Source organism: Ictidomys tridecemlineatus, chromosome 9 (assembly GCF_052094955.1).
Source record: "Ictidomys tridecemlineatus isolate mIctTri1 chromosome 9, mIctTri1.hap1, whole genome shotgun sequence".
NCBI lineage: Eukaryota > Metazoa > Chordata > Mammalia > Rodentia > Sciuridae > Ictidomys > Ictidomys tridecemlineatus.
Genome location: NC_135485.1, coordinates 59210575 through 59787290, shown reverse-complemented (window position 1 = coordinate 59787290; position 576716 = coordinate 59210575). Strand labels below are relative to the sequence as shown.

The window sequence follows — 576716 nt, the reverse complement described above, 5'->3', positions numbered from 1 at the left end:
TTAAGATTGGGAAACCACCCAGGCCTCCCAGCTCTTGGCAAGCAACAGACTGATTTCATGTTGTTACTCAGCATTTTGCTTCTCATTGAAATGCCTGGCTCTGCACAACCGGTTTGTAGAGTCTGAAGATCCTCTGGGTGTGTCCAGGAACACAGCAGCCTCAGGAAGACAAAACAGGAGAAGGGCTTTAGAGCTCTGATCAGCTGGAATCCATCCATTGTCAACAACCCCGGCTCTTGGTGCTGGGCCTTTTAGAGCCTTTCTCTCTCTTCTGGTTGCAGTCCCATCTACTCTTCTAGAGCAACTCAAATGCCACCTTTACCAGCCTAATTTAACCTTTTTCTTGTCTGTGTTTTTTGTTAACAATAATTTTATTTACTTTATCTTACACACTTCCCTTGTATCAGATTTATATATGTATTTGTGTGTGTCTCCCTACCAGGTTGTAAGTGGCCTGGAAAGTTAGTGATCCAGTTTAGCTTGCATCCCTCCCCTTTAGCACAATACCTGTGTTCATCAAATCAAAGTGCTTTAATTAAATGGAATTGAATCTTTATTGAAGACAATAATTAGATTTATAATAGATCTGAGAATGCTGAGTAATGTACAACTCCCGCCTTCCTTGGGTGGACCTGAAACCTTGGGTAGACGTCAATCACTGCCAGGTTTGTAATAGATTCAGCAAGGTGACATTTCCCAGGGTTGCTATGGCCTATAGGATCTCAGCCTTCATCAGCCTGGAAGTCTGTCTTTAAATGTTATGGAATCACAATCACTTTAATGGTTCATATACTACCATTATAAAACATTTGTGGTTTTAATGGGAAAAAAAGCAAATTCTTGAAGGGCTAACTTCTTGAAGAAGAGAAAATAAATAGCCACGTATAGGGGGTTACATTTTTATCATAGATAAAGTGGAACTTGACATATTAAAATGGTAATGTAGACCTAAGCTTATTATTATGTAAGAGTTTCACAATTCATTGTTGGGTGAAAACAAAAATGTTCTTCAGTAGCATGTTTATTATGCTACCATTTTTTTTTTTTGTAAAAAGAAAACAAAGGATAACCTTTATGTAAAATATATGTCCACATACCTAGAAAAACATTTGGAAAATAACATAGGCATTTATTCTCATACAGTTTAAGTATCTGTAACAAGAATTAAACATAGCACAATTAGTTAATTAGTATATATAATTTATATGAACTACTCTTTGTAATAACTGGAACTGTTTGAGAGATTGAGGATTAGTAGAAAACAAGCTACTGTTTCCCAGGCTGTTATGGTCTGTGCTATAGCCAGACCTGCACAGGTGGTAGGGAATATGAGGGTACTACTGGGTACTTGGAGGAAAACATAAGAAACTCAAGGAAGGTGGAGTCCCACCCCCCGACACCATTTTATTTTTATTGAACCCAGGGCCTGGGCAAGCACTGTACCACTGAGTTATGAGAGCTTTATCCCCAGCCCTGTTTTTGTAGGTTCCCCTTAACCCTCTCAGGGAATAAATCCAGGGGCATGCTACCACCAAACTGCATGCCCAGCTCTCTTTATTTTTTATTTTGAGACAGGCTGGTCTCAAACTTGCAATTCTCCTGCCTCAGCCTCTGGAGTTGCTGTGATGACAGGTGTGAGCCACCATACCCTGTTATTTCTGTAAGTTTTAATCAGCTTTTTAAACATTTTTTACGTTGATGATAGCCAAATATGTTTACGGTTACAAAGACATATCTTTAAAAATAATATTACTGGAGGGGTGAAAGACATGTTCTACTGTGAGTCTAATGGGAATTTCTCTGTTCACATAAAAATATTTTTTAAAATCTTGGTTTTAAATTTAAATTTGATTTAATTTCAAAAGGAGATACATTAACAAAGGACCAAATCTAAAAGACAGTTTGGTTCATTACTAGATCCCAGCCATCCCTCTGTTTCAACCAGAGTTACACATCTTTTTATATTTCTTGATAATGTCAGATTTCTTAGGAATGCACTTATTTTTCTAAAATAGAATGGGCTATAGGCTAAAATATTAAATGTAGTTAATTTTCAATTGATAGGATAATAGGATATATTTATCTCTTTATAGCTTTTTAGATTAATTTTTCCCCAAAGGTAAAAGAATCAGAGATAATTTTCAAAACCATTCTGTTGGACTCTTGACAGCATGCCTAAATCTTACATTATTATCACTTTTTATTTCCTCTTTTTCTCTGCTTCTGGTCTTTAGTCTTGGTTAATAGTATAGCTAATGCAAAGAAATATCCTCTTAGTAAGCTTTTTCTTCCCTATCTTCCTCATTCCATAGCTTGCGCGCGCGCACGCGCACACACACACACACACACACACACACACACACACACACATACACACACACACATTGAAATGGTATTCTGAAAGATTTCTTCCTGGAATTTCCACTGGGGTTTCTGAGTTTCATTTGATCCATACTAATTACAAAAAAAAAATAATGACAAAATCTACTATATTTGGTTCACTTTAGGATATTTAAAGTAATAGCAAATTCACAGGAGACATTTCTCTTACTAGGAAGGGCAGAAAAAGGTTGTATTTATTTTATTTTTTATATGAGTGAAAAACAACCTTGAAAACCAGAGGTAGTATGTGTGGTAAGTGACCGCATTTAAATTTTAAAAATAGGCCTTTTGCACTACTTTCACTATGGAGAGAGTCAAGTATTTTTCCACACCTGTAGGAAAATAGCACCCTTTATTGGCAAGTCCAATGTGTCAATCAGCAGTGGAGGAGAATACCTCAGACCAGGAAAGCACTAGTACTTAACTTGCTGGTGTTAGTCAGGTTTTTGTTGTTGTTATCAATATACCTGACAAGAACAACTTAAAGGAGGAAAAAATTATTTGGGCTCCTAGTTTTCAGAGCCTCTGTTCATGACTGGCTGATTCCATTGCTCTGAGCTCAACATCAACACAGAACATCATGGCAGGAAGTCAGGAAGCAGAGAGAGTGGGGCAGGGGTTGCAAGGAAGATGAACCCTTCCTGGAAACACCTACAGTAACCTCCCTCTTTTAACCATGCCTTATCTGCCTATAGTTACCTTCTAATTGTCCATTCAAACTAGGATAGACTGATTAGGTTAAAGCTCTTCAAATATAATTATTTTACCTCTGACAATTCTTGCATTGATGCAGGAGGTTTTTAGAAACATTTCATATCCAAACCATAAGAAAACCTATATATATTAATATGGTTTGGATATGAAATGTTCCTTCTTGTGCCTTCTGTTAAAAACTTTCCTCCTTCCCTTATTATCAATCATTTTATTTTTCTCTTTTGCAATAAGCTAATGTAAAGCGAGAGTGAGAGAGTTGGATAAACACTGATAAAAGACTTAGGGACCAGGAGTCTTATCTAGTTCTCAACCAAATTAGGCATATCATTTTTTCCATCCCTTCCTCCTGCATTCTGTCTACAAATATTTGTTGAGCTCCTACCCTGTACTGGAGACTGTTCTAGGTTGCAAAGATGGATTAAGATATGACCTCTGCACTTTGGGTCTGTGCCTCTGGACCCTCGATTGTCATTGGAAAAACAAAACAAAATAAAACAAATATCAAAACAGGCTGAAACAGTAAATGGACACAAGTCTGTGGCACTCCCCATCTGCTATCTAGACAGTGAAGCAGTGTGTCACATACAGGCATCTACTGGTCTCCTCTGTGCAAGGGAGGGAAGCATGAAATGTAGAAGTGGTACAAGGTTCTGTTAGATGGTGACTGGGAGGAAAAGATGATAATAGTGCAGTAGCAATTTGGCTCCAGGTCCTTGAACAATGCAATCTGTTCTGATGCTGCTGTAGTCAGTGAAGCCAGTTCACTTACATCAAATGATTTTGTTATAAGCAATCACCTGTCTGAAAGAGTCACAAGAATGCAGGCTTGCTTTGCACTTTAGTTATAGAGGTAGTAAGTTTGGAAGTCAAGGATAAATTGATGAATTGGAAGCAAATCATTTCATAAAGGTAAATGCCTAGTCCTTTGGATAGGGGGCTCTTCTTTCTCTCCCCAGGACCCAGCAGTTTTAGTGCCATGATACTTATTGAACAAAAGCAAGAATGGCAAAGCTCTAATGAAGAGCAGCTTTTGGAAAATGAAAATATGGTGGGAGTATCTCCTTGGTGGAAAATTGGGAGAGATTGGTAACCAAGAGCTGAGCTTTTATTTCATGATATAAGGACATATAAAATGATGTAATGGCATGAATGGTCTTATGCATACTTTTGCTTACAGAGAGGCTCATGGGAAGCATGAGGGAGGAAAGCAGAAGAGAGGTGGAGACTGGTCCTGTTCCAGCCCCCTCTCTACTCTGAGAAAGTGACTTCTCTTACAAGCAGGAGACAGACCTAGGGGAGGGGAGCTTTACTGCCAGCCAAGTGGCTAAAGAAAAAAGACGGTGGGTGGGGCAGAATGAGGACTGGGTTTGGAGTCAGTGAAGCTTCACTTTCACAGTGTGTGGGGGGCTCACTTTTGACAAAGTCAAACACTTTCTGAGACTCAGCTTCCTCTTCTGTGTAATAGTACCTCCTACCTGCTGTTGTGAGCTGCTTTCAATTACAGAACTTACTTGCTTTAGAGATTTGCTTAGATTGAAACATTCTTTTTTCTTCTCTTATTCAAGAAAGTGATAATTTAATAGGAATTGCATAATTCACCTTTTATTTTCCCCTAAGTTTTTGTCATCATTTATGTTTATGGAGGGGTCTAGGGAGGTGAATAATAAAATGTCTTTCATAAACTATTTCTGAAATTTATGGTTTAAGTAGAGATTCTCTTCCTAAATACAGCGTGTGTGTGTGTGTGTGTGTGTGTGTGTGTGTGTGTGTGTATTTTTGTACTAGGGATTGAACTCAAGGGCACTCAACCACAGATCCACATAACCAGCTCTATTTTAAAATTTTATTTAGAGACAAGGTCTCACTGAGTTACTTAGCATCTCACTGTTGCTGAGGCCGGCTTTGAACTCGAGATTCTCCTGTCTCAGCCTCCCAAGCTGCTGAGATTATAGGCATGCACCACCATACTCGGCGATATTTCTATATTTTTTATTCCATTAAAATAAAGGAAAACATAAGTAGATATTTTAGTTTAAATCTTCCTTCTTATATATTTCTTTTTCCAGCATGAAAACACAAATACATCCTGGTAGTGTCATGTGTTTTTTGTTTATTTGTTAATTTGAGATGATGTCTTGCCATATTGCCCAGGCTGGTTTCTAACCTCTGGACTCAAGTGATCCTCCTGCCTCAGCCTACCCAGCACTTGGAACTATATACATGCCTGATTAGTGTCAAATCTTTAGATCAAGAGAAACACAAGGATCTTCCTACTTAAATTGGAAACAGGTCTGAGGCTGTGACAGGTAGAGGAGCTTTTTTATTGGGTTGCACTAGTTTGACAAGTGGTTAGAGCAAAGATTCAGAAAAGACCGGTGCACATATATGATCATACAGATATCTGTGAAGAGGAAACTCTTAAGGATTTGTTTGGGCTCTAAAGCTCTATCAGGAGAAATCCAAGGAAAAGGTGGACAGAGCAGGTCACTTGATGGTGGCAAGAATCTAGACCTCATGGAGGACAAAGTCAGGGATTCCTCCTCACAGGTTGGAAGAAAATTGGCTCTGCTCTGTTTATATGATTCCTGTTTTTTTTTTTTTTTAATCTGTGGAATAGTGATTGTATGGAAATAAAAGCATGGTGAAGAGAATTAAAATGAGAGGATATATGTTATTTCCCAGCATGAAATAAATACCCAATAAATTACAGATAATATTATTATTTTATATATTATACTCTATAATAAATCATATTTATTTATTAATCATATAAATAATACCAAATATAATTATATATTAATATAACATGGTATGTACTTCTGTTATAATATCATAATAAATATTGATTATATAATATTGACAATATTATATATTATTAAGACTCTTACATGAAGGGCTGGGAATGTAGCTTGGAGGGAGGTAGAATGCTTGCACTGATTCAATCGCTAGCAGTGACAGGTAAATTTTTGGTTGAAGGTGAAGTGGCCGCAGGAAGAATGAAAGAGAAGTTGGTCTGGGATTTGAGGTAAGAGTTGAAATTTCTATCCGGCATTATATTGCATTGACAGAGCCAATTTTTAATAAATTATCTCAGGAGCTGTGGCATCTGGACCCCCAAAATGAGATTGGTATGGCTCAAGTCCAGGTGGAAAAGGAAATACTGTGTATAAGTCATGAAAGTCTTAATTTGCAGAGATCTACTATGTCCTCTGAACAAAAAGGGGAGAAAGGGAAGCAAGATTTGTCAGGTCCTGATGACAAGGTCCAGACAGGATTAATTTACACCGAAATATTGTCAGAAAATTGGGAATTTAAAAAATTTTGAGTGAATGATCAATTGTTTCTTAGAAATGCAATTGTTTGGCCCTAAACTTTCAATACCTACCATTAGACTCCAGAGACTTTCAGTCCCTAATACTACCTCAGAGAATGTGTGATATATACACTATTTTGTTTGCCAATTAAAGAAATACATTTTTTTAAAGAGGATGAAACTAATATTATTCCTTGTAAAAGAAAGAAACACAAGGACAATATGGGAAGTATAAAGAAAGTTTAAAAATTTGCATTTTTGTTCAGTTGACTACCAGTGAAGCAAAACTTTTTCTGAGTTATTAGTTATTTTCACTAACGTGGATTATTTTTGTTACTCTTTTTTTTAAAGAGAGAGAGAGAATTTTTTAATATTTATTTTTTAGTTTTCAGTGGACACAACATCTTTATTTTATTTTTATGTGGAGCTGAGGATCGAACCCAGCGCCCCGTACATGCCAGGTGAGCACACTACCACTTGAGTCACATCCCCAGCCCCATTTTTGTTACTCTTATGTTACTTTTTCTTTTCATTTTTTTAATCCCAGGGATTGAATCCAGGGGCACTTAGCTACTAGGCCACATTCCCAGCCCGTTTTTCATCTTTATTTTGAAGCAGGGTCTTGCTGAGTTGCCTAGGGCCTCACTAAGTTGCTGAGGCTGGCTTTGAACTCCAGATCTTCCTGCCTTAGCCTCTGAGCCACTGGATTTACAAATGTGAGCTATTGCGGTCAGCTGTTAACTTTTTCTTTCTTTCTTTCTTTCTTTCTTTCTTTCTTTCTTTCTTTCTTTCTTTCTTTCTTTCTTTCTTTCTTTTAACTGATAGTTTCCTTGTTTTCTTTCTTTTGCATCTGTGGAAGAATTTTATATAGTAAGGATATTGAATATTTGTCAGATATTCAATTCTTCTGATTTGTTATTTGCTTTTCCACTTTGTGATGTTCTTTCTCACAGGGACATCTTAAATTTTTAATTTCCTTTTTCTTTTCAGTCATTATATTCACACTTTAATGCCCTACGAAAGTCAGACAGGAGACCCAAAAGATTCAAAATCATGGTGATGAAGATGGAAATAAAAGGATGATCAAAACCAAAAAACCCTAAATATAACTGGAAGATGAATGGAACAGACCATTGTTTGTAAATTCACCAAATTCATAAGAGTCCTGAGTGTGCACCCTGGGATTAAGACTTGCTATATCTCTTCCTTGCTCTGTCAGTCACTAACAGTTTGGACTTTGGAAATTGGCTTAACCTGTTCTACCTCAGTTTCCTTACCTATAAAATACAAGATTTTTGTGCAGGATGTTGGATTGTCGTGATGTTCTAGTGGTTTGTAAATGCTCAATAAATATTATCTAACCTTATTTTCTACCAGTTTTTAAGACCACGTGAAGAAATGAAAGCAGAACTAGTTCTAGGATGGACTAAAGAAGAGAGAAAATTAAAACCAGGGGCTAGGAGAATGCCCAGGAGGTGATGCATGGCTGAGAGCTCTGACCGGGAATGCAAAATTAACCTGAGGGAGTTACTCTGAGGGGTGGTTGTGCCATATATGGGAGAGTGACTGAAAGCAGTTGTTGAGGGTAGAAACAAAGAAGAGATAAACTGTGAAAGATAAGACAGAGCTCACTAGAATTTCTTGTAAGATGAACAATTTTAAGTAAAAAAAAGAAAGTGGAAGTACAGTGAAAGGAAATGAAAGTGAAAAGAAAGAAAAAAAAACTGTCAACAGTTGGCATTAAAATAAAAGATGTTTTGTGAAGATAAAACCTACCTCACCAGAATGGCTAAAAATATAAAAGACTCATAATAAGAATATTGACAAGGATGAAGAGCAAAAGGAGCTATTTTACAAGTTAGTACAAACCCTTCAGTTTGATAGTATCTACTCAAGTTGAACTTTGTGCTCTCCTAGGACCCAACAATGCTACTGCTAGATCTTTTAAATTGTGTTTATTTGTTTGTACTGGGGATGGAAGCCAGGAACACTTAACCACTGAGCCATACCCCAGCTCTTTTTATTTTATTTTTTTTAATTTTGAGATAGGGTCTCACTAAGTTGCTCAGGGCTTACTAAATTGCTGAGGCTGCTTTGAATTTACAATCCTCCTGCCTCAGTCTCCTGAATTGCTGGGATTACAGGCATATGCCACCATGCCCATCCTCTACTGCTAGATCTTTATGGAACAGAAACTATAACTTTTCTCACTAAAAGAAATTCATGTTAATAAGCAGCACTAATCATAAAAGCCCTACTAAAAACTATGCAGATGCCCATCCACTAGAGGATGGACAGATATGCTGTGCTATACTTTCTCAATGGAAAAAAGTCCACGTGGGGAATCACAACAAATGGATGAACCTCACAAAACTGGGCAAAAGCAATGGACACAAAAGAGTCTGGTGTACATGCAATCCATTTATATTATATATAGTTCAAAAACAGGCAAAACTAATTTTGGTGTTAGAAGTCAAGATTTGGTTACTATTGGGGGGTGGTCATTCACCAAAGAAGGCACAATTATGCAGATGGGGTGGGGAGAGGTAGGTTTGAAGGGGCTACGTTGTTTTTCTCCTTTTCTTTTCTTTCTTTTTTTTTATAGAGCTGAAGACTGAACCTGGGGCCTCATGCATCCTAGGCCACGGCTCTACCACTGAGCTACACTCTCTCTCAGCCTATGTTCTACTTCTTAATTTAGGTGGTAACTACATGTATATAATGCACATTATTACTTGTGCATTTTTCTTTATGTATTTAATTGCTCAGTGAAAATGAAAAAAAATATTGATCCACATTAGAAACTGACAAAAGCCACTAAAACTCTTGTATTGACTCACAGAAGGTAGAACTATTTATTTTCAGTTTTATGTTGATATAGACAACATTTTTTTGAAGTAAAGTTTTTTCAGTGTATTGCTTAAGAAACAATATATGAAAGAGTAACTTATTTTAGGTTATTCTCTGACTTTACAGATTGAGAATTTTATTCCTATAGGTTATTAATATAAAACATTTGTTTCATTAGCAACTTCTTTTATAAAGCTAACCACAAAAGGTGCCTGTACATTTTTTCTATAACTGGTTGCCTACAAGTCCTATGACCTGATGTAAGGGATAATTAACCAGGAATTTAGGTATTAGTGACATGAGAGCAGTCCCATACTCAGAAACTCATAGGTGACATACCAAAAGAGGTAAGCTGAAGAAGTCTAGATTCTGGTGGCAGGACCGCATTACTCACGACCATCAACAAATATGAACCTATAGACAACAATTTTGAAGCTGTTTCCATACAAAGTATAGATAACAGTACCTGTTTCATAGTAGTAGATCATGTAGGTAAAAGAGTTCTGAAAATCATGAAATTTCATAGAAGTGCTGGGAAAGGGGCTTTATCACAACTCCTAAAGCTTCCTTTCTATTGGCATAGCAGCCAAAACCTGTCCCTTCCCACTGGTCATACTGTCCCAAGAGGGCAAAAATGATGGGTAAATTTGGCAAATAGAATATCCTTTTTTGACTTTTCCCTTTTAGAAGTCAACTTGTCTAGAATGAAAGGTTATTGAACCTTACAGATGTTGAGTGCATGTCCCAAATTTAGATGGATAGATGACAGAGACAGAATTTGAACTCAGGTCTCTGCAATTACACAGACCATGTCTTTAACCATCCCATAATATTTCTGGTCTAATAAGTAATGGACTATATAAAAAATAAAAAGCTATGGCACAGATAAGAATACAATAGGGATACAGGGAAGGGGGTGATTCATACCAGGACTAGACAAGGATGACTACCAAGATTTCTATATTTCCACACTACAGGGATCAATTCCTGCTAAGCTCTCTGTGTAAACCCCAGGAGCCAGGGAGGCTAGAATGATTACTTATGGCTTTTGAGGCTTTACTATAAGAGGAAGAGGTACCTGCTGTTGGCAAAACAGTTACAATTAAACAGCGTTTAACCTCATGCCACTTGCTTGGGCCCCAGAACTTAGCCAGTTTCTCCATGGTTGCAGCTCCAGTTAGACATTTACTTCTGCTGCTGTTTCCTTTGAATTCTTCTGAAATTTTACCCCAAAAGACATTCTAAGGTATGAAAATGGATGGGAAGCAGATTTTCAAGCACTTGAAGTATGAGAATTTGCAAAGGGCATGTTAACAGGGTCTCATAAAGGAGAATTATTTATTTTTATTAAGGTCCTAATTTATATTCAAGAGAAAGCATTGATCTTAGGTGTTCATTAGATGGGTTTTAACAACTTTGTACACCCCTGCAACCACCAGCCAGAGCAAGATAAAGACCATTTTGACCACCACGGAATCATAGAACCTGATGTTTTGTATGTGCATCTGGCTTTTCTCACTCAATATGGTATTTTGGAGATTTATCCTTGTCATTGCTTTTACCAATAGCTTGTTTTATTACCAAGCAGTATTCTATTGTATAGATGACATGACAATTACTTTAACCATTCCCTGTCCACAGATGTTTAGAGTGCTTCTAGTTTTTTTTTTATTATGAATAAAGCTGTTATGAGCATTTTTATAAGAGTCTTTGTGTGGAGATATATTTTCATTGCTCTTGGGTAAATATTTAGGAGTGGAACTGTTGGGCTGCAGGATAGAAGTATGTTTATTGTTAACAGAAGCTGCCAAACAATTCTCCAAAGAGTTGAACCATTTTATATTGCTACCATCAATGTTGCTCTGCCTTCCTAAAGGAAAAATCTTAATAAAGAATAGTTATCATGGTGTCCAGGGAGGGGAAGATTGCTATGGGAATAATTTGAAGGGAGGGAAAAAAAAACAGCAAAAGAGGGAGTGGATTGGCACTCACCAAATAGAGTTCACCAGGAAGCCAGCCGGAGAGGACCACGTGGACAGTGGACTCCATAGCTACCAATCAAGGCTGTGTTCTTCACTGATGACATTCATTCCACATGCCAGGCCCTCTGTCTCTGATCCAAGAAATCTGGGCAACTTATTGTTTTTGCTCAAGTTGTACTTCATTGAAATTCTTTTTGGAGTGTCCCTTTCGGTCACAAGTTCCCTTTCCTGTCTGAGAGCCAAGACATAGCACAGCAAGCCTTTTTGAACTTGTACTGCTGACTCCACCTTCAGTGTGGTGGTATCAAAACTGACCTAGCACAGGGTCAGCTTTTCCAGGATGGCTACAAGTCAAGAGCAAGTGACTATTTATCTTTTGGCCTCTTCCCCCAGGTTACTTTTAGCAAGGTTTTCAGTTTGTTTTTTTATGCTATTATATTCAAGAGAGGGCAAGGCTTTTGGCACTGCTTGAAGATGATTTCATTTTAAGACAAAACCTTATTCTCTGAGCTTTTTTTTTTTTAAGGTTATCATCACAGAGGCCAGAATTAGTGGGTATTAGCCCCCAAGAATAAAACTTTCTTAGGCATGACTGATCCTGGCTGTGTCTTCCTTTGATTTAATCCTATACTAAAAGTTTTTGCTAAAGTGGGTAAGCAGCAGTCCTTATTCCTCTAACTATACAGATGGCCAACTCTCACATTATTGCACATTCTTAGCTTAATATCTTTAGCTAAACAACTCATTGTTTTCTGATACACGGAAAGAAAGTTTCCAAAAAATGCCTTGCCGGTTAGCTTGAAACAAGTGCTTGTCCCTGAACCAATCCCATATCCTGGAGAAGAGTGCTATGCTCAGGTCTTGGTCACTTATCTGCCTCATCCACAGAAGTATGGAGAAAGGGGATGCAGATACTAGGAGGAAAAAACAACAGGCATCTAGTGTGGAACATTTGATCAAGTGTTTCTGTTCAACACCCTCACCATTGCCACACTGTTCTAATGACTAATTCTGCTCATCACTTGGCTTTCAGGTTGCATGTCATTTCACCAGAAAGGCTTCTCTCAAAGTACAAGTCCCCATTCAAGCATCTTATAGCTCTTGTTCATTTGCTGGATGGTTTAGTATCTAAACATCACTTTGGCTCTAACTCTATGAATTCGGGATGGTATCTGTACTGTTCATCACATTGTAGGTATTCAAAAGTATCTGCAGGATGAATGAATAAGAATGAAAGAAAACCTGTCAGTGGATTCCCTTGGTCTCAGGTTGTAGGCTAACTCCTTTTTAGTAAAAGGTCAGTAAATGAATCTCTGGTTAAACTTCAGACTCAGTTATTAGAACCAGTGTAAGTTATTTGCTTCATTTCTTTTGTTTCTTCTCCTTCCCTTTCCTTTTCTTTTCTTTTTCTTTCCTTTTTTTTTTTTTTCAGTACTAGGAATTGAACCCATGGCCTCATCCATGTTAGGCAAATACTATACCATTGAGTTATGTTCTCAGTCCACTTGCCTCAGTTTTACAGTTAGAAATTTAAGAACTGCAAAAACCTTTGAAAGTAAAAAAAAAATCATAGAATTGACTGGATTAGCTCGTCATCCTTTATTGAAACAAAATATGTAATATCTGCGTGAAAATATCTCTCATGATAAAGTAGTAAAACCATGGGCCTCACATTACATAGAGCTTCTATGTGATTTCAGCTACAAAGGAACCCAGCAACACAAGTAACATGGGCAAGTCTACACAAGAGGATGAGAAAAAGGTGGGGGAAAGGCCTGAGAACCAGAAAGACAAGATAAATTTGAATTACACAGAATCCTCTGGAAAACTCAGTGGTCAAACTCGATTATTACTCAGCAACCCTTAGGTACTGTTCTGTACTCATTCTGCCAACCCCATGTGCCCTGACCTCTCCACTTCACTCTCAATTCACACTGCTGTCTCATTCAGTTCTGGGGTGTATGGAAAGGCCACAACATTTAATGTAGTAAATCTGAATATAAACAGACTTCAGTTTTTTTTTTCTTTTACATGGACATTCTGGTTATTTGAATTTTTATATCATATCCCTAATTTTTAGTTAGTGACTTCCTCCATCTTCATTTTCAATGCTGTCAGTGTTTCTAATTTTCCCTAGAGGTTTTCTGGCCAATGAGAGCCTAGCATTCTTCAGGATGTAGATTTAGGGATGACACATGGCCCATTCATAATAATGAGAATGATAATAACAATAATGCACATTAACTTGCAAAAAAAAATCTTTGCTAAGGCTTCTGGGACACAGGCAACATTCTCAATGGACTTCACCGTGAAATAATCTGAAGCTGGAACTTTTGCAGTTAACTTGCTCTCACGTGGAATCTGAGGCTGAAACCAATCAGTGAAAGGCAGAGCTCAGAAATGAAGAAAAACCATAACTGAGTTTGAACCCCGAGTCCACTTGTGCCTGAAGCCCACTCTATCCCTGGAGTTTCAGTTATGTAATTCAATCAATTCCCTCTCTTGGGTGAGTAGGATTTTCTGTCTTTAACATCCAGAAGGATCTTAACTAAAATATTCTATAATAATGTGCTCTTACTCAATTACATTCCCATACTCTTTCTTGAGAGGGGAAGAAACAAGCAAAGTTATAGCTACTTCCTGGAGAATTAACTCCTTATAACAATGAGATGGCCTACAACAAAACAAAACTGGGAGTCAGCTCACTAGGATTTAGTTCTATTCTTCTTGAAATGCTTTGTTTGGTTTCATTCTTTTTCAAGTTAGTGTTGAGAGGATACTTCCTCTCACCTCTAGAATAGACTGATTGTTTTATACCTAGCCAGCTGGCAGGCCTTCCAAAATTTTCCTTAATGAAATTTTGTATTAGCTTGTTTTTCATTATTATATCCAACACCTGAGCCAAGCTACTCTACAAAGAAAAGAGGTTCATTTAGTTCACAATTCTGGGAGTTCAAAAGCATGGTGCCAATATCAGCTTGGCTCTAGTTAGGATCTCTAGCATCATGGCAGGTATGTGGGTGGCACAAAGTGATTACATGACCACATAGGAAGACCAGAGGTTTGGGCTCCTTACAAATAGTTCTTTTGAGAACTCAGGCTTCTACAAGAACTATCTTAATCTCTTCCTAGGGTGGGGCTTCCCAGTAACCTAAGGTCCTCCCACTAGACCCCCCCACCTCTTAAAGGTCCACACTACCTTCCAGCATAAGTGCACTGAATACCATGCCTTCAATACAGGAACTCTCAAACCATAACCAAACAATAGGAAGTAAGATCCTCCACATGGCCTTAACACAGCGTCAATTCCCTCTAGTTTTCTAAGCTCATTGCTGTCTCTTCTCTGCCAAATGTCATTGTAAACCAATCCTAGGAACAACCTACTATAATTCTTTCAACTTTCAGAGTAGAATCTATATGTAGAAACTCCAGGTATCATCTATATGAAATAATACCTGTCCAAAAGTTAAGCCTAAATAATGACTCATTTTTCTGATTGCCAGTCTCACAGAAACAAGGTCAGGGAGAATATGTTATAGGAATTCTTATAGGCCAGAAGAATTTCTTACACAGGATCATTTAATTAGTAGTGGTTTCATCATAAGGTATTTTTAGACCTTCATTTAAAATTTTGAAGCATTTGATATCCCTCAGGAAAAAACGAATTTAGTCTGTATCCGAGGTAGTGAATCCAGCAATTACTTTTCATTTGCCAAAATGATGAACACCTCAGCTTTCCAGGAACTAACATTGCCTAATTAGATTCCACATCTCTGACAGATGATAAGAACATAATGTTAGTAAATTGGTAAAAAAAAAAAAATCTTGCAACTGGTTCTTACAAGAATTTAAATAAGTTGTTAGATTGTACTGGTTCTTCTCAACAGCTCTGATCTTTTAAAAGAGGAAGGTGTTTGGATATCAACTAATTCCTTTCATGTGTGAAGTTGCATGTGTCATAATCCCGTTTCTCAGACCAAACATGAATAAAGGTGAAGGACCATGTCATTTCTAATAAAAATAAAAGAGAGAATTGAGTTAGTCATTTTTTCTCAAATATTCTGGCAAAAGAAGAAGTTTCTATTTATGTAGCACAAAGTACTCTGGGCTCTGAATTAGGAAACCTAAACTTGATTTTTTAATTTGTTCTTTTTAGATACACATGACAGTAGAGTATATTTTGACATACATGGAGTATAATTTATTGTAATTAGAATTCCATTCTAGTGGTTGTATATGATACAGAGATTCACTGTGGTGTATTCATATATGAACTTAAGAAAGTTATGTCAGATTTATTCTACTGTCTTTCCTATTCCTATCCCCCTTCCTTTCCCTTCATTCCCTTTTGTCTAATCCACTGAACTTCTATTCTTACTTCCCTACATATTGTGTATTAGCATCTGCATATGAAAGAGAACATTCACCTTTGTTTTTTTGGGGATTGGTTTATTTCACTTAGCATGATAGTCTCTAGATCCATCCATTTGCCAGTAAAAGTTAAAAAGTCATCCTTTTTATGGCTTATTTATTCCATTGTGTATATGGTACCACATTTTCTTTATTCATTCATCTGCTGAAGGGCACTTAGGTTGGTTCCATAGCTTAGCTATTGTGAATTGTGCTACTATAAACACTGATGTGGCTGCATCACTACAGTATGCTGATTTTAAGTCCTTTGGATATAGACCAAGGAGTGAGATAGCTGGGTCAAATGTTGGTTCCATTCCAAGTTTCTGAGGAATCTTCATATTGCTTTCCAATTTGCAGTTCCACCAGTGACGAATGAGTATACCTTCTTCCTACATCCTCACCAACACTTATTTTTACTTGTTTTCTTGATATTTGCCACTCTGACTGGACTGAGATGGAATTTCAGAGTAGTTTTAATTTGCCTTTCTCTAGCTGCTAGAGATGTTCAACATTTTTTCATATATTTGTTGACCGTTTGCATTTCTTCTTCTCTGAAGTGCCTGTTCAGTTGCTTTGCCCATTTGTTGATTGGATTATTTGGGGGGTTTTTCGATGTTAAGGTTTTTGAGTTCTTTACATATCCAGGAGATAAATACTCTATCTGAGGTGCATGTGATAAAGATTTTCTCCCATTCTGTGGGCTCTCTCTTCATGTTCTTGATTGTTTCCTTTTCTATGAAGAAGCTTTTAAGTTTGATACCATCCCATTTATTGATTCTTGATTTTACTTCTTGTGTTTTAAGAGTCTTGTTGAGGAATTCAGATCCTAAACCAACATAATGGAGTGTTCAGTCTACCTTTTCTTCTGTTGGGCTCAGTGTATCTGGTCTAATGCTTAGGTCCTTGATCCACTTTAAGTTGTGTTTTGTGTAGGGTGAGAGATGGAGTGAAATTTCATCCTGCAACATATGGATTTCCAGTTAGGAAACCTAAACTTTATGTGGCCCTAAACAAGTCACTTCTCTTTCAGGCTCTCTTCATGTATAGAATGAGGTATGGAAGTGTCTAACTATAAATCTTGACTACTGAAACACGGCACTTGCTGATGTAATTCCTGTTTTCATCTCAGTGCTCATGGCCTAATTGACTTGATCTAAACACAAAACGTCTATCTCAAAGAACTATTAAGGTGAACACAGTAGACAAAATGAATTGAACTGGAGAAAGAGGTATTAATATTTATCATTCATTTGTTCATAGATACATTGGATCACTTAAAAATGAGCACCAGACACTACCACAGGTACTAAGGATGCAATAGTTAAAAAATTAGATTCTATCTTCATATCTTTGTGGGGTATGGCATTTTTAGTTGATTTTTTTTTCTTTCAATATTTAAGAATCTCATGCCACTCTCTCCTGGCCCATAAGGTTTATATCGATGAATCTGTTGTCAGGCAAATTGAGACACTCCTATGTGTTATTTGTTTTTAATTTTCTCTTACAATCTTGAGAACTTCCTCTTTCTCTTTCACCTTTGAATGCTTGATTTATAAGATACCTTGGGACAAACTTGGTTGAGTTAAATTTGGTGATATTCAACCTTCCCATATTTGGATATTTGTATCCTTCTCCAGGCTTAGGACATTTTTTTTTTAAAAAAAATAAGTTTTCTACCCCTTTGATATTCTTAATTCTTTAAACCCTGATAACCCGAATATTTTCTCTTTTAATACTGTCCCAAAGTTTCCATAACCTTTTTTCATTCCTCCCTATTCTTTTTTCTTCTCCAACTATTATTTTCAGATAGTTTGTCTTTGAACTAATTCTTTCTTCTGCTTGGTCTATCCTGCTATTGATGCCTTCTATCATGTATTTAATTTTGCTTAGTATATTTTTCAGCTCAATAGTTTGATTCATTTTTTTAATTGCTTCCATATCTTTGTCAAGTTTCTCTGTTAGGGTATTGAAAAGTTTCTCTACATTTCTTCAAGCTTCTTTGGTTTCCTTGAAACAGCTGTTTTAAATTCTCTTTCTGAGTGATCTTCCATGCTGATGACTACCTGATCAGTTGACTTTATTTTGAATATCAGCTGAGGTCATGGTTCTTGAAATCTTTTGATGCTTGTTGACAGGCAGCATCAGTTGCACAGTGAAGGATCATGTGTTTATTCCAATCTTCCTAATCTGGTTCTATTTGTGCCTGTCTTTCCAGAAATTCTAGGCAGGCTGCTTATTTTCTCTGTACTTATAGTCACTTCCACCATTTCAGCACTGGATGACACCCACCTCCAGAAATGCCAGGAATTGCTTTTGGTGTGTCACTATTCAGTCCCAGGTTTGTTCCAAATACACTTAGGTATTATCCATAAAAAGACAGGAGCGTACCAGAAAGAGTAAGTCTGTCCCCATGAGCCTTTCCCCGGGGCCAGGGCAAGCCCAGATGCTTCATCCTCAGTTACTGGTCTGTGGCTAGGCACTACAGGTTTCTGCCTGGCTCTGGGTAGAATCACTAAAGATGAATTAGCTCCAGGCTTCTATGTCACACCAATGGACACCAATGCCACCAAGCTATGTCACAAACTGAGCCCACAACTCAGCAAGATCAGCATAATACTGAAGTTGGACCAAGACCCACACTGCTATGGGCTGCCTATTGCTGGAATAGACTCGTGGCCCAAGACCACTGCAATCACCCACAGATGTTGTCAGCTGGACCAGGAATCCAACAGACTGGGGAGAGGAGGGGCTGTGCATCTACCACTGGCATTGGAGCTGCTCCAGTGGCTTTTCTTCAGATAGGTCTGGAGATCGGAACTGTTAGGATCTGCACAGTGTTGAGTAGGTTTCACTAGCTTCGCAATTAGTTCCAGGGAAAAATCTTATTCTTACTGCCCTGTCCTACCCACAGTGAATAAATGGGGTCTTGCACCATGCTATGCCTAAGGTTGGGGTAGTGTCAGTGAAGGTAGTTTGTAAGCCACCTATGCCAGTGATAAACTGGGTTGCACCTGAGTCTCAGCTACAAAGACCTGTAGTCTCAGGGGTGCACTGGGCCCACACCACAGATCATAGTGATGCAGGCCAAAATACAATTCTGTCCCTTTGGGGCACAGGCATATGCCTGGTGCCAGGGAAGTTCTAATGCCCCCACACACACACCTGTGAGCACTGGCCTGGTGATAGCCATGCTGCCTGAGGTTGAGGGATCATGTGAGGAGACAGTCCTGTGGCCACCAAGGCTGATGTTTAGCTGGATTACTCTTGAGTCATCAAGGGCTTGCACTCTTTGGAGAAGTGTTGGTATGCTCCAAGCCCACTCCAAGACTGGAACTCATACAGGATGAAAGTTGAAGTGACCTATTTGGCCCTTGGATCTCTCTGCCTGATGCCAGGGCCGGTATAGATATTCAACCTATGAGCTTTGACCTATGCACAAGACCTTCAGATGAATGGTTGCTGGGTCTCACCATGCAGGTCTGGTACTAGGCTCCAAGGCAAAACCCTGTGCTAGTTTTTTTATGCCTGACTCCCTGCTCTGTCACCTGAGGGAAGGAACTAGTTCCAACAGCTCAGTCAGTTAGAAGTGGCCTGGCAGTAGAGGTCGTCGGACTTTGCCCAGTGCTGGGTTTCACCATAGTGGGCCTGGTACTGTGTGTTAAGTCTAATGCCTGGACTTTATTCCTTCTCCCCCTCCACCCCACTGAGCAGGAGGCTTCTCTCTCCAACCTGCCTAGCTATTTGGCATTGGGGAAGAGGTAATAATACAGCAACTCCTTCCTTCCTACCTTCGAGTCCACTATTAATTTTTCTAGACTAAAAGTGAGCACGATGGTCCCTTGCCTTATTTTCTTACCTTTTGTGAAGATTGTTTTGTGTGTGTGTGTAGCTATTGGTACTAGGCTCCAAGGCAAAGCCCTGTGCTAGTTTTTGTGCCTGGTGTGTCTGTAGAGAGACCATCACTGGAGGTTCTTAGCTTCCATCTTGCTCTGCCCTCTGAGACTAGAAACTTAAACCTACTTGATCTATACTCCCTGTGTTAGGGCTTTGGCTAGGAATTCCATTTCCACAAATGAGATGCAGTCTCATGAGTTAGGAAAGCAAAGTGAGGCAGATGACACCTTTCTGTCTTTTTTGCTGACTGTGTTGCCCATTGTACTTTTTATGCAGTCTAGTCCACTGTCCCATTATGAGTTCCATGAGTGTCAAAGAACAGTTACTAAGGTGGCAGCAGTAGCGGCTTTGGGGGCAGCATTATGACATTCACTGGCCCCCAACACTCAGTTTTAATGAGCCCTTTTCTATAAATAAAAAATCAAATCTACACTGTGTTTGGAACCACACACATTATTATAATACAGCAAAACAATTCACTCAATCTAAAAGTTCATTTTTTTCTTCTGATTTTAGAGGAAATTAATATGTTTTTGTGGGCCACTAAAAGTACTGTATGTAGGCCCTAGATACTGTGCCTCCCAGATCTAATGGTTAAATCAGGCCTGGATTATAGCTCAAGCAATGTGTTTTTGAAGTCTGCGTGTCTGGTGGCAGCCTCCAAGTGCCTGTCTTCTTGGCTGCGACATGGGAACAGCCACATGGAAGTGCTACTCGAGGAATCATTTCTGGGAACCCAGGTTTTCCTAAGGTTTTGTAAGTGCATGATTCCCTAAGTCAAATCCAAAGCATTAAAATAATTAAAATGATTTCTGTTTCCTGCAATTAAATCTAATTGTTGGAACAAAAATTTATGCCATTATCCTCATGAATCTTTAAAATCTGTTCCTTATTCAGTCAGTCTTGCCTGGACACTGTTCTTTCTCCTTCTTTTACTTTATTTTATTTTATTTTTTTGCCTTTAATTTTAATCTCTGGAGTTCCCACTACACTGTGAATAAAGTCCCTATGTTGGTCTGGGTTTTCAGAGAAGCAGTCAGAGAGAGAGAGAGTTGGTGGGGGTTGGGGGAAGGAAGAGAGCTTATTTTAGAAATTGACTGGTGACCTAAAGAAGAGTCAAAGTTTCTGTTCAAATCCAAAATCCATCTGCAGGCATCATTCCTTCCTCTTCGTTGGTAGAGAGTCTAATTGTTAAGGCCTTCGGTTGATCAGATGAAGCCCACCCACATGATGGGAGATAATTTGCTTTACTCAGAGTCTCCTGATTTAAATGTTAATCTCATCTAAAAAATGCTTTCACAGAAATATCTAGAATAGTGTTTGAGCAACTATGTGGATACTGTGATCTAGCCAAGTTGATATGCAAAATTAACCATCCAGTCCCTATTCACCTAAACCCACTTTTCACTTGTGCCTCCTTGCTCGTTTCAGAGCTTTCCTGGGAAGGCGTAGTTCTCCCACTTGTCTTCAGCATGAGGCTGCTCCTTGCAGTGTCTCCAGTCAGAGGGTCAGGGTGGGCGGCCAGCTTCCTTCCTTCAGCAGCGTGCTTCCTCTTGCTACCCTCTCCTGCTCTCATCTTCGTCCTTCTGAAGTCTGTGGCAAGCTCAGCGCTGTGACTCCATTCCACTTTCTAATGCTCCTGCAGCAGCTGACAGTCATCCCTTCACCTCTTTCCTTCCCATTGTCATTAAATTTAGGGACTACAATCTCCACATTAACCTTTCAAGTTCCTGGGCCCTGTGGACTCTCAGGCTCATCTGTTTCTGAGACACCATCCCCTGTGCAGACACAGCCTGTCATCTCCTTCATCCCACCAGTGAACACATGTCCAGCTTCCCTGCCATCTCTCCTACTTCCCACTTTGTTCACTGATTCAGTTCACCTTCGCTGCCTCCTGTCTTGTTTGCTAGGATCACAGACTCTTTGTGCCTCCACATCCTAGACTTGACTTTCAAAGAACATATGGAAATAAATGTAATGTCACAGGGAGGGAGTAACATTTTAGATAATAATTGGATGGGATCCTCTCTTCCTCTTCTATTTTTATTTTTAAAATACTTATTTATTTGTGTGTTTCTGGGGATTATAGGCAGGGCCTTGCCCGTGGTAGGCAAGCATTGCACCTCTAGGCCACACCCCAGCCTCTCTCCTTTTCTTTTTATTGCTTCTATTCTGCATCTTCCTCTCTTATTCATTTCCTTTTCTCTTTTCCAAGTTACTTTGTGATTTTTGGAGGAAAAGGCAGAACTCTGAATATACAGATCATTTCCTACTCAGTGTTACAAACCTTTAGCTATATCATGGCTCCTACCTCTCCATTTATCTCCTACATCTATTAATGACTCCCCAGCACACCAACTCAGAGGGTTTACCTTTCTAAATTATTTCCGCCCTCATAAACCATCATTTTCTTCCCTCAACTCCTCCAGTTACGCCTTCTACTTTGAAATGACTGCTGAAACTCATCCTTCCTGTGTGTCTCCACAGAAGCAGATGCTGAGAAAAGGATCCAGGGATCCCAGGAAGCTCTGGGAAGCAGGTGCAGAAGTGAGACAGAGGGTAAGGAAGCCAATATGGGCTGCGCATGAGCACCAGACAGCTGGGACTCAGTCTTCCTGGGGGTCTCTGGGAGGCAGTGTAGATCCTGTCTCAAAGTTGTCCCACTTGAAAGACAGGAGCCTACAGGTACCGGTGGCCTCCCATCCTTCTTGATTGCAGGCTGCCTCAGGGGCATCAACTCCCTGGACATTTCCACTCTATCTTAGGAAGGATCTGTACCAATGCAGATCCTACAGCCAGATAAAAGCCACAGCAGAGTCAAAGGGACTAGCAGTAAGAAGCAGTCAGCATATACAGAATGCTGAGTGGCAAAGGAACATGGGTAGGGCACTAATAACATTCTATACTTCCTACACACCTAGCTATGCTATAGAATGTAACTATTCCAGTTTCCAGATTCTAATCCTCTTATTCAGTGTGCTGGGTACTCTTGAAAATATCATTTTTATTTAATTCTGTTTACCATGGATATTGGCATTGTCTCAATTTTCCATAAGAAGAAACTACGATATTCAATGAATATATCACAAAAATTACTCAGCTAGTAAGTTTTGTGACTATGATTTTATTTATTTATTTATTGACTGTTTATTATTTATTGACTGGAACTCGAAGGAAATTCTCCTTCAAAGATTAGCCTGACAGCCCCCTGGGAGACATTCTGTCCTGAAGGCATCCTGCAGCTACCTATCTCCCTGGAACATCCTGCGGTTATCAGGATCATCAGACATCTTGCAGCTGGCAGTTTTACGACCCACATCCAGCAATTGCAGAGACCTTCCCCATCCCTAGCATATGAATACCCACCCAGCAATTGCTGATTAGAGAGCTTCCCCATCCCCAGCATATAAATACCCCTGTGTGAACAATAAAAGTTTGCAGTTTGATCAGAACTTTTGTCTTGCTGTCACCCTTCGTGTCTCTTGTCCCTTCATTCCTCCCCATCTAGGTTCGCTGCCCACGTTGATGTGTCCTGCCGGACGGGACAGACTGTGATTTTTTAGACTTAAAAAATCAGAAAACAGCAGAAATCCAAGGGCAGAGACTTGGGATACCTGTTGTTAGCAATGTCTAATAACAGAGTAGAAGGGAGTTATCTTGGAAAGAGAGAAACTCCTCATCTAAGACTAGTTTATACCACTGTTCCCTGACTGCATTTCTTTTGACACTGCTTTCTAAAGTTTACTAGGCTGGAATTTTACTGTTCTCATCCAGAAACCCTTACGTAATTTCTAAGAGCAAAGATGTGCTAAAATGCAATTTTCAGAATAAGTAATGACTGAAATAAACAGTAATTTATACTCGATTTTATTCAACAACTATATACCAATCACCTAATGTGTAGTAAGTACTGGGACAGGTGCTAAGAATAAAATATACACTGATGTAAGATATGAATAAATTTTTGAATATGATTTTATATATATATATATATATACACACACACCATGTTATGGTTTGGATCTGGAATGTCCCCCAAATCTCTTATATTGCAGTCTTGGTCCCCAGTGCAGCAATTTTTAGAGATGGGTTTAGGGAAGTGATTGAATAATAAAGGATCTAACCTTATCAGTGGATTAATTCATTGATGGGTTCATAATTTGATGTCATTGTTGGGAAGTGGTGGGAATTGCAAGAGGTGGGGTCTAGTTGGAGAAGGTAGGCCATTGGCAGCATGTCCTTGAAGGATATATGGTATCTCTGGCACACCCCTCCAATCCTTCCCTCTGCTTCTGCACTACCATAAAGTGAGTGGCTTTACTCTACCCAACCCTTCTTCCATGATGCTTCTGCTTCACCACAAGCCCAGAAACAATGGAACCAGCCAACCATAGACTAAAACCTCTGAAACCATGAGCCAAAATAAAATCTTTCTTCCTTTAAGTTGTTTTTCCTCTGGTATTTTGTCACAGTGATGAAAGGTTGACTAATACCACAATCTCAAATTGGCTTTAATTATATGGAACCATCTACTAATTGTGGTCATTTAATTTTTGCAATTAAGATAAACCTAGTGCTCATTTTTTTTCTCAGTCTGGATCTGCCTAGACTTATTTTTGATGCTTAACAACAGTGGGTAATATTGTTATAAAAATAGCACACTCAATACAGGATCACTAGGAAGATTTAAGAAAATAATAACTGCCAAATCCCAAGCATTTTATATAATTTATCACATTTGTCTGTATACAGTCTGTCAGTTCCATGAAAACAGATTTGGATTTTTGCTCATGTAAATGCAGCTTTTAGAATAATGCTTAGCACACAGTGAGTCTTCAATTAATATGATGTGGTGAATGAATATAGATATCATTACTCAAATTTTTGAGTTGGAATAAACACTCAAAAGTGTTTCTCAATGTTTATAGATTTTGGAGATTTAGAAATCTTGGCTTCAATTAGTATGGAGATTCCTTTAAAAACTAGGAATAGAACTGCCATATGACCCATCTATACTACTCCATCAGTATTTATCCTGAATAATTAAAGTCAGCGTACTATACTGATACTTGCATTTCCCTGTTTATAGCAAAAGTCACAGTAACCAAGTTATGAACTAGCCTGGGTGTCCATCATCAACAGAATATTGGGTAAAGAAAATGTGATATACACACACACACACACACACACACACACACACAATGGAGATTTATCCAGCTATAAAGAAGAATGAAATTATGTCTTTTGCAGGAAAATGTACAGAACTGAAAAGCATAATGTTAAGCAAAATAAATTAAACTCAAAAAGTCAGGGGCTGTATATTCTCTCTCATATGCGGAAGCTAGAGAGAAAAATACACATTTAAAAAGGAACTTCATTAAAATAGAAGGATGGAGCTGGGGTCGTGGCTCAGCAGTAGACCGCTTGCCTAGCATGTACGAGGCCCTGGGTTCAATCCTCAGCACCATGTAAAATAAATAAATAAAATAAAGGTATTGTGTCCAACTACAATTAAAAAAATTGTTTTTTAAATAAAAAAATAAATAAAATAGAAGGATGATCAGTAGAGTTGAGGAAGGGGATCAGGAAAAGGGAGAAGGGAAGGTACTAGAAAATGAAATTGAGCAAATCATGCTAGGTACATGTGACAATGAATCCTACTATCATGTATGATCACAATGTACCAATCAGAAAAAGGCAAAAAAAAGAAAGAAAGGAAGAGGCCCGGTGCAATGGTTCATGCCTATAATCCCAGTGGCTCAGGAGGCTGAGGCAGGAGGATTACAAGTTCAAAGCCGGCCTCAGCAACTTAGCAAGTCCTTAAGCAATTTAGCTAGTCCCTGTCTCAAATTTTAAAATAAAAAAAATTCCTGAGGATGTGGCTCAGCAATTGAGAACCCCTGGGTTCAATCCCTGGTAGAGAGAGAGAGAAAGAGAGAGAGAGAGAGAGAGAGAGAGAGAGAGAGAGAGAGAGAGAGAGAGAGAGAGAACTTGAGAACTTTTGGGTTGTATTGTGGCTCCAGAACTAGTTAGTTGGATTCAGAGTGGTCTTAACTTTTCTGAACCTCAGTTTCTTAACTAGAAAATGGGATAACGTTATCTATCTAATGGAGTGGTAAGATTAAAATGAGATAACATATATAGACTACTCATAGTGAGTGTTAAGAAAATGGTGCCTTGATCCCGCAACTCAGGAGGCTGAGTCAGAAGGATCACAATTAGATTGAGGCAAGCCTTAGCAACTTAGTGAGCAACTTAGCATGACCCTGCCTGAAAATACAAAGTAGAAAAGGCTGTGGATATAGCTCATTGGTAGAGTGCCCCTGGGTTCAAGCCCTGGTACAAGAAAAGAAAAAAAAAAGCACCTTTGGTTCTTGAATCAAGAAGATACCCCAAAGGATACAAGTCAGTGCCTTCAGTTCTGTTTGCTGAGAAGACACTGAAAAATCATAAAGCCTAAGCCCAAGGGGAGACTGAATTTTTTTCTCTGCAAGGGAGTCAAGGATGTGGCATAGCTTGTTATGTTATAGAAGTTTCACATGGTGATTATACAGAATTTATAATCCTTTCTTTGCTTTCCATTAATTATTAATAATAAATCCTTTGGGAGCAACATCCTTATGCATGTACTTAATCTTATGCATTTACTTAATATAGAGAAAGAGAATGGGGACTTGAGGGAAGATTTCAATAATAACCAATGATTACTATATTTCAGATATTGAGTTAGGGGCTTACTTTTTTTTTTTCTTTCTTTTGCATGGTACTAGGAGCACTCTACCACTAAGGGCACATGGGGCACTCTACCATCCTTTTATTTTTACTTTTTATTTTTGAGATAGGGTCTCACCAAATTACCTAGGCTGGTTTTGAGTTTGGAATCTGCTGCCTCAGCCTCTCAAGCATCTAGAATTACAGGTATGTGCCACTGTGCCTGGCTAGGTGCTTTACTTTTGTTATCTTATTTACTTCTTTTTTTTTAAAAAAAAGAGAGAGTGAGAGAGGGAGAGAGAGAGAGAGAATTTTAATATTTATTTTCTAGTTCTCGGCAGACACAACATCTTTGTTTGTATGTGGTGCTGAGGATCGAACCTGGGCCACATGCATGCCGGGTGAGCACGCTACCGCTTGAGCCATATCCCCAGCCCTTACTTACTTCTTTATAGCTTCTAAAAATGCATCTAAGCACACTCTCCTTCCTGGCACCTGAATATTCCTGGCATTAAGAATTAGATAAATTTTTATACTCATTTCAGAAATAGGAGGAAGTGGTGAATCAAGAAGGCCAAGTATTTATCCCAAGTTACACAGACAGCCAGTGGTATTTGAACCCAGAACCCCAGAGCCTAGATTCTTTTCTTTATATCTAGGAAGGGGAAGTTCAAGGATATTGTTTTTCTTGAAGAATAACAGTACTGTTACATTGAAGAAGCCAAGAGCAGCCCAAGGAACAGGACAACTAGGGTGTCCCAAGAGACATAATCAGAAAGAGCTGTAGAGTTTCCCTACGGGAGTTTGCTCTACGTGGATTCTGAATTCTGGGAAATTCTGGACCTCCCAAGAACTTTAAGGCAGCACCTGGTCCCACCAAACTCAATACCCAACACCCAAAAGAAAGAATGAGGAGAAAATCAAGAAAGGCTGATCGTTGCCTGGTGGCCAGGGAAGGTCTCCACAATGAACTAATTAGAAGTAGACTAAACAGTGCAAAAACTTTTCTTTGTTTTGTCAATGTTGCTGAAATTCGCCAGGAATTAAAGCAGAGGGGCTGAGGAAGAGAGGAAGGAAGTGCTTTTCTCCCTGTCACCAAATCTTCTTTCCAGAAATACGTCTGGATAAATTGTGGACATACTCCAGTCATTGCTCTGTAATTTAGACTCCAGTGATGTCAGGCTAAAGTGTAGGCTGGTTACACAGAAGATCTGAAATAATTATTAGGGACTCTAGGCTTGTTGGTCTCACCTTTTGGTTACATAGAGAGAGAGCATATTCTGTTGCTTCCTTGGAGTCCTGAGGTTTGGGGTGAGGCACGTGAACCAGAAAAATAGACTGTTACCAGATGATGGTTGATCTGGACCACCCACTTCCTAGGAAGGAATCAGCTTTGAGTGTTCACAAGATGGACCTGAGCCTGGCTCTAATCCTTGAAAGGTTGGTCTGTATGGCTCCAGAGTCTGGACAACAGGCCATTGAATCGGCATCTATTCCTTAGCAGCAGAACAATGAAGACAAATTGGCTTCTAGCTGACTTCAACAGATAGGATTCCATTAAGAGGTATCTGAAGTCGAAGTTGGAGAGAAAAAGCAGAGAAGAGAGAGAGAGAGAGAGAGAGAGAGAGAGAGAGAGAGAGAGAGAGAGAGAGAGAGTCAGAACAAGTGACAATTAAGGACAGACTCTGTGTGATATTCAGTGCCCAAGTAAGTCCCTTTCACTGAAGATTAACAATGCACTTAACTCATGTACTATTTGAAGCATGATTTCCCAATATAACCAAATAATTACTGATGGAGACAGTTTGGGGGAGCTCATTCTCATCTCATTGAAGTATGATATATGATACACATTTCTTTATGTCTTCAAAGTTCCTGCCAATCAATTCCTTTAATACCCAGCTCAAAAGTTACAATTCCCACTAACTCATTCCCTGACATATCTAATTAATCATTCATTTGAGCTCCAGGTACCTTTTTTAAAAAAATATATTTAACTTTTAGTTGTAGTTAGACACAATATCTTTATTTTATTTTTATGTGGTACTGAGGATCGAACCCAGGGCCTTGCACCTGCTAGGTGAGCGCTCTAACGCTGAGCCACACTCCCAGCCCCTCCAGGTACCTTTTAATAACAAACCTTTCTTATAATTCAAGTAAAATATTTTTTAAATACTTTTTTGATTATAGGTGGACACAATAATTTAATTTATTTGTTTTTATGTGGTGCCGAGGATCGAACCCAGTGCCTCACAAGTGTCAGGTGAGCATTCTACCACTGAGCCACAACCCCAGCCCTCAAGTAAAATATTTTAAAATTATTAAGCCAATTTGGCCGGGTGTAATGGTGTCAGATGGTAATTCCAGCTACTCAGGAGGCTAAGGCAAGAGAATCACAAAAGTTAAAGCTACCTGGGCAACTTTGTGAGATCCTGTCTCAAAATTTGAAACAAAAAGAGCTGGGGAAGTAGCTCAGTGGTAGACCACCTCTGGGTTCCATCCCCAGTACTGCAAAAACAAAAACAAAAACAAATACAAGCACACCAAACCAAGTCCTTAAGCCAACAAGTTGTTGAAAATGTAGCTTAGAAAAGAGAAGAAAATGGGTCAGCTACATATTTATGACCCAGAAGTAAACAGGTAACCATCGTCATGTACATTTTTTTCAGTCGGTCTGGTCTTCTGTTTCCCACTATTTGGTCAACTCACTTTTTTCCATTTAACAAAATATCGTGTCTCTTTTATATGTGTGTGTCTATCTCTGTCTCTCTCAACGCTCACCTTTACTTGTCAACTTTAGGGTACACAGTAGTCCATAGCATTTTTAATAGCCTTGTAATGACATCACATTTTTCTGCAGTACTGGGCCATTCTGAGTACTTATATGCATTCATCCATTTAATCTTTGTATTCCCAGGTGGTTTGTTTCATTATTGTAATTCAAATTTCACGAATAAGGACAGTGATATATAAAGGATTCAAATAATTTGTGCACAATCACACAGCTAGTAACTTAAGAGCTGGAATTTGAACAAAGTAGGTTGACTCTAGACTTAACAACTGTGCTTGAATTGAGCACCTAGTAATCAGCAGTTCCTTCAAATATCTTATCCCTTATTTTGCAAGTTATAAGCAACAACGTGAAAATCTTGTCTGAGATCCATCAGCTGCTAGGTAGGGGCAACTCTGTCTGCAAGATCCTGACCCCATCCTCCTCCATCACCACCACACTGCCCTTGCAAACTAGCTAAGCATCTTTCTTTACTCCCCTTCTTCACTCCCTGGATGGTCAACTCCGTGAGGTTAGGAAATGGATAGCCTTACTCATCTCTGTAATCCCAGTGCATGGCACCGTTCCTGGACTATGGTGACCATGCAATAAATGTTGAAGGAATAAAGGACTGAAGGATGCATGAAATGATCAGATAACACCTATTTTAATAGAATTTGCAGTGTGTGACCCAAGTTTTTTTTATTAAGGACTTGGCTCTCCAACACAACACAGAGCAAAACAAGAAGTTAAAGATTTCCACACTGAAATCTCTGAGCTCCATCTGAGGTATGTGGCCAGGAGCATCAATGTAGGCCAGTTGTGCTCTGGATTGGGGCAGTTCCCTCCTGGGAGAGCAAATTCGCCCTTGTTCTTGCCAACTTCCTCTCCCTGAGACCTTGGTTCTCCTCCTCCCCCTCCTCCACATCGTGGCATGCTCTTTGCGTAGGAGCTGACTTTGTCTCAATATCCTTTCTCAAAATTCTCCTTTGCCTGGTGGTGAATGTTGTATCAATTGGCAAATAACATCTGTTGTTTCAGAGCAATGTCAGGGCTCTGCAAGTCACCTTGGGCCATTTTTTTTTAATTGCCACTCCAGTTTCATAGAACTTGTGCCAAAAGAGGACGCATGCATGCCTTGACAGCCAGTTTTCTCTAATGCATAGTTGTGTTTTAAAACCCACGATTGAATGGACTGTTTTGGGTGTCTTGGGTTTGGGGGTTGGGATTTCTTTTTACAGTTTGCTGCTGCAGCCATTCAATGTTACTCCTACTCAGTCACCCTCCTCTTCACCCTCTCTTTCACTTTGACTTTGTAAAATCTATAGAAAGGAAAAAAAAAAAACCTCTGGTTTGTTTTAACTAGAAGAAATACAGCACCTGCAAAATGGCTTAAGCACAAAGCAACTAATACTTACTCAGTTCTCACAGTCCCATGGGAGATGTACAGAGAGTGGGTGGGAAAGATCTGAGCTTGTCAGTTTGCTGGGGTGGGTTGAAAAGAAATCTGGGGTACTTTCCATGCTTCATAAAACAAGGTTTCATAGGCAGGAAATTACCAAGAGGTCCGCTTTGTCTTCTTTCCTACTTACAAACTAGAAGAGAACTTTACAACATCCCAAAATCCCCCAAGTGAATGAGTATAAGCTATTGTGAGTCTTCCAAAATGAGTCAAAGAACAATGGCTTACATTTATTGAGCACTTGAAAGGGTGCAGGCGTTGTGCTAAGTGTTTTACCTAAACTAACTGACGGAAATCTCACACCATCCTCAACAATAAATGCTTTTGCCATCCTGGCTTTTCCAATGAGGAAAAGGCACAGAAAGTTAGACGACTTGCTTACTCATATGTCACACAATTAACAACGGATGGCCAGAAAATAAGCCCAGAGAACTTGTCTTCCTTCCAATCCTGCAATCACCAAGGTAGACTCATTTAACTCCCTTTGTCAAAGGACACATTTGACAATGTAACACTGATGTCATTGAGAAATTCCCTGAGACCTTCCAAGGCCAGTCTTAGAGATATTATTGCTGCGCAGTCCTAAAATAAGTATCATTTATTCTTTTATTGAACATTTATTACATGCTATTCACTAGGTAAGTCTATGCAAGTGCAATTACTAGTAACCCATTTTTATTGAGTTAAATTATTTATATGCTTCATCTCATTTAATCTTCACAATTCTGTGAGGTAGATACTGTTATTATAAATAATCCAGTTGTAGGGAGGATAAGTATTTGTCAAGTACTTAATTGCTATACAGACTGGTATATAAGTAGGGAAGCCAGAATTTGAATGTACTTTGATCTGACCCAAAAAAGCAATGCACAAATTGGGGATTATTGATGTGATACACAATTTTTATGGAAATATAGAAAGGAGAGTACACATAGAATAAAAATATAAATTATATGAGTTAAACATTTACTTCAAATTGCCCTCACAAATAGGCTAGAGAATCTTCTATTTAGTGTCTTCATTTGTCATTTTTTGCAATTCCTGATTTATAGACCAAACATTCTATTACCCTACAATAAGAGGCACAAAACTCTTATCTTCTGCAGTTTGCCAATCACAGAGCCCAGGATTCTTCCCAGGTCATAATTTTTCTCCTTCATTGTCTTCAGGGATTAAACTTAGTATTTATCAAGCTGATCTGAGTGCACTCACTTATGCAGTTATCTGTGGCAGTTAACATATACCTCATGCAAATGCAGATGGTCCTGGGAATCCTGAGAAGCCAGAGGATTAAATGAAATGATCTTCAGGTTCCGTTAAGAAAGAGTTTACAGTGACAATTAGATGCCTGGATCGTGACAAATATCCTAAAGAAGATGATTCAAACAGTTCATATTTAGACCAGTTATTCTGAAGCAAGTAGACTTTGCCATTTGGACACAAAGCCATGGGGTGCACTTTGAAGTTGACCTGCCACCTTGTGGAAATTGGAGGCACTAAAAACATGGCCCTTGAATGATACACTATAATAATAATATCATATAGGCTAATATTTATTTTCTTTCTTTGTTTATGAGACAGGATCTCACTATATATCCCAGACTGGTCTCAAACTCCTGGGTTCAAGTGACCCTCCCCTCTCAGCCTCCTCAGTAATAGTAGTACCTACCTTGTAAGTTTGTCTTATAATTAAAATAAAAATTTTAGAATTAAAATTTTACAAATAAGTAGCTGGGACTCTAGGTGGCATACACCTAGAGTCCTATGTTTGGCTTAGGAGAACATTTACTGAGGTTATTAACTGAGCTGCAAACCTTTTAAATGTTTTCTCATTCATATATATATATATATATATATATATATATATATATATATATATTCATACCTTCAAATAGGTATATTACTATCCCCATTTTAAAGGTGAGGAATATGTGGCTTCAAAGAATAATTTTTCTGAAGTCAATAGATCTGGGCATCCTGACCCCAAGGCCCATGAACTTAACCTTGGAACTGCTCCTGTGCTATATACTGTCCCTCTTATTCAGTCAGGTGTTTAAGTATTTTAAAAAGTAGTTCTTCAAAAGGATCATTAAGAGCTGTCTTTAAATAGCTTCATCCTATCAGAATAATCAGAAATATGCTTTCCGCAGCTCCAGCTGGTCCAGGGTATCTCAGGAAAGATGAATAGAAGGGTTGGAGGAGGAGAGCTTCCTGGGTTTCCTCTGATTATCTCTGTTGTTTTTCTTTCTGTTGTTCTCTCACATGATCACGACTCCCTTTACATTCTCACTCATGCACAGATAAATGTAAAGTTCAACTGAACCGAATCCTAAACCTGGGCTTCCCTGCTTTGCAATGTTGGACTAGTTATCTAAGGTTTCCAACTCTCATTTTCCTTATTCATAAAATGGGGATATATTGACACATAACTATGCTTTGTTTCAGAACATGTTTACAATAAGTGATATATGAAATCTAAAATATCTAGCACAGTATTTGGAATATATAGAAAGTTCTCAATTCAATTTTTTTGTGGGGGAGTACCAGGGATTGAACCAAGGGGTGCTTAAAAACTCAGTCACATGTTCAGCCCTTTTTTGGGGGTTGGAGGGTACCTGAGATTGAACTCAGGGGCACTTGATCGCCAAGTCACATCCCAAAGCCCTATTTTGTATTTTATTTGGAGACAAGGTCTCACTGAGTTGCTTAGTGCCTCACTTTTGCTGAGGCTGACTTTGAACTCTTAATCCTCTTGCCTCAGTCTCTGGAGCCACTGGGATTACAGGCATGTACCAACATGCCCAGGCCTCAATTCAAATTTAAAATAAAAGCTAAAATATTCTAATACAATACTGTAATTGTGTATTACATTTTAATAGCATTTGATACTTTTCAAGGTTATTCCTATCAGTATTTTCTATGCTCCTTAAAACACTCTGGTCTGGCTGGCAGGAAAGTTCTTCTACCTTGCCTTATAAATCATTACCGTGAATATTTACTGGGCACCTACTATGATGGAATTTAGAGATATCAATGTATACATCGACATTCAGAACAGCTTAGTGGTTCATCCCTTTCTATGGAGATAAAGGCTACTTCGTGTGGCCATCATGGGGCACCCTATTGTCAAGAATGCATAAGGGGTAGACAGCCAGAGGGAAGAGAGAGGAGGCGAATGAGGGAGGGAGCCAGGATGGGTCAGGGGGGAAGGAAGGAAGAAATGTGGGGAAGCTCTACTGGTACAAAACATTTTTTCCCAGGAGAAAAGAGAACAATTAATGTTAAAATCTACAGGGATAAAGAGTCCTTCTCCACAACTCTGAACAATGTGGCCAAGGTTAAGTTAGTACTTTGCAATGCCCTTTTAGGAGTTTGACTTAATGTTACATAAAGGGAATCCCATATGCATTTAAACTTGTTGCTTCTCCAAAAAGTTCCAATATCCTGGCCACCTTACAATATTTCTCTTGTTAGTGATGGGTAGCTTGGAAAGAGTACTTTGTACATGGATAAAATTTTCACCAGGGCTCTCCACCTAGGAAGGTGAGGTATAATTACATGTTTAAATAGCCACTCAAATTCACTTGCATAGTTCAAATGCTTAGAATAAAAAGAATTTCATTCATTCGACAAAGATTTCTCATGTGGCTTTTACGTGCTGAGCACTATTTCAAGCACCAGGGACACAGCAGTGATGAAACAGACAAAAATCCCTGCTGTCAAGCAGCTCACATTCTGGGATTGAAAAGAACAGTGACCCTGGAATGGAAAAATCCTAAGGCCAAATAGTGGTTCAGAGCTGGGAAAAAGGAGTGAGGCTACTTGTGATTAGATCCTGACTCTTGTGAAGACAAAACCATTTCCTTTCTCTAAGCTCCATTTCTGTACTGTGAGTTAGTACTTATAGTGTAAGGTTGCTTGAGGTTTAGCAATTTAAAATAGACTACACTGGTCAGGTGTGGTGGTGCATGCCTATAGTACCAGCTACTCAGGAGACCAAGGCAGGAGGATCTTTGAGGCTAGAAGTTTGAGATCAGATGGGACAAAGGAGCAAGAATCCTAAATAAAATAAAATCAACTACACTGTTGAACATTGTACCTGACACAGAGTAAGCACTCAGTGAATATTTATTGATTTATTCCTTGCATTTACCACATTACTTAAGACAAAATTGTAGGAGCATTCTTGATACCTGATGACTTTGGATCAGTGTTTGCTCAATTTTGTCTCTGAAATATTGAGGATTTTTGTTGTTGTTGTTCTTCCTTACCATCATCTTACTTCAGTGACATTTCTAATACTGATTATAGAACTAACTTGCTAAGTTAGTTAAGTGGGTTGCTAAGTGGGTTCCTTGCCTCTAGCTTTCTTCTCCAATACCTTCTTCATTCCAACCTACCATGGTTAAATATGGTTAAGTACGTTCCCAAGGGTTCATGTGCTGAACTTTAGTGTGTGTTTGTGTGGTGCTGGGGATCGAACCCAGGGCTTTGTGCATTCTAAGCACATACTTCAACCACTGAGCTACAGCTCAACTCCATGTGTTGAAATGAAATTCCTGTTCTGAGGTATTAAGAAAAGCAGAAATTTAGTAAGTGTTTAGAGGTGGGACCTTTAGGAGGTGACAAGGACTAGATGAGGTCATCAGGGTGAAGCCCCTTATAATTAAATACTGTGGCTTTATGTGAGGAAGAAGAGAGAGCTCCCTGTCTCTTGCTATGAGATGCCCTGAGCTTCCTTGGGCAAAGAGGCCATCACCAGATGTGGACATATAAATCTTCAGAACTATGAGCTCAATAAACCTCTTCTCTTTATAAAATCATCTAGCCTTAGGTATTTTGTTACAATAATGTACAATGGATTAATGTGTCCTCTAATCAATTAAATTTTGACAACGTCTCGTCATTTCCCTAATTGCAATCCTCCTAGAATGTTCCTCCCATGACTCCTCCTTGCTTAATAATCTGACCCTTGCTTATTCACCTTACCTGTACTCTAAGCCTCAACCACACCAAGGTTTTGGTGAAGCTTTACACACACCATGAAAGTTCATAGCTCTATAACTGCAAGTGCTTTCATCTGTGTGGAGATCCTACCTCCTTTTCTATTGGTTGAGTTTGTAACCTTCAAAAGGCTGAATTTCTGCTTCCTGCCCACAATGTCATTTCCCTGGGAGTGTTCAGTACACACTGTGATTGCTACATTTATTGGCTTGCAGGTCTTCCTAAACAGACTTAAAGTTCCCTGGAAAAAGAAAATGTGTCTCAGTGTCTTTTTTGCATCTAACACTTACTTAACACAGGCTTGGTGTGTGGTAGGTGAGCTGAAGTCTACTCAGAAATGCCTGCAGTGCTGTCATGATCATTTTGGTGTGCTTGGACATATTAATGACAGCTAACAGCACTTGAATTCTGACAATGTCAGTGAGTATAAGCATTACTTTATTCCTTGGGGATACACACATTTACTAAATCACTTAAGCCAAAATTGTAGGGGCATACTTGATACCTGATGACTTCAATTACCATGTTTACTCCATTTTTTTTTCTCCTAAATATTTGAGTGGGTTTTTTTTTTAATTCTCCCTTACCATCATCTTAGTTCAAGTCACATTTTAGGTATTGATTATAGAACTAACTGGCTAAGTAGGTTCTCTGCGTCTAGCTTTCTTCTCCTGTATATTCTTCCTTCCCACCTGCTACAGTTTAGATATGGTTTGGCACAAGGATAAGCACTTCAAAGACATTAGCTTAAGTACTCTTTACCATCCTATGACTCAAAAGCCCTGGATTCAGACATAGCTGCTGCAGTATGCTCATTTTATTCTAGACTGATAATCCCAACTGTAAGTTTTTACTTCATGTATTTCATATCAGCCAAGGTATGTCTTATTACATCCCATTCAAAAAGAACATGAAGGTTATATTTTTTCTCAAGTACAGTTTTGCTGTCTTGGGGGGAAAAGACACCTAAGAGGCTTGATTGTAAATACCTATTTCTGAGAAAGTAGCATTTAGCATATGCAACCACAATTCATGCATGCCATTTGGACTGGAAGTGGTAGGATGAATTGTTCAGCAGATGTATTCTGTGGTCTGAAAGAACTTAGGCATTGAAACTCCTAGAGCTTGAAAAGTTAGGACAGAGTCACATACATCTTTATTTTTAGTTTTTTAAAGACTGTGATTAATAAAGTAATAGATAAACTAAAGCATCAACAGATTTTATAACAAATATGTTTTAAAATACCATTAGTCAATAGCCTAGGTACCATACATATTGGTAGACTTTAAAAAAGAAGTAGACAAATTACAGATATTTATCAAAGGCAGTGATTTTTTATTACCCAGATTTATATGCAGCGGTTTAAATCTGTATGAAGATTCTGACTTCCTAAGCAGACATATAGTTTGGATAGTATTAGCAGATCCTTAATACCACTTGATAGATTTCATTTATTTACTTTAAAAAATTTACATTATAAATGAGATGCTTTAAAATAATAAGTTGTTATTATTGCTATAAAAATTTCTGTGAGGCAAATAAGTTGCTATTTTATACTTGTTTATACTTTTAAATACTATGAGAAAGAAGCAAGCAGAGCTATTGGAGAAGTCCATCTTGGGAGCAGGTTTCTTTCAGAGATTATCTTCATCTCCTTCATCTCAGTCATCTCCTCCACAGATCTTTATGAGTGTGATTTCATAGTCCCCAGAAGTATCTGACTGCAAAGAACAGAACCAATAGAGAAAAACAAATACATGCAGAAATTATGAGAGTAGCCTAATTTATACCTTTCTAATTAGGTCATATTAATTGTTTTCCTTCCTTCCTTCCTTCCTTCCTTCCTTCCTTCCTTCCTTCCTTCCTTTCTTTCTTTCTTTCTTTCTCTTTATTTGTTTTGTTTTTGTTTTGTTTCGGGGATTGAACCCGGGGGCACTTTATCTCTGAGCTAACATCCCCAGCTCTTTGTATTTTTTATTTTGAGACAGGGTCTTGTTGAGTTGCCTAGGTTGACCTTGAACTTGTGATCTTCCTGCCTCAGCTTCTTGAGTCACTGGAATTATAGGCATGCTCCACCATGCCTGGTTTAGGCCATATTAATTTTTCTTAAGAAACTAACTAAATGCTTCTGTGGGCCTGTGTACCATGGTTCTCTCTTCTCCCAACTTTGAGCCCATCTTTCACTCTTCACACTTCATCAATCCTGCCAATTCTTTCATTGTGGTATTTTAGAGTTTATTCCTTTCCCAAAACTGACCACGGCAAATCTAATCTAGGTTTTCATCTCTTGTCACTAGTGTGACTACAGATTCATTAAGCTCTACCCAAGATGTTAATTACTATATTTGTAAATCAAGTGCAATGACCAACATACCCCTCAAGAGTAAAAACATTTTCCTAGCCCTCAGCTTACTTTTCTGTCAGCAGGACATAGCATCCTGTTCATTTTGTCTTGGAAACATTTTCTTCCCTTGAGTGCTGTTCTTTCTACACTCAGGCCTGGCCTAGCTTCCTCTCCTTCGCAGGCTCCTCCTATTCTAGTCAGCCATTAGATGTTAGTGATGTTGTTAAAGCTCAATTCTAAGCTTTCTTCTCTCATTCTATATTTTCTTCCTAAAGGGACATATTTCATTTTCAAAGTCTATCTCATCAAAGTCCACTTTCAGTCTTGTGGACATTTCGACTTACATGTTCCAAAGGCATCTCAGACTCATGAACTTCCTCCCACTCCCCAGAAAGAGGAAGCCATAAGACCTGACCTTCTTCTGGGAAATGGCACCACATTCTGCTTCCTGACTTAGAATCCTGGGTGTCATCCTTGATACCTGTTCCTCACTCCTCACACCAAGATATCAAACTGAGTCCCTCAAGTTGTATCTACTAAAAATCTTTTGAATCCTTGCCTTTCCTTTCTTTGCAACCAACCCACAGCTACTAGAATATGACTGTCCTAACTCACATTCTCCATCTCTTCTAGCTCATGTTCAATTCATTCTCCATAGTCACAGGGATCTTTTCAATGCTCATGACCCTGTCTTGCATAAAACTCTTCGCTAGCTAGCTTCTCATTACTCTTCAGCTGAAGACACACATCCTTAAACATTATCAAAAAGGTCCTGCATGATCTGGTTCTTTTATCCTCATTTTTCATTATGATCAAAATATCTCACCCATGAGATCTTTTCATTTGCAATTCCTTTTATTAGAATGCCCTACCTCCATAGCCTTCAGCCTTGTTATTATCATTTATCAGATCAGAATAAGAATTTCCTCAGAGAAGCCTTTCCTGTCAGTCAAGCTCTTGTGTTATGTGATCTTATAGCACAATATCTCTTTCCCTCATAGTACCATAATTGTGATTTTACATTTATTTATAATTATAATAGGAAATATAGTTCCTTCCCTAGAATTGTAACCATAAACCTGGCATATTACATGCATCTAATAGATATTTTAAACTGAATGAAGTGGTAATACAAATTCCCTGATTTCAAAGCTCTTTTTAACTGAACTCATCTTGGCACTTGGATTTTATTTCTTAATATTGCCTGACGTAGACTCTAATCAAGTAAATGCCTTATTGCTTCTTTTCCTCCTGCCTCTCATTGTAGTTGTGTTTCCAGAATGTTCATCTTGGAACCACGTTGACCAGCAGAGCAGCTGGCCCATAGGAGATACTCAGTGCATGCTGTCGAACAGAGAGGCAGCAGACACTGTCGGCTCCAAGAAATATTCCCTGTCTAGTCCCAAACTTCTCTCAGTTCCTATATTTCTCTCTTTACTGATACTTAGTTGCATGTTGTTTCAATTGTCATGTAATTTTTTATGCCTACTACAAGCCTCCACATAGGTTATGAGTTTACTGAGGGTAGCTACTGTATTTTCCATTAAGGAGCCTTATTTATTAGATGGGTACATAATTTACTGACCAAATGTAATTCAATCAAATTTTCCACTAACATCTTCTTGTTAAGTAAAAGAAGATACAAATTTGCTTTTTTTTTTTTTTTACATCTGTTCTTCCTTTCCTTTCCATCAACCATCACATGAGAAAGGTGTTAGTAAGTAGAAAAATTTTTAGGGTATTGAGGAAGGGAGAAAACTAAATTAAAGGCTTGGACAAGAAATGAAGTGGAACTCTGCCTCCTAGATTTCAGAAACTTAACCATCTTAAAAGATCCTGCTTGTCGGTAGGAAAAACATAATAAGATTAGCCAATAATGTACATTAGGTGGTAGAAATGAAAGGATTTATATTATTTCAAATCACAAACTGAACTTTTCAGTGATGGATTTTTCTTTTTATCAAACTACAAACAGTTTAAATGTTTTCTAATACAATAAGTCTCAATTACGCAGACCACTGGGGGACTGAGAGCCGTTGCTTAATTGAATTTTCTGGTTTGCTGATGGTGAACTGAAAGCCCTCTTTGTGTGTCAACCTTGTTACTGACAATTGTTATAAAATGTATGAGTCTACTTTTCTGCCTTAGTAAGTACAATATGGTTAACATTATTGAATCTTCCTCTGATGATTGAAACTATTGTAATGTGTCAGGATCGATTCAAATAGGATTGAGAGTGAATAGTTGCTGAAATCTGTGCTAAGCCGCAGGCAGAGTCAGTTGCTTTTTAAAGTTCCTGATTTCAGCTTTCAGGTCAACAGCATTTCTTAGAGCACTAGGACTCAAGTCTGCCTTTCTTGTCAACTAAACTTTTCGTTTAGTGTAAACACAAAGGCTAGGGCTTAAAAGAAAAAAAAAATGTTGAAAAAAAATCTTGTTGAAAAAAAACTGATTATGTTAATTCATTCTTCATTAAAAAGCCATTTGTGGACTCCGAAGCAGGAATGCTCTCAAGATGGCTGCGGAGAGGCCTGGTCAGGCCAATGTTTGCATCTGTTCAAGGGAGGCTATCTTGGGTAAGGTCACAGCTGCTCACAGTGACACTGGAACATGCTTTAAGCCAGGCATCACTGATGGCCATGTCTAGGCATCATCTCCTACAAGGAAGGGGACTCCACCCTCCTAGGGAATTGAGAAGAGATAGCTGCAGTGGGGCTAACCAGGGTCAGAATCCGTACATAGTTTACCAATGATCATCATCTGAGACTGGGTGTCTGGAGAGCGTGATTCCACTCCCAGCTTTGGACTTTCAATGCTCAAGAGTGAACGCTCTCCTCTGGGCTCTGGCTGCTGGGCTGCTGCTTCTTTCTTTGTCCTAGCTTCCCCTGTGGGCCCCAATCCCCAGCTTGGTCCTTGGGGAATCCACCTGGGTCCAGCTCTCCAATGAAGATTTTTAGAGGGAGGATGGGGAAACAGACGCAAGGAAGCCATGCAGCCTGCAGGAAGCCAGCCCTGGACTCCATCCTTTTACCCTAGTCAGTTAGGCCCTGATGATTGGGATGGTTGAACAGCCTGGCTCAATTTCAGCTTCACTTTCTTCCAGAAAATCAGCTTGTACTGAGACTCTGAAGTCTTTCATATGTCATGTGGGGGCCAAGGTAGAAAAATGAATCAAAATAAGACTGTCAGCGAGTCTGTGGCTAATCCCTTAGTTTGCCATTTATTTACCAGTTGCCATGTTCCTATGACTTTCAACCATGGCCTTAAGGTATAGAAGCTTCTTGCACATATTTTGCCAGTCTTACTTCTTTATTAATTATGATTAATTTGCAATTTATTTGATCTTCCTGTGTATATAATTATATAAACTGAGATCTGAGAACAATGAAAATCAGATTCATTCTTTAAAACAGGAAGCAGTATAACACAGTTTAGAAAGATTGTTCTCTGAAACAATAGAAATACAATGGACCAATCTGCTTAAAAACCAAGAAACTACAAAAGATTGATAAATTCAATGAAATAAAATTTAAGACTTCTGCTTGGGAAAAATACCTCCAGTCAAGTAAAAGATCAAATAAAAAATTGGGGAAAGTATTTATAAGATAAAAAGCTAATCTACCTTCCATAAAAAGAAGTCTCAGTGGCTTGTAATCCCAGTGGCTCGGAAGACTGAGGCAGAAGGATCACGAATTCAAAGCCAGCCTCAGCAATAGTGAGGTACTAAGCAACTCAGTGAGACCCTGTCTCTAAATAAAATACAGATAGGGCTGGGGATGTAGCTTAGTGGTCAAGTGCTCCTGAGTTTAATTTTTGGTACTAAAAAAAAAAAAAGTCTCAGAAATGGACTCAAAATAACAAAATCCAAAAGAAGAGGGACAAAGAATATAGAGAGATACAGCATAGAAAAAGAAGTACCAATGGCATTTTAAACATGAAAACATGTTCAGTCTCACACCCAGGGGAAAAAAAAGCACACTGAAACTACACTGAAGATATAAATTCCTAACCTCTCAGATTGTTACAACAAAAAAAGTTTGGTTGGGGGTCAAAAATAACCCTCTGTTCCAAGGCTGTAGTGAAACAATTTCTTCTTGGAAGCGGAAAATGGAGGTCAAGTGGTAACATTTACCAAAATTTAAAAATGCACTTACATTTGTCTAAGCAATCCTGCCTCTGAGAATTTACACCTCAGACACCCTTGAAATCATGTGTGCACACTGCAACACTGTTTATAACAGCATGGAATCAGAAACATCTGTTGATGTCATTGGTACAAAAACTCAAAGAATGGGATGATATACAACTGTTAAAAATGAGAAAGTGTCTTACCTCTGCAATGAAAAGAACTGATGCTGCAGAACCATGCTGTCTTTAGTATACAACAAAGAAGAAATGTATTGTTGTTGTCATTGTTGTTTGTGGTGCTAGGACCTTGCATGTGCTAGGCAAGCACTGTACCACTGAGATAAACCCGAGCCCACAAAGAGGAAATTTAAGATATGTAATTTTCCCTTACATTGTCCTAAACACTGAACTAACTAAAAACATTGCAGTGTAAGTAATAGGCAAACAACTTGCACATGTGTTTCACTAAGGAAGAAAAATTGATGACCAGTAAACCTAAAAATTTGATGAGAGGGGCTGGGGATGTAGCTCAGTGGTAGAGTGCTTGCCTAGCATGCATGAGGGAGGCCTTTTGTTCAAAATCCAGTAACACACACACACACACACACACACACACACACACACACACAAGTAAAGCAAAAGGAAAAAAGGAAGTGTTGTCTATCAGACATCTGGAATTTTAAAGCTGAAAAATCAGACACTATGTTTAAGGACATTTTGCTATAATTATTTTAAATTCAGAAAACACATTTACATGTTGACAAGAAGAAATAAATTTAAGTCATATATCTCTGTGTTTTAAGTGATATTAGAGAAAGAGGATGAATCAAGAAGGGCAAAAGACATTGGCTATTTTTAACAGAAACTTACTTTAATTGCTGAGTATAGGGAATAGCCATAATGCTTCTTGAACTCTGCTCGAATGTCCAAAAGGTCAGTTTCAGATCTAGAAACCATTATTCGGTTCAGGGTAAACTCATCAGTTCCAGCACCCTGTTAAGAAAGGCAGGTGTTGACAATGCATATCCCCTGGGTCACAAAATGTTATGTAGATCTATGTTTATATCTATAAACTATATGTGCATAAAGTGATTCTTCTTCATTTATTTACCACCAAACTCCACCATTCATTTATTCAACAAATATTTATTGAGCCCCTGCTCTGTGCCAGAACCATGCTAAATCCTGAAGAACAGAGGAGCCATCCCTGGTAAACTTCCAATTTTGTAAAGGATACAGGCAAGAAAGCAGGCCACTGTAAAATGATCTGATATGGGAAATATTGGGTGCCATGGAAGTATACATTAGTGATAAAAAAGATTAAAGATTAAGAAAAGTCTGTCCAAGGAAGTGTCATTTGTAATGAATCCTAGATAATCAGCCAGGGGAAATAGGAGTGGGTTCATATAGAGGAAACGATGTTCTAATAAAAGAATGAAAGCTGTATTGTGAGTGAACATTTAGGTCAAGAAGAATGCCACATTCCAGGGTATATCAACAACAAGGAAGGATAGCAAGAGATGTGTCTGGAAAGGCCAGTCCTTGTTAACCATGAAATGCAGCTCTAATTGGATCCCAAATGTGGAGAACTATTACATTATTCTAAGCATAAGAATGTTGAGATCAGATCACATTCGTGGATTCGAAGATTGCTTTGACTGCAATATGTGGAACAGATTGCAAGGCAGGAGTAAAATGAAGACAAGGGAAAATAAAATAAAATAGAGTCTCTGGGACCCGCCCCGCCCCCCCCCCCCCCCCCCGCCATGGGATAACTGCAGTAATACAGACAGTGATGAACTGAACTAGAATAGTGGCAGTAAGGATGGAGAAAATGGGAAGGTTTGAGAGATGCTTAATAAGGGATTTGACCAAATAATGATGCATTGCTTAAGAATAATGGAGAAGGAGAGGGTAAAATTATAAGCTGAGCAGTACAGTGGGTGTTGACTCCATTTATTTATGCACCTGGCAAATGCCTATGAGCATCTGTTGTATCCCAGGCTTTGTTCCACATACTCTGGATATGGCAGTCAATAACACAGATTATACCTGTCCTCATGCAGCTTATTTCTAATAGGTGGATACAGTAAAGCAAATCACCTAATTGAATAAGTAAATGTTAATAAGAATTGTGAAGAAAATAAAGCAGATAAATGGAATGGAGAGGGACTGACAGGGAACCGTCCAACATAGCATAATCAGGGAAGACCTCTTCCAGGAGAGGACATCTGAGCTGAGATCTAAAAAGATGAGAAGGAGCCACAGAGAGATCTGGAGGAAGGCCATTCCAGGCAGAGAGGTCAACAAATGCAAAGCCTTGGATGCAGGAGTAGCTTTGGCATAGTCGGGGAATGGAAAGACAGCTGAGGGGATTGGACAAGATTGGGGGTGAATGGTACCATTTTCAATGAGCTGGGCAAGGGCAGCTCCTATTGGGGTTATCCACTGAGATGACTGGACACAGAGGGGGGAGGTTTGGGAAGTGGGGAGAGTGTGGGGAGAGAAATCAGGTGCTTTGGACATTACTTTTTTTTATTGTTGGTTGTTCAAAACATTACATAGTTCTTGATATATCATATTTCACATTTTGATTCAAGTGGGTTATGAACTCCCATTTTACCCCGTATACAGCTTGCAGAATCACATCAGTTACACTTCCATTGATTTACATATTGACATACTCATGTCTGTTGTATTCTGCTGCTTTTCCTATCCTCTACTATCCCCCCTCCCCTCCCCTCCCCTCTTCTCTCTCTACCCCCTCTACTGTAATTCATTCCTCCCCCTTGTATTATTTTTCCCTTTCCCCTCACTTCCTCTTGTATGTGATTTTGTATAACCCTGAGGGTCTCCTTCCATTTCCATGCAATTTCCCCTCTCTCTCCCTTTCCCTCCCACCTCTCATCCTTATTTAATGTTGGTCTTCTTCTTGTGCTCTTCTTCCCTAGTCTGTTCTTAGTTACTCTCCTTATATCAAAGAAGACATTTGGCATTTGTTTTTTAGGGATTGGCTAGCTTCACTTAGCATAATTTGCTCTAATGCCATCCATTTCCCTCCAAATTCTATGATTTTGTCATTTTTAAATGCAGAGTAATACTCCATTGTGTATAAATGCCACATTTTTTATCCATTCATCTATTGAAGGGCATCTAGGTTGGTTCCACAGTCTTGCTATTGTTAATTGTGCTGCTATGAACATCGATGTAGCAGTGTCCCTGTAGTATTCTCTTTTTAGGTCTTTAGGGAATAGACCGAGAAGGGGAATAGCTAGGTCAAATGATGGTTCCATTCCCAGCTTTCCAAGAAATCTCCATACTGCTTTCCAAATTGGCTGCACCAATTTGCAGTCCCACCAACAATGTACAAGTGTACCCTTTTCCCCACATCCTCACCAGCACTTGTTGTTGTTTGACTTCATAATGGCTGCCAATCTTACTGGAGTGAGATGGTATCTTAGGGTGGTTTTGATTTGCATTTCTCTGACTGCTAGAGATGGTGAGCATTTTTCCATGTACTTGTTGATTGATTGTATGTCCTCCTCTGAGAAGTGTCTGTTCAGGTCCTTGGCCCATTTGTTGATTGGGTTATTTGTTATCTTATTGTCTAATTTTTTGAGTTCTTTATATTCTCTGGATATTAGGGCTCTATCTGAGGTGTGAGGAGTAAAGATTTGTTCCCATGATGTAGGCTCCCTATTTACCTCTCTTATTGTTTCTTTTGCTGAGAAAAAACTTTTTAGTTTGAGTAAGTCCCATTTGTTGATTCTAGATGTTAACTCTTGTGCTATGGGTGTCCTATTGAGGAATTTGGAGCCCGACCCCAGAGTATGTAGGTCGTAGCCAACTTTTTCTTCTATCAAATGCCGTGTCTCTGACTTGATATCAAGCCTTTGGACATTACTTTGAAGGTACATGTGAAAGTGCAGGAAACGTCAAGTAAAGAAATCAAGGTAAGCATCTTTTATGTGTCAGGCCCTGTCCTAGGGCCTGAAGATACATAAGAACATGACTCATGAAGTTCATCATCTAGCAGCAAACACAGACGTGAAAACACAGGGCTTCAATATCCTGTAAAGTCAGGTTGCTGACTCAGCCTGGTTTATTTTAAGTGAGGCTGCTTGAGAAGCCACCAGATCTCAGGGGTTAAGTTTGAGGTCTGGCATTCTAAAACGAGTCTCATTGTGTAATGAGGGAAATAAACATTTAGCCAACAACTTGCTGTAGCTGTCTCTATATTAACTGGAATCCTCTATATTGAACAATGAGACAAATTAGTAGACAGATTAGCTACAAAAGGGAACACAGTGAAGTGGAAAAGGGATATGACATTCCATCAATATTAAGCATTTTTTTTTTATATTCTCCACGAGAGACGCTAAGAATGTGTATGAAATTTCCAGACCTACCTTCAAAGCTCGATGCAGTCTTTCAGCTAAAAACGCAGGTGTGTTCCTCGCACAATGAACTGTTATAAAAAGCAAAGCGATGGTTGGCTTCATTTAATAGAAACTGGGTTAATCTACGGTAATATGTTTTTAAAAGAAGGTTCTTGGGATTGTTACACCACTCTACCCTCTCCCCACAACTGGCTTTTATTTAGAATGAAAGAAAGTCTGCTTAACCCGAATTTCAAAGCTTTATAATGTCATATTTGCACAGAACTTTAGCACGGTAATTATCTTCAACCATGGGGAAAATAAAATTACCTGCCAAAGAAACTCCCACGGTGTCTGACTCATCTCTATATCCCAGACACACTGAACACCTACGCTTACACTGATAATTCCCTAGGGTGTACATCATTCAGTTCCCAACATCTTTGGCCACTGATGAATAACTTGGGCCTAATCACTGCAGAGATGTGGCTCCAAATAACTCATTAGGTAAAAAGGGGCACTAGAGTTCAATTTAAAACCATTTTTTTCTCTCATGGAAGTATTTTCTTTTAAAATGATTTGAGTTACAATTTATAAGCTGGTTGAAGTAACTACATTAGAGGTAGTGCCTGTAATTTTAAATTCTGTCATCTAAAAAATACCATCATCTTTCAACATCTTTATTTCGAAATAACAAGTAAAGCAGCAACAAAACCGGAAATAGGAAACTGCCAAAAACATGAGTGAATTAATTATCCTTGAAATAAAGTGAAAATAGAAATAGAAGTCTACAGGGAACAAACCTATTTACTGCAGCACAATTATTTTTGTAATCTTGAATCTGATCTGTGGGCAGTAATCTCACAGAAAGTGAATGGCTTTTATAAAGGATTTTGGGTCTCAGGACAAGAATAAATCTTGACTGTCTCATAGGGGCTAAGAGAATCTCTTAAAGACAGTGGAAAGCCTTGGTGTCTTCTAATCATCTCGGGTAAGTGATTTAAGGGAAATAGAACCCTACAAACTATTAGTGTGTGAAGTTGTCTGACAAGAAACCAGCCATTTGAATTGGTGCTAAGTAAATTCTCTCAAACTCCTATTAAGTAAATCTTAATAATTTGATCAAAAATCATTGTAGCCTCTTTTATCTTATTGAGTCTTTCAACCCAGACCCTAATTAGATTTGTACAATCCTTTATTTTCAGAATTCTTTCTCTCCTTTTAGCTCTGGTTTATGTTCTGGTTTATAAAGCAGAGGGCACTCTGCTTTATGTTCTTGAGTACCAGATCTATTCTTCCTGTCTGAAAGTATGGGGAGGTGGCAGTATATTTTAGTGGTAAAGAAGTATTTTTTAGCACCCAACAGCATAGATAGGGAAACTTGGGGAGGATAATAGAGTTAATTAAAACCAAGAGTTCACAATTGCCCTTTCCCTACCCTGTTAATTGTCTTGACCAAACTTGAGTCAGGCCTCTCTTCCCATAGGCCCCTCAACTCTGACTTGCCCCCAATCCTGGGCATGCACTAATGTGAAGACCATGCCCCTTCATCAGCTTATCCCAAGAATCCAGCAAGCAGGACACACATCCATTCAAACGTTAATGATTATGACCCCCTGCTCATCCAACTCGCCCTAATAATTCCTGTTCAGGTCTGCTTATCCTCTTTATAAAAGGGAAGAATTTTCTGCTTGACTTTGAGATTCTTGCACATTTCTGAGATCAAAGGGTTCTCCCTATTGTAAGAGTCTTTTTGAATAAATCTCTATTTCAGCCTGGATTTGGTTTTATTTGACAACTAGTACGCTCCTATTTATTATACAATTCTAAGATGAAATGCTTAGATGGTTTCATGCCAAAAACCATATGCTGACATACTGTTTTAGATTTCTTGAATACGAAATATCCAGAATAGGTAAATTTATGAAGACAGAAAGCAGATTAATGATTTCCAGAATCTGGAAGGTAAGCAGAATGGGGAGTGACTGCCAATGGGTACTGCCAATAGTACAGGGCTTCTTTGAGGGATGACAAAAATGTCTTAAACTTAGGTTGTGGTGATGATTGCAAAACTCCATAAATATATTAAAAATTACTAAATTGCACACTTTGGGTGAATTTTATGGTATGTAAATTATATCTCAAAAAATTTATTTATTATTTCAATGAAAAAATTCTAAAAATGTTTTATTCCAATTATATTCTGATATAGTGAATTGAAATGTGACTATATTTTAAAATTTAAACTGGTTGAAGTTGAGCATGGTGCAGCATGCCTGTAATCCTAGTGCCCTAGTGACTCGGGAGACTGAGGCTGGAGGATGGCACGTTCAAGGTCAGCCTGGGCAACCTGCTCTCCAAAAAAAAAAAAGGAAAAGAAGACTTAGGATGTAGCTTAGTGGTAAAGTGCCCTGGGTTCAATCCATAGAACAACAACAACAAAAAAAAGTTGAATTCTAAGTCTTTTTTAAAATTCAATTGATAAAATAATGTACACTATGGCCTAAATTTAATGCTTCATTCAATATATACTTCCAAGAATGTCTCTCAGCTCATATCTGAAATGTCCCCTGAAACCCCACATGTTAGACCTGGTCTCTAGCTATGATAGTATTGGGAGGTGGTGGAATCTTAGTGGATGCTGAGGGCCATTACCAAGTAGGAATGACGCATCGAAATTTCCTTGCCAAGCGTACCCCATGCTGCTTAGAGGACATTTGATGGGACATTGCATGCATGCTTTAATGAGGTGACCTTGCTCAAGGACCTAGGCAGATCCGGGTTTAGAGCTGATCAGGTTTGAGGAAGTAACCGGCTCCTTGAGTTTAAGGCGTTGCCAGTTTAAGATAATGGGTTTTAGGGAAGTTGGAAGTTGAAGATTATTGCTGGGATTAGGGTGTTCCTGCTGCTTGTTCCCGTTGAGTTCTCGTGAGATTAAAATGGGATTTGGAGATAGCCTCGTTGAGTAGGTGGTTTGTGCGGGAGACGGCAGAACGGGTTTGCCCCTGGACCTGTGTGGAGGCGGTGTGAGAGCGGGAATAAAGAATTGCTGTTTGAACCTACAAAGGTGTGTGGTGGCTCGTGATTCTGGTGCCAAGCCGAGACCTTGGCAAGTGGAAGGAAGTTAAGTGTTCTTGAAGGATTATTGGACCCCAGCCCCTTCCTTCTCTTTTTTTGCTTTCTAGCTGCCATAAGATGATTAGGCCTCCTTTGCCACCATGACTCTCACCATGATATATAGTAATGCCACAGGCCCAAGTGACCATGGACTAAACTTCTAAAACTCAAAATAAAGCTCTTCTTTTTCTAAATTGATTATCTCAGATATTCTGTTGCAGTGGCAGAAGGCTATTAACACTCAGTGAGTGAGGGTTTGTTCATCTCAAGAAAGATTTTCAAATATTACAGTTTAGCAAGAGCAGGCAAAACAGCAAAATTAATGTAAAGATTCACAGTATGAAATGGGAGAAAAAAAAGTAACTGGCTACCTCACTGCCACTGTAACTTTTACTGAACTAATTATGAAAACTGATTTTAAGTTTTTTAATTCAAAGTTTTTATCTTTCTTGGCTTATCTTTTAACAGGTCTGAGTTAAAAGTTGTTGTTGTTTTGAGTTAGCATTTGGATAAAGAGCCCTATTCTTGGCACTGAAAAGGCAGAAGTGAAATATCATAAGTGGAAGAAGCCCTTAGAATGGGGCCTGGAACTTCAAGGATGCTTGTTCTCTAGTAAATTTTCGGTCATTTACTTTAAAATACTATAGCACAGACTGTGTTTCCGTCTGTGTCTCCACTGCAGCACCTCAGATGGTTGGTTCACATCACAGACTATGGGTCCTAAGGGCCTGAGATAGAATCCCAGCTCTCCCAGGTAACCTGGGGAAGTCATCTAATCTCTTTGTGCCTTAGATTTACCATCTCCACCAAGGGGATAATAATAGTACCTACTTCACAGGATTATTAGGAGGCTTAAATTTGTTAATATTTATAAAGAGTTTGACACAGTGCCCAGAACATGATAAGTTATTTAAAAATAAAATTTAAGTTAGTCTAATTAGGAGTTCACCCTCCAGGGGTAAACATTAACATCTAAATAATGAATCCTAGGCTCCACTTTGGAGAGAAATAACTTGTGGAATACCCTGGAATAACTTAGTAACATAGAAACATAGTCACCAGAGGTGCTGTGATGGACATTAGAAACTGCTTCTCACTGCTGAAATGACAAGATGTGTGTTCTAGGTGTTGGCACCAGTGGAGAAGGAGTATGGGGTAAGCCCAGTGGCCACCATAAACATAAGTGTCTTGTGTTGTGAGCTTTTTGGCACTGAGACCAAAATACCCAATAAGGAAAAGTTTCCTTTGAGTTCACAAATCTTAGAAGTTTCAGTCTGTGGTCAGCTGACTCCATTGCTCTGGGCCCAAGGTGACGAAGAATGTCATGGTAGAAGGACAGCGCAGAGGAAAGCTGCTCAGCTTATGGCACTGGGAAGCAGAGACATAGAAAAAGTGCCAGGGAACAAGTAAATGCTTCCAGGGCATCCCCCTATTGACCTCCTTCCTCCAAATAGATCTTATCTCCTAGCACCATTAGCTATCCATGGATTAATCCAGCAAATCCTGAAAGCCCCACATCTGAAGCTTGTTGAATTAGGAATCCTGCTTTCAACACATGCAAGAATCCTCTCTTTGAACAGTATCTCATCCCTTTGAATGTACCTTTCTTGCAAGGTTCTTTCCTGGTGCCTGAAAGGACATACTGCTGAGACTTCATGCTTATATAACTGTGTTTTTGACTGCCTGTTAATGCATGTGTCTAAATAGTAAAAGGTCCAGCCTGAAATTTACTTTCTTTTTGACATATCCCCTGCTAACTCAACCACAGAAGAAGAGACCTCAAGTTGACCTTGGTTCTACTCTGGGAGACTACTGACATCTTTCAAAAATAACCAAATACAGTGAAATACCAAATTGGCTTAAGTCTTAGTTTTCGACAAGCCTTAATAAAAATGTCAGTAGAAACGTAATATTTTAGCTCTTAAGGAGACTACAATCTAAACATAGCGACAAGCCAAATATAAATTTAAAAGGCAAAGTAAGAGGTAAAAAGATTACTTCTTCATGCATCATTTAACAATATTTGTTGAGTCAATTGTTTCTACCATGGACTATGCTGGAGGCTGTGGGGAGCATAAAGATGATCAGTCAGGATTCTTACATGAAAGGAGCTCACCTTGACTGAGTTAAAAGAAGTGCAAAGTAATTCTGTTTATTAGCACTCTGGGGCTTACCTATGGCCAGCAGTAAGTCTTCAAAATGCCCAGATAATTCTCCTTTAATGCTGTCCTCAATGTCCTTCTGGCTAATATTTCTGTATTCATCAAATGCTAAAAAGTAGTACCACAAAAATATTTAAAGTATCCCAACTGAACACACTTGAATATATTTCAGTTTTTAAATTTGTTATGCAGCAGACCAAGTAGCAAGCTCAAAAACTCCTTTGAATACAATAAAATATGAACTTCAATGATCTCTCTTCCCTCCTCCCAGGCTGAAGAATTTAAAATTACCTGAAAGTTTAAATGATAACTAATTTAATTATGGTCTTTTTAAAATGATAGCAGCCCCTGGGAAATAATTCTGTGGTCATTAGTCCAGTGTTTTATCTGATAAAAAAATCTTAATGATTAAGATTTCAATAATTTAAGTCTTATTCATAAAGACTTCTTTATGCTGAGCGAACCATTTCCTAAGGCAGCATGGCCTATTTTTACAGCCACCAGAAGGCATTTGAATTTCTTGATCAGTATTTGCCCCAAGCAAAACTTGTACATGTGTCACCAAGTATACAAGCATATTTTATAAACCAAGTAAATTTTTTTCCAAGTAAATTTTGAAAAAAAGAAAACTTTGAGGGAGATATCTGGATTCATTTGATTTTCATTTTTCAAACAAAGACATTAATAAAGCAACTATAATATATCACCATTATTTTATGAAATCAGCTAATGCCAAAATTAAGGAAGGACTTATTTTAGAATTGAAAAGTCATAGTAATATCCTTATGTTTCCTCGTTTTTCCATCAGCTCAACATAAGGTTAGTCATGCACCGTGGGTGCTCTCTAACCTGACACCTGGAAGCCACAGTCAGAAGATGTTCACAGTCAAGGCAGTTCAGGCTTCTGGCTGCTGCCATTTGGGGGAGATGCATGCGGAGAGGGTAGGTGCTCAGCAGCTCTACATAACTGTTGCTTTGACAAAAAGAGCTGGTCTTCCTCATTCCCCTATTTGCCTTTATATCAGAGAGAGCTGGACATGAATCAGCATTAATCAACCAACAAAAATTCATGTGCAATGCCTGGTTTTTCTGGAAAGTAGCAAACTACGGAGAGGTAGGGTGGCAGCAATGAGCCAGGCTCCTCCATCCCTTTCTGTTCAGGCCTTTCTATTCTCTTTTCTTCTCTGCCATCTCCTTCTACCAGCTATTTCCCATGATTCACTAAGTAATCGACTTGGTCTTTAGGGAAAAACAAAGAGGAGCGTCAGTGAGCACTGCCTTGAGTTAGAATACCGCTTGCCTGGTTTGTTTCCTGAAATGTTGATACATAAACTGGAACAGAGTTTATAATTTTTAACGGCATTTCCCAAAACCTGTATATTGAACCTAAAAACTTTGCAAGAACAATATAAAACAAAAAGGATTGTGAGTCCATACTTAGTTTCAGTTGAGGAAAGCTCCTTAAACACAGGATCTCAGTGAATTTATCTTCATCTGTGCCCCATTTGTTCTCGCCAGCATTATAGAGAATCTATTGACAAGGGGAAGAAGACTTACGTGTTGTAACAGACACAATTCATTCTCTCTCTTTTTAAGGGGGTGGGATGAGAAGAGTGGGGGCTTCAGTTTCTTTTAGAGGTCAGTGAGATCATCTATTATCTAAGACTCTCACTTTTAGCAGACTAGAAATCTGGAGGTTGGGGGTAACAGGAGCCAAGGGAATGATCATCTCTGTGGGAGAAGACAGAGGCTGGGGTGGGATGAGCCCCTGTCTCCAGGCTGCTGCCCTGACAGCAGAGGAGTGATCAGCTCTGGATGGAACCACTCTGTCTACAGGAAGGGGGAGAACAGTTAAAGGAGACATTTTCTTTGCTCTGTTACAGACCTGGGCATCTTTTTTGGCCAGATGTTCATCCACTTTCAGGCTTTCATCTCTTCTACCCTAAATAGGGATGATAAAAATAAAGTCAGTCCTTTGAGGACAGAAGATTCTAACACTCATTACCCCAACCAGCAGGACATCTTGGTGGTTTTCCTCTAACAGAGGCCAAGAAACAGAGAGGAATTGGGGATTCCAAGCTCCAGTTCTGGCTTTGCCATTGACTTGTCATAATATCTATAGCAAATCACATAAATTTGGGGGCTTCAACCTCCTCTGAATATTCAGAAGTGTTAAGAAGATAAAAAGATAAGCCACCAAGAAAATATTTACAAAACATATCTGATAAAGGATTTATGTCCCAAATATGTAAAGGATTCTTAAACCTCAGGAAGATAACAAACAACTTAATCAAAAAAATGAGAAAAAGATCCGAGCAGACACTTTGTCAAAAAGGTACAGACGGCAAGAAAGCACAGGAAGAAATGTTCATCATCACATTCCATCAGGAAATTGCAAATTAAAACAGTAATATGCCCCCATATATCTATTAGAATGGCTAAAATCCTAAGCATTGACAATACCACATACTGGTGAGGATGTGGAACAATGGGAACTTGGATTCTTATTGCCAGTGGGAATGTAAAATAATATAGCCACTTTAGAAGACAGTTTGGTAATTTCTTACATTACTAAATATGTTCTTACTGTATGATACCACAATTGCACACCTTGATATTTACTGAAATGAGTAGAAAACAAGTCCACACAAAAACTTTCACATAAATGTTTTTTTTTTTTTTTGTATTTGATTTGCCAGAATTTTATTGAGAATTTTTGCATCTATGTTCATTAGAGATAATGGTCTGAAGTTTTATTTTTTTGATGAGTCTTTGCCTGGTTTTGGAATCAGGGTGATATTGGCCTCATAGAATGAGTTTGGGAGTGCTGCCTCTTTTTGTATTTTCTGAAATAAATTGAAGAGTATTGGTATTAGTTCTTCTTTAAAGGTCTTGTAGAACTCAGCTGTGTATCCATCTGGTCCTGGGCTTTTCTTGGCTGGTACACTTTTGATGGTGTCTTACTTCCAAAAACACTATAGAGATTAATGCAATTCCCATCGAAATCCCAATGGCATTCCACATAGAAATATTAAAAGCAACCATGAAATTCATCTGGAAAAATAAGAGACCCAGAATAACTAAAGCAATCCTTAGCAGGAAGAGTGAAGCAGGTGGCATCACTATATCAGACCTCAAACTGTACTACCGAGTAATAGTAACAAAAACAGCATGGTATTAGCACCAAAACAGACTGGTAGACTAATGGTACAGAATAAAGGACACAGAGACTAACCTACAAAATTACAATTATATCATATTAGACAAAGGTACCAAAAACATGCATTGGAGAAAAGATAGCCTCTTCAACAAATGGTGCTGGGAAAACTGGAAATCTATATGCAACAAAATGAAACTAATCCCCATCTCTCACCATTCACAAAACTCAACTCAAAATGGATAAAGTACTTAGGAATAAAACCAGAGACACTGCATCTACTAGAAGAAAAAGTAGATTCTAATCTCCCTCATGTGGGATTAGGCACGAACTTTCTTAATAAGACTCCTGTGGCACAAGAATTAAAATCAAGAATCAATGAATGAGATGGACTCAAACTAAAAAGTTTCTTGGGAGCAAATCTTTATCCCTCACACATCAGAGAGAGCATTAATCTCTAGGGTATATAAAGAACTCAAAGAGCTAAATACCAAAAAAAAAAAAAAAACAACAACACAACAACAACATAATAACCCAAGCAATAAAGGGGGCCAAGGACCTAAACAGACACTTCTCAGAAGAGAATATACAATCAATCAACAAATATATGAAAAATGTTCATTGTCACTAGCAATTACAGAAATGCAAATCAAAACCACTCCAGTCATCTCAATCCAGTCATAATGGCAGCTATTATGAAGACAAACAAAAATAAGTGTTTGTGAGGATGTGGGTAAAAAGGTACACTCATATACTGCTGGTGGGACTGCAAATTGGTGCAGCCAATATAGAAAGCAGTATGGAGATTTCTTGCAAAATTGGGAATGGAACCAACATTTGACCCAGCTATTCTCTTTGGTCTACACCCAAAGGACTTAAAAACAGCATACTACAGGAACAGAGCCACATCAATGTTTATAGCAGCACAATTCACAATAACTAAACTGTGGAGCCAACCTAAATGCCCTTCAATAGATGAATGGATTAAAAAATGTGGCATATATACACAATGAAATATTACTCAGCAATAAAAGAGAATAAAATCATGGCATTTGCAGGTAAATAGAGAGAGTTAGAGAAGATAATGCTAAGTGAAGTTAGCCAATCCCCAAAAAACAAGTGCTGAATGCTTTCTCTGATATAAGGAGTCTGATTCATAGTGGGGTAGGGAGAGGGAACATGGGAGGAATAGACGAATTCTAGATAGAGCAGAGGGGTTGGAGGGGAAGGGAGGGGGTCTGGGGTTAGAAATGATAGTGGAATTTGGATCAGTTTAAAATAAATTCTCAGCTTGATTTTTTAAAAACATCATAGAGAGTACAAATTTGAGCTGAAAACCTAATGAGAAATAGTTTTATAGTAAGTATTGTATATCTTGAGCATTTTCTTTCTCTATCTTTTTTAATTAATTTTTTAAAATTTATATATGACAGCAGAATGCATTACAATTCTTATTACACATATAGAGCACAATTTTTTTATATCTCTGGTTGTATACACAGTATACTCACACTAATTTGTGTCTTTATACATGTACTTTGGATAATAATGATCACATAAATGTTTAATAGAAGTTTTATTTTTAATTCCTCAAATTTGGAATCAACCAATATGCCCTCCAATCAGTGAAACAAATATTCCATACAATAGAATATTATTCAGTGATAAAAAGACATGACCCATCTGGAAATGAACAGATATGGAGGGATCTTAAATTCATATAACTAAGTGAAGGAAGCCAGTCAGAAAAGACTATGCAGTATATGATTCCAAATATAGGGCATTTGAAAAAAAGGCAAAACTACAGAGATAGCAAAACATCAGTGATTTCCAGGGGTAAGGGGGAGGCAGGTATAAACAGGCAGAGCACAGAGGACTTTTAGAGCAGTGAAACTATTCTGTATGATACTGTAATAGCAGATGTATGACATTGCCCATTTGTCAAAACCCATAGAAATTGCTGGGCATCGTGCTGCACACCTGTGATACCAGTGGCTTGGGAGGCTGAGGCAGGAGGATCGAAGGTTCAAAGCCTGCCTCAGCAATTTAGCGAGGCTCTGAGCACCTTAGGAAGACTTTGTCTCAAAAATATAATAAAAAGGGCTGGGGAATGTGGTTAAGTGCCCCTGGGTTTAATCCTTGATACCCCCTCCCAAAAAATTTTAGAACTGTAAAAGAGCAAACCGTAGACTTAAGTTAATAATAACAACATATCAGTATCCATTCAGCAACTGTAACAGTTGGACCACATTAACATGAGATTGTTAGAAACTGAGTGGGGAAGAACCGTGTATGGGAATATTTACATTTTCCTTTCCCCCTCTCTCCCCTGGTCCCTTACTTCTACTCTCCTGGTCTCCCACTTATTTTTTGTTTTTCATCTCTAATTTCCACAAATGAGAGAAAATATGACTCTGGACTTCGAAGTTACCAACTCTAATACTAAATACTCGGTAGTGAGGTGTGCATGTCCGGTTATGAACAAGTACTTTAGCACATTATAGAAAGATGAAAAACAGAAAGGGAAAACAGATTGCCTGAATTATTTTGAAAATTATAGGTGAACAAAACTTTTGGCTCTAAGACTTTGTTTCCATTTTCAAACATTAGGTTCTTGTACACCTGTCTGATTTTTTGCCTGATCTCTTTGGTATGCGGCTGACCTCTGCAGCTGTAAGTTTGCCTTCTTCTTGTTCTCTTTCAATTGAGCACTCTGCTCCAATAATAAAAGTCTAATTTTTATTAGCCTTAATAATATGAACTATTGTCACCATGTATTAATCACTTTCTATGCTTTAAGTATTGCACATACTCTTTTTCCTTACAGCACCTCAGGGGTTGGTATTATCAGTATTTCAATTTCACAGAAGTGAAAACTAATGCTCAAAAGCTTTTGAAGTAACTTGTTCAGAGACAGAGAGTGAGTAAGGCATGAGGAGAGCTCAGCTCTGAGTTTAAAGCCCTGCCCTGGAGCCCTCCTCTACCACCCCCTGTGGGTACATCATGTCATATTCACATGCCTCTGAGAGCAGATGTTTGCAGCAATGCTTCATAAACTTGAGGTGCTGGGTTCAATATTCATAAGGTTTTCAGCATTTTAATTGAAGCCATAATTAGGATAAATATTTCCTAATGACAAAATACCTCACTTGAACAAGTGCTGTTCAGCCGTCAGGATGAGGCTATGATTGGGATTTTCTCACACATTAGGAGCGGTGAAAATCAGCTGAAAGAAGTTGGTGAGATATGGCTTGAACTACTTCCTTTCTAACATGCCTGTGATTATATCTCATCCTTGGCCTTACCAACTTTATCACTGAAGTTATGAGCTTTCTAAATAAAGAAAGCCAGGAGTGGCCCCGTTGGGTCACACAGTGATTAATGGTTTAGCAGCTTTTCTAAGGTGACAAGGATGAAGCTGCAGGTCATTTTTTTTTTTAAATTCTGAAACTGATACTCATTTCTGAATTTAATACCCATATCTGAAAATATCTCATGTATCATACTTCTCACTTAACTTCTAAGAAATAAATATCTTTGGAGTTTGAAAGGAAATAAACATATTCTAAAAATGGAGACACTTATAACAGAAATGAAAAACAATTACTTTATGTCAGGTGATTTATTAGGACATTTTCTAATGTATTCTGAAATCTAGTCAAAATGCTTCTAATCCATAAAGAACCAGACAAGATTCTATTTTGCTACACCACCATGGGTATTTTTATGTTCTTGGTTAAACATTTTGTTGACAATGCAAATGTAAACATGATCAAATCATTTCATAAGGAAAATTGCAATCTCATTGTCTCAGGGTTATTGTTTTTTTTTAACTCCCTAAGAATTATTATTGAGCATGCAGCTTATTAAACAGTTTAACAGCAAAAAATAAAACCTTACATCTGCCAAAGTCAACAGAGCTTTCCTGAAGTCACCAGATGTTTCAGAGCTAATGTCATCTCCCAGACTCTTCTTATATACTGAAATCAAATAGGAATGAAATTAAGATTTGACAAACTGAAAAATATTACTTTCAAGCAAATAAGAGTATAAATGCCCACATTAGCAAGAAATGAGTATCTGATCAAATAAACCTTGCATTTTTATTTAACTTCTGGGTGCCCTAATTGTGTGAGATGGAGACAACTCTGTGCTGCAGTAGATGCAAAAGAACAAGAATAAAAGCCACTTAGGAACAAATCTGGTCCTTTTCATTTGACCTGGAACCAAGGAATATAGAGGGTGGAAACCTGCTAGTTCCCCTTCCAATTTCCATTAGCTCCTTCCCTCATATTAACAGAAACCTAATTTTTAGCAAGATACAAATGTGCGTAACCCCAAAATTCCATTCTCAGCTTCCCTCGTATCTAGGGACAGCTCCATAACTAAGTTCTTCACAGTGAAATGTGTGCAGATATATGTGACTTCACTGGGACTTTTCTTTAAAGCAATAGGCCATGCTTGGCTTAGTCTCTCCTTGAGATATGACTTGAATCACTTCCTCTCTAACATGCCTGTGAATACATCTCATCCTTGGCATTACCAACTTTATCACTGGTTATGAGCCTTCTAAATAAAGAAAGCCAGGAGTGGCCCCGTTGGGTCACACAGTGATTAATAGTTTAGCAGCTTTTCCAAGGTGACAAGGATGAAGCTACAGGTCATTAAAAAAAAAAATTCTATGTGGATTAATACCTGGAGCTTGGACTATAAAGATAAGGACTGCATCTAAGCCATGGCAAAAAAAAAAAAAAAACTAATCAGGAAGGGCCTGTGATCCTGAAAGTTCTGGGAACTATCATACCAGTCTTAGAATTGCCCATCTCCAGACTTCTACATATAATAGAAATAAACTTCTATCTTATGTAAGCCCCTGTAATGTTTCTCTTTTATTAAACCCAACCTCAATCTTAACCAATATATGTAAGTTATATCAAATATTGCTTAAAAATAAGAAAGCTGTGCTAAAACATTATTTTCCCTTAACAAATGACAACTGTATGTTCATGTATTTTAGTATAAACTAGTTATAGCACCCTTTGTGTGGCCTATGATATGCAGTAACTATATCACTCCATCTCATTTTGCAGTGCTGAGGATCAAACAAACTCAGGGCCTCCTGCATGCTAGGCAAGTACCCTGCCACTGAGTTACACCCAGCCTCTGCCCATGAATCTTAACTCTCTGTTCTGATCCATCCAGGAAACAGTCACCTTCTTGTAGTCAATACACACATCTGGACATAGGTGACACCAGGTGGCAATCTGAACTGTCTGCATCATTCTCAAGAACTCTATATAAATTAGCCATATGCATGCTCATCATTTTAAAGCAATGAAAGACAATTATAGAAAGTGATATGACATTATCTAATAGAAAAACTGTGCTAAAATGGAAACTTCCTTAGTGTAATTTCAGTAAGTATCTTTTATATGAAATCTATAATTTTTCAAAGCAATTCATATAAGCAAAATCCATTATAAATGTAAATTATTTATCTGAATGATAATAACATTTAGCAGCCACCATTATATCTAAGCCATTATGTTGTTGGAGTTAAACATCAGTTTAGTTAGAATTTTTTTAAACTTAAAAACGTCAAGTTAAAGAATGAAGATTTTATTTTATAGAATTTGAGAAAATATTTTGTAATTTTAGAATGCTCTAGATGAGACTTTCTAGTTATTTCATGTAGCCTCCCCATGCCTACCTTTATCCCAGATATTTTACAGAAAATTAGACTATTAAAATGAAAATGATTTCAATCCAAGTTGACAACTACTTTATCCATTTTGAGGCATTATAGAAAAATGAACAAGAGATTTTAACACTGTAGGCACCTGAACACAAATGAGTTCTTGATCCCTGATTCAGTTTTTCTCAGATATGTTAACTTTAGAATTCTGGGGAAAGTCCAGTATTCTGCTATCTATTTATTAGACTATTATGTCACTGTACCAGATAAGCTATGCGAGATGCCTGGTCTCTTTATGGATAGTCTGCTTTGATGAATTCTTTACGCATGGATCACCACTTCACATTACATGATACTCACTCCAGCTGATTGCAACAGGATTGGCACCAGCATACAGATGGCCAACAGCTAAGAGGTGACCTGATGAGAGAGCTTTGCCCCAAAGAAAGCTCCCTATCACAGTCTTCCTGAACCCATTGAATCTAATCTTGTATGGAGTGAGCTACACAGAAAAAGAGGCAAAGACATTAGAATAACAATGAAGTGAAAGATCTCCATAAAAAAAAGGCAGAAAATAAGACAAGAACAACCCAACATCATGCACAAATATAAGCCTTGGGTAGCCAAACATTATTTGGTAAGGAAAAAGAAGCTTCTTGGTAGTGTCAAGACCCTCAGAAACAACAATGACAGGAACAGAGGCAGTGACAAAAGAGCTGGGTCCCTCAGGCTGTACCGTGTCCTGAATCTCTATAAATAAAGCTTGACTCTACATGATTGAGACTATTTCCTCCTTGGTTTTCAGTCATCTAAGCAACCTAGTTGCAGTTTTATTTCTTATAGCCTTTGCTTAATTCACAAAGAAAAAGAGATTGTGGTAACTTTGAGCTACTATCATTTGTTATTTATTTGCAAAAACATAGTCCTAAATGCTTCAACTTTCACTTGGCTCTTGAGATCTCCAATTCAACATCCATTGAAGACATCCATTGAATAAATATTTGAACTTAACTTTCCACTATTTTAATCACTGGGGATAGAGCAGAGAACAAAACAGACTTGAATCTCTACTTGTAGAACTTACATCCTGGGATATTTGGTACACAAATGCTAGGTTACAGGGAGCTATCAAAGACAGATCTGCTCATAGAACAGTGAGCTTCTAAGAGACACCAGGCAGTAACAAGCCACTTGGATAAAGCATCTGGCTCTGCTGATATTTTTTAAATATTTAAACTTGTTGAGCTGAAATATTTTAAATCAAATATTTTGAATACCTACCATGCCTATTAACAAGCAATTCTTCTATCTACTTCAAATTCACCCATTCTTGTTAGGGTCCACCAGTAGGGGAAGTAGAGGCATATTTGCCTGCTATTCATGTCAGTGTTGACCCAGCAAAAACCTTTCACCCTGGAAGAAGCAATTGTCTCCTAGAAATGACATTTGCAGGGTCAAGTTACAGCCAGATGGACTCCTGTTCCAAGAGGACTGGACTCCTCCTTATGCCTGTCCTCTGAGCCATAGAGGTACTAACACTAGGCAGGTGATATCCCTCTTAGTTTCAGATGACTTCAACCTCTTCCCTTTGTTGTCCCAGTCCTGAAGGTTGTATACTGTATTACCCACTGTGTTTCCATGTTAAGTTTTCATTTCTCCATATTAGAGAAGCAATTCTCAATATTAAACTCTCTCTATTACAATATCCAGAGTGTATAATTTTTTCTAACTAGTACATCAATAATAAAATAGTTATCTGTCATTAAGGTATTTACCTTATATGAGAATTTCCCAAAGTAACCTCTCTAATTCCCATCTGAGGTCCAGGATACCTGTTCTTTGAGCTTCTCACATAGCAAAAAACTCCTTTGATACACAACTGACCTTCCAGTGACACAAATTTAGAAAACATGGCTCCCTTAAAGTACCTGGAGAAGATTATAGGTGGCTCTAGTATAATAAAGAATGGAGCCAATCTTTGTCTCTTGTCCAGAGGGGATAACCTCTAAATCCTTAGAATTTTCCAAGTGATTAGAGTGTCTTTGTTATTCATGGTGGTCCCCTCAGTTTATGCTAACTAGATGACTCATAATAGAGGGCAGTCACATCAGAAAAATCAACCATGTGCTTAGAGGGTTGAGGCTTTGAGCCACATGACATCAGCCCCATCTGAGAAATGGAGGGGCTGCAGATTGAGTTAGATCACTTGAATAATGATTCAATCGACTATGCATGCCTATGAAATAAAACCCCTATAAAAACTATGGATACCAATGATCAACTGAGTTTTCTGGTTGGTAATTACATATCTATGGCCTGGGAGGGGGGAAGCTTCACATTGGATTCTTCCAAACCATTCCCTATGTGTCTTCATTGGAATGGCTCTGATTTGTATCCTTTATAATAAAACTATAATTGTAAGTAGAACACTTTCTTGAGTTCTGTTAGTCATTCTATCAAGATATTGAACATGAAGGGGCAATGAGAACCCTGGATTTGTAGAACCCTGAGCAGCCTGAGAATCCCTGAGTTTGTAGGATGGTGTCTAAAGCAAAGTCAGCCTTATAAGGACTGCCACTTAACATGTGAAGTCACACTATGTGTGTGGAGTCAGAATTGCACTGTAAAGACTTTAATAGAACTTTCGAACTTAACTATACTGAGTCCACATGTTAACATATCCTCTAAATGGCCCATCTCATTTCCCCCACTGAAAATCAGGAGTCTAATCTGAGTGGGTTTTAACATATAATAGTAATATACAATGATTTGAGTCTCTTACATTGATGAAAATGGTTCATTCAATTAAGTGATCGCTGAAAGCAAATTCCACTGCAGCTGGAATATTATAAATGTAAAATGTTAATGTCATTGTTATGCAGCAGTTTCTAGCTCATATCATATTCTAATTTTTTCTAACAATCCATAACCCATTTTAGGATGTACCCTCCTTTCTATAACTCCTGCCTTTTCAAAATGCCTTGTGAAGAAATTGGTGGAATTATGGTAAAAGCACCTTGGCTCCTGTATATGTGAACAGTGGTATAGGTAAGTAGAAAACAGGATTACCTGTATAATAGGCTTGAGAGATCTCTTTCATTTGTCTGCTTGTCCTGGTAGTTAGAATTTCAATCAAGGCATCTTCATTTGTTCCAGCACCCTAAAAAGCCAACGGAAATCTAATTTTTAGAACACTTAAAAAACTCAATTTTCATGCTTTTCAGTCTAAATATCTTATTTTATACAGACGAAATAATACTTTTGGGTAAATCAATATGAGATCTCATATTACTCTAAAGTAGTTTTCTAATTTTCCTTACATTTTGGTGTTAAAATAATATGAGGCATCTGGAGTAAACTGACCGAATTTTTCAAGAAAATTTCCTAGGCTAGTGCAAAAATCAATTGAATAATTCTAGGAAGAAAGCATATAAAGGAAAAAGCCTGTGTCATTAAAGATCAGAAGTGATAGTCTAATAGGATTAACCCCACTGAGTGTTCAATCATGCCACTGTGTTTTGAAAGGCCTCTCCAAGCCTTTTAAATGAGCTTATTCCTGCACCCCTGTGCTGGGTGGATTAGCATGTATCATTCTTTTCACACATGGAGGTTTTCATTTCCTCAATAATCTGTATCATGGGTCTGACCAGCTTAGAAACTAGTTACCCCCTCAGCCTTATTTATACCAAGGTCACTGAATCCCACTGTGATTCCAAGGGAAGCCATTTACAATCATACTTGAGCAAATAGGGCCAATGAGACATGTGAGCAGAGACTGAGCTCTGTCCTTCTGGGGCAGGGATTCCTAGTTGCCCCCAACTTCTTTTGTCTTTGTTGCTTGGAAATAGATGCTCCAATATTTAATTTGGCCCCTAACTATCCAAATAAAAGCTGTATTTCTCAGTTGCCTTTGCAGCAAAGTTGATCTATATAACTAAATGCTGGCCAATCAGATGTATATACAAGTATCATGTCCATGTACTGGGAATGTCCTCGGAGGGAATGAAATCTTCTTTTTCCTTTCTTATTTAGTTGATGGTGATGAAGATACAAGGGCTGGATCTTGAGTTGCAATCTTTAAGCAATAAGTAGAAATCATGAGCTAAAGATGGCAAGGCCTTGAGATGGCAGGGTCCTATTTGATAATGGTGGTGCCACAACACTCAGTTCTGAACTGCTTACTTTGGAATTTTTCACGTAAACTTTTTCTAATACTTCCTGGTATTTCTATTTCTTACTATTATGCCTGGTAACCTCTCTTCATGTGGTAGTCATAGAGACACATTGCTTTACTTCACTTAAGTATTTGCTGCAATGAACGTAGTAGGCTAATAGCCTCCAACTGCCACAGCTTTGGATCTGCCAATTCAAACAGGTAGGCACGGTGGTATATGCCTGTGATCCCAGGAGCTTGGGAGGCTGAGGCAAGAGGATTGCAAGTTCAAAGCCAGCCTCAGCAATGGTGAGGCACTAAGCAACTCAATGAGACCTTGTATCTAAATAAAAATACAAATGGGGCTGGGGATGTGGCTCAGTGTTGAGTGCCCCTGAGTTCAATCCCCAGTACTCCTTCATCCCCCCCTACAAAAATATGTTGTGCTCGTTCCATGCTGCAATTAGTCAAGGACTGAACAGAGCAGAGGTTCTGGAGCTGGGCCATTTCTCTCCAACCTTGGACTCTTGTAAAGGGCAGTCTTTGCTCAGGTGCTGCTCATCAGCCTGTCAAGCTTTCTCAGAGCTGCATTATTCACTGAAGTTCTTCTGATTTGAACCTATTTTCTCCCATCTCTTTTTTCACGGGTGGCAGACCTGCATTGCAGTCTGAAGGTTCATCCACCTCCCCTGCTCTGTCTCCTCTTTGTCCTCCAGAGATCTTCTCACAAAAATCTCTTTACATCTAATTCCAATTTGCCATCTGCTTCTCAGATGAGCACACCTATTCCACAGAAAAGAAAATAACTCCTATCCTTGATGGGAGGGCAGAATATGGCCTGTCTCACACCTGGACACCTTTTTTCTTTTTCTTTCCTTCCTATCAATAAAAATGTTAAGCACCTACTTCATTTTAGACTATTCTAGGATCAGAAGATACAGGCTAAGACTGATGAGGTTCCTTGTCATGAGGGAGGTTTGTCTTTTATAAAAAATGTTTTCCTTTATCTTAATTTTTTTGGTTGTATATGGGCACAATATTTTTAGTTATAAATATTATTTAAATATTTTTAATCATTTTTAAATATTGATATTTTAAATATTTTTAGTTGTAGATGGGCACAATAACTTTATTTTATTTATTTGTTTTTGTGTGGTGCTGAGGATGGAACCCAGTACCTCATACATGCTAAGCAAGGGCTCTACCACTGCGCTATACCACAGCCCCAGGTTTGCCTTTTGAATAACAAAAGGTTCAATTAAAGAAAGAACACTGGCCAGGCATGATGGTGCCTGCCTGTAATCCCAATGGATAGGGAGGCTGAGGCAGGAGGATCACAAATTCAAAGCCAACCTCAACAATTTAGCGAAACCCTGTCTCAAAATAAAAAATTAAAAAAGGGCTGGGGATGTGGCTCAGTGGTAAAGCACCTCTGGGTTCAATCTCTGATACCAAAATAAAACAAAACAAACAACAACAACAAACAAAACAAACAAACAAACCCTGGCTTTTCCTGTATATGACTTGAGGTGATCGATGAAATATTTGCTATTCACTTGACCCAGAAAACCTCACAGAAACCTGCAAATCAAGAGATTCAAGACTTCATGTCTACAAGACCATCTGTGAAACTGTCCAGGCCAAGGGTATGCATATAGTGGAAAAGCAACCAGGCCTGATGGCATGTGCCTATAATTCCAGTGACTCAGGAGTTTAAGATAGGACAATTGAAAGTTTGAGGTCATCCTGGCAACTTAGCAAGACTTTGTCTCACCAAAAATAAACAAATAAACAAATAAATAAATAAAAGGTTTTTTTAAAAGGCTGTGCACTCCTGGGTTCAATCCCTAGTACCATTAAAATAATAACAATTTGTTTTTTAAAGGAGCAGCAACAACAACTGCAATGTGTGCTACGCTGACATTGTAATGATGGAGTTTGTAGGGGTGCCAGGTCTAATAGTGGGGCTATTCAGTCAGGGACCCAAAAAGTGTGCTAAATTTTTTGCTGTGCATGCTTTAAAATTCAGAGTGCTGCTAAGGTTAGGCATTTTCGTGTAGTTTCTCTGGTCATTGAATACATCCAGGTGAACAAAGCACCCAGGATGGGCACCACACTTACCAAGTTCATGGTGGGATTATCCCATACATCTGCTCCCCTTGCCAAGCTGAGATGGTCCTTACTCAAAAGAAATAAATTATTCCTAAATCAGAAGGGGAGGGGGTCACAGAAGAAAAAGATATCCCAGAAGAAACTGAAGAAACCAAAACTTACAGACCAGAAATAAATTCAGCATAAAATAAATGCAAATAAAAAATTTAAATAATAATAAAAAGAAATCTGAATTCAGAGTAGAAAATGTCTGGAGAAGAAGCATTGCAGATGTAAGGAGCATGAGGTAAATGAATTGCAGAATAGAAATTAGCTTATAGTGTTCAAGAAGCAGAGAAAAGGGCTGAGGTTGTGGCTCAGTGGTAGAGTGCTTGCCTTACATGTGTGAGGAACCGAGTTAGCACCACATAAAGATAAATAAATAAAACAAATTTATTGTGTCCATATACAACTAAAAATATTTTTTAAAAAAAGAAGAAGCAGAGAAAAGGCCATTGGGGCTACATTATTGAATGAGGAGAGAAGAGGAAGTGTGATGGTCATTTTTAGGTGTCAAATTGGCCAAGCTATGGTCCCCATTATTCAATTGAACATTAATCAAAGTGTTGCTGTGAAGGCATTTTGGAAGTATAAAATCTGTTATCGATTGATGTTAACTAGAGGAGTTATTAGATAGATATTTGACTTTCTAGGTGGGTCTGATAGAATCTGTTGAGAGGCCTTAAGAGCCCAGCTGAGACTTCTCTGAAGAAGAGGTTTTGCTGTGTCAGCGTGCACTGACATTTCTATTCAGTCCCACAACTGTGTAGCCAATTCCTTACAATAAATCTCTTAATGTAGCTGTCCTGCCTAGTCATTCTGCTTCTCTGGGGAACCCTAGTTGATAAAGATTTTTTAAAGTCACAGAAACAGACAGGAGCAAAACAAGTTGGATGATGAAGGTCATTCAGAGATTGGATTTTAAGTATTTGCAACCACTAGAGATTTATGCACATGAGTAGCTTAATCTCATTTTAAAATAACTTTATAAAATAATTTTGGCTATTCTATGGAGAATGGACTCAAAGTGGGAGGATGTGGAGACAAAGAGAGGAGTTGGGATACTGATGGTATAGTCAAGAGATGCTGTGCTTACAACAGAATGGCAATAGTGGATTTTGAGAGAAATGCAGATATTTTCAGTGGACTTTGGAGTAGAGTTAATGGACTTGCTGATAGATTCAGGACCTCTTAAGTGTAAAGGAAAATAAGGGTCCAAACACAGTATAAGGATTTTGGCCTAAGCAATGGAGCTGATGATAGTGTTATTTACTTTCAAAGCCAACAAACCAGAGAATTTGGTCATGTCCAAAAACAAATAAAATAAGAATGTGACAATATTCTTTCAGCCCAGGAACACTTGGGTTCCAAAACTGCCCCCTGTTTTAGAGTCATCCCACCACGTAAGGAGCACAACCAGAACAGCAATCAAGTCCGCCCAAGACTCAATCGTGTAATGAAGACAGCTCACTATTTCTGGGGTGGGTGGCAGGTACCAGGGATTGAACTCAGGGGCACACCATCATTGAGTCACATCCCCAGCCCTATTTTGTATTTTATTTAGAGACAGGGTGTCACTGAGTTGCTTAGCACCTCACTTTTGTTGAAGATGGCTTTGAACTCACGATTTTCCTGCCTCAGACTCCCAAGCTGCTGGGAATACAGGTGTGTACCACTGCACCTGGCAGTATTTTTTATAACGTAGTCAAATCCTGCACAGATTCTGCTTGTGTGGAGCTCATACCTTCATGGATTTCTTTAGCTGCTTTGCATCAAACACTGCTGGTGGAGTCACAAGAGCCACCATGAGATGCTTGAAGTGGCCAGAGAGATCACCCTTCAAGTCATCTTTCAGCTCCTAAAAAAGAAAAAAGAAAAAAAAACCAAGGAAGGAATTGTGAAACACTTTTTCTCTCAAGTCATCTAGTAAAAGATGAACGTAAGTATCAAAATCAGATGAAAACTTAGGGAACAAACAGAAATGCTGGAAATGTTTCTATGGATATTGATCTGCATTTTATGATTGCTTCCAAAGTGTTTTGTTTCATAGAGGGTTTTTGTGTGAGCCACAGTTGGAAATCATATATTAAAATGCATTTCCTGTAACTACTTGGATTTGATCATTACGTGTTGTATATATGTATCGAATTATCATACTCTTCCCTAAAATATGCACAAGTGCACAATTAAAATACTTTAAAAATGTATTTCTGGGTCCTTGAGGCTCTCAATACTTGGGATGGGACAGGAGAAGAGGAGGAGGAAGAGCCTTAAAATTCACACCCAGTTTCACTGGTAGGTGCTCTATTCCTAGGTGCCTTTCTTCTCTGTGACTCCAACAAGCTCCAAAGGCAAAGGGGAAGGGAGGACAGTGGTTGGTCATTTGCCTCTGATGAAGGTGTGAACTGGGAGATAGCAGAAGCCCTTTCCTGGTAACGACAGCAAGGGAAGTCCTGTATGGCAATGCAGTGGACATTACTTATTGATATCATCTTTTGGCCCTGTTTTCACACATTACATAAGTACAGTACATCTCCCTTGCCTAAAGGAAAGTAATATGGTTTCTATTTCCATTATTCAAAGGAGTGATACAGAAAAAAATTTTTTTCTGCTCCTGATTATTTCTAGGTCTGACACAGAGGCTGGCAGCCTCCCAGACCATGCTCCTGCTGGAACAAATGGAGCCAAAGGTCATCTGCTCTACTTTAATTGCAACAGGGTTTTTCTTCATTAAATGCTAAGTTCTGTTACCATATGCCTCAACTCAGGACTTTGGAACTGAAACTTTTCTCACATGCTTGTATTCTATTCCACTGTGAGAAATAGCTGTTACCCTTGCCTCCAATCTCCTTCCATATTTGGAAATAATGAAAGATCAATGGATCATTCATGTTCCCTATATATGAAAGTACTGCCTTGCCCAGATGCTTACCATCTATTCAATTCAATGCATGTTCACAGGCACTTGCTCTGTGCTGTGCATTTAAAGGTGAGATAAAACCCTTATCCCTAAGATATTATGTTCTTAAAAGATAAAATTTCATTATAATGCCTTAAATGTCTGATAAAGGGACCTCTGAGAAGGAGTTTTAATGTCTGGGGGCCTGTAGACTATCTCAGGAGATGATGCCTGAGCTGGCTTTGGATGATCACTAGACTTTCTCCATACCCTGACTTTCTCTGTTTCCACACTTTCCTTTTCACAGTTCATTATTGCAGAAGACAAAATAACCTTTTAAAAATAAAAAATAGATTCTAAAAATTCATTTGCTTATAAACTTCCAATTGTTCCCTTTTGTCCTTAGAATAAAATGTAAACTCTGTACCAAGACCCAAGGCCCAAGCTTGGATAACATAGGAAAACAAAAAGGTTTAGTTGACAGGCACCTGCAGTCCTTAACAGGTCAAGGTAGCAGAATCACTTGAACCAGCCTGGGTAACACAGTAAGGCCCCTTCTCATAAACAAACAAACCAACAAACCAACAAAATAAGAAAACACAGCCACATCAATGTAGCTCCATGGGAGAAGGAAGCGTCTGCTGTCTGTGCCAGTGTATCCCCAATGTCTAAGGTATCTGCTGACACAGAACAATATTCAACAGGTGATGAAAAAATAAACCGTGTAGCAAAGACCACTTCTCCTTATGTGGTTTCTAGAATTGGGCAAGTTGTCATTTGCTGAAGGAATTAAGCCTACAGTTACATAGATATTTTAGAATAAGAAGAGAACTTAAAGAATCTAAGCCAGGATTTGACAGCTAGTTGGTCAGTTGTGGTGGGGAGCTGTCTTGTGTACTGGAGGATATTTAGCAGCACCCCTGACTTCTGTCCACTAAAAACTAAAACCACCCCTCCCATCCCATATGTGGTAATCAAAAGCTTCCATTCCCATTAAGTGTCCTATGGGAAACAAAATCACTCCTGGCTTAGAATGTCTGATCCAAGGTGACCCTCTTTATTCTATAGGTGAAGAAATTGAAGCCTAATCCAAAACTGGGGACTTGGACACTAGGTTCAACCAGTTAAAAGCACAACCAGGACACAGATCCCAGGTTATTGGCTGGATGCCCAGGGCACGCCCACTACAATCAGCCTGGAACAAAAGATCTGAGGTCACAGTCATGAGGGAGCAACCGTGGTGGAGCAGTGATCATCCCTCTCCACTGCCAGTGTGGGAATCTAATTGTACCTTTCCATATGCTGCTTGATATTCCTTAGCAATCAGCTGCCGCTGTGCCTTTGACCTCTCAGTCAGAATGCTGATGAGTGTCTTCTCATCCGTTCCTAAGGGAAACAAAAGCATTTTACTCACCATCAACCCAAAGATGCTCAATATCTGTCCTGAGCAAAAGAAAATGATCAATAGGCTGAAACAAATGCAGAGAGTAAGGTATTTTAGTTTCCAGCTGCCTATGAGGTGCAAATCTTTATTTCTCTGTTTGTTTGCCTGGCTTTTGGAAAAGAAGGTAAACTTTATTTGGATAGTTTTGGGGGAAGAAAGCAAATATTGTCAGTTATTGTCTTCTCCCTTCCTTAAATGAGACAGAGGGAAGAGCACAAAGAACCTTCAGCTTCACCCTTATGAGGTTCAATAATTGTCTTTCCACTCTCATCCCCATACTTGACATCAAGGTCTTTCTCCCCTAGACAACAGGAACTGACATTTACTGAGAACCTACCATGTACCAGGCACCTTTTTATTCCCTGTCTCAGATGACAGTCACACGGGTCCTGTGCAGTAGGTAGGACAAAGCTGTCCTAATGATAAAGACATTAACACTTCGAGAGCTTAATTCACTTGCCAAAGTACATAGTTCGTACGTGATGCAGCAAGACTCCAAACATATATCTCTATCTCTGGTTTACACCTCTCTCACTCATGGCATACCCATATACTTAACCAACTGTTTGTAAGTCAAGGATACCATGAGGCCAGGGCTAAAGCTGGCCTTCCTGATAGTGTAGAATTAAGATCATTATGTGAGCTACAGGTAGGCTGGGAAGCTGTGAGTTGGTAAATTGGTTTGAAGGCCTTGGGTATGCATGACTAGAATGCAATAAAGATCAACTGTAACTGCAGACTCAAATTCTCTGTGTTGAGGTAACTGATACACACCTTGTCTACACATGTCCCTGACAGTGGTACACACCTTCCTCAATGAGGGAGCAAAAGGATGTGTGCATTTGATTATCTGGTGGGTCTCCCAAAGGAAGATACTACCTTTCTGTACCTTTGATATTGTATTTTTCTATATTGTTAAGTACAGAGAATTGGATTAAAGCCTACTACACTCTTTGAATCTGATCGACAACTTGATCTTTTACAGCATCTGTGTCATTATACAACTAGATACTTCCCACTGCACATTATCTCAAACTCAGCATGCGCCAGGTGGAACTCTTTGTATTTCCTCTCTAACTCTCCTTTTATTCTATGTTCCTCATCAATAATACAACTGTGGATATCAGCATCCGACAAAAAATCCTGGCAATCATCCCAGGTTCCTTTCTTTTCCTTATTCCATATATTAGTAGCAAGTATTTGCATCTCTGTAATTTGTCCTTTCCTCCACATGCCTCTGCTATGAGTCTTTATCCTAATTTAACTAGATAACGTAAATAGCCTCCTCATTTGACCCCCATGTAATTTGTATGTCTGGGAGTTTCTTATCTCTTTATGCCTATGCATGCTCAAGACCAGTAACCATATCAAGCTCCATCCCAGTCCACAGACTGCATTTGACATATTTCTAACGCAAATGATATTGTGATGCTGGGTTATAGATACAGAACATATCAGAAATGATGCTTACAAACAAAACCTCCATCTGGGCCTTCAGGCCAAAATGCAAAAATTCATGAAGAAACAATGTTAAGAAAGGCAAGTAACAGATTTTTAAAGATCATGAATGCATTTAGTTTGACACTACATCACAGAGCAGTCTATGCAACACTGGGTATGATGAGTAGGGAAATCAAAGAGATATGTGAAGAAAGGCTCTCATTTAAAAATGGGATAAAACAAGAATCTAGTCAGAAATAAAATAAAATTATACTAACATAAAGTCCTAATCATATATTTCATGAAATTATACAGCCCAGGGGCTGGAGTTGTAGCTCAGCGGTAGGGCACTAGCCTCGCATGTATGAGGCACTGGATTCGATTCTCAGCACCGCATATAAACAAGTAAATAAAATAAAAGTCCATCAACAACTAAAAAAAATTATACAGATGACCCCAACATTCAAAGAGACAAGTAAATAAATAAATAAACCCCTTGCCCTGCTAAACACCAAGCATCATTATAAAATTATAATTGTGACAAGGTGGTATTGGATCCAGGAGAGGTAAATAGACAAATGGATTTACTGCTTAAGAACAAAAAAACAGAAAACATAAAATAGAGGTGGCAACACAAATCAGAGTGGAAAGGATAAGCTTTCCAGTAAATTGTGCTGAGACAAACATCCACATGAGATAAAATAACATTAGATTCTTTTAATCATTAACCGCAGATATTAGCTCCATATAGATTATAAGATCACAGTATAAAAACAATTTTGAAGCTTTGGGTAAAATTCAGGGGAATATATTTATGACCTAATTATACAAATGATAAAGCAAGCATAAATCTGAGAGGAAAAATATCGACAGACTTGATTTTACAAAAATGTAAAGCTTAATGCAATATAAGTTACTATAACCCACATTAACAGAAAGCTGTAGATGAGAAGATATTTCCATGTTTTTAAATTTGAAATAGGCTTTGTATCCAGAAATTATAATTTAAAAATCTCCTGTCATTCATGAAGAAGACATTCCCGCTGAAAAGAAAGGATAAAATATCTGAAGAAGATGAATAAGTATTGCATGATAGAGGATGCAAATAAATAAGAAAGGAAGCTTAAGTGCATCAGTAATCTTATATCTACATAGAGATGAGAGGAAACAAACACACGTAGAATAACATACAATTTTAGATCCAGTCAATCAGAGAAACTGCATAGTACTACAGTATTTGTGAGAATATAGAGTAAAAGGAAGTCTCATACAGTTCTGGAATTGATGCTAATTTCTGTATTCAGTTAGAAGAGCAGTTTGGCAAAATTTCTTGTTAATCTGAAAATAAGCATCCCTTCCACCTGGAAATTCCAATCCTTGTCATAGTCCAGAGAAATGCTAGCAAATGTTGTGATGAAACATAAGCAGGAATAGTCATTGCACAGTATTTTTATACTATAATAGAAAAGAATTATAGGCAATTTAAATGTTTCATCAATATTCCCATTTTATGATGCAACACAGAATAGACTACTATGCAGTTAAAATTAATGAACTAGAGCTAAACATATCAACAAGGATAAATCTCAAAAACATTGTTTTAAAGGGATAAAGACAAACTGCAAAAAAATATATATTATAATTTCATTTTTTATTGCTTAAGTCCATATAAAATAGTATGTACATACATACATACTATGGCATTGAAAATTTCGTGGAAATAAACTGTAATTTTGGATGGTAATTATCTTTACGCAATGGGGTGGGGATGAAATCTAGGAAAAATTGACAGAGATTTTATCTATAATGCTTTATGATGATGATGATGATTGTTATGGGCAGCAGCAGTGGTGGTTGTAGTTTTTAATATTAAATAAACATGGCAGATGTTATAGTTAATAAAACTAGGTTCTCTATGCTTTTCCTCTTTTTTTTTTTTTTTTTTTTTTTGGTGCAGGGGTTACCGATTAAACTCAGGGGCAATCGACCACTGAGCCACATCCCAGCCCTATTTTGTATTTTATTTAGAGATAGGGTCTCACTGAGTTGCTTAGCACCTTGCTGTTGCTGAGGCTGGCTTTGAACTTGTGATCCTCCTGCCTCAGCCTCCAGAGAGGTTGGGATTACAGGCATGCACCACCACACTTAGCATCCTCATTGTTTTTTACTTTTAAAAATCCTTGACAATGTCTCTAATTGAGTAAACCAACGTGGGCAAACTGAACTAGGGAACTTTGAGAATGTAACTTTCCTGGTTATCTTCAGCATTAAGAAAGGAATTGTAAAGCATCACTTACCAAGTCCTCTGATGGCCTTATGAATAGCTTCAGCATCCACCGATGCACTGAAGCCTGGATAATCTCTTATTGTTCCTCGGGATCCAACCTAGGAGGAAAATATTTGAAAGTCTCACTAGTTCAAAATAACATTTTATAGAGCCGCTGCCGGGGCCTGCAAGATAGGCAGACCTGCGACCGACCGGCGGGGCAGGCCCAGCGGCCCACCACATGGTAGACACATTGCCCCAATTGGAGGAGGGGCAGAGCAGAGCCGCCTCCCGCACCTGCAAGGTGGGCAGACCTGCGACCCACCGGCGGAGCAGGCCCAGCGGCAGGCAGCGTGGTAGACACATTGCCCCAATTGGAGAAGGGGGCAGAGCAGAGCCGTCTCCGACGCCTGCAAGACGGGCAGACCTGCGACCGACGGGGGGCAGGCCCAGTGGCCCGCCAGCGTGGTCGACACATTGCCCCAATTGGAGGAGGGGCGGAGCAGAGCCGCCCCCCGTGCCTGCAAGGTGGGCAGACCTGCAACCTGGAGAACAGACCCAGTGGCCTGCCAGCATGGTAGACAGATCATCCCTATTGGAGGAGGGGCCCAGCCGTTGCCCGCAAGGTAGGCAGACCGGGCGACCTGGACAAGGGGCCCAGCAGCCCGCCTGCGTGATAGACAGATCACCCCAATTGGAGGAGGAGCACAGCTGCCACCTGCCCCTGCAAGGGAGACTTTGCAACTATACAAGAGCAATATAAATATATAGGGGGAAAATTCAATAACACAACAGTTTTACCAAGCAGAAAGAAACGTGAGCAGTATGAAAAGACAAGGAAAGAAAGGACCACAAGCAATGCAGGTCAACTCAACCTTAGAAGAGGTAATAGCTGCAGCAGATGGAATGTCAGATAAAGAATTCAGGATTTACATGCTTCAGATGATATGGAGTCTCAAGGAAGCCATTAGACAGCAAAATCAGACAATGAAAGATCACTTCAACAATGAATTACATAAACAAATCCAAGTGGCAAAAGATCAACTATACAGGGAGATAGAGGTTATAAAAAACAAACAAAAATCTTAGAAATGCAGGAAGCAATAAACCAACTTAAAAACAAATGAGAATACTACCATCAGAGTAGAACACTTAGAAGATAGAACATCGGACAATGAAGACAAAGTATTTCACCTAGAAAAGAACATAGACAGCCCAGCAAGACTGTTAAGAAACCATGAGCAAAACATCCAAGAAATTTGGGATAACATAAAGAGACCAAACTTAAGAGTCATAGGGATACAGGAAGGTATAGAGGTCCAAACCAAAGGAATGAGCAATCTGTTCAACGATATACATGAGAAAACTTCCCAGATTTGAAGAATGAGACAGAATCCCAAATCCTAGAAGCCTACAGGATGCCGAATGTGCAAAATCATAAGAGATCCACACCTAGACACATTATAATGAAGATGCCCAACATACAGAATAAGGAGAGAATTTTAAAAGCTTCAAGAGAAAGGAAGGAGATTACATTTAGGGGTAAACCAATCAGGATAACAGCTGATCTCTCAACACAGACTCTGAAAGCTAGAAGATCCTGGAACAACATATTTTAAAAGCTGAAAGAAAATGGGTTCCAACCAAGAATTGTGTATCCAGCGAAATTAAGCTTCAGGATGGAAGATGAAATTAAAACCTTTCACGATAAACAAAAGTTAAAAGAATTTGCAGCTAGAAAACCATCTCTTCAAACATCCTCGGCAAAACATTACAGGAAGAGGAAATGGAAAATAACAATGAAAACCAACAGTGGGAGGTAATACAGTAAAGGGAAAAAATAATCAAAGAGGAAAACAAACCATGTTAAGTAACATAAATAAACAAATATGGCTGGAAGAACAATCCATATCTCAATAATAACCCTAAATGTTAATGGCTTAAACTCACCAATTAAGAGACACAGGCTATTAGAATGAATCAAAAAAAAATATGATCCAACAATATGCTGCCTACAGGAGATGCATTTGATTGGAAAAGACATGCATAGACTGAAGGTGAAAGGTTGGGAAAAATCATATCACTCATATGGACTTCGGAAACAAGTAGGAGTGTCCATACTCATATCAAATAAAATAGATTTCAAGCCAAAGTTAATCAAAAGGGATAAAGAGGGACACTACATACTGCTCAAGGGAACCATACACCAACAAGACATAACAATCATAAATATATATGCTCCAAACAATGGTGCAGCTATGTTCATTAAACAAACTCTTCTCAAGTTCAAGAGTCTAATAGACCACCATACAATAATTATGGGAGACTTCAACACATCTCTCTCACCACTGGATAGATCTTCCAAACAAAAGTTGAATAAAGAAACTATGGAACTCAATAATACAATCAATAACCTAGACTTAATTGACATATATAGAATATACCACCCAACATCAAGCAGTTACACTTTTTTCTCAGCAGCACATGGATCCTTCTCAAAAATAGATCATATATTATGTCACAGGGCAACTCTTAGACAATATAAAGGAGTAGAGATAATACCATGCATCTTATCTGATCATAATGGAATGAAACTGGAAATCAACGATAAAAGAAGGAAGGAAAAATCATGCATCACTTGGAGAATGAACAATAGGTTACTGAATGATCAATGGGTTATAGAAGACATCAAGGAGGAAATTAAAAATTTCTTAAGAGTTTAATGAAAACACAGACACAACATATCGGAATCTATGGGACACAATGAAAGCAGTTCTAAGAGGAAAATTCATTGCCTGGAGTTCATTCCTTAAAAAAAGAAAAAACCAACAAATAAATGATCTCACACTTCATCTCAAAATCCTAGAAAAAGAAGAGCAAAACAACAGCAAAAGAAGTAGAAAGAAAGAAACAATTAAAATCAGAGCTGAAATTAATGAAATCGAAACAAAAGAAACAATTGAAAAAATTGACAAAACTAAAAGTTGGCTCTTTGAAAAAATAAATAAGATTGATAGACCCTTAGCCATGCTAATGAAGAGAAGAAGAGACAGAACTCAAATTACTAGCATATGGGATGAAAAAGGCAATATCACAACAGACACTTCAGAAATACAGAAGATAATTAGAAATTATTTTGAATCCTTATACTCCAATAAAATAGAAGATAGTGAAGGCACCGATAAATTTCTTAAGTCATATGATCTACCCAGATTGAGTCAGGAGGATATAGACAACCTAAACAGACCAATATCAATCAAGGAAATAGAAGAAGCCATCAAAAGACTACCAACTAAGAAAAGCCCAGGACCGGATGGGTATACAGCAGAGTTTTACAAAACCTTTATAGAAGAACTAATACCAATACTTTTCAAGCTATTCCAGGAAATAGAGAAAGAGGGAGCTCTTCCAAATTCATTCTACGAGGCCAACATCACCCTGATTCCTAAACCAGACAAAGACACGTCTAAGAAAGAAAACTACAGACAGACCAATATCTCTAATGAATCTAGATGCAAAAATCCTCAATAAAATTCTGGCGAATCAGATACAAAAACATATCAAAACAATTGTGCACCATGATCAAGTAGGATTCATTCCTGGGATGCAAGGCTGGTTTAATATACGGAAATCAATAAATGTTATTCACCACATCAATAGACTTAAAGACAAAAACCGTATGATCATCTCGATAGATGCAGAAAAAGCATTCGACAGAGTACAGCATCCCTTCATGTTCAAAACTCTAGAAAAACTAGGGATAACAGGAACATACCTCAATATTGTAAAAGCTATCTATGCTAAGCCTCAGGCTAGCATCATTCTGAACGGAGAAAAATTGAAGGCATTCCCTCTAAAATCTGGAACAAGACAGGGATGCCCTCTCTCACCACTTCTGTTCAACATAGTTCTGGAAACACTGGCCAGAGCAATTAGACAGATGAAAGAAATTAAAGGCATAAAAATAGGAAAAGAAGAACTTAAATTATCACTATTTGCAATGACATGATTCTATACCTAGTAGACCCAAAAGGGTCTACAAAGAAACTATTAGAGCTAATAAATGAATTCAGCAAAGTGGCAGGATACAAAATCAACACGCATAAATCAAAGGCATTCCTGTATATCAGCGACAAATCCTCTGAAATGGAAATGAAGACAACCACTCCATTCACAATATCCTCAAAAAAATAAAATAAAATACTTGGGAATCAACCTAACAAAAGAGGTGAAATACTTATACAATGAAAACTACAGAACCCTAAAAAGAGAAATAGAAGAAGATCTTAGAAGATGGAAAAATATACCCTGTTCATGGATAGGCAGAACCAACATCATCAAAATGGCAATATTACTAAAAGTCCTCTATAGATTTAATGCAATGCCAATCAAAATCCCAACAGCATTTCTTGTAGAAATAGATAAAGCAATCATGAAATTCATATGGAAAAATAAAAGACCCAGAATAGCAAAAAGAACTCTAAGCAGGAAGTGTGAATCAGGCGGTATAGCGATACAAGACTTCAAACTATACTACAGAGCAATAGTAACAAAAACAGCATGGTACTGGTACCAAAACAGGCGGGTGGACCAATGGTATAGAACAAAGGACACAGAAACCAATCCACAAAACTACAACTATCTTATATTTGATAAAGGGGCTGAAAGCACGCAATGGAGGAAGGATAGCATCTTCAACAAATGGTGCTGGGAAAACTGGAAATCCATATGCAACAAAATGAAACTGAATCCCTTTCTCTCACCATGCACAAAAGTTAACTCAAAATGGATCAAGGAGCTTGATATCAAATCAGAGACATGGCGTCTGATAGAAGAAAAAGTTGGCTACGATCTACATACTGTGGGGTCGGGCTCCAAATTCCTCAATAGGACACCCATAGCACAAGAGTTAATAACTAGAATCAACCAATGGGACTTACTCAAACTAAAAAGTTTTTTTCTCAGCAAAAGAAACAATAAGAGAGGTAAATAGGGAGCCTACATCCTGGGAACAAATCTTTACTCCTCACACTTCAGATAGAGCCCTAATATCCAGAGTATATAAAGAACTCAAAAAATTAGACAATAAGTTAACAAATAACCCAATCAACAAATGGGCCAAGGACCTGAACAGACACTTCTCAGAGGAGGACATATAATCAATCAACAAGTACATGGAAAGATGCTCACCATCTCTAGCAGTCAGAGAAATGCAAATCAAAACCACCCTAACATACCATCTCACTCCAGTAAGATTGGCAGCCATTAGGAAGTCAAACAACAACAAGTGCTGGTGAGGATGTGGGGAAAAGGGTACACTTGCACATTGCTGGTGGGACTGCAAATTGGTGCAGCCAATTTGGAAAACAGTATGGAGATTTCTTGGAAAGCTGGGAATGGAACCACCATTTGACCCAGCTATTCCCCTTCTCGGTCTATTCCCTAAAGACCTAAAAAGAGCATGCTACAGGGACACTGCTACATCGATGTTCATAGCAGCACAATTCACAATAGCAAGACTGTGGAACCAATCTAGATGCCCTTCAATAGACGAATGGATAAAAAAAAATGTGGCATTTATACACAATGATGTATTACTCTGCATTAAAAAATGACAAAATCATAGAATTTGGAGGGAAATGGATGGCATTAGAGCAGATTATGCTAAGTGAAGCTAGCCAATCCCTAAAAAACAAATGTCAAATGTCTTCTTTGATATAAGGAGAGTAACTAAGAACAGAGTAGGGAGGAAGAGCATGAGAAGAAGATTAACATTAAACAGGGATGAGAGATGGGAGGGAAAGGGAGAGAGAAGGAAAATTGCATGGAAATGGAAGGAGACCCTCAGGGTTACACAGAATTACATACAAGAGGAAGTGATGGGAAAGGAAAAAAAAACAAGGGGGGGAAATGAATTACTATAGATGGGGTAGAGAGAGAAGACGGGAGGGGAGGGGAGGGAAGGGGGGATAGTAGAGGATAGAAAAGGCAGCAGAATACAACAGACACTAGTATGGCAATATGTAAATCAGTGGATGTTTAACCGATGTGATTCTGCAATCTGTATACAGGGTAAAAATGGGAGCTAATAACCCACTTGAATCAAAGTGTGAAATATGATATGTCAAGAACTATGTAATGTTTTGAACAACCAACAATAAAAAAATAACATTTTATTCTTATTACTCTCATATGCATACAGGACACATGTAACAGACCCAAAACTTGCACACCTTCCTACCATTTTCAAGAGTGGCATAAGAAAGTCTCCCCTCCCTAGACATATAGGCAATATGATTCCTAGCACATGCAACAGGAGGTCTCTCTTTTTCTCTTGTGTAACAAATTACAAATATAAAAATTGCTTCTCTAGAGCAATGTTGTGTCAGTCTTGGTGACTCTGAAGAATATTTGCTTTAAAGTGGCATTTGCATAAAAACAACAAGAAAGCTGAAATTTCTTACATCCTCTTTGTTTTCAAGGGATAATTCAAAGCTCTTCACTGCATCTCACCCAGAAGTAATTGTGGTTTACAGACTTCAAGACGTTTTAATTAATGTTGACCATTGTCCTTGGGGAATCCTACACTAAAGGATCCATAAATGAAAACCCTATTAGGATTGTCTGTACTTAAGCTTTGTTTAATGGATGTGCAATTGTGGCTGATAAATTCCCTTCTAAAAGCTCCATTGACATCATAGATCTTCAGGAATAGCATAGAAATAAAAAATACCACACGAACAATTTTAAGCACATAAATTAGAAACATGTCAGTAAGCCGGGAAAGACGTACTACTCAAAGAATAAAATATTCTAAAACTGCTTAAAAGACAAAAGAAGGACAGCCACAAAGATATTGAGAAAAAAAATCAAAGTGAACATGTACTTCTAACATGGTATATACTAACTCTTAGAATAAAAACCTATCTTTATAAACCTATCTTTATAGTAATTACATTTTCTTTTTAAAGAGCATTTTCCTATCCTGTTACTAATATTGGCTCTGATGTCTTGTATTAATATAGCTTCATTTACACTCTTCTGAAGTGTTTAATATTTTCATGAAAGGACATTATCTTGTCACATTAAAGTGAATGGAAAATTAATGTTCTGGCATGGTAAAAAAATGATAGTCTATTGATTCAAAAGAACAGACTGAATAATTTGCTTCATCACAGTCAAACACTGTTTAATCTTAAGGCACCCCAAAATAAGGAGTTTGAATCTAAGAAAATAATAATTATAACAAGTGAGAAGCCAGTTGTGTTTGTGCCAGATCTGAAGGCACTTGTAAGAAATCAGTCACTTTAATGGATTCTCTTCGGAGAATTCTTTCCCCAAGGTTTAATGAATAGCTTATAGATTTGCATCATCCACTGGCTTCATTCATTTCTATCCACCTATGAATGTCTGTGTTTCTCCTATCCGTTCCCCTTACACATCTGGCATTTTAGAAGAACCACCATTTGAGCATTGGCATGTGTCACGCCCAGCACGGTCCTAGGTCCTTTATATGTTAACTGCCTGGCATGTATTAAATTTAAAAACCCCATTCATTTCTTCTATGGTAAGATTTTTTTGCGAGTCATATAAACATTTCTGGATCATCTGGGCAACCAAATCTACCAAGTGAACACTGTAGTACTATTTATTGAGATAACTGAAACAGTTTTAAATAATCCACTAGAATTCTACTTCCCAGTTCCCACGGCCTGCACTGGGTGGGTGTAGCTCAGTGGTAGAGCATCTGCCTATCATACAGGAGGCGCTGGTACATAAGAGTGAGCCATTTCATATATATGGCACCAACATGTAAGAAGATTGGAGAATTTGCTCAAGTCCACACAGCCAGTTAAGAAATAGAATCTGAATCTGAATGCCTTCTAGACTATTCTATCTATTCCTGGTGTTTTTTTGAAATACAGTCTCTACACTGGTGTGATACTTTAAAATGCATGTGACCTAGTCCCTAGATATAGTGAATCATAGTTTGAGAGATAGGGTGACAAGGACTAAATGTTTAAGAAGCTCCCCTGATTCTGTGCCTCATGGATATTTACATGGTTGCTTACAAGAAGACAAAATTGTGTTTAGATCCTAATTGTTTATGAATTCTGAAAACTCAGGGTTTGCATTCTAGCCATGACCTTTTCACTTCCCTCTACCACCCACGCATCAAAATATGTTAAAATTACAATGTGCAAATTTAGAGGAGGATGAAATTCCTAATCTATTATGCAACTTTCTATATAGTGAGAATTAAATGGGGGAAAAAAAACTAGTCTGGTTAAAAGAAAAAAAAATCTACACACACATACCCCAACTTGAAAAGGAGAATTGGGATTTTATTACTTATTTACTTTTTGGTGTGAGGAATCAAACCAAGAGCCTCATCTATAATAGGCAAATGCTCGACCACTGAGTTGTACCCACCCAGTGAAGGCCAGGGGAACTGGGAAGTAGAATTCTAATGAATTATTTAAAACTGTTTCAGTTCTCTCAATCAACAGCACTACAGTGTTCATTTGGTAGACTTGGTTGCTCATATGATCCAGAAATGTTTATGACTTGCAAAAAAAGTTACCATAGAAGAAATGAATGGGAATTTTTATTCTAATACCTGCCAGACAATGAATGAAGTGCTTTACAACATCTGATTTAACTTTTACAGTGACCTTAATGAGGTAGATTTTATTAAAATAGAAGAAATCATCTTGAAGCGATGATGTGCTGAACAGAATTCTGCTAATAGGGATAGCCCCAGAATTTAAACCCACCTCCTTATAACTAAAATGCCCTGTGCTCTACACCACATCACCTTGCCTGGGAGGGGAGGAGGCAGTGGAGGGCCATCTTAGTGGTTCTCAAAGTAGGGTTCCTGGTCATTCCCATCAGAACCACCTGGAATTTATAAGAAGCACAAACTCTCAGGCACTACCTCATTGTTACTGAATCAGCCACGGAGTAGGACTGAGTCTGTTTTTACACTCCCTCCAGATGATTCTAATGCCCTTTAAGAACCACTGCTTGATTTCATTGTCAGCTGCCCAGAAAGCCAAAGCAAAACTAACTGAGCAAACAAGGGGGATTCTTTTATGGGTGTGGAAGAGGAGGAATTTGATGATGAGCTCATTGTTTCAGGAATGTTGGCATTTTTACAGCCAAACAGAGCTGTTTGCATTTCCTGCTTCTTTGTAAGTTAAGGCCTTGCCATTTAAATTCCTACTCAATAGGAAGCTGAGATTCTTTAAAGTAACCCTAGTACTCCAACAGTGTCAGTACTAGTGTAGGACATCATGGGAATACTTAGAAAAAGCAATTTTAAAAAATTAGGTTTGATCAGATTTCCATCCACATCTCTTAAACACATTTTATTGCTTTCCTTTTCTCAAACTTGGTCTTCAGATGTCCGTAAAAGGAAAATGACCTCAAGCCAGATGAAAAATAAATTAAAGGAAGGAGCGGCTTCGAAAAGTGGGAGAAAAATAGGAGGGGTTTTTGGTTTTGTTTTTTGCACTTGGGATTGAATCCAGGGGTGCTCTACCACTGAGAGATATCCCCAGCCCTTTTATTTTTTATTTTGAGACGGAGTCTCTCTCTTTAAAATGCTGAGGCTTGGCCTTAAACTTCTGATCCTCCTGCCTTAGCCTTTTCAGTAGCAGGGATTACAGGTCTTCACTACCACACCCAGCAGGATGTCTTTATAGTAAGAACAATTGCTGATACTCACTCTGTGCCAAAAACTGGGCTAAGCACATTTTTTGTATTAGCTCATACAATCCCCACAATAAACATAAAGTAGATACAATAAATCCTATTCACAGATGATGAAACTGATGCTTAAGAAACTTGTCCAAGTTCACAGTCAGTAAGTGGTCTGTCCCAATAGCCTTTGCTAGAGCAGACTGCATCTCATATGAACCACCTTCTTCTTACCAATATAACTTTCCCTGATCTTCTAAAACTATCTGTTGGAGGTCAGCCACAGGACATGATGGCATAAAGCCATCGATGTGTTCAAACTGGCCCTGGGGAAGTGCCTTTTGCTAAGAGGTCAATCTGTCCTTGACTTGCAAAACATTGTTGTATCATTTCTTCATGCCATGTGTACTAGGTTTGCAAAAAGTTAGACATTTATATTCAGAAGAATGAATAAAAGAGAAAAATGGAAGGTGCCAACTCTGTTGACATAAAATATATTTACAACCAAATGCTCCAGAGCAAGAATAGCAGCAACTGCAAGGTACATTTTGAAGGTGAGGCAAAAACCATATCACCCCCACTTTATAAAACTCTATAAAGGCCAGATTCAAAAATTACGGCTTCAAATCAAAGTCTCTGATAAAACTACAGGACTCCAGAGTTCTCAAAGAGCCAGGGAGAAATGACCACTCTCTGCTCAATGTCAGGGTACTGTTGGGTCGTGAAATTTTATGATACAAGGTGGAATAGATGACAAAAATAAAGCAATCAAAACTTGGAAAATATAAGAGTTCTTGTTCAATTCTTCAAGCAAGAAGTTGTCTTCAAAACCAAAGAAAATTTACTGTAAGACACCTCAAAATGAAATACAGTCAAGTGAGGAAGGTGGTATGAGCTGAACTGCTTCCTCCTAAGAGAGATATGGTGAAGTCCTAACCAACAGCACCACAGAATGGGACCTTATGTGGCTACAAGGTTATTGCCGATGTAATTTGTTGAGATGAGGTCTTTTTGCAGTAGGGTGGGCCCCTAATCCAATATGACTGATGACCTTATAAGAAGATAGTCCCATATGGACCAATATGCAGGGAGAATGTGATAAGACAATGAAGGTAGAGGCTAGCCTTCTGCAGCTCCAAGGAGCCCAAAGTTTGCCCATGTGAAAGACAGAATATGCTTCCCCAAAACATGAAGGGTTTTGAGCTGAGGACAATTCAGAAGAAAAGAGCACAGTACAGCCTTCTGCCCTCCCTCTGTTGCCTAAACCAGGACATGGATTGACACAGACAAAAGCTCTCACCACAGAGAACAAAAGTTAAAGAACAGCTTGAGACCCTGGTCAGCCTGGAACTTGGAGGTACCAGAGGATTTATATTAGCAAGTTTTCCAAACTATTACCAGCCAGTTATTTGCCTTCTCCTCAAATTGCTGCTTATAGAAACTCGCAGTCTTTCCTTTTCCTTCATCTTATCATTTCTCTAAAAATTTACTCTTTGTAAATGCTACATATGCTTTGAAGATGCGATAGAAGCTGAAAATCAAAGGCACATCTTTGGGAACTATTCACTCTCCAGGAGTCTCTCATGTATAGACAAAACATGCATGTTAATAAGCTCCTTTGCTTTTCTCTTGTTAATCTGGGTTTTGGAACAGGGGTCAGTTCCAGCTATGAATATATGGAGGTTATTTTTACTCCCCTGCACCAGCAAACCATTGGAAGCTAGCAAGAGGTGAGAAGGCCCTTCCTGCAAGTTTTGGAAGGAAGATGGCCCTGCTGACACCTTGATTTTGGACTTCCAGCTTCCAGAAGTATGAGACAATATTTTTCTATTGTTTGAAGCCACCAGTCTGTGGTACTTCATCACAGAAACCCTAGAATGCTAACAGAGCACATAAAATACCAGAGAAAAGGACTGGTAACAATTCTGTTCCACCAGGACACACACCAGGGGCATTTCCTTTTCCCACGTACCAGCACCACTCACTGGACCAAGGGAGTGTGAGGGGCAAACTGCTCCTACCACCCCTGCCACCCAGAGGGCAGTAAAGAGCAGCAGCAGGTGCTTCGGTCAGCAGGAGGGAGGGGCAGCCATCAGGGAGGCCTGATAGAAGTTGACCTCATGGCTTGTTTGCCCTGTGACTAGAGGTCTGAAGGAGATGTTTGCAATCAGTTCTGTGCTCACTCAAGCGAGAAATATTCATACACTCCAGCTTTTCTTTTACAAATACAGTGATTTCATCAGGAGCATCTCTGGAGCAAGAGCATTGGAATGTGATAACAGAGGAGGGTGTGGGCTGGAGCGGAATGTGGCTCAGAAAGCAGAAGACAGGGACAAACAAGCAGTTTGAGATGCATTTTCCATGAAGCAAGGATTATGAGAGGAAGAAGTTGTGACCCCTCAGAAGCCCGTGTCCCTCCATTCAGCTGCCTGGTCCCTGCCTTCTTTAGGCTCCTGGGTCTCACCTCCTGTGTTTCTTCCTACCACGCCAGTGTGCACTGTCAAGCAGGCTTTTCTAAAGTACAAAATTCCTTTTAAATTCTGCTGGTGGTTATTTCTTCCACTCTGTCCTCTGTATGCTGACAACTCCATTTGTAATAGCTCCAGCCCAGACTTCAAATCTTGACTCTGGTTTTACATATTCACTGTCAGCTCCATGTGTCAGTTGGTATCTTACTTATCATTACTTCCTCCCACAGGGGGCACTGACAGTACTCACTGTACTTTGCATCTACCCGTTCATTTAATCCTCAAAGTCACTTTGTGAGGTAGGTACCATTGATTTCCCTATTTTGCCAGGGAGAACACAGAGACACAGAGGGGTAAAGAAACTTGCCCAGAGACACAGAGCTAGTTTGTGGCACAGCAGGATTTGAATCCAGGCAATCTGACTCCAGTCTTATTGTTCATTTGCAATTTGCTCTGCTTCCTCAACCATCCTCATTCCTGTACACGGTACCATCAGAGACCTGGCTTCTCAGACCTGGCTTCTCCTTCGGTTCCTTCATCTCCCTTTCTCCCCAAGTCCAGCCCATCAGCAAGTCCTGTAGAGACAATCTCAAAAGGGAATCTCGCCTGCACTCCTCCCCGGCCTCTTTGTCCCTGGTGTCTCTGTACTCCTGGCCATCCGCAGTAGTCTCCTTCTCACTTCTCTCTATTGCTCACCTCCAACTGTCCCCACACAGCAGCTGAAGATCTGTTAAAGACAGAGTTCAGATTAGTCATTCCCTTACTTAACAACCTTCTCTGGGCCTGAATCAAGTCCAAACTCCTTGCTCCAGTCCATACAGCCATGAGCCGTTGGTCCAAACTCTTTGGTTGCCCTCATCTGGAGCCTCTCTCTCCTTCATCCTTCACACTTGAGTTCTCTGAAACTTCAGCTGGTACACAGTGAGCTCTTTCCTACCTCAGGGCCTTTGTTCATGCCTCCCACTCTACATGGAAGGCCTTTCTCTCCCAGTCCTCTCTGTAAAGGTCATCCTCTCTGACACACCTTCCTGGGCACTTGATCCGAATGGTCCTCTCCTTTCTTCTTCATCTTGGCAGCCATTTCCCCTTTAAGGCACACAGCATTCAGTCATTTCTCTGTGTTCATTTCTGTCTCTACCTCCTCTAAAACAAAGTTCCAGAGGGCATAGACATTTGGTTTCACCACCACCACATAAAACAGATTCTAGTCCAGTCCTTAGCCTCCAGATAGAGGCTTAAAAACAACTGTTGAGAGAATAGATTCAAGATAATGACATCCCTAAGTGTGGAATTTCTCCAAGGTCTACACTAGATAATTGGCTGCCTGATGAAGTGGTTTCTTTCAATAACATCAATGATACAGAAATCAAACCAAGTCTTGGGAGACTTGGGAGATGTTCTAAAGCTGGTGGTGCCTAGTGTACCAAGGTGTTCAGTGACTCTACTTCATTCCCCTCCCTGTCTCTCCAAGCACTCAGGGTGGGGTGGCAAATGCAGCAGTCCCAACTTTCTGGGTAGAGCTTAAAACATCAGGTGCCCCAGAAGGACTTCATCAATATAAAAATCTTTCTCAGAATAATTTTCACTATTTGTTTGAAGCAGCTTATGTTTTATAGTTATCTTCTTTTGAGTCATCCAGCACCAGCATCTAAGGATTAAACTTTTGTTTCAAAATTAAAATTTCATATTTAATTTTAATTAAGAATTCTTGACCAAATTCTCCTTGTAGCCAAAGGCCATAGAGAGTTGAGACTAACGTGGCTATTCTGGTCATATCCTCAGCTCTGTGTAGATCTAACTTCATCTTCTGGAGAAGACGCCTCCGTCCAGGAGACCTATAACCTAACTGTGGAAGACGCAGGGATTTTGGCTCACAGAAACGGCAACCTGGCATCATCCATATCCTAAATGGTCCTTGGCTGGAGGACAGAGGCTGGCTGTCTTAATCCAGGCTGCTAAAATAAAATACCATAGACGGAACGGCTTGTAAACAACAGATATGTATTCCTCATAGTTCTAGAGGCTAGAAAATTCAAATCAAGGCACCAGCAGATTTGGTGTCTGGTCAGGACCCAGTTTCTAATTCATGGATGGTGCCTGCTTGCTATGTCCTCACATGGTAGAAGGAACTAACCAGCTTTTCTGGGTGTCCTTTATAATCCCATTCACAAGGGCTCTGCTCTTGAAAAGCCAACCTCTACCACAGAGCAAAGCCTGTCCAAGGAGAGGGGCTGACCTTTGTCCTTCGAAAGACCCACAGAGCACTCCTAGGCCTGTACCCACCCTGCTGAGTTGTTTATCTACAAATAACTGGAGAGATCTGCTGGGCCTGGTGTTTCTGACTCAGTCAGGCTAGGTATGGACTCATAGCAACTTCCTAGCAGCCACCAATCAGCATGAGACCGGGAAATACCTGGGATGCCAGATGACCTTCCAGTAGTTTATGGTGGTATGGTGGTTGAAAACATGTTGGGAAACCCTGTAGTTCAGCACGTACTCCCCTCTTGGCTTAAACCAATCAGTTCAGATGAATCCCCCTCTTGTAGTAACCAATCACTCTTACCCAACTTGTTCCCGCCAGTGAATGTGCTAATCAAGTTTTAGAGTTGTTTTATGATTTTCCCTTGGTGTGTGATGATTTGCTAAGAGATGCTATGATGTATGTGAAGTCCCTGCCTTCCCCAAAGAGTGTATAAAACTGCTGCAAACCCTGGGCTTGGGGTCTCTCGGTCACCTCACCGTGCTGTGCGGTCACCATGCTGTATGTGTGTGTGTGTGTGTGTGTGTGTGTGTGTGTGTGTGTGTGTGCGCGCGCACGCAGGCACAGAGGACCGAGCTAGCTCGCAATAAACACCTCTTTGCTGCTTACATCAATCTTGGTCTCTGGTGGTCTTTTGGGGGTCTCGAATTCTAGCATAACACTCTCATGCCCTACTTACCTCCCATATCCCAATACCATCAGCCTGGAAGTCAGGATTTCAACATTCAGACCATAGCATTACATTACAGGATTTGGGGACTGCAGTGATGAAATCCACTCTCTAACCACCACCTCACTCCTACAGGGAAAGGAGTCTACCCCTGAGGGGACAAGATCAGGGACAGCTACTGTTTGTAATGTTCTGGAAAGAAATATTTTTTTTGCATAAACAGCTAGAGTCACTGCTGTTTACACAGCATGATGGCAAAAAAAAATGCATGATTTTATGGGTTATTTATAAATTTGTTTTGGAAATGAACATCCTAACATATTGGCCCAGATTTAAAAGTTCTTCCTAATATAAAGTAAATCCAGACAAGGAAATTCCTTGAACAGTTCACAAGAAGACTACTGGAGTTCTTTCTGGCCCTTGGAGGATCCTAAAGCATCATGAAAGAGAATGGCAACATCTCCCCAAATCTCACGCTAATCTTGCCCCCTTCTCTCACTTCTTGAGGATTTTCTGGCAACTCTCGAATACACCTCACCAGTCTGCCTCAGAGCTTGACACCTGCTGTTTACACCAGCACTTGCAGGGGTGCTCACTCCCTTGCTCCTGCTCATCTACCTGTCCATCTTTGTTTTCCCCCAGAACACTTAAAACTGATTTGCTATAACATACATTTCTTTGGTGATTTCTTCTTTCCCTAATAAAATGTAAGTTACATGGTTTTTAAATTTCTTTCTCCACTGTATCACCAGAGCCTAGTCTCTAGCACATAGGAGATGTTTAGTAAAAATTGGTTGAATGAATAAGTGAATAAAACATATTTTCTTTTCTAGATCTTGCTTCTTTTGACAATTCTCAAATGACACAACCAGATTTTCAGAGCTCCATGTCACATGTCAAAATCTTACAGATGCATTTTTATTTATTTTTATACATACCGGGAATTTAACCCAAAGGAGCTTTACCACTGACTATAACTATATATCCTTAGTCCTTTTTTTAAAAAAAAAATTAAGTTTTTGAGTCAAGGTCTCACTAAGCTGCTTAAGGCTTTACTGAGTTGTTGACACTGGCCTTGAACTTGCGATCCTCCTGCCTCAGCCTCCCGAGTTTCTGGGATTACAGATATGTGCCACTGTGCCTGGTTTCACCTTTTCTAATCCCTGTTCACATGGAGCTGTCACTACTCCTATTTAAACATGCCTCTAGAACCTGTGCAATAAATTTAATCAAACACAGAGTAAAACAAAAGGAGCCAAGATCTGATAAGGGAGGACCAGAAAGACTTGAGAATTTTCTGCCCTTTTGATTTATTCTCTTTCAATCATGTAAGGCCTGTGTATTAATTCTATGATGCAGTACTCTAAAATACTAACAGCTTTGTATCCACCAAACAATATACTTTCAAGAGAATCAAATCATACCTTCTCCTTTTCACATTCCTTCCTCTCCAATTTAAAACTTTTTCTTTTCCTCTTAGCCTGATTTACCGGATTTATTCCTGGGTACTCATTAGATTCAGAATTTATAGTTTCATCATGATTAAATATGGAAGAGGGACCCTCCCTCCTTCATAGCAGGACTCAGATCAGGGAGTGGCAAAGAACAGCTCCTTCCTGTTCATTCCATTCATTCCTAGGGAGCCTCACTCTCCTCCCTCAGATTTTAGAGTATTTCTTTCCAGGCTTCATCCTGAAACAAAGCTTTACTGTTCAGATGTGGAACCCAGGTCTAACCTGTTTTTCATTGACTTCCTCCAGAGGGCCATCAGTCTCTGTGCCAATATTTACCTAAAGAAGCCTCAGGGAATGTGGTTTAAAACGCAGAGAGGAAATTGCAATCATGTTGAAAAGTACCTAACCAGGAAAAAGACCTGTTCTGCCCGGGATAAGAAAAGTCCATTTCAAAGAAAATAGCATCAAAGCCAGCTCTTCCAGGTGGTGGATGGGAGCTGGGCCAGAGGAGGAATCCAGCTGGCTCCACGTGGGCACACAAGTGTTCTCCTCACATTTGTTTTAAATCTGCATGGTCATGAAGAGCAAGCCCACCAGGAAAGAAAGGTGTAGTGAGAGGTCCAGAAATATGCAGTTGAACAGGGCTCTCAAAACTCCTTGAACCCACGAGCAATAGCATGCAAATGTCCAAAGCTGGTGGCATCTAAGGGACAGAATTTGAAAGGTATAACCTTCCCAAATTCTTTCATCTTAGTATACTACACCCTTCCTGAGAGCCCCACCACTGAGTTAACCCTGGAAGTGAGACCACTGTGTCCTTATGTGTTCAACCACATCAATGTTTTTCCCAGAAAAGAAAGGAAGGGTCAGGTGGGGAGGGAGGCTGGACTCTCACCATGAACACATCCTTCTGGGTTCCATTTTCGTGTTTGCAACTTTCTACTGTCCATCAGCCTTCCTCAACTTTTATACCATGAAGATCCTTATTTGTTTTGTCTACATGAATGCCATGTTTTTGAATGATTCTGTCTTTATTTATTATAAAACATAAGTTCACTTCCCATTTATCCTCATCATTACAGATATAACTAACAAATAAAGCTTCTGATCAGTATTAAGATAACCAGTGTCTTCAGTCTTGATATAATTTTAATAAAAAAATAAAGAAATATGATGTTTTGGAAACTGTGCTTTAATGTGAGTCACATATGTACAGTATAATAAGAAATATTATGTTAATAGTAATTAATAAAATAGAATACTTAAAGCTAATTATGATAACTTATAATACATAATGATATAAAACAATAATAATTAACTTATATAATATTATATTTGCCTGGTTTGTGGCAAAGAGGTTCAAAACCCTTGTAATTTTCTAGTAATGTGAGTGGTTTTTCTATGCTACTGAGGTGACACCCATCGGGCCCTTAGATAGACCCAGGATGAGAGCTGGTCACCTGAGAGACCAAACATGTGATTATAGGGTTGGAGTTTGGGATCAGACCAATCTTGGAGAAGAAAGGAGGGCTGAGCTGGGTAAAGTGATAAATAGTTTAATCAAACATGCTTACATAGTGGAGCCCTGATTAAGATCCTGGACACTGAGCCCAGGGGAGCTTCCTGACTGGTGAAAACGCTGTTGTGCGGGGAAGGTGACATCCCCTGACTTCACGGGGAAGAGCATGGAAGCTCTATGGCCAGGATTGTTCCAGATCTTGCCCTGTGTGTATCCCTTATAAGAAATCTACAATCATGAGCACATGTTTTCAATGAGAACTCTGAGTCAGACTAGTGAATTATGAATTTCAGGGGATCATGGAAACACCCAAATTTATGGCTAGCCAGTCAGTCAGAAGTTTGAGTGTTACCCAAGGTGTGATTGACATCTAAAGTGAGAGCTACCTCATGGAGGTCAGAGCTCCTAAACCTAAGGAATCAGATGCTAACTTCAGGAAGTGTTAGAATTGGACTGGAAACAGAGCACTGTATGTCTTTAAAGACACATATATTTAAGATACCATAAAATACTAAAATTAGAAGTAGTCAGAAAGAATCTATTTGAGAACAAGCCATCTCTTTCAGAGAACCATTCCAATGAGGAAGAAATGATATTAATTTGAAATAAAATCAAATTGGAAAATAGGCAGAGGCTTTTTTATTAAGACAGTTTAGAGAATTATTAAGTAAATAATAAATAATAATAATTATTAATTAGCAGAGAATATGATTTTTAGAATAAAATTGATATATTAAAATGATAATGAAAACAACTAAAATTTGTTGAATGTCTACTCCATTGCAGGCACTGTTAATGTATTTTATAGGAAATGGTTTAATTCTTATAAGCACTGGATGATGTAGGCACGACTATTATGCCCATTTATAGATGAGAAAACTGAGGCAAAAAACTAGGTCATTTGCTTTTTAATCAAGTATGGCTCCATAAAAGGTAAAATTGAGATTGTGGGGAGCTATCTTTATTTTGCTCCCACTAGAGCCTATTGCGCTAGGTACTTGCTGCTTTAATTATTTATCTATGCTTTGGATGAACTTCAAGACACAGTTCATAAGCACTGTATTTATATAAAATTATATTTTTATCCCTTGGTTCCAGAGAGGCTCTATGTTCCCTTTCCTCCTTTTGTAAACTGGAGTTTAGAACAGGGATAAAAGGATGTATAACAAGTTAGAATGTTAATAACAATTCATGTTGTTGACATTGATTATGGGTTCATCTGGAAACATTCTAATAGCATATAAAAATTCTAAATTGAGAGTTTAAACAAAATAGGAATTACATTTTAAAAAGCAAGTTAGGAATTGACCAATGAGGAAAGAGCTCAGAGAAAGCATTATAGGGAGCACGCATAGGAAAAAATATATTGCTTTTGTATCTTAATAAAAAGTCACGCCCTGAGATATTCTAATTTGTGAGCTTTCTGAGTGCTTGCTAGGGACCTAATGACAAAGAACCCTGAGTTCAAGGAGTAGAGACCAATAAAATATCAGACCCTTTCATCAAGGGTAAAGGAGTAGAACACAGGACTGAACAGAGATATTTAAAACTTCAAAACAAAGGAAATACTGATGTAACAGAGATTGTTTGTGTATGTAAAACAACGGTAGCATTACAGTACTCCTAGATCTGCTGAAATCAACTGAGCCTGGACACACTTGAACATAAATTCTTTGAATAACAAAGTGCTTAAGTTGTCTTTCAGGAAAAGCCTGCAGAATCCACTTAAGGAAGTTTTGGATGGACATGTGCAGAAGAAGCCAGCTTCTCCAGTCAGTGACCTTTTGATGTCACAAGCCTAAAAGCTCCTGCACAGAACATAGTTCCCCCCAGGAAAAGAAACACCAGATCTACCAAGAAGAGGCGTGAGGACTGACTATGTGCGTGTGAGTGATCCTTACAACGCTCCTTTCTCGCCACCCAATCAACAAGCAGCTTCTCCCCTCTTCTTCCTGTAAACTCCCCTACGCTGCGGCAGATTTGAACCCCTGTTTAGCTCCTGACCTCCTTGCCAGTTGACTGCAACATAAACTTTTTTTGTTTTGCCAAATCCTGAGCCATAGCAGTGACTTCTGTGTGCATCAGGCAGTAAGCCCTTGCTCCAGAACAGAACTTTGTGGTAAGAGCAGTGACAGTTGTAAATCTGAATTTACCATTTTCAAGTGCGTAGTTGAACAATGATCAGAATATTCGCACTGTTTTCAAAAGATTACCAAAATGTTTTTATCTTGCAGAATTGAAACTCTATAGAGACTAACACAATTCCCCCTTTTCCTCTTTACCCCTGACAACCACCAGCCTGCTTTCTGATTCTAAGAATTTGTGTACTTTAGATGTCTTGTATAAATGGAATCACACAATATTTGTGTTTTTATTACTGGTTTATTTCACTTAACGTATCGTGCTTGAGGCTCATCCATCTTACCATGTGACAAGATTTCCCTCCTTATGAAGGTTACATGATACTCCATTCTGTGTGCATAGCACTGTTCATCTGTCAGTTGACATTGGCTATAGTGAAGCACTGTAATGAGCATGGTATACAAATATCTCAAGACTCTGCTCTCATTCTTTTGGATATATACCCAGAAGTGGGATTGTTCAATTATATTTGAACAGTTTTATATTTAATTTTTTGAGGAGTTTCCATGTTGTTTTCTGGAGCAGTTGGGTTCTTAATCTCTGTTCTCTGAGATCTCACTCAAATATTAATTCTTTAATTTGGAAAAAGAAGAAAAGTTAAAAAGAAAAAAGGAGGCAGTATAAGTCCCTCTTGCTAGGGCCTCTTTCTTCACTTCCCTCGTGTCTCCACATAGCTTCCCCTTACTGGCCTGCTCTCTGCTTGAAACCAAATGCTCCCATTTCCTAATGCAGCCAGACTCCCAACCCCTATGGTAATCACAACAATGTCCCTCTCTTAAAATATACACACAGGAATCACTGGACATGGTGAATGGGTTCAGTCACTTGACAAAAGGGGCTTTGCAGATGTGATTAAGGTTCCATATCTTTAAATAGGGAGATTATCCTGGATTATCTGCACCCTTAAAAGCAGATGCACCTTTAAAAGCAGAGAACTGTCTTGAGCTGAAGGAAGAAGAGGAAGACAGGAACAACGATGTCCCAGAAAATAAAGCCAAAGAGGTTCCAGGTGCCAGAAGGATTCAATGTACCAAAGCTGGTGCTGAGCTACAGAGGCCAAATGCAAAGAGTGAGCAGAGGCCTCTAGGAGCTACAGGCAGACTCTGCAGAGACCTTAGCAGAGACCTACAACTGTAAGGAACCAAACTCTGCAAGAACTTAAGTGAGCTGAGAGGAGGATTCTTCTCGAAATCTCCAGAGTGGAATGCACCTTGCCAATATCTTGATTTTAGTGCCATGAGACCCATTTCAAGCTTTTAACATATAAAACCATGAGATATTGCTTTAAACTGCTAAATTTGTGGTAACTTGTTATGGCTGCAACAGGAAACTAATACATTCATATTCACCTGAGTCTCTCCCAGCCCTTCAAAGGTGTCAGCTGGAGAGCCTGACCAACCAACTCTGTGTCTACTAACTAATGCACAAGGGCTAGCATTTTGGAGAGATGCTTTATTTTCATCTGATTCTGCTAGCAGTCGATAAAAACAACAGATATCAGATCTGGAAAGAGGCAGGATTAGCTTCCTGTTCAGTGGTATGAGAATAATGTGGGGCCAAGTGAAGCCTTGCATCAGCACATCCTCCTCTCCATGCCAGGCGAAGGGCTGGTCTTAGCTTTCATGCTTTACTTTAAACTTCTTCCACCCCTTACTGATAAAATATATGTTCACAGTTTAAAGAAACAAATTGAAGAGCACAGAAGGTGATACTATGAAAAGTAAAAGCATCCTTGCTCAAACTCCCACATTTCTAGAAAGTATTCATGTAATAGTCTATATCTAGATCTTTTTCTTTTCTTTCAAACAGAATTGCTCTATACACACCATTCTGTAATTTGATTTATTTTTAATTAATATATTCTTTTCCAATTTTGTAAAATAATACACATAGAACCGACTGCCTTTTCCTCCTTCTTTTTAATGATCATATATAAATGGCTATAAGCCATACTTTACAATTTACTAATTTATACAAACAAATGGCCATTTATGCTAATTTTTTAAAATATTTTTTTTAGTTGTAGTTGGACACAAAACCTTTATTCCATTCATTTATTTTTATGTGGTGCTGAAGATTGAACTCAGGGCACTGCATGTGCTAGGCGAGCATTCTACCGCTGAGCCACAACTCCAGGCCCTGAATATTTTCACTAACACAAGTGAATGTCTTCAGGCTCATACATTTTTCAAGCGTATGTAAGTTTATCTATATGATACGTCTCAGAATGTATCACTTTCTTCAGAAGTGTATCTGTAACTTAGAAGTGGAATTACTGAGTTAAAGAACATGTGCATTTAGAGGCCCAGGTTGTGGCTCAGTGGTAGAGCGCTTGTCTAGCCCGCTTGAGGCACTGGGTTCAATCCCCGGCATCAAATAAAAATAAAAACAAATAAAGATATTGTGTCCATCTACAACTAAAAAAAAAAAAACAAAAAAAACAAAAAACAAAAAAAAAACTTAAAAAAAGAACATGTGCATTTAAACATGGATAGCTATTGATTGACAAAATACCACCTAAACCTGTACCAAATTCATTCTCCCCTGAGCAGAGTGTGAGAAAAATCTGTCTTGCCCACAGTCTACAATATAGGTTGTAATGGCTTTTTTTCACCCTTACTAATTCCTTAAATAGAAAATGTTTTCTCCTTATGTTATCTACATTTCTTTCTCAGTGAGGTGCAACATCTTTTAATGTATTTGTTGGACATTTATAATACTTTCCATTTCCTAGTTGTGTCCCTTAGAAATTTTTCCATCAAGTTCCTTTTTTAAATTGATTTATTCAAGTTACTTGTGTGTCAAAGATATAAGTCTTATGTTTGATATGCTGAAAATATATTTTCCCCGTAGGATGTGTTCTGACTCTACTAACAAGGTTGTTTACTGTCACCACTATAAATTTATATGTAAATAGATCAATATTTTTCTTTTAGGCTTTTGGTTTGGGGTCATGGTTGTAAATGCCTTCCCCACTCCAAGATTATTTTTTAAATCTACCCATATTTTATTTTCTTCATTTATATATTTTATTCATCTGATATTTATTTTACTGTAAAAAGGGAGAAGGAATACAGACTTACTTTATCACCAAACAGAAATTTTGCTAACTTTATTTAATGAAAAAGCCATATTTTTCTCACTGACATGAATAAAAGTAACATTAAATAAATTTATATAATAAATATATAGTAAATTTATTCTATTTTTTTACCTCTCTGCTTTGGTGCCATCACAAATTATTTTAACCATGTAACTTTATAAAATATCATAATATTTTAGTTTTAGATATCCTTTAGCTTTTTTGCCTTTTTTTTCAAGTGGAATTTTTATCAATTTTTCTCAATATTTTGACTTCCTGTATTTTGATTTCACTTGGATAAGTTACTGTGTTGTGAAGGCTTGAATTTTACTTACCCAGATAGATGCCATGGTATCCTTTTCCTTGAGTTGAGATCACACTAATCTATTAAAAGAAAAAAATCACTAAATTGTATAAATCTGTGATTCAGAATGCAATCATCTCAGTCCAACTCTTAATCTTTAATCTAGAAAACAGAAGTCAACATTCAAAGAAAAAACCTTCTCAGGAAGAGTAATCCCATTTGCTAAACAAATAATTACTGGACACCTTCTATATCCGAGGCACTGTGCTAGATCTTTGAAGACTCTACAAAGGAGAAAGAAATCTCCACACTTGAGAGGTTACAGACACGCTTCCTAGAAAGCCTATTTTTTACTTATTTAAATTCTAGTAGCTGGGTGTGAGCTGGGTGTGCTGGAATGCACCTGCAGTCCCAACTACTCTGGAGACTGAGGCAGAAGAAAGGCTTGGACCCAGGTGCTTGAGACCAACCTGCATAACACAACAAATCCCTTCTCAAAGAAATCAACTAGAACTATGTCTACTGCTCTCTGTTAATCAGGACAGACTGGGAAGAAAAAGAAAAGAAAAAAAGGAGGGAGGAAAAAAGAAAACACAGGAAACTGCTCTTCCCCACTAAACCAACACAAATTCCAGATGGCTTCAGTTAGCTTCCTTGTGCTTCATTATGGAACCTCATGCATCCTTTGCAAGCCTCCAAGCCTAATGCCTGTTATAAACAGACACATCTGCTCTTTGAGGAACCCAGGCCAGTCCCTGGTAGGTGCAGAGGTGAAAGGGGCAGTTCTTTCATTGGGAACCAGAGCATACTTTCTATAAGTAGACTTTATTCATTGGCAAGTGTCCAGGATTGATTTAGAAACACAAGTTGCTCCCTCCCATCCTGGGAGTAAAATAATCTAAAAATTCAACTATAGCCCCAAAGCAAAGTTCAACAGGAAATCACAAAAAGAATCCCTGGAAATATTTAGGCCTGGGTTTCTCAGGCTCTCAGTAGCCTAGCAGTTGGGGCTCTAGTTAGAGTCTAACCCACATTTCTCCCTATGTAGTATATAATGGATACAAGATGTTATTAGTTGTAGTTTTGATACAATTTCTTTGAGCCTCAGTTTCCTCATCTGTAAGAAGAGGAGAGGGCTATTGCTAGCATTGAATGAGATGATATGTATGATAATGTTGAATGGGGTCTTGTGTTCTCACTATGTGGCAGGTCATGCAAAAAGTACTATGAGGTCAATTCCACAAGGCTAGGGATGTCTGTTCACTAAAGCATAGTAGGCACTGAAAAAATACTTACTGAATGAATGAATGACTTAATACAAGCCTCATAACAATGTAGTGCATTAGATATCAGTAATAACACCTTCATTTTGTATGTAAAGAAGCAGGAGGCACAGAGAGTTATGAAAGTGTTCCACAGTCACAGCTTGTGAGTAGACTCTACTAACTGGAGAGAGACTCAAAGGTATGAACGTGATGACCCACTTCTTACTAAGGTGCCTGACTGTACCTGGCCCAAATTGACACTCAGTATTTGTTGATCTAGTGTAATGTATAAATAATTAAGAAGTATTACTGATCTATCATTTACCTTTTAAGAAGAATTACTCCACTGTGGAGGCCAAATGACCTAAGCAATAGAATTTTAAAACATGTCCTTCCTGAAGAGCATTACAGTGGTTACATAATTTCCTTTTACTTCTTCCTTGATCCTTATTTCTAAATAGATTTCTCCACATAACCAAACAACTCTGAAAACAAGGATTTAGTTTTCTTTACAGTTTAAATTCTCTTTTCTGTCTGAAGATTCTGCCTTCATGAAACCAGTGGCAATATCTTCACGGAATAACGTTTTCATTAGTTACATTTAAGATGTCAATGAAAAAAGTAGTAACTGAGTTCTTTCAAAGGGCGAAACCTGTTATCTGTGTTGAACATAAATCCTTGGAAAGAAGTTAGCCTGATCTGTGTGACTTCTTATCAGCAGCCAGAGGGGCCTCCAGCTCCCCAGAACGCGCAACCCCAGTGGAAACTACAATTTCCTATATTTGGTCATCTGCAATCAAGTGCCCACATGCCAAAGGGAATGATTCATGTTTAATGAATCGGGATTCTGTTGCAATCAAAGAAAACGGTGAGTCTTTTCAGGAGAAAGCAAACTTCTCCAACTTCCAACGCCCAATGTCCTAATCGGCCTCAGAAAATAAAATTAAGTAAAATAAAATAAATTGCCTATGTGAAGAGAAGAACATGCTCACAGGATGGGTGGGTTCCTCTGAGTCAGCCCACCTGGACACTGAGGACCACTATAACTCCCAGCTTTTTTTTTTTTTTTTCCGGTTCCCAAGACCTTCAGGAACAGGGAGGCAGAGACGTCTAACTGGATCCCCTTGCGCTGCTAGATGCAATGAAAAGTGAATTTTCCAGGGGGCCAAGACAGCTAGGTATCAGCTGGAGCCCTGCCAGGACCCTAGCTGGGTGATCCTCCCAGGGAATCACACTTTTGTTCCCAGGGACTTCAGTTTCCTAGATTCTGAAATGCAGGAAATGAGCTTTGTGTCCACTAAGGCCCTTCCAGGCCCGCGCCAGTGAGGGGGTCGGTACCCCGCGCCCACGCCAGCACAGCGCTGCCCCGCTTGCGGGGGTTAGTGGGTCAGGCGCATCTACCGCCCCAAGTGGCGAGAGGGTCGGCGGGAGAGGCTCGCGGCTTAACTTACCCCAAAAGCGCAGCAGAAGGAGACGCCAGTGACCCCAGATCCTCGCCGGCGAAGGTGTGCGTCCAGCGCGCTGGTGCTCCGTGCGCTCCCGGCAGCGACCGCACCCCTTCCTCCGGCCACTCCTCGCCTGTGGACTCCACCTGATCGCGGCCCCAGGCCCGGGAAAAGGAAGCCGCACCCCTCTGCCGCTGGGGCTTCCGCATTGCACACAGAGCTCCAGCCCTTGGCCCAACCGGGTCTCTAAGCTTTCCCACTGGCCTCTCCCACCATTCTCATGTGGAAACCCATTTCCCCGGTTTTCGTACATTAGGGTCTTCAAGTTTATTGCAGTGCTTATTTTGATCTAGGCAGTGTGGATCCAGAGATGGGACAGTCCCCTGATCTCCTGATAAAAGGTGACAGATATCTAACACCCACAACAGTAACATTTGTCTAGTATCTACATTGTGTCAGGCATATTCTCAATGCTTTACACCTGAATTGATTTAAATCTGTATTCCAGCAACTCCATAAGATAGATCCTATTATTATTCTCTTTATGAGGAAATCGTGACACAGAGATTACCATAAATTAAGAAAAATCGAGCAGAAAGTAAATGGCAGAATCGAAATTTTAAATTAATTCTTATTGATGCATTATAGTTATACATGATAGTGAGATTCATTGTGACATATTTGTACATGCAAATAACAATTTGGTCAATTTCATTTCCCAGTACTTCCCTTTTCTATCCTCTCCTCTATGGCTCTGTACTCTACTGGTCTCTTTTAATTTCATTAGATCCACTCCACAAATATACCTTTTCCCTCTTTTTTCTTTCTAGCTTCCATATATGAGGAAAAAACATATGACCATGGACTTTCTGAGTCTGGTTTATTGCTCTCGACATGATGTTCCACCAATTTTTTTCTGCAAATGATATGATTTTGTTCTTTATAACTGAATAAAACTACATTGTGTATGTATGTCACATTCTCTTTATCCGTTCATCTGTTGATGGACACCTAGGCTGGTTTATAATTCGGTTATTGTAAATTGTGCTGTTATAAACATGAGTATGCGTGTATTGCTATATAATTCATTTGAATAAATATCCAGGAATGGTATAGCTGGGTCTTATGGTGGTTCCATTCCTAGTCTTTAGAGAAAACTCCATATTGATCTTCATAGTGATTGTACTAATTTACAATTCCACCAACAGTGCAAAAGTATTCCTTTTCTACTACATCCTCACCAGCACTTACTATTACTTGTATTTTTTTTTTTTATACCAAGGACTGAACCAGTGGCACTTAACCACTGAGCATTATCTCCAGCAACACCCCCGTCTCCCCTTTTTTAATTGAGACAGGATCTGGCTAAGTTGCTAAGGTTGGATTTGAGCTTGTAATCCTCCTGCCTCACAACTTCCAAGCTGTTATTATTTGTATTTCTGATGGTTGCTATTCTAACTGGAATGAGATGAAATCTAAATGTAGTTTTTATTTGCATTTCCCTAATGGCTAAAGATCTTGAACATTTTTCATATATTTGTATTTGTTCGTTTGAGAAGAACCTGTTACGTTCATTTACCCATTTATTAATTGGATTATTATTATTATTATTATTATTATTATTATGGTGTTAAGTTTGTTGGGTTCTTCGTATATTTCTGGACATAAATCATCTGTTTAGATTGTCTCCCATTCTGTAAGTTCTCTCTTCCCATTTTTAATTGTTTCCTTTGCTGTGCAGAAGCTTTTTTAATTTGACACCATCAGTTTACTAATTCTTAGTATTATTTCCTGGGTTTCAGGAGTCCTGTTGAGAAAATCATTGTGCAATGATTTATGTGATGAATTACATTAATTGATTTGTATAAGTTGAACCATCCTTGCATCCCTGGAGTGAAACCAACTTGATCATGATGTACAATCTCCTTAGTGTGTTGTTGAATACAATTAGCAAATATTTTATTATGGATTTTTGCATCTATGTTCATCAAGGATATTAATCTATAGTTTTCTTTGCTTGATGTGTCCTAATTAAGGTTGTACTGGTTTTAGAGCTAGATTTTTCAACCCAGATATTTTAGTAGTCCTTCTGGTAAGCTTATTCACTCTCTCATATAAGACTTAGAACCAAAGGCTTGGGGAGATAATATGGTGAATGACATTTTCGGCATTTGGAACAACAAAATGAATCAAAAGGCTAAAAATCAAAGTCCTATTTGTAACGAGGGAATTGTGAGCAGTTGTATGTTGAAGAATAGAGTGGAAAATAATAAAAATTACTATTTATTGGGTAGCAGGCATTGAAGTGCTTGATTACACCATCTTTTTTTTCTTTTTAATCTTCAAGGAAATTCTAACAGCTGTTAGTTTATTAACATTTGTAGAAAAGGAAACACAGCTTAGAAAAGTCAATGATTTACCCAGGGGCTATGTAAGTGAAAAATATTATAGCTGGGATTGGTCAGCATTGGACTCTGTCCTGAAGTTACTCCGCCTCCAGGCAGAGCTAAATCAAGAATGATATGTTTCCTGTATTTGGGAACAATTTAGCAGCTAAATGGAAATTATTGAAAGTTTTTGAGAGAGTAAGGTATGAAATACACCTTTTAAAAAGAGAATTCTGGGTCAAATAGTGGTTCCATTCCCAGCTTTCCAAGGAATCTCCATACTGCTTTCCAAATTGGCTGCACCAAGCAGTCCCACTAGCAATGTATGAGTGTACCTTTTTCCACCCATCCTCACCAGCACTTGTTGTTTGACTTCATAATGGCTGCCATTCTTACTGGAGTGAGATGGTATCTTAGAATAGTTTTAATTTGCATTTCTCTGATTGCTAGAGATGGTGAGCATTTTTTCATGTATTTGTTGATTGATTGTATATCCTTTTCTGAGAAGTGTCTGTTCAGGTCCTTGGCCCATTTGTTGATTGGGTTATTTATTTTTTATTTATTTTTTTTGTTTTAACTTTTTGAGTTCTTTCTATACTCTAGAGATTAGAGTTTATACACAATGCAATATTATTCAGCACTAAAAAATAACAAGATCATGACATTTGCAGGGAAATGGATGGCATTAGAGCAGATTATGCTAAGTGAAGTCAGCCAAACCCTAAAAAACAGAGGCCGAATATCTTCTCTGATATATGAGGGTGACTCAAAATGAATAGGGAGGAAGAGCATGAGAAGAAGATTACCACTAAATAGGAAACAGAGGTGGGATGGAAAGGGAGGGAGAAAGGGAATTGCATGAGGAGACCCTCATTGTTATACAGATTGATGATGTGGGGGAGGGAGAAGAAGTGTGTCACATTAGATTGGGTAAAGAGAAGTGATGGGAGGGGAGGGGAGAGGAAGGAGAGATAGAAAGGACAGCAGAATAAAGTAGACACTAGTATTGCTGTATGTATATATGTGACTATGTAGCCAATGTGATTCTGCAACCTGTACACTCAGAATAATGAGAAATTATACTCCATCTGATTCAAATGTATGATATGTCAAGATTATTGTATTGTCATGTGTAACTAATTAAAACAAATAAAAATAATAAAAAAATAAAAAGAGAATTCTTCAAGTTTTATTTAAAAAATGAATCCAAAGAGGGAAAATTAAAATCCCACTGGGAGATTGTAGAAAGCCGTTGGAAGCTGTAAAAAAGAGAAATAATTGGAAATGCCATTCCTGAGTACAAAAGCAGGTCAGGAGAGAATGCATGCGTTTTTCCTTCTTCGAAGGTGGAAGAAATTCTAGGATTTGTTTAATTGAAGCCAAATTACAGAATGACAACTAAGAAGAATGGGATGACAAAACTGGTCTAGAAAAACAATTTACAAAGTTCCCACAGTCTATGGTTGAAAACATTGATATTAAAATTTTAAGTTATAAAACATTTTAAAGATACTATGAGAATACATAATATTATAATAATATAGATCACCTATATACCAATGATCTAGTTATATTTAATCTTAAAAATTATGCTGTATTTAATTGGAATATTTCTCAAGATGTTTTTAAGACATAAAGATATAATTTATCTTCCTTGGGTATCCTTTTTCTGTTCCATTTCTCCTCTCTCTCCAGACATAGCCCAACAATAAACTCAGTGTTATTATTATTATTACATATGATATTATATAGTTTCAAACTACTGGTGTAGCCATAAATATTATGTAATACTGTTTAGCATGCTTTAAAACTTTTTAAATAAATGGCATTGTGATGTATATTCTGCTACTTACTCTTTCTGTCCAACTCTAGCTATTGTAGGAGCTACTGTCATTCATTAATTTTAACTGCTCTATGTATTCCATTTTATGGCCATATCACAGTTTACTTATCCTTCCCTGCTGATATATACTACATAGTTCAGTATTTTGCTACTATTAATAATGCTGCAGTGAACATTACTGTACATATCTTCCTGTTTGCAAATGTGTGAGTTGCTGGCTTAACCATTTGATATAAAATAGAAAAGGATACAAAATGAACACGGAATGCTTGGAATAAGAAATGATTTGTTAATACCAGGAGGTAGGAATAGACTTGATAATTATTTTACTCTCTTACAACTTGTTTTACTTTTGGCACAGGGACTTAAAACAAATCATTTATTCTGTCAGATAGGTAGGATGACAGGTGGCTGTTCTCTATGAGTTCATTCTGAGGCCCAGGTACCCAGCAGGTACCTGGAGGAAGGTCTTCTCTTGGTGATGTCAGAGGACAAGAGGGCACTCACAACTGCATGGCACCTTTTAAGCCTTGGCTTGCATTCTGGCTGTGAACATTTTGTTGACAAAAGAAGTCAAAGGATGGAGAAGTACACTTTGCTCTGTGGAGTGAGGGAGCAGAGAAATCTTTTGAGCAATAATTACTCTATCTCAGCAGCACCCAGGGAGTGGGCGCTAGCAACATGGCTAAACTTTGTCAAATATAAGAAGAACAACTAGAGAAGCCCCTTTATCCAATGTTTAGGCCTAGGGAAGATAGCAATATGTAAGCTCTCAAGATCTCAGGAAACTATTGAGCATGAAAAGAATAGCTTTCTAGCTCTTATCAACTGAAAAGCCATGAAATATTATTTTAGTGTTTAGAACTATAATTCATAATATTAACTAATATTTTAAAAGCATCTACTGAATGCTAGGCACTATTCTAAATGCTTTGCATATATCATCTTTAATTCTCACCACAATCAATTGAGGTAGGTCCTACTATGAATTATTTTTAAGATGAGTAAACTGTAGAATATGATTCTGACCCAAGGCCACATAATCAGTTAGTTGGGTGGTTGAGATTTGTCCACCTAAATAACAAAGATAAATTCTCCAAATAATAATGTTCATTATTTGAGAATAGAATACTATTGCAATGGGAAAAAAAATATATATATATATATAATATATACAGGAAATGATGAGAATATTTAAGGCAGCTAAGGCAAGGGGAAGTTTCTAAAGGCAAACATTAAAAAGATTATACAAAATATATTGAAACAATAATCCTTAAACACAGGATTAATAACAAGAGTGATACCAGGCTGAAACTGATCACACTGTTCTGTTGCTGGACATGTATCCAAGCAGATTTTTTTTATAAGGTTGTGATAGTCTTTATTTAAGTTCTTGCAGATTTTTTGGTGATAGTTACTATCAGTCAATCATGGGTAAGAACACTGCCTATAGCTTTTTGTATTTTTGTTGTTATTATAGTTAGAGTTGACACGAGTGATTCCAGTTTTAGTCAGATAACTTTCACAGTTTCAAATACAGGCAGCCAAGTCCCAAAGCTTACCTTAATCACTAGAATGAAGTACCAAAAATCTATACATAATGCCAAGGGGATGACCAGAGGATTCCCCTTGAGGATGAAGGAGAGGAGAAAGCACTAGCCAGTAATGTAGGTGAAACCATTCTTCTTTTGAGTTCAAAAGTGCCAGAGTTATAGTCCCATTCTCTAGCAACAGGTACTAGTCATTACCCCTGTCGGCTCAATTGACAGGAAATAAATATAGGCTAAGTGGAATCATGCATTAAGTTGGTCTGTTCCATTTATGAAAATACAATTATTCAACTACAACCTTCAAGTTTATGTGCAGCAGCAGGAGAAAGGGCAGGTGATTTGGTTTTCTGGATTCTGCCCTTCAGATCTCTGTGTGATACTATGATAGCACATGTGTGGGCAGAATAATGGTATCCAAAGCTGTCCAGAATGATCCCTGGAGCCTGTGAATATGTGTCACCTTTCCAGGGAGAATCATGGAATTAAGGTTGCTATTGGAATTAAGGTTGCTAATCGGCCTGCATTAACATCACGAGATCATCCTGGATTATCCAGATAGGCCCAATGTAATTACAAGGGTCTTTAAATGGGGAAGAAGGAGACAGAAGAGTGAGAATCATAGAAATGGAAAGGTGTGAAAGAATCAATGGATCATGACCAGCTTTGAAGATGGAAGTTGGAGAGGGACCCAAGAAAGGCAAATGGCATCTAGAAATTAGAGAAGAAAAAGAAGTGGATTCTCTTCTAGAACGTCTAGAAGAACACAAGTCTGATTACACCTTGATTCTAGCCCTGTAAGTCCTGTTTCCAACCTCTGCCTCCAAAACTATAAGAATATTCATTCTAAGTCTGAGTTTGTAGAAATTTGTTACAACAGCAATACAAAATGAATAGCAATACTTGTGCACATAGCCTATACTAGGTATTGTTTTCTTCTACCCTCAAAGCTGTTCAGTTAGAGCATCCCACAAGAACAAAACATTAAGCGAACAAATATTGTTATGGTTTGGACCTAGAATGCTCCCCAAAGCTCATGTATGGAAAGCATGGTCCCCAATATAGCAGATAACAACCATCACCAAAAATCCTGAAAGAAGACAGAAGACAAAAACACCTACAGAGGAGCAATGGTAAGAATTACCTGGCTTCCCCTCAAAAATCCATGCAAGCAAGAAGAGAGTAGAATGAAATGAAATGTTGAGAGAAAAACCCAATCCCAGCCATGCAGGAGGTTGTAATGGGAGGATCATGGGTTCAAAGCCAGCCTCAGCAACAGCGAGGCCCTAAGCAACTCAGTGAGACCCTGTCTCTAAATAAAATACAAAATAGGGCTGGGGATGTGGCTCAGTAGTTGAGTGTCCCTGAGTTCAATCCCCAGTAACCGCCACCTCCCTCCCTCCAAGAAAGACAGATAACCCCAGCAATCTAGAATTCTGTATACCACAAAACAGCCTTCAGAAACAAAAGGATAAATAAAGATTTTCTCAGACAAACGAAGAACAGAGAGCTTGTTGCAAGTGGACCTGCCTTGTAAGAAATACTAAAAAGAAAATATTCAGAAAGAATGCAAATGACAAAGATCAGAAGCTCCAGTCTCTAAGCATAAAAGGAGGAACAAATAAAGGCAAAATAATAAAAAAAAACTTTCATTTTTCTTATTCTTGATTGATCTAACAGATACCAGTTTAAAATAACAACAGAACAATGCATTCTAGTACACATATTCTTATGTATAAGTGAAATGAATGACAGCAATCCTGCAAACAACTAGAGGAAAGACTTCATAGATTTTTGGTACTTTAGTACATTAAAAAGATAATAAAGAACTCTATAAGCAATTCCATACCCATAAATTTGCCAATCTAGATGAAGTAGACTAATCTTGAGAGAAACAATGTGACATATGTCACATGAGAAGAAACAGAACAATCTGAATAGGCCATTACTTATTAAGGAAATTGAATTAATAATTAACAATCTTCCTAAAACAGGAAGCACCAGGCACAGATGGGTTTATTGGGCAATTCTACTGAACATTATGAAGTGATTTATGCCAGTTCTCTACATTCTCTTTCATAAGACAGAAGCAGAGGGAATACTTTCTAATTCATTCCAGGAGGCTAGTGTTACCCTCATACCCAAACCAGACATCACAAGAAAAGAAAATTATAGATCTCTATCTCTCATGAACATAGATGCAAAAATCCTCAACAAAGTATTTGCTAATCAAATACAATAATGTATAAAAAGAATACCCAACAAACAAGTAGAGTGTATCCTAGGTATGCAAAGCAGGTTCAGCATACAGAGATCAGCTAATGTAACCCATTGTATCAGCAGACTAAAGAAGAAGAAAAAAACATGTCATAGCAACAGATGCAGAAAGAGCATTTGACAAAATCCAACACTTGTTCATGATAGAAACTCAATAAACTAGGGGTTGAAGTTGTAGCTCAGTGGTAGAGTGCTTGCCTTGTACATGTGAGGCACTGGGTTTGATCCCTAGCACCACATATAAATAAGCAAATAAAATAAAGGTCCATTATGTACACACTAAATAAACTAGAAACAGAATAAACTTCCTCAACTTGACAAAGAGTGTCTACCAATCAATTTACAGCTAACATCAACTTTAATGGTGAGAAATTTGAAGCTTTCCCATTAAGATCAAGGAGAAGGCTTGGATGTCCCCTCTCACTTCTGCTTTCAACATTGTTCTGGGAATCTTAGTTAATATAATAAAATGAAAGAGGAAATAAAAAGGTATTTAGAGTGGGAAAGAAGAAATAAAACTATGTTCACAATGTGTTTTTGTAGAAAATCCAAAAGAATAATAAAAAAGAGGCAAACAAATAACAATGACAACCAAAAACTCTTAATAATAAACAATTATAGAAGAGTTGTAAGATATAAGATTAATATTCAAAAGTCTACTACTCTCCTTATATCAGCAATGAACAGGTAAAATCCAAAATTAAAAACATAATATCACCTACATTAGGGCCCTCCAAAATGAAACACTTAGGTGTAAATGTAAGGAAACATGTAGATCTCTATGAGGAAAGCTTCAAATCTCTGATGAAGAAAATTGAACAAGAACTAAACAAATGAGATATTTCATATTTATGGATGGAAGAGTCAATATTATTAAGATGTTGGTTCTTCCTAAGTTGTTCTATAGATTTGATGCAATCCCAATCAAAATCACAGCAAGTTATTTTGTGGATATTGACTGATTTTAAAATTTATATGGACAGGCACAGACTCAGAATAACCAAAATGATTTTGAAGGTAAAGAAGCAAGTGATATTACCTGTCATTAAAACATTCCATAAAGCTATAAGAAATCAAACAGTGTAGTATTGGTGAAAAAAATAGACAAATAAACCCAGAAAACAGAGAAGAGTTTGCAGAAATAGACCCACAGACAGAGGGTAAACTGACCCATGACAAAGGAACAAGGGCGATACAGCAGAGAAGAGAGTTTCTGGACATCTCCATGCACAAAGTGAACCCAGACATAGACCTTAAACTTTTCACAAATACTAAATCAAAGTGGATCACAGATTAAATGTAAAACACAAAGCAGCAAAACTATTAGAAGATAACATAGGAGAAAATCTAGGTCACTCTGTATTCTGAAAATCTGGAAATGACTTTTTAGATGAGACTCCAAAGGCACAAACTAGATAATAAGGATGATAATCTAGATGTCACTAAAATTTAAAAATTCTGCAAAAGACACTGTCAAGAGAATAAAATGACAACTATCAGATGGGAAAAAATATTTGAAAACACATCTAAGGTAAAGGACTCTTATCTAAAAATATACACATAATTCTTAAAATTCAACAGCAAGAAAATAGGCCAAACACCTTGACAGATACCTCATCAAAGAAGACTCATTGATGACAAATAAGCATTTAAAAAAGATCCTCCACATCATATGCCATTAGGAGAATGAAAATTGAAATTATAATGAGATATCACTATACACCTATTAGAATGGCCTAAATCTAGAACACTGATAATAGAGGATGTGGACCAATGGAAACTTTCTTTCATTGCTGGTAAGAATACAAAATGGTACAGCTACTTTGAAAGATAATTTGGCTGTTTCTTACTAATGTAAATATACTCTTACTATTCAATAAAACAATTGCACTTCTTGGTGTTTACCCAACTGATGTGAAACACATGTCCTAATACCAAAAACTGCACATGATGTTTATAGCAGATTTATTCATAATTGTCAAAACTTGGAAGCAACCCAGATGTCCTTCAGTAGGCAGATGGATAAACTGTGGTACATCCAAACACTGGAATATTATTCAATACTAAAATTAAATGAGCAATCAAGCCATGAAAAGACAAGGAGGAAATTTAAATGTATATTATGAGAGAAAGAAATCCAAAAAGGCCACAAAAGGTGTACTTCCAACTATAAGACCTTCTTGAAAAGGCAAAACTATAGAGACAGTAAAAGGATCAGTGGTTGCCAAGGGTTGAAGGGAGGGAAGTATAAGCAGGTGAGCACAGAGGATCTTTAAAGACTACCCTGTATAATATGCTAATAGGGGGTACATGTCATTATAAATTAGTTAAAGCTGATAGAATATTTGTCAAGAGTAATGTCATGTAAACTATGAATTCTGTGTGATAATGATGTTTAATATAGGCTCACTGGTTGTAAAAAATGTACCAGTCTGGTGGGGAGTGTCAGTAATGGGGGAGATGGTATATGTAGGGGAAAGAGATATCTCTGTACTTTCCATTCAAATTTACTGAGATTCTATAACTCTTCTAAAAATGAAAATGTTAAAAATACATTTTCCTTTTAGTTTTTCCATATATATATATATATATATATATATATATATATGAATTTTTATATATAATGCTTAGATCTGGGGAAAGGGCTTGAAATATTGTGGATTTTAGGAGAAGAGGAACATCAGGAAGGCCATAACAGTTGGGGAATGAGACCCAATTGAATAGGTAGTGAACATCCATAAACATGATTTGGATAGATTCCTACTTTCTTTTAAATTTTAAATTAGTGTGCTCTGTATTTCTCGATCAGTGAAATAGGCTGCCTTACTCCTATTACTGTTTTTCTAAGAAAAGTTTAGTAAATTTAAAGGAGTACGACTAATGAATGACCATGTAGTTTGTAACTTCTGGTTTGGTTTACTGACAATAACTTTGCCAGGATACATTTTTTCTCATCTTTCAGCAGGTAGTACTTCATTTTTTTTTTTCACCAGGGATTGAACCTAGGTACACTTAACCACTGAGACACATCCTCAGCCTTTTAATATATATTTTATCTAGAGACAGGGTCTCACCGAGTTGCTCAGTATCTTGCTAAGTTGCTGAGGCTGGCTTTGAATTTGTGATCCTCCTGTCTCAGTGGCATGAGCTGCGGGGATTACAGATGTGTGCTACCCTGCCCTGCTACTTCATGCAGATATATATATTTAGCTTTGACTCAATATAAGTACTTTGGCCTTCTTATATGTGAGCTGGAAAGACAGGAGCAGTCCTCAAAGCTGGCCCTGAGACCTGGAAACTTGTTAGAAATACACATTCTCTCAGACCCCATTCCAGGTCTATGTTTTATCAAGCCCATCAGGCTATTCTAATGTACTTTGAAGTTTGAGAACCTCTGGCTTAAGAGGAGCTTCAATGGTAAAAGTAGAGAGATGAACTTGCTTAACACCCAAGTGCATTGGGAACCTGCTAGATTTGCAAATCTGAAGTGATGAGCTTTCTGTGAAAAGAGAAGATATGACTGCATTTTGTACTCTATTCTGCATTGTAACTCCCATTCAGAGATAGACTGTTAAATCCCAGATCACCTAGGAATTCTAAGACTAGCATAAGAGGTAGGTCGCACATATTTATCGAGAACTTAATATTTATGCCAGACTTTGAGTAACTCGCTTTACTTACAGGATCTTGTATCCTGTTGAGCCAACTGTAAATTAGGTGTGGTTGCTTTTATGTTGCAAATACAGAGAGACTCATAATGATTCAGTAAATTTGCAGATTGCAATCCTCACAACTAGGAAGCAATAGGGCTGAATTCATATCTGGAAGGAAATGAGTAACAGGTGGTGTTTACACAGAGGATTTATTGTAATTGTTCAGGTTTAGGATTTAACCTCTTTGGTTTCAGGATATCAACTTTAAAATAAAATGCACTCTTAGTTTTGTGAGTTTTTCTAGCTGTAACGAGTGCCCGCTTACGACCATTTAGACTAGAATCATTTCATCATATACTATAAAACTAGTATTGTTTCCCCAAAGGATGACTTTTATCAAAATGTAATGTTAGATGATGATGTTAGGATTCTAGAAACCAGGTTAATAGTTATTTTTAATTTGTTTTTAAAAAATTAGAAAAAAATTGTTTTTGATGAAATTTTCATGATTCTGAATACTTGGAACTATTCCCTAGCTTTGTAAGAAATTAATTTTCCTATCACATTTTCTCTCTGCTTGACAGAACTATTTAAGAGTCAAATTTAAAATTTTACAGCAAAGTTATTAAGGCATATTTAAAATGTATAGCAAAATGTGAGGGTAAAATCAAATGACGAAGTGGTTATAGATATTGAATATTTGTTTGCTCTTACACGGTGAGCTGGAAGCTGGCTCATACCAACCCATGCAAGCCAAAGACTAAATGTTCAAGAATTTCACAAGTCAGTTGTTAAACAAAGCCATTACTTTAAATTATTAAATTGGAGTCTGGCATGGTGGCACATGCCTATAGTCTTAGCTGCTTGGGAGGCTGAGGCAGGAGGATTGCTTGAGTCCAGGAATCGAGATCCCGTCTGAAAAAAAAAATTAAATTACTATACACAATTGATTGAATTAAGTTTAAGACAAAGGTAATAGGTGCTCAAATTAATCACTTCCTAATTATTTTTGCTACATTTTATTATTGTTGATGTTCTTGAGGTTATTTTTGTCTATTGTACGGATGTGGTGGAAATACTATAAAAATTAATACTACTGTGCATTTCTTCTCAACTCTGTATTCAGTAAAATTATACTGGTAAGTTTAATTCAGCCATGGTAGGAGTAAATACAACACAAATGTGAGCAAATGCTACAAATCAGGCTTCCCTTGATTCCAAAAGTGGTTTGTTAATCATTTATCAGCACACCACTTTTTATAATAAAGGGCAAATTTAAAATAAAGACTTGATTTGAGTTCAAGTGTTGTGTTTTTATTAAAAAACCAAATCCAAATGATAATGAGTTTAAGAACAGTATAAATTAGGGTAGAAGAAAGAAAATATACTCAAAGTATTTGAGTGGACAGTTTAATAAAGGTTTAATAAAGGTCTTATTTACGCAAGTGTGGGCAGGGTTAAGTTAAGGCAGCCACAGCGATGCTGATGTCCCTGAGACTATGAACAACATGAAGTTATTGCTACCTCCATGCCTGCTTGGGTAAGGGAGGCAAAGGATTTATCCAGAAACTGCAAGAACTGAAACTGTGGAACCTGCAACAGTAGGACCTGTGGCCCAGATGGAATGCATCCTTGGCCAGAACCACAGCAAAGCTGGTGGAGCAGGGACAGCATCACCGACACTCCCCAGCTTTTCTCTTCTATCTGTGGCTGCACTTGGCCAATAATACTGGAAGTCAAGGCAAGAGAATCATTTCTGAAACATTCCTTAGTGGGGAAAATAGCGGGGGGCATCTTGAAACTGGGTTTTGATTATTTATGGAAGTTCTCTTAGAGACTGGGATCCTAATAGATTTTTATCACTTGTGGACTAATCTTAGAACCAAAATGAGCCTAAGGATAAAATTCTATTAGCTTTCAAAGAGAGGGATGCAGTGTGGGTCTATGATATTCTATCAACCAAGTAATGGAATTTTTCATGACAAGCATTAACTTTAGGTTATAGGGGCTTGCAGCCATTTTTAAGCAATGCCAAGTTGTGCTTGTGGAAGCCCTCAAGGATTTGAAATTCTGGTGTTCATATGGAACTTCCAAAGAAAATTATCTATTATAAGGACAATGAGGAACAGAATGTAAAGGAGTTATTGCACTTGATTTTAGCATTGCTAGAGGTCCCCGATATAGAATTTTACCAGGGCTCTTAAATATTCACAATGGAACAATCTAAAGGGATCTTGTTAGGAGTTATCTCTGGCTTGTTTGGGGACAAAATCTGTATTACAAGTTGTGGTATATAAATATTGGTATCTAAATATGGATATTGGACTACATATAACCTTCAAAATCTTCAATTTCATGTAGCATAACTTACTAACATAGTAATAGTTAATAAGTTATTAATATAGTTTCCCTTCCTCATCTCCCATTAAGTTTCTTCAAAACCCTAGTCTATGAGATATTTTAAATTTTAAATGAAGATGTATTTTCTGTCAGTTATCTTCCAAGATTCCTAAGTTTTAAGGCCATGAAATTCCCGGTCTCAGATGCATTTTTATAGACAATCCTAACATTACATAGATTGGCTCCTGGCATAGCTTCCCCATGCACCCTAGAGAAATGCACTCCAGGAGTAGAGTCTGCTCTTAGCAAGGGCCAGTGAGGATCTGAAGTTTATATTAAGCCCATGGTTCCCAGGAACTTCTGGGCTTGGTTTGGCATCCCTTGCCCAGATTTTATGAAAGCACACTTTCTCATCTTACTGAGTTGCAAATGTGCCAAAAGAGCCCTGCTGGTCACTGTCACTTTTTGTTTTTGTTTTATCAGAGGGTAAAGGGACACAAGTGCACAGGCTTGCAGAATGCCAAGACGGTCTGGGCGCAGTTCCATTCTGTCACTGCTATTTTTCTCTTCTCAAGCCAACAAACATTTTCAAACTTTTTTTTTTAGAGCCCTGATCATCTCCAGAGTGAGTTATGGACACTTAACAAATCTTTGCATGTGCATACAAGGACATAGTCATCCTCACACTATATCAAGGATCTTGAGAAGGCTTGATGGTTAATATAGTGTAAATAATTATCCTATCATATTACATATGGAAATCTAAATTTTTCCTCTTTCTCATAGTGTTTATGTCCTGATTGCAAAAGAAAAGCTATAATGATAGTAAGAACATGTAATTTATTCAGCATCTTGTTCTTAGCAGAGTTAACTGGTTTGATATTTAACAACATTTAGAGGGGTCTTTCTTAAAAAAAAAAAAACAACCCAAAATTTCAGAATGATTTTGCCATCTTGGTGGCAATGTCTATGTTAATGAGATGAATAATTTAAAAAGAATATAGCAAAACAAACAAAAACCAACCAGACTGTTATTTATTAATACAAATTTATATAGTGGCATATGGTATTGGAGAAATCAGAAATTCATAACACACAAATTCATATTAGAAATACAAAAAAATCATTTGAGGATCAAGAAATCAGGTTGACAGCACCACAAATGTTTTACTCAGTCTGAGCAGGTGTGTAGGATCCAAGAATAACAAATACCTATAGGGGTCTGAGACTGAAAATCATAAAACTGTGCAAACACATTCCACACTATTTCCCATCCAACAATAGGGATCTGCAGGAGTCCTGCAGGAGGCCTGGGGTACTATAAAAGGGCAGCAAGGCAGAAAAATGGTTCAGACCATTATTTCTTTTAACCTTCACAGCCGGCATATGATAGTGAGTAGCAACCCCTGAGGGTTTTTTTGTTCCTTCTCACCTGAAGGCATGATATAAAAGGTTAGTAACACACACACACACACACACAAGGCATTAGTGAGCAAGTCAGAGAAATGGAAAGCAAAGCTTTCCTTGAAATATAATCCACGTTAGTCATCAAATTATCTGATCCCTAAGATGAAGCATAAAATGTAAATGAATTGAACACTTCTACATCAAAGGGGTGAATCTCAACTCCCCATCTCTTAACAATTTTTATTTAACAAGTACGCATTCACTAGAGAAGTACTGACATTCCAAAATGTGTACATAACGGGGTGAAGGGCAGAAAGAAAGGGAGGCAGGAATATTGCAAGGCTTTCTCTTCACAAAATTCATCCCCCCCAGGTCCTCACCGATGTTGCCCTTGTCAATTTACACCCTGTGTGCGGAGGCTGCCAGGAGCACTCTCAGGCTTCCGTCTCCCTCCCCACACTAGTTTCATTCTGCCAACTGTCTGCAATCTCCCCAAACACATGTCCTATTCAGTAGTAATGGAAGGGGTGTGCGAGAAGAACATCTGAGCAAAGGAAATGTGCTGCTTTAATGTGTGAGCATCTTGGCACTCAGAGCAGTGACTAGTAACGGGCCAAATGGAATGCTGCTCTCCAGATGACTGGCTCCCTGTCCTTGCAGAATTAGCATTCACCCTCTAGGCTGTTCTGGAGAAGACTTCGTGCCAGGCTAATCAGCTCTCCAGCCGTGAGACACCAAGTCTGGATGTTCTGAAGCTGAGACAGAAGTTCTGCCTGAATGGCCCAAGCTGGTCTGAAGTAGCATCTCTCCAATCAGGAATTTCTAGGCTCACCCCAATTCATCTTGAGAACCTTACACTCACCTTAGAACATGAAGTCAGACTTTGCCTTTAATCTCCTGTTCTGGGTACATTATTCAAACTTTCTGTTCATGCCTCCTAAGGATCACTGCCAGTCATACCTAGGTAAAGCAGTGTTTCTTTGACCCAGTGAAGAGTGTCATTTCATAATCCAAGTAAATTCTCTACTCACCCTTGTCATTTTGCCAACCATACTCTCTCACCTTCTCCTTCTAAATTTATTCCTCTATCTCTCACCCATTGCACTGTTCACTCACTCACTTGACAAACACTTCTGGTGTGCCTGTCTGTGACAGGTACTGCGGAAGAATGAAAAGGTGTGGCTCATGCAGGTCCGGCTCTCAAGGAGCTTGGAGTCTGATAGAGCTGCCTAAAACTTTTCATGGTTCATTCTGTTTAGGTTTGAATACCACAGTGTTTCCAGTCTGGAATGTTCTCAAAGAGCTTGACTCAGAAATTCTAACACAAACATTACACAACGTGAACGGTCTGTCATTTGCTCAGTGACGAGGGTGTGCCATGCATCAGGAAGAGAGCATGTGTTTTACTCTTGAATAATGAAACTGTGCCTCCAGTTCAAAACAACATGACATGCATGCTTATGTTTTTGCCAAAAAGGCAGAAATAAAAGAGAAGCAAAGGCAAGCCATGAACACACCACACACAGAATAGGTAAGCTGATATGTGAACGCTAAATTATTTTAAAGCCACATGTTTATGGCCTTGTCACGTGCTGATATGGTAAAAATAAGTGCCTGAGCTACCAGAAAAGAACCCCCAAAGAGAAATCCCTGAAATCCTGCACCAGGGACAGTGCCTGCATCTCCTGGGTGACAGACAGCAAGAGGACCAATGTACATCTGTTTATTCTGATTTCACTCCAACCTGGGCTTCCTCTTGTTTTATTCAAATAAATCACTTGCTTCCCTAAAATGCTAATAAAATTAAATACCCACTGCTAGCAAAGCATGTGTGCTTGTCTATTACTGGACTGGGCAAAGCCTGGGGTAGCAGGAAAGTGTTGTTCATGATTTTTAGGCATCCATGGCATACAAAGGCCAGGGTGCACTGGATCTGTTGTGTAGCATCCTGCTTCAAGACCAGGTCCCTACATTCCCCAGGTCAGTCCTCTCCCCTTTGTAAATACTTGCAGAGAAGCCCTCTAGTATGAAGCACATGGATACTCCTAGTTGTGTAAAAGACTCTGGAAAAAGCAAAATGTACTCAGAGGTCATGGCAACTAGGCCATCAGGAGGAAACAATGTTCAAATAGAGCTGTTGTGCTGATCAGTAGATTTTTTAATGGAATCTGGGTGTCAGCAATTGGTACTCTATTGTCCAGAGTCCATGAAAAGCCCAAGAAGGAGAATACTGGAGGAGGGGGAGGAAGCCAAAGGTCCTATATCCCACTCACTCTCAGGGAGATCTGCCACATCCTCTGAATTCTATCAGTTACCCTAATTGTCCAACACCTGTCCTAATGCTAAAACACTTGCTTCTAAGCTCAGCCTTTCACAGGTACTCTTAGTAGCTGCTGAGACTGTGAAAGGGGTCCACAGACTACCTCTACTCCAGTACTCTGGGGGTCTCAGTGGTTCTTTGTTTCACGAGGTAGCTCAGTTGAGTCGATGTGTGTGATGTGTACCGTCCGCCACTCAAAGCTATAATTTTCCCTTTTTTTTTTAAGTCTACAAGATTATAAAAATACCAGTATTTCCCTGTTTTATAAAAATGATTTTAGATAAAAATACACATGGGTCTCCTCCATTAAACTTCCGTTCCATCTTGTAAATTGTTGTGGACTCTGACTTCCAGATTCAATTTTTTTACTTTAGCACCTTTGAAGGGATAGGCCCCCTCCGTGTCACTCAGTATGTTGACATTCCGCACAGTGCAGTACTGTCTGTTCACATTCTTCTCCACCCTGTCCTGGTTCCTCTTGGGCACATCCACCTTGGTGTTCAGAGGGTATTCTTCCAAAATGTCCTCCGTGGGCTGTTTCTTCCTCTGCTTCTGGCATTTTCTGGTGATGAAGCAAGCCACCAGAAACAGCAGAAGTAGAAGCATGATTGCAGCCAGGGCGCTGCCAATGGACGCCCCAGTTTGGGACAGAGAAGCAGCCACAATTGGCTCTTGCATCTCCAGATTTAGGGACTTCATATTGGTGCCATTCTTGATTTGGTCCCCTTCATTGTCATAGATGAGGGAATCATCAAGGGTCAGCCAGCCACTGGGGTCCACCAGGTCCCTTCGGTGGCGCCTCAGGGGGGCTGTGAGAGAACGCTGGACCCGGGGTCCAGAGATGGTGTCTGGGCCAATGATGTAGATCACCTGGAGATACCACTGGTGTCCTGCTTCCACCTGCAGGAGGAAGGACAAAGGGAGACAAACCACATATGTCTGAAGAAAGGAAATGGAAAGACAGTTGCCACCATATGATTAGATAGAAAAATGGTTTCAAGAAAAGCATTAGCAATGGTTAAGCATCTTCTAAAACACAGAGGATTAAACCAACCATTACGGGTTTTCTCTTCCAAATTAGGATGATTTTGGTTCAGCTAATCACTTTCTTCTCTGTTTCTCTACCAGTACATGGAATAGCCTAAAAACTTATTTTTCATGGTTTCTTTAGCTAAATGAATGCTTATGAGTTATTGGTCTTTATTGATGGTAGTGACATCATTGTATTAATAATCACAGTGACCTTCAATTGTTCACTATGCTAATTTAGTATTTATGATGAACTTTAGCTAAAATGGAGCATCCAACAAATACTTGACACCCATTTCTGAGAGATTCTTGACAAAATAGGCTACATCTGAATACTTCCTGGATTGTCCCCTGAGAAGTTATATCCTCAAGTATTTTATTCCCTTTCATCTGCCCCCACTGAAACCCTCCACGGTTTTGAAATAACTTCTGAAGAGTGATTATTAATAGTGCCAAAATCCAAGGTCATGCATTACTATTTGGAAACAGCAAAACAGTGAAACTTGATCTCGGAAATTCATGTTTATTGCTGGAACTTAGGGTAGTTCCATTTAACGGACACTAGTCACTCTAGCCATTCTAAGTAGTGGTATTGTGTTTATGATTTTGTTCAGTGTTTTCCATGTGGCTGTGAAAATAAGCCGGTTCAGCAGAGAGTCACAGAGGTAAGCAATTCAAAAGAATTTAGGAAGGACTAGAGCATCATATGTAGACCAGGCACATATATAACTTATGCAAATGAAATAACTTTATCATTGCTTTGGTCTACTGAGGATAGATGGTGAAATTCTGGGGTGAACAATAAGCTTAAAAACAATAAATAAAAAGATCTGCCAACCAGAATGTTGTAAAAAGAAACTGCCAATCCAGAGTGCCCTTCCCTCCAGCTTTAAGGTGGACTTGGTTCTAAGCTTATCTTCTAGCCTGCTCACCAAACTCACCTTGTAGAGGGCATCTACTTTCAGAGTGAATCCATCCACACCTGGCATACTGCTGACCACATGGAAATCGGGCAACTCAGAAGCAAAGTGGGCCTCGAAAGGTACATCGTGGAAGTACTTATCAGTGACCTCTGGCTGACTGCGGTCCTGGAATTTCAGACAGAAGGAATATAGGCTTTAGAATGATGGAATAGCTGTACAGGTAGGTACAATCACGGGGAGGAGAAAGGCAGTCTCTACCGCTGCTTTGGGTCAGAGAATATATTGCAGATGGCTTCTCCTTAAGTCAACAGCTGTCTCTGGGCACCCACTGTCTTCTTTAAAGGAGCAATTTGCTGGGTTCTGTGATCTCAAAGCAGAGTGAACAAGCCTAGACCCAAAGCTATTTGGTTTCAAGTTATTTGGTCTCAAAGCCCTTTATACACTTAAAAAGCAAGAAGCCCAAAGAATTTTTGTTTATATAATTTCTATCCATCCACATTTATTGTGTTAAAAATAAAACCTGAAAAAATTAAAAATACTTAAACATTAAATCATTCTAACAGGACAATGAAAAATTCATTATGTTAACTAAGATTTTTTCAAACATTTTTTTTTATTTGTAGATGGACTCAATGGCCTTTGCTGTATTTATTTATTTTTATGTGGTGCTTGCCTAGCTCACACATGTTAGGCAAGCGCTCAACCACTGAGCTACAACCCCAGCCCCTTAAGTGAGATATTTTTCAGTGAAAATACCTTTATTCCTCTTCTCCCCTCCCTCCCAAAAGATAGCTGGCATTGTTTTGCATTTTTGCAACTCTTGAGAACAGAACTGGATTCTCATAACTGCTTCTGGACTCAATCAGTTGTGATATACTGTTTTAGTTGAAGTCTACGAACAAAATCTGGCCTCACACAGCTGTGCGGTTGGAAAGGGGAGGAATATGTTCATAGCTTTTTCAGATGATTTCTGTGGCTATTTTACAATACGAAATCAAAACCTGGCAAGTGATTTTTTAAGAAGATTAGTTAAAATGTGGAGTCTCAAATCATATCAATAAACTTCTCAAGTTTATGAGGGAACAAGTGTGAAAAGTCGGCCTTATCACTATACTGTGACAGCAGTTTTGAGCTTGTGGGCTCCCTGAAAGAGTCTCAGGGACACTGGAGGTCTTGGCACCATCCTTTGAGAAACAGTTTCCTCTTCCTGGGCCATCAGTTCAGCACAGTGTTGTTACCCACTGTCATCATCACATTTGGTAATGTATGGGAGTATTTAGCTGATCAGAGAGAAACAACAACGTGTGTGTGTGTGTGTGTGTGTGTGTGTGTGTGTGTGTGTATCATTAAGAGTGGGGCTTTATCAGCTTTAGGCAGAATTCACAGCTGGGGAAGTCCCCTGGTTATCTGCCTCTCAGCACTGACAGCTTACCAATAGCAGAAATCTGTGTTTCAGGTGTTTGTTGGGCTGAATACATCCGTACTGTGGCCCTTCATTGTAGATTGTTCCTGTAGGATCAAAGAAAGGCACATAGCCGTCCTTGCCAGTACAAAGATAGACTTTCTCCAGCTGCAGTTTGTAAGCAGAATTAAGATTTTGTTCTGGATTCCAAAGTACTCGGCCATAAAGGATTTGACCTGAAAAGATTGAAAGATATTAATTAGGTCAGACTTTAAAGAACAAGAAATGTCAAGGGTAGAAAGGATTTAACATGCTCCCTTACCGAGTCAAAAGTACCTTTCTCTGCTCATTCATCATTTATCGTTGCTTTAAATCTATAAACACCTAAAACATTATTTAAGCATTTAAATTAAGCCAAACACTTGGATATGTGCAGGGGACACAAAAATGACTGAGAGGCAGGTGAGAGGACAGACATAAAAGCAAAGTGTTTGACAGAAATAGTTAACATTTATCAAACTCACTACCTGCTAGGTGCTGTATTAATGTCCTAATAACTCATGTAGTGCTCCCAGTTTCAGAGAGGAGGAAACCGAGGCACTGAATATCTAAGCAATTTGTTCAAGATCTAGCAATGGTGAAAGTGAGATTCAAAGTCAGGGCTCAACCTGAATCCACAGCCCACCTTATTAACCCCTACAATGCCATACTGTCACATGCCACAACAGAAAAAAGGTTAGTCACACTAAATAAGCAGAGTTAGGCATAGAAATCTAGCTGGGGAGAGGCAGGGAAGGATTTAAGAACAGGCTATTAGAACAGTGTACTAAAAAATAAGTAGGAATTTGTCAGTGCATTTGGGGTGGGAGGGGAAGGCAAGAGAGAGAATTCTAGGCAAAAGAAAGTCCATGAGCAAAATACCGAATGCTGGGCAGGTGAAAATCTTGGTATGGGCACTGTTTCCTTTGTGCCTGCTACAGCACCAAGTTCTTTACCTGCACTCTCTTATTTAATCTTCCTAAGAGTTCAAGAGAGGCTCGATCATTGTTGCCACTTTAACTCATCCAAGGCTCACATCAATGATGAGGTGGGAGAAGAATTTGAGCAAAAAATACATCAGACTCTAAATGCTTCTCCAAAGCATTAATTGTGTGTCAAAATTCAGTCATCCTGACCAAAGGGGGAGATGCAGGTGTAGGGGAGATGCAGGTGCAGAGGCTCTGGCAGTACAGACTCCTGGGCAGAGAACAATCGTGCTGAGGATGCTGGACATGAATACATGACTAATAAGAAACATGGAAGCCTTGATGCAGGGGAAGAATAGCAATACAACCTGGCTTTAGAAACACAGAGCAAGGAGCAAAGACAAAGAGACTTGAGTACAGAAGACAGGAGACTATTTTAAGGTTCTAGTGAGGGATAGGCATCTAGAATACAGCTTTGAGGCAATGAATTCAAGAAATGTCTAGGGGTCAGAGTCCGTTCATCTCAATAACAGATGGAATGTAGAATGTGAAGAGGAAGTTGAGTACAAATGAGATGTTCACCAGGGACACCTAGCACAGGGGATGCCATTCATGGAGCAACAGATGGGGGAGGAACACGTTTGGAAGGAGAGAAGTCCAGTCCTAGACACCTCAGGTGTCTGAGGGAGGGCTCACTTGGGCTCAGCAATTCCAGATCTGCATGTGGAAGTGCAGAAATAAATCAGGAGAGATCAGAGATAAGGTCAAGGTTATGGCTGTGGAGTAGAAGGGGTATGAATATTGAGAGTAAAGGAATGGTCTAAGCCCTGGGGATGACCAGAGGAAGCACTCAAGAAGAACAGAAGGAGCCAAGAATGGGACCTGGGAATAGCAACATGGAAGGGGCAAAGGCAGAGACCCAGGGCAGGAGAGGGAGAAGTGATGCAAGGGGCAGGAGAGAAACAGAACAGAATCCACTGTCTGTAGCAAACGGGAGAGGAGAGGCAATGAAAGGCCATGGAGACGAAGTGTGCTTACCACTTCTTTAGGAGGTTTGACAGAGAAAGGAAAAGTTTGAAGCTGAGACAAAAGTAGTATTGAGGGAAGGTTTATTTCTGTGATGTGTTGGACTTCAATTTTTTTTTCCTTTATACCTGGTGTGTGTGTGTGTGTGTGTGTGTGTGTGTGTGTGTGTGTGTGTGTGTGTGTGTGTGATGCTGGAAATAAAATCCAGGGCCTCATGCATGCCAGTGATGTGCTCTACCACCTAGTTACAGATCTTGCCCCTTGAGTATGATTTTAAGATGAAAAAAAGACTCAGATATGAGAAAATTTAAAGAAACAAAGACAGTCAAGAGACAACTGAGAGAGAAAATGCAGACAGCTGAATAATTCATTTATTCATCCACTGATTATTTGTTGAGCTCCTGGGGATGGTGCTGTGATGTACAAATTTGATATCTAGTCACAATCTCATGGAACTTACACATTAGTGGTAAAGAGAGACAATAAAATAAATAAATATACAATATGCATAATGTTAAAAAACGTGATAAGAACTACATACAATGAATAGCATTCTGCAAAAGTGAAATATGTGGAGCCCATGTTAGGTTGTCTGGGGTGTCAGGGAAAGCTTCTTTGTGGTGTGTGTGTGTGTGTGTGTGTGTGTGTGTGTGTGTGTGTGATTAAGTAGAGCCCTGAAGGACAAGGAGCAGCTAGCCTTTTGAAAGGCCTAGAGAACATGTTTAGGGGGCAGGTGAGGGACTGAGGGATCATTTGTAGCAGAGAAAGCATGACAGAGAGTATATGTGGCATTCCTTTGAGGCTGGGAGCAGTGGAGGCAATATTATAACCTAAGAAACTTGGCAGATAAAGCAACTTAACTCAGAGTTATTGTGTTATAATGCGATTGGAAATACCAGTCTTCTTACCACCCAGATCAGTGCTTTTCCATGGTAATACACTGTCAATCGTTTAGGAACTATGAGTATGATATTATTTCATAGCATGAAGAAAGAATGAGTCTGGTCCTTGATTTGACCTTGGCTGGCCTGAAATCATCCCTGGAGAATCTTCACTGGGGAGGTAACTGAGAGCTGAAGAGTAGGGATTCTACTCCAGGAACTTTCTCATGCTTAGACTGAGCCTCTTTCTGCAGGAAGAGGAAGCAACTCACCTTTTGAAAAGGCTCCTTTGTAATCCATTTCTGCCAGTGACATGTCGGATGTGTTGGGATCCATTAGGAACACCTTCTCATTATTGCAGAGCTGAAATTCAGTATTGAGTGAATACACCACGGGCACAGGACGGTTGGTCTGCTGGAACGCAATGGGTATCAGGAATCTAAATGTGGGAGAAATAAGAGCCTCTTGAGAGCAGGGTTAAATTTTGTATTTGAGCTGCCCTCTCTTCCCTGCCCATCTCAGGACTGGGCACAGAGCTTTGCTGTGGGCACTGAATATTTACGAATAAAGAGACATATGTGGGAGAATGACTTTATTTGATCTTTATGAGGTTGATCTGTTCTTTTGAACAGGAAAAATTTAATTAGTCTTTGAAACTCTTTGGTATCCTTTGCTTTTTTCCCCCTCTTTCATTCTGAGGGCCTCAAAGTTGCTCTTTGATTGCTAGATGGCTCCCTTCCATGGTGTGTGCGCCAGAATTCTTCCCAGTTGGCGTGCCTGAGATTCTATTACTCTTCCACCCAGGTCAATATTCACTCCATGTGCCACTTTTTAGGGCATTGCTAGGAGACACTCTCTTACTCACACCTCCCTGGCCTTCTTCTGTGGTCCCTTCTCTGCCCCTTCTGGTAGGTAAGAACTCCTCCAGGACCAGGGGCCTGGGAGCCCTGATGTTCTCTGTCAATAATCTCACCCCAGCCTTGACATTGAGTCCATTTTCCATCCCCAAAGTAGGGATGCCATGTTTAATTCCCTAATCCTGATTTCTCTTCTGAGCTCTAGAAACACCTATCTGCCTTCCACTGACTGCTTCTCTGATAGCTTTGGTGTCTCAAAGATACCTCAAACTCGACCCACTCATCTCTCACAAACTTGATCTCCCTTCTGGTGTTCCCATCACAGTGAAGTCCAAGTCCTCCTAAAACTGGTCTTCATGGAGTCACTTTTACTTCCTTCTATTTTATATAATGCAATCAACAAACTCTATAATTAAAAAAAACACTTATATTTGCTTATGACCTTTCCATTTCTAGGCTGAAGAACAACATTTTAACAAGACTCATAAAGCCCTGGCCTTTGCTTATTTCTCCAGCCTCATCTCCTTCTCCTCTCCTTCTTCCCCTCCTTTCCGGGATTTAGCCAGAATAGCCTTCTTTTGGGCTCGTGACTGGTTCTCTTCTCTATGATCTCTACTGCCTCAGGAGTCATGCATTCAGATAAATACCAGGCATTAGTTTCTATATGACAGACACTGATCTAATAGTGGAGATTTGTCTGTGGACAAACCAGAAAATATGGTGCCAGGGAAGTTATACTGTCCTGAGGATGTAGTCCGCAAATAAGCTTAAACATAATATAACATGCTAGAAGGTAACAGGTGATGAGGAGAAAAATTAGGAGAGACAAGGAATGCTAGGAGAAGGTTGAGATGAAAATCCTAAATAATATTGTCATGGATATAAATTAGCGCAGCCATTACGGAAAACAGTATGGTTTTCAAAAAATTAAAAGCAACTAGTTATCCCACTATTGAATATATATCCAAATGAGATGGAATCAGTACACTACAGAATAGTTGCACTCCTGTGTTTGTTACAGCATTATTCATAATAGCCAGGATACAAAAATAGCTAAAGTGTTCCTTAACACTTGGATAAAGAAAATGTGGTACAAAAGATATACACAATAAAATACTACTCAGTCCTGAAAAAGGAGAATCCACAATTTGTGACCACATGGATGAACCTGAAGAATATTATGTTATGTGAAATAAGATACAGAAGGAAAAATACTTCATGATCTCATTTATATGTGGAATCTCAAAAAGCCAAATACACAGGAAAAGAGAACAGTAATTACCAGGGACGAGGAGGAGTGGGACATGGTGAAATGTTGGCCAAAGGAGGCAAAGTTGCAGTTAGAGAGTGAGAGTATCTAGGGTAAAGCATGATGGCTATAGGTCATAATATAGTTGCACACTGGATATTTACTTAGATTACCAAAGAAAGGTGACTATGTGAGAACACAGATACATTTATTTAGTAACCATTTCACTACATACATGAATATCAAACCATTTTATTGTACATCTTAAATATGTGCAATAAAATAAAGAAAGGAAGGAAAGAATTTCTCAACTCTGTTGAGGCACGAAAACAATGCTGAACCATGGGGTGTGGCTTATTCCAAAGTAAAACTGCATTTACCAAAGCAGGCAGAGAGTTGGAATTGTACTCTGGCTGCAGTTTACTGATCTCTGACCTGGAAGGTTGGAGTTACCCTTCACCAAGATGGAAAACTCTAGAAAGGAATGTATCTGGTGGAGAAAGATAAAGACATGTTTTGGACATGTTAGGTTTCAGAGGCCTGTCAGAGCCAAGTGGAGGTGCTGAGTAATCAGTTTGCTGGACAAGTGTCAACTCCAGAGGTGAGCCCTGGAGATGTTTGCTTGTACTGAAAACCTTGAGAGTGGAGGATAAAGAAAATCCATAAAGAAGTGAAAAGCCATTAGAAGAGACTGTTCCAGCCTGATCCTGAGGGCGTTCCAAGTTCACAGACTATGAAAAGATGGAGAACCAGCAAAGCAACAGAGGAAGAGCCAGCAAGGTTGAGAGAAAGTTATAGTGTGATATCTCGGGTGAGAGAAGAAAGAGGTTCAAGGGGCAGACGTTGCTCAATGGCTAAGTGCTGCTGAGGGTAGTGAAAAGGAAGAGCGAGGCTCCATCCCAGGATCAGGAACAGTCATCACTGACCTTGATAAGAACAAGCTGCATTGAGGGCTATCAGGAGAAGCTTGGCTGCGTGGTTTTAAAGATGATGGGCAGAGATTAATTGGAAATCATGGATATAGACAACTCTCCAGAGGCATACTGCAGGAAAAGAAATGAGAAAAATGTACGTGGAGAGAGAAATGGAATGTCAAGACACTGTTGTTGTTGTTTTTGAAAGGTGGGAGAAGTTGCAACTTGCTTTTCAGCTGACCAGAGGGATTCATGGAGAAGAGAGAATTGCTTGAGATGTTCTTTATAAAGTGGAAAGAGACTTCAGGTTCTAGAGCAGAGGAGGGGAGGCTGCCTTTGGAGAGGAACTCAGAGCCTTTGTTTGTACCAACAGGTGTACAGGCAGAGATGCAGGCAGGTGGGTAGATATGATGATGGCAGCCTGTGTAAGTTCTCTTCTGGTTTCTTCTGTTTCCACCACATGGCAGGGCACAAGGTAATTGGCTGAGTTCAAGGACAGGCGAGAGAGCAAACAAGTTCAGAGAAGGAATAAAACAGTTTAAAAAGTGGAAGAGTGGATGGGTTAGGGAAATAATGTATTTTGGTCAGTGGCCCTAGAGATCAATTTGAGATTAGTGATAGTGAACTTAAAGTTTTCTGGCTTTGACCTTGCTAAATATTCTGCCAGAACACACTCTCCTCTTACTCTGACTTATCCTTTAGATGGCAACTTGAATTCTTCTCTGGGAGGTTTTCCTTCTTGCTCTTACCTTCAGGCTAGCTTAGATCCCTTGGCATCCATTCTCATATACTTTGCATGTTTCAATCACAGAACTTCTCATGGTTTAAAACTTTATTTCAGTGTGTGACTAGGATTGACATCTACATCAGCACTCCAGATTCCATGGTCTCTATTGGCTCAGCATGTATGCTCAATGCTAAGTTCCTGATGCATGTTTTTGTCAAAGAACAGTGAATGAGTGATCACTTCACTGTATTACTCTGTTTCGTATTTTGAGGGTGTCCCATTGGGTAGACTGGAGAGGATACAGGAAGAACTCGAAGTCCACACAAGCCAGAGCTAACTCTGCTTCAGCAATGATATCACCATTGGTCATATCAAGAGCTCATTTGCCTGACTTGGGGAAAATGATTTTTTCTCATTGATACTTGCACTACTGGAATCCACCACAATGCCTGATGTATACAACATTAATGTTGATTACATGGGATATATAACAGACCTGAGATTATTATAATAAATAATAATTTATTATGCATTATAGACCTCACAAAAAGAGTTACAATATGAAACACAATTCTTTTCAATTAAATCTGACTTCTCTGTGCCAGTCCTGATTTTATTGTGTGTTATAATTCTAGGATACACAAATGGAGTCATGTAAGGAATTGGAAGCAAGGTTAGGCCTGGAAGAAAGAATGGAGAATCTATAAGTAATGATCTCCCTGAGGTAAGGCAAGGACACAGTATCCTCACAACACTCTCCTCCCTGCCGTCTCCTCACCTACACCTCTGGGCTTGGAGATGGGGCTGGTACCTTTCTTGCTCCATTTTGTCATTTTCAAATCACTGCTTCTCTGTCCTTTTAAAAAACCCAAGCACCTACCATGGAGAAACTGTTTTTTATATGATTTATACCAGGAATTGTTCACATATATATAAATATTTTTTGTAATAGAATCTGCTACAATAAACTAGATAGAACGGTCAAATAAATTGTAGAATATTCCTACAATGAATACATTAATGCAGTGAGCCATAAACGGCAGCTACATGAATCAACACAAAGGAATCAACAATGATCCATGGAGAAAAGAAAAAAATAGCAGCAGAGAGAATTCACACAATATGAAACTTTTACATAGAGTTCAAAAACATGCAAAACCATGACAGGTGACCATGAAGTAAAGCCATAAAGCAAAACTAGGGATTGCAAATACAAATATCAGGTTAGCGGTCATCTTAGTGGGAGGAGGCAGGGAGTTTGACTGGATAGGACATTTATGAAGGACTGGTACACAGTGGCACATGCCCACATGCCTGTAATCACAGCCACTGGGGAGGCTAAGACAGAAGGATCTCAAGTTCAAGGTCAGGCTCAGCAACTCAGCAAGATCCTGTCTCAGAATGAAAAGTAAGAAAAGGACTAAGGATGTAGCTCACCGATAAAGCACTCCTGGGTCCAATCCCCAGTATACATAAATAATTAATTAAATAGGACTGGTAATGCTGTGTTTCTTGAGGTGGGTAGTAAACACATGTTTATTTTACATATCCATAATTTATGGTCCTCTGAATATCTGAAACATTTTATAATTTAAAAATGCAACATATGGTTAAAAATTCCTTAGCATATCCTGTTGAGTTATTTGCCTCTGTTCTTCCTTATTGCAGCCAATTACCAATTTCTGGTCACCTTGCCTCCCTTAATGTAGATGACTATGATGTTCTCTAGCCTTGTTCCTGCCATCCACCCATCATGCTCATTTTGATATCATTATGGAAAAAAAAGATCCATGGAGAAACCTCACCTCTCAGTTTCCAGCTAATACCTAGCTTTTCATTTCACCAAAACTGATGCCAGATGTCTATTTTGTCATCCTCATTCCTCCAAACCTCATCCAAACCTCACCTCTCAGGTTCCTGACTTCCTCACCTCCACAGAGCTTGTTCTGACTGCACCACCCACTCTTCATAGTCCTCCTGTGCACCAGCACCCCAATCTCATTTTCAGATACCTCACTCTCCACCACCTGTATATGCCCCGTTCCTGTCTTCCTTTACTCCCACTCATTAATTCTTCACCCACAGCAGGACCTCCCTGACCCACTTTACCAAGATGCAAAGGAACTGGAACACTCACACATTCACCGTGGGAAGGTACAAACATAATTCACTATTGACAAATGCTTGGGGAAACAGTCTGACAGCTTCTTGAAAAGTTAAAAACAACCTACCATTCATTCCAACCATTGTGTGTGGAGGTACTTACACAAGAAAACAGAAAACTCATGTCCATATAAGGCTTGCACTGAATGTTCATAGCAGCTTTATTTATCATAGTCGCAAACTGGAAACAACCCACATATCCATCCACTGATGAACTGATAAATTGTGCTAAATCCACACCATGGAATACAACACAACAATAATTTTTTAAAAACTACTGATATATAGAGTAACATGGATCAATCAAAATAATCAGGCTGAGTGAAATAAGCCAGAGAAAAAATTCATATTGTATGACATCACTTATATAACGTTCTAGAAAATGGAGACTCACCCATAGTGACAGAAAGCAGACCAGAAAAGTTACCCAGGAAAGGGGGTGGGGTGGGAAGGCACACAAAGCAGTGTAAAGAACACTTTTGGAGGAAATGGCTGTGTTTACTATTTTTTCAAATGAAGGTGTGCAGTCTACTCAGTGTTAACAGCAGGCAAGTTAAGATCAGTTCTGTTGGCCTCGGCCTACCTGCCTGCTGCCTCCACCATTGCCATTTGCAATACTCACTTCTCTCCCTTCTCGGGGATGGTTCACTTCTTTTTCTTTTTTGGAACCTTAGGGTTCTTCTCTTCCAGCTACTACCTGGCTTTTCATTTCACCAAAACTGATGCCAGATGTCTATTTCGTCATCCTCATTCCTCCATCACTAATCCCCTTGGCCTGAATCCACAGGCTCTGTCTTCTTCCTTCTGTGGAGAAATCCTCGGGGCTCCTAGCTAAAGAGGTCTTTCTAGTCTTGGCTCTCTCTTCCCCTTGCTCAGGGACTTTGCTCAGCAATGTGCTATCTCCCCCTGCACCATCCAACATTCCTTTCTACTGGATTACTCCTACCAGCAAACGAACATCCTGAAATACTTTCCCCCATAAAATGCAACCGAATAAAACCTCCTTCTTATTTGACTTCTCATCTCAACAGTTACTGCTCCATTTTTTCTAATGTCGTTTTAGCAGAATTTCTGCTTGTTTCTGCTTCCTTAGTTCTCTCTCTTAAATTTACTACAACCAGGCCAGTGTCTCCCTCAGTCCACCAAACTGTTCTTGGCTCAGCTCATCAATGAACTCAGTATTTCCAAATCCACTGGCTAATTGTCAGTCTTAACTTAAAGCCACAATCCAAATGGTCTTCTCTTCATGTTAATGTCTGTTTGCACATCTTCTCTCCAAAATGGTTCTTAGTCTATAGCCATAACACCCTGAGCATGCCTGATCTCACCCATCCTTGGAAGCTAAGCAGGGTCAGACCTGGTTAGTATTGGGTGGGAGAAATGTTTTCTATCCCTTGCTCTGAGAAAGGAGGTACTGAACTGTAAACAGTCTGAGAGCTTGGGTTGCTTTCAATCAACTGTTAGAATGTACTGCTATAATCTCAATGCCTAGGCTGGAGCAAAGCACAGGAGAAAGGCTGAATGGACACTGGTGGAATGAATGAATATATGTGCAACGCAGACAGTTCCTGGGCTGAGGAGGGCATGAGAGGATGGACAGTTGATTTTTGTAGTTAGGCTCTAGAAAGTCTCCCACAAACACTGAATTTGTGGACATTGAAACAGTGCTTGTAGGAGAACTGAAAGGTGAGGTTTCCCTATAAGCTTTCTGGTCATAAAACTTCATCACCTGATCAATACTTAAGCTTGTTTTATGTGTGTTCCTGTTTATAGACCCCTTACTCAATACATACTGTTGATTCATTAACATTGAACTCACAGTCAATGGCATTGTAACTCACACCTGAACAAAACTTATCTAGCACTCCATAGGGTACAGCATGGCCTTCAGCACCATGCTTGGGAGCCATTAATATGGAAATCATAACAAAAAGCACATAAATGTGAAAAACATGGCACTAACTAGACTGTGAAAGGATACTTGCTTGTCACAGGACAGCTAAAAGCAGAAGGCAGAGTGAGGTCTCGCCCAGCCTCAGCTGGGGATGTGTGTGCTAGGTGACTTGGACTCTTTCCAATCTTTGCATGTCAGCGAATGATTATAAAAGCCAGGTGGGTATGGATTTGGGGTACATATAAACATGAATGGTAGGAGAATTTGCAAATAAGGAAACCACTTTTGAGGACTGACCACATCCATGTTTTCCTACCTTTCCGGGGCATGTGCAGTGCAGGCCAAGGGCTTCTCTCCTGGGTCGGTCCATGGCTGGGTGGGCTGCACGGTGCAAGGGATCAAGTAGATGGTGTACTCCCCAGAGTAGTCCTTCCTGGAAACAGACAGAGCAGACTGTGGTCATGGGAAACAACCTAGAGACTATTAATTGTTCCAGAAAGAAAGACCCAGACTATATCCACCGATGTTCAGAAGGTGTTTGTGTGTAGTATCTAAGAACTTTACAAGTCTACAAACACCATTTTCAGGAACTCAACTCGGATTATTCTAACCTTTCAAGTATTATCCAGAGGTGTTAAATAGAGCTACTTTCACTTATTCAAGTTCTTTTTGTGAGGAAAGATGAGAAGTCACAATGCTTATAAAAACCTAACAGATTCAGGTGATGACAAAAAAGAATTGGCCTTTGGATTTCACTAAACTTGTTAGACAAAGTGTTCAGTGTTTCCTGTCCACAGATGCCTGTTCAATACATTCTCAAATGCAAAAGCTCTTAAGATGTGACTGTGTCAAGTGCTGCTCTTACAGAAGAGGTGGCAAATGCCTCAGGATTACAGGACACCACTCCAGGGCCTAACAGAAGCAGTGTCCTGTGGAACACCCCCACTCCATTTCATTAGATTCCCATCCCAGACTCTACAGCCTCATCCCTTTGTGAAACTGAGGAGCATGATCCCTCCTCACTGGAGATACTCATTGGGAATCTCCTCGTTTATAGAAAATACAGGAATTCTCTAGGTCCACGACCTCGAAGGCATGGGGCCTTTGTACCTTCACTTATTTAATTTCCCACAATCCTCCCTGGGTAGCAGCCTTATCCCTGGCGGGTCATCTAGAAAGCAGTCACACATCCAGAAACTTCCGGAAGATTCTTCAAGGGGCTTGGGAGGCTGTCATCCATTGAATGAAGAGCTGCTGCAAATTCTGATTTTAATTGTAATGAGTGATCTTTGAATAGTTCTAACATTTGCTGTGTTCATTTTGATGACATTTTAATATTTATCTATTTATTAGTTCTCTTTTCTCTGGTGCTAGTGATTGAACCCAGTGCCTCATGAACACAAGGCAAGTACTCTATCACTGAGCTACATTCTGTTATTATCTGTTTATTAGTAAAGTGATAGTAAAGATGTGGTATTTAAAAATAGTAAAAGTTTTGTGACACAGCTTGAGATGATTTTAGTGGAGTGGCACAGGCTGGGCACTGGGACAGAGCCTAAGCCTGGCTTGGCTTTGCTACTGCTATGCTTAAGTGACTTTGAGAAGCCATATGAACGTTTGCAGCCTTCATTTCTAAGCTTCTTCCCACTCTAATGTCTGTGTACCTGCAGTTTCCCTATAGGGTGCCTACCTTCCTCCAAAGCTTAGACTAGCAGAAAATGAGACCTAATATACTGTATTCGAATTACATGAAAATTGGCACCTATAATGTGATAGATGTCAAATACAACTTTCCTGCTGCTGGTGGTGCTGGCCTGACTTTTAAAAAAGCAAGGTCCAGGCATGGATTTTTCTTCCTAATTGAATGTTTCTGTTGATTATAGGTTACTATCACATGCAATGTGTACAGTGAATCAAAATGCAATAAATTAATTTTAAAAAAGAAAAGAAAATATAAGTATCTATGTGAAGGGGGAGGAAATGTGTGTAGTAGTGGATGCATATGTACATATGTCTGAATAGATAGATAGATAGATAGATGACATATAAGTTCCTCCCTGAAAATATTTTACTGCTTTTGTGTTAGAAAATTAATAAATATACAAATTCAAAGCAACTACAAAAAAAAAAAAAAAAAGTCAGGCCAGGTCATGCTGATCCTCTGCTCAAACCCTATGGCCGGGGGGGCTTTCATTATAGCTCAATCAACACACTGGCTTATGGGGCTAATTCTCACTCTTCGACCTTATAGATTCTTAGCCTTTCCTTGACCTCTTCCCTGCAGCCTCACTGGTCTCCCTACTATTCCCTGGGCTTCCTGTAAATGCTGTCATCTCAGGACCTATGAGAGCAACCCTGTTTCCAGATATCTGCCTACCCAACTCTCTCACCTTCTTCAAGTCTCTGTTCAAACTTATCTTCTTTGTGAGATCCATTGGGAATGTCCTAATTAAAATTATAATTTTTCCCATTCCAGGTTCCCCTTACCTGGCTCTGTGCTTTATTTTTCCATAATACTTATCAGCTTCTGACATACATTATACAGTCCAAGGTCACTTAGTGATAGGCACATGTTCTGAAAAACGTGTCGTTAGGCTATTCAGCATTGCATGAGCATCATAGAGTGCACTTACACAAACCAAATGGCTATGACGTCACCAGTGGGCATCATCTTATGGGACTACTGTTGTCCCTATGTTGTTATGTGACAAGTGACCATACTTTGATTATAGACTATGTCTATGGTTTTTGTGTCTTCTTACTTTTCTGTAAATCCTGTTTTAGGGATCTTTATTTTGTTTACTGTTATATTCAAAGTTCCCAAAACACTTTCTGTCACATAGTAAAAGTTCGATAAATGTTTGGTCAAACAAATGAATGCAAAACAAATTGCATAGTTTCCCAAGCCCTCAGTCTTCTTTTTCCCTATACTATTTAGGACAATTTCTTTTTTTAAAAATTTTTAATTAAAATTTTTTTTTCTAGTTATACATGACAGTAGAATGTATTTTGACATATCAGACATACATGAAGTATAACTTCCCATTCTGTAGTTGTACATGATGTTGAATCTAGGTCAATTTCTTCATTAACCCTGCAAATATGTCAAACACAGCCTAGAGGCAGGTCTTCAATCCTGTTGTTCCCACCTCCTTTCTAAAATGGAAACATTTCCCATACCACAAATTTGCCCCACCTCCCCCAGGAAGGCTTGTACAATTCCCAGCCCCCACTGGGCCCTCTGCTCTCTGAACAACAAGGGTTGTGATATTCTGTACCTCTCAGTGCATTCAGTACAGAATGCTTGGTGTACTCTTCATTTTGCCATTTATTTATCTATGTATTTTATCTCCTTACCTCAAAGGTAAGTTCCTAATGGCTGCTTATGTAGGGAACCACTATGTCTAAAACCTGCAGTGGGATTTAAGGTGAATGAGACAAGCCTTTCACCTGGGGAAGCTTGCAATCAGGTGAACAAATGGAACCAGCCAATGGGACCATCATATGATAATCAGCTGTGATACAGTGGAAACTGGAATAAACTGGGGCCAGGAGGATGAAGCTATTAGCACTGAACAGTCAGGGAACTGTCCCAGAGCGATTAATGTTTGAGTTGGATCTCAGAGGAGTTGGACTTTTGCAGGAGTAAAAGAGTAGGGAGGGTAGAGGAGATTGCCAAGGCACGGGGGTATGGATGCTCTGGTGAGTTCAGGGGCTGGTGAGATACTGAATGTGGTTCGAAGACTGAGTTTGAGACTAGGCTCAGGGAGGGCTGGGCCTTATGTGCTTCAGGGGTGTGGACTCCATCCAGAGGACAATCAGGAGTCTGCTGAGAACTTAAAGCAGGACAGTTTTCTGCCTCTAAATTGGGACAATGTACATGGATAATCTCATGAGGTCCCAGGGAGCACCATCTCTGAAGATTACTATGTGTTGATTCCAAAGGAATCATGATGTAATAAAAATACCTGATATAAAATAAAAAATCACAATTAAGGAAATCCTTAGGAAAATGATTAAGACAATCTACCATTTCAGGAAATCCTTAGGAAAATGATTAAGACAATCTACCATTTCTTAACTATAAAACTGGGACAAGATTTTCATGTTAGATATACCTCTTAATTTCATGGTCTATAAAAGAACAATGATAATATTTATGACAGACTCTTGTTTGTCCCCTTTTCCTTTCCACAGTAGTTTTAATTTTGCTATTCCCATTCTTCTTTTAAAAATGAGATATTCCACTACTTCCTATTCTTCTGTATGTTGTGTGGAGTCATGTGTAACTCTTGTTATTTATTTTCTAGTCATTGGGCCATAAAGGTGGATCTGGACCTAAAAACCAGAAATCCTAGATTTTGCACTAGTTCTGGTAATTGAAACAAAGTTTCTTTAGGATATAATGTTTTAGTTGGATACATTTTCTGGCTTCTCTTTGAAGTGCCAAGAGACTAAGTTCCAGGCAGTGGGATGTGAGTAGAAGTGACCTGGGCCTCTTCTGGTCTTTCCCTTGGAATAAGACTGATTACTTCCTGTCTTAAGCATCAGAAGTTGATTTTCTTTCTTTCTTTCTTTATTTGATAGGGGGTTGTTTCTATGCTCCTTTTAAAATAGAAATTCAACCATCAAAGGAAAACCTTATGTCCCAAGCTTCTGAAAGCAACTGAAAACTTTTCAGATCAATTCTGTAAGCGTCTGTCATCGACTTACCTGTTATAGGAGCTTGTGGCTCTCCAGAGTTGATAAGGAGAATCAAAAGTCTGAGCACTCCACAAGAGCTGCAGGTCAAATTCAATTCCTCCTAGGTGGTCTGGAGTTAATATAAAGGATTTCACATCTGGGAGAGTGTGGTGCTCCATCACAAACTGTCCTATTTCAAGGGGAAAAACACACATACTTACGATTTGTGAGTTTTATTGTACTCAAGGTAAAACCCTTCTAAAAGCCTAAGAACTGAATTCATGCTGTTCTATCAAACAACTGAGGTTTTATCCTTTTGCCCCTTCAAGTATATCCCACATTGGTTGAGACAGCACAGCATCTAACCCCAGCTGATCACCCCACTCATGGTGGCTGTCATGGAATACGGTACAGGTGTAAACAATATTAATATGTCTTGTGAAAATGAGGTGGAGTTTACATACAACAAGGTGGTCATTATGTGACTATGGATGTTGAATATACCTAGCTTTGAATTCAAGCCAACACGTTGATTGGACATAAAAAGGGTTAGAAGTTTATAAACAGAAATATCAATATTGGATAAAAATCACATTTAGGGTCACTAAAGTCCTTGATGGAAGGGGACTTCCATCAGCTGTAAAATTGTAAATGCTATTAGGTGAAGGTTACTTAGCAAGACACCTCTGTTCTCTAAAACACCAGTAACTGTTGTGAACGAACAGAAAGTAGGTGGATTATTCTAGATTAAAGAGAAAAAAACTAAGGAGAGAAAACAACCAAAATGTAACAAGTGAAGCATGATGGAATTCACCTACCTTTTATACAAACAGGTTTAAAATAAATGTAAAGAAACATATAAACAATTAGAAAAGACTTTTGAGGGATAATAGAGGAAATACATATAGGAACTGAATATTATTGAATCAATATTAAATATGTTGGAGGTGAAAATGGCTTTTGCATAAGAAAAACATCCTTGTTCTTTGGAGATAGCTATGAAAGTATTTACAGTAACTTGACATGAAGACAGCAGCTTGTTTTCAAATGAAGTAACAAAATAAGGTATGCTTATGTATGTTCATACATGTAGAGTAAAATGATCACAACTGTTGACTTTTGTTTTTTGTTGTTCTATTTTTTTCAACCTTTCTGCAGGTTCAAATTGCTCCTTAACAAAATGCTGGTTAAAAAACCCACACTGATATTACCTCTGAATTTGGCATGGGTCTTGAATTCAATGACGAGGCGGCCATCCTCTCGAATATAGATTCTTATTATCTGAAGCCTTGCAGAGAGCACACTGTCTGTCTGGATTCCTAGGCAGGCATACATAAAATGTCCAAATTATGGTCTGGAGAAGACCTTCAGAATGACAGCCTACTTTGAAGTTATCTCATGGTCATCTTTAAGTAAAGCTGTGTATTTATTTGACTGTGACACAAGAGAAAATTAATAGATTCTAGAGAAATATTTGCCATTAAATAGTATGACAGCTCATTCCACTTGACTTTTTTTTTTTTAACAGTTCCTCTGTCTTTGACATAGACTCTTCATACATATAGAGTTCATCCCATAGCTCTGAAAATAACAAATCTGAAATTTCTTAGCATCAAACTTTATAAACCAAGAAGTGATTACAGTGTATCTGCTTCATATTGTATTTTCCTTTCAGTATTAATAAAGTCATTAGTCCTGATGGCTACAGTTAGGACTCAAACCATTGGAGAAGTAGAGGGAAGCTTGCAGAAGGCCAGCTGTATAAGACACGGCATGAGCAAGCTGTGGCTTCAGAAGATAACTGCAGTCATGATGCCCAGCAGGTTCATAAGGACCCCCCAAAAGAATAACTGAAGGAGAAAAATAAAGTTCAATAAAACTAAAGCCAAAATTCAAGGGATAATCTGGACCAAGTTATTGGGAAAACCAAATTATCTTCCCATAAAGAATATAAAGTCAACAAATGATCTGAGCTTAAGCCACTTAAGCGAATTACTAGAGGCAAAGCCATCCCTAAAGAAAATTCTTGAAGCCCCATGTGTGCAGATAAAGTGCATCAGCTTTGTCTGGGGTGGGGGAGGGAGTAATGGGAGAAGTAGAAGTAAGGGGAAATGGGTTTGGGGTCCTGTTGAAGTATAGGACACTGGAAATGAGAAAAAGAATAGAACAACAAAACCAAGGACGCCCCATTGGAATGAGTGGAGGAGAGAACCTGGCAGTCTTAGGAGACATTTTTTAATAGCGGTGGGAGAAGGGGTATGTGTCCCCAGCAGGGATACTCAGTGGGGACACTCAGTGGGACTGAGGTGCGTGCTGCTGGCAGAGGGGCCATCTCAGATCCAGCCCAGGGGGGCTCCTTGGAAAGGGGCAAAAATAGGGACAAACCTGAGGGGAATATCATTTTAAAAATTCAGCATTGTTAAAATCTTTGTTTTTGAGAATCAACAAAGGAGCCAATGATGTCAAATGAATCAAGTAAGTTGTTTAACCTATCACATCAAGTGGTTCTGACATATTCCCATTTCCTTGCATCTACTTTGAAGATCCTTTGCTTCTTAAGATGAACTACACTGTTTTTAACCAGGTGAAGCCAAGCATGATCACACTCTATTAGAACAGGTACTCCCTGAATCCCTGATGGGAAGTCTAGGACCCACTGTCACTTGCCATCCTCTATTCTGGGCCCCTTCCGGGGTCAGTAGATATGGACATGGCTTTTTCTAAGGAACCATAGATATGCACTTTCCAGACTTCAGGCAGCAGTCCTGTGACTTTCTATAGGAAGTAAGGAATAGAGCTGCTATCAACAGTCACTGCATATTTAATCTTGATTACTGAGTGTGAGGTAGGAACAGTGAAGCTGTCCATAGGCATACCTGTTCTCCAGAGGACTGTGTCATAGAAGAAGGAGAACTCCATCTCTGTGTGGTGCTCCAAAGAGGCCCAGCCCCTGGGGGCGGTCACATAGATGTAAGACACGTAGAGAGGCACGTGCACCGTCAGGAAGGACTGAGCGGAGTCCCTCACCTGGCAAGGAAACAGTATGCATGCATAGAGGCTTATTGCTTCTCCAGGTGAAAGGGCATGTGGTCATCACCTCAGTTCAATTTCCACTCACTCAGTCATGCACTCATCCAATAATAATCAAGAGCCCACAGCTGAACTTAATTTTTAAAAAAATTAAGTAAGGGCTGGGGATATAGCTCAACTGGTAGAGTGCTTGCCTTGCATGCACTAAGGCCCTGGTTCAATCCCCAGCACTACAAAAAAGAAATAAAGAGGGTAGAAAATGGTCAGGATGCTTCTTTAGATTGAATGATCTGCAATGCTTTTTTGAACAAAAGTTTTTTTTTTTTTTTTTTTTAACAAAACACCTCTGAAGAGTGAGAATTAGCTTTACTTCTACTCTCTAGTTGCTAGAAGTCTTAGCTGAAAATTTAAAGTATCACAGTTATTCCCGAGAGATGGACCTGCTGGCTCTACCATTCACTGCATTCTCTCTCTGCTGATGGCTCGCAGGTGACCTGCAGGACAGCCGGAATCAACCATGACCGGGAAGAGGTCCAAGTCCGTCCCCTGGGAGGAACAGTGCCAGGCTCAGGAAGTTTTAGTGAGGATTCCTGCCTCCTGCTCCAGAAACAAAGACCTGGAGATCATATCTGAGAAGCTAACAACACACAGCTTGGAGCTGTATATGGCTTTGATAATTTCCTATCCTGTAAATTGTGTTGGAAAGAATTTTGAAAAGGCAGCGGGAACACTTCTTTCTAAAAGGGTTCCTGTTACTGCTATTAATTTGGCCCAATGATATTTATTTTACTATGAAATGAACAAAACTGGATGGAAAGATCACAAAAAAAAAAAATAGTAAAAGCTTTCGTGGTAAAGCTAAGTGGGTTTATGTGTGTAAGTGCTGGAGTTGTTTTATTCATTTTAAAAAATGTTTTATATATTTCTCCCCCAAAATATGAATTTATTTTTTTAACAAAAAGTTAAGTTAGTTGGTGCAAAATAATTTTATTTTGTCATTGGACAAATACTATAACATATTAAGGGACTTATATTTCCTTTGGTTGAGGCAGGAAAGATGGACATCATTACCCTAGGTACATGTATGACTGCACATATGGTGGGATGCTACATCATGTACAACCAGAGAAATGAAAAGTTGTGCTGCAATTGTGTACAATGAATCAAAATGCATAAAAAAATAGACTCTGATAGCTTTAAAAATACAATGTAAAGGGATTTTTATGGATAATTAAGGAAAAGAACCAAATGCTTTATCAATATTTAAGACATTAAAAACTTAATTTTTCTAAAAAGTGTTTTTCATATTCAAAGTTGCCAGGGATTGAAAATTTGATGTCAGCTTTTTCAAAAGACTTTATAATTTCATATTCAAATTAATGTCCCTTTTGGACATGACATATTCTGTTTTCTTTAGAAAATTTCCAGATTTTATCTGGATTTTATGCCACATCTATCCATTAAAACACAGCTTTTGCTAAATACACCTGCCCCAACCCCATAATTGTTCATATTAGAACCTTACCAATCCTTTAGGTGGTTGGAAAAATTTATTTTCCCCTCTTTGTTTCTCTCTCATTCTCTTTTAGACTTCAAATTTAAAAAGTAAAAATCCCCTGACAACTGTTTGCTACAGACGGATTTTATTCTAGATACTGTGCTAGGTACTTTCGCATGTTGAGTTAGAGTCAGAATTTCAGAGGGGGCTCCAAGAAGTTTTATTTCATCCAATTCTGCTAATATTTGATAGAGAAAGATATAAACTAGGAATGGTTCTGGATTCTATATTTTTCTATGACATTTCAGCAATTCCAATAATTTTTAAAGAAACCAACAACAACGAAATACTTCTGTGTACATATTTTTTCTGTGTCAATTTAAAAAGTGGGGCAAAATTAATACAAAATCCTTGTCTTTGGAGTTTTGAAGCATATTCTGAAAAAATCTAAATGAATAATCAAAGCAAAATAACGGAGAACAGAGAGTACTATTTTTTGATTGTTCCAGGAGAGGAACAATCATTTCTGCAATTTCCAGCAACCGTAGGTTATGCAACTGCAGAAATAGAAACAAAAACCCAAGACAGTCTTAAAATTGTATTCAGTAGAGGGCAGTAGTGTATACAAAACAAGAGGAATGGGGACAGAGATACTGCAAAGAACACAACAAAATTTAATCAAAGATACTTTCCCCAAATGATTACGTCCTCCCCAGGTTCCTTCCTTCAGTGAGGTTAAACCTGATTTGAAATAAAGAACAAACACCTAGCTAATTTTTGTCTCTTTGAGATAAGTGCTCAAAATGGGATGAAAACTGTTTTAGAATTTATTTTCCCATGAGGATGGATGAGCCTAGTTTCTCTGCCCTTTGATACAACTGCCCTGCTCTTCTATGACCCTGGCTTCTTGCTATAAAATCTCCAGTTGTCACTAATGTTTATTTGTGTTCTCTCTCCCTCTTCATCCCACAGGGGTTGTTAGTTTGAAATAGGTATGGAATGGGTGTTTCCAACCGTTCTCTCTCCTCAGTGCTTGGGCCAACAGTGTTGTTCTTGTCTTCTGAAAGTCGGGGTAGGTATACCTGCCTTTCTGACTCACTACCCCAAGTGGGGAGGAGAATACATCTATGTGGTGATAACCTTGCTATCAAATGTAGATCTTTTCAACTTTACAAAATATACAGAGGGAAAAACAAAAATACCCAGAGAAGTAAATATTAAATTTTTATGTAAATAACTATGCCAAACAATAACCCACCTGCCCATTAACTTAATTTACAGGACATTGGGGTTTAGCCACAATGTTGCCAAGATCTTGCTTGAGAGACTTATAAAGAAGCACCCTCAGTGGGTTGGCCCAGTTCTGGAAGCAAAGTGCCACTTGAAGTCCTCCAGGAATGAACAGGGTTGGTACCGGCACCTATGCGCATGTAGCCCTTGAAAGGGAGCTCCCAGAACACCCACCTGGAAGTCAGCAGTTACAGAGCCCCCGCAGACGTCAATGAGCTCCGTCATGTCATAATATGCATCAAAGGTCCACACACAGCTCTTCAGATTCAGGTGTTTGTATAGCTGGATGGTCTTTGGCTCCCGCACACTGGGGTCAAACTGGAAGGGGCGGTCATATCCAGGACCCAGGGCAGTGCTGTCATAGACCACATCATCCAGGAAGCCTGCCTCTGCCAGAGAGGGAAGGGACAAGGAATGGTAACTCAGCTTGAGGATGCCTAGAAGCTGGATAGGGAGAAGAGACTCATTTTTGACACGGAGAGAGCTTTTTTCTCATTTGACTATCAATAGAGCAACCCAGAGCTCCCAATTCAGAGTATGTGAGAAGAGCTTGTAAAGAGCATCACTGCCCTTTGCCAGGTGTTACACAGAGTCCAGGTACCAGGGAGGAAAAGGTGGACAAATGATACCATAAATGAAGAAGATAGATCTCAGAAAAGAAACACACTGTAGCTTCACCTGTACACCTGGCCAGTGTGGTTCTGTTTTACCTACTTCACAATCAGTCTTGAAGAATTGCATTTATTAGCTGGGTGCGGTGGTACACACCTAATCCCAGTGGCTTGGGAGGCTGAGCCAGGAGGATTGTGAGTTCAAAGCCAGCCTCAGTAACTTAGTGAGGCCCTAAGCAACTCAGTGAGATCTTGTCTCAAAATAAAATACAAAAAAGGGCTAGGGATGTGGCTCAGTGGTTAAGCACCCCTGGGTTCAATTCCCAGTACCAAAAAAGAAAAAAAGAAATGGATTTACTTCATGGATCATTCACTGACCAATTACTATTTCTGAAGACCAATTTAAAGAACAGCTTTTTTGGAAAGCCAGCAAACCAACATCAGACTCTCTCTTCTCGCTCCCTCTATGGTTTCTGAACTTTGGGGAAAAATGTCTTAATGAGTAAATAGCTGGCTAATGATGCTTGACTAAACCTCACCTGCTACAGGCAAAAATTATTGGATCAAAAGCTGCCAAGCAAGCGAACTATTCTGAATTAAAACAGACCTTTATGCAGCACAGAGCTGAATACAGATACAATTTTTAGCACATTAAATTTAAAATTTTTATAGTACTAAAAGTGATGATAGAATTTTAAAAGAGTTAATGTATCTCTTAGAATGCCTGACACCAGCAATCAGCCTTTGTCCCACAAAGAAAAGGGACTCAATTGGCCTGTGTTGAATCCAATGGTTTTCAGACAGGAAGAGGTGCAAAGTTTCAGTGTTTAAACACGGTTATGTTTCCCCCACTAGCAGCTTATGGGAACCAATTTAACTTTGATGTGTAGCTCAATGATTTAAGAATATTCTGCCCTCAACTAATTCTACTGAATAAAGACCATCACTACCCAGAATGATGTTTAATGAATATGAAAGAGCATATGAATGCATTTCTGTCTTCAAAAACACTGTTAAATGATTCACTAGTTGTGAGGGAGGAAATGTGCTTTTAACGTGCACTTGCTAAGGTAAATGGAAACAGACGGGACTCTTTGTAAAGTCAAATGTCTGCTGTGGTGAACACAGAGATGTGCCCACTGCCTTACTCTCAGCTCCTTCAGGATGGTGACAGCTGCAGAATAGCTCAGTCCAAGGTCATGACTTTCTGGGAAGCCCACATCCAGTGACCAAATGAGGTGGGCTATGAAGGTCTGGCCTTTCGGGCTGGAAGTAGGACAAATCTCTCCAGAGTTTCTTGCTCTGTGGGCCTGCAGGGGAGTTTGACTTCTCCCTCTACCCAGTCCTATTTCCTCTCCTTCCTTTAGATAGGTGCTGAGCCCTAAAAAAAACGCCTCACACCCCAAACTTCTCAGCTCCTGCTTCTCGAGAATTCATCCTTAAACATCTAACACCTGCACTTCAGCTTTCCAAAGAGGCTGCTATCCTGGAATTTTAGAGCAGAGACCCAAAAATGCTCTCTAGAGGGGAGGGAAGGGACTAAAATTTTCCACAGTAGGCACTTTAAACATGTCAACACATTTAATCCTCACCTAGATTAGTAGCAATATTTACCCTCATGCTATAAACAAGAAAACAGCAGCTCAGAGAGGTCAAGCTATCGATGTTCAGTTGCATAGGTAGTGGGATAAGTATTGGAATCTAAATCAATCTGACTTCAAAGTCCTTATTCTTTCATATTCACTTTATTGTTCCTATGTTGGATGCTTGCTAAGAAGGAAAAATTATCTGCATATTTTGAGGTCAGGAAAGCATATAAAGCAGAGATTTTCCCCATTTAGCCACACCCCCCAAAAGTCACTGCACAGGATGTATGGGAAAACCGGTACCCAGCTCATCCCTCACCTGAGATGCCTTTCAGGTCGTGGGTGGTGACTAAATTGGAGCAGACATGCTGGTGTCTATAGATGGACTCAGATAATAGAAAATGCAAGTTGTGCAATGGCATGGTGGAGATAAGAGGCAGCATTCCATCCTGGTGTGGGATCTGCACTGAAATGTGGATTCTAGGAGAGAAAGGGCAGAAACAAGTGTTTATCTGCATGCTCTGAACAGTCGGTAGGATGCATTTCTTTTTCATCACAAATCTGTTTTCACCAATGAATTTAGCAATCTTCCTTCCCCTGCAGTTTGCCATGTACAATTTCTATCTGAACATGAGGGTGTGGATATACATGTGGGGTTGCTTTCTCCCCCAAGAGATCCTCCAGACTCAAGACTGACAGCAATCAGGAATCAGAGATGTTTTTTTTCCTATATACAATAACATCACAACCACAAATTACTTTAAAGATTTCTTTTGCATTAAATGGAAGGTTTGTATCCTCAGGAGCCAAAGCTGAATGACTGATACAGGAGCTGCCCCTGTTCTGTTTCAATGAAAATCTGTGGAAGCTGGAAGGGTACCACACTCGTGTATTTTATAGTACTTAATTTGAGTCAAAAAATATCATTGGGGCTGCAAATAGGGTAGAGCACAGACCTAGCATGTATGATGGTGCTGCGTTCCATCTCCAGCAATGAAAGCAAACAAATCATTGAATTCTTAAATTCTAAGGTCAGTTTCCCCACCCAGCCAAATATCTTAGAAATATAATGTCTCACTACTCACATGATCTCTCCTCAAATAAACACTGCCCCCTCCCTTCTTTCTCTGTAAGTTTCACTAACACCTTACACCTGGCCCTTACTAGCCTCAAACCGCAGCATGTTCTCCCTTCACCTACATTCCTCTACTCTAGGTGACCTTTGGACAAGGAAATCAATGACTTATACATATGGGCTGCTTTTTTCTTGTGTGTTTGAAGGCTCTGCTTATCTTGTCTCCCCACTATGAGCATAAGAACCATTTCCTTCTTTCCTTTTGTTTTTTCACTGCATGCAGTATACAATTCTAAAGAAAATATGAGCTTAATAAATATTGGTTAAGACCGAGACACAACAGAACTGTACTTATAGGCTGCATTTGTTTTCATTGTATGAGTTTACATTTTCAGCATGTTTATTGAATGTGTGTTTTGAGTATACATAGGTTGCCTCTGCAAGCAAAGAACCACATTTTAAAGAGGAATTTGAGCCTCAGATGTAAAGAAGATGACCCTTTTCCTAAGAAGGGGCCAGTTGTACTTTGAGTACTTCTCTTATTGATCTTTTATAAAAACAAGTTTTGTTCTATTTGGGGGAAAAAAGAGAGAAATTTGTGTATTTGGGGGTTCACAGTCAAACCCCATTTCTCTGAACTCAGTTGTTCATTAAGTACACACTTAAACTATGCAAGGTTTAATGAATACCTATGGTGTATGTGAATTCCCTTTTGCTATAAAAAATTGAAATTATCCCTCTCCCACTAAAATCATGGTGGCACAGGAAAAACAGTCTAGTGGCATGGAGGTTAGACAGTGCTATCACTCATTTGTTCATCAGATATTCTGCAAATGCCTCATAGGCCAAATAGCACTGAACTAGGTATACAGGAGATGCAAAATTAATAATCATGGTCTCTGCCCTTAAGGTTTTACCATCTACCAGGTGGATAGAGAGGAAGAATGATGACAATGCTCTGAAAGAGGCATTGGCAGGTGCCGGAGGAGCCTCTAAATTAAATTGGAGGAAATGATGAAGATTTTCCTAGAAGAGAAGCTATGAGCTAGGTATCACAGGACAGCAGGATTTAACTGTAGCAAGTAGAAGGGGGTGGGAGAGAGTTGGAGCTGATGGTAAAGGCATGTAATCTAAAAGAGGTGGAAGCCCCTGTGATTCTTTGTGGGTGGACTGGCAAGTAAAAATGTTAAGGTGAGGACTAAGAGGCTAGGAAAATAGACAAGAGACAGACCTCGAGGGATCTTTGAATAAAAAAAAAAAAACTTTGAAGCAAAAATTACCACTACATTTATTTTGTAGAAGCATTACTCACTGATCTGTGCCACCTGGAAAGCATATAAAGGACACTGGAAAAGTCTGTGGTGGAAGGGACCACCCGCCTGACCTGTTTGGATGCTCCTTGTGTTTGACGTCCAGGTATTTCAAGGTTGCAATGAAGGACTGTGCCTGGAAGCCTCTAGCTGTCCCAGCCACCACTGGAGTGTGGCAGATAGCACTGTCTGTTCCAATGGTAACAATGTTGCTCCTTAAGGGGGTCCCCACGTGGCCCACCTTATCCACAGCCTTTGCCACACAGCGCACATGGAACCTTCGGCTGAAGTAAATGCTATCTAAGACCTAGAAGAAGAATAAAGCACCTCAGACATGTACATACAATCTGAGCAGGTCCTTACACTGTGTCTTCTGGGTTAGATGACACAATAAGCTATTGGCACAAAGTAACTTGGGAAGGCCATCCATCCACCCACCCACTAATCTGTCCATTCTCTGATTCATTCATTCATTTGTCACATAACCACTGACTTATCACCATGGACCAGGCACTAGGGACAGAGCAGTGAGTACTTACAGTTTAAGGAGATAAGATGGAAAAGACAGATTTGGGGGCAAGAGTCCAAACATGACTGGTTACCAATAAACAGTATTATTCTCCTTGTGTACTAGTTTAGCAAAAGGACTACCCAACTATATTTCAGACCTTTCAGCAAGACTGATTGGCCTCCAAGCCACTGTTGCTGGGAGCATAGAGAAACTGGCTAAGGCCTTTGCAGGACTTTACACCTAGACATAAATTCCTCAATTTATTCTAGGATACTTGGTCAATGATATCACAGGCTCAAAGGCCCTCACACAGAACATTAACTCCCCTGGCGGGGGGGAATACATCCAATCAACAAACAGCTCTCCCCTCTCCCATCCTCTTCCACTATCAACAAGTTGGGAGGCAGATCTGAGCTTTTAGCTTCTGATCCCCTTATCAGTTGTCCCTGTAATAATGCTCCTTTCTGCAAGAACCCAGTGCTGTGGTATTGGCTCCTATACATGTTGGGCCCTAGCCCTTGCTTGATGACAATGGTATTTGGATACTGAAGAGAGATGCTTCCTCCTCAGGAGTATTTCTTTCTTTCTTTTCTACTGCTCCACTCTTAGACCCACAAGGATCACAATAACGTGCAGGCTAGTCGCTGAGAACTTGACCTCTGACTCCTCCCAGCCTTGAGGGTCTTCATATAGATCCCTTCACATTTTCAGATATATAGGAACAGTAAGAGGGCTCAACAATCTGTGCAGAGGCAATGTAGGTCACCAGGACTATGTGTCCACACTCAAAAGGAAGTACATAATGAGAAAAATTAATTAGTAGTTCTGTATGCCTCAGAACTCCCACAAAGCAATCATACGAATGTATAAATTCTTCCCATGAAAACAATTTTTACTGAAGTCCATTAAAAATTAAAGAAGATTTTTCCATTAAACTTTTTTTTTAATTAGCTGCCAACTCTTTATTTATTTATATATGGACTTATTCCAGTAGGGATTTGAGGCATATAACAAAAATGCATACAGCATGATGGTCTTAAATCAAATGAAGAAATAAAGATAAAGCAAAGGAAATTGGAGTAAAGGGTATTATTTACCAATTCATTGTAAGACAAAAAACTCAAGAGTCATCAATTTTGTACTTGTAAAAAATGTATAGTTGGCTCAAATATACAAATATGGTTTTGTTGGACACAGAATTAGGTATTTATAAAACAATAAGTTAAGTCTTGCCATTTTAATTTTTTAATAATAAGGAAGATGACTTAAATTTGAACCGGGTTATACTGCAAAAGAATGGAACCCTGGGCTTTCTGAGTAAGCTGTGCTGAAGACAATGGATATGAGTAACCCTTCCAATAAAAAATCAAGGACTGTGTGCTGGATTCTGTGCTAAGCCTGAACCTCCACTGCTTTTGTCTCTTTTGGAAGAGAACCAGCTTCACTGGTGCAATGTGTGAAACCTGTAGTGGACTGGCTTCTAAGGGTGGAAAATAGCAGTATTCACTGCTCTGTGATGGTCTGGACTCAAAGGTCTTTGAGGGCGGCAACTGCCTTAGGAACTTCTTTTCATGTCCATCCACAGGGCTTTGCAAAATGCCGATCACTCCACAGCCAGTCTATTCTTTTGTAAAACTGATTGCTACTAAAGTGCTGGCTACTTTGGGATATACAAATATGACAGAAACCTTAATCCATGTCCTGAAAGAGTTTATATCTGAATACTTTGAATGATTAAAAATATATGAAAAGAATAGTAATCACTTAATGGTACTGACCTGGAAATTTGGACTTATTTTATCATTTATAGTAACACTGGCCAGTGACCTTGTTAAGTAGAAGAAATATTGTTTTGCAGATCAGGAGATTAAGACCAAGAGGGCAAGTAACTTCTTAACATCACATATTAAAATAGGCAGAATTAGGGCTTGTGAACAGGTTTTCTGACTAGTAGCTTAGTTTTCTTTCTATCATACTATAATGCCTTTCCTTATATATAAGAATGAATAAACTATGTATGCATCTGTTTATTTGTGTTATTCCAAATGCCATGCATGAATCTGAAGGAATTTGACAGAATCAGAGTAATAAAGGGATTCAGCAATTCTCTTCCTCCCCAACCCGGCCCGGCCACCAGACTTACCATGTGGTTGACGCTGGTGAAGGGGGTGTTGTCAGTGATGGTCTCAAAGGGAGACCGGGCCCCATTGCCATCAGTGGGGGCAGCCACTTCCCAGCTGAACTGCACGGATGTCTGGTTAATGCCTGCCTCGCTGCAGCGCTCCTTCATGACGGCATACCTGGGGAAGTGAGGGTCACAGGGTGTGACACAGACCAGAGGGTAGCCCGGAGAGGGGGCCTTCTTGACTCCTTCCTTGGTAACCTCTTCCACGTGGTCGTAGTCAGCAAGGGTGACAACCTGAGAAAGGCAGCAACGCTTCAGGTTAGGTTGGATCTTGGGAAGATTGGAGATCCCTTGCCCAGAGACACTCCTGATCATTTAATTTCTAGGGATTCTTTAAAATTTAACGGAAGGTTTTATAATCCTTTGCCGGGTACCCTTAAGGGCCTTGCATATCTTTAGTGGTGCAGGAAATCCTCCTACTGCCTGAGCTAAGAGCTTTATTGTCCTGTTAACTGCATTCCAAGTCGATTCTTATCATGCATGTAAAAAATACTTTCATTTTCCTGCACATGGAACCAAAGCTATATTGTGACTGGCAGTTGCTAGCTTAAAGTTGTATTAAAATGTTATCCATACATAGTAGCACACCCAGTATAATAAGAGTAAACAAAGGTAATGCATTTCTTCCATAGCCAAACAAGAAACACAATTTGAAATAATCTCCTGTTTTAAAATGTAGGAGAGTAGTTAAGGGAGGTTAGAAGGCTTGTTCTGACTGCACTATTAGGTGTTAAATAACCCCTGGTGATCTCAGGCATTTTCCTCTTAAATGCAAAGTCTGTACAATTCATTCTGTTCATCCTGAATTGGGAAGCACAGTACCACATTTCTGCATATACTTAACTCTCTTTGTGGGGTGAATAAGTTGGATAATAGATTGGGAGTTCTACTTTCTTATCTTCCAGGCCCTACCAGAGAAAAATGTCTTTATCAAGCTAAGCTACCTACATGATTTGGTCTTACTCTTACGTCAGAACAAGGCTTCTCACCCTTGGCCCTATTAACATTTGTGCCAAATAATTCTTTTTGTTGTTCTGTGCATTGTAGGTATTTAGCAGCATCCCTGGCTTCTACCCACTGGATGCTAGCTGTGACAGCCAAAAATGTCTCTGGACATTGCCAAATGTCCTCTGGAGGGAGAGAATGGTTGGCTAGATTCTTCTGGTTGAGAACCGTTGTTAAAAGAACAAAGAAGTAGTAGCTCACCAGAAGTCCCATTTCTCTCAAGTTCTCATCTGCTATTCACTAAGACATAAAAGCAGCAATCCTAGGTGTCAAGCAACTCACAATAGGTGGCGCTGGCAATATGAGACTTCCTGCTGCCTCCTGATCTAGAATTGTCACTGTGGCAGTAGTCACATCCCCAAGAACTGCTTCCACTGGGTCATCGGGGCCAAGGACTAGAGAGAAGGATTCATGCCATTCCCGGTCTTCATTGGACAGAATCTCCACTTTAAAAAAGATGTGATCCACACCTTCACCAAGGACAGAACAAAAAGAGAGCAAAAACCTTATTAGTAGACATACCTAAGAGAGCACAGGCTGGCACTGCTGAGATGTCAAGTTAAAATATAACCTTTCCTTACAGAAGTTTTCTAGATATGCAGTGACTTCTAATCACTTTAGCCCCATCCTAAGTGAGGAATCTGTTTGACAGACCAAATTCCACCTGTGGTAGAGGCTCTGTCCTAGAGATTACTATTCAGCACCATATGAGGATTAATGGCCCCTGCCTGACACACTGGCTGGCAGTAATAAAAATCTATGATCCAAAATATGCTTCATCTTGGTTACAAGTTTTTTTTTCCTTAATTTTCTTTTCCCATTTACACTTAAGCATGAGCTTCTGTGTGGCTGTGAGCACTTGCATACTCTTCTAAATTGCCTCCTAAGAAGCAGTAGGGGCCAGGTCCGTCTCCACAAAAAGATCACACTGTGGAGGTTTAGCACCTGGAAGAGGGCTATAAACCCTTCCTTTGCTGTAAAATGATTCTTTGAGTATACAAACATCCCTGATCATAAGTAAGGACCTTTCTTCCTCTCCTAGAGACATCAGGACCAGCTTGCTTCCAGATCTATCTTTCCTCCAGATCCCTATGGAGAAAAGAGGGGTCCTTCTGCAAAAGTGGAAGAAGAGCTCTTCTTTTCCTGCAAGCATCAACTAGACACACATGGGATGGAGCTGGAAGCCCATTAAGGCTCCAGTGAGCAGAAGAGATACACAGGGACCCATGACCACCAGCCTCCACCATTTCTGAGTCACCCTTTCCATCCACTTGCTAGGACATCTTTGAAAAGTCCTAATACTGCTAATCACCTCTGGCTACACTAAGAAATGATGCCAGGATCTATACCAGCTTTTCACTTTACACTGCTCCAGAAAGTTCTAAGAAAAAACCTAGCATACAATTCAACTCTTTACTTGGTCCATTCTCCTCATCAAAACTTCAGACAGACACCTGGTTGTGATCTATTTTGTCTTTCACTCTTTTCTGGCTTATCTCCATGTTTCTCTCTGGGGTACACTTGTTTTGGAAAGCCTATAAAAAGGCGTGCGTGTTTCCTAGTAGAAGTGAAATCAACTTGAGCATAGGGATTATGCCTTCCAGATTTTAGCAAGCTCTGAAGGACCCAGTGCATAGCTTTGCACCAATGATTGTTGAAGGATGGATATATATTTTAAAACCAAGTGTTCCTATCATTCAACCAAACCACAGGATACAAAAAATACCCTTTTAAATAAACCAAAATGCCTAGCATGTTCTAATGTTAGAGACTTTTAAATCCATGCCATGATTATGAATTAAGTTTTACTTGCAACCTCAAATATATGCTCAACAAATGCATTATGTTATTGCCACAACTTTTTTTCTCTGCTCATTCCTTTCTTCACATAAAAGGTAGTCATCTCTCCATTAAGAAAACCCAGAGATTGGAATTGGCATTCAATTACCAGGATTGAATTTCAAGACTCGGCTCTTTGGGTAATAATCCACACCAGACTGGGCAGATCCATCCCGAGTGCTACAGCGAATCTTGGAGGTCCTGTTCTGATCCCCTCTTCGGATCACCTTGATGTTCAGAATTGCAATGGCATCTGGTCCTGCGGGTTCCCGGACTTGGTATGCAGCTTCTTCAAACTCAATGGTGGGTGCTAAGGAAACACAGTTAGGAAAACAAGAGCAAGTCAGAATAGCATAAAAAATCCAGACTCCCAAGCAAATACCATATAATGGCAAGAAATACCTTATAATGACAAGAGGGAACAATTCACATTAGTTAACAATACCAAGGCAAAATGGCTTGTAGTCATAAAAATCAATCAGCATTTACCCTTAAGCAATGCTTTGGAAAAAGGAATTTATTTGTGATCCTGTAGGAGTTATTTCTCACATGTGTATTAAAAACAATATAATGGGGGAAATAGTTTTTAGAGACTTTGAAGTGCATGATGTCCAAGTTTCTGGTTTTTGCTCCTAGAATGTTTTTAAATTTGCACAACTTATCAAGAGACTGAGACATAGTGGACCCTTGATAAATAGCTATTGACTGATGCCATGAATCGACTTTTTATTTATAAGCTATGAATTTCTAAGGATTATAATTTATCTCATTTATATACTACTTGAGTTACCAAATCTATCCTTCATCTCTGGTTTTCTGGATACACCCTCCTAGTACTAGTACCTACCCACAATCAGCTATTCCTAACTCTTCACTGGTTATATAGGTAAGCATGGTTAGTTTTAGCAACTGGCTACAATGATAATTCAGGAACTCAAAACTTTCTAATACTATCTGATCTGAGGCATTCCTGTCATTATTAGGAAATGATTAACAATTTGGCTTTTTTTTCCAAAAACTATTTAAATCATGTCTTCTTTTCTAGTACATTCTCATGGGGGAAGGGCAGGGTGGTGGTCATAGTGATAACAGAGAGTGAGATTGAAGAGATGGGAAAATTGGGAGCAATTACAAGTTTTATACCATTTTAGGATATTATTAGTATATTGTAGATGTTTCTTGTCTGTTTCCCGCTCTTCCTTGCTCTTAGTCTTTCTAATTGTAGAAGACGAACCTTACTTGAGACTTTAGAGTTTTCAGTAAGAATGGTTGCTAAAATGAGGAAGGCTGCTGGAACAGTGGAACTGTTACCTCGCTGAGCCTCCATCATTGGGTTATCTGTGTGCTGGGAGAGGCTCACTTCAGGATTTGAACCTAAATCTATTTGGGTGAAGGGCTACTTCAACGTCAAGGCTGGCTGTTCTTATTTTACATGATTCCAAAGCAGTTCCTGATTTCTCATTAGGAACCCTACAAATCTCACTAACTCTCTCAGTAGTTAAGAGTGTAGATTTTAGCCAGGCATGAGGGCACATGCCTGTAATCCCAGTGGCTCAGGAGCTGAGGCAGGAAGATTGCAAGTTCAAAGTCAGCCTCAATAACGTAGCAAGGCCCTAAGCAACTTAGTGAGAACCTGTCTCAAAATAAAAAATAAAAATAGAAGGGCTAAATATGTGGCTCAGTAGTTAAGTGCCCCTGGGTTCAATCCCTTGTGCAAAAAAAAAATATATATATATATGTATATATATGTATATATATGTATATATATATATATAGATAGATAGATAGATATAGATATAGATATAGATGCATGTGCCCTCATGCCTGGCTAAAAAACTGGATGAGAACCAATTCTAATATATATATATATAATATTATATATATTGGTTCTCATCCAGTTTTGCTGCTAACAGTTTTGCAATTAACAGTTCAAATTACATAACTTTGCTGAAGTATAGTTTCTTCTCCTAGGTAAGAAAAACAATTTCAAAGGATTACTGCCAGGACTGAGTGAAATACTATAACATGGTTAGCATGTACCATAAATATTCAATAAAAATCAGATATTGCTGTTTGCAATATTTTATATAGTTACTCATTAAAATATCTACTTTAATAACAGTGAAGTCCTAATTCAAAACAGGATTTGTTTCTTCTTCTTCCTGGGCCACTCTTTGCAAACACCTGACTATAGAATATAAGTTGGGTTTTTGTTGTTGTTGCTGTTGTTTTAGGGCAAATCAGTTAGAAGAAGCTGAAAAATTGAACTTTTCCAGGAAGGTAGCAGTGTTTTAAATCAGTTCCTTGGAGTCAACTGATTCTGACTGTATTTCTGAATCCGCTCCTGATCTGCAATGACTTACATGGTTTCTATTCTCTGTGTCAGCATTTCTGTCCTAGCTTTTAATCATACTTATTCCTTATCTTTTGGCAATATGTAGGGAATAGTGAGATTAGAAATCCCCTGAACTTATCAGAATGCCGTAGAGGGTGATCACTTGCTGCAAACATTTGATATATACATTCAGAGACTGTTATTAGTAGGCACTTCCACAGCATTTTTGTTTTTCAAATATCATTTCATGTCCCATCAACCTAAGAATAACTAAAGGCAATTTCTTTTGTTACCATCTTCATCATTGGATATGGTGATGGTGGCCATGTTATTTTTTCCAACTTTGGCTCCACTCCAGTGGTTTCCAAGAGGATGGCCAAGGTAGACCCTGAACTGCTCCTCGGGCTCAAACATGGAGTCATCATGGATATAGACCGTGCAGTTCTTTACCTAGAGGCAATGGCACAAGATAAATTAAAATCTATAGCAAGGAATCAGTAACTGGCTTGGTTTTCCTAGGAAACTATTTTTCTTCTTTTCAACATCAAAGAGTCAACATGAATTCAAACGGATCCAGTTGCAGTCCTAAAATAGAATGTTTACATCTAACAACTCATGCCTGAGGGGAACCCACCTAACTAATGGGACTGGTATTAGAACATTTCAAACCCTTTTGACTTATTGGTGATGAGTTGTGAAAACCAAAATTAATAAAACAAATCACCCACTAAAAAGCACCTGTAGAACATTCGGATGCTTTCCCACATGTTGCCTCGGCTGCTCAGTATGTTTGCATGTGTTACAACAGACCTCCAACAATGGGTATTTGACATATCATTGGACTTCCTGGATATCTGCATAACACACTTTTTCCTTCTGAAAACTAAATGGTTTTTAAAGAAACTCAAAGCGTCTTCATGTTAGGCTAAAGATCTTTAAATTTTAAAGAACTCTCAAATCTGCTGCCAAATAGAATCTTATTTGAAAACTGTTGAGAATTGAAAATGAGAACACAACCCAATACCTGTTTGGTGGAGAAAAGTCAAGTGTTTCTCAAACTGAATATTCTCCAGTGAGGATTGCATTTTTGAAAAAATGTAAAACAAAATCACAAAATTTTAGATAACATACCAGCCTCGGTAGTAGATCTATGTGATATGAAGTGAGATATTTTTAGTTGGATCATTTTAAATTTACTATCTTATTACATTGCAAAGGATATGTGGGCAGAGAGTTCACTCTGATACGTCCTAAGTCATAATACATGGTAGGAAGGAATCCCAGTGAGCATTTATACGTTACTTGTTAACCTGTTTTAAGTCCTGAAGATTGTTTTCCTTTTTTTTACATCTTTCCTAGAATAAGAATTCCTTATAGAAAGTATGAAATTAATGGTGATTCATGGGATTCTTTTAAAAAGATATTACAGTATATGCCAAGACCCAAAGTTTGTTTTGCAAGTCAAAGAAATGGAGATTCTAAAGCATGCTTAGGAATGATGATAGATTGTCATGTGAGTAACATACAGACTATTAAGCTGTATTTTCTTTATACTTTCATTAAATTAAAATTCTCTCTTAAATAGACAGACCATCCGCGTTTGAACTTAAAGCAAATACAGACGTGTAGACTCAAAGCTGAAGATTATATCTGTAGTGTTTGCATGTGTTCACAAGCATGTTTCAACCTTCCATGAGTAAAATTCCAATAAAATATACAACTAGGACAGGCCTTTATGAGTCATGGGTGTGTAAAATTCTTAAAAGTCCCAGAGAACAAACCTATCTTTTTTTGGTAGTAGAGATGAATAGAGGACAAATTTGGAATGAGTTACAATGGGTAAGGTCTTGGGCTAAATTTCAAAAAGACAAAATTTTGATTCATTTGATTACATCAAGATTGAAGAACTTCATTGAACTATGAAGACCATAGGAAAGTGACAGAAAGAGAAAGATATATATATATATATATATATATAGACATATAGATAGATAGATATTACACTATGTAAAACTGGCAAAGAATTAACATTTAGGATATTTAAGAAAGTAGTAAAAGTTAGTAAGAAAAAGGTAATAAAATGATAAAATAAGTAACAAAGAAGAAAAATCTGCTCATAAGCTATTTGGAAGTCCAAGAAGCTAAAAAGAATATAAAATAGTAATAATTATAGAATACAAGTTAAAACATGATATACCTTTATGCTTATAATTATCTCTGCAAAAAAAAGATGAGTAACGTTAAGTGTTGAAGAGGATGTAGGCTTGTAGCAACCCTCCTGCATTTCTAGTGACATTCTGGAAAGTATTCTTACACTTTTCCCCACCAAATTAAGCACATGCATGTCTTTTGGTCTAGAAATTTTGCCCCTGAGTAAAGAAATTCTCTCTTGAGTCTGTAAGTGGACATGTATGAGGATGTGCACTGAAACATTTTGAGGTGACGGAGTGTTAGGAGCTTTCTTGATGCAACCCCTGAGACTCCTTATCATCTATGGCTGAGTGTGCATAAGTGAAATATAGCAAATTACACATCATGAAACATATGTAACAGCCAGAAGTAACAGATTAGAGGTCCACAGACAGATCTTAAAACATACCGGTGAGTAACAACAGTAAAAAATTGAAAAAGACATAACATAATACAATTTTTATCAATTAAAACTCATGTATGCTAAATAAGAAGCACTTTTAATAGAACAAAAAAACAGAGATACAGATTAAACATAAAAGTTTGATGGGTGGAGAAGAGAATGTGGCTGGAAATGGAAGTAAAATGAAATGAATAAACAAACTGAAAATAAAAAAGGTGCTGACTAACGTGGATGTTGTGCCTTGAACCAAGAGGTACATCTGACCCAGTCATCTGAAATTGAGATTCAAAAAGGGGGAAATGGATTCTCATTCAATATAAACCTTTGACATACACTGTAGTTGAATCCTTTTATTCTGATGCAGCTGTGTTTAGTATGAGATTTTTCCCGAGTTCCCATGACCACATGCATGGCTCTTTGGGTACGTTATCAAGAGAATACTACGCTGACTCAAATCTGCTCAACATTTCTTTATTCAGTCCTGTGTTAGGATGCATATTATTTCGGGAGAAAGACCCAGATATCAGAGAACTATTTCTTAGTCCTTAAGTAACACCAGTGGAAAGTGTTACATTTGATGGAACTAAATTTCCAAAACATTGCACATTATTGAAATTTCCCAACTCAAACGATGATATATGTATTTGTTTGCAAGTGGGAGACAAAGAAGATAGTCAAATGGAATAGATGACATTATTTAAAATATTATTAATTGGTAAGGAAATTCCAAAATATGCTCCAAGTTCATTTAATTTACCTACCTGTGGACAAACAAAGGTGATAAGAAGAGAATGCTGTCTTTAAGCCACCACGGTTCCACTTACCTTCTCCCCTTTCAGAAATGTAATCCGTGAAGAATCTGCATTTCTTCTCTCCCCAAAGTCCTCCATGACCTGAGCTGAATGGCCCTGAGTGTAGCATCTCACTGATGACTCATAGCTCAAGTCTCCGCTCCGAATGATAGGAACATGCAGGACACCATCTTTCTCCTTCACTAGGAGCAAATCCTTAGCAAACTGCATGCTTGGCACTGGGTGAGCAGGTGGAGAGATGGAGGCATTGTTAGTGGGAGGCACAGGGATGCAGTGGCCATGGCACAGCTTGCAAACGGCCAACACAGGCCAACAAGTCACAGGTGCTAAGTGGATTTCACGCATGGTTGTTGCTCTCAGGCAAGGAAACTACTTCAACTTTGAATATGATTCCAATGAAACAGACGAAATCAACTTTTCACCTGTCTTTGCTCAGCTTCAGGGTGTGGTCACCATCTCAAATGCAGGCAGGTGAAAAAATGAAACAGGTGCAAAAAACAAAACAAAACAAACCTGTGACAGTGACTTGGGTACTCAACACTTCACTTTAGAGCTACAATAAGGAAAACAGCAGGGCTAGTCTGATGGGCAAATGGCCACTCACATTCTCATACTGAGGCCAGGTGACAAAAGGGAAGAGTGGACACTAACAAAGAGAGAAAGGCAGGTTCTGTTTAAAGACCTCCAGTTGCCAGATCTTAGTTTCAAATGAAGCCAGAGATCTGGGTGTTTTTCTGGATTTTTTTTTTTTTTTTTTACCTAACGTAAAAATAACAACAAATAAAATAAAATGGTAAAAATTAATTTCATATAAGCCAAAATTATTGGGAGCAAACAAAACATATACACAGTCTGAATTTGGCTCCTAGTCTGTGACAGGTACTATAGTTTTATCTTTAATAAGTCATGTCTCATTGGTTTTTAGGAAGGCACCATAGCCAAACTGTAGTTAAAAACAAGGATTTGGGGGTAATTAGGCCTGATTATCCATTCCAGACTTACTACTTATTAACTGTATAGGGCATAGGACAAATTATTTAGACTTTCTGAGCCTTGGAGCTTTTTTTTTAATTGAAAAATATTGATATCTAACTTATAGAATTGAGAAGGTATTGAAAATACTCCCTCAATTAGAAAATATGTGCATGATAGTCAATACAGTATTGAGTATTGAAAAAACTCTCTCAATTAGAAAATATTTAGAAAATATGTGCATGATAGTCAATACATTATCTAGCTCATGGAAGCACTCAAATTTTGGTAGAAATTGATATATTATGATTTAGATTTGTCCCCTAACTTCAGGCTTCTCAACATGAAGAATCATTTTTTTCCTCTTTACTTCCTGCTGTGAGGCTCTGCATTAAGACATTTCCCCAAGCTCAATATTTTGTTGACTACTGGTTATTAATTTCTTTACTAACAATCCAGAGGGTCCTATGTCAAAGTCTCCTAAGGAAAATTAATCTTCAAGGCTGTAGGAAAGCCAACCTAAAGCTGTTACCACCTATTTCCTGGCTGTTTTTCTGGATGTGTCTTGCCAAACCAGAAAGGAAGAAGCAGGAAGGGTTTCTGTAGGCAGCTCCCGGCTCTGAGAGTCCATGGGCAGAATGCTGTTTGCCTCTGACCTACCCTTGCTCAGAACTATCGGCTTTGGCAAAAACAAAACCATCCCATCATCTGAACCAAGCCTACTAGCTATCAAATATTACTTAACAAAAGACAGATGAAAAGACACCTAAAGAGAATTAATAGCTTTGGCATTAAGCCCTATACATTAACCAGTGAGGACTGTGTCATCCAGACCAAGGCCTGTGCTGTTAAAAGTAGGTAGCAATGACATCACTAGCTTTGGAGGACCTAAAGGAGGCTTGTTGCCAGGGAAAAAGCAAAACAATCAGGGAAGCTTTTTTTGTTCCTGGCAGACATCTCCAGCTCTAGATTGGTTTTTCCTGCTGGCCTGGCATGCCTCAAGTCAGATGAGAAAGTCAAGTGCTAAAGTGGTAATGTGGTAATGTTTAGGGTTTGTCAGGTACTTATCAACCCCCAATTCATCCTGAGCTTTAGAAGACTCCTCTTTAATAAGATACTCACTCTCATTTCTCTCCCTGTGTGGAGAGAGAGAAAGTGAGAGAGAGAGAGAGAGAGAGAGAGAGAGAGAGAGAGAGAGAGAGAGAGAGAGAGAGACTGGGAATGGACACTTCTCAGCAGGAGACTGACAAAAGACAATATACGGAAACAAGGTGATTGTAGGAACAGATTTCTGCACGATGAATGTGTGTGTTAAGGGCTTTCACATATATATGAATGTCATCTCTCAACAACCCCATAAAGCAATATAGTCCCCAGGAAGGAGTAGCATTGGACCTGGGAGTTAGTTCCCCAGATTGCAGAGCCCCTCTCTTTCCACACAAATGGGGTACATAAATATAAAACAGAAATTTTCCCCCTGAAGTTTCATGGGCTTACATTGGGAAGAAGGCACATATTATCAGCACCTCTCTCCATATAGTAATTGTACCTGGCCATTGTAGTTAACTTTTTATTTGTATAAGTCTGGTATCCAGAAATAGATTGTGAGACTCTGCCCTCTATTACTCTGTAACCCATACAATGTTGAGCACCAGTCTTAGGCAGAAAGAATGTTCTATAAACATCTTACCCTGCTAATCTTCTTAGTAACTGACAAAGTGAATACAAACACCAATGCCTGGAATGTGATGGCCTCTTTACAGGCAATGGTTAAGCTGGAGATTTAGGGGAAATCTGGCCTCTGGTTCCTTGAAGTTAATGAGAAGGTATGACTCAGTTGCATAGGCAGGAGAATACTGCCGTAGTGGCTCTATGGCCTTTTTTGTCTGGCTCAGTCAGTGTTACTTATGCCTAATTCTAGGTAGCAGAGCAGAAGAGGTAGGTGAGAAACAGGAAAACATTCTGAGATGAGCTACTTCGATGATTTAAGGTTCTGAAAGCAGCCTAGTGGGAAATGATAAAAGGCACTAAGATTACATCAGAAGGCTGAAAGATGGCTTGTAAGACTCTTGAGTGATGGCAAGCATTGCTGTCTAGAGGGCAGTGGCCAGCTAAAGTTGCAATATAAAAAGCTAGCACAGGAGGGAGGATAGGAAACCAGAAGAGAGGCATGGATGGCATGGACCAGAGTTCTAACTCTGGCTCTCATCACTTCCTCTCCATATGATCATGCACAAATAATTCAGCCTCAGTGTAACCAGCTGAGGGGCAGAGATGTAAGATCTTTCCACCCCAGATTGGCCCAGAAAATGGACTCAATGAAAGGCAGTTATTACTAGGAAGAAAAGTAACCAATAGAAGTAAGCACTGAATATTACAATAGGTTACTAAAATAGGTTTGGGGATTTCTTTCCTCAGGGTAAGTCGTTGACTGGAAATAGATGGTTGTAGCCTTTCTGAAAGATGGGAAATATTTTGTTTCACATATGTATTCCCTAAGTCTACAACCTCAACACCTATCAATAAAATAATGAGAAAAAATAACTAGAATCTTCTGTGTTGATCAGAGTAAAGTGAGGATTGCATGTATTACTGGAATTTCACTGGTCAGTGGCATAAATTATAGATGTGCCAGGAATAAATATGTAAAATAACATCTATGACGTGCCATGGGCTATAGAAAAAATTTCTGCATATTTGGTCTAATTTAATCCTTACATCAATCTTATAAGGTAAGTATCTTTATTATTTATAGATGAACAAAATGTGGATTAGTAACCTTAAGCCTCTGGCCTAAGGCTAAGGATGTGCTAGGGCTGAGATTTATTTTAGGGCTTCTAACTTGGCATTCATTTTCCATTTCATCAGAAGAAAATTAACTAACCTTTTATCCAAAAAAACTAAGAAGTCATTTCAACAATAAGAAGAATAACTGATTTTCTTTCTTTCTTATTCTTTCTTTCCCTAAGGAAAGAAATATTCCATGGCTTGCTTCTACCACTACACCAACTAGAACCATGCTGCATAATGCAAAGAAAATGAACTTGGAGTCAAAGACCTCCTTCTAAGCAATGGGTGACTGTTTACTGCCCTTATTCTCAGTTTCCTTAACTACCAACTAGAAACAAAAGGAAAGCCAAGATTTTGAACAAATGGGATACATTTAACAACTCACTCTATAAACTCTGAATAACATTTGAATTGTAGAATTGTAGAGCTGGTATAATCTCGTCCATGGTGAAAAGTTACCATTTTGTGAGTCACAAACATAAATGTAAAGTTTAAAGTAATAAAACTTCTGAAAGAAAACACCAAAGAAATCTTTTTAACCTTGGGCTGGGCAAAAATTTCTCAGATACAAGACTAAAAGTATGATCTCTGAAAGAAAAATCAATCAAGGGCGGCCACTTCAAAATGATACACTTTTGTTCTCTGAAGGACATTGTTAAAAAGAAGAAAGAGATAAGAAGAAGACTGGGATAAAATATTTACAAGTCACAAATCTTTGTCCAGAATGTACCACAATACAATAATAGAGGGGAATGGCAAAAAAAATGGGCAAAATATTTGAATAATATTTCACAAAAAAGATATATGGATGGCAAAAGTACATGAAAAATCTGCATCATTAGTCATTAGGGAAAACACTTCAAGCCTCAGAATATCATTGCATACCTACTAGAATAATTTTTTAAAAACACAAAACTCTGACAATCCCAAACATGCACTTACTATATGATCCAGCAACCTCAGATGAATAACTATATTCATACAAAAATCTATATGAAAATGTTTATAGCCACTCTAGTTATAATTGCCAAAACCTTAAGACAATCCAAATGTTACTCAATAGATCAATGGGTAAACAAACTGTGGTATATCCATACAATGGAAAACTACTCAACGATAAATAGAATTATTTGTACATGCAACAATATGGATAACCCTCAAATGGGTTTCTCTAGTTGGAAGAAATCAGATAAAACAAATGGTACATATTACATGATTTCATTTACATGACATTCTAGAAGAGGCAAGACTTAGGAGCAGAAAACAAATACGTGGTTGTCAGATCTTGGGTTTGGGCAGAAACTGACCACAATGGGGCATGGGAGAATTTTCCAGGGTATTGGAACTGTTCAACATCTTTGTTATGGTGGTGAGCACATCACTGTATGCATTTTTCAAAATAGAACTGTATAATAAAAAGGGAAAAGTTCATTTATGTGAATAAACACTTCAATACTTCAATAAACCAGGATATAAAATAAGACAGCATCATTTTGGATGCATAGGGTGTGTATGCATACACACACATATGTGTGTTTGTGTGGATAGTACACACACATACACATATAGGCATATATACATAAATATATGTTTTTCCCCAAAGGATAAACATACAGAAAACTGAGTAAAGTGGTTGTTTCCAGTGAGGGAACCTCAGGGATTGGGAGATGGCAAAGTAGAAGAAAGATTTAATTTTCATAATATATCTTTTTGGAATTTGCATATTTTACTACTATATACACGATATAAATTATTTAAAAATGAATAAAAACATTAGAGATACCCTGCTGGGTTCCCTGTTCCTTTTGGGGAGATTTTTCAGTCACTAAGAGTTTAATCATGGACTTTACGGTCCACCATAGGGGCTGCTGATGAGAGTCCTCTTGCTTTAGGTGGAAAATCTGACTCAAATCTTCTCTATTTACGTCTGGAATCCACACAATGTATTCTAAATGTCTAACTATTCTAATCTCCATCATTTCTCCTGAGAAGCAACTTTCCTTTCCTCCTCATCCTCAGTTACTTGGGTTACATCTTCAGCAGTAACTGATGCTTCGTTCATATACCTGCCTCTCTTTATTCCTGCATATCATCTTCAATACTGCCAATATAAGTTTCCTAAAACAAAAAAATCACATCAATGACTGATGACAAGCATCTGCTAGTCTGTTTGGCTGGAAGAGAACACCTTTTAAGGTTTGACTCCAACCTGTCTCCCCATTTCATCTCTCTATTCATCTCCTGCCACTCTCAAAGCAAAAGAGAGTATTCCACTGTTTCCCAAACATGCATCTATGTTTTATATGTTGTATATACTATGTCTCTACATTTGTGATGGGATTTCCTTTATCATGATTCCTATCACACTTGAAGACTTGGCTTACTATCATCTCCTCTGTGAAATCTCCTACAATCACCCCAAGCATAATTACTGTTTGGTTCCCTCTGCTCCTGCAGTAATGGATTTACAGCAACACTGAGTCATTTATCATAATATATTCTAATTTTTCTGGTTTAGGGTCTGACATTAAACTTTTTGAGTATACAGCCCAATGCTTATACATATCTTTATGCCTGCCAGAGTATCAGCACACCATGTATTTCTTGAATGAAAATATGAATGAGATACAATGTCATATACATGGAAGTTAAGGAAAAAAATAGAAATATATTTTGAAACCACCAGCTGGCATCCCCAATCTCTTACCATCTTGGAATGTGTCATTAATTGCAATGACAGCCTGGAAGGGTTTGGTCAGTTCAGCTCCTTGTGCTGAGCTCAGAAAAACCACAAATGTCTCCAGTCCTTCAATTACCGGATACTGGGTATCATCCAAGATAGTCAAGGTGCAGAACTGGAGGAGAAATCAAAGTAGACTTTACAACAGGCTCAACACTCGACTCTCTGCCTTTGAGACACTAGGGCAGAGGTGGCAACTCATCTTTTTCTGGTGGTCTTAAAGCAAGGTTTGTTTCTTCTTTTAAACCCACAGAATGATAATCTCTTTATCACATTCTTTGGAATTTGTTTCTAGATACTTACATCAAACAGGTGCAATTTCTATCTTAAATCTACACTGTAGGATATTTGATGCTCAACAGGCCACTTTGAGAGGTTGTAGAAGATCCCCTCATAATTTGTTCTCTTGTTTGTATGCTTATGTTTTTATAGAAAGTGAGGGTCATAACATTGCAAGGGGAACTGAGGGTCCTCCAGAGGACTTGGAAAGTAGATTCCAGACCACAACAACAGCGTCATCCAGACTTATGAGTTTGGGGAGTCTTCAGTGATGCAGACTCACCTGCTCAGTGACACCTGGCCCAAATTCCACCTTCCTAGAGCTGGGGACATAGTCAACTCCCGGAGTAGCAGAAGCTGGGTCAGAGGGCCGTGTTGCACACCAGACAGATGTGAGAGTAGAAAGGTCAGTACCGTGGCGGATAACTGGAATCTTTACGGTGCCTGATTAACAGAGATTTTAATGGTCAACCTTGAGCCAAAAAAATCAGTGGAGTTTCTAGAACACTGTTCTCTTTCACTGCAACAGTGACAACTTTATCCAACTCAGCTTATCTAAATCAACTTTGGTGGTGGTCCTATGCCCCCTCAGAGGAGGGCCGAGAGGTGACATTGCCCTCTTTTCCCCTGACATCATGATCAAGGGGAGTTCTAGAGGAGGACCACATGGAGGTGGTGCTGGAGAGACAGCTCTCTGGGGAGTGTTCTTCACAATGTACTGGAGAGAAGTGCCCATTGTAAACCATCTCAAGGCTATTTAGGGAGAAGAAACTCAGAGACTGGGTCCTCAGCTAGAAAATAGTCAACAACCAGCGGCGGGGGGGGGGGACCTTATGGGGCCCGGAGCTGGATGTTCCTAATTGAATGTTTTAACTGGGTTTATTTTCCTATTTTATCCAAGTGGTGCACACATCATTACTCAAACCATAGGTGCTTATTGCTTATTTCAGGAATGAAGCTCATCTTCTGGCCCACTGTGACATCATATTTTGTAGTAACTTAAAGATGTTTGGTTACTTTCACAACCAAGGTCAGAGAAAGGCTGACATGAAAACCCTATCAATTGCCATGTTTTTATAGTCAATATTCTGTGAGGTGACATGTAGTCATGGCATGTAAGAAGCATCAGCCAAGGCGATCTCAAACTCCTCTTCCTCTTCATACTCACTTCATCAATAAGCATATACGGAAGGGAGATAGTGCAGTCAAAAGAACAAGGTTCTACTCCAGCTCTGCCACTGTATTAGCTGTTTAATCCTTGGTCATTTATGTAACCTCTCTGGGCCTCCATTTGCTCTTCTATCTTCCACAGAAGATCTAGTGAGAATGCATGAAATACCCATGGCATGCTGCCTGACATTCAGTCCATGCTCAAAAATAGTAGTTTCTAATACTCCTCAGAATCCCTTCAAAGAGGTGAATGGCCTTAATGTGGCTCATATCAACTGATACTCAGCATATCCACCATCCCCTCTGTCAGCAGCATGTAGGGGACTTAAAGACCATGGGGAACCCATAAGGAGGAAGGAGCCTGGGCTCTGAAACACCACGTGGGAGAAATTTGCCCACCCATTGCTTTGGGCAGGTACATAAGTGCAAAAGTTCCTTTGTGTGAAACTGAAACTTTGAAGTTAGTTTGGGTGAGGGAACCTCAGAGAGGCTCTCCATTACCTGCATCCTCGCTGACAGTGAAAGCTGTGTTGCCCAGGGAGACCGTGGAGGCATCATTGGGACCACTAATGAGCACCCTGGCTGTTGCCACCCTTCCGATGCGGGCATTGTGAGAAGCATCAGCCAGGGCAATCTCAAACTCCTCTTCCTCTTCATACTCGCTGTCATCAATAAGCATGACGTCACAGGTGGACATGGTGACACCAGGCCCGAATATCACCCGACTCTCAGCAGACATCCCTCTAGACTTAAAATCAGAGCCTGATTCTAGAGCATAGAGACTACTTCCCATAGCAGACTTAGGGACCGTGTAGCAAATTGCAGATACGATGCTGCTTGAATCACCTGCAAGTCAAATGGCAAGAAAACCAACACAATTGAAAAAGCACTTCCCAAATTTTAGACTCTCTGGTCCATTAATGAGCTTGGCTCCCTCTGACACATTCAGACTCTATCAGGAAACCTTCCAGAGTTACAGTTTCTCTTAAGCCTGTAGTATAAACTGCTTGAGGATTTAATATACCCCAGATACTTGCCCAAATAACTCAAAATGGATTTCCTATTCTGTGAATTTTGTGCTCTGTTAATTCACAATCTGATTGCCCACCATCTAAGACCACAGCGGGTGAAAAGATAAGAGATATATTTGGTACTTTAAGTAGCAAAGTAATTGTGTCCTGAAGGTAGTGCAGTGAGCACAGTTCACTGCCTTTCTGAATAAACTTCTGCACTTTAATTCCCTCAGAGAAAGAAGCTTGTTTTAAAAAAAGAAAGACAAAGCCAAATAAAACTTGCCTCTCAATGGCTTTACTTATTAGTGCTGCATTATCCCTTGGTGATAGCCTGTTCTGGGCCTGACTTGGTGGCCTAGAGCAATCAATGGGGCTTGCCGGTTTTCCAAGTGGTATTAGCAAGGTTTTGTGCCATCTACAGTATTTGTTACATTAATACCCAGTCAGCAGATTCAATAATGAAATCTGACATCATCATTTACAGTCATGGGGATTCCATTCCATTTGTGATTTAAAGTCTCAATCACAAAGCCATATATCTTTGTTTTTATTTTTTTGACCTCGAGAATTATCTTTTGCTTCTCACACATAGTTTATTTCTCATCTGAGCTCTACATATGATACTCATATAGGGAAATTTCTTAAGTACATTTTCTGTCTTGTAAGAACTAAGGTTCTTAACTTCCTTCCTTAACCAAGGTTACTAAATATTTTACAGATTGGGTGACTGATTAAGAATCCTGTGTTCATAAATAATTTGCAAGATTAAATATAACCAATCTTCTAGTCTGATTTAAGAATAAATGGAGCTCTAAGTACTTGAATTAAGAAGAGAGGCCTTCTGATAGAACTCAGTAAGGGTGGAATCGTTATTAGTGCTGTCTGGGGATGCAGTGGGTCAATACATGTAAAATACACACACATGAGTTAATATGACACACAAGCACTTGGCACATAAGAGGCACTCAGGGTTTGCTAGCCATTATTGTAGCTCCTCGTCACCTTTGGCACAACAGACCTTTTCTTTCAATAGGTGCAAATAAAAACCCAGCACTTTCGTTGACCCGGTAGGTCTTCTTATCAAACTCCAACGTGGGTTCGTCCTCAGTGTCACTGATGGTGACCTTTGCCTGGGTGAACTCCCCTAAGAGGGCATATGCTGGCAGGCTGAGCTCCACGGCGAAACTCTCAACACCCTCGAACACGTCATCATCATTGATGACGATGGTGCAGGACTTGGTATCTTCTCGCTCATCAAACTGTACCTGCCACAAAGGAAACAACAGGAGCCTAACCTCAGCATCCCTTGCTGTGGTCCCCAGGAGTATCCTGAGCAAAGAGCTCTCAAGTCCAGTGGGTCGAGAACTGACTTGAACAGCAGGATCTCTAACCCCTCTCCTTGCAGCATACCTGGGGCACTCAGCCACCTGGTCCCATTCTTCTCCTGGACCTTTGGGCTGATTAATTGTAGGAGGCCTGAAGGGCAGAGCTGCCTCCTACCTTTTGGTGACTGAAGAAACCCAGTTAATAATTACTCATATCCTGTTTTCTTAACTCTCTTGGGATAGCAATAGCCATCATTTGATTACTTAGTTCTCCTCTTTTTTTGAGGCAAATTTAACAATAAAGACCTCTGACCTTGGAGTATGAGGTTCTATGCTTGGCTTCTGATTCTGTTATTTCCAAGCTGGGTAAAGTTATAAGACTTTATGAACATCAGATTCTTCATCAGCTAAATAACAATAATGATTTTCCCATTTTACATATTTATTGGAGGATCAAGAATAATTTAAAGCACTGAACAAATATATTATCATTACTGTGACCATATTACTCAGATAATTAAATTTGACATTGAATCTCATTGCACTAATAATAGAGGATAATTCATAGAAAGTTATTTAAACGAGCCCAACTAATTTCAACTTTATATTTAACTAAATTCTTTGCCATTAAAATGGGCTAAAACTATAACATGAATAAATTTAGCCTGATATGAAATGGAGAAATTATTTTATATGCATACAATTGTGAACTTATGGGAATTTTTCTGGTTTTACCTTGTTGAAAAAGAAAAAGGGAGAGGAAGAAGGAAAGAAGAAAAGAAAGAAGGGAGGGAGGGAGGAAGGGGAAGGAAAGAGAAGGGAAAGAAAAGGAGGGAAGATAAATCCTTCAAATGAAACCTGACATATGAACTTGCCAAGAACTGAAAAGGCAGGAGCTATACTTTGTGCAAACTACAAGTTTAAAAAATAGTTAAATATTCATAAACATCTAGGGCCATGGATATCTGAAAAACAGAATTTTAGTCAAACAGAGAATTATTAGCATCTATCTACTTGATTAATCAAATTAAGTTTTTTCTAAGCTCCATATTTCAAATCACCCCCAAGAAAATGAAAATGAAACACTCAATAGATCTCTATTTAAGATCTAGAAACCATTCACAGTCCTTTGTCTTTTCTTGGGGGGAAAATAAAAACTATGAGAACATGCTGTCTTAGCCTTTTTCTAAAAGATCCTTTAGCTTATCTGTTCTTTTCTAATTCTTCATTTAATTTGAACATAAGAGGGCTCAGCTCAGTCCAGCTGATTTCCGAGCTCAATTAAAGGTTCCAGTCCACTTTCTCTTACAGAGATTTGTGTTACCATAGAATACTGAAATTACTTTCAAAATACATTGAGTAAGTATTAAATGCCAAGCATAAACGAGGACAAATACAGGGCCCTTTGCCCTAAAGGAATGGACTATTTTCATTTCTCCTCTTCCTCCTCTTCCTCATCATCTTCTTCTTCTTCCTTCTCTCTCTCTCTCTCTCTCTCTCTCTCTCTCTCTCTCGTTCCCAAGGCTTTGCTCATGCTAAGCACACACTGTATCCTGAGTTACATCCCCAGTCTCCTCACAGCTCCTTCTTCTCGCTCATTGTCACCTTGGTGCTAAGGACCACAGGCACATAGATGACTTGCAAATTTCTCTCTCTACCTCAGACTCCTTCCCTCAGTCCCTGCCCTTCTATTCATCCATCTACCTGTTGTTTCTAAGGCAACTCGTACTTAACATGTCCAAGGCAAAGTCACAGCACCACACCTGTGAAATTGGCTCCTCTTCTACGTAAGAGGCATCACTATCCATCTTTCCCTTCTGCCCCACTATCTAATCCACTGCTAAATCCTATCAATTCTTACTAATCTTTCCAATCCATTCACTTCTCTCCAACTATCTAACTGAAGCCCAAGCTCCCATTATCTTGGACCTTGATGGATCAGGTAAATTCAGGGATCAGGTCTGCAGCCCACCTACCTGGCCAGCATACTCCACGTAGTCCTGCTGTCCAGGCTGGGAGCTGACCCTGGAGCTGGAGCTGGCTGTGCCTTGTTCAGTGCGGCACAGGACGATGGCATACTGGTTCAGGTTCCCCGTCCTCTGCACAGTGACGCTGACAGACCCTGCCTTCTCACTGACATTGTAGCTAGCAACACACAAAAAGGCAGTCACTGAAAATCAGCCCCGTTGCTGTGAAGAAACCACTTGTTCAGTGCCTGGCTCATCTGGTTATTGGTGTTAGGCAAAGAGGCAGTTTTGTGCCTTCAAGTAGCCCCATGGGAACTAAGGAACCTTTGTTTACTTGGAACACACCCAGTGCCAAATGGACCAGGACACTAAGGATGTAGACCTTTGCCCATTTTGAAAAAGAGCTGAGTCAGATATTAACAAAATGGACAATACATAGGAGCCATGAACTTCAGACTTCAGGACATGGAAAAATTACACTCTTTCCCTCCTGGGGGAGAGTAATCAGAATAGGCCAGTGGGTTTTTAGGGAAGGTGTGCAGAAGGCTAGTAAAGACTTAGCCAAGGTAGAAACTGACTCAACTAGATCAGGGAAATGTATAAGGAAGCCAGGACAATACTAGAGGTGAGAGCATGAGACCCGAGCCTTAGGTGACAAAGGCATTGAGACAAATGAAGTTTTATGTCAATGAGGAGGAGATGGGATGAATTTAGTATACTGCTAGGGATCTGAATTGCTTTTCCAAGTTGGAGGCTAATGAAGGTCATTTTCCATTAACTCATAAGAGTCTAGGTTTGTAAAGGCCACAGAAGAGTAGGGAGTGAGCTGGCCATTGTTTTAAATCACCCAGGATAGCCACTGGATCTTGGTTTGAGTCTTGCTGCTGTGAGGGTTCTAGGCAAAATGCCTCTGCCATTGTCAACTCCAAGACCCTCTCTATTACTCAGTCCATCAAACCTTAGAGGGTTAGACAAAAAGGGATGAGTCCGACTGAATTTATGTAACTTTGAAGGAGACACAACCAAAAGGGAAATAATAGCAAAACATTATATTTTTAACGTTGATTCTGTTTCGTAATTCTCCAAGTGTGTCTAAGAGTAGAAGAGCCTTTGTCTGGGACCAGGAAAGCAAGTTTATACCTGAGTTCCAATTTGAACATGACTTGTCACGAAATTGACTTCTTAGGGTAGTGAGTTTCTGTATATAAGTTTAAAGAATTATTTGGCCCAGAGAAAATAATAACCCTAGTTATAATTTAACCTATGAAGACAGCTCCATGTGTGTCTTCCACCTTCACTTATCAGTGTCTCTCTGTTTGCCTCTCCAGAGGCAGATGAGGAAAACACCTTCAAGAGCGGACCACGTTACACTGTGACTTTGATAAACAGTTCTGTAGAAATAAAAGGAGCTAGGGGAGAATACAAGTATGAGAACAGAGAGAATACAGACAGAAGGTGAGGATCTTGTTGATGTTGGCCAGGATTATTCTGCAAACTTGATTGTCTTTTTAAAAATTTACTATCAGTTCTACTGGATTGTTTTTAAAAACTTGAAGACAGAAGTGAAAAATACTTGTAAAGGAGGCAGGAAAGCACAATGGTTTGAGCTTAAATCCTAGTTACTTTGTGAGCAAATTACTTAACCTTTTTCTGTTTTTATTGTTTTGCTGCTGTGGGGATAAGAAGAGGTTTAATCTCAAAATTGCAAGTAAATAAGGTGACGTGTGTCAAGTACCTATTACAGTGCCTGGTATGTACAGTATTCAATAAATATTATTATTATCACTGCCATCATCACCATTGTTACTACCACCACTACCATTCTTCACAGGTTACCAGAACTGTGCCCCCGCCCCAAGTCACCCTGATTTCTTCTAATTTCCTCATTTGTTTCTCAACAAGCATAGTAACTTGTACCTGGTGTATTTAAAGCTGATGAGGGACCACTGGATATGGAAGACATTATCATTGACCACATTGGGCTTACTGTCTTTCACCAAAAACTGAAAACTGTCCATCAGCGCGTGGATCTTCTCCTCATGCAACACATAACGAATCAACCCCAAGTTCACATCCTCTGTGAGAAAAAAGACTCAATATGAATGCACTGGGAATTAACATGGAGATACAGAGACAGCCTCATAGATCCCCAAACCAACACATCTAGGTTCTTCTTCTCATGGGTCATGGGCAGACCTTATTTTTCCAAGAACAAAAGATGAAATAGTCTTAATTTAACATAATTTTTCCCTCAGATTTTAAATAAAGTTTAAATAAAAACAAAAGCCTTGTCTTTATGTACAGAAAGTACTCTTATTGCTGTTGGAAAGCAAGAATCTTAGGGTCTTGACTGAAAATACTTCATAAATAACTGTAGAATGTTGAAGGGCAAATTTAAGAGTTGGTAGAGAAGTCTTTGGCTGTGTGTAGCCTCACACTCAGTCCTAATTCCCTCAAGAAGGTTCTTTGGAAGGTACATGATAATGAGAAAAACTGGAAGTGGATTAAAACAACCCACACACAATGCACAAGTAAAAATGTGCTAGGAGAGCTGGGCACAGTGGCTCACGCCTGTAATCCTAGAGGCTTGGGGGCTGAGGCAGGAGGATCTCAAGTTCAAAGTCAGCCTCAGCAAAATCAGAGCAACTCAGTGAGATCTTATCTCTAAATAAAATACAAAATAGGGGGCTGGGGTTGTGGCTCAGTGGTAGAGCACTCGCCTAGTACTGGGTTCGATCCTTAGCACTACATAAAAATAAATAAATAAAATAAAGTCCTTGTGCCCTTCTACAACTAAAGAAAAATATTTTTTAAAAATTCAAAATAAGGCTGGAGATATGGCTCAATGGTCGAGTGTCCCTGAATTCAATCCCTTGGTACCAAAAAATAAATAAATAAATAAATAAAAGAAAAAAAGAAAGTGCTAGGAGAGAATACATGATTGAGGACTAGGAGGTAAAAAGAAATATGGAGCATAATATTTAAGAGACAGTGTGGCAATGACTGTTCCCAATTAGTCTCATCCTCAAAAGAGGACTAGAAGAAAGAAAAATGTAAAACAACCTGCTTTATGAAATCCAAACAGGAAACTGTTTCTGTTGAGCAACCTATACATATGGACTTTAATTTCTCAACTAAAAATTTGATTAAAAAAAAATAACAACAGAAGCTAGTTGCGGTGGTGTGTGCCTCTAGTCCCAGTTATTCAGGAGGCCAAGGAGGGACAAATGCTTGAACACAGAGGTCTGAAACCAGCCTGGGCAACATAGTGAATCACCATCTCAAAACAAAAAATAAAAACAAAACAAACAAAAGCAACCACTATGGTTCTTAGAGCATAAAAAATAAGTCACACAGGACCACAGATCTCTCATAAACTCTGGTGATTGTTTGTTTTTAAAATAAACCAACAGTGACACCATATCCTTTCCAGAAAACCTGGCCAAAACCTAAAGGGAGGACTTGGTAAAGATGACTGACTGTTTGCCATAGTTTAAGAGGGGGAAAAAGGAGCAGTAAAGTTGACAAGGTGGATGCTAGACACTGAAAGATCTACTTGTTTGCAAAAAGGTTTCTTGGGCATTAGTAGCTGCAAGTGGCTATGAGAAAGAACAGGGGGGATACAGGGAGTGGCATTTGAAGATTTCCCATTTCTCAGTTCCCGGGGTCCCCACCCTGGGTGAAGGTGGAAGCAGCCCTGCCCGGCTGCAGCTTGTTCTCCACGTGGCCGTGCTTGGGGCCCGTTGTTATCTCATAGACAAGCTGGGAGTCCTCCGTGTCTGGGTCCATGGTCAGCAGTTCTTTCTTAGTGATCAGGTTGGTTGCCTGGAATAGAAACCCATTAAATTTAATTCCTGAAGTGGGAATTAAAGCAGGAACGAGACCCTCTGACTCAGATTTAATTCAGTTCAACAGTGATTTACTGAGAGCATTTACCACCTGGAAAATTCTGTCAGGACAGAGGATGCTATGAGGATAGAATCTCTCCCAGCCTCTGTCCTCGAGGTATTCACTTTATTGGGAAAGAGAGGCTCAGGAGCAAGGTCAATATGGCAAGAGCTATAATGGAGATTAAAAAAAAGAATGCTATAGACTTTTTGGGAGAGGGAGAGATTAATTCCACTGAAAGTGAGCAGAGAGGGATTTGAGGCAGTGAGATTTGAGTTTGGATTTGAAAAGAAGTTGGATCTTTAAAAGAACCAAGAGAAGATGGCTATTTTAAATCTTATAGGAACCAAATGCATTGTTTGAAATTGAATAGGATAAATGCACCAGACCCTCCCCACGGACCCCCGAAACATTACCCAATATACTGGCTAAACTTTACTCATTTATTCAACAAATATTTAGTGAGAGCAAATATCTGAGGAAAGAAAGAGGGTAACCAACAGTATTAAATATCAGTAAGTTCAGTAAGATAAGGGCAGATAATTGGCTTTTGAATTTAGCAAAATAGAGGTCACTGGTGTAGGGTACAAGTGGATGGTGGAAACCAAACTGGTGAATGAGAGGAACAGAATCATTGTGAATATTGAGGGGGAAGAGTCAGATAGTGCATAAGAGGAATCTGCACTAATGCTGCTCATTTTTAGAAACTGAACCAGTTTAGTAGGAAGCTCCTGAGCAACAGTTACACCCAGGACAACTAATCAGCTCCATGGAGAGGAAAAACCAGCCGCAGCCTCGAGGGAATACCACCCACCCAAGTAAGAAATCAGTTCTGAACTAAGATGAAGAAACGCATATGTGTTTGGGTGCAGATGTGGATTTAGTGTGTAACATGTTACCAGGGGCAGATTGTGGCATATACCTTAAAATGACCAAGTTGAGAGAAAGAAATTTATGAAATAGAATTCCTCTGTTACAAAAAAACACCAACTTCTTTCTCATTTTTGGCAGGTATTAAGTTTTCCAAAGTCCACTCTCCCTCCGCAGTTAAGAAAGTTAGAACTGAGCACCCGCCTGCTAGGCTATGAAACGCACTGGGCCTTGTGGCCAATTTCTTGACACTAGAAAATGAGCACAAGTGACATGTCCAATTTCTGTATCACTTGCAGAATGATACAGAAAAGGATACCTAAAGGATGACGCTTAAAATGAAGTGCCTCGTCCTCGACTTCTCCCTCTTTTTCTTTTCCTCATACTGGAATGTGGATGAATTTGAGAAAAAATGTGGCTATGGAGTCAACAGCGACCCCCCAGTAATGGCAGAATAATAAGATGGAAGGAGTCCACATCTCTGACTGGGCAGACAGAACTCCAGACTGAACTCATATTTCCACCCTATATGTGAAAACAAGCAAAAGCTTCCACCTTGTTGATCTAGTACATTTCAGGGATGTTTTTGTATTAAACTGTACATAACCATTTTTTTTCATATTCTGTCCACCATAATATATTATTTATTTGTATTTACATATTTTACTTATACAGAATAAAGGGGTTCATCATGACATAGTTACCCAGGCACATAACATACTTCAATCATACCCATCCCCCATTACCCTCCATCCCATCCCTTCCCACCTCCTCCTGATCCCCTCCTCCTCTCTAATAGTGTCCCTGTTACTTTCATGTCATCTTTTCTCCCTAGATTCTACATTTGAAGTAAAACCTGTGATACTTGTCTTTCTGAGCAAGACTTATTTTGCTTAACATCATATCCCCAGTTCCATCCATTTTTCTGCAAATAATATGATTTTATTCTTCTTTATAGCTGAATAATACTCCATTCTTAAACCACATTCAATCTCAACCAATCCTGCACCATCTTAGCTCATAAGGAATTCTAATCAAGTTCATGGAGCTTGCCAATCTTAGGAAAATCAGCTCGTTAAGGGAGTAAAAATCATGAGTTGAAATGGAGTAGATGGGACAGGCCTTACCTTGCCATCCATATACTCCAGCCACTGTAGTCCCAGGTTGGTGACTATCCTAGGGGTGCCATCATCCACTGGGAGGATGTCCACTCGGAACTGCTGAGGTGCTGCTGTCATGATCTGCAGGGGCAGAAAGGAAACTCAACATCCACAGATGTTCATGGTGCTAGGGGTGGACGAGGGCCTCCTACACACTAGGCATGCACTCCAGCTCTGGGCTACACCCCAGCCCCTGCGCCATCGCCATGTTTATTTGAAATCAACATTGTCCCAAGATAAAATAATACAGAGTATTTTCCTTCCAATGACCTTCTTAACACTTTCATCCGGCCTGACAAAAATGATCTTTAAAATGTTAATGTTGACATCTCCAGGTGGGATTAATTGTCAGACATGAAAAGAGGATTCCATGGGAAAACATTTTCTTTTTTTCCCTTTTCCTCTTCTAGGTTTTTGTTCTTGTTCTTGTTTACTTGTTTGTTTTGAAGGAAAGTAATTCTCGGGGTAAGGGACAGGGAAAAAAATCAAGAATAAAAGCACTTATGGAAAGAGTAAACAGAAGTTTAGTTTACAGGTGCGTGCGCCTGCGCACGCGTGCACACACACACACACACACACACACACACACACACACACACAGGGCACCTTGCTGTCCCTGAGTGGCCACCTCGAACCTGAACAGCAGGATGCTGGCTTTTCAATTTCCTATAACAATTATTTCCTAAATAATTTTCCTTTTTAAAATGACCCTTGCAAGACCTGCTGTAGTCTTTTCTGTTTATAAGAGGGGCAGCCCTCTTACTGAGACATCTAAAATCTTTATTCTCTTTTGAAAGTCAAACTAACTGGGGAGCAGGGACAGTGGGAGAGAAGAAACACAGTGACAGCTGCCAGGTGGAGCTGCAGTGCAGGGAAATCCCAAGAGCCACCCACTGCACCGGTCAGCTGAGAATGACCTTCTGTTTGTCTGTGAAGGACACAGCAAAATCTTTCAGAAAAACAATGATCATCAGCAAGGGAGAGAAACTCTGCAGGACTGAGTGTAGATCCTCCCACTATCCTAGAGGTCCAGTAGGGAACAAGCAAGTTGCTCATTAAAACCGCTGAGTCAGATATAAAGGATTGGGGAAGAGGGACACCCCCAGCCCAGAAGGGCATTTATGGTACTGCAGGAGACCTGTTAAGGAATGAAGGAATGAGGAAATGGCAGGGAAGGTAGAGAAGGGAATCTTGAAGTTCCTTTTGGAAACCTACGGGTCGGGAAGGATTCATTCTTTCAGGATGGAGAATTTGGCAATTGCATAATTGAAAGAGAAAAAAACCTCTTACTGATTACATAAGCTGGTCCTGAAATGATGGTGACAATGACGATTATGGCCACGGATTATCTAATGGTTCCCGTGTGCCAGGCATGGAACTAAGTGCTTTATGTGCACCAGGAGGGTAGGTATCACTCCCACTTTACAGAGAGGGAAGATGAGACTTAGAAAGGTTTAATGATTTACAGACTCATACAGCTTGTAAATGACAGAGCAGAACTGAAGTCAGTATCTTAAGAGCATGATTAAAAGTCATGCTCTTAACTGCTGTTATTTTTCAGACAGAGAATTTCTGGTTGGATTGAGGGTCTTAGTCCAAAAACAGAGAGAGAATCTAGAACCACAAGATATTATTGAAAAACCAGATGAAAGGAAAACTCAAGGAGTAAAGAGTGGGCAAAAAAGGAGAAATAACAGCATTAACAGCAATTATCATCTTTTATTAAATGTGCACTTTATGAGGATTACCTCCTTTGATCCTCAAACTATTTGAAGCTGGCAATTATTACTGTGCCTGTTTTACAGATGAAAAACCGAGGCTTGGAGAAAGAAGTTAAGTAATTTGCCCAAGGCCAGTATATTTCTGAGCTCACAGTCACAACTGCACGTTATGCCAGATAGAAAAATCCACATGCTGCCCCACCTCAGACTGTGTTTCCAGGTCTCTCCCTCTTTACCTTTACCCCTCACCTCTTTTCCTCCTTCCTCAATGATAAAGAAGGGGTTTTTCCCATCAGAAACAGTAAAGGAGAAGCGGTCTTTCAGGGAGTTGCTGCCATCATGGCTGTAGCTGATCCGGTTCTGGTAGATGTCTTCCATGGTGAACGTGGAGCTGAGGTGGAAATGCTGCCCCCTGGTGGTCCTCTCAATGGTGCCGTGGCGTGGTGGCTGCACAATGGTGAAGGTGACAGAGTCAGCCTGCCCAGGATGGAAGGGAAATTGACAAGAGAAAGCTGATGAGTGATTAGTGGCTAACAGGTGACCAAAGGTAATAGAACCTAAAGACGGTTATCAAATAGGGTTGCATTTTATAATAGATACCAAAAACAAAGTGAAAGAGAGAAACCATCTGTTTTACCCAATTGGTCTTATATTCTGGTGCCTTCAGTTATAAAGCTAAAATATTTAATTTCTTCTCTTCAGGTCATGGGGGGGAAGCCTAAATTTTTAACTGCTACCAGGATGACAGGAAACAGACCTTTTAAACCTTCCAGTTGCATCCCACCTATTTTCCTCGTTTTTCCCAAACTTTTATCTATAGAATCCCATATGCATCATAACAGAAGTGAATCTCTCATCTTTAATTGCTCATTCTAAAGGGACCTATAGAAGGAAAAAGAGATGCCTAAAACCTTGCTCAGGAGTTTTTAGCAACTTAGAGGCTTGACCTGAGCCAACAAGGCCCTCTGTGACCTGGTTCAAACTCCCTCCCTGGCCTTAGTCTTGCCTCCTGCCTGTTCCTGGGTTTCAGCCTCTTGGTCTCTTGTAACCTTTGCTGCAATTCTCAGGATATAAGGGCATTTGACTGCAGCACTTTTGCATTTTGGGCTCGTCTACCTGGAGAGTGAATTTCCCCAGGTAACTGCATAGCTTGCTCTTTCTCTTAATGATATCCCTGCTCAAATATGACCTCCTCGGAGAGGCCTTCCCTGACCACTCTAATAGCACAGCCATTAATCTCTATCTCCTTTACCTCACCTTTTATGTTTTTCTTCAAAACACTTATCATATCTGACAGGATCTATTCTTTTTTTACTATCTTTCCCCTCAACCAAAGGTTGCAAACTCCCGAAGCCTAGAACTTTATCTGTTTTGCTCACAGCTCTGCTGTTACCATCTAGAGCAGATCCTAGAGCCAAGACATAATAGATATTTGATCAAGAATGAATAAATGAATGAATGAGTGCACAGAGAAGGATACACATGATTCTGTATTATAGTCTTACTGTATTATAGTAAGTGTAATGTGTGCTTTCACACAAACTGAATTGTGTCCGAAGGTTATAATTATAAATATATTATAAATTATATTATAATTTATAATTATAAATAAAGGTTATAATTATTAAAATATTATGAATTATAAATATAAACTGGAAGCATCACGAGAACAAGGGCTTAGTCTCCATATGCCCTGTTGGGTGTATGAAGCCTAGTCTTTGAGGATGTTCAGATTGTGATACTCACTGCCATCAGAAAGGTTTGGATCAAGGGGCTGACATGGAGGCAAAGGTGCACAGGTGCAGAAAATCCCTGTTCATTTTAATAGGGAACAATAAAAATACCAGGTAAAATGCCATCCACCTGATTTTCTATGAATCATAATAAAAAGCCAGCATGTTAAGAGGATTGCTACATGTAATCAGGGGAGAGGATGAATGTACTTAGGATTTCAGGAAGGGTTTAAAAATGGTTTGATCCTAAATGTATGAGTTCCCCTTTTCCAGAAGGCATGGCGTCCTCAGGGCCACGTTCCTGAGGTGCTTTCACCTCACCACTGAGCACCACCCTCAGGATGCAACAGCTACAGACCAAAGGTGGCCACCAGATCAGCCTCACTCAGCAAGAGCCTCTTACCTCTGTGTCTGCATCCACCGCCTTGAGCTCAAACTCCGTGATGGTCTTCCTCACGCCCTCTTGCACCCGCATCCCCCTGTTCTGTACCACAGGCAGCGAATCATCCACAGGGTGAATAGTGATATGGAAAGTCTGAGACACCTGGGATGGCAGAAAAGTACAGGTGGGATACCTGTCTCCAGCACTACCCCATAAGAAGGCAGGTGCTCCCTGAGTTCCCTTTCACACCATTCCTGGCATGCCTGACCAGCCAGGATCCCACAAGTGAGTACTCTTGGAAAGAGGCCAGGGGGCTGTCCGAGGGTGCCTCTATTTGTTGGCTGAGAGCAGAGGAAATGGATGCCCTCATATTACTAGTCTCTGCCGACTCCATTCAAAGACAGCAAGGAATCAATACCCACTCAAGGATGGAATCCAGAGCCTGGCTTACCTCATTGGTTCCATCAGACAGCACAAAGCTGAAGGCATCAGAATGCTTCTCCGTCTCACTAGAATGGACATATTGAACGTTTCGTGAAGTCAGGTCAGCCTGAGTAAAGGAACTAATCTGGATACCTGGTGAAAGGAAAAGAGAGAAACAGAAAGAATGTCAAAATGCTTCTAAGGCTAAGGAAAGGTCAGGCTCTCACAGGGAGAGAATGAGAGAAGTCCTTTGTATTTTTCCCTTAGCATTTATGTTCTGCCCTTGAAGACCTTGCATGAAGTGGTTTGTGATTTTTTTTTTCCCCCTACGGCAGCATATGTTCTGTGGGAGACATGTTAACTTTATTATCGCAGCTTCTGTGTGCCAAGCCAACAGCAGGTGTGCCGTAAATGTTACTCTCCTTTCTCCTGGGGTTTAAGTACGCAGGTAAAGTCTGTGAAAGGCAGAGCCATTGCCTTATTTTCCAAACGCCTCTCTCTTCAGTTTTACAGTCCCCTATGACCTCACAGTCCTTTCTGGAAATCTGACCTAATTTTTAATATTGTGCGAGGGGTTAGCTTTTGAACACTGCAGCTATAAGGCTTGGCTACACTTTGCCTTGCTTCTGTGATTGGTGAGCCATTCCTGGTCTCCATAATTTCACTAGATATCTTTCAAGGTCCCTTTCAACTCCAAGGACTATGATCCTAGCTTCTCATCGACAATTTTAGTCAGTCAGGCAGTAACAAAACTTTCTGCATGACTCTGGGCCTTGAATAATCATTCTATATCAAAGTGAAAATAGTCTAGAAAAAATAGTATCCTTTACTAACATGATATAGAAAACATCATGCAATTTTTTTTGGTGGCATCATTTAAAAAAAAAAAAACTAAAACAATTTGAAATAATGAAAAGGTATTCCACTAACATATACCATCTGTTTTTGAACACCTAACAACATTTAGTAAATGAGCACAGAATCCTTGCTTCCATCTTGGGGGACACGACACACACTCTGTACCAGTTCTGATAGAAACAAAACATGTATTTTTTAGTCCCTTAGCATAATTTCTCTCTTTCTGATCCTGGGTATTGGAAAATTAATCCATTTAATCAAGTCTTTAGTTTAGCCCTGAAATTCATTTGCTGCTCCCTGAGATTTATTATTTTTCATTATTAAGCCTGGCAAAACTGGTCTGGCTTTTCTATGAAAAAACAGAGACTCTATTTGACTCTTATAAAGTTAAGTGTGACAAGCAGTATCTCTGCTTCACCTTAAAAAAAAAAAAAAACTCAAACCACACAGCTTACATTTGCATCTCTCTTTATCATCTGAAATTTGTCACCCAATACAATAGCCTTCTGAATATTGGGGCATTAATTTTCTGATGAGGCATTTTATATTTCTGTGCTTGCTATATCAGTTCTTGACAGGCAAGAAATGCAGCCCACTGTCTTATAGCTTTGTTTTGTGACTCTGGACAGAAATCCATACCATTTTTTAAAAATTTAATAACTTCAGAGTGACTGCACTGAGAAATTTAAATATCTTCCCTCTGCTGTGAAACCATCCTCACAGTTCATGAGAAAATATTTATCTGGATTCTCACAATCAACTGGTCACCTATTCACTGTTCCCTTTATGAGAGTCCAAGACCAATTACAACGCTAAGTTTTTGCTTTTCTCTTGAGAAGAAAGCTCTGCGATCAATTCTTTTATATTTATTTATTTTAAAGACATTTTTTTATTAAAGTAAAATTGACTGCAGTAAATTACACACATTTAGAGTGCACAATTTCATAAGCTTTGGCATTTCTGTGAAACCACTACCTCAATCAAAAGAGTGAATGTATCCATTGCTCCCCAAGTTTCCAAGTGACACTTTGTAATCCTTCCACCCTTCCATTCTCCATCCCCAGTCCCATCCAAAAGCACTCAATGAATTGTTTCTGTCATGATAGATTCATTTGCATTTTCTCAACATTTTAATAGATAGAATCATATAGTATGTACTATTTTGGATCTGCTTTCTCTCTCTTAGCATTATTATTTTGAGATCCAACAGGTATTAATAGTTTATACTCTTTGCTATTGTTGAGTAGTATTCCACTGTGAGGATGTATCATAATTTGTTTATTCATTCACCTGTTGATGGGTATTTGGTTTTTTTATTTTTTCTAGTTTGGGGATATTGTATATAAAGCTGCTATGGTTATTTGTGTACAGTCTATGTATGGACCCAAGGTTTTGCTCTTGGGTAAATCTCTAGAAATGGACTGGCTGGAATATATGCTTCATTTAATTTATTTAACTTAATTAAGTACATGCTTAATTTTTTAGGAAATTGGTAAGTTGTTCTTCCACAGTGGTAGAGCCATTTTACATTTTCGCTAGTAGTTTGTGAGAGCCCTAGGCTTGGTCTTAGTGAGAATTTCCCAGTTCAAAGGCATTTTAGTGGGATTTTCCCAATTTAGTCAAGCACCCACCACAGACGGAACACTATTTCACACTTGCTTATATCTGTTGAATTTTATCTGTTAACAACTCTGGGAGGCTGAGTTAGGCATATTACTCCCATTTTTATAGATTATAACAGTAAATATAATTAAAGAGTTATGTGCCCTACTCAAGGCCACATGGCTAATAAGAGGGTTGAAACACAGGCAGTCTAATGCCAAAGTCTATGTCTGCTGAGAGTGCTCTAAGAGCCATCCAGACAGGAGCTTCTTGGCTTTACCCTTTTTCTTTAGCTCTCTTTCAATATAGAAGTAATACATGCCTATTAAAGAAAACTTGAAAAACACAGAAAAGTAGGAAAGAAATACACCTATCACTGAAACATCACCATTATATATATGAATCATTCCTTCTAAAATACTTTATTGACTTCAGCCTCTTTCTTGTCTGAAATACTGATATGGACTGAGTTTAAAATTATTTAAATGATAACCATATTTACATGCCAGAGGGAAACAAGCTGATGTCGCACGCAGGCTTCAAGGGGGCAAGGATTCTTCTTGCTTCTCCACTGATGTTCTCCTATAGCGGTGCCTGCCACATGTCAGGTGCTCAAACCATCTCTGGTGAATATATTTAGTACCTCTGCTATACTCTGTCTCTAGGAGGTTCTACTGAGCACAGATTTTCAATCCCTATACACTTTTATTTTTTAAATTTTAGCCTTTGCTAATTGGGTATTGGAAGATGTCAGCTACTCACTTGCCAGCAAGCTGGTGTTTTGAATAACGTATTTCCCTCCTGGCTGTCACAGCAAGTAGTTGTTTGAAATACTTGAAGGCTTTTAATCCCATTGAAGGTGTTTTCGGTCACCAACCTGCTGGCTAAACTATATATCTGGCAGTATTACTGAGACCCACATTAACCCTGTCAGTTTTTCCAATTCCCCTGGAAGGCCTACATGTTAGAGAAGGCTCAGTCCAGGTCAGGGAAGTGGTGCGGGAATAAAGCATCTCCAGAGAAATTGCCTTCTTAACACGATGTCACGTGATGCCCCAGTCGCCTGCGTTCAGCACAGCCACGGGTGACTCTGCATTTGCTGCCTGTGTCGTGTCTTTGTTCATGTTGTGGGAGACCCTCTTCTTTCCTGCTTCAGATTTTCTCTGAAGCCTCTTGTTATGGGTTGAATTGCAATTGCACCTTCTTCTTATCCCAAATTCATATGCTGAAGTCCCAACCCCCAGTGCCTCAGAATGTGGGGTCATTGTAGATTTCATCAGATAAAATCAAGTCATGAGGGTGGTCCCTGATTCAATATGGATGTCACTATTAGAATGGGAAATATGGATACAGATCCTTATGGGGAGCGTACCACGTGAGCATGAAGATGTCCACCTACGTGACAAGGAGAGATACCTGGAACACACACTTCCTTCATAGCCCTCACCACCAACCAACCCCACCTATACCTTGATCTCCAACTTTTGGCCTCCAAAACTGTGAGAAAATAACTTTTGTGGTTTAAGCTGTGCAGTTTAGCACATTTTTAAAAAACAGCATCCCTAGCTACCCATGCACCTCTCCTCTCAGGGAAAGCCCAAACTAACAACAGGTGCATCCTATTTTGGTTGGTGTCACAACACCTAAAGAAGGTGGAAAAAGAGCACACCTTTGGTAAAGCATCACCTCTGAGAAGTCTTTCCTGACAACTCCCACCCTCTCCAAGGGGGGAGATTTCCATGGTCCTCTGTCATGTTGTTGTCACAGCTACTGAGACACATTTGCACATATTTGTTTACATGTCTCTTACTTCCAAAACATAGTTTGCTTTTTTTTTATTTTAGTAGCTACTCAATGAATGCTTGTTGAAGGGAGGAAGAGAGGGAATAAACTGTATTAATCAGCTTTTTGTCACTATGACTAAAATACTAGACATAAACAACATAAAGGAAGAAAGACTTGTTTTGGCTCAGGGTTTCAGAGTTTCAGCACATGGCCAGCACCAGCTATATTGCTTAGGTCCTAAAGTGAGGCAGTACATAATGGTGGAAGGGCATGGTGGAGGAAAGCTGCTCTGCTCATGGCAGCCAGGAAACAGAGAAACTGGGGACAGGGCAAGGGTGGAAGGAGAGGCTGAGGATAAGAAATGTCCTTTTAGGGCATGTTCCCGATGACCTACTTCCTCCAACCATGTCTCACCACCTAGTTTCCATCACTTCCCAGTAGTCCATTCAGCTATCGATGGGTTAATCCATTGACGAGGTCAGAGTCTTTACGATCCAAGCACTTTCCAAAAGCTCCACCTCTGACCATTGCTGCATTGGGGACTAAGCTTTTAACACATGAGGCTTTGGGGGGACTCTTCAGATCCAAACCATGAAAAAAGCCTCTTCTAATATGATAGAGTATCGTGCATATAATTACATCTCAGCCTGGAATCAGAATCTCCTGGGGATGTGCTGTGGTTTGCATATAGTGTGAGTGTGTCCTCCAAATGTTTTGTGTGATGGAAACTTGGTCCCAATGTGGTGGTATTAACAAGTGGTGGAAACTTTGAGAGGTGGGACCAACTGGGAGGTCACTAGGTCATTGGGGTTACTATCTGGGTGAATGAGAGGGTACTGTATGAGAGAGTTCCTGTAAAAATAGCAAGACAGGCCAAACCATTCTGGTTTCCTGTCTCACCATATAATCTCTCCTGCTCACACAAGCTGTTAACATTTTGCTGTCCACCATGTTGTCATAGCTATGAGAAACCTCACCAGAAGCTGAGCAGATGGGGATGTCTGATCTTGGGCTTTGAGTTTTCAAAACTGTGAGTTAAATAAACCCCTTTTCTTTATAAAATAAAAGATAATTCTCTCAAATATTTTGTCACATCAGCAGAACACGGATTAATCAAAGGTGTTTAAAAAAGACATTCATGTACAACCCTCAGGAACTTTTATTTATGGGTCTGGGTGGAGCCTGAGTATCATTATTTTTAAACACATCCTCTGTGACTCTAATGTTCAGAAAAGGCAGAGAGCCACTAATATAAGAGAAAAGTTGAAAGAACAATCTTTGGTTTGGTTTCTTTTGCTTTGGTTTCTCTCTCTCTTTCTTTTCTGCTCTACATGAGTCACACAGCTAAAGCAAGGCATATAACACAGAGCCTTATTTTATCATATTTTATTCTTTGACATCTCTAAAACTATAACAGTATAGCCACCTCGGAGATAGCAGATAAAATGGTAGATGATAACAAGACCATGTATTGGAGCTTATTTGATCTGTGCAGTGATATCTGAAGCCACGTAAATTCTACCGTATTTTTAATGAGGGAAACTGAGTGGACATACTAATGAAAGAACTATTTATATCTAGTGAATAAAAATAATGCTTCACACCCCTAGTTAGCAATTTCACCATATATGAGGATATCAAGCACAGACCAACCTCCTCAAAAACATAAAACTAGCAAGAGGTGAGGAAGTGGAATGATCTAACCCTGCATGCACAATAGAAGAAGCTAAATCAACTGCAGCTCATACATCCCAGGAGGCAACCTGAAAAGCAGGACGGTCTGAATCACTGGGGTGGACCAGCCAAGCCTATGACACTGCCTTGAGACCCCCACTTTGACCTCTCTCTAACTATGCATTCACCGATTAGAGCATTCTCTGTGGCCATGTGGCCTCTCGTGATGCTATCATTCCATTCTGACATCTAGTTTAGGTGATATTATGGTTTCTGGGCAAAATGCCCACTTCTCTGAGGACTTTCAGAAGGGAATTTAAAAAGCCAGGAGTCACATTAATGAATTGAGGTAGGGAAAGGGAAGAGATGCACGTTTGAAAGGTAATTCACTTTTTTTAGGAGCTTAATTCACCTCCTTCAAGAAGTAAAGATTTGGCAGCAAGTACAAGGCAGAAAGTGAAAACATTATGGGACGCTCCCTCACACGCTCACTGTTAGAGAAAAACTTCCCCTATGAGGTTTCACGACAGCCAGAGGATCCAAGGACTTCGGGCTTGAGGGCTCCTCCTTGGGTGCTCACTTTTATGGGAAAGTCTTCTGGTGATAGAAAACAAGTGACAAAAGGACTTTCCATTCATTGGGGGTAGAATCACTCATTTGAGTGATTTTAAGATTGAAGAGGAAGACTGTATCCTAAGGTGAACATATAACTCTCAGACTGGAGAAAAAATACACAGGTCTTCATTCAAAGTTCCCAGAAGGGCGGGAAATTTCATCTCTGAAACCTGATTCAGGTGTGAAACAGGCTGAGGAAGCTCAGCCTCATGAACAGCACTTTTCTTCTGTCAGCGTCTCAAGGAGAATCATGAAGACCTGTCTTTATGTGGTTTAGGAGTCAAACTGTCTTCCCTGCTAAGATGCCCTCATCTGAGGCTCAGATTTGGCTACCAGTGCCATGACAGAGGACAGGTTTCCGGGAGAGGAAACCATCTGGGACTACCTGACTTATTGATGCACTAAGGAGCCACCTGGCTACCCAGCAGCAGGCGATTTTTTTCCTTGATGCTTAAGTGCCTTTAGGACAGATCATATAGGACTTTTCTTGGTCTGGCCAAGAAACCATTATGTCACTTCAGCCTTGGAAAAGGGTTTGTTGAACGGGCAAGGGAATGCCAGCAGGAGGTAGTCCTCTTTGAAGTATTTCAGAGAGCAACTATTTCACTTTTCCTGAAGCACTTGGGGTGGGGCTGAAATCAGTGAGGTATTGAGAGCTGTGGGGTCAACGTTTAATGCAACTGTGCTAATATCAACATTCTCTAGTGGGGATGAAATTGAAATTAAGACAAGGATTCAGATTTTGGATTATATGTCTCAGTCTACTGTTTTTCACTAATATCCCTATTAGCCATCTAGACAGAACAGTTATTTGGTTCAGGATGTAACCTATTCATTGCAGGACATTTAGCATCCCGTCTCTGTCCTCTAAATGCTCCGTCAGCCACTGCTACCCCCACCGCCTCACCCATCTAAGTCACATCTATGATGCATGACAACTTGTATCACAGAGGTGATGACCACATGAACTATCCCTTGAGGACCAGGGCTGTGCTGGAGATTGCTATATTCCAATAGTTTTTCTCTTCTTCCTAAAACATATGGCTTCTGACTTCAAGGTAAGCAATTGGCTGCCCAGTTAGAGGCTACATTTGTCAGCTACCTCTCAGCTTTGCACAGCTGTAGTCACACAAAAGTGATGTGTGTTCTTCCAGCAATGCTCCTAAAAGAAGAATGGATATGAGCTCTCCGGGCCTTTTCTCCTTTCCTGTTGGCAGAGGGTGATAACTACAGTGGTCTCCTTGAGTCAGAGATGGAAGCCTGGCGTTGAGGATCACTAAGCCACCACGGTGGGCCTCTGGTTTATTCTCTGAGAAAAAAATACATTTCCTGGCTAAGCCACTGCATTTTGAGGTCTCTTGCTTCCATCAGTTTAGCTTCTATCTTAGTTAATTCTAATCCTTATTCTAATTTCCTAAGAAAAACAAAGTCTTTGGGTTGAGGGGAGAAGGGAAACCCTGTTGTGAGGGTGCCACTCCTCAACCTTGAAGGACAGCAAGAGTGGGGACTTGACTGCCAGGTTAGCCTCTCAGGGGTAGTAGGTCCAGACTGTCTTCACCACAGTTCAGATGCACACAGGGCTCCCTGCAGAAGCTCAGGGAAGAAAAGAGGAATTCTGTACCTTTTCTTGTTTAAGGTGGATGATCAATTACAATCGGCTTGACAGCATGAGGATAAGTCCATTTCAGAGTGAGGCATCAAGATGGAGTCTGCTTACACTGGTGCCTAATGTTGTTCCAGCAGGCATATGACTCCCAAATGGCTCAGCACCTGCTCTAAGGACATTGCCCTAGAGGCTGCTCTGATCATCTTAGAAAGAACAGGCCCCTCCCAACCTCAACTCCTGCTAGACCCATCCTTACCTAATAAGACACATGCTTTAAGCTCTAGCCTTCAGAGAGGCTGACAAGTAATCCACATGTACTTCCTCTAAAGGAAGATCTTTGACATTTAAAAGGATCATTTTCATGGAAACATTCTCACCTGGGGGAAAGAGGGAAGGATCAATGTGGGATTAGGATGAGGGAGGGGCAGGGATGCCCTGCCCTATTGGCAATGGGGAGGGGCCCCAGGAGTAAAGAGGAGGGGGCTGGATCCTTGTACCTGCTTAGAGTTACCAGAAAGAGGCAGATTAAGAAAACCTGGTCAGGACAGGAAAAGACATGGATTAGGAAGTTAAGCCTGTTGGGAAAGAGCAGGTGAAGGACTGTTCCAGGTAAATGGGACATCCTCCCATTCTTGGAGGGTACTGTCCTAGGAGGAGGGAGCAGCAGAACTGGCTTGATCTTGATAACCAGATTTTAAAGTCCAGTGAAGTCTGAGAGCTGTGAAAAAGAAAAGGGGAATTTGGAGTCCCACAGCTCCCAGTCCTCTTCACCAGCCTGGGGTCAGAGGAGAGTAAGGGCTGCAGCTTACCAGCAGGTGGGCAACGGGCAATGCCTTGCAAAGCCTTGAGGTTTTTAAAGTGCTGTGCAGTCTGCATGCAGTTGCTTAGCACAACAGCCAAGAGTCTGCCCTTTCATCTTTGGAGAGATACAATCAGCAACCTGACAGAATTCTGGCAGAAGCAATTAACTCATGAATTAGTTATCAAATATCTCATGCAGCCAAGGTCTTGAGGGTGCTGATCTGCATACTTTCCCAGGAACTTGGGGACAAAAAGGAAGGCCACCTGCTTTAATTTGCATTAGGAACTTTAGCCAATATGTCCATTCCCTTCCATGCCCTCCTACCCTATACATACGACACCTCCTCCTCCACCATCACCCTGGACCCACAGAAGTCTCTACCCTCACCTCCTCTGCCAGATCACCCTCTACCTTTGGCAGCTCATTCCTCACCAACCCCTGCTGCCACCATACTGATCTTCTTACTATCTCTGCCTGGATGATTTTTATTCCAGATATTTACACTTGCTGATTCCCCCAGACTGGTATGCTCTTTTATATTCCTCAGAGTGCCTGGCTCTCTCTCTTCAGATCTCCACTCAAGTGTCCTCTGATTATGAGGGAGGACTCACCTCATCCCCTTCTTCCTGTGCACACTGGGAACACCCTTGTCCCTAACACTCATCCACACCTGTTATACAATATATTTGTTTGCTTGTTTGTTTACTGTCTGAGTCTCCGCACTGAAATGAGTACTATAAGGGCAAGTACTTGGCCTATTTTGATATTTTCCTGGTTGAATGAAGAATCTGTTAACTCAAAAGCCAAAGAAAAATAATGAAAATCTCAATCTCTAGCAAGTTGTCATGGTTTCTATATTCTAACAAATAAAGACAATTCTATCTTCAGATTGTTTACTCAGCAAGTATCTCTTGTCCCTCACATTTATTCAGCTGCCAAGCCATACAGGGTCTCCCCTGAAACTCTTTCCTTCCTTCTTCCCTCCTTCAATCAGTGAATGCCTACTGACTGCTCGCTTCCTAGGTCCCAGGTTGTTTCTCTTTGCTCTTCTCACTACTGCCCCTCCAGGTGAAGCCTCACGACTTTCTCCCTGGTCCAGTATAGAAACTTCCTAACACTCTCACTGCCTCTTTGCCCTCTCCTCAGTTCATCCTGCTGGATGCTGCCTGATGAACTTCACTCCCTTCCCTGCTCAAAATTCTACAGTAGCTCACTATTTCCTATTGCCTCAAGGAGAGACTACTTCTCCCAATTCTGATGGCCTGCCATAAAATCTCAATCTAACCATGAGCCCCGTCTACTATTTCAGAATATATGCTTCAGCCAAACTGGCCCACTCTTTCTTTTTTGAATTCGCTCGCAACACTGAAAACAACACAAATCCTCTCTGCCCAAACTCTATCTTCTAGTGCATTCTTAAATGCCACCCCAGTGCACTTTCTTACCCAACGTAGACACTCTCATTTGTGAACTTCTATGACTCTATGTTTATACCTTTCTCTAAACATCTGTAGCCTTCCCTGAGTTGTACTTATCTGCCGAAGTTCCTTATCTTACTCAATAGAGAACTCTGGAGAGCAAGGATTGTAGCTCATTCATCTTACTTTCCCGAGTCACAGCTAAACTAGAATCTTGCTTAGTACACATGCTCCGTCACTATTTGTTGAACTGAATTTATTTTTTTAAATTTTTTTTTAATTTTTAATTTTATTTATTTTTTGGTGCTGGAGATTATCTAGGTCTTGAGCCCTCTAAACGTGCACTCTACCACTCCAGCCTCTGAACTGAATTTTTTTTAAAAAATTTAAATTTTTTTTAAAAATTTAAATTTATTTATTTTTTTTAGATGTAGATGGCACAACACAATATCTCTATTTTTATGTGGTGCTGAGGATCAAACCCGCGCCCGCCGGTGCTAGGCGAGCGCTCTATCACTGAGCCACAATCCCAGCCCCAATTTTTTTTCAATTTTTAATTTTTTTAGTTGTAGATGGGCACAATATCTTTGTTTCATTATTTATTTATTTTTATGTGGTGCTGAGGATCGAACCCAGTGCTTCATGCATGCGAGGCAGGCACTCAACCACTGAGGTACAACCCCAGGCCTCTGAATTGAAATTTGACGCACAGAGTGTTGCACCATGCCAGGTGCTCAGGGGAATGTAGATGAATAGCATTCGGTGTTTACTTCATAGGAATTGAATAATTATGGAGATAAGATTGCCAACATAAAATTGAATTTTTGTGTGTGTGGTGCCAAGGATCAAACCCAGTTCCTCATGTAATAAGCATGTGTTCATACCCCTGACCCCAAATTAAAATTTTTTATTCACTTTCACCAAGTATTTATCGAGTACCTACTGTATGTTACATATAATAAAATACAGTATGGAATGTCAAATTAGTGAGGCAGAAACCAAGAACAAACTGAGGAAGATTCTAGGTGTACACGTGCACCTGATTTAGCTATCTCCAACACTTCTTAAAAATCTAACTTTTGGTTGGATGAAGCAAGAGATGTTAGACATACCCGGGGATGCTGCATGTTCCAAGTGGCCCAGCTGCGGCTGCCTGGTGATTCTGTAGATCAATTCTGCAGGCTCACTGTCCTGGTCAGTGGCTGAGAGCTGGAGAGTGGTGATTTTCTTCACTGAGTTTTCATCCAAGACTAGCCCTTTATTGTTTGTGACCACTGGTGGGGATTTGTCCTCTGAAAGTAACAGAGATAAAGATTCAAAGTGAGATCTTTTCAGCCCCCTTTCTTCAGTTCTAGGCCTGCTAGCCAGGGTTAGGATCAAAGAGATCCTCAAGCCAGTCCCTCAGGGACCTCACCAGGGGGCCAAAGCTAAGCAACCATACAGGTGGTATGATTTTCAACTTTTATGCTGGCTAAGTGAAGGGAAGAATTCAAGATTCAAGGTGACCACAGTGTAAACTACGTAACTTCAGAACTGCTGAAGTATTTTTGCACTAGAAAACATTACACCTCCTTACCTAAAATACTGATGGAAAATGACTGGTCGGTCAATTTGTTGCCTTCTCCATCAACCACATCAAATTTAAAAGCAAAGCTCCCACCAGGTTCTCCTGTTCCATGACTGAATTCTATCTGCCCTATAAAGAGGAAAAAAAAAATCAAGATTTGTTATTAATGTTTTCTGCCCTTATTTCTGGAGCAAGAAGGGACCTCAATTGGTATTCACACCAATGAGTCACTTTGATATTACCTTTGACATTTGGTATTCACACCAATGAATCACTTTGATACCACCTTTGACATTTTAATCTCAAGTTTTCATTTCCTCCATTTGCCCCCCCACCATGGATTTGCTCACACCCAAAGACAACCTCATAACAAATTCACTTCAAGTGACATTTCTTATGGCTGAAGCTTGGCTTCTTAAAATGACATTTCTATGGTTAAGGCCTAGCCTCTAAGGAGGTCTCACGACAGAACTGCCCAGTGTGCAAAATGTGCACCAATCACACCCACATCACTTGGAGTGGCCCTGCTATTTATCCCAATCCCAAGGCAAAAGGATGCTGCAGCCCCTTTTTCAGTGTTCTTCACTCTTCACTGAACCATACATGCAGTGATGTGGACTCTAACCAGCAGAAAATAGAGAAGCACACAAATAAACTCCACACAGAGCTCAAAAGGATCCAAAGGGAGAACGATAAGACATTGCATTTTTGTTAACCCACAGCATCATTTATATGTACTCATTAATGTAACTAAACCTCTGGGAAGAGGTGTCCTATCTCATTTTTTACCAGGAGACACAGAAACATGGGATAATAAGTGAATTCCTATTCTTTGTCTCTTCCTCCCCCTTCACTGAAGCTCAGACAGATCTGATGAGAATTCAGGTACTATCAATTTCAGGTATTTTTGCCTGGGTGAGACCCTTGTTTCTGCTCTTCAGGGGCACATTTCTACCTCTAAAAGGAACTGCACATCATCACATGACTTTGGACAACTCCCCCCCCCCAAGACTAACTTTTTTCCCTTTTACATCCCCTGAAAGCACTGTACAGTAACTACGTAGCATTTAACATTTATGCCTTCACATTACATCAGCATTTCCTGAAGGAGGGATGAGCCGTGTAATTTCCTCCAGGCAGCTCCGATTTATGCCCTTCTATTTTGCTTAGTTCATTAACTTGTGCTCTTTGGGGAGCTGAAAAGAGATATAAATTGCTCACCTAAGGAAGGCATAATTTTCACCTTAATCCATCCCAACTCACTTCTTTTTTCTTTTCCTCTCTCACACACACTTTTTAGCATCATAACAAGTCAAAATGACTTTTTTCTCCTCCATAATTGCCTTCAGTTTAATTAATGTTATGTCAAAGCATGCACATTTTTTTGCCAAGAAAGATAACTCTTCTTCTTCCTCCCTCTCTCTCTCTCTCTCTCTCTCTCTCTCTCTTTTTTTCTTTTGACAACAACAACAAAAAATGGAGACCAAGAGAAAAAAAAGAAGCTGTAACTCAGCTTTTATTCAAAACAAAGCAGTCATGGTTTACTGCCTCAGGCTACCAGGCTTTAACTCCCACTTTCCTATTGTGGGTGGAGTCCAGGGAAGCCTGGGTAGGCAGAGAGAACTGGCTGACCTTGGTTAATGTCTGCCTGAGTGAAACTTCGGATGGGACCTTTCACAGAGACTTGCTCCAGGCTGTCATGCTTAACCTTCTGCAGGCGTCCTGCACCAGGATCTTCCTTCATGATGTACATAACCTGACGGTCATCTGAGTCAGTGTCTGTCACTTTCAGGTGCTGTTCTGTGATGCGGGCTACAGATCCTGAAAATGAATGGAAAAGAGGAGGTCCTTCTCCATTGGTTCCTTCAAATGGCAAGTCAAATGATTTCAGGAGACTAGAGGCTAAATTATCATACATTTTTTTGGAGGCCTCTGCACCAGGTACTTCCCCTTATCAGTTTCCAAATGAATAATTTAATTACCCTAAATGAAATAGTCTCTTGAACTTAGATCTGAGTTCCTTTGCTCTTCTTATCTATTTTTACTTTCCTGAGACTCATTCTACCCAGTGGCCTATCAGTTTAAGTACCTGGATCTATGTAATAACTCCTAGTTCGGTGATGCAAATAACCTTTAGATCTATGATGAAATCTGCTTGGATTTAATTGAGTTATTGTTTTGAGGAAAAAAACCAGCTTCACATAAACTTATAAACATATCTGAGATGTTGTTGTCTCAGATGGAATTGTCAAAATCAGTGCTTCTGAATAAGAGGATAAACTCAGTATCAGGAGCCAGGTGACCTGCTACACAGGTATCAGGGCTGGAGGCAAAGCACTCCCTACTGGAAAACACTTCTTCTCAAGTGTTTTCAACACTTCTTCCCTTTTGCTTCCCTGTTCTGCCATTTTCTTATGTTTAAAATAGTAAATTCTAGAAAAGTAGATACTCATCATTCATGTGTCATGATTCCTGGAGTTTGGAGCTGCAGTGCACCATAAGCCCTGAACATTGCTAATGATCTTACTGGATGACACCTTCAATGCCCAGCCCTGACCACTTTACTCAGACCATCTCTCAGCAAGGAACCTTTAGGGATGAGGTACTATCTTCCTCTGGGACAAAGGTCAAACTTTTTTGCTATGATGTGGAAAGTTCTCCAAGCTCAAAGTTCCTCTCCAGTAATATACCACACTGCAAGTAAAGGCATCCATGTGGGCCATCTGCATCACCCCCATGGGACTTGAAGGGTAGAGGAATGCAGGGCAAACCTGCTGACATCCATGCTGCCTGTGGTACTCTGAGGAACAAAGTACTTTGTTTCTGATGGAGGAATCTTGTGTCTTCTATCAGCATCCATGAAACAGTAATAGGCTAGCTTGTAATAAGGGTAAAGTTGAATCCTAGACTTGATATGCAGGGCTTCTGGGAATGCTCAAAGTTTTAAATACTATCATACCATATGTTTTTCAATATAAACTACATGTGAAACTAAGAATAGACAACACAATCCTAGCATGACGCAGAAAGGCTAGCAAAAGGCTCACTCCCTCGTTTCTTAATTTCCTACTGCGGAGTCTAAGACTAATAATAGTTGCAGGTCCTTCAGTGTTGCTAACACATGGCAAAACTGTGAAAGTTAGATACTGGAAATCATATTGAATAATTCTCTATTATTTGCATAGTCCATTTTAATATATGATCCCTCTTCCCCCAAACTATCCCTCCATGACTTTTTAAAAAAATAAGCATTCTGAAATTTGCTAGATATCTTTTGCTATTGCTTTCCATGGGGTTGGCTGAACAGAAGTAACACTACAGGAAACCTGGGCCTAGGAGTAGTTGGATAAATTAAGATTTTTTGAGGACACTGAAAATACTATAAATTCTTTGCAAATTTTCCTTAAATTTACAGAGACATCTGGTCCAAGGAATTTCAGAGGCTCACATCTATCATACATAATTCTCAGTATCCCTAAAACAACAGGTTCTCCAAAATCCTAGTCTCCCCAAGTATTGAATAGCTAGTTTCAGATCCACCCACAGCACCAACTTGAAAAGAGGTACTGGACACTGGCCAAAAAAGAAATGAGGATAGAAGAAGCAAGGCCATCTCTCCTCTTCTTCTGTGGTACCTGCTGAGAGCTGTAGGCCTCGGTTCACAGCCAATCGGGGAGTATCACTTGTGGGCAGTTCTATGTAGACCTCCATCCTCCCTGTGTCCACATGGAGGCCATCAGTGAGCGAGAAACGGAACTCATCCACTGCTATACCAGAGTTACTAGGCATGTACCCAATCAGCCCAGCCAGGACATCCTGGTAGGTGAAGGAGGAACCATGGGCTAAAACTGTCCCATTCTCTAGAGGCTCAGAAGCAGTAAGTCTCCGGAGTAGATGACCTGAGGAAGGAAATTTTAAAAAAAGACAAAGAAACAATGGTTGAATATATATGGTACCAAGCTGTGCATGGTGGTGCGTGCCTCTAATCCCAGCAGCTCAGGAGGCTGAGGCAGGAGGATTGCGAGTTCAAAGCCAGTAAAATCGAGGCACTAAGCAACTCAGTGAGATCCTGTCTCTAAATAAAATACAAAAAATAGGGCCCGGGATGTGACTCAGTGGTTCAGGGGCCCTAAGTTCAATTCCCAGTACGAAGGAAGGAAGGAAGGGAGAGAGGGAAGGAAGGAAGGAAGGAAGGAAGAAAGGAAGGAAGGAAGAATATATATGGCACCAAAACATTTTCCACTTATGCCAACCAGTATGAGCCTGGATAGAATACCAGGCCCCTCAGACACTCTTGGTGGCAACAACTTAGCATTTTACAAGTAAGCATGGGCTGACCTCTGGCCTCATCTATAAAGACAAAGTTGCTCTTTTCCTGGTTTAAAAAAATCTCTTAAAGAGACACAAATGGATGGTGCAATATAGCAGCTTAGGAATCACATCTCCCTCCTGAATTCAAACTCACTTCATTATCTAAACTTTATTTTTCCCTTTTGCAAAGTGAAAATAGCTGTCTTCACTCCCTGTCTTTCTATTAGGGCATGTGGAACGAGAGATGGGAATATGTTTTAAATTCCTCTTAAATTCAGAAAGACACTAAGCATCTTTATATTGAGGCTTATTTTTCTGTTTTCAAGGGTCATGTACTCTAATGGGACAGTTAAAGTGCTTTAATAGTGAAAGTGACAATGAATGAAAGCAAGCTAAAATGCAAAGGCCAACAGCCTCTTCTGTTAATTTCCCATCAACAGCAACAATTTCATCTTTGAAAGGCCAGTAGGTGTTACATAGATTGAAACACACCACTCCGGCTCCAGATCTTTTGCTAATACCTGGGTGATGGAGCTCAGAAATAGGTGAGTAGAAGATCCCCACAGTACTTTCTCTACCTAGTTTAAATCAGGAAAAGTGCTTTCTCTGGAAAGGGAAGAAGCTCATAGAGAAATCTAGCATGCTAAGAAGCTACCAGAGATGGCTTGAGATTATCTACCTGTGCCTGCTCTGAAAGAGGAGATGCAAATGTTGAAAGCTGTTCTGCTTGAAGTTACAAAGGAAAGCAAAAAAACAGCTGAAATTAAATGTCAGAGATACCAATTACCTAGGATTCAGGCTTTTTAAACAATCAACGTCTACCCTGACGCCAAAGAATATTAGTTAGCTGTGAATCTGATTATACTTTATGCAAATAATGGACTATATATAGTAAAGGCAAAGAAATAACCACCTGAAATCTATGTGCTTCTTTTAATAACCCATCAGGCACCTCAATTAAGAAGCTTTCTACAGCAGTTTGTGTCCTACCATGGTTGGGCTTTTTTGTCAATACAAAAATCAGCTCATTATCTGGGGTGTCCAGGTCTTGCAGGCTCAGAGAAGAATTGCTTATCACCACTCCAGAGCTCAGCCGTACTCCAAGGGGCCGCAAGGTCATCCTGGGAGGCTCATCGTTCTTCCTCTGATTAAAGCATAAAATATTCAGTCTCACACAGACATTGGTTTCAGAAGAAAGTAAAAGCACATTATTCAGAGAAAGTATCACTGTTGCAGAAACTTTCACTATTAAAATAGCATTTAAAGTGTTACCATCTTCACCTCCTAATCAAAATGATTAGTTTGAAGAAACAAAAGAGAAAGCCACATAAACAACATGTCCCTTCGAATAGAAGCATTCTACAAAAAAAAATTCCAAAATATTTCCCATAGTTACAATAAGCATTTCTTCTAGATCAAAACTATGGTCATGTTTTGAGAAGCGCAAATATATTTGGGGGATCGAGAGATTTACTATTCAAATCATTACTATTTGAACTCAGAATCATGTTTAAAAACTCTAAGCACATCACAGTAGCCATAGAAAGACACCATATTTGACTGTGACTTTCTCATGCTATTTCTCAACCCCCATCCACTACTGTCCCTTAAGATTCTAAAGGTGTCATTGGCTTTAAATGCCCAAGGCACAGGGTAATCCATTCAGATTTATCTTTTCTCTCTGTTCCTGGGGTGGTAGGACAAGACTGTAGTTGCTCAAATGAAAACATGAATACAGAATCCAGGATCATGTTTCTTTGATGTTGCAATGGAATGAATAAATGCATTAAAATATAAGAAAAGGCAAGTGTGCATGCAGAATCAAACACATATGAAGGCCTATATTTCACAGAAAATGAGGCATATGTTGGTTTTCATCTAAAGTGGGACTGACAAGGCTTTTCTGACTCTCACAAACTGTTTTCACACAGGACGAATAAATTTTATCCTGAAATAGAAATTCAGATTTTCAACTCAGACCTTCCCTAAATGCCAACCTTAATTCCATAAGCTTGCTGAAGGTCAGGGTTATGTTTTTAAATTCAAAGTCAAATCCAATCCTTTGCTTTTGAGTCCATCAAAAGAAATCTAGTGTAAGATACTGGGTGGACAAAGCCTCGACTTTTCCAAATTCCGAAGTTGTTACCTCAATGGTGATGTTGATGCTGTGAATTTCCGAGCGACTGGCTCCATCACTCACATAAAAACTAAAAATGTCATGTGTTGGCTCGATGCTTTCATGAACACTCTGAAAGTAGTAAATGTAGTTTTCTAGGATATCTTGAATAGGGAATGATGCCTCTAGGTCACTGGTAGCTCCGGGGCCAAAACGATCACCTGCATCAACATCAAGAGAAGACTTTCACCTTGATTCATTGATTGCTGATTACTAGACTCAACTAGAAAATGAGACGTTCTTTTCAACACAAGATGAAAACATGCTTGAGGACAAAGCTAGGAGTGTGGGCAAACACAAGACCAGGAATTAGGAGGCTTGGGATGATTCCAGTTTCTCTATTTCTCATCTATAAATGGATATACCTGCCCTGCTGACTCCACAGGTAACCAAATGAGATGATATATGTGAAAGCACTCAAGAGTGTTTTCATTTTATATAGCACAGAATCAGTGGTCATTTTGTTAGGAATCTTTCATGCGTCTTGTGCTATGTAACAATATAATAGCCAAGGTTCTACCTTAAACCCTAGCCCATTTCAAAACTACTCTATCTCTCTATCTGGTGTATCCTGCAAGAAGAACATTCTCTCCTCTCTCTCTCTCTCTCTCTTTTTCTGGATATATATATATATACACACACACACACACACACACACACACACACACACACACACATACATACATACAGTTAACTATATTTAACTTTTTTATTCAAGGCACCTCTGACCTCTTCGTTTCTTAATGAAACCTTTGCATGCTAGATCCCAACCTGTGGGAGAATATACCAGTACTACTGTGATGCTCAGGTTATGTATCATGATATTCAGGTACAATTCAGGCGCCGAGATGCTTGGTCCCATTCAGAGCTCAGATGCTGCTATGGTTTGGATAAACATTTATTAACATTTATTAAAGACTTGGTTCCCAGACTGTGCTACTGGAGGTGGTGGAGGCTTTAAGAGATGGAGCCTAGTGAGTGGTCTTCCCATCACTGGGGGAGTACTCTATAAGGGGAATTGGCATCCCAGCCCCATCCTCTCTGTCTTTTTCATCCCAGCCATTAGATGAGCAGCTTTGTCCCAACACATGCTCCCAGCCATGATGCAATGCTTCACAAAAGACCCCAGAACAAAGGGACTCAGTGACCATGAATCAAAATAAACCTTGTCTTTCTTGATTTATCTCAGATGTTCTTACAGCAATGGAAAGCTGACTGACATAGATGCTATTCAGGTGTTGAGATGCCTGGTTACCATTCAGAACTCCACAGAAAGTGCTAGCTCCAGTTTCCTCTTCTTCTCATCCCAGCCCAAACATGTTAAAAGGCCAAACGGAAGAATAAGAAATGTCTAAATGATGGATATCTTGTCTTTTACTTGACCATAACCCGAGCCCATCTAATTGATTGATTTTAAATTGTTACCACAATTTTCTTCTAGAGACAGGAGAAAAAAGAAACCCTTGTGACTTCAAACAATTTCCTAGATATATATCAACAAAGAAAAGTGTAGTTGGCAGATGTGAAAGCAGGAAAGCTTTTCCTTCCCTTCTCCATGATTCTTTGCAAATATCAGATCACAAATTAAAAGGCCATTAACTTCCTGAATTATAGGCAGTGCCATCTTCATTGGCATCTGGACAAAAAGACTAGAATGAAAAGTTTTTATTAAAATGATTTGAAAGAAGAACTTGAGACTTTTTTCCCTTCAATATGTGAATTTTATTTACCCTTCCAACTGATTTATCAGAAAAATAGAGAGATCTAAGTGACCAGTGACTAGGACATACAGTTCAGGATTTCCAGAGAGAACTGCTAAAATAGTTTCCAATTTTTACTTTCTCTTTCCATTGATCACTATAAATAGAGAAAATGTATCTTCTTAATTCAGGTCAAAAATAGCTAAGTAAAGCAAATGATGCTCCATAAATATACACACATCTAATAAAGCCATATTTTTAATAATTGGAGAACTAACTATGTAACAGGTGAATAGGTTGCTGAAGCTTTAGCACCAATCCTTACACTTTTAAAACGGCACTATTTATTTTTGACATAAATAATTCTTATCAATGTGCTTCCCTGCCTTCTCAAACAGAATCTACTATGTGCAAATTAAACAGTTATTGATGCATTCAGGCTATCATTACGGACACCTACTAATGCAGAGGTACTGAGGTGAGTCCTGTCCTGTTTGTGGCAGTACTAAGGGAACATGCTGTTAAATTTCATACTTAACGTGACAGTCATTCTGTCTCTCCCCTTCTTTTTAGTAAGAAGTCAAAGCTCCTTCTTCTAACATTTTTTTAAAATATATTCTTCTGATCAGCTGGGTTCTGAATTTAGATAGCTAGTTATATATGTGTGTGTGTGTGTGTGTGTGTGTGTGTGTGTGTGTGTGTGTGAGAGAGAGAGAGAGAGAGAGAGAGAGAGAGAGAGAGAGAGAGAGAGAGACTCAATTCCAAACAGAGGCAAAAGTCCCCCACCCCCATGAAACAAAGGGAAGGGTCCTTAGCTGATATAACCTGGGATGACGATTTTGCTCCCCTGAATGCCTTTTTTCTTAATTTCAGGTTCATACCCATGAAACTGCAGAGAAGTGCTTCTCCTCTAAGTATGTCCCCTGGGCCAGCAGCCATGACATCACCTCTTAGCTAGAGAAAAATGCAAATTCACAGGCTACACCAATACCCTACAATAGGACCTTTGAGGTTGTTGCCCTCCAGGTGAGGGAGGTACTTTCTAAAGAGGATGAGTCTTGTTAGAATTTTAACTTTTGGGCCAGTGAGCTACTTACCCCTCTACATAGCATGCTTATGCTCCATCATGTGTTCCAGATAAATGTAAAACAGTGTTACAAAGGCTTCATAAGAAAAAAAAAAAAAAACACATGATTGGGGCAGGGGCAACATCCCTTCATGATTTCCCACTATGTGCATGCTCTTTCCATTGCAAGAAATGCCATTGTCCTTCTGCCCATAGTGACTCCCATGAATCCTTTATGTTCCAGCTCAAATGCCACTTCCTCTGACTTTACTAGCTTCCAAGGCAAAAACAACTGCTTTGTTTTACATATTCTCTTAGAGCTTTGCTCCTTTCCCTAGCAGGCATTTGTCATTTATCATAAATGATCAATCTTCGTACCTGTCTCCCTTTCAAGGCAGGGTCTATGTTATTTAGCTGTACATCCATCGTATCTAACACAAACATTTGTTAAAACAAACCTAATTCAGCGATAAGCAAATCTGAGTGCACACACTGAAAGGCAAGACAGGGAAGAGTTCCAAGAGTTTGGATAGGAAAACATGACTAATTTAAATGAGTTTCCAGTCTCCAGGCTCAAATCCCAGGCACCATGCTGACCACAGACACCTGCAGTCAGTGGTCTCTCTGTGGGAGCTACTAGCTACATGTCAATTAGAGCTAAGCACCAGTGCTCAGGAATCTCATTGCTGAGGCAGCCATACAGCAACCTGCCATGAGCTGTCTCAACTGCCAGTCATGGTAGGTCTCAGGAGGCTTGTGGACAGTACATGTCTTTTTACTTCTCCTTCTCTGTGATTAACACCAGTGGGTCCAAGGGCAGATGGTGGAGCAGGAGGGATGTTGAAGAGGGTCAGAGATAGACAACATGCATTTCAATTCATGTCATAGCCATAGGAGAGATGCTACATACACTATGGTCAGCTAAACTGCAGCTGCCTCACAATAAAGAGAGAATTTTTTTTCTCTTTGACAACTTAGTTCTGAAAGTTATCCAAAAGACCCTCTGCCCTCATGGCTAGCATTCCAAATTCCTCTGCCTGACCTATATTATCCACAGCATTTTCACCTTCTAACATCTTACTCAATTTTCTCATAATTATTATTATTTTGTCTTCCTCCACTAGAATCTAAAGCACTTTGAAGGTAAGGGTTTTCTTTTGTTTTGCTTACTGGTATTTCCCAAATGCTTTAAAATGCACTGTACACAGAAAATGCTTGGTAAATTTTTGTTGAATGAATGAAACCTTCCGTCCTTTCATCTCATGGAAATGTTTCCATTTCTCGTTAGTTCTCCATCGCCAGGTTGAATGGGACTACAAGTTCTCCCTCCACTCGCCTTTCTTTCCAGATCTTGAACAAAGATCTACAGCAAAGCTACTACTATTACCTGTTCCTCTGTTCTCAATGCAGCCATATTTGGGCAATGCGCTTAGCTTAATGATGGCATCTCCCTGGAGGTTCTCATGATCATCAGTCGCAAAGAAATGGTGAAAGGAGAGTGGGGCTCTCCCTCCCTCATCGACCTAAGGAAGAGAGAATGCAGAGTCCTTGGACAGTTGCACATAACTGCAATAAAAAAAGAACTGAATTGAAAAGTGCTGCCTGGGGTGACCTTCCAGCACCAATTCCACTTCTGAGAGGAGGCAGATCCTCTACAGACGAGATGAGGAATGTGCATGCTGCTGAAGGCAGGCAATCTTTCAGCGCTTTTCAAAGATACACTCAGACACGATGACTTCCACGACTCCCTTCAAAGTTGCACTTCATTCAATGATGGATCTGGTTATAAAGCAGCTCTGGCCCATTCCAATCACCCTCCCCAGTGCAGCTGCACAACAGGATGGCTGCCTTCTTACAGCATCGACATTCAAAAGTCCACAGCCAGAGAATGATAGATCCAGTCCTCCCCGGGGCTCCATGAGGGTGACTGTCCTATAGGTGTTACCATCCAGAATAAAAGTGCCATTTATTTCCTTACATTGTATATTTATAGGTGTGTGGGAAGAAAGGGTTCATCATATCTGAAAGCTAATGCTTATCTTAATGTCAAGAAAGAAAATAAATCAGTGTAAGTATAAGCAGTTGCTCAAACTACTTTTTTCCTTTAGGGCTCTGTTTTATATGCTAACTCTGCAACATAAGCCTGGTGCTTTTTGCTGACCTACTGGAAACGGTCAAGCCATTCCACTTTGAACAACTCTTGGCTAACTGTAGGAAGATCTATAAATTGAAATGTGGGACTCAGGGAAGAGAGAGGGTCCAAGCGGTTTCCCCAAGGTATGGAAAATGGAAAAATGGGAAGACTATCGAAACCATCTAGAAACCTTTCAGAGTCTTGTGAATTTTCAGTTGCTTGACAAAACTAGAAAAACTCCCAAGCTTTTAACATTATGATAGGTACTTAAAGTGGAAAGAGGAAAACAAATTTACTTTCATAAAAGCCCTACCATGCACCAACCAGGTCTGTGCTAAGGGTGATCCATACTATCTTATTAATTATCAGAGAAATATTTTTGTGTATATGTGCATAATACTGGAGATTGAACCCAGGGGTGCTCTACTATTGAGCTACACCCCCAGCCTTTTTTATCTTTATTTTTGAGTCAGAGTCTCACTAAGTTGCCAGGCTAACCTCAAACTGTGATCTTTTTGCCTCAGTTTCCCAAGTTGCTGGAATTACAGGTGTGCCCCCATGGTGCCCAGCCAGAAGAGTAATATTTTAAAGATGAAGAAACTGAGGCTAAGAACGATTAAGTACTAGGTCCAACACCACTCCGCTAGTAAGTAACAGAGCTGGTACTTGAACTTATGTTTGGATAATTGGATAATGTCAGTGATGAAGGCTCATTATATTGCCCCTCTTCCTCCAAGGATCTGTTAATATTGTTTACAGTGATAAATATTCGCTAGATCTAAGGAGTGACTGGAGGTACTGTCTGTGTTTTAGTTACTACCAACGTTAGATTGCAAACTCCTCTAAGATGCATTCTACTTCAATTTTACGCCCAATTATAACAATTTTGAGCACATAAACATTTGTTGACTGACTTGTGAATAGAATGATTTGAACTTTTGGATATAATTATTTTTATACTTTTTGAAAAACTCATGATTGAAAACCATGCATTTCTTGACATCGCTGCCTAGATATCTGGGAGAAAAACATGGCAACCTACTCAGGCAGAAACCCTCTATTTACATCCCCCAGGACTCCAGCTCCCCACAGCATTCACTGCTCATTGATCTGAGAACTGTTTACCGTGATGAGGTCGGCGAAAGCGATGACTGGAGGTGGACTCTTGGCAGGAGTGATTGTGACGGTAAATATCTGATTGTCCAGACGGTTGTGGTCCATGTCAGAGACAGAGAAGTGGAAGCTGTCAGTAACCACATGACCATCTGTCTCAAATACAGCTGAATATCTACAAAGGCCAAAAGAAGACTCCAAAAATGAGCCATAATGACAAGCTGGGGAAGGTGAATTTTGTTATTAAAACGGGGCCAGAAACAATGTATTGTTTGAAGAAATTACAGACAGTAGCTTAAATATTTTAATACAATTAATAAATACTCTTTTTTTCCCTGCAGTTCTGTGGATCAAACCCGCTACCTCCAGATGCTAGGCAAGAACTCTACCACTGAGTGACAGCCCCAGCTAGTTTAATGCAATCTTTAAAAATACAAATAAACAAAGTGGTTACCTAATGTTCTTGTTGTTGATGTCCTCCATGGTGAAATTGGAAAACTCTGAGAGTTCCTCCACCTCAGATCCTGAGGTCCTTAAGAGAGCACCATACATGGGCAGAGAACTTAACTGAATCCAGATCTCTGAGTCGGGGGAAGAATCATCCTAATCAGGCAAATATGAGTCAGGACATGAAGGCACATTTGTAGGAACCAATACTTCAGCAGTTAAAGATCTGTAGGCACTTCCTTCTCTGCTAATGGTAAAAGTCTCTTTCCCTTTGTCATAAAGCAACACCATTTCTAACCTTAGCATTTACTGCTCCTAAACTGCCTCTCTGATAATGCCTTCTTCCAAGAGTGGAGTTCTTCCAAATAACAGTGGAGGAAGTGCACTTTAGGTATGGACCCACTTTACCATTACCACAAGGGTCATGCAAAGTTTTTGTTGTGATTACGAGTATCTAGTGAAGAACGAAACATGATCAGCTATAAGTCATTATCTGTAAACACAGGTATAGGTTGCTTCTCGAGTTTTTAAGGTCAGTTTGTATTTTGGAAACAGGTAAAATTCCAATAATATTTTTCTTTTTTAAACTTTTTTTTTTCCTCACTGGAGAGAGTAAAGAGAAGTGTGCTTTACCACTGAGCTATGTCCCTAAGCCCTTATAAATTTTTATTTTTATTGACATAGGTTCTCAGTAAGTTGCTCAGGTCTCGCCTCATTGTACAGGCAGACCTTAAACTTGGAATCCTCCTGCCTCAGCCTGCAAGTTGCTGGAATTATAGGTGTGCACCTCCATGCCTGGAGTAACATTCTATTGTAACATAGAATACAGTGTACAATGACAAAAGTCTGGTAGAGGAAGAACAGAAAGTCTTTAGCTTAGTTAATGACTCACTTTAATATTCAACATGGTAAGATGCTGGATTAAGGAAAGCATTTTAGTCTTGCAGATTTCATTCTATTAGAAGTGAATCTGTGGGTGCTCACCCCCCAAGGGGTGCATTGTTTATTGAGAAATAAAATTGTCTTTTTATTGAGAAATAAAACAATGTATACAATTGTATGTATACATTGGTGTATACATATAATGGAATATACATACATATTTCATTTATGTATACACCACATTTTCTGTATCTATTCATCGTTGAAGGGCACCTAGGTTGGTTTTATAGCTTTACCATTAAGAATTGAGCTGCTATAAACATTGATGTGTCTGTGTCACTGTAGTATGCTGATTTAAAATCCTTTGGGTATATACCGAGGAATGGGATAACTGGGTCAAAGGGTGGTTCTATTCCAAATTTAATAACTGAATATCTTAATGAACAGCTTCCACTTTCTTAAAGAATATTTTTGGAAATATCTAGGTCGTAGGCAACATCTTCTTGGAAAGTTTCCCTGAATCATTTGTCTTTTAGAGCAGCTAATTGTGAAAATGGGGGAAATTTACACTTTATCAGGACAGTAATAAAAACAAACATTGCATAGTCAGTTTTACTTTCAAATACAAATTCTCACATTTATATTGCCCATTAAGTGAGGGATGGGATCAGGATTGTAAGCACAGACACCTGGTGATCCAGAGACAGGGTATTTGAGTTCAGTCTCATTTCCATCCCTAGTGGCTCTGAGCCTCAATGCAACATCACAGATTTTCCTTATCCATTGACACTAGCAAGAAAGGAAACTAAAATTTATCAAAGCCGAAAAACTTCAGAAAATCTCCTCTAAATTTACACTTTTTCAAAGTATCTTTATTTCCCTACATGAGTTATCAAATAGAATATGTTGGTTTCCAAAGGACTACTTCCTAATATTACTGTGAATTCATTCTGAGAGACAATTTTTAAAAGCCACCTGAGAGTTTTAAGGTATTGTCTTCTGAGATGGTGATGAACTACTATAAAGGCAGAGCTCCTGGCTCTTGATTAAAATGAATACCTTCTAAATCCCACTTTGGCAAATTGGCAAAGAAATGCTTATTTCATATCAGGCTCTCTTATTATGTTTCAATTCTCAAATGATTGCTGGGTTTGAAAGAATTAGAAATCTGCTAAATTTTTTTCACTGTTGTAGGATATCCAAGATACCATGGATGCACCAAAATGCTTAAGAATATAAATCTTGTTCTCAAAGACCTTCCTCTCGTTCTCATTTTCTTTTTATTATTTCCACATCCATGAACCCACCATTCAACAAGAAGATTAGAACTTGATAACATTTGCTTATGTGCTCTTTATTTATCCTGTTCTGGGGCCTTCCATCACCCTGAAACTTGTTTCTCATTTTCTCAAATTTCTTAATGTAGTTTAATATATGACTATAAAATGTATTTTAAGTTTTTTTAACTTGTAAAAATAGAGTTGGCTTCAACTCTGATGCGGTTTATTTTTCTTTTTACTCACTAGTAGACTGCTAAGATCCATCCATACTTTATGTGTAATGTAACCTGTAATTCATCTGATTTGAGGCTCACTAGTATTCATCAAGTAAGTATATCATAAGTTATGCTATACTGTGGATGGGCATTTGACTTGTTTCAATAGTTTTGCTATTGAACATTGTTCATTGCTATGAACATTATTGCACAAGTCCTTTGGTGTATATATGAAAGTTTCTCTTGGGTAAGAATCCAGGAGTTAAATGGTTAGGCAAATAATTAGTCATCCACCAAGGCAATGCCAAATTCTGGTGTTCAGTTTATACACCCACTAATAAGGAACCTCTTCTAGATCCATTTCCCCTCCAATACTTGATATAAAGTGATCTGGACTTAACATGCTTTCCCTGGTCACTAATAGAAATGAATATTTCTTCACATGTGTGTTGACCAGATAGTTTCTGTGTCTGTGAAATTCCTATTCATGTCTCTTTCTCATGTTTTGTTGGGATCTCTCTTTCTTCTGGATCTGTAAGAGTTCTTTATAGTCTTTATTATTTTGGTTATATATGTTGCAGATATCTTTTTCCAATTTGTGACTTTGCTGTTTTCTGGTCTGTTTCAGTGAATATAAATTTAATTTTAATATAATCATATTTATCAAGCTTTCCTGAGTTAGCTCTTTTTTGTTTCTACTTTGAGAGATTCTTTCCCTTCCCAATATCATAAAAATATAGACCTATATTCCACAAAGAATTGTAAAAAGTTTACTTATGACATTTAAATTTTGATCTGTCTGAAGTCAATATCTGTTGAGGTGTAAGGTGTGGTGCAAATTCCTCTGTTGCCATCTGAGTCATGATTTTGTACAGCTCCGTGAGACAAGTGGTTCTTCTGCTTCTACCAATCTGGCTGACTATCTGTTTTATATTACATTTATTATTTATTTTATATTATATGTGGGTCTATTTCTTGACTTTCTAATATATTTCTGTGCTACACTGCTTTAAAGACTGTAGGTTTATAATAAATCTTGGTATATAGTAGGATAAGTCATTCTGCCCACCTAACATTCTTTTTCAGAATTTTAGCCCTTTGTTCTTTCTTATATATTTCAAAACTAGCTTATCCTTTGGGTTTCTGATTGTAAATAAAATGAATTGAGAGGTCCCTTTGTGAGATAATTGGTATCTTTTTTATATATTAAATATTCTTATTCATGAACATGGCATATATCTTCATTTATTTAATGCTTTGGAACTATCTTTCAATTAAGTGCTTTGAGTTTCCTTGTAAAGTACTACTTAGTTTTTGTTAAGATTTAATCCAAGGAACATGACTTTTTAAATGCTATTTTAAGTAGTTTCATCTTTTTAGTTACATTTAGTAGAACTTTTTTTTTTCTTATATATAGCAATGCTATTGCTGTTCATTGATCTCCTATGTGGCCTCTTGGTAAATTTTCCTTTTATTTTTCATTCTTTGTCAGAAGAGTCTTCTGGATTTTTCCATATAGCCAGTCATAGCACCAACCTTTTCCAGAAATTACACATCTTTTGTTAACATTTATTCCTAAATACTTGATATACTATTATAAATGATATAATGTTTTATTTTTGGTTGGTACATTGAAATGCTATTAGATTTTCAAGACTGATCTTACACATCACACTATAGATGAGAAAACTGAGTTTTTAAAGTTGCTTAAACACCTTGCCAAGGGTCACTGCATTAGTAAGTGGGAGCTTGAATTAAAACCCATCAACCATGACTCCAGAACCCATGCTATCCCTCCTCTATTTGTTCACTTGAGGTACACAGTAAATTGTGTCTATTAAGCAACGGTTAAATACATCACAGAGGACCCTATTTTTGCCTCTTATCTCCTCTAACATCACATCACTCTGTTGTAGTTGCTGATACTCTAATTAAGAAGTCTCACTTGCTCTGGGCTCTTTATACTCTGCCCAATTCATGACTAGACAAGCATTTCAGATGGCTTCTTAAATCTTCTGGATGTTCCCTGAAAGCTTACTAACTAACATTTCTGGAAATTTTTTTTTCCATAACACTAACTGAAAACTTCTTCTACAGCCCTCAGAGAAAAGTTCATATATAACCTAGCTAAGTCTTTAAGAATGTATGCTATGCCTTCAGCAGGCTAGAACAGATCTTTTAGAGTGTTTCTGCTCTGGTGGGTAAATTCAAATTCAATCAATTTTTGAAAATATGTGTTCAGTTGCCAATGGGCTTGCATTCTGATATGCAGCTAATAATATGCAGCTAATGGGCAGGAACTGTTCCTGAAGTCCTATTTTTTGTCTGTCAAACATTTTTCAAGCCTTCATGATCTATTGATTAAATCCAAATTCATACATTTTTATGAATTCATGAGTTTCACAGGATTCAAAAGACCATAACCAATGATAAAAATCACCTGTCAGTTAAAAAAAAAAAAGCTGTTCTGAAACTGTAGTAGACTCCCTATTTCTGGGATTATAGGCATGTGCCACAGCACCTGGACAGGCTGGATTTTTATGGTGTGATTCTTCAGCCCTGAAAAAGATTACTTAAAACTATAGAGTGTTTAAAAAGAGGGGGAAAAAAGTCCAGGCTATTCACTGGAATTTTAAGATTATTAAAGGAAAAATTCAGTGTTAACAATGATTACCAGATAATTATTCTTCCTTTCAAGGCACTATAAAGACGATTCATTATTATGTTTACACAGAGTACCTCTCTGTTTACAGAATACATAACTGTAATATAAAATTAATTATCCTTATAGTCCTTAGCCCCAGAAATAGAATCAAAGAAATAAGATGAATTTAATTAACTTACCAAGTTAGGGGCAGACAGGGGAAACCCCCCCAGAGTCCTTGATTCCCTGGGGTCCCCTAACTATACTACTGGGGCAGGAGATGGAGAGTGAATGAGTGATCTGGCCTAGGGAACCTGCAGAGGTACTGGCAAACTGATGCTTCTTGTTCTGTCTAGAATGGACTCAAAACAAAAGCAGATGGACTCGTGGCTTGGGAGGCTGAGGCAAGAAGATCGAGAGTTCAAAGCCAGCCTCAGCAACAGCAAGGCACTAAGCAACTCAGTGAGACCCTGTCTCTAAATAAAATACAAAAAAGGGCTGGGGATGTGGCTCAGTGGTCGAGTGCCTTTCAGTTTAATCCCTGATACCCACCTCCCTCAAAAAACTGGTAACAAGCAAGTTTTCTCTCAGGGATCCAGGAACACCATTCCATTCAGTCACTGACCAGATAAAGTCTTCTAAGGTGCTCTTTTCTCAAAATTCATATTAGAAATATTATTCATGGCACTTAAACAACAGCACTCAGGCTTTTCTGACTTTGGCTCCTTATCCCATCGTCGACAAGCACCCAGCCCTCCACATACTCACTGCTTTTTCATCAAAGTTTTACCCATTCACTGATCTGCTCCTGAGACATTAGCAGAAGCCAGGGTACATAATGTGATTCCTTCTAAGAGTAGAACTGTAGGGAAGTTGAAAAAAAAAGATTCTTCACATAGCCACACACCAGCTGCCTCAAATATTCAGCCTTTCTCGTCAACCTGGTCAGAAGGTGCAGCGCAGAACAAGGAGAGCAAAGGGAAGGACTTACCTCATAAGCAAGGTGCGACCTGGTGATCATGGCTGTGCTTTGGCTAGCAACAGTGATGCTCAGGGAGGAACCGGCAGCCAGCCGCGGCCCTTGGCCCTCTGATAGGGACACCTCCACTCTCACTTCTGACGTGGTCACTGTGAAGCCATCTGTCACTGAGATCTCCATGCTGTCTTCCCAGACAGAGGAACCATCATGGATATACTGCAGAGCGTTTCTCTTCATATCATCATATGTGAAAGTGTCACCTTTAAGAATAAAACAAATTGTAAAACCTATTACTTCTGGGAACAGTGCTTCTCATTGATATAGCACCTTTGTTCTCAGGATTTCAAAGTACATATAGAATCATAAACCCTGGGAGTTACAAGCTTATTATTCTAATCGCCCACCCAATGTAGGATTCCCTTTACACCACCCTTAGAAAAGGGTGGGTTAGTCTGTCCTTCCTCATGTCTCAAGGTGAGCAGCAAGTGATCAAGGTAGCTAATGCCTCTGGCAATAACCCTAATTTTTTTTTAAAAAAGGTTCTTAATTATATCGAACTAAAATCTACCTCTAGAAGATTCCCTGATGACTCCTAGTTACAGAAAAACAAATGACAGGCTGGGCACAGTGGTGCACACCTGTAATCCCAGCTACTTGGTAGGCCTAGGCAGGAGGATCACAAATTTGAGACCAGTCTGGGCAACTTAGTGACACCCTTTCTCAAAAGAAAAAGTAAAAATGAAAAAAGGACTGGGTTTGTAGCTCAATAGTACAGTATCTCTAGGTTTAACACCCAATGCTGATAAATAAATAAGAAAGGAAAGAAAAAGAACAAACCTGTATTTTTTATGACAGCCCCTTCTGGAATCTAATCCTGATACTGAAATTAAAAAAAAAAAAAACTAACAGATTAAGCTTGATGGCCCTATAAGAGATCTTTATTTAATTGAGGGTATAAAAATTTCTTAAATTAAAAATTGAAAAATATACTTGAAATTTGAAACTCAAACTGCATAGAGTGCGAATTCATAACAGATTAGACAGATGTGGGAAGAAAGCTTCAAGTTCACATATATAATGGTATTGAATAGAATTTAGAATTTATGTTTTAACCTGCTGGACTTTGAGTTTTTAAATAATGTTTTAAAACGTTAATATACAAATATTAAAGGTTCCCAAACCTGTTTGGTCATGGAACCCTTTTCATGACAAGTGCCTCTAAGTGCCATGGCTCTAATGAGCCCACAGAACACAGCCAAGGAATCAGTCTTCCTGGAAGTTATTTTCGGCTCTAATAATTAGTATTATATAATGAGATGGAAAAATCAACTCATTCTGTGTTCATATTCTAAGAAGCCTTTCTCTTCAACAGTTTGCTACTGTGTTTTACTGGTACTAGTGGTGTGATGCCTGAGAAAGGAAATAAAAGTTTTTACAAGTGTTTTTAGACCTTATAAATTAATTACACAGAATAGGTGACATGTGATGTTAAAGAAACAAGACAGTGACCAAAATACCCCTAAAGTACTCCCTTTGGGTGGTTCATATCTGTTCTAATGGCACTGCATTTGTTTAGTAAAATTTTAAAGTCTTCCTCTGTGATGCCCACATGCTGGTGGTAGTTCTTAAAATTCAATATACCTTCAAGGGCAAGAGATATTAATAATATCTCTTACCAGGGATATTCAGAAGCAAGCATTACTATATCTCTAAAAGGAGCCATATCAAGGTTTGAGAAAGTACAGATGGTTGGAATAAAATGACATTTCAAGGAGACCACTTTGGAAGAAATAACACTAGACTTGATATGAACTATTAAAAAGTAGATTTCAATTGTGTTCTTTGTACTTTCATGTGTTTCTTAAAAGCTGGTCTATTACATTGCTTAGGTAATACTTCAAAAATATGTTCCCCCTTTTTTATGAAGACACGTGTTGCTAATGCTATCAAAGTCACAGTGCTAAACACATAGTGAGATGCGCATACCACAGTATGACAAATTCATCTTCATGGAGAAGCTACAGGAACTATTGCCGCACAGCAAGCCGTGCCCGCTTGCAGCTGACATGCCTATGGTGGTGATGAAATGCATTTACAAGCTTTAGAAGTCTGCCCATTTCACCTACAACCTGAGGAAGCAGGTTCACAGTTTCCAGGGTGGGCTGGGGCAGACGAGGGATGAGGAGTGGGAGTGGAAGGCGAAGAAGTCTAATACCAGGCCAGTGAATGAAACATGAAAGGCAGTCTCTCCTCACAGTGTATCCCACAGAGCCACTTCACTTCTTTTCACATAAAACCAATTGTAGAGCAAAACACCTCCCAGGAGGGGCAAGTACTATGCAGCTACCTGTGGCCATGGGTTCTTGGAACCCAGACATAAGCTTAAGCAGAACACCATGCTTTGGAGGTTTCCGGAGGTCGAAGGAGAGTCCTTCAGGGTCTGTCTCAGCATCTCTCACTACCAGCTGGAGGCCTGCAGCAAGGAGAACAAAGCATGGTGAGGCAGAGTGGGTACAGTGACAACTGCATACTCTATACACGAATGCGACAGGCCAGGCTGCAGCTAAATCTGTAATCAAAAAGAAACAATCTGTGAGGTGAACAGAGAGCCTACATCTTGGGAGCAAATCTTTACCCCTCACATATCAGATAGAGCACTAATCTCTAGGGTATATAAAGAATTGAAGAAGCTAGACACTAAAAAAACAAATAACCCAGTCAATAGATCGGCCAAGGACCTGAAGTGACACTTTGCAGAAGATGATACACAATCAATCAACAAATACATGAAAAAATGCTCATCATCACTAGCAATTAGAGAAATGCAAATCAAACCACTCTTAAAGATTTCATCTCACTCCAGTCAGAATAGCAGCTATTATGCATACAAACAACAATAAGTGTAGGTGAGGATGTGGGGAAAAAGGTTCACTCATACACTTGCTGGTGGAACTGAAAATTGGTGCAGCCAATATGGAAAGCAGTAAGGAGATTTCTTGGAAAATTGAGAATGGAACCACCATTTGACCTAGCTATCCCTCTCCTTGGTCTATACCCAAAGGACTTAAAAACAGCATACTACAGGGACACAGTCAAAACAATGTTTATAGCAGCACAATTCACAATAGCTAAACTGTGGAAACAACCTAGATGCCCTTCAATAGATGAATGGATAAAAAAAAAAGTGGCAATATATACACAATGGAATATAACTCAGCAATAAAAGAGAATAAAATCATAGCATCTGCAGGTAAATGGATGGAATTAGAGAAGATAATGCTAAGTGAAGTTAGCCAGTCCCCCAAAACCAAATGCCCGAATGTTTTCTTTGATATAAGGAGGCTGATTCATAGTGGGATAGGGAGAGGGAGCATGGGAGGAATAGATGAACTCTAGATAGGGCAGAGGGGTGGGAGGGGAAGAGAGGAGGCATGGGGTATTAATGATGTGATGATCATTATTATCCAAAGTACAGGTATGAAGACACAAATTGGTGTGAATATACTATGTATACAACCAGAGATATGAAAAATTGTATTCTATATATTTAATAAGAATTATAATGTATTCTGCTGTCATATACAAATAAAAAAATGTGAAAAAAGTGCTGTTTAATTCCAATCCAGTACAAGAATGAAAACTAATAGCGCAGTCTACTCACAAACTGTATCATGTAGGTTCTTCCAAAATTCATTTACAAGTAGGCAGTTCTGAATTGAGAATACTTTTTTTTCTTCCATACAAATGAGGGCATGCACAGAGGAAGGCCATGAGAATGTTGATCCTGACCAGCTGAGGTAGGTTTTCTTTCAGGAAATACTCCATAAACTATTTTTGCTTATCATGGTTTCTTCTTTTGTTATTTTTCTGATTCTACCAGAAAAGCCAAGTTTAATGATAGCTGCTATGCCCATCATGAAAGTGAAGATAAGAGTAAAAGTGACATTTATCTTAGTTTAATGGCTTGTTTATGAATTCGATGACAACTTTTGGCTAAAAACCCACATGGAGAAAACAGGAAAATTAATTTTGGGACAGAAGCCATCCAGAGAAACTGCATAAGGATCTACAGAGCATACCTAACAAAAATTATTGTCTACTGTTTGTCCTTGGTAGAGGAATACATAAACCCCTAAAGAGTAAGTACACTAAAAACTAAATAAAAATATGTACGAAATAACTGGGCTGACTCTAATTTCTCACAACTTCTGAAGGTTATTGTGATCTGTCATTTCTCTTCTTCCTCCTCACTTTCTAAATAAAAAAAAAAAACCAAGAGTAGTTATTGAAACCCACTCCCCTCCATTCTCCTCTCTGCTCTGTTACTTTATTTTTTAGTGAAGGAAACAAATCAAACTCCTGGTGACTGGGGAATAAATTCAGGGTTGCATTCCATCACAAGTGCTGGCTTTCCAAGGGTGTACTTCATTCTATCTATGCTGCTTCTATTTGCATAAGAATGGGCAGGAGGAAGTGAGGCTGGCAGGGCAGGAAGGACAGTCAGTGCAGATAATAAATAATTGGGTCCCATCTGGAAGATGGGGGATGGTTGGAAAGAAAAAGAAACACATGCTCCCATCTCCAAAGCCCTTCCCCTTCCTCCTCCAACCTGTTGCAAAGGTAAACTGCCCCAGGAATTGTTTCCCCCTTCAGGGAGTTGTAGGAGTTGTTAATTAATGCTTCCAGGGCTGATCCCTTCTTGCCCATACCCCTGAGTGGCTTCCTTCAGCCCTTGGTTCACTCCACTATTTGCCTCACCATTTGGTCACAAATGCAGGATAGGAGAGGAGAGAGGCAAGATAAGGGGAGAAGGAGGGCATGAGAACAAAAGAATTCTAAAATGTATAAAGAAGTCTCTGTTCTATCCTTTAAATAAAACTTGCTTTCTACAATTGCTTCGGCATTTCCTGTGGGTTTAGTCTTCACATCTGCTATAATGGAACTCGGCCTGACTGATTCTCATCACTGGTGGTATCAGAGGATAGAGGTGTAAATGCTCAGAACTTCAGGAAGAGGAGGCCACTGCTTTTTGGCGACCATCAAGAAGCTTCAAGAGGAACTGCTGCTGAAACACAATCCTATGTCCAGAGACATGTTTCTCTCAGGCTCCCAGTTCTTACCTAGAGAAGTGCGGCCTCCTGGGCTGACCTGGAGCAGGGGAGCTGTGACCTGGAACGCTGGTGGTTGTCCATCCATGGGAAGGAGATGAATGGTGAGGGCCATCTCTGGACTAGTGTGCTCTCCATCTGAAACTGGCAGGTGTACACACACGCGTGCAAACAAGTGTTAATCAACTTGTAGTCTAGTCATCTTCAGGCTGTTTCCACAAATACAAAGCTAGAAACATTTTAAGATTACCTTAACAATGCAGAGATCCTTATAGATGGAAAAGTAAAATAAGCAAGATATTGTGAGCTATTCTAACAAAGCCTTTTCTATGGATAAGAAAAAGGATAAAGGACTTTAAGTACAAAGGCATTTTAAGAGAATATTTTCATAGCAAATTGATTTTGACAAATGTTAGTGGAAAGTAACACAAAATATGCACTCTTAGGTGATGCTGGTAAAGGCTTTTACTTGTGGAAATTTTTTTTATTAAATTCATTCCCCTAATATTCCAAAAAATATTTTCTTTTAAGAACTCTCTTTTAGAAAAAAACACATTTTTGTTTCATTAGAAAAGAATTTTTTGAAAGGACAGAAAAAAACGATTTTGGCATCTGTTTGAAGGTATGGCAATTGTTTGAAAGTAAGCAGATCCATTTTTACCTGGTCATTATGCACAATGCCATAAATAGAAGACACCTTTGTGAGCAAAACAGTGACCTTAAATTTTATTTCCCTGGGTTCCCTCCATCCAAGTGAACCTGATCTCCTAAGGGAAACAAGGCAAAACTGACTCTTATTTCTGCTTTCTTCTCTCTCAGTAATGCCCTCCCCTCTCTCAAAGCTTGGTCTGGAGGGAAGTCAGCATCATCAGCCCATCAGAGTGTTCATCTGTGGTGGCTGTTGAGAGAACTGCACTATTCATGCTTTAAAATGTGTGATATGCTTGCAGATGACCTGGTTATAAGAAACTGGTTTCCTTCCTCACTTTCTTTTGGACTTAGTAGCAAGTCAGTAGGAATCCAATTCCTTCTGAAGCAGAGTGATTCCTTTAAGCCTTCTTAAGCAATGCTCACTAACTCCTATTAATGATGCCATTCAAGTTTTAGATTTTTCTCATTCGTGAGGCAGATCTGAAAATACAGTTAGATTTTATAAGGTATACTCCATGTCCTAGAAAAGTCCAGAAATAGCCCTGTGGAAGGAGAGAGAACATCATCCGCACAGAAATGCAGTTTCTGGACATTCAGTTGAGGGTCAAAATTATTGCCACTGCTTCTGTTTTACATTAAATCTCCTCTCTGGATGATCAAAGATAGGGACAGATGATTCTTAACTTTTGACGATTTGGAGGGAAAACACAAACTTATTTTTATAAATTTCAGTGGTTGCAGGACTCTGAGATCTCTGGAATCTAAGTAAAAATAAATAATTGTGAAATATAATTATATTTTATTTGCTATGATTTAAATTGGTTTTGCTTCTAAGTGGGAAGAAGCACAGGGACATCAACATCTTTATTTTATAGAGAAGGATAGGAAAGGCCCTAAAACTTGGCCATATCACATCGTGTGACTGAGGCATATCCTTGCCTGTATAAGTGGAAGAAAGCTGTTTTCTGGTTCATGTTATATAACTAGAAAATATATCATGCTGGTGCAGTGTTTCACAAGCAAACATAAGGACTTACAATGAAAATATTAGCAATTCCATGTCTAGCCCTCTGTTTAAGAAATGTTTCTGATTTCCCTAAGAAGTAGTCAAACTGCCTGTTGGGGTTAAATGCCTCCCGTGTGTTCCTTGCAGAGAACACACACTGTTCCACAGTGTCTGCATGTGTCGTGAAGCCAGTCAGCTCAGGGACATCAGTGTTCCTTCTCATCATAGCTGATTAACTGAAATAGCTCCTCTCCCTCATTCCATGGGCTAATGTCAGGTTTGGACTGGCTACAGCCGTAGTTCATTATCTGTCCAATTTTCAATTTTCTCTCACAAAATTCTCCTGAAGGAGATGGTTTCCTTCCTACTAGAATCCAAGTTTTACTCAAAAAAAAAAAAAAAAGGATAAATAAAGAATCCTAGGAAGAAAACATGATAATTTAAGGTCAGCCCAAAGTCCATCCCATTAAATCTGTATTAAGGGTTCAAGGATCATTTAACTTAAAGTCCTAGAGAAATTAATTGTTAACCCTTCACCTACCATGACACTTAGTTTCCATTAGCAACACATACACATCAGGTGAAACTAATTACCCCATACTGTGAGTCAGAAACTTGTATTAAATCCCAGTTCTAATCCACCAGTGGTAGAAACCTGGGCAGATTATTTACTCCTAATGACCTTCAGTTTCCCCTCATTTAAAATGCTAAAGATAGTACTTATTCTTGTAAAAAGATTAAATAAGACTATATTTATTGTAAGTTGTTTCAAAAAAGGTAAAAAAAAAAGTATCATATATTATTTCTGATTGCATGGATTACATAGGGGCCTGCCATTAGAAATGAGCTGATTTTAGGGTCACATCAACAATGACACACACTGAAACTGTTGATGCAAGTGCGATTTTTAACCGTCAAAGAAGACAGAAAGGTCTGAGAGTTTGACATAAGTGATTTTCTGTCCTACCAAGACTTCTCCCTCCATGAAATACAACAGGACACATGGATGGGCGATTGTAATGGAATAGTCAATCCCATCTAAATGGTTATTTAAGACACTATTTATAGCCAACCACCCTCAGTCAAACTTAAACAAGAAAACTTGTTGCCCCAGCATAGAAGTCAGACTCTCTTGTATGGATGAAGCTCAGAATCGAATGCAGTATTAACTATAAGAGGATGCTAAGGTCTTCTGCACAGACTTCTCAGCTCATGCTCTGAGTCATAAGACTCTTCCCTCCAGTGTCAAAGCACTCAATGAGAGGCTTTATTCAAGACTACATACAACCCTGACTCATCAACTGAGTGTACAGGGATGATTGTGACCAATCATGTTTCTGGGGTCCTTATCTATGCTATTATTATTACTATTATTATTATTAATTTATGGATGAGGCATTCAGGCACAGAGAGGTTAAGAAACTTTCCCAGAGTAGGTTGAACTTCAGGCCATCTGGTTCAGAGTCTAAGATCTTAACCACTATCAGCTCTTTTTTTTTTAACAAATGTTAGGATAAGTTGAATTAGGGCCTAAATAACATTAATCTTTAGCATCCTTGGTTGACATTTTCTATGAATACAAAATTAAGCAATTACTAAGTAACTAACCATGTGATTATTTTAAAAGAAACTTGTTGTAGAAAGAAAGCCACACAACTTTTAAGTAGCTCTTAGAAAATAGGTAAAAGTATTGAGGAAAAGAGCAAAAAGAAAGGAATAATAAGAGAAGAAAAAGTCTTATTGTCTAATAAAATTGAGATTAAAATCTTTACCCGTGAAGTGGAATTTCACTGATTCTGGGAGACCTGAAAAGAGTGAGAGGAAAATCCTTATATAATATATTTTGGAATCATGGATACATGGAAAAGGCACAAAATATATGACAGAGATTAGGAAGGTAAAAATTGTTTTAACCTAGATGATTCTGACTTGAGGAACCATCTACGTAGGTCATTCGCTAATGTTATGTCAAATTTAATGATGCCAACATTAATGTTAAGTAGCAAAAAGAACCACATAGTGGAATAATTCTGTATCACAGCAGTTAGAGTGATTTATAATACATTCATTCAGATCCAATTTTATCAGTACATAAAATCCTACAAATTGGCAAATGTGGGTGATGTCGTATATCACTGACAGTGCTCTCAGGTGGGTCAATTCCATTGTAGAATTGAGTGATGCTTGGGACATTGATTTACACACTGTAACTGTGAGAGAGATTTATCTTGTGGCATTTATCCCATAGATTATACAAGACAGGACTCTGCTCTCCCAAAGAGACTCTAGCTACTAAGGCAAGTATAACAGATTTGGAAATTACTTCAACCATGGCTGGCATGTTTTCTTTTCCTCTAATCCCAGGATATCTTGAGTTTCTTATAAAGTAGTTCTTGTAAAGTGGGGGCTAGAGAACCATGAACATTTTCATGGGCTATTAGTTACCCAGTTACTAAACATCAGGGTTACTCCTCAGAGAAAGGGCCTCTCCATGCCCTTAGAGATTTTCAATCTAATTAAGGAGTTAACATTTTCTAGACAATTGAACTTGTATTAAATAGTGGCAAATATCACTTCATATGTTTACCATAATCAAAAAAGAAACTCCAGGATTATTTAATCCATGTTCAACTTACCATAGAAATCACCAGCTGTTCTATTTGAATAAATCTACTATATAAAAGTAATAGCCTATATTCAGCATTTTATGTGGTGCATAGATTTTAGAAATAAAGAAACAAGCTCCCAATGATTTTTCAAGTCATTCCAAGCCATAGCAATATTTAGGGGTAGGGACTTGCAACTTTGCAGTCGGCAGCTTTGATTACTGGGTCAAGGGAAGAGACACCGTGATAAGACTAAAGGCTGTTATGGTTTAGCAGAAAGGCATGTGCTAGCTTTAATGAAAAATTCAATTGTTTTTCCACTCAATGTTTAAAAATGTGTCTTCTATCAATTCCTGGTATTAATCGCAGAAGGTCACCTGCATTCTCCACCCCTGCTTCTGAAGCCTTCACTGAGGTACTGCAGGACCCTCCTACCTGGATTTCCCTTACTCACATACCTATTTATTTTGGCTTCCTTGTCAAGTGCATTTACATCACTATAGACAAAAAGTTCCTTATAAAAGCCATCCCCTGTATCATCAAACCTCCACTGCATCCTCTAAGTCTTGGAATTAAGATTCAAGTCCTTATAGGCTTCCAGGACCTATAAGGTCTGGCCCATTTCCTCCACCAAGCTCATCTCTGCACACTCACTCACCACATTACAGGATCATTGACTCTTAAATCCTATTATGTTCTCTCCTTCCCAGGGCTTCTACACACAGGGCACATGCCCTTCTTTTAGGAATGCTTCCCCCATCACCTCTATGCACACACAGCCTTAAAGTAACATCTATCCATCCTTCCACTGTCAATATCTTCCTTGAACAGCCTCCGTGGAGCCCACTAACTAGGTCAAGTCTTGCAATGTTTAATTCTACTATGGAACATTATTCCTCCTTTTCTGAGCTCTTGTCTCAGTTTGCAATTAATCATTCATTACTGGGATGTTGTTATCTAGTTGTCTCCATACCTAAATCTCCAAGCAGTCCAAGAACAGATCCATACCTCTCTTTGCTCACCACTGTATTTCCAAGGCCTCACTTAGTGATCAGCACATAAGAGCCACAAAATTAAAGCTTACTGAAAGTAAGCCAACATGTGTGAATTAATGGGAAAAAGAAAAGGTAGAATGGAGGAGACAAAGGCATATAGTGGCTGACAGGTCACAAACTATCTTCAATGGCCATAAAGTAGTGTCACACCAAACTGTCCAGAGGACTGTGGGAAGAGTTGGAGTGAGTCAGTCATAAAGATCCACAGAGAGCAGTGTAGTTGCCTCAAGGCAGAGGGGAGAGAGAGAGCATTACCAGCAAAGGAGAAGGCCATGATCTCCTGAAGGTGGGGAGCTGCAGAGGGAGGGCGGTACATGACTTTCCCCTGGTTAACATCTTCCTGTGTGAAATACCGGATGGGTGAGTGAGGCTGGTCCCTGTGCTCGATGATACCTGGAGAGGAAGAAATGGGCATAAGCACCCCCAGTAACTCTCAAGGCTGACAAGATGGTCAGAGCCACAAAGCCAGCTTTGCTCATTGGTAGGAGTCTTTTATCCTTCAGGTCCAGTTACTCTCTCTGGTTGTTCTTGGTGTACTGTTCTCTTGTAATTCAAGAAAAGGGCAAATCTAAAACCCAAAGTAGGACTCATGGAACATAAAACATAGTAAGAGGCAAACTACTGCCCCTCATGAGCTTGGACCACGTAATTTTCCTTAAGTCACAGAAAGGGTACTATAACTATGAGACCCTCCCAGCTGAGTTTCATTCAAAGGTCAAGGTTGCTGAGAGGCCAACCTAGAATGATTTTCTAATGAGGCTGTAAAGAGATTTTTCCTTCGTCTTCCCTCCTCTCTTTAGAAAATGCTTTAGTCTCTGCGATGATCTTTGGCAACAGTAACATGAATCTCGATTATTCTAAGAACTGGATTTGCAGCATTCACTTGGCCTATGCTCAATGCTTTAGGGGCTGCAGGTTTGACTGTTCATAAATTTTGCAGGTACAGAGCTAATGCTTTCATCATATTTCATATCTTATTCTTTAAAAGGAAGGCACATGTGAGGCTGGGGGTTGAACTTTCTGTGGGGCTGAGACCAACAGCCATTCTGAAGAAGATGGCCCAGCTTCTGGTCTGACACTATAGGGAGAATTTCTATGATAACTTAGCAGATTAAAAAAAAAAAAAGGGCAGGGTGACTTTTAGACTTTAAATGGCTTTGGACTTTATCAAAAGGTAATGGAGTTTAATTTTCAGACTTTTACTTTTCTTTGGGAACTTGGTAATGGGAGAGGCTTCCTTCAGGGACCATGGTTGGTGTCGGGAGAACAGTGTCAGAGAAGGAGCAGAACTGTCATAAAAGCTGGTCTCCTTCTTGGGAGGGACAGCACACCTCTGTTGGACACAAGCTCATTATGTGAGCTCAATGTGAAGAAATCTGAGTGCTGGAGACTGTTGGAAGGGGCTCACTTCTCCTCTGACTCCAGTTCTGCATTCCCGTGTTCCCTATGAAAGGAGGAGCCTTTGGGCCCTGGCAGACTTCTTTGCTCTTAGCACCTGCTCATTTTGGTCTGCTTGCCCCCTGGGGGCAGGCTTGGTCCCTACAGACAATGCCTATATGCGCCAGGTTCTATCAGGTCATGGCAGAGAGTACTCAATCCGGTGGCACCATGTATTCCAATCAGCTCTGTCCAAGCCAAAGCCAACACATTATTCTTTATCTTTCTCTCTTAGTTCTAAACTAGAGGACAGGTGCATGGGATATGAATAACTCTTATTCCTAAAACCCCCATCAGTATCTCCATGTACCCAAGCAGCAAAAGCTACAGAATTTTTAAGATTTGTCCACAAATGGTAGGCGATAGCATCTCCCAAAAGATCATTTACTGCACATCTTACCATGATTTGGATGCAGAGGTCGAGTGATATTGTATATAATCTTTCTACTGGGCCTCCCCGAGTTCACAAAGGACAGGGCATGAGGCTGAATGACAGTCAGGCCATCTTCTCGAGCCTGAAAAAACGTTCAGAAAGGGAGAAGGAAAAATGGTGTGATGAAAACTAAACCAAACCCCCAAAACCTTATTAAGAAAACAAAAGCAAATTCCCTCTGGGCTTTTAAATCAGTCACACTGAATAGAGTTTCCTCCAGAAGTCCAAAAGGATCTGGTGTCTTGCACTACAGATTTGTCCCAGCCTCAGTAAGCTCCAGGGTTACAGAGACCTTTGTAGATTATCTAGCCCCCTGGCTCTTCTCTCCTCTGCCCCTGACCTCAGGTTTATGTCAGTATATGCTGTGGGGGGTCCCAATATGGTTATTTTTCCCTAGGCGGAGCTTGCACGGGAACACATTGAGTCTAAAAGAGGCTCCACAGCTGGCTATTCTACTGTTTCCATCTGGCTTCCACATCTTTGCTCTTTTAACTTAATGGGCTAAGGTTGAATCTGGCAAGAAGTTCTGACGACCCAACTGGGAGGTTTAAGTTTTGGCCCCAGGAGTGTCTTCAGAGCATTACCCCAAACCTCAGTTTTGTGAATTTGTGATGCTTTCTGTTAATAGGGCCTCAAACACCAAAAGAGGCTCGCTATTTGCATTCAGAGCTATTTGTTTATTAAAGCTTATAATCATAGCCAACATTTCTCTTTGTGTTCATTCTAGTATGCAAAAGAACTAGATATTGCTCTTCTCCTCTAGCTTTCAGGACTCAATGAGCGGGTCAAGCAATATTAATCAGAGGGCCCCATGTATGTGTGTTACTCTCACTATCCTGTGCACATCCATGACCCACCAACAGGAGGCAACACTCAAAAAAAGAAGGAAAGATTCAGACTCCCACAAGTAGGCAATGACTGGGGACAGTGGCAGCAAAATCAGTATAGAGAGAATAAAAGGGAAAACCAGTCTGAGCATGGACCTTCAACCGAGTCATGCATGCTGTCTTAGAACATAATATCCTGCTGGTTGCAGGCTCTTCCTAACTGACCCTAGAGGTAGGCTGGGGTGTGACATGCTCTTCTGCTCTTTGAAGCTCTGCTTCTTCCAGAAGGAATTTCCCCTTTTAGAAAAAGATTAAGTGGGGCTCAGTAATGCTCCTAGGGGAGGGTGTGGTGCTCTTCTTTTAACCATAAAAAGATTGAAGGTTGCAGTTGCTTTGTAATTGTCCCCAAGGCATACTTGTCCCAGGGAGAGGCGGCATCTGCAGGTTAAGACAATCCCCCCATAAGTAAAGAGTCATATTTCAGGTCCTTGCTCAGGTCTGGAATGTAATGAGCAAAGAAAATTATAATTGCAAACAGCAGCTGGTCTCTCAACCTAAAATAAAACAAGTAAGGACAACAAATTTAAAAATATATGCCCTATATAAGGTGTTTACAGCCCATTCATGTGTGCAGACACATGTGGGCATGAATACAAGGAAAAAAGTAAAGGCTTGGCACACTGTTCAGTTCTGTTTGCAAAATTGCAATCTCAAAACCATTGTAATAACCTAAAATTCTCTGAGTATCATGGGATACTTTTGAAAATCTAGATGTCCCTAAAACAATAAAGTGGTAAGAAAAGAGAATTATCAGGGATATAGGTCTATGGAAAAGGGAAATAAGTTCCAGCCAAGACAACAGATATTCTATTTTAGAATTTATAGATTTTTCTCTACTAATAGAAATAGACATTGGGTAGAAAAAGTGAGGACTTGATTCTGTGAAGAAAGCAATATTGAGGTTGAGACATATAAAAATATGATCAATTTTAATACTGGCTATTTAAAATGTTCAATATTTATCAATTAAACATAGTAAGAAATGAGAGATTAAATTTCACAGAAATCGTTACGGAAGACATTTTTTATGACACATCTGTCAACCAAAGAAAATTGCAGAATAATGGTTTTCATAATACCCATATATCTCTGAATATATCCAGAATCCAAATCTTTCTCCCTACCTCCACTGCCACCACCCTGCTCAGAGCCAGCTTCTCCCCTGGATCATATGGCCTCCTGAATGTCCTTTCACCTCTCCCACAGTCTATTTCAGCACAGCAGCCAGTGTCATACCTTTTCAAAGGACACTGGATCTGTGTCCCACACCCTGCAGGGGCTTTGCAATCAGAACAAAAGTCAAGTTCTTACGGTGGTCTGTTGAGTCCCTGCAATCTGTGTCCCTCCATATTTGTGAATTCACATCAATCATTTTCACTTTCACTCACTATGCTTCAGAACACCCTCAATAAGGAGACCCCCAAATTGAAGTTCTCACGCCCACCCATATCCCCAATCTTAATAAATGGCACTTTGGTATTAATGTTTGATGGAGATGAGTTGGGGTTGATTCATGAAGATTCCATAAGAGTAGCAGACACAAGAGTCTTCCATATATAATTTGCTACAGTGCCTCTAAACCTTTCTTTATCTCTCCCTTAATTTTTCTACCATTGTAACAATTTTTTTTTTTTTTTGGTACTGGGGATTGAACCCAGAGGTGTTTAACCACTGAGCCATACCCCCATATTTTTTTCATATTTTATTTAGAAACAGGGTCTCATCAAGTTGCTAAGTGCCTTACTAAATTGCTGAGACTGGCTTTGAACTCACAATCCTCCAGCTTTAGCCTCCCAAGCCACTGGGATTACAGGCATGCACCACAGCGCCCAGATCCATTTTTAAGTGTTCAGTACAGCAGTGCCAACTATGTGCACATTATACAATAGATCACTAGAAATTGTTCATCTTGTAAAACTAAAAATATAGCCACTGAGAAACTTTCCTTTTCTCCCTAACCCACTTCCCTCTCACCCCTGGCAACCACCATTCTACTTTCTTTCTCTAAGAGATTGACTACTTATATAGACCTCATTCGAGTGTAACCAGATGTTATCTGTCTTTTTTGCGACTGGCTTATTGCACTGGCCTAATGTCAAGGTTCATTCATATTGTAGCATATAACAGGATTTCCTCCTTTTTAAGGCTGAATAATATTCCAGGTATGAGCATATGTGTATAATAAAGATATACACACATATGTATCACCTTTATATGTCATGTATAGACAACATTTATATATCACGTTTTCTTTGTCCATTTATCTGTCAGTGGACATTTAGATGGCTTCCACCTCTTGGATATTGTGAATAATGCTATACCATGAACATGGGTGTATAAGTAACTTTTCAAGATCTCCCTAACCTTTAACTCATATTGCCACTGCATGGGGTTCATACAACTAACCTCTCTTGTTCTAGGTGAATGCAATAGTCTACTTGTTGTCTGTATGTCCCCCATCCAGAATGTTCTCTACCCTCTAGCCAGAATGAGTTTCCACAGCCAATCATTAAAAATCTGGTCATGGCACTTTTCTGCTATAAATCCTTCAACACCAACAGTCTTTGGGGACAAAATGGAAATTTTATCATAAGGTTCTCCATGATCTTACTGTCATTTCCTGCTGCTTTTACACTTAGGGATTTATGTGCCAGCCCACTGAACCACCTATCATTCCCCAAATATGTCATGTTCTCCTGTGTCTCCAGTTTTTTTCATCTGCTGCACCTATTGCCTGGGTAAATTTCTCCTTTTTTACTCTCTATCTGAGGTTATTTACAGGTGGAGATTTCAGCAGCAAACAGCATACCCTGGGGACCTGTCAGAAATGCAGATTCTTCACTCTATGTCAGACCTGCTGAGTTAGAAATCCTAGGGTGGGTTCTTTTTTAGAGGAGGGGGATACTGGGGACTGAGTTCAGTGGTACTCTATCACTGAGCCACATCCCCATTCCTTGTTTTGTATTTTATTAAGAGACTGGGTCTCACCGAGTTGCTTAGGACATTGCTTTTGCTGAAGCTGGCTTTGAACTCGTGATCCACCTGCCTCAGCCTCCCACGCTGCTGGTATTACAGGCATAAGTTTGAGATCTCCAGAACCCTGATCTTGAGATCTCATTTCCACTTAGCCAGCTCAGTCCTCTCCTAGAGGAAGCTTCTGTGATGCTCTCCCGTGCTCTCATGCACTAGGTGCCCTCCCATTGGCTTCCATGTCATTGCATTTATCACTGTAGTATCACTGCTTATTTAGTTGTCTCCTCATTGACTCAAAGTTCCTAAAACAGAGGCTCCACTTTAAGGTCATTGAATCTCTATGTCTTCCACATCTCTTGGCATAAACCAGGAGATCAAATGTATTTATGAATGAATGCCTGGATGAATCCATGTGGAGGTAGACTCCTATTTTTATGTGTGTGTGTGTGTGTGTGTGCTCACACGCGCACATGCACGCTTATACTATGTATCTACCACATAAGTTCACAATGTAGTTAGCAAATATGTGCAGTACCTATGTGTTTAGATGAGTCTAAACTACTGAACTGAGAATGTGTTTTTTGTTACCGATTACAAGCATGTCCTACAGCAATAGCCCTAATTAATATCAAATAGATATACACTCTGTATATTGTAAGTAACAAAATAGCAAGCTAATCGAATTTTATGGTAAACTAACTTTTGACATATCCTGTGTTTCAGATGGACGGATCTAATTTGCAAACATGAAACCTGAGACCCTAAAGGTTAAATCAACTTGACAAGTCTCTTCAGAGGTGCTCAGCAGCAGAGCGGAACGGCACCATCTTCATGGCTCCTGGCCTGTTTTTCCTGTCTATGCTCAAAATAACACTGCATTAGCATTTGGCAAGAAATGTGTATGCACAGTTTTCTTTACAGTTTGAAGAAAATTCGGATCCAAGTTCCTCCAGTCAGAATGATGAATTATAGACTTGATAGTGCTGCTGAATTATGATTTCTTTAAATTACGGTTTATGGTGGAAATGCCGATACCAGCTACTCATTAAAAACTTTCTATTTTCCCCTTTATGTCTCTGTCATGCCCTAGACCCATAATTTCTGAAACTATCACTACTCTTTTTGTTGTGGCTCAAGGCTGATACACTACTTTGGAGTGTAATTATGTGGGCACTAACTAAAACATGGATTCATAGTCGCTGATTTACAAGGGTTTGCATGCTTGTGGCTGTCTGGAAGAGTGGTTCTGGCATCCCACTTACTCTAGACACAGAGTTATAGTGGAGTTGCTAATCGTCTGAACTGAGCTTCATGGGACAATGCAGCTGACACCTTCCTTCAGATCTTTCTATGCATCACGTTCCTCTCACACAGCACACAGGCCATTTTGTGATCTGGTGCAGTTACCTCCATATTTCCACTATTCTTCATATCTGCCTTTCTCATTTCTTCAGCCTCATGGGACTATTTGCAATTTTTCCACAGTCATATCCTTTCTCATTGTGTCTTTCATGTCCCTTTGACATCACCTCTCCATTCTGCAACCTGTCACCAAGTTTTCTCTTGGGTAATGAATTGCTACTTATCTCTCTGGATGCAGCACTGACACCACCTTCTCTAGGATGTTTTACAATGCAAGGATAACTTTTCATAGAGCTTTTGAAAAATAACAGTTTCTCCAGCTAGGTGGTGCTATAACTGGTTGAATAATTATACTCAAATGGTGTTAATGACATGGAGATAAGCCTGAAATTTCTTCTAAGCACTCCAGGAGAGATCCTGTAACTGTCTGGGATGCTAGAGAAAGGACATTGGCAATGGATGGGAGGTCAAGATGCACTCCACATAATCTTCCACTCACCCTGGGAATTTTAAGTTTCTTTTTCAAGTCAATGAGAAATGTGTTTTTGGGGCTGCTATTGTTGGCTCTGGGGTCTGCCTTCTGAGCCAAGAATCTACCACATTTAAAACCAGGACACAAATCCCAGCAGCATACCACATGCCTCTTCCAAGTGTACACCATGAGTTCTCCCACCCGACTCACAGTCATATGGAGAGATGTTCCCAGAGAGAGCTTAGGTGCCTCCGGCGTGTGCGGTAAGATTGCAATGTTGAACACGCGGCTCTCCAGGTGGGCCTGAGCATCTGTGGCCCTGGACACCTGAAAAGCAAAGTCATCCTGGTGAGCCTTTCATCTTCTGCTGGTCAGAGTATGCTTGCATGGGTTTCGCTTCTCCCCCTTTAAACCATCTGTCTTTGCATCCTATACATTCCTGCATTACACTTTTCATTCTGTTCTTCATATTTTATTGTTAATCATTTACTGATTATAAAAAAGACACACAATCATTTTAGGCAATTCTGAAAATTGCAGGAAAGTATGAAAAAGAAATAAAAACTCATCTAGAATTTCACTACCTAGTAAGAGTGATTATTAATACATCGAGGTATTTCAGTTTAATTTTTTTACTGTGCAGACAAATCTCAATTTGTATGCAATTTTATATTCTAATTTTTTACTTAATAAAATACTGTGATATTTTGCTATCTCCTTAAACATTCTTGAAAACATAATTCTGGATGGCTACATAATGCATTATTATGATTATGTAACATGTGATCTTTATTCCTTTCCTTTCATCTTTATTCATCATAGATTCCTATACCTAGACTAGCAATGTCAAATCTCAGCCTCATTTTTGCAGAACAAAATTATTAACATTTACAGTTAGGGTAGTAGTTACAGATTAAACTTTTTCTTGTTTCAAAACCACCGAAAAATGATGCTTTTCCTAGGCTGCTTCTTGCCCCCTTAAACTCTCCCTTGTCTCCACTGTTTATTCCACCTTCATTTATCATAAGAACTGCTAAGCCCTGTGTGGCCACGTGTAGTTATATTAATTCCATATGATAGGAGTCAGGGTTGTGCAAATTCCGAGACAGAAGGCAACACAGCAGCTACAGCTCACGGAAGAAAACTCTTAGTCTTTATCTGGATCACATCACATGCCTGGGATCAAGTTTCAGAATATCTATGTGTCTTCAAGGAGATTCCTCATATTGTTGTTATAAAATAATATTAATATCTATAATTCATTGATAATCTAGTGTGAGCTCAGCATTGTATTAGTTGCTTTTTAAAGGTTGTCTTCTGGGCTGGGGTTGTAGCTCAGTGGTAGTGTGCTTGCCTCACATGCACAAGGCTCTGGGTTCAATCCCCAGCACTGCACAAAAATAAAAAATAAATAAATGCAAATAACCAATATTGGTTAATTTGTTAGTTGGTTTTATATCAGTTCCACTGACCAAGATGACTTACTTTGGAAGCTTTTGGAAATGAAGAAAGGGGAAAGCTCTATCTCTTGAAGAAAAAGGAACAACAGCATGTGCAGGTAGTGAAATGTGGGCATATTACTGGCAAGTGAGTCAGTCTGGCTTCCCAGTAAAGTCACTGATAGTGAAATACATTGATTTTTTTTTTCAAATCTCAAATCCTCTGAGGAGGTGTCAATGTGATCCAATACACCAAAACTAGGGCTATTTCCCACACCAAAAAAATGACTAATTGTGCATGCTTTCCTCTCCCTTAGACTGTCTCTATTTTAAAATGCCACTTGTATTACATAAATCCCATCTTTCATGCAAAGTAACAGATGGGATGCATTGATGGCTCATGACAGCACATCAACATTAAAATGGAATTAAATCTATGCAACTCATTATATTGCATTTCCTGCCTTAAAGAAAGAAAAACAAGGGAAGAAAAAAACGAATCATCAGAACAGCATCTTTTTTAGTTTAAAATCCTTTAGGGATACTAAGATGATAAATGGGAAAAGTTGCTAACCATTTATTTTAGCACATGGCTATAGTGTCTGTGTATTTCAAATCAAAATATGAGGTAAGCCTATAAAACACTGAGACTTTAAAAACAAACAAACCAAAACTTTTATTTCTAAGAGAACACAATCTCAGAGTTGTTTCATACTTGTAATAAAGGTGCTCTCAGGGTTTAAAATGCACTTTTTGGACTGCCTTCAGAGGAAGTTCACAAATCATTAAGAAAGCTGAGAGCATTCCTTCATAATTACTATCCACTTTAATAAAAAAATAATTACCACTCTTTTTCTTGCCAGACCTGATTCTGAATGACTTTTGGCTATTTTTTTTCTGTATTTTCAAATCTACTTCCAAAAATGTATATTGTCATTATTGAGTATATTATCCAACACACTTTGAAAGTAATTTGAAATGGGAATTCTAAACAAATTCTGCACAAGAAGTGTGAAGGGAACATCTTTCTAAGTGATAATGTTCAGATGGATGTTTTAAATTCTCATTGAGTTTTTTAAAAAAATTGATTCATTTTTACTCTCATTTTAAAATTTTATTTCATTTTGCTTTATTTTTTATTTTTATTTCACATTTTGCTTTATTTTGTTTTTGTACTTAGCAACCAACTTGTGAGACCAATCAGATATCATTCTGAGCAGGTGCTTAGAGTCCCCTTCCAGGGAAACCTGCCACATTGATAATATTCTCTCTCCTGACCCTCAAGGAGGTAAAGGCAGGTCCCCAGATTCTAGTTTGCTGAGGTGACTTCTTTTGATTGAGGTCTTTGCCTCCATTCTGGCTCATTCTCTGATGACTGCAGTAGTCCCCAGGTACTAACAATGAAAAGTTAACTAGGACAAAGGACCCACAGCATTTGCTCGTTCAATGGACATTTAATGTGTTCAGTAGAATCTCATTTTAACGGTTTCCAGATTTATCTCAACCTACTCTTTGGAAAAGCACATCTTTTACACAATATAAATTAGGCGATGAAGATGTACACACCAGGTGTCAGAAGCAGAACGGAGGTAATTTTAACAAGGTGAGAGATTGTGGTTGGTTTATTCCCAACTGGATCCTAGACAAAAGAAAACCTCAGACTTGGAGGTGACACTGCTTTGGCTGATTATCATTAACATATGTATTTTCTCTGACACTGTCACCTTCTTATCTGTATCCTGCTTAAACATTCTTGTTTTTATTCTTTTTTCCTTTGTATTTGCTTAATTTTTTCATTTCCAAACTGTGCTAGCAGAGTTTTGTCTGATTTTCATTGCTTTTTTTTAAACATCTGGTTTTGTACTGTTATAATTTCTAGTATTTCATAATTAATCGACCCCTCTGCTGGTCTCTATCAATTCCTTCTTTTTACTTTCCTTAGGTTTCTATTGTGGTTCTCTAGCTTCTTGAGTTAAATATTTAGTCCATTTGTTTTTATGCTTTACTGCTCAATAATAAGAGCTGCCATCAATTTTCTTTTGAGTATAATTTTGCCTACATCATTTAAGTTTTGATAACTAATTTCTTCCTCATCAATATTTCTTAATAGTTTACTGCTTTGATTTCCTTTAAGACCTAGTAATTATTTAGGAGATTATTTAAAATATTCCAAGGGGTTTAAATTTTTTTATTATCTTTTCATTATTAATTTCTAATATATTCATAGTAGAATATAGCCAGTATAATTATCCATTCATTAACTTACTCCAGGTCTCCTTACAATCAAGTATTTTATCAATTTTTATAAAGGGCAGTAACAAATCCTTACATAGTGCTTACTGTTTGATAGGCAGTTTTCAAAAATGCTTTGTATGTATTAACTCAATTTTCTCAATAATTCTATTTCACAAATGAAGAACCTGAGGCACAAGGATGTTGCTCAAGTAATTGTAAAGTGGCAAGTAAAGTGGCAAAACTCACACTCAAACCTACTGAGTTTGGCTATAAGTCCAGGATATTAATAAGATGTTGAATGTTTCAAGAACATTTTTAAAAATAAGATTTTTTCCCCCATAAAGGATTTTTCTATTTTGAAGGATTTTTTTCTGAACACTTTGGCCATTATTTAACATAAACTTTTTTTTTTTTTTTGGAGTGGATGATTGCTTGTGAAGCCACCTATATATCTAAATAGACAGTTAAAAAAAATCTCTTAATGCTATTAGTTGCATTTTTTTCTTCTTCCCAACATGATTTTCAGGCCATTGTAGAAAATTGGTCAAGTTTATAAATGAGGGTGAAGACTTTCTGCAGAGTTCAGAAAAGCCAGGAAACAGAGGATACCTGGAAGTGGAAGGAGTCACTCTGGGTTGGGGCTCCCGAGTGCCTGTACCACACAATGCCTTCATTGATGTCCTGTTGGGTGAAGGTGCTGGTGGGGGTTGCTGTCCTCCCATCAGGCAGGTGCTGCCCTTGGTCTGCAGGACTGTCCGCAGGCATATTCACCAGAAGGACCACTTCCCCTAGAAAACCAGAGGACACACAATGAGGAGATCTGGGAAGAGTAAGTTAAGAGTTCTTATCCTCCTTCCCCATCCTTCTCTTTTATTTTTTTTTAACTAAAAATAAATGATTGATTTTATTTAAGATGAAGGAAAGGATGTTAATACAGAACTCAACAGATATTACTAAATTCATCTTTAGATATAAAATTCCCAGTCTTTCAGCTAAAAGAACCAAGGAAAATTTACATATAAAGTTGTATAAAGGAGGCCCAAATAGTAGTTAGTGTAGGCTGTAAACACTCAAACATCAGGCATGGGATGGATTCACTTTTATACACAACTTTCTGTGCAACAATTTTCTAATCAGGAAGTTGGTATAAAAACACAATAGAAAATTAGAAAACATTCAGTGAAAGATGCTCTTGGGAGAGTTCTGTTCAATGAAAATATTAATAGCTAATACTAGAAAAAATATGGCAGGCACAAGACTCTATTTGGTGGTTCAAACCCAGCTCCACCACTTCCAACTGCATGAGCTTACATATGCTCTGTAAGTCACTGTTCTTCATCGGTAAAATAAGGGTAACACAGGTTAAGCATTTGTAATGTGAAAAATCTGTAAAATAATAATCCAAATCTGATATGCTCCAAGATCCAAAACTTTTGGAGCATCACCATGATGGTACAGTGGAAAATTCCACATTGGATCTCATGTGATGGATCATAGTCAAAATGCAGCCACATTTTTAAAATACTGTATAAAATTACTTTTGAGATATGTGCATAAGGTGTATATGAAACATAGATGAATTTCCATGTTTAGACATGGATCCCATGCCAAAGACATGTCATTACAGATATGCAAATATTCCAAAATTTGAAAAAAAATATCTGAATTCGGAAATACTTGTGGCCTTGGCCTGTTGGATAAGGGATGCTCAACTTGCAGTAAACATTTCACAAATGCTCATCCTTACTGTAATTTCTATTTAATACTTCTAAAATGATGTTATTATCATCTCCATGAATCTCCATGAATTAATTCATCAGATGAAGTTCTTTAGGTTCAGAGAAATTCAGTGGACATCACACATTTGATAAGGTAATGAGTGAGGATTTAGATCTGAAGCTCATATTCTTGGTCATGAACCTCTGTTATCAATCAAAATCAGTATTTTGTTTATATGTATTAGTATCAATCTTGATAAATAACTGATCATGTTTTCTCCTCCTTCATTCTTTAAACTTTATTTGGATTGAAGCAAGAAACTATAACTCTAAACACCACCAAATCTGTTTTTACTGCTTATTATTCACCTGAAGCTACTGTTGTCTTAAAGTGAGATCACAAATACAGAGGTGTTATAGAAACAATTAAAATTTCACAAGAAGAATATACCTTCAAGTGAAGGTGAAACCGAAATAGAAGAACTGCTGAAAATAAGCGATATTCACACGAAAAGGCATCTAACAATAAATCTGAAAGAAGATATCCTTTCACCTTTGATAGTGAAAGGCATGGAAGAGTGTGAGGTGGAGGAGAAAAATAACATCTATGTGTTTGTCTATTTTTAAAATATTCAGTAGGAGAACACCGAGTTCTTAAAACAGACATACTGGGCCATTGACAGCACATTTTTTTTTCCCAAAAAATTTGTAGCACATTTTAATTACCCTAGAGAAATTTATTTTCTTAGTCAAAGAAAACACTCATTCTAATATTTAGATGCTCTAAATTCAAGTTTAAAATGAGCATAATGTCCTGGATGGTAATAAAATACTGAAATATAAGAAGAAGATCACTACTCTTCTTTACAGAATCAGGTGTGGAATCAACTCACTCTAGTTTTCTTTCTTATATTATTTTTCATTTGTACCTAGTCAAAAATTCCATTACCACTCTCCCAACTCAAATTTTGTTCATAAGGTGCTGTTAATAGACATGACTTCCCAGGATGTGGACTTTTTATGAGTGCAAATACAGCCAGAAAATATTCTGAAAGGAAATCACCACAATGCAAACGTGACGGGTAGAAGGGACAGAACACACTCAATTGCTGATTTCTTAGCTACTTGGCCTTCTAATAGAAAAGTAATGCAGAATTTTCCTAATGAGGCCTAATAAATTCTTTTTCATATAAAAGTTTCTTCCATGCTATACAGATAGACAGGAATCACAGGATATTGGCCAATTTCATTAGATTCAACACAATAAGTAGAACCCAATGGGTCTATTTACTAAAAGAGGCCCTTAGAAACTAGGGGGATTCAAAGATAAGCAAGATGCAGTTCCTATCCCTAAAGATCAGCCCCAACCAAGTGGAAGCCACTGGGAGATTCTCAGTAGGTGAATGGCATGAGCTGATTTAGAACACATAATGTGTGTGATCAGAACATAGAAAGTCTATAAAGCTTGGTAGTCCTGGTAGAGAGGCTGGAATTTATTCTATAAAAAAATCACTCAAGTAATAGTAATGTAATAATATTATGGAATAATAGGTGTGAAAATATAATAACAGGAGGATGGCAGGTTGGAGGGAGGACAAAGAGTTCAGTACTGGATGTGTTTAATACAGAAACCTTGGTGACAAGCTCAAGAGTGGACAAGGAGAAATACTGGTATTGTGTGAGAGTCACCACACAGTGGTAAGAGGCACCCTTTTCCCCCACCTCTTTCCACATTTTCTTATTAGTGCATTATAGTTGATCATATTATATAATGATATGATTTGTTATATATTCATACATGCATATAATATAATGATACAATTTGTCCAATATCACTCCCCAGAGAAACAACCTTTTCTGTAGTACCTTACCTCTGCTTCTATGATTATTTCATACAAGGATATGACACAGGTTTAAAATACTGAAAATCATCTCCATTTGGGATTCCCTGTATACCAAATTTTATATTTTAACTAAGAATTTTGAAGAGAAAATTTAATAGCTATTAAGGATTAGAATCTCATTTGGAACTCCATGAATTATGTTGGGATTGAGATAATTTCTATTAACAGTTTTCTTATACTGTGATGAATAATTTAGAGTTGGCAGTATGATTAAGTCAGATTGTCCCTCAAATGATGTTCAAGGTATTTTGTTAAAACCATCCCATTAAATTTATTTTCAAATCTATGAAGTAGCAAAGGGTACAAGTATTAATCAACTCATCTAAACCTTTATTTGAAGATAGTGGTGAATCAGGGAGCAGTTGAATTTAGGCCCTTTATGCACATACTATAGAAAAAAATTTATATTTATTTGCATTCCAAGGTCAACTCTTCACAAAATGCCTGGAGTCCAACCTGAACCTTCTGAAATTATAAGGGAGTTCATAGTAGCCAGGGGCCAAGGAAGTAACGCCTACACAGATGCATCTCACTGAACAGATGGAGGAAGGTAGACAGGTGTCTAGTTCCCACCACTCTTTTCACTCTTAAATAGTTCCCAAGGGTAATGTGATTTGATTACTGTTAGTAGTGAGATCTGGACACAAAGAAAGATTATGTTCACAGGAAGAAATTAATTAAGAGAGTTACAGTAAGAAAGGGATCACAATAAAGTCTACATGGCATTTATTAAGAAGAAATGGCAAACTTTTTCTGCTTAAAGCAATTTAATTCAGCATTGTTCTGTTTAATATTTGATGAAACATTGTGCTGTTTCTGTGAAATTTGGGGGCTTAGCTTTTGGCTTTTAATAATCAAGGTAGAGAATTTAATATAAGAGTCTTAGATTTTTAGAGATGAAAAGGACTTAAATGTTATCTAGCTTAAAATCAGTAGTTGGAAGTAAGATGAGAACAGGATGTTTATTAATTCCAAATGGGAAAACAGTAACTTAACAGTGAAGAAATTTGGCAGATATCACTTTAGCCAAGTTAACCAGCAATAAGACAGGGCCATCATGCACCCTTGATATCGTACACTGAAAAAGGGGAAAAAGCATAATCTTAATCTAATAAAGAAAAAACCACCTGACAGACCCAAACTGAGCAGCACTCTATAAATATCTAACAAGTACTCTGCAAAAGTATTAAGGTCATTAAAGAAAAGAAGCAGAGAACTGTCATACATTGGAGGAGGCCAAGGAGACATGACAGTTAAATGCAAGCTGGAATTCTGGATTGGTTCAGAAAAATAGTATTAGTGAGAAGACTGGCAACATTTGAATAAGATCTATAGATAATTAATGTAAATTTGTTGGTTTCAATAACTGCTCTATGGTCATGTGTGATATTAACATTAGGAGAAGATGGGTAAAGTATTCAAGAACTGTGAATTATTTTTGCAACTTTTCAATTAAGTCTAAAATTATTTAAATAAGAAGTAAAAAAATTATCTGACCTAATTTCTCAAAGAAACCTATGGCCCAAGGGAGTACAGTTGCCTTCTTCACAATCATGAAGTTCTATTATATCTCAACTAGACTATTTTATAATTATAATATCAATTCTTGATAAGATTATGCTTTTTAATGTCTGTGGACACTGGAATTATTTTCAAATTGTCTAGAGTTAATTTTTTTCCTCACTACAGAAAATGCATAATTTTTTAAATGTGATAACCCAGAGGGGAAAAAAATTATTCTTTCTCTGCTTTTTAATGTGCCAAGTGGATTTTTAGTTTTTATGAATATAATTTTCATTTTTAGATGATCAATTTAGATACTTTAAAAAAATCTGCCTAAGCTGGGTGCAGTGGCACATGCCTGTTGTCCCAGCACGTGGGAAGATGACTCATAAGGATACTTGGAGTCCTGGCGTTCAAGGCCAGCCTAAACAACACCAGACCCCACTTCAAACAAAACAAATCCACTACCTGTTCCTTTATTTATACTGCATTTTGAAATTTTCTTTCAGTTGTGACTCCTTCTTTTAGGTCTTTAAACCATTTTAAATATACCTATTACATAGTTTTTAATAATTGTTCCTTTCTTTGAAATTCTTGGGGTTTTAATCACCTTGTTTGTTTTAGTTTTGTGTTCTCCTGTGTCTTTTGGTTTGGGGTTCTGTACCAATTCTCAGTAAATTGATCTGAGAGTCCTAGTGGCCTGGTGGACAGTAGGCCTTGTTACAGTGGTTTATACTTCCTGAAAGGAACCCAAGAAGTGTCATTGGCCTTAGATTAATTTTCACATAAAGTCTCCATTTTTAGTTTTGTGCACAAGGCATATATTTTAATTTAATCCTGGATCTGGAGGAGAAATAGGCTCGAAGTTCTAAATTCTCAGCAGACATTTTGCTCTACTCTGAGAAAGGCAGGTCTCTGTGCTGATGAGCCTCTTCTTTCCTATTCTGTCTCTCTAAGTGAAGGACCATCCTTCCAGAGCCCTGGTTTTAGGCGGGGTCTTAATTTCAGCTCCCTGTTTGTGCATGAATTTTAACTCCTAAATTCCCAGGTTCCTGAGACAGACTGCCTCTCTCAGGGAAGCTGTATCCTGAGCTCTTGCACACTGACTCCAGTGCCTTCCTTGCTGCTGGCACCTGGAGTTTCTCTTTATTCTTGGGTGCTCAGCTATGAATGCTTTACAATCTTGGATGCTCAGCTATGAACACCTTACCCTTCTTGCTACATTTTATCCAGCGTTTTGAGGCAATGACAATGGGCAATTTCTCTGGTTAATGTATTCTACTATCTTGCTGGAAGAAGTAACAGTGGTGAATGCTGAAGAATGTTTCTGTGAAATATACTTTTTAAAATTCACATCAAGAAGTCTGGTCTGAGAACGATTTAAGGTAGAGTTTGAGAGCCTGACTTTTGAAATTTAACTGACATCCATTAATTAGTCATTGACTGTTAACAAGCTGGTTTATCCCAGGTTTCTAGTGTGCAAAATTAAGTTATTAGAAATTTAAATTAAGATTTAGCTGTTATATATAATGTATTTATAAAATATACTCACTACCTAGCAAATGTATGTAGTGTGGTAGGTGTGGAAATTGATCTGCTTTTAAGAGAGGTGTATAAAATTAGAGAGTTCACTGGAACTGCAACCTTGCTCATGGCATTGTATAAAAGCAAGTCCTAGACTGCTAAATGCAGAGATGAAACCATGCAAAGAAAAAAAATTTACCAAACTGGGGGTGGTCTTGTGTAATCTTGTAGACAATATCTTCAGCGTTGGCACCTGGAGCTTCAGCCTGTAAGATTCTGTTGGTAATCTGCAGCATCCCCCCTTCTGGAACCCATACCATCGAATTAGCTACAAGCCGAAGTGCTCCATCATTCTAGAATAAGGGAAAAGGGCAGAATTGGAGCCAAGCATAATAAGAACACATTAATACTGAAAAGCACTAGTTATCGGGTCCTTTTGTTGCAAAAGATCATCTGATAAGAAAGAGAGATTTATAGTTTAGAGTCATAGTATGAACCATGGGTATACATTATGTGTAGATATATGCATGTATACATTTATAAGTGTCTATATTCTGCTTTTCAATTGTTCATGAGCCAATAATTTACATCATTCTCTGTTTCTTTCTTTCTGTCTCTCCATTTCTTTCCTTCTTTTGTCCATCTACCTGCCCTTCTGTTCTCACCATCCACTATATTCAAAAGAGTTATTTATTGAGTACCTATTTATGCCAGCTCCAGAACTGAAATATGCAACAATGTTTGAAAGCAAGATCTCAACTTCAGAAGGAGCGACACACAATTATCAAATAATTAGGACACTTCACAGTGATGCTCTTTAAGAAGCTTCAGCAGGGAGCCATGAGGCCATAGAAGAAGGAACTCTCCAGAAGATTTTCCTAAAGAAGAATCATTCATTTCTGAATAACAGAAAAAAATGGGCTTTCTAAGTAGTGAAGTGGTGAAACAGATTTTAGGCAGAGGGCCCAGTTTAAGCAAAGGCAAAAATGCGAGACAACATACTGTGTTTGATAAATGTCCAACTGTTTGGCGCCAGTAGAGCTGAGGAAGCCAGGGGAAGGGTGGATAAAAAGTAGAAGCTATTCTAAAAGTCTCAATTCATCTTATCAGCACTGGAAAGAAAACAGGTGTCTTTAGGGAAGGAAATGGGATGATCCCACTGACGGAATGATCAGCCTGTCTTTAGAAAGATAGCCTCCAAGGGCAAGAGATGGAGGTGACTAGCATTGGGATGAATCTGGAGCTGGAGAAATCATTTAACAAGTTCTTGCAATGGCTCAGGGGAGAGGAGATCAAGGCCTGTAAGAGGGTAATTGCAATGGGAACGAATAGTTAGAAACAGATTCCAGAAACACACACAGAGTGAAATGGACAGGCCTGATGGCTGATTGAAAGTGAGCGATCAAAAGTGGAGAGTAGCTGGCTGGAAGAAATCACCTATTTAGCACTCCTGAGAAAGCCACCACTTTAATTGCTAAATTAAAAAGTGCTGCCATTCCTGATTTACAACGTGTACACCCTCTTCCCAAACCTCATAATTGACATTTTCCACAGAATGCGATTAGTAGCTGCCAAGGTCCAGTTTTCCGTTTGTTTTTGTACTTCAAAAATCAGTGAATCTGATATTTTAAAATAGGACATTTCGGAAAGAATGGTTTTCTAAATTATTGTTGTTATTTTTGGATATGCCAATAAACAACACAGCAAACAGCATACTCAGGAGAACACTCAGAAGAGAAAGCAACTGCTATTCTTTTGCAATTACTAGGCACTTGAGCATTTCACCTCTAAGAAGTCAGTCATGCCCATTTTCACCACATGTATCAAGAAACTGAGTCAAATGGTGCCCAAGAGAACAGTCATGAAGGCACTTTCTATGCTGATTTGTGCTCAGGGGCAAAATCCCAGAGAATTTTCTCTTTGCAATGGATCTAGCATGCTATTTACGGAAACATCAAAAGTATGTCAGTAATTTTGCATATAGTCTATCAGAATTCTGGGAGAAAAGGCTCTAACTCCCAGAGAATTTAAAATGCCCTGACACACTGGGACACAGGTTTCATAACTGCAAGGAATATTTCTAATAGAAGCAGCCTAGTCAACTTTAATTTTGGTAATAGAAATCAATTATATGTCAATAATATTACATTACTGGACTAAATAGGCAATGCAGTTTTTTTGTTTGTTTGTTTATTTTATTCTAAGCAACTAAGTACTGGAACCTGAGCACACATTTCCCAGATGGCTCTTTACTACATCTCTGTCTTGACTGTACTTTACCAATACAATTCTTTATTATTCCTGTGTAACTATTTAGGAAATAGTACAACTTGTAACTCAGAGCTTAGATAACAGTAGCACCTAGAAACTTAAGATACATAGAATCTTGGCCCTTACCCGAGATCTTCTGAATCAGACCTCCTGAACCGGAATCCACATTTGAAAAAGTATCCAAGAGATGTGCAGTCATGCTCAAGTACCAAGAACTATTTTCAGATTAGAGACTACAATCTTTAGAGTGGCTCACAGTAGATCTTTGAGAATATTTAAGCTTAAAATGAATAGTATATATGCCTCTGATTCTGAATTATTGCTTTTGGTACTTAAGAAGAAATGGAAATGACACTAAGGATAAGAAGTACAATTCTTGGATGTCAACAAGATGGTAGAATAGGAGGTTTTATCCCCCACGCCCAAGAAACCCTATAAAATGTTTTGTAGTGCCGAGGATCAAACCCATCGCCTTGTGCATGCTAACTAAGCATTTTACCACTAAGCTACACACCTAGCCCTAGAAACCTAATTTTAACTACCATCCACAGATAACTATCTTCATCAAAGCCCATGAGTCCAGCTAAAAGGTTTCAGCAACTTGGTGGAACACTGAAAAGGATAAGAAAGATCTTTCATTTAATCCATATCATCCTCTTCAAGATGGTACAGTTCAGTGCCAAGAGAAAAGGGCACAAAGCTTATTTAAAGAAATAATGAGCCAGGTGCAGTGGCACACACCTGTAATCCCAGTGGCTTGGGAGGCTGAGGCAGGAGGATTTAGAGTTCAAAGTCAGCCTCAGCAAAAGCGAGGTGCTAAGTAACTCAATGAGACCCTGTCTCTAAATAAAATACAAAATAGAGCTGGGGATGTGGCTCAGTGGTCGAGTGCCCCTGAGTTTAATCCCAAGTACCCTCCACCCCTCAGAAGAAGAGAGAGAAACCCCCAGAAATCTAGAATTCTGTATACCACAAACACACCCTTCAGAAACAAAGGATTAGACAGAGGGGAGTGAAGGGAGGGGAGAGGGCATGAAGGATAGTAGAATGAATCGGACATTGTTACCCTACGTATTACCCTATGACTACATGACCAGTATGATTCTACATCATGTACAACCAGAATAAAAAGTTGAATTCCATTTATAATTAATGTGTCAAAATGCATTCTACTGTCATGTGTAACTATTTAGAACAAATAAAAATATTTTAAAAAGTTGTTAAGTGATGTCAGGTACAAAAATTCACAAACTGTATGATTCCACTTAAATATAACATCCAGAGTGGGTAAAAACATAGCAACAAAAAGCAGATTGTTGTTTAGCAAGGGCTTGCGGGTGGAGGCGTGAGGGGGCAAGGGAACTAGGAATAACTACTCTAACAGGTGTAAGGTTTCATTTTGGAGGGAAGGGTGTGTTTGGAATTAGCTCTAGGTAGTGGTTGTACAACCTTATAAATGCATTAAGTGTTACTGAATTATTCACCATAAAATAGTTCATTGCATTTCATGTGAACTTCATCTCAATAAATTAATGAAACAAAACAGAAGAAATGACAGAAAAATTTCCAAATCTGGGGAGGGAAATGAACATACAGATTAATGAAGCCCAAAGAACTGCAAATAGATTGAACATAAACTCTTCATCAAAGCACATTCTCAAGAGAAAAATCGCCTATCACATGCAAGGAACCCTGGAAGGCTAGCAGTGGATCACTCAGCAGAAATCTTGTAGGCCAGGTAAGTGGAATGATAATCAAAATGTTTAAAGATGAAAACTGCCAACCAAGAATAATTTACTGGCAAAGCTGTCATTCAGAAATTAAGACGAGATAAAGACTTTCCCAAACAAAAGCCAACAGAATTTATCATGACTGGGCCTGTCTCACAAGAAATGCCAAAGTTCTTCAAGTTGAAATGAAAAAAAGTTAATTAGTAACATGAAAACACATGAACGTAGAAAACATGGCTAAAGCAAAGTACAGTTGGCCTTCTGTATCCATGGGTTCCAAAAATATGGATTCACCCAACTACAGGCAAAAAATCCCGGGGAAAAAAAATCATGTGTATAATGAACATGTAGAAACTTTTCTAGTCATTATTCCCTACATACAACATAACTACTATTTACATAGTCATGGTAATTAATGACTCTAGTATAAAAGTTAAAAGAAAAAATTATTAAAAATAATGATAGCTATAAAACTTACTAATGGATTTATGACTTACAGGGATATAAATTATAATACCAATAACAAAATGGTGAGAGACAGGGAGACATAAAAGTGGAGAGTTTTGTACATGATTGAAGAGACATTGTTATCACCTTATAAAGAACTATTATAGCTATAAGATGTTTTATAAGCCTTATGGCAGTCACAAAAGTCTGCAGTGGATATACAAAAGATGGAGAGAAAGGAATCAATGTATACCACTACAAAAAAAAAAAGTCATCAAATTACAAAGGAAAACAGAATATTATTCAGCTTCAAGGAAGAAGGAAATCCTGTATTTGTAACATGGATGGACTTGGGGGGACATTTAGCTAAGTGAAATAAGCCAGACACAGAAAGAAAACAACTGGAAGATCTTGCTTATATATGGAATCTAAAACAGTCAAACTTATAGAAGCAGAGAGTAGAACGGCAGTTGATGGAAGCTACAAGACAGGAAATAGGGAGATAACAGTAAAAAGGACATAAAGTTTCAGTTTTATAAGACATAAATTCTGAGATCTATATAGCATAATGCCTAAAGCTAACAATGCTGTATGGGAGACTTCAAAATTACTAAGAGGAGCTATCTTAGGTAAAATGTTCTTATCATAAAGAGAAGTAATAACATTAAAGGGTCAGGAGGGAACTTTGGTTGGTGATGGTGTCTATGACTCTGAAGTGATGATGGTTTTATGGGTGTGTACCTATCTCCAAACTCATTGAGTTGTGCATATTAAATACAGAGAGGTTTTTACTTACCAATCATTCTCAATAAAGTAGTTTAAAACAAAGAAATACAAATCTTCCCACTCATCATGATGATGTTTTTTTGTTGTTCTTTTGTTTTTTTCTGGGAGAGGGTGAGGAAATATTTGAGAACAGATGGCTATAAGTTCTATAGGTAAAGTGTCCAAAAAGCCAAATTTTAACCTAATTTTCCCAGTGGCTCTGACATTTTGGAATTTGTCTCCTTGTAGGTTTTTTTTTTTCCCTTGCACATTGGCTCATATATCCCTGTCAGCTCAAGAAATTAGCTATATTACTAGTTGAATAATCTCCTGCCCAATGAGGTTTGATAAATCCTCCAGAGTACATTAGCAGGCGATGAAAGTTCAACAAGTAAAATTGAGGGCGTGATTAAAACAGTACTTTATATTAAATAGTTCTTCTAATTCATTTCATAGAACAATAGGCAAGCAAATGTTGGTAATAAAGTTTAGCCATTACATATTTATTATATTTGAGTAAAAATATTAATGTTTCAAACCAGAAGTAAGAGCATAAGCCTCCATCCTTTGGGGGGAAAATCTCACAAACAAAATGAAAGCTCCCAATCCCATAAATTAAAAATTAAAATTACATCAATGATGTAACTTTAGCTCAAATGATAGTGTACTCCAAATCCTAGCTAAAATATGCAAGACAAAGTTTTAAAAACCTCACTCTTTGGAAAATGACTAAAGTTGGATATAACAGTGACCCTATCATTTTACTTACCCTGTAAAAATATGCTTTAATTCGTAAGATTTCATTTATACCATCACTTTTAAGATTTAATGTAGTAGGACTTTGGGAATTTTAGGTTAGGAGCATGTGGTGTGACAGATATAAGGTCAAATTTATCAGCAGGAAGAAAGAGGGGAAGCTAATTTGAAAGTTTCTGTGTTTGTTAAGGTGGGCATGAGCCTCAGAGGCTTGCTACTTCAGGTCAGAAATATAGGACCTTTGCTTCGGGTACATTTCTACTGATGTAAATATTCATATCAACAAAATGTTTCTGAGCATGTACTTTTTCAGACACTGAATTAAACAGGCTAAGGTAAGTCCTGCCAAAAGGTAAAACCCTGACATGTGGCAAGGATTTGTTTATTTGGGAAACAGGCTCTTATTCATACAAATAAACATTTTTTTACCATTGATAACTGTAATTCTTACAACCATCATTATTATCAAACTAACTGTATCCTTGTAAGACCACCAATGAAAGGCAGTCATTGATGAAACTGAGGGGAAACACAACAGTGCTTTGTAGCTGCCCATAGGCATTACCACAGCTAGAAATAGCCCATCAGGATAGAATTTTTAATCCAGTGCATAGTATGACAGTGGGGGCTTTTAACATTAAAGCATTACCCGGCTGCAGAAAACAACCATCCAAACAACAATAAACAAGGTCAGAAAGATCATCAGATTTATTATCAGAATAGACAAAAGGCATGATTTCCACAGGCACCTTCATTAATGAGAAAGCAGATAATTCCTTGAAAGTCCAGGAGTAGAAAGAAGCCCACCGGATTTCTTTCCCCAGGCCAGTTTAGCCCTTATTGGATATTGAATTACTTTGGAATCATCTCTCTAGCAGACTTGGGATTGGTAATCCACGCAATTAATGAAAGCCTGTTCAGCAGGGCTTTCTCTTTATTACTTTTTCTTTCTTTCTTTTTGCCTCCTTCCTCTAACTGGACATGTTTCAGCATCAATCCTGGTTCCATTTCCTCAGCAGCTCAGTACAAGCCTGGAGGTGGCAGTCAAGTTTATTCACTGCCAGGCCAAGTGTGGGGGAACTGGTGTATAACTTGAAAAACCAGGGTGAACAAACAGCTCCTCCACTCAGTGCCTGGTGAGCCTCCCCTCAGGCAGCAGAGGTGCTGGGGTGCTTCTCATCTAACACAGAAACCTATGGCAAGACAGGGACACAGGCACCTGCCCCCTCAGGCCCTTGCATCCGTCACTCATCTACCCAGCCCACAGAAATGCACCAAACCCCTATAATATGCTGGGCTCAAGACACTAAAACTGAAATAGTCCCTCTTCTTACAAAGATTTCTTTTTCAATTCCTTCCTCTCAGAAGGAATAGAGAAACAGGCTAAGCTTCTGTTGAACAATATTAGGGTTAATTAGTACATCCATTTACTAAACTGAAATCCTTTGGCCATTCCATTTAAGCTGCCAGCTAGACATCAGCCAATAACTGGTCCCTCTCCAAATTTAACATACAAGTAGCCTCAGGCTAAGATCTCTCATGCCATCTTCCAAAATGGCTATCAGAATGAAACCAATCATGTCTGACTGCATAACTACTGGATGCGGTAGCAACTGAGGCCATTTTTCTCTTCTTGTGCCCAGTAGATTTCTGATAATAAATAGCCTGGCTTGTAATAAGCTGTGGTTAAGTCCAAAGGGAAGAGTCCAGGAGGCTTGGGGCCCAGTCTGCTTGGATAGGACATTAAGAAAATGACTAAATAATTGTCTTCATTTTATCCATGTAGGAAATAAGAACATGTGTGACCCAAACATGGAAAAACAAAGGCCAGAAAGAAAAGAATCTGATAGTTAAACACAGGAGGCAGATGCACTTAAAATGAAATCACAGCTCCAGCCCTAAGCACCTTTATACAGATGAATGTTGTCAAACTTCTTTACACTTTAGTTTCCTCTTTTGGAAAATTAACGATAATTGTACAAATATCACAGAATAAATCTGCGATTCAAAAGGAACAATTCACATCACACTTTAGTGTCCAATAAATGTTAAAAAACAAAACAAACAAACGAAAAAAAAAAAAAACCCTTCCACTCATGGTAGAATTTCCTCTAGAAGAAATAAGGTCATAATAGTTGCTATCTTAACCTTCTTCAATAAGATAGCATAAGCATCAGTAGAAGTGGTAGAAGGAAAAAGATTCTGAGTTTCTAAAGGGAAAAATAGTCTATATTTGTATAATATTATCAAATTACATTCAAGATTATTAGCATATCCTGTTGCATGCAAAGGCTCTGGCCACTGGCTTCACTGTTCCTCTTCATGTTTAAGAGTGATGTCATAGATCCATAACCACAGCAGTATATGAGATGGTGAGATGGAAAGGGGGAAGGGAGAGGGCCAACCCACACTCCATTTAGGAATCACAAGCAGGCACATTAAAAACACATGACTTGCAAGTTACAAGGACTTCAAGGACTCCAAACCTCTGTGCCTTCTATCTCATTTAAGGATGAAAATTCTATTTTTATTAGTTAGTCAATGCAGCTAAAATCCTAGAAATGCCCTTCAGCTGTGAGCCTTTCCACACAAAATGATTGTGTAATAAAATGAACTGAACTCCCAACATGGAGACTGGAACCACATTAGGAAAGGTGGCCATGAGGGTTGCACTGAAATCTAGGACAGCCTCTGGAAAAAAACAAGGAAGGGAGAAACTTTCTGCATCTGTCTAGACTTCATCTCTTCATAACTAACCCTCATCTCCCAGGGTGACGGCAGGAGAGTGATAATTAGGATTAGCTACGAGGTGGCCATCTGCCAACTCCATCTCCTAATCAGCCTTCACGTCCTCCCATCTCTCTGGCTCGCCACCATCACTGTGTTCAGCAGCTGAAAATGATGAGACAAGAGACTGAGAAACTAGTTAGCAGACCATATTAGATTCAATTGCTTCCCTTCAGGAGGCTCCACTGCAAATTTAGAGTGATCATTGGTGAGAAAGTGACAAGTGATTTTAAACTGTCCTCAGCAAGTCAATCTCTCAAGCTAATCACTAGTGACAACTCTGTAGGTAGTGATATTTGGAATGAAAAGTTAAAAAAAAAATGTGTTTTCTAAACTACTGCCATGGAAAAGAGGCACTCAGGATGCTACTGAGAAACGGTCTTCCAGTCAAATATCACTAAATTTTGAAAAGAAGATTTTGGGGAGTACTGGGGATTGAACCACTGAGCTATATTCTACTACATTCTAAGCCCATTTTTAAAAAAATTTTGAAACAGGGTTCCATTAAGTTGCTGTGAGTCTCACTAAATTGCTGAGACTAACCTAAAACTTGTGATCCTCCTGCCTCAGCCGCCTCAGCTACTGGGATCATAGGTGTGCACCACCGTGCCCAGACTTGAAAATATTTTTCAGTAGGACTATGTGATCTAGCATAGGTTAGCTCAGTATTTCGTAAAGTGTGATAACCATCTCATTTGTAATATCCAAAAATGTAGTACATGGATAAAATTTTATAGAAATGTTATATTTTAATATTTCAGAAAAGTATAATATAGACATTAGGCCTATGATTATATCAATATAATTTGTTAGAATGAGGTCTCACACACACACAAACCAAATCGTTTGAAAGAAAAATAATAAGTAAATAATAACACCAGCACTCGTGGAAATAGGAAAAAAATAAGGTGACACATCAGTGACTCAGAATGATAAACACACTTTTAGCCCCTAGGCCAAAGACCCTTATGATTACCAAAAAAAGAGGGTTCCTTTATCCCATTTCAGTTGGGCTCACAGGCTAACAGGATGGCTGAACTCTCCCCTTTAATTCATTAAGATTACTGACCAAGGGTTTCTCATTCCATGAGCTGTTTTAGAAGGGCAGACAAATACCAAGATGCCTTGATTCTCAGGCAGGAGACAAAAGGATCAGCGAATAATAATACAGTTTTACAGGAGTAGGTCAACAAAAAGAGTTGCAAATCATCCCATTTATAGAGATCAAGTGTGTTCCTAACAAGATATATTACTGCCCAAATACATTACTTATATAATAGGCACTTAATGAGCACCCATGTAATAGGTTATGCTTGAATAAATGAATAACTACCCATATCCTAACTTTATAAGCATTGCAAAATATTACCAGTGAACTTCATATTTAGGTGCAAGGAATGAAACTAGAATGACACTCACCTTGGGCACAGTCTTCACATGAAATAGTATATTTTGGAAGGAGTGTCCATCATTGGCCTGCAAGACCACAACATCAGATGTGCTCTCTGAGCCATCGTGAGCATAGAGGAGCAGGCCCCTGGAGAGTTCATCCAGCCGGAAATGATAGATAGGGGTTGTGGGGGACTGAAGAGTTTGGAGTAATTGGCCATGAAGTGGAGGATCAAGTACTTCGATGACCACATCCTGGGGATTGTCATCATCTCGAATGTCAAGGAGCTGGGTGGTGATGGTTCCCCGCTCTCCTCTGCTAATGTGGAGAACCTCATTTCTCAGCACATATGGGGCCTGTGGAGTTGAAGGGAAGCAGGAAAGAATAGTCATTTACTAGGAAAGAGAGGGTAACTCAGAGGATCAGTGTGGCAATCTGATTGATATTTCTATGCTTTTAAAGAAACTGTAGGTGCTCTGGCAAAGTAATAGCCCTGTGCCATGGTGAAAGCATTTGTCAGAGGTGCAGCTGGTCATAGTAAGAATAGTGGTTGCAGATACTTTATATCTCTGGACTCTGGAGGTTTCTCAAATCAATTTAAGACCATAGTCTTGATAAGAGGCAATCAAAAAGGGCTACCAGCTTCTAAATTTCTATTTCATCTGCTCAGCTTCTAAATTTCTATTTCATCTGCTCTCTTGATTTGCACTATATCCTCTACATTGTTAGTGAAATCAGCTCAGTATCAGGAAGGCCAGTCAGTTATCTGCATTCAATAAAAGACTAACAGGAGTTATAGAATTTTTGAACTCGCCTTTGGGAGTTAAGTGCTTCACTTTAGGCCACTATGCAATATGCTGACTCAGAGTAAGGCACTTTTGCTTTCTGAAGTCATAGTATATCTGGTCCTTCCCAGCAAGTTTTTTCAAGTTCTCCCATTCAAATCTTGACAGAGTCCCATCCCAGTTCAGCTTAGAAAGCCCACGAGATTATGATCTGGATGAGTCAGGCAACCACCTGGTTAATTCGTACAACACTGCTAATATAGCAAACTTTAATATGTTTTCCTTGGGATTGTTTGGTTCCCCCCACCAACTTGAGTAAGCAGATAAAATGTTCTTTCATGAAGAAAAAAGTGAGTGAGTCACAACAGAAAAAAACCTCATACACATACACTCAACGAGGCCAGAAGCCAAAGAAAACATTTTCTTAGTTTTTTTAATACCATTTGAAGTTGAACCATCTAAGACTTTTCTCAACATATTGTCTTCTTTATTCCAAATGGCTTTTTAAAAAAACTACTCAAGCACCTTCCTGGCCTCCTGGAAATTAAAATTTCCATTAAAGTAATGTTTAACTAATGCATCATTATGATAATCACATAGTGGAAAATTAGATGGTAGCTACTCCTCAAAATTCCTGAGAATTCTAAAGCTGTGAGTTTATACATGGGAATGAATGGCCCCTCATATTCTGAAAGAGGAAAGGTCAGAGGTGATGTCAAAGCCCATAAATAGATTAATTTAGTTACATGAGAAAATTTTAGGGAAGCTCAACACTATACTGAAATAACACAAAATTTAAAGGAACAAAAATAAGTTAAAATTTCTTTTTAAAATTCCACTTTAAAAAGTTAAAATGATAAGAGTTTATCATATAATACATAAATAAAATGTGCTCTCATTATCTACTCACTTAGAGAAAGTGGAAAACAGACAAAACTCAAAAACTGTGGGAACTCATCATCTCAGATTAGAAAGTTACCTGCTAATACCTACCTAGGTCTTTTATTGGAGTAACTACATTAGCTCAAATGAAGAGGTCAAAGTAAAATGTTTAAGAATTAAGGAATACCTAAGCCAGTGTCCTAAGGTGAATTTGGCCCTTTAGCCTATATTTACAGAGATGACATGTATTAGCTTTAATTAAAACAAAATTTACACACTTAAGTAGGATTAATTTCTAATCACTCCTAAACTTCAAGTTATCCCTGACGTGATAATATCATTAAGAAGAACTGAGTTGGATTATTAACACCATGTGGCAGTCACTTCTTCAAGTCTATGTTGTCCTTCATGTTTTTTTTTCATTTTTGATCAAAAAGATAAAAATATGAGTTAAAAACAATAATCTAGTGTCCTTCCTGGAATCATGATTAATGCAATAATAAGGTCTGGATATTTAGATAGTCTTAGTTCTCAACATCATGTCCTTGCTATTAATGATATATGCGCGCGCGCACACACACACACACACACACACACACACACACACACACACACCATCTTCCTATTGTTTTAGCACATTTTAGCTGTTCAGTCCCTCAAGCCCAGTTCTCAGAGCTTCTACCGCTGTGTGTATTCTGGACACATAAGTACAACTTGACAGAGTGAGTGATAAGAGATGAGTGTGAAGGGCCATTACACTGTGTCTTATAGCTTCTACCATGATTTCCTCAGATCTGTGTTTGGCTGACGACCACACTGACACCTCATGTAGGAGCTGATGTAAGATCCTCCAATGACTAATGATTCTAAACCCTTGAGAGAGAAATACTGAAGTAAAATAAACTTATTTACCTAAGAATAAGGGAAGTCTTCACAACTGGAACAGCTTTATTCTGCAGGACTAGTGTCAGGTTCGGTATAGTAAAGTAAGTCACCACAAGATAATGGTTTGGACCACAGACTCTGAAGCCAGATCTGCTGGGCACAGATCTTGACTATTAGCTACAACACTACAGACACGAAATATAACCCCCTTGTGCCTTAGTTTCCTCATCTATAAACTGGGGATAACAGTATGTCATGAGATTGGTGTGTATATCAACTGATAACTTATGTGAAACACTAAGAACTATACATGCATTAATAATTGCTATTGTTGATGTTATTAACAAAAGTACTAAAAATTACTCAAGAGGCATTTCATGATAAAACTAAGATTAATATAGTTCAATCATTTTTGCTAAAACTGAAAGAAGGCTTAATTTGTTCTTGAGAATTAGTAAGCATGTAAAATTGTTAACGGCTCGGTATTTTTATTACCTGTGTTGAAAACGCTTGTATGTTGATCAGTTGTGGTTCAGAGAAGAACTGCTGGTCACTAATTTTCAAGGAAAAGTAACCTTTCCTAAAAAGTATCCCCAAAAGGAATGAGAAAATACAATCATTAAATTATTCTGTAGAAAGTTAAGGATCAAAAATATTTTCAGGTTATATGTATGTAAAAATTTGGATCAAACCACTACAGTAATATAATATCTGAACTGTAAACAGAAATTACCATTCGATGCAGGTAAAAATGCTTTGTGTTCTTAGACCTTGTTATAACATAATAATAATATGACTATTCTGTTCCCTGTTTTTCTAAACTGAATATACAAACAGCTGAAAAATGAGTTGTCAGGCCAAGATAGGTTAGTGACACATTATTATACATTATAGAATGGAAAGGAATCTTGTAGTCTCTGACAAGTTCCCAGTGATTCCTTCTTTCAACAAACCTTCCTTCCAGCTCTTTCCCAATTCATAGGAGTGGACATCCAATGACAATGTTTGCAGTATCTATCTCCCTACCACTCCAACATTCATTGTGGACAAGACTAGGGAAAAAATGGCTTGTTCTTCCTTGGAAATTTGGACTTGGCCTGAGTCAGTCTCACCATTTTACTACAGTATAACCAGAACCTACCATGTGAATGAGAGTATGGAACAAGCCTGCCTGTGGGAGACAGGTCCATGAAGCTTATGAGCAAGGAGACACAGGGATGAGAGAAGGTTTGAGTCCTGCTTCACATTTCCAGTTCTAGCTTCTGGACTTGCCCTGGAGCACCAGTGCTCTTCAAGTCTTTGAGATCTGAGCCACCTCTGCAATGTTATAATAAGCCTCACTCTTTTGTTTAATCTAGTTCAAGTTGATTTTCATTACTTGCAACCAAACAGTCCCAATTAACAATAAAAGAAGGATCACTCTTTGCCGTGGGTTGAATCTCTTTAAAGGAGTTTTGTTCCAGCAGCTTAAGAGACTGTTGGAAGGGCAGGGATGAGTTGCCCACCTTTAAAAGCTGATCCAAGCACAGAACTCACCGCTGGCTAGTGATATATGTGGTTAATGCACCATGGGAGCTTTGGAATTCTTGACTACTGCAGGGACCATTGTTTCAAAGGTTCTTTAAAAGGTATTCTTGGAACTAACTATTTATACTTGAAAGAATGTGGGTGGATCTCAAAAGCATTGTAGAAAATGCCAGAAGCAAAAGACCACATACTGTCTGATTGCATTCACGGGGTATTTTAGAAAGGGTAAAACTACAGGGCTAAAAAACCAGATCAGGTGCTTGCTGGAAGGAAAGGAATAACTATTAAAAGGGTATTTGGGGGATGGGAGGTGATGGAACTCTTTTATGTCTTGACTGTGGTAACAAGATCATATAGATTTGTTAACACTCATAGAACAGCATGCTTTAAAATAGGGAATTTTATTGAATGCAAATTATAGCCCAACAAACCTGACTTTTAAAAAAATGTATTCTTGCCTTCCCTCCTATTCCAACCACTCTTTCCTTTTCTGCTCCATCTAAATCCTGCCCCTCTTTGCTCCCACCTCCAAGCTTCAAGGGAATGCAACTGACAGAAACAATGGAAAGAACCAAGAAGGAGAAATGATTTTTGGTGGCACTCTGCATCTAAGCACTACTAGCTTTTAACATAGTCACTCTGACTACATTTACAAGTTGTCTTTTACTCCACAGCAGCATTCTAACCCCGGGGCAATCCAATCCTAAAGAATTTTCATCAATGAATCATGGTCAGTATTTTCATGGCAAAGAACAAAAACCACAAACTTATGCAGCAATCATAAATTTTTCTTTTTCTTCTCTGTCATTCAAAGACAATTTTAATTTTCACAAGTTTTTAACAACCTCATTTTATTATTCTTCTGTTATTTCTTTGGTTTTAATTTTTAGGTAAAGAAAATCCAGTATTAAAATAGGTACCTAGAAAAAGAGATGTGTAGGAATTCCCTAAACTGTCATTCTTTGTCCTATTTAGGGGTACAAAGCTTAAGATTCTGCAGGTTATGTGAGGTTAAAGATGTTAAATAGAGAAGAGGGTTAATGTTGGTTGTCTGTGAAGCTTTACGCTTTTCACAAGGGATTCTACTGTGAAGCTCTGTGTGTCTGTGTCTGTGTCTGTGTGCATGAGAGAGAGAGAGAGAGAGAGAGAGAGAGAGAGAGAGAGAGAGAGAGAGAGAGAGAACAATGTGGATATTTAAGAACTATACTTGTAGCAAAAATAAATGGAGAAATGGAGCAGGGATTTGATGAGTGACTCTGTGGCTTCAAATAATCCATCTCCATAGCACAATATTTTTCTCTGTGTAGTGATTTTAGCCCCTTGAGGATGAAAGCAGGCCTATTGTCCCTATAATATTGGGGAGGCAGATATCATTGTGGCTAGAGGCATGGGTTGTGGACTCAGAGAATGTCAGCTTGGAGTCTCAGCTCTAGACTCTCAGGTTATGAGGTCTTATGCAAAATTTCCCAGATCTCGGTTTTCTTATCTGTAGACTGAGAACACATATAATTCATACACATAATTCATGTAAAAAATTTAACATAATGCCTGGCTCAAAGCTAGCACTCAGCAAATGTTGCTCTTATTCCTAGAATATGACCTTCTGAGGTTACTGACATCATCAGCTCTGAATTATCACAGAGAAAGTGCCATCTATTTTTCTCCCCACTTATGGCTTTGCCTGAATCTCAAAATAAATAAGCAACAAAAATAATAAAAGAAAATCCTCAAATTTAGTATTGACAGTGATAATATTCACTGTGTTCTTATGGTTTCGTGGTCTTCAAATCATTATTTACACAAATAGTCTATGGTGAATTATCTGCACTAATGAAGCAGAGCACGGTGAAGGAGAATCCAAGAGGCTAATCTTTGGAATGCATTCTCTGATTTCTGTTTAGTAGATTTACTCTGCTAATTATGGGGCTATATTTGCTTGGGTTAGTTTTAACATTCAATTGAATTCCTGAAGCATATGTCAGCTGGGTGGGGAAGATAGCCAGATATGTATAAAGCATCAGGAGAGAACTGGATGGGGCTTAGAAAGTAGCCACAATTAATCTTATAATGTGGATAATAAAAAGTTAACTATGACTCTAAGTTTCCTCCCAACTCTGAAATTCCAGGGACCACATCACACCTTGAAAACCACGTGCTCCATTCTTTATCTGCCCGCTATTCCCTGTATGTTATGCTCATGGGGAAGAAGCAACTCTAGCATCTGGCTATATAACCAGTTTTGTTTCTACTGGGCCAAAAAAGTGGGTAATTATACTCAGAATTTTCCTGTCACATCAGAGAATTACCTATAATTATGTGATAAAATGAAAATGTCTCAAACAGAAGTACATTCTCTGAACAATTACAGGGACATGATGACAGGCAGCTGAACACATTTGAGGAGTATTGATCTTCCCCAGATGGGAAGGGTTAGCTATTAAAAAAGAGGAGGTGGGGGCCAGAGCAATGATGGAAAAGAGGTGGGGGGAAATCAGCAACATTGACTCACCTGAGCTTTTCTTTGCTGTGTATAAAGCGCACTTTCTTCTCATTCACATCTTTCCAGCTAAAATGGCCAGCCTTGTCCAGCTGAGACTCTTTTCCATTTCTTGAGAGCACCAGCTGACCATTGGTGGGAGTGCTCACAACATGGAATAGGAGGTCTTCCACCCTGCCATCCTGGTGTTGGATGTTCAGGAGGGAAAAGTCCAGTGGCCTCATTGAACCAATTGCAAGGATCAAGGAGCCATTCACATGAAGGCTGGGAGTGTGCATCTTGCCTGAAAAACATACAAATCCAAAGCTTAGGCTTGTCACATTCACTAAGTAGGTCTTATTTATTTGCTTTAAAGAAATAGACTTGTAATGTTAATTCAGAACTGTACAGAGGAGACTCTAGGCTATTACAGAACATAAGCATCTTTCTAACTCAGTGATTGTTCCCCTAGATGCACATGAGAATGACACAGGACTTCAATGGAAGAGTTAAACCATAAAATTGTTAGAAGACAAGCTGGCTGCAGGGGCATGCACCTGTAATCTCAGCTACAAGGGAAGCTGAAGCAAGCAGATCATGAGCTGGGGGCCAGCCTGGGCAACACAGTGATACCCTGACTTTGAGGGGAAAAAACTGTAAGACAAGACTGGAGTAGAATTTTTGTGGTTCTGAATTAAGCAATGCTTTCTTATGGCACAAAAAGCACAAGTGCCAAAAGAAAAAAAAATAAGTAAGTTGGACATCACCAAATTAAAAACTTTTGTGCTTCACCAAAGTGAAAAGACAACTCATAGAAGGGGAGAACATGTTTGCAAATCACACATCTGAAATATGACTTATATCCAGAATCTATAAAGGACTCCTTTAACTCAACAATAGAAGAAAAAGAAAACCAATTTTAAAAAAGGGTAAAAATTTTAGTAGGCATTTCCACAAAGAAGATATGATATGCACATGAACAGTGCACAACCTTCATCACCAAGGAAATGTAAATCTAAACCACAACTACATAGCACTTCACTTTCGATAGGAGAGATGATAAAAAGTGCAGGTGAGGATGTGGATAAATGGGAACCCTTGAACATTGTTACTGGAAGTATAAGATGGTACAGTCATTTGGTAATACAGTTGCACAGCTCCTCAATTAAACATAGTACCATATGACCCAGGAATTCCACTCCCAGGTTTACACCCAGGAGAATTAAAAATGTATGTCCACACAAAGACTTGTACATGAATGTTCAGAGCAGCATTTCATAATATCCAAAGAGAAAATATTGCAAAAAATATATATCCATTGATGAATAATAGATAATCAAGGGTTTGGGATATGGGGATGTGACTCAATGGTAGAGTGCTTCCCTAAATGCATGAAGCTCCAGGTTTGATTCCTAGGACTAGAGGGGGGAGGTAAGTAGTTCTGGAGGGGGGTGCTCAAAAAATGTGGTATATCCATGCAATTTCATATTATTTATCCATAAGAAGAAAATAAAATGATGTACTAATACACAATACAATGTGGATGAACCTTAAAAATATTATGCTAAGAATCCACATAAAAGAGGAAACATTGTGTGATCCCATTTATGTCTAGAACAGGCAAATGCATAGAGACAGAAACTAGATTAGTAGTTGTCAGGGTCTAGAATGACATAAAAACGCACAGAGATTACTATGGTTATGGGCTTCTCTTATGATGATAAAAATATTCTGGAATTAGATTTTGGTGATAGTTATACAGCTTTGTGACTACACTAAAAACCACTGGGGTATACACTTTAATTTTTGGATTTTATGTCTGAATTATATCTCAATAACAATAACAAAGAATCATATAGGGATCTTTTAAAACAATACTGACACTTTGGCTCTACTACTAGATATTCTGACTTAGATGTTCTGGGATGGACCTCATTAATTTCATAAGCCCCCCTGCTTACACTAATTGGCTGGCAGATTTGAGAACCACAGTCTTATCCTGATTACACCTGTCACATAGGATCCACTGAGGGCAAGAAAAGAGACAGGTGTATGATACCATTCTCTAGAGGGTACCAGTTAATCTACAATGAAGTAGGATTGTTGGTGGCTCACATTCAGAATTCATGTGAAATATATACACTTAAAAAAAAAATTTGCAATCTCTGTGCGTATGAAACATCTGACAGATAAATGAGGATTTCCTTCCATAATGTAGAATTCATCCTCTCTCCTGCAAGGTGTTTTGCCAAGGTCTTTAACGGGCAATGTTCCCTTCTACAATTAGGCCAGACAGTGTAGTTCAACATCTACCATAAGATTATTCTAATAAAAGTAGAATTAATTTCCACAGGTTTACTTGTATTATGTCCCAAGAGTAGTAAGTTGACTCTCAAGTAGATGGGGTTTCCAGAAAGATCCTAACAAAATGAGTCAAGGATTTTTTTTTTTTTTTTTTTGGAAAATCTTAATCTCCAGAAATATAGAGACAGAATGTGTGACTTTGGATACTACAAAATGCCTCATGCTTTTGGTAAACAATAAAGCTAAGGAACACTTCCAAGGTTTATCCACCTATAAAACTTTTGGAGTTCAAAATGAGGACTGAATTTAAATTTGCTTCTCTCTGTTATTTAAAGTGAGGTATGCAGGGAGAAATGAGAGCCTTTCCTTTAACCTGTTATTCATAACAGAAACAAATTCATCCAGTTTCAACAGATGAACCTCTTGGAGTCTCCTCATCCTTTTCATTGTTTATTTACAGCTTATCTCCACTGTTTGCGCAAAAGATGCACCACTGAACTCTTGGCATAGTTTACTCTACAAGTTTATATGAATTCACATAAGTGCATTGCATGTATAAACATGTATGTGATTTTCTACAATGTGGCTGCAGTTCAAGAACACAGCTAAGTTTATGCCAAATTTCTTATCTTATACTTGTGACTTTTGGAGCACAGATTGCTTCTTTTTTTTTTTTCTTCAAAGATCATAGAAGTTGAGATTTTCCTAATTTTTCCATGTTGTATAAACAGTTCCTTATTCCTTAGCAGCATCAAGTTTTGGTTTCCCCCCACAATGGTAATTCTGAATCAATTATTTCAGTAAACCCAGACTTTGCAAAGTAAAATTACTGGTGCATTCACCAGACCGCCAGAAGAGCTCTTACCAGAACATGTTTCATTAGAAGAGTGGGCAGAGAAGCCAGGAATGCAGTTGGAAACACAGAGGCCATTCTTCAGAAAGAACCCTTGGCCACAGAGGTGACATCGGTCTCTGTGGCTACACTGCAAGCAGCCTCGGGGGCAGGCTATCAAAGAGAAGACATAAAAAATGAGACACAACCAAGGCACAGACATCCAAGTAGGACCATTAGGGAAATAAAGGGATTGTAACCACAAGAGTTGGAGCACAAGCAACAAATGGCCCCCTACCCATAACAGACTGTGACAAAAGAGCCTCCTAACTGTCTCCTGTAGAGCCTCATGGGAGCTGATACACCCAGAAGGAAACTGAACAGAGAGACACACTCCCCACCTCACATAATGCCGTTTAGAAAGACTGCTCATGGATGGCTGTTAATCATGTAGACTGGTATGAGAGGACATTCATAGTGGTTAAGAGCATAGGCTGTCTTTAGGTACCATTCCTTCTCTGTCACTTACCAGCTGTGACCTTGGACAAGTTCCTTCAATAGTGCTGCAATTTTGTTTTGCTTTGTTTTTAAAAAGAGAATAATAATATCACCTAATGCAAGTAATAGTTGTAGGATGACATGTTATAATGTGAAATGACTAGAATCATGCACTCACAGAAAGGCCTGAGTGTTCTACTGCTGCCACTGCTCACTGTTGTTATTATTATTATTATTATTATTATTATTATTGAAGAAGAAGAAGAAGAAGAAGAAGAAGAAGAAGAAGAAGAAGAAGAAGAAGAAGATGATGATTAAGATTCTTTGGGTTGTTGATAATCTTCTATGGATTGAGTGATAACTGCCTAATTTTCTGGCTTCCTTTGCTGGGATTTTGTTATAGAGTGGTTACACAGTATAAAGGACCTTGACAGGAATCAGAAAACCTGGGTTTAATGTCTGGTTTACATTGCCTTGATTAACAACATTTTTTACTCTGTTTTCTGTTTCCCTGTAAAATAAGATTCATAGTATCTGTCATATTTTATCAAGTCGTTGTGAATGTTAAATAAGACGAGACAGATGAAGAAAATTTGGTGAAACATAAAATGTTGTGTCTGATTAATGGCATTATTGTTAAACCTCAGATATTCTTTCAAGTGGGGCACAAGGTACGAAGGTTTGGTAGAAATGATGAGAATAAACAGAAAATTTTCTTGGATGATCCAGTGGACAAGGAGATTAAGACTTTGAGTTTAACAATAAAAGCTCCAGTATATGTCACCAAATTATTCCTCAGAATCCTAGTCTTCAAGGATATAATACCAATATCAGGGTTATAGGTGATTTAGTCTAAACACTGAAAATTCTTTGTCCGTATCAATATGGCTGATCTACTCTTAATGGATACCTCACTGCAGTTCAATATAAACTTTACATTCCATTAAAAAAAATAGGCTTTGTTTCCATAAAGACCTTTAAGGACATATTGATTTGTGCAAGAGAATTATTGGGCTACACTCCTAAATCCTATTTAACCAGCATTCAGCAGATGTGCATAGGAAGCCATCAATTACTTAGGCCAAGTTCCCTGGGTTTTCTTTCTGCCTCTAATTCGGATGCTCCTGGTTGCCTGAGAACCAGCACACATGACTTGATGCTCTTACTTCTTGCCAGAGAACTTAGCTTAGACTCAAGTTACCTGAGCATATGTGCTTTGCATGGTCTGCAAAGTACCCCTTCCCACATTCCTGGACACACTGGGCTTCCAAGAGGAGAAATGGCCCTTCACAGCGGGTACACTCATGGGGCCCCTGGCACTGGAGACAGTGACTATCACAGCCTGAAAGACAAAAGTCAAGTCAATAGGAAAGTGTATAGCTTTGCAAAAGGATCTGGGCCCCTATTCAAGGCAGCACTAGGTATCAGGCAGCAACACCATCCAGTGTACTCAGTGTACTGGGCAAAGCACCCCATGAGAATTCACGGAGCCACAGTTCTTCTTGTGATCACCATACTTAGCAGTTAGAGGAAAAGTTACTTCACCTCTATGTGCCTCCGTGTTCTCCCCTTTAAAATGGGAGTAAAATATTGTCCCACATACCTTACCAGGTAAAGATCAAATTGATGGAAAATTATAGGTGAACTCTAAAGTGACTGATGGATATTATCAACTATTGTTAGTATTAACTAGTCCTTAGCTTTCAGTACTGTGTTACTTAAGTGTTGGTCTTTTCCTGATTCATCCAGTCAATCATTCAGGAATGCTCTCAGAAATGGTCCCTGTGTAGTTCTGGTAGGAATTTCAGGGTCTGAGGATTTTGTGGTGTTAAATTGAGGCTGAAGAAGGTGCTGGGGCAGAGAGAGTTGATGGTGAGGAATATGGCATACAGAGATTCGGGGGAGGCAGATAGATGGTAGAACAACATGGTCTTTCTGTGTGCTTGAATGCTCAGGTACACAAATCTTCCCATCTGGAGGACAGGATTTCAAATCTTTAAAGAAATCCAAATGTAATGGCCTACCATACAACCCTAAGATTACCATACCGGGCATCAAATTTTAGCATATGTCACCTAAGAGCATGGGAGAAGGAAAGGGAAATTTTCATAACAAAGACAATTGTTAGCAAAGAAACCCAGAATGGGGTAAAAAGCCAGAAGGGACTCTTGTCACAGGCTTCTCAGAAATCAGCAACCAAAATTTCAATGATCACAGAGTGGGGGGGTCTCCAGACACTCACTCTTGCAGAGGCCCATGTCCCGGTAGAAAGATGGCGAGCACTGCTCCACGCAGGCACCCTCCTGGAGAACGTAGCCATCCATGCACTGCAGGCAGTCAGTTCTCAGAGGACCACTGCATGCATTGCAACTCCAATCACACTCTGGAAAGAAATCCTATGTTAGATTAGCTTCCCCTCTGTCCACCCCCGAGTCCCACAGACTAATTTATGAGGAGGCTGTCTGTAGCTGCAAGAGGTAAAGTGGGGACAATATGAGATGTCAGATAAGGCAGTTGTAACAAGGCCTGTGCTTGCAGTAGCCCTGATGCTTCTCTGAGGTTTTGTGTTCCTCAATTATGTTAGACATAAGCATGTACAAAGAGCACGCCACACTTTGTGCAGAGCCTGCTTATCAGCTGGGCTGCCAGAGAGCCAGGTCTACCTGGATTTGTTTGCCAACTCTTCACACAAAGTCTGCCATGGGGAATGGGCCAAATCGCCCACAAGCCTAATCTAGACTTTCTCCCAATGCTCCGTGCTCCATAGGTAAAGAGATATCAGAGATCCCACTCAGAATGTATCTGATACTGCTACTGATACCAGTCACGTGACTCTCGCTCTCAAAAATCAGGCATTCACCAACACAACAGAAAGAAAAAGTGATGTTAGACTTTAATGGAGATAAAGAAAGTGTCCAGAAAGAAATGGCTTACTGGAAAAGACCTCATTGGGGGCAGCAGAATGGACTTGTTCACATGTTCCTTTGCTCAACAAGCACTTGATATGCAATAATGCATATCACTGCACGAGGAGAATGTAACAGTGGGATGTACAGACCCTGCCTTCAAGGAGCTTGCACCCTAGCGGGCCAACCTTGGATGATCCGGGGGACTGTTAGAAATACAGATGATCAGTCTCAACGTGAGTCATACTGATGTGGACTCAGGGGAGGGGTACAGGAAAATATATTTCTGCTACTATTATTTTTGTTATAACAATTATTATAGTTGTTGCTGTTGTTCTTTTTAATGACCTTTGAAATTCTGATACATTTAGAAAACTCATGTTTGACAGCCAGTGTTCTCTCTGGTAAGGAAGCCAGACCTTCATGTGTGGAAGACAGAATGAGGGTAGTGAGGTTAAATACCTGGATTTTGAAATAAGTTGTTATTCAAGTCATGGCTTTGCTACTTTTAATCTGTACAATCCTGTATATTTTTACCATTAAACTTGTTGAGCCTTAGTAAAACAAGAACAAATGTAGTGCCCGTTACATAAGGTTTTCGTGAAAATTAGCAAATTAATGAAGGTAAAGAATATAGATGGGGTGTAACTCAATGGTGAAGTGAGTGCTTAGTATGCACAGCTCTGGGTTCAATCCCAACAAAATCAATCAATCAATAATCAATAACATAACACAGTGTCTGGCATATAGCAACAGCTCAGTGAGTGTTTGCTGTTAAAATATTTTTCTTAGAGAACTTATCTCTACTCAAGACTGTCTTAATCCCACTTTCCCCACCCTGCTAAGATGCTAGGGAAACCTCTCATTAGTCACCTTTTCTCTATCTTGATGCACTATTTCAAAGTCTCCAAGAAACAGGTAAATGTGCAAGACGGTACACATGCTACCAAGAAGATTTATAAAGTTAATCTCACTCATTTATTTAGCTGAATGGATCCTGAGGGAAAAAGACTAAAACAAGAGACTCACAACTGCCAGTATAGTTATGAAATCATCTACAGCAGGGAGGCTTTATGATAATCTTATTTTTCACCACATACTGACAGCCCCTGGTTAGAAGAAAAAATAAATAAATAAAAGGAAAGCTTCTGTGGTCTTGAGCCCAGCAGACCACCTAAGTTGACAACCAAGTAGAATTTCTTGGACTGGAAAGTGTGCAATTTTGCAGAGCCTTAAAGCATCCCAGTTTACTTGACAGATGTTTGACCTCCATATCTGAGCTCTAGTTTCTCTGCCAGAGCCAAAGGGATAGAGGGAAACATGGAAAGAGGCTGGAATGAAGAGATGAAATGGAACAGAATCAAGTAAAATTTGCTCTTAACTCTATCTTTCCCCTTATGCACTGCTGTTCAAAAACCACAAGGCCCACGAAATTCCAACTACTGAAGAACAAGGAAAACAGGCACCTGGCATTTGACATTGTCATGTTAAACATTCCTCAAAGACAACAACTCTGTCTTCACTCATTTGACTGTGTTAAGTGAAGGTGGACAAATCAGATACAGCTCCTGATCTCATTAAGCTTAGAGTCTAGCAATCTGGAACTGTAAATAAAAATACCTACAAGGCCCTTTGAAATAGGCCTGGCATGATAGACTATGGGATGGTGGGGACTGTGGTAAATTGAGCAGTTGATGCTCCATCCAGTGGGGATGACAGCAACACAGTCAACCTCTTGTTGCACTGTGTAGTAAAGCAAATCAAGTATTGCCAGATCTTCCTATTTTTTCTCCAAAAGAAACTGAAAATCTCAAATTCTTTTTGTATGTGAAGACTTCTAGCTTGTTAAGAGGCAAATAACCAAAGATTTTTAAATTTCAGAACATTAGTGGCCACACAAAACATATCTATGGGTCAAATATAACCTGAGCATTTTTATTTTGCTACCTCTGGTCTAGTTACCAATATGTGGAACAATGTCTAGTTCATAGTGGGTGCTCAAAAAATTGGCTTAGAAAACAAATCAATGAGGGAGTAGATGAATTCACTCGTACATTAATTCTTGCTATCATCAGAGAAAGTCAAAATGATTGATGAAGGCATTTTCCCAATGTGGGGCACGTGGCGTTTATAGGAAAGAGGTATCATGGAGTAAAAGACTCCTTAACACAATTCAGGAAGAACTTTACCTCTGCATGTCTTGGTGGAGATGTCAAGATAGTACTGTGGGGCACAGCTCTCATACTGGCAGTCCCCATAGAGCAGGACCTTGCTTGGATCTCGGCAGGAGGTACAGCTGGCCTGTGAATCACAGCTCCAGCAATGTGTGTTGCATGCTGAGCAGACAGGAAAAGAAAATGACCAGAGGATGATTACAATTGCAAATAGGGACACATTGATCAACACTAGACACATGCTGCAGAGGGACAAAGCCCTGCCCCAACCTGTTCTTTAATTATGGCTCAGAACCCTCCACTGTGATCAATAGACACAGAAAATATTAGTTTTATTTTCCAAATTACAGAAGGTACTCTTGTTTTCCCCAAAGATAAATTATAAACTCAAAGATGGAAATCCCACATCCAAATTGTCCTGTGATTCAGCCACAAAATTTATACTTACCCTAAGATCTCTAGAATTATAGTCCAGAGTTTTATTTGAACTTGACTTCTTAAGGAATCAAGTCCCCTGTAGCTCATGATGTAGATTGTGTGTGTGTGTGTGTGTGTGTGTGTGTGTGTGTGTGTGGCGGGGGAGGGGGGGTGGGCCAAGATTAAAATTAGGCACCAACTTAATTGTGAAGCTTGTAAAATCCCATATTTTTAGGATTTAAAGGTTACTCGGCTTATCGGTTTGCCAAAAGGTAATTCTCAGCAGCCAGTCAGGCGATTCAGGCATTCAGGGATGATTCCCAATCTGGCCATGCTTTTGGATTCTCTCATTTCTCTATCTACTCAGTTTTTCTTGCTGGAAAACTTAAGAGTCTATCCTGATATCTTCCTTCCTTCACTCCTAATCCAGTCACTCACTGGATTCTATTTTTTCAAACTCTCCAATATAACTCTGAGGACTTTTTGCTTTCCTCCATATCCACAAATGCCAATATAGCCAAGCCATCATCATCACTTGCTTAATTGCTATCACAGCCTCCTAACTTATTTTACTCTTGCAATCTCATTTCCAAGCCTTTACCAGAGTGACGTTTTCATTCTTACTACTTAGGTTTCAAAGTACACTTTCCCCTAAAACCCAGTCTTTCCTCAATCCTGGAAAATTTCTAACTATCATCTATACGAATATTGTTCCTCCACCCTCCCTTCATTCTCTCCTCCTGGAAAGCTTAATACACATTTGAATCCTCTTACTATAATCTCCAAGTCTCGGTCTCTTTAACTCTTTACCCATCCTCTTTCTCTCTCCTCCCAGAAATCCTTTGTGGAGTCTCCATTCTAGAACAGGTCTCCTAGGTACATGCTCTGACAGCACCCAGATATTTCTTTCCTGCCTTGGGTAACAATTTTCACTGAGGTGATTATTTGTTTAACATGTGTACCCTTTAGGCTGTAGACTTGGAATGCAAAGACCAGGTGTGTTATGTTCCTTACAATATTCCCCAGTATCTAGCTGGTGATCTGTCATATTGTAGGTGTTCAATAAACACTTACTACAGAAATGAAAAAATCCAAATGTTGTAATATGTAAGCACACCCACCACACTTACACATGCACAAGCACCACCATGTCTGCCTCATTCTGAAATTGACTCTGAATACATGTCAGAGGAAAAGAGTACAGAGGGACTTGGTGAGTGAGATGTAGGTCTAAAGGAATCAAAGTGTTCTTCTGCTTGTACATGATGTAGAATGACACCAGTAATGTAGTTGTATATGCACATGGGGTAATAATGTCTGATTCATTCTATTATCTTTCCTACCCCCATACCCCCTCCCTTACCTTCATTCCTCTCTGCCTATTCCAAAGTACTTCTATTCTTCCCTACCCATCTCCCCTACTGTGAATTAGCATCTGCATATCAGAGAAAACATTCAGCCTTTGTTTTTTTGGGGGGGATTGGCTTATTTTGCTTAGCATGCATTTACCTGCAAACACCATAATTTCATTCCTCTTTAAGGCTGAATAATACACCATTGTGTATGTATACCACATTTTCTTTATCCATTCATCTGTTGAAGGGCACCCAGGTTGGTTCCATGGTTTAGCTATTGTAAGTTAAGCTGCTATAAACATTGATATGGCTGTGTCATATGCTGATTTTAAGTCCTTTGCGTATAAAGCAAAGAGTGGGATAGCTGAGTCAAATGGTGGTTCCATTTCAAGTTTTCTAAGGAATCACCATACTGCTTTCCATAATGGTTGCACCAATTTGCAGCCCCACCAACAAAGTCGGGGTATACCTTTTCCCCACATCCTCGCCAACATTTACTGTTGTTTGTATTCTTGATAATTGTCATTCTGACTGGAGTGAGATGAAAACTTAGAGTCTTTTTGATTTGCATTTCTCTAATTGCTAGAGATGTCGAACATTTTTTCATATATTTGTTGATTGATTGTATATATCACCTTCTGAGAAGTGTCTGTTCAGTTCCTTGGCCTTTTATTGATTTGGGTTATTTGGTTTTTTTTGGTTATTAAGTTTTTTGAGTTCTTTATACATCCTGGAGATTAATGCTCTATCTGAGGTGCCTTAGGTAAAGATTTTTTCCCATTCTGTAGGCTCTCTATTCACATTATTGATTGTTTCCTTTGCTGAGAAGAAGCTTTCTAGTTTTAATCAATCACATTTAGTGATTCTTGATTTTACTTCTTGAGCTTTAGGAGTCTTGTCAAAGAAATCAGATCCTAAGCTGACATGGTGAAGATCTGAGCCTACTTTTCTCCTATTAGGCACGGGGTCTCTGTTCTAGTGCTGAAGTCTTTGATCCACACTGAATTGAGTTTCATGCAAGGTGAGAGATAGGGGTTTAATTTCATTTTGTTACATATGGATTTCCAGTTTTCCCAGCACTGTTTGGTGAAGAGCCTATCTTTTCCCCAGTGAATGTTTCTGGTGCCTTTGTCTAGTACAAGCTAACTATATTTATGTGGGTTTGTCTCTGTGTCTTTTATTCTGTACCATCGGTCTACGTGTCTATTTTGGTGCCATAACATGCCATTTTTGTTACTATGGCTCTGTAGTACAGTGATGCCTCCTGCTTCATTCTTTCTTTCTTTCTTTATTTATTATTAAAAAAATTTTTTTGGTTGTTAATGGACCTTTATTTTGTTCACTTATTTATATGTGGTGCTGAGAATCAAACCCAGTGCCTCACACATGCCAGGCAAGTATGTTACCACTAAGCCACAGCCACAGTCCCCATTTATTTATTTTTGATTGGTGCTTTCTACATATACATAAAGGTGAAATTCCCTGTAGTACACCATGTGATTTGTTAAATTCAGTCCACATTTCCTTCCCTTTCTAGTTCCTCCTTCCTCCCTCTTGGTCTCCTTCTACTGCACTGATCTTCCCTATAACTTTATGATATCTGTTTCCTCCTCCTTCTTTCCGTTATTTTGTTCTAGCTTCCAAATATGAAAGCAAACATTTGACCCTTGATTTTCTGACTGGCTTATGTGATGTTTACTTGATATGATGTTCTCCATTTCCAACCATTTATCAGCCAATACCATAGTTTCATTCTTTTTATGGCTGCATAATACTTCGTAGTGTATATATACACCATATTTTCTTTGTAGGTTTTTCTATTGACAGTCATCCAGACTGATTCCATAACTTAGCAATATTGACTTGTGCTACTATCAATATTGAAGTAGCTGTATGGCTCTATTATGCTGATTTTATTTCTTTTGGATAAATATCAGGGAGTGATGGGATGGGTGGGCCAAATGGTGGTTCCATTCCTAGTATTTTGAGGAATCTTCATAGTTTTCCAGAGTGTTTGTACTAATTTGCAGTCCCATACAATGTATGAGTGTACCTTTCCTTCCACATCCTTACCAGCATTTGTTATTATTTGTATTCTTGATTATTGCCATTTATGACTGAATGAGAGAAAATCTCAGTGTAGTTTTGATTTGTATTTTCTTGATTGCTGAGGATATTGAACATTTTTCATATATCATTTGACCATCTGTGTCTTTTGAGAAGTGTCTGGTTCTTTTGCCCATTTATTGACTGAGTTTTTGTTTGTTTGTTTTTTGGTGCTAAGTTTTTTTGAGTTCCTTATATATTCTGGATATTAATCTCCTGTCAGAGAAGCAGATGACAAAGACTTACCCCCATTCTTAATCATTTCCTTTGCTGTGCAGAAGCTTTTTTAATTTGAAGTCATTCCACTATTGATTCCTGGTTTTATTTCTTGAGTTTTAAGGAACTTATTAAGGAAGCCAGTGCCTGTACCAATATGGTGGAGTGCTGACTCTGTTTTCTTCTAGCATTTGCAAAGTTTCTGGTCCTTGATTCAGTTTAATTTGACTTTTGTGCAGGGTGAGAGATAAGGATCTGGTTTCAATCTTCATATGAATATCCAGTTTTACCAACATCATTTGTTAAAAAGGCTGTTTTCTCTCCAACATGTTTTTGGCTCTCTTGTCAAGGATCAAATGGTTGTCAGTATGTTGGTTTATCACAGTGTCTTCTGCACTATTCCACTGTTCTTCATGTCTTCTTTGATTGGGCAAAGTATTTGATGAAGATCCCAAAGATAAACTTGTGAAAACAAAAATGAAGTGGTACCTAGTTAAGTTGTAGGTGCATTTGAAGATGGTTGAAATGCATACTTCAAAAGTAAATCTTTGTAATTGGTAAAAGAAATGTCCCTAAATTAGAGATGGCCACCCACTTCTGCTTGAACACTCTGCTAGCTCCAGTTCTGCCTGGAGAAATATCCAAGTGGGAAATGACAGTTAATTAAACCTCTGAAGGTTAACTGTATAAATGAGGGATTGTTCTCTGTTGCTCCATGGAGGGCTCTGAAAAGCCATCTTTATCTTTTCATGGGGTGCAATATTTGATGGGGTAATTCTAGAGTCCTTGAGCTTCAAAGCACTACAGTTTTAAGGACTGAGAACCACTTTTTTTATTATTGCTTTTAAAATATATATATTTAGTAGTTCATGGACCTTTATTTTATTAACTTATTTATATGTGGTGCTGAGAATCAAACCCAGTGCCTCACACATGTGAGGCAAGTGCTCTACCTCTGAGCCACAACCCCAGCCCCTTATTATTGCTTTTTTATAGTTTCTATCTCAACCTAGTCGCCCTTAAAACTTTAGAGCTCAGTTAACAATGCACACTTTCTAAAGATTTCTGCAGCTGAAATCTAGAAAGCTCTCCAGTCCTTACTTTCTTTAATAATATAGTTATCACTGCCTCACACAATTCTGATTACATTTCCTCAAAAGCCCTTTAATACACAATTTCTAAAATTGTCAGGGCCTTTAATTGTCTATAATGGGGAGCATTACAAAGGAGCATTGTTGACTTTTAATTTTTTTTTACATAATAGAAACTCAAATATCTCAATTTGGGGCTTACTTGATCCTATCTTAGAAAGGGTGAAACTTAAGGACTAAAGTTAGGAGGTTCTTAATTCAACTGAAATAGTCTATAAAATCCTATTTACATGGTAGCATAAGCAAATGTGTTTATGCAGCGGCTACCACCTTGCAGCAAGGAAAACACTTCCCCAAAGAGAAATATTTTAATGCAATACATTTTTGTCACTTATACTTCATACAAGGGATTCTATTTTTTCTCTTGAACTTCTGTTTCTGTGAGTCTGTTGCTGGGAAGATCCTCATAAATCTAAGTCACCATTTCTCCACCAACACACTCTTGCTCTTGGATAGAAAGCACAAGTATTTTATTCCTGTCTCCTGCATTATAGAATCTATAGATTCCAGCCGATGGTTGATATATAACAAGCAAAGTTTTTGTTTCAAAAGTAAAGAAATCTTCTCATTGTTTGAAAAAGAGTTCTATCTCTGATATCTCAACAGATGATGCAAAAGTGTGAGTTTCATACATAACTTCATTTCAAATGCAAATGCACGCAGGCATCTAAATAAATTAACATTGGTATTTATCGTTCTATCTCTATCCATATAAATAACTTTATTAAATTATTTGCCTCATTCCAGATGGTGTTGATAATGGTGATGACGACCATGACAAACAGTAACAACAATAGTTAGTCTGCATAGATCTGGTTCCCTGCTGGGGTCTATGTTAACTGCAACAACACTGTTCAAATCCCCTTTTCACAGAAAAAGAAACTAAGGAACTACAATTAACTGACTTTCACAGAGTGGGCGAGTGCCATTTAGGATTTGAACTTTCGTCTCCTGATTTGAGAGCCCGCTCTCCTAGCTACTAGTCTACACTGCCTTTAATATGGTACTTCCCAGAACATGAAATTGAAATATCACCACTGTATTTGTTCACTGTCATTTTCAAAAGTATAACAATTTTTTAAAATGACACTTTAGTGATTGAAATAAAGTAAGCTGCCCTGGCCTATCACAAATGTTCCTTCATCTGTGAAGGATTTCCTAATTTTTTTCCCCATCCAGATTTGCCCTTTCCCTAATTTATTCTAACTCTTAGTTTGTTCTTTGTCCTCTTTGAATCAAAGTAATTAATCATATTCTAACTTATTTAGGATATAAGACATGCATATGAGTAGCTCTTATGCAAGATAAAATAACTACTATTTGGGCAGAAATGGAATGTTTTGTATCACATCGTCAATATTCAATAAATACACGTAGAAGACAAATTAAATCTAGACTCGTGCTCAATCCACTGAGTGAGTGAGCTCCATTCTCTGCCCAGGATCAAACAGCTGGATTTATGGGAGAAACCATAAAGAGGAGATAGACTAGCATTTTTATTTTTCTAATGGGGTAACCGAAAAAGAGAAGTAACCTGCCTAAAATCACATAGCTGATACTCAGAGAGGACAGTGCTTTCAGTGAGACTGAAATCTGAGTTATAGTCTTCTAAGAATATCCATGTGGCCTTTTAGATGAGCTTTTTTCCTCTTAGAAAAATGAAGGCTGCCAGGAGAGAAGATGGCAGTAGGAACCTCACAATTTCTTCTCATGGGCCCAGAAGGGTAGGAGAGGGGAGAAGGTTCATTTAAAACACCTACGCTGGCAAGCATGGTTGTCATCGAGATGGTGCCCAGGGAAGCAAGTGGTGCTGCAGGTGCCAATGTGGGTCAGAACGAGGTTGGCGTCACACGAGGAGCAAGAGAAAGGTCCTCCGCCCTGGCAGGTTCTGCAGGAGGAGTGGCATTCTGCAGAGAAACAAACAGAAACCATGAAGCCAGGCTGACTTCCAAGGCAGCATTGCAAGTGCTGGTTATAACAAGGCCCCCACTTCGAGCACATTTGCTGGTCTGGCTCACGGTCCATGCACATATGCTCCTCTCTTCTTCAGGAAGCTCAAGCCCTCTCAGCAACTGCCCCCAGGAGAACCTCCTGAGTCAGCACTTACTCACTTTTACAAGCTCCCCTCTCTGCGTAGTATCCAGAAGGGCAGTCAGGAACACAGTGGTCCCCTAGCAGCAGGTAGCGGGCATTCTGGCACCTCAGGCAGACGCTCCCAGTGTCCTGGAGATCAGCTACACAGTGCTGGCACAGGGGATGGCAGTCTGGAGAGGGCAGGGAACAGAGAGAAGGCAGGGGTACTCATGAGTACAGCCTAATCACTACACTGGAGGGCAGAGGGATTTCAATTACCAGCACTGCAGCACAGAGAGCCGGAGAGTAGCCCAAAGGCAGCGTATGTCAGTAAAGCAGAAGCTCGGGACCTGTACAAATTGTGTGTTTGAGGTTTTTAGCAAATGGCTAGGCCCAGCACAGCAATTGAGTTTTCATCTCTTTCCAATTGAATGACCTTCAAGTACCAGGGCACATGTGATAGATACTTGCTGGGGGTGTAGACAGAACTGTCAGACCAACAGAAACAGCAGGCTTGGTACGCTCAACATCTCCCCTAAGGGCTGCATGCACTTGAGTATGTCCGCAGTCTGTTCCCAGTCTGTGCTCCTGGTCATAGTGGGCTCCAGCACTTGGTCTTCCAGAGAGAGCATACCAGTCTCAGCCTTTGGGATGGGGGCAAGGCAGGTAGTACATAATGGACTGAGTCACTGGAAATTTTTAGTCTTTAGCTAGAGATAAAGTTATAAAGAAGGGTTGGGAGTTGAAAAAAAATCACTTTTATGACCTGATACATGATTCATAGCCTCTCTGTCAGACCAGCTGTGATTAAAACTATAAAACAAATTATCTTGTGCAGCCAGCACTCTCTTGTTCTCGCTCATATAATAGTCATCCTCTAATAAAGAACTCGATTGTGCTCAGCTTTCATTGTGGGTGAAAATGTCCTCTGCTCTGCTTTCAAGTGGTGATTACCCTCTGAGTCTCGTTTACCATCCTTCATCCCAAAGGCAGAAGAAAACCCACAAATCCTGAATTATGCACCCAAATGAAAAAGGAATAAAGATTTAGGAAAAGAAAAGTCAGAGTTCAGGATACAGAGCCTTCCCACCTTCCCGTGCAGGATGCAAAGAGCTTGCACTTGCTAATACCCACCCAGGACCCAGAGTGTCACGAGCCAGCCGTGGGCTGTGTGTGTGTGTAAGCTGTGCGCATTTGAGCGAATGAGGGGACTGGCCTGACATTAGTGCCTGATGGAGCTGTGCGACATATGTATGCCTTTCCTCTCTGTCTGCCTATGATTCCACACAGCACCTGAGATGGGTGTGGCTTTCCAAGATGTCAGTCAATCTGCTGACCACAAGACATCACCAAGCAAGACTCCACCCTCCACCCTTCAAAACCCAATCCCTTGCCTTATTTGGGTGGAACTTTCTCGAATGTATTTTTCCCAATAAATAGAAGTTTTCAGGTGTGCCTGCTCTCTCTCTTGCTCCTTCCAGTGCTGGAACTGACCTTTAGGTCACCTAGCCATCCTACCTGAGAAACTTATGTTCCTGTGCTGTGTGGTTTCTTCACTGTTTTCTTAGTTATTGATACAGACAGCTCCTTTGAACCCAGTTCCTATCGATAGCATGGCCAGCTGGCAATACCAGAGGGTCCTGTTTCACCTCAAGGCTTTGGAGAGAGACACTGTGATTTTCAGCTAGATTTTCACTAAAAAAAAATCCATGTCAGTAAAACAGATCACCTGCCCTGAGCCCTGCTGAAAACCAGTCTTTCTACCTGTACTCTTGGTGACACTTTCTCAACTACTAACCATCTAGACACATTTTCTGTACAATTCCAGCTCTCGCCCCCATCCCAGTGCCCACTTGTCCACAGGAGAACCCTTTCCCCAGAAACCCTTAAAGCCAGCCCAGAAGTTGAGCCAAGTGTTCCCCTGAAAAACAAGGACTCTCAATAGCACACAAACCAACAGCCCCTGACCTTTCGCTGAACCTTGGGAGTTTCAAATTACAAGCAGCTTTTTTGCCCATATCAGAAACAATTCATGATATCGTAAGAACCAAATTAATCCTCATTATAGCTCTTCAGTAAATTATAAAGGAAATAATGACCGGATCGAGGGACATGTGAGAAGGGGGCTCTTCCCCCGCCTGGTGCGTGGTTTCTACACATGCCAAGCTGTCTGTTCTTCTGTGTCTTCCTCCCAGAGCAGCAGCACAATCCTAGGTGTGCAAGGGGAAGTTCAAAAGCTCTGGAAAGTTGCTGAGGGAAGTGAAGGTGAGAGTGTTTCATGATTACCTGGGCGAGTGGGGAAGTGCTAGGATGGAAATCTCTGAAACACTACCAGAGTCAAGGCTTTTTTATTTGAAAAGCTTTGGCCTCGTCCTCTTCAAACAAGCATGAACAGAGCTTTCTGGGCTCAGGCATGCAGCAACAAGATCTGCAGGTGTTTCGCTGCCTAACAACTAGCTGCATCTAACTGAAGCTCTCTCTAGTGTGCAATTAGAGAAATTAAAAAAAGAAAAAGAGAAAGTAAGCAAATCTCTGTAGTGTTTTGTGGGTATAATAAATAGGTATTTATGGGTCCGCCTGATCCTAGGGCTCTCTAGAAGCTGCTGAAATGAGGAGTGTGATGTGTATTAATTACTTCTAAAGGAAGCGAGAGTCGGGTGGGTCCTCCTCCCCACTCTCCCAGCTACTTCACTCAATTAGCACCTTCAATTCATTCCTTCCAACCTTAACAGCTATCTTTTCCCATTTTTTATTTCATTTTCTTCCATGTCTCAGGATTCCTCCATCTACATTTTTTTGTGTGAACCCAGGGGCACGTAACCATTGAGCCACAATGTCAGCCCTTTTTAACATTTTATTTTGAGACAGGATCTTGTTAAGTTGCTGAGGCTGGCTTTGAACTTGTGAACCTCCTGCCTCAGGCTCCCAAGCCATTGGGATTACAGCCATGCGCCACCACACCCAGCCCTGCATCTGCATTCTTGATCCAATTTTTCAACTTTATTCCACTTTTCCTCCCCCTTACTTGCTTTTTCCTCAACAAACATGCTCTGCATTTCTTCCTGCCCCAGAACTTTTTGCTCTGCATACCCTGTCTCCTGCCTTCCTAACTCCCACTTCATTGTTACCTGCCTTTGGCCTCCAGAATTCCAGCCCTCCTCAGCAAAATCCCTGTATCCTCTCCTAGCACATTTTACCCTGGTGATCATCTTGCGCTGAGTCCTCTTTCTCTGCCTCTGACTGCCTGATGAATGTAAGGATTTCTCACAACCCTCAACTTCTATGCTAACTGAGTCTCCAGATGTATTTAACCCAAAATGCCTGGATTTAGGTGTAGAGCTTCCAGAAGCTAGTAGAAACAGCTCAAGAACTGTGGAGACTGAAACGACTTGGGACCTCCACCTCCTTCTATGGCTCCCTGTTACAAGAGTCATAAGAAGACATCCATCAATCCCCTGACATATCACACTGCATGATAGAGTGAGTACCCAGAGGCAAAGGAGAAATCAATAAATGATGTCTGAAAATATAAAACCATGAACTGCAGCTGCCCAAAGCGTCACATTAATCCAAGTTAGTTTACAGTTCCAGCTTACATGGGAGATTATAACTACTTGAGTTTGGAAAGTTGAACCCTCTCTTTTTGTTCACTATCTGTAGGCATTCTGTGATTTAAAAAGTCATGCTGAACACCAGATCTTCTAAATAAATTCACTCCGAAGCAACAACCTGAGTAGGTACTGCATTCATCCACTCACGCAAACCTCCCTTCCTAATCCTGTCATACACAAGCCCTCCATGGAAGACCACTTAAATAAATATGCTTTGGAATCCTGTTCCAAAGGCTGGTTGACTGATTTTTATTAAACCAAGCCAAAAGGAACAATAAATTCCTAAAACCTAGAAAACACCTTTGTCTTCAGAGGCTCGAAGTCAAAATCTCTTTGTTGGAAAGAATTCCTTGGGAGATCTCAAAATGAGTAATGACTCACAGGGAAAGAAGCCAGAAATCAGAGCAACAAGAGCTCGAGGATTAATACCAGTGTTCTGACTTACAACCAGAAAAGTACCGTTCCCTGGGGCAACTCCAGAACTCAGGCATGACAGGCTACAAGTGGCCAGTCCCTTGGGTACCACCTGCAAGCAGGATTCTGGCTCCAGCCTGGGCCACTGTGATCTACAGAGGAAAACTGAGCAGAGTTCAAACAGGGATCTTGGGTTAGTATTTTTCTGACTGTAAAGTAGCCCATGGAAGAAAATAGAAAAAAATCTTTACACATTATAAATAAACATGAAAATCACCCTAGGAATGCCTTTCAGAGCCAGTAACTACTAACATTGGCATTTTTTCTTTTAGTTTTTTCTCTACATATTTTACATATACAGATTTTCACACTGGTGAGATTATATTAAATGTGAGCATGTAGCTCTTTTTTTATATACTCAATACCCATTTTTATATACTCAATATACTCACTAGCATTTCTACCTATCTTTAGAGACTCTTTGTAAACAGGACCTACTTGATATTCCAGCATCGAGGAAACAACCAAAAATGCTTTTTTTTTTCCTTATAGTTTGAACATTTACTTCCAATTTGTCTTCAATTTCTAATTAAGTCTATGGTAAAGTCTTTGTGCATAAATCTTTGTCTGCACTCCACATTATTTCCTAAAGGACAATGTTGAAATAGTGTAATTCACAGTATCATTATAGTTTATTTACATTTACTGAGTTCTGAATACATATTAAGCACTCTACTAATTACTATAAGTGCATAATCTCATCTGAAGAGATGAAGTAGACAATCTCATTATCCCTACTTTACAAATGAGAAACTGAGGCTCTGGGAGTTTAAAAGTCCCTTGCTCATATGTCACATCCAGACCAACTCTGGTGTATATACTTTTTTTTTTTTTAAGAGAGAGAGAGAGAGAGAGAGAGAGAGAGAGAGAGAGAGAATTTTTAATATTTATTTTTTAGTTCTTGGCGGACACAACATCTTTGTTGGTATGTGGTGCTGAGGATCGAACCCGGGCCACACGCATGCCAGGTGAGCGCACTACCGCTTGAGCCACATCCCCAGCCCCAAGTGTATATACTTTTAACCACCATGGGAATAAAAAACAAGACAAAATTCTTAATATGTGTCAAAAAATTCTTTCCAGAAAGTTTGTATCAATTTATATTTCCCAGAACCATTCATGAAACTGTTTCATCATACCTTCAACAGAACCAAAAAATTTAAAATAGTAAAATCAATCTTGACTAATTTGGTTGGTGATAATTGGTGTTATGTTGTTTTTATTTGTGTTTTTTTTTTTTTAAGTGAGGATGAGCATTTAAAAAGTCTTTTTCTTTCAAACTACGATATTGAGATTACTACTTTACTTACAGGGTATTCAGGATGGTGGGAGGGGGAGAAATGACCCTGTAGACATCATTGTAATTGAGTAGTTAATAGGTATGTCCAATAATAATCTGAAATATCAATATCAGTGATTTCTTCCTCACCCACTGTGACTTTCCTGCATTGAACCAGGAATGTGGTATCATCATGTGCTCCTAGAGAAAGTCATCAAAATCAGACCTACAGAGATACCAGATTTTGGGCAAGGGTCATCACTCAATGGTAAAACACTTGCCTGGCCTGTGCGAGGCCTGGGTTCAATCCCCAGCACCATCTAAAAACACACAAAAAGATAAAACAAAAAAATTTGTAGAGCCCAGGACACAGGTAAAGGAAGAAGGGGAGAAAGAAAGAAAGAAGAAAGGAAGGAAAAGGGGGAGGGAAGGGGTGGAAGGAAAGAAAGAAGGAAGGAAAGAAGAAAGGAAACCCAAATGTACACTGGAGAACTAATAGAGCCAGGTCCCCTATCATATCAGCCCTATATTATTCATCTCCCTATCCCAGCCTACAAAAGGTTTTCCAGATGGAGAGAAAAAAAGGAGCAGGGAGACCATTCATTTTTGCCCTGTCTCCTCTCCCACAGAATAGGTTTAGAGACAGCCCAGTGGAAAATTGATCCAGTGTTCAGATGGACTTGGGCTGCGCTTCTTTCCTTTAAGAGAGCTCTCTCCAACTTACGTTCATGGGCTTGAGTGTAGCTCAGTGGTAGAATAATTCCCTAACATGTGCAAAGCCCTGGGTTCAATCCCTGGCAATGCCAAAAAAAAAAAAAAGTCAAATTATGTCTGTGCCACCTGGGATGGAGATGTGGCACAGCAGGTTCAGCAATAAGAGAACACAGGGTAAACATGGAGGCATAGAAGTAGGTTGGCTATTACTATGGAATGCTACAGGGTGAAGACAGGATGACATGGGAGTATATAAGAGAGGAACCAACTCAGTCCAGGAAACAGGGAAGACCTCCCAGGGGAAGCCAGGAGTGTGGGTTCTTTGCAAGAGCAACCAGGTAAGGTTGAGAGGTTTTGGAAAGGGTTCCAAAAAGAGGGAAATCTTCAATGAAAATCCAGTGACATGGGATGCCTTCAAGACCTGGGAAAATCCCAAAGAATGGGAAGTCTTCCAGGAAGGGAGAAAAAATTCATATATGGCAGGATCTTAAAGAATATAAAAGGAACCGCTGAGGTCCTGGCTGGATCAGGTTTGGAAGACCACAATAAGTCAAGTAAAGAAGTTTGGAATATATCCTAAAGACAGTTAGGAATTTGTGTTTTGTATCCATCTGCTGAGGTTTCTGTGTTTTTCTTACAGATTTAAATGAGAAATCGTATAAATGAGAGAAGACATAAAACCACAGCAGAAAACCAACAATTCAAAAAAACCTCTGACATTCAGCTGCTGTCAACATGAAACGTTTGCGGGGAGATGGGATTAGGGTCTGTAGTGTTTACTCCCCCGTTTCCCTCTGTTCCATCTGCAGAAGCCCCTTCTTGGCAATTAACATCCCACAGCTGAACTGTTCTTAAGGGGTTTATGCTTGACTAGGCAGGTGAAGAATACTAATATAACACAAGCACATGAACACCACTGTGGAGGGGAGTGCGGGTCTCAAGGAGAACCTTGGGAAGGAAGAAAAGCACACCTCAGGTTATTTTCCTGTCAGTTCCCAAAACTCTTTTAAAAAGGAAATCAAAGTAGAATGTGGCCAAATCAGTAGTACCTAGTAGGTAGCACTTACATAATTGTCAAGTAAAAGGAAAACAATATCGGAATAAATACTAAGGAACTGGGGAGAATTTGGAGTCCCATGAAAAGGTCAATGTGGGTGATACTGACTGGTTTCTATCCACTTCCAGCCAGGAGGAAAAAGGTGCTACCTGACTGTGTGTGTGACAATTTTCAAGTGTGTTGTCAGTTACAATTTGAGATGATGAAGAGAGAAATATCCCAGTGGCCAGCCAAATGTATTAATTATACAGTCTAAATGCAATTAAGAGATGGTAGGAGTCCTGACTCAAGGCACTGTGGGAAGTGACGTGGTGCCAGTGATGTTTGACACCAGTCACTTTACACTGTGGACACACTTTCTTAGAACTAAGCTGATTTGGAGGCAACCCCTGAATTATTCTTGGTAGGTGGTAACCTAATTCAGATCCTTGTTGGACTATGCTGTAGTAACACAACCCATCAGAAATTGTGTCCTTAAAAGGGCAGTATCTTCAGAGAGGCCAACAAACCCCAGAATGAATCCCCTGTCTACTCCACTCCTGTTCCTGCCCAAAGGTGATGATTTGAAACAATTTCCCAGGACACACTACAGAAAGTTTATACCATTGCTGCTTAATCTTTACCAGGATTGCAGTTACTAAAATAGGGGAAGTGAGTTTCCAACCCACCAATCTAGCAGCCTCTGCAAGGATTAGTGTCCCATCCTAAAATCCCCATCTGTGCAGTGAGGCATTTACATCTGATCTTCCTGTCTGTAATAAAAAAAAAAATAAGAGGTTGGCCTCTAATATGTCTAAATGGTGAATGTGCATCCATTAATTGCTGAAGAAAGTGCCAATTCTGGAGGTCATCTCAGATTTCCTCCCAGTGCCACTCAGTAAGTAAATTCTTTCTTGTCACTACTGCAATTACAATGGTGAGTCTTTACATATGACTCATTAAGGGTGACAAGGAAAGAAGAGAGACACAGGGTACCTTTCTGTTTAGCCTGTTTCAAGTTACTGATGTCAACAAGCATTTGTGTTGTATGAGTGTGTGAGAGGGTGGAATTCCAATTGTTTGTGTATGTGCCTCTTTGTTAATAAATGCAGTGAATTCATACTCTAAACAAGCAAATTAATGAACACATTGCAAGGGAGCCTGGAAATGAATTTACTAGCTCCAGATAAAATAAATACAGTTCTTGTTTTAAGCATCAGAAGGTTCTATTTGTTTTGTAAATCTGCGCAGCATGCAGACATGCTAAAAATTTCAACAGATAAAAAATTAATATTTTGACTCAGCAGCTGCAACATCCCCTAATATGTCACCCTGCAGCTGTGAGGAAATTGCATGTGGTCATCGCTGTGTGATGCTTTCTTCAAATCACAAAGGCTCTGCTTCAAGGATCAGTGAGGATTACCCACAATCATGATGGATGGAAGCACACAGCAGTGAAATGACTTATTTCAGGTCTTTGGAGCAAAGTCAAAAAAGCTTGAAGATATTAAAGTAAATGTGTACTGTTGAAGCAATAGCTTTGGATTTGGGTTTTATGGGGCAGTGACTCCTTAGCTGATAAATAATGAGCTATAAAGATAAATTTAGACACACAGTGAGATTTTTAGTAATGTCCTGTCAGTCGATTAGGTTCCTGATGCAACTACATTCAGTGCATTTGGAAGTGGTTAAAATAATCAGCACTTGTAGCTGTTCTTCATGAGGTAAAAAGGAAACAATTTCATACTGAAACTCAGGCCCTTTATAAGATGTAGAATTTGGATTCTGATGCCTCCTTTAAAATCGATGGGATTCAACTTGTGAGATAAGTACAGAAAGGATCCAAAAATAACAAGTGGATGGCAGACGAGAAAGAGGAATCTCTTTCCTTTTCATCGTTACTCTAGGCTCAGCTCACCCGTAAGCTCTTAGAAAGCATGTGTTCTTTTTCTTAGAGACTCTGAATTAGTGCAAAAACCATAAAACAAACAAAACAAAACCAACCAGCCACATAAGCAAACAAAACTTCCTTCTTTCAGTGCCTACGGCCATTGCTTTACTCTTAGCAAACCAACCAAACAAAAAGCACCACAATAGACTGACCTTCATGTGAAAGGACATCGATTTCTATCCAGTATGCACAAACTCACCAATGTGTTGGGAAGGCTGCAGTAGGAGCCGAGAACACAGACCATTTGAAGAAGGTGGCAAGCAGCAGTGTCAAATATAAACGCAAAGCTCTCAGTTTTGGTGCCAGATCACACCAACAACAAGGGGACATGAGCACACACCTGCTTGTGGATCTTGACACCTTGTATCCCATCTCTGTTTTACTTGTCTTAGCTTCAAAATAGAAAATGGTTCACTTTATTAACACTTATGGCAAGTCAGCTGGAAGGAGGCACTACAGATGATACTATGGAAGACCATACATTGAGTCAGACTCAGAACCTTCCCTTGACAGGTTCATGGAGGAATGACAAGAAAGCCACACACAAAATGCTGTATCAAAGAAGGTCCAAAGAGCATTTATCCAAAAGGAGGAAGAGGGCCTTAAACTTTGATGCTTTTTTGATAAATGAAAATGATGCTAACTAAGGACATTCTTAGCACAGGGTACAGAGGAGCGGGGTAGTGTGGAGTGAGGAAGAGAATTAGCATGCCTGGAGCTCTGGACACTCACTTAGGGCCAAGGGAGACCAGAGGCCTTGGAAAGCAGGGTGAGGAATTTACAATTCATTTGGTAGGCAATGGGAAGCCATCAAAAAGTTTTGAGCATTAAAAAGTGTTTTATAAATCAAAGCCAATATTCAAGAAGAGTTACCCCTCATCTTTGGAAGAAGTCAGAGACTTTTAATAGGGAAGAGCCTTTTGGGGAAAAAAATTGAGGGTACTTTCTGGGAAAGATGAGTTTGGAGTTTTGCAGTAGAAACAGAGAAAAGGTAATATATCCAACAGCTATTGCATAGGTAGCATCTGCAAAATATGGCAGTGATTCGAATATGGAAAAGGGGTAGTTAGGAAGCAGCTGTAGCTAAACAGTTTTGAATTGTGCTGATTTAAGAAAAGTGGGTGGAGAAGAAAAGGTGAGGTTTGTTTGCTTTATCATCGGATGTTACTCCTTGAAGCAAAACAAAACGAGAAATCAGACTTGTAGACTGAACATAAAGGGAGTGTGAGGAGTGCATGGGAAGGTCATGGTGGGCAAGACCACAGAGTGTCAAAAAGAGTAAATAAATGACCAAGAAGCAGAGTCAGCCTGATGGAAACTGAGGCCAAGGACACAGCAGTCACGTGGGTACCTTTAAAGAAGCACTGTTTAGGTATAAAGCCCAGCTCTACTGCTTACTGGCTACAAGCTGGGGCAGATGGGTTAATATCATTAACCCCAGTCTCTGTGTTGTAAATGGAGATGCTATAAGACTGATCTCCTGGGATTGCAACAAGGAGTATATGAGATAATGTATGTATACAGATGGCACACAGTAAGTGTTCAATAAACATTTATTATTCTCTATCTGTACTGGGCCCCATCAGAACCAACATTAATACTGATAATCATTGTGTGGGTCAGCTTTTCAACAGTGTGGCCAAAATACCTGACAAAAATAATTTAGAGGAGGAAAAGTCTACTTTGAGCTCACAGTTTCAGAGAGATTTAGTCCAAGGTCTAAATCCACTTCATTGCTTTGGGCCACGGGGAGGCAGAACATCATGGTGGAAGGTCATGAAAGAGGGAATCTCATGACAACCAGGAAGCAGAGAGACAGGGGAAGCGGTTGCAGGGAAGATGAGCCCTTCCAGGGAATTGCCCCACGAGTGACCCACATACTCCAGCTACACTTTATCCGCCTACAGTTATTGCCCAGTGAGCCCATTCAAACTAGGATGGACTGATAAGGTTACAGTGCTCACAATCCAATCATTTCACCTCTGAATATTCCTGTATTAACCTAAGAGTTGGTGGGGGGGGGGCTCATATCCACACCATAACAATCATGCTTGCAACTAAGTCACTGTTTTTTGTCCACTACAAGTAAACCACAGAGATTTACATGAGTGTAAGGAAAGTAAGTTACCGTAGCCTTAGAGTTCTATTGCCTTTGGTACTGACAAGGATAAGCTATGTTTAAATCCATCTGTGTTCCATTAACACAGACCTGCAAAAACATTCCCTGAAATCTGGGTCTGGCACGCAGTTCCCACAAAGACATCAGCGACCCTGACTTCACTGGGAGCCTTGTGGATGCAGAGCTTGTAAGTAAGCTTTCTGTGATTACTACAGCTGGATAAGGTATGTTTAGCAAAAGTCACATGAAGGAGAAAATACCTGTTGCTGTTGTGATTCTTTTTTTTTTTCTTTTTTAAATATAGAAAGGCCTCAATTGAAGCATGGATCATGTTTTTGTTTTCGTTTTCTGAAAGGAAAAACTCAAAGAAAAGAAATGTCTTGAAATCTTCAATCATCCCTCAGTAGACAGTGTGATCTCTTAAATAAAACACAAATAGAGACAGGAAGAGAAAATCATTAAAAATTTTGGAGAGAGATTGGGTATGCAATTCATAGTTCAAGCAATAGGAGATACGGTGACATGATGAGAAATAAGAAAAGAAAGTGCATTACCAAAAAGAAGATAAGGAAAATAAAGAAGCAAGTGTATAAAAAAAATAGAAAGCACAAGAAAATTGTAAAAATATAGATAGAAGAATAGGAATGGAATGAAGAGGAAAAAGAAGAGATAAGAACCAAAATATGATTTGCACTGAGAAGAAAGAGGTCCTGGATCGAATTAGCATGCATTAGAAAGGGACTAGATGAGGGGCTGGGAATGTGGCTCAGTCGGTAGCGCGCTCGTCTGGCATGTGTGCGGCCCGGGTTCAATCCTCAGCACCACATACCAACAAAGATCCTCAGCACCACATACCAACAAAGATGTTGTGTCTGCCAAGAACTAAAAAAATAAATAAATATTAAAGATTCTCTCTCTCTCTCCTCTCTCACTCTCTCTTTAAAAAAAAAAAGTATTAAAAAAAAAAAAAAGAAAGGGACTAGATGAGACATTGGGAACCTGATTTGAGTCATTTGTTCTACCTGACATTTCTCAAACACCACCTATGTGCTAGTTAGGCACTGAACTGAGCTTTTAATTCTCCAGTCAACAAAAATGGGAATTATCTAGTATTCCCAATTCTGCAAGAAGCTTTCTTGGGATGATCAAATGAGTGAGAAGTTAAGCAAATTCTTTGAAAAGTATAAATCCACACACCATTCTTACTATATTAACACTAACATGGAAAACTAAGCTATAGTATTGGAAGTCATATTTAACCTATCCTGGACCAAGCAAAAAAATCATTTCTTACTCATTATCAACCAGATAAAATGGTCAATTAAATTAAGTTACATAAACATAACTGAACAGCATTTAGCCACAAAAAAATGAGAATTATGTGGATATTTCCAGTATTGTCAACACATATTATGTTGCACATATTAACATGCAAATTAATGTGATAGTTAAGAGAAAAAGAACAAAGAATTACATAGTTGTTGACTACAACTATAAAACTGCAGTTATACACTCCTTTAAAACATTAAAATAAATGTGGAATGATATAACTTATCAAACTTTAATATGTGTTAAAATTTTTCTTTAAAGTTGATCATTTAATAAGGATAATATACTACAAGAACACAGGAACATGATAGTGTATACCTCATTCAAGAGACTAGCAAGTTCTTGCAACTTTTCTTTTCTTTTTTAAAGAAAGAGTGAGAGAGAGGGAGAGAGAGAGAGAATTTTAATATTTATTTTTTAGTATTTGGTGGACACAACATCTTTGTTTGTATGTGGTGCTGAGGATCAAACCCGGGCCGCACGCATGCCAGGCCAGCGTGCTACTGCTTGAGCCACATCCCCAGCCCACAACTTTTCTTGATAGCACTTCTCCAAGTTCCCTTATTCGTCATACCAGACCCTGTCAATCCACTAACCAAAAAATCATTCCTGAGCTCCTATTGTGTGTTCTAAATTGTTCTATAACATCATGGAGTACCACAAGTGATTAAGTATGTGCATTCTGGATTCACTCTCTAGTTTCAACTCTTGGTTATATCAATTGCAACTTCAGTAATTTTGAGCCAATTATTTAACTCTCTGCATTTCAGTTTCTTTAATGTAAAGCAGTTAAAGGATTAGTAGCCACCTTAGAGGATCACTGTGACTGTTCATTGGCAAAATACATTTGGAGCAATCAGCACAACACTTTACATACTAAGTCCCCACAACCATCACCTATTATTAGATCCAATACTGAGTGCCAGGTAACTGGTAGAAACCAGTAGCATACCAGGAATTAGACATGGGAGATGCCAAGAAAAGGCTGGTTTAGAAGGGAAGAAATCTCTGAGGGATGGATTTTGATAATCAAAAGAAAGCAATTACCACTACATGTTTAAGGTTTGTGCCTCTTTCTTTCCTTTTCATTTGCAACTGCAAGGCCAACCCATCTCCCCACATGGTAGAAGCTGCTACAGAACAGATCTGGCTCTCATTGGCTCACCCAGGGCTCCTTCCCAGATTCTCAACTGTGTTCAACTTGAACTGCACCCTGCCCCCACCCTGCCACATTACTCAGTGTGGCAGTTGTTATCAGCTTATTCAAAACGAATATCTGTTGCTCTTTTAATCTGTGAAGTTCTACTTTTTCACCAAAAAATTTTAGGACCCTTCTTTTAAAAATTATGACAATAAATGGAGAAAATCATGGAAAGAACTCAAAAGTGTTTTTTTTTTTAATTGGTTTGGAAGAAAAATGTTGACAGTTATGTTCCTCAGGAAGCAAAAGGGTAGAAAATGTGCATCTCTTTGGGTGACCCCTCTGCCAGTCCACACAGAAAGGAAGGAGGGAGTGAGGGGAAAAAGAGGAGAGAGGGAAAGAGGGGAAAGGGGGCCTATGGCATACAGGATATTAATCTCATTTTATCTTTAGTACCAAATATAATTCAAAATACTAACACCGGTTAGTCCAGGGGTTTTTCCAAAGATCGTTCTGTAAGCCATTGTTTAGCCCCGTGAAAGGCTACAAAAAAAGGAGAGGGTTTTGTTTTTTTTTAAAGAGAGAGAGAGAGAGAGAGAGAGAGAGAGAGAGAGAGAATTTTAATATTATTATTTTTTTTTTTTAGTTTTTGGCGGACACAACATCTTTGTATGTTGTGCTGAGGATCGAACCCGGGCCGCACTCATGCCAGGCGAGTGCGCTACCGCTTGAGCCACATCCCCAGCCCAGGAGAGGGTTTTTAATGGAATATTGGGGAAATGATGTCCAGGCCATCATATTTTATCAATTCACAATGAACACATGCAACTATAAAGTTCTAAGAAATACTGGAATAATGAAAGTCTATTAACTTTAATTAACCAAAATGTCTGATCAAATAAATATGAGAACTTATTTTTTTCCCAAGAGTCTTTGTTGTATGGAACACCTATAACTGTTGCTTAGACCCTGAATTCCACGGAACACAAGATGAAATACCATCAAAGTCATATTTCTTTACTGAAACTTGTTTTCTTTTGCTTATAATTCCATATGGATGGTGAAACATGAAAAAATTCCCGCTGAAACAAAATCACTTTTAATCCCTCAGAATTCCCCCATTCTAACAAATCAGTGATTTTAATTTTTCCAGTCTTCCCCTCTGTAATATTGTTCTCTCAGAATTATTACCTTTTCCCACAAGAACTAAAATGTATAGCCATCCCATTAGGCATCCAGAGAGCCCAAGATATTATTATTTTTTTTAATGCATCTGCATTTGACATTTCCCCCTCAGGTTTTTATCTGTGTTTTCTTTTTAATTTCACCCACTTCTATGAACAGGAGAAAGCTTTTAGCTACAAATGATAAATGGATAAAGCACCCCAGGCTTTGGAAATTTTTGATAATATTGAGATGTGGGAGAAAAAAAAAATCTATGAAGAAAAACCCTGGCTCTCCATAGCACTTAACCATGTCTATCTCAATGTTATGCACTCCTGCCTCTCACCCCAGTTCATTTATCTTTGTTGAAAACCCTCAGCCCAGGCCTAAATCTCACTAACCATATATTTTCTTTGATAGACTTAGAGGAAAAAAATCCCAAACATATGACATCTCCATATGTGAGAACACATTGAGGTTATTGGACCTGTTCCCAGGATGTGTTTACTCTTGTCTGTGTGATAGATTAGATGTAATTTTCTTTTTTAAACAGCTAAGTGTGATTAAGAGGTCTCCAATGATGATCTGGGGTACAGCTCAGATAGTGAATAAGTCCCGCAGGTAAATCCCACCACCTTGTAAGGCTCACCATAGAGCACAGAGTCCTTCCAATGAGCTAGGACTTCTCAAGGACACTGAAGGACGCTCCACTAATGACACGGCCCAGGGTGGATGACCCCCCATTCTGTCATCACATAGCTCCTCCTGACACCTTCCTGAGTTTAGATAAAACTCATCTGAACATTCCACAAGGTTAACTACAACCCAAATAAGGCAACACTTCAGTTTAAAAAATAGAATTCCAGAAGAAAGGTTCAGGGTCAACTTAAGATAGGAGACAAGTTCCTGGTGGCTGCAAGAAGAAACCGATTCACTTGTCCCTTCAGTCTGCTCCTGAACAGCTGCCCCAGGAAGTCCAACTGTCACCCCAAGTTCAACTTGTCTAAATTCAAACACACAGTCTTCCTCACTCTGTGTTACACCTATTCCTACCTGTGGTACATCTATCTACTCCCATCCCTTGAATTTCTATGACCTGAAACCTGGGAACCATCTATAAAGCACCCTCTTCTGTTATCATCAGGTCTAAAAGAAATTGCCACTCTTGGTTATTTCTGCCCACAAAGCAGCAAACGTGTACAGATTACCCTAAAGTCACAGCCAACGAAGGCAGGACTCCCTCCCTTCATTTCCTCAGCAGCTCATTCAATGAAGAGCTTCATCTCTCATGTGGATTCCGCAACTACTTCCCAATGGTGATTCTGTCCTAGTCTCATCTCCCAAGACGTCTTCCACAGATCTTTCACTTGCACCATGATACTTCCTGCTTAAAGCCTTTGAGAGATAATCTCACCACTGCCTGGATAACAGAGCATGTTCTTAAACTGAGTAGAGCCTTTCTGCTCTGCCCTGCTTCCCTCCACTTCAAGTCCCATGCTTCCCACACCCAGGACTGACATTCTACTTAAGTCTTCATGGATGACTAAGTAGGTATCTTCTTTGGAATTGCTGGATTGCTCTATTCTTCAAAACTTCATGCTCCTCTAATTCTTACCTTTCAAACTCCAATCAGTTGTGACATGCTCCAGAAAGCCTTCACACCCCCTTATATAGACATTCTAGTCTGGGTTGGGGTCCTGTCTTGCAGGTTTATCAAGGATCCTGTACCGTGGACAGAGTACCACAGCAACATCATACTAATCAATACCCTCCTCTCTTATGGGCACTGTGTCCTCCACAAATCTGTGTGCTGAAGTCCTAAACCTCAGAACCTTTGAATGTCGTCACGGCTGGATATAGGACCACCAAAGAGATAATTAAGTTAAAATAAGCCTCAGAGTCTGATCCTAATTCAATCTTATAAGAAAAGAGGGCAGGAGGGAGACAACGTGAGGAGGCAACAAGGAAACAACCATTTGCAAACTAAGGAGAGAGGCCTCAGGAGAAGCCAACCCTGCTGGCTTTGATCTTGGACGTCTGGTCTAGAAAAGCCAGGATTTCTTTTTTCCATTCCCTCATCAATTTTCTCAATAAATGTCTTCATCTCTCATGTGGATTCCTGCAACTACCTCCTAAGGTCTTTCCGCCCTCATCCAAACCATCTTCCACAGATCTTTCTCTTAAGACACCCGGCCACTGGTGTTTTGTTATATCAACCCTAGAAGACTAATATTCCTTCTGTCACTAAACTAAGTTTCTTGAATTCAAGTTCCATCTTTGCACCCCCAGAGCCTAGCACAGAGCTCAGCCTGCCATGGCACTTATGTTTAATAAATGCTCAATGAATTGGTAAAAGGATGAATGTGTTACAATGCTACAGATGAGTGAGAAGTGTTTAGAAAAGGCATATATTTAGTAAAAGAACAAGCCTTGGGCTCAATGCATTTCTCTAAAAGTAACAATTGAAATTACTACTCAAACTTCTCTATAACAAATACTATTCCACCAGTCTTCACCGAATAAATGATTCCCAAGCACCAGACGATGGCTATCTTATTTTAAAACATTTTTTTAGTACACTTAATTCCCTTGTCAGCCAGTCTTTGCTTTTCCTGCTCACATTAATGGGACCTGATCTTCTAAGACTAGGGACTCACAGAATCATTTAACTCAGTCCCATGATTCTAAAGGTCCCATATTAGCCTTAAAAAATTAATGCATTTCCTAACCACCTAATTTACTATCAAAGAGTGTTCTGGACATTGGCAGGAACAGAGCTCATTAAAAATTAAACATTTCCAATATCCTTATATAAACATTTATTTATAAAATATGTCCCAGTATAAAATTTTTAGGGTCCACATGAAAATAGATTGGAAATAGAATAAGCCATCATTAAGGATGTAGCTTTGGTACTACCTTCTCATTCTTCTCCCTGATGCGGATCTTTCCTTGTCCATCTTTCACACAGCTTGCAGATTTCTTGCCCATAACACTCCTTTAGTCAAGGAACAGTTTTCTGCAAAACTCTCATAACCCTATCACCTATAAGATCAGTCCACACTATTTTGCCCAAAACTCTGGATTTTTTAATATTCTGCTTCCAATTTCAATTTTCCAACACTTTCATTTAATATGCTTTAATGCCAATCATGTTCTTCACTCTGGTTGGATGACTCACTGGCCATGAACATCCTTCTGGGCTTTAGCTTCTAGGCCTCTCTCCTGGAGGAATCAAAAAGCCCACCTGACCTCCCTCTAACTGAATCCTTGCTCTTCTTCTCCTGTGTGATGCCTTCCATGTCTTGTTGCATATCTTTCTATTGAACTCCTACAACCTTTACTGCCTATAAATGTTACTGAACATACATTTCTTTATACGATTCGTTTTCTGAGTCTTTAGTTCATCTCCTTAAGAAGGCTGAAGGGTCTCTGTGCTCCCTCACACAGCAACCAAGTAACTTGTGCTTGGTGGGTCCTCAATACTTAACTACTAATGTGTTTTAACCATGTGCTATGATTTTAATATGGTTTGGATCCCCCAAAGACCCTTTGTGATGGAAGCCTTGGTCCCCAGGGTGGTGCTACTGGGAAGTAGTAGAAGTTTGTTCCCTCTGACTTCCTATTTAGTAATATAAGCTCTAACGTACACACATGACTTCACCATGATGTGATGCAGCTGAGAGAAGGGCCTTCACCAGAATGGAAGTGAAGCTAATGCCATGACCTCCAACCTTCAAAACTTGAAAATAAATAAACCTTTTCTATTTATAAGTTGGCTGCCTCAGGTATTTCACTGTAGTAACACAAAGCTGACTGACACACCATATCAGGGTCTTCTTAGTTCTCACAATAGCTCCTCCTGTATATCCTAAAATAAGACTCAGTAGCTAAATTCAAGCTTACAAATTATAATAACAGTCAACCCCTGCTATCATCAGATTCTCCTTTGGGAGGCAGACACCAATGTCTTCCCTTTGTCAGCTTCCTTGTACAGAAGATCTTGTACAGAAAGGAATGGATCACCCAGGACCATGGTGCCACCAGCTACACTGCCACTGACTTGCTTCCCTCTGCCCACCACCAGACTGTGATATCCAGTGCCTGCTGGACACTATGACCTAGACAACTGGCCATGAGTCCGTCCTGCCCAAGGACAAGCCTTCCAGCACCCATTCTACCAGGTCCCAGCTTCCTCGCCTTTACCATCTGCCCAGTAGCACCGCAGCTGCTAAAAGCAGAACTCTTAAAATTTCACCTATAATTTAAAGAAGAGGGTAAAAACGTGTACACAGACCCATTAACATTATATTCATCTGTATAAAGTATTCGATGACAGGCTCATTGTCTTCTTCACTTTCTCTGCAGTATTCCAAACATCTGACCATTAGTAGAGACTCAAGATTTCCTGATGTTGTGTGAATGAATAGATGGATATAAATGGCAGATGTCTGCAATGTTACTGAAATTTCTCTTTGCTTTCCTAATTTGTTATTTGTTTGATATCTGAGTTCTAATGTGAGAATGAAAAAAAGAATCTCATCTCCTGAGGCAACTGGTCTACTTTTGGGTTAATCTCCTTAAAATTTCATGCCTGGTTATGGCAAAGATTCTACCCAGCAAGGGGAGACAGAATAGACAGAGAGACACCATCTTTGGAGTGAGTGTTTTGACAATACACTTTGCTGTCTTAAAATGATATTGCCAACTGCATACAAATGTACTAAAGTCATCCTTTCACTCTTCTTTGGTATGAGATTCTAAGGTTTTTCAGGTCCTGCAGGAGTATTATTAGATGTTCCATTTGAATCCACAAATATTTAGTAAATGCCTGCAGGCGAGCAGTGCAGAGAATTCCCAGACATGAGACAAGTATCTATAGAAGAGTTCAGCATCTGAGCCCAAAGGATAAGTACAAGAGCCTTTTATGCCTCCTGTGAAGAGCCCCAGCAGCAGCCTGGCAATTTCCAAGGACTTTGAAGGAAGTTCCACTCACCAGCACAGTACCCCACGAGATTGAGGAACTGCTCTTCCTTGCAACTGGTCTCACACTTCCCATTGGTAACAGTGACATGAGGGTGACAAGAGGTGCAGTCAAATTCCAAGGGCCCATGGCACCGCCTACAGGTCGGGTGGCATTCTAAAGGGAGAAATAGAATTAGCAGCTCAACATGCAAGTTCATGAAGTATTTAATGCACTCTACAAATCTCAAACTCTAATCATCTTTTGAAGATTCCAGAGCAAGGCAGGCACTCCCTTAGACCTGACCAAGAGACTGCATTTCTGGTATTAATAAGAATACTGTGGGGCTGGAGTTGTGGCTCAGCGGTAGAACACTCGCCTCATATGTGCGAGACCTTGGGTTCAATCCTCGACACCACAAAAAAATAAATGAATAAAATAAAGGTATTGTGTCCAACTACAACTAAAAAATAAATACTTAAAAAAAATAAGAATACTTTCCACAAACATAATATGGAATTTAGAACTATAAAATTTTGTGTAATGTATCATACCTTCCAGGGGAACGAGAATGACCATCCCCATCTGGATTAAATAGGAAGTTCAAATCAGTCACAAAGCACAAAGATAAATGGTAAAACGTCCCCCACTCCAAAATACTATGCTTCAAAGGGAGAATGAGATAGGGAAAAGAGGGAGATATTTTACTTCTCAGAAATTGCTGGCACCCGGAGGGATCCACACACAGCAAGTGATACTGAGACTTCTCATTAGCCTGTGTCATCAGCCAAGCTTTCCCTTCTTCACACAACTTGAAAGTCCATTTTATCAGCAATATTAGTGAAAATATGAAGAACAGGGGAAAAAAAAGTCCTCTCTGGAGGTTATCATGAGCTGCATCTCAAGTTCAACTCCTAAAGCAAAATTATGTCAAAGCTATGTCTTCCCCAGAAAAACCACCACGTTAACAAGAGGTACTACACTGCAAAAGACCAGGTGAGCCTCGGGAAGGGGTAGGCAATAAAGATAAGGGTGGCAAGGAATCAAAGGATGTTGCAGCAACAGCTGCGTTGACGCAGCCAAGGCAGGCAGCAGGCAGCAGCAGGAGCAGGAGCATGCGAGGAGATTTAAGGATTCTCCGCCAAGGACCAGGAGGCCTAAGCGGGTCTGATTCCAAGAGGTGGGGAGGCAAGGGACTGGAGCTGGGTAGAGCTTGCTGGAACTGATGAATTCCTTCCTGGCACACGACTGGTGGAAAGCAATGGTGCAGATTTCAAGTCAAGTCAACTGCCTCTTGCTTCTGGCAAGAGGCCAGAAGAAGATAAGGAGTTATATTAAAAAAAAAAAAAGAAGAAAGAAACGAAAAGCAAGCAAGAAAATGAACTGCTGATTAGAAGGAGAGCACTAACCCCCTTTTACATTCCTAGAGCTCTCGACTTTGAAAACGCCTATCTGAGAGCTGCTAACATTCTCAGGATGATTCCCCCACCCAGTTCTTCCTCCCTACCAGAATATTTCCAGTGACCTGCGTGCCCTGCTGCTGGTGGTACCATCCATCTGCTGACTTCAGGCAGACAGAGGAGAGTTAGAGCTGCACAGAGTTTCCTCCTCGAAACAATTTTACACACACAGAAACCAACTGAGTTAGGAAGAAAGCACCTAGGGATAGAAATGGCTTTCAAGGACAACTCTAATGACAAAGAAACCAGAAACATTCTCCCACTGGGCTTGATAGAGTGTTTAAAGTAAAGCATCTCACCAAGGAAGAAATTAAAAAGGTATCTGCGAAAAGGAAGAAAAATCCACAATAAAAATAATATTGATCTTCAATTGTCTAAATTTGTGTTCAATCTAAATTTTCTCTTCTGAGCTTTAAGGCTACCTGAATCTACCAAATGTTAATTTATTTTAAAAATATTTTATAAATTTATTACCTGTGTTCTGACTCCAGAAACACATGTAATACGATTTTATCACAATGAGCTTTTTCCTATTAGCTGGCTTCAGCCATCTAGTTTTGGAAATAAAATTTAAAAATCACAACAGAATGTGTTTTGTCTTCTTTCTGTCCTGTAGATACAAGAAAATACAGTCCTACAATAAGGTGCTTAAATTTTAGTATTTTGTCAATTCCAATAAAATCCTGCACTAATCTGAACTAGCAATTTCCAGAATCTCTGTCATTGAATTATAAAGGTACCTTAAAAACATGCTGGACTAACACATCAACAAAGGAAATAAATACCTCTCTCCCCTCTTGCTCTATTCTGTGGTAGCCACAAGAACGAAGATGAAAACCATAGTTACCTGTGCCAAATGCCTGATCCTATAAACATGCATTTGAACCTGTAGTAGTTTGTCTCCACGATGACCTTCATTAAACCCATCCCTCACTGTACGTATAAGCCTTTCACCTACTGAAGGATGGAGTCTATCCCTTCATACCCTCAAACCTGGGCTGTCCTGCTTTGACCAAGAGAAGATAGTAGAAGTGACAGCCAGACTTCTGAGGTTAGATTATAAGAAACATGGACGTTCTATTTAGTAGGTCTCTTAGAAAACTCACTTCAGGGGAAGAGAACTGGTGTCCAAGAAGGCTGACTAAAGAAGTCTACCAGGCTGTGAAGAAGTTCACTTAACCACAAGAGGCCTCATCAGGTAAGACACTAAGCAGGAGGATGATATGTCAATGAAGAACCCACCTACAGAATCCTAAGAGAAAGCTAACCAGCTGAGTCCATCAACTCCCAGAACTGGAAAAAGATGAAATAATCTATTGTTTTAAGCCACTAATTTGGGGTGGCAATAGATAACCAGAGCAAAACCACATTGTGAGAGATAAAGTAAAAAAAAGTTAGCCTCCTTGAGTACTGAACCTTTAAATTTCAAATCCTTTCTCCATTTCTTTTGTGACAAGGAATGGGAGAGAAAAAATGGAATAGCAGGCATCCATGAAAAGTATATATATATATATAGTTTTTCCTAATATGGGGAATTGTTTATGACTTAGTGTTTGGGGAAAAGTAAATATCAAAAAGGTATAGTTCTTATGTTGTTTCAGCTAAACAACAGCATGCATAAAAGGAAGACTGAAAAGAAATATATTACCAGGTTAAGTGTTGTTGCTTTTGGTATGTGGGATTATAAGTGATCCCCACCTTCCAAATCCTTTTATTTTTCCTATTCTGAATTTTCAGAACTTTTACCATGAACACATACTCCTTTAATAATCAGAAAAAAATCTTTAAAATTTTTAATGAGCTATAGGAACAAAGAGTTATGCTGAACTGAGTTCTGGTTCTTATAGGTCATTAGCATCATTATTTAATTTATGAGGGAGTTATTTATTCAGATCATGGTCTCCCAGGCAAGAAAACACCTAGTTCCAAGTATATTCAAATAATTGTAGTCTCTAGGGTAAAGTTGACTCTGATTTTTCACTTCATCCATGCTTCCTTATTGGCAGCACAGAATCTCACATTTTCCCTCCCTCTGTACCTCTACACCTGTAAACTGAAGACAAGGCTTTACAGCCCAACCCTAGTCCCTGGTATGACAAGGTTTCTAATTACACTGTCTGGCTGCGGTATGAAGAGAAAGCCTGGGTATAGGGACTCTGCCCCAGCACGTTACATACTCACCTGTACAACTACCTTCCTGGTTAAAGTAGCCCTCAGGGCACTGGGAGAGGCACCGCCCATCCAGCAGCACGTGGGAAAGCCTGCAGGCTGTGCAGTTATGAGGGCTTTTCCCCAAACACTTGAAACAGGACTGGTGGCAAGCTGGGAGAAAGACAAAGCAGAGGAGATGATTAGGGAAGCTCCATAGGACACGAACAGGAGGTCTAGCTCACCCTCACATGAACCTGTCTGGGTTGGAATACGTTTTGCACATTCACTTGGTTTTCCCAACATGGCACACATCTCGTACTTCTTTCTTCAAGGAGATCTCTTGCATAGCAAGCACTTGTGGAACCAGATTAGGTAAAGTACAAATGCCACAAAACACACATAAGCATTTGCAGAATCATACCTGTCTTTCTCCCCAGTTGCCATTCTCAGAAAATGCAATATAAAACAGTTCCCTCTCCCTTGGGCCAGCTCTCTCTGTCACTAGATACCTGGCTGCTCAACAGGCTGTCCAAGTTAAAGAGAAAGATGATAGAGCTATGCTCATTGATTCCGCAAATGTTTCTACAGTGCCTTCTCTGTGATGGAGAGCAGACATACACAGGCAAGGAGAACCATTCAACATTTGAGCTGCTCAAGCTAGCTACATCAACAGACAAGAAAGTAACCCAAATATAATGAAATGGAGAAGGAATATAGCACAGAGAATGAGTGTTACATCATAGTTCTACTTGACCTTGACTTGGTTGTGTCATTTTTCAAGGCTCCTGCTCCCTCTTCTACAAATCAAGGACACAAACACTACAAACTACACAGGGTGTTGTGGACACTAATGGGGCCGATGCATGTAAAATTTTTAGGATAGTGCCAGACACATAGTAAGGGCCTAATAAATCTCAGTATAATTAGTGAGTGCTGTGTTCGAAGTATCCACAACTATAAAAAGAGTAAAGAAAAAGAAAACATTTCTGCCTGCCTTCATAGGACCTCTAAGGATAAGGCGGACATTTGTATCATTTCCCAAGAGTGGCCTTTGTATTAATCGTGCCTCCAGTTTCTCTGCATTTCTGATTCTATGTCTTCTGGGACAATGCTGATTCTGGAGAGACCACCCCTCCCAAGGCTAGATTCCTAGAGACAGAAAAAAAATTTCTTAGGAGGAGGCCTTCCTATGCAACTAACCACCACAGAGTCCCACCCCAGAGCCCCACCAAAGCCCTCCTTCTCCTGCTCTCACTCTGTGTCACTATTCTAATTAAGATCCTATTACTGGATCCTATTCCAGCAGGTGACCCCATGCATTTTAAACCATCTTCTGTACAATGGACAAGAACTCCAGACTACAGGAATATCCCGCTGAATCTCTTCTTGCCTCCTCTATCAAAGACCCCTACTTACACTACAGCAGTCTTGGAGGCAAAAAAAAAAAAAACCAGATGTAGTTTGACACCACAGAGATCTCCATTTCTACCAACCCCTAATAAAATGTAACATAATATTTGACATACACAGAGCTGATATTCAATTAGGATATCCTTGTCCATCAGCACTGGCTGTTCAAGTATTAGACTACATTCTTTGGCTGGTATACAAGCCTTCTAGTGCCACACTTTGTATCTTGCCCCACCCATCAAACAGCACCTAAAGGTCCCAAACCTGTACCAGCAATGGCCCCCATCCTTACCCGTGCTATTGACCCTGCTCCTAAGCTAAAGCCAATGCCTATGCCCAATGGGCTTTTCTCTGCCTTAAGAATTTATTTTATTTATTTACAAGAATTTATTCTTGTAAATAGCTCTATTAGCACAGGTTGCAGGAATTTTTTTTCCTAAGTATTTCTTTAAGAAACAAAATGCAATTGGTAAACCAAAATTTAAGCAAATAAGAGAAGGGTACACATTAGCTCCCTATTTAAGACATATTTAACATAAAATGAAATAGCATGTAATGGAATGTCAGATGGCAATATTTCAAAAAACAGCTAAATTATACTGTTAATGCAAAGCTGTTCCAGGATGACTAAGGGAAGCAACCTGAAGCAACACAATATTTTCTACATACCTAAATAAATATACTTATGATAATACCAATATGGTTATATTAGTCTTTACAAGATTGCTAAAATCCCTAGCTCTTCCTGTTATACTTCCTTAATAAATAGGAAATCAAAGCGTATCCCTGTGGAATTGAAAACCGGGGAAAGATGAATTAATGCATTATGAGTACAAACATATTTTATTTCATTCCAATTGGTTACGAAGTCAATGTGATAGCCTACCACAGTGAATAAAGGTTATTACTGTATATAAAACAGGAAAGCAGAGAGGACATGCAAGTTGGAGGGTTGGTGGGCCAAACAGTTCAGAGGGAAGTCCTTTTGCCACCCACAGGATTTTAGAAATAAGTCCCACTGAACACCACAGCTGATTCAGAATTGCCTCCACTGGAAATGTCTTAGAAACAAATGGTTAATGAGCTGATTATTGGCTGGGGGCACAGAGGGAAAAAATGGTACTGGTAGGCTGGTCTAAGCCCTTCTCAGTGTCTTTCTCTCTGCAATGCTCTGTTTCTGTAAGTATAGGCATTTGCATCTCTAAAACAATCTCATGAAACTTAATTCTGTGCTGGTTTGGGAAATGTCTACACTATTTCAGTGAGTTTTATTAGGATTGATCATTCTATGGAAGCTGATTTCATAGCAGGAGTTCTGTCTGCAGTTTAAGATCCTTCAAGGAAGACTAACTCCATTATAGGGCATATATGGAAAGTATTTGAAAGAAGTTCTATGAATAATTCCTCCACCATGTATTACAACATTTTTAGAGACTGGCTTTCCAGTTGATGGTGAAGTAAGTATATTTCTGAAAAGGCATAACTGAGCTGCTTAAGCACTGGAAGTGTCAGCACTAAAAGTGTCCTTAGATGGCTATAAAGTCCAGTCATCTTGACTCCAGCAGAAATTACACTTAAAACAATTAAAACATGTCCACTTTTGTTCATTCTACTCTTCATTAAAATTTCAAACGACTGATACTACTATTTCCCTTTTCTATGTAATGATACAGAAAAGTGGTAGAGCACCTCTACTTTCATATCAGATAACATTTCCTGGCTTTTCATGTCAAAAGCAATTTTTGAGGTAGGCTTCTCTTGAAATATGATGTAGATATCAAAATCCTCTAGGACATGCAGTATGAGCACTGTGATCAGGGATGAAAGTTAAAATGAGTGAAGCTGAACAAAATTGATCTTGTCTTTCCCTCTTACTTTTCCTTCTTCTTATCCTTCCTCACGCTTTCTAATGAATATGATTTAACAACCCTCATTTCTTCCCTGCTTCTGTATCCTAACTAGATTGGGAGCTTGAGTAAAAAATGACACCCTTTTCATCTCTGTGATTCATCAATACCCGTCCTAGTCCCTTTCCCAGGCATGTCTTAAGTTCTCACTGATGAACCTCTGCTGTCTAAACAGGTGGGTGGGTGGGTGGGTGTGTGATGGGTGGGCAGATGAATGAACACACTGGCATCATATGATCTCGCTCTTCTCTCTTTGGTCATTCCCATCACTTCTTTCTCTGTCCACCCCATAAATAATATGAGTTCTCAAAATTCCGCCCTCCACCCCTTCTTCTTCCAACTCTCCAATAAACTTACCTGTAGCTCTCGTGATGACCTCTAGACACCCGTGAGTCCTAAAATTTATGAATACAGCTCTGTCCCATTGTTCTAAACTCCAATCATATAAATCTCCTGCCTGGTGAAGATCTCTATTCAGTGATTCATAGATATCCCATCCTCCCCATTTCTAAAATACAACTTCTTATTTGCTTCTAAGCTCAGCCATATCTCTTAATGTGAATCATGACATCTGTTCAAAACTGTACTCCAGATTCACCCACAACCCCACACCCAACTCCCCACCTGGTGTCCTTTATCTCACGGGTCCCACCATTCACCAAGTCACTCATGCTAAAACTTGAGTTGCCCTAGACTTTCACTTTTTCAATCACCATAATACTTTTGGGTTCTGTTGATTTTATGTCCTTAATCTCTGCCAAATCTACCCCAGCGTCTCCATCCTCCCACCCCCGGGTCCAGACCTTCAAGATCACTCTTGATATGGGCTAATGCCACACCTTCCTAACCAGCTCCACCTCATTTCTTTCCATTTATCTATCTGCCATATAACATCCAGATAGATCTTTGTAAAACGCAAGTGAACCAAATGAGTCCCCTACTTCAAACCTTTTAATGGTTCACCAATAACAAGGAACTCCATTTCCTAATCACAGCACGTAAAAGACTTCACGATGTGAGCCTTGCCTCGTGTCTCCAGTATAAATATAATTTTCCTCTTTGGATTTCTTAGTGCAGGAATACCAAATGTGCTGGACTTCTCTAAACACGTATGCTTGGCACTTGTTATCTCCTTGGCCTTGAACACCCTTCCTGCCTTCTTCACCTGGTGGATGGATGCCCACTGACCCTTCAGAAGCCCAATCATGTAAAGATTTCCTCTACAAATCCACCCTCTCTACCTTCCATCCTGGAGAGCCATTGAGGGAGGTGCTAGGGGTCCTGCCTCCCTCCCACCCTCCCTCCCTCTCTCCTTCCCTTTCTTCCTTCCTTTCTGCTGTTTATGTACCTCCTGCCATTCCAGTATGTACCATGTGTTTTTAACTACTTCTCCCCTATTCATCCGGCTTTTCTTAAGCCATGCTCTGTATCTTTTTCTTCCTTCTATCCTCAAAGCCTAACACACCCATGCTCTAAAAAGAAGGGGAAAATGAAGAGGACTGAACATTACCAGAAGGCACGTATTCATAGAGCTTATGTCAGCACTCTTGGGAACACATCAAGAACGTTGTTTAATATAGATTCCGTATGCTTTATTTAATTGATGTAAGGGAATCCTAACTTCATAGATGGTCATATAATCTTAAATTGTACAGGCAGATTCCTGCCCATTTATTTCTTTAATTAAACCTCTTTGCCTTGAGGTCTTTGCTAACTCTTAGCAACAACTAAATAGACCAAAATACACACAGTATACTTTACTTCTCCCTGTTCACCTGGCAAGTTACTTAATAGGCCAAAATAAGTGCTGAACTTCTTATTTTTTAAAAGTTGACCTATACCAATTTTGTGCAATTTTGCCCTATGAATTAAGACCCAGTCCAAGAAGGCAAATTATCTTCCAAAATGAAAACAAAGGCTTAGAAAAATTTAGTTACTGAAATTTCCCTGATGTCTACCAAAACTCTGCCACCACAAAAAAGTAGCCAAACCAGGAAGGGTTCTGCTAGGATGTATTGCCTATGCAATCTTTTTTAAAAAGTGTCTCTTCTGATATAATAAACTGGACAATAACTCAACATTGTAGTACCAAGTTCACTTTTAAAATAAAATCTGTGATTTCTTCAAGACTTATAATTTTAAGTCCTCTTGCTGCACTTTGTGGCAACTGAAAGAATTCAACATTAATCCGCCATGGAATTGGGGCAATTACATGGCTAATCAAATCGTAGCCAGTCCTGGTCACCACTGCCAAATTGCTTAATGGTGACTGAGCCACATCATTAATTGCATGGCCTGGTCTGAAGTTAAATTATAAGGCTCTAGTGTGGCACAAAGAACAAGGCATTAGTGCTGGGAAAAAGGAAATAATTACTAAGCAACTATATCTGTGTATCAACCCATGACCCTCCATTGCTAAATGCTTTTCTTGGTTCCTTCAAAGCTTAACTTTCTTCATCTGTAAAATGGAAGTACATGTATGAAAACTCAGGATTTTCAACAATATTCTTTGTTGTAAGGAATTTCTAAGGAGAAGGAAGGAAGGAAGGAAAGAAGGAAGAAAGGAAGGAAGGAAGGATTGATATAGTAGTGCTGCCAGATAAAATATAGAACATCAAGCTGAATTTAAATTTCATATAAACAATAAATCATATTTTAGTATGTTTAATGCAATATTGGGCATAGGCTCATACTAAAAATTATTCATTTTTGAATCTGCTGAATCCTCTATTTTTATTTGCTAAATCTGGGAACCTTAGAAATAGATGCTTTCTGCCATTTGTATTTTCGAAAGTTTCTGTTACAGGTATAATTCATTCAGTAAGAAGAAACAAAACTTGGGCTGGGGATGTGGCTCAAGCGGTAGCGCGCTCGCCTGGCATGCGTGCGGCCCGGGTTTGATCTTCAGCACCACATACCAACAAAGATGTTGTGTCCGCCGAGAACTAAAAAATAAATATTAAAAAAATTCTCTCTCTCTCTCTCTCTCCTCTCTCACTCTCTCTTTAAAAAAAAAAAGAAACAAAACTTGGGATTTTTGTTTTAAAAAACCTGCTTTTAGAAAGAAAAAGTATACTAAGGCTAATATGATGTGGTTATCCTTCTTTGAATAGAAGATTTACTTATCCAAATACAGTCTAAGGACCAGGAGCATCAGCCTCACCTGGGACTATGTCATAAATACAATACTCAAGATCCCTACTCCTTCTGAATCTGCATTTCAACGTGGTTCCCAAGAAATTTCTATGTTCTAGAGACTTCAACTAAAAGATAAGTGTTTGAAATAACTGAATAATTTAGAGGAAAAATATTCATTTAGCAAGAGTACAAGGAGCATCACAGACTGAGTTGAGAAATTTGACCTGATATTAAGAACAAGAGACAGAGTTTTAGCCTTGTGCCCCATCCATTCTGCCAGAAACAGTCAAACAGACTGTCACTAAATGACTCCAGGAGGAGTCGGGCACACACTTGCAAGGAAATGGCAAAGAAGCTTCTATTGGCTCCCCAGGAGACTCCATCCTGGTTAACTCACAGAAGCCTGAAAAAAAAAAAAAAAAAAAAGCAGTGGGTGGAGGCTGATCACAAGATAAAGGATGCTTTAGGGATGTTTTGGAAGGTTTGGGTTTTTACTAATTTGTTTAGTTTTATTGAGGGAGGTGCTAGGGGTCCTGCCTGCCTCTCTTCCTCCCTCTAGCCCTCCCTTCCTTCAGAAACTAGTACCGGGAGCCATGACACATACCTATAATCCTAACAACTGAAGGCTGAGGCAGGAGGAATGCAAAGTTCAAAGCCAGACTGTGCAACTTAGCAAGACCCTGTCTCAAAATAAAATAAAAACGAATGAAAAGAGTTTGGGATGGAGTTCAGAGATAGTGTGCCCCTGGGTTCAAACCCTGATACGAAAAAAAAAAAAAAAAAGAAAAAGAAAAAGAAAGGAAAAAAAAAGAAACTTGTAATCTTTCCTCAGTGTTGGTGAATACTTGGTTATACAGATGAGATCAACTGTGTATGAAATTACTAAAATTTTTCTTTTAGTTAATCCTAAAGGTTGATATTTACTAAACACACAGATTTTTACTTAAAATGCCTCCAAATTATCTTTTATAGACCTCAGCGATACTAGCCTCTCTTTAGAAAAATAAAGGCTCTAGGGAAAAAAAAAAATTCAAGCTCCATCTCCTGAAGTGCCCAGCTCTTTCTTAAGAATGAGCCAAAACCACAAGATAAACACATGCAGATAAATGGCTCCATCTCTCCAGAACTCTTCTGCTTTTGAGCCATCCCAGCGCATTATTCTTCTCCACTGTATTGCCATGAGTTTCATAATGCAGTCCACCATCCAAGAGCATACCATGGGATTTGTTGCTTTTTCATTCATTCATTCATTCATTCATTCCCTGTTTCTCTCATTAAAATACATATTCCATGAGTACAGGAATTTTCATCCAACTCATCCACTAGTGCATCTCTGGTGCCCAGAAATGCCTGGTACCCAGAAACTCAATCAATGTTTGTGTAAGGAATGAATAAATACAGGCAGCTTCCAACAAGCAGTGCTCTTCATGGTCACTGTTTGATAATTTATATATTTATGTTCCGTCAATCAGACATAAAATTTAGTCAAATATCTGAAGTACTAATACTTCTTGCACAAGATCATTCCAGAGTATATAATACAGCTCAAAGTAAAAACTTTTATGACAATTTCCGACACTGTGTCAGCCTCTGAGTAAAGTGCTTCTTCCTATACTGCATCTGCCTCTTGCTTTCATTAGTGCAATAATATTCTAATCACTTTATGCTGCAGTATCCAAGAATGGGATACCGAGAGCTTCAGAAAACAGTTGTTTTTCCTCTTCTTTATAGAAAAGCTCTTGAGATCAAAAGTGCTATAAAAGAAATTCTCAATAGCACATTCCAGGTGTGAGTGCGCACGCACATACACACACCCCATCCCCAATATTTTAAACTGTTTTGCAGAGAGGCAAGGGTACTTCTGGGAAGCTGTGAGAACAAGAAAAGCCCCATGCAATCTCCCAGGACTCCCAGGCCTGATTTCATAGACAACACTTCAGCAGAATTGAAAATGGAACAGATTGCGGGAAGGAGAAGGTTTCCAGAGATACAGGATGAGTGACAGAAAATACATCAATCAACATACTTCGTACTCAGGTAAGGCTGGAAACAATGGGTAGTCACGCTCAGTTTCCCAATGGAATCTTGGGCAACTCAATTAACCTCTTTCTGCCACATCCTCATCACATGCAAATTGAGTACAACAACCTACCTAGTGGAGATTGCACAGGGATTTGCTAATAAATGTGAGTAGACAGCTATATGTGTGATACCTAGTGATATTATGTTAACGAGCATAAAATCATGGGGCTACAAGAGACTCAAGAGGTCAATCCAGCCCTTTTGCATCTGACCACAATTAAGCCATTCCAAAGGGATTAGATTCTAATCCTTTTAAAAAGGTACCTATATAAAGGGATTCCAGAAAACTCCCCCTTGCCAAGGATGATTTCTTAAATTTAATATGCTCCAATCCTGCAGAGTAAGTATGCCTTGCTTCTCCTCCCCCAGTGTGGGAAGGAGACTAGCAGCTGTGTTATAGGTAGCACCTATAATAGGTGGCTGCACCTTCAGAGAGTAAAGAAGCCTGATGGTTATGAGCACAGATATTGGAGTCAGACTGATTTAGGTTCCCATCCATCTCTACTCCATGTTTGCTACCTGACTTTAAGCAAGTTACAGACTTAACTTCTGTGAGCACTTGCACTCACAGCACTAGAATACAGAATTATCTTTCACATGGCTTTTTGCTTAGGATTGCAAAAGTGGCTGGTAAATTAAAAGTCCCCATGCTCAATAGGTATGATTTTCAATCTACCTACTGAGGTGTTCAGGAACATAACAGAGGTAATCCTCTGCTCCCTGGGAGGCATCATTCTCCAGATTTACAAGGTTTCTCCAGACACTCTGGCTTCTACCCATGTATGTAGGCATTGCCCATTTCTTCTAGAAAATATTTATCCCACTGACCCCAAAAGGTTTGTATTAGGAATAAATGATCCAAACAAGTAAGGCACTTTTCACAGGGCCTGTCTCATGATAGGTACCAAACAAATGCTCATATTATTTTCTGGGCTGAATCACCTTGGTCACTTTCATTTTTATTTATTTATAATTCTAACCTTTAAGGTGTTCATCATTTTTATTTCTGTCTTCTCAACTCACTCCACATTCTCCATTTTTAGTTTTTAATATAGTGCTCAAAATTTAGGAAGACACTATCTGTGCTGAGTAGTGTGGGAATATTTCCTCCTGAATTTCTCTTAAGATCACTATGCCCAGGAGAACACCAGAGTCACTGGACCACAAAAAGGACTCTCCTAGGGTTCCTCTAGCTTTGCTAGTTTCAATCTGTGTGCCCAAGAGTTTCCCACAGCATCTCTCTGAATTATTGGGAAGACCAGCGTTGACACAAGTCTGATATCTCTGGGCTTCCACTCAAACCCCAGGGCACACAGTCCAGGGCTTGGTGAAACCATGCAGACTAGCTTCACAGATTCCAATAAATCAAAACTCACTTCTGTAACAATGTGGGCCAAGACTGAGAAAAAGAAAGAGAGAAACAGAGACAGACAGAGAAATAAGAAAAGGAGGAAGAGATAGAGGAGGCAGAGAATGCAGAGGAAGAAGCAGAATATGAAGAATTTAAAAGGCTAGTTTGCTTAGAGGGAGAGCTCTTGCTTAGCCTAAGTTAATCCCTAGCAAAAACAAACAAACAAGAAATAGTAATGTTTTTTTTTTTCTATTTACTCCAGGTACTTTCCCCTTGCTGAGCAGGGCTAGGTACTGTATTTACTTTCCTCTGGGGATCTTGGGGCTTGCCAGAAAGCAGAAAGACTTGAGGAATCTTGTCTGGTAAACGCAAACCCACTGAAGACAGCTGGGAGGCAATGAAACAGAAGAACGCCTGCTTCCCCACCCACAGGGGGCTGTGGGTTCCTAATGAAAGAACAGCATCACCCCTAATTATAGCACCTAGAAGTAGTCAATCCAAGGAAGGGGAAGGCTGTGTGGTGTGTGCCTTGGGAAACAGTTGGGACTCTCAATATTGACAAAGAGTCATATATTCCACAAGTGCTTATGGAGCACAGTTAGGGGAGTTTAGGGCACCTTGGAGAGTTTGGGCAATGCCTACATATATGGGTAGTAGTCAGAGTGTCTGGAGAAACCTTGTAAACCTCCTGGAGTCTGATGCCTCCCAGGGAGCAGAGGATTACCTCTGTTATGTTCCTGAACACCTCAGGAGGTGGACTGAACATCATACCTATTGAGCATGGGGACTCTTAATTTACCAGCCACTTTTGCAATCCTAAGCAAAAATCCATGTGAAAGATAATTCTATATTCTAGTGCCATGAGTGCAAGTGCCCAGAAAGGTAAAGTATCTAGTCTGAGTGTCTATATTCCAATTCTGCACACTTCCTGATATGCCAACTTACTCACTTGTCTGAAATCTTTTAACCTAATTTTGAAATCCAGCCTTTCTATGAGAGAATATACTCTAGGGTAGAACTGAAGCTACTTTAATAAGTGGGCTTATAGGATACAAATTTAAATCTGCAGCATGCTTACAGTTGTGTCACAAAAATAAACACTTGAAGCTATGAATAGGAAAAAAGACTTGGATGTTACAGGAAAAAAATGGCAAAAGCAACTGGCTTAAGTCATGGGCAGGTTATTTCTACTTTTCTCTTGGTCAAAATTTTCTTTTGTGACTGAATATTATATTTACAATGCAAAATACAAGATTAGTGATTTTTTTTTCAGGTAGCCTGAGAATTGAACTATTCATGCCACAGCACGGTGGCTCCTTATAGGAGCATACAAGGGCCTTCCTCCCCTGTCTCCTAGGAAAATACACCATTCCCTTCAGATCCTGAAAGTCCTGGCTATTGAGTCAAATCATTCCAGGTATTATCAATTCTTATAGATGATATACCAAGGTCATGAGATATTTTGACACTAGTCCTGATTTTGCCCTGAAGGGGCCAATTCCTATGCATGGTAGCAAAATATAAGAAAAAAATAAATGGAATTCCATAATAAGATCGGGGTCTTCCTTAGCTACTTTTAGTCTTTGGAGGATTTTCTGTCTGCATCTTCTGAAAATTTAACTTGGGGAGTGTTAGAGGCTCTTGAAGATCATCTGTTGTTCCCAAAGGGAGGGAAGACATCAGTGGGGCCTCTCTTCTGTATGTCCATCTCCTGATTCATCCACAAGCAGCCTGGAACCCTTCTCATATAAAAACGAAGGTCTTCCTGGCTGGAGTCTCACCTCACAGGATCTCTGGAGAGGTAAACCCAGAAGCAACTTGCATTTCCTCAAATCACACCTACTCACCTTCACACAGCCCAGAGCTGTCCAAGTAAAACTGGGCTCTACACTCGGACAGACACTCGCCAGAGGGGATGTGTGCCCCAGAGAGCTGCTCTGCTTGCAGTCCTGCCTCTGGATTCCGACACTGAGTGCAATGAGAGGGCTCTGGACCCACACACGTCTGGCAGGAAGCATGACAGGCTACAAATAGGAATAAAATGCAGAAAGTAACCCAAAGATCAAATATATGTTGCAACCGACTGGAGTCCCTCCTTACATGAAAACCACTTAGGAAAGTTCACCAGATACATCCTTTCAGAAGGTGATTTTTATAGAGTTCTATACAAAGCACAGGGGTGATAATAAAGCTTGTAAAAGGAAAGTGAGGGGTCACGTGACTGGTTACTTCTCTCAGGTGCTGTAAGGGCTGTCAGGTTGGATCACAAAACCCAGCAAAGTGGACAATATTGGCTTGGCACATTCACTGAATGGCGATTTAACATTATGCCCTCAGTTTTTATTGAAGATTTTTAGAAGTGTTCATAGGAAGGCCATTACTGTATCTTTCGCAAAAATGGTTGTTGTGTAACTGTCTATTATGTCTTCTATCATCCATTATAGAGAGGTCTAGACAACAAATTCCTCTTAGAATTTATCTGGAGAAAAGCTGCCTTTCTAAACAAGGAAGAGGCTTCCTTCAAGTAGCAATGAAAATTTCACCATCAATCACAGTGTGTTGTTTTCCCTGGTGACTGGGGAAAATCAAAGCCAAAACACTGTACTTAAACCTTCTTGTGCCCACATTTTGTTACAATTAACTTTTCTGTTTCTCTTAAAGATTCTCTAAATTTACTTTTTCAAAGTATTTATTGCAGCTTTTCAGTTTTAAGTACATTTTCCTGTAACTGTTCTCAAATTCTTTTCTAAGATATCCTATATACAAATAAATATAATTTCATTTCATTTAATTAAAGTGTTTGCCCCCATTGTTCTAGTTTCAAAAAGCTCAAATGCCACTGCTCTCTCAATGAGCTCAGAGCCTTTTGGCAAATGGCAATTTAAGATTTCTCGTTTTATTCAGCCCAGAGGCATTGCTAGTGACTCTCAGTTTGCTCAGAGTATCATTAACAAAGAGAAGTTCCGCAGGGAAAAGCAAAATGCAGTCTAGAAAAACATTAGCAATACTAGGAGAAAAGAGAAAGAAGAAAATAAGAATTTTATTTTGTTTTAATGTATCGCAAAGAAAATTCCATTCTCCTTTAGGATAGCCTGGAAAATCATAAAAATTTTTGCACACCCTCCCTGCCCCCCCCGTCCCAGATTATACTTTCACTAAACTATTCTAATGAAATAAGGCAACACAGTTGTCCCTTAGTATCTGCTTCCATGACCCCTGCGGATACCAAAATCTGTAGATAGTCAAGTCTCTCCTATAAAATGGCATAGAATTTGCATGTGGCCTATACACATTCTCCTGTATGCTTTAAATTATCTTTAGACTAATACAATGCCTATAGAGCTGTCATATGCACAAACCCTGCGTAGAACTCATGAAGTAAATTCAAAATATCCTTTTTGGAAATTTTTGGAATTAAAAAAAAATTCCTATCTGTGGTTTATTGACTCCAGGATGTGTAACATGTAAATACAGATTCAAAGGGCCTTGGAAATGTATAAAGTCTTTTCTTAAGCGTCCTGCCACTACGATTCTAATCCTGTCTCCCAACTTCCACCACCCAGTTCCTGACCTCTGTCCCCCAGAGCCTTCTTCCTGGACATCATTCCTGTCCTAAGTCCTGTAAAAGGCTCAGGTCAGGAAAAGTTGCACTGCAAAGTGATATTATTGAGAAAAAGTCAATCTACATCCTTGTGATAGGACACTATCCCAAGAATGACAAATATACCAATGATACCTTTGCAGTCCCCATGGTCAGGGTAGAAGCCCTCTCCACAGCTGGATAGACAGTGGCCTTGATGTAGAGCCTGGGGCTGGATGCAGGCTGTACAGTGAGAGGCTGAGGGTCCGGAGCAGCTGGCACATGAGTCATGACAAACTGAGGAGGAAACAGAGAGGAGACACAATGGGCTGTACTGTAGGCTGAGGTGACTGCACAGCATACTCCCTGTCTGGGGTGGTGTGTGCTGGAAAGCCCTCTTCACTTTTAGTCCCCTCGCTTGTCACACCAGACCAAGGGAAGAGATGTGTTAGGAGGAGGTGACACTGCTAGAACTGCCCTTACTGCTCCCCACCCACCTTTTATCCATATTCTACCTACTACTTATCAGCTACTTTTAGTGTTTGCATGAAATGATTGTTACATATTAATTTTTAATCCTGGTAACGCTATGGCATATTATTAATTAAATTTTACAGTTGAGGAAATTGAAATCTTGAAATGTTAAAAAATTTACCCAGGACCCCAAAGCTCACTCAGAACAAGGTTGGGATTTAGTCTGCCCCAATCTGAAGCCCACACTGCCTGAACTAAGGGAAGAGTGGAAAACCTATGGGTATGAGTGTTAGGAATGCTGAAATTCCAACAGACTTGTCCACTAACTCATTGACGCCTTCGGTCATGTCTGGTGCTCTCCAGGTCTACTTTCCTTGGCATATGCATACTGAAAGGTTAGATGAAATGAAAATTTATGATGCTTCTAGCTCTAACATTCTAGGATTCTAAGAATTGCTTTATTGCAGAAAAGAATCTGACCACTCCATACGCTAACATGAGGGACACATCTTCCTGCCTTGGCCCTCAGGTTAACGGTGGAACATCTCTTGATTTCCAGGCAGCATGGCCTGACCTGAGCCTTTAACAGGACTTAGGATAGGAGTGACGTCCAGGAAGAAGGCTCTGGGGGCAGAGGTCAGGAGCTGATGGTGGAAGTGGGGAGACAGGATGAGAACCATAGGGGCAGGATGCTGAGGAAAAGGGATGAACTGTGGGTGCATGAAGGGATTGGCAGACAAAAACAGATTGATAAGAAGAGAGGAGTAGACAGTTCTAAATATCCTAACAGACACTAAGCAGAAGTGAGAATATGTATTTCACAAAGGAGTGGAAATTAAGGTTTTCCAGGCAGCAATACATTCTTAGGCACCTGTAAGTAAAGACATAAGTCAGGCATATATAAGTTGGAAATGTATAAAGTCTCGAATGGCAATGTGTCATAGTTTAGGTTGTACCAGTCTGAAAGAAACAATATATAAATAGCATGTACAAACAAAATTTCAGTGAAAACAAACAGACCTTAGCTTTACTAGCTATCAAACTTGGTTTTCTTTTTCATTTTATTTTTGTGGTGTATCGTAGCTGCCAATGTACTAGTTTATAAATGCCATGGAAGGAACAATTTTGTCATCACTAACATAGGTTAGTGACTGTTTACAAGTACACAAGGACTGTGTGTTAAAGACGTTCTTGACATTTTTAACAGACCAAATACTCTCAGGATGATTGATAGGCATTAGTCCTTCATTTAATTCACCCTATGCCCTAAGAATCCACCCAAATCTTCCACTCTCATATCAAATACACATAGGTTCTACAAAAGAAAAGGCTATCCTTTTGAAAGTAATATTTTCCCATCATACACACAAAATCTCAAATGACTAGCAAATAGCACCAAGTATGATTATATATATTAAAGGCTTTTGATGATGGTGATGATGGTGGTGATGACACCCCAGCTCTTACCTTTGCATCTGCCAGTGGCATCTGCGTAGTACCCACGCGGGCATTCAGCAATGCATTTCCCATCATACAACACTGTCTTTTCAGTACAGGAAAGACATCTGGGACTATTGGGGCCACAACTCTTACAGGATTGGTCACAAGCTAAGGAGGAGAAAAACCCATCAGAAAAAAAGCAATTGTGAGAAAAGAAGCAATGAACTCCATTCTTCACAATGTTCACAACTGGTATCAATAAAGCAATCTCATTCTCTGGCTGCTCATCCGAGCTCTGTTTCCTTGATCCCAAATGCTTTCTCTTCTCACAGTTGAAGGAGAATTGAAGAATTATTCATTGAACCAAGTATTACAGATACTCTGAAGTATACCCACAAGTACATCAAATTTAATATGGGATTTTAATTTAATTTAAAATTTAATTTAATTTAAAATTAAAATAGCCTTGGAGGCAGGGTTGCCAGATTTATAAACCAAAAATACCAGATGTATTATAGATAAATAATGAATAATTTTTAAGTGTAAAAATATATCAAATATCCTTTACTTCACTCTACTGAAAGAGCAAATTCAGAAATTCAGCTTTACTAAGCAATTGTGCTACCAACATTGCATTGAAGTTGTTGGATTTCAAATAATCTACAGGATCCACTCATTCATTTACCCCCCAGAAACTTCATTAAGATCTGTATCAGGTGTCATGTTACATGATCAAGACACAAAAAGCAAATCACCTTGGTCTCTAGGTTAAGTGGCTGACAAGTCTAAGAAAGGGAAATAATAGATAATATTATAATACTGAATATATTGTTGAAAACAGTCTATATAAGCACAAACATAGTTTTTTAAAGTGTGTGGGATAAGAAGTTGTAAAGGTCAAGAGAAAACTCAAAGAAGTTACCCTTGAGCATTTTCTTAGAAAGCAAGTTGCTTTTGGCCAGGCTGATGGGAATGTACCACAGATGAAGCCATAAAGTCTACTCAGGTAGAAAAATGGGAAGAGCCAGACTATGGAAACCTCTAGCCATACTGTGAGGTCTAGGCTGTCTCCTGTGGAAGGCATTACCATTCAAACTTTATCTGAAATTCAAATTCAACTGGGCATTGTCTAGTTTCTCATCCTGTGGAAGGCATTGAGGGCCTCTGTGGTTTCAAGCATAGTAGAAACATGGCCAGATTTGTGGATAAGAGATAACTTTGGGTAGATTCAAGATGGCAGGTTGGAGGAAGGCTTCACTGTCTGTTGTTCTATGGTTACAGATTCAAGCAACAAGAATACTGCTTCTCAGCTAGATTGGTGAAAGAAGGAATTCACTGAAATTCCATGTTGGACAGTCACCATCTCATAAAGACTCAGAAATTCAGGTGCATTGAGCAAAAAGCAAGAAAGAGCACATCTGAGCCAAGCTGGCCGCCGCAGCAGCAATGGCAGTAGCATTGCTTAACTGCAGAGGGAAGGGATAACAGAAAGAGGAACATACTGGACAAATTGGGCATGGAAAAACCTGATGATCAGAAGAGAAGCCTGAACTTAGCTGATCCAGAGGCTGAACAATAAATTGGTGTTTAAAAAATGCTCTATATTTCTCAACTGGGAAGCAGAGAACTGAGGTGGGAGTCATCTTGAGGAGGTCACACTGCAGCTTGCTGTTGTGGGAGCTGAAATATCACAGCCAACATTGCCTTACTGTCCCAGCAAGCACCTGGTGTGTGCCCTATGGTTTACCTAGCATAAAGTTAATGAAACAGGCACAGAGAAGATTGTACCCAGGGGAATTCAAGTCAGAAAAACAGACGGGAATACAACTCACTTTCCTTTGAGTTTGGCAGCTCGTGTGACTAGGTGACTAGGGTCAGGAAACTGAACAGGTGATGTGAATACACTCAGGGACTAAGCCTGGGAAGATCATATTCATGCACAGCGCAGTGTGTGGAGGTTTGGTTCCCCATCTCCTCAAGTAGAACTCCTTGGGAGACTCCAGAGATCTATATGCCCAAGAGAGATTAGCATCTGTATGGCTCCAGGGGATGTTGATCTAATCTCTCCAAAATAGATGCCACCCAACAAAGACTGTAAGTCCTGAATAGACCTAAACCTCAGACACTGGAACTCCCCTCTTAGAACTCTGCAGCAACCCACCCTGGGTGTACATCCATCTGGTCTGTCCAGACAAAACTCCAATTGACAATACTTCCCATTCCAGAATATCTTATACTGGTGAGAAGGAAAGCTAAGAGTTATTTCAACTGGCTTCGATTTTAGGCCACTTCAGCTGATAGCTTGGTGAGTAACAAAAAAGAGGAGGGGTTCACAATCCCCACCTTGCTCTCACACACTCTCTCTCAGTACATAGCCAAAGAAGAAACAAAGAGAAGGCAGTTGGGCATAAGAAATGACCATCTATACTCATTGACTGTTTTGACTACCTCAATTAAGACAATTCTTTTATTTTTTCATTAAAAATCTTTTTTTTTTTTTCCTTTCTGCAAGGGACGACAGTGTTTTTGCTGTGCTGATTGGTACATGGACATGTACACACAGACATATCCCCCCCCCCATATTTAGCATATTCTTACAATAGTTATGTTTCCTTATCATGTCTTTTGAGAGTTAGGGTTTTGGCTTGTTTGATCATTCATTCATTCATTCATTCATTCATTCATTTTTTGTTGTTCATTTGTTTTTCTTTTTCTTATTTCTTCTACTAAGAGCCAAATTCTTTTCTTTCTTCCTCTCTCTCTCTCTCTCTTTAGGTTTTTTTTTCTAATTTTTCTCATCCTTCTTTATAACCATCATTTGCTACATCTGTTCTGCATTTTCTATGTTCACATTTTCAACATTGTAAACTTTCTCCTTTTTTTCTATCACATTTTTTTCTTAATGAACTGTATTTTACCACTTTTTAGAACTACTTGTTTTATATAACTCCTGCTCACACTGTTAATATTGTTGCAGTTATTAGTGCTATGGATGACAAAGTTTATACCTGCTGTTTTCTCTACTACCAGATCAAGTTCACAGTTATTTATAGTTTTGCTCTTGGCAATTTCTGACCACTCCATTCCTATCTATGTGGTAATTAGTGTTCTAATGCCATAGTAGGCAGCAGGTTTTTATTTTAATGTGGTGTATTCTTTGTTGCTATTGTTTGTTTCTCCCTTTTCTGTGAAGTGCTGGCAATCTACAGGGACACTACAAGTTCATAGGGTAGAGACTCAGCATCTGAACTAAACATAGCCAAAATACAGCACATCATGTGTCACACATAAATTAACCACACTCAAATTTCAGTTATAATTTAATATAAGAATAGGAGAGAAAAACTCCAAACTAATGACAGGTCCCAAATAGGAATGGCTAGAGGGAGGCTGCAGGTCTCTCTCATGGACATTCACTTCAACAGCAAAAATGAAGAGAATTAACACAAAGGCTATGGGTACCACACCTATAAGGGGTCTTAATCTAGATCACTCGAGGAAATTACCAAGAGCAGACCATGACCTAAAAATGCCCATATAGGAGTGAAAGAGAAATTCATCCCAACATATGCAAAAAAAATTTATTAAAAAAAGTTAACACAACACCTCCTAAAGTTCCTAATTCACCAGCAACTGACTCCAAAGATATTGAAGTGGATGAACTATCAGGTAAAGAATCAAAAGGAACAATTATAAAAATTATCAATGAATTCCAAGAGAGTAAAGGAAAACAGCAGAATTAATTAAGGAAGCCAGTACTGGGTATGAATGAGAAATTAAATATGGCATTGGGATATACTGAAAATAATCAAACAAAAATCTCAGAAATGAAAGACACAAAAATTAAATAAATATTCAGTTAAAAGACTTTTTAATAGAGAAGACCATCCTGAAGACAGAATCTCAGAGCTGAAGACAGTGTTATCAGCCTTGAACATTCAGACAATGTTAGGGAAAAGAAAATAAGTAATCATGACTAGAATATACAAGAGCTCTGGAACAACATTAAGACACCAAATTTAAGAATCGCTGGGATTGAAGAGGGTTGTGAGGTACAGGCTAAAGGAAGAAATAATCTCTGCAGAGAAATAATGAGAGAGAATTTTCCAAACATGGAGAATGACATGTATATCCAGATATAGGAGGCATTCAGAACCCAAATTACACAAGACCAAAAAGAATCTCTTCATGACCCATTATAACAAAAAGAGACTAACATAAAGAATAAGGATAGACTTTTAAAAGAGTAAAAATGTCAGGTTACATCTAGAGACAATCGAATCAGAATTACTTAGGATTTTTGAACATAAATTCTAAAATCAGAAGGACTTGGAATAATGTGTTCTGAGTCCTAAAGAAAAAAAAAAAACTGTCACCCAAAACTGCTATATCTAGCAACACCATCCTTTAGAATCAAAGCAGAAACAAAAACCTTCTAAGATGATCAGAAACTAAAAAATTGCTGCTAAGCTATCACTATAAAAATACTAAAGGAAAAATTTCACACAGAAAAATTCAAAAACAAATCCCAAAGCTCACAAAGAAACAAATCTCATTTGAAAAGTAGCTAAACAAATGATAAATAGGACCACATTAAACATTAGAAATACACAAAAATGGCAGGAATTAATAAACAACTTTCTATAATAACATTAAGGTGAATGGTGTCAACTCTCCAACTAAAAGACACAGACTTCCAGAACCCAACTACATGTTGTTTGCAAGAGATCATCTTATAGGCAAAGACAGCCACAGGCTGCAAGTGAAAGGATGAAAATTTATATACCATTAGAATGGAGTCCAAAGGCAACCAGAAGTAGCACCTCTCATAGATGACAAGAATAAGCCTACAACAAAGTAGGCTTCAAATCAAAATTAATCAAAAGACACAAAGATGATTACTTCATAATGGAAAAGGGAACAATCTAACAAGAAGACATAATAATAGTAAATATTTATGCCCAAATGCTTGTGCATCTAATTACATAAAGTAGACAACACTTTTGAATTAAAGGCTCAGATAGACCCTGATACAATAATACTGGGTGATTTCAACATACCTCTCATCATTAGATAGCTCATCCAGAGCTATCTAAACTCAGTAAAGACTCATTGAACCTGGAAAATATTATAAATCAAATGGACCTAACAGACATCTATAGATTATTTCATCCAATAACACTCAAACACACATTCTTCTCAGAAGTTCATGGAACCTTCTCCAAAATAAACGACATTTTGAGCCACAAGGAAACTCTTCGTAAATACAAAAACACTGACACAATTCCTTATATCTTATTGGATCATAACAAGATGAAATTAGAATTCAACACCACACACACACATACACACACACACACACACACACACACACACACACACACCAAAAAAAAAAAACCCATAGAAGTTATATAAACACAGGAAGATTGAACAATACAGTTTTGAATAGTGAATGAGTGATAGAAGAAATAAAGGGGGAAATGTGAAAAATTCTAGAATCAAACAAAAATTGAGATACAACATACTAGAACATTTTGGATACTACAAAGATAGTTCTATGAGAAAAATTTATAGCTATGAGTGCTTATCTAAGAAAATCAGAAAGATCTCAAATAAATCCAATGATACATCGCAAGGTCTAAAATAAGAAAAAACCATTCCAAAACCAGTAGAAAGAAAGAAAATATTAATATCAGAGCAAAAATTGATAAAAAATAATACAAAGAATCAATAAAAGGAATAGTTTTTTTAAAAAAGATAAACAAGATTAATAAGCCATTAGCCAAATTGAGAGAGAGAGAGAGAGAGAGAGAGAGAGAGAGAGAGAGAGAGAGAGAGAGCGAGAAGACCAAATTTAAAAAAATTAATAAATTGGAAAATCTACAAGAAATGGATACATTTCTAGACACATATGACCTGCCAAAATTGGATCAAGGGGGCCTAAACAGACCAATAACTGGCAATAAGATAGAAGCAGTAAGTTAAAAAAACCTTTCAACAAAACAAAACAAACAAAATAAAAAACTTTCTAACAAAGCCCAGGACCAGACGGACTCTCAAATGAATTCTGCAAGACCTTTAAAGAAGAATTAAGACCAATGTTCCTCATATTATTCCATGAAATAGAAAGGGACAAAACATTTCCAAATTCATTCTATGAAGTCAGTATCACATTCAAAACCACATAAAGATACATCAAAAGGAAAAAAACACTATAAATCAACATCCCTAATAAACTTAGATACAAACATCCTAAATAAATTTTTAGCAAATCATTTTCAAAAATATAATAAGAACATTGTACATCATGATCAAGTTGGTTTTATCCCAGGAATGCAGGGATCATTTAATATATGCAAATCAATAAGTGTAATTCATTACATAAATAGTATTAAGGACAAAAATCATTAAGTCACCTCAATAGATGCAGAAAAAAAAGCCTTTGGCAAAATTCATCAACCTTTCATGATAAACACACTGAAGAAACCAAGGCTATAGGGAACTTACCCTAAAATCATAAAGGTTATCTACAAAAAAAAAAAAAATCCCAAGACAGACATCAGTGAATGATAAAGAACTGAAAGCATTTCCTTTAAAAACTGGAAAAAGACAAGGATGTCAATTCTCACCACTTCTATTTAATATAGTACTAAAAATCCTAGCCAGAGAAATTAGACAAGGAAATAAAAGGAATAAAAATAGGAAACAAAGAAGTAAAATTATCACTGTTTGCATATAATATGATCCTATACTTAGAAGATCCAAAAAGCTCCACAGAAGACTGTAGAGCTAATAAACAAATTAAACAAAGTAGCAGGTTGCAAAATGAACATATAAAAATCAATAGTGTTCCTATACGCCAGTAATGAATCTGCTGAGAAAGAATCAGGAAATCAATCCCATTTACATTGCCTCAAAAAAGAAAAAAAAAAAACATAAATATTTTTTTAAAATCCTAGGAATAAATCTAACCAAGGAGGTGAAAGCCCCCTACAATCAAAACAACAGAACATGGAAGAAGACACAAGAAGATAGAAAGGCCTCCCATGTTCATGGATAGACAGAATTAATATTGTTAAAAATGGATATACTACCAAAAGAAATATATAGTTTTGTGCAATCCTTATCAAAATACAACTGACATTTATGTTCTTCCCAGAACATAAAAAAAGTCCTAAAATTCATGTAGAAGAATCAAAGACCCAGAATAATCAAAGTAATTCTAAGCCAAAAAAAAAAGCTGGAGGTATCAGTAACCTGACTTCAAATGATGCTACAGTGCTATAGTAACAAAAAAATGAATGGTGCTGGCATAAAAAAAATAAACATAGACCAAGGGTATAGAACAGAATACTCAAAAGACATACCCACACAGATCCAGTCTTCTAATCTTTGAAGGAGGTGCCAAAAACAAACACTGGAGAAGAGATAGCCTTTTAAACAAATGGTACTGGGAAATTATCCATAGGTAGAAGAATGAGATTAGATCCTTATGTCACATCCTGCACAAAAGTGAACTCAAAGTGATTCAAAGAACTTGAAATTAGACCAGAAACTATGCAACTCCTAGAAGAAAACATAGAGTCACTCCAACATACAGGTGCAGGTAATGACTTTCTCAACAGAACCCCTAAGCTCAGGAAATAATGCCAAGAGTTAATTGGTGGGATGTCATCAAATTAAAAAGCTTCTGAACAGCAAAAAAGCAATTAAGAATGTGAAGAGGGAACCTACAGAATGGGAGAAGAATCTTTGTTAGCTACCACTTTGACAGAGGATTAATATCTAGAATATATATAAAAAAACTCAAAAAACTTTACACCCCAAAAATAAACAACCCAATTCATAAATGGGTAAATGAACTAAACAGACACTTCTAAAAGGAAGAAATACAAATGGTTAACAAATAAAGGAAAACATTTCCAACACTGTTAGCAATTAGGAAATGTAAACCAAAGTGGCACTAAGATGTCTTCTTTTTCCCATTAGAATGGCAGTCATCAAGAATTCAAACAATAATAAATGATGAAGAGGATGTAGAGAAAAAGGATCACTTTTTACTGTTGGGTGGTACTGGAAATTAGTACAACCACTATGGCTATCAGTATGGACATTGCTCCAAAAATTAGGAACAGAACCCATAAACAACACAGTGATAGCACTTCTCAGTATTTATCCTAAATAACTAGAGTCAGCATACTTGGGCAATACATGCATACACACGTTTACAGCAGCACAATTCACAATAGCCAAACTATGGAACCAGTCTAGGTGTTCATCAATGGATGTGTGGATAAAGAAAATGAGGTATATAAACACAATGGAGTTTTCATGAAAATGGATGGAATTGAGAGCATTATGTAGAGCAAAATAAGACAAACTCAGAGGCTAAAGGGTCACCTGTTTTCTCTCCTATGTGGAAGCTAAAGAGGAAAAAGAGAAAATTTGTGGAGTGGGCCTCATGAAAATGGAAGGGAGATCAGTAGAGTAGGGACAAGGGAAAGGAAGGAGTAGAGAGAAAGGGGAAATCCTGGGGAGTGATATTGGCCAAATTATGTTGTATATTGTGTGTGTGCCAACATGAAATAAAGAATCCCACCATTATGTGCAACTATAATGCACCAATAAAAATATGGAGAGAAAAAAGAAAGGCCACTTTGGCTTTCAATATGGAAAATAGCTAGGAGGGATGAGGAAGAATATTGGGGACACAGTTGAAAGATCTTGGCAAGGTGCATGGAACAAGATGATTAGGGGTTGAGGCAAGGCTGTGAAGGATATATTTGAAAGCTATGAAAGAGAGATGTCTCATATGGCTTCCAGGAGTCTGTCTTGGGGGACAAGAGGTGCCATTTTTGAATGTAGGTATGGAGGATTATGAGGAGCACACTTTGGGATAGGTGGGGTCCAGTAAGGAGTCTGATTTTAGTTCTAGACTCAAGAGAGAGATCTAAAGTTCATCACATATAAATAGTTGTTGAGAGCAGAAATTTGTTGACTAATTCAGGAAAAGCATGCAAGAGAAGATAAGAAGATTTTCTTCTGTAAAAATGACCAAGAAGAAATGATCCAATGATAGAAGACAAAAAAGGAACTACTAATGGCTGAGATGTCAAGGGGAGAAGTCTCAGAGGAAAGTCCCTAACGATGCAGAAAGAATCAATCACATCTAAAAAGGTTCTACCGCACTTAGAAACCGAGCTTTGGATCACGTGTGCCACTCATTCCAGAAGAGTCCCTGGACAGAACAAAAGTGAAAGCTGTCATTCACTGTAAAGTGCTCCTTTAAACACTATGAATGAAAGGGGACAGGGAGAAAAATAATTTAAAAGGCCAAGGGTTGTTGAGTCACTATAACATTTTAAAAATTCAAGACATATATAGACACTGGAAAGGTGATCTTTAGAAATCTGAATGATTAGCAAAATGGCTACCTAGGTAAAAACAGGACTGCATATTCCAAAGTGCAGGTGGGATCCAGGCGTGGTGGCACAAGTTTGTATTCCCAGCGAGTTGGGAGGCAGAGGCAGGAGAATCACAAATTTGAAGCCAGCCTCAGCAACTTAGCAAAATCTTGTCTCAAAATATTCTCAAAAGAAAAAGTGCAGGTGGAGAGACCATCCTTGGTCAGAGCAGAGAAGGAGGCGCAGGCAAGCAGGGCTGCAGGCCAGTCCAGGACTCCACCTTCTCCCTCACACTGACTCACTTCTTTCAAAACAAACTAAGTGGCCTTCTTCACACAGAGAATTAATGTTTCAACAAGAGAGAACTGCAGAGATTCATTCTGTTTCCTTAGTCCACCTATACTCTGCTAACGTCCTAAAAAATAATCTCAAGAACTGAGTAAAAAGATGCTAGGAGATGGGGCCAACTGGTCCATCCTGCATGTTGGAGAATTCAGCATCCCTGTAGAAGCAAATGAATAAGATAATTTCAGCAAATGGGATAAAGCAAAGGCTTTAATATTGGGAAAAAGGAAATCACCCCTCAACTCATGACTGGAACAGAGAAACAAAAATGAATCTAAAAAGCATTCTCCCTGCTTAGCCCCCATAAAACCTTGTAAAGTTCTCAATTCTAAAATAGTTATCTCAACAAAACTGAATAACCTGTTAGCTTTATGGAATTTCCTAGAAGTAAAGAACTGTAGATTAGTTATTAACCAATAATGAAAATATAACATACTAAATAGTATAATAATCTGAATGAATACTTTCAGGGTAATTTGTAAATTTAAACATGATAGTTAAGACATCTTCTTAACTATCATGTTTAAATTCACAAAGTAATCTAGAACTTCAATATAATATCAATAGAAATGCAAGACGAATTTTCTCAGGAATTCAATAAATGTACTTTAATGTCCATGAACAGCTAAGTCAAATTTGAAGAAGAAAGGAGAAATTTTCCTAATCAGATACTGAAACAGTACAAAGCAATAAAAACTCATAAGAGTGTGATAGTGATATAAGAACAGAAATCTAGACTACAGAATAGCTCAGCCCAACCCATGTGCATGTGGAAGCTTAATATACAAAATAAAGATAAACAGAGATGGTAAGATTGAATGAATAGATAATGTTCAGAAAACTGGGAAACAAAATAAAGAAAAATCAAAACAAATCCCTTCCTAAACCCAGATATATGAACGAACTCCCTGTGGACTGACAACCTACATTAAGACAAAATTGTCAAACTGATAGGAGAAAAATGAATAGACCTCATTAAACCAAAACTCAAAAGCAAACTTTCAAGCAAAAACAATGATAAAATTTCTGTTTAACAATGGACATCACATTCAAAGTTAAAAGAGAAGAGGATGGGAAATTTTGAATATTTAAAGGTGAAAAGAGTTAATATATATAATATATAAGGAAATTCATAAAAGATAGCAAAGTCAATATAACAATAGGAAAAGCAAACTGAAAACCCATTGATAAGAGAGAAAATGCAAAATCCAACTGGAGTTAGATATACTTGTATTAATAATAAAAACTACGCTAATTTAATTAAATGGCGCTTTCTACCTACTAAGCAGAAAAAAATCAGCTCAATGACTTCAAATGGTGGCAAAGATAGGGAGATGAGAGAATCTTCATTTTGGGGGTGTAAATGGAACAGCTATTATGGAGAGCAAGTTCATCAAACAAAGAATATGGAGAGTCAAGAAACCAACAATTCTGCTCCAGGGTATAAATCCCAGGGAACCTCCCAGGCAAACTCATAAAGTGACGGTTTCAGGGTTGTTTTCTGTCACTCTCTAGTGATGGCATGCAGATAGAGGGAATGGAGGTAGTCTATCACTGGCAGACTGGATAGTGTGGGTATACACACAGGAGTTCTAAGCAGCCGTGAAAAGTGGAGGGCCAGATAATATAACAATATGGGTGAATCTTAAAAATATAATGCGAGAGAAGCAGAGACCAGCATAAACTCTACAACATGATAATATTTAAGGAAATTAAATATGTCGGCCCTCAGAACAAAAATAACCAGCTAATATAAACATAAAATAGTTTTAAAAATTAAAGTGATTGCCTGAGTAAGAAAGGGAAATGAGGATAAAAGAAAAAGGAGAGGAGACAGGAAGGATGGAGAGAGAAAGAAGGGATGGAAAGAGAGAGAGAATAGCTAACAAAACTTCTGAATTTGATTTACCATGTTATCTAGAGTAAGAAAAGACCTTCTTAAAAGTACAAATAAGGTCGGGTGTGGTGGCGCACGCCTGTCATCCCAGTGGCTTGGGAGGCTGAAGCAGGAGAATCGAGAGTTCAAAGCCAGCCTCAGCAAAAGTGAGGCACTAAGCAACTCAGTGAGACCCTGTCTCTAAATAAAATACAAAATAGGGCTGGGGATGTGGCTCAGTGGTCGAGTGCCCCTGAGTTCAATCCCTGGTACAAAAAAAAAAAAATAAGCACAAGTACTTGAAAGAATGAGGAGGTTTATCCTTTGTATTATCCCACCCTTTATGTCTAATATTTCTAAAATCCAAGACAGGTATCATAGAGGAACGTGGGTACTGCAAGTTCTTCCGGCCAGGGCACATTGCCGTTTCTAACAGGCTGTGCTGGATTTTTCTCAGCACTCAACTTTGGGATTTCAGCTGATATGGGCTGGTTGGCTATAAATGATTAAACCAAACCCAGCCAGTCTTTATCTTAAATATCGCTAATCTGAATTGGAAATAAGTCACCATTATCAGCATCCAATGTCTTAATTAACATTCTGATAGCAATCAGCAACTTGGTTCATCATTGTTTTGTTTTCTATTTTTTTATTAGTGTATTTTAGTTTTATAGAATAATGGGTTTCTTTGTGGCTTATTCATACATGCAAATAACATACTTTGATCATATCCACCCTTAGTGTTGTTTCAGAAAACATTTATGGGGAACATTTCTGAGGTCATTGGATATCAACTTAGAGAAGTCTAACAATTTCTGCGGAGTGTAAGTAAGCTCCAGTTTTCTTTATTAACAGGTGCACGGGTCAATACCAATGGCATCACAAACTCTTGCAAGGTGCTAAGCTCATGGTATGTGTCCAGTAATTACTTGTTGAGAATGATGAGTTGCCTGATTAATATCAGTTCTGTCCTCCTGTCTACAAGTTTTCTGACACTTTCCAAAATATATATAGATAGCATTTCAGATGTGTACTCTCTTTCTCTAAGCCACTGTTCATTAGTCTTTTAAAATTCTTCCAGGCTACAAGGAGCCCTGGCTTTCTTCACTCAACCTCTTAACCCAAGCAGGTTCCCATCCCTCACTGCCCCAAGGCTCACACTAACTATTTCTTCTCTAGAATACAACACTTCACCAGCAAGAGTTGCTTTCTCAGTCCTGATAATGGCAGGCCAGTGTCACCTGCTCCTCTGTTAGTGACAGTAACCAGCCTCCTTGGGGACTTAAAGGGTAAATGCCTTTAGGCCCTTAGATTAGCTGCAAATTTGACATCTGTGGACCTTTAGAGAATACATCTGGCTTAATTGAGCAGGAAAGTGATGGTGGCAGAAAAAGATTAGCTTGCTCAAGCTAATGGCAGCCTGGCCTTTCTTTCCTCTTCTCTCTCAAATCCACAAGAAAGCACCTGTGACTCATCCATACCAAGTGAGATTTTTCACACCAGCAAAGCTGATAGATCTCTCCACAGCATTAAGCAAGCAGCTGCAAGGGCTCTCTCTCTTCCCTAAGACAAGTGGATCTGTCAAGTCCCAAAGATCATCTCATTTTTGCTGTTGCCCAGCTCAGTGAACAAATGAGGACAATAAGTCAAGCAAGTTTTATGAGCTGCACATTTTAATTGATTTAGTGGACTTAGTTATGAAAAGAAAGTCATCATGGTCTTTCTATAAGTATGGGCATCACAGTAAGCGCAACTCCAACCTTTCATTTATTGTCAGAATGCTCCCTGTGGACCTAGCAACGTCCACAGGGGCAGCTGATTCACCTAGACCGCCAGGGCAGACAAGGAAGAAAGAGGAGGAAAGGAAGAAGAAAAAAGAATGAAAAGGAAAAGGGGGGAAATGAGCAGAGGTGCATAAGGCAATGCCACATTACTGCTAGCAGTAGCAGTTCAAGGACATTTATGACCTAGAGCCAGAAAATCTAAGTTTAAATTCCATTCTGCCCATTATAAGTCCGATGACCTGAGGCAAGTTTCTTACCTTCCATGACCTCACCAGGAAAATGAGAATGATAATGTTTATTGCATGAAGTTGTGAAGATTAAACACCAAATACTGACAGAACACTCTGCCCAGAAACATTCTAAGTGCTTTGCGTACATTAACTCAATCCTCTCAACAGCCTTCTGAGCTGAGTGTGTATCAGTTTCCAATTGCTGCTGTAACAAATTACCACAAACTTTTTGACTTAAAACAACACAAATATATTATCTTAGAGTTCTAGGGTTAGAAAGTCCTAAAATCCAGAGTCAATAGGGATGTAATACCTTATGGAAGCTCCAGAGCAGAATCAATTCCCTTGCCCTTTGTGGATTCTAAAGCCAGACTGCAGGTTCATGGCTCCTTCCTTGCATCTCTCAAGCTTGACCTCTGGTTCTATTCTGACTTTTTTCCCCCTCTCATCTGTGCTGCCTTCCTCTTATAGAACCATTGTAATTATATACTGCTCACCCCCATAATCCAAAGTAATATTCCCATCGCAAGATCCTTAAACTTAATTATACCTGCAAAGTCCTTTTTGCCATCTAAGGTAGCACTAATCTGGTGATTAGAACATGGAGATCTTTGGGGTCTTTTTGTCTACCACAGGTGCTACTATTATCCCCACTCTATAAGTGAGAAATTGATAATGCAGAAATATGAAGTAACTTTCTCAAGCCATGCCTTCCCCCATACTTCCTCCCTTTCAGGGTTCCTATACAGGGCATGAGGAAGCACTATGCTGGGTTAACTCTTGTTATGCTACAGGTGTTAAAGGTGGAATGACAGTGATGCTATAGCTTCATGTCAGTGGCACCAACACCACAGGTGGGTCTGCCCTTGGCTATACAGAGGGTGGTCTTGCATTGACAGAATTTAGGTTTGGGGGAAAGCAAGGCATGAGTGGGAACCCTACTCCTCTCCTACAGCGGTGGCTTATGAGCAGGCAGCCTGGGCCTCGATGTCTTTCTCTGCTGAATGAGGCTGAAATGAAAACCTCATTCTAAAAAGGTGTCAGGGCAGTGGAAGGAGATCCCACTTAGCAGTTTCAAAGTACCAAAGCAAAGTCAGTGTCAGCAACCATTCATGTACTCAATGAGCCACAGAAACATTGGTTACCCATGCTATTACTTGAATACAAGGGATGCTGGAAAAGGAAAAGATGCTTTGGCATCTCCGCCCGGCACTTACCAACACAGGTCCCCTTCCTGTTGTAGAAACCGTCACCACAACTGTTCTCACAGCTGCCATCTCGCAGCACTTGCAGGGGATCTTTGCAGGCCACGCAGTGCTTCTCTGTGGGGCCCCAGCAGCGTGCACAGGACTCATGACAGCCTGCAGGTAAAGAGCAAAATCAGTGAACAATGACTGCAGGTCACTTTTCTTTTAGAGGTTTGGATTTACAAGGAGGCTGTTGATTGGCTCCTTGGTTCCTGGACTGTAATGCACCTAGGTACACCTCAGGAGAAATGAACCTCCCCACTCAGCACGTGGGGCGGGGGGAGGTTGATAAAAAAGCAAACTATGACCAGGAGGATGACTTCAGGAAATGATCGCTAAGAGATGTGGAACAGGAGAGTGGGGGTTTGGAGTACTGGGAGTCACAGGGCAGGAAAACATCATTTTCCAGGCACAAATGGGACTGTTTAATGAAATCAGATGGCCCTGCATCCCTCGACTTTTAAAATCACACAGCAGAGTGTCAATAGTATAACCCTCCAACACCTCCACCATTAGACCTTTCAAGGATGGAGAACTACTTGGTATCTGGGTCCTCTCTCTCTCCCTCCCCAACCCCTTGACCCCCACTAGCTTCTGTTCTTCCTCACAACATTCATCTGCACTTTTCCTGCCATAATGTCTACCCTATACATGAATCTGAAGGATTTGTGAGGTCTGCTTCTTTCTTATGCCTTTGGTTTCCAACCATAGGTTGCTCCAAGACTACAGTTGTTCCCTTCACCCATTTTGTCCCACATACCAGGTATAAAACATGGATAAAAATATGTAATTATGTTAAGAACATAATTATATTACAATACACTAATTGAAATAATTATATGGGTGTATATATCTACACTATAGATTATGATTTCTGACCTATCTTAATGTACCTGTCTTGCTTTTGTAGAAATATTCACAGAACAGAAAAATTGGGACTCAATGGGTTAACATTCTACAATTTTCTTCTCTTCCAACATTTGGGCTTTATTATTATTATTATTACCATTCATACTTGCTCTTTACCTTATTACTTCTACAAAGCAAAGCATAAACTAACTAATTGAATATTTTCAGAATTGGCAAGCTGGCTGTATAGCTAAATCCACCTATACTTTGGTTAATACATCCTAATTTCTTAAATGCTTGCTTCACAATGGAGCACAACCTATTTTGCAGAGGCATTGATTCTGATCAAAATTGGTAGAGGGAATGAATGTGTTTGCTGCTGGTAAGTGACTTGGTAATCATACCTTAGCAATTTAATTAGGAATCCCTTTTCCAGGCAGATGATAGGGTACCTACATTGTAAACTTCAAGATCCAATCCTCTTCTCTCAGTTCTAAATTGCACAAGAAAGTCTTAATTTCAGACAATTTTTCTCCTCAACAAATTTAAAGATAATTACTAATTTTGTTAAATGCTAGGAACACTCTGCCATAAAGAGTAACTATGGTGTGGGTGGTGGGGCCCACTTCATAGATCGGAAGGATGGGAAGTGAGCAGCTATGGGGAGAATCAGAGAACAGCACAGCAACATTCTTGAGAATGGAAGGAGTTCAGGTGTTCAGGGAAATGAAGTTTGCCCTGGTGGCTGGAGCTGCTGGGGCACTGTGGGGCACAGTGGTACCATTATGGGTTGGAGCCACATGCAGAGGGATGATCAAACTTAACCTTGAAAACCACAAGGAATTAGGCATTTAATCCTAACCTGAAGTCACTAATGGGTTCATTCAAGAGCCACACTCCTGACTTAGATTTTCAAAGATCCCTCTGGCTGTCATGGAGAGAGGGTAAGGATGTGCAGGTAAGCAGGAAGAACTACCTGAGGTCTATGTGAGTCATGAGGATAGCCTGGACTAATTTGATGGGATAGAGAGATGGAAGAAAGTTTCCTTACTTACTATCTTGTTCCATCAAGAGGCTGCAAGCTTGAAGAAGGCAGAGCCCATTTCTAGTTTGTTAACTCTGTGTCGAGCTCAGTGCTTGGTGCTTTAAACATCTCTTGAGTGACTTCATTTATATTCAACTCCTTCATATCTTATAAAGGTTGCACCAGAATTCTGTTCATACTTGGGATAAGCAGCTGGGATTGCATTACAATTAAAAATGTGGATGCAAGGATCTCGGTAACAAACTGCACCTTTAGCATACATAAAATATGCCACTCATTTATTCAGCTACCCTTGATAACTCACTGCCGTCATCATCTGAGGTATCTGTCACTGTTCATGCCTTGGCTTCACTCAAAGTTACCTAACCAAACAAACATAAAGCCTGATCTCATTTCTAAGAAGGTCTGTCAGGCAGATCTATCAACCTGTGACAGAAGCAGCTACCATATACCAGGCTCTGTGGTAGCCTGCAGGGGGCTTCCCACCAGCTAAAGGTAAGCCATTTACCTGAGGCCCACTGCAGGAATACCTGCCACACTCCATCACCTGGGCACACTGGGGCATTGTGCACATGGCAGTGGGGAGTAATTGTCCAAAGGAATGATGATCCTTTGGACAGTGAGGCTTTGAAGACAGCAGAGGCCAGATCACCAAGGTCAAGAGGTCCAAGTAAGGGCCTTGAACCTCATCTCCTAGAAAAGCTTTAATCAGTTCTGCTTTTTTAGAGAGTTCATTCAGGCAGTAGGGAGAGGACATGGTTAGCTCAAGATATCTTTAGAGGATGAAGTCATCTTTGTCCAGGGATTGCAGAAGAGACAAGAAATGAAAGCACAGTTCCCTGGATCTTTGGTGACTGGCTTGATGGCTGTGCACTCACCTACACTGGCTGCTAAAATAGTGAAATACCTCCAAACTGGTTGGTAAATGTCTGTCACCCTTAAGCGCCTTTCCTTGATACTCTGACTTCTTCCTGGGATCCCTGGCCTATCCATACCACGTCCAGCAAGCAAAAGGTCCTATGCAGAAGAGAGTCTGAGAAGCCTGACCTTCTGACTAATTTGAATCTGCTATGCTTCCTGTTAAATATTTTAATATAACCCTTGGTGTTAATTATCAAATCAGGAACCAAAAGATGAGCAGGACTGCCTCTGTAAATACAGAGTTGGGGAAGGCATTCAGGCCCCTCACAAACTGATCATTACTATACTTTCTAGCTCTTCTGCTGCTACCCTCCCCATGCTGATTCCAGGGGACAAGGGCTCATAAACACGCACATGCCTGTTCTTGGGTTCTGGATCCACTACCAGGATTCACCCACCTAAATTATTCTCTCTGCCTCCTTCCTTAGCTTTTGTAATCCTCTTACACTCCAGAGGCCTCCTAAGTTTTTACTGCCTCTGCGAAGCTTTGTTGAAAGTTTCTAAACAAAGTTAGTTACTCCTTTCTCTATGTTCCTGCAGCATTTTATCCATGCCTCTCTTATGGTATTTTCCATTTTGTACTATTTCTTTGCAAATCAATCCCATGCAGTGGAACATAGTAACTTCCCAAATGGGGACCATGTTTTAGTCATCTTAAGCCCTCACAGTGTCCAGATTGATACCTAGTACACAGTCAGGACTCATTAAATATATGCCAAATGAATGCACAATGGATTTTTTAATTGGTTACAGGAAATCCATCCTTTCAGTATCCTTCTACCTGGAAACAACAAACCACAATGTTGTAGTCCTAAGATATGATAAGATCAACTTTTTATAAGACTATAAAATGCACTTTAAAAATGCAAAAAAATGCTGAAGTCCAGGTCTGTTTAGGAAGATAAATATTCATGCTGTATCTATATAGAGTACCAAATGCAATACTGGTCCTTGTTGGCCTTTCTCTTTCTTCCATATTGGGTAAAATGCATGTTCCATGCCAAGTACAATGGCAGAGGGATTTTATTTCAACACAGAGCATGCTGAGCTATCGTTTCACAGGATGACATACTCCCACTGTGTTTTGCAATTGATTTCTAATTTCTAATACTGAACATATGCTACTGCAGATTATCTCTTCTTGCAAGCTTATTTTACATGTGGCTTTTATTCCATTTGGGGTTCTTGTGAAATGTAAAAGTTCACTCCCTAACTTTTCGTCATAATTTCTCTTAGCGATACATTTCAGATCATTCAAGTCTTGAATTGTATATTGTGAAAATTGCAGCAATAAATTTTTTAAAGGGCGAATAAGGGAAAGTCATCTTATCTCACATGCAGTAGATAATTTATTTGGGAAGGCCCCTGACTTTGCTGGAGCAAAACAAGACATGTGTTGGCTTGTCAAGCAATTCATTTCAAAAATGAAAAGCAATGGGTTATTTTTCCTTTCATCAGCTCTATATAGAAACCTTACTCTGAAAATAAAGAAAAAAACCTTTTGTACTTGAATATTTAAGACTTTTTAAACCTGTGCTTCCCTAAGAATAAAATGTAGCCCCTTTTCCGGGAAGTGTGAAAAGGAATTCCTTTTAAAAGCAATCTATTTTTTTCAGAAGCCTTTCCAGGCCAGACAAAAGATCAGATAGCCACAGGCTCAGCCTTTGGATCAAACCTTCCCTCAGGAAAGAGAAGGGTCCTTCTAGGACCTGTTCAGCAAGATGTCAGGGAATCTGCATTAGCCATCAGCAGATTTCATCAGTGAGGTCAAAGCTCCTTGCTTCTGGTTCTTGTCCATCCTGGAGCAAGGTTTTCACTCTCATCTCATGAATGACTAGGAAGCACTTTGAGCCAATGCTCAAAGTATTATCTGGTGACAGTGGGCAAATTTTCAATAAGAAACTTATCAGATGAAAAATTTTTCTAAAACTCAACTTCATTGTTCCCTGGTTTTCTGACTTGTGAAGTGGGAATACTTGTTGTACCTAATTCATGAGGACATGATGAGCTGAAAAGGTGTTTGAAAAAGGAGAGAATGTTGTATGCCATCCTGTGAGTGCTTTAAGGGAGACCTGATGAACTTGCCTCAACTGGTGTCAAAAGCAATGTGCTTTTAGAGGGAGAAGTTAAAGTGCAGCACGAAATAGAAGGTGGAAGAGACTGTATGGAAGGTGGGTTCACGTACAAAGGAAAGACCTGGAGCCCCTGAGGATTACTCCAGCAGCTATGTAAAGGGGATCTGGCCTTTTACCAGAAGCCTCATACTTGAAGCTCTTTCCCTGAAATCTCTACCAAACACAAAAGGCCCATTGAAAAGTGACTGAAAATAGTTTGGTGAGGCTCAAATGCCTGGAAGACTACTGGCCCCTCTCCCATCCCCTCATCCTGCTCCTCTGCAATCCAGAGACTCACAAGAGGCCAAGACTGGTTGCCTGAGAAGCTAAGATCTCACACATATTTCAAAGAAGTTCAGAGGACATCTGAGTGAACACCATTTTTGATCCGTTTACTACAATGTTCCATCCCCTAGAAGGCTGTGCTTCTGCTTTCCACCTGTCTCCCTCTGTCAACAGAAGGCTTTACACCCTAAAATGATGACATCTTGTCTCCATGGGTTCTGAAAACCCTTAAGTACTTGACAGGATTTAAAAGAAAAAAAAAATACAAACACGTGAAAAAATATTCAGCCTCACAAATAGAGATGCACACACTGAGTGATGAGCAGCAACTAAACAACGGATTTAAAGTATATGAAGCAACATGTATGTACCTCAGACCCAGTGCTTAGTGAGGACTAAAAGGAAAGAATGAAGTATCCACCCGGTAATATCCATGAGCATTTATAGGTATACACAACAACAAAAGCAGGCACATACAAAAATATAGGCTGAATGGCACCAGAACACTTATGTAAGCTGGGATCTGGGAAGATAAGGGGTAAGAATAAGGAATGAAAAGAAAAAGAATAGATCAGCAGAGGGGCAGACAGATTGTTAAGAAAGAGAATAGCCTGGAATAGGTCAGTGATGAAAATGAGCCACGAACTGACAAGTCTGATTAACTCAACCTGTTTCATAGAAATCCCCAAAATAAGTGAACGAAAAAGTTAAGCAGGTTCCATTTTACATGAATTACATTGACAGATTTAAGAAGCACTGTCATACCTGGTGTTGACAGGGTGGTGGCAAGTAGGCACTCTTGTACATTTCTGGCAAAAGTGCAAATTAATATCACTTTTAAAAAAGACAGCAATATGTGAATATGTATCAAAAAGCTTAAAATGGCACCAGGCGTGGTGGCACATGCCTGTAATCCTAGTAACTCAAGAGACTGAGGTAGGAGTATTGCAAGCCAGCCTCAGCAAAGGAAAGGTGCTAAGCAACTCAGTGAGACCTTGTCTCTAAATAAAATACAAGATAGGGCTGGGGATGTGGCTCAGTGGTCGAGTGCCCCTGAATTCAATCCCCAGTACCAAAAAATAAAGAAAACTTAAAATGTATACACATACACACACACACACACACACACACACACACACACACACACACACTTGGATCTAGCATCTGAATGTCTAAAAATTTAATAAAAATATTTACCACAATTTTATCATGGTTATTTATAATAATGATTAATTAGGTACAAATATCAAACATAGAGCATTGGCTAAATGAATGATTGCATTACTACAAACAGAAAGTTATACAACAGCTTTACGATCAGATGTTGTTCAAGGATAAGTAATAACATGGTGAGAGCAGGCAATGAAGCCATAATTTGATTTTTCTTTGGAAAAATAAATGTGTGCATGGGTATAGACACACGTACAGAGACACATTCATAAATTACAAATACAGACACCAAAATACTAACAGAAGTGATTTGGGCAAGTTTAAGATAGGAATTTTAGCTGATTTTTTTTTTACTTTATATTTTATTGCTTTCCCAAATTATTTTTTGGGATAACATGAATTTATTTGGTACTTAGGAGAAAATATTATGAAAGGGAAGGGGGTTTATAGTCCTCTTCCCTAAGGCAGATGCTAGGTAAGTAGCTAGTTAATTTATTAACCAGGCTCGGGATACAACTGAATGATTTGAATTTCTATCAGTGTCTTCTATAGAGATTCAACTTGAACCAAAGCTGAGGGAGTCTTTGGTAGGTTCACGTGGTGAGAGATTTTACAAGTAGGTGGGCCTTCATTGGTTGGTTCATAAGTCAGAGGATAAAGGGAGCCAATCAGCTCACCAGGAACATTCTCAAAGTTATCCCTTATATCTCCTGCCCCTCTGCCTACACTCTTAGATCTACAACCCAAATGTACCCCAGGGGTTTACAAATGCCATGCCCACCAGGCTTAGATTCACTGGGTCTTCCATTCAATATCTGGTGACCACTGGCAAACCACAGCTGCAGAACCTCTCTGGGGTCCCCCCTCATCCCCACAGTTCCCCTAGCCCCTGTTCATTAAATGGCTATTGGCTTCTCCAAGGACTTCTGTTTGTCTATGCAAACTGAAAGCCAAAGGAGGGACCACCAACCAAAGCAAAGCCTTTGATGGGGAGTATTCTCAGACTTCCTGCCCAGATCTTAGATGTGATGACAGGAAGGTGCCCTTCACTCTTTGAGCAGCATGGAAGGGGACAGGAAGGCGCAGTAGGGATAGTGTTGGAGGGGGAGAGTGGGGAAGAGAAGAAAGAAAGGATGCCACATGGCCTAGCTAAAATAATTGAGAGCCCCAGAAACTGGGCAGAAAGCCAGAAGACTTGTCATAAGTTTATAGTCCATAGTTGAAATATTTGGGGGTTCATATTTATAATAAAGAATGAAATCTGTCTGGAAGATAAACTCCCTTGTGTTTGTGGCAGGCTTTTTCTGGTGGTATGTGATGCTTTTGTTCTATCAATGTATGTCTTTGTCATACAAAGCAAAGGGCTATAAGCAGACAAATGCCAAATACAGTCAGTCTCCTGCTAAAGCAATGGTCCCAAGCAAAACATCACCAGCTGCTTTTTCCTTCTTCTATTGATCCTGTACGTGAATACCCAAAGAAAGAGAGGACTTGGAATCCCCACTTCACTGGGTCTGGTTTACTCAAGAAACAGATTCCCCAAAGGCATCCTGTTGTCCTCCCTTCACCATGGCTTAAAACATTCCCTGGACACTACCTAGGTTCCAATGATAATTTATTTCAAAAGTCACCCTTTCAGCACCCTACTATTTTAAAGACAAGGGACAAGAAGAGAAGAAAAGATAAAAGGAAGGACAAAAATTGAGATTCTGCAATTTTCCTGATGCTGCCACACCTAGCCAGGAATTGCTGACAAGGAGTAACTATCAGAAGCCATATGGAAGACAGGTCACCTGTAAGCAAAGCCTAGGCATGCCCATATATTCCTGTCTCCTCTTCTCCGTGCAATGACACGTCATATTTTTCTCCATTAAAAAGTCTTCCAGAATGCCTTGTATGGGCTTAGCACTGTGTGAAATTCAGACATATAAAACATGTCCATGTCCCAATAACTGGTCTCCTCCTACTCTATTCCTTTTTAAAACTGTCATTATAGCGCTGGTGGTAATAAATCCACATGACAGTAACTATCTGAAGGGATCTTGTTCACTCATTTAAGGACACTCTTTTCCCACTGAGGAAGCAAGATCCTTAACCACAGGGAATTTGTCTGGTTCACACTGTATCCCCAGCACCCAGAAAAGGGCCTGAAACATAGAAGAGGCTTGATACATACTTGTTGCCTATACAGAAGAGATGAGCAGTAGTATCACTCAAAGCAATAAATCCCCTTATACAAAACAGTCAGCAACGAAGCAGCAAAGACCGTGGTTGCTGTAGAATGCCAAAGAAGGTCTGAACAGTGCACAGGATGTAAAGAACAAAACAAAACTAATAAAGACAGATTGGTGGGAATGTGCTGGGCCCCCAAAACTGAATACATGCTCTGGCAATAAAATTGGGACTGATGCTCTGATTTGGGGGCACGTTGCTCGAGCCATGGAGGATACCAGCTGGACAATGACTAGCTGTGTAAGGAAGGCTTCCATCTTGCTGAGGATTTCAGAACAGTAGTTGCACAAGTGCCTTTGCCAAGAGGCCCACCCAGGTCACAGTTAGGCCATGATAAGTCACATGCTGAAACAGATTGCCAAAACCCATTAAGTATTCTGTGCTCTGGACCTGGCTCCAGGAGGTCAGCACTTCATTTCCTGAAATGATTGGCTACTCCAGTCAACCATAGTTCCAACGAATAATTAACTTTATAAGTTCCTTTGCTCAAACCACAGCTTTAAAATCTCAACTAGGTCAGCATCCTATAAGCAAAATCCACAGGTTTTCTTTCACACTTTCCCTCTCAATATATCCTAATTTAGCTAAAAACCAAATAATTACAAAATGTCATTATCCAATCTGAACATTTTTTTTAAAAAGTTATAAGGAATATAGTTAACTGTTTTATTATAGTTCCTTCTCAATAACATTTAAAAGTATGTTTTCTTTTAAATCAGACATTAGTGGCACAAAACTCCTTGTTTACTGATGCAAGACATTTGGTTTTTATCACCATAGGTTAAAAAACAAATAGTTTCACTAATGTCCATGGCTTCCTTTTATTGTCTACGTATTATGAACCAAGCATATTTATGCTTTTCAAACATCTTCCCTGTTCCTCATAATAACAGTGTAAAGTAGATAATATTATCCCCATTTTAGAGTTGAGGGAATTGAAGTTAACCAAATTGCCCAGAATCATATAGAAATATGTAGTAAAATGGAGATTCAAAATAATCCTTTACTTTATGATCTCATAAAATGTCTAAATGGGCTGGGGATGTGGCTCAAACGGTAGTGCGCTCGCCTGGCATGCGTGCGGCCTGGGTTCGATCCTCAGCACCACATACCAACAAAGATGTTGTGTCCGTCGAGAACTAAAAAATAAATATTAAAAAAACAATTCTCTCTCTCTCTCTCCTCTCTCACTCTCTCTTAAAAAAAAAGACAATAAAATGTCTAAATGTCTTGATTCTTTAGGCTTCAATATCTATGGCCATAAAATACTCATATATAGAAAAAAACTTCAAAGATGTTTGCTGGGTTGGTTCATTGTTGTTTTCTATCTCTGCAAGCAATGGCTAACTCACCTCAATTGCCAATCACTATAAAGTCAAAGACTGAATCTTACTTCTCTTCATATCCTCAGAACCAGGTGCAGTGGTCAACAGAGACTGAATTGGGGAATTGGAGAAAGGAACATAGAATAAGTTCAATGGGAAGCAGAAATTCAGATCTCTCAATGTGTAATGGAGGACTTGCCAGGTATGGCGCACCATCTCCTACAATATATGTGAATGCACTCACTTAGTCTTCATGGCAATGCCACGTTGCAGATATTATTGACTCTCAGTTTTACCCATAGACAACTGAATCATGAAGATAAAGACTATGTAAAAAACTACAAAAAAAATTAAGAAAAATAAAAAAGACTATCCAGGAGATGGAGCCAAGATTAGAATCCAGCTGGTTTGGCTCCAGAGCCTAAGCTTTTGACCATTGTGCCCTGCTCCCTCCCAACCCTGGATCTGCAGAATTAAGGCAACATTTGCTATGGGAATACATAGCTCCATCCTTAGGCCTTTATGAATAATTTGAGTTTTAAACAGAAAAACTAAATATTAATACACATGAAAAAATGAGATAAATTCTACTCTTTCTCCATTCAAAGTTTAGTCTCATGAGCTACTTCTTTTAATCTTGCATGACATGTCTTGTTGGCTGTTTTAGCTCTTCTTAAAGGCTTTTATGACTAGGCTTTATGTGCATAGGACAATGGTCCCACCAAAGTAGAACACAAGTTGATGTTAAAAAATGGGGCAAGATGAGCAAGGACAAATGTTCTCAAGACCTGGAAAGTACAGTCTGGATCTAAATTTAGATTTAATACTAGAGTTTCTAAGATGATAAAATGAGAAAGAATAGATCCAGGACAAGTGGTACCAAAGAGCCATGAAGGAAAGGTGCAAAGTCATTTGGCATGGTGGGGGAGAGGGGTCAAGGAATGGCCATACACAGTTGAAGCCTAATCATCAAGCTGCAGGTGATTAAGAGATGGGCTTTGATATTTAAATTTCTTTTTATTAATTAATTTATTTTCTTTTATTTTTTTTGGCACCAGGGATTCAACCCAGGGGCATTTAGCCACTGAGCCACATCCCCTGCCCTTTTATTACATTTTATTTAGAAACAGGTTCTCACTGAGTTGCTTAGGGCCTCACTAAATTGCCAAGTCTGGCTTTGAACACACAATCTTCCCATCTCAGCCTCCTGAGCTGCTGGGATTTATAGGCATGTGCCACCATGCTCGGCCAAGAGATGGGCTTTTAATTCCTGGAAATGGGACAGAACAGGACAGGGAGCAAGAATAAAAGCAGAAGCCCAATCCTAGGATCTAAGTTACACAGGGTCAACAAGATTGGAACAGAGTGGGCAAAAAAGGATGCTAAACAAGATCCAGCTGGTGGCATAGGAAGCACAGAGGTTAAAGCAGGGACATGAGTGCCAGGACTGAAATGCACAGTTTGGGCCCTGACAGGGTGATTACTCTATGGTCCTACCTGCCATGGAGAAGAGGCAACTTACATATGGCTTTGTCCCTGACTTAGATTGTTATAAAAAACTGGGTAATGTTGAGCTATAATGTAAAGTGATCAAATCATCAAACTCCAAAATTGGGAAAGGCAGGGGAGATGAAGCAGGGATTGGTATGGGATGCATAATGTAGCCTATAATTACAACATGATTTGGTTTAATCTAATCCAAGATGCAACAGTAATACTAATAAATGCACACATGTTTAAATGCATAGGTGTATGCATGTATGCACATGCGTGAGTGCATGTTTATACCACCAAACTCAAGCAAAAAGGGAAAAATAAGAGCCCCTTAGCATGGGATCCTTGGGCAGGCCTAGTACTTTCTTGTGCCCCCTCTGGTTGACCTGCTCATACTCTTTTGTTTAGACCCATGGATGTGTGCTACTTGGCTCTGTCCCATATTTTTCCCTCTGTCCTATATTCAACATAGTGAGCATGAATATTAATCAGGTAATTTCTGTTCATTAGTTTTCTCAGCACAGTGTTCACTTCCTTTTGGTTTTGATGTGTCAATAAAGTAGAGAATTATCCCAGTCATAGCATAAATGACCCTGCTCAAACAAAACAATCCAGAAGAATGTGTTAGTATCAAAAATGGCAGGCTTCTTTTTGAAAAGTTTAGCACGTATCGAAAGAATACTGGCTGGCTGACCCACTTCCAAGGTCAATAGCGAAGAGTCAACAAAAATGCACAAGCACAAATGTTACAAAAACTTCCAATGCTGAGAAAGATTATTTGCAAAGATAATTTGGGCAGCCTTGGTGCCAAGAATATATCTGGAAATTGATCACAAATCTAGCTTTAATTTTTTAAGCTCATTCTCTCTCTCTCTCTCTCTCTCTCTCTCTCTCTCCTCTTACTTCTCATCTCTCTCCCACTTTCCTCTTGCTGTTTTTTTCCCCTATTTTATGCATAAAAATGCAACCAGCCTGAACTAAAGCAAATTGGTTTAATTCCCTGGAGGGAGCATGAACAAATTTTCCCAGCAACTTTCTACTAGAGGCATTTGTGTGTGGGTATGTGGATGGAATGTGAAGCAGGCAGCTACATAAACCAGTAATCAAATGAAACATTACCCATTTCAAAATGCCCTAAAACAGCATTAGCATCACCAATTAAAACACTAGGCATGGGAGAAAGGAAAATGGCAAAAGGAACAAAAAAGAAATGTGTATGTGGCATGTGTGTATCCCAGGAGGTGGAGGTGATACACGGGAGGTGAACAATCTAGGGGGAATGAATTCTTCTCTAAAGGCAAATCTGTCACAGGATTGTTAGCAGGAGGTCTCTTTGATGGGATTGAAGAAAAGAGTAAGGAATACATTCAATAATTTCATCAAATTGAAATTTCAGGAGTTTACTCAAATTGTCCTGCCATTACACATTCACAAAGCCGATTCTATGTGCTCATTCCGAGCCCGTTCTAAAATCACAGGTAAATAAAATAAGATAAACCATAAACACTAAGATTTGTCTTCTCCTTTATGGCTTAGACTTAGTTAGGAAGCCACTGGGTCCTTCAAGGGAATGAAGGAATCATTCATTCATTTATCCTACCTTAATCAATGAAAGAGTACTTTGTGCAACCCTGAATGCTGGGGGTGCAGAGAATCAGAAGTCACACTTAGAGATCTCAAAGAGCCCCCCAGCCAAACTCCTTCCACATTCCATCACAAGACTGTCACAAAACAGTCCCTTCGTCCTCATATTTCTATGGGCATAAACAGCATGAGTGTCTCCTTTCAAGACTGTTCCTATAATCCAATGGGCTCTGACTATGACCCATGACCTGGGATGGAGGGAACCAGCAGCCCCCTCCACTTAGGACCCCCACATGGAGCACCTGCAGCCTGCACATCTGCCGAGCTCAGGGCACTTGTTTTCCTGAACTCTTTTCCCTCCAAATGATTTTCCTGAAAAAATCTCATCAAAGGCATGAAAGAGGACCATTACCAGTTGCCCCTCAGATTGGCCCACTTTCCAATTTTCCTCACAGATCCACTGTTCTCAGCTGCAGGGCACAGATACTGCAGCTCCCAGGCATGATGGCTGGACCATCCACGTTTTCAGATTTACCCGCTACCACAAACCTGGCCTTGGGGTCTGGGCACATCTTTTTGTTGTTGTTGTTCTAATTAGTTATACATGACAGCAGGATGCATTTTGTTTCATTGTACACAAATGGAGCAGATCTTATTATCCTTCTAAAGACAAACTTTTATCTCCCTTCTTTGCCTTTAGGCTTTTACCACGGCCTTTCTCTCCCATTCTTCATTTATAAGATTCTTTATACATTTACTTGTGTTACTTATACGCAAGGTTATAATCATTATTGAAAAATTGCTCAGGTATAAGTAAATTAAATTATATTATGGCCACTTCTACCTCTGGAGATTATAATAATATTAAGAATTTTGAAAAAAAAAAGAATTTCAACTAGATCTTAATTAAAAACAAAATTAAAAATGTAAAATAAAATTAGGCATATAAATCTACTAAAGTATATAGATACTACAGTAATCTAATAATGTTATAAAAAACAAATGTGTCATCTCTTCCATTCATAATTCTTTTCATTCCATCAGAAGCCTTATTCATAGTTTCTTCCTGTCTTAGAATAATTGATTGCTATAACAAAATACCTGAGGCCAAGTGACTTATTATGTGTAAAGGTTTATTTGGCCCTTGATTTTATTGGCTGGAGAATCAAAAGAGCATGGCACCTGCATCCTGGCAAGGAGCCCCCACCTGCATCACAACATGGTAAAGAAGAAGAAAGGGAATAGGCCACATGCAGAAGAAGTCACACATATGAGTGACTTAGCTTTATAACTTCTCACTCTTGTGGTACTGATCTAGTCCCATAAGAGCCAAATCTCCAAGAGGTGCCATTAATTCATTCACGAGACGTGGGGCCCCCATGACCTAATTATTTTCCATGAGGCCCTACCTCTTAGATTTCTTACCACCTAAACACTGCCATGGGGAACCCAGCTTCCAGTTCATGTCCTCTTGGGGACAATCAATCTAAACATTGCATTTCTATTTGAAAAACAGCTTTCATCTCCTGGTAGCCCCAAGTCTCTGTTGAGTGAGGGTGACGAGCTTCCTCTGTGGCCTGCCTGGCTGGAGCCCGACAGTGCTTACCTTCACAGGAGTGGCGATCTTGGTAGAAGCCTTCCCCACAGGTGGACACGCACTGCCCACGCCGCATCAGCAGGGGAGGCTGGCAGGAGGAGCACTCCAGCCCACTGGAGCACGTGGAACACTGAGGCTGGCAGGCTGGCTCCAGACAAGGATCAAGAAAGGAAAAGAAACAATTGATGAGTTCGAAAACACCACCTCAGGGCTGACTCAGCTCAATCCTGAGCCTCTGGAGTCCCAGAGAAAAAGACAGGAGCCAATAATATTTCCATAGCATGTGGTTGTGTCAGCCATTGTTCAAGCACTTTATATATATACCAATGCCTTTAATGTTCACAACAACCCTATGAGGTAGATAACCTTAATCCCAATTTTATGAATAAAGAACAAGCTCTGAGAGGTTAAGTAAACCTGTCCAAGTCTACACAGAATTGGCATTTGAAGACAGGCAATTTGGTTCAGGAGTCTATGATCTTTTCTTCTCATCTAATAGCTCCCAATATCTTTGTCACTCAACCTTTTTGCAAATATATTCCTTGCCTCTTTTCCTCCACATCTTATGGTAGATAAAATAAATAACTTTCCAAAAGGTTGAAGATCATAAATCAAAAGAGAAAGTGGGGAGAAGTGAATAATTACAAGAATAATAATAAAAGTGGCTAACGCTTACTGAGCCCTGTCTATATTCTAGACACTATTCTAGGTGCTCAGCAGGTATAGACATGCTTGATCTTCACAAAAACTCTGAAGAAGGTACTAGGATTACCTCCACTTTACAGATAAGAATATTGAGCAAAAGAGAGGCTATGTAGTCACTGCCAGGCTATGACCCTATGTGCTCTTAAATGAATAATTAACCTCCAAAATCAGGGATAAGGGAGAAAGTAACTAGATCTGATGTCAACCAAGCTAAAGTCTCCCAAGTAAGAGCTCCTTCTCAGATGTACAAAAATTATGAAATGCACCTGAACCCTTCCGGAATCCTCAGGTAGCTCAAAAGAGATAAGCTCTCTTAACAATGACCTGTGTGATATGGAGCAAGTCAATTAATTGGCATTAACTTCCCTGCTTTAGGTTCCTCATGTGCAAAACTGGAAAGTTTTAGTAAGTAGTTTTGAAGGACTATGTCAATTGTAAATTTCTATCATGGATTAAATGAGTGTTTTAATAAAAGACACCAAACATGCCAATGATATCACTATCCTTGAAAGTCTTCAAAAATGAAACAAATCCAGCTATGACTCCCTAGCAACCATCTGACTTCTAGACCACCTTTTTCCCAGTTAATACTGAAATACTTTTAAATGTGAGAAGAAAGAGACCTGAAGGTGGAGAGGCCAAGTAGCCAATGGATGGCATTAGCACCTTCCAGTGGTTTTTAGATATTGTGCATTTCCTGCATACACAACCCCCTCCTTGACAGTACTGAGCCTCCGTTTGAGAAGACCAATCTCTGAGGAATCTCTCTATCCACTACACAGTGCCACGTCCAGCTTTCCCACCAGGGCCATACCTAAGCAGAGACTGCCAGCTTGGTAAAATCCCGGACCGCAGCTGTGCACACACCGTCCATTCTGCAGCAACTGTGTGGGATCCTGGCAGAGGTCACAATGATCCGGAGAGTGAGAGCAGGTCAAGCAGTCTGGATGACAACGGACTGAAATTAAGGACAAAGAAGAGAAGAGCTCGGTCAAGACCTTAGGATATTTTCATACCCTTCAGAAAAAGAATCCACAGGCTTTATTCATACGTATTACAGACAAGATGAAGGACAGAAAACTGTAGAATGGAGGTGTAAAAAGGCCCCCCAAATAGTGAAAAAATGCATTTCAATACAAGATTCTAAGGAACCCCTCCTTGTCTGAAATACCACCAACTGCCTTCATAGCCCAAATTAAAGATGCTAAAAGAACAGCCTCGTTAGTGTCTCTACCTGCTGAGAGGATTCTAGAAACAGGAGCAACTCTCTCCACAGTATGTGATTTAAACAGAATCAATAATTTACAATATCTGAGATGCTCCTCTTAAGCTTGGCACACACAAAAAGGACAGACATGAAAACCTACAAAGTTTAAAAACAATGATTATTATCTTTTCCAAAACAGCCCATTTTCTTCTTTTTCTCCAGAATCTTAAATCTCATTATCAGTAATTGGGGACATCACTGACCTTAGTGTTAATTGTCAGCAAAAGACTATTTTCAGGTTCTGAAGTCATTGAGGGCCTGATTTTCGATGTATAATGCATAATAATATGTTAAAATATTTGTTTTGGAAAGCCCAAAGAGCCACTGTGGTGAAGGTAACATAATTAAACTATAAAGCTGCTTTGCTTTTCCCTTGATAAACTCTCCAGTGAAACACCGTGATTAGCCAAAATAAGTGCATGTAACAAGAGCAACTGCCAAGGTGAAAAACTGTGGCCCATGGATGAAAACAATTAATTATGAAATATGAATGGAAGAAAGTGCCATTTCTCTAAGAGAGAACTAAGCTTATATGCGAATTACTGCTCAGCCACGGCAACTCGAGAGCTTGCCAACAATTATTAACTGGAACTAATTCAACCCCAGGTGATTTGAAAGCAGAATTGCAGAACAAGTAGATAAAATTTTCTTTTGGAAGAAATTAATGAGTCTTTAAACTTTAAAACCCCATTTGAGAACTCCAAAAGGAACCATCTGCTTAATAGCTCACCTTAAAATAAGAAAGAATAAACGTACATAACAAAATTTGTGTAATTATTCTTGTATTTCCAATACTGGGAGACAGATTGGCCTTTACAAGTTTTCAAACATGTTATTTGATTTTCACCAAACTTTTACAACATAGATAAGGCATGTTTTGTCAACAAGAAAATTAAGATGAGGTCAATGCCTAAGGTCACACAACTGTAATCAGTTGAGTTTGTCAATTATAGGGTGAAGATTCACTAGAATTTTTTTGTTAGAAAAATTAAGGAGGGTGGGGGGGCACTGGGATTGTGGCTCAGTGGTAGAACGCTCGCCTTGTATGTGCAGGACACTGGGTTAGATCCTCAGCACCACATAAAAATAAATAAACGAAATAGAGATATTGTGTCTAACTATAACTAAAAAATAAATATTTTAAAAAAGAAAAATTAAGGGGGGAATATCCTCTCAAATCAAGTGACTAAAGAGAAAGACATAAGGGAAGAAAAAGAATTTCCCTGAAATTTTTGCCAGAAAAACCATTTTATCAGAAATACACGGCACATGGACCCACCTGAAGTGCAATCTGGGCAACACTGTCCCTTCACCTGCAGGGCTACGGTGGCCACTGGACATGGCGGGCAAGAGGGCTCGTAGCAAGTGACCTGGGCGCCCCGGCACTCACACACCCTGCAGGGACCGTCTTCCCACTTGTGACCCTCCTGCATGGAACAGAAAGGATGACAATGGCATCAAGTTGCATGGATTCAGAATCTGTAAGGAACTTCCCATATCCATAAGGACAGAGAGAAGGCACTCACCACTCTACCCATACCAGCTCTGGAACAGGACACAGCAGAGGTGTCCCACACTAAAATGGCAAAAGTTCTCCTTCTTTGTTTATTGTTGGTTTCTTTTGACAAAGAGCACCAGTTGAATGATTTTTAGGCAGACTCTGAGATAAACTAAGAAAGTACTCTAAGGGCTACCAGAATATATAAACACTTCCAAAACTTGTTTCTCAACCTATTTTACACACACAAACACACACACACACACACACACCTGTGACAGCAAGGGGATTACAATGCACCTAGTGATAAACAGGTACCTTAAATACAATCATTAAATAACAGTGGGAACCTTGATTTCAACGCTGTTGAAAAAGCAGCAGGCAGGTCACTGTATTCTTAAAATTGAGGGCTGTTTTTTGTGGGTGGTAGATGTGCCATGAGCTTTCCCACAATGAAATATCTCTCTTGGACAAGGAAGTTATGGCAATAAACATGAACGGTTTGACAGACAATCCAAAGCGATTCTAAGAACAATCCCCTGTTGCTCACTATCCCACTCAGCCTGAAGACTGAACAGAGGCAAAGGTCCTTACCAGAATGTACTGAGATAATGAGGAAAGGAAAATAGGACAGTACAGGAGAGTGGATTTCCAAACAAAGGTCAACAGATGTTCACTAAGCTAACTGATGTTTTGTATCTCAGTTAATGTGACAGTACTCAACAAAATGGAAACGTTAGAATGCTGAGGAATATCATTTTGAAAAGGCAGAAGTGATGTTCTTCCATTTTAAGGCAGCCTAGATTCCTTCCCCTTATTCCTAACATCCAAAATTACAAGCTTGTTTGTGTGAATCCACATGTTTGCACTTTCCCTTTAAGAGATGCCACACAACACTGTCTTGTAAACAACTTAGAGGGAATCAGTGCTCAGCATTGTTGGGGGAACGAACACTGCACAACTCCAAGAAGTTCCTTCTTCAATGACAAAATGCTTAATGATACCACCTTTAACAATGTGTTGTAGGTAGGCCTCAGTGTCATTTCAGAGACAAGGAAAAATAAAGACTTTATATTGAAGTAGCTGAAAATCCACAATGACAGACTGGAAAATACAATAAAGCTAAGCATATTAAAAAAAAAAAACTAATGAGTTTTAAGTTGAATAGATAACTTGAGACAAGAAAACTGTTAAATACCATTCCAGAAGAAGCTTTGGATATGTAAAACTTATTTTAGATAATGAGCTGATCAATTCTACTGTTTTATAAAACATTCCTTTGTTAAAAATAAATCAAAACTAAAGCTGTATTAACTGTTTGAGTGGCTCAGGGTCCCCTCTAGAATATGATGGCTGCAATGTACCCACTGCATTGCTAATGATCCCACATGCATAATGCCATGTATAAAGTCTTCTTGGAGTTATGCAGTGATGGTTCTTCAATGCCTCAAAACACACTGACAGTGGAAAATCACGAGGAGAAAATCATCACAAGAAAGGGAAAGAGTGTAAGTAGGTATTGGTAATTAGAGAAATGTTAATGTCAGTTACAAAAAGCAATAAGGTAAGGAAAGGAGCAAAAACTGTAATGGTGAAAGTCTTAGTTATCATCAAGATCATTAATTCGGACCATGGTGCCACCAAATGAGGCTGTCAAAAATACTAAGCTACTATTTCCCCATAGTAGTTCATACAGATGATTATTTTAAAAATTTTATAATGATCCATATACAAGTTAAAAAAATCTATACTTACTGGAATATATTTGATTTCACCTGCATTTGAGGATATCTAAGAACAAAGAGAAATGTATTCATTAATTCCTTACTACAAACATCGTTATGCTGATCTATTTATTTTTTCATTAGGAGTTATCCATTTTCTCCCAAATAATGTGTGATTTCATTGACTTGTTATGAATAGAAATAAAATCCATCTATATTAAAAATAAGCAAAGAATAAGGTGAGGATAACAGGCAGCAGGAAGAGTTTGGAGTACTCATTCTTGCCTTGTGGTTGAGCATTTGGCTCCAATGCCCGTTACTATAAAGGGCTTCCTGGTCAAGTAGTCTAAATTTCTAAAGGTGAATCCTTGAATTTTGTGTGTTACCAGAGCATTGTGGAGATTTGTACTTATTTACAAAAATTTGGCTTTTTTTAAATCCAGTGAGTTTAATTCACTTCCAAAAATGAGTGGGAAAATGGATAAAATGACAAAATACAAAATCAACACTTGGAGGGAACCTTTAAATCTCCGAAATTCTTTTAAAATTAGGACATCTAAACTATGAAATACAACTATGAGAGGAGCAAGAACAACAGCATAATGACAATGCCTTTATTTTCAGCTTTTTCTTTTCAATATGCCAGGTGCTGTCTTAAGCACTCGACACTCAATAACCACACCAGGTGAGTACTGATGTTATCCCTACCTTACAGTGAGGACCCAGTAACTTACCCAACATCGAAGTTGGTGTGTGGCAGAGCAGGGATTGGAACCTAGAGCCTGCCCTGTTTTCATACACCACATTGCCTCCCCAGAACACACAGAAACACTGGCAGGCTGGCAGGCTGCAGTCCAGCTGCCAATCACTCACCAGTCAAAGCACTTCATCCTAATTCTTATTATCCTATTCTGATTGGTCAATGAAAGAGTTGTACTTTTGATCAATTGACATGTTTTTAAGAACATGATGAATTTGTCAACATTTTAAAACCCCATGTGGAAAATTTGAGCTATAAAGGCAAATATATATCTCGCAAATATATATTTATTTCGCAAATATACATATACCTCACAAATATATATATATATATATCTTGCAAATATATATATATATCTTGCAAATATATATATATCTTGCAAATATATATATATATACCATATATACATATACACATATGTGTGTGTGTGTATATATATATTCGTAGTTGGGCACAGTACCTTTATTTTTATTTATTTATTTTTATGTGGTGCTGAAGATCAAACCCAGTACCTCCCATGTGTAAGACAAGTGCTATGCTGCTGAGCCACAAACCCAGTCCCCCAAAATAGGGAAAATTTGAAGCACTTAATATTTTTTCCTTGGTGTTATATAATTAACAATTTACAGACATGATGTGAAATAAAACTTTAGCAAGTGAAGTTTCATCCCACATCCAATCCCATCAAAATCCTGTCATTTCTATCTGCAAAATAAATTTAGGGCCTGATCCATTTTGACCACTTTCACCACTCCCCCCCGAGTCTAAGCCAGTGTTACTCCTAATCTGGACTATAGCAAACATCTCTGAACTGGACGACCTACTTTCAGCCTTGTTGTCTATATGGCAGCCAAACTGATCCTTTCTAAGTCAGATCATGGCTCTGCTGGACTTCAAACAACCCCTCCCCCTGAACCCCAGCCAGCAGCTCTCATCTGCTTCAGGGTAAAAGACCCTGGCTTCCAGGCCACCTTCTAAGCCTCATCTCCAACTCCTTTACCCTCCTTTGCTCTCTTCTTGGTGTATTCCATCTTGCTACTTCTTACATATGTCAAGTATGCTTTTGCCTCAAGGCCTTTGAACTTGCTGGTCCCTATCCCTGGTGTGTCCCCCACAAATATAGGTGGCTCACTCCCTTACTTCCTTCAGGTTTTGCTCAAATTTCTCTGTGTGAGAGGACTTGCCCACTCATCTTATGTAAAAGAAAACTCTCCCCCAACCAAGCCCAGTTACTTAGGCTGCTTTATAGTTTTAGGTAGTACTCATCAGCACCTGTAATGGTAGGTGGGGTCTGTGTCCCCACCCTAGATAGTATGTTCCACCATGAAAACAGGGACTTTGCCTGTTGCATTCACTTCTATATCCCAGTGCCTGGCACATACTAGGTGCACACACAAAAATATCTCCTGAACAAATGAAGGGTTAAAGGAAACTAGAAGGTAATGGAGGTCCCCTTCTAAAGTTAATTTCAAATGATTAATTTTTAATGATATTGAGTTATTAGCCTGATACTCACAAATTCTGCCTTTTCTTCATACACACAATGGCCATTCCTAGAAATGCATTCAGGGCAGCATTTTCCATCTAAGTGAATTAATTCTTCTCCCTGTAGAAATAGGATTTGTAGTGGCACACATCAAATTAGCATGTTCAGGTAGCAGTGCTAAATTGTGAGAAGCTGGATGCCCTGATGGCAGTGAGAAACCTTGATACACCCTTTATTTGGTCTCCTTGTGTTGTCTTCCTGTGGAAGGTCTAGTACTGTGGCACCAAGTGCTGCTTCTCTCATGCCTATGCTGTGATCCCCGCCCTCCCCACCCCCCAACTGCCAATGTATGAGCAGATGCTCACTTGAATACAAAGAATGGCCAAGGTTCCTGTTGCAGTCTTGGAAAGGTGAGTTTCAGGAAAGGATCATGTTGCCTTAAAGACACAAGATTAGAACTTAGGACTCTGGTTTCATCAGCAGTGGGCAAATCACAGCAACATGTTTTCCTTGAATACAAAAATCAGATACAGATCTCTTTACACAGAGTTGTAATCTCAGGCATAAACTGATTTTTATTCAGCATTGTAAAACTTGTACTGTTAGCCAACTCACATCTAACTTTTAAAAATTATGAAGAAAAGAAATGCCACTCTTAAAGGGTAGATGTTTGACTAACAAAATCTTGTCACTTTAATGCCCCAATATCAATAATTTCAAATTGTGATTTTAATGACAAAATAATAAATGCTTGCTGTTTAAAAATTAAGTAATTCGGAATTCTATGGCTTTAGAAAGTATAATTTCACTGTAGTCCTATCTTTCAGGGAATCAGCTATTAATAATACAAAGTGTAATTTGCCATATACATACCCTAATATCAAATACTTATAGGGTAGAGAGTATGCTTTAAAGAATGTTCTACTTTCTAAAGATACATCTATTTTTGAAAGAATGATATTTCTTTAGATATTTAATATTTAATTTGGGGTCTATATTATATTTAAAAGTACAGAAGCCATATTAAATAAAAACTACATAAACAAAATAATCATGATGACATTTTATATTTGTGAACACTGAACTAAAGATAACATTGGTTGTCTTTGGGTTGTTGCATGGATTTTTAAGTCTCTTTTCTATTTTTCTTGAGTCTGTCTTCAAAATTTCCAGCATGAATATATATTATTTCAATGAAAGAAAATATGAACTTCCAAAAAAACATAAAAAGACGAGAATGATTATTTCTTTTTATAGTGCCTAAAAAGTTATTTCAAAAAGAAGGGAGTTATGTAGATGACTGTCCATCAAAATTTCATGCCTATCAGAGGCCAGCAGAGAGCAGTGGGTGCTAAAGGGATCAGACATATTTACATATAAATTGTTTTGCAGAAACTCAAAGAATCAGCTGGTAGTGAAGGCATCACTAAGAAACAGATTGAAATTTGCTTTCAAAGTATATAGAGGGGTTTATATGCATGTAATCTAAGTTGCTTAAAACAATACTTTGAAACAAGGCAGCATTTGTGTACTCCTATTAAAAACAAAACACAGGAGGAGTTCTGGAGTGCCCGCCATAACACACAGACAAGAAGGTGGCTACACAGAGCTTTCAACTCTAAGGTAAATACCAAAGGGCCCTGCTCCTGGAGAGCAAGGATTCAGTTTTGGTGAGGTAGTCATTCTAAATAGGTTTGCTATTTATAGAAGAAGCCCAGTGGCCCCAAACCACAGCAGTTCACTGCAGGGGGGAAGCCAGAGCTGGCTCCAATTAGCATTTGACTTTTGCTGTGAACAAAATTGTTTTGTGAAACAAAACTTATTCTTTCCTTTTTCAAAAGAGGATTCTTCTACATAGGTCAGATTGAATCTGCTACTCTTTCCCCACCTTCATCCATCAGACCAAAGTCAAATCTGATTCCATTCATTTACTTTTCCATTGGAAAAGTAAACATTCTTTCGAGGGAATTTTCCTGACATGTAGGCATGCCTACACTCTTCCTTGCATTTCTCTACAAGCTTCAATCCCCCCACTATATCATGCCTCAGATGTGAATGTAGGTCCTTTAAAAAAAAAAAGTAATTTTACTTTATCTGAATTTATGTTCAAAGACTTTATAAAATACAGAAAAATGAAATCCATCATGTGGTATTTTTCTACCACTGATTTATTGATGTTTCAATGTTTAGGGATTTGATTGGATAACAAAGACAAAGATCATACCATTTTTTCCCTATTTTAACAAATAAAAATCATGTGCTGGTTTCAATGCTATTCAGAAAAATTACTGTTGATAGCAAGTGTGATAATGATAATAATGGCAAAGTTGCACAATTTGGCCTCTCCTAGAAGCTTCTGCATCTTTTTCTAGATGTGCTGACACTAACTTTTAACCCACCTTTGGTGTCCAAGATTAGAAATCAAATGACCTTGATATTTCAGAGATGGAAGCAGAAAGTGGAGTAGAATTCAATAAAAAATAACAGTAATGCATTTTCACTATTCCCTTGATAGACAGTCATTTCCCCCGGGGAGCTCCTAAAGCATTTAATTCATATTTTCATAATCCTTGGTGCTGCAGTATTTCTGTTTATACATCTGACTTCCCCCAAAGCCTGGGAACTCTTGAGGTTAGAATGTGTCTTATTCATCTTTTTATTACCATTGATACACACTAACCAGAAGGTAGGAGTAAGACTCTGTCTCTGTTCAGAGCTCACTGAAAGTAGATGGCTAAAGGACACTCCCTATTAGGGTCATCTCTTCCTATTTTCCATAAATCTTGGGATCTTAGACAATTTAACTCAGAAAATAATCCAACATCCCCCAGGAGGGCTGCCAAGGGAAGGAAACCTTGCCTCAGCCTGAGAGAGAAAGAAAAGGGCCCTTATTAGGTTTCTTCTCATCTTCATCCAACCATTCTGACTCTCTAACATAAAGAAAAAGAAATGAAAAGGTGTGGGGGGGGGGGCAGAAAATAGATCTGCAAACTAGCAAGACCCTCTTTACCTAAATGTTTCCACTCTGCCAAGACCAAGAAGTAGGAGGCAGAGTAAAAAAATTACCCTGTCAATGACAGCCTTGTTTGAAAGGTTGTTCCTCCTAAGGTTCAGTGCTGTGAAGAGCTGAGAAATGGGGGAGAGGAACTAGAAAGAAAAATGTCTTCACTGACACCCCCTACTTCAGATCTTTCCAATTTCCCCTCATCTACACAAGTTCACAGCCCTGAGGGAAACTGGCGGGGCGGATGGGAGGGGTCAGGGAGAAGAAGCCGACTTTCAAAGCAATTTGTATTGCCCTGGGTCAAAATTGAGTTCAAAGAAAAAAAAAAGTAATTTCCTTAAAATATATATCTACAGTCCCAACAGGGGCAGCTTTGTTAGAAGCTTCTAGAAATTCTGCAGACAGCAGAAGTCAACAGAGGTCAGCAGAGTTAATTGTTTATGAGGTCTCCTTTGCTCTCTCTTGAAAACAAAACAAAAGCTGTTTTCTTTACTTTCCTCATCCACATGAGCAGTCCCCAGGTGCCAGAACTCCTTTCTGCTAAATGCAGCCAGTGAGGTCTGCAGCAGAAGCCCAGCCCCGGGCACACCTGTAGACCCTTGTTTTGCAAGCGTGATGAGCCGGGCAGGCCACCAGCAATGAGGTCTAGCTCTGCTGACCAATAGGCTGATGTCCCATGTCATGTCCTGGCCTTTCATGTCTCTGGCTCAGGGCTTCCAAACTGACCAGATGCACAGAGAGTGCAAAGCTAGTCTCAACAAATAGTGATATTCACTCTACACCACAGCATCTTTGTGTTAAAAGGCCCCTTGAAACATGAAAATCAACCTGATGGTCCCCTCTTCTGCCAAAAAGTAAGGAACTGGCGCAGGTCCACCCATCCCACTGGAAGGAGCTGCTACAGCCCAGAGAGGAATCCCTCTGCTTCTTACCTGGGCACACTCCACCTTAGCACACTCTCCAGTCTGGCAGGTTACCTGCCCACGGTCACAGACGCAGAACTCACAGGCTGAACCTTTCCACATTTCATCCTGGTACCGCACAATCCCATTAGATGTGCAGCTTCCGAAGGGAGACACACATTCCTCACAGCATTGTCCATGATGCCGAGCCCTGCTCTGACCCTGAGGAAACAGAGAACGGCAAGGGAAGAGCAGTCCTCGAAGGCAGTAGAAAACCCCAGCCGAAGGGCAGAAGGACATCAGACACAGACAGATGTGTACAACACAACCCACTAATTGACCCAGGGGATGCAAGCTCCCTTCCACCTCAATCTTCCTCCCTAGGAAAAAGACCTTTCATATCTTTACATAACATTATAAAACTTGCTTCCCTCAAAGGACACACTACACTAAGAAATGCATTTCTTAAATGACCCAGAATCAAACTTAAAAAATTCAAGCTTCACACTCTCAAATACCTTCTCACATCTCAGGGGTGGGCAGGCCTGTGTGTGACATCTGATCTCACCCTGGTCACAGGTACATGTTGTACAGGCATCTTCAGTCCACTGCTCACCATGCTGAGGAAGAAAGAAGAAAAGAAAGTGGAACACCAAATGTCACATACACCAAACATAAGATGCCAAAATCTTTTATTTTTTTTTTTATGGAGCTAATTGACTGTGCTCCTGAGAAGTGACATAGGTAGGAATGGCTTTTAAGAAAACATCAGTAATTATCCAAAAGGAACTTTAGATGAATTTTCATTTGACTATACTGATTTCCAGATATGTTGAGGGCCCACTCCAGGTCAGGCATGTAGAGGCCCCGGCAACACAGATGAGTAGGAAGGCCCAGTTGGTTGTCTCCCCTGTGGACATTCTTTAGGTCTTCTTTTCCAGGAGATCCACCGCTCACTGCCATATGCCCGTTTTCTCAGCTTCCCTTGCAGCTAAGGCACAGACATTTCTACCCAAGAAGACCTTATAATTAAGTTTGCTAAGTGGTAGAGGTCAAGGGAGAGGTTACCCTCCTACTCCTTTCTCCACCAATTTGTGCAATGATCATGTGAGGATGAGCTGCCTGCAAAGGAAGCCACCTTGGGGACTTGAGGGGACAAGATTAAGGTAAATGGCAATGTGAAGATATCGCTGAGATCTGAATCATTCAACCCTGCAGTTGGCCTACTCTGAACTTCTTTTTTTTTTAATATTGTTTTTAGTTTTAGATGGACACAATACCTTTATTTATTTATTTTTATGTGGTGCTGAGGATCAAACCCAGTGCCTCGCACTTGTGAGGAAAGCGCTCTACCACTGATCTACAGCCCAAACCCCCTCTGGACTTCTTGTTAAATGAGATAACAAAGGTTAAAATTTTAGCCACAGTTAGAGGGGCATTTCTGTTACTTGCAGCCAAAAATGTCATAACAAATACAAATACTGTGACAGATACCTGTCTACAGTAGATGAGAATATCACAAAAGCTGCATATATGCATGCCTACTGTGTCTGATAGTGCATATTCAGCACATACAGAAGTTATCCCAGTTAGCTTCTTGCATTCATATTTCAAGAGACACTTCTAGAATTTGTGAAACTTTTATTCCCAAATACTTAGTTCCAGATTCTCTACTGACGGCCATAATTCCTGTTTCTGTTTAGAACAATGTAACATTCTTTTGACTCATTCTTTTGTCTCAGTCAGGCACTTCTAAGACAGAACATTCACACCATCTTTCAATCTGTTGAACTCATCTTTATGTAGTACCCACTGTAGGTTAGACACAGGTGTCTAGATTATTCCATAGTTGCGGTTTCCACTACTCCCAGCCTCTTGCCTGCCTCTGCTGCTCCCATGTTTCCTCCCAGGGTAGGTGGTGGGGAGGTAGTCTCTGAATATCAGTGGATAAAATCCAGCCAGTGTCTGCAGACAGACATTCCCAGAGCCTGAAATCTCTGTGTAACCTGATGGTGACCAACGATAGTCCTTTTTTCCCCTTCAAGATGTATGAACAGTAAGTTCACCAAGGTTCACAAACCAGGTACTGCTTGCCAGCACATTCCTTTGTATTTCTAATCCCCTTCAACTTAATTTTTTTCATAAAGGCTTTCCATGAAGAGAAGAAGAAAGCCGTTTATGTACTGAGTTACTAATCCTGGCAAAGAGTCAGATGTGAGGGCGGGGAGGCATGGTGGTTGGCGGGTGCAGGGTAGAAGTGTGAGAAGGCGTGTCAAAACACCTACATACATGGGCATCAAAGCTTACCTTGTGGACTTGGCCAGCTACAGAGCAGGACCGTGCAGAGCATTGGGGACAGCAATTTCCAGGGTCTCGGACTATAATTTCATCCTTAACACCAAAAGAAAGAATAATCCATCAAAAGGAGATACTAATAAAATCCACATTGATAGGAAGATTTCACTCACAGCCAATTCAACCATGTGCCTCAACATCCATTATAGCAATTTCCTCTCATTTAGCACTTATTAGTCACCTGGGGCTCTGATAGGAATTAGCACTTCCAAGGTCAGTGTGAATCTTTAAAAAGTTTATATATGCCTCAAGTCCTGTTCCCTTCTAAGAACAAATAAGAACAAAAATAACAATGACACTTGGTTTTCTTCTAGGCACTGTTGTAAGTGCTTTACATGACCCTGGGAAGTAGATGTTCTTATTCCTTCTTCACAAATGAGAATAGTAAGGAGCAGAAAGGTTGTGTGACTTGCCCAAAGTTATACAGCTGACCTAGTAATGGCATATGGTTGGAACAGAATTTAGAGCACAACTTTGCCAACACTTAAGGGAACTCATAGTCTTCCTAAGTGACCTCTAAATTCAAAAGTGGAGGTGACCATTCCTTGATCAACTACTTCACCATTCTTTGGCATCTGTATATAAATCCACATATTAATATATATGTGCATTAGGAAGGTCCTTAACATGAGCAAGAATTGGTCATACTTCCAGAAATCTGAAAATAGATGAGTGCAGAGCAATGTGGGGAAGAGAGTTTCAACCCCCAAACAACCCACCCCACAGTACACTATCCCTATATTCTCACCTGGATTACCCTGCCCCCAGAATATCAGACCATTTGTCTCTTCTGCCCTAAAAGAATTTTCATAGTAAGCATTTTCTCATTAGTGCCAAAGAGTCAGTTACTTGCTCTGAATTATCACTACAGCCTTCTTCTCCTGCAGGAAGGTAGACTTGCTAAAAGTAGGAGAAGAGGAGTGAGGACAAACCAGAAGTAGGTTTTGAACAGAAGATACATCCAGAACAGCTGACTTCATTTTCTCTTATGAGAAGCAGAAGCTGAGACTCAGTACTATCAGTTACTTGTGTACACATTTTGCCAGAACAGGAAAGCCAGTGCACTTGGGATAGAGGAGAGGTCACAAAACCTTAATTTTTCATGGAAAATTCCAGTCATACCTCAGTAGTCCTTTAACCCAGTTTATATAACCAGATGGACTCATGCATTACTACCTAATAGGGATTCATTTCAAATGCCTCAACCACTAGATTTAAACCAACAACTATTTTTTGTTGTATTAAGGTAGTTTATTTTTGTATTATTCTATACAAAAAGCAATTTGACCACTGATGTCTAATAGAGGATGTGAAAGCTGAACAGGCACTGAAATAATTGAGCACTTCTTGACTTCAGATAACATTTTTTTTCAACTTGATGGGATTTTGGTAAGGAAGTAAAATAAAAGTATTTTGATGTCATACTTTATTTATTGCAGTAAAAGAAATGAACAAAGCCTTCTACAATGTTAGACAAACAGGAAACAAATGTCATGATTATAAATTTTGAATAGGCTTAGAGTTAGTATTGATCCATTTTTATCAACTTGGAATAGACACAATCACAGTCAAGTTTTCTAACAGTACACTTTTGTAGCTATCATATACTTTAATACTTTTTCTAGCCTACCTACATGTGCCCTTCCAAATGTACAGTCTAATGCAGCAAACTATGGACTGTGGGTCAAATCTAGCTCATCACCTGTTTTTGCAAATGATGTTTTCTTTAAAGTTTTAACATCCATCCATTTATATAGGTTCTATGGTTTTGTGTTATGATTGTGGAACTAAGTAGTTACTCCAACTTGATGGTACTCAAAACTGAAAATATTCAGTATCTGATTCTTTACAGAAAATGTTTGCTCCAAATCTAATATCATACTAATATGAGTTCTCACAAGGGCTCAATACAAAAAAAAAACACTAATGCCATTAAAATTGGGGATGGGACTACCAGTGAGGATATATTCAATTATGGTTTTTAATATTCCTTTAAAATAATTATGATAGAGAAATTTATAATGTGCTCAGAATGATAGTTCTTGACCAAATATCTTCCCACTATAGTGACTTAGAAAATATAGAAAGAAATGAAAACTCCATCACCAAGAACTCATAGTCATCCTCCTGCCATTGCTAAGAAAAACCTGTAGATGTTGTATTTTTGTTTTGTTTTGTTTTATTTTATTTTATTTTTTTTGACTGAGCAATTCAAAGTACAAATAAGAAACATCAGCCAGGCATGGCATCACATGACTGGAATTCCAGAGGCTCAGGAGGCTGAGGCAGGAGGATCTCATGTTCAAAGCCAGCCTCAGCAAAAGCAAGGCAGTAAGCAACTCAGTAAGCAATTCAGTGAGATCCTGTCTCTACATAAAATACAAAATAGGGCTGGGGATGTGGCTCAGTGGTCGAGTGGCCCTGAGTTCAATCCCTGAAATAAATAAATAAATAGCAAGCATCATCTCTTCTCAACCTTTTGCCTTTCTAGTCCTTCATTCCTCCACTGTGTGCTATTTGAGGCAGTCAGTGCCAACTCTGGCTTTTCACTTCCCTCAATATCTTTTCACATCTAGTCCAAGCCCATAATGTCAAGAACAATAAAATGAGTGGGAAACATGTGTGTTGGGGAAGTAGGGGGCGGAGGGTGCCCCAAATGTAAAGAAGTACAATCACAGAGAAATAAAGGGGTGGGGGGAGGCTGAGGCAGGAGGATTGAGAGGGAAAACTTGTCAGACTCTGGGACTGAAAGATGCATATTTCCTAGTTTCTGGCTATGGGTCCAAGAAAGGGAATGACAGCCTACTTTGCCTTGTACTTTTAAGCAATGGACAGATTCCTCTTGATCAAAACTCTGTAGACAGGACCTTTTCATTTCTTTCTATATTTTCTAAGTCAGTAGGAGGAAGGGATGAATGAACTGTAGCGAAGGGGAAATATCTTCCCTCTACTCATTTTGGATTCATGATTAAGGCTCCTATAACAAAAAAACGATTAACAAGGGAAAAGCATCCCACTTTATTTAACATAAGTTTTACCTGATATAGGAACCTTCATAAGGAAATAACCTTCATAAGAAAATAACCTTTTTTTTTTTTCAACAGTAGGTTTGATGAAGAATAGACAGTCATGGAGAAATATAACCGGGTAAAGAGTATGACTAAATAGTAATAACCAAGAAAATGCAGCAAGGCCTGTTGAGATTCTTCTGTCTATAGCGACAAAGATGATCCTTTTCTCCAGGAGCAGGGAGGGTACCTCTCACCTGAGGGCCTTATAGCCTGCTTCAGGGGAAGGTCAGAAAACCCTTTCCAGGTTTTATGACCTGCTTCAGGGGAGAAGGATGGGGAAAAGGTCAAAGTAACCTTTAAGTTTCTGCCATTTTCTCAAATTCCTTCATCTTAAAATATTGAGGATGCCAAGCTGCCATATTTGTGGATACCATGACCTAAACCCCATCAAGAGAAAGGAGTAACTCTGAAGATGCAGTTAAAGAACAGACTTCTGAACACTACTACAGGATCTAAAAGGAAACACTTCAGAGCCATTTTGTAAGTGGAGTAAGATGTAGAAATATGCAGTCTGTTAGCAAACAGAAGCAGGAAGCAATAAAAGAAAGACCACACTGAGGAAGAATTAAAAGAGAAATGTGTAAAGCAAATGTGTCAAGTTAAAAATCAATACTGGAGATAATAAATATAAACTTGAGAAATTCTCCCCATATGCTAAGGAAAGATACAAAGTGAAAAATGATGAGAGAACATGATTGATAAAGAGGAGGAGGTGGTGAAAAAACTAAGTGTCATAGATGTTTCTGGAAAAAAATGTGAATAATTAGAACAGATGTCATTCATCCATACCAAACTGAAAAAAAAACACATTTCAAAAACTGGAACACAGTCTGACGGGTTCTGTAGGCAAAGTATGTGAAAAGACATTCCTAGGGATATTGCTTGACCCTGCGATAGCTATCTTGGTCCTCTACCATTTTGTCTACCAGGTGACCCTGGCACACATCCCAATCCCCATAGTCCTTAAGATGTTTGTCAATATAAACTGGAGGCAAAACTCTTTTCATGGTTATCTGTCAACTGCCACAGAACAGCCATGGTGTGCTGGCCACTGATGGCTGGGGTATTTCTTAACTGACACTGGACTGTGAAGAGGTTTGGAGAAAGGCCAGGTGCATTCTGGTTGACTGTGGCCCACACTTGTCTAGCTTAGCATATGAACACCTTTCCACTTCCTGTTCTGGGTGTGAGGATTCCCCTGTCTTATAACTGCCCTAGATACACTTCTATCTGTAAATCAGCAATACATTTTACCTTGTGAAACCCTGGATTCGTCCACATCCTTCTACCCCACCCCCCACCCCAGTGACATGGCACCTTCTATCTTTGGCTGCTAGTTCTCACATATGGGATTGGGTTTTTCTGAAATAATACTTCATCTAGAACCATCTTGAAATATGTTTTAATTATAAAGAAACATCCTATAAGGATACAACAGAGTAAAACTAGCTTCTTATAATGGAATAGAAAGGAGACAGATCTCAGACTTCTCTCTGAAGCTAAATTCTGAAATTTAATGGAAAGGAGTCTATAAAGTCTATACAGGACAGCTGTAGACTATAGCCCCTACAGCTGTCCTTTATGCATACAGGCAATGAGAAATAATTATTAAATACTTAGAGAATCAAAAGATTCACCAATCATCTCTTTCTTGAAAACATATCCAAAGATGAAGTTAGAACTACTCAGATAATCAATATTAGGAATAGGGAAAATGTGGTATTAATAAGACTAGTGGGAATATCATTAGAAACAGCTCTCAGTAGTTTGAACAGACCATTTTAGTGAGACTACAAAAATGTGAAGGACTTATGGTTCAGTTCACAAGGCATCTGGACAATAGTTGAAAGCCTGCAATATCAGTATGAATTTAATCCCTCATTAAGGGAATAACCCTTATGTGAACATAAGGAATTTCTTCTTTTGTTAGGGATTATCACCAACTTTTAGAATGTAATTATAATCGTGCAAATAAACATCCGCATTTTCCTTTAAAAAGACTAAAATGAATTACCACAAAAAGAAATTTGTCCTAGTCTTTTTGAATGGAGGAAATATGGGTGATAATGTTCTTTCTGGTTTCCCAACTTTCCTTAATGAATATACATTCCTTTTATAATTATAAAACCCCAAAACCATTGTAGTAAAAATCATGGCAATCCCTGAAGACAAGTTGAGTATTTTTCCAGAGCATAAGCCCTGAGAAATAACATTTCTACTGGAAAACTAGTGTTTTCCTTATATTTAATGAACTCATGCATACAAAATACTTGCAAAAATGCTCATTGATGTTAGCAAATATTGTGATAATTATTATATGTAAGTGCTGGTAACTCCTCATTTAGGAAGGCAAGATAGCATAATGGTTAGAAACAGGAGTCAACATGGTTTTCTGAGGTTGTAATGTACAAGTGCAAAGGAGAGAAGTGCTGTCACTTCCTAACTGCGGGACCTTGAGCAAGTCACTTACTCCCTCCCAAATCTCAGTTTTATCAAATATAAAATGAGGATGATAATAAAAGCTCCTGCCTTATAGAGCGATAATGAAAATTACACAGCTCTTAAATATCAATGACTGGTACATATAAATTACCCAAAGTGTGCTGGTGGTGCTAATGGTGGTTGTGATAGTAGTGGTGGGGTGATGTGCTACATCAGTAACACCAATTCTATAGTATCCCTTTATATCATTGGAACATTCAACATTTAATAGCAACATTAAATCAAGAAAAGTGGTTCTAAGTGATCTGACAGTTGCATTTTTTTAAATGTCATGGTAAAAACACAGACTTCATGCAAGAGTGATTGAAATCAATCTATTTCCAATTCTTCAGAGGGCCAGTATATCATTTAGCTCTAAAGTATGATACCAAATTTTGTCATCTCACATTATCATATTGATTCGAACTGTAAGTGAATACTATGCATGAAGCAAGAGCTTATGTTTAATGTTTCTTAAAATGAGAAATAGTAATATATCTGCCCCCACCAAATAGGCAGTATGTGGTTGAGTTTTTGAAGAATTAAGGCAGAAAGTCCTCCATGGAGTGTTTCCTCCATTACTACTCCCACCTCACTTACTGAAACGGTGGCAAATTGCTTCATGACCCTTCCTAAACAAGAGCACTACACCCCAAATGTGCTATCGAAGAGCCATGATGTGACAATGTCCTCCAGATGTAAGAGCAGAAGAGGGAGATACTATGCAACTCGATCAGTGGCTCATTTGTAATCTTAAAGCTGGGACAAGACCTGGTGATGAATTGGGAGATGAGAGTGATCAGGGAGCTGGTATAGTGTGGGCAATACAATCTAGTCCTTCAATTAGATACGTTTTTCCCTCCATTTGACATTTAGCATTTCATGTCTAATTGCCTTTTGTCTGCCTTTAAAAATATTGCCCAATTGTCACAAGATGCCATGTTATTGATTTTGTTTTATTTGACCCAAAGTACTGCTCTGTATCAACTGAATGTTGGCTTCCAGCTTTTCCTTAGATCAAAAATGAGCAATTTTCGACTGGAGGCAAAACTCTTTTCATGGTTATCTGTCTACTGTCACAGAACATCCATAGAAGCCTCTAGAAGAGCAAAAAAAAAAAAAAAACCTATAAAATACCATGTATACCACATTTGTTTTCAATTGATTTTCTCTTCCAAATTTGTGTGAAGTGCCTAACGTTTTGAAAATCAGACCAGCTTTAAATGAAGAACAGTATCCCACTTTCTTAAATACCTCCAGAGAAAATCCTTCGATAATCTGAATCATTATCCTGTAAGAATTAAATCATGTACATCTGGATAATCATGCTCAAAGACATGTATGTGTCTTTAAAAAGCAGACTACACCTATACACTGAAAAACAATAACAAACCCGATTGTGTTACAAAATTTTCCAGATGTTTAGCTTGACATTGTTGGAACATCTGTAATTCAAGCTGAAGGCTTCCTTGTGTGTACCCTCAAGGCTCAATTTCATTATGTAACAATTAGCCTAAATGGCTGGTAATTAGACCTATCTGTAGCTTCTAAGGGGAAAAGAAATGTCTTGGAGGGAGTCTCCAAAAGAATAAGGAAAACAAAGCAATTCTTGCTTCTTGTCTCTAGTGCTCTGGAGGCTGCCTGACATAATCTCAGAAGAGACTCCAAGATTTTGAACAGGAAGTTAACAGCCTGGACAAATCCACCCAGAGGTATCTCCCTTACCTGGTTACAAAACAGAGGCAGGCACTGAGCCGCGAAGCACTGCACGACTCCATTTCTGCACACACACTTGGCACACTGGCTCAGCCTCCAGTCCTCCCCGTCCTCAAACACACGGCCTTCATAGGAACAGGGTTCTGGAAGGTCGAAGGAGTCAGCATTAGTGGAAGAACTGTGTGTGCTGATCTCAGTGCTAACCGCACAGGTGAGCCCTATGGTCTGGTTCAGGGTGCACAGCAGGAGGCTCTTAGGACTTAAAGCTCTGCAGTCACTGCTACCTTGAAATCTCTTAGTCTGTGTTTTCTAAGTGAAGGAGGGGACATGATGCCTCAGCCCATGCATGGTCCCATCTCCTACTGGCTTCCTGGGTTGGGCTCTCAGCTGCCTGGTCCCCAACCCCAGCCCAATGAAGACTTCCCCCCTCCAGTGGGGACCATGGTGTGGGTTCCAGGAAGCTGCATGTGCCCTATGCACTAAGTCATAGGATGGGTGCTAGGGTGCCTAGGAGAGTCTTCACTCACCAATCAAGTATCCCCAGGCCCCAAGGAGTACAACATTAAATAGCAAATAAAAAACATGCCAGATGGAAAAAGAGAGAGAGACCTGGAGACCATAGAGGCAAAGAAAAAGCATTTTCCCCTGCTTTTTAAATAAAGGAGTCTGGAATTTTATAAATTAGGTAGTGGGGGCTGGGTGATCCTCCAATTTCTCAAGGAAAAAAATGCTTCCAATATCTTTCTCATGGAGGGCCCATGAGAAAGCCCCTTAAGACCTAAGAGAGAATCCCACAAACTCAGACAGCACCTTCCATACCACTGGACTCTGTTGTTCATGTATTTTCACTTGCTGGGTCACTTGGCCCCAAAACCACTGCCAATCCTTTTCTGGCAGGTGATGACTGAAATGCTCAGGCAAGCATTCTATTCATCATTTCCTGATCACACTTTGTAATACTTGGAACAGTTTTCCAGAGAAATGGGTTGCCAGGTATAGAACAAGTGGTATGGGAAAGAAATCAGGGATCTTTTTAAACTGAAAGGGCAAGAACAGAGTATAGGCTGCAGATGCTACTGAATAAAAGAGGTATTCCAGCTATTATAAGTCACAAGAAGGCATCATGCAGCAATGACAGTAATTTATGTTTATCATAAAGACTATTCTATTTAGTCGTATAAATGGAAGAGACATGTTATTTTAGTACAATAAAAGGGGTACATGGACCAAGCACAGATTCTAACCAGAGGGCCTGGAGCCTGATCTTGGCTTGCTGAGCAAAAGTTGAATGCCTCAGTTTGTAACAGGATTAATCCCTTCAGTGAGGATGCAGTAAAGGCTAACAAAAAAATGATATGGAGAAGAGATTTGGTTGTACTCTCCACCAAGGGGCAGGAGAAACTATGTTGGCCTTGTGGAATCATATCAAAAGATAGTCCCCCTCCTCCTTTTTCCTCTTGGGAGCTGTAAAAGCTGAGTGAGGCATCTGGCCAATGCAAAAATCAATCAATCAATCAATCAATCAGAGACTAGCAGAATCCTAAACTGGGAATGGAATTTAAGGATTTTTTTCCCATCACACTCTCTGATACCTCTCTCCCTACCAAGTGCAAGGTTACAACTGGGTTCCAATAAGGCATGAGTTAGAGATTTTTGAGCCACACAGGACAAGGAGACAAGAGTCTGGGTGCCACCATATAACCTCAAAGGCAAAGGTTCCTTTCCACAAGCCCATACTCACTCCCAGGGCCCACGCAGACTGGGCAGCAGCTCCCTTCAGGGATGAATTCCAGCTCCTGGGGTCCACATGACAAGCGTGGGCATGGCTGGGGGGTGCACCTTACTTCCCCATGAGTGCAAGAGCACACACTACATGGGGAAGAGGCCCACTCTGTTCCATGCTGTGAATCAAGGGAGAAAAGAAGAATCAGAAGGTTAGTTCCAGAATATAAGCCTCATTAGCCAAACAGAAACAAACCTTCCCTTATACAAACTGAGGATGAAGCTCAGGAAAGGTGGAAGAAGGCTTGAAAAGTTGAGACCACGGTTTGCAATTTTCCAAGTTGGAGACCAGTTTAAATATAGACTTTTGTTCTATTATCACTAAGATTTTATATTTGAAAGTTTCAGAAAAACATAAGAAAATAAAAACGACCTGAATCCCATCATTAAAAAATTCTATAAAACCCCAAGTAAAATATACACACATTTACTATGGTTTGTTGTTGTTTTTTTTTTTTTTTTGGTGTGTGTGTGTGTGTGTGTGTGTGTGTGTGTGTGTGTGTGTGTGTGATGGTTCTATCACTTTTTTTTTTTTAAGATGGGATCTCACTATGTTTTCCACACTGGTCTCAAATTCTTGGCTTCAATCAATTCTCCTGCCTCAGCCTCCCAAGTATCTGGAACTACATGCATACTCCACCACACCCTGCCTATCTTGTTTATGGTTTTTTGATGGTATTGGAGACTGAACCCACGACCTCACAAATGCTAAGCACATGCTTTACCAGTGAGCTATATCCACAGTCATTTTCAATAGCTCTTGTTCTTTTTCCTTTCTTTAACTTTATTTTTCATCCATATTTATCCCCCCTCCTGTTCCAATGACCTTATAATCTTGGGGAAGGTGTGATAGTCAAGAAGAGGTTCCTGCTCCATCCAGGTCTCCCACAAACTGTACAGAAGAAACACTCCCAGCAAATGTGTCTATCCACAAATGCAGAATGCTCCTAAGCCACTTAATGCTGGAAATACCATGCTCTCAAAGCATTTTGTCTGGGATCTAAGAGATCCAGGCGTTGAGCTATCCTGTGATATTACTAAGTGCCTAAAGTATCTATAGGAGTCACTGTCAATGTGATGCAGAATAAACCAGCATGTAAAAAGTTACAACCATGCCACTAATTAGGGAAATAGCTGCCAAAATATATATTCTTGACCGCAGAATGGAATACTGGTGGCCTTTCCCAAGATAGAGGAAAAAAAGTAGTTTAATGAACTTTTTTACCTGCAATGTTTTCTGAAACCACTCTCCTTTGTCTCACAGGTAGCATCTGACTAATATCCAATTCAGCACAAATCGTATATGGACTTTTATTAAAATATCACACATTCTAGACACTCCACCACCTAAATACAATCTGGGGTTTACAACTACAAGTGTCATTGAGAAACATGAAAATAATTATCCTCTTGTGTCCCTTCAAACTAGCATCCAGAATAGCTTTTCATTTTTCTCAAACACAAAGCAGCCATCTTACCTGAACAAGTCAGTATTCTTTTATTCTGCAAATTGTTGCCAGGTTGCAAGCAATGCCAAATCTAATGTTATAAAATTATTAGAAACCTGGATATTATTGTAACAATAATAGTAACAGGTAGTTGTGATCATCCAATGATTTGGGAATCCAGCCCTCATCTTACTATCATAATTATTCTCCTCTAGAGAGACTTACTGGGAGTGCAAGAGGAAAATAATGCATGTGCACTCTCTCAGAAACCAAGGATTTCCTTGACCACCTGCAAATTTTCAGGTTAATTCAACCCTTTCTGCCTTGGGAACAGGGGTAAGAGGCTTAATTTTCATTAAACTCAGCTTCCTTGACTATAAAAATGAAATGGTAGGATGTCCCCTTCCTTTGTTTCCTACAAAGTTTCAATGAGGAAGACTGTCAGAGAGCTGCAAGGGATGGGCAAGCACAGGCATTTACTCAAGACACAGTCAAAGCTGCCAGGGGAGTCGTTGGCCAAGGAGCACAAATATGCAGTTACAAGATGAATGAGTTTTGGCATACGTAATAACAGATGCATTAATTTGTGGTATCATCAAACAATGTGTAAGTGTATCAAATCATCACACAGGATATGTGATCCATTTTTATTTGTCAATTAAATATTCAAAAATAAAAAAGAAGTTGCTCAATCATCTCCCCTCTTTCTACTGCATGAGTTCAGGGTCTTCCTCCTGTTTTTATACTTTTGTGCTGATTATGAGTAGTGGCGATAGAGATGGATACAAAGGCCAAGTCATCTCCCATCAATTTTTACTTCTGCTATAATTACATATAAAACTTCAAATTTAGCACAGCATATAAACACTCAAGTTCACAAATTATAGGCTAATAAAAGACAAAGTGCCACTGACCTTTGACATTCATACATAGAAAATCCTAAGTATAAAACAAAGGAAAAACTTGTAAAATAAAACTTAATAGGCTCTGATGAATTAAAAATTTTAAATCTGTCAAAAAACATAAACAAATGAAAAGCCAATGACAAACTGATTTTAAAAAATTAACCATAATGTATAAAAGCACTTACAAGCAATAAGAAAGATGAATATTCCCAATAATGCCAAAAAGCTTATGAATGTTCAACTTTATGAATTAAAATAAAAACTGGATGACATTTTTTAAGATCAGATATGGGAGGAGCTTTAAATTCATAGTATCTAGTGCTGGTGAAGCTGCAGTGAAATGGGATTTGCCCACAGAGCCCTGTCTTACACCTGGAATATGTATGCAGGTAGGCCTCATCCAGGTGGTCACACTAGAAAGGAGGCTGCATGGTCTGTGTGATGCCCACTGGGCCCGTGGCTAGATGCAGACATTTAAAATGGAATGTTAATGATGACAGGCATCACAGCTTCAACACCCAAAGTCTTTAGTGCTTTAACCTTCAAATTGTGCTTTTTAAGTTATCCAAACAAAATGATCAACAATACACAAAGAAAGGCTTACATACAAGGAATTCCATCTCGTTTTTCATAGTGAAATTGGAAATATTTTAGTGAAAACTGAAAAGCTACCCAAATGCTTAATAATAGGGAATAATGTTCTCCAAGGGTATCCTAGGGAATTATTTACAATACAATGTAAAAAGGACATAAACCATATACACAGGATAAATCCAGTTATGTTAAACCATATATCTAAACTGAGCCCAGTGGCACACAGCTATTACCCTATCGACTTGGGAGACTGAGGCAGGAGGATCTCAAGTTCAAAGCCCACTTTAGCAACTTAGCATGGCCCTAAACCACTTAGCAAGACCCTGTCTTAATAAATAAATAAATAAATAAATAAATAAATAAATAAATAAATAAAGGGTGGGTGGGGAAGTTGCAGTAATAGTTTACTGAGAGAGCGCTCCTGGGTTCAATACCCAGTACCCCAAAACAAACAAATAGATCTATATGTATTATCTATCTATGTCCACTGTCAGCTCCTGCCAAAAAACCCTGAGAAAATATTAATGGTGTTTTTTCAGAGTATTGAGGTATTTGTGACAGAGTATTTGTGACCTTTTTTTCTGCTTATACTTCTATTTTCTAAATTTTCACCAATAAAATATTCTTATTTTTGTCACCACAAAGCAAATTACTATTTAAATATCTAATTATTCATTTAGATAACTTAAATAAAGTCAAATTTGAAGGCTGTTTAAAACCACTTGAAGTGAACTACTCTATTTTATTAAAAGTTAAGAGGCTAATTCTAAACATCTAGACATTTCAGTTCATGAAAACAGAGCTTGTTTCTGTTACTACTGAAAAGCACTGTTGTTTTTAAACACTTGTAATCACACCACCGCTCAGACGGAGACCAAAAAATTAACTATAATAACAACCTGTCAATCATCAAGCCTTTTCATCTGTTAAATGAGAGGGCTATGCTAGTGAATCCCTTCAGTACTTTTGAGCTCTATGATCATGTGAATCTATTATTTAACTCAGGAGACACAAAACTAAGCAATGGATTCTCCCTTCACAATAACCTTAAGAATTATGGGAATAACAAAGAACATGTAGTAGGGAAACTCCTTGATGTCACAACTACAAAAACAGCTTCAGTTGGTGATGCGAAGTCTGCAGAGTGATAGAATGACTCTCTTATCTCTTGAGAAAATAGGTCACATATGTTCCTTCCAAGTTTGTCTCCTACACCTATCCTTGGAAGAGCAACACCTTCCTAGAATGTTCCAAGGATTGATAATGCATGAAAAGCAGCCAATCTAAAGATCAAGGAGTTCCACACATGTTGAATTTTACTTATACACGCATAAATAATTTTATAGTATTCTCCATATCCATTTACAAGAGCATTATTTTTAAAATATTTTTTAGTTGTTGGTGAACCTTTATTTAATTTATTTGCATGTGGTGCTGAGAATCAAACCCAATGCCTCCCACATGCTAGGCAAGTGCTCTTCCACTGAGCTACAACCCCAGCCCATACAAGAGCATTATTTTTAACAAACACTGTGGTAGCAAAGAGCTTTGTAAAATCAAGGAATAACAGATGCACAAAGCAAGGCTCCCCCAAGACCCAGATTTAGCTGTGCCATCTTAACGTCGCTAATATCCATTTGAAAATATCAGACTTTGACATGGGCAAAAGCAAATTCCGCAGACAACATCTTAAATATATTCTTCTGCATAGTCAACTAATAAGTTAGCTTAGCTGTTTGCATAAGTCCAAAAGAAAGATAAGGTCATAAAGCTTTTACTTTGGCTTTCTGACAGAATAAAAATAATTTTTTTTCATATAATTTGTTCCTGTTATGAAGTTATAAATTCAGCATGCTAAATATCCGGGTATGTTCACAGCATATTATAATTACATCCTCTACTTTGAAGGGAACAGGCCACAGAATTCAACATTCATTTCTTTCCTCACAAACATAAATTACTTCTCTTAACCTCATGGACGGGCAGCGTGAGCCGCCCTCTCCTCGCTCCTCCCCTCAATGGGCCTCAACACTAGGGCATTGCCACTTGCCATTTTCTTTCTTCAGTGACATGATAGGTGCTTGGATCAAATTAGTAAAAAGGAAGCAAAGGGAATTAATGGTCCTTCCTCCTACCTTTCAAGAGGTGATTTGTGGGGAAAGAACAAGGGAAAGGCCAACAAGTCTTTAGAAAACACATTTGAGGGGAGAGTCCCGGGAGGTCACAGATGAAGCAGACTCCCCAAATCCTGGCTCTAACAAACCCAACACAAGGCTCCCAAATAACCTGGAGTCAGCCCAAAGCCCTGCATTTTCCTCACTCCAGGAAAGAGCTCGGACTTGTCTAGACCTGCTGGGATGCCAGTGGTAAGTGCTGCTTGCTGCCTGCCCTGTGAGCAGAGGCGTCTCCCAGGAGGCCCAGCTTTTCACTGGGGTGGCCCTCTCATGAGGCCTTAAACTCAGCCCATCTCTGATTTCCCTGGCTTGTAGCACATTTTCTAGGGACAGGATTGCTTCAGCTGATTCCCCTGTGGCCGCCCCCCATCTCTCCTAGCTTCTGCTAAACCCCTTAGAGCCAGGCTTTCTCCTCACATCTCCACAGAGTTCTTAACACACCAGGCTGTTTTACAGCAGCTGGGAGAGTCTCCACAACCTGCCCTGTGGGAAGCAAGCCAGAGGCCAAAGAAAGGATTACTGCTGTTCAGCAGGAGAGGAAAGTACTCTAGAAACTGCTTACCAAACAAGCTAAAAGGGGGGGGGGGGGAAGAAAGGCAGCCAGATTTAGAAAATTACCTGGTAGAGCAAGTGACATGGCAAGACTCAGACCAAATCACACAGTGTTAAACCTGCTCAAGAAAATGAATAGGCCAGGCACAGGGGTGCACACCTGTAACCCCAGTCACTCAGGAGGCTGAGGCAGGAGGATCACAAGTTCAAAGCCAGCCTCAGCAATTTAGCAAGGCCCTAAACAACTTAACCTGACTAAAATTAGATTTTTGTCTCAACTTGAAAAAAAAAAAATCAAAATCAATCTCCGGCGCTTTTTGAAGAGGCAGACCACTAGCGTTTCCCTCCCCTCAAAGCTATAGTTCTCAAAATTCGGCCTTTTCCTCAGTTACATCAAGTACCAAAAATATAATAACATTTTCTGAGGGAATAAATTTTGAAAGTGCACATGGAAAAACAACACATGGCCATGTTCTTATCCAGTTCAGAGATTTCTACATGATGGATTATTGGAGAAGGTGTGAAATGCAAGGGAGACGGGGAGAGGATAGCCAAAAAGAGGACTTTCTGAACGCGCATGGCAAAAGTAGGCGGCCAAGGGGATTTCTAACCAACCCATGGCGACTCTGTGGCCTCAGAATTGCCCATTGACACAGGTCAATGACCAACATGCTCTTGGGACAAGGACAGGAGAAGGTGGAGAAAGGATCTGCTAACTGAGTCTTTCACTCATCAATGTATATTAAGCATCCACTTTGGGAAAAGTTCCGGGCCAAGTGCCAGGTTACTTTTGGATAAGAGGCAGAGAAGATAATTATAAAGATATTGAAAATATCATCAAGACTTTCAAGCATCTTAAATTAAGAAGATTTTACATGTGCACAAATGTAGCATTAGAAAGCCATTGGCAAGTGTCATTAGAGTAATCCAAGAAGAATTATTGAACTCAGGTGGCACATGTGCCTGGTGTCAAATCTTATTTGAGAGATCTTTTCCCCACAGATTCTGACCTTATTTTGGCTCCCAACAGCTTGAGCAGCACGCGGTGATGGGTAGTATGAAGACATTCCCAGTGTAAATCCTGTTTGGGTGTCTTTCAACAACGCATTGTGCAAAAGAGAAAGAGTAGCTTCCTCATGTAATTAGGAGACAGTGGCTGGAGTAAGATGATCCAGACCCAGGGGAAATGAGCACTGTACTCACTGAGATTTAGGAACACACACTGGATACTAGCTGAGAGTGGATATAGCAAACCCTGCTAACCTGTGCTCTCTCCTGAATAGGTGGAGGCACTAACTTAGGGAAAGTTTTGTATCAGGTAGAAGATGAAGATTAAATCAAAGAACCTCTCTCTATCACATTCAACCTGGTGCCTCCGGGTAACATTTAAGTATGAGTGAAGATTAACTATTTTCATCATTTCTAATATAAACCTAGCAATGGTGTGTTTAATCAGTATTTAAAATCTCTAAATTAATCCTAAAGGATCTAGAATGAGAAGATATAATTTTAAAATCTTTAGGATATTTTTCTACTACTGTGATTCTTTACAGGATGGAGAGAAGGGTATGTGAGCATTTTGCCTACTAAGGAAAATTTGGTCATGTCTGCACACATTTCGCATTGTCTTGATTAAAGTTTGTTACTAACATCTACTGAATAGAAGCTAGAGATGATATTAAACTCCCTATGATTCATAGGACAGCCCCCAAAATAAGGCCTAAAATGTTGATAGTACTGAAATTGAGAAACTACCTGAATGGGGTAGAATTATAAATTATAGTTCTAAAGACCAAGGTTATCCCACTTTTTATTAGTAACATGCATTGGCTATTTGCAATTCAATTTTTTTTATATCTTTGAGTAAAGAGTAATATCATCTGCTTTATTCAACAACTCATGGGTTGTTTATAACTCTCAAATAAAATATATATAGTATACAAAAGAATCACAACTTCTCAGTATTAACATTCTCATTTTCACAACTTCTCAGTATTAACATTCTCATACTACTCATTATTCAATCAGATTTAATCTATAGATATTTATGTAGGGCTAATGGGATAAACAGGACAGTTTTCATCTTATTCAAGAAACCTAATTGCCCATAGAGAGTCAAATGAGTTTCAGATCCTCTGCAGGCCTGGTCGGAAAAAAATCTCCCATCAACCCAAGTTTAACATTCAGATTTCTCTTGTCAACAATCTACAGACATAGAATCAACCTGGGATCAGAAAATACTTACCTCATGGATTCTCTCTTCATGGTGGCAAGATCCAGGAGTCCTCGATACACACTCTGGGCAGCACTGGTTGGCAGCTATTTGAAGCACTTCTCCCTAAGCATTTAAAAACAGCTGTGATTCTCCTATTCGATCCTCTTATTCACACCACTCCTCTACTATATATCTTAGGATTTCCCCAATTCTAGATGTGGCAGAACAGGCAATGAATGATTCTGACCAAGAATGGTGGAAGATTCTTCATTAGCCAAGAAGTCATGACACATCCACAAGATAAAAGTCAACTAAGAATTCAGTCAGTAGAATGAAAAAATAAAATTGTGTGTGTGTGTTTGTGTGTGGTAATATTTTCTTTGTTATTTTTTGTTGCTTCCATTTTTTTAAAAAATTGTATCTACAAGAGAATTCTCATTTGCACAACTACATCCACAAGCGTGTATGGGAAATAGGGTTGAGATTTTACAACAGTTAATCCACTACATAGATAAATACATCAATAACAGTAATCGCCAAATTCTTATTTGCTTGATAAAGAACAAAATTTATATGATATGGGATTTTATAAAATTGCCCATTCTGTGCAACATTAATGACTTCTCCGAAAAGTCGCCTCTGAACCCAAATAGAAAAGTACACTTCAATTTCCACTAAGATGGCAATAGAAATTACATTAGCATAATTTCTCCTAAGAATTTCATACAGATAGGAAATGAGATAATCCAGTTGTTTATATTCTAACTTGGCAGCAAGGAGCAAGGGAGAAAGGCAGAGAGAATGGAAAACTTCAAAGAATGTCTTATGCCTCCAAATTAGTTTTCTTTCATTATATAACAACTAATTTTCAGATATGGTTCTCAAAAAACTCATTTCAAAAATATAGTATTCTTGATGTGTGAGTGGCAGTGGGCAAGAAGAAAGGGAGGTTCCCAGCAAGGGTCCACCTGTTGAACTTCCGGTGGGGCATGACAGAGATGAGGTGAAAGAGGATCACAAAATGTTGCAAGTGTGTGCCTGGAAAATGGGAAGCAAGGAATTCTTGGCACCTGACCATGTAACCCTACGCAGCTTGGTGAGCTGTGGACTGCACAAATCACACAGGCCCACTCTTCCTCTGGGCTTTGCTCTGAAGAGCAGTGAAAGTGACTGCATGGGCAAGAGACATCAAGGACAACTGGCAAGGGAACTGAGCAAGAGGACTTGATTAGGTTCTAGAAGCACAACTAACAATAAGGGATAATTTCATAATTTTAGCTAACATTTATTGAGTGCTCATAAGAGCTAGGTACAGTAGTCTCCTTCCCCTGTAGGATACATTTCAAAGCTCCCAGTAGATGCCTGAAACTACATATAGTATTGGACCCTATATATTCTATGTCTTTCTTACATACATACATACATATGATAAAATTTAATTTGTGAATTAGGCTCAGTAAGAGATTAAAAATAATAGCTAATCATAAAAGAGAATAATTATTTTAAAATGCTGTAATAAAAGTTATATAAATGTGATGTCTCTTTCAAAATATCTTATTGTACTATAGATATTTTCAGTATGTGAATTTCAGTACTTAATGTTTTTCTTTCCAACATCACAATTCTTGAGCTTTGGGGCAATTATGAAGTGAAGTAAAGGTTACTAGAACACAGCACTGCCATATCAACACAGTGGATCTGATAACTGAGATAGCTACTAAGCAACTAATGGGCAGACAGCATATACACTGTGGATACACTGAACAAAGGATGATTCAAGTCCTGGGCAGGATGGAGGAGAACTGTGTAATATTTCATGACACTACTCAGAATGTCATATGATTTAAAACCAATGAAGTATTCATTTCTGGAATTTTCCAGATAATATTTTCAGACCACGGTTGACAATGCAAAACAACAGGTAAGAAGGCACTACTGTACTAAACATATATAAGCATGCACAAATATGTTATATGTATATATGTGTGTGTGTATATATATATATATTGTGTGTGAGTGTGAGTTTGTGTGTGTGTGTGTGTATTATGTGGCACCTAGTTCTCAGTTTCTTCTCTACCTTATATCTGAGCATCATTCTGACAGTTTCAGTGTCCATGAAAATTATCAATCCCACATTCTTTCTTTGTACCTTATTGACCACCTCAATTCAAGCAATCCTCACTCCATTTGTCTTAAAAAAGCCCATAGCCATAGTTAAACTTGGAACCTATCTGCACTCTACACTTCTGTAGACCAGAAGCCTTCATCTCTCTGAACCTGTGCCTCCTAGTATTTAGCTCCCATTCATCCTCACTCCCACTAACCTTATTTCCCTCAGAGACTCTTGAGCACCTCTTTTCCTGGTAGCCATTCAGCCCCCAGTTGGCATTGTTCTCCTACTGATGTCAGTCTCAACACCCACCACTTCCCATATCTCTACTCTGTCTCTTCATGAGAATGGCAAAATCCCAGTCCCGTATCTATCCCACATTTTGTCTTATCCTCTTTTATACTTGACTGGTGTGCATTTCTGAGAAAAGCATTCCACTCTGCAGCTTGGTACCCACAAGTTCATGGCCTCCTGCTCCCATAACACCACCCTTTATCTGACCTTGATCAGTCCCTTTCTCCCCTCACTGACCTCTAACTTTCACTACTCTCATAACTCCCACAAGAATCAAAATCTTCACAAAGAAACCTCACTAGGTATGAACTGCATCAGTATCCTCTTCCTTTTCTCGCCCTCAGATTTACCTGTATCTGTATTTATCCATGGGTTTTTCTTTCCATTCCTAGAGAATGAGGTTGCTTTCCCACCCCTATCCCATTCCATACTCTAGAATTCGCTACAAACTACTCTAATTCATTTTTTCTCTTTCATTCTCCTCCCTCCCAACCTTCATGTCTTCACCTTCTCTCTCCATTCTGGATCATTCCCCCTTTCTCCTAAGGTGATCTTGTTTCTCTCATGCAAATATTAAAAAAAAAAACTAAAAAACAAAACAACGTAAAATCCCACCCCCATCCAAGGGATTATTCTACAAATGCTAGGCAGAAGGCTTCTGTGCTCATCTGCAATAGTGAAGGAAACAAGATTGCTGCTCTCAAGGAGCTTACAGTCTGGAGGAAGAGCAGACAAAGGGGCATATGCATTCTAGCCAAGAAGTGTAAGAAGGGTAAGCACAAAACACCATGGCAGTACACAGGAGGGTAGATGGCTTTGGGAGAGGAGTTCAAAAAACTTCACAGACATGCTGTTGTCTGCCAAACATCCCCCTTCTCCACTCAGTCAAGCTTTGAAAGAGTAGCCTTGAGTTAACCTTCCTTTCCTCATTTTCCATTCAGTCCTCAAAACTTAGCACCATGACTCCCGCTCCCTCCACTCCATTCACATTAACCCACATGTTGCCAAATGCAGTGGATCACATTGAATTCTTCTCTCACTTAGTCCCTCAACTGTAGTTAACACAAAGTCCTCCTGAAAAGCCTCTACTCCCCTGCAACCATATCTTGCTTTCCTCTTTGACCATTCCTTAGCTCTTGCCTCTCTCACCCTGTCTTCTTAAACTTTAAGTTCTCTTTCTCCTGATCCTCTGGCCCAAACTCCATCCTTGGCCTTGTATCCTTTTCTCACACAATCTCTTTGGATAAGTTCATTAATTCTAAAGGCCCCAGACACCCACATTATTACTTCAGCTCTGTCTTCCCTCTGAGGTTTGTTCTCATATATCCTGCTGACTGGCTTCTCCCTGGACACTTGAAACTCAACTTGCCTCAAACTGAAATCATCACGTTTCCCAGTTGGACTACTAAGACATACATATACTGACAGATAGATAGATACACAGATACATAGTTAAGATATAGAGGGATCAGCTGGTGGCTCATCAAGCCATAAACATGGAAGACATTTCTCCTTCTTTCCCTCATCTTCCTACCTTCAATCAGTTCTACTGATGTATCCCCTAGGTATGTATAGAACCTAACCTTTCCTCTTGATCCCTACACTACCATGCTCTAATTCAGATATCCATCCTTTCTTTTAAAATTTTTTTTATTTGTTCTTTTTAGATATACATGACAGTAGAGTATATTTTTGACATACTATACATTCATGGAGTATAACCTCCCATTCTTGAGGTTGTATATGATGTGGAGTTACACTGGTCGTGTAGTCATATGTGAACATAGGAAAGTTGAATTCAATTCATTCTACTGTCTTTCCTAGTCCCATCCTCCTTCCCTTCCCTTCCCTTCCCTTCACTCCCCTTTGTCTAATCCAATGAACTTCTATTCTTCCTTCCCCAACCCCTGATTATATGTTAGCATCCACATATCAGAGAGAATATTTGGCCTTTGGTTTTTTTGAGATGGGCTTATTTTACTTAGCATAATAATCTCCAGTTCTATCAATTTACCAACAAATACCATAATCTCATTCTTCTTTATGTTTGAGGAATATTCCATTGTGTATATATGCCACATTTTCTTTATCCATTCTTCCGTTGAAGGGCACCTAGGTTGATTCCATAGCTTGGCTTTTGTGAAATGAACTACTATAAATGTTGATGTATCTGTGTCACTACAGTATGCTGATTTTAAGTCCTTTGGGTATATGCCAAGAAGTGGGATAACTGGGTCAAATGATGGTTCCATTCTAAGTTTTCTGAAAAATCTCCATACTGCTTTCTAGAGTCATCACACCAATTTGCAATCCCACCAGCAATGTATGAGTTTACCTTTTCCCCTGATTCTTGCAAACAATACTCATCCTTTCATCTGTATTATTCTCATAGCCTCTAAATTGAAATCCTTGTTTCTAATATTATGCTTATCTTTGAAACACCAGTGGTATCCTTCCAAAAGAAAACCTGGCCATTCTGCAATTATGCCTAAAATCTTCATTAGCATTCCATCACCATGAAAAGAATTCTAAGCTCCATAGTGCAGCCTACAAACTTCTGTATAACTGTGAATTTACCAATTTCTAGTCTCATCCCTCATTCATTCAATAAAAAATATTTATTGCATACCCACCACATATCAAGTATGATTGCTGGTGTTGAAGATATATAGTGAATAAAAGAGGCAGTAAACAAGAGATATCAGCAAAAACACATAGTACACCAGGCAGTAGTTAGTACTACGAAGAAAAACATGGAAGGTGGATACAAAATGTGAGGTAGGTGGTAAAGGGTGGCAATTTTAAACAGAAGATCATTCCAGCAAAACTTAAACTAAAAGATTAAGATAGATAGATAGATAGATAGATAGATAGATAGATAGATAGACAGATAGACAGATAAACACTTTTGCCATAGGGCCTCTTGCTTTACTGTTCCCACAAAATTGTTCTAAGATATGTGGCATGTGTATTTGTGTGTACTTGTATCCAGCGACCAGCAAAGAGGCTTGATGGCTGAAGCAAAATGAGCAGAAGATGCTAGGGGAAGATTGATTAGAATGGTGCAGTAATACCTTAAAAGACACCGTGAGGAGTTACTCCAATTGAGAAGAGAAGCCGTTGGAAGTCACTGGAGGGTTTAAGGACAGAAGCAACACAATCTGATGTCAGTTTTAATAGGATCATCCTGGCTGCTATACCAACATTACAATGAAGAAAGCAAGCACAGGAGCAGTGAGACCAGATGAGAGGCTACTATGAGAATCCAAGGGAAAGATGGTAACAGGTGAAACCAGAGTGAGAGCAGAGAACTCACATTTGCAATGTACTATTGTATGAAGGAAGAGCTGGGAGATCTGCAAATGTCCTGGATGTAGGATGGGAAGAAAGTAAGGAGTCAAAGATGGTGTAAGATTTCTGACCTGTGTACCTGGAGAATGGATTTACTGAAATGAGAAGAATTAGAAAGAGAACAAACTAAAAAAGATGAAATTGTGAGCTCAGTAGAGTACACGGACCAGAAACTTTTTCAGTAAATATTTTAGCCTTTGGGATTCACAATTAGGTCTATATCACAACGCTTGTGACTGAAGTATAAAAGCAGCCAAAGATAATGCATAAACAAATGAGTATGCCTGTGTCTCAATAAGTTTTTAGTTTTTGATTCTAAATACTGAGTTCATATAACTTCCATAAGTTATTGGTCATGGCTATTTTCAACTATTTAAAAATAAAGAAAATATTCTTAGTTTATAGGTCATAAAAATATAAGCATCAGGCCACATTTATTCTGCTGACTCCTGGTATAAAACACTTTAGTTTCACCAATATGTCTTCTAATAACTAATTTAGGGCTTCTTCTGTGATATCACAGCATGGCCCCTACATCACCACACAGACTCTGCCATCAACCAATTGGTGATTTCTTAGGAGTAGTGACTCCATACAATAGAAGGATTCATAATATGCAGCAAAATATTAACATTTGTGTACTCCCTGATTCTCAGAAATCCACCCACACAGAAAATGAGAAATAGTCTAAAGGCACACCTTCATTCCAATATTAGGGAAAAACAGAACCTTATTATTAGCTTTAGATGTAGAAGGTCTCAAGATTAATTACTGGGGGGGGGGCGGAAACCAGAAAAATAAACTGTGCTTGTGAAATTGACAGAATGCTTGCTTAAGAAAATAATCGGTCTTCTCTAGGGAGCTTCAAACATTCGAATTTCAAACTTACACCTTTTTAAAAAAATATACTGACTTTAAAAAGAGTCAAAAGCTAGAAAATAAATTATTCTAAGAAAACATTTATAGTCAGAAAAAAACTGAAAAGTTTTAACAGAGGATAAAGGAGGACATATCACGCATATGCTTGTTCAAATTTGAGGACAATCTTGTATCAAGGACTCTCTTGCTTCTTCAGGAACCTGCTGGCAACACAGTGATACCATCAGGGGCAGACACAAGTGGAGTTTTTAGAAAATAGTATTTGAGAAGTCAATTTTGATGTTTGACTCATGCAATGGTGCGATGAGTTGTTGAGATTAGTGTCAACATCTTTGGCTTGTGTCAAAATCAGGGAAAAATCTCTGGGCAGCAGTTTACTAATTATACCATCTTGTTTAATTGCTTAAAATCTCCAGGCTTCGCCTTTCTTATCTGTAATGTGGGGGTAAAGGCACCAACTCTCCATAATACTAACTGGGATAACAACTGGTAAACCTTTAACTGAGCACCTTGTCCTCAATAAATGAAAATTAATATATTCTTACATGTGATATGTTAAAATTCTCTCATGCATTTCCTAAAGCTCTCAATTAGAGATTGAGCTGAATGTTGAAAACAGATGATCAATAAGATGCAAAAACCTGACCCTTCACAGACTAATCCAATATATTTAGGGTACCATTAGGATATCTTACCTTCTCAAAGGCACACTGAGGGTTTCTGCAAACAACAGGTTTGCAGATAATGATGTTGCCATGGCAACGGCAGTTCTGGCATGAATCAGGCTTCCAAACTGTGGCATCCTGCAAAGAAGCATAAGCTCTGAGTTAAAAACTGATCAGTCAAGGTCTGGGCACACAAAGGCAACACCATCAAAAGCCCCACATCCTGAACAATTAAAAGGCAGAGGAGTGTCACAGGCACGCCACACACAGTACTCTCTGGGCACTGATTAACCCTGAATGGCAATAAAAGCAGTATGATCCATTTCACAATAGTCAACCTACATAGCCAAAGACAAGGGCATTCAGCACACAGATGTCAATACCTAGAGTAGAAAGTATCGATTAGCCACAAATCTCTGAGGACATGCTGCTCCCTGACTTGAAGTTTCTTTTTGCTGTTAACTAGCACAAATTATCTGAGAAGGTTAAAGGAAAATGACTTTTTTTTTAAGGTTCCAGGGATTGAACTCAGGGGACCACTGAGCCACATGCCCAGCCCTATTTTTTTTTTTTTAATTTAGAGACTGGGTCTCACTGAGTTGCTTAGCACCTCACTTTTGCTGAAGCTGGCTTTGAACTCACGATCCTTCTGCCTCAGCCTCCCAAATCACTAGGATTACAGGCATGTACCACCACGTCCTGTGGAAACTGACATTTTGTCTAGCTCTAATCAGTATTCAAAAAGCAGTATTTGCCACCAGATCATATAAGCACCTCAGACCTCACTCTGCTTACTGCATACTTCAATGCTCATCAGAGACAGATTATGTAAGTGTTTTTCAAGATACTTTCACCAAACACATATGCACTGAGTAGCTGTTTTGGGATCTTAATTGGGATCTTAATGAAGTCCAAGTATGGGATCGTCTGTGAAGATCTCACACATTATTTTGGATCATGAACGTTAAATAAACAAAAATGTCATTACCCCACAAATTGGGAAGAAAAATAGTGAACAGAAAAGAGAACCCAGGCTCTAATAAAGGTCTCAGGAATTTCTTTCCTATTTCTCACCCTCTATCATGTTGAATCCTTATTTTAATCCTACTATTTTAAAGTAACTTTTAGCCCAACTCTCTCAGAGATTCCACAGAGACCTTTTCTATCCATTGAAATGTTGCTATGATGACTTTGAATTTAAGCAAAAAGACACTAGAGGATGTACTGAAATCCATTTTCCCAGACATTCCTATTCCTATTCTACATGAGTTGAAAATCACCAAACTATTCGACTAAATTTTAAACACTAACCCTGAGAATGCTGTCTGTACTAATCTCTGGTTTAAAACTACTCTAAGGCTCATCTTTGCTTCAGATGGGATAAAACACAGACCCTACAATCAGGCCTTCACCTCACTTTCTGGGCTTGCTGAACCTCACAGTCCTGAGGCTTTCATCCATTCACAACAACCAGGTCAAGTTACTGGACAGCCCTGCCTCCTCTCACCTGGTCTCCCATCTCACTCTCCTGCTGGGATCCTTACTCCTCCCTGACTTCTCCTGGAGGAGTTTGCAAACCCACACTCTCTTTACATGCCAACCTCAGAGTTGAATCATTCTTACCCCTATTCCATGCAGCTCTTTGACACTCCCCTGCAACCCCACTTTGTCCTGCACACACTGTCACACTTTATTGCACTCATTTAAATGCCTGTTAGCCTTGCCAGAGCAGACTGTAAATCCTTTGAAGCATGAACTTGGCCTGCTACACTGCAGATCCTTAAAAAGAGAAGTTAATAGTTCATAAGTTGCTTAGTGAAGGTTTATTCCCCCTTTAAAACTTTCTCATCCTTTTTTGTCCCTCAATAAACCAAAATCCAAGTGCTACTCAATACTCCAGGGAGAGAAAGAAAGTTTCTAAGCTCCTGAGAGCATCATCAGAACACAAGCATTTGACTTGAGCTGGGAATGGGCTGGGAAATGGGTGGACACAACAGACACTTTTACATGCAATGGCAGAAAACGAATGTGATGGTTAATGTTATGTGCCAACACAGCTAGGCTATGGAGCCCATTTGTTTGGTTGGACATTAGTCTAGATGTTTCAGTGAAGAAACAGGTGGTCCCCAACTTTTGACTTTTTGACTTTAGGATGGTACAAAAAATATACATTTAATAAAAACCATACTTTGAATTTGGGGTTTGAATCTTTTCCCAGGCTAGCAATATGCAGTGTGATACTCTCTTGAGATGCTAAACAGCAGAGCAAACCACAGCTCCCAATCAGCCACAAGATCTCCAGGGTAAACAACAAATACTCTACAGCATCCTGTGTTGCTATTATGTACAGGTAATAGGTACGTTAGTTGCATGAAATGCATTTTTTACTAATATTTTCTTACAATCAATGAGGATATAACCCATTGAGAATTGAGGAACATCTGTATTTTGTGGATGAGATTGACATGTACCATCAGTTGACTTTTAAATAAAGGAGTTTACTTTCCATAACATGATGAGTCTCATACAATTAGTTAATGTCTTTAATTGAAAAACCTGAGGCTTTCTAGAGAAAAGGGAATTCAACCTTACATCTATAATATGGCTCAGGAAGTTTAGGCAGGAGGATTGCATGTTCAAAACCAGCCTCAGCAACTTAGCAAAGCCTTAAACAACTTAGTGAGACCCTATCGCTAAATAAAATATAAAAATGGGGGCTGGGGATGTGGATAAGTGCTTAAGCATCCTGGGTTCAATCCCTGATACCAAAAAAGAAAAGAAAAGAGAGCTACAACATGGAAATTTTGCCTGCATTTCCAGCTTGCTCATCTGTTTTGTAGATTTTGAACTTGCCAGTGCATGAACCAATGAACAAATTCCTTAAATACCCCCACCTCCTATCGGTTCTATTTATCTGCATAACCATGACTAATGTACCGACACTTGTATAGATTTACACGGATATGCATGAGACTCTACACAGAGTCACTTCTCAGGTCAAGAAACGCTACGCTCATAATCACTCAGAGAATGTGCTTCAAATACAGGTAATTTTCCAAAGTTATTTTAGACACATAATATGTATCTGAGGTAAGATGACATTCCCAGTGGCCGACTCACAAATTCTAAGTCAAAGCAAATGAATACCAGAACTTGCCTTGGATTACTTCTGAATTTCTCCTTATCATTATAGCACATTCTTCAAACTTGACAATAATGTGACAACTACAGGATGGTCTTAACCCAAAGAACACTGACATGAAAGTGAGGAAAAATGAAGTTCACTTCTAAGCACAATGCAATATATGTTTCCTGATGATTTCAAGAAAATAGTTCCAGTTTTAGGATACAGATTAAATAAAAAAGACAATTTCACAAAGCCAATTACTACCATTTATTGATAATTTAGTTTATGTTGACCAGTCTTGCAGCAGGAAGAGCAATTATTGTACAAGAGGAAGAAGGCTTTCTCAAACTCTGTCATCGTCCTGGAAGACCAGGGAACACAGCTATGTGCTAGTACCATGCAAACCTCTTACCTGCAGGACAGCCCTATGTAAAGGTCTCCAATGCAATTTACAGATGAGGAAACAGGATGTGAGAGATGGAAAAATTTCCCCAAGTTCAAAAAGTCCTTAGAAGATCTCAGTACACAGGCTCTGGGGCCAAACTGCCTGGGTTCAAGTCCTAATGTCATCATTTACTAACTGTGCATCTGTGGTTAAAGTGCCTGTGTCCCAGGTTTCTCATCTGGGAAACTGGGATACTAAAGCAAGGTAGATGCTAAAGGTACTTACTCCATATTTTTCTTAGAAGCATCACGTGAGATGCTGTATTTAAAGATTTATGAACATTGTCTGGGACTTACTAAGAGATCATTAAATGTAATCTGGTTTTGCTCCAAAGGCTTTCTATTATGTTATAGGCATTCAACAAATATCTTCTAAACATTTCCTTTTCTTAAAGTGAATACAGTCCCGTTCATATCTTGATTTTCCCATGTTCTCACTCTATACAAGTAAAACTTAGGGGAATAAGATTATTTCTTAATTGGGATTCTTGCACTCGAAGAATCCAGAACATTGCCATGGGAGGGATCTGTAGGATTAAATCTGTAGACTGAGTTTAAAGACAATTAGGTAATTAGAAAGGTCTCTGTTTCACAAAGCAGTCAGTATGAGTCCACAGCTTTCTTTAACTTAGACCATGAATAGCCACACTGGGTCATATGAGCTTTCTTCATTTTAGTGTGGGCCAACCAACTTCATTCTCTCCAGATGAACATTCAAAACACCAGACTTCAAGTTCTTCTCTACACTCAATCATGTTCCCAATGACCTCCAAATTTCTAAAAGCCCATTACACATTTAGCAGCCTTCAATTATTGCACTTAGCTTACTGAATTCTAAATAGGACCTTCTGAGAACAGAGAGTAAGGTTCCCACTTTCATTCACAAAACCATAATCTTTCTTCATGTCAATTCAATGTTTCAGTTTTTCTGGATCTGGGAAGCCTTCTTGATCTGTTTCCATATCTGTCTTCCCAGAAGATGAGGAGTCTTCAAGAAAGGAGATTTCATTTTACTCCTCTTTGTAGATCCCCTGAACTTAACCCAGTTCCTAAATGTTGTCTGAACTAATTAATAAACAACTCAGGTACTTGTTTACCCTCATGAAAAAAACATCTACCTGTATAAATTCATATATTCTAGTTAGGCTTGTGAGAGCTTGAGGAAACAGTGTTTAACTGATATCACCACAAAATCCCTATAATGTTGGATGTTATGACATTCCTGGGGTCTAACTATATTTAAAGAAAACTTTTGTTCATCTAAGCATTGAACCCAAAGAAAAAATTTCTTAATTTCATGCCCTTAATTAATATATCCTCAGAGAGTTAAATAATTTATGGTTAATCTTAAGTAAAATAAATGCTTTCCCAAGCCTGGATAGATGGTCATATACTTTTTAGTTTTAAAACTTTACAAATCAATTTCTATGAGGCCATAAAATTGCTTTATGAAAGTAGGGACGTGGGAGTTCCTCAATAGCTAAAACTTTGGATAAAGCCATAAAATCCAAAGAAATAACACTGTAAAGTAAGTTTTACAGATTTTCATGTTACTACTGCAATTCTATCACTTTATAATCTTCTCTTTCAGTTTAACACACTCTGCAAAAGTATATTCTTAAGAGAGTCTTTCACTAGAATATAGATGAAAGGATTAGATTATGACAAAACTAAAAAGCAATGAAAATATGGTCTATTTAAACAGTTTTAATATTTTTAATAAAATATGAATAAAATTTTCAGATAACATCATTATTCCAAACCCAAATACTTTAAAGTAGAAGGGTACTTTAAAAAGAAACTTATTTACTTGTCAAATATTTATTGAACATTTGATTAGTGCTAAAAATGAACAATGAATATACCCTTCATCAGGACTCAAATTTCTGGGGGAAATTATTTATAATACTCTAAATAGCAGAATATCAACTGTCAACATAAATTTTCTTTCATCTAAATGTTATAATAACCATACTTTAATTATTGATTAATGCATCTCATTTTTAAATGCCCTTGGCTTTTTAGAGCAAAAATGAGAAAGAAGGAATAATGTTCCCCAAAACTGTGCTTTTAAGTTACAAAATAGTATGTGGATTATAATGCTTTTTTTGGAATAAAAATATATTTAAATGCATAGAAACAAAGTGTGAAATTATGTGATTTCACATAACCAGGGTGTCGGTTAACTTTTCACATGGTGTGATTAATATACCTACAAGAACAACTTAAAGGAGGAAAAGTTTATTTTGGTTCATGAATGCAAGGGTTCCATCCATGATTGGTACACTCCTTGGCTCTGGGCTCAAAGTGAAGCAGAACTTCATGGAAGAAGGATGTGATGGAGGGAAGCTGCTCCATTCACAGTGGCCAGGAAATAGAGTAGGGAAGGGGCCCAGAGATGATAAACTCTTCCAGGGATGACCCCAGTGACCCATGCCCTCCAGCCATACCCCACTTGCATTTTACCTCTGATGTTCCTGCATTGACAAAGGAGTTGGGGGAACACCTGATATCAAATCATAACACCCAGGAAGCAAAGAGTGGTCATTACTGGTGGGTGGTAGGTGATTTTTTGTTTTGTCCTTTATCCTTATCTGTATTTTCTATTTTTATTTCATATTTAACTTATGTGATATTTTAAAGTCATTTTAAAAATATAAGGTAGGAAAACGAAACAAAAAAAAAGGTTGTTTTTTTGTTTTGTTTTGTTTTGTTTTTTTTAACTCCGACAAACATAGACCCAGACAAAACTGGGCTTTGGTGTTAAACTAGCTTGGGGAGAGAGGATAAATAAAACCATTTACCAAATATATAACAGTAGGTGATTTATCTAAACTTCCTGAGCTATCCCCAAACTCAGTCAAATTTCAAAAATTAACTGTACTCCCTACTTGTCCTTCAAAGCAATGAAAGAAATACAATATTCAACTGGGGCCCATGTCTTCATTTCTGGAGGTTCATTTTCCTGACAAGTCTGGTTTTCAGGAAAGATAATCCATAAAAAAGGGTTCTTTGACCCAGCTTCAGTTCAGGCACAGAAATAATGGTCCTTGTTTGTCAAGGAACCATAAAGAAACGAATCAATAACTTTCATAAGGTTATTTTAGAGCTCAGTGCTTTTCCCAAGTGCCCTTCTTCAGACAACTTAGATAAACAATACCTTTTTCATTTGGTCTCATTTTAAAGTTCATGGAAAGCTCCTCATTCAGTCCCAAATAAGAAGGAAGATAGGGCATATATTGTCAGGAAAAGATACGGGATCTTGTATTTACAGTAAATTATCTCCTCTCAGGAAGAGTAAGTATAAGTTAATGCGACAAAAGAGAAAATGACAAACCACTTTCTGAGACCTATTTCACAGATTTGCTCCATATAATACCCACTTATGGAACTTCTTGTTTTACATATCAAGGACCATTTCAGCATCCTGGGATGATTAGCTTGTACCCGATCTCCTTCACCTGTCTTAAAAATGATAAACCTAAAGGCATCCACTGTACGAATCTCAGCTTGGATACAGAAACAACAGCAAGCATCACAGATGAAAAGATAGCTGCTATATATAACTGAAAGTGCCTTTGTTCAAAAGACCCTGAACAGCAAGTTAGCATCACGTTTTTGTACAGATGTCTTACAATAGCGTGATACCACAAGTGGAGGCAGGGAGAGGGAGGAAAAGGGAACAAGTTACTTCCAAGCGCTAGTGTGTCCCAGATTCTCCACACATTCGTGATCCTACTACTCCTCACAGCATCCTGTAGACAAGGTATCATGACCCTGATTTTATTACTGAGGGAATAAAACATGGAAGGTTGAGTGAACTGCGTAGAGCTCAGCTGGTAATTGAGACATCTGGGATTCAAACCCATTCTTTCTTTTTTTTTTTTCCTGTTTTGCTGTTATATAATATCAATAATCATGTACCATAATGTATAGCTACTTTATCATTTTAAATCACTCTTGGTTCTACTTTCTGACTTTAACTGATTAAAATGGAGAAACACCTAGGGCAGTGCTGCTTCCGTTTACAAATGAAGACTATGTGAGGTTTAAGTGACCTACCTACCAAATACTCCTACCCCTCTTAATCTAGCTTCCACAGAGCCCCCAGGTCTCAGTTTAAATACAACTTCCTCAAGAAGGCGTGCTCTGCCTCCTCAACCAAGTCAATATTCCTCTGCTTCATGTTCTCAAGGCTCCTCCCAATTCCAGAAAGACACATGTACTCCTCCCAGTTTTGTTTTACATAGAAAACAAACAAGGAAGAAGAGGGCACCTTCTGGGTTCTAGATTGTTTGGCAGTTTCACATTATTTTATTTTTCTTTTTAAAACCTCTTTACACAGATTTTCATCATGATTTCCATTTTATAGATGAAGAAACTAAGGTTCAGAGCGGTCGAGCAATAGTACCAAAGCTCATGAGCCTTGGTACCTGTATTTGAACTGGTGTACCCATTTGATTCTCAAGTTTGTTTTCATACATTATTACCTTTGTAGCCACAGCCTGGTCTAGGAACACAAGGTTACATAGCACTCGTTCAAATAGCAGTGCTGACATGGTAGAGAGGGCAACCTTGGGTTCAATACCAATTCAACTACTTCCTAGCTTTAGAATGCTGAACAATTCTATTAATTTTTCTGAGTCTCCATTTCCTAGTATGTAAATTAAGTATAAGAGAGGACCTAATCAAGTGACAGTAAGAATGAACTACACTAATATTCTTGGTCCAGAGACCCTCCCATGAAATGCACACAGTCGATGCTACCTATGAATTTAGTCACGTCACAAGCTTCACCTGTTGTATTTTTTATAACGGGGGAAAGAGTTAGTGTTTAGACCTGTAGAAAGTCTCCCCTGGAATCTCCAGTATCCAAGACACGGGGTAGTTCACTTTCCTAGGGCTTACATGTTTACACAATATTCTACTATCAAGTTATGTGGAAACTGTATTCCTAGAGCAATACAGCATGCCAAAAATAATTAAGATATCTTTAAAAAATAGAATAAAATAAACATCCAAATGATGTACTCCCCATTCCAAATTCTGAAACATTTGCAATACAAGCTTAATTATAGCTCTTCTATTATTACTTAACACCCAGCTTTCCATTTGTTCTGACACAATCCTGTTATAGTGAGAGTCTGACTTAAGAGCATCCCAAATGACAACTCTCATAAATTCCTGGTGACAATAACCACAGAAAATTTTTCATTACTGATTAATTCAGTCACATATTTCCACTTTAAGTAATCCAGATACTAGGGAGATTCTACTGTAGCTAAGCTTGTAATTACTTTTTTCTTCTATCAATTCAGCTCCCAAATATTTCATTTCATATATTCCTAAAGCAAATGTAGGGGGGGGAAATTAAACATTCAAAATGTTTGCACATAAAGTTAAATTATAGCTATACCATTATCGCCCATATTAAAATTACTTATTTTCTTGTATTCTCTACCAGATCATTATCATTTCTTTTATAATTAGTTTTCTACTTGTCTGTATTTAAAGAGTAAGGACAATTTCTTTATATTCACGTAGCTATGTATTCCCATAGGGACTAAAACATAGCAGACACATGTTTTTGAATGAAATAATAAATGGATGGCAGGAGGAATATTCCCAAACTTAAAGAATTTCTAGCTGTTTTATGATGTAATTGCTAAAAAAATTAATGCACAAACAACAGCACTTCATTCAATATGCTGCCCTTTAAAAATCTTGCAGCTGCAATAGCCATTTTCAATCTATAATATTTGAGAGCTTGCCTTCTAGACTTACATCTCAGTTAAGACCTTTATTCTAAAAGAGCCCCTCTATTTCTGATTAAATGTCAAGCTGATACTATTATGTTCCAGCATGCCACAACTGTGTCATATCATCTGAAGCTCTTTTGGTGTGTCTTTAATCCCTAACTTTTCCTCAAGCCAGCCCCTTGGCAGTAGTCCTAGTTAAACAGACCATCCAGTGAAAGCAAATGGTTTGGATTTGTACTGATACTTGCACTTCTTGACCAGACAAAAACTGACATACTAAGTCTATTTTCAGGACTGGCAGACATCAAAGGCTTCCTTTCCAGTAGCTGATTCTCACTATTTAATGTGAGGACTCCAGAACAGGGACAATGCTAATCAAAGAGACATTGGAACATTTGCTTTAAATATAGAAGATTTGGGGTGCTACTAGTATTCAATGAACTAGGATCATAAATTCTAGATGTCATGTTGTGTGCATTCTTGCACAAATAAAAATTATCCCCCTTCCACATGACTTTTAAAAGTCCCACCAAATGTTCATGTAGTAAAAATATCTACCTATAATTATCTGATTATTATATACTGTTTAAATACACCATGATCACACATTGAATTACCCAAAATTTAGCTACTATGTAACTTAAGGAAAGACTGTATTATATCTGGTTTAGAACTTTATGAAGATAATAAAAAAACAATATGTATATTATAAATATCAGATGCATATATTTTAAATATTTCAATAACTAGGAAATTTCTTCAGAAAATTTGTAAATATAATTAACATAAACATAATTAAAATTTATAAATATAATTAAACAGAATTTATAAAACATAAAAATCCAATTAAATAATATTAAACTTGTTTAATGGAAGACTGCCTACAGCTAAAGAGAATAATGGTAAGCAAGAATATAGATCAATAGAAAAATATCCTAACTGAAACACAAAGAATGAAAGGATAGAAAATTCAGAAAAGAGGATTGTTTAGACACATGGAACATGTTATAAGGTTTAACATACAGGGTAATTTAGTTCTGAAGACAAGATGCAGAATATGGGAAGAATGAAATATCTTGAAGAAATATGGGCAATACTTTTCTAAAACCAAAGAAAAATGTCAAGCCATAGATTTAAAAAGTTCTGTAACTATCAAACAGAATAAATGTTAAAGAAAATAACAATTTAACTACATCAGCATCAATATAAAAGCAAAAAGAAAAATCTTAAAGTCATAGAGAAATATGGAATTATCTTCAAAAAAGAACAGTAAAACTGACAACTTCTTCACCAAAAAAGAGTGATAGAAGTTAGAAGATAAATCTTTAAAGTAATAAGCAAAATACAATCACCAACATAGAATTCTATACCCAGCAAAAATATCCTTCAAAAAATAAAAGTGAAATAAAGTTTTTTTTAATAAAGCTTGACTTTATCACCTGCAGACTCAGACTAAATACTAAAGGAAGTTCTTCAGGCAAAAAGAAAATTACTCTAGGTAGGAACACAGGAATTAGGAAGGAATTCAGAGTAATCAGAAGGTAAATATCTGCATAGATCTAAATGAATAATAACCATACAAAACAAAAAGAACACCACCTTGTGGGATTTATGTATTATTTGTATACATAAAAAATATGTAAATATAAATGACATATCAACAATAAGACACAAGATATAAGAGGAGTGAATAAAATTGGAATCATAAGGTACTAACACTAGATTATAATTAAAATTATTAATGCATGATGTAATATGTATGATAATCACTAGAGGAATAATAAAAATGTGTATAACTAACAGAGTAACTTATTGGTAACTGATATTGTGGGGGGAAATGTATTAATCCAAAGAATACAAGGAGAGAAAGAGGGCTGGGGTTGTGGCTCAGTGGTACAGCACTTGCCTAACATGTGTAAGACACTGGGTTTGATTCCCAGCACCACATAAAAATAACTGAATAAAACAAATTCAATTATTCAATAAATAATTGAATAAATAAAAACTTACAAATTAAAAGAAAAGACCAAAGAACCAGAATGACAAATAGAAAACAAAATGTAAGATAGAAGATATAAACCTAAAAATACCAGTAACTATAATGAATGAAACATTAAAAGATAAATACTGTCAGACTGGACTACAAACAAAGCAGTGAATCCAATAAAATTCAGAGCCATGATTATATAGTGTGAACTGAATTTTGCAAAGAAAAATCCCAATGCACACATATCTATATTTGAATATATTTACACATCTGCTTCATTCAAAATAGGATGTTAGAAATTCAAGGCACCAGTAATTACTAAGAACCAACCATTGTGTTAAGCAAAGTGGAAGAAACAGACAAATACAATCCAATCCAGATAGGAAAGACTACAACCCAGTCCCTTACATTGGCTCTTAAATGTGAAACATGGTTGGAGAGGCAGGACTTTTGAAACAAAGAACAAAGCAAAAGAAAATAACTTGAGAAAGAACATAGCATAGAGAAAGACACACTGGATTCTAGACCAGGCTCTACCGGTACCAGCCTGGGTACAACAAATAAATCACTTCCTTGGAAAATAAAAGATAAATCACTTTCCTCTCAGCAAGCTGTCTTCAGACATTTCTGTCCACTCCGGACAAATCTCTGTATGAACTGTTTCTCAGAGGAATTATCAAAGTACACCCCTGCACGGAATTTATAAAGGAGTTCATCATGCACTGGATTTCTTCTTTTGTGTGAATTCCACAACCACATTCATCAATATACAACCACTCCTAATGTATAAATAAGTTAGAAAGCTTACTTTTCAAAATATCACATCCACAGAGATACTGTTGACTTAAAAAAAAAAAACACAAAACCTCTCAAGTCCCATTTTAAAATGTCACTACATAAGCTATGTGCTCTTAATATATTTTTATAGCTATTATATAAGTTCTAGAACATATGTAAGGTACTATACTACTGAGCAACCACTGCATACATGTTACATATATATGCATATGTGTATATACATGTAGGATATGCATATATTATAGGTCTATACAAATAGCTATAATATACATATTACATACATATACACATTACATGCATATGTATATAGTATGTATTTATATTTGACACAAAATGCTCACAAAAATTCTATGAAGCAATTAATTTTTACTTATTAAAACAAGAAACTGAAAGTTACAGAAAGTGTTTGGTTAGTTATCATATAACTGGTGAAGTCAGGATTAGAACCCATGACTATTTGTTTTTAAAGTTCATATTTTTTCAACTGGAAAATGACATTGGTTCCAGAGAGAACAGTTCTCAACAGGCTTGAGTCTTTCTGATCAATAGACCTAATTGACTTTGGCTACTGCTTCCACTTATACCTTTTCGGCAGCTTGCAAGGATTTCTGGGAAGGAGAGAGTTAGGGATCAACCTTGGCAACCAGCCCTGCCTCAGCACCTCACTCTCAATATCTTTCTCAAGATCTTCCTGTTTAGGAAAACAAAAGCAGTTTCTCCTCTCCTCTGGAAATGTTTGAGGAAGCTTTTCATAAAGACACATGACACAATAAAATAATAATGATATAGTAACAAAATATGCTCAAAATCAACCTCTTTTAACTTGGCACATAAGTAGTGTAATAATTACTTAGCTACTTTATTTCCATTTCTTGAATTCACAGTAGAAAAAATATTCTAATTTTCAAGTTAGAGAGGGTAAAACAGGCTTAATTGGATATATTTGCTTGGGGAATAATTATCCAAGATGTTGTGTTGAGAAGGATTCTGAAGCTCTGACCAGGTAGGTGGTGGGAAGGATTATTGTTTCGTCCACCATGGAGTGAGGGATAATCTGTGGAGAGAAATGAAGGTACCTGCCCTATATGTTCCTCATAGGCTGGCCCAACATAATCTATCCTAAAGTACTGTTCACTGCTGTTATTTTATTCATGAATTAAAGTGTATAAGAAAAAAAGAAAGAAAGAAAGAAAGTTTGTTGGGCCAAATCCACCGAGATGCTCAACTTTTAATGATGAACATTTTACTCTGCTTATTTTTCCATTAAGCTACTCAACTCTTTCCAGACATGTAAACCTTTCCTCAGTCATAACTAGTTTAGAAAATGGGCTTTTGTTCTGCATCAGCAACTGTTCCCAAGAATACCTTGGCACGGGCTACAACTGGCATGTGAGTTTACCATCTTTGCCTCTGAGAATGTGGGTCCCACCCCCATTCTGCACCAAGAGGAAATTAACTGCCAGTTCTAATGGGAATGACATATTGACTAAGTACTCAGACCAAGCAATCCACTCCCACAGTCAGCAGAATACATAGTGGTTATTCTCTAACAACACAGGAATGCTTGATTGGATTTGCCTGTAGCCTCACTGTTCGCCAGGAAGCCACTGGAGAGAAGCAGGTATCCAGTGTCTCAGAGGAAGACCCTCCCAGGGTTCATTGTTAAATCCAGAGGCAAAACCCTGAGCAATTACACTTCTGGTACAATTACCAGCATCACCCCACTCCCTGCCAAGAGAGGGGCCTTGGCAGCCGAATAATACAGCTTTCTTTTTACATTTCCACTTCAATTAGCTGACAGTACTAGTCAATTGGCTGAATAAAACAAAATGCAGGGGAAGTTGAAAGGTCTCTATGTGGTTTGCAGAGCTGTGCCTTCCAGAACAATGATGAGATGAAAGGGACTGAAAAACAAATTAGGGGACCCACCGCAACAAAAGGGCAGGCAGTGGAACACCCACAGGTGGCATGTATGGTTTAAATGGTGCACCAGAGACATTTAAGCTTAACACCCATCCCACCTACTGCTTATTGTACTAATGAAAAGAGAATTAAATTGTTGCCCCTGAACTTGCTTACTGCAAGGTCTAGCTGGGACTTATTAACATCACACAGCATATACATGCAAAAGACAACATTCTCCTGGGAACTTCATCCTCTCCAGTCCTGCCCTGCAGTCAACACTTACAGAGGAGTTACTGTGTACAAAGTCCCACTAGTGCTCAGGAGCTGTTAAAGGGATAGACAATGAATTTCCAGGGGGAGCCCACAGTGTCCTCAATGAAATTAAACGCACACACACAAAATAAGCACAAGACCATATGGTGGACAGAGGGGACCCCAGTAACTTGGAATAACTGAATCATTACAAGCTACTGGCTAGTGTCAGAATCCTAGCTAAATCCTCAAGGGGTAGGGGCTGTCTAATACATTCTACTGGAGTCTCACAAGTTCTGGCTTGATCATTTTAATAACTAACTCTTCCAGAGCTGAGCAGAATCAACCAGTGCCTCAGTGCCAGCCTCCTCACCTCTGCCCTGATCATCGATACTCTTTCAGCGCTTATAGGAGGTTAATCATAGACATTGTAAATGGCCTGGGAAAGTTCTACCTGAGCCTGAAATTTCCAGCACCTTTGAGGAACAATTCCATTAAAGGCAGAGCATACATAATAATTTATTTCCTTTATATATTTTTGGCCCCATGATTGACATTCAATATATACTAAAGGGGTATTGTGACCTTGTCCTGAAGCTGAATGTCAAATGTAGGAAAAGAGGGCGTGCACAATTGCAAAGCAGGGCTTGCCAACCCTCGATGAGGTCTCCCAACTCTGAGAGCAATATGCCCAGGAACCACATTGTTCAACCCCTTCCTAAAGGTGAGAGGATGATACATCATGCAAAGAAATGAATGAAATGAGGCTTGGCAAGGGTCAATGTCTATTTGTAGAAAATGATAGTATTTTGAGGATCAAGGTCCTTTGCAAGGCATTCTAAAATGTTTACCAGAGAGCTAACAGATAACTTCTATAAATGCAGTAAATGGCATTGTATTTAGCCACTCTGCACAAATACAGAATATAAGCAAAGTTTTTTAAAGTTTCTAATACATATGCAAAAAAAAATCCAACTATCAATTAATCAGCTCAGAAGTTGTTTACCATTAAGTTAGCTTTGTGTACATACTTATAATAGGCAAATATTTTTTACAGAGGAAGATAAAACCTTTAGAATACTAATGGAGACCATTAAAGAAATGTGCAGGGCTGGGAGTGTAGCTCAGTGGTAAAGCATATGCTTACCAAGGGTCTGGGTTCAATTCCCAGCATTAAAAGGACAGGGAGAGGGGAGCTGGAGTTGTGGCTCAGCGGTAGAGCGCTTGCCTCGCACGTGTAAGGCCCTGGGTTCGATCTTCAGCACCACATGAAAAAAATAAATAAACAAAATAAAGGTATTGTGTACAACTAAAAGATAATTTTCTTAAAAAAAGGAGGGGGTTAATCTTTATAATAAATTCTATATTCCTATATTTTGAATTTAAAAAGATAATCACTTGTGTATTATTATTATAGTAAATGTTCTAATTTCTTTTTAAAAAGAAAAAATGTTAATACTGTTCATGAAATATCTATAGTGATGAGTTAATATGAGCTCCTAAATAAAATGGCTAGAGAAAGAGCAGGTAAAAATCAATTCCTGCACTAATCTTGTACCTTTGGATTAGATGATTTACTTTCTGAACTGACTCTAGAATCCTATTGCTCTGATTGTTCCCTTAATACAATTCAACTATATTGAACATGAGAAATGTGCTAAAAAAACTTTTTCTATTTGGCTCCATAATACAGAAAAATTACCACTACAGGTAAGAACAAGATTCTAGCTATACACATAATAGATAACATATTTTTATAAAACTGCTTAGACTTGCCTCAACCAGTCTTTGGGCCATTTGGTATGTGTTGTAACTACTCAACTATGTCAACTCAACTTTGTCAACGCTGCTGAGAAAAAGCCATATATATGTGTAAATAAACCTGTGTGGCTGTGTTCCAATCAGCCTTTACTCAGGCACTGACATATGGTTTTTCCCGTTGTCACAAAGTGATCTTATTTTTTTTCAACCATTTGAAAATGCAAAATCTAGTCATCAGCCATAGACTAGATTAGACCCATAAGCCAGAGTTTGCTAATATCTGACCCACTGCATCAAAAAGGAAGGAAGGAAGGAAGGAAGGAAGGAAGGAAGGAAGGAAGGAAGGAAGGAAGGAAGGAAGGAAGGAAGGGAGGGAGGAAGGGAGGGAGGGAGGGAGGGAGGGAGGGAGGGAGGGAAAAAGGGAATCATTAAGGGATAAAAGAAGGCAGGCATTAAGGGCTCTGGTTGATTTGGAGATAACATAAAAGCAACCATCCAGGAGTTAATCATCTATTCCAATCCATATAACTCCTGCCCCCAGGCTCTTGAGACTGCTGATAAAATTCCAGCCACTGTTCCTGTCCTTGAGCTGTACTAGAAGATATGGGACAAGCTGAATTGTCATCTCTGCTGTCAATGAGGATGATGGGCTGTCATTACCTGATTCTAGACTGAAAAGGAAAGTATTAGTGCCTAGATACCTGTCTATCAACAGAGAAAAGCAACTCATTTTCTGCAGAGAAAACAAAAGGAACTAACTTCTGCCATGGCAAGATCTTTCATGAAATTTATTATCTGTGGAGTGGCAGCAAAAACAGGTCCAAGAAAATGTTAAGTTCCAAATTTGTAGCAGCAAGGCAATTACTTATCCTGACATCTCAAGTAAACTCAAGAAAGCGCCACCTTCTCAACAAAGTCTGTTATTGTTCTTTGAGGATGAAGCAAGTATCTCACACAAATATATTGCAAATTCAACATGTTATTTAGATGCTTAATCAATCTGACCTGGCAGGAGGCTCTTTAAAAAAGCTTTCTTTAAAATATACTCTTGCTTAGTTATATATAAAATTTGTCTAGAAACTGGCTAATATCAACACTATACATGATCAATTTTTGCTACATCTAAATGAAAAAGCAATCCTGAAATATATTATTTGTGATTCTACTTCCACTATTTATAAGCAGATAATATATTTTTGTTTATTTTTAAATGTTGTAATGATTTTCTAAAATAATGGGTCTTTGGTGTGAAGTAAAGCATACTCATGAAAATTCAAATAGAACTCATTTACTAATAGACAAAAAAAATGGCCTTAAATGAGGTAGAACTTCATTCTTAAGCAAATAAACAATTTGCCCTGATAACAGATATATAAATAGGGCTACAGTTTATAGTTATATTAATTGATCATCCATAATAAGAACATTAAGTAGCATTTTGTTTATAGAATGAAAAAACAAAATCATCTTCAGTATGAGAAAATTTAAAAATCAATAAAAGCATGTGATTACCATAGAAGTAGATCCTGAATTCTGTGGGCTGAAACTCCATATTAGGGAAATTGAGCCCTGATGGGAAATAATATGCTCTTTGTAGTTCACAAGTTTTTTTTTAATTGAAAGGACAGATACAGAATCAGTTTTAATAATAATTTCCTATGAAATTTCACATGTGTATTTGGAAATAACACAGAGATGAGGGTAGGCAGGGTTCAAAATATTTTGAGGCAAGAAACCTACACCTATCACCTATTCAGAGATCCCCAAGGCCATCTGATTTTCCGTACTTCCCACACAGGTGGAAAGTGGGTGGCTCTGGGTTTGGAGAGGTGCTACATCATCATTTATTTTCAAATCTCCAGGAAGACTGGTTCGATTGATTCTGGGCTAACCCCCTTTAATTTCAAGAGCAGGGCCAAAATGATGGTGGGTCAACAGATTCTACAAAGTAACTCTAAGAAGATATGCCCTCAGATAAGATCCAAGAGCTAGATCAGAACCCAGTTTCAACCAGGTATCATAAGGGAAAGAATATAATTTGGCCATCAGTTCTCACACATTCTTCTTGATGTCACTCTGGTAACTGTCCACCTCTGGCCTGTTGCTGGAATACTCACAAAATAAACTACATGACACTCAGAAAAAATATAGTCTTCTCATTCTTCTCCAGTTTAAAATAGGCCAAATAAATCAGAGAACATGTAGGCATGTTTCCAGATATACTCAACTCTCACCACCCTCCATGAACAAAAAGGGAGGCCTAGGGAAGAATATTGTACTACATTTTAAACACAGATCTTTCTGTAATTGTTCCCCTCTGTGTATATGTTCTCCAAAATAAAGCTTCTTAGGAGTTAAAGGGAGGTGTCCAGGATGAACAGAATTATCAAATTTCACTCAGCAAAATATGGAATTTTTTGTCTGGTAGGGGGCAGTGTAAGAAAGACCTTTGAAGTTCATGAGTGAGAGCAGATAGGAGCTTGCAATAGTTCTTGTCCATCAAACTAGTGCTGAACATCTGACACAATTTCAGCTTAAATCACTCATAAAAATGGCAGGAAGAAAGCAGCAATAGATTCTGCAGATGTTGAGGAATTGCCTTTAGAGCAACAAAATAAATGCAGGCACAAACAGACTGAACATGGGAGATGAAGAAGGCGATCTATTGTCTTCAGATGAATTTTCAATCCCTCCACAACCCTCAGGTGCCATATATGTAATTTCTTGGTTTTGTTTCTCTGGAGAACCTTAATATAACATGTTAAAATATGTCAATGGATTTCTCACTCTTCTTCACTAAAAATTCAAATTCCTTACTATGGCCTACCATGACCTGACTGCTCCAGCCTCCCCTCTGCACTTTTTGCCCTATGGCCTCAACATTTTGGCCTTCCACCAGATCCCTGAAATGCTTTCCTCTGGAGCTGGGTTTTTCCTTTTTCTGACAGTTTTTCCCCTCCTCCTTACTCAGCTTCTCTCATTCCTGAGATTTTATGTCTTCATCCATGTCCTCCCTGATTCCCCTACACAATGCAGGCCTCTATTATTCTCAATCACGGCTTCCTGTTTTTCTTCATGGCTCTAAAAACTACTGAAATCCATTCCATTTATGTTTGATTCACTCCCTGGAAGACAAGGTCCCGAGAGAAGAAATTAGGCCTGTCTGGTTTACTAATGAACCCAGGGTGCCCATAACTGCAGACATTGTAGGATGAGAGAATAAATGGTGGCCCATTGCCCTGTCCTCCCATGCCTCTCTCCTCTCACAGTAAAGGTTAAAGAGCAGGGCCAAAATAATGTAGGTCCAAGAAATATACCACTCACCAAATAATACATTCTTAGTTGGCTTATTCATGAAATCATTCCCTTATGCATGCATTCATTCACTGATTACTAATTTACAGTGAATACATACTGAGCCCCTACTATGTTCAAACCATGAGAAGAAATGCAGGAAAAGAGGTATGGATTGGGTTTGTGCATGTTGAAAATTATAAATACAAAAAAACTATTTTAATCAATATTGAGTTCATTTACATTGAAATATGGACCAAATATTTCAAAGAGAAATATTAGAGAACATATCTAGAGAGGTCTGGAGTTCCAATCATTTCATGGAAAAGAACAACTTCTTTTCCTTCTATTTAATTTTACTGTACTTGTTTGTTCATTTATTCTTCACTTAATGAATAAATATCTACTGAGTACACTGTGTCTTAGGCACCATGTAAAGTAGAGGGCACATCAGTGGCAAGCTACACATCAGGTCAGATAAAGTCCTAGATTTGAAAGAAATGATGGCTTGGTATTACAGGCCCTGCAGTAACTTCAGGCTAGGAGAGTACTCAACCAGTGGTGTATGTGAAAAGTAAGAGGAAGTACCAAATTTCAGACCAGAAAAAGGCTTCACCTAAAAAAAGAAATTATGTATACCCATGTTCATTAGTACCATTATTCACAATAGCCAAAAGATGGAAGCAACTCCCAGTGCTCACTGATAGACGAGTGAATAGGCAAACTGTGTTCTATGCATACAATGGATTATCATTCACCCTTAAAAAGGAAGGAAATCCTGACACAGGGTATTAACATGACAAACCTAGAGGATATTGAGCTGAGTAAAATAAATCAGTCACAAAAGAACGAATAGTGTGATTCCACTTTGTGAGATACCTCCAGTAGTCAAATTCATAGAGCTGAAAATAGAGTGGTGGTTTTCAATGGTTGGTGGAAGAAGGATTTGCTGGATGGGTATAGAGTTTCCATTTAGTGAGATAAAAAGCACTGAATTGGATGTACAACAATGTGAATATAATTATCATAATTGAATTGTACTGTTAAAAAAATGGTTAAGGGACCGAGGCTGGGACTCAGTGGTAGAGCACTTGCCTGGCATGGGTGAAGCACTGGGTTCAATTCTCAGCACTACATATAAATAAAAAAAAAATTAAATTAAAAAAAAAGATCTATCAACAACTAAAACTTTTTTTGTAAAAAAAATGGTTAGGATGGCAAATTTTATGTTATGTCTATTCTACCACAATTAAACTTTTAAAAAATATGTTATAAGCAGATAGACCAGGGTGAAGCTGGACAAGGTTGGGTAGCACTCTCAAGCTCTGTTCTTGATTCACCTAGATGCCTAACATCCAGAAAGATGGGTTTACAAACTGGCTGTTGATTGACTACTTTGGAGAAAGGCTGGGGGAGGGGACCTCTGAATTGTCATTAATCTCAAAGAATACAGACTATACTCCTGGGTCATACCAGGTGGGAGGACACCTTTGTGCAATGAAGGTTGTTTCTATGTCCCCTGTTCATTAAAAGCTGTCAAGAGGTAACTGGCTAGTAATGCAGTATGAGGGTAGATGAATTAAAATAATCAGCCAGCAAAGTTAGGTAAAGGCTGTGCAACTCACTTACACATGGAACAGGACTTTTACTCTGGGTTATGAATGAGGAAATTAATTGATCTTGGCACAAGTAAACCATTGGCTCCAGGAAATTTCTGCTCTAAAATTTAAAACACGGGCAGTTTCTCACAGGCAGCCCTCCAAAAAAATCTGAAAGGTATTCATGAAGGGTGTTACTTCTATTTTCATGTGTGTGGGATGTTCAGACACAATGAAGAATTTGCTTCAACATTTTCTAGCACAAAATTTAAAATGGGAAAGTAGAGTTGGAGATGTAGCTCAGTGGCAAAGTTTTTGCCTCACATGCACTAATGCCCTAGTTTCAATCCCCAGCACTGCAAAGAAAAAAAAAATAAAAAGGAAAGGTAGATGAGACAAGATTGGAAAATGTTAATAATTCTTGAAGCTAGATAAAGGTTACATGAAGTTGAGGTTCACTGTACTATCCTCTCTACTTTCGTGTTTACTTGAAATTTTCCATAGTAAAAATTTACTTTATAAAATGTACATGTAACAAAACAATTTATGACAGACTTGTGGATGACTTCAAGACAGGTAAAGAATTTAGATTACTCCTGACCCATTAAGTTACTATAAAATTAAGCAAGATGATTTATTTTCAATAGAACGTGACAGTGTCTTTGAACAAAACAATAGAACACAAGTGTACAGGTGAGGAAAGAGAACAAGACGTAGGAAAGGAGACATTTTTTAATTCTCCTGCCTCTCTCAGCTACATTAATTCAGTCTGAAAGGGAGCCACACCCAACAACTATTAAAGTTGTCTGCCCATTTGACTCCCAAGAATGCTTCTAACTTGAAAAAGCAATCCATAGCCAGGCATGGTGATGCACATCTGTAATCCCAGCAAATTTCAGGTCAGTCTGGGCAACTTATCGAGACCCTGTATCAAAATAAAATAAAAAGGGCTGGAGATGAAGTTCAGTGCTAGAGTTCCCCTGGATTCACACCCAGTACAGGAAAAAACAATAAAAGAAGAACCAAAACGAAAAGCAATCCATTATGTGGACTAACTTTTGACCTTAGGAAGTCACAGAGGTGTTGACCAATGAAAACTAACAGAAGTAGCAGTAAATTTTCCCCCATCCAAGAAGAATGCTCAAAGTCCGTTTAAAAAGTGAATTAAATGAATAATTACTCAAAGTCATTTGAGGCAACTGTCTGCCAACTTCTTCTGTGGTCTCCATATTTGATACAGAAGCCAGTTAAATATTCACCCTTTAAAATTTCACAGTCTTCCAGTAATCATTTATAACATTAAAATGTTATATAACATTTAATCAATTATTACATTTTTAATTTATCCTGACAATGAAAGCTCTATATGCTTATTCCAAAAAAAACTTGAGAAGACATGAAAAAATAAAGACTCAAAATAACCACTATTATCATTTGTCTTCCTTCATTGTGTTTTATAAGAGACACAAGATAGAAGGAGCTCGGCTCTCCAAAACTATTGAGCCACACTCCAGCTGTGGTAGGTCCCTTGGGCACCTCCCTTCAGGAAGGAAATGTTCTGCATTCAGTGACTGATTGCATAAGGAGGTGCAAAGCCCTGGTGTCCTTCCCTAGATGCACAGTTAACTCTGAAGGACCATCCCCACTCCAGAGCTCTAGTGGAATCACCTGCTGGCTCTGTTATAACTGTCATAATGCAACTTTTCCCTCTGCTTAACTTCTCTCCTCTCACACTCAGTATTTACCCCAAGAGAACCTCCCAATAAAACACTCAACTACACATCAATTTTCAGCCCCAGAGTCTATTTCTCAAGGAACCCAACCTTAGCCAATAAGCCACTATTATTTGTTCTGTAAGAGCAGGCAGGATCTATATTTCAACCAATCCAAGTACCTATTATGTGCTGAGCTCAGTGGTAGAAATTCTAAGTTATCACACCCTAGACTTTGCACATGTGTAAAATGTATAGTAAAAGCCATGCAAATAAGGAATAGGGTAGTTATAGAGATTTGACTATACCTGGTCTCATAAAAGCCCTCAGGTCTGCCCCACACCACATTGAAAAAAAAGAACAAAATCAGTCTTAGATTATCTAAGTCTCAACATTCTCATACACTAATTCCCTGGCTTCCTTAAGATGGACCTTAAATTCCTTTATTCAGATGATCTATTCAGACTTCCTCTGACTTAAGCTACTCTCTCTCCTGGTTTGGGGGATGCAGGATCTTCAGCTCCAGACAAAAGGCACTACCCTAGGTCTATAGGAAAGGAAGAGGTGATGCAAAATATGTGGCAATTGCAAGAGAAAGGAGATCACAGTAAGTTCTACAGAGAAGGTAATGGTTTAGTTGAGATTTGAAGGACAGATCATTTGCAAAGATGACAATCTTCAAGCTTTACATAATTTTGAAAAGTATAATTTAGCCAATATTCATTGAAAAATTATTCAAAATAGCCAGAATGCACAACCAATCCATTATCTTCAACAGATGAAGGAACAAAATGTGGTAAGTGTGTACATAGAAACACAATGAAACATACACATACACAATGGACTTGTATGCAGCCACAAAGAAAAATGAATTTCTGATACTTGTTACAGCATGAATGAACCTTGAAGACATCATCCTAAGTAAGATAAGCTGGACACAGATGAAAAACATTACATGAAATATCTAGAATACACAAATTTAGAGAGACAATGGAGATAAGAAATCACTAGGGCTGACAGGAGAGTGGGGAGTTACAACTTAATGGCTGTAATCTTTATGATTCTCTTTGGAGTGATGAAAAATTTTAAAGTTGAACTATTGTGAGTATGATTATATGGCATTGGATTGTATACTTTAAAATATTAAAATGGCAAATTCTATGCTATATCTGGTTTTGCTAAAGTTAAGGAAAAAAAAAAGAATTAGTCATTCCTGGTATCCATACGGAATTGGTTTCAGGACACCTCCAACACATCAAAATCTGTGAATGATCAGGTTCTTTATATAAAAATAGCATAATATTTGCATTTAACCTATCCAAATCCTCCTGTATACTATAAATAATCTCTAGATTACTTATAATGCCTAATATAATATAAATGTTATGCAAATAGTTGTTATATTGTTTGAGGAATAATGACAAGGAAAAAAAGTCTGTATATATTCAGTATAGGTGCAATTTTTCAAATACTTTCAGTCTGCTATTGATTGATTTCATGGGTATGGAGCACTGACTGTACTTAATGTCAAAGCTTCACTTCATTCAGTCTAAGTCCAAGAAGTCAAACAACTGCCCAGCCCCAGGGCGCCGGGGTGCATGGTGTGAGCGGAGAGTACTCTAAGGGAAAGGGGCTCAACCAAACAGGCACTGCACGTCTGTTTTCCCCAACCCTGTGTCAGCCTGACAATCAGAAAGTCTGGAGGTGGCATTTTAGTCACAGGACATTTTGATGAAGTGTCAGAATTCCCACCTGCCTTCCTGAGTTTTCGATGACAGTATACACATTTTCACAGACAATTTCTCTTTAAAGTTTGCTGAAGGATGATACTGGCACACATGCAGGATTTAGCACAGGGTTTGGTGATAGTTTCACATACATAGACAGCTTTGTAACCATCATGCAAGTATCCATACAAAACTTGTCCAGCATCCCAGAAGTTTCCTTCACACCTCTTCCCAGTCTATAATCCACCCCTTCCCAAAACAACTTCCATTCCAACTTCATAAACATCTACTAGTTGCGTCCTAATTATTTTTCAAGATTAAACTCCTTACTGATGCCTTTCTTTGCCAACAACTGCCATCTTACTCTCAGAGTGGCCATAATGCCCATCATCATATGCACAGCAGGAGGAGAACGCTTCCATCTCAGTGAGAGAAAGTTGCCATGCACGTGAAGCCCCAGTGGGTATGGACGTGGGGTGCCAATAGACACTCCACATTTCACACCCAGGAAGAAAGCGGCTTACCATTTCTCTTGAGGCACTGTCACCTAACAGACCCTGTGATTCTATCAGTTAACATCCTCTGATTCCCACCAAGAGCCCTGACACCTATGACTCCCCTGCCTGTGATGATTGCACGGACACAGGTAATTCACTTCTCCTCTCTCTCACATGCTCCCATAGAAAGGAAACCTATTTCCCATAATTGTGTCATCTTCCTGATAGGCAAGGACAGGTCAAGGGCACATGAGCCATCTCAATGGCTCCAATTTCTCAGGGCACACAAGCGTCCCTGAAATATGAAGAGCTGGTGGCAGAGGAAGGCAAAGCAAAAAGCTGACAGACTCCGTGGAAGTCAGAAGAGCCCCAAAACATAAATGCTATTTCTTACAAATCAGAACACTTTCTCCCAGGATGCATTAGGTCTACTTAAAATGCACCAGGCACTCTATTTTGTGCTGAGGCTTCAAAGCTCTGGACTTAGGCCTAGAGAAGCACGGTGAGAATAAACAGTCAGTTTAAATACAAAGCTGATCACGTGGCTAGTTTATATGCAGGCGATGAGTGCTGCCACAGAGGCATTTGTGGCTTAGAATGGGAACAGAGGGAACAGGGCCTTTGTGGCCCTGTTTGGGGAAAGCAGAAAAGACTTCTGGGAGGTGATGATACCTGGATTGAGTCTTGAGAGCAGTTAGACAGATCAACTAAAGGGGCACTATGGGGCTGGGGAAGCAGCCACACAGGGAGAGAGAAGGGGCGGTGTGGCGCGCAGCACCATGGCTGAGATGAGGATGAGCAAGACAGGTGAGGCCTGATCAAGGAGCACAGAGAACTCAGGTGACAGCCATGTGGACCCCAAGGAGAACACGGCCTAAGAACCACAGGGAACTGTGGCACAGGAAACTAAAGGGCGCAGAGTTGATGAAGTGTTCTGGAAAATACAGGCTTTTGCCAACTCAGTTGGGAGGCAGGCCAGCAGTAAAGAACGTACATGAAATTAGCCTCCTTGACGACTCACCTAGAATCGAATACTCTTCTTAATTAAAAGCAGTTATTTTCAAAGGTCAGTTGAGATATGATCCTGCTGTTACAACCCTTGTAATAACAAATAAGTATCCAGGGGCACCCTGGCAATTTAAAATTCTGTGCTCAGATTCACAGAAATGCACAAACCTCAGGGGAAAGTAACTCAACACTGACCATGAATCTGAACTTGTATCAGGTTTTTCCATCTCCTCTTTCTCAAGTTCCACTGGCCAGTCAGGTATCTAACAGCCCCTTCCCCCAGGCTTCTCTGACTTTTAAGACTCACAACTCTCTCCAAGAATCCTTCTTCAAAAACCTTCTTCCTAGACACCAGGAAGGTTAGGACTTGGGTCTTACTGACTCCTACATCTCCAATGCACTTAACAGGTATGCTTTATTTTTTATTTATTTATTTTTATTTATTTATTTATTTTTAAATTTTTTTTATTGTTGGTTGTTCAAAACATTACATAGTTCTTGATATATCATATTTCACATTTTGATTCAAGTGGGTTATGAACTCCCATTTTACCCCGTATACAGCTTGCAGAATCACATCAGTTACACATCCATTGATTTACATATTGACATACTCATGTCTGTTGTATTCTGCTGCCTTTCCTAGCTTCTACTATCCCCCCTCCCCTCCCCTCCCCTCCCCTCTTCTCTCTCTACCCCCTCTACTGTAATTCATTCCTCCCCCTTGTATTATTTTTCCCTTTCCCCTCACTTCCTCTTGTATGTAATTTTGTATAACCCTGAGGGTCTCCTTCCATTTCCATGCAATTTCCCTTCTCTCTCCCTTTCCCTCCCACCTCTCATCCTTGTTTAATGTTGGTCTTCTTCTCGTGCTCTTCTTCCCTAGTCTGTTCTTAGTTACTCTTCTTATATCAAAGAAGACATTTGGCATTTGTTTTTTTAGGACTTGGCTAGCTTCACTTAGCATAATCTGCTCTGCTTTAAATAACTGTAGAACACAATAATTTGCTGAGTCCATACTATGTGCCAACAAGGGGAGGTAACATCTCCTCCCATGTAGCAATAGCTGGATCCAACAGGTAGCCCTGCATATTCTCTTGAACAACCTAGAAAGAAACCCCAGGGGAAACTGGTGCTCCCCAACCCACATTGTCTGATTTCAGCCACAGAGCAGCTGATATCATTAATAGAGCATGGGAATAAAGACCATAAGGAGCAATTTCCCAGGAGTTTCCTGGGAAAACCGAAAGGTATTTTGAAAAAGAGAAAAGCCTATAAGAGATCATGACAAGAGAGCCTAATGTAGTCTACATCAAAATGGATTGTTTTTGTGCTCTCCGTGTTATGGTTTACCTCAAGGCAGAATCTACATCTAGATGGTCTCTATATATCCAATTCCTGGAAAGACCCAGAAACTCACAAAAAAGGGTCAGTCTTAAAGTTAATAGACTTCATATCTCTGTCTGAGAAATGACTCAGAATACTTGAGTTAGTCAATTAGGATGATATTTGAGTTAACTAATCAACACCAGAGACACATAAATAAAGTCTTACACATTTCTCTCTTCTCCAGAAAATAATCCTCCTTCTATGATGATGCATTCCTTTGTGGATGTTAAATCCACTGGATTGAAGACTACCTTAACTTCTTGGAAAACTTCCAACTAGTTAAAGATGATAAAACATGCTTGACTTATCAGCAATCCATTTCCAAAACCAGTTTCTCCTCTCAGAATGCATTATTTCTACAAAGGGCAATTTCTCACTATTTAATATCGGATCTTACTGGCTTCAATTTCAGGAAGCAGCCCTTTTGGCCTTAATTTCTAAAAGGTCTCCTTTTTGGGACATTTCTCCCTGTCTCCATTTGTAAGGAGGAAAAGCAAAGGATTAGCTACTAGGTACATGTAGTAGAATTTCAGCAAGACACCAATCTTCTGTGGTCTCATTTTCTTCATGTAAGAATTAAAGGAGGAAAAAAAACTCATTAGGCCTCATGATTTCTTGAATGCTTTCCATTCTAATACTTCTTTTTGAGATCATTTCTTACTAAGGTAGAAATTACTGATTACAAATAGTTGCATAAACCATGGGGACTGGGGAAAGAAGCATGTAAGTATTAGTATATAAAGGAAAAAATAAAAAGGAGCCACACAAACATGGGGGAACAGAGTAAGAAAATTCTTAAGAAAGAGAGGCCAGAGATTTAGGCATAAAATAGATGGCTCCCTACAGTAGGAACTGAGGAAAACACAAGGCAGACACTGTTAATGAAGAAGGAGGCCAGGCAAAGGGAGCCTCAGGCAAACAGAAAGAGCCCTTACCATCACCAGGCCTGAATGGAAACGGCAGAGAATGGTTCTCAGAACCCAGAAGAGCTGTGTGACCTTTGCTGACAGAGGAACCCAAGCAAGAGGAAACTCACGGGAGGGAACTGGAAAGATAAATACCCTTACCTCACTACACTGAAGCCCTCAGATCTCTGACCAGTGTCTCCCATCACTTACACCCAACTGGAAGCAAGAAGGGAAGGGTCCTGTGAATGCATGCAGCCTCCAGGGTTGCAGAACACCATAAGTGATAGGTTTGGAGAGGCATATAAAAAACACCCAGCCAAAATACTTAGTCTGCTCTACTGTTTGGTCTCTATAGCCTTAGTCTCAAAATAGGCAGAGATGAGGTCCGATGATGATTAGCAGGCCACTGTCATCTTCTTTGGAGGTTAGCAATGCTGTGATAAGGTGAGAATGTTGGAGTAAGAATGGGCTAATTTCCAATAGTTACACAGAAAGAATAAATAGGGGAAATAGGGAAAGGATTGGGAACTCTCAGAAGGCTGAAGCAATTCTAAGGAGTTTTCTGAAGACCAAAGTTCAAAGAGACAAACCATGAACCACCTGAGAAGCTGGATTTACATAAGGTGAACTCAGATAAGCAAGTTACAACAGGTTTTTGAAGGCCAGCTGGCCACAGTTCAGCAGCTCCCATTTCACACAGAGGAGTCCTAATATCACCCTGACACATTTTCCCATGAGCCCAAGGATCTTCTTCCTCAGGGACTCTGATCTGATTGGTGTACATACCCAGATGAGTGGCTGTGCAGTGAAGAGAATGGTTAATACAGCAAAATCTCATTCATTCATGAGCAACTACATTAGAAATATGAGGTATCTCAGACTAGGTTGCGAATAAGCAAAACTGCAGAGAATCTCAAGAACTACTGAATAGACCAAACTGGATAGAGTATTTGAAGGGCAATGACTTATAATGGTATACAAACTACAATTCAGGGCTGGGGATGTGGCTCACGCGGTAGCATGCTCGCCTGGCATGCATGTGGCCCAGGTTCGATCCTCAGCACCACATACAAATAAAGATGTTGTGTCCACCGAAAGCTAAAAAATAAATATTAAAAAAATTCTCTCTCTCTCTCTCTCTCTCTCTCTCTCTCTCTCTCTCTCTCTCTCTCTCCTTAGAAAAACAAAAAAACAAAAACAAAAAAAACCAAAAACTACAATTCACTCTTCTCTCTTCAGTAGGACCTAAACAAAGTATCACTTTTCCTTAAAAGTTCTACATTGTATGAATCTAGAGAAAGTTATGGAATTATCCATACTTTTAACATTGTTTGCCTTGAAGATTTGTTACAATTAACATGTATTATTGTAAAATAAATCAAAATGTAGAAAAGTTTAATATAAGTATGTAAACAATGCATTTTTGCCATGGGCACTGCTGTAACCCCAGTGGCTCCAGAGGATGAGACAGGAGGATTTAGAGTTCAAAGCCAGCCTCAGCAACATCGAAGTGCTAAGCAACTCAGGGAGACCCTGTCTCTAAATAAAATACAAAATAGGTCTGTGGATGTGTTTCAGTGGTCCAATGCCCCTGAATTTAATCTCTGTACAACACACACACACACACACACACACACACACACACACGCACACGCACACACACGCACACACACATACACAGACACACACATTTTTTTAAATAGATAGTTCCACAAATAAAAAATACCATCAATGAAGATATGTGTTTACTATGAAAGTCATGATTCAGGAAGGCTGACTCTGCCTTTGCCCCAGGTATTCACATATCCTGCACAGACCCATGAATATAAGAGAAGAGAATGCCAAGTTAGAAGAAATGATAAGAGCCTGATTTCACTCTGGAGTTCTGAGACCTGAATTCTTTTCAAATTGCTTACTGTAACTTTGCTAATTAGCTCAGTGACACACAGTTTCTTGACAAGCAAAATCAAATAACTATATCTGCCTCATAGACTGTTGGGAGGATTATAGAACCTACCAGAAGCAAAGGTTTCATATTACTACATCTTCCTCCTTCTGTTTAAAAACACAAGGAACTTAAAAATCAGCATTTCTACACTATTTTTGAAATATGGAGATGTATCAGGATTACAATTTTCCCCACTTAAATGGGGGGAAAAAAGACTGTGCTCTAAAAGCTTCCTTCTCTCTGAAGCCCTAAATATTCCCTTGAACCCTATTTTATCTGAGACAGAAGTTTAAAAGTAAGCAGAATTTTGAATTAGTCTCAGATTTGAGAGTATTATAATCAAGCTTGATTTCTGGTGCATTCTTATTCTCCTTGGATTAGTCTCCAAAAGAACACAACAAAAGAAAAAAGTTTTAATTGAGGTAATTTATAACATTCCATTTTATTTCAAGACTTTGCATTTGATGAATAAGGATTGGATTACAAGGCTTACAGAGTTCAGGGAAAAGTCCTTTCATTTCTTAATGAAGGCTTAAAACATCAGGGTATAATACATGTTGCAGTCCTTTAGTGATAACTATGTATTTGGTATAATTTTTATAAATAGCTTTATTCCAGCTGGTATCTATTTCTTCATGCCAACCTTCTTGTCCTTAATAAAATCAGAGCTACCCCCAGCTGCAGCTCAGAATAACCAGGCCTTATTGCTACCAACCAGAAGTTTTCAGAACTGTTACAATCACATATGGCAGCAACTGTCAGAGTTGAATCGTTTTCACAAAGGAGGCAGGAAATTCCCAAGAGGCCATAAGTGGAAACATGATTCATATTCTATCCCCATTAGGCTGGAAGTCAGGAGACCAAGACTTTATACCCTGCTAACTAATCTGTTAGAGTAAATTTTCCTTAGACCCCTTTAAATGTCACAATTTTATGATTTCTCCCAGCCATTCCTAGTTAAAATGCTTAAATAAATTCATTAAATTACCCTGATAGAGAAAACATGAAATGTGAGGAAACAGCTGCTCAAAAGATTTGTGATGTGAACCAGTATATAAAGGAAATAGCATAACAGCAGTACCATAAACATGCCCTTTGGATACTGCTATGGTTTGCATAAGTGTCCCTAAAGCCCATGTGTTCAAGGGTTAGTTCCCAGTCCATGGCACAATTGGGAGGTGGTAGAATCTTTAAGGAGAGCCTCATAGGAGGTTTTTTAGTTATTGGGGTATGCTGTTGAAGGGCATATTGGGACCCTGGCTCCATTTTGTCTCTCTCACTTTGCTTCCTAAATGCCATGAGATGAGCTGCTTGCTCCTCCACACATTCCTGCCAAGGCATACTGCCTTACCACATGCCAAAAAGCAACAGGTTCAACCAGCCATAAACTGAAATTTCCAAACTTATGAGCCAAAATAAACCTTTTCTCTTTATAAACTAATTATCTCAGGTATTTGTTATAGTAACAGAAAGCTGACAAACACACGTAGTATGTTAGCTTCCTAAGACTGCTGTAACAAATTTAGTGGCTTTAACCCACAAAAATTTATTATTTTGTAGCTCTGGAGGTCACAAGTCTGAGATCGGTTTCCCTGGGTATAGTTTTTTCTTAAGGTGAGAACCGATTTCCTTGCTTTATTCAGGTTCTAGAGGCCACCTATATTCCTTGGTTTGTGGCTCCTTCCCCCATATTTGAAGGATATTACAAATAGAGATGTTACCTCTCTCTAAATGACTTCCGGTTCCATTGTGAGGTCTCTTAATTCCTAATGTCCACCCAATTTTACCCTGTTTCACTACATGTTATTCTCTGGGAATAGTGCAGTAAAATTCCTAGATTTCATAGAAATAAATAAAACCAGTCTGACTCTAAAGGTAACTTTAGTAACTCCTACCCAAAATCAGCATTATAAAATGGTTCTGTTATTTTGAATATCCAAAGTACAAACAGCACTATTAATCTTAAAAATAATGGCAGCCTAGAATGAAGAAAATGTGTACCACCCCACGAAAGAAAATGGCTGCCTCTACCCCTTCGCTTTACTCAGTATCTTCTGGAACATTCACAGCCACACCTTTTTTACCTATCATTACCCAAAGCATAGTCAAAGAGGTAAGAAACTATAGCAAAGCAGGAGGAACCAAATGACTGGATTCCAGCCCCAGGAATGACAGAAGCAGCTCTGGATACCTACAGACAACACTGCCTGGGGCAGTGTCTCTCACCCTGAGGGTCTGAAGCCTTGAGTACTGGATAAAATATGAGGATCTCAAGTCTATTCCAGACCGAATGAGACAGAATCCCAGAAGGGTCCCAAAGAGCTGAAATTTTAACAATCCTCTGTCAATGCCTATGTGAACCCGTGTTTGGTATTCCCTGCTCCATCGAGGAAATGGGCATGACAGCAGGTACTCGTTTTAAAAGTCACGAAATTTGGGTTTAAGGGCCTGATCCACTCATTAGCCAAGAGCTTCCATTTCCTCATCTGTAAATATGAGGACAACACACAACTTAGCTTACAGGGTTTCTTGGCAGAGACACTACTGACATTTTGGGCTGGATAACTGTTATGGTGGATGTCCTATGCATAGTAAAAGATTTGACAGCAACCCTAGCCTCTACCCATGACACCCTTGTCATGACAATCAAAAGTGTTTCCAGACATTGCCAACAGAATCAGATATAGAAGCAGGGCCAAGGGGGATTAGGAAGAGCCAAGTCACCTTTTTGAGATGCTCTGGTTCAATGGGTTGTTGAGCTTAATAAAAATTATAGGGCATGACATGAGGTAGGCTATCAAAAATAGTTATTTTTCCTTCTTCATCTTCTCTGCCAAGCACACGGGATCCCCAGAGAAGAAAATCTCCAGCCGTTTTTCAGCAACATCCTCAATGCTCTGTCATTTTTGACACCTCCTTTGTTTCTTGTCTGACACCTTAAAACCTCGCTTTGTAGTCAGTTAAAATGAGTAGACTTTGGTCTATGAAGTTCACATGAGTTTGTTCTTAATATTAGCAATTTTCAGAAGCAATTGATCTGAGTCTTGTCTTTAGAATTCATGCACATTATACACAGAGAGTTGGCTACTGGGTGAGAGTTCAAAGACCTTATTACATTCCTAGAATTAATTTCACAACAGATCTTTCATATGTCAGTTCTTGAGCTTTCTAATCAAAGCACCAAAAGATTGTAGTGCCTGACCCCATGGGCTTCTTATCCAAAGCAGGTCAGGATTCCCTATCTATGAAACAAAGAAGTTGGGCTAAAGTCTCAAGTTCCTCTAAAATTCCATATGCTATTTTTAAAAAATCTCATGATTTCAATTAATTCCTAATACCTGATTTATTTATCTAGCTCCTATTTATTTATTTAGCTTCTACATCAAGAACATCATACTTTGAGGACAGATACTCAATAAAAATAATTCCAATATTTTAATATTTGTTCAATAAACATTTCATCAAAGTAATGATTCTTGAGTGTCTAATTTTTATAAAGCACCAGGCTTTCCACCAAAAAGGATAAGACATGGTTCCTGATCCCAAGGTGGAAAGGCAAAGAACATAGGCAAATAACAAAAACCTTGAAATATGTGCTCTGTGAAAATGTAATGAGAAAAATCCAGGGTCAGGAAAAGAAGAACAAAAGTTCAAATAGTTACTGAGAACTCATTATATTTGAGAGAAAAAAATGGCTGAAAAGAGAACAGTGGTGGATGACAAAAAAAAATATGTATTTTCCCTTGGCCTTCCAGATTGGGGGACAAATGAAACAAAGATAAATTCAAAGCATGCTGGAAACTTCAAGTTACAACAGTCTCATCCACAGACATTTCCCCTTGAAGTACAGCTATGTTGAGTGATGAAAGACGTAACTGTGGAGGTAAATATATTGAATAATTAGAAATGGCAATATGCTAGAAGACATTTCATCAAACTGATGGCTCGCTGACTTCTTTGGCAGCTGCTTGTCTGAAAAAAAATGTAATTCAGGGGCTAGAACAAACTCGGATATGTTACTTTCTTGAATAGATTGATCACACCACTATTGCAGCAATGCCTGTACTTGCTTCAAAATAACACAGGGGAAAAGTTGAAAGACAGCCTCCAAAGATGCGTTAGAAGTTGCTCTTTATTTTCTTTCAGCCGAAGCATATACTTTCTGCACTCCAACTGGCCCTGCTTTCATAATAATCAGCAGCGCTGCACTGGGAGAAATATGTCAGCAATAACATATGACAGAGGTCATATCTGTCAGTGGCTCCATATATTGTTTGTGTGAAAATATGAGGTTCAGACTCATGTCTCCCAGAAGCCTAGAGTGAACTATTTGTGGCTGAACACTTGCTATATTCAGGAAAAGAGTTCTGTTCATTTTTGGTTAAGTTGGCATCTATTTACAGTAGTAACAACCAAGGCAAAAATGTGGTTCTGACAAGGGCTAGAAACCTGCAGTTGACAGTCCCATTTCATTGTCCCAAATCAAATTCACATTACTCCAGCCATAGGACAGGACCTGCTTTCAATTTCCTCATATTGAATGGGCAGGCAGCTCGGGTTCTGGTGGTTCTTACTACTTGTATTTCCATATAGAAGCCACATTTGTCAAATGCAGGGAATTCCCTCTGCCTATCCTTAAGGTATCCTCTACCTATAATCCCCAAAACAGAGGAAAAATACAAGCTGAAGGCATTAGGGCTCTTCCCCCAGTGTTTCTGTAGTTGTTTCCATCCATCATCATTGTCAAGGTCAACGTTCACAGTACTTACCATGTGTCAGGCACAATTCTAAGCAGTGGATGAAATCATTGGAACAGTACCTGCCGTTACAACCTCACAGGCCTGGTTACACCTGGCTCCATCATTGATCCTGAGAGAGATTTATTTTCTCATATCAATGTCAGGATAATTCTTTAGGAGGCAGAAGTCTGAACACTATGCTAGTCCACAGATCTTCTCATGAATCTTATGAGGGAATATGAGATGAGACTAAAAACGGTAAATTGACTTTTTAGAATTACTAAATGTTTTAAAATACTGATTAGGTGTAGTTTATTTTGACCATTTTTACTGATTTGTTCAGTCAGTAATTTGGAAAAATTGCTTTCATGCTCTGTATACAAGTGCTTTCCAGTAGTATTATTCTCAAAGAATTAATTTCTTTCTCATAAGAACAGATTGAAAACAGAGAGCCAAGAAACATCACTATTATGAAGGGACATGAAGATAAGGGACAGTCCAGAGGGGTGACAGTCTCTAGAGAGATAATTACTTGCAGAAGCCACAGTGATTCTTCAACTACAAAAAAAACCCTGTTCTTAAAAACTAAGTTCCCTTACTAATAGAACTCATTTGTCATTTGCATGGACTCCTCTCTAGTAAAACCAAATCACTCTGAATTGTCCCAAGAGAAACTGTGAAGTACAACTAGAAAACCAACCCATCAAAAAATATGCATACTGTTGGGTGACAGAAATTGGGGGATACAAAACACATGTTAAAAAATTGTCCCTGTCCTCAAGAAAATTTTAATGTAGTTGCAACAAGTTACAATACGACAATATTTCTAAGGTATTCTACTAGCAAGCAATGTACTGGAGAGAACAGAAAAAAAGCATTTCAAATGAATGCTGATTTGTCAAGTTTGTATATTTCTTTTCATTTTCATTTTTGTTTGGTTCCCCCAAAGTACAGCCTAAGTCAAAGCCAAGGACCCCTGCACAGGTAATTCACCCAGGGGGATGTGTCAGAAAGTATGAGCAAGTGGGAAGGAAAAGTGAGACAGAGACTAAGACATACCATTATGAGAGGGTGTCATAAAGGTCACAGTCAACTGGGGCTGCTTGCCAGTGAGATTAAGTACGAGGAAAGAAGATCATCTCCCAGGATGTTCATCCACAGGGTTGGAGGCTGGAGCTCCTGGTTGAAGGCTATGGGAATACATTCACTCCTCTAAATCCACTCCACTTGTAAACTACATTTGCCTGCTGGCCAAGCTAACTCCAGAAGGTTCTTAGATAGAACGTGAGAAAGTCTCCCTGGAGGTGAAGGTGGGGCACTGTCAGAGTCAGTCTGAGCTCCCATGGACCTATCACTGCCCCTCCCCTGGAATTCCCCAGGAAAGCTGCTGAAACCAGAGGTGAGCAGAGGAGATACAATGTGAAGCATCCAAAGCACCTATTTATACAGGCCTCCCTAAAAGTCTTGTATTTAGCCCACTCTGTACTCTCATCTTTTCCCCTTTCTCCATCCTTCTTTCTTACCCACTTTTTATGCATCTGAAACAAGCTATTTTTTTTCTACCCAACAAAGTGCTTGACTTCTGAGGTTTTCCACTTTAAAAATTCTTTTACAATGCCATGTATCACTTGAAAGAAACTGTTCAATTAATAAAACAATACCATGCTAGGCTCCCTAGAAACGAAGATGATAACCATGAGGAGGATGACAAAAATAACTAATTATGGAGGTCATGGTATATGCCAATCCTTTACATATTTTAACTCATATAATGCCCATGACAATTTCTTTGAACCGTTTGCCCCACTTTATAAATGTATCTTCACTTCACTGAGGCATAGAGATATTAAGTAACTTGCCCAAGGTCACAAACATATTATATTGAAGAAGCCAAGTTTAAATGAACCTAGGCAGTCTGACCTCAGAGACCAGACTAATTATGCAGAAAGGGTAGGGTAAGCGTAGACAAAAATAATAATAATAATAAATAATAACCATAGTTAAGTGATAATTATGGTTATATGGTAAAAACAATGAGTTGCTTCAAGAAGCAAAGAGATGAGAAGATTTTTTGCAAACACTGGCAAAATTTCATCTAAAGTATCCAGCACATGCTATCCTGGGAATCTCACCCACATTTCTGCTCTACTTAGTCCCAATTATTTCTGTACTCAACTCTTTTGTTTTTCAGACCTCTCTTCATTGCAACCATTTTTTAAAAATCATTCTTCAGTTTCAAAAGTGCAAAACAATGCTTATGAAATCACAATTTTTCAGTTTCAAAAGTGCAAAACAATGCTTATGGAATCACAATTTTTATTTAAACTTTATGGAGTTTACAGAGTATGGGGAAATCTCATTTAAGCCCAGAGAGTGGATGTTAAAGTCTTCCAAGTCTCTTATATGTTAAAGAGGCCATTATTCCAAATTCTTCACATACTTTTTTTCATCTCCTGCAACACTTCTATGGAATAGAGAAAATATGAAATTTTGAAGTGAAAGCAATATGCAGTTGCCATCAGCAATATTGTAGAAGGATGCCCATAGACACCACTAAGGTAAAGATAGAGAAACCAACTCAGGAAGAAAAAGAAATCCTCTTTATTTAGTTCTAGGCTTTAATTTGAATAAGAAAAAAAAAAGATGAAACTTAAAGATATACTAAGAGTAAATACTGATTATTCTAAAATATGTAATTTATTTAATCTTTCTTAGGTTTTATACCAAAGGCAGACCAAAATTGCAATAGTACAGAAAACTTTATTTATCTATTCAATAAACTTTTTGAGTAAATACTGTGTTCCAAAGGAGATGGTTTACCACCCTACATTCAAGAGATGCTACAATCAATAAGACATGACCTTGTTATAAATAAGGAACTGGCCTTCAAATTAACAACTACTAAGAATAAGAATAATGAGGCTCTTGCTAGATATGCAAAGAGATTCCCAGAATCTGACAGTGGGAGCAGCCTTCTTTCAATATTATATTACTTTTATCATATTTTAATGTATTTATACATTTTCTAATTCAGCATATAAAACTAACTCCCCTGAGAAATCAAATGCCAGACTAACATGAGATCCCAAGAGCTAGATGATAAGACAGACAATTCGAAAATAAGAAATAATAAGAGAAATGATCAGCACATTTTGGAAAATCCAATCCAAACTATAAGGTCTAAATGTGTTAAGACCTACAAAAGCAACCTGATAGCCACTCTGGGTCACCCTCTGAATCTGTTGGCTCTGCCATACAATATACCACAGACAGAGTGGCTTAAGCAAGAAAAACTGATTTCTTATGGTTCTCTGGGGTCTGTGAAGTCCAAAACCGCTGTGCTGGCTATTTGGGGTTTGGTGAGGCCTCTCTTTCTGGCTTGAAGGTGGACTTTTTCACGGGGGCTCCGTGGCCTTTTCTCAGTGTGTGTGCATGGATAGAGAGCAGGAGTCCTGGTCTTTTCCTCTTCTTATAAGAACACTACTCCTATTGGATAAGGACCCTACTTTTGTGACCTCGTTTAACCTTAATTACTTCTGCAAAGGCCCTATCCCCAAGTATGGACACACTGGGCATAAGTCAGGTCTTGAAAATATGAATTTGGGGACAACAAAATTTAGTTCATAGCACCTCCTAAAGCTGTCAGCCTCGCTCACTGCTATAGACTAAAAGCCCAATAAAAGAGTAACTATTTATTCGATCATTTGAATCACATTTATTAAGTAAATACTTTGTCAGGCACTATCTTATGCTGTGGAAAGGAAGGAAGGAGAAAGAAAAGGGGAAAAAAGACAAGGAAGGAGGGAGAGGCAGGAGATGTTAAAGACCCTGGCTTACCAACAGTATGTCCTAGTAAATGATGATCAATAGCAAATAACCAAGTGTGCAAATAAAGAAAAACCATCAGTGAGTGGGTGGATGAGGAAGGACTGGGGAGAACTGACCAGAGTAGACAGCCTGCACAGGACCTCTCTAAGGAAGTAATTTTGCATTGGGATTGGAGAGACATATCCACTCATGTGAGCTTTCTGGGGAGAGGATTTCAGGGAGAAAGAGTGGACAACACAAAAGCTTGGGCTGGTTATAAGCTTGACAAATGTTAGGAACAAAGTTGGGATGCTTGGTCTGCAGCAAGTGATAGGGTAGATATGAGCTGAGGCCTGAGAAGGAGGCAGGGAGTTAGAGACCATGATGAAGAGTTTGCACTTTAAAAGAACTGCAACAGAAAGGCATCAAAGGGAATCAAGCAGGGAAGGGACTCATCCAAACACACTGTCATGACTTGGGGTTGTCTAAGGCCAGGCAAGGATGTAGCCAGGCAATCCAGAAGCAGCAAAACTAGGTTAGCAGGCTAATACATCACTATAGGGAAAAGATGCTGGATTTGGGAAAGAGATTTGAGGCAATGGAATTAGAGAAAAAGGTTTAGGGTCTGTTTTAGGAGGCAGATTCACAGGACACTGTCATGGGGGCTGGAAGAATTATGAATAACTGAGATATTTTTATTAAGCCAAAAAATAAATAGATAGAAATTGGTAGCAAAAGGGTGCAGAATGAAGAGCTCTCTTTTGAATATGTGAGGTCTGAAGATCCAATAGACATGCAAATGGAGAAGTAAAATGGAGATTTGCCATCCTATCTGCTGCAGAAGGGTTGAGACTAGAGAGAAGAATTTGCAAGTTAGTACAGATGACCTGTCTGAATCACAAAGCCGAATGAGAGCACCTAGGCAGATCCCATAGCTAGGCAAGAAGGCCTCAGTTAGCAACCAGGCACACCAACTAATAAAGAAGCAGTCAGAAAAAATACTCTCAAGATGATGAAAATCACATCCTTGCCTTCTTCTTATAGCATATTCTGAACCTAGAGAACTGTGCACATATTTAAAACCTCTGTACTCCAGGAAAAACTCAGAGAAATTCAACAAAAATGATCAAAAGGGTGAAAGCCTATTATGGGAATATTAAAGGAAAGGAATAAGGCAGTCTAATCTGAACCAAAGGAATCTAAGACAGATGCACTGACTTGTCCACTAATTTCTGACACAAATAAGCCAGAAGGGTACCTTCTATACTTTAAAGGTCAAAACCAAATTAAATGAAAATAATGTCTACAACTGTGTCTTTTAACAAGATGTAATATAATTATGCATATGGTCAGATTAGTCAAAAGAAGCAATGTGTACAGGTAAATAGGTCAGAATTGGAAGTGGATGAAGGATATCCCAAGACAAGCCTCACAAAGACTTATAGCATTCTCTAACATGAGCAAGCCTTTTACCCTTCTTTGTGCATCACCTGCAATTCAGCAATAATGCCACAATACCTCTTCACCTAAACAAAATTAATTAGTTAATGGATGGAAAATAAAACCATATCTGTAGGGCACATACTTTGAGCTATTTTTGCCCTATCTTAGTGCTTTTATGACTGTTCATCCATGCTGCTGTCCTTTTATGGCCTTTTGTAACATGAGGACAGGAGACAGAGTAATGTCAACCAATACAAGGACTAAACCAGTGACTTTGGAATTGGTGACCCTTCATTGCAGTAATGCAAAAAGTTCCATGTCACAAGTCCACATGCACTCTAGAAACACAAATGTGCAAAATCTTTCCTATGATGGTCTACTTGGCTAGGCTACAGTGCTCAGTTATTCAACTAAATGCTACTCTGGGCATTACTGTGATGGTATTTTATAGACGCAATCAACACCTACAATCCACTGACTTTAAGTAAAGGTAAAGCTCCTTAATAATCTGGGTGTGCTTAATCCAATCAGCTGAAAGGCCTTAAGAGTAGAAGTAAAGGTTCCCTAAGAATGAAGAAATACTTCCTGTGGACTACAGGGTCAGTGGCCTGACTAGACCCTACAATCAGATAAGCCAATTTCTTGCCCCCCATAAAAACTATATTCATGTATATGTATATCTACATCTAGATCTCCCTATTGGTTCTGTTTCTCTGGTAGAACGCAAGCTGATACACATTCCTATTCTCCCTAGAGGAAAAAATCAAATTTATAGAAATGCATACTACTATAGCTAAACAGTGTGTTTCCACAGAGGGGAAATGGAAAAAGTTACTTCCTTCTCACCTGGGAAGCAAAGGGCAGATAAATGTTGACAACTAAGTAAGACCTCAGTAGGACAAATTCTACTTCTTGTTAATCACATGCTCCATACAGCTGGCAAATCCAAATTTTAGTTCCAGGTTTTTTAGGTCTTATTTAATTATATAGACAACAGCACCTCTCTGTTAAATCTGATGTACAGAAACAGAAGCTTAAAATAATAATTCTGATGCTGACTTTAAGTCTTTAAGCATCCTCTAACATGGGCAAGCCTTTTACCCCTCTTTAGGCATTACCTGCAATTCAGCAGCAATACCACAAGACCTCTTCACCTGAACAAAATTAATTAGTTAATGGCTGGAAAATAAAACCATATCTATAGGGCACATACTTTGAGCTGCTTTTAGGTCTTATTTAACTATATAGGCAACAGTTTTAGTGCAACAAGTTTAGTGCTTTGAATTGTCCCCCAGAAACATTTGGGACAGAACATGGGACATCTGGGGCTGCAAATTATGGAGACAAACTTGAGTAATAATCCCTTCGACTAAAAGTCCACTGCCTTAGTTTTCTGCTCTTGCCTCTCCTCACCTTTGTAAGTGAGCTCTATGAACCTTCATCCTTCGCAATGGGAAGGGCAGGCATGAGGGACTCATCTTTCTGGTTGCCCAGGTAATCAGGACAATATAGTGGGGGCCCTTTCCCTCTCTCTATTCCATGTACATCCCTTCTGAAACATTATTGGTTAAAGCATTCCTCTTCTAGTAGAGGAATAGTGAGGAACAATACAAAGGTCCTTGAAGCTCTGCTTGGACTTCCAACCAGCAAGAATGGATGCTGGACTCAGAAAGGATTCCTTCCAGCTCCCACTCACCTTTCCCATAGAGTTAACAATAGCTTCTCCTTAAATGCACCAACATTTTCATTTGTGCACTTATTCACTCAAAAATATTTATTGAGTGCTCTGGAAGAAACTAAAATAAATCAGACCAGATTTTAGACTCACTGATTTGGAGAGAAGCTAAGTACATATATTACCATAATACAAGTTGGCATAAAATACACAAATAAAAAATCTACAGGAGTTTAGACAGAGTTTGACATAGTGCAGAGATAGAATGAAAAGAAGAGGAAAAACAGAATAGTAATGGCATGATATATTGAGAGACTTTACCCCTGGGAAACCGCCATCAAACGAAGGTCTTCTTGCTATTTATATATTTAGTTGGCACTAGAAAAGTAATTAATCAGAACACAATTTTGATATTGTCTATAGGGAAATCACCGAACAACAGGGCTACAACACAATTTGTACCGTGATTTGTGTCACTTTGCATATTGTTGCTGTGGTCTGGCTGACAAGTTGCAAGTGAACAAATAACCATAAGTTTGTTGTTTGTTTGTTTGTTTGTTTGTTTTTGAAAAAACTACATCTATACAAATACACAGGGCAAGAGCCCAAACAAGTCCTGACCTGGTAAATGCTAATAAGCCTCATGTGATTCAAACTTAGTACACTGGCTCCAAATTAATATAGACTTTCACATAGTTCACAAGTGACAGGTTTTATGATAAACAGAGTACTCCAGTAAAAATGTCATTAAATATATGCAAAGCCTAGAACAGATGGCATTTATAAGAGATATCCCTGATAACTGATCACCATTTAGTATTCTCTGGTCCAGGTCCCTATCAAAGTCCCCCATTTCAAGGAGGGTGGGGGTGGAATATGAGCAAGATCTTAATTTCCCAAGCAGCCTAACAGCTATTTCTCACCTTCTCCCCACCCACCCCCCAAAAATCAGCCATTCATCAAAGCTGTTTTGTAGAAAGGAAAAATCAAATATGAATCTTCTGCAAGTTGAACTATAGTTTACCAATTTCCCATCTACTTATCTTGAAAACCCCAACTTACTGATATTACCAAAGATCGGCACTTCTTATACACATAACATTTCACCTTTTTCCCTGACAGACATGGAGGGTTCAACTTCAGGGCTAAGTCCTTTTTAGAGCCATAATACCTAAGAAAGTAATGAGGATCAGTAGGTTTATGGCAGGGGGTCAGTAAAGAAGAGAACCTCAAAAGGAAATACAAAAACATTTTTTAATAAAAAGTGCCAAATTAAGCCTTGATTGAAATGTGGGTCATCAGGAAAAAGCAAGCGAGTCTGACAATGAAGACAGGAAAATCTTGGAACAGACAAGAGTCAAAGCAAAGACGATCTTCAAGAAGTGGCAAATTACACTTACTTAGTGGTTTGTGGTTCAAAGGTTTTGCTTGTCCTGATCTGCATCAAGTTTAGGTAATTTTCATGCTAGTCAAAATGATGTATGTGTTAACATGAACTGGATGACAGTCACCCAGTCAGCAATACAATGTGTCACAACTTATTGGAGCACATTTTCTAACAATCAAGAAAAGCAAATAACTTTATTAGACTAAAAAAACACAAGTCCCTTTTAAAGCTTATAGCCTAAGGTTAAAAAAGACATCTAAAGGGAAGGCAGGGGTGTTCACTAACATAGGGAATCAAACACCATTTGCAATTTGATTCGAAAAAGCTAACAACTAATTCTCAATCTATAAACTCTGGCACAAGGACATTCCATTTAGATTCTGCAATAATCAAGTTGACTTTAACAAAGCTCAAGCCAATAAAACAGCTACCTGCTCTAAACCACTATGGTCCATTGAATTGTGCTTCACTTCACTTGCACTCTACTAAGTGACACCTCGTGGCTCAGCACGGGCCACAAGCTCCTACACAAGATACGAGGAGAGCTCTGCATGCAAGCAATAGGCAGTGTTACTCCCATGGTCCCATCAACACATTCTGAAAAGTGATAATCTTAGAGGCAGCATGATAGACTGTCCTGGGATTGAATGTCAGGGCACCATTAACCAGTTCTATGAACCAAAATAAATTGGATGACCTCTGTCTGCTGAAAAATTAAGATGTTGTTTTTTTTTAATGTCAACTTGGCTAGGCTAGACTACAAGGATAGAAAGGAGGCCAGAGTCACTTGTAGTATACATAGACTTTTACCCCTGTTATTTAATCAGACATATTCTAGGTGCTGCTATAAAGGGATTTTGCACATGTACTTAAAGTCCCTAAACAGTTGACTTGTCCCTTCCACTAGAAGCTCCTTACAAGAAAGAACTGACCTTTATTTCTATAGCCCTAGTGTCTGGCACATAGTAAGAGCTTGATAACTAATGGTTGGTTGAATAAGATAATACAGCTAGAGTGGTACCACCAGTGGTCAAAGAATGAGCTTCATTTATGCAAACATCATTGTCAGTGGGCCTAACCTAATCAAGTGAGCTCTTAAAAGGAGACAGGCTCTTTCTGGGCAATGAGACTCTACATAGGGTCCACAGTTGCTCAACCTTTGATGAACGGTTCCTCACTGACTAAGGAAAACAACTTCAACTCATGCCAAAGGGTCCTGATCAACACACCATCTTCCCTTCTTGACTGCCCATCCTACAGATATGGATTTGTTCACTGAACCCTAGAAATGTCTAGAAATAAATATCTTAATATTACTTCCTACTGTTTCTGCTTCTCTGATAAAGCCAACTGATCCATGGGTTAACTATCTGTACTTCATAGATTTGCTATGAGGATAAATGTGGTAGGTTATAAAGTGCCCAGAGCAATGAGTGCTTCTCAAACTCTATTGTGAGCACAAATGACAGGGGATGCAATTGAGAAGGGAGGTATGGAGCGCGACCTCGGGTCTGCATCTCTAACACGCTCCCAGTTGCTGCTAACACCACTGGTCAATGGACACAATTTGACTAGCAAGAGTCATCCTAGAATATAACACACACTGAACCAATGTTAATTTCTTTCTCTGTACCACCTCTTTACTTGCAATCTTCATGTTTCTCTTGTTGTTTTGCTTTTCCATTAATGCATTTGAAATATATAATGCATTAACCACCTTCTAGAGCTCTGGGTGGCTGTAATATAAGAAAACACAAAGAGAATAAAAACAGAAAACATATCAAAAAACAAATATTAAATAATGCCTTCTCATACCCCATATCCAGAACTAAGGTCTACTTACAGACATCTGAATTACTTATTATTCAACTGGTAGAAGACACACTGTAACACCAAAGACTAAGAGATCATTTGACAGTAGAGAAAGACAAGATTATTATATATTGGGTCTAATACAGAACATAGTCAAATGCCAACAGAGAAACCATGTACTACACTTCCTGGGCACAGTGAGTACCTTCCTGATCAAGACCGCAGGATGATGGACCTGCTATGTGCACAGGTGGTGTGATTTCTAGAGAAGCAAAGACAAAACCTGTGCAAAGACTAACACTCCCAACTCTCCCTCAGCTGGTGACTGTTCATATTCTATGATAACAGCACCATTCTTGTGGTTTAAGGCTTAATTTCTTGGAAATAAAATACCTGCTCGAGAGACATGACTTTCAGAAACTGGGATGTTTGTTCCCATGTCCACACCCATCATTCAATTTACCGCTCTCATCAGTCCATGAACATGGACCTAATGAAGATTCAGATGACCTCCCTGTGCCAAACCTAGCAATCATGTGAGTCCATATCTGACTTGTCCCCTGTACAGTTCTGGACACTACCAACCCATCTCAACCTCAGAGACTTCAGTGACATCACCTCTCCTGGTTTTCCTCCTATATCTCCAGCTGCTCCTTTCAAGTCTCATTTTCCGGCTCTTCCACTGTGTACATCTTCTCAATCCCAGTTCTTGTTTTTCTCCCTCTCCATCTGTTCCCAAGCTGTTAAGTGCTGCGGGTGATTCCTAAGTGGCCTTCAGGCTGGGCTTCAGACCCATATGGTTCTTAGCGTTTGGAACTTCTTAACCTAGATGTCCCCAAGTATCTCAGACTCAAAGTGACCCAAATCAAACTCACTGTCACTCCCCCTAAACATACTTTCCTCCTAAATTTTGTTTTGCTGAATAGCATGATCAGTTACCCAGAGAGAAAACTTGAAAACCCGGGAGCCCACCCTTCTTTTCACCTGGTTACCTCCTATTCATCTTCCACCATCTGGACACTGCCTCTCTCAGGAACCCTAACTAGATGCACCTCAGCCCAGGTAAAGCTCCCCTCCCATGCCCCTATGTGTTCCCTAGGTACATTTCCAGTGCAGCAATTATCCCATCGTATCATAGTTGGGAAACCAATAACCACAATAACAAAGTTACCCTGTCACATGTTCTCATTGTACCCTGTGCATTTCTTACAATTATGATTGCGCGATTATTTATATAATTTTAAATGTATTTCCCCACTAGCCTGAAGGCCTCATAACATCAGGGACCATCTATCTTGTTCAACTCACCCAACACACCCATACCTGAGACACTGTAAGTGCCCATGAATTGTTCAGTGTGTGAATGTCTACCATGTTTCTCTTCCACTAGGAGCCCCTTACAAGAAATAACTGACCATTATTTCTGTAGCCCTAATGTCTGGTACATAGTAAGAGCTTGATAAATAATGGTTGGTTGAATAAGATAATATAGATAGAGTGGTACCACCAGTAGTCAAACAATGAGCTTCATTTATGCAAGAGTGTTTATTATTCAAATCTTCTCAGCCACTTCTACCCACAAATCCCACCAATTGTCACACAGCATCTTTACACCGCTGCCTAATTCCCTGTGCTTCCCAGGGATAGCCACTATTTACAGGGCCTGTCAGTGATGACAGTTATGTCCATTTGTCTCACAGCGGCTGCGAGTGTGGTACCTTAAATGCTTAGAGACATACAACAGGTGTCTCTGAATAGAATCAAGCGTTATTCCACCTTCAGATGAAAGTAACTTCCCTGAGATAAATTATTTGGACCAAATGAGTGTCTGGAATCTTTCCTTTATTTACTTCTTTTCAATTTCTGTACATACAACACATTCAAAGTTTATAGAGATGTCATTTTAAATATATTCCTAGAGCAAGGAAAGAATGGCTTTTCAAAGCTTCACATTAGAGGGTTTTATGCAACAGAGATTTTTAATAAAATGCTTCCCATTCATTTAGGGGAATTCCACTTTCTTTCATCCAAAGCCTGGGGAGATTGTGAGCAATGTCTCAGCATAACTTGCCTCCCTACCTGCTGGCACTTGATATTAAAAAGGCAAGGCCACCACAGGTGCTTTCTCTGTGGAGAGCCAGACGTCAAGAAAAGGCCCCAAGGCCGAAAGAATGAGAAGAATTCAAATGATCCTAAGGGGCCTGAACGGATGGTACGCTTTCAGACAGTGAGAACAACTACATTTTCCTAATTTTATTCTAAGATACATTTTCAAGTTTTCTTTTGCTGTGTTTCCAATTCAAACACTGGGAAAAAAAAAGAAAAAAAAGGAATGCTTTATGCTTTATAGATAAGTGATTGGCCCTATTTGAAAGATAGGAATAGTGAGGTACTGAAAAGTATTCTGAAGGTCAACCCATGGGCTATTCCAAGGGGACTATATAGTAAAGACCTTTTCCTGCCTCCTCAAAGATTTGTGCATCAATGGTAGTTAGAGCATGAGAAAACTGTGTTGAATATCTACTGTGTAACCATACCTATGTGCGTGTGTATGTACTCCACATAAAGTATCTTATTTAAGCTTTAAAATAATCCACAGATGTGTGTGTGTGTGTGTGTGTGTATGTGTGTGTTTAATAGTGTCTCTCCAATTCATGTATATCTGGAAACTCAAAATGTGAACCCATTTGGAAATAGGGCTTTTATAAATATAATTAGTCATGTCTAAAGGAGGTCACATTGGATTAGGATGGACCCTAAATCCAATCTAAGACTGGTATTCTTAGAAGAAAAGGAGAGGACACACCAAAAGAAGACAGTAATGTGAAAAAAACAAAGGCAGAGAAAAAATCATGCTACTATGAGCCAAAGAATGCCAGGATCCACCAGCAGCTGGAGGAAGGAGGAAGGATTCTCCCACGGAACCTTAAGAGGGAGCATAACACTGCCAACACTTTGGCTTTAGACTTCTGGCCTCCTGAACTGTGGTTGCTGTTTTAAGCCACTTAGTTTGTGGAAATTTTTTTACATCCATGCTAGAAAACTAATACAAATCCTAAGGTAAGTGTCATTATTGTCATTTTACTGATGCAGAAACTGGAGATCCATGATGTTGTATAGCTTTCACACAGGAGGTGGCATGCTATGAGCAATCCAAAACCCATCTGTATGGTCTGAAAAAGGAGGGGGAGGCTTTTCAAAGGAGGAGGTGTCAAGGATGGAGAAGGCTGCATCCTCTGATGTGGTGAGGATGACCAGGTGTTACAGGTCTAGGAACTTTGAACCAGGAGCTTCAGGTTCTGCAAGCACGCTCAAGTATAGCAGGCAGATCCTCCTTTGCCAAAGGCCACTCCTGAAGCACACAGCCCAGGAGTGGTGATTCAGGAACGAGAAGCTATCAAGTGGCCTCACCTAGGGAAGCTTGCTCATTTTGCTTTAATTCAAAGAGCCACCTTAACAATGAAACTAAACAGATACAAGAGAATGCCACCCGTGGACCAATATCCCCAACCTCTTATCGAATGTCTCATGACTTGTCTATGCCATGGCTTTCACTGTGAGCCAGGGCATTACAAACATTATAGTATTTCAAACATACCATACAGAATAAGATAAAGAATTTCCAATGTTCTACCATTTAGCTTCAATAATTTTTTTTAACATTTCTGTTTCTCAACTTTGTTTTAAACCATGTCCCCTGTTCTGATGCATATAAAAATTTCACATCACTCTCTTTCTCCACTCACCTTTGGGGTTCTAACATATATTCACCATGGAAGTGTGTAGCCCATGACTGAGAATTGTTGGAGCACACACAATGAACACTGCTTTCAACAAAGCATGACAAAGGTCCTCTGTGATGTCCTGATGGTGCAATAAGATGACCAGGGCTAAGAGCAGGTTGAAAGACAATACTCGCTAATATGAGTTAACTGATTAATGGGTCCCCATCTGAATAAGGACCTTTATTAACATGCTATATGACCTTTCCTTTGTTCCCTTCCTGTTAAACATTTTTACCCATGAGTTGAATGAAATTCGTGAGTTAAACTTCTACTCAGCACATTCCATTCTGTCTTGTACTGTGTTAAGTGTTACCTTTCTCTCCCCCACATACTGTAAGCTTCATAAGATAGGTATGCCTTCTTGGAATCTAGGTCAAGTGCCTTGCCTGTAGCTGAGGTCTACATAAATGGTTGTTGAGTTTGTACTGTTTGAGGACAGGTTGCCAATACTGGGAATGTTTGGCCTAAAAATGAGATGGTATCGGGGGAAATGATTAATGTCTTCACATATTGAAAGAACATGAAATTGAAGCTGTGTGACTCTTGGCAGAAAAATCCGAACAACTGGAAAAAATGAATAGTGAGACAGTTTCTATCCAGGATAAGGAAGTTCTTTCTAACAGTTACACCTAATGGCAACGGGAATGGGTTGGTAGCAAGTCCTCTCACCACTGATTCCTGAGGGTACTTCAGGAGGGATTCCTGTCTTAGGAAGACTAAATGGACTGCTTTTCCAAGTGCATGACTCTGATATTCTAGATGTCATACTTTTCAGTCCTTTTGCTTACTACCAATTTTGATAAACACGGATATATGATGTAATGACATCTCACATATAATAGTTTGATCCCTGGGGGAAAAATGTTCTTTGTTTGTTTGTTTATTTTTGTGGTGCTGGGTATTGAACCCAGGGCTCTGTACCTGAGAGGCAAGCATTTTATCACCTGAGCTATGTCCCTAGCCCCCAAAATGCTTTGCTTTTTTAAAAATAAGGTACAACCAAACTACAGCTGTTACTTTTAACTTGGTTGGTCTCCACATAAAAATTCCCCTGAGAGCTAATGCAGCTTTGACATTCAATTCACTAATGTCTGAGCCGCTAAGGTCTTAATCCTATTGATTTGGAAAATGAAACCCATGAAGAGACAGCAATCTAGCATTTCTTAGGGGTGTAGTTATGTCACATGCTTGAGAGGCCTTGTATTAGATGTCCTCCATTTACCCCTACTCCCTGCCAAAGCAGGCTGGCTTCTATGGACCACATCAGCAGGCATGCAGTGGGATTTGGCCAAAGGGGAAGACTGGCAGAAGATCAGTGAAGCTGTTTACTCCTTTGCTTCCCTCCCTACTAAGCCTGGTCTGGCCAGATCTCTCCTCTGAGGCCTTAGCTCATATAGGCAGCCCTCTCCACAAGCTGACTTTGCCTCCAGATCTCAGTAAGTGCTCCCTCCCTTTGCCCTGTCAGAGGAGAGGTTAATATTGGCTCTCTGTGGCAACTACCCTGGGGTACTGCCATGTTCCTATGTTTTCCATACACAGTGACCTGCCTTCACCTTTAAAAAGTGTCCCTTTATTAAACCCTTCAAATTGCCCAATGTAGATAGGTAGTCTTTCCTGCCAGAGCCCTGATGCACCAGATAACTGTCAGGACCAACATGCTAAAATGTGCATCCATTGGCGTAGGAAGTGGGTCCCTCCCTGCCAAGGCACCCAAGTGGGAGATGCTGCCACCCTGGGAATCTTGCGGGGAGTCTCTCCAGCAGTGTTTGTCTAATCATGGAACGAACATCAGAAACAACCAGATAGTAGGGAAAATTACATCAATCCATAAGAAAATAAATTTTTAATTTTAACTTTTTTATTTTTATTTTTAAATTAATTTGAGGTGGAGTATAGATAGTGGGATTCAATGTGACATATTCATAAATGCACATCACACAATTCAGTCAATTTAGAAAATGAATTTCTTTGAACTGAACTGAGAGAAAAAAGCTTTTTATCTTTCTTTTTAAAAATTTTTTTTAAAAAACTAGTCTCCATTCCATCTGATGAGATTTGGACAAGAAGGCGTGGTATGACACTGACATGAAGAATGTGATAATGTTACTACTTTCTGATTACTTTTAGAAAAGCTTCTTTTTAAACTTCAAGATTGGACCACTTTGCTTTGCCTTCCTAGTTTGATATATCCAATATCCAACCTGCCATTTCTTTTTTTAGTCTAAAATTCCTTTGTGATAAGCAGCTTAAGACTAATGGGGCCTTCGGAGGGTTGTTACTACAATGCAGAAGTCAGCTAAAAGGAAACAAAAAAGGGAAAGGATCCATCCTCCGCTTCTCCATCATCCTTTCCCCCTCCCTCCTCCTCCCTCTTCCTCTCCCTTATTGTTCACTCTGTTGGAACCAGAGAGTGGATAGGACTACAATCAACCTCAAGCTCAAATCCTAGTTCTAACATTTACTAGCCAATGACCTTGGAGATGTTTACTTAGCCTTTCTAGCTTCACTTTCTTCAACTGTAAAACAGAGACGATTATTTCTACCTTGAGAGGTTGTAAAGATTAAATGTGATAAAATGTTCAGCAGAAATCGAGCCCACAGTATGCGATGAATGCTAAATATTATCATGGACAAATTTATTAACTTAGTTGTCTCTAAGAAGATTTAAGAGTATTAAATTATGGAATTCTGGTATAGGAGTAGTAGATTTGTCTATGTGTGGACTTCAAAGGAGGGAGGAGAACATGTGATCCCATGGAGGGATCATGGGGAACATGGGGAAGAAGAACCCAGCACTGGACAATGTGAGAGAAGCACCCCCGGCCCTAGGGTTACAAATGTGAGAGAGAGAATGTATGCAGAACACCTTACCTCCTGGCAGGGACATGGTAGGATCTTAATAAGAGTCAGTATATTAATACTAAAAGAGCCCAAAGGGAGATCCTGCTATCTTCCAACCAAAATAATAATAATAATAATAATAGTCGATAGGCAATGGGAAAAGGAGCCAGGAGCCTGCTGGGCAGTGTCAAGATGGGCCAACAGAGACAAGCCGCCTGAATTTGCAAGAAGAAGTGGGTAGCAAAGGCTGCCTTCACCTACTTCATCTTTCTGCCTAAAACCAAGCCTGCTGAGATGCAATAATGAAAATCTTCACAGCACATTACTGAATATAGCAATGCCTTTCTGCCTCAATAATACCGCAGCCTGTGAATGAATGTAATGCATTATTCTGATGCTGCTAGGAGAAAATTCAGTGATTTACATTTAGGGTTTATGTTTTGTTTCCAATTGAAAACATCCATCCCAACAACCATTCCTACACAGGTATTCTCGTTTCAAGCAAATGGCTCAAGATTTAGACTGTGTTCTCTTGCCTGAGACTTCTGACCTAATTCAGTTTTCCATCTTAGTGGATTTTAAAAGAGCCTGGTTAAAGATTTATAATCCTGTCATTATATCCCAAGACAGATTATATTCCAGGTTACTTTATTTAATGCATAAAGACGACCAGTACTAGTCAGCCAAATACTTGGCTTATCTTAATTGTTAGGCAACTGGTGTGCTCAGCATTTTTGAGACAGCTGGGTGAATATACCCCCTCCATCTTTCTCCTTTCTTTTATATTGGTTATATCAGTAGCTAACAATTCCCAGTTATAGAAAAACAAAGGGTCTTGTGGAGTGGAGTGGGCATGGGGTGGTGCTTAAGCTGCCATCCCTGGCAGAAAACATTACTATTCATCAAGCTGTCTCCTCATTATCCTCTGGTCAGACACATGATAGTCTTGTATATTCAAGTGATATTCAAGTCTTCTTTAAGCAGTTTTCATAATCATGTCAAATATGGAAAACAGACATTGACATAGGAATGTCTGTCACACCCTAAATTAACAATAAGGTATTTTAGTGACCTAAGTGGACAATGACTCATTAGAATCAAGAACATTAGGCAACACGTTTCCAAGCCAAAGCAGTAAACAGCAAAATTCAATTTGCAGACAGCTCTTGGGAAACACAAGGCTGGTTCAGAGAGGCTAAGCATCAGAGATTGGTCCTAAAAATAAAAGAAGCTGCTATTCTGAACTCACAGATGTTGCTGTGTGTTCAGCTGAAACACGGGAGACACCAGAGACACCGAGAGACATGGTAATCAAAAGTTAGTCACGTAGCACCCAGCGACACCATCTGTACAATGAAGCTGAATGTGCACAGTAACTGGTAATGAGCATTAGTAAGAATTATTAAGCCCATTGAGAATAATAGTTTAGTGCAAATAAAAATGTTTTTATTATTTCAGCCAGCCTGTCACTTTTGCCCATGATGGCTCTCCAAAACAATGTTTTAAATATGCACACCCGTGCCATAGCTTCCCACTAAGAAATGAGAGTGGCTTTGAAAGACTAATAGCTCTTCCCATTAGGAGATGTCAGTTTTCATCACTAACCAGTAAACCGTCTCAACTTTACGTACCTTATACAAAGACGTGGATTGAGTACGAAGGAGTAGTGATAAAATATTCTAGAATCAAAATAATCCTTCTAATAATTACAAGAGATATGTTGCTTTTCAGTTTCAATTCTGAGATGCTTCTTGCATTCCAAAGACATGATATTTCTTAGGGATGGGAGTAGGAATGAGTAGGGGTAGTTCTAGAAATTAGAAAAAGCAAGGAGACTGCAAGAGAAGGCTTTTTCAAGAGCAGAGTCTGGACCCTGCTCCCCCCCACCACCACCACCACACAAGACTCCTCCAGAAAGGAATGGTGCTGTGTTCCATTTGCCCTACAGAGGGCTCCCTAGACAGTCTCAGGTTAGATAACCACACTTGAAGGGTGGAACAGAAGCAGATACAAGGGTGTGGGAGAAGACATCACCTGGCAATTGGTCTGGACTCAAGACAGACATGAGCCATCTCCTTGAAGACCTGGAGATCTAGCACTACAGTAAGACCTCAGACTGTGACAAAATCCAGGAAGAGAGAGGAGCACTTCAAAAGAACTCTGGGTATTGTATTTCTGCCCACCTGACAGTAGAGAGATTCAAAGTCAGAAATAGTGTTGAGTTAATGGAATGCAGATCAGTATTTCCAGATTACCTGAGTTGTGAACCCAGATTGGTTCCCATCTTCCAAGTTAACATTTCTCAATGTGCTTCTCTTTGTTGAGTCTCATAGGTAAAATACTAGTGCCAACACAGAGACCATAAGGACGTTGTTTTTATTATATTTTAAATTCATCCCCAAATAATGACACTTTCAGAGAAAGTACAGTTTTAAAATCTAAAGGGGCCTCCAAAGAGCTCTTCAATTGAGAACTTCATAAAAGAATCTCAATAGACTAATGTTCTTCAGGCTAATAAAATGAATGGAAAAAGATTTTTAGTGGTGATTTTTCTTAGTTTAGTTTAGTATTATATTAATAATAATGATTTAAAATATAACTTACTGAAAGATAACTAAATTTATCCCTTTATCCAAAAAAAAAAAAACCGTAATTTTTAAATGGCTGTTCAATGTCAGAATGAAATAATATACTCTATCTTCTTTGTGTCCTGACGCTTACATTTTAACAATTTTTGGGTTCTCAAAATTCAGCTTATCTACCAAGATTGACAACTAAATATAAATTTCCAAGGTATTTTATATTTGTTTTCTAATTAGCAGTTATGTCTAGGTCAGAAAAAGCATGTGTGATCATTTGGATATGAGGTATCCCCTGAAACCTCTTGGGTAAAACAGTGTTGGCTGGTCAGAATGAAGTGATTAAATTATGAGAGCTGTAACCTAATCAGTGAATTGATCCATTTGATGGACTAATAATCTGAATGGATTAAAGGGTGTTAAACAGCAGGCAGGTAGAGTGCCTAGAGGAAGCAGGTCACCAGGGGCCTGCTTTTAGGGATTATATTACCCCTGGTTCCTTGTATTCAAGCTCTTTCTGTTCCCTGATTGCCATGTCCTGAGCTGCTTTCCTCTGCCAAACTCTCACACCATGTTGTTCTGCCTCATTCAGGCCCAGAGATAAGGAGTTGGCCAAGCATGGACTGAACCTCTGAAACCATGAGCCAAAATAAACTTTTCTTTCTCTAAGTTGCTCTTCTCAGGTATATTGGTCACCATGACACAAAGCTGACAACACGCAACCTTAATTAACTAAACAGAAATCACAAAGGCTATCTTGTTTCAATAAATCCTAAATTTTTGGTTAAACAAGAACACTGTTGATGTCACATCTGACCAAAAATGTCCTAAAATGTATTTGTATATTAATATGTGCACACTGCAACAGTTTTTCTTGGATGATTCTATTTAATTAAAACGAAACTACATTTAGAATTTGAACTGATGTCCAAGCACTATGCCAGGGGATAAAAACTGTAACAAGAAGAGCAAGGAAAGTTCCAAGGGCCTGTGCCAGCATGTGGGTGAGTGAGGGAGGAAATGAAATGGGAAGACCTTGAGGGGAGCAGGAAGGAGGGAAGAGGAGACTTACATAAGAGGTCAGTGAGTCAAGGCCCGTCTTAATGGAGGGGAAGGCAATGTGTAAGGTGGGATGAGGGGGGAACAAGGCTGTTGCAGGTAAAGATAGAAGGAGGCTATCTTTGATTTAGGAACTAATAAGAGACAAGGAAGGCCCATGAGAAAGCACAGAGAATTTTGCAGGGTGGTGCAGATACGAGAAAGATCATATGTGGCTGCATTATAAAGGTCTCAAGGGCCAGGAAGAGGAATTTAGGCTTCACTTGGTGGGACACAGGGAGCCACGGAAGTAACTGAGGCAGGAAGGAATGTGATGGAAGTTGAACTTTGGAAACACATGGAAGGCTGTGGGGATGTGCTGGGGCGCATGGCTGGCATCAGGCAGGAGGTGGCAGTTTCACAGCCATATGCTGATTTTTTTCTTTGCTAGCCAGGAAACAACATTGAAATGGTGGGCAAAGTGACCCAAGCACAGCTGGTGGTGTCTTCTGTATGAAAAGAGCGATAAGAGAAACTACAAAGAGTCCCTGGTGACATCTGATAAGTATTGAAATGTGGTAAGAAGGGAAGGAGGTTTAAGAATAATTTCAACTCCAAAATATTTTGTTAAGTTAAAAAAAAAAAGGAAATGGAAGAATTCTAAGCATAGTAATTATGTTTATGTAAAAGCAAAATCATTGAAACATCATACCACCTATTTTGTGGGTGTTGTGTGGGCATATATAAAACACATATATAAAACATATCAAGAGGCAGCCAATGCCCAGGTTCAAATCCCCATTGGGTTAACTGCCAGCTCTGCAACCTTGGACAAATTACTTAACTTCCCTGGGAGGGGTAGACAGGGGAGTTTGAGGAAAGCAAAGAAGATGTGGAATTGTGTTGTACACGGATTTTTTTTTAATTAATAAAAGATTGTTTGGCAGCCATGAAGGTCCAGCTGAGACTAGAGTTCATGGTTTTCAAGACGCCAAGATGGAGCCAAAAGAATGCCAAACAGATTCAAGTCACCTACGAGGAGATCCCTGATCCCGACAGTAACCAGTTCACTGTGAACTCGAATGTGGCAAAGGTTGGTATCCCGGAAAATAAGACAGAGGTTAGAAATGAAACGAGAACTGACAGAGAGAAAGTGGACCAGGAAACTGGAGGCCAAAAGGAAGACAAAAGAGCAGTTGCTCAGACAGAGGGGCAGAGGTGACCTGGGAGAGGAATTTAAATGCACAGCAATTTCACCCAAAGAGGCAGTGTGGCCTTGGAATGGGGCCACCATTGGGGCAAGGCTGGAATCACCTAGGGGAACATACACAGAATGACGAGGACAGAGAGATAATCTTTCTGAACTGTCATCTCGTCTCTCTGAACATCAGTTATCACTATGCCGATGCAATAGATGGAGACATCAGTGAGAGAGTGGTAAATGCATTCTGACTCATGACATTTCCCCCAAAGTTTAATCTTTAGTGAAATTCCCAGAATGAATTTTTTTTGCTTTCCTTTTCTGGTTCATTTATTCAACAAATAATTACTATGCAAAGCACTGTACAATCTGTGAGAGCACTAGAGATCTTATCTACGGCTCAGGCACTTAAGGGGCTTACAACCTATGGAGGGGATATGAAAATAATTAGCCATTTTACAAGAGCTAATTAACAGGACAACAGGTGGTGTTAAAAGGCAGTGTGAAATGAAGTGACAAATAATGATATGTGCTTACAGAGGAGAAATATCACCACTGTTTGTTATCCCTTCCTGCTATCCTGCTATCCTTTCATCTGGCCATTTAGCAAAGATTTATTAAGCACCAACTATATGCCAGTGGAATGGCAAATAAAGCAGACACAGACCTAGTCCTCGACCTAGATGGTAGACAAGCATACGGATAGAGTATGAATGAAAATCATGCCAAGTGCTATTAAACAAAAGGATGGAATGCTTTAAAAACAGAGGGACATGGGACCCAACTGGGGGAACTTGGAAGCTCAGTATGACTTTTTTTTTCTTGCTTATTAGAGCTTTATAGTTATGCCTAGTAACTGGGTTCATCCTGACAAACTCATACACGCATGGAATTCAATTTCAATTCATGATCCTCCCCCTTTTTCTTCCCACCCTCCCTCCATCTCCCATATTTCTTCCTCTACTATACTTCCTTTTGCTCATTTATTTACTTATATTTGATTGGTTCCTTCTACCTATGTGTAAAGGTGAAATTCCCTGTGATATATTTATATATGCACTTCACCTGATTTTTTAGGAGTTCATTCTGCATTGCCTCTCCTTATTCATCCCTCTATTCTCTCTCTCAATCTCTTTCTTCTGCACTACTGATCTTTCTTTTTATCTCTGTTATCAGGATGACATTTTAAAACACCTTAAGAAAGCATATGGCAATATTTTATCATGTTCTATTAATGAATCGTATATTATGTCAAGACTTGACCAACTCTATATATTAGCTTTGATCCTCAAAATGAATTTTGCTTAAATCAACATTGTCATCTCATCTCCATTTTAGGGACAAGTAAACTTAACACTTGGCAAAGTTGATTGATTAACTTTTCCAAGGTCACAGCTCATAAACAATGGCTGCAGAATGCAAAGCTAGATCGCACACTCTTTCCAGGATGCCACACTGACTTTCAACTCAAATGATGTCCGAAGTTACTCTCTTTTGTTCCTGAAAATAATTCTCTGAACAAAAACTTTTTAACACTACTATCATAATTACTATTGGATTGAACAATAGTTCAGTTAAGTAGCAATAGGATTGATCTTTTCATAAAATAACCTTCCTATACCTCTGTTGATATTTTGCCAGCATCTCATCAAGTTGAAGGGCTTGATTACAGCTAATAATAATTATTAAACATAATTATAACTAGAATTTAATGGGTGACAACTGTGTGCTAAACACTGTCCTTGATGAGGTTCATATATTGCCTTATTGAATCCTTGCAGCAACCCTATAAAGTGTACATGACTCTCCCACTTGAGAGGTGGCATCTGAAAAGGTAGGAGACTAAGCAACCAGATGAAGATTGCATTAGGTAAGTGGCAGAGTGGAAATCCAAACTCCAATGCAACCTACTAATAGTGCCATCCCCTATACCAATGCATGAATTCCCTGAGCTATGGTTAGCTTTGTTGTAGGGAGAGAGAACACAGGTAACACAACTTGGCAAAGGTAAGACGACCAGTGAAAAGTAGACCCAGTCATGGAAATTAGAATTCCTGACCTCCCATTCACTAACCTAACCTGGAACACCATTGGGGCAAATGTGATGAATACATGATGATTGAGAAAAATTACTTAACTCATCCCCAAAGGCTCAAGTCAATTGTACTGAAGGAACAAAAAGGCAGCCTGCAGTTTACAATTTCCCCCCTTGTCAGGCCTGTTGGACTCTCAACACCCTTCTTGTTAGCACATGCAGCAGTCCCAACCTGAATCATAATTTACATCTAAATTTCCCAGTGAAGAGCTGCCAACTTTAGTAAACTGACCCTGCCCAATTTCTTCCTTTATTCTGTTGTGGCCAGATATCTTGAACACAAAGCACCCTCACAGAGTCTAACAATGTTCAGAATTAGCCAGACTCAATGGCCCCAGGGAGAAAGAATTTCCAAGAATATATTAGCACCTGCCTAGACTCCCTATCAAAGGGCTGGCTCACAAGCCAGGGGCATTCAGAACACAACCAACTGGATGTTCAGCATCTACTCCCAGCATCTAATCCCCTATAGGAGAAAAACTATTATAGGAGAAAGACAAAAAAAAAAAAAAAATAGGACAGCAGTCACAATATTTCAAGGAAAACTAAAATTACCTCCACTAGGAAACCAATATGGTGTAAGCCTCAGACAAAAGGATTCAACATGATAAAATGGGGAAAAAATGTAGTGAAGAGTAGAGTAACAAAAAAAAATATATTTCCCACACTTTGAGGCTACAGAAGAAAAATAGAATTCGAAATTTTAGATGAGATTTATATTTGCCAAAACCATTCTGTGCAAATACAAATATCACTGAAGGAAAAAAGCAAAAATACTATGTAAAGGCATTTTTTTGTCCTCTCTGTTAAACTCAGCCTTCTTTAAGTAGTGACTGAAAGTAAGGAACTTTAAGATACTGTCATGTATCTCAGTAAGCACTGCAAGGCAGACACAGAGGGCAAGACCTGCAGGGCAAGTATGTTTCTGATGCAAGAAGTTCAAGGGACATGAATTCTGCATAGTGGATTATTCTGTATTTGCTCAGCAGGAAGACACTTACCTGACACTTGGTGTGGACAAGGGTCAGTTTCATACATTCTAAATAAGTTAGAGACCCATAAAAAGTCAGCCTGGGAAGACAACACATACAAATAGTTATCACTGATTTTTGAACTGGTACTCCCTATATGAGATCCACAAAAATTGGGACAGTTGATTCAATGAATCTTGATACATCTAGAACATCAAATGGCACAAAAATGCAATGCAGCATTCCCAGAAGGACCAAGTAAACCATTATAGCCTGAGTGCATAAGCTAAAGGAACGTGGTTTGAAGGCATCAAATGTCCACCATATCTGCAAATGAGTGATACCCCCACACCAACAAAGACTACTCATGGTTTTAACTTGCTCATCTACGTATAGCATGGTAGTTAACAGCCTAGACTCAGATCATTTGTTTTCAAAGCCCAGCTGAATCACTTCCTGGCTATGTGAACCTGGGTAAATACTTACAACCTATGCCTCAGTTTCCTTACCTATCAAATGGGGAACCAGCATATAATACATGTGGGTTTTGTAACATTTAAAGGAGTTATTACACCTAAAGACTGGAAACTGAACTTACCAAGTGATAAGTGCCAATTAATGCTACCTATAATAATAATTGTTACTACCAACAATAATCCCTATTATCAGTTATTACTATAACTCTCTAGGGCAGAATTACCTGCCTACCCTAGATGGCTCACCCGCCTCTGAACTGTTTCAGAAAAAGAATTTTCCATCTTGTCTGACCCACTGAATATTGGGGTCTCTATGATACATTATTTTAGCTCATACTCCAAAGTAGGTTTACTACATTGTATAATAATCATCTGTTTACACATGTTTATCTTATCAAACTCATCTTCCTGAAGCAGAAATACCAGCAATGCATTCAGCAGTCGCACATGCAAAAGAGTCGATAATGTTTAATGAACTCAACTTTGTATAGCTGTGAACAGAGAGAAAATTCTTTAATTACACTTTCCTGCCTTGATTTTTCAAGCAAATGTATTATTTACCGTACTAGTTAGGGCTATACTGATGAACAAACCATCAGAGAAGGGGTTAAACACAATAGAGTTCGCCGTCTCATTTAGGTAATAACCCAGGGCACGTATTCCCTATGAAAGAGGGGTTTTGCTCCAGGCAGTCATTTAGGAACACAGGTTGACAACAAGCCCTCCAACATCAACCTATGGCTTCCACAGTCACCCTATGTGTGGCCAACCCAGTCAGCCAGAAAAGGGAACCAGCAGGGAAGAGCCCGTGGTGGAGGTTTTATGGAACAAGCTGGGAAGCGGCATACATTTTCCCATGCATATCCCATTAGATGGAACTCAGATGACACACTAACAGCTAAGGAGGCTGGGAGCTTTGCAAGGGAAAGTGTAATTTGGTGAACAGCCAGCAGTCTTTGCTTAGTGGTCAAAAATAATCCCATTAGCTTCCTTCAAGGAACCCCGACGTAAAAATATTTTGTGACTCCTGAAAAAATAAAATATTCTTCTGATAATATTTTTTGTTTATGAAAATCCACATTCAAGATATAGTTTCTTCTTTAAACTGACAAAATGTAAGTTTGGAAATTAATTATTCACCAGCAACCGTTTATTTCCCTTGCTTAATTAAAAATAACATTTGTCCTCATTCTGTGTATAACTGTTAGAGGTGATTAAAAAGAAAACAGTGATCAGTCCAAATTTAGCCACTGACACCTCACCTTCTGAGTCTAAGTACAGCCCATAGTTGTCTCTTAAAAACTGTTCTGTGCCCACTGACCAGCAGATCCATGCCAAAGCTCAGGTCCCGGCACAGGACCACCTCTACCACCCATTTCCCCATGGGAGCCCAGGCCCAGGTTAGGCCCAGGTCCACCTCCTGGGCCCACCTGGGAGCCCAGGCCTAGCCCACCTCCATCTCAGGACACTGAAGCTATCACCAATAACATGCAGTAGCCTCCACCTTGCAACACAGACAGCTGCATCTCAGAACAGACAGCCCAAAGCCATTGTAAGGCCCATCCTTTCGGCCCCATCTCTGAAAGTGGTTGCATCCATCTTGGACACCCCTACTGCTATCTTGAATTACCTCCACTATTGCTGCCACCACCTATAGTTGCAGTAGCATCCATGATGGGACACCAGCAGGGTCTGGAAGCCCAACACCAAGGTGAGGTAGAGATAATCTGCACAGATATTACAAGATTATAGAGTAGAAACTCTAATACCTCAGATATGCACTGCAAGAAAGGAAGACACATAGGCAACATGAAAAAAGAAGGGAAGAAAGTGCTCCAAACAAACCAGGATACTACAATAATAGAATCCATGGATGGCGTAATTGATGAAGTGTCAGAGAAGGAGTTCAGAATATACATAATTAAGATGATCTGTGAATTAAAGAAAGACCTAAATGAGCAGATACAAGGCAAAAATTGATCAAACAACAAAGAGATAAAGGAGCAAATACAGGTAGTAAAAGATTACCTCAAGAAAGAGAGAGATTCTGAAGAAAAACCAATCAGAAATCCTTGAAAAGAAGGGAACAATAAGCCAAAAAAAAAAAAAACTCAGTAGAAAGCATCACCAATAAGCTAGATCACTTAGAGGACAGAATGTCAGATAATGAAGACAAAGTATACAATTTGGAAAATAAAGTTGACCTCACAGTGAAGATGATAAAAAACCATGAGCAGAATATCCAAGAATTATGAAATAGCATCAAAAGACCAAATATAAGAATTTTTGGGATAGAGGAAGGCACAGAGATTCAAACTAAAGGAATGCACAATCCCTTCAATGAAATAATATCAGAAAATTTCCCAAACTTGAAGAATGAATTGGAAAATCAAATATAAGAGGCTTACAGCACACCAAATGTACAAAATAACAACAGCTCTACACCAAGGCACATTATAATGAAACCACCTAGCATACAGAATAAGGATAGAGTCTTAAAGGCTGTAAGAGAGGAATCAGATCACATATAGGGGGAGAACAATTAATATCAGCAGATTTTTCAACCCAGACCCTCAAAGCCAGGAGGATCCTGGAACAACAGCTCTGAAAAAAAAAAATGGATGCAAACCAAGAATCTTATATCCAGTAAAATTAAGCTGTGACCTGACATTACCTCTCAAAGTCCTAGAAAAAGAAGAACAAACCAAGCTCAAAAGTAGTAGAAGACATGAAACAATTAAAATCGGGGTGGACATCAATAAAATTGAAACAAAACAAACAATTCAAAAAAACTGACAAAACAAAAAAGCCAGTTCTTTGAAAAAATAAATAAAGTTGACAAACCCTTAGCCACCTAACAAAAAGGAGGTAGAAAACTCAAATTAATAAAATTTGTGAAAAGGAAATATCATGACAGACATTATTGAAATACAGAAGAAAATTAGAAACTATTTTGAAAATTTATACTCCAGTAAGGTAGAAAACCTTGAAGATATCGACAAATTTCTAGAGGCATATGATCAACCCAAATTGAGTCAAGAGGACATACACAATTTAAACAGATCAAATTCAAGGAAGGAAACAGAAGACGCCATCAAAACCTACCAACCAAGAAAAGTCCGGGACCAGATGGATTCACAACTGAGTTCTATAAGACCTACAAAGAAGAATTAATACCAGCACTCCTCAAATTATTCTATGAAATATACAATGAAGGAACCTTTCCAAACACATTCTACAAAGCTAGTATCATCCTGATACCAAAACAAGGCAGAGAAATCAAGGAAAGAAAATTTCAGACCAATATCCTTGATGGAACACTGATGCAACAATTCCCAATAAAATTCTGGCAAATTTCATACAAAAATATATTTTTTAAAAAATAGTACACTATGATCAAGTGGGGTTCATTCCAGGGATACAAGCTTAGTTCAATATATGAAAATCAATAAATGTAATTCATCACATCAATGGACTTAAAGATAAGAATCATATGATCATTTTAATAGTTGCAGAAAAAGCATTTGACAAAATACAGCACTCCTTTATAGTCAAAACACTAAAAAAAACTAGGGATAATAGGAATATATCTCATCACTGCAAAACCTATCTATGCTAAACTCAAGGCCAACATCATTTTAAATGGAGAAAACATACATTGGAAAAAAGAGCCTCTTCAACAAATGGTGCTGGAAGAACTGGAAATCCATATTCAGCAAAATGAAAATAAACCCCTATCTCTTACCAAGTAGATCACAGACCTAGGAATTAGACCAGAGACCCTGAACTTAATAAGGAAAAAGAAGGCCCAAATCTTTATCACATCAGATTAGGCCCGGCTTCCTTAACAAGACTCCTAAAGTGCAAGAAATAAAATCAAGGATTAATAAATGGGATAGACTCAAAGTATGTATATCAAACTGAAAAGCTTCTTCTTAGTAAAAGAAACAATGAAGTAAAGAGAGAGCCTACATTTTTGGAGAAAGCTTTTGCCACATACATGTCAAAGCATTAATCTGCAGGATATATAAAGAACTCAAAAACACCAAAAAAATAAACAATCAATAAATAAGCTAAGGAACTGAACAGACACTTCTCAGAAGAAGATATACATTTGATCAACAAATATATAAAAACATGTTCAACATCTCTAGTAATTAAAGAAATGCAAATTAAAACTACTCTAAGATTGCATCTCATGCCAGTCAGAATGTTAGTTATCTAACATTCTAAAGAATACAGACAACAATAAAAGTTGGTGAGGATGTAGGGGAAAAGGCACACTCATTCATTGCTGGTGGGACTGCAAATTGGTGTTACCAATCTGGAAAGTACTATGGAGATTTCTTAGAAAACTTGGAATGGAACCACCATTTGACCCAAGTATCCCACTCCTTGGTCTACACCCAAAGGACTTAAAAACAACATACTACAGTGATGCAGCCACATCAATGTTTATAGCAGCACAATTCACAACAGCTAAGCTGTGGAAGCAACCTACATGCCTTTCTATAGATGAATGAATAAAGAAACTGTGTTATATATACACAATGGAATATTAAATGAGCATCAAAAGAGAATAAAATTATGGCATTTGCAGGTAAATGGATGGAGCTGGAGAATACCATGCTAAGTGAAATAAGCCAATTTCAAAAAACAAAGGCTGAATGTTCTCTCTGATAAATGGATGCTGATCCTTATTGGGGGGACATGGTAAAAATGGAGGAATTTTGATGGGTAAAAAGGGGAGGAGGAGGTAGGGAGGGGGAATGGGGTAGGAAAGATGGTGGAATGAGATGGTCATTATTACCCTAGTTACATTATGATCGAACATACAGTGCAACACTACATTGTGTACAACCAAGGGAATGTAAAGTTGTGCTGCAATTGTATACAATAAATCAAAATGCATTCTGCTGTCATATATAGCTAATTTTAAAAAGAAGAAGAAGAAGAACTACTCTGTATCCTGAAGCACTTACAAATCTCCAACCCCAAGAAAAGATAGTCATGAAATGTTTGCTATTTTTTAAGAGATGGACCTTATTTGCTTAACCACATTGCAAGTTCCTCAAAGATATCTGTTATCTATGTTTTTTCTGGAAAGTGAAAATGGTTTTATAAAATACAAAGTGCCTTTGATATAGTCAACGGTTATTTTTCTCTTTTACATTTCTTTCTGTGCCAAAATACAGCAATAGGTATTCAAATAACCAACTAGATCATCACAAGTTGAAGAAAAAGTTAAAGCTCAAAGGAGCCTATAGTAAATTAAATGCAAAGTGGGCTGTGATTCTTCACCCTTCCCTGTTTCCATGACCTTGCTATGAGACTTCAGAGTCTATTTCTGCATCTTGTGAAGCTGAGCCAGCTTTCAGATTTGCTTCAGCCAACAGAATATGGTGCAATTGACAAGGTTTCACTCTGCTCACTTTGTGGACACATACTTTGGTCACAAAAAAAGCCCAGGTGAGTCTAATAGATAATGAGAAAGCCCGATCAAGATCAGGCTGACCGGGGAGGAAGAACATGGCTGCCAGCGAAGAGGCAGCACATACAATGCCTCAGTGGTAAGGGGATCAGAGAGACTCATTAATACACCCACATGCATCCTGCTGGGAAACTTCAAGCAAATTTCCTCTGAAAGGAGACCTTCCTGGAACTAGTAAGTTTAATAGGAGGTGTCAGATTGTCACAAAATACTGAATCTCGGCAACCCAGAGCAGGGGCACAGTCCCACCGGGGGCCGCCGAATGGCCGCTGCCTACACATTGCAGTGAGCATAGGAGCGGACACTAACCGCCTGGACCCCCGCGGGCGGGCTCTGTGAACCCAAGCCGACCGCTGTCCACACGCTGCAGCAGTCGTGGGAACGGTCGTTGCCTGCCTGGGTCCCCGCGAGCTGGCTCTGTGAATCCCAGCCGGCGCAGGCCACACGCTGCATTGTTCTTGGGAACCATTGCTGCCTGCCTGGATCCCCGCGGGCGGGCCCTGTGAACCCAAGCCGACTGCCGCCCACACGCTGCAGCGAGTTTAGGAGCAGGAGCGGCCTGCCTGGGTCCCCGCAGCCCGGCTTTGTGAACCGCCCACACGTAACATCGAACTTGGGAGCAGTTGCTGGCTGTCTACCTGTCCCCCCCCCTCCCCCGGGCTGGCTTGGTGAACCTCAACCAGCCGCTGCTCACATGGCGCAGTGAACTTGGGAGCCGGCGCTGCCTGCTTGGCTGCTTGGGCCCCCGCAGACCAGTTCTGTGAACCGCCGCTGGCTACCGCCAAGCGGCCGCTGCCTACACCCTTGCAGTGAGTGGGGGAGCAGGCGCTGCCTGCCCGGCCCCGAGGGCCCGACTCTGTGAACCTCCTCTGGTGGTTTGGAGCTGCAGACACCACCCTCCACCTGCCAACCCAGTGCTGCAAACGACCTCTGACCAGCTCCGCAAAAGGCCCCGCCCACACAGCGAACAGCAGGAATGGAGACCCGCCCAATCCGGGAGGAAGTACGGCTGCACAGTGATTGACTCCCGCCTACTGAGAGGAGAAACTTGGCCCGGTGGGCATAGCTCCACCCACTGGAAGAGCAGTTAATCGAACTCTAGGACTGCATTTATAAATTTTTTTTTTTACTGTCTTTTTAAATGTTTTTTAATCCATCTTATTTTATTTTATTCTATTTTTTAAATCTCATTTTCCATTTCTACTATTATTTTTTTTCTTTAAATCCCTTTTAATCTTCTATTTTTTTCTATCCTTCTTTTCTCCTGTCTTTACATCTCTTTTTAATTTTCTTATTCCCCCTTCCTTGAATTCTACCTGCTTACTCTTATTCTCTTTAGTGACTTCTACCCATCCCTTCTAATACCTTTCCTCCCAAGCTTCAAATCTATTTATAGGAGTAAACAGTAACTCAGCAGTCAAACAGAACAAGAAACAATATGAACAGCATGAAAAAGCAAGGAAGAAAAGGAGTGCAAACAATGCAGGGCAGCCTAAATATTCAGGAGGATATAGAACCACCAGAAAAATGGTCATATAAAGAACTCATGGAACACCTGAGACAAATGGAACGGAACCTTAAAGAGGATACAAGACAGCAAATTCAAGCAGCGAAAGAACACATTGAGAATGTATTACACAAACAGATAAAGGAAGAAGTTAAGCATCTTTATCAGGAGATAGAGACTATAAAAAAGAATCAAACCATAATCTTAGAAATGAAGGAAACTATAAACCAAATTAAAAACTCAAATGAGAGTATCATTAATAGAGTGGAGCAAGTAGAAGCTAGAACATCAGATAATGAAGACAAAATATATCATCTGGAAAAGAGGCTAGCCATCTCAGATAGGCTGGTTAAAAATCATGAGAGAAGCATACAAGAGATATGTGATAATATAAAAAAACCAAATTTAAGAGTCATTGGGATAGAGGAAGGGGTAGAGATTCAAACAAGGGGAATGAGTAATCTACTAGATGAAATAATCACAGAAAACTTTCCAGAATTAAAAAAGGAAACAGATATTCAAATTGTAGATGCATACAGGACACCGAACATACAAAATCACAGTAGACCAACGCCAAGACACATTGTTATGAAGATATCCAATATACAGAACAAAGAGAAAATATTAAAAGCTACAAGAGAAAAGAGAAAGATTACATTCAGGGGTAAACGAATAAGGTTAACAACGGACTTCTCAACTCAGACGCTGAAAGCGAGAAGATCCTGGAATAACGTATTTCAAACACTGAAAGACAATGGATGCCAACCAAGAATTCTGTACCCAGCAAAATTAAGCTTCAGATACGACAACGAAATAAAAATCTTTCACGATAAACAAAAACTAAAAGAATTTGCAGCCAGAAAACCAGCGTTGCAAAGCATCTTGAGCAAAACACTTCACGAGGAAGAAACGGAAAACAATAACCAAAGCCAACAGTGGGAAGTACCTCAGTAAAGACAGACGGAGGGGGGAAAACTAATCATGGAAACAAACGCAATTAAAAAAAAAAAAAAACGAGATAAATAATCAAATATGGCTGGAAGTACAAACCATATATCAATAGTAACTCTAAACATTAATGGTTTAAACACTCCAATAAAGCGACATAGGCTGGTAACATGGATCAAAAAAACAAATACAACAATGTGCTGTCTCCAGGAGACTCACCTGACTGGAAAAGACATACACAGGCTGAAGGTGAAAGGTTGGGAAAAAATATACCACGCACACGCTCCTCGCAAGCAAGCAGGGGTGGCCATCCTCATATAGAATAAAATCGACTTCAAGACTAAGTTAATCCAAAGGGATAAGGAAGGACATTATATACTGTTAAAAGGAACCATTAAACAACAAGACATAACAATTATCAATATTTATGCACCAAATAATGGCGCTTCGAAGTTTATAAAACAAATTCTCCTCAAGTTCAAGAATCAAATAGACCACAACACAATAATTATGGGTGACTTCAACACACCTCTCTCACCATTGGACAGATCCTCCAAGCAAAAGTTGAATAAAGAAACTATAGACCGCAATACCACAATCAATAACCTAGACTTAACTGACATATATAGAATATACCAACCATCATTGAATGGATATACTTTTTTCTCAGCAGCACATGGATCCTTCTCAAAAATAGACCATATATTATGCCATAGGGCAACCCTCAATAAATATAAAGGGGTAGAGATTATACCATGCATTTTATCTGATCATAATGGATTGAAACTGGAAATTAATGATAAAAGAAGGAAGGGAAAATCCAATATCACATGGAAAATGAACAATATGTTACTGAATGATCAAAGGGTTACAGAAGACATAAAGGAGGAAATCAAAAAATTCTTAGAGATAAATGAAAATGCAGACACAACCTATCGGAATCTATGGGACACAATGAAAGCAGTTTTAAGAGGGAAATTCATCGCCTGGAGGTCATTCCTCAAAAAAAGGAAAAACCAACAAATAAATGAGCTCACACTTCATCTCAAAGCCCTAGAAAAGGAAGAGCAAAACAATAGCAAATGCAGCAGAAAGCAAGAAATAATTAAAATCAGAGCGGAAATCAATGAAATTGAAACAAAAGAAACTATCGAAAAAATTAACAAAACTAAAAGTTGGTTCTTTGAAAAAATAAACAAGATTGACAAACCTTTAGCCATGCTAACGAAGAGAAGAAGAGAGAGAACTCAAATTACTAAAATAAGGGATGAAAAAGGCAATATTACAACAGACGCCACAGAAATACAGAAGACAATAAGAAACTATTTTGAAAACCTATTTTCCAATAAAATAGAAGATAGTGAAGACATCAATAAATTTCTTAAGACATATGATTTGCCCAGACTGAGTCAGGAGGACACACACGATTTGAACAGACCAATATCAATGGATGAAATTGAAGAAGTAATCAAAAGACTACCAACCAAGAAAAGCCCAGGACCGGATGGGTATACAGCGGAGTTTTACAAAACCTTTAAAGAAGAAATAATACCAATACTTTTCAAGTTATTCCAGGAAATAGAAAAAGAGGGAGTCCTTCCAAATTCATTCTATGAGGCCAACATCACATTGATTCCGAAACCAGACAAAGACACAGCAAAGAAAGAAAACTACAGACCAATATCTCTGATGAACCTAGATGCAAAAATCCTCAATAAAATTCTGGCGAATCGGATACAAAGACACATCAAAAAAATTGTGCACCATGATCAAGTAGGATTCATCCCTGGGATGCAGGGATGGTTCAATATACGGAAATCAATAAATGTAATTCACCATATCAATAGACTTAAAGATAAGAACCATATGATCATCTCGATAGACGCAGAAAAAGCATTCGACAAAGTACAGCATCCCTTTATGTTCAAAACATTAGAAAAACTAGGGATAACAGGAACTTACCTTGATATTGTAAAAGCTATTTACGCTAAGCCCCAGGCTAGCATCATTCTGAATGGAGAAAAATTGAAGGCATTCCCCTTAAAATCAGGAACAAGAGAGGGATGCCCTCTATCACCACTTCTATTCAATATAGTTCTCGAAACACTAGCCAGAGCAATTAGACAAACGAAAGAAATTAAAGGCATAAAAATTGGAAAGGAAGAACTTAAATTATCACTATTTGCAGATGACATGATTCTATACCTAGAAGACCCAAAATGGTCTACAAAAAAACTACTAGAACTAATAAATGAATTCAGCAAAGTGGCAGGATATAAAATCAACACGCACAAATCAAAGGCATTTCTGTATATCAGCAACAAAACCTCTGAAATGGAAATAAGGAAAACCACTCCATTCACAATATCCTCAAAAAAAATAAAATACTTGGGAATCAACCTAACAAAAGAGGTGAAAGATTTATACAATGAAAACTACAGATCCCTAAAAAGAGAAGTAGAAGAAGATCTTAGAAGATGGAAAGATATACCCTGTTCATGGATAGGCAGAACTAACATCATCAAAATGGCGATATTACCAAAAGTCCTCTATAGGTTTAATGCAATGCCAATCAAAATTCCAATGGCATTGCTTGTAGAAATAGATAAAGCAATCATGAAATTCATATGGAAAAATAAAAGACCCAGAATAGCAAAAGCAATTCTAAGCAGGAAGTGTGAATCAGGTGGTATAGCAATACCAGAGTTCAAACTATACTACAGAGCAATAGTAACAAAAACAGCATGGTACTGGTACCAAAACAGGCGGGTAGACCAATGGTACAGAATAGAGGATACAGAGACTTATCCACAAAGTTACAACTATCTTATATTCGATAAAGGGGCTAAAAGCATGCAATGGAGGAAGGATAGCATTTTCAACAAATGGTGTTGGGAAAACTGGAAATCCATATGCAACAAAATGAAACTGAATCCCCTCCTCTCACCATGCACAAAAATTAGCTCAAAATGGATCAAGGACCTTGATATCAAATCAGAGACTCTGCGTATGATAGAAGAAAAAGTTGGCTACGATCTACATATTGTGGGATCAGGCTCCAAATTCCTTAACAGGACACCCATAGCACAAGAGTTAACAGCAAGAATCAACAAATGGGACTTACTTAAACTAAAAAGTTTTTTCACAGCAAGAGAAACAATAAGAGAAGTAAATCGGGAGCCTACATCATGGGAACAAATTTTTACCCCCCACACTTCAGATAGAGCCTTAATATCCAGAGTTTACAAAGAACTCAAAAAATTAGACAATAAGACAACAAATAACCCAATCAACAAATGGCCCAAGGACCTGAACAGACACTTCTCAGAGGAGGACATACAATCAATCAACAGATACATGAAAAAATGCTCACCATCTCTAGCAGTCAGAGAAATGCAAATCAAAACTACCCTAAGATACCATCTCACTCCAGTAAGATTGGCAGCCATTATGAAGTCAAATAATAACAAGTGCTGGCGAGGATGTGGGGAAAAGGGTACTCTTATACATTGCTGGTGGGACTGCAAATTGGTTCGGCCAATTTGGAAAGCAGTATGGAGATTCCTGGGAAAGCTAGGAATGGAACCACCATTTGACCCAGTTATTGCCCTTCTTGGTCTATTCCCTGAAGACCTTAAAAGAGCGTACTACAGGGATACTGCCACATCGATGTTCACAGCAGCACAATTCACAATAGCTAGACTGTGGAACCAACCCAGATGCCCTTCAATGGATGAATGGATTAAAAAAATGTGGCATTTATACACTATGGAGTATTACACAGCACTAAAAAATGACAAAATCATGGAATCTGCAGGGAAATGGATGGCATTAGAGCAGATTATGCTCAGTGAAGCTAGCCAATCCCTAAAAAACAAATACCAAATGTCTTCTTTGATATAATGAGAGCAACTAAGAATAGAGTAGGGAGGAAGAGCAGGAAGAAAAGATTGACATTAAACAGAGGCACGAGATGGGAGGGAAAGAGAGAGAAAAGGGGAATTGCACGGAAATGGAATGAGACCCTCATTGTTATAAAAAACTACATAAAAGAGGTTGTGAGGGGAATTGGAAGAAAAATAAGGAGAGAAATGAATTACAGTAGATGGGATAGAAAGAGAAGATGGGGGGGATGGGGATAGTAGAGGATAGGAAAGGTAGCAGAATACATCAGTCACTAGTATGGCATTATGTAAAAATGTGAATGTGTAACCTATGTGATTCTGCAATCTGTATTTGGGGTAAAAATGGGAGTTCATAACTCACTTGAAACTATTGTTCGAAGTATGATATGTCAAGAGCTTTGTAATGTTGTGAACAACCAATAAAAAAAAAAAAAAAAGATCAGGCTGACCTTACTCATCTTAGCAGAACTGCCCAGTTGACCCATAGATTCCAATCTGTATAATAATAATTGCTCATTGTTTTTAGACAGTTACTCTCATTTACCCCAACCTTTTGTTTTGCAGATGAGGAAAGAGAAGGCTTATGCAGCACAGTGGTGAAACCAGATACTAATAAAAATAGGTTCAGAACTCAGATTTTTCTAATTTAGCAGTTTCATGTACTATTCACTAGATAATTTTGTTTCATTTGAAAGGTCTTTAGGGCTACTCAGCTCAACATAAACACAAGAGTCCCATAAAAGCTGGCCACTGAAGAATGCCATATGTATGATTGTTAGACCTCTCCATAAAATGAGACTGTTTGAACATACTGTAAACTGTTAAGTACTATAAAAGGCAAGATGTTCTACTGCATGCCGGAGACAATGATGAAAGTTATAAACTTTTACATTGTGCAAAGAAAAATCACTGATCAATTTTATTGTACCTTTAACTCAGAAAGTCCTGTTTTCTACCTGGATATTTACAAATCTTCAAATAAAAAAGAGGACAGGATTGGATTCCAACATGATTAATTCTCATTATTTTAAAGCATCAAGAGAATGACTCTAGAATTTATCTTTTTAATTTGTATTCTGACTTAAAGGACTGAAGGGTAAAAGGGCAGAAACCATGACATTTTTTTAATCACTCTATTCCCACAGCCTAGAACTGAACCTGAATGAATGAGTATCTGACTAAATCCTAATCTTCAGGAAAACTTGAGAAAAAAATCAAGAAGATGGGAGTTTTGAGAAAGAACTTTTAGACTGGTTTTATAAAGGAGAAGGCAGAAAATGTGATGTTACTTTAAAAAAATCTACATGAAAAAGAGGATGAAAGGAATGAGGCAAATATTCTAAAGCATTTTTAAAAGGGAAAAGATATTAACTATATTGAACCTATATTCAAATAAAATATCATTGTTGTGGTTTAGATATGAAGAGTCCCCAAAGTTCAAATGTGAAGCAATGCAAGAATGTTAAGAGGTGAAATGATTAAATTAGAGAGCTTTTACCTAATTGCTGAATTAATCCAGATACAGATTAACTGGTCGATAACTATAGTCTGGTAGGGTATGGCTGTAGAAAGTTGGTCAATGCAGGTGGGCCTTTGGGGTTTATATATTGTCCTTGGTGAGCAGAGCTCTCTCTGCTTCCTGGTTGCTATGTCCTGCTGTTCAGCCTCATCTGGGGCCAAGAGCTATGGAGTAGGCCAGTCAAAGACTGAACCTCTGAAACCATGAGCCAAAATGAACTTCTCCTCCTCTGTGTTATTCTTATGAGGTCTTGGTCATAGTAATGAAAAAGCTAATGAAAACAACCACTTAAAAACTCAACTTACTCATATTGAAAACAGTCTCTTTAAATAGGCTTTTAGCTTTTATATTGCTTCTGTAGAAAATTTGTTATATGGTAATAACTTACATTTACATAAGGCATTATCCCAGGTAAGATTTTTTTTCCTTTTAGGACAATTTTAGTGTTTTATAAGTACTAAACTTATAGCAGCATTTTATAAAATCATAAACTTTCCAAATGTCTTCTTTCATTTTTTGTAACATTTTATGAAATTTTGAAAGGATTAATTTTATTAATTGGCCATAAAGGCAGTCCATTCCTTATGTTATATTCCTTAATCTATACTAATTCAAAATTTTTATTACTCCAAAGCATTATAGGTGGCTCTGGAGTTACAAACACACCACTTTAAAACATCTCTTTTAGAGAGTTCCTCAAACCAGAATAATGAAACACAACAACAACAAAAATGAAGATATAAAATTAACTGGTAAGAGCAACTATATGGACAAATTCAGAATCCTCTCATGTTGGAAATAAGGTGTATACACCATTTTTATTTTTGTATAAAGACTAAAAACAAAACAATTTTAAAAACATTAATATGCTGAGAGAAAATATAAAAAGATATAAATTGGGACATCAAAAATTGCAAACATGGGGGGAAATGCATTATAAGTGCAGTTTTTAATTAGTTCCGCCCCCCTCCCCCGTTTGTTTCTGATCTTATCTTTGCAATCAAACCCTTAGGGATAAAAACTCTGAACAAATTAGACACAGAAGGAACATACCTCAATATGCTACAGGCCATTTACAACAAGCCCACAGCTAATACCATACAGATGGGAAAGCTGAAGTCTTTCTCTCTTAAGATGAGGAACAGGACAAGGCTATCTACTTTTATTCAGCTTGGTACATTAATTGTAACCACAGCCATCAGGCAAGGCAAATAAGTAAAGTGCATACAAACTGGAAAGAAGAAAGTCAAATTATCACTGCTTATAGGGACATGATCTATATACTAAAAACCCCAAAGACTCCACAGAAAACTGTCATAACTAATAAACAAATTCAGCAAAGTGGCAGAATACAAACTTAGTAGTGTTTCTATTTGACACCAAATGTCAATTATTTGAAAAAGAAATCAGGAAAGCAATCTTATTTACAATCTACAATAGCTACAAAAATTAAAATAAAATAACTAGGAGAAATTGTAACCAAAAAGGTAAAAGATCTCTAAAATTAAAAGTATAAAACATTAATGAAAGAAGTTGAAAAGGACACACAAAAAAAGAAAAGGCATCCATCCTTTCATCTCTTCTTCATAAATAGGAAGAATCAATATCATTAAAATGTTCATACTACCCAAAGCAATCTACAGATCTAATGCAATTCTTACCAAAATACCAATAATATTCTTAACAGAAATAGAAAAACAATCCAAAATTTGTACAGAAGCAAACACATACACTGTGAGAAGACAAAGCAATCTTAAGCAAAAAGAACTAAGTGGCATTACAGGGACTAACTTTAAATTATATTACAAAGGGGCTGGGGATGTGGCTCAAGCGGTAGTGTGGGGCTGGAGATGTGGCTCAAGCAGTAGCGCGCTCGCCTGGCATGCGTGCGGCCCGGGTTCGATCCTCAGCACCACATACCAACAAAGATGTTGTGTCCGCCAAGAACTAAAAAATAAATATTAAAAATTCTCAAAAAAAAAAAAGCGGTAGTGTGCTCGCCTGGCATGCATGCAGCCCAGGTTCTTCGATCCTCAGTAACACATACAAACAAAGATATTGTTTCCGCAGAAAACTAAAAAAAAATAAATATTAAAATTCTCTCTCTCTCTAGTGTGTGTATGTATGTATGTATGTATATGTATATATATATATATATATAACAAAGTTATAGTAATCAAAACAACATAGTATTGGCATAAAAACAGACACAAGACCAATGGAACCATCCACAAGAATCTAGAAGTAAGAAAGAGACTAGATGTAAATCCATGCATCCACAGCCAATTGAGATTTGACAAAGGTTCTAAGAACATATAATGCACAAAGGATGATTTCTTCAATACAGTCCTGGGAAAATTGGATATTTATATGCAAAATAAAACTGGAGCCCTATCTCATACCTCATACAAAAATCACCTCAAAGTGGTTTAAGGAAAGACGGAAATGTAGGACCTGAAACTATGAAATTAACTAGGAAAACAATATGGAAAATTCTTCAGGGCATTGAAATGGGCAAAAAAAAAATTGAACAGGACTCTAAAAGCACAGGAAACAAAAGCAGAAATAGACAAGTGCGATTATATCAAACTAACAAGCATCTGCACAGCAAAAGAAACAATCAACAGTGAAGAGACAGCCTACAGAATGGGAGAAAAATTGCAAAGTATACATTTGATAAAGGGTTAAAATGGACAATATTATGTAACTTTAATAACTAAATTGCAGAACAACACAAAATAAAAGCCAAGTAATCTGATTTTTAAAATGAGCAATAGACTTGAATAGACACTCCTCAAAAGAAGATATATGAATGGTCAACAGATGTATGAAAATGAAGAAACATTCAACATCACTAATCTGCAGCTCAAAGCCACAATGAGATATCAACTCACTCCAGGAAGAATGAATATTATCAAAAAACAAAAGATAATAAATGCTGGTAAGGATGTGGAGAAAAGCACTTTTGCATACTTGGTGGGAATGTAAATTAGTATAGTCATTATGTAATTATGTACTTATGTAAATTATTACAATCATTATGGGAAATAGTATGTAGATTCCCTAAAACTTAAAAATAGAACTACCATATGACCTAGAAATCCTACTACCTAATATATATCTAAAGAAAATGAAATAAGTATGTCAAAGAGATATCCACATTCCCATGTATATTGAAACACTATTCACAATAACCAAGAAACAAAAAAATATTCATCAACTCATGAGTGATTAGGAAAATATGATATTATACAACACATACACACACACATACACATACACCTGGAATACTATTCAGCTATTAGAAAGAAAAAAATCTCGCCATTCACAACAACATGGATGAAACTGGAGGCAATTAAGTGAAATAAGCTGCACAAAGACAAATGCCACATGATCTCACTCATATGTAGAAGATAAAACAGTTGATCTCATAGAAGTTGAGAGCAGGGTCATAATTATCAGAGGTGGGGAAGGTAGAGAAGAGGGAGGAGTGGAGAAAGGTCAGTCAATGAGTTCTATATTTTAGTTAGATAAGAGAAGTTCTGCTGTTCTGTTGCACAGTAGAATGACTATAGATGATGATCAAGTACTATTTCAAAAAACCCAGAAAAAAAGGAGTTTGAATGTTTTCACCTCAACGAAACGATAAACTTTTGAGAAAGCAAATATGCTTACCCTGGTTTGAAATATTACAATATGCATGTATTGAAAGGAGGACATGGTACCCCACAAATATGTATAAATTTATGTATCAATTTAAAATAAACTTTTAAAAACATTTAAAATAAAACACAAATAGCAATACCTCTTGTTTAAGCATTATATAATACCCCACCCTCTCCAATGGAAATTGGATTTACATAAATGCTCCTCCATCATGGACCCCATTTCTGCCTCATACCAAGCTTTGTGTTTTGCACCATCCTATCTCAGATCATTTGACTTAATGTTTGTCCTTAGGCACTTGTCCCAGGACTTGACTTGCCCCTCTAGCTCTCTATGTCCAGTGAAGTAACCTAGATTTGTCTCCAGACTCTTGGAACCCAACTCATGTTCCAATCAGGTAGCCAATGTAACCCCTACCATCTGAGTATGGGAATCAGAAAGTTGGATAAGCAGAGCAAAAACCTCTCCCTGTGGCCATTTTTGTTGGATTTAACCCTGCAAGACACCTTAAATATCCCTACATCAGAAAGAGGAAAATGAATTAGAACTCCTCACACTACTCAAGTTAGGGGGAAGAAGAGGAAAACCTCTTCCAGTCCAAGCACAAAGGAAGAGCAACAGATATTTTTGTCAATATTGGGGCTACAGAAGCCAAATATCATATTGTGACTTGGGACTAATTTATCCAAAGAAGGAGTTAAAAACTACAGCAGTATAGATCAGCCCTAGTATGGGTTACAAAGATTTGTAGGTTAGAACAGAAATCTAACTCTCATTTACCTACTTTAAAATATTGTTCCCATTGTGGGGCAGGACAGGGAGGGCTACATTCTGAGTACCAAACAACTTTTAAAAGTGTCCTCATGTTAGAAAGAAACCAATCTCTAAGTTAGGATACACTCATAAAACCATTATAAACATTGCCCACTCTTGGAATAATTAGTAACTCAATGAACTGGTCCCAGAAATATGTAAAATCTTTGACTCTAAAATGTAACTAAAATAGTTTTTTTAAAATAAGGAGAACTATTGTTTTGAGTTCTCTAATAATAGGAAAGAAGAGACAAAATTTTTAGAGAATAATAAATAAATTAAGTGAAGGTGTATATCTGAGGCCTGTGCATATAAATTTATTCATAAAAAGGTAAATAAAAATGGTATGAGACAACACGGAATAAAACACTCATATAAGGGTGTGACAGTATTCCAACAGTCTCTCTGAAAAGAGCAGAGTGTTTACTGTCTATCATCTGAAGCAGATGTGTCTTCCCAGAGACAGCAAGACACAGTGACAACTGTGGGTCATCTGCCTGCTGCTTCTTGTTTGAATACTAGTTCTGACGCCAGCTCCTCTCTTGACCAGCAGGTTCAGTCAGAGAGCAGGTTAGAGAGGAGGAAAAGAGACCAGCCCACAAATCGCTACCAGTTAGCAATAAAAACAACTGGAATGCTTCTCCCAGTCCCTGTTTTAGATAATTCCTGTTTACTGTCTTCCCCAGTTCAGGATGGTTTACACTGACACATCTTCTCTTCAGGAACAACAGCTTCATACTTCAGGAAGAACCAGCTCCTGAGATTCTTCTGCTTTCTAGCCTCAGGAGAAATAACTTGAATTTCCCAAGTTATCAGATAAAAGCAAACCATTCACCTAACAGACAGTGACAGCAATGGAATAAATGTAACAACAATGACAACAGCAGCCAGACACGATTTGCAAGATTTTCCACACTGCAAACCCTACAGCTCAGATAGATTTGTGTTTTTGCAATCATTTAAAAGGATGTTTTCGTCAAATGTATCCCATCACACTCAATCTTCATTTACAACAGTGAAATAGCGCTTCCTATTTCCTCACAGAGGACAGTGGTCGCTCAGCAATGTGGGATTCCTGCGGTGCAAGAAAACAATTGCCAGTCCGAGAAAGAGTTCTTGTGCTATTATTTCTATCTCTTCCCACTTATAACCAAATTTTTCTGGGAAACAAACAAGATGATGGAAGGACATAATCATAAATTTCTGTTGAAAAGCACCTTCCCCAAGTTAGTGCTATACCCCATGTATGCTGATTAAAAACATTTTTCTTGTGGATTCCTTTCAGACAAAGAAGTAGAATCTGCTTTTCTCCTTCCAGCAAGAAGTCAAAGTGAACATCAAGAAAAATAATGCTAAAAAAAGGAAAAGAATATTAAAATCCCCAAACAAGATGTACATCAAGGACAAAAGATGTTCCTATGTGAATAAATCAGTGCTTTGCGTATCTTTTGGCTACAACTTTATATTTATGCTTTTCCATATTTGATTACCAAGGCTTAATAAATGCATGGAATTGGGAATTAGAGAATGGGTGACTAATTATCGTCATCAAATAAATTTATGGAAGACAAAGTCTTTATGGCAGCTTTCTGCCAATAGCCCCAATTATCACTATAAAATTTCTACCTTGCTTTATGCTACCAGGTGGATGGCAAGGAAAAGTTTCCTCTTTTTACAGCACAAGGCCTAAGTAGTTTTAGGTGGTAGGACTTAAAATGTGAGCACTTTCTGGGGCAGAGTATCACAGCCTTGCTGCTGACACTTGCTGCAGACCAGGCCAATATACTCTCAAAATTACACTAGGACTTCAGTCAATTAAAAAAAAAAAATTGGGGGCTGGGGATGTATTCCAGTGGTAAAGCATTTGTTTAACACACATGCAACCTTAGGTTCTATCCCCCAGCACAGGAAAAAGAAGAAAAAAAATTTTCAAGTTGTAATAAAAGTATATAACACATTAGACTTTTAATCTAGAAATGATAAATAGCTAATATTCTTTGAATTTTTATTCTGAGCCAACTTTTTTGTCTAGATTATTTCATTTAATCATCAAAACAATCCTCCAAGATAGATGCTAGAATGATTACTATATCATAGGTGAGAAAATCAAAGTACAGAGAAGCTCTGACCAGGTCACATAGCTTATATGTAGAAGAGTCAGTATTCAAACCTAAGCAGTCTTCATCTAGAGCCCACATTCTGTGTATTATAAGGTAAAACAACAGCGTTTATGTATGCAAACCAACTCATCTTACTAATAAAGCCCATGAGTTAGTGATCTGGAAAGATAAATGCCTACTGAAAAGAAAAAAAAAATACTAGTGGTTCTAGGGATTGAACCAGAGTCTAGCAACCACTGCTACACCCCCAGCCTCCCAAACATGTTTTTACATCTTTAAATGACTTATGCTTGCATCTGGGTAACAAAAGTAGACGTTGAAATATCTCAGATAGGGTGCTTTAACAAGAAAATAAAGTGTTCTAATTAAAGAAAATATTTTCTACTTTATAGTTTCATTTTATAATATCTACAATGTCCAGGTATATAATGTTATTAATAATACTGGGATTCATGGCTTTGTCTGCTTTTAAGTTAGTAATTAGTTAGAAACACATACATGAACAAACAGCCAACACCTAAGAAAACAGCACTGTAGAGGTGACAGCAAACATGCCCCACCTAATGAGCAAAACTACTCAACACATTCAGATGATGGCTATCATAAGAATATAGGCCTAATGTTCCCACACCTTCCACCTATTCAAGTGAAGCAAGAATGTTAGCTTTTCCTATGAAATCTAGCTATTGGCTATGGTGGCAACAGACTGAAATTTTTCTAAGCACTTTGAAGGCCAAATTAAATATGTCTATAGGCTGTATTTGACATATTTGACCTGCAATTTCTCTAGCTTGTGACCCATGGAACTGTTGTATTCTTGCTAAGAAAAACACTTAAAGTATTTCTTCTTTACAGTCAATGGAAATGCAGACACATTACTTTCTTCATCTATCCTTGTTTTCTCCCTTATTAAAAATTCAGTAAGGGGCAAATTAAAAACTATAAAATAAAAAATCACAAGCAGTATAAATAAGTGGTAATTGCCACATTAGTAGTAATAGATCCCTATTCTGAGATGTAGAACAGATGAGATAGGTCGGAAATTATGTACAATACCTAGAGCACCCTTTCTCCCCCATGAGGGAAAAACACTTTAAATGATTAATAATGAAATTAATAATATTATAGGAATGATTGTGAAATTCGTTCCAAGTTATTTTCAAAGGTAAATCATACCCAAGTTAAAAAGTTGTGATATAACATCATCCAGAACAAAGTCACAATTAAAACTTGTGACCCAAACCAGAAATTCTATTTTCTCTAGCACCATCCACCATCATTTAAAGGAGTTCCAGAAGAGGGTGCCCAGTAACATGAAGTCCTCTCTTACGTTGTTCTCCAACAGCACACTGCTCTTAGGAGCCCACCCACGTCCTACTCAGAAACTCACCATACCAGCCTCCTTTCCCCATCTGCTCTGCTCTCCTTGGCCACATCCCTCTGCCTGTGCCTCCCATGCCTATCCTACATACTCCCACACACCAAGTTCCCTCCAGTGAAGCACCAAAGGGAGTTAGTTTGTATTACAACTTGACAACTTTTCTCCCAAGAATTCAGCCACTGACTTTTTGGTTTCTTCCAGAGAACAGGGGAGCAGGGAGAGGCATCTGTGAACAGCCCCATCCTGACCAATTTTGCCCCATCACACCAGCATCGAATGTGTGTAACACACAGCACTGAGAAGGGCTGTCCTAGATGCCACACAACTCCTGCTGGTGTCTCATTGAAAGCTACAGTTAAACTGTCACAGACAATGTCTAAGGACTCCAACCCCTATTTGTGCCTACTCTTCATCACTATTGGATGCCCAAGACCCAAACACAAGTCATCCTAATTTTAACGCCAAATCAACACAACAGCCATTTTCCAGTAAGAGATTTAAAGACTAGAACAGTGGTGACATAATTAAATGGACAGGAGATTCCAATGACCAGCCTGCTCTGGGAAAGGAAGTCATGTGAGGTTCAATAAAGAAAAGAAAAACTTAGTGTTGCTACTAAGAACTGAATTCAAAAGAACCCAAGGACTATTTGTCTTGGTCACATGTTATAGCAGGCCTAAAAACGTATGTACAATATAACTTCAAGGTGAAAAAGAAATATTTTGCTTATTGATTACTATGTAGTCGTGGGAATTTAATTCATGCTTCTTGGGCACCATAGCTGGTGATCACTCTTTTCAGTCAACAGAACTTAAAAGAAAGACTTCTGCAGAGTAACTGCAGCTGCTGGGACTCATAGGTCAGGCAGGGAAGTGTGTGGCTATCTCCCACCTTGACCTTGGGCTCTAGCACCAGAAAGGACACTGCACTAAGACAGAAATAGGTATATAGCACCACCCCTGGCAGGAAGTCTCCCACCCGGTCCTCCTGCAACTGATGTTATGGGACAATCACCAGACTGGCACTCTGATGGGAAAACAGTTGAGCTGAAACCACATTCATCTCAGCTCCCAAAAGTGATTGTAAGACATTTTTCACAAATGGGTAACATTAAGAATGGGTAGATTCAACTCAATCATCTGAAAGGCTTGCATGAAACAGAAGACATTTTTTTTTTTTAGACTCTTAGCTACCTGGGGACGGTGTCTTGTTCAGGTAATGGAAAAACTACTGCTTCTTTAGGGAATCTTACACACAAGCCAAATTCAAGTACTCACAATGATTTTTTTTTTTTTTTAAAGAAAAACCCTCACTAACTTGGTGGACATCATTGTTTGGGAGCTGGCTTTGACTACAAAAGAGATATTCACAAAACTAAGCAGATGGAAACCAAATTGTGTTAATTGACGTGTTCCATATTAGTCTTGGTGAAGATCTGAGGAAAATATGTTAAGAGTTTGAAGTTATCACTATACATCATGTCAAAGAGATAGACAGCGCCATCATCAAAACAGATGAGGACTTTGTGTATTCTTTAAAAAGAATACGAGAGTTCAGATGTGGACACAAAAGCTTTGTAAATGTCTTACACGTGCTAAGCTCACAAAAGCAGACGTAAGAAATCTTTCATGAACTTCTGTAGTTTTTCAATTTCCTCCCAATCTACAAAAAGAGTCTTACACTTCCACCCTTTGAATGCTGTCAGTGGATGATTATTTGGAACCAAGCTTTGAATAAGATTCCAAGAGCCCAGAAATAGCCAAAGGCAAAGGAACCCACGGACTCTATTTCAGAACTGGTCAGCCAGCAATGAGCATAATGAGCACAAAGGCAGAGATCGCCACATGAAAGAATTACGTTGTTTGCTGGGTTTTGTGTATTTTTTTTTTTTTAACTCTAGCTGCTTGGCAACTCTTCAAGATCACTGCTTTGGGAAAGAAATGTATCTCCCTGATGAAAAATGAGCTAACAGAGATCCCATTGATGGCCCACTCACCAACTCTGTACAAATCCATGGGTTTCACCCTACACGAGAAACTCAACCAAATTGATTTCCTGTACAGAGAAAAAAGAGGGGGAAGTGGGAAAGAAAGCCAGATACATTTGCTCAGATGTAAAAGATAGCATGGTACAAGCAGAATGACACTTCATTCTGACCACACGATGCGATGTGTTTAAGATGCAGGGCATTATAAATAAGCTCCTAGAAAAGCTCCACGTGTTTCTATATTAGAGAAAGCAAGTGTGTACGTCACCAGCTAATGTGAAGAAAAGGTCACAACAGAAATAATCACTCTGAAAAATAACTTTTCTTTCTAGCTAGAATCTCTCTCTCCCTTAGATTTTGTTTGCTCTCCTCCCCATTTCATTAAAAATTACCCTATTTTACTTTATTCTTGACAATGTATCTAGTGTAAATTTAGATCCATTTAATTTTCTCAGTTTTCACTTTGTTTTCAAAATAATAATATTTCATAATTTAATGATAATAATATTTTTCTTACACTAAACATATTCAAAAAAAAAAAAAGGTTTTGTTCAGGTGATATTAACCCAGTTTAAAATTAAGCATCACGTGGACATGCTTAACCCAGGGCGTATTGGCTTAGTGTGGTTCTGCTCCAGCCATGGCTCACTGAGAACCTACAGGGATTCAGGCTCTGTTCTATGTGCTAGGGACACAAAAATGACAAGCAATAATCTCAAGGACTTTATAGTTTAAAGCAACTACCCAAACCAATGTTTTAGTATCTGTGTGAAGATAACAAAGAAGCAGTGTGAATAATCAAAACGATCTAATGCATTTGGTTTTCATCTAAAACCAATGCAAATTATTGAAGGAAACTCTTACAGGCTGCTACTCCACTACTGCTGTTCTTTATTGCACCAGGAAAACAGTAGAAGGAAGTCTCAGCTCACAGGGTGAAGACACAGAGACAAAGTGAATCATCCACTGCTAGATATTCCAGGAGTGAGCATATTTAATCTCCCAAATAAAATATGCATTCTCAGTACATGGAAACGTGTGTACTAACTCTCAGATAACCCTACTTCTTTTGCTTTTTAATTACCCATCTGCTAAAATTTCCAATTTGCTTCATTTTGCTTTTTATCCCCCTCTAGGGATTAAAAATAGATTTTCTTAGCTTTCTTTTTTTTTAAAGAATAACAAGAAAAATGAGTTAAAATGGTCATGCTTTAATTACATGAATGCAATTAAAATGGGCTAAAAAGAAATTTAATGTTTTCTGTTTCTCAGTGTCAACTGAATGTCTGTGGAAATTGTTAGGTGTATAGCAAGTATAATACTGAAGAATGGGCCTTAATAAGCAAATGTTGAGAGCATTTAAAGCTGAATAATGGTACATCTTAGTTCCTCATAATGTTATTTTTCTGTGTAAGACCTTTATAAAATCCCATGGGTTTTCAGCAGAGATGAGAGTTATCTTGAGCAAATTACTTAAATCCACTAAGCCTCTATTTCTTCTTCTTTGCAGAGATTATCTCTGTGTACCTCTAAAGTGCACACCATGGAGGAGAATGAGATCCACAGACTATGGGCGACATGTTGTCTGTGTGTTTCCATGAAACACAACTCAGTATACAAAATCCGGTAGTGAGCAGCATCACTTCTAAATAGAAGGAACACACCATTTATCAGCTGCACACATATCTATGCAGTATCTTTGCCACATGAAATAAGAAAAAGTAAAAACATCCTATAAATTAGAAGTGTTTGTGAAGAAGGCAAATCGGCGAATGATCTGAAATCCACAATTTTGTTAGGAGGAAAAACTTTTACTCAACAAAAGAATGAAGAATTTTCAAAGATTTCTAAAGTATTTGATCTAATCGAGCAAGAAAGATCTTGAAATAACACTAGGTCCACAAACTTTGGTTAAATATCACTGCGTAAATTCTAGAATCAATATTTTGTTTTGTTTTTTTTTTAAAGTTGGCTTACACATTGTATTCTCTTGATAACTAAAAGGAAAAAGATATGCTGAAGAACAGAGTATGTGAGAGACTCTCTGGCTACTCCGTTCCCCCTTTCTGTTATTTTGGAAATTAATAACACCCCACCATATTAGATAAGGAGGACAACCCGATGAAGCACATGGACAATCTTATCACCCTTCAACTTCTAAACGTTCTAGATACATTTTTGGAATTTGGTTTAGCCGTAAGAGGGAAAAGACATCTAATTTCCATTTCACAAAGCACTTTGACAAACAATGCTGAATCCATCAAATAAAAACTTAAGGGATTAGACAGAAGGCAAAGTAATCTGGTTTGCTAACAAGCTGAAATCAGGTTAGTTTCAGAGGGTAAACATAACTCAATTAAATTCTACAAAACTTACAAAAACCAAATATAATATGGGCACTATTCTGGATCCCAGAGAGTCAAAGAGATACATGCATATAGGTCCTTTTAGAACTCACAGTATAATCAATACTGTCACTGAACATCCCCAGAACAAAGTAGGGAATTAAGGATACAGAGCTATCAGCAGGTCTTATATGCCACAGAAAAACCCCTCTAAGTCTACGGCCAGTCTTCAGGTTAGAAAGACCACTGTAGGCTCAGTGTAGAAGAGCCCAGAGGGTTGCCATGGGTGGGCAGGAGCACAATGGAAATAGGCACCGCTGTTAAGTTGCAGTGGCAATCCAAGTGAACAACAGTGGAAGCTGAAGCTTACACCAGGTGGTTGAGGACAGAAAGGGAGGGAGAGCTCTGTGCTATATTTAGGCAGTAAAATGAGCAAGACTGGAAAGCTGATAGAACATCCCTATAAGTCATGAGACCGATTTCCCAGAGAAATGTTTATCCATTTATAATCATATCATATACAATGCATTACCACTAAGAACCAGATTTACCTTTTAATTTTTTAATTTTTATTAATGCATTATAGTTATGCATAATATGGGGAGTTCGTTTCCACATTATACAAGCATGGAATATAATTTGCTCCACTTCAGTCCCCAGTACTTTCCCCTTTCTTCTCCTCCCTCCCTCATACCCCTTCCTCTACGCCACTGGTCTTTCTTCTATTTATTTATAGGGTTTTTTTTAATGAGTGCATTATAGATGCACACAAAGGTGAAATTCAAAGTGTCATATTCATATGCGCACATGGGATTTAAATCCAACCAAAGGAGCAAATTATTCCCACTGGTTCTTCAGCATACAGTGAGACCTCCAGGGATGTCTATAGAAGGAATCCCTGAATTCTCCAAAACAGGCTCTGTCATTATCTGTAAGTTACTGGCCACTTTTAATCAAACAAATATTTATGAATGGTTTGTTACATACAAAACAATTAGTCTACATGATATGAGGAACATAGCAAAAAAGAGTGCAAGGGTCTTGAATTGAAAACATCTGCCTCTGGCTGGGGAGGAGATACACATGCATAATTTGAAAGAGCAATTACTTCTAAATTAAAAGGTATACCCAATTTAAAACTGATAAGTACTTTATTCTTCCTAGATCCTGGAATAAGCAACCCAGAGCCCTCCACAGAGGCACACTGGAGAGAAACTGAATCTGACCCCCATGCACTGTGGCCTAAGCCAGCCAATTCTCCTACCGCACCTGTCTTTCCTGTGAATGGGGCAGAAAAACTACCTTCAGATACAATGGGCTTTTCCAGAATCCACATAAAAGACAGTGTTCCAAACACACAGGAATTCACCAGAAAAGATACCAGTTCAAATTTATATAGAGATTTCAACTTCTCTTAATGGCAACGTGGCCGTTCTTTCTCTAAAATGCCACATAATAGTATAACAAACTATAGTGTGACGTGACACAGAATAGGTGCAAGGAACTATGCACACACTGGTTCAGCATCTGAGCTGTCACTTAGAATCAGACCTTTTCATAAGAGTTGTTGACCAAGTACGATTCCAGCCATCCATGATTATTTCAAAAGAAAACCAAAAAAAATTAAAATATCTTCCCCAAAAGGATTAAGAATTCCTGAAGGCTCTGGTCAGCTGTTAGGCCTTCACACTCTAGCTGGTTATAAGGAAGGATAAATAAGGTGAAGGCTTTAGAATCCCACAGCTCCCCTGGTGCCCGCTTCCTATGAGGAGAGAATTACCACAGAATGCTTTTAATCAGCATTGCATCTAGAGGAACAGGTATTTTTAATACAATGTCTTACTCTTCCACCTGCAGGTAAGTAATAGCAGCATGTTTTGGGAACCTGTGTGTTACTTGTGGTCACTCCCAGAACACGGCTATCATCTTCATGTTCCATTAGCCTTATCCTGAAAGCACAGAGGAATTTCCCTACTAAAAGGGCAGGTTCACTCCCTGAAGCACCCTGACTCCCTCAGACACCTTTTGAGGAGGTAAGGACAGATGACTCTTCACTGGATTTTCTAACAACAGCTCCCAAGAACAAGAATGAGAGTCTACTGAGGGCAGAACAGTGCCTGCTGTGTTCAGTTTTATATCCCCATGATGCTGACTGGCATCAGGTGCTCCGTAAACATTTTTAAATGAAGTCTCCTGTTTGAGTGTGGGAAAATGAGAGCTTTCCATCCACCATAAAACGGTAAGGTAGTAGAGGTTTCAGCAAGAAAATTCCATAAAAGCTGGTTCCGGCTTTGATCAAGACACATTTCATGTTTGAAATCCCAAATAATTGTAGTATGACTCAATGTTTGTGAGTATTTCTTTCTTTAGTAAGAAAAACGAATTAATTATAAACCCACTACGTCATTGGCAGTGGTAAAAAAATTTCAAAAAGTTTGAAGCATCTTTCCCATGTTCAGTGGCCCCCTAGAAAAGCCCTGATCAATGAAACTCAATAGATACTCGAAGGCTGGTCTTGGTCTCTAGCATAAGACAATAAAACACAAAAGGATTTTAAAATGCTCTAAGCAATGGGTGTCCCCAAGATAAACAATGTTTAAAAGGCCTCAATAAGAAATCCAATGGTATATGCAAACATCCTCTCTGCACTCAGAGCATAAATCACTTCCCAGGGGTCCTAGTTTCAGGGTTCTAGTTAATCATTTGGCTGGAGCAAACAGTAAAACAATCAATCTCTCAGGCTTTGGAATTTGTAGGAAGACTTGCTGCCCTTACAAGCCAGTTTCTCCAGTTCAGAAACTTTTAACTTTTCCTTTAGTAGCTAAAAGTTAACCAAAGGGATATATCCTATCTTCAACCAACAGATTGCTCTGTGATTAAAATCAGGTCCTTTAAAAAAAAAGGGAGAAAGATATTTCCTCTTTGAAATTACAAGCGAAGCAGAAACCCTTTAGAGTATCTAAATTCTCTTTGAAGACAAAGAAAGATAAAAATCATAACACCTTGGTTGAAAAGAAATGCTGTCTAGCTCACTGTCTTTCAATCTCTGTTCTGGGAAGATGCCAAGTCATTGGAATTGTTTGGGGAAGACCAACCACATCCCCAACTCAACCCAAACCCTGCAGCTCCATTTTTATCTATTTTATATACTGGAAATAGAAAGGAAAGTCTGTCTGAAAAATAGGTTCCACTTCTAAAAAAAGTTTGAAAACTACTTATCTTGTCCAAAGTTTAGCACTCTTGCTTGAAGTCAGGGTAAAACTGACATTTCAATTTCCTTTGGGAATTTGCGCACTCTTCCTGAGATGGGCTTTACAAGCTCTGAGACCTTCTTCCTGTCTAGAAAAATACGCAAAGCTGCTGGAATCAGCCCCTGTGCTAACCTGACTTGAAAAGAGAGCAAGCAGCATCATTGACCTTGAAAATTCTGACAGCACAGTACCTTGATTTTCTGCTTCATTATGTCCAATCTAAGGATTCACCACTGATGTACCCAACCTCCCACTCACTGGTCCATGCTTCACTGCCTCCTGGAGCCATCACTGCAGTTCTGACTTTGGCAAACACAAAAATACACAGCATCCCTCATATGCCAAGAGGTTACAGGAGGTGCAGATGGTGACAGTTAACTACTCCCAGGCTCTCACCAGCTTGCGTTCTCAGGGTTGGAAAACTCAGTACTCTAGGCAACTGGAACTTAAGTGAGAAACTGACTAAACACCTGTCAGGAGATATGCTGTCTGGGGAAGATGGGAGAGTGTGTGAGAATATCAATAAATAATAGGCCATCCCTAAGATGGAACACCACCCAGCCTCCGAAAAGAATGAGTTAGCTGTATGCAGTGATGCAAACAGATCTCACTTACATATTAGTAAGTGACAAGGTAAGACACAGAACTGCAGGGATACTACACACACATGTACTATGCTCACTTTCAAGGAATAATATGTAGGTATGTATACAAACATGGGTGTGTTCACATGGAAAATGTTGAGAGGGAGACCCAAGAATCAATAGATGGTGTTTCCTGTGAATGGTGAGCTTGAAGAGAGAACAAAATAGTCCACGAATACCTTGAACATTTATTTTTTCTTTCAGAATTTCTTACTGAAAGAATGCATTAGCCCTACAACAGTTTTTTTAAAGATAACCAAAGGCTATAGAAAACTGAGAAACGTGAACTGCTCAGAAACAGAACTTAAGATGGAGAAGGAGGCAGTGAAATACACAAATACAAAATCAGATGTTCAAAAGCTAATTCTACATTTGCTGCCAAGGAAGCTGAGGCCCTTGGGTCAATTCACCAAAGCATGGCACTCATTGTGGGCTTGTCGCTCTGCGGGCACTGCCCCAATTCTGCCATTTCCAGGCTCAGGCTATTACCAGGATTGTGAGGAAAGCCAAAGTAGAAAAGGGCAACAGGATTCCAAATCTGGAGCTTTATTCATCATGTAAAGAAACGGCAATATTGAAATAGCCCTCCCCACCCCCAAAAAAGAGTATGAATTACTTTCTTCTTCTGAGAGTTTTTTTAAAAAACTATTTGTCACAGCCCATATTCAAACTAAGAAACTTTCATACATAGGAGAGTTGGGGCCCTTCTACTGCCAGTCAGGAAAATGGCTCATTTTCTCTAGATAAAACAAACATCACAGAGATTTTGCTGCTGCATGCCTTCCTACACATTTATGATATTTTGCAAAACCTCGTGTATTAACTTTTATAACAATAAATGCCACTGAGAAAAGAATGATGGATCCCAGTAAAGATGGCACCTACCAAAAGACACTGAGTGTCTGGTCAAATTATCAAGCATTTGTGACTGTAGTCCACAAATAAGCAGCTGTGATCACCAGAATTCTTAAAACAGGGGAATGTGATCCTTTAGATACATTTTGAGATAAATAATTAAGAACAGATACATAATTAATAGCTCTGTAGCATATGAAAATTAGAGTGTTAATTTAGAACTCAAGAAGGCTCACTAACTCCCAATTCACTGATGAATTTAATTTTTTCAAATTTTGTTGCATAATTTCAACAAACTTGTTTAGAAAACTCTGCGGATTCTAACTTATCTATTCTGGATTGCCACTGACTAAAGAACATTCAAAGTATTCAATTATAATATTGAGTTCTTTTATTACATAATGTTTTTCAGCTGAAATTTAAGCAGAGACTTGGCTATGTTCTCAGGCTACACTAGCTAATAGCTTTATGTCTTGGACAAGTAACAGCTTTTCTTGAGCTTAATTTCTTCATCAATAAAATTAAAAATTTTAATCAGATGGTCCCTAAGCTACTTTTCAGTTCCAAAAGTATATGATTCTTCAGTCTCCATTAGCATATAACTCACTAAAGGGGGGGGGGAGAATTAATTTCTCCACCCTTCTAAAGGAAAAAACCAAAATCCCAAATAACTATATTTCTAAAGCTACTCTCATGTTTTGCATAAGAGAAGGTTTTGGGATTTAAAGTGAAGAAATGACATTTTTATCACATACTATTCCAGGAAAGGTAGCTGCTTTATATATATAGTAAATGGACACAGTATCTTTGTTTATTTTTTGTGTGGTGCTGAGAATTGAACACAGTGCTTCACATATGCTAGACAAGCACTCTACCACTGAGCCACAACCCCATCCCAAGGCAGCTGCTTTTAACTTTTAATTTATTTCCAAGGTCATCATCATTTTGGACTACCTGAACACGTCAGGAAACTTCTCACTATGAGCAATTAGATTGAAGTTTTCAAGAAAACCCCAGCCCAGGAAAGCACCACAAAGATTAGGTTACTAAGTACAAAAGCTACAATTCCCAGCTTTCTTGGGACACTCTCACCATGCACTACGGTACCCAGGATTCCCTAACACCTTAATAACAGCTATCCAAAGCACTTATAGACAACAAGAGCTGCTCACATTAACCCATTTCACACAATCCTCAAAGCAACTCCTAAGACAGACATAATATCTCAGCCTTAAATAAGAGGAAATGGAAGCAGAGAGACAATATTTTATCCAACAACACTTAGTTAGAAAGAGATAGAATACGAGCTCAAGACCCTGGTCTGACATTCGCTACTGTCCTTAAAGCTACTCTTTAATAGGTCCTCTTCCTCAGAACCAGGTATTCCAAATGTGTTGCTAAGTTTAAACAAACATGTGATGAGTGTGATCATGTCCATTTGATAGTTGAAGAAAATGAGACTCACAGAAGGATACATGTATTCCCCTCCTAGACTAAAAATGGCAAAGCTAGACTCAAAGCCAGGATTAACTTATTCTGAAGCCCACTGATTTACCATTTTGTATTAACACAGTTATTTGAACTCGAGTTCAGCTCCAAAACTGTTCATCCTCTGCCCATGCAAAATTGCTTTGTCAATTCACAATGCCCTTCTTTCTCTAAATGGGGCCCAGCTTTTTACAAGACCATAAACTCTTTAAGCTGATAAAAATCATCCCTTGTTCAACTTTGATTCTAAGAAACCAAGACACCACATATAAGTGGTCCATGAATCTGTACAGAAATAAATAATAATGAAAACAAACCTGAACCATAATCATCTTCTAAGAAAGTAATCCTCATTTGGAAATTAAAAGAAAAATAACAAGTGAATAAATGGATAAATAAATAAGTGAATGAATGATATATTTTGCAGGACCCAAATTTTGGTTGATGATTGGAAACTTACTGGAGGGACAGAATAAACCATAATGGAAATTTAAAAATCTTTCATTCTCCTCTCCATTCAATTCAAAAGAAATCTAATCCCTTTTTTGATAAAGCCAAGACAGAAAGTGGGAATAATTCTGGTTAAAAGATGAAAGATGACGTTTGGGATTCATTTTGTAGTAAATATTTGCCATACTGAGTCGAAGATCACCAATGTTTTTTTCAGCACCTATCACTATTCTTATTTTTCAGACCCACCTATGACCATACATTTCCACTAGCAATAAAATTAAAGCCTTTACTCAATTTCTGATTTTATTCCCCATGGGAAATCTATGGTACAACGATTAGCAGCACTCCCTCCACAGAAACCATATCTTCTAGAACTTTCCTTATGTTCTCTTCTGCCCCTTTCTAATTTTGACTCCTTGTATATCAGGTGCTTTAGAAAGCTGGCTGCAAAACTAAAATTGTTAAATAAGAATTTTATGAAATATGGTGGATGGAACAAGTGCTTATCTCTATCTTTCCCTAAAGCTTTAGTAAAATGAAAGAAAAGGAATAAAGTATACACATGGGTAGAGAAGAGCCAGCACCAATAAATAGCACATGATAACAAAACTTTTAAAGTCAGAACAAACAGACAAGGAGGGACAAATGTTTCAGGTTTCTCAGTTTTGTTAAATGCCTACAGAAGGTGGCCAACACTGCAGAACCCTGGACATGCTGAAAAATTAGTGCAATTAAATGTCTGTGACCCTCCACCTCAACCCTGAAGGAAGACTGAAAATTCACCCTCTTAAGACACTGAACTAGGGTACACTGAACTGGGAAGAATCAAGCACAGCTGAAAGAGGGAAAGAAGCATCTTCCTGAAAAAAGAGGAATAAGTAAAAATCTGGCTACTCAATGAGATCACCAACCCCATTCCAACCCGTCTCCCAGAAATACTGGCTTTTAGGCTCCCTTTGCAGAAATGTAGCTATTTTCCACTCTGATAAAACTGATGACTATATTGAAAATTGACATGTGGGGGTTCTTACAAGGATATGGTTGAGTTCCCACCAGACCAGATCACCCATTGAACAGTTGACAAAAATCCCCATTTATATGAAACCTTTTTAATATTTCACTAATAAGTGTGAGTGGATAAACCAAAGATGACTGACATCTAACAAAAAAAATAGAGAACAGATAAAAGAAACTGGAAAGAAGCAGATCAATGCAAGGAATAGAAGAAAGCTTTAAAAGAAAATCTTTTTTCAAATTGTAATTGAAAAACAATTGTAACTGAGATTTTCAAAAAGATCAGAGAAGATACAGCAATCATGAAATCATAAAAAGGAATAAACAATGAAGAAATGAGAAAGAACTGTCAGGAATTTTCTTTAAATTGATGGTAGAAAAAAAAACATCTTTAAATCTTTTTTTTAAAAAAAAAAGATGGAAGATAAAGTTAGGGGAACATTACAGAAAATTAAAAAAAAAAGACCTCAAAATTGGGGGAGGGAGACTTTAGAATGAGATGGTTCATCCAGTGCATCCTAAATCTATTGGGGTTGAGGAAAAAGAACAGAGAGGGGAAAATGAAGTAAGAAGAGAAGCAGGAAGAAAAAAAAATGTAGATATGTGGTCCTGAAAGAGGGACCGGAGAAGCTAAGAAGGAGTCAACACAACATTTCAGATATATTTTCCATAACTATAGGGTATGATATCTGATATCAAAAGCCTTTACGAGTCAGGTGCCATGGCGGCACCTCCCAACGGCTCGGGAGGCTGAAACAGGAGGATGGCAGGTTCAAAGCCTCAGCAAAAGTGAGGCACTATGTAACTCAGTGAGACCCTGTCTCTAACTAAAATACAAAATAGGGCTGGGGATGTGGCTCAGTGATTGAGTGCCCCTGAGTTCAATACCCAGTACCCCCACCAATAAAAAAAGCCTTTACTATATATTTAAAACAACAGCTGTGTCATAAGCCTAGAAAACAACCCAGAAAGACTGGGGTAGGATTCTGAATAACTGCTAGATAGAGGTCTCCCATTGGAAATAGAACTGACAGATTACCTGACGCATTTGAGCATATTAAGATGAACGTTAGAGTTCGGTCAGAGTACTTAGGAATAAATTACGATAGACTCTTAGAAAACCAACCAAATAGACATATATAATTATCAATTCCCCAAAACCCCAAGGTTAGACAAGAAATCAATGAACCCATGATCAATATTCATGCGGTCATAATAAAGTCAACACTAAAAATTGATTTAATAAAAAATGATGATAAAACTATGTTGGGAGCACATGTATTGAACTATTTATGGATGAAATGATAAATTGTAGGAATTGCTTCAAAATATTCAGTTTAGGGGAATGCAAAGAGCCAGCAAGATAGTAGATAGGGCTAAAATAAGTTAGAGTGTGACTTACTAGTTGTTGAAGCTTGATTATAGGCACATCATGGTTCATGACAGGGCTCTTACAACTTCTTTGTGTATAATTTTCCATAATAAAACCTCCTAAAATTATATTGGGATAAGATAAAGGGGAAGAAGGAAAGTTTCATAGAATATGAAGGGAGAGGAAGAAAAGTATGTGTGGAATATGTGTGTATATAAAAAAACTACATTCTTATCTATAGCAACCAATGATGTTAACTGTTACTAAAAAGATCAAGAAATAGCAGAATAAATATGTCATTTTGCAACATGGACAAAAATGTCCAAAGAAATAGCTGACAGTATTCAAAGCAGCTGTTTATGAAAAGTGGGAAGAATTCTCCAAGGGATTAACTAGTTTTCACTCTATGTCTTGCTTTATTATTTGAATTTTAGGATTATGAACATTATTCTTTTGATTAAAAAAATGAACATAGCAGCTAAATAATAGTTGTGCTACAAGCTTTGGGTTTGGGGTGATTTAACATATCTTTTAGTGTAGTTCTTACACATCTTTTTCAATAAGAAAAACATGAAAACGTTGTAAATTTTGAAGTACTTTATAAATTAGAGTTGTTGAGCTCACTAAGACTTCTGACTTCCCAAACAGACCTACATGTGATCACAATGTAAATTCTGAGCTTCTAACAGCTCCACTGGGTTCTCTCACCTTCCTTTACCACAGTGCACCTACTTAATTGTTCTCTCAGGTGGATTACTTTTGGGCCTCTATGTGACCATAAGTTAAATTAAAATGAAAACAGAAATGATGATTAAATAATAAAGAAAATTGACCAAAAAATCACATTTTTCACCTCTATTGGCTTATATGAGACTTCCATCCCCTCAAGGTCTCTTAGAAGTTAACTGTGGGGGATGGGTAGTGCGCTCGCCTGGCATGCGTGCGGCCTGGGTTCGATCCTCAGCACCACATACAAACAAAGATGTTGTGTCTGCCAAAAACTAAAAAATAAATATTAAAATTCTCTCTCTCCTCTCTCTCTTTAAAAAAAAAAAAAGTTAACTGTGGGGAGGCTGAGATAGGAGGTTCGCAAGCTTAAGGACAACCTCACCAACTTAGTGAGACCCTGTCTCAAAAAGGGTAGGGAGGCACTAAGGATGTAGTTCAAAGGTAAAGTGCCCCTAGCACCTAAAAAAAAAAAAAAAAAAAAAGTTAACTGTGAAAATCACTAAACACAAATGACCTTACTCCAATCACTGCCCTTCCGTGAGCTACCCACCCACAGTGGGGCATACAGAAAAGTTCTTTCACTTTAATGCCCCCCCTAACTAGCAAACTAGCATCCTTTCAGAGACTTTGACAACATTTCAGAAAAGGTTAACATGAAGCCTACTCATATGGTTTTGATAAGTGTCCCCCAAAGGTCCATGTGCTACATGCTTGCTACTTAGCCTATGGCACTAACTGAAAGATGGCAGAATCTTAAGAGGCGGGGCCTGGTGGGAAGTCTTCATGTTACTGAGGGCATGCCCTCAAAGGGGACAGTAGCACCCTACCCCTTCCTCTTCCTCTTTCTTTTATTCCTGGGCCATGAGTTGAGCAACTTTGCTCTGCCCATGGTCCTGCCATGATGCACTGCCTTGTCACAGGCCCAAAGTAACAGGGCCAACAAATCATCCACTGGAACCTCTAAATCTATGAGCTGGGTCCCGGGTTCTAATCTCCAGTACAAAATATATGTATGTATATATATATGAGAAGAAGTTAATTATCTCAGGTATTTGTTATAATAATGGAAAGCTAACATGTTTTAAAATGTTGTGCCCTAATGTTGAAGATAGTATCAGAAATGGACATTCTTAAACACTGTTATTTATGACAAGATTATAATATGGTACACTATTTCTAGAGACAATAAAATTGTTAAATGAAAAATGAATGTTTTTTCCTTTCAGCAATTTCATTTCCAGGTATTTATCCTAAGAAAATAATCAGTGATTTGCATAAAGATTTAGTTACAAAGAATATGTACCAATAGCCCTGTTTATAATCACAAAAAGGTTGCAAGCAGCCTAAATGTTCGAACATAGGTTATGGATACATTCAAATAAATTATAGGACAGGCATACAATGAAATGTTATGCAGTCACTAGAATAATGCTGAAAAAGGATATTTATGACATGGAAAAATACTCATTATAGGATATTAAGTGAGAAAATTTATAAAACAGACTACACATTGATTACATTCCTGTGACCATTATGTCAATCTGTAAAGAAAGAGAGAGGCTGAAAAAAATACGTGATCATACTTTAGTATTGCACAAAGGATTGATTTTAAGGAACACCTGAAGGCATCAAAACCCAAGGATGCTCAAGTGCTTCATATAAAATAATGTTTTCTTTGCTTATAACACGTACATATCCTCCTGTATATTTTAATCTCTAGATTAATTATAATACTATAATTATACTGTAATAATTATAATTATAATGAAATCTAGTCATTATACTGTACTGTTCAGGGAATAATCACAAGGGGAAAGTCTATACATGTTCAATACAGATGCAATTTTTTAAAATATTTTTGATCCACAATTGCTTGAATCCTTAGATGCAGAATCCATGGATATAAAAGACCAACTATATATTAATAGCAATTGCTATCTGGCAATTAACTTTATCCAGTGAATTTTCTTTTCTTCATTTTACATATTTATATTTTCTTCAAGGAAAATAAATCACTTCACAGTGAAACAGGTAAAAAGCTATCTCTTTTTAGAGCTGATCAGGAAAAAATAAAGGTGCCACAAAAGTACTGTCATCCTTTTACAAACTGTATGTGTGTGGCTGGAGTGGGGAGGCGGTGCGCACACACATACTCATGCATATACACTAACTTTAAAAATAACAAGAAAAAGATGAAAAGAAGATGTTGAATCAGGAATGTTAATTCTGGAACATATTTTTGACCCAAAGAATAATTTTCCAAAGTCAGAGAATACAGTCTCATTAGAGGTTTATCTACTTATCTAGTCTTTTCAAAGTAGATTATCATTACAGATTTGTCTCTGTTTGATTAATATCTGTCCTACACTAATTATTTCCTTTTTCTACTTTCTTTGGGTTTCATTTATTCTTTTCTTACTTCTTGAGATTGTTTAGTCTTTTTATTTTATTTATGTGTGTTATTTTCATACTTAGATGTATGCTTTAAAGTTATAAGTTTCCCTATAGTCAATACTTTAGTTGTGACATAGTATTTTATCACTGTGCTCAAAATGTTTTCTAACTTCTCTTCTTTGACCAATTGTTAAGAAAAACTGAATTTTTCAAAATATTTGGGGATTTTTAAGTACTTTTTGGTATTGATTCCTAGATTAATTTCTGAGTGCTCAGAGGTATACTCTTTAGATTTTAATTCTTTGGAAATTAAAACTTGCTTTATGTCGGCCATAGGCTTATTTTTGGTCATTGTACAATATGTCCTTAAAAGAAATGTGTTTTGCAGTTGTTGAGTGTACTATACTATATATTAAATGTCAATTAGGTTGTTAAATTTCAAATGTTCTAAATTCTCTGATTTTTTTTGTTGTTATTAGGTATTTATCCATTTAAAAGTAATACATTTTCCTAGTGAACTGACCCTCATTATGTAATGCCCATGTTAGTGATTTCTTCTTGCTTTAAGATACTTATTAATTGGCTATTTTTTTTAGTTAATGTTTGCATGACATCTTATTTGCCAATCCTTTACTTTCAATGTTTTTAAAACCTATGTTCAATATGTGCTTCTTTAAAGCATTATATAGTTAGGTCTTGTTTTTACAATCTGATAATCTTCATTTTTTGAGAGGAGACTTTAATAATATATATCTAATGGAATCAAAAATATATTTGTTTAAATTTTCCATTTTACTGTTTGCTTTATATATTTTCCTTTAATCTTCTTTTCTCCCTTATTTTGGCTATATCAAGAATTTTTTATTCTTTCCCTCACTTATTTGCTTGTTGGTAAAACATCCCTCAACTATTCTTCTAGTTGTTACTCTAGGGATTACAGCAGGCATTTTTGATATACTGAAGTTCAATCTAAATTCATATATTTTTTTACTTCCTGTACAATGCAAGGACCATAGAACATTTCTTTTCTATTTGTCCCTCTCCTAAATTATGTTCTACTTTTGTTGCATATTTTAACTTCATGTGCAATTTTAATTACTTTTTGATAGTCAATGATCATTTGGATTTACCTACATGTTACCCTTTTTATCTCTTTTCATCTCTTCTGGTACCTCTGAGTTTCCATCTGGCATAATTTCCCCATTGCCTAAAGAACACCCTATGGTATGCCATTTCCTCTTGGACTACTGACAAATCCTAACATGTTCATAAGCAACTATTGTGTATCTGTGTGTGAGCAGGCATGTGTGCATGTCCTTTTTCACCTTTATGTGAAAAGGATAATTTTTGCTAGGTGATAATTCTACATAGGGTTCAGAGTGTGCATTCCATGTATCTCAATTTCCTTCTGATGTTGCTTTCCCACCCCATCTCTCCTCTCTCAGGGACGCTGATTACACAATGGTGAACCCTTGTGCTAGATCTTACACTTGTATCTTTTGCTGTTCTCCGCATTCTTATTTCTTCTTGCTCTCTATCTTTAGACTGACTTCTTCTGTTTGTTCAGTTCACTACTCTCTTCAACAATGTCAAATCTATGGTAAAGTCATGCGCTGAATTCTTAACTTTAAATAAATTTTTAAATTTAACAATTTATTTAATTCTTTTCTTTAGTTTCCAATTATTTTCTGCAATTCTTAGTCTTCTCTCTCCTTTCTCTCTTAGTTTGTTCTTTTGCTGCACTAAGGATTAAGGGGGAGCCCAAATATAAAATAGGGAAAAAAATGTCTGAAACTGATTTTATCATACATCTCGTCAAAATTTCTCTGCTCAATCAATAGTCTGCTCAGTTTTCATTTTTAGTATGTTCCAAGTTCTTTCTTTAATCCTTTGTATCCTTACTTGTTATGCAGTCACATCCCAAGGCCCTGTTTCTTGGGCCTTGGGGCCAATACAGCCTGTCCAGTAGCCTACCTAAGACCAATCTGCCTCTGACTGTCTGCAGAAAACAGCATATTCTTTCCAAGGTGGAGTGGGCACTCACCTCCAAAAAACACAGCAGGACTTTCCCAAACTAGGCAAATCTGTGAGCCCAACTGTGAGCCGCCGTGAGCTAGAGCATTCTAACTTAAATGCACAAATGTGCAAACCTAATCGCACACATGCCTGCTCACACACAGATACACAATAGTTGCTTATGAATCCCAGGTTCCAAAAATTAGAGACATAATCAGTATTCAGTATTTATTTATTTAAGACTAAGGAAGATGGAGCTTTTTAATTATTAAAACCACAATACAATGGAAAAAGTATCTGCTCACATTTATCAAATGCTGACTCTGATCCAAGGCAAGCACTGAGCTAACTCATGGCTCCATATTTTCACATATATGTTCATCTTCAGTACACAAATTTATCTCATTTAATTCTCAGAACAACTCTAAGGGGATAGGTACTAAAAATATTCCCCACTTACAAGGGGAGAAACTGAGGCTCAGAGAGATTAAGTCACATGTTCAGGGACATGCAGTGAGAGGTCACAGAGAATTATTATATAACAGTGGTGATTCTTTTTAATCAGGGCTGAAAAATCAATCCTGATTATGAAAACAGGGTGCAAGACTATTCACTTAAAAGAAATTGCATCACGCTCCAGATATATTCCTCTATACACTTCCTGGATGAAAATCCAAGCTTATCTATAATATTGTTGATCCCTGGGTTAATTTTCCCTCATCCTCTGACCACATCCTTACCAGAGATTGGCATGAGGCCCTTCATAAACAACGCAGTTCTTACCCTGGACCTATGCTAGCTGTGGTCATCATTCCTTTTCTTGGCTAAGCCCCTCATTCTGGTAAAATTACAATATGGATAAGAGAGGTGTTCATTGGATAAGATGATCACTATCACTACTTAAAATGAAAGCAGTTATGTGGCTAAGTGAGAGGCAGTTTGACACCAAAGGCTTCATTAAAACTAGAAGTCAAGTTGTCTGCAAAGGACTGGCAGCAGAACCACTCAGCCTAAGACCACCACGGAAGGGCAACAAGTTCCTGGTCAGGGAGTCTAGGGATGGAAGCTCCTCCCTTAAATTAAACCAGTGCACACACCACACACACAGTCCCCAGTAACGAACTGAACCTCTTACTACTGCTAGTAAATAACTTTGCCAGGCCTTCCATAAGTGCCAAGCATGGAGCCGAGTACTTTGTTTTATTTCCTATGCTAATAATCCAATCTGGTGAGTTCCATGCTACAATTCCTGTTTAACAATAAAACTTCAGCAGCACAGAGAGCCTTAGTAATATGCCCAAGGTGATACAGGCACAGGCTTTGAACCCAGTTCACCCTAACTATAAAGTATATGCTCTTAACCACTGCATACACTGTCACACACATGTCCTCAAATCCAGATGCTCAAGTTCATCTCTCTTCCACAGAATGAGTGAACATGAAACCATCAATGCCAAGAGGACACATGTCAGACAAGGGTGCACTTCCCCTTAAAGCACCAATCTAGCCTCCCCAGACTGTACCTGATGTTCCCCTTGTCAATCACCCTCTCTACTTCCAAGAGAAGACACTGTTATCATTTTAGAAGAGTAATCTTGAATCGAAATCTTACATCTCTTTGGAGGAAAAGCAGAATTAGTAATTCAAATATTAATTACAAAAAAATTATAAAATAAATCTGTAATCTTCAACATGAAAAGCTGCACATTCTTTTACATTCTTGAAGCTGGAAAGAATATATATGTCTATATACTTATATGCAGACACAAACACGGAGATGCACATATATAATTAAAGAAATCATTTTACTTAACATTTAACTAGGAAGAATTATTGATTTAAATAATTCCCCAGAACCATAAGGGACTTTGGACATTTTACTCTGATCACGTAGGAAGGTAGCTTTAGACTGCCATAAGTTTCGCATCTTTTCTTTGGCTGAGGGGGAAAATATGAATCAACGGGCTACAGAAACCACTTAAGTATAGTCTGGTCTTGTTTAGGTTCAGAAGAAAAAAAAAAAGATCAGCCAGATGGTTGACTTGAGTGGCTTCTTGGGGCAAGATTTGAGAAGTGACAGTGGGTCCGCAGGAGAGCTGTTCCTGCAGAGAAGGGACTTCCGCCAGATGGCCCAGTGCCAGTGCTCTCAGCCCTGTATGTGCTGGTACCCACTCCTCTGGGAAGGCCTCTTGAGGGGTCTCCCTCACCCCACAGGGCAGCGCCTTGCACAGGCTGGCAAACACAGGCCAAGAGCAGTTCCTGGAGAAGGAGTTGAACAGAAGGACAAGGAGCCTGTTCTTGGAGGAGCTAATGCTATCATTCCTTGCCCAACCAACAGCTCCAGGAAGTCCTGTGGTGAGCCTTCCAGGGGCACCTAGAGGGGGCTGGGCACTGTATGGGATGTCCAGACTCGAGTTCTCCTGAACTGCTATTCCAGGTCAAAAGCCTGCTCTGTGCTTTGCTGACTGTGGCCTCCAACAAGCTGTATCATCTCCGAGCCTCCTCCTCACCCAAGCACTGAAGAGATTAGACTGGGTGCTAACGGTGCTTCCTGCTCTAATGTGCTTTCACCCTACTTCCCTTAAGGTCAATCATCCTCCTTTGGGTACCCACAGCTCTTCATTTATGAGGCATTCAGCTGACCTCATTATTTGTGGATCCCATATCTGGGGATCCTTCTCCTGGCTAACATTTATTTGTAGCCCTCAAATCAATACAGCACGTTCACAGGCATTGCCACGCAGGCACAGAGCAGGGGAACTGTCACCGAGTACACACTTGCCCAGCTGAGCTCCCGCAAGGTAGCAGTCCCCTTGTTTCAGCTCTCACATTGTAGATAAGTGTCCTTATGCAGGCTGTTCAGTGCCACATTCTTCTCATTTCTGTGCTCTTTTAGGGGGACCTGACTGTTTAACATGGCCCCCACACATAGTGCTGAAGTGCTGTCTAGTGTCCCTAAGTACAGAAGGGTGTGAAGTGTCTTGCAGAGAAAGTACATGGGTCAGGCACATGTCATCCAGGCACAGCTACAGTGTGGCTAATTCCACGTTAACAAATTAACAATCTATATTAAGTAAGATGTCTTTAAACAAAAGCACACATAAAACAAGGTTACATATTACTCAGCTGATGAAAATGTTGAGATCAGAAGTCCACAAGATCTCAAGCCTATATTTCTTCTAAGAGCAACAGTTCAGCAGTTGCTAATTATTCACTACAGAAAATAATGAGCATCAACTGTATACCTCAGTCTGGACTTCCACATTTAATTAGAAAGAAAGGCAAATGACCTCCTCTATAGTTTCACAGTGCACAACCAGCCCAACCCTATGCGGCAGTGCCGCCCTTGAGATACAATCCAGTTGGAATGAACAATTGTAAGAAAAACAGAATAGAAATTTCTATCTTTAGCATACCCAAAATTTTTTAAAAAATACTTTTCTAGGGCCCATGACAAAATTATTGCACCTGACCTGGGCTCCTGACATTGGTGCACAATGATTGTCTCCTAGAATGCCTTTCCTCTAACTCTCTTATGCATACAACCTGAATTTGGTAAGAAACAGCCCAAGTGTTTCTAAGCTTCCTCCTCAGATCAGTTGGTAATGGTCATTAATAATTGCAGATGGTGCCCCCCCTGAGAAAATCCTCCACAAATCCACCCCACAAAACACAGGCCAGTAACAATCAATAATTCAAGTATACACCTGAAACTCCTACCAAGAAGATATACTAGAACATTTTTTAAAGAAGAGAGAATATGCAAGCGGGGAAAAAAGGAAAACCCAAAGAGAAAGGGGGGAGGGAAGAAAAGGGAAGAGACAAGTATGAAAGAGAAAGACTGACTTTAACAGCAAGGATGCTAGAAATAAATGGCATTTCAGGAAGGCACGCGGAAGCTGGGTGCACACTTGTAATCCTAGCAGCTCAGAAGGCCCACACAGGAGGATTGCAAGTTTAAAGCCAGCCTCAGCAACTTAGCGAGCCCCTAAGCAATTTAGTAAGACTCTGTCTCTAAATAAAAAACTAAAAGGGCTGGGGATGTGGCTCAGTGGTTAAGCACCCCTGGGTTCAATCCCTGGTACAAAAAAAGAAAAGAAAGGAAAGACATCAGCAAGGCGGATGGAGATTTAAATTTGCAAGTGGGGTGAATTTTTTTGGCTTTTGTTTTTCCATTATGATATGGTTTGTTACTGTGTATGTCAAAGGCAGTCAGCCCAAACACACCACAGGTATAACACTTTCATTCAGTAAACCCTGCCAGCATGCAATTGTCCTTTGAGGCTGTCAAGATTAGGATTTTAAAAGAGCATTATTCCTAAACTCTGAATGCAAACATTCAGATTCAAATCTCACCCATGCCACTTAGTTAAATCACTGCCAGTCAGTGGTTTAACTTCTAAACCTCAGATTCCTCATTTGTAAAGTGGAGATAATAACAGCACCTACAGCATAGGGCTGTTTTAAAAATAAAATGAGGGTCTAGGGGTGAAAGTCAGTGGAAGAGCATGTGCTTAGCATGCACAAAGCCCTGGGTTTAATCTTCAGCACCCCCCAAAAAAAAATTTAAATGGGATAATACGAGTAAAATACTTACTATCATGCCTAGAATGTTTAAAATGTTATAGTGTTATTATAATTTGTAAATTACACATGGATCTAGGTCATTTGGGGCCTTTAAATCTGAAGCTGAAGCTAGAGCACTGAATGGATTTCACAGAAGCACCTCTGAAGTTATCTTTCGCAAAGGGAGTGATTCAGGCAGGAGGAAGAAACGAGAACAGCAATTTTCTTTGGAGTTTCTCAAGCTTTCCACTTTTCTTCTCTCATTGCCAAGTAATGGATCAACAACTTCCCAGAGACCAAAACTAATCCTACAAGTAAAAATGATGTGATTACAGGTCCAGCACTTATAAGCCACAGTGACATCCCACTGAGGTGGGAAGAAGGGACGAGTGACAGGAAAACAGACTTGAGTGGATAGGTAGCAAATGAAGGGGAAAGCTGCAGGGCCATGTCTCCACCAGGAGCACAGCAAACAGGAGAAATAAGGTTCATTACTCGCAAAGCCTCCAATGCCCTTAAGAACTGGGGACACACATCACGGCACACACCTAACATCACAACTATAAGACAGTTTTGCTAGTTACATCAATGGGAACCTGTCAAATGGCCTATAATGAATATCTATAACACCATCTTGACTTTAAGTTAATTATTTCTGAGAAAAGAATCATAAAAGACTTCAATTAAAAAGAAAGAAAAAACTTAAATACCTGCCGTCAGCATATTGATGAATACCATACCCTCCCAGAGGCACAGTGCAGGAATCCTCCAGGCCAAATATTGAAAATGCATACGTAACGTAAGCAAGGTTTAAAAAAGAAAGAAAGAAAGATAAGAAGCCACCTAGAACTAAAGGTCTGAAGATTATTACTGTGTGTCTGTTATTATAACTCCAATGAGCCACTTGATTTTACTTTTTCTGCTTTTAGAACAAAAGGGAGTCATGGACCTTGAAAGGATCTTTTGTGTCATTTAGTCTAAACGTCTGGCATGACTCTGAGTCCTTGATACATACCTCTGGTTTAAGAAAGCTAAGAAAGTTGAAGTGGGGTAGAAGGGTAGACTACAAAAAACATAAAATGGGCCTAAAAACCCCAATTCCACTTCCTCCCACTATCCTGGGCCTCACTGGGATGTGGGTCATCTAACATCTCCTGTCTATCTATTGCTAGCCTCTCTCCATACCAGCTGTGGCCCTGTGGAAGTTTCCTTCAATGACATTGCAACCTACACCATTATCTTCCTAATCTAGGTAAAGTGCATAGCTCCTCCCAAGCCACTAACTCTAGACCAGTCCCCAATTCTGGTCTCTGAGGGCTGCTGCCCACAGTAAGATAAGCCTTATCTCTGCCTGTGGACTCCTGGCCTTTTACTTCACATCACAGCTGGACTCCTGACCAGGTCACTCATTTCCTTTATTTCTCCTTGTTCCACTCCCTCTGTCTGAGTTTGAGCCACAACATGGTATGATGGGGTCTGCCAAGTTCAACATGAAGAAATAAAAGAAAGTTTCGAAGACACGGTCCTGCAAGATTTTCCACCAAGAAACCCATTTGCAAAATTGCTGAGTGTGAAAAGACAAGAGCTGTAGTCAGGAGGTAGAACTGAGGTTCCAGAGGTAGACAAGCTGGTCATACACCTGACAAGAGGGAGTCAGGCTGACTTGTACATGAAGGGAGGGCTGGGAAGTCAGAAATGGAGAAACTTGGGAGACAAAGTGAGGGGCAGGACCAACAGACTCCTCAAAATCTAAACTTGTGACCGTTCAGTGGGTCCCCCCCACATGGAGCCTCTTCTATCCTAATAGTCTTCCTTCTGCTTTCAAGACACCCAGCAATATTCTGATAAATAGGTACCTGAGCACCCAGCACTTCTCCCAGGTTAAGACAACCAAGCCAGAAACCCTTCACCTTATCCAATGGCTCTTTCTACAAACCCTTTGTCACTGTGTGAAGAACGCCCAAACTAATCCAAAACTAGACCATCCTATCTTTTTTATTTCTCAGTGGAAAGGGTATTCCTCCATCTGTCTCAGGCAAATCTGCATCTGCTCTCCACCCACCCCCTCCCTTATCCTGAAAAACCCGCAGTGGACCTGAAATTGCCTTCTCTCCCACATCCCCTGACTCCTTTTCCTTATTTGTGTCCTTGCCTTGGCACCTCCCACCCAGCAAATGCTTACAACTGTGTAACATTCAGACTGTGATCATCATCTGTGGGCTGGCTCCACAACCAAGAGCCAGGAGCCTGCGGTCAGTGCTACATTGCAGGACTAAAAGCTGGACAGTCCTCAGTGCTAGTGGTAAGATCACAAGAGAGACTTTATATTGTTTTTTGTTTTCATGAAGGGCATATAATGCACCAGCAAACAAAGATCTGATTTCTTCTATAAACACTGATTGTCAACTGAAATTGGAATGGGTTTTTTTCCCAGCCAAACCGCAAGTAGAAGTCAATACTTACATGATGGCCACCTTGGCTGCTACCTCCTCCTTAGGGGTGCCAAGAAGACCTAATAGTAGGTAAGAGACCTGGGGAAAACACCCAGAAATACAAACCAGACCTGACAGGACATCAGCCCTACAGGTCTGAATCACAACCAATAAGAGAAAGTGAACACATCTTAACATTTACAGGCTAAGTTTGGCATCACATTTAATAATGCAGAGCTTTAACAGCCTATTGAGAGGGGTCATTTAATAAAACAAACTATTCCCACAGAGATGGTCCCAGGCACCTAACTATCGGCAACTATTTAAATCTATGCAGAAGTTATTTTATAGTCTTTGATTTAAAACTCTACTTAATACTGAAAAAATAATTTCATATTTATCCCATTCTGGTAGGAGGTATACCTGAATAAGTCATTAGCAACTTTGTTCCCACTGAGTCTATGCTTCTAGTCACTTAACCCCTCTGGGTTACCTGGCACGATGCTCATAGGCTCCAGTGTTCTTTGCACTGCAGTAGATTTCATTCCTGCAAAGCAGCTTGGAGACACACGCCTTCCTAACACTAACATATCATCTTCTCTTCCAAGTGGCACAAATGGAAGTTTCCGGAATCTTGAGCAGTTGTGGCTTCTGCCTACACTGCTTTTATTGTGAAAACAGCACAGACATTTTCAACACAATAGTCACTCCTTCCAGCAGACAGCAGAATTCCTCTATAGTTACAGAGTTGCAAATCCGTTCCTTTTTTGCTTCTATCAAAAGAAATAATGTAACTCTATAGGTATGGGTGTGCCAGTGCAGGACAGTAGGGATAAAGAAAGCTGGAGAGTGTGGCTGGGGCAGAGGATTCTCAGGGAACAGTGCACTGACAAGAAAATCTAACACCCCTGTCCCAGCCTGATGAAGCAGATGGAGTTGAGGAGTTTCCTACAAACTTAGCCCTCTGTATCAACTCCTACTGTGATCTATGTATGTATATGTACATGTCAGAAACAGAACTTTAATGTCAGAAAGAATTGTTTCTCTATGGAAGAATCTTTGTTTTCACCCAAGGCCCAAACAAAGCACACAAGGCTGTAGCAAATCTTTAAAGATTTTGCATATTTTTAGAAAACCACGGTTTTTTCCTTCGTGTGTTAATAATACTTGAAAGAATTAAGAAAAAATCAGAATCAAGAGCTTGGTTTATTTGGTACTGAGTTCAACGGCTACAGGAAATAAGAGTTAGGCCTCTAGCAGTCTGAAAGCTGTGAGCTTCCTGAGGAGGTGGCCAGACTGTCCCCATATCCCCAGGGCCTGCACTAGGACACACACAACAATCTTCAGAGTAGGGCTGGGGTGAGTAAATACCTGAATATTAAGCTGAATAGGGCTCTGAAGTTGGTTACAATTCTCACAATTCAATGTTCAAGACAGGAAAATGTAAAAGTAAAGCTAAGGTAAATGTAGAAGTAAAGCTAATGATACTGAAGGTCTGGAGAATAGCTCTGTGGTAAGCACTTGCTGAGGCCAGGGTTTAATCATCTGGAGATGGTGGAACACAAAAAGTCTATAAATTCTAGTTTGGCTAGACTCAATAATACCAGCACTACTAGTAAGAAGAAAGCAACACTGAGTACATGATCAGTACTATTAAAGCCACAAATACACATAAGTCGACTTCATCAGTCCTGTGTTCCTGGAAGTCATCTTTGATTCCTATTCAGTTACCAAGTCTTGTGACCTTACTTCCTAAATGTCTCTCTAAATCCTAGTCCTCTGCACCCCAGGGCTATCATCTTGGTTAGCACTATTTAGTCAGCTATTTCACTACTGTGACTAAAGGACCCAAACAGAACAACTGTAGAGGAGGAAAGATTTATTTGAGGGCTCAAGGTTTCAGAGGTCTCAATCCATAGGAGGTTGGTTCCATTTCTTGAGGCTCAAGGTCAGGCATGACATCATGGTGGATTACACAGTAATCAGCAAGCAGAGAGACTCCACTCACCAGATACAAATATATACCCCACAGTCATTCCCGCAATGTCCCACCTCCTCCAGCCACACCCTACCAGCCTCCAGTTACCATTCAGTTAATCCCTATCAGGTGATTAATTCACTGATTGGGTAAAGGTTATAACCCAATCATTTTTCCTCCAAACTTTCTTGCATTTCTCACATGTGAGCTTTTGGGGACACCTCATATCTAAATCATAAACTATCATCATAAATCATGAACTACCATCATTCACTCCTACCCTATCCAATCTGTGTGGGCTGTGGCCAGAACAAAGACCTTTTTCCAAATCTGACCACATCTCTCTCCCGGTCAAAATTCTACAGTAATTCCTGTTGCCTTCAGATGAAGTCCTTAAAGGGGCTCCAGCTCTTCCTTACTAGCTCAGGATCCTCTTTAACCCCATCTCTCACTATTCCCCTCCTCACTTCCCACAGTCAGGTCACCCTGGCATCCTTCCAGGGTCAATGACGCTTTCCCCTGTTCTCTCTTCCTTCCTCAGTGTTCCATGATCTATGATTAAAAATAGAAATCAATGCTGAACTTGCACAAAGTGATGGATTAAAAAACAAATCAATGGATCAGAATACAATTTGAAGAAGGGAAGGTGGGCTGGGGTAGCACCAGCAGACAAAACCAAGAATTTTCAATACAAGGAATATCAAGGGTTTCCTGTATCATACACACACCTGGGGCACTGATGAGGCAGTTGATACAAACAGATACAGCTCTTGTCCTTAAGGATCTAAGGTATAGAGTCTAACACAAACACTAGGACAGGCTATATCAGCATCTTGAACTTCTGGTATATTCTAAGATATATCATCCAAGTCTTGTTCACATTCTAGCTGCTAAAAGATGACTGAATGAAACCCACCACCTCTGCTACGATACAAACAGAAATGGCCAAGGGGATAGGAAAGGTAGCAGAATACAACAGTTACTATTAGGGCATTATGTAAAATTGTGGATGTATAACCGACGTGATTCTGCAATCTGCATTTGGGGTAAAATTGGGAGTTCATAACCCACTTCAATCTAATGTATGAAATATGATATGTCAAGAGCTTTGTAATGTTGTGAACAACCAATAAAAAAAAATTTAAAAAAAATTATTTAAACATCAAAAAAAAAAGAAAGAAAGAAATGGCCAAGGCTTCTGTGCTGCTTCGAAGAGGCATGACACAATTGCTCCACTGTAAAGCACACGGTCCCATCCAATAACAGCTCAAGCAGAACCAAGGAAGCCTTTGTTTATATAACAAATCTAAAGAGCGTCTGATAAAACACCCTTTGCCTTCTATCCAGCAACCGGATAAATCTTCCAGGCCTGGCTGGCTAACTCTCACACACTGTATTAAGTGCTTTCCCAGGGCGTGCTAAGAGGTACTGAGGCAGAGTATGCTGCTTGGTTACATTACTTGTGGACTATGCTCCCGTGGGCTCCTCAAAGGAAGGAATGCAGGCCAGCACCGTGCCAAAGCCCCTCACCCTGATAAATTATGGTTCCCACTCAGTTACAGAGGCCCCTTGAACTGCCACTCCCAGAATGGTAGGGTGGGGGATTGTTTAAGAAGTTTAAATCCCAGGCAGGATTAAATGTCTACAATTACTCAGACACTGGACCAAGTTGTTCAAAGGAACTTGTACTTTAGCCTAGCCTACTGAGCAAGGATATTTTCCCCCACATTTTTTAATGGTCTATTATAGTTATACATAATGATGGAATTTGTTGTTACATTTTTGTACATGCACACAGTATAACAAACAATATAATTTGGCTAATATCACTCCCCAGCACTTCCCCACTCCCTCCCCACCTCACATCCTTTGGTGGCTCTCTTCTATGGATCTCCTTTGATTTTCATGAGATCCTTCCCGCCTTTCTCTTCCATTTTCTTCTCTAGCTTCCAAACATGAAAACATACAACTCTGTCTCTTGACTTGAGTTTGACTTATTTTGCTTAACATGAGGGAGTCTAGTTCCATCCATTTTCCTGCAAATGACCTAATTTACTGAGCAAAGTTCTTAACCAGGCCTTTTCCCACCTTTCAAATGACAGGAAAATTTGCACACATAGCCTATTGCTCCAAGGTAAAAGGTCCTATTAGGCTATCACCACCAGATTACTCAGGTTCCAGAAGAGCCAATTTGACAGCAAGACTGGCTGAGAGGTTGCATGTTAAGGTCTGTAAACAAGTCAAAATAACACCTGGTATTTTGCCAGGGGAATGTTAGAGTTCGTAAACAAGTCTGGATGGTGCCTGGCAAAATGCCAGAGGGAGTGGTTTGAGAAGTAACAAAAGTGAGCCATTAAGTGTGGAGATTCCTTATTGGTTGACTGATGTATCTAGTTTATGCTAATTAAGATAAGCTGTGCAAAATGTATAAATAGCTCTGTTGTCCTACAATAAAAGGCTCCTACTCCTGCTGTATCCATCTACACAAGTGATTCGTCACCACCACCCCCCCACCCCCACCACCCCCACCACCCCCACCCCCCCACCACCCCACCACCCCCACCCCCCTACCCCCCCACCACCCCCCACCACCCCCCACCACCCCCCACCCCCACCCCCACCCCCCCCACCCCCCACCCCCCACCCACCCCCACCCCCACCCCCCCCACCACAACAATTTCCCACAACCCAGCAAAGGCCATAAAGCCAACACAAGATGTGCCATCACTCCTCCATCCCTACATCACAGATCCAGATTTGGTCTAAACCTAAGGTCCAAACTCACTTATAACAAGACTTTAATTCAGTTGAGATGGAGAATGTCTAGAAATGGAGCTTAAGTATACTAAATTTCAAAGACTTAAAAGTGTTGAATCATTCATGAATAAACTCCTAAATTCTGCAATCCCCAAAAGAATGTTTGACCCTTCATTGAAATAATCCTACTTTTTTTTTTTTTAGAATAGCCCATGGCCGCCTCTTGAAAAAGAAGAGCTCAGACTGCAGTTCTGCACACACGCCCTCTTTGCACCAGAGCCTGTCTGGCCTAGACCCCAGTGGAGAACAAGTGAGCTAACAGAGGCTTCTTCCTGTTACACCATTAAGGACTGCTACGCCTATGCTGAGAGGCATCGGGAAGACTTGCAGAATCCAAGAGAAACATGAAAGATATTTTGGTAATCTCAGAAATAAGTCTTGTTTAGGGCTGGGGCTGGGGCTCAGCGGTAGCACACTTGCCTGGCATGTGTGAGGCACTGGGTTCGATTCTCAGCACCACATGAAATAAAGGACTATCAACGACTAAAAAAAAAGAAAAATTAATAAAAAAAAAAAGAAAGAAAGAAAGAAGTCCTGTTTAGAACACACAGTGCTTCCTGGATAACTCTAAGTTAAACTTCACAGATGAACCCACACATGAACAATCCTACAAATGACACAGAGGAGGCTAATTCTTGTTACCATCATTTCAGAGCAAAGAGTTTTTTGTTATCTGAAATCACATAAACCAAGTTTGTCACTGTTGTTTTGTTTACAGAGAAAACTACTCATTTAGATTTCAGATATTTGGCATTATGTTGAGCAGAAGAAATCAGCGTACATTTCAAAGAAACCAAATGGGCTCTCATTTCCAAAACAAACATTGCTTAGTTCCAAAACAATGAGAAACTAACCAATATATCTATATTTTGTTCAGAAATGTCCTGGGCAGTAAATGGGTTGAGTCTAAGACACAACTATTTGTAACTTTTGAAAATTTTCCTTGTAAGTCTGAGTAAGACAAAAGGACACGGAGCAAACAGAAAGAACACATTTTACAATTGTTTTTCACTTGGGTAGACAGCAGGGAGCACAGACAGTACAAGATGCTCTGCTCTCCTTCAAGTGTTGAGTACAGTCCTTTGTGTAGGGCAGGATGTGAACCCCAGCTACACCAGTAGCCGTGAGGAGGCGCTGCTAGTTCAGTAAGGCTCTCAAAGTTTGAGTTTCCTGTGCATTTATCCAAGCACCAGGTTTGGTAATCCCCGGGGAACTTGTTAAAAGTAGAGACTCAGGACTCCGCCCTTGCCTTACTGAATTAGCATCCTCAGAATGAGGTCACATATCTCCGTTTTTAACAAAACTCCTGATTATAATGCAAAGGCAGGTTTGAAACCACAATTACAAAAAGTCTGACCTTAACTTGATGACATAACTATTAGAAATATAATCAAAGTATGAAACGGACTATCTATTGAGTATGCCATTTGATCATTTTGGTTTGGCTATTTCATAAGTAAGAAATAAGTAGCCATGCACAAAATCTATTTGGGAGGACAATTAGTATTACTCTTGTAAAAGAGTGTTCCACAAGCCATTTCTGGAGCACAAAATATTAATGATTTGAATCTTAATTATTTATAAAACACATTAATGTTTTCTAAGCCTATCCACAAACCAGAGACCTCAGAATCAGTTACCAGGAAGAATCACCCAAAAGAAAATCTCACACATTTTTAAGGTATGAAATATTTAAAAAAATAATAATAATAATTGTAGACCAATGATCTCCAGATCTATGGATCACAGAGAAGATTAAGATGTAAATATATGTATTAAGTGACTGTGTAAATCATGAGAAGCTAAATTTTAATATGTATTTATTGACTGATCATTTATAGTACAAAATTAGTATGTCTAACATTCCAAAAATTGCTTTTTATTGGTTTTTTTTTTATTTTAAGTACATATTCTTAAAAGTTTTTGACTCAGGATCCTTGCCCATCCCTCAGGGGCAAGGCCATCCCACATGGCAGTGGTAAGCCTGCCTTTCCCCATGGTTCTCTAGTTTTTCAGTATGTTTAGTTTCTATCTCGATGAACTATTTGTGACTTTTACGTTATTACAAAAGAGACAGAACTGCTTCTCTTTCACAATTTGTTCACTGTCTTCTTGTAGCACATTTCCTGTTTTATCCTGTTTCCGTAAGTTATAATTTTATCCCTGTAATATTAAGATAAACATGTTCCAAACAATGTTGAGAAGGATATGTCTCCCCCACCATACCTAATCAAGCACAGAACAGTGTGTTTGCTCCCATTAACTTTTCTCATTTCTTCCTCTCATCCTCTGAAAGGAACAAGCAAAGAGCTCATGGTTTAGGACATCAGTATCTCTCCTTCCATTGCACCCTTAGATACCTTGCAGGATTGAACAGAATAGCACATCTAGGATATTTTGAATAACCAACTAGAATTTCATGATGCCTATCAAACACCCCATCCCTCTTACCTCCTCCAAAACGAGGATTATGAATGAATGTTATATAACTTTGTAAAAATATATCATGTCAGGGAAAACCAACAGTCCAGAGCAGATGAGAAAGCCAAGTATTCCCATTAAACATTTATTCCTCAGAGAACTATGCCAAACCAAGCTTAATTTGGGCTTTGGAAGTGTTAAGACTCTTTCTGACTGATGGGAGTGACCCACAGGAAGCCACCTGTTGCAAGGAAGAGAGACTGAGAGAACAGCATGCTTCCTAAATAATTTGAATTATTTAGGTAAAGGAAACCAACTCAATGCTGAGAAAACAAATGAAAATGATCGATTTAAATCAGAAATACAATCAATCAAGAAAGGTCAGATGAAGAAAGGTTAGGCTACACATCCTGTCTGAACAACAGGATTAGTTCAATTTTTTTACAAAATTATGACTGACTTGATAGAAAATGTTCTGTTTCTTAATAGAAGATGTAGAGAATAAAGGTACAACTTTAAAGCAAGGCTATCATTGTTATGTAGCATAAAGCATTTGCTTTTTCCCCATTTAGTAAGAAGTTCCTTCAGATGACTATTCATTCCTTGGAGACAAGCAATGAGCTTTTATCACTTTACCCCCCGGGGTACCACCCAGCATGGCAGACATACCTGCCCTACAATGGGTTTCTGATGAACTGACTGAACAAATGACCAAGGTGTACCCTCTCTTCTCATTTTCTGAAAGAATGTACACTAGAATGCATTAACAAATAACATGAAAGCAAGCCTAAAAACTGCATTTGGTGAATCATTTTAATCTTGCTAGATCTAATTCTTCAAATTAATAAAGACAATGGTTGGAGTCAGATACAGATAATATCAGCTGTGCACATACCCCAAGAGTTCAAAGGAAGAAAAGCCTCAATGGCAGCATCAGATCTCCTTCCCTACATGTCTACTAAAATTATTTCCAGACTTCTCACTATCTCAGGCCCTTTGATCTATTTATATTAAATATTCTTATAATTATTTGTGCATTATACAGCAACTATGTTAACTCTACAATGGCCTAACGAACTGTGAGAGTCTGGTGGTAATGTGGCTCATGAGAACTAGCAGTAGCACCCCTTGAGATTTAAATCAAGGTGTAGATTTATTTCCTAAACATCCTATTTTGCCTTGTGTATAACGTCAAGGCTGCCACAAACATTCCTGGAAGAAGTTGTAGTAAAATATTGAATAAAACACATAGTCACAGCTCCTTAGTAAGGCAAGAGGTACCAGCTAAGAGCAATGAGCTAAGCTTTAAGATGACGTGAATCAAACTTTAAGCATGTAAAAGGCTACTTTATACAAGTGGATAATTCATCCTAGATGGTCCCATTACGTTTCGGGTACAGGAAGGTGCTGCTGTCTGGCCCAATGACAGAGCTCAGTTCCACAAGCATTAATGACTCGCAAAGCCATGGTAAAAAACTGTCTCCGTCCATTTCCATTGCTATCAAAAAGATTGGATGGCTTATAAACATCAGAAATTATTCCTCACAGTTCTAGAGGCTGGGAGTCTCAGACCAAGCTGCAAGCTGACTTGATGTCTGGTAACAGCTACTTTCACACAAACTGTTCCCTTCTCACAGTGCCCTTACCTGGTGGAAGGAGGTAGCACCGAACCCGATCATGAGAATTCTTTCCTCCTCATCTACTCACCTCCCCATCTCCTAATACCATCACCCTGGAGATTAGTATTTCAACATATAAATTTAGAGGGATACAAACATTCAGACCATAGTAAACTGTAATACATTACCCTTCATAAATTCCCATCCTTCACCAGGCCCATCTCTCTACACTGTTCCCAAATCTCCACCTCTACTGGACTCCCATCTCTGAAGAAGGAAAAAAAAATCTATGAAAAATAGGTTAAACCTACACAGGAAGGCCTAGAAAGATATCCATCAAAGGTGACAAGATAAGAGGGCAAGAGAAAACTGAACCACTTCTTGAGGTTTCAAGTACATTTAAACATTTTTTAATTACTAATCATTTCAAATGTTCTATTTAAAAAGTAAAATTGTTTGATAAATGTCTGCTTCCAATACCATCAGTACATCCAGTTGATAGTGATCACTGGAGATAATATCAGGTGTCTAAATATAGCCCCTTTGTGGTTTAAAGGCTGGGACAGAGTTCCCCTGAAGCCATGTCCCCAGGCCCACATACTTGTGTGTGGCTTTCTGCATCTTAAAGGGAGAGGCAGAGAAAGCTGTTCTTAGGAATCAGAGCTTGTTCCTCTGCTTCCCTTTCTGCTCCAAAATGAGCACAGGTGGATGCTGCTATGTCCCAGAGGTAGAAGCCACACACACAGCACATCATTTCCAAAAGTGTCTTGGAATTCTAGGAATGGGACACAAATCTCTCTAGGCTTTCATTTGGCTTAAAGAATAGGAGTGCTACTTGAAAGAACGATCAAGGCTTGCCGTAGGAGAAAAATGCCCGTTTATTGAGGAACAGCTCTGCATATTTATAGAGCCGGGGTGGTTTGACAGTTGGCATGGGGGTGTTTTCTGATTGGTGGGTAAGGATCAGGTGAGCAGCAGGGCTAGTCTGATTGGTGGGTAAGGATCATGAGAGCCAGCAGGGCTCACCATTGGACAGCAGGATCATGTGACCAGCAGGGCTCACCACTGAACAGCAGGATCATGTGAGCCAGCAGGGCTCACCATTGGACGACTCTTCTTGGGGGATGGGGAAGTTAGTCTTTGGAGCCGGGCTGACTCCCAACACTACCAACTTTTGCTCTTATTTCTCTTCTGCTCTATTCTCTAGATGAAGCTATTTTGCCCTTTTTTCTTCTCCCTCAGATCTGTAACAGGGGTCAGCACACTCATTTATATTGCAATAAATTAAGGCATGTCTGACTCAGAGAGACCTTTCGTAATGTGGTAGCTTCAATCTCAAAGTAATAAAATCTTTATAGGGGCCCTCATTACTTTATATATTTGGCTTACACAAATTCTTCAACTGTTCAGCTTTTATTTGACTTCCAGTTTTTACTTTAACCACGCTACTTAGCTAAAAGTTAAAACATTCCTGTGAAACATAGTTCCAATGCCATTCTAACTCAGAGAGATAAGGGGAATTTGTAGAATAGTTAGGTAAAGTTCATATTCAGTGTGATAATGACCACAGCCAACATGTAAGGAATAAATCCAATTAGCATATGGGTACTTAGAGTTCATTCGTTTAATATGAAGTGACATTTTGATAACTAAAGAATTGAGCCATTAGCACTCTCTGGTTACAACCTGTCTGACAGATTCTGGGCATGAACTTCACTAATTGAGTTTTCAAGGACTTAGGTGAGGATTAGTAATGGGGATGCTTTCTGTGCTGCTTCCTTTATATGAATATCCTCAGGAAATGACTTTTTGCTGAGAAGTCCCTAAGATGTATATTCAACAGTTTAGATGCAGAAGAAAATTGTTCCAATTTTTCTTGTTCTATATTTTTCCTTTTGAAAAATCACCACATTCAACTTTGACCAAAGTAGTTCAATTGATCGAGGCATTTTAGAAATCTTCATTCAAATTAGGAAATGGTATGGATATAAATCTGCAATTTTAGGTCTTGGTAGGATCACTTCAATTTAGGGACCAAAGAGGGAATGTTTTAGTTGGATTTTGAAAACTTCAATGAATACTTGCTGGATGGATAAATGAACTAATAATCATTAACAGGATAAAAAATGTCACTCCTGCCAGGTGAAAAATGTCACCACAGATGTGGTGGCACACATCTGTAATCCCAGTGACTCAGGAGGCTGAAGTAGGAGGATCACAAGTTCAAGGCCAGACTCTACAATGTAGCAGGATCTGTCTCAAAATAAAATTTAAAAAGAGATAGGGTTGTGGCTCAGTAGTAGGGTGCCTCTGGGTTCAATCCACCGAATCAAAAATAAATAAATAAATAACTTCTGAATCCTGTGCAGCACCTGCCCCTATGTGCACTTGTTCTGCTTGCTTCTTATTAAAAACCCCCATTTGGTATTTCGTGTTCTGTCAGAATATCAGATCAGCATTCTTTCTTCCCTCAACTCTGCTGTTTTATCCTTCTTTCTATAAAAATATGAAATCACATACAGGTTAAAAGCTCTATAAGTTATTAAAAATTGTACAATAAGATTATGCAACAATATTAGGCCAAGAAATTCTCAGTTCTAAACAAATTTTCTCTGTGTGGGAAATTGTTATTTTTCTACCCTAGGTAATAGAAAAAATTCACAAACAAATATTTTGGATGGAAAAAAATACTAAAAATTGTACCCTCATTTTGAAAACATGGGAGAAGTTGGGAATAAAGACTAGGAAACCAAACATAAAATTTGGGGTTCTTACTGATGTGGGCATAAGAATATCGAGTAATTGTGTTTTCTACTTTCATTCCAAAATCACTGTGTTATCTTCACCCATATTTGAAAAATTAAAAGAAACAAACAAACATGAACTGAATGTTGAAGCAAAAGCAAGCACAACTGAGTTCTAATCCTAAACTTGCCTCCATTTCACAGCCTCAATTAAAACCTTTTTTTGCAAAAGTTTCTTAACTTCTTGTGAAGAGTTAAACAAAATCACACTTGTTGTGTTGGCCACCATGTCTGTGGAGTCTCTCTCTTTTTTTTTAAGGTATTTATTTTTTAGTTGTAGCTAGACACAATACCTTTATTTTACTTATTTATTTTTATGTGGTGCTGAGGATTGAACCCAGGGCCTTACAGGTGCTAGGCAAGTGCTCTACCACTGAGCCACAACCCCAGCCCTGGAGTCTATCATTTTATAAAGATCACATTAGCCATGTTAAAAATTAAGGGGTGTTTATATATGTTAAATGACTGCCAATAGCCAGGCTAAACACTTCAACATCTCTAACATTCCCTACCCCAAAACAAAGACTTATCATTAGCTTCCTTTTCCTTCCCTAGCACATTCTCACTTCCGACTAGCATGAGAAACAGAGACAGTGGGTTTTGAGACCAATACTTCAGAACTAGTCTCCATTCTGCTCCTTCACATGTGATCTACAGGAAGTTATCTTAGCCTCATTATCCTTGATTGTACAACAGGAATAATAACATCCAAACCTTGAAGATAGTTGTGAGTTTTAAATAAGTGAGTGTGTGTGTGTATATATGTGTGTGTGTTTACATACATATGCCAAAAGCCAGGATCAGGTGTGTGTGTGTGTGTGTGTGTGTGTGTGTGTGTGTGTGTGTGTGTATGTGTGTGTGATTTTAAACCAGTCTACTGGTAACAGACATACACTCGCATATGCCATTAGAAGCTAGGATCACCTACATAATTTATGGGGCCTGTTACAAAATGAAAGTTCAGAGCACCTTGTTCAAAAGCAACTAAGAACTTCAAAGTGGCAAGAGCAGAGCAGAGCATAAAACCAAGAGCAGGGCATTCTGAGTGCCAGGCCTATGCACCTGCTGGGTTAAATGCCAGTGAAGCTGTCCCTGCTCAGAAGCACTATATGTATCCATAAATGATAGGTGCTACTCAAGCAAAAGGACTTATTTTGATATGAACTTTTAACTTTTCAGAGTGTTTTCACGGGGAGAGATGGTTTTCCCAATAGAGCATAACCCTCAGAAAGAGGAAATACCGTTAAGCAAATTCAGGAAAGCCACTGAATGTCTCTTGGTCTAATTTCTTCATATTCAAGAGAGAGAGCTGGCTTTCTAAACATGGCCCTGGTAAATCTTTGGAGTGCCCTCAAAGAGCAGGAGAGGAGGGGCTGGGCCGAGCAGGTCACTCGTACTTGGAATAACTGATTTTCTTAATCTCATTTGAAAACATGAAAATAAGTGGAAACTACTGGACTTGTTGAGCGTGTAGCAGTCCAATTTTAAGTTCTGTGCTCAATTCCTCTGTTTATCTTCACAACAATCTTGAAAGTAGAAAAGGTACTGCCTACTTCCTTTGTTAAAGAATATACAGAGTATTAGAGATAGGTCACTTAACTCTTGTCAGGAGCAAGAGTTTTCTCACGGAGTTATGATGAAGGTCATGAGTGAATGAATATGTATAAAGCACTTGGAACTGTGCCTAGAACATAGCAAGTGCTATGTAAGAGGTTCACCAAATAAATAAATTAAATTAACATTTTAGTTACCTCCTACCTCATATGCTCCTCCACCCCCATCTTTTAAATATTTGACCAAAAAGGACTCCCTCAGTGGAGGGTGGACTGGAATGAGCAGCAGGGAGAAGAAAGCCTGCAGCTGCTCTCTAGTAACCCCTCCCAGCACAGCCATGATTTCTGTCTGGAAGGGCCAGTTATAGAAGCATTCCAAATTTAGTTGTTCCCTTTCCTACATTTCACATCATCCACTTTAAGTGCCACATAAACATGTGATGGGTTAAAAATAAGTTACAGAGGCCACCCTCAATTTACTAATGAGCCTATGTACAAAGGCACAGGTGATCTTCCCCTATCACTCCATAATTTCCTCTGTTTCCCAAAAGAGGAGACCTAGGATGGGAATGCTGGGGAACCCTTGTAAACTAAAGGATTGAGGATAGTGTTAACATCTGTAGGTGCATAACAAGAAAGAGAAAAAGTTGCATAAAGGAGAACTGGATGATCTTGGAGCTGGCTCTTGGGGCATCTACTGTCATTCCCCCTCACACATAACCTACCACAAAAGGGGACACATTTCCAATTGACGGAAGTGTCTCACTCCACTTGTCTATTCTATCTACAATCCCTGCAGTAAGCCGTTCACCTTGGGTTTAACTCTAGCTCTTTTTTTTTTTTTTTTGAGATTTCTTTTTTTTTATTGTTGGTTGTTCAAAACAGTTCTTGATATGTTATATTTCACACTTTGATTCAAGTGGGTTATGAACTAACTCTAGCTCTTGATAGTTAGTTTACAGGAGAGTGCAGCTACTCTTGTTGGAAAAATGGTCCTCCTCTATTGGAGAAAGTAGTCCTCATCCACTGAGTGAGCGCACAGCCTTGATGGGGAGGGACGCACATGGTGAGGGAGGAAGGGGACATGCATCTAGTGAGGCAGATCAGCCAGATCAACCATATGATCAATGGGTGACAGATGTCACCGCCAAATCACCCTCACTTCCTAACTCCAGCTCTTAAAACAGGATATTCATTTAAATGCACTCCAAATATAGCACATTCTGAGGTTCTGGAGAGTTAGGACTTCAACATAGGAACTTAAGAGGACATAATTCAGCCCAAAACAATCTCTGATCCTAAGATCATAACCAAGACATTGGAATAGTGAGACTTCAACAAGCATTAAATAGATAAAACCAGCTTTTATTAACAATTATGTGAGGAAAATATGCTCCAACTTCCAAATAAACAAATTAATAGACCACCTGTGAATAATCACTTTTTTTCCAACAATGAGGCTTTCACTTTTGAATGAAACCAAGCAGGTTCTAACTATTTGAGGATAGAATTTCTTCTCTTGGTAAAGTATTCAATATTTTGAAATGCAAAATAAATATATTACTGATCAGTGAGACAGGTTTTAAGTATTTATTTATAGCTTTATATTGCTTTAGGGTTGTGATAGTCAAAATTGTTTACTGATGAAGGAACCAGTCATGGGAAGAATGCAATAATCTTGTATTAAAGTATTCCTGCTGAACACAGCCTGAAATGTTAAATTCATTCTTTCTGGTTTCACAGATTAAGTTGGCATATGTTTAACTAAAAACAAAATCAAGCAATCTAAAATACAACTTTAACAAAAGTGGTTTCCTATGACAACTGGAACATTCTAGCAAGCCATCACAGACATTTTACTCTTAAAGAAGACAATTCTATCAATGGGACAGCTAGTATTACCCACAATCAGACTCGGTAATTTCACATTTATTATCTAGAAATCTCACTGTAGTTCCCTTACAATTCTGTTATTGTTTTTTAAAAATGTTCTTGATTATAAGCAAATTGCTAAATCACTCTAGGGAAATAGTAAAGGAAGCATAGACACTTGCTACAAATAAAATACAAAACCATATGATAAAAGCCATTATGAAAATTCATACCTTCTTTTTACTGCCTGTACCAATTGCATGAAACGCAAAACTATAACAACTCAATGTCCCCCACGCACGTAACGTTTGTAAAAATTTTAGAGGCATGGCAGCTTTGTGTCAGGCAGACCCAGGTCTGAGGTTTGGCTCGGCTACTTCCAGTGAAACCTTGGAAAAGTTCCTTCCCTTCCCCAAGCCTGTCCTTCCACAAACAGAAATGGTGGCTGTAGCTACCTCACTGGACTTTGGAGAGGATCAAATGTGATGACACATGTAAAGCCCTTAACACACACCTAGCACATGAATGCAACTATTAGTTGTATTATGTAAGCTTCATCTTTACATTAAAAAATGAGGAAACTGGGCTGGGGTCGTGGCTCAGCAATAGAGCACTCGATAACACAATCAAGGCCCTGGGTTCGATTCTCAGCGCCACATATAAATAAATAAAATAAAGGTATTGTGTCCAACTAAAACTAAAAAATAAATATTTAAAAAAAAAACTGAGGAAACTGAGGCTAAGAGAAGTTATCACTTACCCAAACTCAAACAACAAACAAAAAACACCCAGGCTGGGAAAGCAGGTAGTGGAGTATTTGCTTAGCATATGCAAATTCCTGATCCCCAGCACTGCAAAGGAGGAAGGGGAAAAAAAGAGTACCCTTTACCCCCATACACCTGAGTTTTCTTTAAACCTGGATGAATCACAAGTGTTGATGAAATGCTTTAATAATAACTGGCATTTACCATATTTGCCTCTCACCCCTGCCATTATTACTAGGTTTCACATCCATGTTTGCTTTTGCAGCTGATATGAACACATATGTAAAATTGTTCATGGCTTGTACCAAGTGTAGAACTAACCAAGATAGTTTAATAAGCAATACAGGGACCTCTGATATATGTAGGAGGGAAAAAAACTAGCAATTGTGTCTTCATTGTGATATTTAACTGTTGCCAATTTCAAATGGGAGGCAAATATTTCAAATAAAGGTAAATATTACCCAAAGATGTTGCTCGATGTGTTCTTTCTAAAATTACAAGATTTCAAGAAACAGTATTTGATTATGATTAAAGTTTTTAATTTGAAAATGTGAAGAAATTAAGAACTATTTTTTATTGCTCAGGCTTTTAAGCCTGTGATTTAACACTGATTGCTGAGTAAGAAACTGACATTAGCATTTAAATAATTAATGAGGTCTTCAAAAAGAATAGGTGAATAATCTAGATTATAGAATATTTTCAAGTTAGTTTTGTTTCTTTTGACTCCATGCATTAACTCCCAGGAGGCTACTAAATTATAATTTATTGACTACTTAATTCTGTACTATCTATTACAGTAAATAATAAAGCTGACTTGATCCCCCCAAATTGTACCATCATTTTAGCATTAATATTACCCCCATTTCATAGAGGAGGAAATTGAGGCATAGGAGTTCTGTAACTTATTCAAGATACAATAGCTACTAGATAAAAGAACCAGGATCCAAATTTAGATCCTATAGCTCCAGTTTATTGCCACTATTTTGTACTTCATATTGAATTAAGTAATCATTTGTCAGTATATAAACATATTCTGTTAAAGTTCTTGAAAATGATCTATTTTAGTAGGTTAAGCATTAACTGTGCAATAATTAATCACATATTCTTACTGCAAGGTATTCTAAACTCAGCAAAATGTTCACAAAAAATTTTATGACATAGTTTAGAACACTGCACATTATTGAGATTCTATTATAGATAAAAGCCAGAAAAAAATCTAATTTTAAACTTTTTAAACTAAAGATGCAGATATATTTAACACAATGTAGAGGGGAAAAAGAATGTTGCATATAGCTTCAACTCAGTTTGCCTCAAGAAAAAGCTATGCTGTTTCAAACAACCCAGATATTTAAATTAGAGCATTTGCCAGCTTTTTCACTTTCAGAAATTTATCCCAACTGACCCCATCTTTCATCTTTTCCTAATACCTGGGATGCTGTGTGACCTTGAAGTCTTTGGAAATATGCAGATAATATAAAGATGGAGTACACTATGCTTTCCTAATTTCAGTTTCACAGCTGCAAGAAAATGACTTGGTTCTCCATAAATGATCTTATCTACCCCTCTCACACTGATGTTGTGCTCCTAACTGCACAATGACTTCCAGGTAGCCTGTTGTGATGCCCCAGACTGGTCATCAAGACTTGGGGGAGGTGGGAAGGGCAGGGGATGAGCTCCATAACCAGGAGTTGTGATCCAGAGCTCACTCTCATTAAGCGCAACATAATGCAGATTCTATTAAAACATACTTTGGAAATTGCTGCCAGTAGTAACCTTAACAGAAATAACCGAAAATATATGCTTTGCAAACAGAATTTCTCTAAATAGAACACTTTTAAATTGGTCCGTGGGGTGTCAAAGGATTTTTTAATTTTGTCTTCATAACTGTGTTCTTTCACAATTCACTGGCTTTGTGTCTTCAGATGCTAATTTCTTTTTCTACTAGAAAAGTTAATAGGCACCTCCACTTAGAGCAGATGGTTCTTTATAAAAATAAATAAATAAAAATAAAAAGTTGGAGAGCATCTGGCCAGATATATCAGATCTGGTAGTTCAGATTTTAAATACCTGTTATTCTTGTTCAGATAAAAATAATTTTAATCCTAGCAACTTAATCTTCTGCTCTTCTGAAATATTAATAAGGTTTTTATGGAAATGGATATTAAATATAATAAGTTGTCATAGTGGTATGAATTCTGTTTTTCTGTTTCAACATAAACAGCATACCTTAGTCATAACAGCTGTAAAAATAGAGCTTCTCTTCCATTTCTGCTTAGCAATTTCTATCTTAGCTCCTAGAAACCCTGGTTTACTCCCTTCCTAACTGCAATGTTTATTTTTTCATGGCTCCTGCACAGGCATTTGAGTTTTAGGCTGGAACTTGTAGTCTCCTTCCATTTGGAGATACTTTCCTCATATCTTGAAAACATCTGAGTTCATGTCTAATTATTCTAGCTTGATAAACACTTCCTCCTTTTCACTGCACCTGAATTAAGAGACAATGTGACCATGGGCCTGGCTTCAGAATTTCCTGGGCTGAACCCATGTGGTCAAACACAAGGTGACTATGAATGAAAATTATACACACCTTACTGTGATCTTTTGTGGACACCCAGCTACACAAAAAGGAAAGGGTAAAGCCTACTGAGCTTTTCTCTCCTGCTCAACCGTCACTCAAAATAAAGTACCCAGCTTCAATCTGCAGCTTCTACTCTGCCCAGACCACCTGGGCTGTATATAGAAGAAGGAGCCTTTTGCTTGCTTTATGTGGATCTGCAGGAGGTATTCTCAGGTCTTCAGATACCTTTAACGGTGCTCCATCCAAGCATCTGGGGGTGGCCAAAAGGTCAAACTTTACTTCAAGAAATAACACACTCCATATGGAGCATCACTATTGTGAGGACTGTGAAACTCACTTCCCCCAGGGCCAATAGAAAAAGGCTCAAAGCATAGCAGCCCTCATGCATGAAGTGCCTCCCAAGTGCCAGTCCTCATGATAATCCAGCCTAGAGAACAGGCAGCTGCAGTTTGCACAAGTTAAATAACATGCATAAAAGTTCTTCATTAAAAAAGCAGTAGAAGGGCTGGGGATGTGGCTGAAGTAGTAGCGTGCTCGCCTGGCATGCACGGGGCGCTGGGTTCGATCCTCAGCACCACATAAAAATAAAATAAAGATGTTGTGTCCCCCGAAAACTGAAAAATAAATATTAAGAAATTCTCTCTCTCTCTCTCTCTCTCTCTCTCTCTCTCTCTCAATAAAATAAAATAAAGATGTTGTGTCCAGGGAAAACTAAAAAATAAATATTAAAAATTCTCTTTAAAAAAAAAAAGAAAGAAAGAAAGAAAAAGAAAACAGTAGAGAGGGATTTGAACTAAATTCTACCCCAAATCCCCTTGTTTCCACCACTCTGTATGTCTTCCTACCAAAACATCGGAGACTGTGAAGAGTATAAACCACCAGAAATAGCAGCCAGAGAAGTTCTTACTCTAAACCACCCAACCTGCAGGATACCAAAACCAAAGCTTTTTTTTTTTTAATTTTTAATTTTTAATTATCTAGGTCCACTGTAAAAGCTCAAGTATAAAATAAAATATATTCTGGTCCATTCTACCCAAGAGCAACCAGAACCCTTCAGACCACAGTAAATTCTACCTCTGTAAATGCTGAAGCAGCACAGAGGTTTTAGCAGAGGCGTAACGTGCAATTCACCTATTAGCTCGATTTCTCTTTATGCTGTGCAACATGGACTTGAGGGGCACAAGACTGGAGAGAGGGGATATGCTGGAGGGCATTGCAGAAATGCAGCTAAAAGCAGTGGCAACATGAACCAAATGGTGGTAATAGAAACAGCAGGAAAGACAGATTCCAAAATACATGAAAAGTTAAGTAAGCCAAGCTTCTGGGGGCTAGATGAGGAAATGAGGTAAATGGAATGGAAAAAAAATCAGTCTAAATTAACTAAAATGTGTGCCACAATTTCAAAAAGCAATAAAAATTACCCCACCTAAATGCAAATTTAAACCCCAGCTGACCCTCCCCACAAAAATAATCTTTAACTGCTAAAATTTCTTCTAAAACCCAAATTCAATTATTTCTAACAATGTAGTTATTTCATGTTATACTGTGAATTGGGCTCCTGATGAATATTAATATCCGTGATTTATAAACTACAAATTTATCCTTTATGCTGAATATAATTACAATCCTGCCATTTCTAGAATTATGCTCCTCTTGGAAGTTTTACATTTGAAAATTATGCTCAGTTCATGCACAAAAGGATAAGAGAGACCATTCTATATGATGACAGCCTTTATATCAATGAAGGAGGAAATGCCTTTCTTCAGTTGTTGAGTTCTAGAAAAAAAATTCTCTTGGTATTTGTTCTTTTAATGACAATCATTTTCAAAATGCACAGCTACACTTTAGAAATAGCCTGAATTTTTTTTTTCCCAGTGATTCTGAGCAAAGATGAGATAACATAAGGGGCCATGGAAACAGGCCAAATTCAGAGATGACAGAGTTTAGAAAGGCCTGGCTGGTCCACAACGCCCAATTTAGATTTAACCAGATCTGACTATCTACCATAACAATTTGTTAAGTTCTAAAAACAAGGTGGGGGACAGGATTTTCTGTAGAAAAATGAGCTTCCAACTTAGCATAATTTCAAATCCATGCTTTTACACCTTCTTAGTAGTCTTCAGCAAACAATTGGCTCTCAAAGTCCAGAGATGTTCAAAATTGTCTATATTACCATTTAGTGCAGCATAAGAAACTGTTCAAAATGTTTAAAATTTTCTTTGCTCCAAGTAAAATAGCTTTCTTCCAATTTAGAACTTAATGGCTCGTGCCTCTGACATGGTCATAAATGCACTATTTTTGTGTTTTGCCAGAGCATTAAACTGTTCTTTTATACATAAGTTCTGCCAAGCCCATGTATACTCACGATGCCTTGCCAGGATCTTCACTGACATTTATTTCATTTGTCAATATGTCTGGTTTCAAATAAAATCTTGAAAAAAATTAAAGCTTAATGAGCTGTTTTTGATTTCTCTTCCCTCCCATTTATTTCTGTTATTTTAGGATGAGTCTGGACAACTGGCTACTTTTGTATTACATGCTCATCAGATACACAAAATGAAAAGTCAAAGTGACCTGGAGTTTAAATCTCAGACACAAAGAAAGATTTAAAACTTGGAATAAACAGTTAAAGGAAGTCAAAATAAAGGATTTACATATAATCCAAGCATAAGGCAGAGGCTCCTTGGGCTCCCCCAATATGTGAGTTTTTTTAATACAGGGTCACTGAGCAAAACCACTGCTATCAACCATTCCCACCCGATTTTTTTCCAGGTAAATCTCTTCCCCCTTCTCATAACTAAAAGTGCCCAAAAAGCAGGGTGGGGAGACAGGGGAAAAGATTTTCCAAATACTCAAAACTGCTACCTACAGCTCTGCCACCTCTGTGGCTGCCACTATCCAGATTTTAACACTACCACTGATTCCCTAGTTGATGATTCTGCCTATTTATCAGGATGTTTAGGGCTACAAATAACAATCAAGAAACACTGAATGTATCTTTCCTTAAAATAAAGAATAAGAAGATGAATAATGACAGGCAGGAGGTAGGAAAAGAGAGTGTATAACAGAAATGTAAATGGCCCTGAAGCACAAGTAGTAACGATTCCTTTCCTTACCCATCATAAACCTCACAACCAACAATCCACAACAGAACACAAATTAGCAAGAGAGGAGCGTAACACATAACCCATGTATGTAATCAAAGTTTTACAAGATATGGGAGCCTTTACAGGGAAGACCCAAAGACCCAGGGAAAACTATCCATTCATATGTTTAGATTAACAGAAGAATGGACAGCCCAGTAGGAAGGGGATTGGACAAAAACAGATCTAATCTGTAGGCTAAAGAGGGGAATCCAGCAGGGCCTGCCTGTCCAGATTCTTTCTGGTCTCTCTGAGGACCACTCCTTCCTCTCTGGGACAGGGCAAGACCTTTTCTGGAATGATTTACTATATGGCAAAAATGTCAGAGGATTTCTTCATGGCCAGTTTTTACACAGAAAGCCAGAAGGAAAGAAATATCTCTAGGCTTTTATCACTCACTTTGGGGAGAACAGGTCCTAGTTTCTAGGACCCATCTTCAGAAAGAGTAATTTTTAGTTTTTATCATCTGCCTGGTGGAAGAAATGCGAATAGGAGAAAAAAAGGGCAAGAAAAGGTCAGAAAGATTCTTTGATTCTGAGACTTTTCCAATGTTCTTCAATTCAAAACGCTCAGTATGGGGAAGTACCATACTTGGGGGTATTGTTTTCTGAGCCCTAACATAGAATCCAGTTACAACAATGTTAAGATATCATTACTTGCCTATCAAATCCAAAACTTTGATAACATACTTAATCACAGAAATGAAATCATCATTTCAAGTGACCTTTAAAGACAAAAATTTGATTATCCTTAGATAGAGGACATTCTAAAGACAAAAAAAAAAAATTCTGCCTAAACAATATACTATTTTCAGTAATTAGATTGGTAAATTCACCATCAGTTTTGTTCATGTGAAATTATCACGGATATGCAGAAGCACAGCATACAAACATAATTATATTAGCATCATTAGGAAATAAACTTTTCTGAATAAAAGAAATGACACATTAAGAACACAACCCTAAATTTGAAATGAAAATAGAAGTATAACCTCATGCTTTCTGTCTAAAAGGAGGTATTTATTTCTCAGCTCTGCACTGAAAGAGCCAAGAAACAATGACCAACCCAGTAATAACAGCTTTAAGTCTCCAGATTTGGGTATCTGAATATACCAAATTCCCACTGAATTCCCACTGAAAGGAGCCAGAGCTCATGGAAAAACTGGCTGACTGGGGCAGGAAAAGTACAAGACAAGGATGGAATATCTTTCCTTCTAGAAATCAGGCAATCTATCAGAGTCTAAAGAGGTTCTCATGGCCCAAAGATGGAACATACTGTATAGCTAAAAGGGATGTTAATGGCAATGAATTGACATACCTCGAATACCAAAAATTCATGAAACTAGAATAATACCATTTTAAAAGTAAAATGAGAAAACATCATTGATCATTTCTGGTGAATTCTAGAAACCAAATTATTATTCTGAAAATAGTAAATAAAAGAAGGAGGGATCAACCTCTTGCTGCCTTTCCTATTTAAATTATGCCTTAGCTAACCTAATAGCTAATGAGGGAAAGTTTTATCTTTAGATGGATTCATTCAAGCTCGTAAATGAAGAAGGAAATGACAGAATTGCCATATCAACATTTTGCCTACCTGCTGCTGACCAGTAATGAAATTAGAAATCTAGGTGATGCTCACTGATGGTGCCAACACTACTAAGTGAAAAGTTGAGTTGTAATGTAATATAATTCATTACACTTTGTAATGTAGTTCTTAGACTAATAATACTTGACGCTACTTACATCACAAAAAAAGAGACAAACATATACTTGGATCACCATTTTGTGATCTATGTTGGATTCTTGCCCCCCCCAAAAAAATTGAACTTAAATCAAACTACCAGTTTCCAGAAAATACCAAGGACAGAAAAACATGTTCAGTGGCACCATGGGAAAGCAATCATGAAAATCCAGAATGTGGGGAAGACAGATGAGCAAGTATCATCAACAAATAAGTTGTGAGGGAAAACTTAAAAATTAAGAGAGATGTGTACACACACACACACACACACACACACACACACACACACACACACCGTGGTTTAACCCAAATATAAGCATCATCTATTCATCTGTGAGGAAATCAGAAAAATTTGAACGCTAACAGGAAGGGGGGATCAACCTCTTGCTGCCTTTCCTATTTAAATTATGCCGTAGTTGATAGTATCAAGAAATGCTGTTATATTTCTAATTAGGATAACAGCCCTTGTTATTTAGTGATATATACTAACAACATATTTAGGAACACAGTGATCCATTGTTTGAGTGAACAGCAGAGGGGAAATTAAGACAAACTTAGCCATTAATTGGTTAATTATTAAAGAAGGGTTATGAGTGCATGGGGGTTTATTATACTGCTCTTTCTTTTGTACATGTTTAAATTTTCTAAAGTTAAAAAAATAAAGATTTTTTAAAAATAATTCAATGTCCAAAGAAAATATACAAATGGCCAATTAAGCACATAAAACAACACTCAGTATCATTAGGCATCAGTGAAATGAAAATCAAACCACAATAAGATTCTACTTCACACCCACTAAGACGGCTACAATCAAAAACTTGGAACATAGAAAGTGTTGGTTAGGATGTGGAGAAACTTGTACGTATTAGGTGGTACTATAAAATGGTATAACCACTTTGGAAAACAATCTGGTAGCTTAAACATACCCACATAATTAGTAATTCCCCTTTAGGTGATACCCAAGAGAACTGAAATATATGATCACATACACAATGGTACACCAATGTTTAAAGCAGCATTATTCATAATAGTGGGAGTAGAGGAGTGGAAACATCCCAAATGTGCATCAACCAATGAATGGATAAATAAAATGTGGTATAGCCATTCAATGAAATATCACTCAGCAATAAAATGAAATGAAGTACTGATATAGGATACCACATAGATGAACCTTGAAAAGATTATGCTAAGTTAAAGAAGCCAGCCATAAATCACCACAGAGTAAATTATTTCATTTATATCAAATGTTCAGAACAGGCAAGTCTACAGAGACAAAAAGCAGAGCAGTGGATTTGCAGGACTGGGAGGTGGGAGGTAGAGAAAAATGGAAGTGGGATGGTAACCACTAACAGGTACAGGCTTTCTTTATGGGCGATGGAAAAAGATCTAAAATGGGTTGTGGGAATGATTGTCCAACTCTGTGATTATACTAAAAATCACTGAATTGGTAAATTGTATGGTATGTAAATCCTATCAATATAAAACTATGATGATGATACAGTAGTGACCCTGCACCAGAAAAATAAAACTTTATTCCATCTTTTTTTTTTTTTTTCCTATTCTGGCATGCCAAAGGTAGCATTTTGTCTTGAAGCCAGGTACCTGATGATCAAAGCATTTCTGGAGCTGTTCCAAAACACCAGATAGAAACACATCTCCTGGATCTCTTTTTGAGAACAAGGAAAGATTTCCCAGAAGTCTCACTGCAGGCTTCCCCCATTCTCTTGTTCCAGAACAGCTTCACATGCTATGACCTGATCAATCACAGGTCAGAGGAAAGGAACCATGAAACTGGATTCAAACTAAGGGTGCGAAGGTACCATACCTCTGAGGCTCTTGAAGCTTCCTCAAGGATACAGAAAGAATAAATAATATAAAGCAACTTCCATATCCTTATTTCCATATTTATTCTTTCCTAAGAATAGGCTTACTCTTCCATTGACTGCTTCCTTCTCACATTATTTAAAAAAAATAAATAAACTCTCGCCCATCCTGTATCTTGGCACAACATAATGTTCTGGGATGCTAAAATAAAGGACATTTTGAAATAACATAGGTATCAAGAAAGTAAATTAATAATTCATAACTAATTCTTCTTGCAAATTAGGTTGTTAAAAATTCTTTGCTTTTACAAACTTGAAGAAAGACTTAAGTTTTTAGCTGATCATTAAAGATAATTTTTAATGATCCATCAAAATTGATTTTTCACCTATAACTCAGAAGGAGTTTGAAAAAGACTAACAAATTCTTCCTTTCCCAGCTACTTATTATATGAACAGATTTCACAAAGTTTACATCTAGACAAGCAAAAAGGAGGAATAGAATTGATGCTGAATCCTGTCTGCTCTAGCAATAAATAATATGCATCCTGCATGAACTAATTGAAGGAAAAAAGCCCTATCCATCTTATTAAAAGATGCATTTCCGATGAAACTGTTCTTTCTAACATCTAACAAGTATTTATCAAAAATTTTAATGTATTTATGTTGCTTTGCTCAACCATGATAACTCAATCCAAAAGAAATTACTTAACACTTGGAGCCTTATGTTCACAGGAAATATTACAAATGTTTTAAATTTAAATTTATATACATGTTTTATTGCAAGGAGGTATCATAAGGTGATCAATAAAAGATTTTGAAGACAAAAATAAATTACCCTAGGATAAATCCTGTGAAAAACTGCATCTGAAATCAAAGTATCAGAAGAACAAAAAGAATGTATATTTTCTATTGTTAGGGATGAGGTTGTATATTTGTTATGAATGCTAGTGGGAATCAAAATGCTGCAGTATTCAGATTCTTCAGGATATATTTGAGAGAGATATAATTGTTCTATCCTAAAATATTAAAAAAAACATGTAAAAAAATTACCTACATGCAATATATGCATCTTTGATAGAAAAAAATAATTTAGATATAATATTTTTAACGTGTAATGAAGTACATGATTTTTGAAAACATTCGGGGTGTGTATGAGTAAAAATGAGAAAAAAGGAATTTTTAAAAAGGGGAGAGCTCTAGGCTGGGGTTGTGGCTCAGTGATAGAGCACTTGCCTAGCACGTGTGAGGCCCTGGGTTCGATCCTCAGCACTACACAAAGATAAATAAATAAAATAAAAGTATAAAAAATTTTATTAAAAAAAAAAAAACAGGTGTGCAGGGAGAGCTCTGACTTAAACCAAAGAAAATGTGTTACCGAGCATGAGGAGGAGGTCCAACTCTTTTAAAGGTTATGGCCATGGGAAAAAGTATGCCTTTAAGACTCAAGCTTCTTTGAGAAAAGAGAGAGGGGACTGAAGACTTCCCAGGCAGCCAGAGTGCCTATCCACCCCGTCTTCCTATGATGCCCAGAGGCAGCTGCCACAGCCTGGAGCTCCTTGGAGTCTACCTTAGGATTCCGAGGCTCCCAGCTATCTCTGGCTGACAAGAACAGGTAGGGGAAGTCCCAGGACAGTGGGTATGGAAAGCTGGTAAAAAGGGTCTCATCAATGAATTGCCCAGGTTTCTAGGACAATCTGAACCCAAATTATTATGTTTTTTTCCATTTTACCCCCACCTGTCTCCTTACCAGGTACAAAATTGCTGTGAGAAATCAGTTTGGGGGTGCTCACATGTAGAATACCTGAAACCGTTGTTTGCTGTGGGCATCACAGTTTTACACTGTCCACCTGGTGGTTACTAACCACATGTGGCTATTTACATTCAATTTAAAATACACTTTATCATTCCATTCCTCTTTGACACATTTTCAATGCTATTAGCCACATGTAGTGAGTGGCAACCAGCAGATACAGAACAGCTGCACTACTGCAAAAAGTCCTATTGGAGGATGCTGGTCTCAACTGCCACCATGCCAGTATCCTCACTTGCAGGGATTTTCCTCTCAGGGAACCTGATGTCCCACTTCACAGCCTAGCTTTCTCATCTGCATCCCCACACCAACCCCATTGTCAAGATATGACAGCAGATGTCCAAATTCTAAATGTTTTCAGAGTTGAAGCTCTTTCCTATGAGAATCCTAGGTCCCAAATGAATCAGGGGATGTAGCATAACACCAGTTCAATATGTGCCCAAACTTCCAGTGTAAGTTACAAGTTGCACTTCTCCAGCCCAGGAAAAAGGACAAATCATAGAGATGCAGGTCCCACCTCTATCAGCCTGCACAGCCCAGTTTCAGATCTGATCCATCCTGGGACAGATTTAAATAGTAATGTAACTATGAAGGATTTAAAAGGGAAAAAAAAAGAGTCTTGCCACACAAATGGAAGATTAGAAGAGGCAGTAAATGTTCCATAACTATAAAGGAATTTCTGGTGGTAAAGTGTTTCTGAGCCCAAAGTTAATGTATCCCAATATGCACCTGTGTAAAATGCTGACATGTATCTGCCTGTACTACACGTGTATGCAGTCTAAATTCTATTCATGTGAAAGCAGAACTAAGCACAGACAATAGTATTTCGCATAACTGTTTCCCAAAGCAGATACATACCAGCTGTTCACAAACCCTGGACAATAGAAACTATCTTACTAAGACATAAAACCTATTCCACTTAGAAAATATTTGATTTTTTTTAATTGACTTCCTGCTTATGATGGAAAAAGTGAATTTTAAATATATATAATTACAAAGAAACAAGACTCAGAATCTGTGGCTGAGCTGCTCTCCTTCACAGTGCACCCTTTCTGCCAAAAGGCAGAGCGCACCAACCTCTTCTCCAGGAAAACACTGGTGAATACCGCAATTATGTCTCTTCCTTTAGCACCAGATACTGCCGACAGTGACCAGGCTGCTCTCTGTAGCCCCAAGAGAATAAATCAATCAGGCCCTCAGAGACAGAGACACTGAGGGATCTGTTTTGGCTCTTCACAGGCCTTTTGTTGTTAGTTCCTGTTTCTTAACTATGCCCCAAAACAGGTGAGTTGGCCAGAGAGCTGAGTTTCCAAAAGGTGAGATGTCATTTCATTTGCATAGTGTGAATCACACACAAAATTACACCTCTTAAGACTTGGTCCCACTCAGAGATGCAGAAGAGAGCAGTGTTCAAGACAGAATGAATGACAGAAATGTTCTCATTGTTCCCCATGCAAAAGAAATAAGTAAATACCATAATACATTTAGGAGATGACTGTAAATATTGGAAAGGAAGGCTCTAAATTCTTGCTCCTTGTTTGTTTCCAGGTTTCCCCACTTCTGGGTAAAAATTGACATGTTAGTACAGAGAGATATGCAGAAGAAAACTGAGGCATGTACAAAAAATGATAGATTCTGACTTTAGAGAACATATTAAAAAAGCAAATCCAGGGGACTGTCACCAGCTCCCCTGGAGGCTGAGGTGAGAGGATTTCTTGATCCCATGAGCTCAAGACCAGCCCCTCGAAAGATAGTGAGACTCCATCTCAAAAAAAAAAAAAGAAGAGAAATATGACAACCACCACACCAACACTCAAGCTACTTCCAACATCTACATGCAAACTCCTTGAGATAGAACATCAGTAAGAAATGAAAAAAATCACTAGACATAGTCTTTACTTTTTTAAAAAAATTTCTTCATTGCTGGGGATTGGAACCAAGGACACTCTACCACTGAGTTACATCTCCAGTCCTTTATTTTTTTTAATAAATTTTTGTTAATATTTTTTTGGTTGTAGATGGACAAAATACCTTTATTTATTTATTTGCTTGTTTATTTATTTTTATGTGGTGCTGAGGATCAAACCCCTGTGCCTCACATGAGCTATGCAAGTGCTCTACCACTGAGCCACAACCTCAGCCCTATCCAAGCCATTATTTTTTTTAGTTTGAGATAGGATCTTACTAAGTTGCTGAGGTTGTCTGTGAACTTGTGATCCTCCTGCCTCAGCCTCCTGAATCAGCAGGATTACAGGTATGCATCACCATACCACAACACCAAAGTTCTTTTCACAATGATGTGGGGGGGGGGTGTTGTTTGTTTGTTTTGTTTTCTCTCCCCAACACATCCCCAGAGTTCCCATATCATTCTCTTAGTAAATGCTCATAGTTCAGACTCATACTGACAAAAACTACATAGGTCCTCCCACCCAGGACATCCTCAAAACGCTGTTCTTTCTTGCCCAATCCCTACCTACACTCCTTTGTGTAATATCAAAACCTGTCCAATTCTATTTTCTTTGAATCTTAGTGACATCTATAATCCCTGAGACAAAAGGACTGATCTCAACTTAGAAAACCCACATTAAGGACTGGAGGTGTAGCTCAGCAGTAGAGTGCTTGCCTAGCATGCATGAAGCCCAGAGTGTGATCCCCAGCACTGAGGGAGGGAGGGAGGGATCAAAGGACGGAGGGAGGGTGGGAAAGAGGCAAGAAGGAAGGGAGATAGGGAGGGAGAAGGGAAAGAAGGAAGGAAGGGAGGGAGGAAGGGAGGGAGGTCGCGAGGGAGGAAGCCCATGGGAAGAAACCCCAGCACAAATAGAAAAAGCAACTTGACTCACATCTGAAAACTGACTTGCTAACATTCTGTCTTCCAAAGACAAATAAGCTGAGTCTTATTTCCTTTTCCTAAAAGCAATCTTTGAGGATCTCACTGAATAGAAGCAAGTAAATTAAATATTCTTTAAAAAAAAAAAAAACTTTCTTTACATTGGGAAAGGGCACCTTCATTTACAGTCATCACCACAGTTACTAATTAAGCAGACAGTTACTAATTAAGTAACTTTATAAGTTACTTCCAATAACACAAAACTCCTATCTTCCTTCACACTTTCAGGAGCCAGAGGAGAAAACAAGTACATTGTAACTCCAGAAAGCTGAGAAATGGTAAGAGCTCTTTCAGATAACAATCTAAAGTACCTAAACTCCTCAACGGCTGGGGTTTAACTGACTTGCTCTTGCTGCTCCTGGTGGACAATGATCTTGCCATGAAAGCTGTGCGTTGAGTCATCCACTCATTGCAAAGGACTGGAAAAATGTCTGGCCCTGTACACTGGGAGCTCTATCTTTCGAGTCAATACATTTTCAGTCTCTATTACAGATGGCTTTCTCTTTCTGCTAGTCATTTATCAAAGGAAAATAAATGAAACAAAGGGCTAAGTACCTGAGAAATGTTCCCAACAAGCATTTCAAGAAAACAATAAAACATTCCATTTCAAAACATATTAACATCTAACCTAACACCCATTTACTCACACTGCCCCTCCCTCCAAACTACCAGAAAGGAAGCCAACGTGGCCCTCATTCATCAACTGTGTCCACGCTTTGCTGACTACGATTTTCAAATAAGTGAAGGTTTATTATAGAGTGAAATGTGTCCAACTAACTTTTCTTCTCAACTTCAGATAAAAGCAAGTAAACATGGATGTTAGTCTTAGGGTCCAATGGCTGCCAATAAAAATACATGAGGTGGGCAAAAGACACAGGAATCCACACACAGAGGCTGGCAGAGCCATTCCATTCAAGAGTCAGGAATTTAAAATCTAAGGGGCAAGTTTCAGTCAGCGGCAAATAAGGGGAGTCAAGAACAGGAGACCGGGTTCTGATGATTCCTTCTACAGCAGTGTTGATTAGGCCAATCAAGCAGATGGTGGCTCTCACTTAAGACTCAGTAAACAAGCCACGCTGCCTCCAAATGTCTATTTATCCTGGTAGAGAACATCTGCTCCTTTCTCTTTGGCCAGCATGCTTTCATTTTTAGAACTGCCCTCCTCCACTGGGTGATGTGATAAATCATAAGGTTTCCTCTTCCCCCTTGATGGTATGATTAAACCTGGGGGTACAATCCTTGAATCAAGCCACAACAATCAACCTTGTCCTCAAACTTTTGCTGGAGATGCCACCCCAAGAAAGGGCTTTCTTTTATTTGACAATATAAACTGAACTGTGTAAAACAACGCTGCCATCACAAAGAGGCTGGCCGAGAATGGTGCCAACCGGGAATACAATGATGCATAGTCAAGAGATATGCCATGAAAATGTCCTGCTGACATCATGTGACCCCAGTAACCAATAAGTTAACAGGCTTTACTTAAGCTGGTATGAGTAGTTTCCATCACTCCCCCCAAGAGTCTTAAATCATTTAATATTTAGATACTTTCTTCTGCTTTGCTCTTATCTTTGAAAAACAATTTTGTCTATGCTGTTCTGGCCACATATGGTTTGACCTGCCCCCCATCTTGTCCCTTCTTGACTTCCCCTATCCATTGTTTATTCACCTTCATAACTGCTATCCTCCCTCATCACTGGTTCTGTTCCCTCTATTTGCAAACACTCACATGTGCGTGCTCATGCTTGCACGCGCGCTCCCTCTCTAGCTCTCACTCTCCCCCTCGTGTGTGTGTGTGTGTGTGTGTGTGTGTGTGTGTGTGTGTGTGTGTATCCTGTTGATCAAAAAATGTTTTTTCCATCTTATCAAACTCTGGTCACAGAAAGACACATTGTTAAAGACAGTTTTAATCATAAAGTTTGAATTCAGCACTCTTTCATTTAACATTAACTCATAAATGTATCTACATGGCTAGATGCTCTGCACATCTATTATTTTAATGACTATATAATGTCCCGTGTCAAGTTAATTTATGGTGATTTACTTAACCTTCCTCTAATATAGACATTTTGATAACTTCTCATTTTATAATATAATAACATCAGAAAAAATACTTCTTTTACATATAACTTTTCTTTCTTCTAAATTAGTTCCTTAGAGTACTGGGGACCAAAAAGGAATAAATTATATTCCATACATGTCTGATTAGGTCAAAATGAACCCCAATATTGTATAACTATGACACACTAACAAAAACATTTAAAAAATAATTCTTTAAGGCAAATTCCCAGAAGTCACATCAAAACTGAGCTTGATCATTGACTTTCCCCCCACCTCAGGAATACAGTAGTGAGGTTTTACTCTCAACAATGAACACATACAATATAACTGCCTTATATGAAGTTCAAAATCAACTGGGTACTGATTTTATAATTTTAAATAAAAACATGAGGCATTTCACTTAGCTCAGTGTCCTCCAGTTCTACCTACGTTCCTGGAATGACAGGATTTCAATTTTTTTTTTAATGTCCAAAAAGTATCCCATTGTGTACAGATGCCATATTGTCTTTGTGCATTCACCTACTGATGGATATCTCCGATGACTCTATATCTCGATATCGCTATTATCAGTACCACTGCAATAAACATGAAAGTAAAGTTATCTCTTTGATATACTTATTCCATTTCCTTTGGATAAATACCCAACAGTGGGACAGCTGGAACATATGGCAGTTCTATTTTTAGTTTTTTGAGAAATCATACTGTTTTCCATAATGGATATATAAATTTACATTCCCACTAACAATGTGTAAGGATTCTTCTTTCTTTGCATCCTTTGCCAGCATGTTTTTTTTTTCTTTTGTCTTTTTGAATACACACATTCAAACTGGCTGTGACATGGTATTTCATTTTGATTTTGATCACCATTTCCACATGATTAGCGATGTTGATCATATGTTCATAAAATGTTGGCCATTTTCATGTCCTCTTTTGAGAAATTTTTATTCGGCTCATTTGCCAATTTTAAAAACCAGCCTTTTTTGCTATTGTTTGTTTCCTATGTATTCTGGATATTAATTTATTGTTGGATAAACAGTCTGCAAATACTCTCTCCCATTCTGCAATTTGTCTTCATTCTATTGTTTCCTTTGCTGTGCAGAAACTTCTTAGTTTGATATAGTACCATTTATCTATTTTTGTTTCTGTTGCCTGAGCTTTGGGAGATACACCAAAAAAAAAAAAAAATCATTGCCAATATGGATGTCTTAAAGTGTTTCTCTTATGTTTTCCTCCAGTAGCTTCATGTCTTCCTATTGAGTTGGCTTTTTTTTTTTACATGGTGAGAGATAGGGGTATAATTCCTTCTTCTGCATATGGGTATCTATTTTTCTCAATATCATTTATTAAAGAGATTGTCCTTTGCCAATATGTTTTTTGGTGACTTTGTCAAAGATAATTTGGTTGTAGATGTATGGATTTATTTCTAGGTTCTTTCTTCTGTTCCAATGGTCTATGTGTCCATTTTTATGCTAGTACCATACGACTCTGATTATTAGAGCTTTGTAGTATGTTTTGAGATCAGGTACTGTGATGCCTCCAGCTTCTTTCTTTTTTGTTCAAGACTGCTTAGGCTATTGGGGAGGGGGATCTTCTGTGATTCCACATGAATTTTAGGATTGTTTTGTCTGAAAATGTTCAAATTTTCAGACAAAACAATGGATGTTAGTTAAGCTATATACCTTAAATAACTACATTTTATTCTGTATAGATTAAATTTCCATTAACTTGATTTTGATTATTTCTTACTAACTGATCCATAACACTGTGCCCTGGAAAGATTGATTGTCCTAGCAATAGCTCAGCCAACACACTGCCTGCAGACCATATACTCTATACTAGAGGTATAATCAGTGGCTCCAAAGATCGACTCTGGTGTCCAACAGTACCAAGAACGAAACACTGGGTTCTCCTAGTTCTCCTTTGCACTTCCAAAGTCACAGAGTTTTAAGATGGCTGTATCAGGATCCAACAACAGGCTGTGTGGTTTAATATCCCAGTGGCAGAATCCAAAGGAATAGATGTAGGCTAAACTTCTGAACAGTTGATACATACACAACTTGATGTAGATCACAAGGAGTGTCTGTCTGTTTGGCTCTACTACAGTGTCTGGCAACTCTGTATACTGTTCCCAGAACAGAATCAAGCACCAGATTAAGATAGACCTCATCTTTCTCCTCACCACTTGCCTAGAGGAAATACCACAATCGGATTATGTTACAGTGGTTTCAAAGGTCTCAATCCATAGACCGCCAGCTCCATTCCTTGCAGCTCAAGGTGAGGCTGAACCTGAACATCACAGAAGGAGAGTGTGGCAGACGGAAGAGGCTCACATGATGATCAGAAAGCAGAGGGAGAATGAGGTTTTTTTCTAATAGATATAAGGTCACATCCCAGTATAGGTTTATTTTTTACTTGGTCATTTGACAACAATGAGTTTTTTGATATATTTACTTGCTTCATATATTTTCCCTTTGAAGTCTATGTTCTCAGTCAATTTATTTCCTAAAGTTTGATGGTATTCTTAAATATTTGCATAAAATCTTTTTTAAGTACTGACTTTGGGGGACAGGGCAGTGTAGCAAGTATTGGATCCAGGTGTGCTTTACAACTGAACCACAGCCCCGGCCTTTTTATTTTTATTTTGAGACAAGGTCTTGTTAAGTAGCTTAGGGTCTCACTAAGTTACTGAGGTTGGCCTTGAACTTTCGATCCTCTTGCCTCCTCTCCCAAGTTGCTGAGTTTACAGACATGGGCTTTTTTTTTTTTTTTTTTGGTCTTGTTTTAGAATTGGAAGTCAAACACAGGGCTTTGAGAATGCAAAGCAAACACTATACCGCTGAGCTACATCCCAGCCCTATAACACTAAATCTTTGAACACCTATTAGTCTTTTTTTTAGCTTTATAACTATTAGATAGCTTTCAAAATATATTTCAACTTGTTAATGCCATCTTCTATTTAAAAATCAATTATTCTAAAATCCAGTATTGGTTTTATCCTTACATCAGAGAACAAACCAACTAATGAAAATGTGAATTGTCATGACTTCCCTGAAGGGGAATTTAGGATTATGTATTAAATGTGTACACAAATATTTTTTAAAAATACATACCATGTGTCTCAAAAGTTGTACTTCTAAGGAATGTACATTAAAAAAAATAATTGGAAATAACATTCCAAGATTACAAGAACATTCACTGTGGTGTTGCTTACAATCCCAAAATATTGGATTAATGACTACCAATAAACAGGACTGGGTAACTAACTTACAGTCCATCCATGATGGACAATGATGTAGGTCCATGTGTACTGACACAGAAAGACACCCATTATACAGTATTGAGTCTAAAAACAGGCAGCCAAATAATATGCGTATTATGAGGCCTACTTTTCTTAAATATATACACATATCCATAGAAAAGGTTTATTATGAGGCCTACTTTTCTTTAATATATACACACATATCTATAGAAAAGGTTCTGTAATAAATTCATTTAATAGTTAATATTAATTTTGTTTACAGAATTATGGGATTAAAATGCTTTTTATATTTTATTTTTGTCTGGTTTCCTTTACATAAGCCTTTTTTTTTTTTTTTTTTTGGTACCAGGGATTGAACCCAGGGGTACTTAACCATTGTGCCACATCCCCAGTTTTTTACTTTTTATTTTGAGACAGGGTCTCCCTAAGTTTCTTAGAGCCTTGCTAAGTTGCTGAGGCTGGCTTTGAACTTTTGATCCTCTTTCCTCAGGCTGCCAAGTTGCTGTGATTACAGGCGAGCACCACTGCACAAGGCTAATACTTTTAACATAATAAGACAATATGGCCATATTCACTTAGAAAACTCAAAAGCAAACTCAAAAATTGAGATGGTATTCTGCAATTTATGTTTTGATGTTTAAATAACACTATTATTTGCATTTTTCAATTGCTTTCTCTTTAATAATATCAGCAATACAAAAAAAAAAAAGAACTCCTACTTTTAAAGACTGAGTATACTTGATCTTAATAAGTTTGCATAAAGATACCTCATAGGAATATACACACCTTGGTGCTCATAACATTTCTTTTATTATACTTATATCTCCTGACTGGGATTATTGAAATTTTTCTTCTTAATCATAAATGAAACAGTAAGAAATATAAAAATACAGTTTTTTCCTCAACATTCTGATTAATTCTTCTAAAGTAACCACCAAAGCAGCAGTTTAACATGAATTTCCCATGCACTTGAGTCACCTCATTCCTATGAAATCGTCTCTGGTCTCCTCCTTAGTCCCCAGGCTATCAAGAATCCTTTGTTACATTGTGTTGTTTTTCAACAGAACCTAAAGCTTCTGACCACACTGGATTTTTCTTTTAAAAAAACACATTTTAAATGTAGGAATTTATAAATCTAACAAAATCCTAGAAGCAAACAATAATCCACTCAGTTTTGTGGTCCACCATGAGAGAAGAACCATACTCTTCAATCTGTAGGGGAATCTATACAACATAATCAGCTTTCCATTTTAAAAATAAATTTGAATATAATAACATGCATATTTATCTTAATACTGCCCGGACAGAAGTTAGTCTTTTCAGATTGTGAAGGAGAATAAGAAATGCCAACTAGATTAAAGAGGAATGAAAATGATTATACGATTCTACTCTCACTTGGGGGAGGAGCATTGCGATGGATATCATGGGTGCAGCTGCTTAGTAGGGAGTTCCACCTGACGTAATGCCAGAAGAACCTGCTTTTGCTGAACTGATCATAAATTCAGCAATACTGACTCACTGTTGGAGTACATGAGTGAAATGACCTTTCTTTTTCAAAGTGCCCATCAGTCACACTGAACCAGTTACCCCTCTCAAAGCTCTATAGAGTAACTACATGTGGACCTGGGTGGAAATGAGAAGAGGAAGGAGCACAGCAGAGGGCAGTGCTGTGATGTCACATCTCCAACAGTCTACTCATCAGTCTACAGGACAGAGTCAGAATTCAAGAGCAAATTATTTCCATTTCAAAAGTGCCCCTCTGTCTACTGGATATATGTAATTCAAACACCTTATTCCAAGCCTTCAATGAGCTGGAGTTTTAAAAATCTCTTCTCAGTATTTTATCTCATCACTTCTTACACTTCAATCAAACTGGACTCCCTTTGTCACTTAGGTTTGTACTCATAATGATCCTCTTTCTTAAGAGCCTTCTCCTCATTTCTCCCAAGTCTGAAGTGGCTCATATTTCAAGGCCAAGATCAAAAGTGGTTTCCTCCTGAATATAGTGTTCTCAATAGCGAATTCTCAATGACTGAAGCATGTGCTTACTACCTCCCAGGTACTTTCTGCGACCGCCCTGTAACATAGGTGCAACTATTATCTGCATTCAAAAGATGAGGTAACTTGTCGAGGTCAAACAATAGTGAAGAGCTCAGCTTAAACTGAGAGCTCCTACCCTTTACCCTGATGTAATACTTCTGTTTACTAACTTATCCCAAAGTGCTGTGGGCAGACTTCATTAACTGACTATGAGGTATTGGTTTGACTGAGAAACAAAATCCAACTTATATTGGTTTAAACAGAGAGCATTTATAAGCTCATACAAAAATTCCTTGGAAGGTCAGTTCCTGTGCTAGTTGTCAGTAGATCAATACCAATTCCTCAAGGAATCAAACTCTTCCACCTTTCTCCTGCAGCAATTTCTGTATATTGCTTGGATATTCTAATGGTTGCAAAATGGCTGCAGGAACTCCAAGAGATCACCTCTTCTTGGACCAATGTTCAAACACTAGGCTTCAAAATCTCATGTTAATGGATAATTCTTTTTCCCCCACTATGATGTTTCTTTTTTTGTGAAGGGATATCAACATATAACTCCAGGCTCTTTCCTATCCCTAAGAAGGTGGCATGATTTATCTAACTGGTAAATTTAACTTAGATAAGTCTAACATAGTTTGTCTTCCTTCCTCTTCTATGGAGCATAGCTATCATCCAAAACCGTAAGTTTTCCTCTGCTTCTCCTAACGGTATTTCTTATCTGCACAGCCCTTCTATTTGGGAAAACCAATTCATCAAAGCTGTCTGTGAATGCCCAAGTCTGCCCAATTCTGAGACTGAGAATCAGCATCTCAATTCTCTAAAGACAACTGAATCTATATCCCCCAACTTAGCTTCATTGGTTAAAAACTAAAGGGGTAATATTTTGACTTCTATACTTATTCCCTGTTTTATTTCTCATCTTGTTCATAACTGGGGAAAGGGAGGTGTTACTTATGGGGCTCCTTTCAAATATCCAACAATCTTCTCAAACTTAACACACACATCTCATTGGTCACAACTAAGTCACATACTCACATATGGAGTTTTAAACTAGGATTTACACAAGCCATGTAAGGAAGGGGCGGAACACTGAATAAAAAAAATCAGGGCTCTTCCAGCAGAGAAAAGGGGAAAGGGATTGTTGGATAGGCAGTCTGGAGTCTGTTGCTAATATCCCAGGGATCCAGCTCGAGTCTCACTAATCTTGGTATTCACCACAGGTCCAATCACAGGGTCCACAACTTGAAAGTTGCTGGATGTCTTTAGAATCCAGTTCGATTACTACTGCAACCCACACCTACAGCAATTAGGAGAGGGAGAGGTGTCTTAGCCACTAATTTCAGGTTCCTTCTGCTCCTAATTTCTCATTCTTATACCAAGTTCCCTCCAGGGAAAGTCAATATAGGAAGTGTATCAAAGAGTATCCATTTCTGTTAATAATTCTCCCCTGCTCACTATAACAAAACCATTTATTTCAAGAATGTAAGGTACAAAGAACAATGAAATCTGCTCTCCAATGCAGACACTGTCCCCTCCCTCCCCGCCTACTCAATTTCCCTTTGGAGGAAAGGAATGACATAAATTTAATAAATAACCAATCTCAGGAGCTGTCAGGAAAGTACTCACAGGTCATGGCCCAAACTCAAGGGCCTCCTGGGGACTAACAAGAAGCCATTTCTTACTATGTGAGCTTTTCCTTTCCTCCTTCTTTTATTTAGTTTATAAATGCTGGGAACCTAAAAAATCATTGCTGAAAGAACTTAGCTGGGACCTCAGAAGCTAAGTGCTTATTTTACACAAAACTGCATAGTGATTTTTTTAAAGCTATTTTGTGCCAATTTTATATTTAAATGTCCCCTACTGTGACAGAAACAAAATGCCATCCATATGAAATTTTCAAAGCCAACTTTTCCTTAGACATTTATAATTCAAATTCCAAGAAAACATATGCTGGGTTAACTCAATTGTCATTTGATATTTATACACTATCTTTCCCTTAGCAAGCAAAGGACTTGAAAAAGTAAGTAAACTTTAATAAGATAATACTATAGGTTGTCATAAATTAGTGACAGGTCTATTTTAGGGGAGAAATATATATATATGCATATATTTTATAGAAAATGTATTATGCATTTATGTACATTTTCTATAAAACATACCATGTATAAAATAAACATGTTATTTTTAGTTATACACAGAGAAATGGGAAAACACAAAATGAGGTACTAGGTCAGAAGGCAATTGAGAGCAAAAATGGCACAAACTTTAAAAGAAAAAAAATAAATGTGGGAGGATGAGTGGCCTACCAGAAAATTGAGATATATGATCACACATAGCATAATCTAAGCAAATAAATATGGCTGCCAAGCTCAGTTGCATCTTCTAAATTCAAAACAAAGAAAAAGAAATGTGTTTGTTAACTTAAAACATCTGTTCCTACCATAAGAATATGAATAAGAATGAAAGTGCATATGGATTATTCATCAATAAAAGTATAAAGTCTCCTATATTATTCCCCTCACACAATTATTCCCAGAAGATATAAATTTCCAAATAGTATACTACACATATAATTGTGATGGACAACTTTTAAAACCCCAAAAAGGAAAAGAATCACAATTCCTCACTACCTGGCACCCAAGGGTACAAAACTGCTCCCTTAAATAAAATGCACACTCAAGTGGAGAGATTTTTTTTTTTTTACCCTAGAAGGGCTTCCTTAGGCAGAATCACATAGATCTAACCCAGATTACGCCAACCCTCGGAAATCATCTAGACCAAGCCACCATTATCTCATTCCTGATTTTGTCAGTCTAGTCCCAACTTGAACACTCCTAATTAAACAAAGCTCACTACCTCTCATCTAGCATGGGAATGATTTGTTGCAAAATATATATATATATATATATTTTACCATAAACTACATACAGTTTAATGAAGGATGGCCTTCCCACTTAAAAGTATATTATGCAATATTTAAAAATAAATAAAGAGAGCCAAGCGCAGGGGCACATGCCTATAATCCCAGCAACTCTGGAGACTGAGGCAGGAGGATCATGAGTTCAAACTCAGCCTGTGCAACTTAGCAAGGACCTAAGCAACTCAGCAAGATCCTGTCTCTAATAAAATATCACAAAAGGATTAGGGATGTGGCTCAGTAGTTAAGTATCCCTGGGTTCAATCCCTGGTATCAAAATAATAATAATAATAATAATAATAATAATAATAATAATAATAACAATAAATGAAGAGCAGAGCACAGTGGCTCATGCCTGTAATCCCAAAGAATCAGGAGGCTGAGGCAAGATGACAGCAAGTTTGAGGTCAGCCTCAGCAACTTAACATGACCCTGTCTCAAAAAATAAAGGATTGGGGATTTAGCTTAGTTGTAAAGCACTCTTGGGTTCAATTCCCAATACTGAACAACAACAACAACAACAAAAACAGTTTTAACTTAAAAAAAGATTAAAAATAAATGAGGAAGATCCAAAGGTCAACTTTTTAAGGCATTTAAAAAACCAGTGGCAACCTACAGTCAACCAACAGGTACTGGGAAACTACCCAATACGCTTAAGGGAAATAAAATTAAGGATTGTATTGACTCCTGCCTGAGAACATCCACAGGTAGCCAAGTAGTCACCCAAGTGCTGAAAGTCTGGAATGCTTCACTAGCAGCCACTGAGCAAGATTCACTAAGTATTTAGAAGGACTGTGAGAACTTTATAGGGAAAGTTTCCAAACTTTTTTCATTGTTCTTCCATAAAAATCCTTTGAGCATGCTGATGAATACCAGAAAAAAATGAAATTTGAAGATGTATTTTCATTTTTACAGGGCTATGTTTTGTGTTAACAGTTTCAAATAAAAAAGTAAAGCTATAGCACACCAATTTTTTAAGATTCCAGCACTGAAGAATTGTCTTCCCCAGTTCTCCTTGGCCCTAATAAATAAGGCCTACAGATCAGACCAGAGCTGCTCAATTCTTTGCTACATACACTACATTTTAACAAAACACAACAAAATTGAAAAAAGTTTAACAAAATATGTAAGATTAGGCTGCAGGTAATGGCTTACCTCTAATTTTATCCTTTCTTTTATTAAAAAAGAAATACACACTGGACAATACAGGCAGTGTAGGGCTGTAATTAAGATCATCTCAAAAGTCTTCAAATTTCATATGCAAACAAACATGGAGAAACTACAACAAATTTCTTGCTAACTTTCTCACAATCACTGAAGACACTACAGTAGATATTCAGAGTGACAACAATTTGCAATGTTGTAATTCAAGTTTAAGCACTGGAGTACATTAAGAATCTGAAATCTCTAAAGCTGAACTTTCCAATAAGGAAGACACTAGCCATGGACAGCTATTCAAAAATAAACCATAATTGAAACTAAACAAAGCTTAAATCTCAGTTCCTCAGAGTCACATTTCAGGTATACTCAACAACCATAGGTGACTCCCCCACTGCCATACCGAGCAGCTTGGCTGTGGAACCTTTCCATTCTCACCAACACTGTGCTGAGAGACCTTGCACTAGGATCTAATCTAACTTTCTTTTTTTTTATTTAACATTTATTTTTTAGTTGTAGATGGACACAATACCTTTATTTATTTTCTTATGTGGTGCTAAAGGATTGAATTCAGTGCTTCATACATGCTAAGCAAGCTTTCTAACTGAGCCACAACCCTAGCCCCTAATCTAACTTTCTTAATGTATAAATTTAGAAACAGAAAGCCTATTTCATTCATGTGTCTTACTCTATGCTACATAGGTGGTAATTACAGAGCCAGGACAAGAACCCAGGCACCCTGACCTTTGACACTCAGTCATTTCCACTCCAACATCTTGTTGCTGCCTAGATGCAGTGAGTTCCAGTTCCTACCAGGTTTAGTTTTGGGTTTTTCTACAAACACGCTCTCAGTCTTTAGAAACCCTTAGGAATAGGATCCCCCATTATACAAATGATGAAACTGAGTTTCAACTGTATAAAATATCATATCTGAGGCCACACAGCAAGTATGTCACAGCACCAAGATTCAAACTCTAACACTTAGATCTTTCTACTGTGTTAGGTACAGAAAACACTCCACATTTTTATTTTCCTTGAAAAACTTTTTTTTCAATTTTGTTAAAATAGTGCTTCGTGATTTCCTTTGTCAGCTTGTGTTGGTAAAAGTATCTCAAGTAGGAAAATCCCAACACTTAGCACTTTTGATCTATGGAAGAAGAGCAGTTTTGTTCCCCTTTGCCAATTGTAACTGCTTTATAACACCAAAAGTTTCTAACCTTTATTAAGCACCAGGCCAAGTACTTCTTGTTGATGTCCTTCAGCCTTCCTAATAGTTCTGTGAACAAACATTTCATCTCCATTTTACAGATGGAAAAAGTTGGGGTGAAGAGTTAGCCCATCCATCCTCAGGAAGAATTTAATAAAGAAGTGTTCACTTGTGGTGAGGCAAAGCAAAAGGACTGCTAAATTCTTTGTATTTGATATAATTGGAAAAGAATATAAAATATATGAAAATTTTGAAATAAAAATTTGTTTTCCTCCTCACAATGGAAATCCCTGCCACAGTTAGGCATCATAACTGTTTCCCTCTAATGGATTCCTAATCCAAGATGGTCACACTTTCTTCCACAGGACTGACTTTAGAGAAACTCTGCAAGTCAAAAAAGTGAATGAGTATTGTAGAGTAAGAAACATATCCAAAATAGATTATTCAGTGTTTTTCATGGTACTCATTGTCCCTTCTGGAAATTTCTGACCTGACAAATACAGAGAAGAGAAAGGTAGAGAAGAAAGTGTTAAAGAAAGCAGAAGGGAAACAGCTGAAGTCAGTACATAGCTACATGTGGCTCAGGACCAAATTGTCCCAGAATGTCACTTCAAATTCAGAAAGCTGCCAAAAGTTGAAAACACAACATGTTGGAAGACACACACACACATACACTCATAAACACATATAGATACACATGTATATAATATACTGCATACAGCATTACATATTTGTTTAAGATCCAATGATCCTCTAAATGCTTCTTGCATCCTGTGGTGAATTTAGTACTTGCACACAGTGCTGGAAAGCCTTGGTTCAGTGGGAAGGGGTTAGCCAGGGACAGCTGGCTTTCGCAGGAGGTCAGGGACAGAGACTGGCAGAGACAACTGCATGGCAGGTGCTGCAGGGGAGGGGATGAGCATACAAGACTTGAAGGTAAAATAAGCTAGTTGTGTACAAAGACAACAAGCAGACTGGCTTGGCGGTGAGAAACAGAATGCTTGATGAAATGGCTTTAGAGTCAGAACCAGGTTTGAACCCTCTCTTCCTCTAGCATTTACTAGTCCTGTAATGTTGGACAATGTGATTTACACTTTCTGAGCCTTCCTTCTCTTATCTGTAGAGAAAATACCTATTTCCTGGCATTGTTGAGAGTATAAAATGCTAGTAGGGGCTTAATCACTGTCCCTGTCACTTGTTCTTAATGGTTGGTAGAAAGGAATTTCATTATAGCAAAAAAAAAAAAAAAAAAAAACATATTCCAGGCATTGCACAGGGGTGTCTTCCCCATATTATCCTATTTATTCTATTAAAATCCTTCAGGAGAGGCTCTACTTGTCCCCATTTCACTTAGTGTGCCCCAGGTCACAGAGCTAGTTTCCAGCAGAGGAAGAATTCAAACCAAGTCATCAGATCACCAGGCCTATATATGTTCCACTGTATCTGGCAGTTTCCTAAGCAACAAGTGGTAAGACTAAAAAGCATCAGTGAGAGGAATCCTCATAGGACAGATGGGGAGTTAAAAAACTAACAACAAGCCCCTAAATCCATTTCTCATCTGCTCAATATATTTTATGGAATTCTGGGAAGAGCTGAGGAGTGACATTTCCAATCAGACCAATGAAATGAACCTCAAGAACTTCTCATCCCTGCCCTCAGTTTCCTCATCCAGTTTCCTCCCAATGGGGAGCTGGGACTACATACTTTCTGAAGTTACTTCCAGATCTAAAATGATGAGCACATGGGTAGAATTACAAGGTTTGAGACACAAACAGCACACTGTGCTCAGAGCCATCTCTTGAGCGTGATGCCTTTTATAATAGAAGCCCTCTCACCCAGAGAGATGTTTAATCATGAAATCCTAAAATAGCAATGGTGTAATGTTCTCAAACTCTTTATTTTAATTCAAAATATATAAATGTACGTTCATTATCCAATTTCACTGATGTAGGCACAATGCCTCTCTCTTCAACACTAGGACATGGGGAGAGAGCAGGGATGGGTTATGCAGACAATTAACTATGCTCACAATCCATCATGTACAATTTCCTCTTTCTTTCTTCCTTCCTTCCTTCCTTCCTTCCTTCCTTCCTTCCTTCTTTCTTTCTTTCTTTCTTTCTTTCTCTTTCTTTCTTTCTCTCCCCCCACCCACCCAGTGCTAGAGATTCAGAGCCTCAGGCATGCCAGACAAATATTCTATCATTAAACTACATCCCCCAGCCCCATTTCCAATCTCAATGACCTTAAAATAGAAAGAATTTTAATGATTACGGATAAACCCATAAGCAGAATCTCTTTAGATTTTCAAGTTTTTCCTCATCTTTTATAGCTGTTTCTCCCACACTTAATTTGACAGCAATTTTTAGTGACTCACCTCTATGGAGTCTTTTTTAAGTATTCAACACAGTTTCCCTAGAAACAAGAATGTTATTTCTTTTTATATTCCCATTTCAGCAGTTTAATTAAACAATAAGTCAGACTTTGTCATCTCTCTTCTCTAGAGTGTCCAATGACTCACCCATCTTACTGAAAGGACATGTAAAGTCCGTCCATGGCTCCACACTCTGTGACCCCTGCCGTTCCCCCTGCCTCCTCTCCTGCCACCCCCCTCCTCAGTCAATCCACACCAGCTAGGTGACCTCCAGGTATGTTTCCTCATGTGGCCAAGGGAGCTCTTGCTTCCAACTGGCTTGCTGTTCCCCCTCTCCAAATTTTCTTCCTCTGGATATCCACAGGGTGAGCTCTTAGAATTCCTTCTTTCTAGTTCTTTGTTCATATTTCACCTTCTCAGTGAAGCCTTCTCCATTATCCTAATTAAAGTAGCCACCCTGGCCTCCCACCTCAACGTTGTTTTTTTCTAGCATACGTAGCTGATGTTCTATACATTTCACCCATTAGAATTCAAGCTTAGGAGGGCAGGGAATGTTGCCTGTTTGCAGATGTACTCCAGTGCCTAAAATAACAGGGCCATAGTTGTCATTCCATAAATAAGTCTTCAATAATAATCTCTGTTGTTGTAATAAATGTATTATCTGACTAAATTGCATAAGTACAATACTAGGTACTTCAGACTTGAGGAGGGTTAGGAACAAAGACTCTTGGTAAGCAAAGAAGTCACCTGGAGGGCTCAGAAGTGCACTGGTTCTGAAGAGCTTACCCTGCAAGGCATGAGCAGCCATGAGCCCTAGGATCAGCCAGGGCATGGTAGAGAGGGCAACAAGGTCACCTGTTAAATGCAAGTTGCTAAACAGTCTCTCCTTTTAACTCAACCAAACTGATGTCTCCAATCACTTGATGTTTTCATACTCAAATACATAAAACCCATAGCAAAGTATAGAGGATAATCTGGCTACTTTGCTTCAGATAGAGATAAAACAGTAGATAAACTGTCTTATTCTGATGTACCCCTCCATGGTCAATGACCTTTAGCAAATCTCTTCATCTCTTTCTTATCCTTAGTTCTCCATTAAAAAGCAAGAGGGTATAAAATAATATGTGGCCTGACTATTTTATCAGTCTATGGTAAGTATCAGATGAATCACTAACTATGAAAATATATGAAAAAATTATAAAGCATGCTATACAATAAGCAATTATTGGGGCTGGGGTTGTAATTCAGTGGTAGAGCACTTGCCTAGCATGTTTGAGCCACTAGGTTCAATCCCCAGCAACACATCAAAAAAAAAAAACTAGATAAACAAACAATAAGCAATTTTCTTTGTATGAATAAAGATGACTTACTTGTCTATAATATCTCCCATTGCTCCCCCAAACTGATAATGTACTTTAGAGCACTTTGATTTTGATATTATTCTAAAATTTATAAAGAATAAACAGAATGAAAAGTCTGCTTTTAAGGGCATGGAATGAGAAAAAGAAGGAAAATCAGGCCTTTTCCTGGTTCTTAAATAGAAAAATATCAAGAAGGAAAAAAATGCATAAATCTTCAGAGCAGTAACTATAATATAAAATGATCAGATTTAAGAATATTACTGTGAGTATCTATGATTATCTGGACTCTGGGACAATTTAGATGTTACTCATCTATTTCTACTACAAGAATAATCCAAGATGACTTATTAATATCACAGATGTCAATAGCAGGTTATGATGTAAATGGGAAAACTCTTTCCAACCATCTCAGTTCTGTTTTACTATAGCATTTATTACACCAAAATAAAAAGTGGTGAAGAACGACTTGTCACACCATTTATTAGAGTTGATGGAGTGTAGACAGTCTTTTCAATAAGGCTTTAACACACTGTTCTGCACCATAGTCCATTATTAATGAAAAGAAATGCATGATACTTGCATCTGCTTTTCCCCCAAGTCATTCAGACATTAAATTCAAAATCCATTCTACCCTTTATGGCAAAGGGTCAGAGATCAAATGTTAATTTGTTGTTTACCAAAATGTTCATTTCTAATCAGGAATCTTCCCTATTCTACTGAATTTAATAATAGTACTTTCTTGGAGAGAGGATCAAAGAAGGAAGCAAATGCAACAGGAATATAAACAAATCGTGCCCTAGTTTATATCTGACAAGAAAATGAGATCTAATTTTTCTCTGTGAAAAGAACACAAAGGACAGCCACAGAATGCAAACTGTGTGTTGCATATCTGAACTTCTCTTCCAGCACCTGAGTATCTGAATGGAACTAATTCACTCTAGAAAAGGCATTAAGTAATAGAGCCTGATGGTGCCAGGATGAGGGATAACCTTCAAACTGTGAACAAAAGTAAACATATTTGACAATGATAGGAATCACCTCACTCACACAGTAACCTCCATCAAGCATTTCACACTCAAAAGAAAAAAAAAAACAAATATATTAAGAATGACCTACCGCCAACAAGGAACCCTGATAGACACAAGCACCTGTGGGGAAAAACAAACAAGAATTAAAAGTGATGCATAATATGCCAATAAGCACTGCCCCCCAGCAGGCTCTCTGCTCAAACTGCATCTACACGCATCATAATCAGCAAACCGCTTTTTCCAAAATCTTAAAAGCTTGAGCATTCTTCCCCTCGGGAAATAACCCCATACACCAAAATAACATTTCCTGGGCACACGTGAGGGAAGGCTTCATTAGAACTCATTATCTGAATTTTAAAATAAATGTATTTATAATGGCATACTCTAAATACAGTGCATATTTTCCTTTATGATAAATCAAGAAAGCTTCCATAATCTAGTCCCAATTTACTTATTCAAGCTTCTCTTCCACTCTTTGCTTACATAAATTCTCCAGTCCAACCCAAAGAGCCAACTTAGGATCCCATGATAAAATTTCATGTCTCAATGGCTTTTGTTTGTTTTTATTTCCTACAGGAGATGTATTTGGTCTATTCAAAGCCCTCGAATTTGATTTCATCTCCTTCATGACACTTTTCCAGCCCACAGGATTATGTTCATCTCCTGTGAGCTCATAGCACTTTGTGCGTGAATCATTTATTTGTGAATCACCCTTGTGTACTTCCTCTGGCATCCTTGCTACAGATGTGGAAATGCTGCTATACTGCACAAAATATATATCTGAGGAAATGGGGACTATTTCTCTTTTTTGGTATTCCCCTTCTCTTCATATACTAGGCATTCGTTTAGATATCTGGTTAACATAAAATATCTATTTCATGCTTTTAACACAATATGCTCCTCTTTGGAGAGATTAAATCATTTTATAGAAGAGCAATATAAATGGTGGTTATTTGAAAAGATCCCTTCTGTTGAGTTCCTGACCTCCAAGACTCTTTTCTCTCCATTTTTTTTTCTGATGGGCTGCTTATGAACTGATACATCTTTATATTTTCCAGTCATTAGGCACCAAGTGAAAAAAAAAAGATGATTTGTTTCTACATGGAGAAGAAAGCTGAATTTGACTGGATAGCTTATGTATTCCGAATAACTAGCATATCATAAAACAACATAACAAATTGTAATCCTGATTTTTTAAAAAAAAAAAAAAACATTTCTCAACCAATTTTTGAGCAGCACGACAGGTGTTGATTTAACCTAGAAACAAGTATACAATGTGCTACTGGCTACTCTCAGAAACTAAGGCCACAAACAGAATAAAATAGTATACACAAACCAAAGTAGGTCATCTTGATGTTGTGCCACATTTGGTTTCCAAAGAGGGAAGGACACATTTTACTACAGTGCTTGTCTCTAACAGATGGTTCATGAAGTCTCAAAATATTACCTTCTCCAGAAAGGACTGGTCTATGTTCTCCACCAATAATGGAACTGAGAACAATCTAGTGAGATGACTATTTACATTTGAGTTGAATCAAAGACCCTGAGGCAAATTTACTAAATGACTTTTACATTCTTGACATTCAAATAGAATAATTTGAGACAAAGCCCTTGGGGAGGGAGGGACTTTTCTTAATTGATTTACTTTTCTTTAAGAAATTTGTTCCAAAGATTATATTTCAGTCTACAGCGTGTCATAAGAAAGCATATAAAAGATGTAAGTACATGTATATTTAGATATAAAATAATCATATATAACTCAAATACACAATTCATTTTCTAAACTGCTTAAACGGATTAAATGGATATTTAATTACATCCAATGTTTTAAAAATTACAATAAAGTTCATCACTAAGGTACAATTTAACAAAATTTAATATTTTTCCAGACCATTAATTTTTAATGGCTAAACTATGAAAAACCTTTCACATATTAAATAGTTTTTTAATTGACAGATAAAATCATGTATATATGTATATGTCATGTACAACATGATGTTTTCAAGTACATTTAACCTTTATGATAAGCAAAAGAAAATTTAACTTTCAGAGAAAAAAAACACAAAACTTGTTCTTTAAAATAAGACTATCCTCAGATATAGGCATATGTTACTAGGGATACCTTCTGAGAAATGCATCATTAGGAAACATTTCTGTGATGCAAACATTTATTCACACCAAGTAAGATGGCTATGACATCATTAGGCAATATGAGACCAACATACTATATTCAGTTCAACATTGACCAAAACATCATTCTGTGGCACATAACTATAATTTTATTTCTCTCTCCCTCAGTATTACCTCTTTCACAGTTCCCCCCAAAATCAAGTACTTTAAGAAGTAACCAAATATCCACATAAAAACCTGTTTGGGGAAGTTCTATAAGAGGAAAACATAAAGCTACATTTAAGAGTGGCACCAAAGCCAGATGTGGTTAAGCGAAACATCTGCTATAGACTCCAGTCAAGTGGTATGTACCTGCTGATAAATTCTGTCATTAGGAAAAGAAAATAACTCAATTTGGGTCACTCTATGGTGCACAATTCCAAAAGAAATAAGCTTTGCCCTCTGAGGGCTTTCGTAAAATCAAACAGTTCTAACCAGAAGGCAGCTACATGAACGAATGTCCATTAACACTGTTTCCAAACCCTCATTTCTACTCTCCTGAGAGAACAAAGCATTCCAGTATGATGCCCAGTCCTATCAAACATTTATCACCACCCAAAGCCAGATGCGGTCATCCAGAGTAAACATATTTCTCCCACACTGTGGCACGCTGCACACCCACTAGCAGATGAAGTTGGGAGGTTTGTTGGCATTAGGTGCTGGGTGCAGCTTCTGATTCAGAACTGGAGCAGAGAGGCCTTTTCACTAATCCATCAATTCACATAATATGGACAACAAAGTGACTCCTTCTACTCATCATTTTTCCCCCCTAAGGAGTTCTAGAAAGATTACAGATCTATCTAAGCTTTCAAATTATGGCTTTATTTGAACTTGAAAGGAAAATCCAGCTCAGCTCAAGGTGGATTTTTCTTTCTTTTTTTCTTTTTAGTGCCTGAACTGAGGGCCTGTGCATGTTGGGTAAGCATTCTACAACCTCAGCCCCTCAAGACGAATTCTGAGAAATGGTAGAGATCTAGAAAGAGAAATATGCCTTCTTCAAAGGAAAATAGAGGAAAAAAATTTAAAAACAATGGGAACCAGAGTTCCCAAACCAAGAACATTGTCAGTTTCAGGGCATGAAATATAGCTAAAGGATCCAGCAATTTAATTCCAACAGCACACGGTCTGTGAGATAGTGCAGATAGTCTACAGAGTAAAGTAATTATATAGAGCAAAAAAGGAAGGCTGCTATGTTTGGAGAATTGGCTGCTCTTCTTCCAGTGTGGATGGCTCATTGCTACAGGTCACAGAGGCAAAATGTTACATATAAAATTTAAACAAATAAAATAATGGCTTTATTATTTGATGGCTTTTCAAAGATTATAATAAACTCCTTTATGACATATCTGTAAAAAATTAATATTTTCAGGGAAATTTTGAGATATGATTAGTACCAGTACTGACATCCTTAAACTATTCACTAGAGAAACTGACTGGTAAGCTGAGTGAATTAGAGAAGTTAAATCCAAGAAGCACAAAATGTCAGACCCATTAGTTGAAAGAAATAGTGTTCATTAAGACATGAAGAGATTTGGAGAGTAGGGCCTCACAAACACACGACTCATTAGGACCAAGCAGCCACAAGTTGGCATTTAAATGTTCAAGCTTTATGTTGTATTATAATTCAGCATATGGCTGTGTACACTGTGGAATAGTTAAAATAGAATCACTTCTGGACTGACAGGGCAGCTCATGTCCTGATGACTGTCGAGTAGGATTCAGATCAATTAATAGAGTAGTTAAAATGAAAATGGGCCAACTGTTTTTGAACTGTTATAAAAGTTGGCATGCAGCTCCCACTTCACCGTGTGGTAGTCCCCTCCCCTCTTCTGAGCCATGTGGTGGAGAGTATTTTATGACTACTTGTGTCTAAGTAAAATTAAGTGATATTGCCACCCAAGTCCATAGTGAATATGGATGGGTATGTCCTCACTAAAGGACGTCTATGGGGAGAGCAATACTCAGAGTCGATCCCCAGAAGGCAATGTATTAGAAACAAGAGCCAACAACATGGGGATAGGGATGTGGCTCAGTGGTAGAGCACCTGCCTAGCATGCATAAGCCCCTGGGTTTGATCCCTAGCACTGGGGGAAATTAAAAAAAAAAATCTATGCTAATACATCACATTATTTCTACTAGCAGGTAGTTATAAAAGCCATAAAGTTGCAAAATTGCAATTAGTATCAATCAACTGGAATCAGTAAAATTTCAATATTGGGCAAGCCAACAAAGACCAAATGTTCTCCTATCTCTAGTGAAGCATAATTCTGATAATAACAATTTGGGGGGTATGCAAACTCCTTGAGGGCAAGTACTATAGGCTTTTACTATTTGTTTTGATCTCTGTATTTCCCCACCAGACACAACATGACACATTTGCTCTCAAAAAAAAAAAAAAGGCTTGTCAAATGAAAGATGAAGGGAGAGGCTATTTTTCTTGGCTATTTTTCAATGTCTTCTCTGATACTGAGGTTCAAGCATTCAGTGTCTCACCAAAGGAAGTCCTCAGCCAACAACAGAATCAAAAATGCTGATCTATCTATAAATAAAACACACTGTCTATCAAATGATCAGTTCCAAAATAATCTGTCAATGGCACTTATATGAAAAGCCTGGGAGATCGTGGAGTTAACTGAATCCACATGAGGAGTGATGAGACATCAACTAGAGCTCAGTGCTCTTAGCCTCAGAGCCAAGCCAGCTGTCTATGTAGTGTAACCTCACAGGACTTCCCCATATCAACACAACTCAAAGTGAGCATCTCCAGAAAACACCATCACAAAATTCCCCTGATTCAGAAAATAACCATATTAGAGGTTTCCCTGTGCCTTCTTGACTTTATTAAGACCTCAAATCATAGAATTTTATCTACTTGGCAATACAAAATAACACTCCCAATAATTTCCTTATAAAAATTTATTTTTTCTTCTGATAATTAGAATAAAATTTAGGACCTGGAAATTGCAACTGATGACAAATAAGCTGGCAAATGTCAGTCATTTTTCCCCCTATTCATGATGATTAACAAAAGTATTTTAGCAGTATCACCTAGTTGACTTCTTCATTTAGTAAATGACAGAATTACAGCTCACAGAGTTAGATGGTTCATTCAAGGTAAGTCAGCTAATCATAAAGGCTTCAAAAGAATGTGATTTGGCAATACTTGTTCATTTGGCCAAAAATTTTGAGAACTTACTATGTGCTTGGATGTATAAGAATAACTAGGAGCCATCCTAACTCCTCAGACCAAGGTAACATTTATAGCAACTACAATTGTGAAAGGTATTAACTGGCATACTGGAAGCATATATGACATATTCTCTGAGCACAGAGAAGAAAACAAATTCTTCTGTGAAGTGGCAGGCAAAAGTGTCCAAGTATGTCCCATCAAGAGAAATACATGTGAACGTGTGAACGTTTCTTTTCAGCTTTTAAAAATCATTCCCTAGGTTAACACTAAAAATTTGAGATCTCTGAAATCCTTATATTTCCATCTATGACCTCAGTGCTTTTAATGTTAAAATAAAACCTTGACAGAACCAAATGGAAGGTCTCATGGAATGACAACTTGTCTGTGGGACTGATATCATTTAATTAAATTCATGAGATAAAGGATGTAAAGTACTTAGCATAGTACCAGGCAAATGGCATGTGCTCAGTAAATGTATTCATTCATTATCAGATAAGCGTCATTATAATTTGGGTGAAAACTGACATTTACCAATCTTGCAATCCAATTTGTGAAATGACTATAGAATGCTCTGAAGGTAGGGTGATACAATTAAATGCAGTATCCAAAGTATATCTTTAAAGGAATAAAACCTCTTTCCCAATACCCATCAAAAGACCTTGGCAGTTCTTAAACATTGCGCATTGTACGGACCAATCCTCCAAAGAGCGCCCCCTGTAGACTCTTAATATTAACAGCTTTTGTCTGAGATTTAATCTGAGAAAATGCATCATTCCAGCTGCCCCCTGCTGAGCAATACAGGAGCATGTTTTCTTCGTTGCTGGGATATGATTGTAAATAAGAAACTGCCACCAAGTGAAACTGTAGTTTTTCTAAGTCCGAAGTTGAGATTTAGGTGGCCTGGGCAGTCTCTCCAGTCTGGGGCAATTAGACTTTTTTTTTTCAAGTATGCACACACACTCGCATACATATTATCTCTCTCTCTCTCTACAGGTTTTGCACTGTTTGAAGAAGTCTGCACAGGTCCTAGACGTACTTCTCCCAGGGATGGGATACATTCCACCTGCTCCCCAGGAGGGTGAGGGAAGGTATCACCTTAACCAGTAGGGAAAGTCTCCATTGCAAAATGTAAATTTCCAAAACTAGACCATTTTCTCTTGTGAAGCTAATAAAGAAGAGGCATCGCTCCTTTGACTGGAAGTCGATCCAAGAAAGGCTTTGTCCTACCCCGACCTCCAACGCCCCCAATCCTAGGCAAGGGATCAGCAGTCGGGGACTGTCTCCCTCCAGCACCAGCGCAGAGAAAGCGGCCCGCCCAGCGCTGGCCGCCGCGGCTGCGAAGCCAATTTGCGGCTGGGCAGGTGAACTCTTCTTCCCGCAGCTGGATGAATAATGAATGGAGCCGGGAAGGAAAGCAGAGCGCCCTGTGCTGTGGATTGAGTCCTCTTCCTCCCAGCCGCCGGCTCCCCTCCCCCTCCTTAAACACTAACTGGGCCACTTCCCGGGCTCCTCCGAGCAGGTGGGAGCTCAAAGCGCCTCGCGTCCCTGGCCCTGCACCCCTTGACCCCAAAACTCTTAATTTACTTATTGATTTATTTATTCGGCTGAGCCTAGATTACGTTTGATATCATGGCGACAACTCTTCGCTGTCTCCCTTCCCTCTCTCGGCTCCAGGGTTTCAAATGTAGATTGAAGCCCGGGAGGAAAACCAGGAGGCGGAGGGATAAGGGAAGTAATCTAAACTCTTATTAACCACTTTCCCCCGCCCCCTTGGGGAAGCAGGAAGGCTATCGGTACCGGGGAGATTTATTTCAGTACAATTAAATTGCCTACGTCCAGAACATGCTCTGATCAGCTAGTTATAAAATCTTAACTGGACTTTATAGAGACTTATAGGGGAGACTTATAGGGGTAGGAAGGAGCAAGAGTGATGGAGCTTTTATGTTTCATAGGAGCCGAAGTTGGTTTGCTTTTTTGTTTGTTTTGGTGTGTTTTTTTTTTTTTCCTGCAAACGTAAGAGCAATTGCTCTTTCCTCACCTAGGCTTTATGTAGTTGCTTTTCCTTCAGGGGCAGGAGAGGAAAGGAAATCCGATTTAAAAGATCCACCTCAACCTGCCACCACCCAAAGGACTTACGGTGGAAAAGGAGACCGTGGAGGGGGCTGTGATCCGAATGCTAACTAATCTCAGAAAAAAAAAAAGCCCACTCCAGTTCCACTCCCACCCACTCCCCAAAGTAAAAGACAAAAACTTCCACCTAACCCACGACACCATAAAACTTGCTGAGCATTTTAAACTTCACACACACACACACTCACACACACGCGCCACTGCTCTTTTTACCTTCAGAATGATGAAGCAATACTGCAAATTCCGCCAACGCTACGGCCACCCTGAGCCACACTTTGAGGAAACCCATCGCCGCCTTGGCACCCACAGTGGAGGAGTGCAGCCTTCAGCATCCAAGAGCCGGCTCTCCGCCAAACTGCTGGTTTCGGCGCCCGGAGCCGGGGACGCCCAGAGGGTGGAGAACAGTGGGCTGTTTCCTCCGGGGAGAAAAGAAGATGGACAGGCCAAGAGCGACTCTCACATCAGCCCCGAGGCGCCGGATCCGGCGGGCGATTCAATTCACTCACTGCTGGGGCGGGGAGCTGACCGAGCTCTCCCGGACCGCAGGACACCGACGATGGCTGGGCTTGGGAGAACGAGAAGGGGCAAAGCGTAGTTCTCCACTGCAAAGTCTACCCGAAAGTTGCCGGTCACGGACTGATCTGCTCTCGCAGCATTTCCCTGGGGCTAGATCCGTCCTCTTTGGGGTCTCTCACAGGGAAGATCTTGGCCCTGGTACGTCTCGACTAGCTTTTTTAAAGTTCCCTTGCTATTCCGCGTCCGAGCTGCGTAGGCAGAAAGGGTCTCCCGGAATCCCGAAAAACCCACTCACACCCACTTCTTGGCGGGGCCACCTCCAGCTCAGCGGACCTCAGCCGCCCAGCGCCGCTGACTGGAAACTTTGTGTCGCGATGCGTGCACGTCCGGAACTCGCCGGAGCTGCAGCCGCACCGCGCCGCCCCGGGCTGCGCTCCCTGCAGCAGACTGTTCCGAGGCTTGCAAGGAAGGCGAGGGGGGCACGGGGGGCGCTGCTGCTACTTTCTCGCCCCCGCCCCTCGCCTGAGTGAGAAGGGCTGCGGGGGCGCGGCTTGCTCCACACCGACACCCACCTCCTAACCGAACAACCAGAGCTGCTCTGCAGGGTGGAGGTGCGATTACGGGAGTGGAGGAGGAGCCAGAATTTTAGATTCACTGAGGAAGGAGAAAGGCTGGAAAAGCCCCCTTGAACTCAATGCAATCCGGGCTAGAGAGCCCGGAAATGCACAAAATAGATCCCCGTCTAGATCCCCGCATTTAAAGGACACATACTCCGCCTGTCTCCGCCTCCCTCCCCTCCTTCCTCCCTCCTTTAGCTTGGTGTGAAAATGGACCCAGGGACTCGGAGCTTTGGCAAAGATTCCAGAAAGTCACGTGGGCAAGGGGAGAAGCGGGGAGGGGAGTGAGGGGAGGCCGAGAGAGCAACCTGATCCCCTTATTCATTCGGCTGGAGTTCAGGTCGGCTTTGTCTGGAGCGGGATCAAAAGTGGTCACACCGGGGATGGAGGGGCGGGGTGGAAAAAGGTGGCGTGGTCCTTACTCTGGCTCAGCTGAGAGCTCCGAACTGGATCCACACCCCTTATTTAGGAGGGGCCGATTCATGGAGGAAAGTGTCCACATCAAAGCCCTAGAGCTACCCTCTACCACCAAGTGCGTCCTGGGACCCTCCTGGGGTTTTACTCGCAACCTGGGAGAATCTAGTCCTGCAAGCCGGAGGGGGAATAATCCCACTGCGAAAGCACCTTTACCTCTCCCTGGGAGCCGCTGTCAATGAAACAACACGCTGTCTTGGCGTTATGGGTCCAGCTGCGCCCCCAAATGCCAATGCCTGGGAAGTAAATTTTAAGGCAAAGCCGACTGGGGCGCATACTTGAAGAGTGGAAGCTTTGATTCCCAGCGGGGACTGACAGATAGCAGCTATTTTTGTAGAATCAAATAAAAATAGCTGGTCCGGGTTTAATCATTTTATAAGACGGGAATAGTTTCATCAGAAAGATACTGGCTAGGTTCCGATGGGCCCAGAGAAAAGATGTCCTGGTTCACTCTGCTGAGCTGAAATGGAGAGACTGTCCAAGAGAGTTTGAAGTAGCATTGAACTGGTAGCTGTGAGTAGGCAGAGGTGCCAGCTGTTTCCAGTTTTCACCGCCATCATAAGGCAAGCCCACTGTTCTAAAGCACACTAATGCCTTTTGGAACCATTCACTTTTGGGGGGATAACTGGATAAATTGAAATTGGCAGGTCCTCATGACTGTAATATTTAGCCAGAGCAAAGAGGGAACCTCTGACAACCTGGCTGTGATTCTTGAGTATCTGGAGGACCCAGAAATCCTGCATCTCACCCTTAGTCTCTCCACTGGGCTGTACTTCCTAGAGACAGATTTTTTTTTTTTAACCTCTGTATCTGAAGCAGATAATAGGGCTCTGTAAACATTTCTTGAAAGAATGGACTAAACAAAACAGTAAGTTCCTGAAAGCAGCAGCCATATCAAGCTGGACTGGGGGGTCCTAACCCCCTCCCAACAAAAAGGATTACCCCGTTGTTTTTTTTAAGAAAGTGGACATTTTTTTTCAATCTCAAGAAGAGCATTTTGCAAATTCAAACACACACACTGACAAACCAGATTACCAAACAAAACCCCTCCTACAAAGGACTTTTGTAGCCACTACTAAGAATAACAATTTGTTCCTGCCAGAATCAACAATTTTATTTTATTTTTTAAAATTTATGCATCTACTAAAGGGTATCTAGGTTGGATCCATAATTTAGCTATTGTGAATTGTGCTGCTATAAACATTGATGTGGCTGTGTTCCTGTAGTATGCTGTTTTTAAGTCCTTTGGGTATAAACCCAGGTGTGGGATAACTGGCTCAAATGATGGTTCCATTCTCGATTTTCCAAGGAATCTTCATACTGCTTTCCATATTGGTTGCAGTAGATGAATGGATAAAGGAAACATGGAATATGTACACAATGTAATATTACTCAGCATTAAAAGATAATAAAATCATGGCATTTTCAGGTAAATGGATGGAATTGGAAAATATAATGCTAAGTGAAGTTAACCAGTCCCAAAAACCCAAAGGCCTTCACTGATATTAGGATGCTGATTCACAATGGGGATGGCAGGGGAGCATGGGAGGAATACATGAACTTTAGATAGGGCAAAGGAGGGAAGCATGAGGATAGGAAAGACAGTGGAATGAGATGGACATTATTACCCTAAGTACATATGTGAAAACCTGAATGGTGTGACTCTATTTTGTGTTCAATCAGAGACATGAAAAATTGTGCTCTATGTGTGTAATATGAATTGAACTTCATTCTGATGTCATATATAACTAATTAGAATAAACAAAATTTAATTTTTTAAAAAAATATGAAATCATGGAGCTCAATGGGGTTTCAATAAGATATCTGTTATACTTACTAAATGCAAATATATTACTCTTTAAAGGGAAAAGAGATGGAGAAGATGGAAAGAATATGTCTATCAAATTATTCTGAATAAAACATATGCTATATTTATTGGATTTATATACAACATTCTCCACCCTCCCACCATCCCACCACAGGAGCACACACTGGCCAGCTCATGGCTTCCCTCTACCCTAATTACATAATGTAGAACAGGTGGTCTTGGAGTCCCTGCCCCAAGATCACTTAGATAACCAAATGGTTAAAAGTGTCAACCAATGAGTCAATAAAATTAGGCATATCTAACACCTACTATGGCCACTTAAACTGATATGTTAGAAAAGGAATTATAATTTCTTTATGATAAAAATTTAGTAAGCATTTTTATGGATATGTAACTAATCTTAACTACCTTATCTCTATAAGTCTACCTCTACAAATGAGTGTTTCATTCAAATAATAAACACTTCTTCCAACAGGGAGCAACAGTTTACTACCCAGGTGTATTTGGGTCTATATCCTCAATCCTCTTTCTTCACAGTCCATATTCCCTGACTTTTGTTACTATATCCCACAATATTTTCTTATATGATCCCTGCTATCATCTGTTCACATTTACTTGACCTGTTGCTGCCCATTTGGGGTGATTTATTTATTGACTTCTTCTGTAAATGATAACAGCTAACATATGTTGAATACACTGTACACTTTCTCATGTAATCCTCCAATTACACAATGAGATAGATACCATTATTATTTCCATTGACAAGTGAAATAGCTGATGTTCAGGGAGTTAATAATCTGTCCAGAGACAGACAACTAATACATGACAGCAAATTAGAGCAAACACCCCGCTAAAAATGGGCAAACCCCCAAATCTCAGAGTCTTAACACAACAAAAAGTGTATTTCTCAATTACATCCTGCCTCTGGGCATTGGTGACTCCTTTTTGTAGGCAAACCATCATGGAACATGAACCATCACTAGTTCTGCATAAGAGTAGTAAAGGAGGCACTACAACCTCTAAGGGCCTCAGCACTCCCTCTCACAGTCCCGTGACAAGAGGGAGTCACATGGTTGAAAGCTACTATTAGCGAAGATAAGATCCATAGGGAAACGTGGCTATTAGCTCTGTCAGTACTGCTTCAATCCAGAGCCCATGCTCTTAACCATCTTCCCTATCCTTAGCTACATTATCAGCCAAACTCCAATTGGATCTTCCCTGCTACCACGGGGCCTTGCTGACCCTTGAACAATGTTCTACTGGGTCTCCAATCTAGCTTTACTCTGCTTTCCTTCTCTTCCACTTTGCTTTTCTTTCTCTTTACCCCTCCCATCTATCTTTCCTGCCTTCCTTCTATACAGCCCCATCCTGTGAGTTCTTTTATCATCTGGATCTCTTGTGCCTGCCTTCTCTGACTCACCTCATCTGCCCTAGGAGTGTTTTGCAGTTTTAGTGCATTTGTTGTGATCTATCATTTTAGCATTTGACAATATTTCTTGCTTTTTGTTTCTGCTTCAAATAATTACATGAAAAGTGAATATTCAGCTGGGTGTGGTGGCGCACACCTGTAACCTCAGTGGCTCAGGAGGCTGAGGCAGGAGGATCATGAGTTCAAACCTCAGCAAATTATCAAGACCCTAAGCAACTGGGTGAGACCCTGTCTCTAAATAAAACACAAAAAAGGTCTGGGGAGGTGACTCAGTGGTTGAGTGCCCCTGGGTTCAATCCATGGTACCAAAAAAAAAAAAAAAAAAGAACACTCAAATAATATAGAAATATAAACCAATAGACTCTAAATATGTATAATCTATAATTACTCCACCAGGATAAGCACAGCATATACAATCAGACATTTTTCTCTGCTTAACTAAGGGGAATTCCTTTCACAAAATTGGGATTATAATTTATATGCTATTTTGTGACCTGAATTTTTCTCCCACTGAATAATATAACAAAACTACAAGTTTATAAGCTGAAATCATTTTAAGGACCTCAGTCTTTTTAAGAGCTGCTTGAGCTTACATTTTATGGCGATATCCTCACATATTTTGCCAATCCCCTTTGGAAGAACACTTCAATTGGGTTTTTACTTGTTTGTTTGCATTACAAATAATGGCACACTAAACATCTTTATGAAAGCCCTTTGTGTGTTTACCCAATCCATTTTGTTATGTATCATTTAATCTGTGCAAATCTCAAAAGGTAAAAAGAGCTTTTTGCTCCACATCACTTATCAACCATGTCCTCAGGCATGTAAACCCCCAGGCTCAGGTTCCCCACCTACTAAATGGACCTTACAATAGTGCCCACCTTACAAGACTTTTTTTTACATTAAATAAAAGTACCAGAATCAAGTTATTCACTTAACATGTTAGCTAAGTAAAATGCAGCTGTCTCATAAATATGCATTTCTTTGCCCACTAATGATCTGAAACACCTTTTCTTATATTTATTGTATTTTGTGTGTGTATCTGAAAGGTCTGTTTATATTTCCTTTTGTTGTTGTTGTTGTTTCTATGTAGAATTGTAAGAATCATTCCAATATTCAATATATTAATCCTATTCTATGAATTTAGATATTTTCCAGAAAGAGAATAGTGATCTACTGTTTATTTATGTGGAAGACAAATTTCCTCACAGTGTCATTGGAAACACATACAAGATTGAAATCAAAAATAAACACTTAATACCTAAATCTTTTTTCTAGAGTAAAATAAGCAAAAACTTCAAGTTCTTTTTTCTTTTTAATATGTTTCTTTGTTTTATTTCCTCACTCAGGGCAGCTATCCAACTCTAACACACTGGTTCAGTCACAAAAGGGTCTCAGGCTGAGATTCTTCTCATTGGCTGGTGCCCCTGCCTTACCAGTTGTTAAATATTTTTAATATCACCCCTGTGCCTACCACAGCCACACAACAGAAAGCCAAGCATCAGAGGTCAGTGCCAATGCCAAACGGTCACAGCAGCCAATAAAGAAAAACAGATCCTCTCAGCACATTTAATCAATTTCTTTCCTGTGCAGATTTTAATCTCGAACTGGCTTTTTGTTTTTAAATAAAACTCCTATAGGCCTGCACTTTACTATGACATCCTGGCTTACAGATCTTTTTAAACTCTATCTGCCATTCTCTATATCACCAATTATCTTCTAGTTACACCTAGAATACCTTGAATAATGTATGTAAGTATTATTGGTAACGAATACAAGATAGTCATGTAAAAAAAAAACTACTAACAGCTTTATAGGAAATGATTTTTTTCTTACTTTACTAATTACCCAGTCACTGTGATGATGTATATTCCCATTTGTATCTGTCTTCACAGAACAAACGGAGAGGAGGCCAGGTGAAAAGAGAAAAAGTGAAAATAAAGAAAAAACACAGAGGGCAGGGAGAACACTGGCAAAGGGAGTGGGCCACCCAAGCCCTTGAGGGTCCATATCACACCATCTTGTGCCCCAGAGGTCAGATTTGGAACTACAGGATGCAATGTTTGCCCTGCTGAGTTGTTTCAGTCTTGGTCTGGTCCAAGCTTTTCTTTTTATGCCCCCATTATTCCCCTCTGGGATGGGAATGTTTACTCTCATTCCATCCTAGAAGTATGTAACTTGTTCTTTTTATTTTTACAGGGGGCTCACAGCTAAGAGTTCACCATTCCTAGAGGAGATGTTAGACTTGGACTTTTGAGTAATGCTAACACTGTTAAAGCTTTGGGGACCTCTGGAGAGGAACTGAATGAAATCTGCATTTGTACGATGGACATGAACCTTTAAAGACCAGGGGCAGAATGTTATGGCTTAGATCTTAAATGTCTCCCAGGCCATATGTTGAAGGCTTGGTTCTCAGTGGATGGCACTATTGGGAGGTGGTGGAATCTATAAGAGGTGGGACTAGTTGTAGGAAGTTAGGTTAGTGGGGGCATGTTCTTGAAGAAAATATTGGGACCTGGCCCCTTCCTCTCTCACTTTCTCTTTGTTCTTAGCTGTCATGAGGTGAGCATCTTTTTTCCATCTCATACTCCTCACCAGGATGTTTAACCTCAACAAAGGCCCCAAAACAACAGAGCCAAGTGACCATGGACTGAAACCTCTGAAATTATGAGTCTCTTTTTAAGTCGATTTTCTCAGGTATTTTGTCACAGCAACAGAAAACTAACATAACAAGATTTCCAAATACTCTTTGTTTTGTTTTAGATAAGAAGGTATAATATAAATCCAAAATAGACACCTCCTCTGTTCCTAATTTATACAATGATATATTCTGAACAACCTATAATATAAAATGTGTTACATAAATTATGAGACCTTCATAAAGTGGAGTACCAATTGAGTATCCCTAATCCAAAAATCCAAAATCTTAATGCTCTAAAATCTGAAAGTATTTATTAATAACACAATATCACATATGGAGAATTCTACAACTGACCTCATGTGGTTGGCTGCAAAATGTGAACACACTAAAAAATATTGTATGAAATTACCTTCATACAAGGCATAAATGAAATGTAAATAAATTTTTTTAGACTTGGGGTCCATCCCCAAGACATCACATTATGCATATGTAAACACTCCACATCTGACAAAATCTGAAATCCAAAACATTTCTGGTCCCAACCATTTCAGCTAAGGATTGTTCAACCTTATTATACAGCAATTGAAAATGATACCGTAAGTATTTATGAGGCAGATGGGTACAATTCAGTACATAGCAGTTCCTATGTATTGCTTACACCTATGCACTTTTAAACTCTCACACACACATATTCAAATACATCTATCTAAGAAGAACATACACAAAAATATTGCCTCTGAGATTCCAGGTCACATTTCATTTCTCTTTTTAGCTTATCTATATTTTCTCATCTTCTATATTGAATACATATTTACTTATGCAATGAAAAATTATATTGAAGGGATTTTTCAAACAACAGAATAAGTCATTTCAACCTGGCTTAACTATATGTGACACTTCTGTCCTCTACAACTAGAAACTGCTACTTTAGAAGATTTACAGATGTGCTCAATTTAGTAGTTTAATAATAATCATAGAGAATCGAAATTCTTTCTTTCTCTTCAACCTGCTTGTGTGAACAGACATCACTAGTGCTCACTAACATTTTCTGGATACAGGATAACATATTTTGCCAATCCACCCACAAATTGGTAGAGCAATGTGACTAAATCCAGACCCACACTGTCCAATACAGCAACCTCAATCCACATGTGGCTATTGAATGTTTGAAAGATAGTTAGTCCAAATTAAGATGTGCTGCAAGTATAAAATATATACTTATATATATATTTTATATATATAAAATATATACCAGATTCCAAAGCCTTGATACAAAAAAGAATATCTCATTAAAATACCTCATTAATTTTTTATATTAATTGCATGTTGAAATAATATATTTTGTGTTGTATTAAATAAAACACATTATTAAAACTAATTTTATTTGTTTCTTTTTATTTTTTAAATTGAAACATGGCTACCAGAAAATTAGGTTAATATATATTCCCTACACACCTATGAGAATGGCTTTTAAAAAATTATAATATGGGCTGGGGATGTGGCTCAAGCAGTAGCGCGCTCACCTGGCATGCATGTGGCCCAGGGTTTGATCCTCAGCACCACATACAAACAAAGATGTTGTGTCCACCGAAAACTAAAAAATAAATACCAAAAAATTCTATCTCTCTCTCTCTCTCTCTCTCTCTATCTCTCTCTCTCTCTTTAAAAAAATTATAATATATACTACACAGATATAGTAACAAAAACAGCTGACACCAAAACAGACATGAAGACCAGTGAAACAGAATAGAAGACACAGAAATAAACCCACATATATTCAATTATCTGATATTATATAAAGATGCCAAAAACATACATTGGAGCAAAGATAGCTTTTTTAACAAATGATACTGGGAAAACTGGAAATCCATAGTAGTAGAATGAAATTTAACCCCTATCCCTCACCCTGCACTAAAGTCAACTCAAAGTAGATCAAAGATCTAGGAATTAGACCAGAATCCCTGTACCTGCTAGAAGAAAATGCAGGCCCAATACTAGCAATGTCAGCACAAGAACTGACTTCCTTAACAAGACGCCTAACATGCAAGAAGTAAAACCAAAAATCAATAAGTGGGATGACATCAAACTAAAAGGCTCTGCACAGCAAAGAAAACAATCGGGAATAGAGAGTCTACAGAATGGGAGACAATCTTTGCCACCTGCTCCACAAATAAGGTATTAGTATCCAGAACGTACAAAGAACCCAAAAAACTTAAAACAAAACAAAACAAAAATCCCAAATAACCTAATCAATAAATTGGTCAAAGAACTAAACAGACACTTCTCAAAAGAAGAAATACAAATGGTCAACAAATACATGAAAAAATGTTACATATCTCTAGCAATTACAAAAATGCAAATTAAAACTACACTGAGATTTCATCTCACTCCAGTAAGAATGGACATTATATACAAGTAACAATAAATGTTGGAGAGGATATGAGGTAAAAGGTACACCCACACATGGTTGGTGGGCCTGAAAATTCATACAACCACTCTGAAAAAGCAGTATGGAGAGTCCTCAAAAATTTAGAAATAGAATCACCATATGACTCAGTTATTCCACTCCTTGGTATATATCCAAAAGATTTAAAATCATCATACTACAGTGAGTGAAACAGCCACATTAAGGTTTATAGTAGCACAATTCAAAATAGCCAAGGTATGGAACAAACTTAGGTGCCCTTCAACAGATAAATAGATAAGGAAAATGTAGTATATATACACAATGGAGTATTACTTGGCCATAAAGAAGAATGAAATTGTGGCATTTGCTGGTAAATGCATGGAACTGGAAAATATCATGTTATGTGAAATAAGCCAACCCCAAAATTCAAAGGCCGATTGTTTTCTCTGATATGTAGAAGCTAATCCAAAATAAGGGGGGATGGTCGAAAATAAAAGAAGAAAGATCAGCCGAGTAGGCAAAGGGGAATGAATGGAAGAAAAGAGGGATAGGATAAGGAAAGACAGTGGAATGAATCTGACCTAACTATCCTGTGTATATACAGGAATATACTGCAGTGAATGTCACCATCATGTGTATCCGAAGACACTAATTAAAAAAAAAAAACTATAAGTAAGTAGCAGATAGAAGAGTAGAGGGAAGGGAACAGGAGAGAGAGGAGGGGTAAGAAATGGAAGTAGTGGGGAATGCATTAGAACAAATTATATTCCATGCTTTGATAGTTATGTCAAAATGAATCCTAACATTATGTATAGCTAAAAAGAATCAATAATAAGTTACCATTATTCATTTTTAGATAGAGAACTAAAGATAGGAATGAGTAGATACTAGAGTACAAAAGAAATAAATGAGCTCCAGGACTTTGTTTTTATTCCCTAACATCTAACCCAATCCTTTTTTACTTTCAGTTTTAGAAGATGTGGAATAGAGTTGGCTCACCTATTTTTAAACTTTTTCCTGAAGGATGTATTTGGAGGATTAGCAAATTAAGTCTGTATAGTGCTGTCAGTTTCTCTGAGATAGGGGTATTACAATATCATTTGGAGTTATAGTTTGAAGGGAGATGTCACATATCTGCAAATCTTATTCCTTGATAAGCTGCCAACTAATTAAATTTAAAACAGTAAAGAATTCTATAACTAAGCCTTAAACACTTACTGGATACATCTATTATTCATAACAAATGACCAGTTCTGTGAAAAAATAAGCCCCTTTTAGACACAAGGTTCTTTTCCAAATTTAAAAAGCATGATAACATCAAGCACTGGCAAGGTTGTAGAGCAACTAGAACTCTCACAGATACTCTTGGTTTTAGTGCAAAAAGATAGTTTGGAAAATAGTTTAGCAGTTTCTTATAAACACAAACTTATTATATGACTTCTCCACCCAACCCTAAATAATTACTAAAGAGAAATGAAAGCTTATATTCATGCGAAACCTGTACATGACTATGTTTTTTGGCTTTATTAGTCATCAAGAGCTGAAAACTACCCAAATGTCCTTCAACTAGGAAATGCATAAACAAACTGTGATACATCCATACAGTAGAACACTATTTAGCAATAAAAAGAACAAACTATTGAAACACACCATGGCATGAATGAATCTCAAATGCATTATGCTAAGTGAAAGAAGCCAGAATCAAAAATTACAATTCTACTTATGGGACATCCCAGAAAAGCAAAAGTATTGGGTCAACAAATACATCAGTGGTTTCCCGGGACTGAGGGTAGGAAGAGAGGGGTTAATTACAAAAGGAATTCTGACAGCTATACAACTGTTCTAAGCTTTGATTATAATGGCGGTTGCACAACTATATGTGTTTATTAAAAGATAAAAAGTGCCAAATGCAATGGCATACTCCTATTATCCCAGCTACTGGTCATCTGAGAAAGGAGGATTGCAAAGTTGAAGTCAGCATGGGCAACTTAGAGAGACCCTATCTCAAAATAAAAAATAAAAAGGACTAGTGGTTTAGCTCAGCGTTAGTTGCCTAGCATGGGTGATGCCCTGGGTTCAATACTAAGGACCAACTACCCGCCATCTTGGCAAAAAAGAATAAATTTTACTGTGTATACAGGATAAATGGAGAAACACTGAAAGCATTTACTCTAAAATCGGGAATGAAACAAGTATGTCTACTCTCACCACTCCTATTTAATATAGTCTTAAAACTCTAGCCAGAGCCATCAGGCAAAAGAAGGAAATTAAAGGGGTGAAAATAGGAAAGGAAGAAGTCAGATTATTTCTGTTTGCTGATAACATGTTTTTATACTTAGAAGACTCCCCTAAAAAATCCAACAGAGAACTCCTAGAGCTGACAAATTCAGCAAAGTAGCAGATTACAAGATCAACATATAAAAATCTATAGTTTTCCTATATTCCAATGATGAATGTTTTGAGAAAAAAATTATGAAAACAATTCCATTCACAATAGCATCGAACAAATAAATTAACTACTTGTGAATAAATTTAACCAAGTAGATGAAAGACCTCTACAATGAAAATTACAGAACACTGAGGAAAGAAATGGAAGGGAGACCTCAGAAGAGAAAAAGACCTACCATGTTCTTGGATAAGCAGAATTACCATTCTCAAAATGGCCCCATTACCAAAAGTAATCTACAGATTCATGCAGTCCTCATCAAGATAACAATGACATTCTTCACACAACTAGAAAGAAGTCCTAACATTCTAGCGGAAAATAAAAGACCCAGAAGAGCCAAAGCAATAGTGAGTAAGAAGAGTGAAACTGGAGACATCCTAATACCTGACCTCAAATTATAGGACAGATCAATAGTAACAAAAACAGCATGGTATTGGCATAAAAACAAACATGAAGACCAAAGTAACTGAATAGAAGATACAGACAAATCCACATAGATACAGTGATCTGATCCTTAACAAAAGTGCCAGAAACATATATGTTGAAGAAAATGTAGTCTTTTTAACACATGGTGCTGGGAAAACCGGACATCCATATGTCAAGGGAAAATTAGATCCCTGATTCTCAGCCTGTGCAAAAATCTATTCAAAGAGCCTCAAAGACCTAGGAATTAGACCAGAAACACTACAATTGCTAGAAGAAAATGTAGGCTCAATACACCAACATATTAGCACAGAAAACTCAAGAAATAAAACCATCAATCAATAAGTGGGGATACCATCAAGTTAAAAAGCTTCTACACAGCAAAGGAAACAATTAAGAGCATTAAGAGAGAGCCTAAAGATAGGGAGAAAATCTTTCCCAGTTACTTTTCTGACATGGAATTAATAACCAGAATATGTAAAGAATAAAAAAAAAAAACTTAACACCTGCCTCCCCCGCCCCCCCCAAAACCCTGCATGAATACATGGGAAAATGATCTAAATAGAATTTCTCAAAAGTGGAAAAACAAGTGACCGACAAATATGTGAAAAAAAAATGTTCAGCATCTTTAGCATTTAGGGAAATGCAAATCAAAACAACACTGAGCCAGGCACAGTGGCACACGCCTGTAATCCCAGAGGCTTGGGAGACTGAGACAGGAGGCTTGTGAGTTCAAAGCCAGCCTCAGCAACTTAGCAAGACCCTATCTCTAAATAAAATATTAAAAAGGACTGGGGATGTGGCTCATTTAAGGGTCCCTGGGTTCAATCCCTGGTATCAAAACAAAACAAAAAACTACATTGAGATTTCATTTCACTCCAATCAGAATGGCAACCACCAAGAATACAAATAACAATAATTGCTAATGAGAATGCAGGAGAAATGCTACATTTTTACATTGTTGGTAGAATTGCAAATTAGTACAGCCACTTTGGAAAGTAGTATAAAGATTCCTCAAAAGGCTAGAAGTGGAACCACCACGTGACATCACTATTCCATTCCTTGACATTTAACCAAAAAAACTAAAATCAATTTGTTACAGTCAATCACATAGCAGCACAATTCACAATAGCCAAGTTACAGAACCAGCCTACATGTCCATCAACAGATGAAAGAATAAGAAAATGTGCTATACACATACACACACCCACAACACTAAGTTTTTATTCATCCATAAAGAAGAATAAAATTATGTCATTTGCAGGAAAATAGAAGGAACTTGAGAACATCATGCTAAGGGAAATAAACAGACTCAGAAAGTCAAGGGTCAAATATTTTCTCTCATTTCTGGAAGTTAGGGAAACATCAGGAAAACAGGGAAGAGGATACCATGAATATAAAAAATATATCCAAGTAGAGGAAGAGGATTGAGGGGTAGCAAGGAGAGATGGACAAGAGAAGAACTGTGGAATGAAACAGACTAAATTATGGTATATGCATGTATGAATACATCACAATGAATTCCACTTTTATGTATAATTATAATGCACAAACTTCTTTTTTCTTAAACAATTTTTTTAGTTATAGTTGGGCACAATACCTTTATTTTATTTGTTTATTTTATGTGATGCTGAGGATTGAATCCAGCACCTCTACCGCTGAGCCACAACCCCAGCCCAATGCACAAATTTTAAGAAATAAATAACTAGAAGGAAGACCAGGAGAGCAGAGGAAGTGAGTCAGAAGTAGGAAGAAGAGGAGGAAAAGAGAAATTTCTAGAAACTAAGAATGAACAAACTATGTCATATGCATTTATGATTATGTCAAAATGAACTCCACTATTATATATAAATAAATACACTAAAACATTAAAAATTATAAATATATATATATATATATATATATATATATATATATTTTTTTTTTTTTTGGTACTGAACATTGAACCCAGAGGTGCTTTACCACTAAGCAACATCTTCAGTCCTTTTTCATTTTTTATTTTAAGACAGAATCTCACTAAGTTGCTTGGGGCTCTCTAATTTGTTGAGGCTGGCCTCAAATTTGCAATCCTTCTGCCTCTGCTGCCTGAGTTGCTGAGTTTACAGGTGTGCACCACCATACCCAGACTTATAACCTAATTTAAAATATAGAAAGAAAAAAACACAAAGAAATCTTAGCAAACCATACCCTTTCAAATTCAGAAATAATGACAATAATAATGTTAGTAAAAAAAATTACACTTCTGGCTCACATTATATTTCTGGTAGACAGCACTGTTTTAGATGATGAGCTATGTCACTTTAGGGCCAAAGCACTTAAGCAAAGCTCCCTTCCTCTGCTTTAATTCAATCTGAAACCTATGATGGCAACATCATAAGAAGGTAGAACCTCAACAAAACCAAGTCCCTGGATGGCTACATGGAATAAAGTTCTCGGCCAGCGCTCACTGGCAAGCTAGTATAGAAATAAACTGTTTTGCTAAACAATGGACATTTTAGGTTGTTTGTTACTTTAGCATAACCTAATCTATGCCGACAATACTGCCTTCTACTGTGTCAACTTCATCTTCTACTTGGATCCTGCTTTTACATTCAAAATAGCTGCCGGCCAAAACCTACTTTTATTTTTTTTTGGTTTGGTTTTGTTCTGTCCTGTCCATTGAGGGTAAATCAAAGCTATCTAAGACAAGAAACGAATCTACTTTATTATGAACCTCCAGCAAACCTTTCCTTCTGTTTCCTTGGACCACATTCACACCCATTCTCATCACAGAACCAATTGTGTGACAGAGTTTGAGATTTCACTGAACTATTAAAATTGAAATTATAGGGTTGGGGTTGTGGCTCAGCGGTAGAGGACTCGCCTGGCACGTGCAGGACCCTGGGTTCAATCCTCAGCACCACATAAAAATAAATAAGTGAAATAAAGGCACTGTGTCCAACTACAACTAATAAATAAATAAATAATTGAAATTACATAACATGCCTGACTCCTACAGTGAGGGGTAGAGTTAACATCCCACACACTGGGATAACAAATTTGCTATCCAAATCAAGATGCTTTTGACAACAACAGAGAATGCTATTAATAGTTATTCCAGAATAATAAAAACAGAAATCAGGACTTCTCAAAGTATGTGACTTCCTGGGGAAGATATAGCCACCTGAATGAAAATGTGGAAGGTAGTAAGAAAATGTGGTAAGTAATGTGGATATGGAGACACAATCACACCATGATCATTCTAAAAAGTGTTTTTAATCACATACCTACAAGAAAATAAAAGGCTCTTGAGGCACTAATTATCAAATAAATTGTCTATGATGGAAATCTCAGTGGAGTACAAAGCTTGCTCCTGAAGCCAGCTTATTTCCCAGGTATCCTTTCCAGGGTAACATAAGTAGGAATCAATATTAGTGAATTTAACCCTCCTGAAGTGTCCTGGGCTTTCCTATCCTCCTTCACTGAGGCTTTTAAATATCTGAGAGCATAAATGACAAAGGGTAATACACTCTATCTTCTCAGAAGTAAACTCAGGACTTTGAGGTTATTTTCACTGCAATTCAAAGATATTGGCCTCCACAATCTTAGGAAAAAGAGACTGTGTTGCCTCACCATGTTCAGGAAGAAACACTTAGGATACAATCTAGGTGGTTGACTGACTTCAGAGAAGTCATTATTAGATCTTCTAAATTCTCATTTGTAAAATATTCGAGATCTACTTATCAAATTGCATTGTGCTGCGGCTCAATTTAAGAAAATGGATATGAAAAACTTTTGAAATATTAAGAGCACTTTACAAGGGTGAAACATTATTATTAAGAAATTTCAGCTAGGTCAGGCATTTTTATGTGCAAGGCAGTTTTAAGGGTATGAATAATCACCCCATTGTAATTGGATATGTAAATGTTCCCAGAGGTCCATCTCAGCCAGCTATTCAGATAAATCAAAATGGATGATGATGATGATGATGATGATGATGATGATGATGATGATAATGATGATATTTCTCTAACCATGAATGAGAAACAGAAAGTAAAGATAGATGATCTCATACCCATCCATGCAAGAACACTAAGTTCCCCTTAGCTGCTTTATTTTTTTAAAGATTTCAGTGATGACATAATTGGAGCTGCAGCCCTTATAATCGGGTGTGATTGGTATTTTTGCTCACACTAATTCATTAGCTTTTAATTTTGCTGTTTTGATTTTTTCTTTTCTTTTCTTTTTTCTTATTCTATGAACATCCAGTAACAGCCGAGTTGCAGGAAATCTGACTTTGGAGCCTCTGGAGTGATTCAATCTTAAACTGACTGTGGACTTTGAAATGACAGGGAAAAACTGGCCATGGGTTCTCCTGGGACTTACCTGGCAGACAGGCAGCCCTACACCTGCTGTCATTTTTAGGAGGTTATAGAATTGAGAAATATTTCCCTTTTGGGTGTACAAGACCAAAAGAAGGTGGGAAGGCCGACAGTGAAGAACCATGACCCTGTGTCCCTTCACATCTCATTTAGTACCAAAAAGTATACAGAATTTGAAAACGCACACCTCAGATGAGATGGGAGGAATGTCTCTTGAATTGGCTCTCTCTTGCCGAGTTCGGCATCCTCCCTCAGCATCTGCCAGTGTGCTTCTCCACACCAAAGCATACCAGCATGAATCTGAATCAATGATGCATGGAAGGTGGCAGCAGCATAGAAACTTTAACTTGCAATGAAGTAAGACCAAAGCTGTTTACATAACATCTTAATTTAAATATAGTGTAAAATAGAGTAAGATTTGCTGTGAAGATGAGCAAATAAGTAAAAGAAAAGAACTGTAAAAATACAATTATTTCCATAATTATCAAAGACATAACAAAGCTAACACACTATGTATAATGACCTAGCATAGTTAGATCGTCTTGATTTTTCTGTTTTCCCTTCCATTGAAAAAAAAAGAATATAAATAAATGTATACTCTGATTTTCTATTTCTATTTAAAAGAGGGAGGCAATTGTTTTCATCCACAGCAGCACTTATAAATCCTCTTATAGTCTGAAGATATTAAAAGACTTAAAATAAGCTTTGAATTGAACTGGAACGTTGTTTAGATGGTGCTACTTTGCATAATCACCAAAATAACCTCAGTTGTTTTCATTTCCTATGTGTAAGTAGGGATTTCATAAGTGACTACCTACATCAATTTAAAATAAGATAAATAACACTGAAACACATTAATTAGCATTATTTATGGCATCAAGCTCTCCATCCAAATCTACATAGATGATCTTTAAAATGTTGGCAGTAAAATAGTGGTTACCAGAGTTTATGAAGAACAGTGGGAAGAGGGGGATAGACAGAGGTTGGTCAGCATGTACAAAATTACAATTAAAAGGAGTGTAGCGAGTGACTATAGTTAACAGTAATTTATTGTTCAAAATATGTAGAAAAGAGGTCTTTGAATGTTCCCAACACAGAGAAATGTTTAATGTTTGCAGTGATGGGTATGGTAATTCTCCTGACTTGATCATTACACACTGTATATATGTATGGAAATATCACAAGGTACCCCATAGATAAGTACAATTATGATGTACCAATTAAAAATCATTTTTTAAAAAGCACTCCACCGAGAGTAATGCCTCTGTAACTTGAGCAATTGCAGGGGTCCCAGGCTAACCTGACTGCTCAGTGCCCAGTGATTGGAAAAGAACCTGTCCGTGTGCATTCACCCACAGAACTCTTAACCCACCTCTGGAATCCCCAAATACACAGACCCATTCAGGGAAGATGCAACTACTATTCACTGTTGCTGAAGAAATGCACATCAGCCACTTCATCAGTCAACCTAGCCCTTTCATAAATAGGAATGAAGTCCCATAATCAAAACACATTTGAGAAAAGAACTACAGCTTAAAATAGAATGTGAGGATAAACAAACAACATAACTGACCTCAGAGTAAAATAAACATTATTCAAGAAACAAAAGAAATTTCTTGAAAAGGTTGAATTTATGTTCTCAGGGTTTTTTGAAAAGGGCCAAATATTTCTATAAAGCAAGTACTGGCTACTAAATAAAAAAGAACAGCTGAAACATAAAAGAGTCTTTGAAAAATAAAGATATAATCCTGCAAATAAGAAAAATTTAGTAGAAGTTCTGAATAATAGAATATACACAGATGAAGACTTGAAGATAAAACTGAGTATGTTTTTATAACTTAGAGCAATGAAAAACAAGACCACTCCAGGAGACCCAATATCTGCCTATAGAGTGTTCCCAATGGAGGAAACAGAAAACGTAGGGACAGAAATCAAAGAAATAATAATAATTCATACTGGGAGGATGGGGGCCTGAGCACATGCCAAAATGTCTTCCAGCTGATTAGCAGGATAAACAGCTAATGTAGAAAGGTCCTTGGGAGGGAGAGAGAAAATGAAGAAAGTATGGCCTCCTTAGGATTTAGTATTCTATGGAGACAGTTTATTGACCTGGTCTGGGTTCTTTGTCCATAGCATCCTTTAGAAAGATGAAAGGATCAAAGGCCAGACATCCAAGGAGAAGGCTCATCTCACTCTAGCAGAAACTAAGCTGAAGTATATTGATTTTTCATCTACTGGAACAAGGCCTGGCTATTTGAGCTTAACAGATGCCCCCAACACAAGGAAATCCTCTGGTTCCACCATTGCAGGTCATTCTCAGGAGGAACTGTTCCATTGGGTCGATGCTGCAAAAGAAGGATCAGTGCTCCCTCTATCTCACTAAAGAAAGTTGATGATTAGACCATCATGTGAAGTTACTGTTCAGCGCTTGCTCACTAGAAAAGTTTGGTTTGTTTTTTTTTTTTGACTCTGTTTCTTGCCCATCTCCCACCAACTGAAGGGACCCAAAAACCTGACTTCCTGACTTCCCCAGATATTGTTATGGAAGAACAGAAAAGGATCCCAGTTTACTTTTAAAAATGAGTTCAGTAGCCTGACAGAGAAAGACCAGAGTCCAAAACCAGGACAGCCATATCCCATTGAGGCAATGAACATAGGAGGAGAGGACAATTTAAGAAACCAATATATGGAAATTAGTGGCATACAAGAAAATATTGGAAATGAAGGATCAGAAAACCAAAAATATTTATCTGAAAAAAATTTAAACCATAGAATTTGAATTCTAAAGTTAAGTAGAGAAACGCCAAAATAGAGTAAATACTTCTGGAAACAAAATTTTAATGTAAAAGGTCCCACAGAGGAATGATACATGACAATGATGCCCCAAAACTTAAAGGTGGAAAGCCATAAGTGAAAAGATGTGCAAGAAAGATCCAGAAGAGTTGGGGGGGGTGGTGGTGCCAGTGGGCACTGGAAGAACTAAAAAGGAAACATACAAAGGAGAAGCTTAAAAAGACAACAGAATGAAGAGTCTGCCTTTTTATATTGAAATATGCCAGGCATAGTTAATTTTTAAATGACACACATTTTGACAAAATTGGATAAAAATATATGAATAAAATCTCGTACTTCCAGGCATTAATACGCACACATGCACACACTCACACACATATGCATACACATATAGGTTAACTTACAAAGGAAAGAAAATCACAATGGATTTCTTACTTGGAACTCTGGAAGACAGTGAAAAATGTTTACTTGCTTTCCAAAGACAAAGAGTAAGATGCAAGAATTCTAGACACCATCCCTATGAAAGGGCAAAAGAATAAATCTTATATAATCACAAAATATATTATCTCTGTGTCCTTTCTGAGAAAACATAAAAGCAAAGAGAAAAGTAATTCAGGTCAAATATCGCAAGTTAGTAAAAACTTGTATATACAAAAAACATTGGTGGGCTGGGGCTCAGCAGTAGCACACCTGCCTGGCATGTGTGAGGTATTGGTTTCAGTTCTCAGTACCGCATATAAATAAATAAAATAAAGGTCTATCAACAACTAAAAGAGAAAAAAAATTTAAAAATTGGTAAAAAGAAAACACTAGTTTTTAAAAGCTAAAAGAAGTTATTAAATGTTTAAATGGAAAATCTCAAAGTTCATGTAGGAAGACTGACTTGAATCACTAAAACAGAAGATTGTGGCTCTTACTCAATCCCCAGACATAGAACCCCTTGAATGAAGGGGAGGGTTGGTGTTCTCTTGAGAAAGGGTTGTCCTGCCAAAAATACAGATGATCAATCCTCATTCTAGATTCCTAAAGAAACCTAGTGGAAGGAGATTATATATAAGGGAAGTAAAATTAGAATTTGAAGGTTTCTGGAATCTTGGGCTAGCACCCCGAAATTTTGAAAGTATTTCTGAGGTTTATGTTGTAATTATTTTGATGTATATGGTGTCTTCTCATGGGTTACTGTATCTTACTCTCTGGTGCATTGTGTGTCTCAAGTCTGGTTATAGGTCTAGAAACAATGAGAAATACTGGGGATGGATCCTGAGAAGATCAGCATTGTCAGCAAAGTAAGTAAAAAATTGTATGTACATTCAGGTTTTGGGGCAAGGGAAGACTCTTTCAGTCAGGAGAAATTTTGCTCCACCCTCTCCCAATATCCTCCAACACTTCAACCCATTACAGGTCCAGATCTTATCTAAATATAATGAATTTTCAAGTTCCAAATCTCATCATCTAAGTATGGGTGAGACTTTGGGTATGATCCATCTTGTAAAATTTCCCTCCATCTGTGGACCTGTGAAACTAGAAAATAAAATATCTGTTCATAAAATATGATGGTGGAGCAGTCATATAATTACAGTTCTACACATATCCAAAAAGATAATATGGAAAGAAGGAAAAGAACCCCTGGTCACAAACAATACAAACAATTTTGAAATGTAACTGGGCAAGCTTCATTGGATTTAAAGGCTTGAGAATGACCCTCTGTGGCTCATAGCTTCCCTTTGGACTCACCCCTGTCCTCCTCATTCAAGAGGCTCTTTGAGACATCTTCCTTTTTCTTGAAGGCCAGAGCACATTTGCTGCTGAGTAGTTATATGAGCCAGTAGTATTTTGGAAGATTAACAGCCCTCTTTCATTTCATCCTTTCTCTGTTGCTTACAATCTAAGAGGGCACTGTTTCTGCTGATAAAACAATCTCAAAAACCTTTTGTGTCTCCTTTGCATGTCACAGGAGTTTATGGCATAAAACAAAACAAGTTTCCTCAACAGATATTTTCTGAAAACTCATATCTCTATGTCTGAATTTCCAGAATTATCAGATAATGACTTTTTTTCTTAAAAGTCCTTCTCCTAATTTGTCTTTTTTCTTCTCTCATTTTACTATAATCAGCAAGAAGAAACCAGGCTGTGCCTTCATTTTTGCCTTGAAAATGTCCTTAGTTAAATATATATGTTCATTGCTTAGAAGCACTATTTTTCACACAACTGTCAGATAACAATTCAGATAAGTGTTTTTGCTCTTACATAAAAAGTATCTTTACTTCTTATAGTTTTTAAAAATATGGTCCTCATTTTGTTTTGAGCTCTCACTGGTGGCCATTAACTTCCATATTTCTATCATAGTTTGTTCAAAGCAATCTGATTTTCTATCATGCTTCTTAAAATTCTGTTCCCTTTACCTAATTGAAAGGAACTTCCATATTTTTAGGTATTTTGAGCAATATCCCACTTCTGATACCAAAATGTTTATTGATCTCTTGTGTTTTTTTAATTTTATTTAATTTGTACCAGGGATTAAACCCAAGGGCACTCAACCACTAAGCCACATCTCCAGCCCTTTTTATTTAAAGATAGCGTCTCACTGAGTTGCTTAGTGCCTTGTTAAGCTGCTGAGGCTGGCTTTGAAATCACAACCCTCCTGCCTCAACCTCCTGAGCTGCTGGGATTACAGGCATGTGCCACCACGTGCACCCAGTATTTTAGCAATTACCTCTACTTGGTGGCTTAAACAATATATATTCATTCTCCTATGGTTCTGGAGGCAAAAAGTCTTAAATCAGCTTCACTGAACCAAAACCACAGAATCTGCAGAGTCACGCTCATTCTGGAAGCTCAAGATGAGAATCTGTTTCCATGTCTATTCCAGCTTCCAAAGCTGCATTCCTTGGCTCATGGTCCCTTCAACGATCTTCAAAGCCGGCGGTGTCACATCTTGCTTCAGTATCACTTTGCCATCCATCTACGTAATCAAATCTCCCACAAATTTAAAGAAACTTGTGATTCCACTTAGACCCCACTCAAATAATCAAGTATAATCTCCCCATTCTCAAGGTATTTAGCTTAATAACATCTGCAACAGGCCTTTTCAAATATAAGGTAACACATTTTCCCAAGTGTGTTAATCAGTTTTTGTTGTTGTTGTTGTTGTTGTTTCTATGATCAAAATATCTGAAACAAACAACTTGAGGAAGAGGGATTTATTTTGGCTCATGGTTTCAGAGGTTTCATTCCATGGCTAGCTGGCTCTAAGGCAAAAATATCATGATGCAAGGACATGGCAGAGGAAGGCTTCTCAGCCCATGGCAGTTGGTAAGCAGACAGGGTGGGGGACAAGATATAGACCCCAAGCGCACAATCCTAGTGATCTACTTCTTCCAACCATTCCACCCTTGCCCACAATTCCCACTGCCTCCCAATAGTCCACTTAGCTATCTGTGGATTAATCCACAGATGAAGTCAGGACCCTTGTGATCCAATCACTTCCCTAGGCGCCATCCCTGAACATTGTTACATTGGCACCAAGCCTTTTAATACATGAGTCTTTGGGGGACACTTAATTGGGACCAATAGTGACCCCCAAAGATATCTACAGTATTTAGGTTACATTGTGCTTTTTGATGGGGGGAAGGGGACAATGCTAGACATTCTGAATCTTACCTTGTTCAACGTAGATACTTTTATGTTTTTTAAAAATATTTTTGAGCTTTATTCCTTCATGCAGTTTAGTTACTTGGAAATAGGTTGATTCTTTCGAGGCTTGCTTTTATATTTTTTTAGGTGGGAATTAGAATACTCTTTAGTCATGACCAATTTTGTTCCAAAACCAAATGGAACATATGAGCCCTGAGGTTTCTTACTCTGGACTGTGAGAACACGATATTTTTCTGGCCCTATATGAGTGCCAAGTATTTTCCCCTCTGCTACTTTCAGATGGGATTCTATCTCTAGTCTAGGGTACTTCACTCAGACACATAAGATTATTAGTACCCAGCTGAGGACTCTGCAAATCTCAGGAACTCTCTTGACAGCTCTCTCCTCTTTTGTTCTCTGCCCTTGGAACTATAGCTGATTGTTCTGCCAAGACTCTCAACTTTTTCTCTCACCACGGGGAGACTGTTAGCCACTGCTGGGTGCCCCCTCTGTACTCTGTGGCCTGGAAACTCTCCAGGCAGTAAAATGTGCAATTACCAGGCTCATCTCATTTGTTTCTCATCTCTCATTGATCACTGCCCTGCACTGCCTGACATCAATGTTTGAAAACTAGAGTTTCATATATTTTATCCAATTTTCTAGTTGTTTCAGGTCTGAGGGTAAATCAGGTCCCTTTTATTCCATCTTCGCCAGAAGCAAAAGTTTATAGAATTTATGTAATGATACAAAGAAGCTAGAAGAGCAAAATTTTTTTTTTTGAAAAAGAACATATCTTGAAGACCCACACTATCATCTGATTTCAAGCTTTACAATGAAGCCACAGAAATCAAGATAATATGGTATTTATATAAGGATAGATGCATAAATCACTGGAATGACATTAAGAGTTCAGAAATAGACTTCATACATTTATGATCATTTGGCGTTTCCCTTTTTTTTAACAAAATAAGGAAAAAGGAATAGTCTTTTAAATAGCTGATGCCGGAAAAATTAGACATCCATGTGTAAAAACAATGAACCTTGACCCTATCTTCACACTATGTGCAGAAAATAACTTGAAATAAATCATACAAACTTAAGTGTTAATATTATAAAATTTCTAGATGCCATAAGAGAAAATTTTCATGATATTGAGTTGGGCAAAGGATTGCTAAATAGGTCACAAGAAACACAAAAACATTTTTAAATTGAGCAGCATATAATTAAAATGTGTTCTTTGAAAGAATATGTGTTTTAAAATAAAATGAAAGACTTGAAGAAAATGATTGTACAAGATATACTTGATTAAGAAATTATATCCAGAATATAAAGAAATTTTTTTAACATTTTTTTTTTTAGGTGTAGATGGACACAACACACTACCTTTATTTGTATGTGGTGCTGAGGATTGAACCTGGGTCCCGCCCATGCCAGGCAAACCCTCTACCGCTGAGCCACAATCCCAGCCCCTAAAGAAATCTTATAACAACAATAAAAAATAAACATCATAATTTTAAAATGCGCAAAGATTTGAACAGACACTTCATCAAAAATGATATAAGGGGGCCTGGAGTTGTGGCTCATCGGTAGAGCACTTGCCTAGCAAGTGCAAGGCCGTGGGTTCGATATATTAGGCATATTTTAGATATATTAGGCAAATACATTAGGCATATTTTCGTGTATCATAAGCACACGAAAATATGCCTAACTTCATTTGTCATTGGGAAACCCCCAATTAAACCCTGACAGGGCTGAGATTGTGGCTCAGCGGTAGAGCGCTAGCCTAGCAGGGGCGGGACCCCAGTATGATCCTCATGTACCACATACAAATAAAGGCATTGTGTTGTGTCCATCTACACCTAAAAAATAAATGTTTTTTTTTTTTAAAAAAAAACCCTGACAAAATACCTCTATGTACCTTCCAAAACTGCTAAATCTAAAGCCTGAAAATACCAAGTGCCAAGAAGAATGTGGAGTTCCTGGAACCTTCACTGCTTGTGAAAATGCAAAATGTCTCTGCTGCTTTGGAAATGTCTCACAGTTTTGTTTTAAGTTAAATGTGCACTTAACATATGACCTACCAATCCCACTTCCAGTAGTTTTCCAAGAGAATTAGAAACATATATCCTTACAAAGACTTACACAGATATTAGAGCAGCTTTGTAAATGATAGCCCCAAGTTATAAACAACCCATATGTTCTTTAATTGGTAAATGAATAAACAAATTGGGATGTATCCATACAATGGAATATTACTCAACGATAAAAAAGAATGGACTAACAATACATCCAATAACATGAATAAATCTCAAAAGTACTATGCAAAGAAGAAAGAGTCCAGACACAAAAGATTACACATGTACTGAATGATTCCATTGATAAAACATTACGGACAAGCAAATCTACAGGAAAACAAAGTCAGATTAGAAATTAGGGCTGCGAGAAGGGAACTTATTGTGAAGGAACATGAAAGAATTTACTAGGGATATGAAAAGCTATCTTATTTGTCAAAATTCATTGAGATGGATAATTTTTTCCAATTAAATTTTTTACAGTTTATTCTGTTTAATTATATACAACACCAGGATACACAGGCATTTTAAAGGTATGAATTTTACTGTATGGAAATGATACCTTATTAAAAATACCTTTAAAATATTAGTCACACAAAAACATATGTATACTATTATCCTATTTACATGGTGAAAAAAATTTAAATGCCTGCACATTTACACATGTAAACATATATAGAAAGATCTAGCAAAATATATATATCAAATTATCTTTGAAAAGAAATTCAGATTAGGAATTTCAAAGTTTGAGCTTTCTGAAAACAGGCTCTGATACAGAATTTAGCAAGCAGAATATTTGTTAAGGATCTGTATTTGTACAAGAGAGGAGGAAGAAGGAAAGGAAGAAGTTGTATTGCAATGTGGTTGCAATAGAGTCTCACCAGCCCCATGGAGAGCTCTGGAACACATGACTGTTCAGAAGTGTCTCATGCTGAACTACAATGGCCAGGCCTTTTGGTCCCCCAGTGAATCAGAAGGAATGATGATAATTGAGACCTCTATTATTTCCATCCCTTTATTTCTAGACCCCCATATTCTTTTTACTGGCATTATAGAGTTTGAAACTTCACCCTCATAGAGTACCATCTCCAAACTCATGCTTAAACTCACCTTCAGTTTGCTGTACCAAAGCTCTATTAATCTAGACTTTTCTAGTTTGTGTCATTTCTCATGCATTCAGTAAATCTCATAGTGCTGGGCTGACTGCTTCTTTCCTGACAAGCGCATCTCCTGGTCTGATGAAATAATATCATAGAGGGATCCCATCATGATGGCCTGAAAACTTTATAAGCTCTCATATAGTCATGCTGATTAAAGTTTGTGGGAAGGAAATACAAACCAATGCCAGAATAGTTGGCCTTTCCTATTAGAACAAATCTCTGGCTCTTTCAGGACAGAAAGAGAGAAATGTATTTAACTTACCACCAAATGGCTGACTTGAAGAATAGTGTGTCCTTGAAGAATAGCGATATATGGGGGATCAGTGTTGGTTTCTCTGACTGGCAGTTAAGACATTCAGCGGCAGCAGTAGCCAACTCATTTTAGGAGTAGGCATCCATACTATTGCACTCATGGGCAGCCTGCATCTCTCCCATCATGACCACTCCAAATATATGCCCATGTGCAAGGACTGGTGTGGCTAATACCAAGGTAAGCTGATGGCAAATGGACAAGGGATTTTGTCTACTCAGTGGTTCAATGTCTATTCCATGTCTATTCTTTGATGGGTGTTTGCATGTGATACCATGTCTTAACACTAGTGCCCAGGTGTCCATCCATAGCTTTTTGTTGCCACTACTCACAAATTTGAATATATATTCTAACCTCAAGCCACTTCTCTTCTCACACAATGTGGCCGACCAGGTACTTTGCCTGAAACCCGTCCTTACAGCCTTTCTCTCCTGAGTGAAGTACAGTGCTGCTGTTGGTCATTTTCAGCCTTTATATACCAAGCCACCCAATCTGTAAACTTCTGTTAGCTGGTTGTAAAGGATCTCCCAGATGGCCCTAGGGATCAGCCGAGGGAGGGACACTGATTCAACAGTAATGGGTGGCATGCGGGCCTGGGCCACCTACTTACATAGCTTGCTTATATCCATAGTCCTGCTCATTACCCAACCACATTTACCACTTTCCTTTTACCATGGATTGCTATTGAGCCTGCCCTACTTCCAATTCAGTAAACTTGACAGAATCCAATTCAAAAGACATGGTGACTTAGCGTCTCATGGTCAGATGCTCCATATCTACCAGAATCCAACTGCACAGCTGGGGTTGTCTTTCAAAAGGCATATAATTCTCTGCCACAGGGGCATAGTCTAGCTCCAGAACCCTCAGGGCCGGCATTTTTATTTCAGCACAGTGGTTTACCATAAACTCTGCACGACCTCTTTTTGCATCACTTTTACCTCTAATATTGTAGAGTCTGCTAGATCATTTGGGCTAAACAACAGAGCTGCTTCCATTCTAGTTAGGACCTACTGCAGAGCTCTTCCGGTTCTGAAAACATTCAGTGATGGCCGCCTTCTCTGTTCCTAACACAGGGGTTGGAGCAGTATTTCTGCGGGTAGAATATGCTGCCTCCTGAACCCAAAGAAGCCTTCCAGGCATTGTATTTCCTTCTTCATAATGGAAGGTACAAGATACAATAAGTTGTTTCTTACTTTGAAGGGATATTTTGGTATACCCCCTCATTACTAGCTTTCTGAAATGGTTTTCCAATGTAATTTACCCTTGTAGGGCTTATCTTCCACCATCAGACATGGAGGTATCATGCCAAGATCTCCAGTATGCTAACTTCATTTGCTCATCAGACCCGATTAGCATATTATATTTGATATAAAGGATCAGAATGTTATTCTGGAGCATAGCCACATGGTCCAAATCTCTTCTGAACATATTATCATAGACTATACTATGAGAGAACACATTAGATTTTAAATACCCCTGGGTAAAATGTAAATATATATTGTTCCCCATTCCATGTGACTGCCAACTGATTCTGATTTTTTTTTTTTATGGTTAGAATAGAAGAGAATAACTTTACCAACTCAGTGACACATCCCACGTATTGTGGTCATGTTAATGTACTAGCAATCTTACATTTGGCACAGCAGCTACAAAAGGGGCTATTATCTGCTTAAGTTTGCTGTAGTCTACTGGAATTCACTAGGATCCATCTGGTTTCTTTGGTAGCCAGACATGTAAATTAGATGGATGAGTATTACTCTATGTGTTCATTTCCTATTGCTTCTGTAACAAATTACCATAAACTTGAAGGCTTAAACAACACAAACTTATTATATTACAGTGCTGGAAGTTGCACTCTAAAAATTAGGTTAGCATTCCTTCTGGAGGCCCTAAGGGAGAATCCATCTCCTTGCCTGTTCCAGCTTCTAGAGGATGCCCATATTCCCATGGGCCATAGTCTCTTTCCATTGTCCCAATCAGCAATATCTGTCAAATCTCCTCACATTGCATCAATCTGACACTCTCTTTTCTCTCTCATACACATTCAAAGGACTCTTATGACATTGGGCCCACCTGGATAATCAAAGATAAATCTTGTTAATCTCATCATTTTAAGGTTAGCTGACTTGACCTTCTTTCTATTGTTTATAAATTACCCAGTTTGTGGTAGAGAAGCAGTTTTGCTATAAAAGCAAGAGTAGACTAAGACATAACCTTAATTCCATTTATAAACTTTATTCTCCTTGACATGGATCAGAACATAGTAACAGGCTCCAGACATTAGATTAGGTCTGGACACTCTATTTTGGGAGGACTATTATTCTGCCTACCATAACTCTTCTCCCCAAGAGTACAGATACTTGAGTAAATGGCTGCATGCTTGTGGAGGAGGACTGAGAAAATTACTACTATGGCAATTATTATGGTGTTGCATGGGCCTTTTTCCTGTGGACCTGGCCTCCTCTTCAGTCAGTGTGCCCCAGGTCTAAAAAGTAATTCAGGTCTGAATTTGAACGAAGTATAATGGCTTTTTATTTTAGCAATTGTTCTTGGCCTTCTGGTCATTCATCTTCAATTTGTTATGATTGTACAAAGTGAGTAGTATCCATGTCGGCTCTCATCTAATTTACCCTTAGGGTCACCGGTTCAATTAACCATCTACATAACCCTCTTTAGGTCAAGTTCTCTTGGCTGTCATTCTAACATGGAATGGAGAATGTGGCTCATTACAATAATTGCATCCACCTGGCTTCTAGCAGTTAAGTGCCGACGCCACCTGGCCTCTATTGTTTTGAGCTCCTATCAGCCTCATTCTATAAGTCTTTCTACCATTCAGTCCTGGCTTGCAGAGCACAGGCATCACTAAACATGATCACATACATCAGTATGTTCTCTAGGGCCTGTGGGCAGAGGTCATTTAGGTGGATCTGAGGAACATCATCTTCCAGAGGGTCTTCTGATCTCATGTATATATGTACTTCCCTACAACAGAATACCCACCTCCAAACCCAGTATAACCATTTCTTCTCATAACATCCCCATCTGGTTGTAAATGACTTAAGAGAGTTTTGTTCTATTTTATGTATTTGAACTTTTAAAATATGTATTCCTCTATAGCTTGAGTTATTTAAAATCATAAAAGAAAAATAATAAATATAGTAAGAAAAATAATAAATATAAAGAAAATTTTGAACCAAGGAATAATAGAAGCTTTACATGTAGTTGTAAGCAGATATAATGAAAAAGAATGCATTTAAGAATATTCAGGTAAGCTGGGCATGGTGGTGCACATCTGTTAGCCCAGTAGGAGGATTGCAAGGTCATTCTCAGCAATTTAGGGAGAGCCTGTCTCAAAATAAAAAAAAAAAAAAAACGGGTGAAGTATGTTGTTTAATGATTAAGTTCCCCGGAATTCAATTCCTAGTACAAAAAAATAAAAATTCAGATAAGATTTCTCAGTGTTGGGAATAAATTTATTTGTTTTTAAAACAGTCCTAAATTATTAAGACTCAGTTGAGTTTATATTTTCTATCTTCATTATGAAATTCAGAAACAGGATGAAATAATTTATCAGTCATAAAAAAGGCATTTTGAATCTAAAACTTCATTAAAAAGTTTCCTACAAAGGCAAATAATCAACAAAATGTAAAAAATAGGGAGAAATTTTTATTCAACAAGACATTCAGAAACTCTACACTTTATTCAATCTTTCTGAAAAGCTCCAAGATGCAGATCTATGATGAATTACCAAAAATACAAGCATTGAACAAAAAAAATCCCATTAAGTTTATTGATAAGTACAAAAAAGTGTTAATATGAATAAAGCTAATACAATTGTTTAAATATCATGAAAATGAAATGAGCATTATATTTTAAAATTGCAAAATGTAATTAAAATTAAAGAAATCATGAGTGTTTGAGATAATAATAACCTAAATATCCTGAATTAATCATTATACAATGTATTACTGTATCAAAATATCCCACTGTACCCCATAAAGATGCAATAATTATTATCTGTCAATTAAAATAAATAAATAAAATTCAAAATGATTGTAACAAAACATGATTTTTCTGTGGGAGAGGGCAAGGAAATAGATACATACTGAAGGTGTATCACATTCTGGAGGAAATTATAGTCATTTTGATTCCAGGGAAGATTCTCATGAGTGGTGAGACAAAAAAGTGCTCTGACTAGCCAGCTCCACTCACCTTCCCATTTCTGCAGTGGTGGAGGTGTGGACACAATGAAAATTCCACATGAGTAAGGGAAGAAGCTTTCTAAAGGTCCAAAAGAAGGGGTACCAGTAACCAGAAATGTATAAGTATCCCAGACTACTGCAAAAACACTTTCCAAGTCACTAAAGACAAAATAAAATAAACCAAAAAAGTCAAATAGGGAAAGCTAGAAAAGGTAATAAGAAGAAACCAAAGAGCACAATAAATCAAAAGCACACAAAAAAAGGTTTCAGAATAAAATTACAATATTAATAATCAAATCAGTGACTGAACACCCCTGGGTTCAATCCCCAATAACAAAAACCAAAACAACACAAAACAAAACTTGTCCAACTCTTTTATAATTATAACAGAATGGAAATAAGAGATCTAATTCTGCAGTTCTTAGTGCAGAGATGGGGAGAGAAAGCAGAATACAGGAAATCACAACAGTGAAGATCATCTAGTTTTGCTATTTGGTATTTTCCTTTTTTAAAGCAAACAGAAAATATAAAAAGTCAAAAAAAATAAGTATTGTACATTATACAGTGGCTAAATTATTGAGAGGATGAAATGGAATATAGGAGAATCAAGCTTCCTATCCCATCCTCCATTCTCCCAGTGTTTTTTCTTTTTTTTTTTAAATTAGTCATCAGTGGATCTTTTCTTTATTTATATGCGGTACCCAGCACCTCACACATGCTAGACAAGCACTCTACCACTGAGCTACAACCCCAGTGGCTCCCAGTATTTTTAACTCAGAAATTCCCATGGTTTTTCTGAACATCATTTCCCTCCCACATATGCTGAGCTAACATCTTTATGACAGAGCAGTACCAATGAGAACCCCATTTGGACATACAAAGATATTAGAAAAAAAGAAGTAAGCAAATTTAAAAGGAATTATACCTCCCATTCCGTGCATCACTCAGCTTTCAAAAAGTATCAGAAAAACTTAACCCGAAGTATGTTGAAAAGAAGCATTTCCATATGGCCTCTTGGTTCCAATAACTTTTTAGAACTGGAACCAACTACAGTGTGGATCTATTTTAGAACTTCCACATTTCTTTGATCACACATCATTCTTTACAAGTGTAAGCTATTAATGGAACCTGTATAGCATGGTGCACACTCAATTAAAGGAGAAAAAAATCTCAGAATAATTTCTGCTACAAGTGGACAAACAGGAATTCTAACACAAAATAAAAATACTAAAGAAATTAAAATAACTTTATTTTAGAAAAGATAAAAATGAAGAAAATAACAAAAGAATTTGTGCAATTTTTGAAGCAAATATGTACAAACCAGATAAGCAGTCACTAGTAAATGGCATACATCCACACAATGGTTATTTGGTAAATGCTACTTTTGCATAAATGTAAAAGTCAACATCATTCAAGCTTCTGGTGAGCTTAACTGTGTTCTCTTGTCAGGAACATCATTTCTAAATGACACGTTATCTTATAATAAAAGAATTATTTTTAAGTGTAGTAGCTAGTCTTCTTTGCTGTTTTCTTAAAAACACACTAGAGAAAACAAATTTGCTAGTACTAATACTTTTTATGGACTACTTATCTAGATCTTGCAGAAAACAACTGGCAAAATGCATACTTGGTCTTGTACTGTTGAACTTCTTTTCACCAATGAGAGAACATATAGTTTGGAGAATTATCTCAGATCTAAGCTATTTTGTCAGTAGCAATATAAGGAATAGGAATCAAGAAAATTAACTTCAATCCAGTTCTTCCCCACCTGCCCCGCCCCACTGAGAAAGTTTACATATGTGGAAGCTCTTTGAAATAAGTAAGCCCTTGGGTGTGATTCACCATGGAAAAGAACTTTTCTGCCTTTTGGGGGTTTTACTCTACAAGTGTATGTGCTGCTGTCAGTGTAACACAGCATAATGTTTTCCAGTAAAACATTTTTTGTAAGTAGAGGAGGTACACTCTAAAATAATAATAAAAAATGTAGTAAATACCTAAACCAGTAATATAGTCATTTATTATCATTATCAGTTATTATATGCTATGTAATTATATGTGCTATATTTTTATGACTGGAATACCAACATTGTCAAACAGGTGAGTGAGATGTCATGCTACTGTATTATATATAATGGCTATGATGTCACTAAGCAATAGGAATAATAAAATCTCCTGGAAGGATTCAGATTTTTTACACTGGTTCTTCAGATTTCAAATTTTTTATTTTTATTTGGTTGCCTGCATTTCTTGCTGTCTTCTAGATTTTTATACCCATTTAGAACTTACTATTGCCTTTTTTGTGTTCTAAAATGCCTCCACTTATTTCACTTCTATTCATCTTAAAATCCTCTTGGTAGAATTTGACCATTTTTAGTACTAAAGCATTGAATCATGGTGATCAGTTCAGGAGCATCTCTTAGTAAATTGTCTGCTGAGGATGTTGACTTTGTTAATCTTCGAGCATCAAGGTAGAGTCAGAAGAGGCCTTTCAGAAATCTATCACAATCTGCTAATTTTACTCACAAGGAAATTGTATTCTGAAAAATTTCAATAACTCATCCCAGTTTAAACTTGCTGGTGGTTGGCAAGTTTAGGATCTAAATTTCTTTGCCTAAGTTCAGTTTTTGTTTTGTGTTTGTTGTTTGAATGTTTGTTTCACTTCACACTGATTTCCTCATCACAAATGAAATTTGCTTAACAAGATTAATATCAATAAGAATAAAACTGTTTTCCTGAATATTTCATCATTTCTAAACTTTTCACATCTTTTTATTGTTACTAAAATGTCATTTTCTGTTTAGTAAAACAAAGGAAGCCTGGTATCAGCTAAATCATCATACTCCTCCTGCTGGAAAGAAAGATAACTACAGGTAATAAATAACCCTCAAGTTCATCCACCAAATAAGTTGTGCTAGAGGCTCAAGTGGTAAAGAGGTAGGTATATAAGAAATTGGGGAGACAAGACTGCATGTAGAAAACATTTTGGGCATAATATAGAATTCTATTCATCTCTGAGGCCATTAATCTTGTTCTCCTGTGACATGTATAAAGTATATGATGTTGTGACAAAAAAAAAAAAAATACATGAGGGGTGGGGTTGGAGGTGTAGCTCAGTGATAGAGCACTTGCTAAGCATGCATGAGGCCCAGGGTTCAATTCCCAGGACCAAAAGAAAAACATAAAAAGAAAAACCTTGTATAATATCAAATGTAAGAACCCCATATGTCCCTTGTTGAAGATAGAACTTACCTAGCTATATGGGTAACGTTTTATAATGTTACAGAACAATCTATCAAGAAAATGCATGATATATGTGATGCTAACTTCTTCCTCACAGCAGTGATATATAACAATACCTTCCGAGCCAGGAACTTGACCTTTGTCCTGATGCTTCCTATGGTGCACCTGCAGTCCACTTAGTTCCTTTTACTGGGTGTTAACTTGAGAAAGTCTACATCTCTGTGTGCTGTTTTCCTAATTCTCGATGCAATAGCTTAAGCTATTTTCAAGTCACACATAAGAAGGAAAATTAATTCCATAAAAATTCCAAATTTCTGTTAATAATTAGCTTTTAAAGATAAAAACTATCAGGGAACTATTAAAAGTTCTTTCTACATACAAATTCTTCATTATCTTGAATGCAATGTTGCTGTTAACAAGACTTAAAAAATGGTTCTCACTCGCTTACAAGGTTATTTGGAAAGGAGTAAATATTTTATTAAGCCTCCCAGAATTACTTATTGACTATATTTTCCCTCCCTTCCCTATAACTACATGGCATTGCTAATAAAATAAATCAAATGTTACATATTCATTTATAGTACTATGTCCCAGATTTACTTAGCTCATCCTGAAGGCAAAGATAAAGCTCCTTATTTTGTATAGGTACCATCTAACTAGACTTTATGATTTAGGGTAGGGAAAGAGCACTCTTAGAATATCAAATAATATCAAATAATATTGCTG

At 38.7% G+C, this 576716-nt stretch overlaps 2 protein-coding genes across 4 annotated transcripts; both read right to left on the bottom strand.

Annotated features, from left to right (window-relative positions):
• Positions 1-36810: 36810 nt before the first annotated feature.
• On the bottom strand, positions 36811-101339 carry Anxa3 (annexin A3). Its single transcript, XM_005337274.5, has 13 exons — positions 101149-101339; positions 98464-98512; positions 74863-74950; positions 70973-71067; positions 68527-68640; positions 63548-63638; positions 58684-58763; positions 53512-53568; positions 53064-53157; positions 51639-51734; positions 46378-46436; positions 42839-42961; positions 36811-37217 (listed from the first exon to the last, which is right to left on the bottom strand). Exons 2-13 carry the CDS (start codon positions 98476-98478, stop codon positions 37158-37160), a joined length of 972 nt encoding a protein of 323 aa, XP_005337331.1. The 5' UTR covers positions 98479-98512; positions 101149-101339; the 3' UTR covers positions 36811-37157.
• A 14867-nt stretch (positions 101340-116206) lies between these two features.
• On the bottom strand, positions 116207-541790 carry Fras1 (Fraser extracellular matrix complex subunit 1). 3 transcript variants are annotated; one of them, XM_078021445.1, is made up of 74 exons: positions 541652-541790; positions 534038-534069; positions 379907-380014; positions 372608-372700; positions 364649-364808; positions 362917-363050; positions 355592-355675; positions 353803-353904; positions 353315-353506; positions 349409-349498; positions 347164-347199; positions 345190-345337; positions 343458-343601; positions 341948-342082; positions 327293-327436; positions 312464-312604; positions 310679-310819; positions 308790-308966; positions 297085-297225; positions 293477-293620; positions 273701-273853; positions 273350-273496; positions 266360-266506; positions 263507-263647; positions 262466-262606; positions 260800-260940; positions 257664-257934; positions 254123-254207; positions 251105-251431; positions 241129-241282; positions 234890-235068; positions 230817-230933; positions 224880-224994; positions 223298-223435; positions 221154-221186; positions 217737-217868; positions 214964-215089; positions 212629-212876; positions 206624-206772; positions 206182-206344; positions 204310-204445; positions 200127-200317; positions 198971-199124; positions 197305-197568; positions 195302-195490; positions 193679-193798; positions 193215-193394; positions 181771-181895; positions 181341-181481; positions 179454-179681; positions 177451-177564; positions 175240-175390; positions 173483-173642; positions 171575-171743; positions 169292-169538; positions 167762-168106; positions 166374-166534; positions 165779-165926; positions 159322-159527; positions 156198-156354; positions 153679-153879; positions 152013-152200; positions 150684-150959; positions 148104-148336; positions 145964-146124; positions 143622-143836; positions 140506-140656; positions 138841-138948; positions 137660-137819; positions 133263-133379; positions 125415-125581; positions 122301-122506; positions 120887-121033; positions 116207-119816 (listed from the first exon to the last, which is right to left on the bottom strand). In XM_078021445.1, exons 1-74 carry the CDS (start codon positions 541725-541727, stop codon positions 119223-119225), a joined length of 12039 nt encoding a protein of 4012 aa, XP_077877571.1. In that variant the 5' UTR covers positions 541728-541790; the 3' UTR covers positions 116207-119222. The 3 variants fall into 3 exon arrangements, with proteins under 3 accessions (XP_077877571.1, XP_077877572.1, XP_077877573.1); XM_078021446.1 differs by lacking the exon at positions 349409-349498; XM_078021447.1 differs by lacking the exons at positions 116207-119816; positions 120887-121033; positions 122301-122506; positions 125415-125581 and adding an exon at positions 125589-128291.
• Between the last annotated feature and the right edge of the window lie 34926 nt (positions 541791-576716).

Excerpts from the sequence above, each read along its gene's own strand:
- Fras1 (XM_078021445.1), bottom strand. The coding sequence starts at position 541,727 with ATGGGTTTCCTCAAAGTGTGGCTCAGGGTGGCCGTAGCGTTGGCGGAA. Across the intron at positions 342,083-343,457 it reads AGCTGGCAGTCTCTGCTTAG|CCTGCCAGCCTCAGTGTTCC; the intron begins GTATGGCCCTGG and ends GTCTGGAGCCAG. Across the intron at positions 263,648-266,359 it reads CTCCACCAAGACATGCAGAG|AGTGTGATTGGAGTTGCAAT; the intron begins GTAAAGTTCTTC and ends ATTTCTTTCCAG.
- Anxa3 (XM_005337274.5), bottom strand. Across the intron at positions 63,639-68,526 it reads AGCTAAAGAAATCCATGAAG|GGTGCTGGAACAAATGAAGA; the intron begins GTATGAGCTCCA and ends TTGGCTTTTTAG. Across the intron at positions 46,437-51,638 it reads AGACTTACTGCTGGCCATAG|TTCATTGTGCGAGGAACACA; the intron begins GTAAGCCCCAGA and ends TTTTTATAACAG.